At 43.9% G+C, this 576,716-nt stretch overlaps 1 protein-coding gene across 2 annotated transcripts; it reads left to right on the top strand.

Moving 5' to 3' along the window:
- The first annotated feature begins 180,310 nt into the window (after positions 1-180,310).
- SMTNL1 (smoothelin like 1) lies at positions 180,311-576,512 on the top strand. 2 transcript variants are annotated; one of them, XM_073596980.1, is made up of 5 exons: positions 180,311-180,969; positions 270,678-270,830; positions 272,617-272,722; positions 354,414-354,545; positions 354,635-354,742. In XM_073596980.1, exons 1-4 carry the CDS (start codon positions 180,491-180,493, stop codon positions 354,531-354,533), a joined length of 858 nt encoding a protein of 285 aa, XP_073453081.1. In that variant the 5' UTR covers positions 180,311-180,490; the 3' UTR covers positions 354,534-354,545; positions 354,635-354,742. The 2 variants fall into 2 exon arrangements, with proteins under 2 accessions (XP_073453081.1, XP_073453080.1); XM_073596979.1 differs by lacking the exons at positions 354,414-354,545; positions 354,635-354,742 and adding exons at positions 402,626-402,777; positions 576,323-576,512 and having other exon boundaries at positions 180,312-180,969.
- The last annotated feature ends 204 nt before the right edge of the window (positions 576,513-576,716 follow it).

Genomic DNA, 576,716 nt, shown 5'->3' with positions numbered 1-576,716 from the left:
AAGTGCGTTGGCGCTGAAAGCTGAAAATTGGTCTGGGCAGGAGGGGGGTTTAAGTGCCCAGTAAGCAAGTGGTTAAGTTTTTCTATTACTCCCCCCCCCCCTTTTTATTTTATATTTTCCCCTTTGGGCTCAGTGTATGGGGTGTAGGCCTCATTATATGTTTTTTGTTTATCTACAATTATGTTTGAATACGTTAACCACTTTGCACCCACGCTATAGCCGAAAGACGGCTGCAGCGCGGACGCTATCTGCCGGGTAGCCGTCCCTCGATGTCCTGCTGTTTACTTCCGCAATGCACGCTCCTGCGGGCGCGCATTGGGGAAGTTCTGTGCTGGCCGTGTCCCTTGGACACAGCCAGTCACAGATCGCTGAAAACGTCCAATCATAGCGGCGGTTTACAGCGCGATCGGCGGTGCCAATGAGAGATGATCTCAAATGTAAACATATGAGATCATCTCTCATTGCCGGCTCTCCCTCCTCACACAGAGACCGCGTGTGAGGAGGGAGAGTGACCTGTGCTTCTGGAGTGAAACATTGTGAGTGAAAAAAACACATACACCATGCCAACACTATTATATCAGTGCCATCTGTCAGTCCCATCTGCCAGTGCCATCTGTCAGTCCCATCTGCCAGTCCCATCTGCCAGTGCCATCTGCCAGTTCCACCTGCCATCAGTTCCACCTGCCATCAGTGCCACCTGCCATCAGTTCCACCTGTCAGCACCATCTGTCAGTACCATCTGTCATCAGTGCCACCTGCCATCAGTTCCACCTGCCATCAGTGCCACGTGCCATCAGTTCCACCTGTCAGTGCTATCTGTCAGTGCTATCTGTCAGTGCAACCTGTCAGTACCACCTGTTAGTGCCACGTGCCATCTGTTAGTGTCACCAGTGCCACGTATCAGTGTCATCAGTGTCACGTAAGTGTCACGTGTCATCAGTGCCACGTAAGAGTGCCAGCTATCATCAATGTCACTTGTCATCAGTGCCTTCTGTCATCACCAACAATGGCTAGAAGATTATATTCAGCTGAGGAGGCGTACAATATTCTTGTGGGCGACGAGAGCAATGGGGAGCTCTCCGCTTCGGATTCCTCCTCATTTTCAGATTCTGAGTCTGACGTGGACTACGAGCCTGTCCTAACCAGTGGTATACTGACAGCCTCAGAGGAGGAGGATGAGAGTCCGCCCGCCAGACGAAGGCGTACTGGTGAGGAGGCAGTGCCATCCATCAGCACCGCAGTGCCATCCACCAGCACCGCAGTGCAATCCACCAGCACCGCAGTACCTCGGCAAAGGCCACGTACCAGTGGGGTGTCACCTCAGTCCCAAAGGGTTAGGTCCCATGCCAGCCTTCCCTATTCCCTTCAAAACCCCTTGTGGTTGCCTCCTAATTCAGGAGAAGCTAACGTTCCCCCTTTCACTGCCCAGCCAGGAGTCCAGGTGGACACAGAAAATTTTTCCCCAATAGACTTTTTCCATTTAATTTTTACTGAGGACATGCTTGCATCAATTGTGGCCCAGTGCAACCTATATGCCCAACAATTTATAGCAAGTAACCCAACGTCCTATTATGCCCGTCCCTACGAGTGGAGAGCCCTAATGCCCCTTACACACGGTCGGATTTTCCGACGGAAAATGTGTGATAGGACCTTGTTGTCGGAAATTCCGACCGTGTGTAGGCTCCATCACACATTTTCCATCGGATTTTCCGTCACACAAAGTTTGAGAGCAGGATATAAAATTTTCCGACAACAAAATCCGTTCGTACATCGTGTGTACACAAATCCGACGGACAAAGTGCCACGCATGCTCAGAATAAATAAAGAGATGAAAGCTATTGGCCACTGCCCCGTTTATAGTCCCGACGTACGTGTTTTACGTCACCGCGTTCAGAACGATCGGATTTTCCGACAACTTTGTGTGACCGTGTGTATGCAAGACAAGTTTGAGCCAACATCCGTCGGAAAAAAATCCTAGGATTTTGTTGTCGGAATGTCCGAACAAAGTCCGACCGTGTGTACGGGGCATTACAGTGGAGGAGTTTAAAATTTTTTTGGGCCTCACATTCTGTATGGGACTAAACAGAAAAAATGAATTACGTTCGTATTGGTCTACCCTCCCCATCTACCACATGCCCATCTTTTCCTCAGTAATGCCCAGGACCAGATATCTCATGATTATGAGATTCCTACACTATAACGACAATACCCAGTGCCCTCCCCAAAATCACCCAAATTTTGACAAGCTTTTTAAAATTCGGCCCCTAATAAATTATTTTTCTGAAATCTTCCCCCAGTTGTTTACCCCAGACCAACACATATGTGTGGATGAGTCCCTTATCAAATTTTCTGGCAGGCTGGACTTAAAACAATTTATTCCCACCAAAAGGGCCCACTATGGGGTGAAGATGTACAAATTGTGTGATCGTGCTACAGGGTATACCTATGCCTTCATGGTATACGAAGGGAAGGACACCCAGCTACATCCCCCTAATTGCCCAGAATACATTGGATCGAGTGGGAAAGTCGTTTGGGAACTCATAAAACCACTCCTGGAGAAAGGCTACCATCTGTATGTGGACAATTTTTATTCTAGTTTGCCCCTGTTCCGAAACCTTCACAGAAAGAAGACTCCAGCATGCGGCACCGTAAGGACGAATCGGAAGGGCTTTCCTACATGCTTTCTTCGATCCACAACAATACATTTGTTGAGATCACCAGGAGGAATGGCCCAATTCAAAAGCCAACATGTATCCATGAATACAACATGTATATGGGGGGTGTCGACTTCAACGACCAGATGCTCGAACCCTACCTTTCCACTAAAAGAAATACCAGTGGTATAAAAAAGTTTCGATTTATTTATTTAATTTGGCCATATACAACACCTATGTAATTTATCGCAACTCCACTGACAGACCCAAACCCTTCCTTGGCTACCAGGAGGAAATCACCACTGCCCTTATATACCCGAACGGCCCACCAGAAAACATTAGATCCAATTTAATTAGCAGACTCTCTGAACGCCACTTTCCCGATAAAACCTCTCCCAGACCAACAGGCCAAAAACGTCAGAAAAATGCCGGGTGTGCTCCAAACGAGGGGCGAGAAGAGACACCACTTATCATTGTCCCCAATGTCCTTCCCAACCAGGCCTCTGCATAGTTGACTGTTTCTGCCGTTACCATACTTCACTAAATTATTAGTGAAGTATGGTAAACATAACCCTCACTTCCTGCCATTTACCTTCACACGCCTTATGCCTCTGCTTGCTCTGTAACTGACCCTGGCTTGTTATTCGACCATGCTTCTGCCTACCGATTATGTTTATATCTCTGCCTGATCTGGAACTGACCCTTGATTGTTATTCGACCACGCTTCTGCCTACCGATTCTGTTTATACCTCTGCCTGATCTGGAACTTACCCTGGACTGTTATTCGACCACGCTTCTGCCTACCGCTTCTGTACATACATCTGCCTGATCTGGAACCGACCCTGGACTGTTTGACCATGCCTCTTGCCTGCCTCTTGGACTGATCTTGTACCCTGCCAGTGGACTAGTGGGATTCAGAACACAGGTGTCTCACATATGTGAGGGGCTCCAGAATTGTTTTTCTGGATGAAGAAAACAATTTCATTTGTTTTCTCATTCCTAGATTAGGGTCTGGAGACTTGGAGGCTTCAAAGAGATTTGGGTGGGAGAAGCCTCTACCCCTGTCCCCATTCTGTCCTGAACGAGGCCCTACTTCTGCCTGCTGACTGTAGGACCTATGCCATCATGCCTCTGCCTGTCGCATGAACTGACCAAACCACATGGACCTGCCTACTACCAGGACCAATATATTGGCACTGCTGACAGTCTCTGCCTGCACTGACCCTGGACTGTATATGGACAGTAACCCTGCCTGCTGCCTGTACTGACTGTGGACAGTATTCCTGCCTGTTGCCTGGAAAATTGCGTTCGCTTTTGCTGACCAAGTCCCTGCCTGCTGCCTGGACCAGTGCTATCCTCCTGTGTACAACTGCGCTACTACAACCACAGGTAATCTTTTGCTTACTCTTTGCTCAGCATAATGTATTTTGGGGTGTAATTCTTGGTATGTGAATGCTATGTGTCCCTAGAACACCTGATAGTGTTCCTTGCATGTTGGGCCTCTGTATGTGGCCAGGCTGTGTAAAAGTCTCACAATCGCCATACTCAGGAGGAGTAGCAGAATGTATTTTGGGGTGTGATTTTTGCTATGTACATGCTATGTGTTGGAAATATCTTATAAATGCACAACTTTGCAAAAAAAAAATGCGTTTTCATTTTTCTTCCACATTTTCCAAAAACTTTTGGAAAAAAATGAACAGTTCAAAAGACTCATTATGCCTAGATTATATGTTGGGGTGTTAGCTTTCCAAAATGGGGTCACTTTGTGGGTGTTTCCATTGTCCTGGTGCTCCAGGGCCTTCAAAAATGTAATAGGTGGTTGAGAAATGAGATGTGTAATTTATGCTCCTAGAACGCCTGATGGTGCTATTTCAATATTGGGCCTCTGTATGTGGCCAGGCTGTGTAAAAGTCTCACACATTTGGTATCCCCATACTCAGGAGTAGTAGCAGAATGTATTTTGGGGTGTCATTTTTGCTATGTACAGTGCCTTGCAAAAGTATTCACCCTCCTTGGCTTTTTACCTATTTTGTTACATTACAGCCTTTAGTTCAATATTTTTTTTAATCTGAATTATATGTGATGGATCAGAACACAATAGTCTAAGTTGGTAAAGTAAAATTAGAAAAATATATACATAAAACGATTTTTCAGAAATAAAAACTGATAATTGGCATGTGCGTATGTATTCACCCCCTTTGTTATGAAGCCCATAAAAAGCTCCAGTGCAACCAATTACCTTCAGAAGTCACATAATTAGTGCAACGATGTCCACCTGTGTGCAATCTAAGTGTCACATAATCTGTCATTACATATACACACCTTTTTGAAAGACCCCAGAGGCTGCAACACCTAAGCAAGAGGCACCACTAACCAAACACTGCCATGAAGACCAAGGAACTCTCCAAACAAGTAAGGGACAATGTTGTTGAGAAGTACAAGTCAGGGTTAGGTTATAAAAAAATATCCAAATCTTTGATGATCCCTAGGAGCACCATCAAATCTATCATAACCAAAAGGAAAGAACATGGCACAACAGCAAACCTGCCAAGAGATGGCCGCACACCAAAACTCACGGACTGGGCAAGGAGGGCATTAATCAGAGAGGCAGCACAGAGACCTAAGGTAACCCTGGAGGAGCTGCAGAGTTCCACAGCAGAGACTGAAATATCTGTACATAGGATGACAATAAGCCGTACGCTTCATACGGCTTTATGGCACAGTGGCCAGAAGAAAGTCATTACTTTCAGCAAAAAACAAAATGGCACGTTTTGAGTTTGTGAAAAGGCATGTGGGAGACTCCCAAAATGTATGGAGGAAGGTGCTCTGGTCTGATGACACTAAAATTTAACTTTTTGGCATCAAACAAAATGCTATGTCTGGCGCAAACCCAACACATCACATCACCCAAAGAACACCATCCCCACAGTGAAACATGGTGGTGGCAGCATCATGCTGTGGAGATGTTTTTCAGCAGCCAGGACTGGGAAACTGTTTAGAGTTGAGGGAAAGATGGATAGTGCTAAACACAGGGATATTCTTCAGCAAAACCTGTACCACTCTGTGTGTGATTTGAGGCTAGGCCGGAGGTTCACCTCCCAGCAGGACAATGACCCCAAACACACTGCTAAAGCAACACTTAAGTGGTTTAAGGATAAACATGTAAATGTGTTGGAATGGCCTAGTCAAAGCCCAGACCTCAATCCAATAGAAAATCTGTGGTCAGACTTAAAGATTGCTGTTCACAAGCACAAACTTTTCAACTTAAAGGAGCTGGAGCAGTTTTGCAAGGAGGAATGGGCAAAAATCCCAGTGGTAAGATGTGACAAGCTCATAGAGACTTATCCAAAGTGACTTGGAGCTGTGATAGCCGCAAAAGGTGGCTCTACAAAGTATTAACTTTAGGGGGGTAAATAGTTATGCACATTGACTTTTTCTGTTATTTAAGTCCTATTTGTTCTTTGCTTCACAATAACAAAAAAAAAAAACATTTTCAAAGTTGTGGGCATGTTCTGTAAATTAAATGATGCAAATCCTCAAACAATCCATGTTAATTCCAGGTTGTGAGGCAACAAAACACGAAAAATCCCAAGGGGGTGAATACTTTTGCAAGGCACTGTACATGCTATGTGTTGGAAATATCTTATAAATGCACAACTTTGCGTAAAAAAAATGCGTTTTCATTTTTTTTCCACATTTTCCAAAAACTTCTGGAAAAAAATGAACCATTCAAAAGACTCATTATGCCTCATAGATTATACGTTGGGGTGTTAGCTTTCCAAAATGGGGTCACTTTGTGGGCGTTTCCATTGTCCTGGTGCTCCAGGGCCTTCAAAAGTGTAATAGGTGGTTGAGAAATGAGATGTGTAATTTATGCTCCTAGAACGCCTGATGGTGCTATTTCAATATTGGGCCTCTGTATGTGGCCAGGCTGTGTAAAAGTCTCACACATTTGGTATCGCCATACTCAGGAGGAGGAGTAGCAGAATGTATGTTGGGGCGTCATTTGTGGTATACACATGCCATGTGAGAGAAACCTATTACAATTTTGTGGAAAAAAAAAAAATCTTCATTTTGCAAAGAATTGTGGGAAAAAAATGACAACATCAAAAACCTCACAATGCATCTTACTAAATACCTTGGAATGTCTACTTTCAAAAAAGGGGTCATTTGGGGGGTATTTGTACTTTCCTGACTTGTTCGTGTCGCAAGAAATGAGATAGGCCACCAGTACATCAGGTGTGATTAATTTTTTATGATTTGCACCACAGCTTGTAGACTCTCTAACTTTCACACAGACCAAATAATATCCACTAATGTGGGTTATTTTTACCAAAGATATGTAGCAGTATAAATTGTGGCCAAAATTTCTGAAGAAAAATTAATAATTTGCAAAATTTTATCACATAAACTAAGAAAAATGCGTTTTTTTTTTCAAAATTTTCAGTCTTTTTTCAAATATAGCGCAAAAAATAAAAAACCCAGAGGTGATCAAATACCACCAAAAGAAAGCTCTATTTGTATGAAAAAAAGGACAAAAAATTCATTTGGGTACAGTATTACATGACTGAGTAATTGTCATTCAAAGTGTGACAGCGCTGAAAGCTGAAAATTGGTCTGGGCAGGAGGAGGGTTTAAGTGCCCAGTGGTTAATATGTTGTGACTGTTTATATACCGGAAAATGTAAACAACCAGCTGTTGCCTCCCTTTGTGGTTTGGTAAGGTTCATTGTCTTTCTCTATCCTTGTTATATGTGTCTCTTGTGGCCTATACCTGCCCCACCAGGGCCGGTCCTACCATGGGTCCCGGTGGGTCCATGGGACCCAGGCGGCACTTTAAGAGGGGCGTCAACAGGGCGCACTGCCCGAGGACTTGAGGCTCCCTACCTCTACCGTGCAGTGTCGTCCTTGCATCATGCTCTGCTTCCCAGCCTCGCCCCGCTACCCAGCAGGTGGGGGGGTGGAGCAGCTCTCCAGGTCCTGGAACAGCACAGGCTTCAAAACTCTATTAAAATGGAAATGTCAACATGGCATGGGGATTTGGGCCACATGCTGGCACGTGTAGAGAATACAGAAGAGAGAGTGGATAAACACACCCATAAAATAACGAAGCTCAAAGAGCAAGTGAAAAATCTGCAAGTGGAACAGAAGAGAATGCTTTATAAAGTAGAGAATAAGGCGAATCGGAATAGGAGAAATAACTTAAGGATACGAGGTCTACCAGAGGCAGAAAAGGGAAGATTTGAGATGTACAATGAACAAAATGTTCAACCCGCTACTGGATAGATCAGTGGAAGAACTACTGAAAATGGAAAGAGTACACAGGATCAGAAAACCTCAAAGTGTGTTAGCAGAAGTCCCAAAAGATGTAATAGATTCCAGTTTTATGAAGACAAAGTGCAAATCTTGGAGAAGATGAGAGGACTACCATCACTGGAATATGAAGGAGCAAATATTCGTAGACCTAGCCCCTGAGACTCTAGCTAGAAAAAAATCACAATAAACGTATATTGATTGGTTTGCACAAAAGATATAATGTCTACAAAATAGGGGATAGATTTATGGGCTTTTATTTTTTTTTTTATGTTTTTATTGGTAATAGTGGCGATCTGTGACTTTTAGCGGGACTGCGACATTGTGGCGGACAAAAATGACCCCAAATTACACTTTTTGGGGACCAGTGACATTATTACATTGATGAGTGCTATAAAAATGCACTGATCAATGTATAAATGACACTGGCAGGGAAGGGGTTAACACTAGGGGGGCTATCAAGGGGTTAACTGTGTTCCCTGGGTGTGTTCTAACTGTCTGGGCTGCCTGGGCCAACAAAGAGATCGCTGTTCCTCATCACTAGGAACAGCAGATCTCAGAGTTGTCCCCTGACAGAACGGGGACCCGCCTTGTTTACATAGGCCTGTTCTGCCTCTCCTCACCACGATCACGGGTGGTCAGCGAACGTTGAGTTTAACATGCACGGTCCGATGTCGGTTTGCGCAGGAGAGCCGACCTGCCACAGTATACAGTATCTCACAAAAGTGAGTACACCCTTCACATTTTTGTAAATATTTTATTATATCTTTTCATTTGACAACACTGAAGAAATTACACTTTGCTACAATGTAAAGTAGTGAGTGTACAGCTTGTATAACAGTGTAAATTTGCTGTCCCCTCAAAATAACTCAACACACAGCCATTAATGTCTAAACCACTGGTAACAAAAGTGAGTACACCCCTAAGTGAAAATATCCATATTATTGGGCCCAAAGTGTCAATATTTTGTGTGGCCATTATTTTCCAGCACTGCCTTAACCCACTTGGGCATGGAGTTCACCAGAGCTTAACAGGTTGCCACTGGAGTCCTCTTCCACTCCTCCATGATGACATCACAGAGCTGGTGGATGTTAGAGACCTTGCGCTCCTCCACCTTCCGTTTGTGGATGCCCCACAGATGCTCAATAGGGTTAAGGTCTAAAGACATGCTTGGCCAGTCCATCACCTTTACCCTCAGCTTCTTTAGCAAGGCAGTGGTCGTCTTGGAGGTGTGTTTGGGGTCGTTATCAAGTTGGAATACTGCCTACCAACCTGCATGCTTTGGCCAATTATAATGGAAAGGATAAGTACAGCGCTGCGCTGAGAAAAAGGGGGGAGAGCACCGGAGCAGCAGCCAACACACCCGTAGACTCAGGGTAAGAAAACAACAAATAATTAAAAGTGTAGCACTATAAGCTCAGTAAATGTGTATGATAAATAAATCTATCACAATAATATGAAAAGTGAAAAACCTTATACAATTAATACAACTACTAAATAAAACTGTGGTGTATTAGATACACAAATATAACAGTGACTGTTATAAAAAAGCAATAACACATATGTGTATATAACACCTCAAATAATTGGTGAATAACATCAAAAAGTATATTGGTCCACGCTATGTGAGTATTTTTATTTCCATGCAATACGTATTTGGCCTATGGTGGTGTATCTATTGATGTGGATGCTGTGCGGATTTTCCCTTTTTACCGAGAGGAGATGACATCTGACCAGACAAGCTACCTAGACCTGTGGGTCATCAAGCTTTTTTGACCTGTATGGCGTATGCCATTTCAGGCCATTTAACTCTGGTAAGCCTCCACACTCTCCTGGTGATGGTCCTGGCACTGATTTCAGCTTTTCGTGCACTTTCAGTTCTACCACGGTCCACTTACCTGCCTGATTGGGTCTAATCATCCCCCTGTGCATTTGGGAGGCATTCGCCCATCATCGCTTTTGCACTATCACCATAGACTTCTTTGACCTTTTTCACTTACATGATATGGACCAATATACTTTTTGATGTTATTCACCAATTATTTGAGGTGTTATATACACATATGTGTTATTGCTTTTTTATAACAGTCACTGTTATATTTGTGTATCTAATACACCACAGTTTTATTTAGTAGTTGTATTAATTGTATAAGGTTTTTCACTTTTCATATTATTGTGATAGATTTATTTATCATACACATTTACTGAGCTTATAGCGCTACACTTTTAATTATTTGGCCAATTATAGCATGATCTGCTGTGAGAGCCATGATTGGCCAAAGGCAGGGTGCCATTAGCCAATCATGGCTCAGGGGGCTAAGTCCACACCCCACACTATATAATGCTGTTACACGGCGGCCGTATGTAGTGTGACATGGAGATTAAGAGAATTAGAGCTAGATTAGGCAGGTTAGTTAGTGGCGTGCAGGCAGTTTAGTGTATATATATATATATATACATATATATATATATATATATATATATGTATATATATATATATTAATTAGAGGTGCGCATCTTCACTGGCCTCACGATTTGATTCGATTACGATTATCACGTCTTCGATTCGATTCCACGATGCATCACGATTACAGCGCAAGTGCGCATGGTTTTCATCAAAAAAATTCAAGCTGTCAGGAGAACTCCATTTTTTTTTATTCGATCTGTTCTTTAAAAAAAAGACAACACTCCCTGCATGTAGCAAAGTCTAAAAACAGCAGACGACAACTTAAAGGAGCTCCAGGCTCTCCCCAAAATACTAGGGGAGATGGTCAGAGACTGCAGACATGGTACAAGAGATGGTCAGAGACTGCAGACCTACTGCAAGAGATGGTCAGAGACTGCAGATATTGTATATATGTGTATATGTATATATATATATATATATATATATGTGTGTATGTGTATATATATATATATATATATATATATATATATATATATATATGTATATATATATATATATACACACACAACACCTAGGATGCATATATATACACAATACACTGTAAGTGCAGCTAACTGACTCGCCTGCCTACTCTAACTTAAATCAAATGATACTCTCTCTCTGTCTATCTCTACACACTGTATTCAGTTTAGCTATATCCATTCCTGTTATTCTCTTCCTACTGGCAGGCAGGTGTTTTTACAGTATTTACAGCTACCTGAAGAAAATTTCTGGTGTTCTTCTGATACTATTAGTCCTATTAGCTACAGTATTTACAGTTAGTGTAGTGCGTCCCCTGCACAGTGTGCACCTAAAGCTACCTGAAGAAAATTGCTGGTGTTCTTCTGATCCTATTAGTACCGCAGGCAGCTGCAGTATTTACAGTTAGTGTAGTGCATCCTCTGCACAGTGTGCACCTAAAGCTACCTGAAGAAAATTGCTGGTGTTCTGATCCTATTAGTACTGCAGGCAGCTGCAGTATTTACAGTTAGTGTACTGCATCCTCTGCACAGTGTGCACCTAAAGCTACCTGAAGAAATTTGGTGGTGTTCTTCTGATGCTATTAGTACTGCAGGCAGCTGCAGTATTCACAGTTAGTGTAGTGCGTCCTCTGCACAGTGTGCACCTAAAGCTACCTGAAGAAAATTGGTGGTGGTCTGATCCTATTAGTACTGCAGGCAGCTGCAGTATTTACAGTTAGTGTACTGCATCCTCTGCACAGTGTGCACCTAAAGCTACCTGAAGAAAATTGGTGGTGTTCTTCTGATGCTATTAGTACCACAGGCAGCTCCAGTATTCACAGTTAGTGTAGTGCGTCCTCTGCACAGTGTGCACCTAAAGCTACCTGAAGAAAATTGGTGGTGTTATTCTGATCCTATTAGTACCGCAGGCAGCTGCAGTATTTCCAGTTAGTGTACTGCGTCCTCTGCACAGTGTGCACCTAAAGCTACCTGAAGACAATTGCTGTTGTTCTGATCCTAATAATACCACAGGCAAGCAGCTACAGTATTTACAGTTAGTGTACTGTGTCCTCTGCACAGTGTGCACCTAAAGCTACCTGAAGAAAATTGGTGGTGTTCTTCTGATCCTATTAGTACCACAGGCAGGCAGCTGCAGTATTTACAGTTAGTGTACTGCATCCTCTGCACAGTGTGCAGCTAAAGCTACCTAAAGACAATTGCTGTTGTTCTGATCCTATTAATACCACAGGCAGGCAGCTACAGTATTTACAGTTAGTGTACTGTGTCCTCTGCACAGTGTGCACCTAAAGCTACCTGAAGACAATTGCTGTTATTCTGATCCTATTAATACCACAGGCAGGCAGCTACAGTATTTATAATTAATGTACTGTGTCCTCTGCACAGTGTGCACCTAAAGCTACCGGAAGAAAATTGGTGGTGTCCTTCTGATCCTATTAGTACCACAGGCAGGCAGCTGCAGTATTTACAGTTAGTGTACTGTGTCCTCTGCACAGTGTGCACCTAAAGCTACCTGAAGAAAATTGGTGGTGTTCTTCTGATCCTATTAGTACCACAGGCAGGCAGCTGCAGTATTTACAGTTAGTGTACTGCATCCTCTGCACAGTGTGCAGCTAAAGCTACCTAAAGACAATTGCTGTTGTTCTGATCCTATTAATACCACAGGCAGGCAGCTACAGTATTTACAGTTAGTGTACTGTGTCCTCTGCACAGTGTGCAGCTAAAGCTACCTGAAGACAATTGCTGTTATTCTGATCCTATTAATACCACAGGCAGGCAGCTACAGTATTTACAATTAATGTACTGTGTCCTCTGCACAGTGTGCACCTAAAGCTACCGGAAGAAAATTGGTGGTGTCCTTCTGATCCTATTAGTACCACAGGCAGGCAGCTGCAGTATTTACAGTTAGTGTACTGCGTGCTCTGCACAGCGTGCACCTAAAGCTACCTGAAGAAAATTGGTGGTGTTCTTCTGATCCTATTAGTACTACAGGCAGGCAGCTACAGTATCTACAGTTAGTGTACTGTGTCCTCTGCACAGTGTGCACCTAAAGCTACCTAAAGAAAATTGGTGGTGTTCTTCTGATCCTATTAGTACCACAGGCAGGCAGCTGCAGTATTTACAGTTAGTGTACTGCGTCCTCTGCACAGTGTGCACCTTAAGCTACCTGAAGACAATTGCTGTTGTTCTGATCCTATTAATACCACAGGCAGGCAGCTACAGTATTTACAGTTAGTGTACTGTGTCCTCTGCACAGTGTGCAACTAAAGCTACCTGAAGACAATTGCTGGTGTTCTCATACTAATAATACTACAGGCAGGCAGTTGATTCTTCTAGCTGCAGTATTAGTACATATATATACATCCCAGCTTTGTGCAGCTACATCTCACTGCAGGCCATTAGTATGTGTCAGTAACTTGGTAGGAGGCCGAGATGCTGGGAGGGCTCCCCTTGCGGCCGAGCGCAGCACATCACTGAAGGTGGAACAGCAGGTGTGGTGCCCACAGAAGCATGGGTGCCGGGTTGCTGGGGACAGGCGTGCTTGAAAGGTCCAGAGACAGAGTCCAGTGGAATAACCGAATAGCGGAGCCAGGAACCAGGCCAGGGGTCATTCACAGAGAGACAGTCCAGGATCAGAATGACCTAAGATCAGCTGCATCTTAGTACAGGGAGCAAGATAAGCAGGGTCCAAAAGCCAGGCCAGGGTCAGATGCTGGGAGCAGGCAGGAGGAAGTCAGGTGCAAGCCAAAGGGTCAAGCAAGAGGATCAGGAAGAGCAGGTCAAAACAAGCCGGGTCGGTACACAGGAGATCAGATCAGCAGATAATACAGGGCACAGGAACACAGGGGGAGCTGAAGACAAACCAGCAATTGCAGACACCAGCAGACTTCCTTATATAGGCCCATGTGACCTGCTGGTAGAGATACTGGGTCCTAAAGTCCTTCTCCTGCCAGAGATGTTGGGTCCTAAAGTCCTTCTCCTGCCATAAGTGCTGGTAGAGATGCTGGGTCCTAGAGCCCTTCTCCTGCTGTTGATTCCCTGACAGTATGTCTGGAAGGCCAACAAGGAGAGGCAGACAGTCAAGAGCCAATAAAAGAGGGCAAGCAGGCTCTGTGTCTAGAGGCAACAGTGCAGGTCGTGGAGACGGTGCATCCCCATCAGCACGTGGCCGTGGGACATGCTTGTCCTTTTTTTCGGCAGCTGGCCATGTTGAGCCACAACATGCGGAAGACTTGGTAGAGTGGATGACCAAGTCGTCCTCATCCTCTTCATCCTCTCTCACCCAGGCTCAGGGTACTTTGTCTGGCAAAGCAGCTGCCAACGCGACCTCTTCCCTCGGCTCAGTGGCATCAGTCACTCCTTCCCTAGCCCCACCATGTCCTCCTGAGGAGTCCCCCGAACTGTTTGACCACAGTGATGGGTACATGCTCCAGGAGGATGCCCAGCATTTTGAAGGCTCCGATTATGGTACCCAGCTAGAGGAAGGCAGTAACGCGAGACCAGAGAGAGGGGGTGCCCAAGAAGGACAGCAATCTGGCAGTCATGTTCCCCCAGCTGCAGCATACTGCCAGCTTTGCTCCAGTGATGAGGGAGGGGATGATGAGGTCACTGACTCCACATGGGTGCTTGATAGGAGAGAGGAGGAGGAGGCACATCTCCAATGAGGCAGGATGCCCTCCAGGGGCCAGCTTAAGGACAGCACACTGACTGCATCACACCGCAGAGCTCCGCATGTGCAGGGCGCTGCTGTCTCTGCACGTTGTTCCAAAAGTTCTTTGGTGTGGGCCTTTTTTGAGACGAGTGCATTTAGATCCCACCGCTGCTATTTGCAACATATGTCTCAAGCGTATCTCGCGTGGCCAAAACATCACCCGCTTGGGCACTGTTGGAATTCAACATGAATATCATATTTCTGGAGTTTGTACATATATTTCCTTATTATTCCTAAGAGAAGCCAGACTCCCATGGTTTTTGAAAAGATTGAAAGTTTCACACTTCCGGGAGGACAGGATGCTGCCACCCAGGTTGGAATATAGCCTGTTTAGCTTCCATTGCGCATGACAATGCTGGCTCCGATCTGTCTATGGGATTTTCCTGATTAACTGCTATGCGCACAGGCTTCAAAGGCACCTAAACTGACAGGGATGATGGATGAGGTGAGATACAGGAAATCAAGGGCCCAGGTGTTTGTGGAATTTGACATTGGTCGGATGATGGCAATTCATGGACCAACACTGCCCCCCAGAGGACCGTTATGGCAAGGTGTTCCATATGATAGCCTGTTGAGGGAAAGCCCCAGAGACACTGTGATTCGTCCAAAGGCAAAGTTGGGCAGTGTCAGGAACGGTGTCATCTCCGGTTTCTCCTGCTGGTGGCACTATTACATTCAGCACCAAAAGGGTGTAATTCCAGTGGCCACCAGCGGGGGTCTCCCTGCCTGGTCTGCAGACTTGCCATCAAGCACACCTGTCATGGTTTTGCTGGACTATATAAACCCGCCCTGAACTAACCTCCAGTGCTTCAGTATTCCTCTGCTAGCCCTTGTCCCTGCCAGTACCTGCTCTTGTTCCAGCCTGTTCCTGTTTGTTCCTGAACCCCGTTTGTGTATCCTGTCCTTGAACCCTGTTTCCTGTTCCCTGTTACCTGCTCCTTGGTCTGCTTCATTATTCCTGGTTTCTGTTCCCTTGTCGCTTTGGCCCATGCCTTATATTTTGCATGTTGGTTTCCTTGCTTGTGTATTATATTAGTTAGATAGATAGTTAGGTTGGTTTGGGGGTTTGCTGTGTTTTCACCATTTTCTTGTTTTTGGTTTGCTGTCTTGTTTTCACGTGTATCGTTATCATTATAATAAACATACTTTCTTTATTTACTCGTTTGTCCCTGATTCCTTGGTGCAGCCCAGCGATCTGATCACCTGCATTGGATGTTGTGTATAACATCCCCTGACAGGCAGGCAACAGGGGGGAGGTCTGGATGAGGTATGTTTGTTAAAAAGAAATGTTTGCCAGAGAAACAGTCTTTTTAAGACCTGAGGACCAGCCGAGGAGGATGTGCTAAGTATCAATCTTGTATTGTGTTATGATTGTAGGCCTTGTAATATTGCAATTTCTTGTAGTATCTTTATGTTAGTTTTCCTAATTCTGCTGTTTTAGTACATCCCTATTTTTTTGGGAAATAAATGTAACTTGTTTACTAAGCAGAGGTGTTTGTTATATCATTGTGCTTATCAGACTCTTACAGAATATCTACTATAGGGATTAGACAAATTAATACATGGGTGCAATAGTTATATAGGATATATTAGATTGTATATTATTGCACCGAGTACTTCATTTGGCACCCAGAGAGAGTGTGAATTTTATTTTTACACAGAATCCACAAAAACCTAATGTATTTTTTTTGTCTTGAGTCCCTGTAAGCATAAATCCTCAAATACACCCAGAACTGAAAATCGTCTCTAGTGTGGACAAGATTGGCGCTGGCTCGCGAATTCTGAAACCACGCTTGGATGGTCATGAAAATTCTGTGAAATATTTCATCAGGGAGACGGACGCGTAGAACCTGGTGAGATCTTCAGCTGATATATGTATATATGTTAAACGTTTGTATTGTTAATGTGTTTTAGGCCTGTAACCAGTAAACGGTACTGGTGAGTGAAGGGATTGATCATCCCAGGTACTGATATAGCCTGCAGATTGAGAGGATAAACCACACATCTTTGAGGAAAAAGTGGGAGAAATATAGATTTTTTTTTTTTTTTAATTAATTTTCATTTTTTCCTTATTTATTTATTTATTTTTTTTTTTAGTTATTAATTTTATTACTAGTGTATTTTTTATTTGGTCCCCACGTGAGTGTGAAATAGCGCTCTGTTCCAACAGAAGTTCAATGTGGCCTGCGATCTAAGGGGTTTAAAAATCAGTGGGAATATAGTGAGGCATTGACTAAGAGTGTGCCTGGTATATTGTAGGCTGTAGAGCTGCAAGGAACAAAGTTGTTTTTAAGCACTTGCCGACCGCCTAACGCATATATACGGCGGCAGAATGGCACGGGCAGGCAGAATCACGTACCCGTACGTGATCTGCCTCCCGCGGGTGGGGGGTCCGATCGGACCCCCCCCGGTGCCATAGGCGGTCGGCTCTCGTTCGCGGGCGATGAGAGGTGAGGGGGAGGCCATCCATTGTTGGCCACCCCCTCCCGATCGCTCCCGGCAAATGAAAACGCTTCCTTTCCCTCTGTAATGTAAACAGAGGGAAAGGAAGTGATGTCATCCCTCCTCGAGCCGGTCTTTTCGTCCCGGCGCAGAGGAGAGAAGACATCCAAGTAAGTGCACCAACACTACACTTACAGTAGAACACGCAGGCACACTTTTCACCCCCCAGTCACCCCCCGATCACCCCCCGATCACCCCCCTGTACCCCCTGTCACTCTGACACCAATAGCAGTTTTTTTTTTTTTTTGCATTGGTGTCAGTTTGTGTCAGTTACAAGTGTTAGGGCAGTTAGGTTAGCCCCCTTTAGGTCTAGGGTACCCCCCTTTAGGTCCAGGGTACCCCCCTAACCCCCCCCTAATAAAAGTTAACCCCTTGATTACCCCCCGTCGCCAGTGTCGCTAAGCGATAGTTTTTCTGATCGCTGTATTAGTGACACAGGTGACGCTAGTTAGGGAGTTAAGTATATAGGTTCGCTGTCAGTGTTTTATAGCGACAGGGACCCCCATATACTACCTGCTAAAGGTTTTAACCCCTTGATTGCCCCCTAGTTAACCCTTTCACCAGCGATCACCGTATAAGTGTTACGGGTGACGCTGGTTAGCTAGTTTGTTTTTTGTAGTTTATTATAGTTTATTACAGTTTATTATAGTTTATTATAGTTTTAGGGCACCCGCCGTTTATTACCTTATAAAGGTTTAACCCCCTAATTGCCCGGCGTTGATATAAGTTAAGTTTTTAGGATCTGATAAGGTCTGCGTCGCCCCAGGCAGCGTCAGGTTAGCGCCAGTACTGCTAAAACCCACGTACGCAGCATACACCTCCCTTAGTGCTATAGTATCTGAACGGATCGATATCTGATCCGATCAGATCTATACTCCCCAGCAGTTTAGGGTTCCCTGAAACACAGTGTTAGCGGGATCAGCCCAGATACCTGCTAGCACCTGCGTTTTGCCCCTCGGCCCAGCCCAGCCCACCCAAGTGCAGTATCGATCGATAACTGACACTTACAAAACACTAAGCACACATAACTGCAGCGTTCGCAGAGTCAGGCCTGATCCCTGCGATCGCTAACAGTTTTTTGGTAGCGTTTTGAATCAGTCGCTAACAGTCAGGAGCTTTTTTGCCTGTGAGTCTCACTAGTGTACCCCTAAATTTAGAGGCCAAAATGGCAAATCGAAGGTACACTAGTGAAGAGGCCTACACGTTTCTGAGTATGACAGATAGTGAAGAGGAAGTCACTCATCTGTCAAGTTCAGGCTCAGAATACGAACCTGTAGAGGACAGCGGCTCCATGACAGATAGCTCTGACGACGGAGTTGTGGTCCCTGCTAGGGTCAGGCGTACCAGACCCCGAACTTCTTCTGTCCTTGAAGTGCAAGAACCGCAGGGCTCTCGTATGGAGCAGAGAAGTACTAGTGCCGCTACTCCTTCTGGTGAACTGGCAAGCACCAGCGGCCTAGTACACCCTGGTCGTACATCCAGCACTGCGGTATCACGTGGTGACGTGGCGAGTCCCATAAGTGCAGTTCAAGCTGGCGAGGTGGCAAGCACAAGTAGTGTCCCGCTGCCACCAAGAAGAAGACGAACACAGGCCCGTCGTGCCCATAGTACCCTTCCTGCTGCATTCGCCAATCCGAATTGGGAACCCACCACTTCTGCAGCACCCGTACTTCTCCCTTTCACTGGCCAACCCGGAATTCAGGTGGAAACAGTTGACTTTACGCCACTGGATTTTTATTCGCTGTTTTTCACCGAAGATCTCTATAGATCTATTGTGGACCAAAGCAATTTGTACGCTGGTCAACACATCGCCACTATTCCCCAGTCCTCCCTTGCCAGAGATTGGAGACCAATTACGGTCTCCGAATTTAAGATCTTTCTGGGCCTTTCCCTCCTCATGGGCATAACCAAAAAGAGTGAGTTGCGGTCATATTGGTCCACTGACCCAATTCACCATATGCCCGTGTTCTCTGCCTCCATGACCAGGGCACGATACGAGCAGATTTTGCGGTTCATGCACTTCAACGACAATGAACTCTGTCGTCCTCGTGGAGACCCTGCATACGATCGGCTCTACAAAATTCGGCCCCTCGTAAACCACTTCAACCAGTGTTTTGCAGACTTGTTTACTCCCCATCAAGTTGTCTGCGTTGATGAGTCCCTGATTACGATTTCTGGCCGCTTGTCATTCAAACAGTACCTTCCCAGCAAGCGTGCCAGATACGGGGTCAAGATGTATAAGCTCTGTGACAGGGCCACAGGCTATACATGTAGATTTATGGTTTACGAGGGCAAAGATAGTCACGTAGAGCCGATAAACTGCCCTGACTACATAGGAAGCGCTGGCAAGATAGTGTGGGACTTGGTGTCACCCTTATTCAGAAAGGGGTACCACTTGTACGTGGACAATTATTATACGAGCGTGCCACTTTTTAGTCACTTGTTTGATCATCAGATTGGAGCATGTGGCACCGTGCGATCTAATCGCCGGGGCTTTCCCCAGCGGCTTGTAGAGTCCTGTCTTAGGCCGGGGGAGAGAGCCTGCTTGCAGTATAATAATTTGCTCGCTATGAAGTGGAGGGACAATAAGAATGTTTTCGTTCTTACCTCCCTTCATGCAGACACGACGACCCAAATTACTACGGCGACTGGTGTTGTGGAGAAACCCCTCTGTGTCCACGAATACAACCTTAATATGGGAGGGGTGGACCTCAACGACCAGTTGTTGGCGCCGTACCTAGTTGCCCGTAAGGCCAGACGCTGGTACAAAAAAGTGTCTGTTTATTTATTTCAATTGGCTTTGCTGAATGCTCATGTGCTATACAGAGCTTCAGGATGGACTGGATCCTTCCTTAAATTCCAGGAAGAGATCGTCAGAGCCCTTCTGTTTCCAGACGGTGCTCTACCTCACCTTCCCAATCCAAATGCAGTAAGCCGGCTGCATGGGAGGCATTTTCCTTATGTCCTCCAGAGTACCCCTACCCAACGAGCCCCCCAAAAAAGATGTCGTGTCTGCAGCAAGCGCGGATTTAGGCGTGACACCCGGTATTATTGTCCCTCCTGTCCTGACAATCCTGGTCTATGCATTGGTGAATGTTTTGAACGCTACCATACACTAGTGGAGTATTAGCGTAGGGTTCAGCACGGCACGGACTAGGCACACTAACACAGGGTCTCCCAAGATGCCATCGCATTTTGAGAGACCCAAACCTGGTACAGTTACAGTTAAAAGTTAAAGTTTCTAAAAAAAGTGTTAAAAAAAAAAAAAATAAAAATACAAAAAAAATATAAAATAAAAAAACCAAAAATAGTTGTCGTTTTATTGTTCTCTCTCTCTCTATTCTCTCTCTATTGTTCTGCTCTTTTTTATTGTATTCTATACTGCAATGTTTTATTGTTATGTTTTTATCATGTTTGCTTTAGAGGTATGCAATTTTTTTATACTTTGTTTTTTTATTGTTAACCACTTTTTTGTTTTCAGGTACGCCATTCAGCTGCAGAGCGGATTTATTTATCTTGACAGCAACAGCGTTTGCTCCCACGATATATAAAGCCGTGACTCCAGCGCTGTCGGAGGTGATTTCACCACCACAGTTACATACTTCAGCATATATGCCGAAGCGTGGGGGCAGCAGTGGGTGGAGGAGCAATTTGCTCCTGCCTTTTGCAGGAGGATGCCCCCATGCTTCGGCATATATATATTTTAGGTAGGCACAGGTTGCGTTAAATGTTTTATTTTTTACTATGTTTTTTTTTTGTATTTGCTTTGCAGGTATGGTAAGTATTATGCCCCGTACACACGGTCGGACTTTGTTCGGACATTCCGACAACAAAATCCTAGGATTTTTTCCGACGGATGTTGGCTCAAACTTGTCTTGCATACACACGGTCACACAAAGTTGTCGGAAAATCCGATCGTTCTATACGCGGTGACGTAAAACACGTACATCGGGACTATAAACGGGGCAGTGGCCAATAGCTTTCATCTCTTTATTTATTCTGAGCATGCGTGGCGCTTTGTCCGTCGGATTTGTGTACACACGATAGGAATTTCCGACAACGGATTTTGTTGTCGGAAAATTTTATCTCCTGCTCTCCAACTTTGTGTGTCGGAAAATCCGATGGAAAATGTCCGATGGAGCCCACACGGTCGGAATTTCCGACAACACGCTCCGATCGGACATTTTCCATCGGAAAATCCGACCGTGTGTACGGGGCATTACTGTTATACTGTAATGTTACTTTGTTTTTTTGTTAACCATCATTTGCTTAGCAGGTACGCCATTCAGTTGCAGCGCGGATTTATTTATCTTGACAGCAACAGCGTTTGCTCCCACGATATATAAACCCGTGACTCCAGCGCTGTCGGAGGTGATTTCACCACCACAGTTACATATTTCAGCATATATGCCGAAGCGTGGGGGCAGCAGTGGGTGGAGGAGCAATTTGCTCCTGCCTTTTGCGGGAGGATGCCCCCATGCTTCGGCATATATATATTTTAGGTAGGCACAGGTTGCGTTAAATGTTTTATTTTTTACTATGTTTTTTTTTGTATTTGCTTTGCAGGTATGGTAAGTATTACTGTTATACTGTAATGTTACTTTGTTTTTTTGTTAACCTTCATTTGCTTAGCAGGTACGCCATTCAGTTGCAGCGCGGATTTATTTATCTTGACAGCAACAGCGTTTGCTCCCACGATATATAAAGCCGTGACTCCAGCGCTGTTGGAGGTGATTTCACCACCACAGTTACATACTTCAGCATATATGCCGAAGCGTGGGGGCAGCAGTGGGTGGAGGAGCAATTTGCGGGAGGATGCCCCCATGCTTCGACATATATAAATGGTGCATGTATGCCCATCATTAGAAGTGGGCGGATGAAGGGAGGTATTCTAATGGTGGGCATACCCACCGATCAATATCTTTTTTTCGTTCAGCCCACAGGCTGCATGAAAAAAAGTTTACAATACAAGGACCAGCAACGTACTGGTATGTTGCTGGATTTTGAGTGGTTATACCAGAATGATGCCTGCAGGTTTAGGTATCATCTTGGTATCATTCTTTTCAGCCAGCGGTCGGCTTTCATGTAAAAGCAATCCTAGCGGCTAATTAGCCTCTAGACTGCTTTTACAAGCAGTGGGAGGGATTCCCCCCCCCCACCGTCTTCCATGTTTTTCTCTGGCTCTCCTGGCCCAACAGGGAACCTGAGAATGCAGCCGGTGATTCGGCCAGCTGACCATAGAGCTGATCAGAGACCAGAATGGCTCCAATCATCTCTATGGCCTAAGAAACCGGAAGCTACGAGCATTTCATGACTTAGATTTCGCCGGATGTAAACAGCGCCATTGGGAAATTGGGAAAGCATTTTATCACACCGATCTTGGTGTGGTCAGATGCTTTGAGGGCAGAGGAGAGATCTAGCGTCTAATAGACCCCAATTTTTTCAAAAAAGAGTACCTGTCACTACCTATTGCTATCATAGGGGATATTTACATTCCCTGAGATAACAATAAAAATGATAAAAAAAAATAAAAATGAAAGGAACAGTTTAAAAATAAGATAAAAAATCAAAAAATTAATAAAGAAAAAAAAAAAAAAAAAAAGCACCCCTGTCCCCCCATGCTCTCGCGCAAAGGCGAACGCAAGCGTCGGTCTGGCGTCAAATGTAAACAGCAATTGCCCCATGCATGTGAGGTATCACCGAGAAGGTCAGATCGAGGGCAGTAATTTTAGCAGTAGACCTCCTCTGTAAATCTAAAGTGGTAACCTGTAAAGGCTTTTAAAGGCTTTTAAAAATGTATTTAGTTTGTCGCCACTGCACGTTTGTGCGCAATTTTAAAGCATGTCATGTTTGGTATCCATGTACTCGGCCTAAGATCATCTTTTTTATTTCATCAAACATTTGGGCAATATAGTGTGTTTTAGTGCATTAAAATTTTAAAAAGTGTGTTTTTTCCCCAAAAAATGCGTTTGAAAAATCGCTGCGCAAATTTTATTTTATTTATTTATTTATTTCAGGTACTTATATAGCGCCGTCAATTTACGCAGCGCTTTACATATATATATTATACATTCACATCAGTCCCTATACCCTCAAGGAGCTTACAATCTAAGGTCCCTAACTCACATTCATACATACTAGGGTCAATTTAGACAGGATCCAATTAACCTACCAGCATGTCTTTGGAGTGTGGGAGGAAACCGGAGTACCCGGAGGAAACCCACGCAGACACAGGGAGAACATGCAAACTCCAGGCAGGTAGTGTCGTGGTCGGGATTCGAACCAGCGACCCTTCTTACTGCTAGGCGAAAGTGCTACCCACTGCGCCACTGTGCCGCCCCAAATACTGTGTGAAAAAAAAAATGAAACACCCACCATTTTAATCTGTAGGGCATTTGCTTTAAAAAAATATATAATGTTTGGGGGTTCAAAGTAATTTTCTTGCAAAAAAAAATAATTTTTTCATGTAAACAAAAAGTGTCAGAAAGGGCTTTGTCTTCAAGTGGTTAGAAGAGTGGGTGATGTGTGACATAAGCTTCTAAATGTTGTGCATAAAATGCCAGGACAGTTCAAAACCCCCCCAAATGACCCCATTTTGGAAAGTAGACACCCCAAGCTATTTGCTGAGAGGCATGTCGAGTCCATGGAATATTTTATATTGTGACACAAGTTGCGGGAAAAAGACAATTTTTTTTTTTTTTTGCACAAAGTTGTCACTAAATGATATATTGCTCAAACATGCCATGGGAATATGTGAAATTACACCCCAAAATGCATTCTGTTGCTTCTCCTGAGTACGGGGATACCACATGTGTGAGACTTTTTGGGAGCCTAGCCGCGTACGGGACCCCGAAAACCAAGCACCGCCTTCAGGCTTTCTAAGGGCGTAAATTTTTGATTTCACTCTTCACTGCCTATCACAGTTTCGGAGGCCATGGAATGCCCAGATGGCACAAACCCCCCCCAAATGACCCCATTTTGGAAAATAGACACCCAAAGCTATTTGCTGAGAGGTATAGTGAGTATTTTGCAGACCTCACTTTTTGTCACAAACTTTTGAAATTTGAAAAAAGAAAAAAAAAATATGTTTTTCTTGTCTTTCTTCATTTTAAAAAACAAATGAGAGCTGCAAAATACTCACCATGCCTCTCAGCAAATAGCTTGGGGTGTCTACTTTCCAAAATGGGGTCATTTTGGGGAGTTTTGTGCTATCTTGGCATTTTATGGCCTTCAAAACTGTGATGGGTAGTGAGGAGTGAAATCAAAAATTTACGCCCTTAGAAAGCCTGAAGGCGGTGCTTGGTTTTCGGGGTCCCGTACGCGGCTAGGCTCCCAAAAAGTCTCACACATGTGGTATCCCCGTACTCAGGAGAAGCAACAGAATGCATTTTGGGGTGTAATTTCACATATTCCCATGGCATGTTTGAGCAATATATCATTTAGTGACAACTTTGTGCAAAAAAAAAAAAAAAAAATTGTCACTTTCCCACAACTTGTGTCAAAAAATACAATATTCCATGGACTCAACATGCCTCTCAGCAAATAGCTTGGGGTGTCTACTTTCCAAAATGGGGTCATTTGGGGGGTTTTGTGCCATCTGGGCATTTTATGGCCTTCAAAAATGTGATAGGTAGTGAGGAGTGAAATCACAACTTTACGCCCTTAGAAATCCTGAAGGCGGTGCTGGGTTTTCGGGCCCCGTACGCGGCTAGGCTCCCAAAAAGTCCCACACATGTGGTATCCCCGTACTCAGGAGAATCAGCAGAATGTATTTTGGGGTGCAATTCCACATATGTCCATGGCCTGTGTGAGCAATATATCATTTAGTGACAACTTTGTGCAAAAAAAAAAAAAATTGTCACTTTCCTGCAACTTGTGTCAAAAAATAAAATATTCCATGGACTCAACATGCCTCTCAGCAAATAGCTTGGGGTGTCTACTTTCCAAAATGGGGTCATTTGGGGGAGTTTTGTGCCATCTTGGCATTTTATGGCCTTCAAAACTGTGATAGGTAGTGAGGAGTGAAATCAAAAATTTATGCCCTTAGAAATCCTGAAGGCGGTGCTTGGTTTTCGGGGCTCCGTACGCGGCTAGGCTCCCATAAAGTCCCACACATGTGGTATCCCCGTACTCAGGAGAAGCAGCAGAATGTATTTTGGGGTGTAATTCCACATATGCCCATGGCATGTTTGAGCAATATATCATTTTGTGACAACTTTGTGCAAAAAAAAAAAAAAATTGTCACTTTCCCGCAACTTGTGTCAAAATATAAAATATTCCATGGACTCAACATGCCTCTCAGCAAATAGCTTGGGGTGTCTACTTTCCAAAATGGGGTCATTTGGGGGGGTTTTGTGCCATCTGGGCATTTTATGGCCTTCAAAAATGTGATAGGTAGTGAGGAGTGAAATCACAACTTTACGCCCTTAGAAATCCTGAAGGCGGTGCTGGGTTTTCGGGGCCCCGTACGCGGCTAGGCTCCCAAAAAGTCCCACACATGTGGTATCCCCGTACTCAGGAGAATCAGCAATGTGTTTTTGGGGTGCAATTCCACATATGCCCATGGCCTGTGTGAGCAATATATCATTTAGTGACAACTTTGTGCAAAAAAAAAAAAAATTGTCACATTCCCGCAACTTGTGTCAAAAAATAAAATATTCCATGGACTCAACATGCCTCTCAGCAAATAGCTTGGGGTGTCTACTTTCCAAAATGGGGTCATTTGGGGGGGTTTTGTGCCATCTTGGCATTTTATGGCCTTCAAAACTGTGATGGGTAGTGAGGAGTGAAATCAAAAATTTACGCCCTTAGAAAGCCTGAAGGCGGTGCTTGGTTTTCGGGGTCCCGTACGCGGCTAGGCTCCCAAAAAGTCTCACACATGTGGTATCCCCGTACTCAGGAGAAGCAACAGAATGCATTTTGGGGTGTAATTTCACATATTCCCATGGCATGTTTGAGCAATATATCATTTAGTGACAACTTTGTGCAAAAAAAAAAAAAAAAAAAAAAAAAAAAATTGTCACTTTCCCACAACTTGTGTCAAAAAATACAATATTCCATGGACTCAACATGCCTCTCAGCAAATAGCTTGGGGTGTCTACTTTCCAAAATGGGGTCATTTGGGGGGTTTTGTGCCATCTGGGCATTTTATGGCCTTCAAAAATGTGATAGGTAGTGAGGAGTGAAATCAAAAATTTATGCCCTTTGAAATCCTGAAGGCGGTGCTTGGTTTTCGGGGCCCCGTACGCGGCTAGGCTCCCAAAAAGTCCCACACATGTGGTATCCCCGTACTCAGGAGAAGCAGCTAAATGTATTTTGGGGTGCAATTCCACATATGCGCATGGCCTGTGTGAGCAATATATCATTTAGTGACAACTTTTTGTAATTTTTATTTTTATTTTTTTGTCATTATTCAATCACTTGGGACAAAAAAAATAAATATTCAATGGGTTCAACATGCCTCTCAGCAATTTCCAAAATGGGGTCATTTGGGGGGGTTTTGTACTGCCCTGTCATTTTAGCACCTCATGAAATGACATAGGCAGTCATAAAATAAAAGCTGTGTAAATTCCAGAAAATGTACCCTAGTTTGTAGACGCTATAACTTTTGCGCAAACCAATAAATATACGCTTATTGACATTTTACCAAAGACATGTGGCCGAATACATTTTGGCCTAAATGTATGACTAAAATTGAGTTTATTGGATTTTTTTTATAACAAAAAGTAGAAAATATCATTTTTTTTCAAAATTTTCGGTCTTTTTCCGTTTATAGCGCAAAAAATAAAAACGGCAGAGGTGATCAAATACCATCAAAAGAAAGCTCTATTTGTGAGAAGAAAAGGACGCAAATTTCGTTTGGGTACAGCATTGCATGACCGCGTAATTAGCAGTTAAAGCGACGCAGTGCCGAATTGTAAAAAGTGCTCTGGTCAGGAAGGGGGTAAAACCTTCCAGGCTGAAGTGGTTAAACGGCTTTTGGATTTGTTTTTTTTTTGTTTGTTTTTTTTTGTTTCGTTTTTTTTTTGCTCTTGGTTGTGGAACTATTAAAACAATGCAGTACTTATAATGATGCCATAGAGTATAAAAAGTCTTCCAAAAAAGGCAAGAAACAGAGAATTGCCAATGCCATATGCATGTTGGTGAAGATGAAAGACATTGCGGAACAAAAAGAATTAGAATGGTATAGTGAGAGGAAACAATTATTTGAACAGGTACAAAGTGTAACAGAGAATATATTGGCAATGGTTGCAAAAGCAGATGCAAATGTTGCTGATCACATTCAACAATTAGTGACTGAGAAGTGTGTATTGGAACAGAGATTAGATGAGTTAGAAAAAACATGTATGTTGAAGGAACAATGTATAGCATCATTGAATCAAACAGAGGCTGAGAATTTGCGTGTTATCACACTGCTTAGGGAGGAATTACAGGGTGCACAGGCAGCCATAATGGAGTTATCCTCCAAACATGCAAAAGCTGAATGTGCAATGGTGGAGGTACCCTCCGCACATGCACAGTGCTCAGCAAGGATAGAAGTGAAGCATGCAGAAAAAACAGACGCTCTTATTGCTGCAAGTGATGTTGCTATGGCAGAAATCAATGGTGGAGATGTAAATAAAAGTGTGATAACTGTGCTTGAAAGTGATTCAGGAGTTGAAACTTCTGATGACTCCTCAGATGATGAAAGTGTAAAGTTTGCTTATTCCAAGCATAGTAATCATAGTAATAATGTCCAGCAATGTGAGTTTCCATTGCCGTATGCTCAAAGAAGGGCCTATACAGAGAGACCAGCCCTCAAATGTTTTTTGTGTAAAAGGGGGGGTCACATCGCTAAATATTGTTGGGCGGCGAATAATGGTATCAAAAGAAGATCGCAGTACCCCAAAACGACCCCAAGGCATTATGAAGTATACTTTGCCCGATGGGGTAGCAACCCAAAGCATGGAGGCCATAGTAATCAAACCCATTTCCCTTTAAAGACCCAAATGCGGAGACTACAGACTGAAAATCGTCAGTATGGAGAACAGTTACGTAAAGTCAAAATGGAGGTAGCCGCATGGTTATTCAAATGTAGCACTGGGGGAAACAATGTTAGCAGCACTTAGTGAGCTGCATGGATGCGCCTTGCCATATTTTATTTAAATACGACGCTCACATCTAAACCTTATACATAGCAAATGTTCCCCTACATTACAATTAATGGGAAAAGGCTTGGACTTAAAAAGTCAATTGTCATGATAATTGTGTGTCATCACTGTCTTTGTATTCCTTTTTCAGAGACCTTGGAAGAAGATAAAACTGGTTTGGATACTAATGTCTGTGTTTGTTTACAGGTTCTTCAAAGAGAGAACAACAGTGGGCACAGTTAGCAAAACAGGGGTTAGGTTATGGTAAAGGCATAATCGATTATCAAATGGTACCATGAGCTCATTAATTAGTAATTGTTTGCAAACAATGAAAAAATAAGATAAACAATAGTTAGGTATTAAGGGTTTCAAGTGTTACATGTAAAGTTACAAATGTTGTGACGAGGTACAGATGTTTTGTTTTTTTGTTTTTCCCATTAACTAATTGTCTTTCAGATGGAAATGAGCACTTACTCTTCTCAGGAGGAAAAATCTATGGATGCCTTTAGTTAAAAGTTGAGTGTTTGTCATTGTGTTATGGTGGTTGTCTTGTCATGTTGTTTTTGTGTGATAATGGCCAGAATTTTAATTTCTTTTGTTATTAGGTTTTTTTTAATTTTTAAAATATTTTTGGTAGTTGTTTAGTCATCCATTTTATTTTTGTTTGTTCAGGTGGAGAAATTAATGTTTAGTCCACCTGAAAGGGGGGTAATTGGCTATTCCGTCAATTAGCAGCTGAATAGATGGTCATGGGATATGTCCTGCAGCTGAATACATTTTGTTGATTTAAGACAAGAGTTGTTGGTAGAAAGCCATTCTAGCCTCTGGAGTTTGTTTGTTTTTTTTTTGTTTTATGTTCATTCGGGTGGAAAAAGTTACAAGGTGTATGCTTTGTCCACCTGAAAGGGGGGTTAGTGCATAGGTCTAAAAGTACAGATAATATGCATTTTCTTTTTGATGCTTAAATTGAGAATTTTTGATTGTCAACATTGACGTTCGTTTTGTTTTAAAAAATTTTTATCATACCATGGGGATCTATTTTAGAGTGTGTTCAGCCTAAAGAGGTCATGGTTGTTTTGATAGTTTGGTCAGAGTTGCAGAAACCAGGAATACTAAGTTCCTGGGTTCCAAGGAAGGAACTATAAGTAAATGTAGTAAGCGAGCAGATATTATGGATAAGAATTTGATTCTGTTCTTGTTTTTTTCACTTCCAGAGTCCTGGTGAAGCGAGATTGTAGAGGTCTCTGGAACATGGATGACAGATGTTCATCTGGTTAGCAGTCTGTCTGTGCCATACCACACCGCAAATTTGTTCTGATAAACATCAGGAGAGAAGGGACAAACGAAAAGATTCAGTTTAATACTTGTTTTTGCTTATGGACAATTTAGGGCCAATGCTAAATCTGAAGGACGGTGCCCATCAACAAGGCTTGTGAAACATTTTTGCCGGAGTCTCTCCTGATGAATGCAAACATGCTATTGATACATGTGCAATGGGTTGGAGGTTGGGGAAGGAATATACACATCCAATCTGTCAGAACCTGAAATGTAAAATATGTTTTTTTTTGTTGAAGGAAGGAATTGAAAGAAGAAAAGGTTTTTAATGTATGACATGTATTGACGTAACGGAAGTAATATGGTGCAGGTACCCAGGAGACTGGCGCTTATACATAATACGGTGTCCGTTGGCCAGACTAGAGGTTGCCCAGGTGACACATCAATGGGGTGAAAATTTCCTTGTATGGAGGATACGCCTGGTTGATGTCTCACCTGAGAGGTTGAAACCCGGAACAGGGAAGGCCAGTGAATACACACAGGAGCATGCTCCGTTAGATAAAGGGAACAAACGCTGGCTACCAGGGTACATGCCTTCACCACATGGCGCTGCAACATCTCACAGTGGTTGATAAAACTTATTACCCTATATGTGCTGAGTATACACTGAATCAAGTGCAATCATTGTACCAGTGACTTCCTCCCAGAGATGTGCGGGCACAGAATGAGGTTCATGCAGGGCGCATCTGAGGAGTAACCGGAAGAGGAGGGATGTATTCAGCACTATATTGGGGGAATAGGAGCTGGGATGGGTGTTGTTAATGGGGTGGACATCAGCCTCCTGAGGAACAAACTCGCAGCCATAGCTTCAGAGAAAAAGCGGGGCTTTGTTACTCAGAGAGATTGGTGGCATCCTTAATAACATTCAACAAAGTCACATAAGTACCCAGGTTAAAGTGGTTCAAGATTTTGTCAACCATGTTGAGAGGTTGGTAGAGAATGTGATGGTGTAGGACAGGAATCTGTCATTGGCTCTTGCGTGCATGAAGTGGCAGGTGGAAGTGTCAACCAGTATTGAGCTGATTGTACAGCCTCCATATGAGGGACAGAGGTCTTATGAGTTAGCATCACTGCTCAGTAAGACTTTGCCAAACACATCGCTTACACTGATCCAAAGTGGTGGTCGAATGCCTGGATGGGCTGTACCAGTTTGGATTGTGAAAGGTGTTATGCTGTATGATCTCATATACAGAAGTGTAGACTCGGTCTGTATATTTGGTGGCATTAATTATTGACTGGTGATTCTATCTTGTTGCGGTTGAGGATAATTGCCCACATATGATCAGAGAAGATGGAAGCTGGAGGCAGGTTGATACTTCCCTCGATCGGAAGCATGACCATGATGTCCTTTGTATGCCAGGTCAATACATAGTGGTGAACGAAAAATGTTGGGAAGATATTTCATTCTGTATTCGGGATGGAAAGATCATTGCTGGGAAGGAAGCACCTGGGTATTATTTGGGACATAGACGAGGTTGTTTCCTTGTCCTAAAGAATGCCGATGTAACGTTAATCACGGAACTAGATGGTTCTTTGAACCTAACAATAGGTAGGGGTGCATGGTATACCCTGGGCATGGTCTCTGAAATCCAGGCACAGGAATGGAATTGTGTAGGTTTTGTCATTGTTGCAGATTTATATGTGTTGTTAGACTCGATATTTATATAGAAGGGTCGCCCAGTTATCTATGCAAGCTGAGGGATGAAGTGACGGTGGGGTCTCTGCGTACAAGTTAGAGACTTTGCTGCCAAATCAGAGCCTTGCAATACCGCTGACATGCCAGAATTGCGGTAGGAAAGGCCATGGTGAGCGAACCTGCCTAATCCCGGCCCGTATCTACAGTGAGGAGGTATAGGAGGTTGGGAATGAGATGTGTAGTCTGATGGATCATAGGTATATATTATGGTAATGGGTTGATTTCATGTTATGGTATAATGTGATAAAGGTGTATTTTAGGCCAATAACATGGGCCAAAGGCCCTCCTCGAGACTCTATATCGGAAAGCTGGTTGATAGGTTGCTCTGAATGTGTGTTGGTGAATGTATGGACACCCCTTGCCTGTACTGCACCCCGTCCTGAAGATATTGGAGAGAAGAAGACACAGAGTGGTGACATGGAAGCTGTCACGGAAGAATGATGTTGGTGTGTCGCCCAGTAGCAAAGCGGCACGTGTTGGGAAACACAGCATGTTAAGACTGTTATGGACTGTTCCACAGGAGCTGGTTCTGAGGCCTATGTTGAGAGGCGCAACACACAGTAAGACCCTTATGGACTGTTCCATAGATGTTCCTGTTGAAAACCGCAATACGTTACCACAGTTAAGGACTGTTCCATAGGTACTGGTTCGGAAACACATGTTGGGGAGCAACACATGTTAAGACAGTTATGGCTGTTCAATAGGAGCCATGTCTGAAGAAGGGTGGTATGTGCCCGTTAGGCGCAAAGCGGCATATGTTGGAATTCAACATGAATATCATATTTCTGGAGTTTGTACATATATTTCCTTACTATGCCTAAGAGAAGCCAGACTCCCATGGTTTTTGAAAAGACTGAAAGTTTCACACTTCCGGGAGGACAGGATGCTGCCACCCAGGTTGGAATATAGCCTGTTTAGCTTCCATTGCGCATGACAATGCTGGCTCCGATCTGTCTATGGGAATTTCCTGATTAACTGCTATGCGCACAGGCTTCAAAGGCAGGGATGATGGATGAGGTGAGATACAGGAAATCAAGGGCCCAGGTGTTTGTGGAATTTGACATTGGTCGGATGATGGCAATTCATGGACCAACACTGCCCCCCAGAGGACCGTTATGGCAAGGCGGTCCGTATGATAGTCTGTTGAGGGAACGCCCCAGAGACACTGTGATTCGTCCAAAGGCAAAGTTGGGCAGGCAACAGGGGGGGGGATCTGGATGAGGTATGTTTGTTAAAAAGAAATGTTTGCCAGAGAAACAGTCTCTTTAAGACCTGAGGACCAGCCGAGGAGGATGTGCTAAGTATCAGTCTTGTATTGTGTTATGATTGTAGGCCTTGTAATATTGCAATTTCTTGTAGTATCTTTATGTTATTTTTCCTAATTCTGCTGTTTTAGTACATCCCTATTTTATTGGGAAATAAATGTAACTTGTTTACTAAGCAGAGGTGTTTGTTATATCATTGTGCTTATCAGACTCTTAAAGAATATCAACTATAGGGATTAGACAAATTAATACACGGGTGCAATAGTTATATAGGATATATTAGATTGTATATTATTGCAGCGAGTACTTCAGGCACCACATGCTTGACCAGACATATGTTGACCTGCCATGCAGTTTGTTGGCAAGCGTACCTAAAAGACCCACACCAAAGAACAAGGGTACCTCTCCTTGCTCATCAGCTGGGATCTCCAACCCCACTATACCTTCAGTCCTCTCTGAAACCTGTACTGAGAGGAATGAAGGTGTAGAATTAGGTGTGTCACAGCCAAGTACTTACGGGCAATCTGCTATTGGTACACCGACGTCAGATTGTACCAGGCAAATTTCCCTGCCCCAGCTGCTGCACTGCCAAAAGAAGTTCACTCCCAGCCATCCACATGCCCAGCGGGGTTGAATGCTAGCTTGGCTAAATTGCTAGCACTTCAACTGCTGCCTTTTCAGTTGGTAGACTCTGCCCCCTTCCGTGAGTTTGTGGAATGTGCGGTTCCTCAGTGGCAGGTTCCCAAACGCCACTTTTTCTCATGGAAAGCGATTCCGGCTCTCTACCGGCATGTGGAAGGCAATGTCTTGGCCTCGCTGGACAGGGCGGTCAGCGGTAAGGTGCATATTACCGCTGACTCATGGTCCAGCAGGCATGGACAGGGACGTTACCTATCTTTCACTGTGCACTGGGTGACTCTTCTGGCAGCTGGGAAGGATGCAGGACAGGGTGCAGTAGTGTTGGAGGTTGTTCCGCTACCACGCCTCCAAAATTCTACTAGTGGTGATTCTGCCACACCTCTCTCCTCCACCCCTGCCTCTTCTTCCTCCATGGTCTCTTCCTGTGCTGATTTGTCCTCAGAGCCAGTGGTTCTCTGTAGGCGTTCAAGGGGCTATGCAAGCACGCAGGCAAAAAGATGCCATGCAGTGCTTGAGCTGGTGTGCTTGGGGCACAGGAGCCACACTGGGGCAGAGATTCTGTCAGCTCTGCAGGGGCAGGTTCAGAGGTGGTTGACGCCACGCCAGCTTAAGCCAGGTATGGTGGTTTGCGACAATGGCACCAACCTCCTCTCCGCCCTCCGACAGGGACAACTGACCCGTGTGCCCTGTTTGGCTCACGGCCTTAACTTGGTGGTGCAGGTGTTCTTGGGCAGGTACCCGGGCTTACAGGATGTCCTGAGGCAGGCCAGGAAAGTCTGTGTGCATTTCCGCAGGTCATATAATGCCAGTGCTCGGCTGGCTGACCTCCAAAAGGAATTTAACCTGCCCAAGAACTGCCTAATTTGTGACATGCCCACCAGGAGGAACTCAACGTTGGCCATGCTGCAGCGGCTGCACACGCAGCAGAGGGCCATCAATGAGTACCTATGCGACTATGGCACCAGGACAGGGTCAGGGGACCTTGTTTTTTTTTTCCCCACGCCAGTGGGCTATGATCAGGGATGCATGCACTGTCCTGTCACCATTTGAGGCAGCCATGAGGGTGGTGAGCAGTGACAGTGCATGCATCAGTGACACTGTCCCTCTTGTCCACCTGTTGGAGCACACGCTGCGTGGAATAATGGACAGGGCACTTGAGGCAGAACAGAGGGAGGAAGAGAAGGACTTCCTTACCTCTCAAGGCCCCCTTTATCCAGACAGTGTTCCTGCGTGCCCGCCGATCACACAGGAAGAGGAGGAGGAGGAGGAGGAGGAGGATTGTGTCAGCATGAAGGTGGAGCCTGGCACTCAGCATCAGCAGCAGTCTTCAAGGGATTATTTACAGTCCGAAGAAAACCCATGGACGTGTACGTGGCTAGGAGGAGGTGGCTGCGGATCATGTCATCCTTAGTGACTCAGAGGACTCCGGACCGAATGCCACAGCAAACCTACGCTGCATGGCCTCCCTGATCCTGCAAAGCCTGCGGAAAGATCCTCGTATTCGTGGTATCAAGGGGAGGGATGATTACTGGCTGGCAACCCTCCTTGATCCACGTTACAAGGGTAAGGTTGCGGACCTTATCTTGCCATCTCAGAGGGAGCAGAGGATGAAACATCTTCGGGAGGCCTTGCAGAAAGGTTTGTGCAATGCGTTTTCAGAGCCTGGGAGGTCCAGGTCCTCCTGGACAACGTGTTGCTGAGGCTGACCGATGCATTCAGAAAATATTTTAGTCCGCAGCCCCAAGGTCTGATCGGTTCCAGCAACCATCGCCAGCGTCTGATTCACATGGTGCAGGATTACCTAGGGGCAAGATCAGACTTGGACACCTTTCCCACCGAAAATCCTCTGGGTTACTGGGTCTTGAGGATGGATCACTGTCCAGAGCTTGCACAGTATGCAATTGAGCTACTGGCCTGCCCTGCATCCAGCGTTTTTTCGGAACGCACATTCAGTGTTGCTGGAGGCTTTGTAATCGATCACAGGGTGCGCCTGTCCACCGAATCGGTCGATCGGCTGACCTTCATAAAAATGAATCAGTCTTGGATCAGCAGCTACCAAGCACTTGATGCTGATGTAACCGATTGATTTTTTTTTTTATGTGAGATCCCTTCAAGACTGCCTATGCTGATGCTGAGTGACTATCCTGTTATGCTAAGTCACAATCCTCTTCCTCCTCAATTTTCATGCTGATCGTTTGTAAGAACATTTTTGGTTCTGGGCACCGCCACCAGTGGCCAAGGCCCAATTTTTCTGTCCCTGTTTAACAGGGGCGTATAATTACAATTTTTGTTGCAATACTTTGCAGCAGGGCTCATTCCTGCGCTCCAACTATAGTATCTGTGAGGGGTTGCAGTGTTGTGGCACCAGCACCAGTGCCCAAGTCCTAATTTTTCAGACCCTGTTTAACGGGCGTATAATTACAATTTTTGATGCAATACTTTGCAGCAGGGCTCATTCCTGCACTCCAACTATAGCATCTGTGAGGGGTTGCAGTGTTGTGGCAATATTTCTGCCCCTGTTTAACAGGGGTGTGTAATTACAATTTTTGATGCAATACTATTTGCAGCAGGGCTCATTTCTGCTCTCCAACTAAAGTATCTGTGAGGGGTTGCAGTGTTGTGGCACCAGCACCAGTGCCCAAGGCCCAATTTTTCAGCCCCGTGTAATTACAATTTTTGATGCAATACTATTTGCAGCAGGGCTCATTTCTGCTCTCCAACTAAAGTATCTGTGAGGGACTGCAGTGTTGTGGCACCAACACCAGTGCCCAAAGCCAAATTTTTCAGCCCCTGTTTAACAGGGGTGTGTAATTACAATTTTTGATGCAATACTTTATAGCAGGGCTCATTCCTGCGCTCCAACTAGAGTATCTGTGAGGGGTTGCAGTGTTGTGGCATCAGCTCCAGTGCCCAAGGCCCAACTTTTCAGCCCCTGTTTAACAGGGGCGTATAATTACAATTTTTGATGCAATACTTTGCAGCAGGGCTCATTCCTGCGCTACAACTATAGCATCTGTGAGGGGTTGCAGTGTTCTGGCACCAGTGCCTAAGGCCCAATTTTTCTGCCCCTGTTCAACAGGGACATGTAATTACAATTCTTGATCTAATATTTCACAGCAGGGCCCATTTCTGCACCCACCAAGAGTAACTGTGAGGGCTTACAGTGTTGTGGCAACACCACCGCCACCACCAAAGGCCCAATTTTTCTACCACTGTTCAACAATGGCATGTAATTACAACTCTTGATCTAATATTTCACAGCAGGGCCCGTTCCTGCACCCACCAAGAGTAACTGTGAGGGCTTACAGTGTTGTGGCAACACCAACACCTAAGGCCCCAATTTCTGCAGAGTATATAGGGCAGGCCCCTACTTTCAAACATCCAACTTACAAACGACTCCTACTTGCAAACGGAAGGAGACAACAGGAAGTGAGATGAAATCTACCCCTAGGAAGGGAAATTCTCTCCTGTAAGAGTTAATATGGGAAAATGTGTCTCCTTTTCACTGATGCTTTATCACCAATCCTTGTTTCACTAAAACCCCCACATTTTCAAAAAACATTTGTCATTGGGACAGAAAGTGAGGTGAAATCTTCTGAAGAGGTGCACAGACAGCAAAACAAATGTTACAGGGCTGATAACTCTTCCCTATGTTTTCCAAAAAGCTTAAAAATAGATTTTTTGGGGGTGCAGGAGGCGGAGCCTAGCGGAGCAGACATGCATTGTTAGAGCTCCACACCGCTGAGGAGAGAAGAGAAGGACAAAGCGGAGCCTGCAGGCTCAAAAGATATCCATTTGAACCTTTTTGCCCCTGGGAACAAACTGTGAAAGTTTGGGCAGGAAATATGGTACTGGGAGGAAACCGTGGCAGAAATAAAAAATCACCTCACAAAGAGCTCACAGGCACTCACTGCAGCTGAAGCAGCTCCAGTCACCTCACAATATACAGCACCAGGGCGCTCTCACAGACAGAAAATGTCACAGCAGGACTCTCCATTTGAGTCAGATACAGAACAAATCCTCTCACAAACTTCTCCACAAGCCTCCTCAGCATCCCCAGTAATATTATTACAATTTGAAAAGATGCTTCATAAGGCTTTAAAACAAACCTCAGACCAAATAACAAAAAGCCTAACCAAAGAAATAAGAGAGCTGGGAAACCGCACCGCAGCCTTAGAAATAAAAATGGATGAAATTGAAATTACAACCCAAGAAAATATAACAGAATTGGAACAATTAAAAAAAGAGAATTTAATACTTCAAACTAAGCTCGAAGATTACGAAAATAGAGCCAGACGTTCAAACTTGCGCATAAGGGGAATACCTGAAACTGTGACAGACCTGCAATCTACTATTACTGCTCTATTACAAGAACTAAAGCCAGATATCCCTATTGAACGTTTAGAACTGGACAGAGTACACAGAGCCCTCACAGCCAAAAAGAAAGATGGACCCCCACGTGATATAATCACAAAATTTCATTATTACAGAACGAAAGAACAAATACTAATTGCTGCAAGAGAAAAAAAGGAACTTAATTTTCAAGGACACAATTATCAAATTTTTGCTGACCTATCCCAACTTACTATTACTAAAAGACGATCCATGAAACCCCAACTAATGGAACTGCAACGCCACAACATTATGTATCAATGGGGCTTCCCCTTTTCAGTCAGATTTAACTACCAAGGTACAATTTACAGAAGCAGATCAGCAGATGAACTACAACAAACCCTTTTAAAATTAAATCTGACAGAACCCACAAGCAGCAACACTCCCACACACAGAAGAATGGCATCATCTTCACCTTCAGGCAGCACCCAGAAAATTTCAGAACAAAATGGGAATCATCATTCTCACAAAAGAGGCCGTTATGCCACATCATCCATGGACCAAGAAGATTCAATGGACTGACATCCTAATTCCTGATATCTCTTCATTTATTATACTAAGAGATGGTTCTCTATAAAAAACCTATATTTATAACTGAATGTAACTGCATTCTGATAGTCACACACTGTGGGATCATGTTACATTCCAGTTATATTTCTTATTACTTCTGATTCATATAGCCTTAGAATATATAAGTGAAATAAGGAAATTCTTGTTCAGTTATATATTATCAGGTAATAACAATAGATTTATTACTTTTTAGGACAAATATGTTAAATAATCCTGAAGTAATGGAAGCTTTTTTCTTTCTTTTCTTAAAACAAATATATTATTACCTAACTAGTTCCTAGAATTATGTTTTTGTTTATTCTAATCTGAAGCAATACAACCTCAATTTTATGAGTTAACATATCTAAACAGTTACTTATGAATAAAATATGTAATTGTTTACTCTAAAAGGGTTAAAATCCCAAAATAATTCAAACTATCTTCATCAATACCAAAGTTATTAACAGTACCTTTCTAACTGAATTATTTAGCCTAGGGCAAGACTAACCATATACAACCACCCTGGAATAAATAATTTCAACAAAAACTATATTCTGCACTCCAATTAATGAAACATCATTTTGATGTCTTTTGACATAGCACTTCTCTCCTGTAAGAGGAAGATCCGTGTACCCCCATTAGCCCTCCTCATTCTCCCAACCATATTATGTGGGAGTGTGACGAAGGTACTTATTCCCCTGAGAGAGATATTTATTCTCTTTCACGGGTAAATTGTGATTACTTGCAAAAAATAATTTATACAATGTATCATCTAATCTCATATGTTTTTTGTTTACTCTTTACTCCAGAATTCACTGGTTTCTTTTCTATCTATTCATCTCTTCAGTCCACACAGGTTGATCTGCGCAGTCAGCTCTGCATAACAAAAAGTAAGTCAAAACTATTTGATCTATTGCCATGGCACCACTGAATATACTTTCCCTGAATGTTCAGGGAATAAATGTCCCTCAAAAAAGGACCAAAGCCTTCCGTACTTTCCATAACAAGAAGGCTCACATAGTATGCCTCCAAGAAACACACTTCACCAAAGATTCTACTCCAAAATATATTTCTCCTTTTTATCAACAAATTTACACGGCTTCTGCCTGTACCAAGCAAAGGGGAACTCTAATTGCATTTCACCGATCCACACCATTCACCTTATCATCAGAAAATAAAGACCCAGAAGGTAGATACCTGATACTCATGGGTTATATAATGGATACAGCAATCACGGTGATTTCCTACTACGCTCCTAACAAACAACCTACACCATTCCTCTCACATATATTACAAGTGATTAATACACACAAAATAGGAACAGTGATAATGTGTGGGGATTCGAACCAGGTCCTCCTCCCATTTCTAGATAAATCACCTTTTACACCATCCAAAATAACCTCTAGATTACCTTTTTCTCAACTTCTTTCCAAATACAATCTGGTAGATTCGTGGAGAGAAAGTAACCCAATGAAAAAGAAATTCACTTATTTCTCGCACCCTCATCAAACCTTCACCAGAATAGATCATATTTTTCTAACAACAGGAATGATACCAGAAATTATTGCATCAGATATAATTCCGATTCCGTGGTCTGACCATAATGCAGTATACACTACTATAGCCTCAGCCATACCAAAAGCGCATGACCCAACGTGGTACTTACCGGACATAATGCTCAAATACCCACTACATCAGATGGCCATTGAACAAGCTTTAAAGGAATACATATCAATTAATAATACAACAGACATCTCCCCAATAACACTGTGGGAAGCTCATAAGCCTGTCTTGCGTGGTACAATACAAAGACAAATGGCACTATTTAAACGGGAACGCAAAAATCTAGCAAAAAAACTAGAACTCAATTTTAATGCAGCCTACATATCATTTCAAGATAATCCATCTCAGAGTACAAAATCTCATCTGGAAAAATCTAGATTGGAATACGATCTATTTCTCACTGAGTCAGTTGATAAATCCCTCAAACGCTCCAAACACAATTTCTACATGAATACAAACAAACCAGGTACATATTTGGCTCGGGCATTAAATTCAACTAACAAATCTTTCAAACCAATACGTTTGAAATTATCAAAAAATGTTTACACTTGTAATCCAGTTAAAATAGTCCATAAATTTCACTCAAATCTCCCAACTTTATACAAGACAAACAATGAATTTAATCCTACAGAGGCTGAATCCTTCTTCTCAAAAATAACCTTACCTGAGTTATCTCAGAATCAAAAAAGCAGTTTGGATGAGTCTATAACTATAGATGAAGTTGCTAACGCCATAAAAGACCTAAAACTTAACAAAAGACCAGGCCCAGACGGCTACTCGGCTTTATACTATAAAACATTCTCAGAAATACTCTCTCCCATTCTCACTGAAACTTTTAACAAACTTCTAGATGGACATTCTTTTCGGCAAGAAACACTAATGGCAATTGTTTGTATGATCCCAAAACCCCTTTCTGATGATACTTCCTGTGTGAATTATCGGCCTATCTCTCTGTTAAACCTCGATATTAAATTATTAGCAAAAATAATAGCAAAACGCCTCAATAGCATTATAGGAAAATTAATACATAGAGATCAAGTAGGCTTCATGCCAAATAGACAGGCAGGCGATAATATACGCAGGGCAGTGTTATTGGCACATATTGCTAAAAAACTCTCTCGATATTAAGAGGGCATTTGACACAGTATCCTGGCAATATATGCAATATTCATTACAAAAATGGGGTTTTGGACCCCACTTTTTAACATGGATCAAAGCATTATATAATAAACCCAAAGCCTATATAAAATATGCTGGATACAAATCTGAAGCCTTTAATATCGAAAGAGGTACCTGACAGGGTTGCCCATTATCTCCCTTATTATTTGCCCTTATACTCGAACCCATGGCCCAATACATCAGAACAAACCAAACTATAACTGGCATTGAAGTAGGAGGTATTACACACAAATTATGTATATTTGCAGATGATATATTACTTTTTCTATCATCACCACAGGTCTCTGGTCCTAACTTAATACCAGCTCTTGATGGATTTGCAGCCCTATCCGGCCTTATGATTAATTCTAAGAAATGCCTAGTGCTTAATATTTCACTCACAAACATGGAATTGATCCCGGCTAGGGCTACACTCCCATTCACATGGGCAGAAAAATCAATCCCATATCTTGGAATTTATTTAACAGCATCTCATTCTGACTTATTCTCAACCAATTATCCTCCTGTATTAAGACAGATCACAAATCTAATAAAACAATGGTCGCAACTTCCTTTATCCTGGATAGAGAAGATTAATGCAATCAAAATGACTATTCTACCCAAATTGCTTTATCTATTCAGAGTCCTCCCTATTCCAATTCCTTCCTATTTTTTGAGAATAGTACAAAAAAGAGCAACTTCGTTTATATGGGGCTCTTCTAAACCACGTATACCTATATACACACTACATCTTCCCAAAAATAAAGGAGGCCTGGGATACCCTAATTTTACTAACTACTACAGAGCAGCACATTTGGCCAGTCTGTCCAAATACCATGCAAAACAGGAAATCCCATTATGGGTATTTATAGAGGCTTCAGAAAATGACCCTCTATTAATATCAAATTTATTATGGCTTAATCCTAAAGACCGCTTTAAAATTCATAATCCCATAACTAAACACTTCTTATCTCTCTGGGATAAACTAAAAACCAAATATCAGTTACAATCTCCACACAATCCTCTCCTTTCTTTTATCAGAAATCCGGCCTTTTATCCGGCATGGATCTACCCAAATTCTTTTAAAGCTTGGACAACATCAGGCATTCAGACACTAAATGACTTCATAGCATGTAAATCATTCCTTTCATTCCCATCGCTTAGAGAAAAATATGATCTACCAAACTCTGAGTTATTTAGATATCTCCAAATCAAAAATTTCTATACACCATTCCTAAAGGGGGATACACCATTATCCCAATTATCCATTTTTGAATCAATCTGTACAAAAGATCCATTTGCTAAAGGTACAATTTCATCACTTTATAATCAATTATATGGAGTAGCAAATCTTAATAGACCCTCTTACGTTCAGAGGTGGGAGGAGGACCTGGGACGAACTTTGGAAGACACGGACTGGTCTAACATATGGCTCACATCTAAGTCATCTTCACCCAACATCTTAGCACTGGAGACAAATTATAAAGTCCTAACTCGCTGGTACCTTGTACCCGCTAGAGTGGCAAAATATTCACCTAATACCTCAGCTCTTTGTTTTCGAGGATGCCCAGAAATAGGCACATATTTACACATATGGTGGACGTGCCCAGTAATCCAAACCTTCTGGAAGGAAGTCTTCATGATTGCATCTAAAATATTTAAAAAAATAATACAACCAGATCTATATTTAACTTTACTTAATCTAAAACCGGAATGGTTAACACTCTCTCAATTCAAACTTATGATCCAACTAATAACGGCTGCAAAACAAACAGTGGCCAAGGCATGGAAATCTCCTACATTGGTACTAGCAGAAACAATTCACAGAATGAATAATACAATGTCCCATGCTAAGATGGTAGCCATCGATCAAAATCAAATTCCAAAATTTGAAAAACTTTGGCATCCTTGGATAAAACAACAGTTCCTGTCAAACTTCAATGACTCTGTCCTGTTGCCATGGTAACAGATTAAATGACTTACAGAGACACCCATTCTAAGGCTTCAAAGAGAACTAAAAAGAATAATAAACTGACGAGCGGGACAACCTTGTGGACCATACCTCTACCTTTCAACCCTTTTTCTTCTTTCTCTTTCCTTTTCTCCACCTTACAATTAAAGCTCATTATCAGAATTTATTTGACCTATATACACTCTACTTGTAAACAATATGTATAGTAGGTATAAATCATTTAAATACCTACAAAAGTAACTAAGGAAATGATATATATCTTTAATTTAGGTTTACGTGAACCCAATGTTTAATATTTGAAATTTCATGATATTTACCTATATAAACCCTACTGTAAAACAATGAGCTTACTTTATAGATCCTTGTAAACTTACTTTATGTATCTTTATAACATTGTATACTCAATAAACTTCTTTTGACAAGGAAAAATAGATTTTTTGGCTGGAGCTACACTTTAAAAATGTACCAGTTCAAAATTACAAACAGATTCTACTTAACAACAAACCTACAGTCCCTGTCTGTTTGCACCGCCTGTATACTGCTGTTCAGAGGGCCCCACACCTTTCCTTTTTTTAATTTGGGTGCGGGGTTCCCCTTAATATCCATACAAGACCCAAAGGGCCTGGTAATGGACTGGGGGGGGTACCCATGCCGTTTGTCTCACTGATTTTCATCCATATTGCCAGGACCCGACATTACATTAAAGCTGCAAGCAGTTTTAAATGACTTTTTTTCCTTTAAAAATGTCATTTTGTGCAGGGACTGCTCTAAGCACGAGAAACACGTGCCACTTTACAGGCATACTATAGACACCCCCAGGTAAGATATTTAAAGGAATATTTCACTTTTTTCACTTTAAGCATCATTAAAATCACTGCTCCTGAAAAAACGGCCGTTTTTAAAACTTTTTTTTGCATTGATACATGTCCCCTGGGGCAGGACCCGGTTCCCCAAACCCTTTTTAGGACAATAACTTGCATATTAGCCTTTAAAATTAGCACTTTTGATTTCGAACGTTCGAGTCCCATAGACTTTAATGGGGTTCTAAAGTTTGCGCAGACTTTCGGTCCGTTCGCAGGTTCTGGTGCGAACTGAACCGGTCGGTGTTTGGCTCATCCCTAACCAGGAACCCCTCACCTCCTGAAGAAGGGGAACAGAGGATACCACAACCTCAGGATGTGGAGGGTGGAGAGGTGGATGATGTGGCTGAAATTTTCACCACAACAGGTGATACCATAATACATGGTGTGTATTTTTTCTTTTGGGTGATGTGCATGTTGTGGAAGAACAAGCTCCTCATTTCACCAGTGCAAGTGCATAAATACTAATCCAGGAGATAATGGTGTGTAGTCGAGATTTAGACATCATAAAGCAAAAAACAAATGAGGTTGAACAAAAACTGAAGAACATAAAGCAAAAAACAAATGAGGTTTAACAAAAACTGAAGAACATGATTGATGTATTAGGGAGAATCTAAATAACAAGAAAATACCACCATTTTAGATTTTTTTTTTTTTATTTTGTTTAAAATGTTTGTCGCATTTTAAAAGCCAAATTTTGAAGATGCACAGAGTGTGTCAACATGTGCTATATGCGATCAGGGGATATCAATGTACCCGTTTTGTGGGTGCAACCCCTTCCTCTCAACTCAAGTAGGTGAGAGGAAGTGGTTGCACCCCCAAAACACATCCATTGATCCCCCATGACGGGAGATAGCACATGTTGACATTAGGCATGGGATCAGGAGGGAAATCCCCAGTTTGACTCCCAATTTGTGTGCATCTTCAAAATTTGGCTTTTACAGGGGTGACATCATCCCGTCTGATGAAGGCAAGATCAACACATTTTTTACACTATAATGTCTGATATTGTCTTCAGTTTTTCAATGTTGAACTTTGTAAGTTCCTGAGTTGTGTATGTTATGTTTTGAAACATGCCTGTTTATGTACTGAAAAAAAAATTTCAAGGTAAAACTTATAAAACTATAAAACCAAGATGTTTTTTTTTACACAAAAATGTTTTATAACGCACATGTGCATGTTCACAGAGTAAAAGGTTTTATACTCAACATTGTGTGGCTTCTTCTTTCAATGCTCAATACCAGTTTTTGTATTAATTTGGTGTTTACAGTGACAATGGGTGTTATTTAATAATGGAAAAACCACTTGGCACTACGAGAACTGAGGAGACAGCTAAAAGAAACACAAGCAGTAAATTATAATCAAGATTTTATCAGATAATTTTTTTTTTTCAAAAAGAAAATATTTACAAATTTGCTGGCATAGCAATGGCCCCCCTACCCGTAAAATAATCCAACATCTTTATGCCGCACTTCACGGGTGCTTTGGGGGGGGGCAAGCCAGGACGGCCAGATTCCAGGGCCATCAGTGTATTTTCAGGAAGTCCTGCCTCATGCCCAAGTGAGGCAACATAATTAGGAGCATTTCTCTTTAAAAAGTTGTGAAGTATTTAGCATGCTAGAACTATGTGGTTCAGTTTGTACTCCACCATATTAATTGCCATAAGAAATAGGCGGAACCGGCTGGCCATAATCCCAAAGGCATTCTCCGCGACTCTTCTGGCTCTGGACAGACGGTAATTAAAAACCCTCTTCTCCGGGGTGAGGGTCCTCTGGGGGAATGGCCTCATCAGGTGATTACCCAGACCAAATGCTTCATCAGCGATAAAAACAAATGGGAGTCCTTCCACGTTCCCTTCCGCAGGTGGCAATCCCAAGCAACCACTCTGGAGATGTCGTTAGAACTTGGTCTGGGCAAAGACTCTCCACCATCCGACATCCGGCCATTCTTCCCCACGTCCACATATAAAAATTCATATGTCGCCGACACCACTGCCATCAACACAATACTATTGAAACCCTTGTAATTAAAATAGTATGACCCCAAGTGGGGTGGTGGTACGATGTGGACATGTTTCCCATCGATTGCCCCTCCGCAGTTAGGAAAGTCGCACCACTGGGCAAACTGGGAGGCCACAGTGTCATTCCTGTGGCGTTGAAGGAAACTCTGGAAGTCAAAAAAGTAAAAAATATTAGTACTTTTGCACATAACATTGCAAGCAGATTAGACACAAACATTCTTGACCAACATCAGTATAACATTTATTTTAAGGAGTATTTAAAGACAAAAAGATAAGGTTCACTTATCAGATTCCTCACCCCCTCTGATGGCCCATTGGAAAAAATTTAGGGGGGCTTATAAATGAGTTTGGGACCCCAAAAAAAAGCCTCTGGCACTCTGCCTGAATTTAAGGACAACAATAAAATTTGGACACATTTTAGGGGGTGTTTAGGGTAAAGCACTACAATGGAGCTGACAAAATACATTGTTAAGTGACTAGGCTAGGTGTGTATGGGCCCAGGGTAGCATGCTAGGGAGGTTACTGAAGGTAAATATCCATGTAGGCCAAAAAAGGAGCATTTGGGAAAGTGGGAAAGTGCAGTGCTAAAAGTGAAGGTGAAAGTGATATTCCCCTGACGGGATCAAACTAGTAACAAACCATTACTGATGTGCATAAACCATGATAAAATACATACAATATTACTCTAATATACAAACAACAATAATGATGATGTTTACATAAACCAACAGTGCATATATATATTAGAATTAAAGTCCCTAAAGTGACTCCAATATATAAAGTGACTTGCGAGATAAATCTGTGAACTGGTTGTCTGTTGATAATCCACCACCAAAAGAAAAGAGGCTTACCAGACAAGTTGAACCCAACTAGGCATACGCCTGATGAGTCAAAAGAGCTTGTGGTGTAACACACCCAGGGAAGAAAATCAGCATACACGGTTTCCGATGTAGACCAATCAGGCAGGGGTCTGTCACAATGTATAACATCAATGGGTATGCACCAAGGGAACAGTGACCAAAGATCAAGAACGGATCTTCCCAGTATTATATATGGTAAAAGGAAAAAATTGGGCCACATAGTGTGATTCCATTTACATAAAAGGCATTTTATTGAAATAAGTAAAATGGTCACTACATTTGAGAAGGCATTAAAAGGCATGTAAGTAAAATAAAATATCGCAATGGCATCAGCAGAGCCCGTCCTGACCGGTTTCATCTCAATAAGACATCATCTGGGGTGCCTGTCCACTGCAGTCACTGCGTATTTATAGAGTGAGAGGATCACCCCTAGTGAAAGCCAGCTCCATGGCTGCCGAAAATCAAAAAACCATCACTTCCCGTTTGTAAAGATGGCCACTTGGCTTGCAGTGCAAGCCTCACTATGGTATCTAAATCAAGCCTCAATATGAGTCTAACCAGGAAGTAGTGACTCACATTCAAACCATCACTTCCGGTTTGTAAAGATGGCAACTTGGCTTGCTATGCAAGCCTCACTATATTATCTAAATCAGACCTCAATATGAGTCTACACAGGAAGTAGTGATTCACACCAGTTCCAGATTTATTCTTGGCTTGCTGTGCAAGCCTCAACATGAATCTGACCAGGAAGTAATAACTCACATTCAAACCATGACTTCCAGTTTGTAAAGATGGTGATTTGGTTTGCTAAGCAAGCCTCACTATCGTATCTAAATCAGGCCTCGATATGAGTCCAACCAGGAAGTAGTAACTCACACCAATTCCATTTTTTTCTTTGGCTTGCTGTGCAAGCCTCAACATGAATCTGGCCAGAAATGATAACTCCCTTAAGCTCACCGCTGGGCGAAAATATGTACAAAATGTCCATGATGACAAACATATGCACTCTAAAAATAAAATGAAAATAAATAAATAAAACACAGTCCAACAATAGACTGGCATTTATTTTTTTTAACCACTTCAGCTCCGGAAGGATTTACCCCCTTCCTGACCAGAGCACTTTTTACAATTTGGCACTGCGTCGCTTTAACTGCTAATTGCGCAGTTATGCAATGCTGTACCCAAACGAAATTTGCATCCTTTTTTTCCCACAAATAAAGCTTTCTTTTGATGGTATTTGATCACCTCTGCCGTTTTTATTTTTTGCGCTATAAACGGAAAAAGACCGAAAATTTTGAAAAAAAATGATATTTTCTAATTTTGTTATAAAAAAAATCCAATAAACTCAATTTTAGTCATACATTTAGGCCAAAATGTATTCGGCCACATGTCTTTGGTAAAAAAAATGTCAGTAAGTGTATATTTATTGGTTTGCACAAAAGTTATAGCGCCTACAAACTAGGGTACATTTTCTGGAATTTACACAGCCTTTAATTTATGACTGCCTATGTAATTTCCTGAGGTGCTAAAATGGCAGGGCAGTACAAACCCCCCCCCCCCCCAATGACCCCATTTTGGAAAGTAGACACCCCAAGGAAATTGCTGAGAGGCATGTTGAGCCCATTGAATATTATTTTTTTTTGTCTCAAGTGATTGAATAATGACAAAAAAAAATTTACAAAAAGTTGTCACTAAATGATATATTGCTCACACAGGCCAGGGGCATATGTGGAATTGCACCCCAAAAAACATTTAGCTGCTTCTCCTGAGTACGGGGATACCACATGTGTAGGACTTTTTGGGAGCCTAGCCGCATACGGGGCTCCGAAAACCAATCACCGCCTTCAGGATTTCTAAGGGCGTAAATTTTGATTTCACTCTTCACTGCCTATCACAGTTTCGGAGGCCATGGAATGCCCAGATGGCACAACCCCCCCCCCAAATGACCCCATTTTGGAAAGTAGACACCCCAAGCTATTTGCTGAGAGGCATGGTGAGTATTTTGCAGCTGAATGAAGAAAGACAAGAAAAATTTTTTTTTTCTTTTTTCAATTTTCAGAACTTTGTGACAAAAAGTGAGGTCTGCAAAATACTCACTATGCCTCTCAGCAAATAGCTTGGGGTGTCTACTTTCCAAAATAGGGTCATTTGGGGGGGGGGGGGGGGGTTGTGCCACCTGGGCATTCCATGGCCTCCGAAACTGTGATAGGCAGTGAAGAGTGAAAGTGGTATCCCCATACTCAGGAGAAGCAACAGAATGTATTTTGGCATATAATAAGGAAAATAACCCCAGTCAAACTACTGGGATCAAAAAAAGTGGCTACTTAGGCAACAATAAGTCAACACCTGGGTATGTATATAAAATGGCAATATTTATTACTTAATTTAAAAAGCTTGCTTCAACACGCATAAAATGCATCAATATGCAAAACACTTACTAGTACACACCATATGCGCCGCTAGGTGCTCTCAGAAGAAACTACCTTGGCGGGCAAGATGAAAAAAGAACACATACCAGATAGAAAGAAAAACCACTGACACGAACATACAAAAAACAACAGATACACACATAAATACAACCACAACACAAACGGTCCGGACACCGGCTAACCACTCACAGTAAAACCGAATTGCGATAAAAATAGCATGGAAAGCACTACAACAAGGTTGGATAGGCAAAGGGAGTAATAGTAGAACCCCAATTGCTGTAATCTCAAAGGGATGTATTCAGTGTCACTGTGAGTGGCCCCCCCAGGGGTGGCACAAGCATGGTATATTGAGGTATTGACTATTGCTAGATAAGCACATAGGGTGGGATGGATGGTGCTGTCACCAGGGTATTGGGAAACTACTGTATATGATCAGTACTGTGATGATGGTCATCACAGATCATATGGTCTTAGTGTAAATGGATCATCCCCTGATGGGGAGGTCAGGAGGCGAATGCTGAAGTCCTTCAAGGAATACTACGGGCCTCAACTGTAAACTGTGGTAGCACTATTATCCACTGTATCATCTGGTAAGTCGCATAAGGCAGTCCAATCCCTCAGCCTTGAACACATGTGTGTCAAATAGAATAAATTAATACAGTGTGGTCACAGTGGACTATCACTTCGAATTGCTGTCCATAGGATCAAGTGATCCATGCATCCATCTTCCTATTGAGGCATTAAAGCCATTAATGCTGGCATATGCCGTAGCAACAGTCACTTGTGGCCAAATAAATGGGGATGGGATAGGAGGTAAAGGATGGAGGGAGTGAATGAAGTTTGGTTACGTTACCACCTTGCAGGTCAGCGTGGGTATATCGCTGTGTCAGTGCCTTGATCCAGGTCTCCGCGTGTCAGTCATCTCTTGGCTGCTCACGTGTGATGAGACGATCTCCTCCTGTCACAGTGTGGCCGTCAATTGCGCGGAGCTTGTAGGACCAATCATCCGTGACACTGGTTGAGCGGTGGAAGCGCTTGTCTCTCCTATCCTCTCCTATCCTGTGTTTCCTTTCCCATAGCGATAACAGATGGGGGGAAGGCGTGTCGTCCGGCCGGCGTCACATGACCGCTGTGACGTCAACGCGTTTCGCTTAACCAATCAGCGTAGCTTCATCTGGACTAGGCATGGTTGGGGGCTGTCACTTCCTTTTATTCATAAAGTCATCCCGACAGCTCCGCCCAAGTTGTTATAAACATTGTAAGCCCAGGTCATGCCTTTGCTTTCAGACTGAAATGGTTCGCATATAGTGAGACAGTTCACATACATTTGTTCTTTTCTTGCCGTTCCAAGGTGTCAATATTGTAATAGGCCTGATAGTTCAAGATATCTTTCTAGTTTTAGAATCTCTCATCCTAAATTAGTGGGGTCGATGATGTCAAATATTGTCAAATATCCCAACAACCTATTTTCTACATTTATATTTATTTATAGGCAAACACACTGATCTATTAATGAGATCAGTTTGACCATTCCCCGTATCATATTTAAGGAGACAAGGCTATCAGAGACACAAATAGTAACAAGACTCAAGACGGACAAGGAGAATATAAGCAAGATAGAGTAAAATAAAATGGACTAAACAAGAAGAATCAAGTAAGGTAACTTAAGATTATAAGTATTAGACTTGGAGTGGGAGAAAGGAGGATAATGGGACCTACAGCTAAGGAGAGAGTACCATTTTTCACATTGTGGTGCATCCGTCTGCTGCAGGTTGGCTCCTGAGCCATCAGTTCAAATTCAATAATAAGTGATTTGTTCTAGTTAGCTTAATGGAAATAGATTTGCTGAATGTCTGGATATTTTACAAATTGCACAAATCCTATTGGGGATTCAGGTAAACGTCACATCCTCCAGAGTACACACATAGCAATAGCGTCATGATGAGCACCACTTGAAAAACCTCATCAACTGAGTGGGGTTTATCCCACATGAAGGCCATGGCTGTTGACCCTGAAGGAATAGACGTGACCATCAGCTTTCATGCCGCTAGGGCTCCAGAAAAGCCTGTAAATTCAGCTCCGTGTTGAGTCCCCGAGGAGCAAGGGACCCCAACCGATAAATCCACCTCTTCTCCTTCTGTAGGAGGATACGGTTGAAGTCCCCCCTCCTCGGCGACAGTTTTAGTGCATAAATGCCCTTTACCTTCAGGCCATCTGGCTTGCCCCCGTGGCATAAAGCAAAGTGCTTTGCTAGTGGTTTTTCCTGAGATTTTGCTGGATCTCTTTCTTTTTTACCTTTAATTTCACGTAAGTGCTCACCTATCTGAGTCCTAAGGGATCTTTTGGTTTTATCAATATAGATCTTCGGACAGGGACAGGTGAGCATATAGACTACTTTGCTTGTCGAACAGTTAATTAGATCCCGAATCTCAAAGGACTGCTGTCCAAGTGCATCATGAAACACAGCAGTCTTGTCCACAAATGGGCAGACCTGGCATCTGCTGCAGGGATACATGCCTTTGCTTCTAGGGTAACTCAAGAGCCAGTTTGAGTGTGGCTCCTTTATATATTCCGACCGCACAAGCATGTCCCCCAAATTGCTAGCTCTTTTTGCCACTAGGGTAGGCGACATCCCTACAATTTCCTTGATTCCTGGGCCGTTCAGCAGTATTCCCCAATGTTCTTTCAGGATACTACGTACGGACTCCCACTGGGCACCATAAGGGGTAATCAATCTAACAGGGCGTGGGTCAGCATTTTTTCTTTCTTTTGGGGTAGTTTTCAGAGCCAGCAAGCTTTCTCTGCTTCTACATGCTGCTTTGACCCTGGCCCTGCGGATTTGTCCATGAGAGTACCCCCGTTCGCCGAATCTCTTGTATAGGTCTATATTTTTCTTTTTAAGATCGCTTTTGCGGGTGCAGTTACTTTTGATTCTTAGAAATTGGCCGACTGGAATTCCATTTTTGAGCCAGGGGGGATGATGACTATCGGCTCTTAGCAATGTATTCGCCGATGTCTTCTTACGAAAAGTGCTAGTGCATACTTTCCCATTTTCTATGGAGATCAGGAGGTCCAGGAAGGGTATTTGTTTCTCATCGGTGATGTAGGTTAGTCGGATATTCCGGTCATTTTTATTTAATGAATCAATGAAGGTATATACTTCTTCCCTGGTACCCTTCCATATGACCAGTGCGTCATCCATGTACCTCAGCCATGTATGCACATGTTCTGAGTACATTGGTGACTGAAAGACTTCCTCCTCTTCCCATAACCCAAGATGGAGGCACGCATATGCAGGTGCCCACTCGGCCCCCATCGAGGTGCCCCTGATCTGTTGATAAAAGTGGGAGGAAAACTGAAAGAAGTTATTCCTCAGGGCGAATTCCAATAGTTTTAATAGGAACTCATTCTGGGGCCGGAATTCCGGGTATTTTAATTCAAGGAAGATCTTCACTGCTTGGACACCACAGTGGTGTGGGATAGAGGTGTATAAGGACTCTACGTCTATCCCCACAAGCAGGCAGTCCTCAATATTCTCCAAATCAGCTAGCTTCGATAGTACATGACGAGTGTCTTGTAGGTACGATCTAAGACCAGTGACTATTTCCTTGAGAATGGAGTCCAAATATATCCCAACTTTCTCCAAAGGTCCCTTAATTGCCGAGACAATCGGCCTACCCGGCGGTTTTTCGAGACACTTGTGTACTTTAGGAATAATATAAAAAGTAGGGATATTGAACTCCCTCACAAACACATGGTCAAACTCCCGTTGGTTTGGTACGGCTGCCTCTTTAGCTTCCAAGAGGATGCCATTCAGTTTCTGTACCACGTTGGGAAACGGGTCACGGTCAAGTCTCCTATATGTCAGGGAGTCTCCTAGTAGTCCCTTGGCTTCTGTCTCATAGAGCTTGTCGTCCATAAGGACGACATTTCCCCCCTTATCACTTTTCTTAAAAATGATATTTTTTGCATTCCTTAATTCCATAAGTGCAGCACTTTCGTCCTTTGTTAGGTTGTCTTTCCATTTTTGGGTCCAATCGATTTTACTCAAATCATTTTGGACCATTTCCAAAAAGAGATAAAGCCACCGATTTTTGCTTAGGGAAGGCATTTTGGTTGAGCGTATTGTCAGGTCTGTTATTCGTCTGGTGGGGCAGCTTGGAGCAGCTGGGTTCTCACTCTCCTCCAACAAGGCATTTAAGATATCAAGGGCTTGTTGATCTTCTATGTTAAGTTGTGTATCCCCAGAGGGTACTGCCTCCTTATTTTGGTACAATGATCTAAAAAATACCTTCTGTAAGAATAAAGCCACGTCTTTATAGACTGTGAATTCATTCATGCTGGTCGAAGGTGAGAACAACATACCCCTTTGGAGGAGATTGATGTGATTTGGGGTGAGCGGGAAGGTGGAAAGATTGATGACTTTCATATCGGTTTCCGGTGACTCCGGGGATCGTTCTACCTCCTCTGGCTGCATGTACGTGACCCCGCTCGTGTTGTTTTGATTTGCTCCTTGCTCTTGTTGTTTCCCTTTGGGTTTTGTGAGGTTCTTTGGGGAGGGGGCAGTTTTCTGAGACAACCTCCCCCTCCTGTTCCAAAAAAGTCACATTTTTGGAAATCCCCTCCTCCCTTTCTTCCTCTCCCAGTTTCTCCTGTCTTCCTCTTGAGCGGGACCTGTGTCCTCTCCTACTAGAACCACTCCTTCCCCTCCTAATAGTGAGATCAAACACCTGATCCTTTTCAAAATCGGCCAGATCCCTTCTAAACTTAGATTGTTTGGTTGTTTTAAGATTAAGTTGTACCATCTCAATTGCCTTCATGAGGATGTCATTCTGTCTGGTGAATTCTTCCAGACTTTTTGGGGGGTCTAGGTCCTGGGCACTGATATTTATCTTCTTTTTCAGTTCTTCCAGCTGTATTTTTTCTTCCACAACAATGAGACCCATAACTGCAATCCCATGGTTTATGCATAGTTCCTTCCATTTAGGAAGGAACCTTTCATTGTGAAGATGTTCAGCTGGGACTGTATGATCTCTCAGTCCCCGTGGAATGATTTTACAGTCTATAAAGGTTTCCAGAAAGGACACTTCCCATTTCCTATTCAAATGCTTTATAAGCAATTTTTTGTGTTCTTTGAACTTATTTTTGATATCTTCCTCCAGAATGGTGGATTGGGATGAGTCCTTCTGGAAAGCAACTCTAATCTCTTGATCTATTTCATCTCCCAAAACAAACGCCATCATAAATAAACATGAACTTTTACTAAATGTGTATACAAAACAATATTAAACAGTTTGAAGCTTGGAGTATTGCAGTAGGAGCTGGTTTAAGAAAGGACCTTAAGGAGTCCAAATAGAGCATATATAACCAAGGAAGAAAAAAGGAAAACCAGGTCCTACTGTATACATACCCTGGTGATAGGGGTAATGAATATATACCCTAATAACCTTTACCTGAGTATGGCAATGTTGCTGTAGCCAAAGACCAAGGCATATAATAGGAAATTAACCCCAGTCAAACTACTGGGATCAAAAAAAGTGTCTACTTAGGCAACAATAAGTCAACACCTGGGTATGTATATAAAATGGCAATATTTATTACTTAATTTAAAAAGCCTGCCTCAACACGCATAAAATGCATCAATATGCAAAACACTTACTAGTACACACCATATGCGCCGCTAGGTGCTCTCAGAAGAAATTACCTTGGCGGGCAAGATGAAAAAAGAACACATACCAGATAGAAAGAAAAACCACTGACATGAACATATAAAAAACAACAGATACACACATAAATACAACCACAACACAAACGGTCCGGACACCGGCTGACCACTCACAGTAAAACCGAATTGCGATAAAAATCGCATGGAAAGCACTACAACAAGGTTGGATAGGCAAAGGGAGTAATAGTAGAACCCCAATTGCTGTAATCCCAAAGGGATGTATTCAGTGTCACTGTGAGTGGCCCCCCCAGGGGTGGCACAAGCATGGTATATTGAGGTATTGACTATTGCTAGATAAGCACATAGGGTGGGATGGATGGTGCTGTCATATTGGGAAACTACTGTATATGATCAGTACTGTGATGATGGTCATCACAGATCATATGGTCTTAGTGTAAATGGATCATTTCCTGATGGGGAGGTCAGGAGGCGAATGCTGAAGTCCTTCAAGGAATACTACGGGCCTCAACTGTAAACTGTGGTAGCACTATTATCCACTGTATCATCTGGTAAGTCGCATAAGGCAGTCCAATCCCTCAGCCTTGAACACATGTGTGTCAAATAGAATAAATTAATACAGTGTGGTCACAGTGGACTATCACTTCGAATTGCTGTCCATAGGATCAAGTGATCCATGCATCCATCTTCCTATTGAGGCATTAAAGCCATTAATGCTGGCATATGCCGTAGCAACAGTCACTTGTGGCCAAATAAATGGGGATGGGATAGGAGGTAAAGGATGGAGGGAGTGAATGAAGTTTGGTTACGTTACCACCTTGCAGGTCAGCGTGGGTATATCGCTGTGTCAGTGCCTTGATCCAGGTCTCCGCGTGTCAGTCATCTCTTGGCTGCTCACGTGTGATGAGACGATCTCCTCCTGTCACCGTGTGGCCGTCAATTCCTCTGAGCTTGTAGGACCAATCATCCGTGACACTGGTTGAGTGGTGGAAGCGCTTGTCTCTCCTATCCTCTCCTATCCTGCGTTTCCTTTCCCATAGCGATAACAGATGGGGGAAGGCGTGTCATCCAGCCGGCGTCACATGACCGCTGTGACGTCAACGCGTTTCGCTTAACCAATCAGCGTAGCTTCATCTGGACTAGGCTTGTTTGGGAGCTGTCACTTCCTTTTATTCATTAAGTCATCCCAACAGCTCCGCCCAAGTTGTTATAAACATTGTAAGCCCAGGTCATGCCTTTGCTTTTTTGTATGTTCATGTCAGTGGTTTTTCTTTCTATCTGGTATGTGTTCTTTTTTCATCTTGCCCGCCAAGGTAGTTTCTTCTGAGAGCACCTAGCGGCGCATATGGTGTGTACTAGTAAGTGTTTCGCATATTGATGCATTTTATGCGTGTTGAAGCAGGCTTTTTAAATTAAGTAATAAATATTGCCATTTTATATACATACCCAGGTGTTGACTTATTGTTGCCTAAGTAGCCACTTTTTTTGATCCCAGTAGTTTGACTGGGGTTCATTTCCTATTATATGCCTTGGTCTTTGGCTACAGCAACATTGCCATACTCAGGTAAGGGTTATTAGGGTATATATTCATTATTCCTATCACCAGGGTATGTATACAGTAGGACCTGGTTTTCCTTTTTTCTTCCTTGGTTATAGAATGTATTTTGGGGTGTAATGTCACATATTCCAATGGCATGTTTGAGCAATATATCATTTAGTGACAACTTTTGGCAAAAAAAAAAATTGCCTCTTTCCCGCAACTTGTCACAATATAAAATATTCCATGGACTCGACATGCCTCTCAGCAAATAGCTTTGCGTGTCTACTTTCCAAAATGGGGTCATTTGGGGGGGTTTTGAACTGTCCTGGCATTTTATGCACAACATTTAGAAGCTTATGTCACATATCACGCACTCTTCTAACCACTTGAAGACAAAGCCCTTTCTGACACTTTTTGTTTACATGAAAAAATTATTTTTTTTTTGCAAGAAAATTACTTTGAACCCCAAAACATAATATATATTTTTAAAGCAAATGCCCTACAGATTAAAATGGTGGGTGTTTCATTTTTTTTTTTTTAACACAGTATTTGCGCAGCGATTTTTCAAACGCATTTTTTGGGGAAAAAACACACTTTTTTAAATTTTAATGCACTAAAACACACTATATTGCCCAAATGTTTGATGAATTAAAAAAGATGATCTTAGGTTGAGTACATGGATACCAAACATGACATGCTTTAAAATTGCGCACAAACGTGCAGTGGCGACAAACTAAATACATTTTTAAAAGCCTTTAAAAGCCTTACAGGTTACCACTTTAGATTTACAGGGGAGGTCTACTGCTAAAATTACTGCCCTCGATCTGACCTTCGCGGTGATACCTCACATGCATGGTGCAATTGCTGTTTACATTTGACGCCAGACCGACGCTTGCGTTTGCATTTGCGCGAGAGCAGGGGGGGATAGGGGTGCTTTTTTTTTTTTTTTTCCTTTATTTTTTTTTTGCTTTTTTATCTTATTTTTAAACTGTTCCTTTCATTTTTTTTTTTTATCATTTTTATTGTTATTTCAGGGAATGTAAATATCCCCTATGATAGCAATAGGTAGTGACAGGTACTCTTTTTTGAAAAAATTGGGGTCTATTAGACCCTAGATCTCTCCTCTGCCCTCAAAGCATCTGACCACACCAAGATCGGTGTGATAAAATGCTTTCTCAATTTCCCAATGGCGCTGTTTACATCCTGCGAAGTCTAATGCCGCATACACACGGTCGGACTTTCTAGAAAGCTAGGTCCGACGTACTTGCCGCCAGACTTCCGGCGGACTACCGCCGGACTTTCTGAACGGCCGGACTTGCCTACACACGGCCGGACTTTCCGGAATCCGGTCTTCCCGACGGACTTCCGCCGGACTTTCAGAATGAACGGACTTTCCCACACACGGACAAGTCCGTTCATTTTGAACGTGACTTGGGTACGACGGGACTAGAAAAGGAATTCAATCTCGCCGCTTTCATATCGGTTTCCGGTGACTCCGGGGATCGTTCTACCTCCTCTGGCTGCATGTACGTGACCCCGCTCGTGTTGTTTTGATTTGCTCCTTGCTCTTGTTGTTTCCCTTTGGGTTTTGTGAGGTTCTTTGGGGAGGGGGCAGTTTTCTGAGACAACCTCCCCCTCCTGTTCCAAAAAAGTCACATTTTTGGAAATCCCCTCCTCCCTTTCTTCCTCTCCCAGTTTCTCCTGTCTTCCTCTTGAGCGGGACCTGTGTCCTCTCCTACTAGAACCACTCCTTCCCCTCCTAATAGTGAGATCAAACACCTGATCCTTTTCAAAATCGGCCAGATCCCTTCTAAACTTAGATTGTTTGGTTGTTTTAAGATTAAGTTGTACCATCTCAATTGCCTTCATGAGGATGTCATTCTGTCTGGTGAATTCTTCCAGACTTTTTGGGGGGTCTAGGTCCTGGGCACTGATATTTATCTTCTTTTTCAGTTCTTCCAGCTGTATTTTTTCTTCCACAACAATGAGACCCATAACTGCAATCCCATGGTTTATGCATAGTTCCTTCCATTTAGGAAGGAACCTTTCATTGTGAAGATGTTCAGCTGGGACTGTATGATCTCTCAGTCCCCGTGGAATGATTTTACAGTCTATAAAGGTTTCCAGAAAGGACACTTCCCATTTCCTATTCAAATGCTTTATAAGCAATTTTTTGTGTTCTTTGAACTTATTTTTGATATCTTCCTCCAGAATGGTGGATTGGGATGAGTCCTTCTGGAAAGCAACTCTAATCTCTTGATCTATTTCATCTCCCAAAACAAACGCCATCATAAATAAACATGAACTTTTACTAAATGTGTATACAAAACAATATTAAACAGTTTGAAGCTTGGAGTATTGCAGTAGGAGCTGGTTTAAGAAAGGACCTTAAGGAGTCCAAATAGAGCATATATAACCAAGGAAGAAAAAAGGAAAACCAGGTCCTACTGTATACATACCCTGGTGATAGGGGTAATGAATATATACCCTAATAACCTTTACCTGAGTATGGCAATGTTGCTGTAGCCAAAGACCAAGGCATATAATAGGAAATTAACCCCAGTCAAACTACTGGGATCAAAAAAAGTGTCTACTTAGGCAACAATAAGTCAACACCTGGGTATGTATATAAAATGGCAATATTTATTACTTAATTTAAAAAGCCTGCCTCAACACGCATAAAATGCATCAATATGCAAAACACTTACTAGTACACACCATATGCGCCGCTAGGTGCTCTCAGAAGAAATTACCTTGGCGGGCAAGATGAAAAAAGAACACATACCAGATAGAAAGAAAAACCACTGACATGAACATATAAAAAACAACAGATACACACATAAATACAACCACAACACAAACGGTCCGGACACCGGCTGACCACTCACAGTAAAACCGAATTGCGATAAAAATCGCATGGAAAGCACTACAACAAGGTTGGATAGGCAAAGGGAGTAATAGTAGAACCCCAATTGCTGTAATCCCAAAGGGATGTATTCAGTGTCACTGTGAGTGGCCCCCCCAGGGGTGGCACAAGCATGGTATATTGAGGTATTGACTATTGCTAGATAAGCACATAGGGTGGGATGGATGGTGCTGTCATATTGGGAAACTACTGTATATGATCAGTACTGTGATGATGGTCATCACAGATCATATGGTCTTAGTGTAAATGGATCATTTCCTGATGGGGAGGTCAGGAGGCGAATGCTGAAGTCCTTCAAGGAATACTACGGGCCTCAACTGTAAACTGTGGTAGCACTATTATCCACTGTATCATCTGGTAAGTCGCATAAGGCAGTCCAATCCCTCAGCCTTGAACACATGTGTGTCAAATAGAATAAATTAATACAGTGTGGTCACAGTGGACTATCACTTCGAATTGCTGTCCATAGGATCAAGTGATCCATGCATCCATCTTCCTATTGAGGCATTAAAGCCATTAATGCTGGCATATGCCGTAGCAACAGTCACTTGTGGCCAAATAAATGGGGATGGGATAGGAGGTAAAGGATGGAGGGAGTGAATGAAGTTTGGTTACGTTACCACCTTGCAGGTCAGCGTGGGTATATCGCTGTGTCAGTGCCTTGATCCAGGTCTCCGCGTGTCAGTCATCTCTTGGCTGCTCACGTGTGATGAGACGATCTCCTCCTGTCACCGTGTGGCCGTCAATTCCTCTGAGCTTGTAGGACCAATCATCCGTGACACTGGTTGAGTGGTGGAAGCGCTTGTCTCTCCTATCCTCTCCTATCCTGCGTTTCCTTTCCCATAGCGATAACAGATGGGGGAAGGCGTGTCATCCAGCCGGCGTCACATGACCGCTGTGACGTCAACGCGTTTCGCTTAACCAATCAGCGTAGCTTCATCTGGACTAGGCTTGTTTGGGAGCTGTCACTTCCTTTTATTCATTAAGTCATCCCAACAGCTCCGCCCAAGTTGTTATAAACATTGTAAGCCCAGGTCATGCCTTTGCTTTTTTGTATGTTCATGTCAGTGGTTTTTCTTTCTATCTGGTATGTGTTCTTTTTTCATCTTGCCCGCCAAGGTAGTTTCTTCTGAGAGCACCTAGCGGCGCATATGGTGTGTACTAGTAAGTGTTTCGCATATTGATGCATTTTATGCGTGTTGAAGCAGGCTTTTTAAATTAAGTAATAAATATTGCCATTTTATATACATACCCAGGTGTTGACTTATTGTTGCCTAAGTAGCCACTTTTTTTGATCCCAGTAGTTTGACTGGGGTTCATTTCCTATTATATGCCTTGGTCTTTGGCTACAGCAACATTGCCATACTCAGGTAAGGGTTATTAGGGTATATATTCATTATTCCTATCACCAGGGTATGTATACAGTAGGACCTGGTTTTCCTTTTTTCTTCCTTGGTTATAGAATGTATTTTGGGGTGTAATGTCACATATTCCAATGGCATGTTTGAGCAATATATCATTTAGTGACAACTTTTGGCAAAAAAAAAAATTGCCTCTTTCCCGCAACTTGTCACAATATAAAATATTCCATGGACTCGACATGCCTCTCAGCAAATAGCTTTGCGTGTCTACTTTCCAAAATGGGGTCATTTGGGGGGGTTTTGAACTGTCCTGGCATTTTATGCACAACATTTAGAAGCTTATGTCACATATCACGCACTCTTCTAACCACTTGAAGACAAAGCCCTTTCTGACACTTTTTGTTTACATGAAAAAATTATTTTTTTTTTGCAAGAAAATTACTTTGAACCCCAAAACATAATATATATTTTTAAAGCAAATGCCCTACAGATTAAAATGGTGGGTGTTTCATTTTTTTTTTTTTAACACAGTATTTGCGCAGCGATTTTTCAAACGCATTTTTTGGGGAAAAAACACACTTTTTTAAATTTTAATGCACTAAAACACACTATATTGCCCAAATGTTTGATGAATTAAAAAAGATGATCTTAGGTTGAGTACATGGATACCAAACATGACATGCTTTAAAATTGCGCACAAACGTGCAGTGGCGACAAACTAAATACATTTTTAAAAGCCTTTAAAAGCCTTACAGGTTACCACTTTAGATTTACAGGGGAGGTCTACTGCTAAAATTACTGCCCTCGATCTGACCTTCGCGGTGATACCTCACATGCATGGTGCAATTGCTGTTTACATTTGACGCCAGACCGACGCTTGCGTTTGCATTTGCGCGAGAGCAGGGGGGGATAGGGGTGCTTTTTTTTTTTTTTTTCCTTTATTTTTTTTTTGCTTTTTTATCTTATTTTTAAACTGTTCCTTTCATTTTTTTTTTTTATCATTTTTATTGTTATTTCAGGGAATGTAAATATCCCCTATGATAGCAATAGGTAGTGACAGGTACTCTTTTTTGAAAAAATTGGGGTCTATTAGACCCTAGATCTCTCCTCTGCCCTCAAAGCATCTGACCACACCAAGATCGGTGTGATAAAATGCTTTCTCAATTTCCCAATGGCGCTGTTTACATCCTGCGAAGTCTAATGCCGCATACACACGGTCGGACTTTCTAGAAAGCTAGGTCCGACGTACTTGCCGCCAGACTTCCGGCGGACTACCGCCGGACTTTCTGAACGGCCGGACTTGCCTACACACGGCCGGACTTTCCGGAATCCGGTCTTCCCGACGGACTTCCGCCGGACTTTCAGAATGAACGGACTTTCCCACACACGGACAAGTCCGTTCATTTTGAACGTGACTTGGGTACGACGGGACTAGAAAAGGAATTCAATCTCGCCGCTTTTTTTGGCGAGATTGAAACCTTGCGAGCCCCGTTGCAGGCCCTTAGGTCTGGTATGGAACTTTAAGGGGAACCCCCTACGCCGAAAAACCGGCGTGGGGGTCCCCCCAAAATCCATACCAGACCCCAAAATCCATGCCCCCCCCCACCACAAAGCACCTTGTCCCCATGTTGATGAGGACAAGGGCCTCTTCCCGACAACCCTGGCCGTTGGTTGTCGGGGTCTGCGGGCGGGGGGCTTATCAGAATCCGGGAGCCCCCTATAATAAGAGGGCCCCCAGATCCCGGCCCCCCACCCTATGTGAATGAGTATGGGGTACATGGTACCCCTACCCATTCACCTAGGTAAAAAGTGTCAATAATAAAACACAACACAGGTTTTTAAAATAATTTATTAAACAGCTCCGGGGGGTCTTCTTCCGTCTTCGGGGGTCCCTCTGGTTCATCTTCTCCCGGCGTCCGGTTGGTTCTTCTCCGCTCTCCGGCCTCTTCTCCCGGTGTCCCAGGTCTTCGGCCGGCCCCTCCGCTGTCTTCAGGTAGCTCTATTGCCAGCGGAGGTCCGGACTTCTTGGCTTCTTGGCTTCTTGGCTTCTTGTGTTCTCTTCTCTTCTCTTCCCCCAGATGTTGACACGACGCTCTCTCCGGCTGGACTGGTCTCTGAGGGCTGCGTTGTGACTTATATAGGCGGAGACCCTGCCCCCATATGATGTCACAGTCCCTGGGCATGCTGGGACTGTGACGTTTTAGGGGGCGTGGTCGACCACGCCCCCTAAAACGTCACAGTCCCAGCATGCCCAGGGACTGTGACATCATATGGGGGCGGGGTCTCCGCCTATATAAGTCACAACGCAGCCCTCAGAGACCAGTCCAGCCGGAGAGAGCGTCGTGTCAACATCTGGGGGAAGAGAAGAGAAGAGAAGAGAACACAAGAAGCCAAGAAGCCAAGAAGTCCGGACCTCCACTGGCAATAGAGCTACCTGAAGACAGTGGAGGGGCCGGCCGAAGACCTGGGACACCGGGAGAAGAGGCCGGAGAGCGGAGAAGAACCAACCGGACGCCGGGAGAAGATGAACCAGAGGGACCCCCGAAGACGGAAGAAGACCCCCCCCGGAGCTGTTTAATAAATTATTTTAAAAACCTGTGTTGTGTTTTATTATTGACACTTTTTACCTAGGTGAATGGGTAGGGGTACCATGTACCCCATACTCATTCACATAGGGTGGGGGGGCCGGGATCTGGGGGCCCTCTTATTATAGGGGGCTCCCGGATTCCGATAAGCCCCCCGCCCGCAGACCCCGACAACCAACGGCCAGGGTTGTCGGGAAGAGGCCCTTGTCCTCATCAACATGGGGACAAGGTGCTTTGTGGTGGGGGGGGCACCGCAAGGCGCCCCCTCCCCCAAAGCACCCCCCCATGTTGAGGGCATGCGGCCTGGTACGGTTCAGGAGGGGGGGGGCGCTCGCTCGTCCCCACCCCCTTTCCTGACCGGCCGGGCTGCGTGCTCGGATCGGGGTCTGGTATGGATTTTGGGGGGACCCCCACGCCGGTTTTTCGGCGTAGGGGGTTCTCCTTAAAGTTCCATACCAGACCTAAGGGCCTGGAATGCCCCCCGCGCTCGCCGCAATGGGAAAATTAGTTTTTCCTATTGCAGCGAGCGCGAGATGCAGTAACCTGCTCCTCCGTCGTATCTGGTCCTTCGGACTAGCATACAGACGAACGGGCTTTCCGTCAGGAACTGAGTCCGGCGGAGGTACGACGTAAAGATTTGAAGCAGGCTTCAAATCTAAAGTACGTCGGATTTCCACCCGAAACGGTCCGTCGGAAGTCCGATGGAGACCACACACGGTCGGATTGTCCGCCGGACTTGGTCCGGCGGCGTCCGTCGGACTTTTGCAGGTGAAAAGTCCGACCGTGTGTACGCGGCATAAGTCATGAAATGCTTGTAGCTTCCGGTTTCTTAGGCCATAGAGATGTTTGTAGCCACTCTGGTCTCTGATCAGCTCTATGGTCAGCTGGCTGAATCACCGGCTGCATTCTCAGGTTCCCTGTTGGGACAGGAGAGCCAGAGAAAAACATGGAAGACGGTGGGGGGGATTCCCTCCCACTGCATGTAAAAGCAGTCTAGAGGCTAATTAGCCACTAGGATTGCTTTTACATGAAAGCCAACCGCTGGCTGAAAAGAATGATACCTAGATGATACCTAAACCTGCAGGCATCATTCTGGTATAACCACTCAAAGTCCAGCAACATACCAGTACGTTGCTGGTCCTTGTTGGGCATATATTGTAATCCTTTTTTTTTTCATGCAGCCTGTGGGCTGAACGAAAAAAAGAGATTGATCGGTGGGTATGCCCACCATTAAAATACCTCCCTTCATCCACCCACTTCTAATGATGGACATACATGCACGTTTATATATGCCGAAGCATGGGGGCATCCTCCCGCAAAAGGTAGGAGCAAATCGCTCCTCCGCCCCTGCTGCCCCCATGCTTCGGCATATATCACCTCCGCTGGAGTCACGGCTTTATATATCGTGGGAGCAAACGCTGTTGCTGTCAAGATAAATAAATCCGCACTGCAGCTGAATGGCGTACCTGAAGACAAAAAGATGGTTAACAATAAAACACAGTAAACGGTAAAGTATAAAAAATTGCATACCTGAAAAGCAAACATGATAAAACATAATAATAATAAAACATTGCAGAATAGAATGCAGTAAAAAAGAGCAGAACAATAGAGAGAATAGAGAGAGAGAACAATAAAACGACAACTATTTTTTTCAATTTTATATTTTTTTGTGTTATTATTTTTTTTTTTTACACTTTTTTTGTAACTGTAACTTTTGTAACTGTAACCGGTTCCAGGTTTGGGTCTCTCAAAATGTGATGGCATCTTGGGAGACCCTGTGAAAGTGTGCCTAGTCTGTGCAATGCTGTATGCTAATACTCAACTAGTGTATGGTAGCGTTCAAAACATTCACCAATGCAAATACCAGGATTGTCAGGACAGGAGGGACAATAATAGCGGGTGTCACGCCTATATCCGCGCTTGCTGCAGACACGACATCTTTTTTGGGGGGGTTCGTTGGGTAGGGGTACTCGGGAGGACATAAAGAAAATGCCTCTCATGCAGCCGACTGCTTTTGGTTGGGGATGTGAATGGGGGAAGTACGGGTGCTGCAGAAGTGGTGGGTTCCCAATTAAGATTGGCAAATGCAGCAGGAAGGGCATTATGGGCACGATGGGCCGGTGTTTGTCTTCTTCTTGGTGGCAGCGGGACACTACTTATGCTTGCCACCTCACCAGTTTGAACTGCACTTATGGGACTCGCCACGTCACCAAGTTTTACTGCAGTGCTGGTTTGACTACAACTGGGGTGTACTAGGCCGCTGGTGCTTGCCAGTTCACCAAAACACTACCAAAAAAACTGTTAGCGATCGCAGGGATCAGGCTTGACTCTGCGAACGCTGCAGTTATGCGTTTAGTGTTTTGTAAGTGACAATGATCGATCGATACTGGACTTGGGTGGGCTGGGCCGGGCGGAGGGGCAAAACGCAGGTGCTAGCAGGTATCTGGGCTGATCCCGCTAACACTGCGTTTTTGGGAACCCTAAACTGCTGGGGATGCTAGTATAGATCTGATCGGATCAGATATTGATCCGTTCAGATACTATACCACTAAGGGAAGTGTATGCTGCGTGCGTGGGTGTTAGCGGTACTGGCGCTAACCTGACGCTGCCTGGGGCGACGCAGACCTTATCTGACCCTAAAACCTAACTTATATCACCGCTGGGCGATCAGGGGGCTAAACCTTTATTAGGTAATAAATGGCGGGTGCCCTGACGCTATAAAAAATAAACTAACTAACCAGCGTCACCCGTAACCATTATACGGTGATCACTGGTGAAAGGGTTAACTAGGGGGCAATCAAGGAGTTAAAACATTTATTAGGTAGTATATGGGGGTCCCTGACGCTATAAAACGCTGACGGCGAACCTAAATATTTACCTCCCTAACTAGCGTCACCAGTGACACTAATACAGTGATCAGAAAAATGATAGCTTAGTGACACTGGTGACGGGGGGTGATCAAGGGGTTAAAACTTTATTGGGGGGGTAGGGGGGTACCCTAGACCTAAAGGGGGCTACCACTAACTGCCCTACCACACTAACTGTCACAAACTGACACCAATGCAGTAATCAGAAAAAAAAAAACTGCTTGGTGTCAGTGTGACGGGGGGGGAGGTGATTAGGGGGTGATCGGGGGGTGATGGGGGGTGCACAGTATGCCTGGCATGTTCTACTGTGTGTGTAGTGTTTGTGCACTCACATCAATGTCTTCTTTCCTCGGCGAGGAGAGATGACATCACTTCCTCAGCTTCTGTTTACTATGCAGAAGCCGAGGAAGCATTTCATTCGCCAGGAGCGATCGTGAGGGGGGAGCCATGAATGAGTGGCCTCCCCCTCACCTTTGATCGCCCCTGACGATAATCCGACCGCCGCAGGCACGGGGGGGGGTCCAATCGGACGCCCCGCCTGCGGGAAGGCAAGGACGTACCTGTAAGTCCTTTTGCCTGCCCGTGCCATTCTGCCGACGTACATCGTCGTGCAGCGGTCGGCAAGTGGTAAACAATAAGCTTTTATTAGTGCTTAAAGATAACATTAGTACAATCATATTAACATCTGTACATAGGTTTCATATGACAATGAATAATTGACTTCAATGGTAGAGTATTAACTTGTAAGACCACCAGGGTGGTTTCGTAACCAGCCTATTGTTACAATAATGATTTATTTGGAAATACTCTAGCTTTGTATAGAAAAAATCTGTTATATATTCTAGAAAGGAGAGTAAATTTGTGGACCCCTGAGAGGTGTCCTCAGTTATATGTATAGTAATAGAGATGAAGAGTAGAGAGAAGGAAAGAAAAATAAAATAAAAAGAAGAAAAATACTGGTAATTCATTTTTATATGTATAGAAAGTTTATCTCTGTGTGAAAGTTGTAAAAGAATCAGAATATTTAAAAATAATCCACGGTTTTCATGTTTTATTGAAATTTTCTATATTCCCTTGTGTTGTTGCCCTTATCTCTTCCATTCCTTTAAGGAGATGTACTTCTTCCAGCCATTCTTTAATTGTAGGCGCGGTGGTGCTTCCCCAGTGTCTTGGTATCACTGTTTTGGCTGATGTGATTAAGAATCTGGTCAAAGAGTTTTTATACTTTCTTAGGGAGCAATTGGTGATATTTATGAGGCAGCAAGCATCGTCTAAATGAATTTTCGTTTTTGTAATATGTTTTATGATCTTGGTTACTTGGCTCCAAAAGGGTTTAATCAGATCACATTCCCACCAGATGTGGTATAAGATGCCTTCTTCTTGGTTGCAGCGCCAACAATGCCCAGGTATTGTTGAAAACCACTTGTGTATTTTATTTGGTGTGATGTACCAATTTGTTAAAATTTTAAATGATGTTTCTTGCAATCTTACACTGATTGCACATTTGTGTGCAAACACACATGCTTGTAGCCATTGATCTTTTGTAAAGGATTTGTTTACGGTTGATTCCCTGAAGGTTTCGTGTCTATTAGGTTCCTGTAGATCGCTGGACTGCAACCAATTATATGGTAGCCTCCCTGACGGTATTCCCGAGTGTGGCTCGGGGTTAAATTTCAGTCCCATTAGCTGTAACCCCGAGCCACACTCGGGATTGCATTGCAGGATCCTGGTGTGGCGTTACTTACTTGTCTCCAGGATCCTGCGATGTCCCCTGCTGTGTCTGCGGGCTCTGTCTCCTCCGAAGCCTCTCCGTGCCAGGCAGAGCCTGGCGGCAAATTAAAAAAAAATGTACAAACTATAACACATACAGTACTATAATCTTACAGATTACAGTACTGTATGAAATTATTTCACATCCCTTTTGTCCCCAGTGCTTTGGCCCATGCCCTGCATGCAATTTTATGTTATATATACTGTTCTTTCTGCCTGGAAACTGGAGATTGTCCATAGCAACCAAAAAGTGTCCCTTTACGTCAAAAGTGGCTTTAGACCAGCTAGAAAACAGCGATAGTAAATTAGAACATTTGCAGAATTGAGCGATAGTGAATCGTGGGGAAATTTATTTTATTATTATTATATTATTATTTTTTTAATTATTTATATTTATTTATTATATTATAATTTATTTTTTTGTGTTTCAAACTTCATCATACCCGGGATATCTACTAGACTCTGGTTTGGACAGATTTAAGTGTGTTATTGTTAAGAATTACAGGCCTACAATATAAAACGCCAAATTTCCATGCAAAATAATTGTACCGCTTTCAGCACCTAAAATCTGAAATAATCATACCGCCAGGGAGGTTAAGGAGATATTCTTAGTAGTTGTAGTGGCTGAAAGGCATATAGTTTCAAAAGGTGTTAATGATCTAAAAAAATGTTTTTGTTTTTGAGTATTCATAATGAATTCATGTATTTGTTGGTATTCCTTGGGTTATAGAGGTGTTTCTCCTAATTCTTTTTGTAATCCTGATAGGGGTTTAATTTTATTATTCTTTAAACAATGTGCTACTAGAAGTGGTGTGTTTCTGTTGTAAAGCGATTGGATAGAACCATCCATTCCCGGTGAAAAATCTGGATTTGTTGTTAAGGGGGTTAGTGGTCCTAGTGATGAGGTGATGGAATGCTTTTGATTAATTGTTTGTAAATTTTTTAAGGTGGCCCCTATGAGAGGATGTTGTTTCAGTTGTTTGGGGCACAGATTCCAGGGTATCCATGGTGTATGTGATGTCGGAATAGGTCCCATGTTCTTCTCCAATCCTACCCAATCTTTATTCTCTTTGTGGCATGTCCAATCTATGATTCTAGTTAGGTGTGTGGCTAAATAATAATTTTTAAAACTAGGAAAACCCATGCCTCCGTTTTCTTTATTCATAGTTTGTAGGGTTTTTTGGTGGCCCAAAGGAATTTTCTTTGGTGGCCCAAAGGAATTTTCTTAGCAGAATATTTAAGGATTTAAAGAAGCTTGAAGGTAGTAATATGGGTATTGTTTGGAAAAGGTCTAGTATTCTGGGTAAGACTGTCATTTTAATTATGGCTGCCCTACCGAACCATGAAAAATATTTAATTGTCCATTTCTCTAGGTCCTTGATAATCTTTTGTAATAGTGGTTGAAAATTGGCTTTATACATCAAATCTAGTTTTGGAGTTAATTGTATTCCTAAGTGAGAGATGTTGTTTCCCATTTAAATTTGCAGTTGTTTTTTGTGTTGTTTAAAGTGGTCTCTGGAAGTGTCAGATTCAATGCCTCAGATTTTTTATAGTTACTGTATTTATTGGCGTATAACACTCACTTTTTTACCATGAAAATCGGGTGCAAATAGCGTGTGCGTGTTATACGCCAATACTTCAATTTTAGCTGCCTCGGAGGGGACAAGGAGGGGGGCCGGACGAGCGCTGTCAGATTACATACAGCGAGAATCTCCTGTTTACTTGGCAGCCTCTGTAATAGGAAGTCCTGTCTCCTGGGCCGCCATTGGATCACTGTTCTTTCTATCATAGGAGATTCTCTTTGTATGTAATCTGTCGGCGCTCATCCCGCCCCCTCCCTGTCCCCTCTAGGCTGCAGGTGGACGTCAATCAGGCTGCACTGATGGCAATGGTGAGGCTGCTGCATTGAAGGCAATCGTTAAGCTGTATTGATGTGGATTGATGAGGCTGCAGATGGGCACTGACCCTTATTTTGCTCCAAAGTTCCTTATTTAAAATTTTAGTTTTTTTCCTGAAACTTCCCTCTTAAAATGAATGTGCGTGTTATACGCCTGTGCGTGTTATACGCCGATAAATACGGTAATTTTGAAGTTTGACATATAGCTGTATTGGGAGAATACGTTACATAGGTTAGGCATGGTGATGTGTGGTTGGGATATGAAAAATAATAAATCGTCAGCGTATGCTGCACATTTGTATGTTTTATTTTTGATATTGAAACCATGAATATTGGGTAGTTTGTTTACAATGCAAATTAGTGGTTCTAGAGTGAGGATAAATAGTAGGGGCGACAATGGGCATCCCTGTCTTGTCCCATTTTGAATCCTTACTTTGTCAGATAAAGTTCCATTCATTTTAATTTGGGCTGTCGGGTTGTGGTATAGCATCTTTATCCAAGCTAACATATTTGTTTTTAGTCCTATATGTGAGCACATGGCAAATAAGAAGTCCCACGACACCCGGTCGAAGGCCTTCTCCGCATCAGTTGATAAGACCATGCCTTCAAGCTAATCTATGTGTGTTTTGTGTATGAGATTCATGGCCTTGATCACATTATCTTTGGCCTCTCTACCAGGCATGAATCCCACCTGTTCAGGTCCTATTAGTTGATTTAGTAATGGTCTTAGTCTATTTGCTAGTATTTTTGTGTGTATTTTCAGATCTAGGTTCAGTAGGGAAATCGGTCTGTAATTGGCGCAATCTGTAGGACCTTTGTTTTGTTTGGACAGTACTGTTACGTGGGCTCTCAAAAAGTCTTCAGAAACAGCCTGTGAATTTCTTAGGGAGTTCAATGTTTTAAGGAGGTGTGGTATCAAAATATCGGAGAAAGTTTTGTAATAATGGGCCGTAAGGCCGTCTGGGCCCGGGCTTTTCCCCAATTTAAGGGATTTAATGGCTTAAGTCATTTCTGTTTTTGTTATCGGTTCTTCTAATGTTTGTTTGTCTATGTCTTTTAGAGTGGGTAGGCCACTGTCTATAAGGAACCTGTGAATTATTTCTGCTTTTGATCCAAAAAGGTCTTTAGCTTTATGTGCTGAGGATAGGTTGTATAAATCTATAGTATTTTTGAAATCGCTGAGCGATCTTTTGCGTATCATTAGTTATTCGATTTTGTCTGGTTTTAATGGCCATTATGTTTGTAGATAGTAAGATTTCCTTCAATGCTTTTGCTAGAAATTTGCCTGACTTGTCTCCGTGTTTCGCGAAAAAAGGATCTTTTGGGCTTTGAGATTCAGAATGGACTGTAGTTTTTTCCTTAATTCAAGTAGAGCAGTGGCTGTTTCAATCGCTAATGATTGTTTAAGTTTAGCTTTCATAGCTCTTATGGCCTGTGTTAGAACCAAGAGTTCTTTTTCTGTTTCTCTCTTTTTTGCAGCCCCTAATCTGATAAATTCCCCTCGGACCACGCAATTTGTGAGCTTCCCATATATTCATAGGTGATATGTCTTCTGATTCCTTTTCTTTAAAATAATATTTAATTGTTTCTGATATTTTATTTGTATCTGCCATATCAGTGAGCAGGGAAGGATTTAACCTCCAGATTGTTGTTCTGGGCCTTTTGGCTTTTTTGTGTAGAATCATTGATATGGGTGCGTGGTCCGAAAGAGTCTTTATTCCAATATCGGCTGAATGTAAGAGTGTCTTTGTGAGATAAAGATATAATCAATACGTGTAAATTTGTTATGTAATGTCGAAAAATACGTATAGTCATTCCCTGATGGATTGCATGAGCGCCATGAGTCTATTAGTGTGAGTGAGGCAAGGAGTGTTTTTATGCTCTTTAGTTTTTTTATATGGCACACTAGATTTGCCATCCGACGCGTCTTGTAAAGGATTGAGTGCTTGATTGAGGTCTCCCCCAAACGCAATACAGCCCGTCGCAAAGCTTTTTAATTCGTCAATTACTTGTTGGCAAAATGTGATTTGCGCAGAATTAGGAAAGTATACATTAGCCAGCGTAATTGGAATTCCCGCCCAACTTCCCTTGAGGAAGATGTATCTCCCCTCTGTGTCTGTCAATTGTTGTGAGACAACTATTTCTGAATTTTTGTGTAATAAAATGGAAACTCCCTTGGTTTTGGATGTAGGATTGGTTGCATGGAATACTTGTGGGTAATGTTTGTCTTGTAATTTGGGAATATTACCTGTCTTAAAATGAGTTTCCTGGAGAAACACCACCGCTGGTTTGCCTTTATTTAGTTCTCGAAGTAACGATATTCTTTTTTCTGGTGTGTTCAGGCCCCTGACATTGTGAGATATTACAAAAAAATGTTTATTAATTTTTGAATAGGACATCTTGGTTTAATAGAGGTTATTATTTTTACGAAACAACTGTAAATATTCTGATGTTAAAATAAAATATAAAAACAAAAATAGCGAAGAAAAGAAAAAGTGATAAGGAGGAAAAAGAAGTTTTAGTAACCCACTAGATGAGTGTTACTAGTAGTGAGAATTATTAAACTCGTCTCCAGGTGTTAGCCTAAGGAGATAAATGTGGTGGATGTGTGTTGGTGAATGCCAACACACATCCAATGGTGGGGGCAATGGGAGGTAGTCACTTTTAGGGGATCAGGGGGTAACTGTACCTCAAAACCTGATCAAATAACCTGGTTTAAGTACTAAAGTGAGTGTGAACTCCCGTGACTCAGTTTATATCATGTATAGATAGGATGGACCCTATACCCCCTTCAGCCGTTGGGCAGTATCATGAGCTTAATTTAAGTTCGTAACATTGTGGAGCTATGGTGCACAGCGATAGCCCTGCTATCGTTCCCCATGAGGTATCTCAAGTTCCCTTTATGGGTATGTCAAACGAGGCATCATTGTACATCTGATATTCTACAGAACTATATTAATTATTGACATTCTGGTAGGGATTGCAAGTCAAACTAAATAATGCTATTAATGCTTCCCTGAGCATTCATAGGCAGACATGCCTTAAAGGGGTTGTAAAGGTAAAAATTTTTTCACCTTAATGCATTCTATGCATTAAGGTGAAAAAACTTTTGACAGTACCGCCGCCCCCAGCCCCCCCGTTTTACTTACCTGACGCCTCGAATCTTCGCTCCTCGTCCTCGTCAGCTTCATTGCAGCTCAGCCTGGTCGCTGATTGGCTGCAGTGGATGGATTGAAAGCAGCGCAGCCATTGGCTCGCGCTGCTGTCAATCACATCCGATGACGCGGCGCGCCGGGGGGCGGGGCCGAGTGATACAGCGAGCGGCTATAGCCGCCGGCTGTATCACGGGAGCGCGCCCGCAAGCACTCACCACCGTGCGAGGGAGCTCGCATGAAGGTGGTAAATGCTTGCGGGGAGGAGCTGAAACAGCCGCCGAGGGACCCCAGAAGACCAGGTTCGGGGCCACTCTGTGCAGAACGAGCTGCACAGTGAAGGTAAGTATAACATGTTTGTTATTTTAAAAAAAAAAAAAAACATCTTTACAACCCCTTTAATCTTAACCTTTAACTGACCCCTTTCTCCAAGTATCCACGTATTGCATTTAAGTCAGCATGTGGTCCAATACAAAGTATAAAGGTGAACACCTAGGGAAAGAGGTTGGAAGTCTGCATTGTTACACATCAAACTTGTTCTGTAAGTCTGTTGTAGAAAAAGAATAAGCTCCAAAACCTGTGTAAAGAGACAACATATAATATACTGACTTTCACCTTCAGGTGTCACCATTGTATAAGAGATCCTTTGTGGGAGCATGAGTATATGTCAAACTTCTTCTTTTATGTTGGATAATGGAGGGAAATAGAAGCTCCACTATTGTTTTCATATATTCATGCTTCATGGTCAAATAAACAGTAATATGGATAATTGAAAATGAAGAAAAATAACCATAAAAATAGTAAACCTTTTTGACTAGCACAAATCAAACCTCATTGGATATTTTGCAGAGTCAATGAGCTATAATTGTATTGGTTTATAAAAGAGCTTTCATTGTGTCATTCCAGTTCCTTCCATGAGATGTCGCCCTTATCAAAAAGATCCCATAAGCTTCCATATGTTGTAAAACTCCTATGATCTTGTAGGCACATGTGGACGTGGTGAGGTCAGTTGCTTACAACTACTTTGGGATATCCATGTAAGTTCTGCATTTGTTATATCTGTTTTGTAATCAGGAAGGCTGTGTTTGTTAGGTCAAATACAATGGTGAGAATGAAAGAGTAACCAAAACTTAATATTCAGGAAAGAAAGTCAAACAGAATACCGATCAATAAAAGGTGGTCACCATCCTGTATCTTTATGCTTTGGTGTTATATGATGATCTATTTGGTCCGGGTCCTCAGTATTTGTCAGCTTTAGTCTTTTTGGGTGATAAGGGTCTAGATGGAGATGCTTGTGGAGTGGTAGGTGGCGATGATCCTTGTGTTGAAATACGGAATTCTTTGTACCAATCTGGCAAATCAATCAGAGGTATCTGTAATTGTTCACAAAAAGCTGGGATATCTTCAGGCATTCTTAGGTAATGTTGCTTCCCTGCATATGTGGCATTCAGGGCAAAAGGGAAATGCCAGCGATGTGGTATGCCTTTGTCTTTTAAAGCAGTGATCATGGGACGCATGGCTCGTCTGTTTTGCAATGTGATATGTGATAGATCCTGAAACAGTGTCACAGCATGTGCTTCAAATAGGATCCTTTCATTGCGTCTAGCTTTGTTCAAGATCTCCTCTTTTAATGGGATATTCTGCAGACAACAAATTATATCTTGTGGGGGAGCTGTTTCTGCTGGACGAGGTGCTAAAGCCCTGTGTGCTCAGACAAATTCAATATCTGTGTCCTTAGGGCGATCGAGCAAGTCATTAAAAACTGCCTGCAGTGCTGGCTTGATTTATGCAGATTCTACATGTTCTGGTATTCCCCTCACTCTGATGTTCTGCCTGCGTCCCCTATTATCCAAGTCCTCTAAATGCCTGTTGATTAGGATTAGATGTGTGGCATGTGAAGAGACTGTGGATGTCAGCCTCTCCACCGCTCTGTCTCTCTTAGCCTCAGCTCTTTCTGTGTGAGACAGGCGATCTGACAGGGACATAAAGTCTGCTCTTAAATCAGTTACGGCTGAGGCAAATGAGTTTTTTATGTCTGCTGCAAATTTTGTCATCTCTTACCATGTCCTCTGAAGCCGACATAGAGTCCTCACTGTGTAATGCCTCATGTTCCAGCGGCACCATCTTGGCTGTAGAATGACCCCTTGTCCTCTGAGATTTTATCTCAAATTTCTCTGGAATGATGTCTTGTCTCGGTGGATTGTGATCTGTGCTGACGGTGGCTTGTATGCACACACTGTCTCTTCTGCCCATCGCCGTTTTTATCTGGGCTGAAAGGGATTTTTGAGTCACAGAAGTGCAGAGCTCATCTAAACTGCTTACATTCCCCTCGAGCTCCAAGCCACGCCCCCCGACTAGCATTTATTAGCTAAAAAAAAGAAGAAAAAAAAGGGTAACACGACTAAAGGACAAAGCTGGACACTTAAAGCGTCGGGCGTCAACAAAATGGTGCCCGAAGCCGGAAGTGTATTCCTCTATTGGCTGTCACAGCAAACATGGTGCCTAAATCAAAAATGCCATTCAAGCCTAGCTCCAAAACATGTCCCTGCGTTCCAGGGAATGGAAAATCGCACGGAACTTTAAGGAAAAATGGAACGGTGTCACCGACACGAAAAATCGTATTTAAAATCAGAATGGCTAGAATAAGGACATATATAGTGATACATATACGTGATTCACGCCTGGGTGTAATAATCACTGGAATGTTAATGTAATAACGCATATACACCAACAACATATAATAGATCTAGACCTCATAGATGACAGGGAGCTGGCCCTCACAGAAAGGGTCAAGACTAGGGATGAGCCGAACACCCCCCTGTTCGGTTCGCACCAGAACATGCGAACAGGAAAAAAGTTTGTTCGAACACGCGAACACCGTTAAAGTCTATGGGACACGAACATGAATAATCAAAAGTGCTAATTTTAAAGGCTAATATGCAAGTTATTGTCATAAAAAGTGTTTGGGGACCTGGGTCCTGCCCCAGGGGACATGGATCAATGCAAAAAAAAGTTTTAAAAACGGCCGTTTTTTTCAGGAGCAGTGATTTTAATAATGCTTAAAGTCAAACAATAAAAGTGTAATATCCCTTTAAATTTTGTACCTGGGGGGTGTCTATAGTATGCCTGTAAAGGGGCGCATGTTTCCTGTGTTTAGAACAGTCTGACAGCAAAATGACATTTTGAAGGAAAAAACTCATTTAAAACTACCCACGGCTATTGCATTGCCGACAATACACATAGAAGTTCATTGATAAAAACGGCATGGGAATTCCCCAAAGGGGAACCCCGAACCAAAATTTAAAAAAAAAAATGACGTGGGAGTCCCCCTAAATTCCATACCAGGCCCTTCAGGTCTGGTATGGATATTAAGAGGATCCCCGGCCAAAATTAAAAAAAAAAAATGACGTGGGGTTCCCCCTAAATTCCATACCAGACCCTTCAGGTCTGGTATGGATTTTAAGGGGAACCCCGCGCCAAAAAAAAAAAAAAAACGGCGTGGGGTCCCCCCAAAAATCCATACCAGACCCTTATCCGAGCACGCAACCTGGCAGACCGCAGGAAAAGAGGGGGGGACGAGAGTGCGCCCCCCCCCTCCTGAACCGTACCAGGCCACATGCCCTCAACATTGGGAGGGTGCTTTGGGGTAGCCCCCCAAAACACCTTGTCCCCATGTTGATGAGGACAAGGGCCTCATCCCCACAACCCTGGCCGGTGGTTGTGGGGGTCTGCGGGCGGGGGGCTTATCGGAATCTGGAAGCCCCCTTTAACAAGGGGACCCCCAGATCCTGGCCCCCCCCCTGTGTGAAATGGTAAGGGGGTACAAATGTACCCCTACCATTTCACTAAAAAACTGTCAAAAATGTTAAAAATGACAAGAGACAGTTTTTGACAATTCCTTTATTTAAATACTTCTTCTTTCTTCTATCTTCCTTCATCTTCTGGTTCTTCTGGTTCTTCTGGCTCTTCTGGTTCTTCCTCCGGCGTTCTCGTCCAGCATCTCCTCCGCGGCGTCTTCTATTTTCTTCTCCTCGGGCCGCTCCGCACCCATGGCATGGGGGGAGGCTCCCGCTCTTCTCTTCTTCTTCATCTTCTTCTCTTCTTCTCTTCTTCTCTTCTTCATTTTCTTCTCCGGGCCGCTCCGCATCCATGCTGGCATGGAGGGAGGCTCCCGCTGTGTGACGGCGCTCCTCGTCTGACAGTTCTTAAATAACGGGGGGCGGGGCCACCCGGTGACCCCGCCCCCTCTGACGCACGGGACATGACGGGACTTCCCTGTGGCATTCCCCGTGACGTCACAGGGAAGTCCCGTCAAGTCACCGTGCGTCAGAGGGGGGCGGGGTCACCGGGTGGCCCCGCCCCCCGTTATTTAAGAACTGTCAGACGAGGAGCGCCGTCACACAGCGGGAGCCTCCCTCCATGCTAGAATGTGTGAGGAGCGGCCAGGAGAAGAAAATGAAGAAGAGAAGAAAAGAAGAAGAGAAGAAGAGAAGAGCGGGAGCCTCCCCCCCCATGCCATGGGTGCGGAGCGGCCTGAGGAGAAGAAGATAGAAGACGCCGCGGAGGAGATGCTGGACGAGAACGCCGGAGGAAGAACCAGAAGAGCCAGAAGAACCAGAAGAACCAGAAGATGAAGGAAGATAGAAGAAAGAAGAAGTATTTAAATAAAGGAATTGTCAAAAACTGTCTCTTGTCATTTTTAACATTTTTGACAGTTTTTTAGTGAAATGGTAGGGGTACTTTTGTACCCCCTTACCATTTCACACGGGGGGGCCGGGATCTGGGGGTCCCCTTGTTAAAGGGGGCTTCCAGATTCCGATAAGCCCCCCACCCGCAGACCCCCACAACCACCGGCCAGGGTTGTGGGGATGAGGCCCTTGTCCTCATCAACATGGGGACAAGGTGTTTTGGGGGGCTACCCCAAAGCACCCTCCCAATGTTGAGGGCATGTGGCCTGGTACGGTTCAGGAGGGGGGGCCGCACTCTCGTCCCCCCCTCTTTTCCTGCGGCCTGCCAAGTTGCGTGCTCGGATAAGGGCCTGGTATGGATTTTTGGGGGGACCCCACGCCGTTTTTTTTTATTTTGGCGCGGGGTTCCCCTTAAAATCCATACCAGACCTGAAGGGTCTGGTATGGAATTTAGGGGGAACCCCACGTCATTTTTTTTTTTAAATTTTGGCCGGGGTTCCCCTTAATATCCATACCAGACCTGAAGGGCCTGGTATAGAATTTAGGGGGACTCCCACGTCATTTTTTTTTTTTAATTTTGGTTCGGGGTTCCCCTTTGGGGAATTCCCATGCCGTTTTTATCAATGAACTTCTATGTGTATTGTCGGCAATGCAATAGCCGCGGGTAGTTTTAAATGAGTTTTTTCCTTCAAAATGTCATTTTGCTGTCAGACTGTTCTAAACACAGGAAACATGCGCCCCTTTACAGGCATACTATAGACACCCCCCAGGTACGAAATTTAAAGGGATATTACACTTTTATTGTTTGACTTTAAGCATTATTAAAATCACTGCTCCTGAAAAAACGGCCGTTTTTAAAACTTTTTTTTGCATTGATCCATGTCCCCTGGGGCAGGACCCGGGTCCCCTTTAAAATTAGCACTTTTGATTTCTCCCATAGACTTTTAAAGGGTGTTCCGCGGCATTCGAATTTGCCGCGAACACCCCAAATTGTTCGCTGTTCGGCGAACTTGCGAACAGCCAATGTTCGAGTCGAACATGAGTTCGACTCGAACTCGAAGCTCATCCCTAGTCAAGACACTAAAACATGTAATAAACATACAAAAGCAGAAACCCTATCGCTAAAAAATATATAAAAGATACCAAGAGCTCTATAGGATCAATCTAAAATTAAGATACACAAACATAAAATATAGGAAAAATCTCAAAAACATGGATATACAGAGATCACATGGTGCCCCAAATCACAATATGATAATCAAATACACAGGGATTAAGCTTTGTTCAAAAATGAATTTATGTCCCATTCAAAGTTAATTCCCCACGGTTGGTACGATTGGAGCTCATAAATCCAGTATGTTTTGAGTTGCGAAACGCCTCTAATCATTGCCCCTCCTCTCCATGGGGGAATGTAACTATCGATCACCAGGAAAATAGTACCCTCAGGGTTACAGTTGTAGTGTTCCCTGTAGTGTCTTGGAACCGTATGTTTAGTATCCCCACTTTTTATTTTGGCAATATGTTCACCTACTCTAATTGAAAAGGTGCGGGTAGTACGTCCAATGTATTGTTTGCCACATGGACACGTTATCAGATAGACAACATATCTCGTGGCACACGTGTAAAACCCTTTTATCGGATATACACGGTTAGTAACCGTGGAACTGAATTCCAAAGTTTTAGACCTTCCATGTCGATTATGGGAACATACAACACATTTCTTACAAGGATGGTATCCCTTTAGATGATGAAAAAAGGAAAAGGAAGGATGAACAGGTGAGTTGATTAAATTTGGAGCAATCTTAGTTTGCAATGAAGGTGCACCCTTAAACATAACTTTGGCCTGTTCTGGTACCAAGGGACGTAAAACTTTGTCCATTCTAAGGACGTTCCAATGTTTATTCAATATTCTTTTAATGTCCCTATGTTGCACTGTTTCTGCTTTTGTATGTTTATTACATGTTTTAGTGTCTTGACCCTTTCTTGACCATATATATATATATATATATATATATATATATATATATATATATATACACACACACACACACACACACACACACAGTGCAGTCGGTGTACAGTATATATTACAGTGCAGTCGGTGTACAGTACATAATACAGTGCAGGCGATGTACACAGTATATAATAGTGTGTACAGTTTATAATATACTTCAGGCGGTGTACACAGTAAATAATACAGTGCAGCTGGTGTACAGTATATAATACAGTGCCATGTGAAAGAAAAATCCCCATCATGTCTGGAAGGCCACCAAGGAGAGGCAGACGCTCACAGGCCACTAAAAGAGGGCAAGCAGCCTCTGTGTCTACAGTGAAAAGTGGTGGTCGTGGACATGGTGCATCCTCTGCAGGCGGAGCACGCTTGTCCTATTTTTCTGCTACTGGCCGTGTTATTAAGCCACAACATGCAGAAGAGTTGGTGGAGTGGATAACTAAGCCATCCTCATCCTCTGTCACCCAGGCACTATTTTGCCTTCTAACGCAGCTGCCAAAGCGGACTATTCCACGACTTGCTCTTGCGCAGCTCTTTTTCATTTTATTTCCTCTCAAAAACCTGCACTGAGAGGAATAAAGGTATAGCAATAGGTGCAACAAGTACTTGCAGCCAATCTCCTAGCAGTACACCACCAGCTGATATAAGCAGGTAAATTTCGCTACCCCAGTTGCTGAACCGTGAAAAAAAAAATACTGTCCCAGCCATTCACATGCTCAGCGTCTAAATGCTAGCTTGGCCAAATTGCTAGCACTGCAACTGCTGCCTTTTCAGCTGGTAGACTCTGCCCCCTTTTGTGAATTTGTGGAATGTGCTGTACCACAGTGGCAGGTTCCAAAACAATTTTTTTTCATGTAAGGCCATTCCAGCTCTCTACCGTCATGAGGAAGGCAATGTTTTGGCCTCAGACAGGGCGGTCAGCAGCAAGGTTCATATTACCGCTGACTCATGGTCCAGTAGGCATGGTCAGGGATGTTACCTTTCCTACAAGGTGCACTGGGTAACTCTACTGGCAGCTGGGAAGGATGCAGTACAGGGTTAAGTGTTGAAGCTTGTTCCACCACCATGCCTCCAAAAAGCAGGTGGTGATTCTGCCACATCTCTCTGCTCCGCCCCCTCCTCTTCTTCTTCTTCTATGGCCTCTTCTGCCGAATTGTCCTCTGAACCAGCAGTGCTTCCTAAGCGGTCAAGGGGCTACTCAAGCAGTCAGGTTAAAAGATGCCATGCGGTGCTTCAGTTGGGTAGCCTAGGGGACAGGAGCCACACTGGGGTAGAGATTCTGTCAGCTCTGCAGGGGCAGGCTCAGAGGTGGTTGACACCATGGCAGCTTGAGCCAGGAATGGTTGTATGCGACAATGGCACCAACCTCCTCTTGACACATGTTCCATGCTTGGCACGTGTCCTTAATTTGGTGGTGCAGCGTTTCTTGACCCAGAACCCAGGCTTACAAGATATCCTGAGGCAGGCTAGAAAAGTCTGTGGTCCTTTCTGGTGGTCATACAATGCCAGTGCTCGGCTGGCTGACATTCAAAAGGAATTCAACCTGCCCACCAACCTCCTCATTTCTGATGCCCACTAGGTGGAACTCTACATCAGCAATGCTGCAGCAGCTGCACACACAGCAGAGGGCCATCAATGAGTACCTGTGAGAGTATGGCACCAGGACAGGTTTAGGGGAGCTTGGCTTCTTTTAGCCACGCCAGTGGCTACTGATTAAGGATGCATGCACTGTTCTGTCACCATTTGAGGAGGCCACAAGTATGGTGAGCAGCGACAATGCATGCATCAGTGACACTGTCCCTCTAGTCTTCCTGCTCGAGCACACGCTTCGTGGAATCATGGACAGGGCACTTGAGGCAGAGCAGCGGGAGGAAGAGGAGGACTTCCTTTCCTCTCAAGACCCCCTTTATCCAGATAGCATCCATTGGGTTACTGGGTCTTGAGGATGACCACTGGCCAGAACTTGCTCAATATGCAATTGAGCTACTAGCCTGCCCTGCATCCAGCGTGCTTTCTGAATGCACATTCAGGGCTGCTGGAGGGTTTGTAACGGATCAGAGTGCGCCTGTCCACAGAATCCGTTGATAGGCTCACATTTATAAAAAATGAATTAGTCCTGGATCAGCAGCTATCAAGCCCCTGATGCTGATGTAACTGATTGAATTTACTAGGGATCTGGGATCCCTTGAAGACTGCCTATGCTGCATATCCTGTTCCTGAATCTTGATAAAGCTATCTTTAGGGCACCACCAACACACAAGTCCCAATTTCTGAAATAATATTTAACAGCAGGGTCTGTTCCTGCGCCCAACAAGAGTAACTGTGAGGGGTTACAGTGTTCTGGCACTACCAACACCCAAGGCCCAATTTTTCGGCAGAGTATATATATATATATATATATATATATAGTGCAGTCCATATAGTATATATACTGCAGTTTAGAGTATATAGTGCAGGCAGTGTAGTATAGATAATACAGTGTGTATATAGTGCAGAGTATATAATACAGTGTATTGAAGTGGTTAAGGGGAACCCTATGACAGAATTAAGAAAAAAAGGCATGGGGTCCCCCCAAAATCCATACCAGGCCCTTTGGATCTGGCATGGATTTTAAGGGGAACTCCATGCCAAAATGTAAAAAAAAACTGGCATAGGGCCCCCCGCAAAATCCATGCCAAGACCCTTATCCCAGTATGCAGCTTGGAGGACAGGATAAGGGGGACAAGCAAGCGCCCCTGCCCCCCCCCCCGAACCGTACCAGGCCATATGCCCTCAACATGGGGAGGGTGCTTTGGGGTAGATATTTAATGTGACAATACTTAAATTTCTAACGTATAACATGAAAGGTTTAAATCCCCCTGTTAAAAGACATAAGAGATCCTTAAGAAAATCCAACACTACTCTGCACGCGTAGTTTTTTTTTACAAGAGACACACATATGACATGATACAAGAGTTACATGGTATGAGGTAGGGGTGTCCCCTTTCACCCCTATTGTTTGCATTGACATTGGAACCTTTACTAGCTACTATTATGCCCTGTACACATGACCGTTTTTCCCGTCGGAATAAACTCTGAAGGTTTTTCCGACGGAGTTCCGACAGAATTCTGCTCAAGCTGTCTTATATACACACGGTCACACCAAATTCCGACCCTCCAGAACGCAGTGACGTACATCACGTACGACGGGACTAGAAAATGGACGTTCAAAAGGCAGTAGCCAATAGCTTCTGTCTCGTACTTGCTTCGGAGCATGCGTCATTTTTGGTACTGTTACCCGCTTATTATTATATTTAAGATTTAATATCTCAAATATATGAGGTGGGTTAAATGAGAGTTCTTTGACCAAGAGTGAAAGTTCTAATATAATAACATTTATTAGGAAGCAGTTGAAAGTCTAGCTAATACACAAACATCTGTCTATAGTCTTATATCAAATGAGGAAATAGTAGGTTAAAATAAAAGAATTACATGAAGGAATACAGAGTATATTCCTTAAAACATTAATCTACACACATATTTAGTTACAAGTAAAGGGCATACCTTTCCCCTAATTACCCTTTCTTACCAAGGTTCCATTCTGATGGCTGGTCTCCCCAAGAGAGAGAGCATTTCCTCCCAGCTGGTCTGTGTATATCAAAACAGGCTGATGTCTCATTGGTCGGCATAGCGTGACTTCTGATAGGTTAGCTTCCCTATAGTTTTCCTAATTCAGCCCCCTTTAATGCAAATCCTTGTGAGCCATAGATTGACTTGACTTTTCCTGGGAAGTTTAACTATTAAATCCTGGGTGGGCCTACCTTCATTGCATATCCCAGCATGGAATCCTTTGAAGTGAGTTTGTGTACTACAATGAGGTTTGAAACCCATTGTACACAAAAGCCTGGGCACTGACTTGTCTGGAGATATATGTGAAGATTAATATGTTCTGGCCTGCATAGATACAAGCTAAATGTAATATATTCCTAATTACAATATTTTACAGCTATTAACCACTTGCTTACTGGGCACTTAAACCCCCCTCCTATCCAGACCAATTTTCAGCTTTCAGTGCTCTCACACTTTGAATGACAATTACTCAGTCATGCAACACTGTACCCAAATGATTTTTTTGTCCTTTTTTTCATACAAATAGAGCTTTATTTTGGTGGTATTTGATCACCTCTGGGTTTTTCATTTTTTGCGCTATAAATGAAAAAAGACCAAAAATTTCTGTGATAAAATTTTGCAAATTAGTAATTTTTCTTTATAAATTTTGGCCACAATTTATACTGCTACATATCTTTGGTAAAAATAACCAAAAATTTGTGGAAATGATTTGGTCTGTGTGAAAGTTTTAGAGTCTACAAGCTATGGTGCAAATCATAAAAAAAATTATCACATCTGATATACTGGTGGCCTATCTCATTTCCTGAGACCCTAACAAGCCAGGAAAGTACAAATGCTCCCTTTTTGGAAAGTAGACATTTCAATGTATTTAGTTAGAGGCATAGTGAGTTATTTGAAGTTGTATTTTTTTCCCACAATTCTTTGCAAAATTTAGATTTTTTTTCCCCCCACAAAATTGTCATTGTAATAGCTTATTTCTCTCACATGGCATGTGTATACCACACATGACACCCCAAAATACATTCTGCTACTCCTCTTGAGTATTACGATACCACATGTGTGTGACTTTTTCACTGCCTGGCTACATACAGAGGTCCAACATGCATGGAGCACCATCAGGTGTTCTAGGAGCATAATTTTTTTTTTTAAATCAAAAAAGGTTTTATTGAACATTCACATATTTTCCAACAATAATCAATGTTCAGGTTGCAATTACAGTTACATCATTAATGCCAGTTAGGTTCACATACATATATACAGTAATTGTTTCAACTAATCTATCAACTTGTTGCATTTCTCCAGACATCTAGAGTACAACTCTCCCTGTTTTCACCATCACAGCCCGCATTATTTGTATTATACAATCTGTCTTGCTCCCCCTCATCCTATTTAAAGAGATTGCAGAAGTCTAGATATCACAAGCTCTCTCGGGCTTAATCCCGGTGTGTCCAGCCATTTTGACCAGATACGTTCAAACCTACTTGGGCATCCCCTATGTTGGTATATATATTTTTCCCTTATAAGGGTTTGTCCCATGTGTTCCACCCAGGAGCCACTGGTGGGTGGCAGTGTAGATTTCCACCCCATTAGGATAAGTTTCCTGGCTTGGAATAGAGCCCTGGAGAACGCGACCCTAACCATCTCCTCCGGGATCTCCTCCTCCAGGACCCCCAGCAAACAACACTTAGGATCAGTGGGAACCTTTGTCTGAAATACTCCATTGAGCGTGCCCATCACCTCATTCCAGTACCGATGGAGCTTCGGGCAATGCCATAGGAGGTGAATAAGGTCCCCGTCGTGCTGTCGACAACGGGAACATAAAGGGTCTGCCGCCCTGCCCATCTTGTGTAACTTTTTCGGGGTATAGTGCGCTCTCAATGCTATGAACAATTGGGAAACCTTTTGTGCAACATTAAGGGAGCAGGTACTACTAGACTGCAGTACATGAAACACAGGAGTGGATGACAATATCCACTCACCGGCATCTCCCTGCGCAGCGACAGCATGTCGCAGTTGAAGGTACGAATAAAACATGTTATCCGGTAAATTAAATTTGGCTTGTAGTTCTGTGAAAGAAAGCAGTTTACCGTCCCTAAATATATGGGAAAGTAGTTTTACCCCGTGCTTACACCATCTAGACCCTTGTTGTAATTTTCCCAGTTCAGTATAGGAACGGTTGCCTCATATTGGACTGAAATCCGTGAAGCCTTGTACCCCCTGGAGTTGTCTGACCTTATTCCATATTTTCTGTACAAGTGACAGGGTTGGGGCCTTTTTGTTGGATTTCGCAAACAGTTGTGCCTCAAGGCCCATGGGGATGGTCTCTGCTCCAGAGGCAATCAGCATCATACGCGCGGCTGAGCCCTGCGGTTCTGGAGTCATAGAGCCAACCAACTGCTGCAATTGGGACGCTATATAGTACAACCAGGGGTTGGGAACCGCCAACCCCCCATTGTCCTTAGACTGCTGCAACTGTTCTAGCTTAATTCTGGGCTGTTTGGTATTCCATAGTAATCTACGAAAAAGGGTCCATAGTAATCTACGAAAAAGGGTGTTTACTATTCTGAAAATTTTTAGAGGATTTACTACCGGTGTATTGTGCAGGAAGTATAACAATTGGGGCATTAAGATCATTTTAATTAAATTGGCCTTGTTCGCCAGGGACATTTTTTAAGTTATTCCATCTGTTTATTTTATCTCGAAAACGTGACAGAAAGGGGTATATGTTTAGGGAACAGTAGTCTCCAATCCTGGGCGCTATTTGTATGCCCAGGTATTTGAAACTAGTGACCAGAGGGATTGGGCATTGGTCAGGAAGCGCAACCCCATGATCTCCATCCAGCATCATCAGGGCTGACTTGGACCAGTTTATGGTTAATCCGGAGTGGTGCCCAAACAATTTTATTATAGACACCACCTCTGACAATGAATTGCTCGGGTCCCCCAAAAAGAGTAACATGTCGTCTGCGTACAACATTATCTTTTCGTGCAGAGTTCCATATTGAAACCCCTGAATTAGGGCACTTTCTCTTATCAAGGCTGCCAGTGGCTCTATTGCGATCGCAAAGAGCAGCGGGCACAGAGGGCAGCCTTGCCTCATCCCCCTGCCCAGAGCAAAGGCTTGTGAAACTCTATCCGTCATTCTAATATTGGCCTGAGGGGATGCATACAGTAATTTAATCCATGCTATAAAGCGTTCCCCAAAACCAAATTTGTCTAATACTGCCCAAAGATATCTCCAGCTAACGCTGTCAAAGGCCTTGTTGGCGTCAAGGGACAGCAGTGCTCTTTGACCTACGTTATCTGCTTGCATCTGCATATTGAGGAACAATCTCCTCAAATTTGTGGCTGTGGACTTTTGTGGCACGAAGCCCGCCTGGTCTTGGTGTATAATGGAGGCGATGACCCCATTGACCCGGAGCGCCATGACCTTTGCAAGGATCTTTACATCACTCTGGAGTAATGAAATAGGTCTGTAGGAGCCGGGGTCAACCGGATCCTTCCCCTGTTTAAGAAGTAAAATCACATTTGCTCTTGCCATAGATTCAGGGAGTCTGCCTGCATCCAGGCAAGCATTAAATACTTTTAACAGTTCAGGAAGTATCTGCTCACCATATTGAGTAAATACCTCCATAGGGAAGCCATCCCCACCTGGTGCCTTACATGTGGGAAAAGAGCAGGCCGCCGTCTGAAGCTCCTCCAGAGTTATTGGAGCATCCAATTGTTTTTGTGCTGCTGCTGACAGTGAAGGTAAATCAATTTTTGACATATATGCAGCTAGATCTGCATCCGAGTAAGCATCCCTCAGCCTATACAGGTCTTCATAGAAGGATGCCAGCTCGGATATAACGACCTCCGGAGAATTGACTACTGTCCCATTGGCAGCACGAATAGCTCCCAATGGCTGGTGACTGTTGTTGTGATCGTGCAATTTTTGCAAGTAGGCGGCCCGTCTTTTCCCCCTCCTCATAAAATGCTAACTTTGTGAAGAACCTTTTACGTTCCGCAGTGGAGGATCTTAGCCGGTCCAGGGAGTCCTGGGCCGACGTCCATGCCTCCCTGGCGGAGTCAGTAGGATCAGTTATGTAGGTTAATTCTAATTGCTTCACCAAGTCCCCAGCCTGTTCTAACAGGACCGAGGAGTTGTGTTTAACCTGTTGTATTTCCTGAATAAAAATCCCTCCCAGATGTGCCTTAAAGGCCTCCCATTTCAAATGAACATCAGTTAAATGTCGATGTGTTTTAACCACTTCAGCCCCGGAAGGATTTACCCCCTTCCTGACCAGAGCACTTTTTCCAATTTGGCACTGCGTCGCTTTAACTGCTAATTGCGCGGTCATGCAATGCTGTACCCAAACAAAATTTGCGTCCTTTTCTTCCCACAAATAGAGCTATACACGGAAAAAGACCGAAAATTTTGAAAAAAAATGATATTTTCTACTTTTTGTTCTAAAAAAAATCCAATAAACTCAATTTTAGTCATACATTTAGGCCAAAATGTATTTGGCCACATGTCTTTGGTAAAAAAAATGTCAATAAGTGTATATTTATTGGTTTGCGCAAAAGTTATAGCGCCTACAAACTAGGGTACATTTTCTGGAATTTACACAGCCTTTAATTTGCCTATGTCGTTTCTTGAGGTGCTAAAATGGCAGGGCAGTACAAAACCCCCACAAATGACCCCATTTTGGAAAGTAGACACCCCAAGGAAATTGCTGAGAGGCATGTTGAGCCCATTGAATATTCATTTTTTTTGTCCCAAGTGATTGAATAATGACAAAAAAAAAAAAAAAAAAATTACAAAAAGTTGTCACTAAATGATATATTGCTCACACAGGCCATGGGCATATGTGGAATTGCACCCCGAAATACATTTAGCTGCTTCTCCTGAGTATGGGGATACCACATGTGTGGGACTTTTTGGGAGCCTAGCCGCATACGGGGCCCCGAAAACCATTCACTGCCTTCAGGATTTCTAAGGGCGTACATTTTTGATTTTACTCCTCACTACCTATCACAGTTTTGAAGGCCATAAAATGCCCAGATGGCACAAACCCCCCCAAATGACCCCATTTTGGAAAGTAGACACCCCAAGCTATTTGCTGAGAGGCATGTTGAGTCCATGGAATATTTTATATTTTGACACAAGTTGCGGGAAAGTGACAATTTATTTATTTATTTATTTTTTTTTGCACAAAGTTGTCACTAAATGATATATTGCTCACACAGGTCATGGGCATATGTGGAATTGCACCCCAAAATACATTCTGCTGCTTCTCTTGAGTACGGGGATACCACATGTGTGGGACTTTTTAGGAGCCTAGCCGCGTACGGGACCCCGAAAACCAATCACCGCCTTCAGGATTTCTAAGGGTGTACATTTTTGATTTCACTCTTCACTGCCTATCACAGTTTCGGAGGTCATGGAATGCCCAGGTGGCACAAACCCCCCCAGATGACCCCATTTTGGAAAGTAGACACCCCAAGCTATTTGCTGAGAGGCATGGTGAGTATTTTGCAGCTCTCATTTGTTTTAGAAAATGAAGAAAGACAAAAAAAAAAAATTTTTTTTTTCTTTTTTTAATTTTCAAAACTTTGTGACAAAAAGTGAGGTCTGCAAAATACTCACTATACCGCTCAGCAAATAGCTTTGGGTGTCTACTTTCCAAAATGGGGTCATTTGGGGGGGTTTTGTGCCACCTGGGCATTCCATGGCCTCCGAGACTGTGATAGGCAGTGAAGAGTGAAATCAAAAATTTACGCCCTTAGAAAGCCTGAAGGCGGTGCTTGGTTTTCGGGGTCCCATACGCGGCTAGGCTCCCAAAAAGTCTCACACATGTGGTATCCCCATACTCAGGAGATGCAACAGAATGTATTTTGGGGTGTAATTTCACATATTCCCATGGCATGTTTGAGCAATATATCATTTAGTGACAACTTTGTGCAAAAAAAAAAAAAAAAAAAAAAATTTGTCTCTTTCCCGCAACTTGTGTCACAATATAAAATATTCCATGGACTTGACATGCCTCTCAGCAAATAGCTTGGGGTGTCTACTTTCCAAAATGGGGTCATTTGGGGGGGGGTTTGAACTGTCCTGGCATTTTATGCATAACATTTAGAAGCTTATGTCACACATCACCCACTCTTCTAACCACTTGAAGACAAAGCCCTTTCTGACACTTTTTGATTACATGAAAAAATGATTTTTTTTTGCAAGAAAATTACTTTGAACCCCCACACATTATATATTTTTTTTAAAGCAAATGCCCTACAGATTAAAATGGTGGGTGTTTAATTTTTTTTTTTCACACAGTATTTGCGCAGCGATTTTTCAAACGCATTTTTTGGGGAAAAAACACACTTTTTTACATTTTAATGCACTAAAACACACTATATTGCCCAAATGTTTGATGAAATAAAAAAGATGATCTTAGGCCGAGTACATGGATACCAAACATGACATGCTTTACAATTGCGCACAAACGTGCAGTGGCAACAAAATAAATACATTTTTAAAAGCCTTTAAAAGCCTTTACAGGTTACCACTTTAGATTTACAGAGGAGGTCTACTGCTAAAATTACTGCCCTCGATCTGACCGTCGCGGTGATACCTCACATGCATGGTGCAATTGCTGTTTACATTTGACGCCAGACCGACGCTTCCGTTCGCCTTAGCGCGAGAGCAGGGGGGACAGGGGTGCTTTTTTTTTTTTTTTTTTTTCTTTATTATTTTTTTTTTTTTATCTTATTTTAAAACTGTTCCTTTCATTTTTTTTTTTTTAATCATTTTTATTGTTATCTCAGGGAATGTAAATATCCCCTATGATAGCAATAGGTAGTGACAGGTACTCTTTTTTGAAAAAATTGAGGTCTATTAGACCCTAGATTTCTCCTCTGCCCTCAAAGCATCTGACCACACCAAGATCGGTGTGATAAAATGCTTCCCCAATTTCCCAATGGCGCTATTTACATCTGGCAAAATCTAAGTCATAAAATGCTCGTAGCTTCCGGTTTCTTAGGCCATAGAGATGTTTGGAGCCACTCTGGTCTCTGATCAGCTCTATGGTCAGCTGGCTGAATCACCGGCTGCATTCTCAGGTTCCCTGTTGAGACAGGAGAGCCAGAGAAAAACACGGAAGACGGTGGGGGGGCATTCTCTCCCACTGCTTGTAAAAGCAGTCTAGAGGCTAATTAGCCGCTAGGATTGCTTTTACATGAAAGCCGACCGCTGGCTGAAAAGAATGATACCAAGATGATACCTAAACCTGCAAGCATCATTCTGGTATAACCACTCAAAGTCGTGAATGGTGTACCTGAAGACAAAAAAATGGTTAACAATAAAGTTAGAGTAAACGGTAAAGTATAAAAAATTGCATACCTGAAAAGCAAACATGATAAAACATAATAACAATAAAACATTGCAGAATACAGTAAAAAAGAGCAGAACAATAGAGAGAATAGAGAGAGAGAGAATAGAGAGAGAACAATAAAACGACAACTATTATTTTTTATTTTATATTTTTGTTTGTGTTTTTTTTTTTTTACACTTTTTTTGTAACTGTAACTTTTATAACTGTAACCGGTTCCAGGTTCGGGTCTCTCAAAATGTGATGGCATCTTGGGAGACCCTGTGAAAGTGTGTCCTAGTCTGTGCAATGCTGTACCCTACGCTAATACTCAACTAGTGAATGGTAGCGTTCAAAACACTCACCAATGCAAAGACCAGGATTGACAGGAGGGACAATAATAGCGGGTGTCACGCCTATATCCGCGTTTGCTGCAGACACAACATCTTTTTTGGGGGGGTTTGTTGGGTAGGGGTACTCGGGAGGACATAAAAATGCCTCTCATGCAGCCGACTGCATTTGGTTGGGGATGTGAATGGGGGAAGTACGGGCGCTGCAGAAGTGGTGGGTTCCCAATTAGGATTGGCGAATGCAGCAGGAAGGGCATTATGGGCACGACGGGCCTGTGTTTGTCTTCTTGGTGGCAGAGGGACACTATTTGTGCTTGCCACCTCACCAGCTTGAACTGCACTTATGGGAGTCGCCACGTCACCAAGTGTTACTGCAGTGCTGGTTTGACTACGACCGGGGTGCCCTGACACTATAAAAAATAAACGAACTAACCAGCGTCACCCGTAACGGTTATACGGTGATCAGTGGTGAAAGGGTTAACTAGGGGGCAATCAAGGGGTTAAAACATTTATTAGATAGTATATGGGGGTCCCTGTCGCTATAAAACGCTGACGGCGAACCTAAATATTTACGTCCCTAACTAGCGTCACCAGCGACACTAATACAGCGATCAGAAAAATGATCGCTTAGCGACACTGGTGACGGGGGGTGATCAAGGGGTTAAAACTTTATTGGGGGGGTTAGGGGGGTATCCTAGACCTAAAGGGGGCCTAACACTCACTGCCCTAACACTGTAACTGTCACAAACTGACACCAATACAGTAATCAGAAAAAAAAAAAAACCTGCTTGGTGTCAGTTTGTGACAGGGGGGGTGATTTGGGGGGATCGGGGGGCGATCGGGGGGGGATCGGGGTGTTTTGTGTGCCTGGCATGTTCTACTGTGTGTGTAGTGTGTTGGTGCACTCACATTACAGTCTTCTCTCCTCGGCCCGGAACGGAAAATACCGAGCCGAGGAGAGATGACATCATTTCCTCTGCCTCTGTGTACAATACAGAGGCAGGGAAATGATCCCATTGGCTGGGAGCGATCGCGAGGGGGGGGCCACGAATGGATGGCCTCCCCCTCACCACCGATCGCCGGGGGAGATTTGCCGACCGCCGCAGGCACCGGGGGGGGGTCCCCCCACCTGCGGGCAGGCAAGGACGTACCTGTAAGTCCTTTTGCCTGCCCGTGCCATTCTGCCGACGTACATCATCGTGCGGCGGTCGGCAACTGGTTAAAAAAAGCCTTGATCTGAGATGCTATTCCCTCCTGTGAAACAAAAAGTTTTAACCAGGAAGCATTCAACTTCCACGGGGCTCTAGGTAAGTTGCTGGGGGGTCTGGTAATTAACCATAAAGCCAGTGGAGAGTGGTCTGACACTCCCCGTGGAAAATATTCCATTTTAGATATGTTACCCACCAGGTTTGGGGTGCCTATGCATAGATCAATACGAGATAGTGACCCATGGGTCTTAGAAAAACAGGAAAATTGCTTGCACCCTGGATTACGATTGCGCCACATATCTGTCCACCCTACCTCTGCAAGTAGACGACTCAGAGCAGTGCCCCGTCCACCCCCGGGGGGCTGTACAGGTGGATGTCTGTCTAGTTTAGGGTCTAGGTAGCAATTAAAGTCACCCATTATTAGTACCGGTATGTCCAGTTTGTTAGCTAAGTAAGAGATTAACAACTGTAATACCTCTCTGGAGAATGGAGGGGGCACATATACAAAGGCTAATATCAAAGTGATTGTATACAGTTTACAGTGCAGAAACACAAATCTACCAGATATATCTATCAAGGAGTCTAACTCCTGGTACACTAGGGCTTTGTGTATCAATACACTCACTCCGCGCGAAAAAGTGGAGTAGGTGGAGTGATAGGCTTTACCGACCCAGGCATATTGTAGGAAGCCAACCGTATCATCCCGCAGGTGAGTTTCCTGCAGGCCAATTATGGCCGGATGAAACTTCAGCAGTCCGGCTGAGATCATAGATCTTTTCAGTGGATCGTTCACTCCCCGAACGTTCCAGGACACTATGGGTGTATCAGACATTGCAAAAATCTAATCCATTTCTTATAAGTGTAACAAGGTCCCGCATTGTTGTGCAGCATACATGGGGATCTCCAGTCCGCAATCCATGCGTAAACTGAAGTGGCCAGCCGGCCACCTGGATCACATGGCATGACGGTGATGCAGTTCAAACAGTGGAGAAGCAACAAAATGTCGTGGAGAAGTTGTATGTTCATTTGTAGAATAAGATGAACCAAGTAATAGGTCCGGAAATAGAAAAGAACCTGTGAAGCAACCCCCGCTAACTGCGCCTCGCGAAGGGGTATCAAATATTGTGGGGCTCTGTAGGCCCTAACCGTGCCAACAGGGCACAAAAACTCAAGCCATAATAACAGTGGCAACATGGTAAGTTCAGGTGTGGAGCACAATTGCCGCCCACCTAAGTGGTTATTCAACAATTGCAGAAAGCTCATAAGATTGAGGTTCCCTCGCTGGTACTTGGTGGTAAGGAAAAGTCCTCTATAAAAGGAGTGTTGACGACAGTGGAATGTAGGCGCCCTTTATGTTTGCAACAAGCGGATTAAGTAAAGTCATCCTTCCTCATTTTCGCGTCTGCGGCGACACAGGTCTTGTTCGTTTCGGTCCAGCCATCCTGCAGCATCTTGCGCATTTTCAAAGAAATGATTCTGATCTCCAGCTATGATTCGCAACTTGGCAGGAAATAACATCGCATATTTAAGCTGTAATTGTTGCAGCCGTTTTTTAACATCTGCAAATTTGGATCTTCTGCGCTGCACTTCAGCTTAGAAGTCGGGATAAAAGGAGATTTTGGTTCCATTAAACTGCACAGCCCCCTTTTCTCTGACAAGTCGTAACACTACTTCACGGTCACGATAATTAAGGAGCCTGGCCAGCATTGCTCTAGGGGGGTTTCCGGGTGGGAGAGGTCTTGGCGGCACACGATGTGCCCGCTCCACCGCATACAGGGGAGAGAAGGCCTCTTTACCGAATATTTCCTGTAACCACTCTTCAACGAACACCGTGGGGTCCCTACCCTCCACCTTCTCTGGGAGCCCCACTATACAGACGTTATTACGTCTCAGGCAGTTCTCGATGTCATCAGTCTTTTCAAAGGCCTGGTGTGCATGTTGTGCGGCCCCCCTCACATCTCTGTTTAGATGAGGCTTCTGATCTTGTATGTCACTTACTCTCCCCTCCACTGCCGTGGTTCTCTCCCTGATTTTTTTAATGTCTTGGCGGAGGAGAGAAACAGTCTCCTTCAACCCCCCAAATTTTTCCTTGAGATCATCCACTGAGGCAGTGCATCTGTGGACTGCATGTAAAATTTCACTGAGCGTAGGTTGGGGGCTGTCTTCCACTTGCAAATCAAACAGGCCTGGCATAGGATCTGGAACAGACTCCATAATGTCAGTGTCTTCTGGCCTGTCTGTGTCCCCCCTGCCTGCCTGCTCCATGGACACTGCTGGGATCTGTGTACTGGCCTGTGTGGAGTCTGCAGAGCCTGCCAGCTTCTGTGCGTAGTACAGCATATCCCTGGGCTGGTCTTTGGTCTTAGGGGGTTTCTGTAACTTACCCCCCTGCTCTGTCTTCTTGTCTTGGCCTCGTGGCGTTCTCTGCAGCTGAGATGTCCAGGCGCCATCTTAGAAGTCCGGAGCGGCCGAGGCCGCGGATTCGCCGCGATTCCCTCGGGTCATCATGCCCAAAACTGCAGCTGTATCTGTGTCCTGGGGTGTCAGAGAGGTTGTATGCACCAGGCACTTTAGTTTTAGGGTGCCGGGAACAGCGAGGAGAGGATCGTTCAGAGGATCAACAGCGGGAGCTCCGGTGAACAGGTCTGTTCACATGCCGCGCTAGGCCACGCCCCTCTAGGAGCATAAATTACACATCACATTTCTCAACCACCTATTACATTTTTGAAGACCCTGGAGCACTGGGACAATGGAAACACCCACAAAATGACCCCATTTTGGAAAGCTTACACCCCAACGTATAATCTATGGGGCATAATGAGTCTTTTGAATGGTTTATTTTTTTCCAGAAGTTTTTGGAAAATGTGGAAAAAAATAAAAACGCATTTTTTTTTACACAAAGTTGTCCGTTTATAAGATATTTCCAACACATAGCATTTAGATAGCAAAAATGACACCCCAAAATACATTCAGCTACTCCTCCTGAGTATTACGTATCGTAATACTCAGGAGGAGTAGCAAAATGTATTTTGGGGTATCATTTTTGCTATCTAAATGCTATGTGTTGGAAATATCTTATAAACGGACAACTTTGTGTAAAAAAAAATGCGTTTTCACACATGTGTGTGACTTTTTCACTGCCTGGCCACATACAGAGGCCCAACATGCATGGAGCACCATCAGGTGTTCTAGGAGCATAAATTACACATCACATTTCTCAACCACCTATTACACTTTTGAAGGCCCTGGAGCACCAGGACAATGGAAACACCCACAAAATGACCCCATTTTGGAAAGCTAACACCCCAACGTATAATCTATGAGGCATAATGAGTCTTTTGAATGGTTTATTTTTTTCCAGAAGTTTTTGGAAAATGTGGAAAAAAATGAAAACGCATTTTTTTTTACACAAAGTTGTCAGTTTATAAGATATTTCCAACACATAGCATTTAGATAGCAAAAATGACACCCCAAAATACATTCTGCTACTCCTCCTGAGTATTACGATACCACATGTGTGTGACTTTTTCACTGTCTGGCCACATACAGAGGCCCAACATGCATGGAGCACCATCAGGTGTTCTAGGAGCATAAATTACACATCACATTTCTCAACCACCTATTACAGTGGGGATCGAAAGTTTGGGCACCCCAGGTAAAAGTGTGTATTAATGTGCATAACGAAGCCAAGGAAAGATGGAAAAATCTCCAAATGGCATCAAATTACAGATTAGACATTCTTATACTATGTCAAAAAAGTTAGATTTTATTTCCATCATTTACACTTTCAGAATTACAGAAAACAAAAAAATGGCATCTGCAAAAGTTTGGGCACCCTGCAGAATTTATAGCATGCACTGCACCCTTTGCAAAGCTGAGACCTGCCAGTGTCATGGATTGTTCTCAATCATCGTCTGGGAAGACCAGGTGATGTCAATCTCAAAGGTTTTAAATGGCCAGACTCATCTGACCTTGCCCCAGCAATCAGCACCATGGGTTCTTCTAAGCAGTTGTCTAGAAAACTGAAACTGAAAATAGTTGATGCTCACAAAGCTGGAGAAGGCTATAAGAAGATAGCAAAGCGTTTTCAGATGTCAATATCCTCTGCTCGGAATGTAATTAAGAAATGGCAGTCATCAGGAACAGTGGAAGTTAAAGCAAGATCTGGAAGACCAAGAAAAATATCAGACAGAACAGCTCGCAGGATTGTGAGAAAAGCAATTCAAAACCCACGTTTGACTGCACGATCCCTCCAGAAAGATCTGGCAGACACTGGAGTTGTGGTACACTATTCCACTATAAAGAGATACTTGTACAAATATGGTCTTCATGGAAGAGTCATCAGAAGAAAACCTCTTCTACGTCCTCACCACAAAAATCAGCGTTTGAACATTGCAAATGAACATATAGACAAGCCTGAGGCATTTTGGAAACAAGTTCTGTGGACTGATGAGGTTAAAATAGAACTTTTTGGCCGGAATGAGCAAAGGTACCTTTGGAAAAGAAAGGGCACAGAATTTAATGAAAAGAACCTCTGTCCAACTGTTAAGCATGGGGGTGGATCAATAATGCTTTGGGGTTGTATTGCAGCCAGTGGCACAGGGAACATTTCACGAGTAGAAGGAAAAATGGATTCAATAAAATTTCAGCAAATTTTGGATGGTAACTTGATGCCATCTGTGAAAAAGCTGAAGTTAAAGAGAGGATGGCTTCTACAAATGGATAATGATCCTAAACACACCTCAAAATCCATGGGGGATTACATCAAAAAGGTGTAAACTAAAGGTTTTACCATGGCCTTCACAATCTCCCGACCTCAACATTATTGAAAATCTATGGATAGATCTTAAAAGAGCAGTGTGTGACAGACAGCCCAGAAATCTCAAAGAACTGGAAGACTTTTGTAAGGAAGAATGGGCAAAGATACCTCAAATGAGAATTGAAAGACTCTTGGCTGGCTACAAAAAGCGTTTACAAGCTGTGATACTTGCCAAAGGGGGCAGTACAAGATATTAACTCTGCAGGGTGCCCAAACTTTTGCAGACGCCATTTTTTTGTTTTCTGTAATTTTGAAAGTGTAAATGATGGAAATAAAATCTAACTTTTTTTGACATATCATAAGAATGTCCAATCTGTAATTTGATGCCATTTGGAGATTTTTCCATCTTTCCTTGGCTTCGTTATGCACATTAATACACATTTTTACCTGGGGTGCCCAAACTTTCGATCCCCACTGTACACTTTTGAAGGCCCTGGAGCACCGGGACAATGGAAACACCCACAAAATGACCCCATCTTGGAAAGCTAACACCCTAACGTATAATCTATGAGGCATAATGAGTCTTATGAATAGTTTATTTTTTTCCAGAAGTTTTTGGAAAATGTGGAAAAAAATGAAAACGCATTTTTTTTTTACACAAAGTTGTCCGTTTAAAAGATATTTCCAACACATAGCATTTAGATAGCAAAAATGACACCCTAAAATACATTCTGCTACTCCTCCTGAGTATTACGATACCACATGTGTGGGACTTTTTCACTGCCTGGCCACATACAGAGGCCCAACATGCATGGAGCACCATCAGGTGTTCTAGGAGCATAAATTACACATCACATTTCTCAACCACCTATTACACTTTTGAAGGCCCTGGAGCACCGGGACAATGGAAACACCCACAAAATGACCCCATTTTGGAAAGCTAACACCCCAACGTATAATCTATGAGGCATAATGAGTCTTATGAATGGTTTATTTTTTTCCAGAAGTTTTTGGAAAATGTGGAAAAAAATGAAAACGCATTTTTTTTACACAAAGTTGTCCGTTTATAAGATATTTCCAACACATAGCATTTAGATAGCAAAAATGACACCCCAAAATACATTCTGCTACTCCTCCTGAGTATTACAATACCACATATGTGGGACTTTTTCACTGCCTGGCCACATACAGAGGCCCAACATGCATGGAGCACCATCAGGTGTTCTAGGAGCATAAATTACACATCACATTTCTCAACCACCTATTACACTTTTGAAGGCCCTGGAGCACCGGGACAATGGAAACACCCACAAAATGACCCCATTTTGGAATGCTAACACCCTAACGTATGATCTATGAGGCATAATGAGTCTTTTGAATGGTTTATTCTTTTCCAGAAGTTTTTGGAAAGTGTGGAAAAAAATGAAAACGCATTTTTTTTTACACAAAGTTGTCCGTTTATAAGATATTTCCAACACATAGCATTTAGATAGCAAAAATGACACCCCAAAATACATTCTGCTACTCCTCCTGAGTATTACGATACCACATGTGTGGGACTTTTTCACTGCCTGGCCACTTACAGAGGCCCAACATGCATGGAGCACCATCAGGTGTTCTAGGAGCATAAATTACACATCACATTTCTCAACCACCTACCGCGTTTCCCCGAAAATAAGACCTCCCCGATAATACGGCACCCCCGATAATAAGGCACCCCCCGATAATAAGGCATCCACCGATATTAAGGCATCCACCGATATTAAGGCATCCACCGATAATAAGGCATCCACCGAACTTAAGGTATCCCCCGAACATAAGGCATCTGACTCTGGACTCTCGTAGCGGCAGGCACCGCCAGGCAGCTCACTGATTGGCCGCAGCTGTTCAGGCAGTGCGAGGTCTCTTGAAATCAGTGAGCTGCGGCGGGCTCTCTGAATGATGAGTGACGTCCCTGATCTTGCGCAGGGTAACGTCACCCGTCAGAGAGCCCGCGCCACCGCTGCCAGACACAGGAGTAGGGCACATTGTGTGTAATCTCGCCGCCACAGGGGTGACTAAGGTGTGGGGGGATGTCTGGTGAAGGTGGGAGGGGGGGAGACTAAACTGTCCACTGGCACAGGGGTGGGGGGAGGGGGGCTTAAAATGACTTAAAATGACACACGGTGGATTTGGGGGGGGATCAAATCAACACAGGAGGATCAGAAAGGGGGAATCAAAATGGCACAGGAGGTTCTAAAATGGTAATCCCCCCTCTGATCCTCCTGTGCCATTTTTATTGATTCCCCCCTCTGATCCCCCTGTGTCATTTTAAGTGATCCCCCCATTTCAATCCCCCCTCTGATCCAGTGTGTCACTTTAGGGGGTGACTGCTTTTCTGCTGATACAAGAAATACTGGTAAACAGTGCTGGTATATTTTTACCCCTAGACATGAGCGCAAAAAGAAAGAGCTACTCCATGGAGTACAAGCAAGGAATCGTGGAAGACTCTTGGGGCCAAAATCTTACTGCTTTCTGCAAAGAGAAGATTTTGAATATCCAATTGGTCTGAAAATGGTGAGCAGCGTACGGTAACCTCATTGAACAAGTGGACAAGGGAAATGCTAAAAAGCGCAAGTGTGGATCAGGTCGGCAACCATTATTTTCCGAGCTGGAAGACCTGATCTGTGAATGGGTTGTTGACAGGAGAGCAAAGGCTTTGGTTGTGAATAGGGCTCAGATTCAAGAATTTGCCCTTGCAATGGCACCACAGTTTGACATAGCCCCCGAAGACTTCAAAGCATCACAACACTGGCTGGATAATTTCCTTCAGCGAAGTGAACTGTCTTTAAGAAGATCCACAACACTGTTTAGGCTGGAAGATGCTCAAGTTATTCAGCGAGCACTTGCATTCAAGTCCTTTATTGATGATGCTGACTTCTCTAAATACAATCTTTCCAACATGATTGCTATGGATGAAACTGCAGTGTTTATGGGCCAATCATCTCAAACAACAATTGAACAGCGGGGTGTCTCCTCAGTGTACATTCCCTCCACTGTATTACCTGTATTTTGGCAATTCGTCTGGATGGCACTAAAATCCCACCTTTAATCATTTCTAAGGGCAAGAAGGAAAAGATTGAACGTGTTTCGGGCATTTTTATTCTTGAAACTGAAAAAGCCTGGGCCACACAAGCAGTTATAAGGAAGTGGGTCGATTTAATGCTGCCGCTTGTTATGCGAGGGAGCCAAAGAGGTCTGCTAGTCTGGGATGCAGCCAGCACTCACCGCGCTAAAGACATGAAGAAATTTCTTCACGAAAGAAAAATAGATCAAATAATGATTCCCGCGGGAATGACGGCCTATCTCCAGACTCTTGATATTGCAATAAACAAGCCATTCAAGGACAATTTGCAAATGGAAATTAACGACTACATTGCAAATAGAATGGAGAGAAATCAGCGTGGAAACTTTGTGAAACCTAAACTGCAAGAGGTTGTGACTTGGGTGAAGAATTCATGGGAGAAAATCACTGACAGTTGCATTGCAAATGCACTACGAGCAGGCTACCTTGACAAGAAGTACTCATTTAAGGACAGTGCTATTGCTAAACATGAGAGATTTGGTCCACTGATTCTGAAAGAAATGGAGTCACAAGAAATTCACCAGGAAATTCAGGGTTTGGATTGTTATGATGATGTTGCAGAAGATGATGACATGACTGTCATTGAATAAATCTTACTTTGTGTTCATACCAGTAAATATCAGTATCAGTAAATGTACCATAGATTGTTGTACATGGAAATGGTAGTAACAAGAAATTCTTGATACCGTAGTATTCACAGTTTGTCTGGTTATGCTGGTTTGTGATGACCACTACTACCGTACCGTATACAGGTAATAAATGTACTTTTTTTTGTTCAACAAAAAATGTGTACCGTATTCTTCTTCATTGAAAAATAAGACATCCCCTGAAAATAAGACCTAGCGCATCTTTGGGAGCAAAAATTAATATAAGACACTGTCTTATTTTCGGGGAAACAGGGTATTACACTTTTGGGAGCACCAGGACAATGGAAACACCCACAAAATGACCCCATTTTGGAAAGCTAACACCCCAATGTATAATCTATGAGGCATAATGAGTCTTTTAAACTGTTCATTTTTTTCCAGAAGTTTTTGAAAAATGTGGAAAAAAAATGAAAACGCATTTTTTTTTACACAAAGTTGTCCGTTTATAAGATATTTCCAACACATAGCATTTGGATAGCAAAAATGACACCCCAAAATACATTCTGCTACTCCTCCTGAGTATGGCGATACCACATGTGTGAGACTTCTACACAGCCTGGCCACATACAGAGATCCAACATCCAAGGAACACCGTCAGGTGTTACAGGGACACATAGCATGCACATACCAAGAATTACACCCAGGCCCCCCGGGAATTGACATCCGCGGTGTAGCCGTCATTCGGCTACGGCCGGATGTCAGGTGGTTAATGGAGATTTCACATAAACTCATAAGGCAACAGTACGTCGGAACAGCATACAGACGAGCGGGTTTCCCGATAGCAATTAGTTCCGTCGGAAAAAATTTAGAACATGTTCTCTGTCTAAGTCTGTCTGAATTTTCGAAAGAGAAAGTCAGATGGGGCATACACACGGTCGGAATATAGAATGAAAAGCTCCCATCGGACTTTTTCTGACGAATATTCTGCTCGTGTGTACGCAGCATTAGGAGTAGTGTAGATATAAAAGGAGTCAGGATAGGAGAAGAGAAACATAAAGTGGTGGCATACGCGGATGATATCTTGCTTTATGTCTCTAGCCCTAGAACAACGCTACCAAACATAATGAAATTATTAAAATATTATGGAGAACTATCAAATTTAAAAATGAATTCTTTAAAGTCAGAAATCTTAAATATTACTAGAAAATGCATTTCCTGGGGAAAATGCATGGGAATGCTGAATATCTCCTCACTATCTGCTAGCTGCCTGAGTAAGAGATAGTGTGAGAGAACCCTTCAAACAAGCCTTAATAAATCCACAACAGTACATGCTATGGAAACAGTGACTTCACCATTAGAGACACGCGGCCTTTATGAACGTATTGGTATAAAATTTATGTTGATAAACTTAAAAATGTGGGCATGTCAGCGATTTAAAAAAGAAGTTGGCTATGCGTTTCGCTGGGAAATGTGAAGAATTTTATACATCAAAACTTCCCCATCATATTGCCCCATCAAAATGGCCCCCATCAAATCTGCCTCATCATATTGCTCCCATCAAAACTGCCCCCATCATTTTGCTTTATCAAAACGGCCCCCATCATTTTGCCTCATCAAAACGGCCCCCATCAAAACTGCCCCATCAAAATTGCCCCTATCAAACTGCCCCATCAAAATTGCCCCATCATATTGCCACAGTCATAACTGCCCCATCAAAACTGCCCCATCATATTGCCCCCATCAAAACTGCCCCCATCAAAATTGCCACTGTCAAAACTGTCCCATCAAAACTGCCACCATCAACACGGCCCCCATCAAAATTGCCCCATCAAAATTGCCCCCATCAAACTGCCCCCATCGTATTGCCACCGTCAAAACTGCCCCATTAAAACTGCCCCATCATATCGCCACCATCAAAATGGGCCCCCATCAAAACGGCCCCCATCAAAACGGCCCCCATCAAACTGCCCCATCAAAACTGCCCCCATCAAATTTGCCCCATCATATTGCCACCATCAAAACTGCCCCATCAAAACTGCCCCATCAAAACTGCCCCCATCATATTGCCCCATCAAAACTTCCCTATCATATTGCTCTATCAAAACTGCCCCATCATATTGCCACCATCAAAACTACCCCATCATATTACCCCCATCGAAACTGCCCCATCATATTGCCACCATCAAAACGCCCCCCATCAAAACGGCCCCATCAAAACTGCACCATCAAAATTGTCCCCATCATATTGCCCCATCAAAACTGCCCCATCAAAACAGCCCATCATATTGCCCCCATGAAAACTGCCCCATCATATTGCTACCATATAAACTGCCCCCATCAAAACTGCCCCATCATATTGCCACCATCAAACCTGCCCCATCAGAATTGCCCCAACATATTCCTCTATTCTAAATCAGTAAATGGTGTGTCTGTCCCCTCCCCCGGGCTCTGTAATCAGAGCTGAGATGCTCCAGCTGCCTCCCCCACCGCCCATCACTGTGTGCGTTAAGCTTTGGTAACCATGGCAACAAAAGCAGCCCAGTACACACTGTCTAATAAAATTTCCTGAAATGATCACTAAACAAACAGCTTTTTCACAAAAACTGTAAAAGATATCAAACTGAAAAGATATAGCCAGATAGCTAAATATTTTGTGAACATTTTAAAGTTTGTTTGGCATCTGTAGGTGAAAGTATGAAGGAGCTGAAACTTTTGGGAGCGGAAGAAGATTTTAAGGATTTGAAGCATGCTCTCATTGACTTCAATGTTAAAAAAAGTGTTAAAAAGCTTAATATTTTAACCACTAGAGATCCACGCTATAGCCGAATGACAGCAACAGCGCAGATCTACATTGCCAGGACTACGTCTATTGACATCGTCCCCTTTCCTCGCTCCCTGCGCGCTCTCGTGAGCGCGCATCGGGGAAAATCTGTGTTGGCCGTGTCCCCTGGACACAGCCAAACACAGATCGCTGTAAATGGCCAATCACAGCGGCCGTTTACAGCGCGATCGCCGCCTTCAATGAGAGATGATCTCAAATGTAAACTTATGAGATCATCTGTCATTGCCGGTGTCTCTCTCCTCACACAGAGACAGCGTGTGAGGAGAGAGAGGATCTGTGAATCGGTGTGAGTAATTCTACAGTTTCTACAGTTGAAAAAACAATGTGTGCCCTAACAGTACCCAATCAGTGCCCACAGTGACCCATTAGCATCAATAGCTAGTGCCATCTGTGCCCACCTGTGCACATCAGTGCCCACTTGTGCCATCAGTGCCCCATCAGTGCCCCGTCTGTGCAATCAGTGTGCATCAGTGCGCATCTGTGCAATCAGTGCCCATCTGTACCACCTCATCAGTGCCCATCTGTGCCACCTCATCAGTGTCCATCTGTGCCACCTCATCAGTGCCCATCTGTGCCAATCAGTGCCCATCTGTACCAATCAGTGCCCATCTGTGCCGCCTCATCAGTGCACATCTGTGCAATCAATCAGTGCACATCTGTGCTGCCTCATCAGTGCCCATCTGCTGCCTCAACAGTGCCCATCTGTGCCGCCTCAACAGTGCCCATCTGTGCCGCCTCAACAGTGCCCATCTGTGCCACCTTAACAGTGCCCATCCGTGCCACCTCAACAGTGCCCATCTGTGCCACCTCAACAGTGCCCATCTGTGCCACCTCAACAGTGCACATCTGTGCAATCAATCAGTGCACATCTGTGCCGACTCATCAGTGCTCATTTGTGACGCCTCAACAGTGCCCATTTGTGCCGCCTCAACAGTGCTCATTTTTGCCACCTCAACAGTGCCCATTTGTGCCACCTCAACAGTGCCCATCTGTGCCACCTCAACAGAGCACATCTGTGCAATCAGTACACATCTGTGCCGACTCATCAGTGCCCATCTGTGCCGACTCATCAGTTCCCATCTGTGCCACCTCATCAGTGCATATCTGTGCTCTCCTGTGCCGCCTCATTAGTGCACATCTGTGCTGCTTCATCAGTGCACATCTGTGCCGCCTCATCAGTGCACATCTGTGCGATCAGTGCCCATCTGTGCCACCTCATCAGTGCACATCTGTGCCATCAATCAGTGCACATCTGTGCTCATCAGTGCCACCTCATCAGTGCCCATCAGTGCAGGCTTAGCACACACCTGTGCAGTATCATCACCACCTGCAACCAACCATGTCTAAAAGATGCTTTTCCGCCGAGGAGGCATACCAAATTCTTTCCACGGCTGACAAGAGCAATGGGGAGCTTTCTTTTTCAGATTCCCTTTCAAATTCGGATCCTGAATCTAACATAAATTATGAGCCAGTCCTCAGTAGTGAAACACTAAGTGACTCAGGGGAGGAAGATGTTTGGCCCACCAAACAAAGGCGTTCTAGTGAGGAGGCAGTGGCATCCACCAGCACCGCAGTACCATCTACCAGCACCGCAGTGACATCCACCAGCACTGCAGTACCTCAAACAGAAAGGCCAAGTACCAGTGGGGTGTCACCTCAGCCCCAAAGGGTTAGGACCCATGCCAGCCTTCCCTATGCCCTTCAGAACCCCTTGTGGCTTCCTTCTAATTCAGAAGAAGCTAATGTTCCCCCTTTCACTGCCCAGCCAGGCGTCCAGGTGGACACTGAGAATTTTACCCCAATACATTTTTTAAATTTAATTTTTATGGAGGACATGTTGGCGTCAATTGTGGCTCAGTGCAACTTGTATGCACAGCAATTTATTTTGCAAAATCCAACATCCTATTATGCCCGTCCCTATGAGTGGAGAGACCAACAGTGGAGGAGTTCAAGGTTTTTTTAGGTCTCACATTTAATATGGGACTCAACAAAAAAAATCAATTGCGTTCCTATTGGTCAACCCATCCCCTCCACCACATACCGCTCTACTCCGTGGTAATGCCCAGAACAAGGTATATGATGATAATGAGGTTCCTACATTTCAGTGACAATACCCAGTGCCCTCCCCGAAATGACCCAAATTATGACAGGCTTTACAAAATTCGGCCAATACTTAATTATTTTTCAGAAATATTCCCCCAATTGTTTACCCCGGGCCAAGACATATGTGTGGATGAGTCCCTTGTTAAATTTAAAATTAAAGGCTTAAAATTAAGCAATTTATCCCCAGCAAAAGGGCCCGCTATGGGGTGAAGGTGTACAAATTATGTGACCGAGCCACAGGGTACACATATTCCTTCATAGTGTACAAAGAGAAGGACACCCAGCTGCAGCCCCCTAATTGCCCGGACTACTTGGGATCCAGCGGGAAAGTTGTTTGGGACCTCATATACCCCCTACTGGAGAAAGGCTACCACCTGTATGTAGACAACTTCTACACATCTCTGCCCCTGTTCCACAACCTTCACCGGAAGAAGACGCCAGCATGTGGCACCATAAAAAAGAATCGGAAGGGCTTTCTTCAAAGTCTTGTAAATAAGAAATTGAGAAAAGGGGAAACGGCAAATCTTCGAAACAACGAGATTCTCGCAGTGAAGTGGAGGGACAGAAGGGATGTGTACATGTTGTCTTCTATCCACAATGATACATTCGTGGAAATCCCCAAAAGGAATGGTCCCATACAAAAAACAAAATGCATCTATGAATATAATTTATTTATGGGGGGCCGACTTCAATGACCAAATGATGGAACCATACCTTGCCACAAGACGGACATACCCTTGGTATAAAAAAGTCGCAATTTATTTTTTTCAATTGGCCATATACAATTCATATGTAATTTACTGCAACTCCACCCAAAACCCCAAACGCTTCTTTGGCTACCAGGAGGAAGTTTTCACTACCCTTATATTCCCAAATGGACCACCAGAAAATATCCGATCAGATGTTATTAGTCGACTCTCCGAGCGCCACTTTCCTGATAAAATCCCTCCCAAACCAACAGGCCAAAGACGTCAAAAAAGATGTAAGGTGTGTACCAGAGCAGGAGTCTGCCTGAAGGTGCTACTTCAATGTTAGGCCTCTGTATGTGGTCAGGCTGTGTAAAAGTCTCACACATGTGGTATCGTTATACTCAGGAGGAGTAGCAGAATGTATTTTGGGGTGTTGTTTTTGCTATGTAAATGCTATGTGTTGGAATTATCTTATAAACGGACAACTTTGTGTAAAAAAATGTGTTTTCATTTTTTTCCACATTTTCCAAAAACTTCTGGAAAAAATGAACCATTCAAAAGACTCATTATGCCTCATAGATTATACGTTGGGGTGTTAGCTTTCCAAAATGGGGTCATTTTCTGGGCGTTTCAATTGTCCCGGTGCTCTAGGGTCTTCAAAAGTGTAATAGGTAGTCAACAAGTTAGATGGGTATTTTATGCTCCTTGAACACCTGATGGTGCTCTTTGCATGTTGGGCCTCTGTATGTGGCCAGGTAGTGAAAAAATCCCACACATGTGGTACCGTAATACTCAGGTGGAGTAGCAGAATGTATTTTGGGGTTACATTTGTGGTATGCACATTCCATGTGAGAGAAATAAGCTACTACAATGACAATTTTGTGAAAAAAAATAAAAAATAAAATAAAATCTTAATTTTGCAAAGAATTGTGGGAAAAAATCACAACTTCAAATAACTCACCATGCCCCTTACTAAATACACTGGAATGTCTACTTTCCAAAAAGGGGTCATTTGGGGGGCATTTGTACTTTCCTGGCTTGTTAGGGTCTCATGAATTGAGATAGGCCTCAGTACATTAGATGTGATTATTTTTTTATGATTTGCACCATAGCTTGTAGACTCTATAAATTTCACACAGACCACATAATATCCACTAATTTGGGTTATTTTTACCAAAGATATGTAGCAGCATAAATTGTGGACAACATTTATGAAGAAAAATTGCTAATTTGCAAAAATTTTTCACAGAAATGAAGAAAAATGCATTTTTTTGCAAAATTTTCGGTCTTTTTTCATTTATAGCGCAAAAAATAAAAACCCAGAGGTGATCAAATACCACCAAAAGAAAGCTCTATTTGTATGAAAAAAGGACAAAAAAATCATTTGGGTACAGTGTTGCATGACTGAGTAATTGTCATTCAAAGTGTGAGAGCACTGAAAGCTGAAAATTGGTCTGGGCAGGAGGGGGGTTTAAGTGCCCAGTACCAAGTGGTTAAAAAGTATAAATAGTAGGAAAAAAGTTGAAGAAGTCCCATCATTAGATGAAAGAGCTGAACATTTTAAAAGTTGAATGGTGTTAATAGCTGAAAGTATGCAGAAGTTATGCAGAGCCAAAAAACGTATGGAATAATAAAATTACAATTAAAAACTAGAAAATGCATTTCCTGTAGAAAATGCGTGGGAATGCTGAATAGCTGAATTGCTAAAACGGCCCCCATCAAAACTGTCCCCATCATATTGCCATCAAAACTGCCCCTTCAGAATTGCCCCATTAAAATTGTCCCCATCAAAACTGCCTCATCGTATTGCCACCATCAAAACTGCCCTATCAGAATTGTCCCATCAAAACTGTCCCATCAGAATTGCCCCATCAAAACTGCCCCATCATATTGCCACCATCAAAACTACCCCCATCAAAACTGCTCACATCAAAACTGCTCCATCAAAATTGTCCCCATCAAAACTGCCCCATCATATTGCCACCATCAAAACTGCCCCATCATATTGCCACCATCAAAATTGCCCCATCAAAACTGCCCCATCATATTCCTCTATTATAAATCAGTACATGGTGTGTCTGTCCCCTCCCCCGGGCTCTGTAATCAGAGCTGAGATGCACCAGCCACCTCCCCCACTGCCCATCACTGTGTATAACAGAAGCTTTGGTAACCATGGCAACAAAAGCATCACAGTACACTCTGTTTGATTGATAAAATTTCCTGAAATGACCACTAAACAAACAGCTTTTTCACAAAAACTGTAAAAGATATCAAACTGAAAAGATATAGCCAGATAGCTGAATATTTTGTTAACATTTTAAAGTTTGTTTGGTGTCTGTAAGTGAAAGTATGAAGGAGCTGAAACTTTTGGAAGCGGAAGAAGATTTTAAGGATTTGAAGCATGCTCTCATTGACTTCAATGTTAAAAAAGTGTTAAAAAGCTTAATATTTTAAAAAGTATAGAAAAAAAGTTGAAAAAGCCCCATCATCATCTGAAAGAGCTGAACACTTTAAAAGTTGAATGGTTTTCATAGCTGAAAGTATGCAGAAGTTAGGCAGAGCCAAAAAACATACAGAATAAAATTAAAATTAAAACTAGAAAATGCATTTCCTGGGGAAAATGCGTGGGAATGCTGAATAGCTGAATTGCTAAAACGGCCCCCAGCAAAACTGCCCCCATAATATTGCCATCAAAACTGCCCCATCAGAATTGCCCCATCATATTGCCACCATCAAAACTGCCCCATCAGAATTGCCCCATCAAAACTGCCCCATCATATTGCCACCATCAAAACTGCCCCTTCAGAATTGCCCCATCAAATCTGCCCCATCATATTGCCACCATCAAAACTGCCCCATCATATTGCCACCATTAAAACTGCCCCCATCATATTGCCATCAAAACTGCCCCATCAGAATTGCCCCATCAAAACTGCCCCATCATATTGCCACCATCAAAACTGCCCCATCAGAATTGCCCCATCAAAACTGCCCCATCATATTGCCACCATCAAAACTGCCCCATCAGAATTGCCCCATCAAAACTGCCCCATCATATTGCCACCATCAAAATTGCCCCATCAGAATTGTCCCATCAAAATTGCCCCATCATATTCCTCTATTATAAATCAGTACATGGTGTGTCTGTCCCCTCCCCTGGGCTCTGTAATCAGAGCTGAGATAGTCCAGCCACCTCCCACACCGCCCATCACTGTGTATAACAGAAGCTTTGGTAACCATGGCAACAAAAGCAGCACAGTACACTCTGTTTAATAGCTAAAATTTCCTGAAATTACCACTAAACAAACAGCTTTTTCACAAAAACTGTAAAAGATATCAAACTGAAAAGATATAGCCAGATAGCTGAATATTTTGTGAACATTTTAAAGTTTGTTTGGTGTCTGTAGGTGAAAGTATGAAGGAGCTGAAACTTTTGGGAGCGGAAGAAGATTTTATGGATCTGAAGCATGCTCTCATTGACTTCAATGTTAAAAAAAGTGTTAAAAAATTAATATTTTAAAAAGTATAAATAGTAGAAAAAAAGTTGAAAAAGTCCCATCATCAGCTGAAGGAGCTGAACATTTTAAAAGTTGAATGGTTTTAATAGCTGAATTTATGCAAAAGTTACGCAGAGCCAAAAAACGTACGGAATAATAAATGATTAAAAACTAGAAAATGCATTTCCTGGGGAAAATGCGTGGGACTGCTGAATGACTGAATTGCTAAAACGGCCCCCATCAAAACTGCCCCCATCATATTGCCATCAAAACTGCCCTTTCAGAATTGCCCCATCAAAATTGTCCCCATCAAAACTGCCCCATCATATTGCCACCATCAAAACTGCCCCATCATATTGCCACTATCAAAACTGCCCCATCAGAATTGCCCCATCAAAACTGCCCCATCATATTGCCACTATCAAAACTGCCCCATCAGAATTGCCCCATCAAAACTGCCCCATCATATTGCCACCATCAAAACTGCCCCATAAAAACTACCCCCATCAAAACTGCCCCATCATAATTGCCCCATCAAAACTGCCCCATCATATTGCCACCATCAAAACTGCCCCATCAGAATTGCCCCATCAAAACCGCCCATCATATTGCCACCATCAAAACTGCCCCATCAGAATTGCCCCATCAAAACTGCCCCATCATATTGCCACTATCAAAACTGCCCCCATCATATTGCCACCATCAAAACTGCCCCCATCAGAATGGCCCCATCAAAATTGCCACATCATATTGCCACCATCAAAACTGCCCCATCAAATTGTCCCCATCAAAACTGCCCCATCATTTTGCCACCATCAAAACTGCCCCTTCAGAATTGCCCCATCAAAACTGCCCCATCATATTGCCACCATCAAAACTACACCATCAGAATTGCCCCATCAAAACTGCCCCATCATATTCCTCTATTATAAATCAGTACATGGTGTGTCTGTCCCCTCCCCCGGGCTCTGTAATCCCCCACCGCCCATCACTGTGTGTAACAAAAGCTTTGGTAACCATGGCAACAAAAGCAGCCCAGTACACTCTGTTTAATCGATAAAATTTCCTGAAATGACCACTAAACAAACAACTTTTTCACAAAAACTGTAAAATATATCAAACTGAAAAGATATAGCCAGATAGCTGAATATTTTGTGAACATTTTAAAGTTTGTTTGGCGTCTGTAGGTGAAAGTATGAAGGAGATGAAACTTTTGGGAGCGGAAGAAGATTTTAAGAATTTGAAGCATGCTCTCATTGACTTCAATGTTAAAAAAAAGTGTTAAAAAGCTTAATATTTTAAAAAGTATAAATAGTATAAAAAAAGTTGAAAAAGTCCCATCATCAGCTGAAAGAGCTGAACATTTTAAAAGTTGAACGGTTTTAATAGCTGAAAGTATGCAGAAGTTACGCAGAGCTCAAAAATGTATGGAATAATAAAAATTAATAACTAGAAAATGCATTTCCTGGGGTAAATTGGTGGGAATGCTGAATAGCATCTCCCTATCTGCCCCCATCTGTCAGGGAAGACAGGTTTTCCATGTAAGCACCAGGCGTGCACGCATGCGTACTAGCACTTTAAGACACACATCTGTCACTAATACTGAAGTCAGGCAAGCTATTTAAACAGGGCTCCTACAGAGGTTGATTGCTGTTTGGTCTGCAGCTTCTGTGTTGTATCCTGTTTCCTGTGTGACCTCTGATTCTGATCCAGCTTGTTACTAGGGATGAGCTTCGTGTTCGAGTCGAACCCATGTTCGACTCGAACATCGGCTGTTCGATCGTTCGCCGAATTGCGAACGTTATGGGCCGTTCGCGCTAAATTCGTGTGGCGCGTCACGGCCCATAATTCACTGCGGCATCGCAGTGCATTGCTGGCTGATGATTGGCCAAGCATGCACTATGACCCGCATGCTTGGCCAATCACAGCGCTGTCAGTAGAGAGAGCTGTAATTGGCCAAAGCCAGGGTGGCTTTGGCCAATTATGGCTCAGGGGATTTAGTACACACCCCACACTATATAAGGCCGCCTGCACGGCGGCCCTGTGTAGTGTGTGTTCCGGTGTGCTGAGAGATAGAGAGAGAGAGAGACAGTGTCATTTGATTTGAGTTAGATAGATTAGGCAGAACAGTCAGTCAGTTAGCTGCACTTACAGTGTATTGTGTATATATATGCATCCCAGGTGTTGCATATATATATATACACTGTATTCAGTTTAGCTAGATCCGTTCCTGTTATCTTCTATCTAGACTATTTACATTTAATGCAGTGCGTCCTGCTCACAGTGTTCAGCTAGATCCGTTCCTGCTATTTACATTTAGTGCAGTGCGTCCTGCTCACAGTGTTCAGCTAGATCCGTTCCTGTTATCTTCTAGACTATTTACATTTAGTGCAGTGCGTCCTGCTCACCGTGTTCAGCTAGATCCGTTCCTGCAATTTACATTTAGTGCAGTGCGTCCTGCTCACAGTGTTCAGCTAGATCCGTTCCTGCTATTTACATTTAGTGCAGTGCGTCCTGCTCACAGTGTTCAGCTAGATCCGTTCCTGCTATTTACATTTAGTGCAGTGCGTCCTGCTCACAGTGTTCAGCTAGATCCGTTCCTGCTATTTACATTTAGTGCAGTGCGTCCTGCTCACAGTGTTCAGCTAGATCCGTTCCTGTTATCTTCTAGACTATTTACATTTAGTGCAGTGCGTCCTGCTCACAGTGTTCAGCTAGATCCGTTCCTGCAATTTACATTTAGTGCAGTGCGTCCTGCTCACAGTGTTCAGCTAGATCCGTTCCTGCTATTTACATTTAGTGCAGTGCGTCCTGCTCACAGTGTTCAGCTAGATCCGTTCCTGCTATTTACATTTAGTGCAGTGCGTCCTGCTCACAGTGTTCAGCTAGATCCGTTCCTGCTATTTACATTTAGTGCAGTGCGTCCTGCGCACAGTGTTCAGCTAGAGCCGTTCCTGCTATTTACATTTAGTGCAGTGCGTCCTGCTCACAGTGTTCAGCTAGATCCGTTCCTGTTATCTTCTAGACTATTTACATTTAGTGCAGTGCGTCCTGCTCACAGTGTTCAGCTAGATCCGTTCCTGCTATTTACATTTAGTGCAGTGCGTCCTGCTCACAGTGTTCAGCTAGATCCGTTCCTGTTATCTTCTAGACTATTTACATTTAGTGCAGTGCGTCCTGCTCACAGTGTTCAGCTAGATCCGTTCCTGTTATCTTCTAGACTATTTACATTTAGTGCAGTGCGTCCTGCTCACAGTGTTCAGCTAGATCCGTTCCTGCTATTTACATTTAGTGCAGTGCGTCCTGCTCACAGTGTTCAGCTAGATCCGTTCCTGTTAAATTCCTACTGACCGGCAGGCTTGTCTAGTTACAGTATATAAAGCTACCTGAAGAAAATTACAGGTGTTCTATTTGATCCTATTAGTACCACGGTCAGGCAGCTAGACTATTTACATTTAGTACAGTGCGTCCTGCTCACAGTGTTCAGCTAGATCCGTTCCTGTTATCTTCCTACTGACAGGCAGGCTTGTCTGGTTACAGTATATAAAGCTACCTGAAGAAAATTACAGGTGTTCTATTTGATCCTATTAGTACCACGGTCAGGCAGCTAGACTATTTACATTTAGTACAGTGCGTCCTGCTCACAGTGTACAGCTAGATCCGTTCCTGTTATCTTCCTACTGACAGGCAGGCTTGTCTGGTTACAGTATATAAAGCTACCTGAAGAAAATTACAGGTGTTCTATTTGATCCTATTAGTACCACGGTCAGGCAGCTAGACTATTTACATTTAGTACAGTGCGTCCTGCTCACAGTGTTCAGCTAGATCCGTTCCTGTTATCTTCCTACTGACAGGCAGGCTTGTCTGGTTACAGTATATAAAGCTACTTGAAGAAAATTACAGGTGTTCTATCCCAGCTTAGTGCAGCTACAGGCCATTAGTATGTCTGGAAGGCCAAGAAGGAGAGGCAGACAGTCACAAGCCAATAAGAGAGGGCAAGCAGGCTCTGTGTCTAGTGCTGGTCGTGGAGACGGTGCATCCTCATCAGCACGTGGCCATGGGACACGCTTGGCCTTTTTTTCGGCAGCTGGCCATGTTGAGCCGCAACATGCGGAAGACTTGGTCGAGTGGATGACCAAGCCGTCCTCATCCTCCTCATCCTCTCTCACCCATGCCCAGGGTGCTTTGTCTGGCAAAGCAGCGGCCTCTTCCCTCAGCTCAATGTCATCAGTGACTCCTTCCCTAGCTCCACCATGTCCTCATGAGGATTCCCTCGAACTGTTTGACCACAGTGTTGGGTACATGCTCCAGGAGGATGCCCAGCGTTTGGAAGGCTCTGATGACGATACTGAGCTCGATGAAGGCAGTAACATGAGCGCGGACAGAGGGGGTGCCCAAGAAGGACAGCAATCTGGCAGTCATGCTCCCCCTGCTGCAGCATACTGCCAGGTTTGCTCCAGTGATGAGGAGGGAGGGGATGATGAGGTCACTGACTCAACGTGGGTGCCTGATAGGAGAGAGGAGGAGGAGGAGGAGGAGGAGGAGGAGGCGGCAGCACATCACCAACGAGGCAGGATGCCCTCCAGGGGCCAGCCTAAGGGCAGCACATTGACTGCATCACACCCCAAAGCTCCACATGTGCAGGGCGCTGCAGTCTCTGCGCGTTATTCAAAAAGTTCTTTGGTGTGGGCCTTTTTTGAGACGAGTGCATCAGATCGCACCGCTGCTATTTGCAACATATGTCTCAAGCGTATCTCGCGTGGCCAAAATATCTCCCGCTTGGGTACCACATGCTTGACCAGACATATGTTGACCTGCCATGCAGTTCGTTGGCAAGCGTATCTAAAAGACCCACACCAAAGAACAAAGAGGATCTCTCCTTGCTCCTCATCAGCTGAGATTTCCAACCCCACTAGACCTTCAGTCCTCTCTGAGACCTGCAGTGAGAGGAATGAAGGTGTAGAATTAGGTGTGTCACAGCCAAGTACTTGTGGGCAATCTGCTTTTGGTACACCGACGTCAGATTGTACCAGGCAAATTTCCCTGCCCCAGCTGCTGCACCGCCGAAAGAAGTTTGCTCCCAGCCATCCACATGCCCAGCGGTTGAATGCTAGCTTGGCAAAATTGCTAGCACTTCAACTGCTGCCTTTTCAGTTGGTAGACTCTGCCCCCTTCCGTGAGTTTGTGGAATGTGCGGTTCCTCAGTGGCAGGTACCCAAACGCCACTTTTTCTCACGGAAGGCGATTCCGGCTCTCTACCGGCATGTGGAAGGCAATGTCCATGCCTCGCTGGACAGGGCGGTCAGCGGTAAGGTGCATATTACCGCTGACTCATGGTCCAGCAGGCATGGACAGGGACGTTACCTAAGTTTCACGGCGCATTGGGTGACTCTGCTGGCAGCTGGGAAGGATGCAGGACAAGGTGCAGTAGTGTTGGAGGTTGTTCCTCCACCACGCCTCCAAAATGCTGATTGTGACACACCTCTCTCCTCCACCCCCTCCTCTTCTTCTTCCTCCATGGCCTCTTCCTCGGAACCAGCGGTACTCCGTAGGCGTTCAAGGGGCTACGCAAGTACGCAGGCCAAAAGATGCCATGCGGTGCTTGAGCTGGTGTGCTTGGGGGACAGGAGCCACACTGGGGCAGAGGTTCTGTCAGCTCTGCAGGGGCAGGTTCAGAGGTGGTTGACGCCACGCCAACTTAAGGCAGGAATGGTGGTTTGCGACAATGGCACCAACCTCCTCTCTGCCCTCCGACAGGGACAAATGACCCATGTGCCCTGTTTGGCTCACGTCCTTAACTTGGTGGTGCAGCGGTTCTTGGGCAGGTACCCGGGCTTACAGGATGTCCTGAGGCAGGCCAGGAAAGTCTGTGTGCATTTCCGCCGGTCATATAATGCCAGTGCTCGGCTGACGGACCTCCAAAAGGAGTTTAACCTGCCCAAGAACCGCCTAATCTGTGACATGCCCACCAGGTGGAACTCAACGTTGGCCATGCTGCAGCGGCTGCACACGCAGCAGAGGGCCATCAATGAGTACCTGTGCGACTATGGCACCAGGACAGGGTCAGGGGAGCTTGGTTTTTTTTCCCCACGCCAGTGGGCCATGATCAGGGATGCATGCACTGTCCTGTCACCATTCGAGGAGGCCACGAGGATGGTGAGCAGTGACAGTGCATGCATCAGTGACACTGTCCCCCTTGTCCACCTGTTGGAGCACACGCTGCGTGGAATAATGGACAGGGCACTTGAGGCAGAACAGAGGCAGGAAGAGGAGGACTTCCTTAGCTCTCAAGGCCCCCTTTATCCAGACAGTGTTCCTGCGTGCCCGCCGATCACACAGGAAGAGGACGAGGAGGAAGAGGAGGAGGAGGAAGATTGTGTCAGTATGGAGGTGGAGCCTGGCACTCAGCATCAGCAGCAGTCTTTAAGGGATCAGTCCCAAGAAACACATGGACTTGTACGTGGCTGGGAGGAGGTGGCTGCGGACCATGTCGTTCTTAGTGACCCAGAGGACTCCGGACCGAATGCCTCAGCAAACCTACGCTGCATGGCCTCCCTGATCCTGCAAAGCCTGCGTAAGGATCCTCGTATTCGTGGTATCAAGGAGAAGGACCAATACTGGCTGGCAACCCTCCTTGATCCACGTTACAAGGGTAAGGTTGCGGACCTTATCTTGCCATCGCAGAGGGAGCAGAGGATGAAACATCTTCGGGAGGCCTTGCAGAAAGGTCTGTGCAACGCGTTCCCAGAGACTGGGAGGTTACAAACTCCTGTTTCTGGACAACGTGTTGCTGAGGCTTCGGTCAGTCAAAGAAGGAGCGGTGGAGAAGGTGGCCGTCTGACCGATGCGTTCAGACAATTTTTTGGTCCGCAGCCCCAAGGTATGATCGGTTCCAGCAACCATCGCCAGCGTCTGTTTTACATGGTGCAGGAATACCTAGGGGCAAGATCAGACTTGGACACCTTTCCCACCGAAAATCCTCTGGGTTACTGGGTCTTGAGGATGGATCACTGGCCAGAGCTTGCACAGTATGCAATTGAGCTACTGGCCTGTCCTGCATCCAGCGTTCTTTCGGAACGCACATTCAGTGCTGCTGGAGGCGTGGTAACCGATCACAGGGTGCGTCTGTCCACCGACTCGGTCGATCGGCTGACCTTCATAAAAATGAATGAGTCTTGGATCACCACCAGCTACCAAGCACCTGATGCTGATGTAACCGAATAATTTTTTTTGAAATCTCAGATCCCTTCAAAGACTGCCTATGCTGATGCTGAGTGACTATCCCTGAGTAATTATCCTCTTCCTCCTCAATCATCACGCTGATAGCTTGTAAGAACATTTTTGGTTCTGGGCGCCACCACCAGTGCCTAAGGCACAATTTTTCAGCCCCTGTTTAACAGGGGCGTGTAATTACAATTTTTGATGTAATACTTTGCAGCAGGGCTCGTTCCTGCATTCCAACTAGAGTGTCTGTGAGGGGTTGCAGTGTTGTGGCACCAGCACCAGTGCCTAGGGCCCAATTTTTCTGCCCCTGTCTAACAGGGGCGTGTAATTACAATTTTTGATGCAATACTTTGCAGCAGGGCTCGTTCCTGCGTTCCAACTAGAGTGTCTGTGAGGGGTTGCAGTGTTGTGGCACCAGCACCAGTGCCTAAGGCCCAATTTTTCTGCCCCTGTCTAACAGGGGCGTGTAATTACAATTTTTGATGCAATACTTTGCAGCAGGGCTCGTTCCTACGTTCCAACTAGAGTGTCTGTGAGGGGTTGCAGTGTTGTGGCACCAGCACCAGTGCCTAAGGCCCAATTTTTCTGCCCCTGTCTAACAGGGGCGTGTAATTACAATTTTTGAAGCAATAATTTGCAGCAGGGCTCGTTCCTGCGTTCCAACTAGAGTGTCTGTGAGGGGTTGCAGTGTTGTGGCACCAGCACCAGTGCCTAAGGCCTAATTTTTCAGCTCCTGTTCAACAGGGGCATGTAATTACAATTCTTGATCTAATATTTCACAGCAGGGCCCTGTGAGGGCTTACAGTGTTGTGGCCACAGCAACACCTAAGGCCCAAATTTCTGCTGAGTATATAGGGCAGGACCCTACTTTCAAACATCTAACTTACAAACGACTCCTACTTGCAAACGGAAGGAGACAACAGGAAGTGAGATGAAATCTACCCCTAGGAAGGGAAATTCTCTCCTGTAAGAGTTAATATGGGAAAACAAGTTCTCCTTTCCACTGATGCTTTCCAATCCTTGTTCCACAAAAAAACCCAAATTTTCAAAAAACATTTTTCATTGGGACAAAAAAGTGAGGTGAAATCTTCTGAAGAGGAGGAAAGACAGCAAAACAAATGTCACAGGGGTGATAACCCTTCCCTATGTTTTCCAAAAAGCTTAGAAAAGATTTTTTGGCTGGAGCTAAACACGTTAAAAATGTTCAAAATTACAAACAGATTCTACTTAACAACAAACCTACAGTCCCTGTCTTGTTTGCACCGCCTGTATACTGCTGTTCAGAGTATATAGGGCCTGGTGGCCCCACACCTTTCCTTATTTTAATTTGGGTGCGGGGTTCCCCTTAATATCCATACAAGACCCAAAGGGACTGGTAATGGACTGGGGGGTACCCATGCCGTTTGTCTCACTGATTTTCATCCATATTGCCATGACCCGACATGACATTAAACCCGCAAGCAGTTTTAAATGAGATTTTTTCCTTTAAAAATGACATTTGGTGCAGGGACTGTTCTAAACATGGGAAACACGCGTCACTTTACAGGCATACTATAGACACCCCCCAGGTACGATATTTAAAGGAATATTTCACTTTTTTTTTTTTTACTTTAAGCATCATTAAAATCACTGCTCCCGAAAAAACGGACGTTTTTAAAAGTTTTTTTTGCATTGATACATGTCCCCTGGGGTAGGACCCGGGTCCCCAAACCCTTTTTAGGACAATACCATGCAAATTAGCCTTTAAAATGAGCACTTTTGATTTCGAACGTTCGAGTCCCATAGACGTCAATGGGGTTCTAACGTTCGTGCGAACTTTCGGTCCGTTCGCGGGTTCTGGTGCGAACCGAACCGGGGGGTGTTCGGCTCATCCCTACTTGTTACCTGTGATTGCCTGCTGCCTGTTCTGATCCTGGCTTCCCATAGACTCTGATCCCGGCTTCCCATAGACTCTGATCCTACCTGCTGATTCTGTCTGCTGATCTTCCGGTACTACTTGGCTTGTGACCTGACCTCTCTTCTGCCTACCGTCTATGCCTGATCTGCCTGATTATTACCGACCCAGCCTGTCTGACCCTGCATCTCGCTCATCCAGCCTGATACAGCTCCCAGCCCTGCAAGCCTGCATCTGGTACTGCTCTGTGGTTCATCCCTGCCTGCCACCAGTCAAGCATCGTGTCAGCTCATCTACTATCTGCCTGCTGATCGCCGCTACTACACGGACTATTGAACTGTTTACAGGCACTCATACCCCACTGTGCTCCCGTGGCTGCTGTATCACTACCAGTAGTCTGCGAGCCGGAGTTGTATGAGAGGCCTTCCTCTACACGTCAGGCTCACTTCCCAGGTACGTAACAGTACCAAACAGCCATGTCTGAGCCTGCAAGAGGACCCTCTCCAGTGAATTAAATATGTCAGCACCTTGCTGCTCTTACACAGGCGGTTAAGTCGCTGCAGGAAGGATATGTGCGTCTGGAAGAGCGGGTACAGTCCCTGTCCACTCCAGCAACCACAGCTCCTGCATCTGATCCTGCCTCCTCCATCACCCAAGCTGGGGCTTTAGCCAGCCATACAGTAATGATGTTACCCCCTGAGCCCTGTGAACCTACTCCTGAGAGGTTTTCCGGTGATCGGAGTAAATTTAGAGCCTTTCGTAATGCCTGTCAGCTCTACTTTGCTCTCCAGCCACAGACTTTTTCCCTGGAAACCACCAAGGTGAGATTCATTATTTGCCTCCTCCAAGGGGAACCGCAGTCTTGGGCCCACCGGCTGTTAGAAGAAAACAACGCACAACTAAACACCATGCAAATGTTCTTTGATGCCATGGCACTGATTTATGATTACCCACAACGTACCACCACTGCTAAAGCCGCTCTTCATGCACTCCAGCAAGGCCGTAGAGCGGCAGAGGACTATGTCAGTGACTTTAGACGCTGGAGTGCAGACACTAGTTGTAATGACGCAGCCCTGCGTCATCAATTTCGTCTGGGTCTCTTGGAAAGCCTGAAAGATGAGCTCGCTCGGGTCGGGGTGCCAAGCTCTCTGGAAGCCCTAATCACTCTGTCCATTCAGATTGACCGCCGCCTACGAGAACGCAGGTCTGAAAGAACCACACAGCACTTCCGTCCAACCTGGATGTTACCTAAGATCCCTGCTTATCCTAACCCGGCTCCTGGAAATTCTGCTTTCCCCACTCCAGAGGTGCCTAAACCCATGCCATTGGGCCTGATTCGCTCTTCTTTGACTCTAGAAGAACGCCAACGCCGACGAGTAAATAACCTCTGCCTGTACTGTGGAGAAGCCGGTCACTTCGTACATACTTGTCCTGCCAAGCTGCATAAGTGTCTTTCCCTTTCTTCACTCAAGCAGTCACCCCTGCCTGCCTTGTCTGCCAGCTCAGCTCATATCGCTCTGCCTGTTTCCTTCCAACTACCAGGAAGAACCGTATCAGTGACTGCTATTATTGATTCTGGAGCATGTAGCTGTTTCATCGACCAGTCCTTCGCAGCTCAGCAACACATTCCTCTACAAACCAGAGAACAGGGACTCACTGTATTCCTGGCTGATGGGTCTCGCATTAAATCTGGACTGGTAACCAAGGAGACCCCACCGATGCTGACCATCTCCTCCACCAACCACCGAGAGCTGCTGCGTTTAGACGCAATCACTTCACCCTTATTTCCCATCATCCTGGGCCTACCCTGGCTACAGGCCCACAACTCACAGATAGACTGGGAATCCGGAAGTGTCAAGTTCCAGTCAGCATATTGCCAAAGACACTGTTTGGAAACTTCACCACCATCACCTGCTACCCTGCTGTGTATGGACGCAGACCCTGAATTATGTCAAGTAGTTCCGAATTCTTACCACGAATACTTGGACGTTTTCAGTAAATGAGGAGCAGACACCCTTCCTCCACGTAGACCTTATGACTGCCCCATTGAGCTCCTTCCTGGGGCCGAGATTCCATTCGGGCGCATCTTCCCTTTATCTGAGCGGGAATCAGGAGTTCTTAAGGACTATATTGATGAGAATCTGCAGAAAGGATTCATCTGTCCCTTTACTTCACCGGCCGGTGCTGGTATATTTTTCGTAAAAAAGAAGGATCATTCCCTGAGACCATGTGTGGACTATCGTGACCTAAATAAAATAACAGTGAAAAATCGCTACCCCCTTCCTCTAGTCCCTGAACTGTTCCAAAGACTCAAATCAGCAAGTATTTTTACTAAGCTGGATTTAAGAGGGGCCTATAACCTGGTTCGCATACGAGAAGGGGATGAATGAAAAACTGCCTTCCATACCCGATTTTGGCACTTTGAATATCTAGTTATGCCCTTTGGCCTTTGTAATGCCCCTGCCACCTTCCAGTACTTTATTAACGACATTTTCAAAGACTTTCTGGATATTTTCGTGGTTGTCTACCTTGATGACATCTTGATATTCGCTGTATCATTAGAGGTGCACCGAGGGCATGTTAAAAGCGTATTGTGCCGGCTCCGCAAATAAGGACTTTATGCCAAAGCCGAGAAATGCGACTTTGAGCAACGGAGCATCCAGTTCTTAGATCTGATCATTTCGACCGAAGGGATCAAGATGGACCCACAGAAAGTCTCAGTGATACTAGATTGGCCAGCCCTCACAGACAAGAAGGGAATACAACAATTCGTGGGCTTTGCCAATTTTTATCGCACGTTTATCAAGAACTTTTCTGCTATCATTCACCCTATTACACAGCTGACCAAACAAGGTATCCGTTTCTGTTGGACTTCTGAGGCTCAAGCTGCTTTTGAAACTTTGAAGAGACGGTTTACCATTGCTCCTGCCTTAAGTCACCCAGACTCTACCTTGCCCTATATTGTGGAGGTGGATGCTTCAGAAAGTGCAGTTGGGGCCATTCTATCACAACGTCAAGGCCTCAAAGAAGTGACCCATCCAGTGGCATTCTCTTCACGCAAACTCACGTCAGCTGAAAGAAACTATGATGTAGGGGATCGGGAACTTTTGGCGATCAAAGCCGCGTTGGAGGAATGGAGGTACTTGTTGGAGGGAGCGGCCCATCCAATTCTGATCTACACGGATCATAAGAATCTTGAATATCTGCGATCCGCTAAACGCCTCAAACCACGCCAAGCTCGCTGGGCACTCTTTTTTTCAAGATTCTCATTCCATATTACGTATAGGCCTGGATCAAAGAACACTAAGCCTGATGCGTTGTCGCGCATGTTCGAAGATCCAAGAGACATCCTAACACCAGACACCATTTTACCAGCTGGAAATTTCCTAGTATTACACACTGACCTTATGTCTCAGTTACAGCAAGCTTCTGCAGAAACATCCAGTCCTCCAGGGGTCACACTACAAGCAAAGAATGGGCTATTATGGAGGCGTAAGCAGATTTTTGTACCTAAAAAGGTTCGAGCAATGATCTTGAGGGTTTGTCATGACCACCCTTTGGCAGGCCATTTTGGGGTTCATAAGACTGTAGAACTTGTACAATGCTCATTTTGGTGGCCAGGTTTGGAGAAAGACTGCAGAGCCTATGTAAATGCATGCACCACCTGCATCCGGACTAAAAGTTCCCGTAACAAAGCTTGGGGATTACTCAGACCTTTGCCTATACCTGACAGACAGTGGAAGATGATTGCTATGGATTTTATAGTTGAACTTCCACTTTCTGAAGAATGTACTGCTATCTTTGTGGTAGTGGATCGCTTATCAAAGATCGCTCATTTCATTCCTCTAAAGAGTACACCATCGGCTGCAGAAACCGCTCGGGTGTTTATAAAAGAAATTGTCAGACTCCATGGAGTCCCCGCAAATATTGTGTCTGATCGCGGTGTCCAGTTCACATCCAGATTTTGGAAGGCCTTGTGCAAGACCCTACAGATTGAACTCTCATTCTCTTCTGCTTACCACCCACAAACTAATGGGCAGACAGAGAGGACTAATCAAACCCTAGAACAATACATCCGTTGTTTTACTTCTTTTGTCCAGGATGATTGGGTATCATTATTACCCCTGACGGAATTTGCCTATAATAATGCCAACCATTCTGCCACCAAGCAATCTCCGTTATTTGCTAATTATGGATTCCATCCCACCTTCTTACCTAATCTTGTCACAGAATCTTCCGTTCCAGCCATCCAGGATACTCTGGACTTTTACTCTCGCAATAATATGTTGTTACAGGAAACCATCGCGAAAGCGCAGGAGGACAGCAAGAAATCATTTGACAAGAAAAGAAGGGGGAACTGATCTTGCAACCAGGAGATCAAGTATGGCTTTCAACAACAAATTTGAAGATGCTATGTCCTTCAAGGAAGCTGGCACCAAGGTTCGTAGGACCATTTCCGGTAAGGAGAAAAATAATTGATGTTTCTTTTGAATTAACCTTACCTGAGCCTTTTAAAATCCACCCAGTGTTTCATGTATCCTTGCTAAAGCCTGTTGTGCCAGATCCATTTCTGGATCATAGACCAGGTCCTTCTGCACCTATTATTATTGATGGGGATGAGGAATTTGAGGTTGAGGCTGTTTTTGACTGCAGTAAAAGAAGGGGGCAGACACAATATTTAATCAAGTGGAAGGGTTATGGTCCAGAGGAGAATTCCTGGGAACCCGCATGAAATGTACATGCCACAGACTTGATCCGTGCCTTCTTCCGCAGGAACCCACAAAAGAGGAACCAGTTGGGCACCCGGAGGTTGCCCGTAGGGAGGGGGAAATGTCAGGGAAGACAGGTTTTCCATGTAAGCGCCCGGCATGCACGCATGCATACTAGCACTTTAAGACACACACCTGTCACTAATACTGAAGTCAGGCGGGCTATTTAAACAGGGCTCCTACAGAGGTTGATTGCTGTTTGGTCTGCAGCTTCTGTGTTGTATCCTGTTTCCTATGTGACCTCTGATTCTGATCCAGCTTGTTTTTACCTGTGATTGCCTGCTGCCTGTTCTGATCCCAGCTTCCCATAGCCTCCTGCCTGCTGATTCTGTCTGCTGATCTTCCGGTACTACTTGGCTTGTAACCTGACCTCTCTTCTGCCTACTGTCTATGCCTGATCTGCCTGATTATTACCGACCCGGCCTGTCTGACCCTGCATCTTGCTCATCCAGCCTGCTACAGCTCCCAGCCCTGCAAGCCTGCATCTGGTACTGCTCTGTGGTTCATCCCAGCCTGCCACCAGTCATGCATGGTGTCAGCTCATCTACTATCTGCCTGCTGATCACCGCTACTACACAGACTATTGAACTGTTTACAGGCACTCATACCCCACCGTGCTCCTGTGGCTGCTGTATCACTACCAGTAGTCCGCGAGCCGGAGTTGTACAAGAGGCCTTCCTCTACACGTCAGGCTCACATCCCAGGTACGTAACACCATCATTTTACCCTATCAAAATGGCCCCCATCAAAACTGCCCATCAAAATTGCCCCTATAAAACTACTCCCATCAAAATTTCCCCATCACATTGCCACAGTCATAACTGCCCCTTCAAAACTGCCCCATCATATTGCCACCATGAAAACTGGCCCATCAAAACTGCCCTCATCAAAATTGCTACTGTCAAAACTGGCCCATTAAAACTGCCACCATCAACATGACCCCCATCAAAACTGCCCCCATCAAAATTGCTTCATTAAAATTGCCCCCATCAAACTGCCCCATCAAAATTGCCCCATCATATTGCCACCGTCAAAACTGCCCCATCATATTGCCACCATCAAAATGGGCCCCCATCAAAACTGCCCTCATCAAATTTGCCCCATCATATTGCCACCATCAAAACTGCCCCATCAAAACTGCCATCATATTGCCACCATCAAAATGGCCCCCATCAAAACTGAACCCATCATATTGCCCCATCAAAACTGCCCCATCATATTGCCACCATCAAAACTGCCCCATCATATTGCCCCATCAAAACTGCCCCATCATATTGCTCCATAAAAACTGCCCCATCATATTGCCACCATCAAAACGGCCCCCATCAAAACGGCCCCCAACAAAACTGCCCAATCAAAATTGCCCCCATCAAAATTGCCTCCATCAAAACTGCCCCATCAAAACAGCCCATCATATTGCCACCATCAAAACGGCCCCCATCAAACCGCCCCACCACATTGCCCCCATCAAAATTGCCCCATCATTGCCACCATCAAAACTGCCCCCATCAAAACTACCCCATCATATTGCCACCATCAAAACTGCCCCATCATATTGCCACCATCAAAACTGCCCCATCAAAACTGCCCTCATCAAAACTGCCCCATCATATTGCCCCAATCAAAACTGCCCCCATCAAATTTGCCCCATCATATTGCCACCAAAAAAACAGCCCCATCAAAACTGCCCCATCATATTGCCACCATCAAAACTGCCCCATCATATTGCCACCATCAAAACTGCCCCATCATATTCCTCTATTATAAATCAGTGCATGGTGTGTCTGTCCCCTCCCCCGGGCTCTGTAATCAGAGCTGAGATGCTCCAGCAGCCTTTCCCACCGCCCATCACTGTGTGTAACAGAAGCTTTGGTAACCATGGCAACAAAAGCAGCCCAGTACACTCTGTTTAATCGCTAAAATTTCGTGAAATAATCATGAAACAAACAGCTTTTTCACAAAAACTGTAAAAGATATCAAACTGAAAAGATATAGCCAAATAGCTGAATACTTTGTGAACATTTTAAAGTTTGTTTGGCGTCTGTAGGTGATAGTATGAAGGTGCTGAAACTTTTGGGAGCTGAAGAAGATTTTAAGGATTTGAAACATGCTCTCATTGACTTCAATGTTAAAAAGTGTTAAAAAGTTTAATATTTTAAAAAGTATAAATAATAGAAAAAAAGTTGAAAAAGTCCCATCATCAGCTGAAAGAGATGAACATTTTAAAAGTTGAATGGTTTTAATAGCTGAAAGTATGCAGAAGTTACGCAGAGCCAAAAAACGTACAGAATAACTAGAAAATGCATTTCCTGGGGAAAATGCGTGGGAATGCTGAATAGCTGAATTGCTAAAACGGCCGCCATTAAAACTGCCCCATCATACTGCCATCAAAACTGCCCCATCAGAATTGCCCCATCAAAATTGTCCCCATCAAAACTGCCCCATCATATTGCCACCATCAAAACTGCCCCATCAAAATTACCCCATCAAAACTGCCTCATCATATTGCCACCATCAAAACAGTCCCATCAGAATTGTCCAAACAAAACTGCCCCATCTTATTGCCACCATCAAAACTGCCCCATCATATTCCTCTATTATAAATCAGTACATGGTGTGTCTGTCCCCTCCCCCGGGCTCTGTAATCAGAGCTGAGATGCTCCAGCCACCTCCCCCCTGTGTATAACAGAAGCTTTGGTAACCATGGCAACAAAAACAACACAGTACACTATTTAATGGCTAAAATTTCCTGAAATGACCACTAAACAAAAAGCTTTTTCACAAAAACTGTAAAAGATATTAAAATGAAAAGATATAGCCAGATAGCTGAATATTTTGTGAACATTTTAAAGTTTGTTTGGCGTCTGTAGGTGAAAGTATGAAGGAGCTGAAACTTTTGGGAGCAGAAGAAGATTTTAAGGATCTGAAGCATGCTCCCATTGACTTCAATATTAAAAAAAGTGTTAAAAAGCTTAATATTTTAAAAAGTATAAATAGTAGAAAAAAAGTTGAAAAAGTCCCATCATCAGCTGAAAGAGACGAAAATTTTAATAGTTGAATGGTTTCAATAGCTGAAAGTATGCAGAAGTTACACAGAGCCAAAAAACGTACAGAATAATAAATAATAATAAATAAAATTAAAAATAAATAAAAAAACGAATAACAATAGGGGGACTGCTAAAGCAGTCCCACTAATAAAATTAAAACTAGAAAATGCATTTCCTGGGGAAAATGCGTAGGAATGCTGAATAGCTGAATTGCTAAAACGGCCCCCATCAAAACTGCCCCATCATATTGCCACCATAAAACTGCCCCATCAGAATTGCCCCATCAAAACTGCCCCATCATATTGCCACCATCAAAACTGCCCCATCAGAATTGCCCCATCATTTTACCACCATCAAAACTGCCCCATCAGAATTGCCCCATCAAAACTGCCCCATCATATTGCCACCATCAAAACTGCCCCCATCAAAACTGCCCCAATCAAAACTGCCCCATCAGAATTACCCTATCAAAACTGCCCCATCATATTGCCACCATCAAAACTGCCCCATCAGAATTGTCCCATCAAAATTGCCCCATCATATTGCCACCATCAAAGCTGCCCCATCAGAATTGCCCCATCAAAACTGCCCCATCATATTCCTCTATTATAAATCAGTACATGGTGTGTCTGTCCCCTCCCCCGGGCTCTGTAATCAGAGCTGAGATGCTACAGCCAACTCCCCCCCGTGTATAACAGAAGCTTTGGTAACCATGGCAACAAAAGCAACAGTATACTCTGTTTAATGGCTAAAATTTCCTGAAATGACCACTAAACAAACAGCTTTTTCACAAAAACTGTAAAAGATATCAAACCGAAAAGATATAGCCAGATAGCTGAATATTTTCTGAACATTTTAAAGTTTGTTTGGCGTCTGTAGGTGAAAGTATGAAGGAGCTGAAACTTTTGGGAGTGGAAGAAGATTTTAAGGATCTGAAGCATGCTCCCATTGACTTCAATGTTAAAAAAAAGTGTTAAAAAGCTTACTATTTTAAAAAGTATAAAAAGTAGAAAAAAAGTTGAAAAGGTCCCATCATCAGCTGAAAGAGACGAACATTTCAATAGTTGAATGGTTTTAATAGCTAAAAGTATGCAGAAGTTACGCAGAGCCAAAAAACGTACGGAATAATAAATAAAGAAATAAAAATAAACTAGAAAATGCATTTCCTGGGGAAAATGCGTGGGAATGCTAAATAGCTGAATTGCTAAAACGGCCCCCAGCAAAACTGCCCCCATCATATTGCCATCAAAACTGCCCCATCAGAATTGCCCATAAAAATTGTCCCCATCAAAACTGCCCCATCATATTGCCACCATCAAAACTGCCCCCATCAAAACTGCCCCATCATATTGCCACCTTTAAAACTACTCCATTAAAATTGTCCCCATCAAAACTGCCACATCATATTGCCACAATCAAAACTGCCCCATCAGAATTGCTCCATCAAAACTGCCCCATCATATTGCCACCATCAAAACTGCCCCATCAGAAATGCCCCATCAAAACTGCCCCATCATATTGCCACCATCAAAACTGCCCCATCAGAATTGCCCCATCAGAATTGCCCCATCAAAACTGCCCCATCAGAATGGGAGCATGCTTGAAATCCTTAAAATCTTCTTCCGCTCCCAAAAGTTTCAGCTCCTTCATACTTTCACCTACGGAAGAAGATTTTAAGGATTTCAAGCATGCTCCCATTGACTTCAATGTTAAAAAAAGTGTGAAAAAGCTTAATATTTTAAAAAGTATAAATTGTTGAAAAAAAGTTGAAAAAGTTCCATTATCAGCTGAAAGAGACAAACATTTTAATAGTTGAATGGTTTTAATAGCTGAAAGTATGCAGAAGTTACGCAGAGCCAAAAAACGTACGGAATAAAATTAAATAAAATTAAAAACTCCTGGGGAAAATGCGTGAGCATGCTGAATAGCTGAATTGCTAAAATGGCCCCCAGCAAAACTGCCCCCATCATATTGCCATCAAAACTGCCCCATCAGAATTGCCCCATAAAAATTGTCCCCATCAAAACTGCCCCATCATATTGCCACCATCAAAACTGCCCCATCAGAATTTCCCCATCAAAACTGCCCCATCATATTACCCCATCAAAACTGCCCCTATCAAAACTGCCCCATCATATTGCCACCTTTAAAACTGCTCCATTAAAATTGTCCCCATCAAAACTGCCCCATCATATTTCCACCATCAAAACTGCCCCATCAGAATTGCCCCATCAAAACTGCCCCATCTTATTGCCACCATCAAAACTGCCCCAACAGAATTGCCCCATGAAAACTGCTCCATCATATTGCCACCATCAAAACTGCCACATCAGAATTGCCCCATCAAAACTGCCCCATCATATTGCCACCATCAAAACTGCCCCATCAGAATTGCCCCATCAAAACTGCCCCATCATATTGCCACCATCAAAACTGCCCCCATCAAAACTGCCCCATCAGAATTGCCCCATCAAAACTGCCCCATCAAAACTTCCCCATCAGAATTGCCCTATCAAAACTGCCACATCATATTGCCACCATCAAAAATGCCCCATCAGAATTTCCCCATCAAAACTGCCACATCCTATTACCACCATCAAAACTGCCCCATCGGAATTGCCCCATCAAAACTGCTCCATCATATTGCCACCATCAAAACTGCCCCATCAGAATTGCCCCATCAAAACTGCCCCATCATATTGCCACCATCAAAACTGCCCCATCAGAATTGCCCCATCAAAACTGCCCCATCATATTGCCAACATCAAAACTGCCCCCATCAAAACTGCCCCATCAGAATTGCCCCATCAAAACTGCCCCATCAGAATTGCCCCATCAAAACTTCCCCATCAGAATTGCCCCATCAAAACTGCCCCATCATATTGCCACCATCAAAACTGCCCCATCAGAATTGTCCCATCAAAACTGCCCCATCATATTGCCAGCATCAAAACTGCCCCATCAGAATTGCCCTATCAAACTGCCCCATCATATTGCCACCATCAAAACTGCCCCATCAGAATTGTCCCATTAAAACTGCCCCATCATATTGCCACCATCAAAACTGCCCCATCATATTCCTCTATTATAAATCAGTACATGGTGTGTCTGTCCCTTCCTCGGGGCTCTGTAATCAGAGCTGAGATGCTCCAGCCACCTCCCCTCTGTGTATAACAGAAGCTTTGGTAACCATGGCAACACAAGCAGTACAGTACACTCTATTTAATGGCTAAAATTTCCTGAAATGACCACTAAACAAACAGCTTTTTCAAAACTGTAAAAGATATCAAACTGAAAAGATATAGCCAGATAGCTGAATATTTTGTGAACATTTTAAAGTTTGTTTGGCATCTGTAGGTGACAGTATGAAGGAGATGAAACTTTTGGGAGTGGAAGAAGATTTGAAGGATCTGAAGCATGCTCCCATTGACTTCAATGTTAAAAAAAAGTGTTAAAAAGATTAATATTTTAAAAAGTATAAATAGTAGAAAAAAAGTTTAAAAAGTCCCATCATCAACTGAAAGAGACGAACATTTTATTAGTTGAATGGTTTTAATAGCTAAAAGTATGTAGAAGTTACGCAGAGCCAAAAAACGTACGGAATAAAATTAAATAATAAATAAAATCGAACAATAGTGGGACTGCTAAAGCATTCCCACTAACTAGAAAATGCATTTCCTGGGAAAAAATGCGTGGGAATGCTGAATAGCTGAATTGTTAAAACGGCCCCGAGCAAAACTGCCCCCATCATATTGCCATCAAAACTGCCCCATCAGAATTGCCCCATAAAAATTGTCCCCATCAAAACTGCCCCATCATATTTCCACCATCAAAACTGCCCCATCAGAATTGTCCCATCAAAACTGCCCCATCATATTGCTACCATCAAAACTGCCCCATTATATTGCCACCTTTAAAACTGCTCCATTAAAATAGTCCCCATCAAAACTGCCCCATCATATTGCCACCATCAAAACTGCCCCATCAGAATTGCCCCATCAAAACTGCTCCATCATATTGCCACCATCAAAACTGCCCCATCAGAATTGCCCCATCAAAACTGCCCCATCCTATTGCCACCATCAAAACTGCCCATCGGAATTGCCCCATCAAAACTGCTCAATCATATTGCCACCATCAAAACTGCCCCATCAGAATTGCCCCATCAAAACTGCCCCATCATATTGCCAACATCAAAACTGCCCCCATCAAAACTGCCCCATCAGAATTGCCCCATCAAAACTGCCCCATCAGAATTGCCCCATCAAAACTTCCCCATCAGAATTGCCCCATCAAAACTGCCCCATCATATTGCCACCATCAAAACTGCCCCATCATATTGCCACCATCAAAACTGCCCCATCAGAATTGCCCTATCAAACTGCCCCATCATATTGCCACCATCAAAACTGCCCCATCAGAATTGTCCCATTAAAACTGCCCCATCATATTGCCACCATCAAAACTGCCCCATCATATTCCTCTATTATAAATCAGTACATGGTGTGTCTGTCCCTTCCCCGGGGCTCTGTAATCAGAGCTGAGATGCTCCAGCCACTTCCCCCCTGTGTATAACAGAAGCTTTGGTAACCATGGCAACACAAGTAGTACAGTACACTCTGTTTAATGCCTAAAATTTCCTGAAATGACCACTAAACAAACAGCTTTTTCACAAAAACTGTAAAAGATATCAAACTGAAAAGATATAGCCTAATAGCTGAATATTTTGTGAACATTTTAAAGTTTGTTTGGCATCTGTAGGTGACATTATGAAGGAGATTTGGGAGTGGAAGAAGATTTGAAGGATCTGAAGCATGCTCCCATTGACTTCAATGTTAAAAAAAAAGTGTTAAAAAGATTCATATTTTAAAAAGTATAAATAGTAGAAAAAAAGTTAAAAAAGTCCCATCATCAACTGAAAGAGACGAACATTTTATTAGTTGAATGGTTTTAATAGCTAAAAGTATGTAGAAGTTACGCAGAGCCAAAAAACGTACGGAATAAAATTAAATAATAAATTAAATCGAATAACAATAGTGGGACTGCTAAAGCATTCCCACTAACTAGAAAATGCATTTCCTGGGAAAAAATGCGTGTGAATGCTGAATAGCTGAATTGTTAAAACGGCCCAGAGCAAAACTGCCCCCATCATATTGCCATCAAAACTGCCCCATCAGAATTGCCCCATAAAAATTGTCCCCATCAAAACTGCCCCACCATATTTCCACCATCAAAACTGCCCCATCAGAATTGTCCCATCAAAACCACCCCATCATATTGCTACCATCAAAACTGCCCCATTATATTGCCACCTTTAAAACTGCTCCATTAAAATTGTCCCCATCAAAACTGCCCCATCATATTGCCACCATCAAAACTGCCCCATCAGAATTGCCCCATCAAAACTGCTCCATCATATTGCCACCATCAAAACTGCCCCATCAGAATTGCCCCATCAAAACTGCCCCATTCTATTGCCACCATCAAAACTGCCCCATCGGAATTGCCCCATCAAAACTGCTCCATCATATTGCCACCATCAAAACTGCCCCATCAGAATTGCCCCATCAAAACTGCCCCATCATATTGCCACCATCAAAACTGCCCCATCAGAATTGCCCCATCAAAACTGCCCCATCATATTGCCAACATCAAAACTGCCCCCATCAAATCTGCCCCATCAGAATTGCCCCATCAAAACTGCCCCATCAGAATTGCCCCATCAAAACTGCCCCATCAGAATTGCCCCATCAAAACTGCCCCATCATATTGCCACCATCAAAACTGCCCCATCAGAATTGCCCCATCAAAACTGCCCCATCATATTGCCACCATCAAAACTGCCCCCATCAAAACTGCCCCATCAGAATTGCCCCATCAAAACTGCCCCATCAAAACTTCCCCATCAGAATTGCCCTATCAAAACTGCCACATCATATTGCCACCTTCAAAACTGCCCCATCAGAATTTCCCCATCAAAACTGCCACATCCTATTACCACCATCAAAACTGCCCCATCGGAATTGCCCCATCAAAACTGCTCCATCATATTGCCACCATCAAAACTGCCCCATCAGAATTGCCCCATCAAAACTGCCCCATCATATTGCCACCATCAAAACTGCCCCATCAGAATTGCCCCATCAAAACTGCCCCATCATATTGCCAACATCAAAACTGCCCCCATCAAAACTGCCCCATCAGAATTGCCCCATCAAAACTGCCCCATCAGAATTGCCCCATCAAAACTTCCCCATCAGAATTGCCCCATCAAAACTGCCCCATCATATTGCCACCATCAAAACTGCCCCATCAGAATTGTCCCATCAAAACTGCCCCATCATATTCCCAGCATCAAAACTGCCCCATCAGAATTGCCCTATCAAACTGCCCCATCATATTGCCACCATCAAAACTGCCCCATCAGAATTGTCCCATTAAAACTGCCCCATCATATTGCCACCATCAAAACTGCCCCATCATATTCCTCTATTATAAATCAGTACATGGTGTGTCTGTCCCTTCCTCGGGGCTCTGTAATCAGAGCTGAGATGCTCCAGCCACCTCCCCTCTGTGTATAACAGAAGCTTTGGTAACCATGGCAACACAAGCAGTACAGTACACTCTATTTAATGGCTAAAATTTCCTGAAATGACCACTAAACAAACAGCTTTTTCAAAAACTGTAAAAGATATCAAACTGAAAAGATATAGCCAGATAGCTGAATATTTTGTGAACATTTTAAAGTTTGTTTGGCATCTGTAGGTGACAGTATGAAGGAGATGAAACTTTTGGGAGTGGAAGAAGATTTGAAGGATCTGAAGCATGCTCCCATTGACTTCAATGTTAAAAAAAAGTGTTAAAAAGATTAATATTTTAAAAAGTATAAATAGTAGAAAAAAAGTTTAAAAAGTCCCATCATCAACTGAAAGAGACGAACATTTTATTAGTTGAATGGTTTTAATAGCTAAAAGTATGTAGAAGTTATGCAGAGACAAAAAACGAACGGAATAAAATTAAATAATAAATAAAATCGAACAATAGTGGGACTGCTAAAGCATTCCCACTAACTAGAAAATGCATTTCCTGGGAAAAAATGCGTGGGAATGCTGAATAGCTGAATTGTTAAAACGGCCCCGAGCAAAACTGCCCCCATCATATTGCCATCAAAACTGCCCCATCAGAATTGCCCCATAAAAATTGTCCCCATCAAAACTGCCCCATCATATTTCCACCATCAAAACTGCCCCATCAGAATTGTCCCATCAAAACTGCCCCATCATATTGCTACCATCAAAACTGCCCCATTATATTGCCACCTTTAAAACTGCTCCATTAAAATAGTCCCCATCAAAACTGCCCCATCATATTGCCACCATCAAAACTGCCCCATCAGAATTGCCCCATCAAAACTGCTCCATCATATTGCCACCATCAAAACTGCCCCATCAGAATTGCCCCATCAAAACTGCCCCATCCTATTGCCACCATCAAAACTGCCCATCGGAATTGCCCCATCAAAACTGCTCCATCATATTGCCACCATCAAAACTGCCCCATCAGAATTGCCCCATCAAAACTGCCCCATCATATTGCCAACATCAAAACTGCCCCCATCAAAACTGCCCCATCAGAATTGCCCCATAAAAACTGCCCCATCAGAATTGCCCCATCAAAACTTCCCCATCAGAATTGCCCCATCAAAACTGCCCCATCATATTGCCACCATCAAAACTGCCCCATCATATTGCCACCATCAAAACTGCCCCATCAGAATTGCCCTATCAAACTGCCCCATCATATTGCCACCATCAAAACTGCCCCATCAGAATTGTCCCATTAAAACTGCCCCATCATATTGCCACCATCAAAACTGCCCCATCATATTGCCACCATCAAAACTGCCCCATCGGAATTGCCCCATCAAAACTGCTCCATCATATTGCCACCATCAAAACTGCCCCATCAGAATTGCCCCATCAAAACTGCCCCATCATATTGCCACCATCAAAACTGCCCCATCAGAATTGCCCCATCAAAACTGCCCCATCATATTGCCAACATCAAAACTGCCCCCATCAAATCTGCCCCATCAGAATTGCCCCATCAAAACTGCCCCATCAGAATTGCCCCATCAAAACTTCCCCATCAGAATTGCCCCATCAAAACTGCCCCATCATATTGCCACCATCAAAACTGCCCCATCAGAATTGTCCCATCAAAACTGCCCCATCATATTGCCACCATCAAAACTGCCCCATCAGAATTGCCCTATCAAACTGCCCCATCATATTGCCACCATCAAAACTGCCCCATCAGAATTGTCCCATTAAAACTGCCCCATCATATTGCCACCATCAAAACTGCCCCATCATATTCCTCTATTATAAATCAGTACATGGTGTGTCTGTCCCTTCCCCGGGGCTCTGTAATCAGAGCTGAGATGCTCCAGCCACCTCCCCCCTGTGTATAACAGAAGCTTTGGTAACCATGGCAACACAAGCAGTACAGTACACTCTGTTTAATGGCTAAAATTTCCTGAAATGACCACTAAACAAACAGCTTTTTCACAAAATCTGTAAAAGATATCAAACTGAAAAGATATAGCCAGATAGCTGAATATTTTGTGAAAATTTTAAAGTTTGTTTGGCATCTGTAGGTGACAGTATGAAGGAGATGAAACTTTTGGGAGTGGAAGAAGATTTGAAGGATCTAAAGCATGCTCCCATTGACTTCAATGTTAAAAAAAGTGTTAAAAAGATTAATATTTTAAAAAGTATAAATAGTAGAAAAAAAGTTTAAAAAGTCCCATCATCAGCTGAAAGAGACGAACATTTTAATAGTTGAATGGTTTTAATAGCTAAAAGTATGTAGAAGTTACGCAGAGCCAAAAAACGTACGGAATAAAATTAAATAATAAATAAAATCGAATAACAATAGTGGGACTGCTAAAGCATTCCCACTAACTAGAAAATGCATTTCCTGGGAAAAAATGCGTGGGAATGCTGAATAGCTGAATTGTTAAAACGGCCCAGAGCAAAACTGTTCCCATCATATTGCCATCAAAACTGCCCCATCAGATATGCCCCATAAAAATTGTCCCCATCAAAACTGCCCCATCATATTTCCACCATCAAAACTGCCCCATCACAATTGTCCCATCAAAACTGCTCCATCATATTGCCACCATCAAAACTGCCCCATCAGAATTGCCCCATCAAAACTGCCCCATCATATTGCCACCATCAAAACTGCCCCATCAGAATTGCCCCATCAAAACTGCCACATCATATTGCCCCCATCAAAACTGCCCCCATCAAAACTGCCCCATCAGAATTGCCCCATCAAAACTTCCCCATCAGAATTGCCCTATCAACCTGCCCCATCATAATGCCACCATCAAAACTGCCCCATCAGAATTGTCCCATCAAAACTGCCCCATCATATTGCCACCATCAAAACTGACCCATCATAATTGCCCCATCAAAACTGCTCCATCACTTTCCTCTATTATAAATCAGTACATGGTGTGCCTGTCCCCTCCCCGGGCTCTGTAATCAGAGCTGAGATGCTCCAGCCACCTTCCCCCCTGTGTATAACAGAAGCTTTGGTAACCATGGCAACAAAAGCAGCCCAGTACACTATGTTTAATCGGTAACATTTCCTGAAATGACCACTAAACAAACAGCTTTTTCACAAAAACTGTAAAATATATCAAACTGAAAAGATATAGCCAGATAGCTGAATATTTTGTGAACATTTTAAAGTTTGTTTGGCGTCTGTAGGTGAAAGTATGAAGGATCTGAAACTTTTGGGAACGGAGGAAGGTTTTAAGAATTTCAAGCATGCTCTCATTGACTTCAATGTTAAAAAAAAGTGATAAAAAGCTTAATATTTTAAAAAGTATAAATAGTAGAAAAAAAGTTGAAAAAGTCCCATCATCAGCTGAAAGAGACGAACATTTTAATAGTTGAATGGTTTTAATAGCGAAAAGTATGCAGAAGTTACGCAGACCTAAAAAAACGTACGGAATAAAATTAAATAATAAATAAAAATAAATAAAATCGAATAACAATAGTGGGACTGCTAAAGCATTCCCACTAACTAGAAAATGCATTTCCTAGGAAAATGCGTGGTAATGCTGAATAGCTGAAATGCTAAAACGGCCCCCATGAAAACTGCCCCATGATACTGCCATAAAAACTGCCCCATCCGAATTGCCCCATCAAAATTGTCCCCATCAAAACTGCCCCATTATATTGCCACAATCAAAATTGGCCCATCAGAATTGCCCCATCAAAACTGGCCCATCATAGTTCCACCATCAGAATTGCTCCATCAAAACTGCCAAATCATATTACCACCATCAAAACTGCCCCATCATATTGCCACCTTTAAAACTGCTCCATTAAAATTGTCCCCATCAAAACTGCCCCATCATATTGCCACCATCTAAACTGCCCCATCAGAATTGCCCCATAAAAACTGCCCCATCTTATTGCCACCATCAAAACTGCCCCAACAGAATTGCCCCATGAAAACTGCTCCATCATATTGCCACCATCAAAACTTCCCCATCAGAATTGCCCCATCAAAACTGCCCCATCATATTGCCACCATCAAAACTGCCCCATCAGAATTGCCCCATCAAAACTGCCCCATCATATTGCCACCATCAAAACTGCCCCATCAGAATTGCCCCATCAAAACTGCCCCATCAGAATTGCCCCATCAAAACTGCCCCATCATATTGCCCCCATCAAAACTGCCCCCATCAAAACTGCCCCATCAGAATTGCCCCATCAAAACTGCCCCATCAAAACTTACCCATCAGAATTGCCCTATCAAAACTGCCCCATCATATTGCCACCATCAAAACTGCCCCATCATAATTGCCCCATCAAAACTGCCCCATCATATTGCCACCATGAAAACTGCCCGATCAGAATTGTCCCATTAAAACTGCCCCATCATATTGCCACCATCAAAACTGCCCCATCAGAATTGCCCTATCAAACTGCCCCATCATATTGCCACCATCAAAACTGCCCCATCAGAATTGTCCCATCAAAACTGCCCCATCATATTGCCACCATCAAAACTGCCCCATCATAATTGCCCCATCAAAACTGCCCCATCATATTCCTCTATTATAAATCAGTACATGGTGTGTCTGTCCCCTCCCCCGGGCTCTATAATCAGAGCTGAGATGCTCCTGCCACCTCCCCCCTGTGTATAACAGAAGCTTTGGTAACCATGGCAACTAAAGCAACACAGTACACTCTATTTAATGGCTAAAATTTCCTGAAATGACCACTAAACAAAAAGCTTTTTCACAAAAACTGTAAAAGATTTCAAACTGAAAAGATATAGCCAGATAGCTGAATATTTTGTGAACATTTTAAAGTTTGTTTGGTGTCTGTAGGTGAAAGTATGAAGGAGCTGAAACTTTTGGGAGCAGAAGAAGATTTTAAGGATTTCAAGCAGCTCCCATTGACTTCAATGTTAAAAAAAAGTGTTAAAAAGCTTAATATTTTAAAAAGTATAAATTGTAGAAAAAAAGTTGAAAAAGTCCCATCATCAGCTGAAAGAGACGAACATTTTAATAGTTGAATGGTTTTAATAGCAGAAAGTATGCAGAAGTTACGCAGAGCCAAAAAACGTACGGAATAAAATGAAATAAAATTAAAAACTAGAAAATGCATTTCCTGGGGAAAATGCGTGGGAATGCTGAATAGCTGAATTACCAAAATGGCCCCCAGCAAAACTGCCCCCATCATATTGCCATCAAAACTGCCCCATCAGAATTGCCCCATAAAAATTGTCCCCATCCAAACTGCCCCATCATATTGCCACCATCCAAACTGCCCCATCAGAATTGCCCCATCAAAACTGCCCCATCATATTGCCACCATCAAAACTGCCCCATCATATTGCCAACTTTAAAACTGCTCCATTAAAATTGTCCCCATCAAAACTGCCACATCATATTGCCACCATCAAAACTGCCCCATCAGAATTGCCCCATCAAAACTGCCCCATCCTTTTGCCACCATCAAAACTGCCCCATCAGAATTGTCCCATCAAAACTGCTCCATCATATTGCCACCATCAAAACTGCCCCATCAGAATTGCCCCATCAAAACTGCCCCATCATTGTGCCACCATCAAAACTGCCCCATCAGAATTGCCCCATCAAAACTGCCCCATCAGAATTGCCCCATCAAAACTGCCCCCATCAAAACTGCCCCATCAGAATTGCCCCATCAGAATTGCCCCATCAAAACTTCCCCATCAGAATTGCCCTATCAAATCTGCCCCATCATATTTCCACCATCAAAACTGCTCCATCAGAATTGTCCCATCAAAACTGCCCCATCATATTGCCACCATCAAAACTGCCCCATCAGAATTGCCCTATCAAACTGCCCCATCATATTGCCACCATCAAAACTGCCCCATCAGAATTGTCCCATCAAAACTGGCCATCATATTGCCACCATCAAAACTGCCCCATCATATTCCTCTATTATAAATCAGTACATGGTGTGTCTGTCCCTTCCCCTGGGCGCTGTAATCAGAGCTGAGATGCTCGAGCCACCTCCCCTCTGTGTATAACAGAAGTTTTGGTAACCATGGCAACACAAGAAGTACAGTACACTCTGTTTAATGGCTAAAATTTCCTGAAATGACCACTAAACAAACAGCTTTTTCACAAAAACTGTAAAAGATATCAAACTGAAAAGATATAGCCAGATACCTGAATATTTTGTGAACATTTTAAAGTTTGTTTGGCATCTGTAGGTGAAAGTATGAAGGAGATGAAACTTTTGGGAGTGGAAAAAGATTTTAAGGATCTGAAGCATGCTCCCATTGACTTCAATGTTAAAAAAAGTGTTAAAAAGATTAATATTTTAAAAAGTATAAATAGTAGAAAAAAAGTTTAAAAAGTCAACTGCCCCATCATATTGCCACCATCAAAACTGCCCCATCAGAATTGCCCCATCAAAACTGCCCCATCATATTCCTCTATTATAAATCAGTACATGGTGTGTCTGTCCCCTCCCCTGGGCTCTGTAATCAGAGCTGAGATGCTCCAGCCACCTCCCCCACTGCCCATCACTGTGTATAACAGAAGCTTTGGTAACCATGGCAACAAGAGCAGTACAGTACACTCTGTTTAATAGCTAAAATTTCCTGAAATGACCACTAAACAAACAGCTTTTTTTCACAAAAACTGTAAAAGATATCAAACTGAAAAGATATAGCGTGATTGCTGAATATTTTGTGAACATTTTAAAGTTTGTTTGGCGTCTGTAGGTGAAAGTATGAAGGAGCTGAAACTTTTGGGAGCGGAAGAAGATTTTAAGGATCTGAAGCATGCTCCCTTTGACTTCAATGTTAAAAAAAAAGTGATAAAAAGCTTAATATTTTAAAAAGTATAAATAGTAGAAAAAAAGTTGAAAAAGTCCCATCATCAGCTAAAAGAGACGAACATTTTAATAGTTGAATGGTTTTAATAGCTAAAAGTATGCAGAAGTTACGCAGAGCCAAAAAACGTACGGAATAAAATTAAATAATAAATAAAATCGAATAACAATAGTGGGACTGCTAAAGCATTCCCACAAACTACAAAATGCATTTCCTGGGAAAAAATGCATGGGACTGTTGAATAGCTGAATTGTTAAAATGGCCCCCAGCAAAACTGCCCCCATCATATTGCCATCAAAACTGCCCCATCAGAATTGCCCCATAAAAATTGTCCCCATCAAAACTGCCCCATCATATTTCCACCATCAAAACTGCTCTATCAGAATTGCCCCATCAAAACTGCCCCATCATATTGCTACCATCAAAACTGTTCCATTATATTGCCACCTTTAAAGCTGCTCCATTAAAATTGTCCCCATCAAAACTGCCCCTTCATATTGCCACCATCAAAACTGCCCCATCAGAATTGCCCCATCAAAACTGCTCCATCATATTGCCACCATCAAAACTGCCCCATCAGAATTGCCCCATCAAAACTGCCCCATCATATTGCCACCATCAAAACTGCCCCATCATATTGCCACCATCAAAACTGCCCCTTCAGAATTGCCCCATCAAAACTGCCCCATCAGAATTGCCCCATCAAAACTGCCACATCATATTGCCCCCATCAAAACTGCCCCCATCAAAACTGCCCCATCAAAACTGCCCCATCAGAATTGCCCCATCAAAACTTCCCCATCAGAATTGCCCTATCAAAACTGCCCCATCATATTGCCACCATCAAAACTGCCCCATTAGAATTGTCCCATCAAAACTGCCCCATCATATTGCCACCATCAAAACTGCCCCATCACAATTGTCCCATCAAAACTGCCCCATCATATTGCCACCATCAAAACTGCCCCATCAGAATTGCCCTATCAAACTGCCCCATCATATTGCCACCATCAAAACTGCCCCATCAGAATTGTCCCATCAAAACTGCCCCATCATATTGCCACCATCAAAACTGCCCCATCATAATTGCCCCATCAAAACTGCCCCATCACTTTCCTCTATTATAAATCAGTACATGGTGTGTCTGTCCCCTCCCCCGGGCTCTGTAATCAGAGCTGAGATGCTCCAGCCACCTTCTCCCCTGTGTATAACAGAAGCATTGGTAACCATGGTAACACAAGTAGTACAGTACACTCTGTTTAATGGCTAAAATTTCCTGAAATGACCACTAAACAAACAGCTTTTTCACAAAAACTGTAAAAGATATCAAACTGAAAAGATATAGCCTGATAGCTGAATATTTTGTGAACATTTTAAAGTTTGTTTGGCGTCTGTATGTGAAAGTTTGAAGGAGCTGAAACTTTTGGGAGCGGAAGAAGATTTTAAGGATCTGAAGTATGCTCCCATTGACTTCAATGTTAAAAAAAAGTGATAAAAAGATTAATATTTTAAAAAGTATAAATAGTAGAAAAAAAGTTGAAAAAGTCCCATCATCAGCTTAAAGAGACGAACATTTTAATAGTTGAATGGTTTTAATAGCTAAAAGTATGCAGAAGTTACGCAGAGCCAAAAAACGTACGGAATAAAATTAAATAATAAATAAAAATAAATAAAATCGTATAACAATATTGGGACTGCTAAAGCATTCCCACTAATAAATAAAATCGAATAACAATAGTGGGACTGCTAAAGCATTCCCACTAACTAGAAAATGCATTTCCTGGGGAAATGCGTGGGAATGCTGAATAGCTGAAATGCTAAAATGGCCCGCATGAAAACTGCCCCATGATACTGCCATAAAAACTGCCCTATCCGAATTGCCCCATCAAAATTGTCCCCATCAAAACTGCCCCATCATATTGCCACAATCAAAACTGGCCCATCAGAATTGCCCCATCAAAACTGCCCCATCATAGTGCCACCATCAGAATTGCTCCATCAAAACTGCCCAATCATATTGCCACATCAAAACTGCCCCGTCATATTGCCACCATCAAAACTGCCCCCATCATATTGCCATCAAAACTGCCCAATCAGAATTGCCACATCAAAACTGCCCCATCATATTGCCACTATCATAACTGCTACATCAAAATTGTCCCCATCAAAACTGCCCCATCAAAATTGTCCCCATTAGAACTGCCCCATCATATTGCCACCATCAAAACTGCCCCATCAGAATTGCCCCATCATATTCCTCTATTATAAATCAGTACATGGTGTGTCTGTCCCCTCCCCCGGGCTCTGTGATCAGAACTGAGATGCTCCAGCCACCTCCCCCACTGCCCATCACTGTGTATAACAGAAGCTTTGGTAACCATGGCAACAAGAGCCGCACAGTCCACTCTGTTTAATAGCTAAAATTTCCTGAAATGACCACTAAACAAACAGTTTTTTCACAAAAACTGTAAAAGATATCAAACTGAAAAGATATATCCAGATAGCTGAATATTTTGTGAACATTTTAAAGTTTGTTTGGCGTCTGTGGGTGAAAGTATGAAGGAGCTGAAACTTTTGGGAACGGAAGAAGGTTTTAAGAATTTCAAGCATGCTCCCATTGACTTTAATGTTAAAAAAAGTGTTAAAAAGCTTAATATTGTGAAAAGTATAAATAGTAGAAAAAAAGTTGAAAAAGTCCCATAATCAGCTGAAAGATATGAACATTTTTAAAGTTGAATGGTTTTAATAGCTGAAAGTTTGCAGAAGTTACGCAGAGCCAAAAAACGTACGGAATAATAAAATTAATAAATAAATAAAAATAAATAAAATCGAATAAGAATAGTGGTACTGCTAAAGAATTCCCACTAGCTAGAAAATGCATTTCCTGGGGAAAATGCGTGGGAATGCTGAATAGCCCAATTGCTAAAATGGCCCCCATCAAAACTGCCCCCATCATATTGCCATCAAAACTGCCCCATCAGAATTGCCCCATCAAAACTGCCCCATCATATTGCCACCATCAAAACTGCCCCATCAGAATTGCCCCATCAATACTGCCCCATCATATTGCCACCATCAAAACTGCCCCATCAAAACTGCCCCATCATATTGCCCCCATCAAAACTGCCCCCATCAAAAATGCCCCATCATGTTGCCACCATCAAAACTGCTCTATCAAAATTGTCCCCCTCAAAACTGGCCCATCATATTGCCACCATCAAAACTGCCCCATCATTTTGCCACCATCAAAACTGCCCCATCATATCGTCACCATCAAAACTGCCCTCATCAAAACTGCCCCATCATATTGCCACCATCAACACTGCCCCATTATATTGCCACCATCAAAACTGCCCCATCATATTGACCCCATCAAAACTGACCCCATCAAAACTGCCCCATCATATTGCCACCATCAACACTGCCCCATTATATTGCCACCATCAAAACTGCCCCATCATATTGACCCCATCAAAACTGACCCCATCAAAACTGCCCCATCAAAATTGCCCCCATCAAAACTACCCCATCATATTGCCACCATCAAAACTGCCCCCATCAAAACTGCCCCATCATATTGCCACCATTAACACTGCCCCATCATATTGCCACCATCAAAACTGCCCCATCATATTGACCCCATCAAAACTGCCCCATCAAAATTGCCCCCATCAAAACTGCCCCATCAAAATTGCCCCCATCAAAACTGCCCCATCATATTGCCCCCATCAAAACTGCCCCATCAGAATTGCCCCATCAAACCTGCCCCATCATATTGCACCTTCAAAACCGCCCCATCAGAATTGCCCCATCAAAACTGCCCCATCATATTGCCACCATCAAAACTGCCCCATCAAAACTGCCCCATCATATTGCCACCATCAAAACTGCCCCATCAAAACTGCCCCCATAAAACTGACCCATCATTTTGCCACCATCAAAACTGCCCCCATCATATTGCCACCATCAAAACTGCCCCCATCAAAACTGCCCCCATTAAAACTGCCCCATCATATTGCCACCATCAACACTGCCCCATCATAAGTTACGCAGAGCCAAAAAATGTACGGAATAAAATTAAATAATAAATAAAAATAAATAAAATCGAATAACAATAGTGGGACTGCTAAAGCATTCCCACTAACTAGAAAATGCATTTCCTGGGGAAAATGCGTGGGAATGCTGAATAGCTGAAATGCTAAAACGGCCCCCATGAAAACTGCCCCCATGATACTGCCATCAAAACTGCCCCATCAGAATTGCCCAATCAAAATTGTCCCCATTAGAACTGCCCCATCATATTGCCACCATCAAAACTGCCCCATCAGAATTGCCCCATCAAAACTGCCCCATCATATTCCTCTATTATAAATGAGTACATGATGTGTCTTTCCCCTCCCTTGGGCTTTGTAATCAGAGCTGAGATGCTCTAGCCGCCTCCCCCACCACCCATCACTGTAAATAACAGAAGCTTTGGTAACCATGGCAACAAAAGCAGCCCAGTACACTGTGTTTAATCGCTAACATTTCCTGAAATGACCACTAAACAAACAGCTTTTTCACAAAAACTGTAAAAGATACCAAACTAAAAAGATATAGCCAGATAGCTGAATATTTTGTGAACATTTTAAAGTTTGTTTGGCGCCTGTAGGTGAAAGTATGAAGGAGCTGAAACTTTTGGGAGCGGAAGAAGATTTTAAGGATCTGAAGCATGCTCCCATTGACTTCAATGTTAAAAAAAAGTGATAAAAAGCTTAATATTTTAAAAAGTATAAATAGTAGAAAAAAAGTTGAAAAAGTCCCATCATCAGCTGAAAGAGACAAACATTTTAATAGTTGAATGGTTTTAATAGCTAAAAGTATGCAGAAGTTACGCAGAGCCAAAAAAATGTACGGAATAAAATTAAATAATAAATAAAAATAAATAAAATCGAATAACAATAGTGGCACTGCTAAAGCATTCCCACTAACTAGAAAATGCATTTCCTGGGGAAAATGCGTGGGAATGCTGAATAGCTGAAATGCTAAAATGGCCCCCATGAAAACTGCCCCCATGATACTGCCATCAAAACTGCCCCATCAGAATTGCCCCATCAAAATTGTCCCCATCAAAACTGCCCCATCATATTGCCACAATCAAAACTGGCCCATCAGAATTGCCCCATCAAAACTGCCCCATCATAGTGCCACCATCAGAATTGCTCCATCAAAACTGCCCAATCATATCGCTACATCAAAACTGCCCCGTCATATTGCCACCATCAAAACTGCCCCCATCATATTGCCACCATCAGAATTGCCCCATCAAACCTGCCCCATCATATTGCACCTTCAAAACCGCCCCATCAGAATGGCCCCATCAAAACTGCCCCATCATATTGCCACCATCAAAACTGCCCCATCAAAACTGCCCCATCATATTGCCACCATCAAAACTGCCCCATCAAAACTGCCCCCATAAAACTGACCCATCATTTTGCCACCATCAAAACTGCCCCCATCATATTGCCACCATCAAAACTGCCCCCATCAAAACTTCCCCCATCAAAACTGCCCCATCATATTGCCACCATCAACACTGCCCCATCATAAGTTACGCAGAGCCAAAAAATGTACGGAATAAAATTAAATAATAAATAAAAATAAATAAAATCGAATAACAATAGTGGGACTGCTAAAGCATTCCCACTAACTAGAAAATGCATTTCCTGGGGAAAATGCGTGGGAATGCTGAATAGCTGAAATGCTAAAATGGCCCCCATGAAAACTGCCCCCATGATACTGCCATCAAAACTGCCCCATCAGAATTGCCCCATCAAAATTGTCCCCATCAAAACTGCCCCATCATATTGCCACAATCAAAACTGGCCCATCAGAATTGCCCCATCAAAACTGCCCCATCATAGTGCCACCATTAGAATTGCTCCATCAAAACTGCCCAATCATATTGCTACATCAAAACTGCCCCGTCATATTGCCACCATCAAAACTGCCCCCATCATATTGCCACCATCATAACTGCTCCATCAAAATTGTCCCCATCTAAACTGCCCCATTATTATTGTCCCCATTAGAACTGCCCCATCATATTGCCACCATCAAAACTGCCCCATCAGAATTGCCCCATCAAAACTGCCCCATCATATTCCTCTATTATAAATCAGTACATGGTGTGTCTGTCCCCTTCCTTGGGCTTTGTAATCAGAGCTGAGATGCTCTAGCTGCCTCCCCCACCACCCATCACTGTGTGTAACAGAAGCTTTGGTAACCATGGCAACAAAAGCAGCCCAGTACACGCTGTTTAATCGCTAACATTTCCTGAAATGACCACCAAACAAACAGCTTTTTTACAAAAACTGTAAAAGATACAAAACTAAAAAGATATAGCCAGATAGCTGAATATTTTGTGAACATTTTAAAGTTTGTTTGGCGCCTGTAGGTGAAAGTATGAAGGAGCTGAAACTTTTGGGAGCGGAAGAAGATTTTAAGGATCTGAAGCATGCTCCCATTGACTTCAATGTTAAAAAAGTGATAAAAAGCTTGATATTTTAAAAAGTATAAATAGTAGAAAAAAAGTTGAAAAAGTCCCATCATCAGCTGAAAGAGACAAACATTTTAATAGTTGAATGGTTTTAATAGCTGAAAGTATGCAGAAGTTACTCAGAGCCAAAAAACGTACGGAATAATAAATAAAATTAATAAAAATAAACTAGAAAATGCATTTCCTGGGGAAAATGCGTGGGAATACTGAATAGCTGAATTGCTAAAATGGCCCCCATCAAAACTGCCCCCATCATACTGCCATCAAAACTGCCCCATCAAAATTGCCCCATCAAAATTGTCCACATCAAAACTGCCCCATCATATTGCCACCATCAAAACTGCCCCATCAGAATTGCCCCATCAAAACTGCCCCATCATATTGCCACCATCAAAACTGCCCCATCATATTGCCACCATCAGAATTGCCCCATCAAAACTACCCCATCATATTGCCACCATCAAAACTGCCCCATCAGAATTGCCCCATCAAAACTGCCCCATCATATTGCAACCATCAAAACTGTCCCATCAAAACTGCCCCATCATATTGCCACCATCAAAACTGCCCCCATCATATTGCCATCAAAACTGCGCCATCAGAATTGCCCAATCAAAATTGTCCCCATCAAAACTGCCCCATCATATTGCCACCATCAAAACTGCCCCATCAGAATTGCCCCATCAAAACTGCCCCATCATATTGCCACCATCAAAACTGCCCCCATTAACACTGCCCCATCAGAATTGCCCCATCAAAACTGCCCCATCAGAATTGCCCTATCAAAACTGCCCCATCATATTGCCACCATCAAAACTGCCCCATCAGAATTGCCCCATTAAAACTGCCACATCATATTCCTCTATTATAAATCAGTACATGGTGTGTCTATCCCCTCCCCCGGGCTCTGTAATCAGAGCTGAGATGCTCCAGCCACCTTTCTCCTGTGTATAACAGAAGCTTTGGTAACCATGGCAACAAAAGCAATACAGTACACTCTGTTTAATAGCTAAAATTTCCTGAAATGACCACTAAACAAACCGCTTTTTCATAAAAACTGTAAAAGATATCAAACTGAAAAGATATAGCCAGATAGCTGAATATTTGGTGAACATTTTAAAGTTTGTTTGGCGTCTGTAGGTGAAAGTATGAAGGAGCTGAAGCTTTTGGGAGCGGAAGAAGATTTTAAGGATCTGAAGCATGCTCTCATTGACTTCAATGTTAAAAAAAAGTGTTAAAAAGCTTAATATTTTAAAAAGTAGAAAAAGTAGAAAAAAAGTTGAAAAAGTCCCATCATCAGCTGAAAGAGCTGAACATTTTAAAAGTTGAATGGTTTTAATAGCTGAAAGTATGCAGAAGTTATGCAGAGCCAAAAATCGTACGGAACAATAATAATTAATAAAAAAACTAATAACAATAGTAGGACTGCTTAAGCATTCCCACTAAAAATGAATAACAATAGTGGGACTGCTGAAGCAGTCCCACTAATTAATAATAAAAATAAATAAAAACAAATAACAATAGTGGGACTGCTGAAGCATTCCCACTAATAACTAGAAAATGCATTTTCTGGAGAAATGCGTGGAAATGCTGAATAGCTGAATTGCTAAAACAGCCCCCATCAAAACTGCCCCCATCATATTGCCACCATCAAAACTGCCACCATCAAAACTGCCCCATCATATTGCCACCATCAAAACTGCCCCATCAAAATTGTCCCCATCAAAACTGCCCCATCATATTGCCACCATCAAAACTGCCCCATCAGAATTGCCCCATCAAATCTGCCCCATCATATTGCCACCATCAAAACTGCCCCATCAGAATTGCCCCATCAAAACTGCCCCATCATATTCCTCTATTATAAATCAGTACATGGTGTGTCTGTCCCCTGCCCTGGGCTCTGTAATCAGAGCTGAGATGCTCCATCCTCCTCCCCCACTGCCCATCACTGTATGTAACAGAAGCTTTGGTAACCATGGCAACAAAAGCAGCCCAGTACTCTCTGTTTAATCGATAAAATTTCCTGAAATGACCACTAAACAAACAGCTTTTTCACAAAAAACGTAAAAGATATCAAACTGAAAAGATATAGCCAGATAGCTGAATATTTTGTTAACATTTTAAAGTTTGTTTGGTGCCTGTAGGTGAAAGTATGAAGGAGCTGAAACTTTTGGGAGCGGAAGAAGATTTTAAGGATTTGAAGCATGCTCTCATTGACTTCAATGTTAAAAAAAGTGTTAAAAAGCTTGATATTTTAAAAAGTATAAATTGTAGAAAAAAAGTTGAAAAAGTCCCATCATCAGCTGAAAGAGATGAACATTTTAAAAGTTGAATGGTTTTAATAGCTGAAAGTATGCAGAAGTTACGCAGAGCCAAAAAACATATGGAATAATAAAATTGAGATTAAAATTAAAAATAAATAAAAATGAATAACAATAGTGGGACTGCTGAAGCAGTACCACTAAATAAATGAAAACGAATAACAATAGTGGGACCGCTGAAGCATTCCCACTAATTCCAATTAAAAATAAATAAAAACGAATAACAATAGTGGGACTGCTGAAGCAGTCCCACTAAATATGGATAAGAAAGTGGAACAACACTTAAAAGAAGAGTTTTCCTTTACATGGCAGAAAAAGATTAAAATACCTAGGAGTAAAATTAACAGCATCTTTAACCATTCCCGGACCGTCCACCACACATATACTGCAGCAGGGCGGCCCGGCTGCGCAATACAACAAACCTGTACGTTGTTTCCTGCATGAGATACTTTGGGCGCGTGCCCACTGCACGCCGGGGAGCGCGTGCATGGGTCCGGTGGACTTGATGTCCACCGGCCACCCACAATCTATCCACAGAGAGGCAGAACGGGGATCTGTCTATGTAAACAAACTACGAAGAAAAAACAATCAGGAGTATATAGCTGCCAATCCTTGCCACATCCCAAAAAAAGAGAAACTTTAAAAATGAGGTGCCCCAGGGATTTTATGGGCAAGGAAGGTAAGCCAGAATGACAAGGAGTAATATCGTAAAAAAGTATAAATTTATTGAATATGCATATATATTAGAAATGCACAAGTAGGTACAGCTAAAAACAATACATTTAAACATGGTCGAATAGAACAGCAACTGAATACTGGAACATACTAGCCTGTTTGTTCTATTCAAAAAAGTGTACATAAAGAAAGACACATAAATACATCTAAGTGCTAGAGAAAATATAAACTTATATGGATACACCAGGTAAACAGCAAGATATCTATTGGTGGGACATAGGAACATCATACTTACAGAGGATCATGTCCTTGGAAATATAATACACATCAGAAGTTCACAAATAGGAGGGGCTTGCATCTCTGCATTCGCTCAGTTGCATGAGGGACTCTGGAAACCAAGAGTGAGTCTGCAATAATGCATCTCACATTCACCAAGGGTGATGGAATTCCTAAGAGGCCTTTATATGTAAAAAACTGCATGCTGGGTAGCCTTGCAGCTTCACCCTGGCCAGAAAATGCACCAAAAATCGCAAAGATCTCCATAAGATGGGAAACCAATCTGACAAAAAGATATAAATATATGATCATGGTATCAGATCATGGGTGAAAAATGAATGCACAACTACCTAGAAATAACGAGTAATTGGTAAGTATTTATATATTCGCTGCTAAACTGAAAATTTATCATCTGCAAATGCAGAGATGCAAGACCCTCCTATTTGTGAACTTCTGATGTGTATTATATTTTCAAGGACATGATCCTCTGTGAGTATGATGTATTTCCATGTCCCACGGATAGATATCTTGCTGTTTACCTGCTGTGTCCATATATATTTATATTTTCTCTAGCACTTATATGTATTTATGTGTCTTTCTTTATGTACACTTTTTTGAATAAAATAAACAGCCGGTAAAAAAAACCCCTGAAGAAGGAATTGACTACTTACACCCTCCATCTCCGAAACATGTTGGGATCATCTGTGACCACACATTCACTGTAACCTCCATTTTTGAGGCTAGTGTGTTCCAGTATTCAGTTGCTGTTCTATTCGACCATGTTTAAATGCATTGTTTTTAGGTGTACCTACTTGTGCATTTTTAACATATATGTATATTCAATAAATTTATACTTTTTTATGATATTACTTCTTGTCATTCTGGCTTACCTTCCTTGCCCATAAAATCCCTGGGGCACCTTATTTTTAAACTGTCTATGTAAACAAAGCGGATCCCTGTTCTGATAAGGGACAACACTGAGATTGGCTGTTCCTAGTAATCAGGAACAGCGATCTCTGTGTTGTCCCAGTGAGCCTATCCCCCACACAGTTAGAACACACCGAGGGAACACAGTTAACCCTTTGATTGCCCCTAGTGTTAACCCCTTCCCTGTCAGTGTCATTTATACATTTATCAGTGCATTTTTTTTAGCACTGATCACTGTATTGTGTCAATGGTCCCCAAAAGTGTCACTTAGGGTCAGATTTGTCCATCACAATGTCGCAGTCCCGCTAAAAATCGCAGATCGCTGCCATTACCAGTAAAAACAATTAATAACATTAAAAGTCCCTAAATCTATCCCCTATTTTGTACACGCTATACTTTGCTCAAACCAATCAATATAAGCTTATTGGGATTTTTTTTACCAAAAATATGTAGAAGAATACACTGATGAATAAATTAGTTTTTTTACTTTTTGTTTTTTTGGATGTGTGTTATAGCAGAAAGTAAAAATTGATTTTTTTTTTCAAAATTGTCGCTCTTTTTTTGTTTATAGCACAAAAAATAAAAACCACAGAGGCGATCAAATGTCACCAAAAGAAAGCTTTATTTGTAGGAAAAAGGACATCAATTTCATTTGGGTACAACGTCGCACGACTGCCCAATTGTCAGTTAAAGCGACACGGTGCCGTATTGTAAAAAATGGTCTGGTCATTAAGGGGGTAAATCCTTCCAGGACTTTTTTTTTCTTATTTAGTTTACTTTTTATTTTGTCACTGTCCTTTTAGAAAAAGGGTCACTTTTATTCCTATTACAAGGAATGTAAACATCCCTTGTAAGAGAAAAAAAGCATGATAGGACCTCCTAAATAATGTGAGATCTGAGGTCAAAAAGACCTCAGATCTAACATTTACACTAAAATGCAATACAAAATTAAATGTAGTTTTTTTTTTTTTTGTAAAAAAAAAATTCCCCTTTAAGACCATTGGGCGGAAGTGACGTTTGACGTTGCTTCTGCCATCCAATGGTGTGGAGCCGAACGGGGGTCATCTTTCCCTCACTCGTCTCCAGGCCTGTGAGGAGAGAGGGCCCGATTGTCTCCGCTGCTACTGACTGCTTCGGTAAATGGTGGAGACCACCGAAATGTGGCGGGGGGGCGTCTCCCACCCCCGATAAAAGTGATCTTGCGGCGAATCCGCAGCTGAGACCACTTTTATGTGAAAGAGGACTGCCCGCTGTTGAAGAGGACACCAGGGTTATGTCAGCTAGCTGCTGCCATAACAACAGTATTCCACTTCAAACAGCCGACGTACAACTGCGGTGGGCGGTCCTTAAGTGGTTAAAGAAGAAATAAGAAAACCTCAGTGAGGCCACTCTCCTGGATGGGGCGCATAAATTTTATTAGGATGGGAATCTTACCAAAAGTACTTTATAAGTTTCAGATGCTCCCGACATATATGCCACAACTGTATTTCTCCTTTCGTCTTCCAGGACAGCCTCTGAGACATAGGGCTCTTCCCTCTAGGACAGGAAATGCCTACAGCCACAATTGTTTAAAGGTGGTCCTCAGGCCTCCCTCTTCAGTTTTTGTGTTTCATGCTGGATGGGAAGGAGCACGTTAGGAAACTAGGGAGCTCCATGTCTCAGGGCTGTCCTGAAGCGAGAACCTGGTGTTTGACTCTCCTCTGCCTGCAAGCACCCCTCTGTCCTGCTGGGGAAGAGTAGGGTTGCTGGCCCCACCGCTGCCGTTTGCTCGGAGAGAGTAGGACCCGTCGCCCATTCCGCACTATGCAGGTTACCTGATTGTAGCCTCTTTTATCAGGGTGGCTGGTGGGCGAGAGACGCACATTGCTGGCCACTGCTCCTGGTTGTTCCAGGTAGAGGAGGCGTGCGGCGTTGGAGGCGGGGCTTCTGCGTTCCAACGTGAGGAAGTGACGAGTACTTCCGGCGGAACTGCGTCATCAGGGGGTGCCAGGAGACGAAGTTCCGGTCTCTCGGGCACAACAGTGGAGGGACAGGCATCTGGGGCCGGTGAAAAGGCTCAGCAGAGGCTAAGCACACACCAAGAACCATGGAGGGCACGGCAGCACAGGTGGTAGACTCCGGTTCTTCAGGCACCGGCACCTCCCAGGTAAGCGTGGTAAGGGGAGGCCATGGCTTACCCTGGGCGATTAGGTTACTTGGACCAGAAGATCCCTCCCTGGGTGGGGAACCACAGGTCATGGGCTGGGCACTTCTAGGCTGACCCCAAGCATAGTGGTGGTGAGGGGCAGGGACATGCACTAATGGGTGTCTTTCCTCTTTGTTTGGCTTTCAGGTTAAAACCCAGGACAGGACCCAGATACAGCCTCCTAGAAAAAAGTGCGCCATATGTGGGTCAAAGTTAGGTTCCAGTTGGGAAAAGTCACTTTGCCCTGAATGTGTCAGTAGTCTGGTCAAGGATGATTCTGTGACAGCATGTCATAAGATCCTGGCATCTGTTAAAGATGAGATTGCATCCACGTTTCAATCTTTCAAGGGGATGATGGATAGGATGCAGGGTCCCTCGCCATCCCTATCCACAGCAGCGAGTATGCCTTCCCTGTCTGAACCTAGTCAGGAAGATGAGGAGGATAGGGAGAGGGAACCTAGGTCGCTCGCCTCCTCTCAAGCAGGCTTAGCGTCTGACTGGGGGTCCAAGTACTTGGACCCCCAAGTCTTTGGACGATGTGGGGGACTAACTTGAGGCGATCTATGACACCTTGGAAATCCGTGAGGAGCAGGTTCCACTTTCTGAGCACGACCTTATGTACCAGGGGTCTAGTGCGCAGAAGACCAGGGTACTCCCCGTGCATAAATCTTTGGTGGAGTCCATCTTTCTGGAGTGAGAGCAGCCGGAAAAAAGACCATTCTTCTCAGGTAGCCTTAAGTGTAGGTTCCCTTTTGAGAAGGATGCTTCCCACCCTTGGAATAAGATTTCCAAATTGGATGCACCGTTAGCCAAGGTCTTTAGAAAGACTGATTTGGCTTTTGACGACCTGGGGTCATTAGAGATCCCATGGACAAAAGAGGGGACGTGTTGTTAAAAAGGGCTTGGGATGCCTCATCTATTGGTTTAAAGGCAGCCCTAGCAGCTACTTGCGTGGTCAGAAATCTGGAGTATTGGCTAACGCAGTTGCAGTTCCACATTTCGGCAGGCACGTCCAGGCAGCAGTTTCTTAAGTCTTTCCCGTTGCTATTTAAAGCTGTTGGCTTTTTGGCGGATGCCTTGGCAGAATCACTAAAGTTGGCAGCTAGGTTAGCAGCACTAGTGAATGCCACTAGAAGGGCTGTGTGGCTGAAAGCCTGGACCGGTGACGCTGCATCAAAGCTCGGTTGGCTGATCAACTGGGACAAGTCTCAACTGACCCCTACACAGGAAGTCCAGTATTTGGGGTACAGAATCTCTTCAGTAGAGATGAAGATGTTTTTTCCTATGAAAAAGATCAAGAAAATTGGACAAGCAGTGGCACAGCTTCAGACCAATCAAGAAGCCCAGATTAGAGAGGTTATGAGTGTGCTAGGTCTGATGACGTCCTGTTTCCCAGCGGTCCCTTGGGCAAGACTTCATCAGCGTCTGCTGCAAGGTCTCATGCTATGTTGCTGGGATGGCAGCAAGCAGAGCTTAGATCAGCCTATGCCCCTGTCATCCAAGGTCAAGAGTGCGTTGTGGTGGTGGCTGGCCCATCACAATTTAGACAGGGGTCTTTTATGGGCCAGACCTTCAGCCCTAGTGATGACGACAAATGCCAGTGCTTTTGGCTGGGGTGCCCACCTGGAGGGAGCCTTAGCTCAGGGAACTTGGTCTCCAGTGGAGGCCAGGTGATCCTCGAATCAGAGAGAGCTCTTAGCAATTCAGAGGGCTATAGAGACCTTCCAGTCTCAGATAAAGGGATAGCACCTACAGGTTCGGACAGACAGTACGGCGGCTGACGCTTATGTAAACAAGCAGGGGGGACCAGGATTCCTGCTCTGCAGTTTATAGCAAACAAGATTTTTTGTTGGGCCGAGTTAAACTTGACTTTGTTGATGGCCATTCATCTGAAAGGGTCTCAGAATTCGCTGGCAGATTTTCTCAGCCGCCAACGAATAAGACAGGACGAATGGTCCCTCAACATGCACGTGTTTGAGGAGATTGTGCAATGTTGGGGACGGCCAGAGGTGGACCTCTTTGCCTTAGAGAGCAACAAGAAGGTCACGCGATTCTTCTCCCTCCATCTGGCCAGAGGGATAGATGCGTTTGCCAATGTGTGGCAATTCAGCTTTTGCTATGCCTTTCCCCTAGTTAATAGCTGCAGTTCTCCAGAAGTTTTTGACCAAAACGACGGACCTCATTCTAATAGCTCCGTTTTGGCAGAAGAGACCCTGGTTTGCCAACCTTAGGAGGATTGCTATATATCCTCCGTTACCTCTTCCGGTCAGGGAGGATCTGGTCTCCCAGGGTCCTATCCTGCACCCTCAGAGAGCCTCAGACTAACAGCCTGGTATCTGAGGAACAGTTGTTGAGGGCTCAGGGGTTTTCAGAGAGAGTGATTAAGACTCTTCTAAACTGCCGCAAGCCAGTATCCAGGGCAATTTATACCAAGGTGTGGAGAAGGTTCAATTCCTGGTTGGAAGAACAGGGGCTGGAGCAACCTGGGATTCTGAAAGTCCTGGACCTTTTTCAGGCAGGAGAAGAGCTAGGCCTTTCCATTAGCATGTTAAAAGTGCAGGCCGCTGCTTTGAGTGTTTTTCATTAAATCTCACTACAGCAGGATCGATTTGTTAAGAATTTCTTCAGGGCCCTCTCTAGTTCCAGGCCGGTAAGAGTTAAAGCCTGCCCCACATGGGATCTGACCTTGGTTCTCAGGGCGCTTACAGGTAGTCCCTTCGAACCCCTGGAGAAATCAGAGATTAAGTGGGTGGTACTTAAAGCATATTTTTTGATAGCTATCACTTCAGCCAGAAGGGTGAGTGATTTACAGGCTCTCTCGATTCAAGACCCGTTTTTGTTCATTTTGGAGGATAGGGTTGTGCTCAAAACAGATCCTAGTTTCCTCCCTAAAGTATTGTCTGAATTTCACAGAACGCAGGACAGTATTTTATCAACATTTTTTTTCCACCTCAGAGGTAGATGAGGAAGGAACCTTTAGTTTATTAGATGTTAGGAGAAGCCTTTTGGCTTATCTGGAGGCCACTAAGAGCTTCAGGAAGTCATATTCTCCATTTGTTAACTTTTTGGGACTCGCAAAGGATGTAAGGCATCTAAGTCTTCCTTTGAAAGATGGATTAGAATGGCGATTATGGTGGCATATGCATTAGAAGGGAAGCAAGCACCCCTAGTTAAGGCACATTCGACCAGGGCAGTCTCCGTTTCATGGGCAGAGAGAGCCAGTGCTTCTCTGGAGGATATCTACAAAGCAGCAACGTGGTCCAACTTCTCCAGGTTTGCAAGGCATTACCGTCTGGATTTATTGTCTGATACGGAGCAGACATTTGGACAAAAGGTCCTCCAGGCAGTGGTCCCGCCCTGACAAAGTAAGTTTCTTGCTTATCATCTCTGAGGCTGTCCTGGAAGACGAAAGGAGAAAACCGGAGTTACCGGTAACTCTTTTTCTAGGAGTCTTCCAGGACTCCCCACCCGGTGTTTTTTCCTTGACTGGTGTTGGAAGTAATTACTGATGTTGTGTTAGTGTGTTGCAGAGCCTTCCGGTAGTTCTTGTGTAAACTGAAGAGGGAGGCCTGGAGGACCACCTTTAAAAAATTGTGGGTGTTTAACCACTTCCCGACCGCCTACCTCAGATGTACTGCAGCAGGTCGGCTCTATTACGCAAACAACGTACCTCTACGTCACTTTGTGTAATAAACACTGGAGGCGTGCACGCATGCTGTTTGGACAGAGGGGGAGCCAAACAGCGAGTCCGGTGGACCCAATGTCTGCCGGCCACTCGCAATCATTCCCCAGAGAGGCAGAACAGCGATCTCCCTATGTAAACAAGGCAGATCGCCGTTCTGACAGGAAAGAAGATGGAGATCTTGTGTTCCTGCTAAGCAGGAACACCGATCTCTGTCATCAACCAATCAGACCATCCCCCACACAGTTAGCAAGCACCCCCTAGGGACACACTTAACCCTTTGATCGCCCCTGATGTTAACCCCTTCCCTGCCAGTGTCATTACAGCACTGATCACTGTAATAATGTCACTGGTTCCCAAAAAAGTATCAGGTGTCCGATTTGTCCGCCGCAATGTCGCAGCCCCACTAAAAATCGCTGATGGCTGCCATTACTAGTAAAATAAAAAAATAAATAAAAATGCCATAAAAATATCCATTAGTTTGTAGACGCGATAACCTTTGCGCAAACCAATCAATATACGCTTATTGGGATTTTTTTACCAAAAATATGTAGCAGAATACATACTGGCCTAAATTGATGAAGAAATTTGATTTTCTTTTTTTTTTGTGGGTATGTTTTATAGCAGAAGTAGAAAATATAAAAGCCACAGAGGTGATCAAATGCCACCAAAAGAAAGCTCTGTTTGTGGGGAAAAAAGGATACACATTTTATATGGGTACAGCGTCACACGAAGCAGTGCCGTATCGCAAAAATGGCCTGGTCGTTAAGTGGGTAAAACCTTCCCGGGCTGCAGTGCTTAACCGCTTGCCGCCCGCTGGCCGTCATATGACAGCCAGGAGGCACAGCTCTCGTTCTGGGCGGGCGTCATATGACGTCCATACATTTAAACAGGGCATGTGCGCATTTGTGTGTGCGCAGCCCTGTACTGTCGGTGGCTGTGTCACGGAGTCACCGAGGGGGGTAAACAGCCGTTGGGCATGGCTGTTTACCACGTGATCGGCCATGATGAAGTCCCGAGTACCTGTCACCAGCCCATCAGAGTACCCGAGTACCTATCACCAGCCCATCAGAGTACCCGAGTACCTATCTGCAGCTCATCAAGTTACCCAAGTACCTGTTTCCAGCCCATCAGAGTACCCGAGTACCTGTCACCAGCCCATCAGAGTACCCGAATACCTCTCACCAGCCCATAATATACACTAATTTGGATTATTTTTACCAAAGATATGTAGCAGTATAAATTTTGGCCAAAAATGACTAATTTGCAAAATTTTATGACAGAAACAAAGAAAAAGGCCCAAACATCTAAAATGCCAGCATGCCTTCTCTCGGTTGATGCAGAGAAAGCTTTTGATCGGGTTGGGTGGCCTTTTCTCGAGTCCTCTTTAAGGCAAATAGGGATGGGCCAAAATTTACTTAATAAGATCTTGGCGCTATATACCAAACCAAAGGCCAGAATAAGGATCAATGGATCATTAACTACAAGCTTCTCCATACAAAATGGTACCCATCAGGGATGCCCTTTATCACCCTTGCTTTATGTCCTAGTGATGGAACATCTAGCGATAGCAATCAGACAGAACCCCTCTATCACCGACATGAGGTTAGATCGACAAGAAATAAAACTTTCCCTGTTTGCTGATGATCTGTTACTTTATGTTACCAATCCTCATATTTCTATGCCTTCTATTCTATCTGAATTTAAGCGCTTCGGAGTCTTGAGTAATTTCAAAGTAAATGTTTCAAAATCGGAAATTCTTAATGTGTCACTTTCATCACACTAAGTGATAATGCTGAAGAATAATTTTTCGTTTAAATTCTGCTCCTCTACATTAAAATATCTAGGTATTAATACACCCACAGATTCGACTCATTTATACTCAGCTAATTATATCCCTCTCATGCAGCGTACTCTACAAGATCTAAAAAAATGACTCAAATCTATATTCTTGGTTCGGGAGGATTAACATATTGAAAATGGACATAATACCCTGTTTTCTGTATCTTTTTCAAACTATCCCTGTTTCTATCCCCAGATCTTTCTTTTCTATTTTACAATCTGCCTTTGTCAAGTTCATTTGAGGGAACAAGAGATCTAGACTAAATTGGAAAATGTTAACATTACCCAAAACGAAAGGAGGAGCGGGTGCAACCGGACCTTTATTACTATTATATTGCGGCAGCCCTTACGAGATTAGTGAATTGGTTCCATCACTCAGATACTAAACATTGGGTATCAATAGAACAAGGGTTGAACCAGTTTGACCTCCAGGCGCTCCCTTGGTTAGACCTATCTTATCCGGGTATTCATTGAGATATGTTCTCTTCCTTACCCTTTCTTACGTCTCATTTATTGAGCATTTGGCACAAAATGATTTTACGTCTAGGGCTCTCTTCACAAATAGGACCAACGACACCTTTATTTGGCAACCCACAACTTCCACCTGCATTAGACCGGATACATTTTCTTATGTGGAATAAGGAGTCTCACCGAAGAGTAAATCCAATTCTTTGTCAGAGTAAACTCCCACCCATGAACTTAATGACTACACAACAGCCTTCATTTAGGCAATGGATGGAATATCAGCAATTATTGTCTTTTTTTATCCTCTATTCCTTCAAACAAATTTTTTAACAGAGATTTAAATCTCTTTGAGTCCATCCTGGTGCAAAGCACTAGACCAAAACACATTTTATCAGCAATATATAAGATTCTAATTGAAAAAAATCATCCCCAGCTCCCAGAATTTACAAATAAATGGGCATTTGATCTTAACCACTTGAGCCCCGGACCATTATGCTGCCTAAGGACCAGAGGTCTTTTTCCAATTTGGCACTGCGTCGCTTTAACTGCTAATTGCACGGTCATGCAATGCTGTACCCAAACGAAATTTGCGTCATTTTCTTCCCACAAATAGAGCTTTCTTTTGATGGTATTTGATCACCTCTGCCGTTTTTATTTTTTGCGCTATAAACGGAAAAAGACCGAAAATTTTGAAAAAAAATGATATTTTCTACTTTTTGTTATAAAAAAAATCCAATAAACTCAATTTTAGTCGTACATTTAGGCCAAAATGTATTCAGCCACATGTCTTTGGTAAAAAAAAATGTCAATAAGCGTATATTTATTGGTTTGCGCAAAAGTTATAGCATCTACAAGCTAGGGTACATTTTCTGGAATTTACACAGCTTTTAGTTTATGACTGCCTATGTCATTTCTTGAGGTGCTAAAATGGCAGGGCAGTACAAAACCCCCCCAAATGACCCCATTTTGGAAAGTAGACACCCCAAGGAAATAGCTGAGAGGCATGTTGAACCCATTGAATATTTATTTTTTTTGTCCCAAGTGATTGAATAATGACAAAAAAAAAAAAAATTTACAAAAAGTTGTCACTAAATGATATATTGCTCACACAGGCCATGGGCCTATGTGGAATTGCACCCCAAAATACATTCATCTGCTTCTCCTGAGTATGGGGATACCACATGTGTGGGACTTTTTGGGAGCCTAGCCGTGTACGGGGCCCCGAAAACCAATCACCGCCTTCAGGATTTCTAAGGGTGTAAATTTTTGATTTCACTCTTCACTGCCTATCACAGTTTCGGAGGCCATGGAATGCCCAGGTGGCACAAAACCCCCCCAAATGACCCCATTTTGGAAAGTAGACACCCCAAGCTATTTGCTGAGAGGCATATTGAGTCCATGGAATATTTTATATATTGACACAAGTTGCGGTAAAGTGACACATTTTTTTTTTTTTGCACAAAGTTGTCACTAAATGATATATTGCTCACACAGGCCATGGGCATATGTGGAATTGCACCCCAAAATACATTTAGCTGCTTCTCCTGAGTATGGGGATACCACATGTGTGGGACTTTTTGAGAGCCTAGCCGCGTACGTCACCTTCAGGATTTCTAAGGGTGTAAATTTTTGATTTCACTCTTCACTGACCCCATTTTGGAAAGTATACACCCCAAGCTATTTGCTGAGAGGCATGGTGAGTATTTTGCAGCTCTCATTTGTTTTTGAAAATGAAGAAAGACAAGAAAAAACATTTTTTTTTCTTTTTTCAATTTTCAAAACTTTGTGACAAAAGGTGAGGTCTGCAAAATACTCACTATACCTCTCAGCAAATAGCTTTGGGTGTCTACTTTCCAAAATGGGGTCATTTGGGGGGGTTTTGTGCCACCTGGGCATTCCATGGCCTCCGAAACTGTGATAGGCAGTGAAGAGTGAAATCAAAAATTCACGCCCTTAGAAAGCCTGAAGGCGGTGCTTGGATTTCGGGGTCCCGTACGCGGCTAGGCTCCCAAAAAGTCTCACACATGTGGTATCCCCGTACTCAGGAGAAGCAGCAGAATGTATTTAGGGGTGTAATTTCACATATTCCCATGGCATGTTTGAGCCATATATCATTTAGTGACAACTTTGTGCAAAAAAAAATGTGTCTCTTTCCCGCAACTTGTGTCGCAATATAAAATATTCCATGGACTCGACATGCCTCTCAGCAAATAGCTTGGGGTGTCTACTTTCCAAAATGGGGTCATTTGGGGGGGTTTTGAACTGTCCTGGCATTTTATGCACAACATTTAGAAGCTTATGTCACACATCTAACCACTTGAAGACAAAGCCCTTTCTGACACTTTTTGTTTACATGAAAAAGTTATTTTTTTTTGCAAGAAAATTACTTTGAACCCCCAAACATTATATATTTTTTTAAAGCAAATGCCCTACAGAATAAAATGGTGGGTGTTTCATTTTTTTTTTTCACACAGTATTTGCGCAGCGATTTTTCAAACGCATTTTTTGGGGAAAAAACACACTTTTTTAAATTTTAATCCACTAAAACACACTATATTGCCCAAATGTTTGATGAAATAAAAAAGATGATCTTAGGCTGAGTACATGGATACCAAACATGACATGCTTTACAATTGCGCACAAACGTGCAGTGGCAACAAAATAAATACATTTTTAAAAGCCTTTAAAAGCCTTTACAGGTTACCATTTTAGATTTACAGAGGAGGTCTACTGCAAAAATTACTGCCCTCGATATGACCTTCGCGGTGATACCTCACATGCATGGTGCAATTGCTGTTTACGTTTGACGACAGACCGCCGCTTGCGTTCGCCTTAGCGCGAGAGCAGGGGGCGACAGGGGTGCTTTTTTATTTATTTTTTTCTTTATTATTTTTTTGCTTTTTTATCTTATTTTTAAACTGTTCCCTTCATTTTTGTTTTTTTTTAATCATTTTTATTGTTATCTCGGGGAATGTAAATATCCCCTATGATAGCAATAGGTAGTGGCAGGTACTCTTTTTTGAAAAAATTGGGGTCTATTAGACCCTAGATCTCTCCTCTGCCCTCAAAGCATCTGACCACACCAAGATCGGTGTGATAAAATGCTTCCCCAATTTCCCAATGGCGTTATTTACATCCGGCGAAATCTAAGTCATAAAATGCTCCTAGCTTCCGGTTTCTTAGGCCATAGAGATGTTTGGAGCCACTCTGGTCTCTGTTCAGCTCTATGGTCAGCTGGCTGAATCACCGGCTGCATTCTCAGGTTCCCTGTTAAGACAGGAGAGCCAGAGAAAAACACGGAAGACGGTGGGGGGGCATTCCCTCCCACGGCTTGTAAAAGCAGTCTAGAGGCTAATTAGCCGCTAGGATTGCTTTTACATGAAAGCCGACCGCTGGCTGAAAAGAATGATACCAAGATGATACCTAAACCTGCAGGCATCATTCTGGTATAACCACTCAAAGTCGTGAATGGCGTACCTGAAGACAAAAAAATGGTTAACAATAAAGCACAGTAAACGGTAAAGTATAAAAAATTGCATACCTGAAAAACAAACATGATAAAACATAATAACAATAAAACATTGCAGAATAGAATACAGTAAAAAAGAGCAGAACAATAGAGAGAGAGAGAATAGAGAGAGAGAGAGAGAACAATAAAACGACAACTATTTTTTTAAATTTTATATATATATATATATTTTTTTTTTTTTTTACACTTTTTTTGTAACTAACTTTTATAACTGTAACCGGTTCCAGGTTCGGGTCTCTCAAAATGCGATGGCATCTTGGGAGACCCTGTGAAAGTGTGTCCTAGTCTGTGCAATGCTGTACCCTACGCTAATACTCAACTAGTGTATGGTAGCGTTCAAAACATTCACCAATGCAAAGACCAGGATTGTCAGGACAGGAGGGACAATAATAGCGGGTGTCACGCTTATATCCACGCTTGCTGCAGACACAACATCTTTTTTGGGGGGGTTCCTTGGGTAGGGGTACTCGGGAGGACATAAAGAAAATGCCTCTCATGCAGCCGACTGCATTTGGTTGGGGATGTGAATGGGGGAAGTACGGGCGCTGCAGAAGTGGTGGGTTCTCAATTAGGATTGGCGAATGCAGCAGGAAGGGCACTATGGGCACGACGGGCCTGTGTTTGTCTTTTTGGTGGCAGCGGGACACTACTTGTGCTTGCCACCTCACCAGCTTGAACTGCACTTATGGGACTCGCCACGTCACCAAGTGTTACTGCAGTGCGGGTTTGACTACGACCGGGGTGTACTAGGCCACTGGTGCTTGCCAGTTCAATAAAAAGCTACCAAAAAAACTGTTAGCGATCGCAGGGATCAGGCCTGACTCTGCGAATGCTGCAGTTATGCGTTTAGTGTTTTGTAAGTGACAGTGATCGATCGATACTGCACTTGGGTGGGCTGGGCTGGGCCGGGCGGAGGGGCAAAACGCAGGTGCTAGCAGGTATCTGGGCTGATCCCACTAACACTGCGTTTTTGGGAACCCTAAACTGCTGGGGACGCTAGTATAGATCTGATCGGATCAGATATTGATCCGTTCAGATACTATACCACTAAGGGAGGTGTATGCTGCGTGCCTGGGTGTTAGTGGTACTAGCGCTAACCTGACGCTGCTTGGGGCTGGTGCTTGCCAGTTCACCAAAATGCTACCAAAAAAACTGTTAGCGATCGCAGGGATCAGGCCTGACTCTGCGAACGCTGCAGTTATGCGTTTAGTGTTTTGTAAGTGACAGTGATCGATCGATACTGCACTTGGGTGGGCTGGGCTGAGCCGGGCGGAGGGGCAAAACGCAGGTGCTAGCAGGTATCTGGGCTGATCCCGCTAACACTGCGTTTTTGGGAACCCTAAACTGCTGGGGATGCTAGTATAGATCTGATCGGATCAGATATTGATCCGTTCAGATACTATACCACTAAGGGATGCGTATGCTGCGTGCGTGGGTGTTAGCGGTACTGGCACTAACCTGACGCTGCCTGGGGCTGGTGCTTGCCAGTTCACCAAAATGCTACCAAAAAAACTGTTAGCGATCGCAGGGATCAGGCCTGACTCTGCGAACGCTGCAGTTATGCGTTTAGTGTTTTGTAAGTGACAGTGATCGATCGATACTGCACTTGGGTGGGCTGGGCGGAGGGGCAAAACGCAGGTGCTAGCAGGTATCTGGGCTGATCCCGCTAACACTGCATTATTGGGAACCCTAAACTGCTGGGGACGCTAGTATAGATCTGATCGGATCAGATATCGATCCGTTCAGATACTATACCACTAAGGGAGGCGTATGCTGCGTGCGTGGGTGTTAGCGGTACTGGCGCTAATCTGACGCTGCCTGGGGTGACGCATATCACCGCCGGGCGATCAGGGGGCTAAACCTTTATTCGGTAATAAACGGCGGGTGCCCTGACACTATAAAAAGTAAACGAACTAACCAGCGTCACCCGTAACACTTATACGGTGATCAATGATGAAAGGGTTAACTAGGGGGCAATCAAGGGATTAAAACCTTTATTAGGTAGTATATGGGGGTCCCTGACGCTATAAAACGCTGACGGCGAACCTAAATATTTACCTCCCTAACTAGCGTCACCAGTGACACTAATACAGCGATCAGAAAAATGATCGCTTAGCGACACTGGTGACGGGGGGTGATCAAGGGGTTAAAACTTTATTAGGGGGGTTAGGGGGGTACCCTAGACCTAAAGGGGGCTAACCCTAACTGTCCTAACACTGTAACTGTCACAAACTGACACCATGCAGTAATCAGAAAAAAAAAAACTGCTTGGTGTCAGTTTGTGACGGGGGGGGGGTGATTGGGGGGTGATCGGGGGGACGATCGGGGTGTTTTGTGTGCCTGGCATGTTCTAATGTGTGGGTGTGTTGTGCACTCACATTACAGTCCTCTCTCCTCGGCGCCGGAACGGAAAATACCGAGCCGAGGAGAGATGACATAATTTCCTTTGCTGCTGTTTAGCATACAGCAGCAAAGGAATGTTCCCATTGGCCGGCGGCAATCGCGAGGGGGGGGCCACGAACGGATGGCCTCCCCCTCACCTCCGATCGCCGGGGAACAAAACAGGACCGCCTCGGGCACCGGGGGGGGTCCGATCGGACCCCCCACCCGCGGGAGGCAAATCACGTATATGTACGTGATTTTGCCTGCCCGTGCCGCCTTGCCGACGTACATCGGCGTGAGGCGGTCCTTAAGTGGTTAATGTTGAAATTGGAGTAGAAGAGTGGGAGAAGTTTTTTACCCTCACACATTGCTTGTCATTGGCAACTAAAGCCCAAGAGACAAGCTATAAGCTTGCTTCTCATTGGTATCGATGCCCAACTTCATTACAGCGTATCTTTCCAGATGCATCGGATAATTGTTGGCGATGCCATTCTGCCAAGGGCTCATTGTTACACATATGGTGGGAATGCCCCAAAGTTTCTAAATTCTGGGACAGTATCATGCAGTTGTATACTATAATTACAGGGGAGGTAATCCCCAGTACACCTCAAATTACCCTGTTGTTCATCTTACCAGGCTCATATAAAAATATCAAAAAAGGTTTGCTTAGACATTGGGTGATAGCTGCGAGACTGGTTATTCCGCACCATTAGCGATCAACACAATCCCCTTCAGTGAATGAATGGGTAGTGAAAATGGACCATAATGAGAAGATGGAGACCCTCCTGGCATATGAATTGGACATACTTGAAAAATGTCGGCAGATATGGGCGCCATGGAGTGCAACAGGAAATTAGAGAGTTAAACGGAAATTAAAATAGAACCTAAATACGATCTAATAGGGTTTCAATACAGGATGTCTATATGTCAAAAATACATTTTTCCCATCCCCCCCTTTTTTTTGCCCCCTTTGTGGCTGGTTTTTGTTTATGTTTTTTTTTATAATGTATTTGTAAGATGTTTTGGTGGTATGATAATACCATTAATGTATGTATATACTGTATGTTACTTGTCTAATAACTTTTCAATAAAACTAAGATTGATAAATAAAGAAAAAGGCATTTTTTTTTCACAAAATTTACGGTCTTTTTTTATTTATAGCACAAAAAAAACCCACTAGTGATTAAATAACCAAAAGAAAGCTCTATTTGTGTGAAAAAAGGACGTAAATTTCATGAGTAATTGTCATTGAAAGTGTTAGAGCGCTGAAAGCTGAAAATTGGTCTGGGCAGGAAGGGGGTGTAAGTGCCCTGCATTGAGGTGGTTAAGTAAGACACTATTGAATGATGTGATATGGGTACCACAATTTTTTTTGGGACAATTGTATTAACAATTAATGTAATTAGGATATGGGATTTAATGCACAAACAAAGAAAATGGGAATACAACTCACCATTAATACCGCTTTCTGGAACAAATTACTTTCTACCAGGAAATGAGACACTATTTGCAGTATGGATAAGGGATTAAAATGCACAATTAAATGATATTATGAAAGAGGGAGAATTATGCACAATTCAGGAATTAAGACACAAAATCGGATTATTGTTAATAGATGATTTAAGACATTATCAGCTAAGCCACTTATTAACCAGTTAATGACCAGGCGCTGCAGTTGTACTGCGGCAGGTTGGCTCTCCTGGGTGAACCACCATTATACTACATCGGCCGTTTTAGGACCACTGGGGAGCACGTGTGCCGTGACACCAGAGCCAATACGCATGGCCGGTGGCCGCGATGTCCCCTGTCGCTCCTGAGAGAGACAGATCTTCGTTCTGTCAGAGAAGGAGAGACAGATCTGCTGTCCCTATTGATTAGGAACAGCGATCTGTCTCCTTCTCCAGTCACTACACTGCCCCAACAGTTAGAAACACCTCCCTAGGGAACACTTAACCCCTTTATTGCCCCCTAGTGTTAACCCCTTCCCTGCCAGTGACATTTAGACAGTAATTAGTGGCTATTTTTAGCTCTGATCGCTGTATAAATGTCAGTGGTCCCAAAAAAGTGTCCGATCTGCCAGCCGCAATGTCGCAGTCCCGCTAAAAATTGCTGATGACCGCCATTACTAGTAAAAAAAAATAATAATAATAAAAATGCCATAAATCTATCCCCTACTTTGTAGAGGCTGTAACTTTTGCGCAAACCAATCAATATAAGCTTTGTAGCAGGGCGGCACCCTGCCAGGGTCCAGGTCTACTGAACAGCCAGTATACTAATTGGTCAGCTGTGTTGTGGACTTTAAGTAATGATCAGACCAAGGCTCTAGGCTCCCAGTGGAGATGACTCCACCCTGCAGACAGGAGGTCTGGGCATGGGAGTCAGTTGGGCTTCACATAGGAGAGAGAGGTGGGAGCCAGTGCAGCATGAGGCTACTTTCTGTACGCACGGAGGTGTTGAGCGTCCAGTCTGTAGGTGACAGACCAAGGCCCTAAAGCATAAGGCCTGAGCAGGAGAGCTGCGTTTTATAATCCAGGAGGGCCGAATATCATTTATTTCGGTAGCAGGACCAAAATGCTGAATACCCCTGCGAGAGAATCTATTGTGTTTGTTTTGAACTTTCTTTTAAATAAAAGTGGGAAAAACCAGCCCTGAAATGGAGAAAAGCGAGTGGTGGTGTCCTTAAAGCTCTACACTTGGAGTGAACCCCTGACAGCTTATTGAGATTTTTTTTTACAAAAAATATGTAGAAGAATACATATCGGCCTAAACTGATGAAGAAATTTGTTTTTTTACATTTTTGTTTGGGATATTTATTATAGCAAAAAGTATTTTTTTTTTTAACTTGTCGCCCTTTTTTTGTTTATTGCGCAAAAAAACAAATGAAAAAAAAAACGCAGAGGTCATGAAATACCACCAAAAGAAAGCGCTATTTGTGGGAAAAAAAAGGGCAATTTTGTTAGAGTACAATGTCGCACAACCGCGCAATTGTCAGTTAAAGCGACGCAGTGCCGTATCGCAAAAAATGGCCTGTTCATTTAGGGGGCAAATCCTTCCAGTCCTTAAAGTGTTTGTTAACCCCCCAAAAAATATGTACATTCCGTTCCCTTAAAGCAGATTACACAGTACAGTGCTTGTGCTGTGTAATCTGCCCCACTCTAAACTGTAGAAAAATAAACCTACCACTTCCTGTATGCCCTCTCTAAACAGACCACGATAACCAGGGCTGCTCCGCCCTGATCACCGTGGTCAAAGTGCCTCCCTCTGTGATAGGCTGCCTGCTCCGCTCTTTACTCTCCCCCCTCCTTCCTGCCTGTCATTCCCCTCTGTGTCTGTCTCCGGCCCGGCCCCAGCCCCGCCGCTATTCTTGTAAAATAAATTTGCAAAATTGTCACTGCTAGCCTCTCTATTAGAGGCTGGCATAGCACACTATGTCATTTATTTTAAAAACGAGTGCTGTAAATACCTAATTTCAGCTGTCTTCAGGCCGGTCATGTGACTCGCTTTACAGCTACGATACATTTTTTCTGCAGAGGAGACAAGTGATCTCCCCGGCTGATGTCAGAGGGAAATCACGGCCCCTCCCTTAGAAGCAATATATCGGAGCTGGAAAACGGCCGCGAGTGATGTGACCGGCCTGAAGGCAGCTGATATTAGGTAATTACAGCGCTCGATTTTATTAAACGAATGACACAGTGTACTATGCCAGCCTCAAACAGAGGGATTGGTATAGACTTGTATAGATGGGTTAACAAATCCTTTAAGTGGTTATAGACACTGCCACAGCCAATAAGTTTACTGCCATTTGAAAAATTGCTTAGTTTACAAGAGGCACCAAAGCACTGTATCGGCCACATTTTAAGATTCTTACCCTAATGGCGGAGCCAATGGTACTGACTTTCTTAGGAAAATAGGAAATGGAACTTGGTGTACACTGGAGTGAGCAAGAGAAAGAGATAATATTGAAATTAGCACGTGGAACGGCACTAAACACAAACACAATAGAAATGAATTAGAAGTGTCTGTCAAGATGGTATATGACACCTATTAAAGCACATAAATATCAAACTGAGAAATCACCGCTTTGTTGAGGTTGTGGGAAGAGAGGAACAATTACACACATATGGTGGGAGTGTACAAAAATACAGAAATTCTGTCAGGAAGTGATACAACAGATTCAGGAAACTACAGGAAAGAGCATGCCTAAAAACCCAGGAACCTACTTACTTCATAATACTAATTTTACAATAAAGCAATATAAGAAAATGATGATACCCCACTTAAAGCTGAGTTCAAACGGGACCCATGTTTATTAAAAGTCAGCAGCTACAAAAACTATAGCTGCTGACTTTTAATAAAACACACACTCACCTGTCCCAAGGTCCAGCGATGCGGCCACCCAAGCCTCCGTTCTCTTCCCCGCCTGTCCGTGGCGCCGGCATTGCAAGTGTGGGCACCCGGCTGTGACAGCTTGCGGCTTTGCAGCATGCACGAGTAGCTACTTTTGGGTGGAACTCCGTTTTAATAAATGCAGTAAAATACCTGATCCCAAAATATTGGCAAATACCAGAGAGCCCAACGTTAAGAGAATGGGTTAAAAGGGTAGGATTTCTATATAACATGGAAGAACTGTATCATTATGGAGAAGATAGAATAGGAAGATTTGCAAACATTTGGAAAGGTTGGATAGAGTTTAAGAGTACAAAGAAATATTCTGGGATAGTGGGAGGAAAAAAAGATAAGAAGGGGGAATAGATGAAAGATTATAACATATGTCAAAGGAGAAGAGAGATAGGGGGAGGTGGGGGAGGGACAATGGGAAAAATTTTATGAATGGGAATTTTGAGTAAAGTATTTATATTTTGTATAATGTTAAATTTAGAGCGGTGTTCCGCCCAAAAAAATAAAATTAAAAAGCCAGCAGCTACACATACTGCAGCTGCTGGCTTTTAACAATAGGACACTTACCTGTCCTGGAGTCCAGCGATGTTGGCACCGCAGCTGATGTTTCCATCAGCTGTTGGGTGCTGCTGCCGCCATTGCGGGTAAGGGTACCCGGCAGTGTAGCCTTACGGCTTCACGCCAGGAATCCTACTGCGCATGTGTGAGGCCCTGCTCCTCTCTCCTACTGGCCCAGCGACAGGGAGAGCAAGAGGGAGCCCCACGGTGATGTCATGGGCCACGACCCAGACTCTCGGAAGTGGGAACAGAATATCTGTCAAAGACAGGTATTCTGTCCCTCCTCCCCCCCCCCAAAAGGTGCCAATTGTGGCACCGGAGGGGGAGAGGAGACAAATGAGCGGAAGTTCCACTTTTGGGTGGAACTCCGATTTAACCTCTTGCCGACCAGGCCATAGCCAAATGGCGGCTACAGCGCGGTCGGATAATTCTGGGAGGGTGTACAATGACATCCTCCCAGAATCACGTCATGGAACGGGGTAAAGGGCCAATGACAGAGGCCCTTTACAACGTGATCGATCTGTCCAATGACAGAGCGATCACTTGTCAACAAACCGTAGCATGTCCGGTTCAGCTCCTCCCCTTTCCTCGCACCAGTCAGTACAGTGTGTGAAGAGAGGAAGGGGCCAGTGCAGCAGCGCGTGTGGGCTGGATCTGAAGTGTCCACAGTGCTGATCTTTGCCCATCCATGGCTCATCCATGCTCATACATGTCTCATCCATGCCCATACATGTCTCAACCATGCTCATCCATGATCCATGTCTCATTCATGCGCATACATGTATCATCCATGTCTCATCCATGTCTCATCCATGCCCATCCATGTCTTATTCATGCCCATACATGTCTCATCCATGCCCATGCATGTCTCATCCATGGCTTATCCATGTCTCACCCATGCCCATCCATGGCTCATCCATGCTCATCCATACTCATCCATGTCTCATCCATGCCCATCCATGGCTCATCCATGCCCATCCATGGCTCATTCATGTTTATTCATGGCTCATTCACGCTCATTCATGCCCATCCATGCTCATACATGGCTCATTCAAGTCCATCCATGGCTCATTCAAGTCCATCCATGGCTCATTCATGCTCATACATGCCTCATCCATGCCCACCCATGCCTCATTCATGCTCATCCATGCCACATAAGTGCCCATCCATGCCACATCAGTGCTCATCAATGCTACGTCTGTACTCATTTGTGCCTCATCCATGCCACATCGGTGATCATCCATGCCACATCAGTACTCATCCATGCCACATCAGTGCTCATCCATGCCACATCAGGGCTCACCCATGCCTCATCCATGCCACATCAGTGCTCATCCGTGCCACATCAGTGTTCATCCATGCCACATCAGTTCTCATCTGTGCCACATCAGTTCTCATCCGTGCCACATCAGTGCTCATCCATGCCACTACAGTGCCTATCAGTGCCTCACAAAAGTGTAATAGGTAGTCAAATTAGATTTGAAATGTATGCCCCTAAAACACCTGATGGTGATTCCTACATGTTGGACCTCTGTATGTGGCCAGGCTGTAGAAAAATGTCTCGCCATACTCAGTAGTAGTATAGTAATAGTAGAGTAGCATAATATATTTTGGGGTGTAATTTTTACATGTATTTGCACATGCTATGTGTTAGAAATATCTTATACATGGACGACTTTGTGTAAAAAAAAAAAAAAAAAAAAAGTGTTTTCATTTTCTTTCCACAGGTTTTAAAAACCTGTGGAAAGAACTGACATGTTCAAAAGACTCATTATGTCTTATAGATTATACGTTGAGGTGTTAATTTCCAAAATGGGGTCATTTTGTGGGCGTTTCCATTGTTCTGGTGCTCCAGGCCCTTCAAAAGTGTAAGAGGTAGTCAAGAAATTAAAGTGGGATTCCGGCCAGCGAAAATTTTTTTTTAAAGTCAGCAGCTACAAACACTGTAGCTGCTGACTTTAAATAAGTACACTTACCTGTCCTGGGTGCCCGCGATGTCGGCCGTCCGAGGCCAACCCGTCCTTCATCTCTCGGGTCCCGGCACCGCCATCCTAACTAAGGGAAACAGGCAGTGGAGCCTTGCGGCTTCACTGCCAGTTTCCTACTGCGCAAGCGCGAGCGGCGTGGCGCTCTGTGAATGGCCCCGTGGTTTTCTGGGAACACACACAGTTCCCAGAGGGCAACGGGGCCGCTCACTGAGGAGCAGGACACGCCGCAGAATAGGAAGAGGCAGATTAGGAAGACTGCCTAGCAACAAGAGTTCAGGTAAGTTTTAAAAAAAAAAAAATTTTCAAATGTTTAAACTTTTTAAAGATTTTTCATGCGATTTTTTTATGTTAGGGTGACCCTCCACTTTAAATGTGTAATTTATGTCCCTAGAACACCTGATGGTGCTCCCTGCATGTTGGGCCTCAGTATGTGGCAAGGCTGTGTAACAGTATCACACGTGGTATCGCCATACTCGGGAGAAGTAGTAGAATGTGTTTTGGGGTGTAGTTGCAAGTATGCATATGCGTATGGGAAATAACCTGTTAATGTGACAATTTTGTGAAAAATAACATAAAAAAAGAAATCTTAATATTGCAAAGAATTGTGGGAAAAAATTACAACTTCAAAAAACTCACCATGCCTCTTACTAAATACCTTGGAATGTCTACTTTTCAAAAAGGGGTCATTGGGGGTATTCGTACTTTCCTGGCTTGTTAGTGTCTCAAGAAATGAGATAGGCCGTCAGTACATCAGGTGTGATCAATTTCCAGTGATTGGCACCATAGCTCTATAACTGATTCTAGCCATACACGCAAAGAATTTCGGCTGAAAATGGTCATTTTCAGAAAGATCGTTCTACAATCGTGCTGTTAGTGGATCCAACATTCCAACAATTTTGACTGTGGGACTCATGTTTTATCAACTTAATGCATCCTATGTACCTGGGCTTGTGCAGGGGGCAGGGAGAAATTTTCACCTACAGCTTAAAGAGGAGATCCAGGCTCCTTAATGTAGCTGCTTACTTTTAATATTAGGACACTTACCTCTCCAGAAATTCAGCGATATTGGCACCCCATCATCGCGGCCGTGGCGAGATCACCAGGAAGTAGGAGCAGGTATCTGTCAAAACCAGGTACAGGGGGTCCCCGGGTTACAAACAAGTTAGGGACTATAGGTTTGTTCTTAAGTTGAATCTGTTTGTAAGTCGGAACAGGTACATTTTTTAAGTGTAGCTCCAGCCAAAAAAAATATTTTTAAGCTTTTTGGATAGCATAGGGAAGGGTTAACACCCCTGTAACATTTGTTTTGCTGTGTGTGCCCCTGTTCAGAAGATTTCACCTCACTTTCTGTCCCAATGACAATTGGATTTTGAAAATTTTGGGTTGTTGTGGAAACAAGCCTTGGTGATAAAGCATCAGTGGAGGTACCTTTTCCCCAAAATAGCTCTTACAGGAGAGAATTTCCCTTCCTAGGGGTAGATTTCCTCTCACTTCCTGTTGTCTGCCTCCGTTTGTAAGTAGGAGTCGTTTGTAAGTCGGATGTTTGTAACTAGGGGATCCCCTGTACCCGCTCCCCCTGAAAGGTGCCAAATGTGGCAGAGCATGCTGCGCTTTGTGAATGGCCCGTGGCGGGGGAAGGAGGAGGGGGCCGAACTTCGGAGTGATCTCGCCACGGCACTGCAGTCATGGCAAAATCACCCGGAAGTGAGAGCGGGTACCTGTACCAGGGCTGGTGCAAAGATTTTTTACACCCTAGACGAAACCTCATTTTGCTCCGGCCCTGACCCCACCCCCTTTGCCCTGCCCATGTAACAAATGTGACCTACCTAACCATTACACTGACCTACCTAAACTGACCTGCCTAACCATTACACTGACCTACCTGACCACTACCCTGACCTACCTGACCCCTGCACTGACCTACTTGACCCCTACACTAACCTACCTGACCCCTACACTGACCTACCTGACCCCTACACTGACCTATTTGAGCCCTACACTGACCCACCTGACCACTGCATTGACCTACCTGACCCCTACACTGACCTACCTGACACATACACTGGCCTACCTGACCCCTACACCGACCTTCCTGACCCACCTGACCACTGGATTGACCTACCTGACCCCTACACTGATTTACCTGACCACTACACTGACCTACCTGACACATACACTGACGTACCTGACCACTACACTGTCCTATCCTGACCCCTACACTGACTTACCTGACCACTACACTGACCTACCTGACCCCTACGTGATTCCTTTTTCCTGCACTACTCACACCCCCCCACCGCCCACCCATACAGCTCGATGTAGATCGGAGGATCCATCCTCCTCCTTACCTCTTCATGGCTTCATCATTTATCTCATCAGGGCTCTCCTCAGCAGTGGGCGGGCAGTATTGTTTAGGAGTCCTCGCCAGTGCCATCAAGGCCGCTCCTTGGTGTCCCCCGTCGTCCGGGAGGTCAGCTAACAGCCGCTGCACCTTACCCAATGCTCCCATGATCTCCACCGAGTCCCACCCCCTCCGCTATACTCACACACAGGCCACACCAGAGGGACAGGCGCTGTCAGGTATTACTGTGAGGAGATGGGACAGAGGGGAGCTCAACGGGACACATCGGGGGATTGGTGGCACCTGCAGCAGATGTGTTCCGGCAGTGAACGGGGCTCACAGTGACCAGGAGATGAGAGCCGAGCTCACCTACTCCTGGGGCTTCACTGGTACAGAGGCTGTGGCTGCGCCCTAGGTGGTAGTGCGCCCTAGACGGCTACCTAGTTTGCCTAGTGGTAGCACCGGCCCTGCCCTCTTCTCCCAAGGAGGAGGCAGAAAAGCGGAGCTTCCCCTTTTGGGTGGAGCTCCACTTTCAGTACTTAAAAAAAACCTTGCATATGTAAGAAAGGGAGGGGGAGTAGGCAGAGCAGCACAACATGCCTCTCTGCTTTAACAATTGTTTTCTATGTGCCTTAGGGGTGACCTGCTTTTATTCACTGTTGAAAAAACACAGGTCACCACAAATCAAAAAGGAACAAATCAGCGCAAATATGTATATAAGACACAGCAGCTAAACACCAGGGTCAAAAGTCAAATCCCTAAAAAACAAATAAAAACAGATGGTGCAGCGCTCAAATAAAAGCAATAATGAGAGTCCATGAGGAATTCAATAAATTCAAACAATCATGTGTGATGTGACTTTATGCTGACATCTCAGTGACTTTCAGTGATCCCTCCACCAATATCCACCAGTAGCCGGTGAAAAAGTCCCCGCCCATTGGGACGCAACGCGTCCGGAACGTGGAAGCGTTGTGACGTCACCCATGGCCATCACGCATCTCGGTTTCCCATACAACGCTACATGTTGTTTTATTTGGCACTGGATTAAGTGCCCTGTTTGTAAGTGCGATATTAGTTACTTTTACTCAATAAATTGTTTCTATATGGAGAGCACTATGTTTTATCCTTTCTGTTCCATATAATCTGTATACGCTGGGAGAGCATTTCCATTTGCTTGTCCATTGCCCTGCTGTTTGACTGATCTGGATCTGCTGTGCACCTTTCTCATTTGACCCGTAAGGGAAGGCATTTCCGACCCTCTATAATTAAAGGGTCCCAGCCATAAGGTGAGATGCCATCCTGCATATTGGTGGAGGGATCACTGAAAGTCACTGAGATGTCAGCATAAAGTCACATCACACATGATTGTTTGGATTGATTGAATTCCTCATGGACTCTCATTATTGCTTTTATTTGAGCTCTGCACCATCTGTTTTTATTTGCTTTTTAGGTCACCACAAATAGCACAAACAAGATTGTTTTGAGATTGTCCACAAGCATGGGGCATATTTAAAAAGCAGTGAATATAATAATCAATCATTCACTGTAGGCGAATCGCTTTGTCCCATATGTTTTAAATGACAGATTTATTCACCTGTAGTGGATGTGTGGTGAACAGACAGGGGCAAGGCGCAGAGAACATGGCTCTTTCCTGAGTGGCTCTGTCACGAGTGATGCGCAGTTTCATCACCGCAGTTATCAATTCTGATTATGTCTTCTCCTCTGCTTTTTTACAGGTAAATGTCTATCCATCTGCACACTCTACTCTGCTGAACTGACATTACTATAACATATTTGGTAAATGTCTTCTGCTGTCATATCTTTAAACTTCTATATTTAATGCTAGCTATATACTGTAACAACCACACTACAATAGCAACATTACTGGTGATTGATTCTCAACCCCATTTGGCTTGAGTGATCAAGAGAGGTAATTCGCTTTACGACCTTAGCCTGTGTCTGGTCTGGTATTGGCCATCTCCTCTCCCATATTCAGGTGTCTCAAATCAGACCCTATGATGACCAATAGAGAAATGCATGCCTGCTCAGTCTCCCTATAAATGTAAAACAGCCTATCGGGTGGCGCAGATGGGCAAGCCGCAGACATCATGGCTCTTTCCTGAGTGGCTCTGTCACGAGTGATACGCAGTTTCACAGACGCAGTTTAACGAAAGCAGGATAACTAAAGCTGGATGAAGATACAACAAGAACTCTGCTCTACTCTGCAAGACGGCAAGCTAACCAGCATTTGACATTCATTTTATATCAAGTCAGATTCCCACTCTATCCACTAACATGCTTCTCATTCTCTTCCTTCTCACATCAGTGTCTTCTATCCTCAAATTATCCTTACTCTACCCCTCCTCTCTACCATGCAGCATGCACATATCACCCTCACTCCTACCCTCTCCCTACTACTGCACCCATCACCTCCTGCATTTGCTGCACCCACATGCTGGCATAAACACCAGGGCCACTAGACACGTGTGCTCATGCACATCCCACTCCCATCTTGCCTTCCTCACCCTCCTTAATTTCTATCCCCCTGCTTCCTCAAAGCAGCCCATCTATCTCATGCGCCCTTTGGAATGCCCGCTCCATCTGTGACAAGCTAACATCTGTACATGACCTCTCATGGCTTTAACATACTCGCCATAAACGAAACCTGGCTTCAACATTTGGACTCAGCTTCTCCTGCTGCCCTCTCCCATGGTGGCCTCCATTGGACTCACTCCCCCAGACCCAAAAGACAGAAAGGAGTTGGAGTTGGATCCCTTCTATCCCCACAATGCATGTTCCAAGTCCTTCCTATCCCTCCCTCTCTATCCCTCTCTTCTTTCGAGATGCACTGTATTCGTCTGTTTTCTCCTATTTCTCTCAAGGATTGCAGCAATTTATCGGTCTCCTGGACCGGTATCGCGCTTTCTTGATGACTTTGCTGCCTGGCTACCCTACTTTCTCTCCTCTGAAATACCCACGATCATTCTTGGTGATTTCAACATTCCTGTCAATGTTAACAGCCCAACTACAGCTAAACCTCTCAACTTAACCTCATCTTTTGACCTAACACAATGGACACATACTTCCACTCACTCCAATGGTAATACCCTTGACCTTGTATTCTCCCATCTCTGCAACCCTGGCAACCTCACAAACACTCCCTTTCCGATCTCTGATCACAACCTCATTAGTTTCACTGTATCCTTGCCTCCAACCACCCATCCCTCCAAGCAGCAAACAATTACTTGTAGGAACCTTTGCCACCTTAACCCTTCTCTTCTCTATTCTGTTACTGACCACCTATATGACATAGAATATAGAAAAAAGGTCTTGTGAGCCACAACGGATCAATGCCTATAAATAGAGATGACGGTGATATCCAGCTGCAGACGCAGATCACATTTCATAACCGTGCAATAGTGAAAAAACAAATATGTGCGTTGCGCTAGGACAACATAGTAATAATAAATTCTAAAGTGACAATCCGTGATGTCAATTAAAGTGCAATGTACATTGCACTTTAATTGACATCACGGATTGTCACTTTAGAATTTATTATTACTGAATGGTAATATATTTCAGTAATTTTTGGTTATTTACTTGTTTTGAATTCTTACATACAAGCACTCACTGGAGATATTTATATATATATATATATATATATATATATATATATATATATATATATATATATATATATATATATATATATATATATATATTGTCCTAGCACAACGCACCTATTTGTTTTTTCACCTATATGACATAATCTCTCCCCTGACCTGGCCACCTCTGTCTACAACAGTTCGCTCTCATCATCACTAGATGCACTTGCTCCTCTAACCACACACAGAATCAGGCCCAGACTGTTACAACCCTGGCAAACTGACAACACTATAAATCTCACATTGTCGTGCTCTTGAATGACTGTGGTGTAAAACCAAATGCCTGCAAGACTTCACCCTATATAAATCTGCCCTTCTAAAATACAATTCCTGCCTCCATGCTGCCAAACAAGCCTACTTTGTTTCTCTTAGTAATACTCTGTCATCCAGCCCCCGTCAGCTCTTCTCATCCTTTAACTCTCTGCTTCATCACCCACCCCCTCTACCCACTAACTCACTCACTGCCCAAGAGATTGCCAATCACTTCAAAGACAAGATTGATGCAATTCGTGAGGACACCTCCACTGTGCGTACATCTTCCCCACCCAACATACCTTACCTAACAGCATAGTCAACACTCTCCTCTTTTGAATTGGCTACTACTGAAGAGGTTACAAAACTTTTCTCAGATGCCCACCTAACCAATTGTCCATTGGATCCTGTTCCCTCACAACTACTACGGTCACCCTCTTCTTCTATCCTATGCTCCCTCAATCACATCTTCAATCTCTCCCTCTCTAGTGGCACCTTCCCCTCCCTTCTAAAACATGTGCAGATCACTCCCATACTTAAAAAAGCCCTCACTGGACCCTACCAATCTAAACAACTTAAGACCTATCTCATTGCTCCCATTCACCTCTAAACTTCTAGAATGCATAGTGCACAACCGTCTTAGCTCCTACTTCAGTGAAAATAACCTTCTTGACCCATTACAGTCTGGCTTCCGCTCGCAGCACTCCACGGAAACTGCCTTACTAAAACTCACTAACGATTTACTAACTGCTAAAACCAACAGCCAATACTCCATACTCCTACTACTTGACCTCTCTGCGGCCTTTGATACTGTTGACCACCTGCTCCTTCTCAATAAACTACATTCCCTTGGCCTCAGAGATTGTGCTCTATCCTGGTTCTCTGCCTATCTATCACAGTGCTCCTTCAGTGTCAAATACAACTCTGTCTCCTCCTCTCCATTGCCCCTTTCTGTGGGGGTCCCCCAAGGCTCTGTTCTTGGACCTCTTCTCTTCTCCATCTACACTTCCTCCCTTGGTCACTTGATAACCACCTACAGCTTCCAATAACACTTGTATGCTGATGACACCCAAATCTATCTGTCTACTCACCTTACTCCTTCAGTCTCCTCTCACATTACTAACTTACTGACATATCATCATGGATGATGGACCACTTCCTTTAACTAAATCTCTCTAAAACTGAGCTATTAATATTCCCCCCTGCACGTGCCTTCCTCCATGACTTTTCCATCAAAATCAACAATGCAAATATCAGTCCCTCCCCTCACGCCAGGGTACTAGGTGTAATCCTAGACTCTGAATTGTCATTTCAGCCCCAAGTCCAATCGTTGGCAAAAATTTGTAGAATTCACCCCTGTAACATCTCTAAAATTCGCCCCTTTTTAACAAATGAAACCACCAAGCTCCTCATTCACTCCCTTGTTATCTCTCGCCTTGAATATTGCAGCTCCTTTCTCATTGGCCTGTCTCTCCATAGGCTATCCCCTCTTCAGTCTATCATGAATGCTGCTGCCAGACTTATCGACCTTACCAACCGCTCAGTGTCTGCCAACTCTCTCCTCCAATCTCTACACTGGCTCCCAATCATCCAGCGAATTAAATTCAAAATACTAACCACAAAATACAAAGCCATTCACAACTCTGCCCCGAGCTACATCACCAATCTTATCTCCAAATATTACCCAAATCATCCTCTCTGCTCTTCTCAAGACCTCCTACTCTCAAGTTCTCGCGTCTCCTCCTCCCATGCTCTTCTGCAGGATTTCTCCAGAGCCTCTCCCATCTTCTGGAACTCGCTACCTCCACTGGTCCGGCTATCCCCTCCTCTTGCTACCTTAAGGCGATCCTTGAAAACTGATCTCTTCAGGAAAGCCTATCATGTCTCCAGCTAATCTCCTACCACTTCCATCAGCTCATTCCCCACATTTACAACCTTTTGTACCGCCTGCCCCACCCTATTAGATTGTAAGCTCTTCTGAGCAGGGCCCTCTTAATCGTCTTGTACTTTATTGTATTGTAACTGTATTGTCTCCTTTTTATATTGTAAAGCACTGCGTAAACTGTTGGCGCTATATAAATCCTGTATAATAATAATAATAATAATAATAATAATAATAATAAATTGTCCACAAGCATGGGGCATATTTAAAAAGCAGTGAATATAATAATCAATCATTCACTGTAGGTGAATCGCTTTGTCCCATATGTTTTAAATGACAGATTTATTCACCTGTAGTGGATGTGTGGTGAGAAGGTCATATTCACTGCTTTATAAATAGACCGCATCAGGGCTGTGTGTACCAGTATTTACTAGGGAAAGTAAAAGTGATGGTGACATAATGCTGAACTGTTTTTAGTTGTCTAGGGACAGAGAACAGAGGTGACAGCTGGCAGGATATATCATAAGGAGCATGGATAATCCCAGCTAATCCTGAATAAAAATAGGCACTCATAAGGAAAGGAGAAAAACACTGAAGAAGACAGATACTATTCAGAGGTGTTTTATCTGAGGCCCAGGCTTCAGTAGATGGGCAAACAAGGTCCTCGGAATTCTGTATTTGGAGAATTTGAGGGAAATACAGTCATTGAAATGGAAGCTGAGCTAAATCAAATCAAAGCAATAACACAAGATGTTGTAGATCGAAATGTGGAAGAGGAATCGGTTGTGGCAGAAGAGGCAGCAGCAACAGAGGAAAAAAAACAGGAAGGAAGATATGATTTTTATTCAGTGGAAAAGATAAATAGGTCTGGGAATGAAGCAGCAAGATCAGGTGAACACAAGAGTGACAATGAAGGAAATCTTCATTCTGAAGAAAATCAGATTTCACCAGGAATTAAAATCAAAGTCATAGAGGAGATGTCTACCCAAAACACTGAAAAACATGAAGAGACAACACACACCAAGCCAGCAGTAGCTGATATAAATGGTGATGCTAAAAAGGAGCAAGAAAATAGAAAAGGCACAGCTGATTTTGGACTTATAGATCCTGGAGCTCAAGCAGATAGGTAAAACAAGTTCTTTATTAAAACTTTTGTTTCCTTTCCTTATGTATATATCCCTTAAAGGACCAGTAGGTTCATTTAACCACTTAACCTCCAGAAGGTTTTACGCCCCTTCCTGACCATTTTATGCTATTTGGCACAGCGCTACTTTAACTGGTAATTGCACAGTCATGCAACACAAAGTGGCACATAATTGTGAAGTGGAAGGAAAATGATAAATGTTTTACAAATAAATATGTGAAAAGTGTGGCTTGCATTTGTATTCAGACCCCCTGAGTCAGTACTTTGTAGAACCACCTTTCACTGCAATTACAGCTGCAACTCTTTTTGGGGATGTCTTTATCAGCTTTGCACATCTAGAGAGTGACATTTTTTGCCCATTCTTCTTTGCAAAATAGCTCAAGCTCTGTCAGATTGGATGAAGAGCGTCTGTGAACAGCAATTTTAAAGTCGTGCCACAGATTCCCAATTGGATTTAGGTCTGGACTTTGACTGGGCCATTCTAACGCATGAATATGCTTTGATCTAAACCAGTCCATCGTAGCTATGACTGTATGTTTAGGGTTGATGTCCTGCTGGAAGTTGAACCTCCGCCCCAGTGTCAAGTCTTTTGCAGACTCTAACAGGTTTTTTTCTAAGATTGCCCTGTATTTGGCTCCATCCATCTTCCCATCAACTCTGACCAGCTTCCCTGTCCCTGCTGAAAAAAGCATTCCCACAACATGATGCTTCCACCACCATGTTTCACGGTGGGCATGGTGTGTTCAGGGTGATGTGCAGTGTTAGTTTTCTGCCACAAATAGCATTTTTCTTTCGGGCCAAAAAGTTCAATTTCAGTCTCCTCTGACTAGAGCACCTTCTTCCACATGTTTGCAGTTTGTGAGAAGCCATGTGGGGGACAAAGCAAATGGGTCATCTTATGGCTTTCTTTCAACAATGGCTTTCTTCTTGCCACTCTTCTAAAAAGGCCAGATTTGTGGAGTGCACGACTAATAGTTGTCCTGTGGACAGATTCTCATACCTGAGCTGTGGATCTCTGCAGCTCCTCCAAAGTTACCATGGGCCTATTGACTGTTTTGGTAGGTTTGCAGTTGTGCCATACTCTTTCCATTTTCGGATGATGGATTGAACAGTGCTCTGTGAGAAGCTCAAAGCTAGGAATATTTTTTTTTATAACCTAACCCTGCTTTAACCACTTGACCACTGGGCACCTAAACCCCCTTAATAACCAGACCAATTTTCAGCTTTCGGTGCCCTCACACTTTGAATGACAATTACTCAGTCATGCAACACTGTACCCAAATGAAATTTTTGTCCTTTTTTTCACACAAATAGAGCTTTCTTTTGGTGGTATTTAATCACCACTGGGTTCTTTATTTTTTGCGCTATAAAAGAAAAAAGACCAAAAATTCTGTAAAAAAATGCATTTTTCTTAGTTTCTGTTATAAAATTTTGCAAATTAGTAATTTTTTTCTTCATATATTTTGGCCAAAATTTATACCGCTACATATCTTTGCTAAAAATAACCCAAATCGGTGTATATTATTTGGCCTTTGTGAAAGTTATAGAGTCCACAAGCTATGGTGCCAATCTCTGAAAATTGATCACACCTGAAGTACTGACGGCCTATCTCATTTCTTGAGACCCTAACATGCCAGAAAAGTACAAATACCCCCCAAATGACCCCTTTTTGGAAGGAAGACATTCCAAGGTATTTAGAAAGATGCATGATGAGTTTTTTTAAGTTGTCATTTTTTTCCCACAATTCTTTGCAAAATCAAGATTTTTTTTCTTTTTTTTTTCACAAAATTGTCATATTAGCAGGTTATTTCTCACACACAGCATATGCATACCACAAATTACACCCCAAAACACATTCTACTATTACTCCTGAGTATGGCGATACCACATGTGTGACACTTTTACACAGCATGGCCACATACAGAGGCCCAACATGCAGGGAGTACCATCAGGCATTCTAGGAGCACCCAGGCCAATTCTAAAATTTCTCTCCTACATGTAAAAATCATAATTTATTTGCTAAGAAATTACATAGAACCCCAAAACATTATATATATTTTTTTTATCAAAGACCCTAGATAATACAATGGTGGTCATTGCAACTTTTTATCTCGCACAGTATTTGCGCAGCAATTTTTTGAACGCGTTTAAAAAAAAACAAAAAACAGTTTTGTGCTTTAAAAAAAAAACAAAACCGTAAAGTTATCCCAATGTTTTTGCATAATGTGAAAGATGAAGTTATGCCGAGTAAATAGATACCTAACATGTCACCCTTCAAAATTGGACAAGCTCGTGGAATAGCGCCAAACTTCACTACTTAAAAATCCCCATAGGAGACGCTTTAAAAATTTTTTACTGGTTACATGTTGTGAGTTACAGAGAAGGTCTAGGGCCAAAGTTATTGCTCTTGCTCTACCGATCACAGCGATACCTCACATGTGTGGTTTGAACACCATTTTCATATGTGAATGGGACTTACGTATGCGTTCGCTTCTGCATGCGAGCACACGGGGACACAGGGAACATTTTTTTTTTTTTTATTGTTCATTTTACTTTATTTATTTCAGTTTGAGGCTTTTTTCCAAAAAATAAATTTTTTGATCACTTTTATTCCTATTACAAGAGATGTAAACATCCCTTGTAATAGGAATATGGCATGACAGGTTCTCTTTACAGTGAGATATGGGGTCAATAAGACCCCACATCTCACCTCTAGGCTGGGAAGTCTGAAATAAAAAAAATTAAAAAAATTATCCTGGCTTCGATCGTAGCGGTGAGTCGGTAGAAGCACCTGAGGGTGGCCGGAGGGGGGGGGATGTCCCCTCTCGCCTCCCATAAGAACAATCAAGCAGCGGAACAGCTGCTATGATCATTCTCATGGTGTAGGGAATCGCTGGCTGAAAAAGCTGATATCTGAATAATGCCTGTAGCTGCACCCATCATTCAGATATCCCCGTACAAAGTCAAGGACGTCGTATGACGGCCGGTGGGCGGGAAGTGGTAAAACACATTTTTTTTTTAACACAAAGTTGTCCATTTATACAATATTTCTAACACATAGCATGTACATACCAAAAATGACACCCCAAAATAGATTCTCCTACTCCTCCTGAGTATGGCGATACCACATGTGTGAGACTTCCACAGCCTGGCCACAGACAGAGGCCGAGTACAACCGAGTATGGCAGAGTATGGCTGAGTATGGCTGGGTATGGCTGAGTATAGCTGAGTATGGCTGGGTATGGCTGAGCATGGCAAAGTATGGCTGGGTATCACCGAGTATTGCAGAGTATGGCTGGGTATGGCAGACTATGGCTGGGTATGACGGAGTATTGCAGAGTATTGCAGGGTATTGTAGAGTATTGCAGGGCATTGCAGAGTATTGCGGAGTATTGCGGGGTATTGAGGGGTATTGAGGGGTATTGAGGGGTATTGCGGGGTATTGCAGAGTATTGCAGAGTATTGCGGGGCATTGCAGAGTATTGCAGACTATTGCAGAGCATTGCAGAATATTGCAGGGCATTGCAGAGTATTGTGGGGCATTGCAGAGTATTGCGTGGTATTGCAGATTATTGTGGGGCATTGCAGAGTATTGCGGGGAATTGCAGAGTATTGCGGAGTATTGCAGGGCATTGCAGAGTATTGCAGGGTATTGCGGGGCATTGCAGAGTATTGCGGGGCATTGCAGAATATTGTGGGGCATTGCAGAGTATTGCGGACTATTGCGGTTGCATTGCAGAGTATTGCAGGGCATTGCAGAGTATTGCAGAGTATTGCAGGGTATTGCAGAGTATTGCGGGATATTGCAGGGTATTGCGGGGCATTTCAGAGTATTGCGGGGCATTGCAGAGTATTGCGGGGTATTGCGGGGCATTGCAGAGCATTGCAGAGTATTGCAGAGTATTGCACAGGGAATTGCGGAGTATTGCACAGGGAATTGCAGAGTATTGCAGAGTATTGCACAGGGAATTGCAGAGTATTGCAGAGTAGTGCTGGGTATTGCTGAGCATGGGGGGGTGGCTGAGCATGGAGGGATGGATGTGACTGCACATATCACTGAGCAGCGCTGTGGGCACTACACATCCAGCCCACAGCGCGGCTCCTATCCGATCTCTCCCCCTCTGTACCGATCGATACAGAGAGGGGAGAGAGGAACCGGCGTCATGACGTTTGTTTACATGTGATCGCTCCGTCATTTGACAGAGCGATCACATGGTAAATGGCCGCGATTAGCTCTGGACCCGGCGGTCACGGATGTTCCCGTGTGCACGCCCCAGGGGGCGCGCGGGAGCAGTTTCCTGGGATCACGTCATATGACGTGCTCCCAGAGTTATCCAACCGCCCTGCAGCCGTCATTTGGCTATAGGCCAGTTGGCAACTGGTTAAACTTTTCCTCAACTTGGACTTTGACTGGGCCATTCTAGCGCATGAATATGCTTTGATCCAAACCATTCCATTGTAGCTCTGGCTGTATGTTTAGGGTCGTTGTCCTGCTGGAAGGTGAAACTCCGCCCCAGTCTCAAGTCTTTTGCAGACTCTAACAGGTTTTCTTCTAAGATTGCCCTGTATTTGGCTCCATCCATCTTTCCAGCTTCCCATCTTCCCAGCAACTCTGACCAGCTTCCCTGTCCCTGCTGAAGAAAAGCATCCCCACAACATGATGCTGCCACTACCATATTTTCACAGGGGGGATGGTGTGTTTAGGGTGATGTGCAGTGTTAGTTTTCCGCCACACATAGCGTTTTGCTTTTAGGCCAAAAAGTTCAATTTTGGTCTCATCTGACCAGAGCTCCTTCTTCCACATGTTTGCTGTGTCCCCCACATGGCTTCTCTTATGGCTTTCTTTCAATAATGGCTTTCTTCTTGCCACTCTAACATAAAGGCCAGATTTGTGGAGTGCACGACTAATAGTTGTCCTGTGGCTCCTCCAGAGTTACCACGGGCCTCTTGGCTGCTTGTCTGATTAATGCTCTCCTTGTCTGTTCTGTCAGTTTAGGTGGACGGCCATGTCTTGGTAGGTTTGCAGTTTCCATTTTTGGATGATGGATTGAACAGTGCTCCGTGAGATGTTCAAAGCTTGGGATATTGCTTTAAACTACTTTATCCTTGACCTGTCTGGTGTGTTCCTTGGCCTTCATGATGTGTTTTTTCAGTAAAGTTCTCTAACAAACTTCTGAGGGCTTCACAGAACAGCTGTTTTTTTATATTGAGATTACATTTCACACAGGTGGACTCTATTTACTAATTAAGTGATTTCTGAAGGCAATTGGTGTCAATAGATTTTAGTTATGGGTATCAGAGTAAAGGGGCTGAATACAGATGCACTCCACACTTTTCACATATTTATTTGTAAAAAATGTTGAAAAATATTTATAATTTTCCTTCCACTTCACAATTATGTGCCACTTTCTATCTATCACATAAAGTCCCAAATAAAATACATTTATGTCTTTGGTTGTAACATGACAAAATGTGGAAAATTTCAAAGGGTATGAATACTTTTTCGAGGGCACTGAACATTCGACTGAACATTTTGAAAAAAAAACCCAATATTTTCTACTTTTTGTTATAAAAAATATTCAATAAAAATGTAAATGTTATCATACATTTAGGTCAAAATGTATTTAGCTACATGTCTTTGGAAAAAAAATCCCAATAAGCGTATATGGATTGGTTTGCGCAAAAGTTATAGCGTCTACAAACGATGGTATATTTACTGAAATTTATGCAGCTTTTACTTTCTGACTGCCTATCACATTTTTTCATGCGCTAAAATGCCAGGGCAGTACAATCCCCCCCCCCCAAATTACCTCTTTTTGAAAAGTAGACACCCCCAAAAATTTGCTCAGAGGTATGTTGAGTCCATGGAATATTTAAATTTTTGTCACAAGTTTTTGAAAAATTACAAAAATAAAAAAAAATTTTTACACAAAGTTGTCAATTAAATGATATATTACTCACACATGCCATGGGTATATGTGGAATTACACCCCAAAATACATTGTGCTGCTTCTTCTGAGTATGGGGATACCACATGTGTGAGACTTTTTAGGAGCCCAATCACCGCCTTCAGGCTTTCAAAGGGCGTAAATTGCTCATTTCACTTCCTCAGTACCTATCACAGTTTCTTAAGCCCCGAAATGCCAAGATAGTATAAAACCCCCACAAATGACAAATTTGGAAAAAAGACACCCCAAGGAACTTGATAAGAGGCATGGTGAGTATTTTTTACAGATCTAATTTTTTGTCACATTTTGAAAATTGAAAAAAGAAAATAAAAAATTAATTTTTGATTTCTTTCTTCATTTTCCAAAACCTTGTGGCAACAAATGAGATCTGCAAAATACTCACCATGCCTCTTAGCAAATACCTTGGGGTGTTTACTTTCCAAAAAGGGGTAATTTGGGGGGGGGGGATTGTGCTATCTTGGCATTTCAGGGCCTCCAAAACTGGTAGGTAGTCAGGAAGTATAATGAGGTAATAATGCCATTTGAAAGCCTGAAGGTGCTTATTGGATTTCGGGGTCCTGTACGCGGCTAGACTGCTAAAAGTCTTTTTATGTGGTATCTCCATACTCAGGAAAAGTAACAGAATGTATTTTGGGGTTTAATTCCACATACACCCATGGCATGTGTGAGCAATATATAATTTAAATGACAACTTTTGTGTAGAGAAAAAAAAAAATGTTTGTCATTTTCCAGAAACTTGTGGCAAAAAATAAAATATTCCATGGACTCAAAATGCCTCTCAGCAAATACCTTGGGATGTCTACTTTCCAAAAGGGGGGCATTTGAGGGGTGTTTAACAACTTCAGCCCCAGAAGGATCTGCCCCGTTAATGACCAGGCCATTTTTTGCTATACGGCACTGCGTCACTTTAACTAACAATTGTGCGGTCGTGCGACGCTGTACCCAAACAAAATTGACATCCTTTTTTCTCCCACAAATAGAGCTTTTTTTTGGTGGTATTTGATCACCTCTGCGGTTTTTATTTTTTGCTCTATAAACAAAGAGCGACAATTTAGAGAATTTTTTTTTTAACTTCTTTGCTATAATACATATCCAAAAAAAAAAACACATTTATTCATCAGTTTAGGCAGATATATATTCTTCTACATATTTTTTGAAAAAAAAAATCACAGTAGGCGTATATTGATTGGTTTGCGCAAAAGTTATCATGTCTACAAACTATAGGATAGATTTAGGGAATTTTATTTATTTTTTATTGTTTTTAAAGCTATGATGCACTGATCAATGTAAAAATGACACTAGAAGGGAAGGGGTTAACACTAGGGGGCGATCAAGGGGTTAAGTGTGTTCCCTAGATGTGTTCTAACTGTAGGGGGGTGGGCTGCCAGGGACATGACAGAGATCACTGTTTCTGATCACTGGGAACAGTAGATCCCTGTCATGTCCCCTGTCAGAACGGGGATCTGCTTGTTTACATAGGCAGATCCCCATTCTGCTTCTGTACAATGCGATCTCGGGTCACCAGTGGCCATCGAGTCCGCCCGACCTGCAGGCATGCTCCCGCAGTGTACAGTGAGTGTGCACCGCCTGCAACTGCGCAAGCTGCTGTACAGCTACAGTGATTTGCGCAGGTGGTTAAACTGTCCTGGCATTTTAGGCCCAACATTAGAAGCTTATGCCACTCATCACCCACTCTTCTAACCACTTGAAGACCAAATCTTTTGTGACACTTTTTGTTTACATGAAAAAATATATTTTTTTTTGGAGAAAATTACTTTGAACCCCCAAACATTATATATTTTTTAAGTAATGTAAACACAGGCACGGGAAATGATGTCATCTCCCCTCCTGGAGCTCTATTGGTTCCAGCGTGCGAGGAAAGAGCATTTACTGTAAGTATACAAGCACTACACTGACACCAGGACAGGACACATAGGCACATATTTCTCCCCCAGTTAACCCTTTCACTCCCTGTCACAGTGTCACCAATAGGGATGAGCTTCGAGTTCGAGTCGAACCCATGTTCGACTCGAACATCGCCTGTTCGACCGTTCGTCGAATTGCGAACGTTATATGCCGTTCGCGCCAAATTCGAGTGGCGTGTCACAGCCCATAATTCACTGCGGCGTTGCAGTGCATTGCTGGCTGATGATTGGCCAAGCATGCACTATGACCCGTATGCTTGGCCAATCACAGCGCCGTCTGTACAGAGAGCCATAATTGGCCAAAGCCATAGTGGCTTTGGCCAATTATGGCTCAGGGGGTTTAGTACACGCCCCACACTATATAAGGCCGCCTGCCTGGCGGCCTTGTGTAGTGTGTTGCAGCGGCGGAGAGAGATAGAGCGACAGTGTCATTTGATTTAAGTAAGGAAGAGTACGCAGGCGAGTCAGTTAGCTGCACTTACAGTGTATTGTGTACATATATATATGCATCCCAGGTGTTCTGTGTATATATATATATATATATATATATATATATATATATATATACACTGTATTCAGTTTAGCTAGATCCGTTCCTTTTATTCTCTTCCTACTGACAGGCAGGCAGGTGTTTTTACAGTATTTGCAGTTAGTGTACTGTGTCCTTTGCACAGTGTGCACCTAAAGCTACCTGAAGAAAATTGCTTGTGTTCTTCTGATCCTACTAGTACCACAGGCAGGCAGCTGCAGTATTTACAGTTAGTGTACTGTGTCCTCTGCACAGTGTGCACCTAAAGCTACCTGAAGACAATTGCTGGTGTTCTGATCCTATTAATACCACAGGCAGGCAGCTGCAGTATTTACAGTTAGTGTACTGTGTCCTCTGCACAGTGTGTACCTAAAGCTACCTGAAGAAAATTGCAGGTGTTCTTCTGATCCTATTGAGGTATAGGGGGGGAGGTGCTGCGCTAACCAGAAGAAAGCTGTAAATGTACTTGATAGTGAAGTATGTATTAACCAGGTAATGCTTTATTAAAAATCTTTAAGTAGATGTACTCACATAAAAACAATGCAGAGCAAACCTCTCTCCTACGAGCAGCGAACTCGTTCTGTGTCTAGCAATGTGAAACAGCCTATTCCGTCCCTACGCGTGACATCACCGATCACGTGACTTCTTCAGGGGATGAGCAAAATAGGCTTATTGTGGTCTTAAATAGTCTCTCCCATAGTGATTAATGGGCGGCCATTTTCTCGTAGCCACGCCGGCCATTACTAGGTCTCACATGGGCGCGGCCATTTTGTAGGTTAGAAACGACTACCTGATCATAACAAAGCTAATAACTAGGTGTCTGATGTTTTATAGGTTAGAGAAGACTTTATACTCATACCAAGGCAAATAGATACCGAATTGGCTGTATGTTTATATAACGATATATTGCGTTGCTCATAAATATGGCTTAATGATATACAGAGGGGCTAATTGGCCAGAGACGGACGCATAGGTGGGCATATATTAAAAAAGAGAGAGAGATCCCGCTGTATTGGAAGCTAAAAAATGCCAAATGGTCGGAGGCTACCACTAAAAGTGCATACATGGAAATTTTAATTCGTAAAATATATTGAAAGGTAATAAAAAGGCTAAAATTAAATTATTTAATGAAATATGATTAAAATATATGCGGGGTTAAGGTGCAAATAGCTGGAATATCCAGTAAAATTCAAATTAAAATAGCCGCGGAGGGATGATGGAATAGGCTATTTCATATCATGTATACAATCTCAACTACAGTGCAATCATAAGGAAAGGGAGGGGAGGTAAACCGGGGGGGGGGGGGAGGGGAGAGGTGGTGGGGGGAGAGGGGAAAGGGAGAGGGGGGACGGGGAAGGGAGGGGGAAAAGGAGGGGGGAGAGAGGACTACAACAGAGAGACCATCGACACCATGAACGTAGCCCGATACCTACATACAACTATTATGGTCCACTGACCGATCGTGGGGAGGAGAGAAATGGCCAATATAGGCAACATCCTGCACAGCACGAAACTTCCGACAACACTAGGCCTTTTTTAGACAGAGGCCGGGAGAACCCTCCCCTGAGACATATAGACGAAAACAGAAGCCACAGAAGAAGTCAAGAAAGAAGAGAGGAAAGCGATCTGGAAAGAGAGAGCAAAAGAAAAAAGGAGTGAAAGGAGAGGGTATCTTTAATCTGAGCGGCCAAACGTTGACACATGAGGAAATAGGGGTTCTAGATAAAGGATTAAAATATGCACCCTCCAAGAACTTGGACAAATTCCAAACCTACCTAGGGATTCAGAAATTCGTAAGGAAACTTAATATTGCCAAGTACATTGCAGGAAATCCACCAAGGCCTAGACATATAGAGTCTTGTGATGAGGAGATTGTGCATAGTACACTATGAAACAAATCTGTTTTTAATCCTTCAATAAAGAACAAGTATACTGAGGTTTTTAAAAAAGTAGTTTTAGATGATATTAAAGTTTTAAAAATCAAGAAAAGAGAAGAACCAAGCCACATAAAGAGTGGTATCAAGAAACTAACAAGAAGGAAAGACTTGGTTATACGACCAGCAGATAAGGGAGGGGGAATTGTGATTTTATCGAAAGAGCAATACCACAGCAGTATGACCAAGATGCTGGGAGATGAGATGACTTACAGCAGATTATTAAGTAACCCGATGTTCAAGTGCAGAAAAGCACTAGAAAAGGTGGTGTGCTTAGGAGTAAAGAGAAACATACTGAATAAAAAAGAAGCCAGATATCTGATACCTGATTCCTGTAGGACCCCGATCATATATTCATTGCCAAAAATTCATAAAGATAAAATTAATCCACCACCAAGACCGATTGTAAATGGGATAGACTCACTGACATCGAGAATCGGGCAATATATAGATTATTTCCTACAGCCAGCGGTCCAGAACACAGAGGCATACCTCAGAGACACCAAGCAGATGTTGCAAATACTAGAAGATGTCCCAAAAGAAACAGGTCCATGGATTATGGCTACCGCGGATGTTTCATCCCTATATACAGTGATACCTCACCATCAAGCATGCGAAGCCGCAAAATGGGGCCTTAGGTCATACACCAAGCTACCATGCGTCCAAAGGAAGTTCATAGTGAAATGCTTAGACTTCTGCCTCAAGAACAACTATTTCTGGTATGACAAGAATTACTACTATCAACAAACAGGAGTAGCGATGGGAGCTAAATTTGCCCCAAGCGTGGCAGGCCTCTTCATGGCCCAGTGGGAGGAACAGAATGTTTTTAGAGACAGGCCAACCGAACTAGCCATTTACAAGAGATATATCGATGATGTCTTTATACTCTGGAAAGGTGAACTGGATCAGCTCACCAGTTTTTTGGAAAACCTTAACATCAATGATAGAAATATTAAATTATCTTGGGAGGCCAGTGATGAAAAAGTGACATTTTTAGATTTAGACATCATACAAGAAAACTGTATACTATGGTCACGCACGCACTTTAAAACGGTGGACAGGAACAGTTATCTCCCTATTGAAAGCTGCCACCACAGGAATTGGTTGTTCAATGTCCCTAAAGGTGAGGGTAAGACGGAACTGTACCCACCTTAATATTTATCTAGAACAAGCAGAACTGATTGCGCAGAGATTCGCCAAGAAAGGCTACGACCAACAATTCATAAGAGACAAAATACTGGAAGTCAAGGAAATGGACCGAAAAGAATTAATCAGAGATAAAACCAGAAATGAAATGACATTAGCGGTAGCACCGATAATCTTGGACTTCAACGCCCAACACAAGAGAATTGAGAAGATTATCAAGAGACACTGGCATATACTTCTGGCAGATAAGGAATTACAGGATAAGTTACCCCCCAATCCCAGGTTCATTTACAAGAAAGCACCTACCCTTAGAGACAAAATTGTGAAAAACATAATTGATCCACCAAAGAAAGTAATCTCCTTCTTTACCCGGAATGGTTTCTTCCCTTGCAAAAGGTGCTTTGCATGTTTGAGAACTAGGTGCCCCAATGAGAAGAAGTCCCACTTTACGTCGACTAGTACAGGGGAGACATATGAAATAAAAGAATTTATCTGTTATAACACGGAAGGAGCGGTATACGCCCTAGAATGCAGTTGCGGCCTACAATATATAGGCCGCACAAAAAGACCCCTTCGAGTTAGGATCAAAGAACACGTGAAGAATATTTTGAATGGGTATGACAAACATAGTGTTTCTAAACACTTTCTGCTGTGTCACAACAAAGACCCCACACAATTAAAATTTTGGGGAATTGAACTATATGTCAGACACTGGCGGGGGGGACTTAAGGTTAGGACCCTCAGCCAGCTCGAATCTAAGTGGATTTTCACCCTAGATACTTTTGCACCCAGAGGTTTGAACATCGAATTTAATTTGAACTGCTTTTTAAGCGATTTTTAATAGGAGTGTACATTACCAGCTCTCTTTTTTCTCTCACCAGTATTTTAAGAATATGCTTTGGCCCTCCCTCTCTCTCTTCTTATGCCCTTGGATATTGTTATTATTAGTACATGTTGTGATTTATCATTATAGATTTAATCGCTACCCCCCCGCCCCCCCTCCTTCCATTACCTCTTTACGTCTCCCCCCTCCTTTTCCCCCTCCCTTCCCCGTCCCCCTCTCTCTTTCCCCTCTCCCCCCACCACCTCTTCCCCCCCCCCCCGGTTTACCTCCCCTCCCTTTCCTTATGATTGCACTGTGGTTGAGATTGTAGGTGTTCCATGTGATATTTATACGAGTATACATGATATGAAATAGCCCATTCCATCATCCCTCCGCGGCTATTTTAATTTGAATTTTACTGGATATTCCAGCTATTTGCACCTTAACCCCGCATATATTTTAATCATATTTCATTAAATAATTTAATTTTAGCCTTTTTATTACCTTTCAATATATTTTACGAATTAAAATTTCAATGTATGCACTTTTAGTGGTAGCCTCCGACCATTTGGCATTTTTTAGCTTCCAATACAGCGGGATCTCTCTCTCTTTTTTAATATATGCCCACCTATGCGTCCGTCTCTGGCCAATTAGCCCCTCTGTATATCATTAAGCCATATTTATGAGCAACGCAATATATCGTTACATAAACATACAGCCAATTCGGTATCTATTTGCCTTGGTATGAGTATAAAGTCTTCTCTAACCTATAAAATGGCCGCGCCCATCAGACACCTAGTTATTAGCTTTGTTATGATCAGGTAGTCGTTTCTAACCTACAAAATGGCCGCGTCCATGTGAGACCTAGTAATGGCCGGCGTGGCTACGAGAAAATGGCCGCCCATTAATCACTATGGGAGAGACTATTTAAGACCACAATAAGCCTATTTTGCTCATCCCCTGAAGAAGTCATGTGATTGGTGATGTCACGCGTAGGGACGGAATAGGCTGTTTCACATTGCTAGACACAGAATGAGTTCGCTGCTCGTAGGAGAGAGGTTTGCTCTGCATTGTTTTTATGTGAGTACATCTACTTAAAGATTTTTAATAAAGCATTACCTGGTTAATACATACTTCACTATCAAGTACCTTTGTCCTGCATATTCCTGTACATACATACCTGAGATGTGGAGGCTGAGCTAGGATCCGCGCTGGTCCAGGACCCCTGATAGGACCATAGCCACTTGTAATCAGCTGCCATCAGGATAACCCAACACCGGCAAGCGTGGATATAGGGACGCGATTGAGGCTCAGGACCTGGCGTTTTAGCTACAATTCATGCGGTTGACCTAGCTCCGCTAGGTAAGGGGCCACTGCTTATATTAGTGTTTTATGCACGAAGAGGACACTGAGTGAATTGCATCCCAGACACCCCACTGTTGTTTTATTGAATACAGGGGGTCCCCTACTTACAAACACCCGACTTACAAACAACTCCTACTTACAAACGAAGGGAGACAACAGGAAGTGAGAGGAAATCTACCCCTAGGAAGGGAAATTCACTCCTGTAAGAGTTAATATGGGAAAAAGGTGTCTCCACTGATGCTTTATCACCTATCCTTATTTCCCTAATAACCCCAAATTTTAAAAATACAATTGTCATTGGGACAGAAAGTGAGGTGAAATCTTCTGAAGGGCACAGACAGCAAAACAAATGTTACAGGGGTGATAACCCTTCCCTATGCTATCTACAAAACTTAAAAATAGATTTTTTGGCTGGAGCTACACTTAAAAAATTTACCTGTTCCGACTTACAAACAGATTCAACTTAAGAACAAACCTAAAGTCCCTATCTTGTTTGTAACCCGGGGACCCCCTGTACACCAGAACTTGCTTTTGCACCTTCAATGACTTTTACACTGGCACTTTAAGTTTGCTGCACTTACTGGCATGTCATTGGTCATTTGTTTCGCAGGCCAGCAAAATATATTTTATATCACTATTATTGGGGCATTTATTTATATTATTTATTATCCATATTGTGTTGGATTGATGTGTTTTATTTGCGATATCTAGATCACCTTTAAGCCCTGGCACTTTGTACGTTTTTCACCATTTATAAGGATATGTTTTTGATGGTTATTTCTGATTTATTCTATGTATTTTTATTTAGAATTATTCACATGAAGTAGTGTTTATGTCCCTTTGTGCACCAACACATGATTATCTAGATTTATATGTTTTTAGTGTCAACACTTATTTATGCGATTTAACATGCGATTTTTTTTTTTTTTTTTTTTGTCATTTAGTATATACCAATTGAAAAGGATTTTTTATGCACTTTTTTTCATACACATGATGCTGATTATTAAGACTTGAATGTTTTTTAGTGTCAACACTTATGTATGCGATTTATTATGCGATTTTATTAATTGACCACAGACAGAGATTTACAGCTTTCTTCTGGTTAGCGCAGCAACTCCCCCCCTATACCTCAGTTTGATTTTGGGCTTATGTCTGACCCTTGCTTCGGTGCATGCAGCTGTCCAGTCGCATATGTGCGTTTTTACAATTTTTTTGAGTTCTTGTTTTCTTTTCTTTTTCCAATTGGGTAGCGCAGGAATATTCTTATTACATTTCTGATCCTATTAGTATCACAGGCAGGCAGCTGCAGTATTTACAGTTAGTGTACTGTGTCCTCTGCATAGTGTGCACCTAAAGCTACCTGAAGACAATTGCTGGTGTTCTGATCCTATTAATACCACAGGCAGGCAGCTGCAGTATTTACAGTTAGTGTACTGTGCCCTCTGCACAGTGTGCACCTAAAGCTACCTGAAGACAATTGCTGGTGTTCTCATACTAATAATACTACAGGCAGGCAGTTGATTCTGCTAGCTGCAGTATAATTAGTATATATATATATATATATATATATATATATATATATATATATATATATATATATATATATATATATATATATATATACATCCCAGCTTTGTGCAGCTACATCTCACTGCAGGCCATTAGTATGTCTGGAAGGCCAACAAGGAGAGGCAGACAGTCACAAGCCAATAAAAGAGGGCAAGCAGGCTCTGTGTCTAGAGGCAACAGTGCTGGTCATGAACACGGTGCATCCTCATCAGCACGTGGCCGTGGGACACGCTTGTCCTTTTTTTCGGCAGCTGGCCGTGTTGAGCCACAAAATGCCGAAGACTTAGTAGAGTGGATGACCAAGCCATCCTCATCCTCCTCATCCTCTCTCACCCATGCTCAGGGTACTTTGTCTGGCAAAGCAGCTGCCAACACGGCCTCTTCCCTGGCATCAGTTACTCCTTCCCTAGCCCCACCATGTCCTCCTGAGGAGTCCCCCAAATTGTTTGACCACAGTGTTGGGTACATGCTCCAGGAGGATGCCCAGCGTTTTGAAGGCTCCGATGATGGTACCCAGCTGGAGGAAGGCAGTAACGTAAGCCCAGAGAGAGGGGGTTCCCAAGAAGGACAGCAATCTGGCAGTCATGTTCCCCCAGCTGCAGCATACTACCAGGTTTGCTTCAGTGATGAGGAGGGAGGGGATGATGAGGAAGCCTCTGACTCCTCTGGGTGCCTGATAGGAGGGAGGAGGAGGAGAATGCACATCTCGGAGGCAGGATGCCCTCCAGGGCCCAGCTTAAGGGCAGCACACCAACTGCATCACACTGCAGATCTCCACATGTGCAGGGCGCTGCTGTCTCTGTGTGTTATTCCAAAAGTTCTTTGGTGTGGGCCTTTTTTGAGATGAGTGCATCAGAACGCACCGCTACTATTTGCAACATGTCTCAAGCGTATCTCGCGTGGCCAAAACATCACTCGCTTGGGCACCACATGCTTGACCAGACATATGTTGACCTACCATGCAGTTCGTTGGCAAGCGTACCTAAAAGATCCACACCAAAGAACAAAGTGGACCTCTCCTTGCTCCTCATCAGCTGGGATCTCCAACCCCACTATACCTTCAGTCCTCTCTGAAACCTGCAGTGAGAGGAATGAAGGTGTAGAATTAGGTGTGTGACAGCCAAGTACTTGCGGGCAATCTGCTATTGGTACACCAACGTCAGATTGTACCAGGCAAATTTCCCTGCCCCAGCTGCTGCACCGCCAAAAGAAGTTCTTTCCCAGCCATCCACATGCCCAGCGGTTGAATGCTAGCTTGGCTAAATTGCTAGCACTTCAACTGCTGCCTTTTCAGTTGGTAGACTCTTCCCCCCTTCCGTGATTTTGTGGAATGTGCGGTTCCTCAGTGGCAGGTTCCCAAACGCCACTTTTTCTCACGGAAGGGGATTCCAGCTCTCTACGGGCATGTGGAAGGCAATGTCTTGGCCTCGCTGGACAGAGCGGTCAGTGGTAAGGTGTATATTACAGCTGACTCATGGTCAAGCAGGCATGGACAGGGACGTTACCTATCTTTCATCCCCCAAATGGGTGACTCTTCTGGCAGCTGGGAAGGATGCAGGACAGGGTGCAGTAGTGTTGGAGGTTGTTCCGCCACCACGCCTCCAAAATTCTACTAGTGGTGATTCTGCCAGACCTCTCTTCTCCACCCCCTCATCTTCTTCTTCCTCCATGGCCTCTTGCTGTACTGATTTGTCCTCTGAACCAGCGGTGCTCCATAGGCGTTCAAGGGGCTACGCAAGCACCCAGGCAAAAAGATGACATGCGGTGCTTGAGCTGGTGTGTTTGGGGGACAGGAGCCACACTGGGGCAGAGATTCTGTCAGCTCTGCAGGGGCAGGTTCAGAGGTGGTTGACGCCACGCCAGCTTAAGGCAGTTACGGGGGTTTGCGACAATGTCACCAACCTCCTCTCCGCCCTCCGACAGGGACAACTGACCCATGTGCCCTATTTGGCTCACGTCCTTAACTTGGTGGTGCAGCGGTTCTTGGGCAGGTACCCGGGCTTACAGGATGTCCTGAGGCAGGCCAGGAAAGTATGTGTGCATATAATGCCAGTGCTCGGCTGGCTGACCTCCAAAAGGAATTTAACCTGTCCAAGAACCGCCTATTCTGTGACATGCCCACCAGGTGGAACTCAACGTTAGCCATGCTGCAGCAGCTGCACACGCAGCAGAGGGCCATCAATGAGTACCCATGTGAATATGGCACCAGGACAGGGTCAGGGGAGCTTGTTTTTTTTCCCCACGCCAGTGGGCTTTGATCAGGGATGCATGCACTGTCCTGTCACCATTTGAGGAGGCCACGAGGATGGTGAGCAGTGACAGTGCATGCATCGGTGACACTGTCCCTCTTGTCCACCTGTTGGAGCACACGCTGCGTGGAATAATGGACAGGGCACTTGAGGGAGAACAGAGGGAGGAATAGGAGGCCTTCCTTACCTCTCAAGGCCCCATTTATCCAGACAGTGTTCCTGCATGCCCGCTGATCACACAGGAAGAGGACGAGGAGGAGGAGTATGCAGGTGGAGCCTGGCACTCAGCATCAGCAGCAGTCTTCAAGGGATCATTTACAGTCTGAAGAAACCCATGGACTTGTACGTGGCTTTGAGGAGGTGGCTGCGGATCATGTCGTCCTTAGCGACCCAGAGGACCCTGGACCAAATGCCTCATTAAACCTACACTGCATGGCCTCCCTTAACCTGCAAAGCCTGCGGAAGGATCCTCGTATTCGTGGTATCAAGGGGAGGAATGATTACTGGCTGGCGACCCTCCTTTATCCACATTACAAGGGTAAGGTTGTGGACCTTATCTTGCCGTCGCAGAGGGAGCAGAGGATGAAACATCTTCTGGAGGCCTTGCAGAAAGGTTTGTGCAATGCGTTTCCAGAGCCTGGGAGGTTACAATTTCCTGGTCCTCCTGGACAACGTGTTGCTGAAGCTTCGGCTAGTCACAGAAGGAGCGGTGGAGAAGCTGGTCGTCTGACTGATGTGTTCAGACAATTTTTTAGTCCGCAGCCCCAAGGTATGATCGGTTCCAGCAACCATCGCCAGCGTCTGATTCACGTGCAGGAATACCTAGGGGCAAGATCAGACTTGGACACCTTTCCCACCGAAAATCCTCTGGGTTACTGGGTCTTGAGGATGGATCACTGGCCAGAGCTTGCACAGTATGCAATTGAGCTACTGGCCTGTATCCTGCATCCAGCTTTCTTTCGGAACGCACATTCAGTGCTGCTGGAGGCTTTGTAACCGATCACAGGGTGCGCCTGTCCACCGAATCGGTCGATCTGCTGACCTTCATAAAAATGAATCAGTCTTGGATCACCAGCTACCAAGCACCTGATGCTGCTGTAACCGAACACTTTTTTTTTTTAATGTGAGATCCCTTCAAGACTGCCTATGCTGATGCTGAGTGACTATCCTGTTATGGTGAGTGACAATCCTCTTCCTCCTCAATTTTCATGCTGATAGCTTGTAAGAACATTTTTGGTTCTGGGCACCACCACCAGTGGCTAAGGCCCAATTTTTCTGCCCCTGTTTAACAGGGGCGTGTAATTACAATTTTTGATGCAGTACTTTGCAGCAGGGCTCATTCCTGCGCTCCAACTATAGTATCTGTGAGGGGTTGCAGTGCTGTGGCAGCAGTGGCTAAGGCCCAATTTTTCTGCCCCTGTTTAACCAGTTGACGACCGCCTCACGCAGATATACGTCTGCAGAATGGGCAGGCAAAATCACGTACCTGGTCGGACCCCCCCCGGTGCCTGAGGCGGTCGCCTTTGGTCTGGCAGCGATCAGAGATGAGGGGGAGGCCATTCGATCGTGGCCCCCCCCTTGCGATTGCTCCCAGCCAATGAAGATCTTCCCCTGCCTCTGTGTAGTACACAGAGGCAGAGGATGTGATGTCATCTCTCCTCGGCTCGGCAGTTTCCGTTCCGGCGCCGAGGAGAGAAGACACCCGTTACGGGTGACGCTGGGTAGTTCGTTTATTTTTTATAGTGTCAGGGCACCCGCCGTTTATTACCTAATAAAGGTTTAGCCCCCTGATCGCCCGGCGGTGATATGCGTCGCTCCAGGCAGCGTCAGATTAGCACCAGTACCGCTAACACCCACGTACGCAGCATACGCCTCCCTTAGTGGTATAGTATCTGAACGGATCAATATCTGATCCGATCAGATCTATACTAGCGCCCCCAGCAGTTTAGGGTTCCCAAAAATGCAGTGTTAGCGGGATCAGCCCAGATACCTGCTAGCACCTGCGTTTTGCCCCTCCGCCCGGCCCAGCCCACCCAAGTGCAGTATCGATCGATCACTGTCACTTACAAAACACTAAACGCATAACTGCAGCGTTCGCATAGTCAGGCCTGATCCCTGCGATCCCTAACAGTTTTTTTGGTAGCGTTTTGGTGAACTGGCAAGCATCAGCGGCCTAGTACACCCCGGTCGTAGTCAAACCAGCACTGCAGTAATACTTGGTGACGTGGCGAGTCCCATAAGTGCAGTTCAAGCTGGTGAGGTGGCAAGCACAAGTAGTGTCCCGCTGCCACCAAAAAGACAAACACAGGCCCGTCGTGCCCATAATGCCCTTCCTGCTGCATTCGCCAATCCTAATTGGGAACCCACCGCTTCTGCAGCACCTGTGCTTCCCCCATTCACATCCCCAACCAAATGCAGTCGGCTGCATGAGAGGCATTTTCTTTATGTCCTCCTGAGTACCCCTACCCAACGAACCCCCCCAAAAAAGATGTTGTGTCTGCAGCAAGCGCGGATATAGGCGTGACACCCGCTATTATTGTCCCTCCTGTCCTGATAATCCTGGTCTTTGCATTGGTGAATGTTTTGAACGCTACCATACACTAGTTGAGTATTAGCGTAGGGTACAGCATTGCACAGACTAGGCACACTTTCACAGGGTCTCCCAAGATGCCATCGCATTTTGAGAGACCCGAACCTGGAACCGGTTACAGTTATAAAAGTTACAGTTACAAAAAAAAGTGTAAAAAAAAAAAAAAAAAACACAAACAAAAATATAAAATGAAAAAAAAATAGTTGTTTTATTGTTCTCTCTCTCTCTATTCTCTCTATTGTTCTGCTCTTTTTTACTATATTCTATTCTGCAATGTTTTATTGTTATTATGTTTTATCATGTTTGCTTTTCAGGTATGCATTTTTTTATACTTTACCATTTACTGTGCTTTATTGTTAACCATTTTTTTGTCTTCAGGTACGCCATTCACGACTTTGAGTGGTTATACCAGAATGATGCCTGCAGGTTTAGGTATCATCTTGGTATCATTCTTTTCAGCTAGCGGTCGGCTTTCATGTAAAAGCAATCCTAGCGGCTAATTAGCCTCTAGACTGCTTTTACAAGCAGTGGGAGGGAATGCCCCCCCCACCGTCTTCCGTGTTTTTCTCTGGCTCTCCTGTCTCAACAGGGAACCTGAGAATGCAGCCGGTGATTCAGCCAGCTGACCATAGAGCTGATCAGAGACCAGAGTGGCTCCAAACATCTCTATGGCCTAAGAAACTGGAAGCTACGAGCATTTTATGACTTAGATTTCGCCGGATGTAAACAGCGCCATTGGGAAATTGGGGAAGCATTTTATCACACCGATCTTGGTGTGGTCAGATGCTTTGAGGGCAGAGGAGAAATCTAGGGTCTAACAGACCCCAATTTTTTTCAAAAAAAGAGTACCTGCACTGCCTATTGCTATCATAGGGGATATTTACATTCCCTGAGATAACAATAAAAATGATTTAAAAAAATGAAAGGAACAGTTTAAAAATAAGATAAAAAAGCCAAAAAATAATATAGAAAAAAAAAAGAAAAAAAGCACCCCTGTCCCCCCTGCTCTCGCGCTAAGGCGAGCGCAAGCGTCGGTCTGGCGTCAAATGTAAACAGCAATTGCACCATGCATGTGAGGTATCACCGCGAAGGTCAGATCGAGGGCAGTAATTTTAGCAGTAGACCTCCTCTGTAAATCTAAAGTGGTAACCTGTAAAGTCTTTTAAAGGCTTTTAAAAATGTATTAATTTTGTTGCCACTGCACGTTTGTGCGCAATTTTAAAGCATGTCATGTTTGGTATCCATGTACTCGGCCTAAGATCATCTTTTTTATTTCATCAAACATTTGGGCAATATAGTGTGTTTTAGTGCATTAAAATTTCAAAAAGTGTGTTTTTTCCCCAAAAAATGCATTTGAAAAATCGCTGCGCAAATACTGTGTGAAAAAAAAAAATGAAACACCCACCATTTTAATCTGTAGGGCATTTGCTTTAAAAAAATATATAATGTTTGGGGATTCAAAGTAATTTTCTTGCAAAAAAAAATAATTTTTTCATGTAATCAAAAAGTGTCAGAAAGGGCTTTGTCTTCAAGTGGTTAGAAGAGTGGGTGATGTGTGACATAAGCTTCTAAATGTTGTGCATAAAATGCCAGGACAGTTCACAAATGACCCCATTTTGGAAAGTAGACACCCCAAGCTATTTGCTGAGAGGCATGTCGAGTCCATGGAATATTTTATATTGTGACACAAGTTGCGGGAAAGAGACAAATTTTTTTTTTTTTTTTGCACAAAGTTGTCACTAAATTATATATTGCTCAAACACGCCATGGGAATATGTGAAATTACACCCCAAAATTCATTCTGTTGCTTCTCCTGAGTACGGGGATACCACATGTGTGGGACTTTTTGGGAGCCTAGCCGCGCATGGGACCCCGAAAACCAAGCACCGCCTTCAGGCTTTCTAAGGGCGTAAATTCTTGATTTCACTCTTCACTGTCTATCACAGTTTCGGAGGCCATGGAATGCCCAGGTGGCAAAAACCCCCCAAATGACCCCATTTTGGAAAGTAGACACCCCAAGCTATTTGCTGAGAGGTATAGTGAGTATTTTGCAGACCTCACTTTTTGTCACAAAGTTTTGAAAATTGAAAAAAGAAAAAAAATTTTTTTTCTTGTCTTTCTTCATTTTCAAAAACAAATGAGAGCTGTAAAATACTCACCATGCATCTCAGCAAATAGCTTGGGGTGTCTACTTTCCAAAATGGGGTCATTTGGGGGGGTTTGTGCCACCTGGGCATTCCATGGCCTCCGAAACTGTGATAGGCAGTGAAGAGTGAAATCAAAAATTTACACCCTTAGAAATCCTGAAGGCGGTGATTGGTTTTCGGGGCCCCGTACGCGGCTAGGCTCCTAAAAAGTCCCACACATGTGGTATCCCCATGCTCAGGAGAAGCAGCTAAATGTATTTTGGGGTGCAATTCCATATATGCCCGTGGCCTGTGTGAGCAATATATCATTTAGTGACAACTTTGTGCAAAAAAAAAAAAAATTGTCACTTTCCCGCAACTTGTGTCAAAATATAAAATATTCCATGGACTCAACATGCCTCAAAGCAAATAGCTTGGGGTGTCTACTTTCCAAAATGGGGTCATTTGGGGGGTTTTATGCCATCTGGGCATTTTATGGCCTTCAAAACTGTGATAGGTAGTGAGGAGTAAAATCAAAAATTTACGCCCTTAGAAATCCTGAGGGCAGTGATTGGTTTTCGGGGCCCCGTACGCGGCTAGGCTCCCAAAAAGTCCCACACATGTGATATCCCCATACTCAGGAGAAGCAGCTAAATGTATTTTGGGGTGCAATTCCACATATGCCCATGGCCTGTGTGAGCAATATATCATTTAGTGACAACTTCTTGTAATTTTTTTTTTTTTTTGTCATTATTCAATCACTTGGGACAAAAAAAATGAATATTCAATGGGCTCAACATGCCTCTCAGCAATTTCCTTGGGGTGTCTACTTTCCAAAATGGGGTCATTTGTGGGGGTTTTGTACTGCCCTGCCATTTTAGCACCTCAAGAAACGACATAGGCAGTCATAAATTAAAGGCTGTGTAAATTCCAGAAAATGTACCCTAGTTTGTAGGCGCTATAACTTTTGCGCAAACCAATAAATATACACTTATTGACATTTTTTTTACCAAAGACATGTGGCCGAATACATTTTGGCCTAAATGTATGACTAAAATTGAGTTTATTGGATTTTTTTTAGAACAAAATGTAGAAAATATCTTTTTTTTTCAAAATTTTCGGTCTTTTTTTCCGTGTATAGCGCAAAAAATAAAAACGGCAGAGGTGATCAAATACAATCAAAAGAAAGCTCTATTTGTGGGAAGAAAAGGACGCAAATTTCGTTTGGGTTACAGCATTGCATGACCGCGCAATTAGCAGTTAAAGCGACGCAGTGCCAAATTGGAAAAAGTCCTCTGGTCCTTAAGCAGCATAATGGTCCGGTCCTTAAGTGGTTAACAGGGGCGCGTAATTAAAATTTTTGATGCAATACTTTGCAGCAGGGCTAATTCCTGTGCTCCAACTAAAGTACCTGTGAGGGGTTGCAGTGTTGTGGCACCAGCACCAGTGCCCAAGGCCCAATTTTTCAGCCTTTGTTTAACAGGGGCGTATAATTACAATTTTTGATGCAATACTTTGCAGCAGGGCTCATTCCTGTGCTCCAACTTTAGCATCTGTGAGGGGTTGCAGTGTTGTGGCACCAGTGCCTAAGGCCCAATTTATTTGCCCCTGTTCAACAGGGACATGTAATTACAATTCTTGATCTAATATTTCACAGCAGGGCCCATTCCTGCACCCACCAAGAGTAACTATGAGGGCTTACAGTGTTGTGGCAACACCAACACCTAAGGCCCCAATTTCTGCAGAGTATATAGGGCAGGCCCCTACTTTGAAACATCCAACTTACAAACGACTCCTACTTACAAATGGAAGGAGACAACAGGGAGTGAGATAAAATCTACCCCTAGGAAGGGAAATTCTCTCCTGTAAGAGTTAATATGGGAAAAACTGGCTCCTCTCCACTGATGCTTTATCACCAATCCTTGTTTCACTAAAAACCCCAAATTTTCAAAAAACATTTGTCATTGGGACAGAAAGTGAGGTGAAATCTTCTGAAGAGGTGCACAGACAGCAAAACAAATGTTACAGGGGTGATAACCCTTCCCTATGTTTTCCAAAAAGCTTTAAAATAGATTTTTTTGGCTAGAGCTACACTTTAAAAATGTACCAGTTCAAAATTACAAACAGATTCTACTTAACAACAAACCTACAGCCCCTGTCTTGTTTGCACCGCCTGTATACTGCTGTTCAGAGTATATAGGACCTGGGGGCCCCATGCCTTTCCTTTTTTTAATTTGGGTGCGGGGTTCCCCTTAATATCCATACAAGACCCAAAGGGCCTGGTAATGGACTGGGGGGTGGGGAACCCATGCTGTTTGTCTCACTGATTTTCATCCATATTGCCGGGACCCGACATTACATTAAAGCCGCAAACAGTTTTAAATTACTTTTATTCCTTTACAAATGTCATTTTGTGCAGGGACTGTTCTAAGCACGGGAAACACGCGCCACTTTACAGGCATACTATAGACACCCCCAGGTACGATATTTAAAGGAATATTTCACTTTTTTTTTCACTTTAAGCATCATTAACCACTTGATAACTGGGCACTTAAACCCCCTTCCTAACTAGACCAATTTTCAGCTTTCGGTGCTCTCACATTTTGAATGACAATTACTCAGTCATGCAACACTGTACCCATATGACATATTTTTTCCTTTTTTTCACACAAATAGAGCTTTCTTTTGGTGGTATTTAATCACCATTGGGTTTTTTATTTTTTGCGCTATAAAAGAAAAAAGACTGAAAATTCTGTAAAAAAATGAAATTTTCTTTGTTTCTGTTATAAAATTTAGCAAATTTTGTAATTTTCCTTCGTAAATTTTGGCCACAATTTATACTGCTACATATCTTTGGTAAAAAATAAGTACAAATCGGTGTAAATTATTTGGTCTTTGTGAAAGTTATAGAGTCCAAAAGCTATGGTGCCAATATCTGAAAATTGATCACACCTGAATTACTGATGGCCTATCTATATTCTTGAGACCCTAACATGCCAGAAAAGTACAAATACCCCCCAAATGACCCCTTTTTGGAAAGAAGACATTCCAAGGTATTTAGTAAGAGGCATGGTGAGTTTTTTGAAGTTGTCATTTTTTCCCACGATTCTTTGCAAAATCAAGATTTTTTTTTTTCTTTTTTTTTTCCACAAAAATGTCATATTAGCAGGTTATTTCTCACACACCGCATATGCATACCACAAATTACACCCCAAAACACATTCTGCTATTACTCCCGAGTACGGCGATACCACATGTGTGAGACTTTTACACAGCGTGGCCACATACAGAGGCCCAACATGCATGGAGCACCTCCAGGCGTTATGGAGCACCCAGGCCAATTCTGACATTTCTCTCCTACATGTAAAAATCATCATTTATTTGCTAGAAAATTACATAGAACCCCAAAACATTATATATGTTTTCTTTTAGCAAAGACCCTAGAGAATACAATGGCGGTTGTTGCAACTTTTTATCTTGCACGGTATTTGCGCAGCAATTTTTTTAATGCTTTTTTTTGTGAAAAAAAAACAGTTTTGTGCTTTAAAAAAAACAAAAACAGTAAAGTTGGCCCAATGTTTTTGCATAATGTGAAAGATGAAGTTACACCGAGTAAATAGATACCTAACATGTCACCCTTCAAAATTGCACACGCTCGTGGAATGGCGCCAAACTTCACTACCTAAAAATCCCCATAGGCGACGCTTTAAAATTTTTTACTGGTTACATGTTTTGAGTTCGAGGAGGTCTAGGGCCAAAATTATTTCTCTCGCTCTAACGTTCGCACCGATACCTCACATGTGTGGTTTGAACACCGTTTTCATATGTGGGCGGGACTTACATGTGCATTCGCTTCTGCATGCGAGCACACGGACGGGGCGCTTTAAAAATTTTTTTTTTTTTTATTGTTCATTTTACTTTATTTATTTTAGTTTGACACTTTTTTCCAAATAAAATTTTTTTTGATCACTTTTATTCCTATTACAAGGAATGTAAACATCAGTTGTAATAGGAATATGGCATGACAGGTCCTCTTTACAGTGAGATATGGGGTCAATAAGACCCCACATCTCACCTCTAGGCTGGGAAGCCTGAAATAAAAAAATTAAAAAAACGATCCTGGCTTCGATCGTAGCGGTGAGACGGTAGAAGCACCGGAGGGCGGCGGGAAGGGGGGGAGGTCCCCTCTCGCCTCCCATAAGAATGATCAAGCAGTGGAACAGCCACTATGATTGTTCTTATGGTGTAGGGAATCGCCAGCTGAAAAAGCTGATATCTGAATGATGCCTGTAGCTGCAGGCATCATTCAGATATCCCTGCACAAAGTCAAGGACGTCGTATGACGGCCGGCGGGCGGGAAGTGGTTAAAACACATTTTTTTTTTTAACACAAAGTTGTCCATTTATACAATATTTCTAACACATAGCATGTACATACCAAAAATGACACCCCAAAATAGATTCCCATACTCCTCCTGAGTACGGCGATACCCCATGTGTGAGACTGCCACAGCCTGGCCACATACAGAGGCCGAGTACAGCCGAATATGGCCGAGCATGGCTGGGCATGGCCGGGCATGGCCGGGCATGGCTGGGTATGGCTGCGCATGGCTGGGTATGGCTGCACATGGCAGGGTATCCCCGAGTATGACTGGGTATGGCAGAGTATGGCTGGGTATTGCAGAGTATGACTGGGTGTTGCAGGGTATTGCGGGGTGTTGCAGAGTATTGCGGGGTGTTGCAGAGTATTGCGGGGTGTTGCAGAGTATTGCGGGGTGTTGCAGAGTATTGCAGAGTATTGTAGGGTATTGCAGAGTATTGTGGGGTGTTGCGGAGTAGTGCAGAGTATTGCAGAGCATTGTGGGGTATTGCAGAGCATTGCAGGGTATTATAGTATGGAGGGATGGCTGAGCATGGAGGGATGGATGGATGGATGTGACTGTATTTGTCACAGAGCAGCGTTGTGGCACTACAGATGCAGCCCACAACGTTGCTACCATCCGATCCCTCCCCCGCTCCTCCCCCTCTGTACCGATCGGTACACAGAGGGGAGGGAGGAATCGGCATCATGACATGACGCCGGTTTGTTTACATGTGATCGCTCCGTCATTTGACGGAGCGATCACATGGTAAACGGCCGCGATCACCGTGATCCGTGATCATGGAAGTTCTCGGGTGCGCGCCCCAGGGGGGGCACAAGAGCAGTATTCTGGGAGGACGTCCATGGACGCCCTCCCTGGATAAGCCGACCGCGCTGTGGCCGTCTTTCGGCTATGGCCCGGTCGGCATGTGGTTAAAATCACTGCTCCCAAAAAAACGGACGTTTTTAAAACTTTTTTTTGCATTGATACATGTCCCCTGGGGCAGGACCCGGGTCCCCGAACCCTTTTTAGGATAATAACTTGCATATTAGCCTTTAAAATTAGCACTTTTGATTTCGAACGTTCGAGTCCCATAGACTTTAATGGGGTTCTAAAGTTCGCGCAAACTTTTGGTCCGTTCGCAGGTTCTGTTGTGAACCGAACCGGGGGGTGTTTGGCTCATCCCTAGTCACCAAGTACAGTGAACAGATTTTTTACTGATCACTGTATTTGGTGTCACTTGTGACGCTAAACAGCGTCAGGGGCAGTTAGCATTAGTCCCAGATAGGTTAAGGGTACCCGCAATATATTCCTTAATAAAGGTTTAACCTCTTGATCACCTCCAATTAACCCTTTCACTCCCTGTCACAGTGTCATTAGTATAGTGTACAGATTTTCTTTCTGATCACTGTATTAGTGTCACGTGTGACACTAGTTAGCTAGTTAGCTTCAGTCTTGTATAGCGTCAGGTTCCCGCTATATATTCCCTAATAAAGTTTTAACCCCCTGATCGCTCCCCAGTTAAACCTTTCACTCCCTGTCACACTGTCATTAGGTACAGTGTACAGATCTTATTTATGGTCATTGTATTAGTGTCATGGGTGACATCAGTTAGTGTCAGCGTCAGTTAATGTTAGCGTCAATCCCAGACAACATCAGATTTTAACCCTTTGATTGCCAGTAACACTAACACACACACACTATGTACAGTATCTCACAAAAGTAAGTACATCCCTCATATTTTTGTAAATATTTTATTATATCTTTTCATTTGACAACACTGAAGAAATTACACTTTGCTACAATGTAAAGTAGTGAGTGTACAGCTTGTATAACAGTGTAAATTTGCTGTCTCCTCAAAATAACTCAAAACATAGCAAATAATGTCTAAACCGCTGACAACAAAAGTGAATACACCCCTAAGTGAAAATGTCCAAATTGGGCCCAATTAGCCATTTTCCCTCCCCGGTGCCATGTGACTTATTAGTGTTACAAGGTCTCAGGTGTGAATGGGGAGCAGGTCTGTTAAAATTGGTGTTATCGCTCTCACTCTCTCATACTGGTCACTGGAAGTTCAACATGGCACCTCATGGCAAAGAACTCTCTGAGGATTTGAAACATTTTTTTTGCTTTACATAAATATGGCCTAGGGTATAAGAAGATTGCCAAGACCCTGAAACTGAGCTGCAGCACAGTGACCAAGACCATACAGGACAGGTTCCACTCAGAACAGGCCTCGCCATGGTCGACCAAACAAGTTGAGTGCATGTGCTCAGCATCATATCCAGAGGTTGTCTTTGGGAAATAGTCAAATAGTCATATGAGTGCTGCCAGCAGTGCTGCAGAGGTTGAAGGGGTGGGGGATCAGCCTGGCAGTGCTCAGACCATATGCCACACACTGCATCAAATTGGTCTGCATGGCTGTCATCCCTGAAGGAAGCCTCTTCTATGATGCACAAGAAAGTCTGCAAACCTTTTGGTGGGGGGGAGGGGTTAAGGAAAGGGGGGTGGGTTTGCTTTTGGAGAAGGGGGAGTTTCTTGTAGAGAGGTTTTCAGGGGGTGGTTAATGGCAGGGATTTGCTTCTGGGAGGGGAGTTTGATTGGATGAATGGAGATTTTCTTCATAATTAGGAATCTTTGCTGGGGAGAGGATGTTGACTGAGGGAGATATTTTTGCTTTGGGGAGTCGGTTTAGAGACAGGGGGGTTTAATTTTTGGGGGCATATTTGAGGGAGGGATATATTTTACAGTGGGAATCTTTGCTTGGGGAGGGAGGGTTCTTAGAAGGGTTTTTTTTCCTTAAAAATAGATGTTTTTTTTTTTTTTAATTATACTTACCTAGGTGGATGGAGCATAGCTCCAATGTTGCATCTGTCCCCAGCTGCTTCTAACACCAACAACAGAGCGATCAAAGATTGCTGATCACTCAGTTCTCAGCCTTCAGTGAGCAAAGAGTGGTGACTGTCAGTCCCTGGCTCTGCCCCCCTTCCCCCACACTCACTGGAATGCCAGGCTGTGGAGGGGGCAGGAGCGGCTGGCTCAGGGTCTCAGCGGCTCATTGAGAGGCTGAGCAAGCTGCTGGTTCAGGCATCTGGGTGAATCCTGACTTTAAAGTTAGGATCTTTCCACAGCCCAGACCTGCTGAGCGATGTAAGCTGACAGTGGGCTATAGCTGGCTGTCAGCTAAAAATGGGTCACAAAAGAGCAGAACGAACTATACTCCTCCGCAGGGGAAGTACAACCAAGCAGTATGCCGTCCCTTCAGAGTGAATGCACCGGTGACATCACCAGCTGCTTTCCATGTGAATATCTCCTAAACACCACAGGTTTAGGAGATATTCACTGTACCTATAGGTAAGCGTTATTATAGGCTTACTTGTAGGCACAAGTTCAAAAGCTGAATTTATACTACAGTTTAAGACTGAATAAAAGCCAATCATATTGACCAGGTACAACCATCCTGTGGTAGGCAGTGCACAATATATACTGGTATATTTTTTTAATCTCTTACAATATTTCATAAAATTTCTTAGGACACAGTTTATTAAGGTTTAAATAAATCACTGAATTTACTGCCTACCACAATATGTTGCCCCTTGCACCTCCTCAACTTGCACAGTAAGGTTAGCTAAAATCCAGTCTTGGGTCTCATTCATACATCCTACATGACCATGGTGCAGCAAGTATACTGCAAATACCTTCACCCGGGATCTCAGATGTTCCTATCCCTGCTCAGCCTGTACACCTGAGTGATTAGCTGAAAAGAGCCAAGGCTGTCTGCTGCTGTAAACATGTATCCACATCTATTTGCACATCCAGTGGTTACCTGCAGATAGGGATACATTTTTGCCCTTAGATAAAATCTCTCTGCATCCAGGGTCAGAAATTTGTCCCTAACAGCAGGTAACCACTGTGACCCACGGTTTGCTAGTGTGTCGCTCAGGCTCAATCGATGTGGGGCGTAATGTAGATGATACCGAATGTGCTGCAGGAGCTCCCAGCTCCTGTAGTCACTGAAGGGAAGGGAGAAAAAACATCCCTGGTGCCGCACATCCACAGAGTCCTATGGTATTGTAGTAGTGATAGGAGAGACCTCAGCCTGGGTTCCTGCCTGGCCACACCCCAATGTGTTTTGCTTTTTCCCCTGGAGCTTAAACATGGGGACCACTGGATGTGCAGATACATGTTAACAGCAGTGGCTCTTTTCAGCCCATCACTCAGGTGAACAGGCTGAGCAGCTGACAAAAATTGGAACATCTGGGATCCTGGCTGTAATTATTCATGGTATATTTGCCATTCCATGGCCATTTAGAACATATGAATGAAATCTAAAGCCTTGTTAACACGGTGAGTTTTTTTAGTTCAACCCAGCGGGCTGAACAAAAAAAAAAACTAGGGATCTTAGGAGGAGCTTGCTGTATTAATGAGTACACTATTGCACCAAAACTGCGCGCATTGCGTTCTGTTCAGTTGAATGTGGATAATTTTTGCAGATAAAAGAGAGCATATATGGCGAAGCATAGGGGCTGCGGTGGACATAGGGGCTGATTGCCCTATGCTTCGCCATATTTTTTTTACTCTTTTTTGGCACAGATTGCAATTAAAAAAAAGTTGTTCTATTGAGTTAATGTTTTATTGATACTGTGTTTTATTGTTAACTGTTGTTTGCTTTGCAGGTATGCCATTCAGCTTCAGCACTGTTTTGTTTTAACAGCAACAGGGTTTGCTCTCACGATACATAAATCCATGACTCCAGTGCTGTAAGGAGGCAATTTCACCACCACAGTTAAAAAAAAAAAAAGTATATATGCCGAAGCATAGGGGCTGGGGTGGACATAGGGGCGGGTCACCCCTGTGCTTTGGCATATATTTTTATTCGCTTTTCTTGGCAGAGATTTCTTCATCCACATTGATCAATGTCCAAGGAATAATCTGTTAGGTTCTCTTTTTTCGTTCAGCCCACAGGCTGCATAAAAAAAAGAACATTACAATATATGCCCAACAAGGACCAGCAATGAACTGGACTTTGAGTGGTTATACTGGAATTATGCCTGCAGGTTTAGGCATCATCTTGGTATCAAGTGAATATCAATCTGCGCAATCTCGTGAAATAAAGTGTTGTAAACAATTTTTGAATAATTAATAATGGCTGCTATCACTAACAAGTGTTCTCACTTCACTTAAAAGGTGCAAATAATCAATAGACAGTGCTGCACTATAAAAAACATTGATAATAATAAAAGTGTAACTAAATATGATAATCAATAAACATATATTGCTGAAACTAAATAAGTGAAAACTAGTGCGCAAAACCACAATATGAGTAAGGGAATTTTAAAACTGACGGTGAAATATCCGATGGAGAGCCGCCAACATAGATAGGTCCACTCAACTCCCCAAAAAATATTAAAATAAAGATATGTGGCGCTATTCCATCAATCAGTAACAACAATAGAAATGTAAGGTGCAATGGGCAGAACAAACCCCACCTTCTACAATAAATGTCAAGAGAATATATCCAGTAGCTTGACAATAAATGTCACCATACACGAGTGGATAAAAATATGGAGATACAGTTCTGGGGTGTGAGAAATAAAAAAAAAAAAAAAAAAAATTTATATACAGTTTCAGTGCTTGATGGAATATACCGATCACCCCTCATCAAGTGAAACAAATTATTCAGTGTGAATCTGTGAATATGTAAAGCTGACTTCTCAAATAAGATATTCACAACCAAAAATCATATATAAGTGATAAATCCGTACCTCACAAATAATCACTGGAGATACAATAAATACTAGTGATGACAAATTAAGTAGGTGGCTCTTAAACGTGAGCTTACGTGTAAAATATTTAAGTGACAAATAGTGCAAACAAATTCATATGTTCAGCAAAATTTGTGCAATATATAATAAATATCCAGCTGAAAATTCCTATCATACCAGAAATACAATAAATACTATTGATGACAAATTAAGTAAGTGGCTCTTAAACGTGAGCTTGCATCTAAAATATTTAAGTGACAAGTAAAAAAATTCATATGTTCAGCAAAAATTGTGCAATAATTAATAAATATCCAGCTGAAAATTCCAATCATACCATAAATTAAATAATATTTAAGATAAATAGAAAATTGCTTATAATAGGACAGCTAATCCCACCACAGAGATGCTGTCCCAAACGGTGACAATAGTGCAATGTAGTCCATACAAAAGGTGCAGTGGTGTTGGCTGCTTTTCACAACAAAGTCTTTAAACACAGTGCAAAAAGAGTGTGCAGTGACTGGTAATTTTTCTTCTATGCACGTTCTAGTGCATCTCCCAGGTGTTTCCCCCAGCCTCTCACCTCAAATGAGTCTGTCTCTCATCCCACAGCTCCCAGCAATTTCAGCGGTCCCAGCGGTTAATCAAGAACAAAGGAGAGGTAGGCAGTCAAGGGATCTTTGATAAAGTCACGTGCTGTGACGCAACGCGTCAGGGTAGGAGGAGTCAGGTGCCGACGCTTCTCGGGGACGGCCGAACCCGGAAGCTTTGCTTACATCTACTGTTGACTGCCTATTTTAATGTAAGTTACTACGTTTTTTTCCAATAAATGTGTTTTTAATACTGCACCATGAGACCTCTCCTTTGTTCTTGATTAACCGCTGGGACCGCTGAAATTGCTGGGAGCTGTGGGATGAGAGACAGACTCATTTGATGTTGAAAGACATGCTGCAGGAAACACATCCTTTCCTGGTTAATATCTACCCGCTCTACTTGGCCCATTGGGGGCCGCTGCTGGAGGTGAGAGGCTGGGGGAAACACCTGGGAGATGCACTAGAACGTGCATAGAAGAAAAATTACCAGTCACTGCACACTCTTTTTGCACTGTGTTTAAAGACTTTGTTGTGAAAAGCAGCCAACACCACTGCACCTTTTGTATGGACTACATTGCACTATTGTCACCGTTTGGGACAGCATCTCTGTGGTGGGATTAGCTGTCCTATTATAAGCAATTTTCTATTTATCTTAAATATTATTTAATTTATGGTATGATTGGAATTTTCAGCTGGATATTTATTAATTATTGCACAATTTTTGCTGAACATATGAATTTTTTTACTTGTCACTTAAATATTTTAGATGCAAGCTCACGTTTAAGAGCCACTTACTTAATTTGTCATCAATAGTATTTATTGTATTTCTGGTATGATAGGAATTTTCAGCTGGATATTTATTATATATTGCACAAATTTTGCTGAACATATGAATTTGTTTGCACTATTTGTCACTTAAATATTTTACACGTAAGCTCACGTTTAAGAGCCACCTACTTAATTTGTCATCACTAGTATTTATTGTATCTCCAGTGATTATTTGTGAGGTACGGATTTATCACTTATATATGATTTTTGGTTGTGAATATCTTATTTGAGAAGTCAGCTTTACATATTCACAGATTCACACTGAATAATTTGTTTCACTTGATGAGGGGTGATCGGTATATTCCATCAAGCACTGAAACTGTATATAAATTTTTTTTTTTTTTTTTATTTCTCACACCCCAGAACTGTATCTCCATATTTTTATCCACTCGTGTATGGTGACATTTATTGTCAAGCTACTGGATATATTCTCTTGACATTTATTGTAGAAGGTGGGGTTTGTTCTGCCCATTGCACCTTACATTTCTATTGTTGTTACTGATTGATGGAATAGCGCCACATATCTTTATTTTAATATATTGCTGAAAGTTCATATATAGTATCTGTGACTGATTGAAGTGAATTAAAAAAAATCAATACATCAACGGTGCAAAATCCAAAATGCTTGTGCTTTCCTCCACCAGTCTCACAGGCTGCTCACCTCACATCTGAGTCAAATCAGCAGTGTTCCCCTCTGGGAATAATAGAGAAGGCCAGCGTGGTGCTGGTAATCACTTTCCTTCAAATCGCTTATTCCCATGGGATAAAAACCCTGATCATCTCACCAGATATGATGGATATGCAAAAGTAGGAAGGCAGAATCTAGTGCTCTCCGTTTAAAATGTTTAATAATATATAAAAAAGGTAAGGTATAAAACTCACACATATGGCACTGTAAACCGTGCAAGCTGAAAACACATTTCAGAGACAATAGGTCTAAAGATGTCCGCGATGTAATGATGTAATGTCATGACCCCTTTTCGGAAAGTAGACACCCAAAGTTTTTTTTCTAAGAGGCATGGTGAGTATTTTGCAGCTCTCATTTGTTTTGGAAAATGTAGAAAGAAAAGGATTTTTTTTTTTCAATTTTCAAATTTGTAACAAATATCAAGATCTGCAAAATACTCAACATGCCTCTCAGCAAATAGCTTGGGATGTCTACTTTCCAAAAAGGGGTTATTTGGAGGGGTTTTGTGCTATTTTGAAATGTCAGGACCTCCGAAACTGTGATAGGTAGTGAGTAAGGATGGGCGAACGGTTCGGACCGAGCATGAGTTCGACCCGAACATTGGCTATTCGGAAGTTCTCCGAACAAACGAATTAGAAGGCCGTTTGACTGTTTGTTCAGCCCGCTGAATGACCACAATGCTCTGCGCCGCTGCACAGTGCATTTGAAAGCCCTGACTGGCTGAAACAATGAAAGGTTCGCCCAATCAGGGCACAAAGCATGGTCAGAGCCATGACTAAACCCTGTCATGATGACTGTTTCCAATCATGCCTCATTGCTCTTAATCCTGCCCCACACTATAAAAGTATTCTTTCTATAGCGGTCATTTGTAGTGTGATAGCGGCATGGAGAGAGCTAGAACAGGGTTCTGTTCAATGCAATTAGACAGTTAGTGTACTATAGTGTGCTATTCTGATTCTATTGTTAGTAGAATATCAGTTTAGTGTGCATCTTGGGCTAGTTCAGTGTGAGTGTAGTGCGACCATTCATCTTTACATTAGTGTTAATTTAGGGATAGTTCAGTGATTGTGAGTGTAATGCGACCACCATTCAGCTTTACAATAGTGTGAATGTAGGGATAGCTCAGTAAGTGTGAGTGTAGTGACAGTTTAACAAAGTTTTTTTTTTCTGTGCGTTACTGCAAGTTTAACGCTATATATTTCATTGCGTTACTGCAAGTTTAACGCCATATAGTTCTGTGCGTTACTGCAAGTTTAATGCCATATATTTCATTGTGTTACTGCAAGTTTAATGCCATACTGTGTGCCTTACTGCAATATTATAGTGTATCTGTGGAATGTGTCTGTATTGTGAATACTCAAATGAAAGTGCACCAAACACCACTTTCCATTGATTAAAGTGCATCCCCGTACATATTTACACATCTTTATTACATTTTGTTAATAAGCACCCCACACTCCCCCCATCATGTCTGGGAGGACAGCAAGGAGAGGCAGATGTTCCCATGGCACTGTAAGGGGGACAGCGGCGTATGTGTCCACAGGCAAAGGTCGAAATGGCCAGTCCTCAGGCAGGGCACCATTTCCTCTGTTTAGTAGAGATGGGCTGAACACCCACTGGTTCGGTTCGCACCAGAACAGGTGAATCGGCAAGAAATGTGTGCGAACATGCGAACCCTATTAAAGTCTAAGGGACACGAACATGAAAAATCAAAAGAACTAACTTTAAAGGCTTATATGCAAGTTATTGCAAGTAAAAGTGTATGGGGACCCGAGTATTGCCCCAGGAGACATGTATCAATGCAAAAAAAGTTTTTAAAAACTATTGTTTTTTTTTCAGGAGCAGTGATTTTAAAAAATAATAAGTGAAGCGATAAAAATGAAATATTTCTTTAAATATCGTGCCTGGGGGTCCCTTTAGTCTGCCTGTAAAGTGGTGCATCTGTCTGATGTGTTTTACAGTGCCTCAGTAAAATGACATTTCTAAAGGAAAAAATGTCATTTAAAATTGTTTGTGGCTGTATTGTATAGCAAAGAATGGATCTAGCGCTACCAATGATACACCTCCATCCCTAAACCAAACATAACAAAAACTGATATTTGCCCTGGAACTTTATGGAGGTGAACACTGTGGGGCCAAACATATTATTATTATTATTATTATTATTATTATTATTATTATACAGTATTTATATAGCGCCAACAGTTTACGTAGCGCTTTACAACTTGAGGGTAAACAGTACAAATACAATACAATTTGATACAGTAGGAATCAGAGGGCCCTGCTCCTTAGAGCTTACAATCTAAGAGGGAAAGTCAACAGATACAAAAGGTAATAACTATGGGTGATGTGCTGACTGAGAAGATAAATGTACAGTTGTTAGGTGGGGGCCAGATAGGCTTCTCTGAAGAGATGAGTTTTCAGGGATCGTCTGAAAGTGGATAAAGTAGGAGAAAATCGGACGGAGTGGGGTAGGGCATTCCAGAGGATGGGGGGAGGCTCTGGAGAAGTCCTGAAGGCGAGCATGGGATGAGGTGACAAGGGAGTTTGAGAGCAGGAGGTCTTGGGAGGAGCGAAGAGAACGATTAGGTTGGTATTTTGTGACTAGGTTAGAGATGTAGCTGGGGGCCAGGTTGTGGATGGCTTTGTAAGTTATAGTTAGTATCTTGAATTTAATTCGGTGACTGAGTGGCAGCCAATGGAGAGATTGGCAGAGGGGTGTGGCAGACGCTGAGCGGTTTGTGTGGTGGATGAGCCTGGCAGCAGCGTTCATGATGGACTGAAGTGGGGATAGCCTATTTAGAGGTAAACCAATGAGGAGGGAGTTGCAGTAATCGAGGCGGGAGATGACCAGGGAGTGGATTAGAAGCTTTGTGGTGTCATTGGTTAGGAAGGGGCGTATCTTGGAGATGTTGCGAAGACTGAGGCGGCAAGCTTTGGCTAGTGATAGAATGTGGGGTCGAAAGGTTAGTTCAGAGTCCAGGATTACACCTAGGACCTTGGTGTGGGGAGATGGGTTGATAGTTAAGCCGTTGATCTTGACAGGGAAATCAGGGGAAGTGGCACCTGAGAGAGGAAATATCATGAGCTCAGTTTTGGATAGGTTAAGTTTGAGAAAGTGATGTGACATCCAGGCTGATATGTCTGCTAGTAAGTTGGTAATGCGTGAGGAGACAGATGGAGAGAGCTGGGGGGTGGAGAGATAGATTTGGGTGTCATCAGCGTAGAGATGATATTTAAAGCCGTGGGAGGCAATCAACTGACCCAAGGAGGTGGTGTAGATTGAGAAAAGGAGAGGTCCAAGAACAGAACCTTGGGGGACCCCAACGGAAAAAGGAAGAGGAGAGGAGGAAGTAGAGTTGTAAGTGACACTGAAGGAGCGGTGGGATAGGTAGGATGAGAACCAGCGAAGAGTACAGTCACGGAGACCGAAGGAGTGGAGTTTTTTGAGGAGGAGGGGGTGGTCCACTGTGTCAAAGGCAGCAGAGAGATCCAGGAGAAGTAGTACAGAATAGTGTCCATTGGCTTTAGCCATTAGTGGATCATTTGAGAGTTTAAGGAGAGCAGTTTCCGTGGAGTGTTGAGGGCGAAAACCGCACTGAAGGGGATCAAGAAGTTTATTCATGGTCAGATGGTCGCTTAGTCGGTTGTAGACCAGTCTTTCAAGAAGTTTGGAGGAGAAGGAGAGTAAGGATATGGGACGTAAGTTGTTGAGATTGGTGGGATCCAGTGAGGGCTTTTTTAGTATGGGGGTGACTAGCGCATGTTTTAGAGAGTTTGGGAAGATGCCACAAGAGAGGGAGAGGTTGAAAATGTGAGTTAGAGAGCGTAGAATCGAGTCAGAAGGTGAGCGTAGCATTTGCGAGGGAACAGGATCCAGGGGGCAAGTGGTTAGATGAGTGCCAGATAAAAGTTTAGCAACCTCAGTAATAGTAGCAGGGTTGAATGAGGGAAGTAATGATTGTGTCTGTGGACATGTGGTGTTGCATGGGGGAGGTTTTTGCGCATTGGCGATCTCCTCATGAATTGTATCAATCTTAGTTTTGAAGTGATTGGCAATCTCCTGGGCAGTGAGTGAGTTGGTGGGTGGAGGCAGTGGAGGACAGAGCAGAGTATTGAAGGTAGAGAAGAGTTGACGTGGACTGGATGAGAAGGTGTTAATGAGTGTGATAAAGTAGGTCTGTTTGGCAGTGTGAAGGCAGGAGTAGTATTTTAGGAGGGCAAATTTATATTGTGTGAAGTCTTCCTGGGTCTTAGTCTTATGCCACAGGCGCTCAAGAGCGCGGCTACGTTTTCTGAGACTTCTGGTGTCGTCTGTTTGCCAGGGTTGTAGCAGTCGGGGCCTAATTCTGCGTGTAGTGAGGGGGGCAAGCTTGTCTAGGGAGGAAGACAGTGAGCTGTTGTAGATGAAAGTAGCTAGGTTGGGGCAGGACAGAGGTGAGATTTTCTCATAGAGGTGATCAGTAGCAGAGTAGAGAAGAGAAGGGTTGAAGTGGCGAAGGTTTCTACGTGTAACTGTTAGGCGGTTGGAGGGAGAGGAGGTGGAAGACAGGGAGAGATCAAAACTAACAAGGTGGTGATCAGAGAGTTGGAGTGGATTGTTGGAAAGGTTGCACGGAGTGCACAGATAGGAGAAGGCAAGGTCAAGGGTGTTGCCGTTGGAGTGGGTAGGAGCCTGTATCTATTGCTTCAGGTCAAGCGATGAGGTTAGACTGAGAAGTTTAGAAGTAATAGTAGTGTTAGTGTTGACAGGGATGTTGAAGTCCCCAAGAATAATTGTGGGGATTTCAGAAGAGAGAAAGTAGGGTAGCCAGGCAGAGAAGTCATCAAGAAAGGCTGATACTGGTCCAGGGGGCCGGTAGATGACAGCAATTCTTAGAGAAATGGGAGAAAAAAGACGAATGCAATGTGCCTCAAAAGAGGAGAGTGTCAGAGAGGGAGGTGGGTGAAGAACCTGATAGGTGCTGCATGGGGCTAGAAGGATTCCCACTCCACCTCCCTTCCGTCCGCTTGGTCTGGGGGAGTGAGTCCAGAGAAGGCCCCCATGGGAGAGGGAAGCAGGAGAAATAGTATCCGATTCATGAAGCCAGGTTTCAGTAATGGCAAGTAGGTTAAAGGAATTTGTGATAAAGAGGTCGTGAAGGGCGGTGAGTTTGTTGCAGACAGAACGTGCATTCCACAGGGCACAGGAAAAGGGGGGGCTTGTTTTGGAAAGAGGAATAGAGACCAAGTTCTGTGGGTTACGGCTCCTGCCAGAGGGTGTAGGGGGATGGGAGCAATGGGCAAAGACAGATGATGGTGGCCCAGGGTTTGGGGATATGTCACCAGAGATTAGGAGAAGCAGGAGGGTGAGGGAGGTAATGTGGGACTGTGATTTATGTGAAGGGGCATGTCTCAGAGTACTGGAGGTTTTATCAGTGTATGGATGTAGAATGAGCAAGAGTTGGTAGGAGCAGTAGTAGGGAGAAGACAGAAGGCAGGGTGATATGTATAAGCAGGCGGGTGGAGAGGGGGGGTGAAGGTAAGAGAGTTTGAGGAGAGAGGAGTGTCAGAAGCAGTGGTAGAGAGTGCATGTTACAGAGCGGAAGGAGAGCCTATTAGAGAGACAGGGTCACCTGCAGTCTGTTAGCTGCTTTCCAGTGCAGATTGCTGTATTTGTTTGCTTCGTGCAATCGCTGAAGTGCAGAGAATGAAGTGCATATCACTTGTAGAAAGAATCACTTAGAGAAAGAAGCCTTAACGATAGAAGCCCCTGCAATGTGCACCCCGAGCAATATGCTCACCCCTTAAGGATGCTCAAATATATACTGTTATAAGGGTGGGGTTGAAATTCGTTAATTAATCATGAGTGACTATAAGAATGCCTAGCAATCAAAGAGGACTTTTTGCTTCAAAAGTCAGAATAGCAAGAGGCCAAGATAAGATCAACACATAAAACTTAGGTAAGACAGTCCAGAGCAACAAATAATGTCATGGTTGTGAGCACAGGGCAACAGATAGAGAAGGCCACATACCAGAGACACACACATACAGACAGCAGGCAGAACCCAATTTCAGTTAACGGTGGAAGATGTGGGTGAGCTGACACATACCAGAGACACACACATACAGACAGCAGGCAGATCCCAATTTCAGTTAACGGTGGAAGATGTGGGTGAGCTGACACATACCTGTAAGAGACAGAGAAGGAATGATCAGGTGAGGCAGATCTTGAAGCAGAGAATGAAGTGCATATCACTTGTAGAAAAAATCACTTAGAGAAAGAAGCATATGTAAAAAAGTAACTTTATTAAGTATATAAAGGTAATCGTACATCGTTTACATCAGTAGGCAAAAATCCATGTATTGTGATACACATCTAAAACTCAACGCGTTTCCTGAATCAATGCTCGCTTCTTCAGGAGTAAGTACATTAGCGGTGTATCTAAAATAGAAAACACCAATTGTTGGTATGTCATGATGGTGGGAATCATTAAACAACATGGTGAGGAAGGGGGACCTTATGAGTAGAAGGTCCCACACTTACCACTAGGCAATACCAAGGTGCAACCGTCTGGTTTCCTAAACAGTGGCCGCGGCACAAGCATAGCAAGGGAGCTGAGGGAGTGGATCCAGCAGGGCCCCTCCAGTTGTCAACTAGAGGATGGATGGAATCAGAATGAAAATTAGGTGTCCCCTGGGGTTTCTCAATGTCCATAGTTATGGAAAACAGCTGCAGCGAAAATGTGCATGGGTAGATCAATAGTTGCTACAAGATTGCATGATACTTGTAGCTAAGTATAGGAGGTATCGAGTACAATGCAGCCTGGTGAGACATGAGTAGGGATGAGCTTCGAGTTCGAGTCGAACCCATGTTCGACTCGAACATCGCATGTTCGACCGTTCATTGAATTTCGAACGTTATGGGCCGTTTACGCCAAATTCGAGTGGCGCGTCATGGCCCATAATTCACTGCGGCATCGCAGTGCATTGCTGGCTGATGATTGGCCAAGCATGCACTATGACCCGCATGCTTGGCCAATCACAGCGCCCTCTGTACAGAGAGCCGTAATTGGCCAAAGCCAGGGTGGCTTTGGCCAATTATGGCTCAGGGAGTTTAGTACACGGCCCACACCATATAAGGCCGCCTGCGTGGCGGCCTTGTGTAGTGTGGTGCGGCGGTGGCGGAGAGATAGACAGAGAGATGGTGTCATTTGATTTAAGTTAGATTAGAGTAGGCAGGCGAGTCTGTTAGCTGCACTTACAGTGTATTGTGTGTATATATATGCATCCTAGGTGTTGTATGTGTATGTATATATATACACACACTGTATTCAGTTTAGCTAGATCCGTTCCTGTTATTCTCTTCCTACTGACAGGCAGGCAGGTGTTTTTACAGTATTTACAGCTACCTGAAGAAAATTGATGGTGTTCTTCTGATCCTTTTAGTCCTATTAGCTACAGTATTTACAGTTAGTGTAGTGCGTCCTCTGCACAGTGTGCACCTAAGGCTACCTGAAGAAAATTGATGGTGTTCTTCTGATCCTATTAGTACCACAGGCAGCTGCAGTATTTACAGTTAGTGTAGTGCGTCTTCTAAACAGTGTGCACCTAAAGCTACCTGAAGAAAATTGGTGGTGTTCTTCTGATCCTATTAGTACCACAGGCAGGCAGCTGCAGTATTTACAGTTAGTGTAGTGAGTCCTCTGCACGGTGTGCACCTAAAGCTACCTGAAGACAATTGCTGTTGTTCTGATCCTATTAGTACCACAGGCAAGCAGCTGCAGTATTTACAGTTAGTGTAGTGCGTCCTCTGCACAGTGCGCACCTAAAGCTACCTAAAGACAATTGCTGCTGTTCTGATCCTATTAATACCACAGGCAGGCAGCTATAGTATTTACAGTTAGTGTACTGTGTCCTCTGTACAGTGTGCACCTAAAGCTACCTGAAGAAAATTGCTGTTGTTCTGATCCTATTAATACCACAGGGAGGCAGCTGCAGTATTTACAGTTAGTGTACTGTGTCCTTTGCACAGTGTGCACCTAAAGCTACCTGAAGAAAATTGGTGGTGTTCTTCTGATCCTGTTAGTACCACAGGCAGGCAGCTACAGTATTTACAGTTAGTGTACTGTGTCCTCTGCACAGTGTGCACCTAAAGCTACCTGAAGAAAATTGGTGGTGTTCTTCTGATCCTATTAGTACAGCAGGCAGCTGCAGTATTTACAGTTAGTGTAGTGCATCCTCTGCATGGTGTGCACCTAAAGCTACCTGAAGACAATTGCTGTTGTTCTGATCTTATTAGTACCACAGGCAAGCAGCTGCAGTATTTACAGTTAGTGTAGTACGTCCTCTGCACAGTGTGCACCTAAAGCTACCTGAAGACAATTGCTGCTGTTCTGATCCTATTAATACCACAGGCAGGCAGCTACATTATTTACAGTTAGTGTACTGTGCCCTTTGCACAGTGTGCACCTAAAGCTACGTGAAGACAATTGCTGGTGATCTGATCCTATTAATACCACAGGCAGGAAGCTGCAGTATTTACAGTTAGTGTACTGTGTCCTCTGCACAGTGTGCACCTAAAGCTACCTGAAGACAATTGCTGTTCTGATCCTATTAATAACACAGGCAGGCAGCTGCAGTATTTACAGTTAGTGTACTGTGCCCTTTGCACAGTGTGCACCTAAAGCTACCTGAAGAAAATTGGTGGTGTTCTTCTGATCCTATTAGTACCACAGGCAGGCAGCTACAGTATTTACAGTTAGTGTACTGTGTCCTCTGCATGGTGTGCACCTAAAGCTACCTGAAGAAAATTGGTGGTGTTCTTCTGATCCTATTAGTACCACAGGCAGGCAGTTGAAGTATTTACAGTTAGTGTACTGTGTCCTCTGCACAGTGTGCACCTAAAGCTACCTGAAGACAATTGATGTTGTTCTAAACCTATTAATACCACAGGCAGGCAGCTGCATTATTTACAGTTAGTGTACTGCTTCCTCTGCACAGTGTGCACCTAAAGCTACCTGAAGAAAATTGGTGGTGTTCTTCTGATCCTATTAGTACCACAGGCATGCAGCTGCAGTATTTACAGTTAGTGTAGTGCGTCCTCTGCACAGTGTGCACCTAAAGCTACCTAAAGACAATTGCTGCTGTTCTGATCCTATTAATACCACAGGCAGGCAGCTATAGTATTTACAGTTAGTGTACTGTGTCCTCTGTACAGTGTGCACCTAAAGCTACCTGAAGACAATTGCTGTTCTGATCCTATTAATAACACAGGCAGGCAGCTGCAGTATTTACAGTTAGTGTAGTGCGTCCTCTGCATGGTGTGCACCTAAAGCTACCTGAAGAAAATTGGTGGTGTTCTTCTGATCCTATTAGTACCACAGACAGGCAGCTACAGTATTTACAGTTAGTGTACTGTGTCCTCTGCACAGTGTGCACCTAAAGCTACCTGAAGAGAATTGCTGGTGTTCTCATACTAATAATAGTACAGGCAGGCAGTTGATTCTGCTAGCTGCAGTATCAGTATATATGTATACATCCCAGCTTTATGCAGCTACATCTCACTGCAGGCCATTAGTATGTCTGGAAGGCCAACAAGGAGAGGCAGACAGTCACAAGCCAATAAAAGAGGGCAAGCAGGCTCTGTATCTAGAGGTAACAGTGCTGGTCGTGGAGATGCATCCTCATCAGAACGTGGCCGTTGGACACTCGTCCTTTTTTTCGGCAGCTGGCCGTGTTGAGCCACAACATGCGGAAGACTTGGTAGAGTGGATGACCAAGCCGTCCTCATCCTCCTCATCCTCTCTCACCCAGGCTCAGGGTACTTTGGCAAAGCAGCTGCCAACGCGGCCTCTTCCCTCGGCTCAATGGCATCAGTCACTCCTTCCCTAGCCCCACCATGTCCTCCTGAGTGTTGGGTACATGCTCCAGGAGGATGCCCAGCATTTTGAAGGCTCCAATGATGGTACCCAGCTAGAGGAAGGCAGTAACGTGAGCACAGAGAGAGGGGGTGCCCACAAAGGACAGCAATCTGGCAGTCATGTTCCCCCAGCTGCAGCATACTGCCAGCTTCGCTCAAGTGATGAGGAGGGAAGGGATGATGAGGTCACTGACTCCATGTGGGTGCCTGATAGGAGAGAGGAGGAGGAGCAGGAGGAGGAGACACATCTCCATCGAGGCAGGATGCCCTCCAGGGGCCAGCTTAAGGGCAGCACACTGACTGCATTACATCGCAGAGCTCCGCATGTGCAGGGTGCTGCTGTCTCTGCGTGTTATTCCAAAAGTTCTTTGGTGTGGGCCTTTTTTGAGACTAGTACATCAGATCCCACCACTGCTATTTGCAACATATGTCTCAAGCGTATCTCGTGTGGCCAAAATATCACCCGCTTGGGCACCACATGCTTGACCAGACATATGTCAACCTGCCATGCAGTTCGTTGGCAAGCATACCTAAAAGAGCCACACCAAAGAACAAAGCGGACCTCTCCTTGCTCCTCATCAGCTGGGTTCTCCAACCCCACTATACCTTCGGTCCTCTCTGAAACCTGCACTGAGAGGAATGAAGGTGTAGAATTAGGTGTGTCACAGCCAAGTACTTGCGGGCAAACTGCCATCGGTACTCCGACATCAGATTGTACCAGGCAAATTTCCCTGCCCCAGCTGCTGCACCGCCGAAAGAAGTTCGCTCCCAGCCATCCACATGCCCAGCGGCTGAATGCTAGCTTGGCTAAATTGCTAGCACTTCAACTGCTGCCTTTTCAGTTGGTAGACTCTGCCCCCTTCCGTGAGTTTGTGAAATGTGCGGTTCCTCAGTGGCAGGTTCCCAAACGCCACTTTTTCTCATGGAAGGCGATTCTGGCTCTCTACCTGCACGTGCAAGGCAATATCTTGGCCTCGCTGGACAGGGCGGTCAGCAGTAAGGTGCATATTACCGCTGACTCATGGTCCAGCAGGCATGGACAGGGACGTTTCCTATGTTTCACCCCGCACTGGGTGACTCTTCTGGCAGCTGGGAAGGATGCAGGACAGGGTGCAGTAGTGTTGGAGGTTGTTCTGCCACCACGCCTCCAAAATTCTACTAGTGGGGATTCTACCACACCTCTCTCCTCCACCCCCTCCTCTTCTTCTTCCTCCATTGCCTGTTATGTGCTGATTTGTCCTCGGAACCAGCGGTGCTCCGTAAGCATTCAAGGGGCTACGCAAGTACGCAGGCCAAAAAATGCCATGCAGTGCTTGAGCTGGTGTGCTTGGGGGACAGGAGCCACACTGGGGCAGAGATTCTGTCAGCTCTGCGGGGGCAGATTCAGAGGTGGTTGATGCCATGCCAGCTTAAGGCAGGTATGGTGGTTTGCGACAATGGCACCAACCTCCTCTCCGCCCTCCGACAGGGACAACTGACCCATGTGCCCTGTTAGGTCACATCCTTAACTTGGTGGTGCAGCGGTTCTTGGGCAGGTACCCGGGCTTACAGGATGTCCTGAGGCAGGCCAGGAAAGTCTGTGTGCATATAATGCCAGTGCTCGGCTTCCTGACCTCCAAAAGGAATTTAACCTTCCCAAGAACTGCCTAATCTGTGACATGCCCACCAGGTGGAACTCAACGTTGGCCATGCTGCAGCAGCTGCACACGCAGCAGAGGGTCATCAATGAGTATGGCACCAGGACAGGGTCAGGGGAGCTTGTTTTTTTTTTTTTCCCCACGCCAGTTAGCTATGATCAGGGATGCATGCACTGTCCTGTCACCATTTGAGGAGGCCACGAGGATGGTGAGCAGTGACAGTGCATACATCGGTGACACTGTCCCTCTTGTCCACCTGTTGGAGCACACGCTGCATGGAATAATGGACAGGGCACTTGAGGGAGAACAGAGGGAGGAAGAGGAGGACTTCCTTACCTCTCAAGCCCCATTTATCCAGACAGTGTTCCTGCGTGCCCGCCGATCACACAGGAAGAGGACGAGGAGGAGGAGGATTGTGTCAGCATGGAGGTGGAGCGTGGCACTCAGCATCAGCAGCAGTCTTCAAGGGATCATTTACAGTCTGAAGAAACCCATGGACTTGTACGTGGCTGGGAGGAGGTGGCTGCAGATCATTTCGTCCTTAGTGACCCAGAGGACTCTGGACTGAATGCCTCAGCAAACCTACACTGCATGGCCTCCCTGATCCTGCAAAGTCTGTGGAAGGATCCTCGTATTCATGGTATCAAGGGGAGGGATGATTACTGGCTGGCAACCCTCCTTGATCCACGTTACAAGGGTAAGGTTGCGGACCTTATCTTGGCGTCGCAGAGGGAGCAGAGGATGAAACATCTTCTGGAGGCCTTGCAGAAAGGTCTGTGCAACGCGTTTCCAGAGCCTGGGAGGTTAAATTTTCCTGGTTCTCCTGGACAACGTGTTGCTGAGGCTTCGGTCAGTCACAGAAGGAGCGGTGGAGAAGGTGGTTGCCTGACCGATGCATTCAGACAATATTTTAGTCCGCAGTCCCAAGGTATGATCAGTTCCAGCAACCATCGCCAGTGTCTGATTCACATGGTACAGGATTACCTAGGGGCAAGATCAGACTTGGACACCTTTCCCACCGAAAATCCTCTGGGTTACTGGGTCTTGAGGATGGATCACTGGCCAGAGTTTGCACAGTATGCAACTGAGCTACTGGCCTGTCCTGCATCCAGCGTTCTTTCAGAGCGCACATTCAGTGCTGCTGGAGGCTTTGTAACCGATCACAGGGTGCACCTGTCCACCAAATCGATCGGTCGGCTGATCTTCATAAAAATGAATCAGTCTTGGATCACCAGCTACTAAACACCTGATGCTGATGTAACCGATTGTTTGTTTTTTTTTTTTTAATGTGAGATCCCTTCAAGACTACCTATGCTAATGCTGAGCGACTATCCTGAGTAACCCCCAGACGACGTCTATATAGACGAAACACGTCGGGTAGGACCCCACTGTCGCCACTTTTCTACAGCGCTGTTTTTATACGGATCTACATGTGAGTGTATATCTTATTTTTTAATAAATTTCATTTTTATATACGGATTCACACTATGTGGCCATTCCTTCCTTTTTTCCACTTGTCACCACCATCATTTGGTTTTTAACACCGCTCCGAGGGCTACAACAATGCGTGGTTCGTTCCATGTACTTCGACCCTCTGGGCTCTGGCATCGCTTTGAGGGACACAGCAACTTGTGGATCATTCCTGAAACATCGCCCCTCCGGGCCACCTACAGCCACTCACCACCTAAGCCTTACCCGACCCAACTCGGCGTATGCCCCTTTGGGTCCATCCAATCTGGTAAGCCTCTTCATTTTCGGTGGTGGTGTGTCTGTCTTCACTTCAGATGTTTTATATTTCTGCTTGAAGTGTTTAGTTCCTGAAGACTCCCTACTAATATATATACGGATGACTCTTCCCTACCATTTACATTTGGAACTGCTGGTTTAACGTTTTTCACATTGGACATTTTCATATTTTAATAGCGCTACACTTATTGTGGTTTTCTTTTTGTAACATCTTGTTGGTTGTGTTAGCTGCTTGTTTCCAGGGCAGCGCAGAATTATTTTGTATATACCTTCTTGAGTGACTATCCTGTTATGCTGAGTCACAATCCTCTTCCTCCTCAATGTTCATGCTGATAGCTTGTAAGAACATTTTTGGTTCTAGGCACTGCCACCAGTGGCCAAGGCCCAATTTTTCTGCCCCTGTTTAACAGGGGTTTGTAATTACAATTTTTGATGCAATACTTTGCAACAGGGCTCATTCCTGTGCTCCAACTATAGGATCTGTGAGGGGTTGCAGTGTTGTGGCAATTTTTCTGCCCCTGTTTAACAGGGGCGTGTAATTACAATTTTTAATGCAATACTAGAGTATCTGCGAGGGGTTGCAGTGTTGTGGCACCAGCACCAGTACCCAAGGTACAATTTTTCAGCCCGTTTAACAGGGGCTTATAATTACAATTTTTGATGCAATACTTTGCAGCAGGGCTCATTCCTGCGCTCCAACTATAGCATCTGTGAGGGGTTGCAGTGTTGTGGCACCAGTGCCTAAGGCCCAATTTTTGTGCCCCTGTTCAACAGGGACATGTAATTACAATTCTTGATCTAATATTTCACAGCAGGGCCCATTCCTGCGCCCACCAAGAGTAACTGTGAGGGCTTACAGTGTTGTGGCACCAGCACCATCACAACCACCACCACCAAAGGCCCAATTTTTCTACCACTGTTCAACAATGGCATGTAATTACAATTCTTGATCTAATATTTTACAGCAGGGCCCGTTCCTGCGCCCACCAAGAGTAACTATGAGGGCTTACAGTGTTGTGGCAACACCAACACCTAAGGCTCCAATTTCTGCAGAGTATATAGGGCAGGCCCCTACTTTCAAACATCTAACTTACAAATGACTCCTACTTGCAAACGGAAGGAGACAACAGCAAGTGAATTAAAATCTACCCCTAGGAAGGGAAATTCTCTCCTGTAAGAGTTAATATGGGAAAAACGTGTCTCCTCTTCACTGATGCTTTATCACCAATCCTTGTTTCACTAAAAACCCCAAATTTTCAAAAAATATTTGTCATTGGGACAGAAAGTGAGGTGAAATCTTCTGAAGAGGTGCACAAAATGTTACAGGGGTGATAACCCTTCCCTATGTTTTCCAAAAAGCTTAAAAATAGATTTTTTGGCTGGAGCTACACTTTAAAAATGTACCAGTTCAAAATTACAAACAGATTCTACTTAACAACAAACCTACAGTCCCTGTCTTGTTTGCACCGCCTGTATACTGCTGTTCAGAGTAAATAGGGCCTGGGGGTCCCACACCTTTCCTTTTTTTAATTTGGGTGCGGGGTTCCTCTTAATATCCATACAAGACCCAAAGGGCCTGGTAATGGATGGGGGGGGGGTACCCATGCCGTTTGTCTCACTGATTTTCATCCATATTGCCGGGACCCGACATTACATTAAATCTGCAAGCAGTTATAAATGACTTTAATTCCTTTTAAAAATGTTATTTTGTGCAGGAACTGTTCTAAGCACGGTAAACACACGCCACTTTACAGGCATACTATAGACACCCCCAGGTATGATATTTAAAGGAATATTTCACTTTAAGCATCATTAACCACTTGCCGCCCGCCATATAGCAAAATGACGGTGGCAAAGTGGTTTCAATATCCTGACCGGACGTCATATGACGTGATCATGATATTAAGCCGCTGCATGCCCCCGGGGGGTGCACCGCGGCGATCGTTGTTGCGGTGTGTCAGTCTGACACACTGCAACTCTGATCTAGGTAAAGAGTCTCTGATGGAGACTCTTTACCACGTGATCAGCCATGTCCAATCACGGCTGATCACGATGTAAATAGGAAGAGCCGTTGATCGGCTTTTCCTCACTCGCGTCTGACAGACGCGAGTAGAGGAGAGCCGATCGGCTGCTCTCCTTACAGGAGGGGTCTGTGCTGATTGTTTATCAGCACAGCCCCCCCCTCGGATCCCACCCAGGACCACCAGGGAAGCCACTCAGGACCACCAGGATGGCCACCACACTGGACCACCAGGTATGCCCCCTAGACCCCCAGGGAAATACCAATCTGTGCCCAGGCAGCTACCAATCTGTGCCCAGGCAGCTGCCAATCAGTGCCCACTTCAATGCCTACCACTGCCAGTGCCACCACGGATGCCTATCAGTGCCACGTATCAGTGCCACGTACCAGTGCCGCCTATCAGTGCCCATCAGTGCCGCCTATCAATGCCCATCAGTGCTGTATATCAGTGCCACCCATCAGTGCGGCCTATCAGTGCCGCATATCAGTGCCCATCGTCAGTAACTGCTCATTGGTGCCGCCGTATCAGTGCCTGTCAGTGCCGCCTTATCAGTGCCCATCAGTGAAAGAGAAAATTCACTTATTTACAAATTTTTTTTAACAGAAACAAAAGCAAAACTTTTATTTTTTTCAAAATTTTCGGTCTTTTTCAATTTGTTTAGCAAAAAATAAAAACCGCAGAGGTGATCAAATGCCACCAAAAGAAAGCTTTATTTGTGGGAACAAAATTATAAAAATTTAGTTTGGGTACAGTATTGTATGACCGCGCAATTATCATTCAAACTGCGACAGCGCTGAAAGCTGAAAATTGGTCTGGGCAGGTAGGTGTATAAGTGCCCTGTATTGAAGTGGTTAAAATCACTTCTCCCGAAAAAACGTCCGTTTTTAAAAGTTTTTTTTGCATTGATATATGTCCTCTGGGGCAGGATCCGGGTCCCCAAACCCTTTTTAGGACAATAACTTGCATATTAGCCTTTAAAATTAGCACTTTTGATTTAGAACGTTCGAGTCCCATAGATTTTAATGGGGTTCTAAAGTTCGCGCAAACTTTTGGTCCGTTTGCAGGTTCTGGTTCGAACCGAACCGGGGGGGTGTTCGGCTCATCCCTAGACATGACATGGATAGAGAAACTGAAGAGCATCAGGTGAGGTAAGTGAAAATGCTAGTGAAGAAGTGGTTAACATGAATTAAACCAAATGAGACAAAAAGGCATCACCAAAGTGAGTAGGTGCTTGCCATGGGGGAATGACCTCCAAGTGTGCAGTGGAAAAGCCAAAGAAAGAGATACCATTGACACAATTCCTCCAATAAATACCTCCCGGTGGGCACAGTGGGCACCACCCCCAATGCCATGTGTAGATGGCTGGACACGCAAACGTAAGGGGATGCAGCAAACAATCGCCGTCCATCTGTGATGATACAATGCGTCCAAACTTAATGACGTCACTGCGCTGCAGGAGTCATACGAGGAACACATACCATGGCGCCGATGTAGAGGTGGCCCCGCCCTTCAGAAAGAGGTGGGGACAGCAAGGGAAGTATAACCTCCCCAATAGTACATTACAGCTCCCAAAACTATACAGATAACCACAACCACCAGGGTAACCAGCGCAGGAAGCAACCTGAAGTATGAGCCTAGAGCAATTGGTATCCAACGGGATCAATAGTTCATCATAAAGTCCCAGGGCAGCTATCAGTTTTTGTTATGTTTGATTTAGGGATGGAGGTGTATCATTGGTAGCACTAGACCCATTCTTTGCTTTGCTATTAACCAGGTGGAAGACACCTACTTGCCCAAATCTGGTCTCAAAAGACACACGTCCATCAAGTCCAACCCATGTGTGTGATTATATGTCAGTATTGCATTGTATATCCCTGTATGTTGCGGTCGTTCAGGTGCTTATCTAAATGTTTCTTGAAACTATCGATGCTCCCCGCTGAGACTACTGCCTGTGGAAGGGAATTCCACATCCTTGCCGCTCTTACAGTAAAGAACCCTCTACGTAGTTTAAGGTTAAACCTCTTTTCTTCTAATTTTAATGAGTGGCCACGAGTCTTGTTAAACTCTCTTCTGCGAAAAAGTTTTATCCCTATTGTGGGGTCACCAGTAGGGATGAGCCAAACACCCCCCCCGGTTCAGTTGGAATCAGAACCTGCGAACGGACCGAAAATTCACACGAACGTTAGAACCCCATTGACATCTATGGGACTCAAACATTCAAAATCAAAAGTGCTCATTTTAAAGGCTAATTTTCATGGTATTGTCCTAAAAAGGATTTGGGGACCTGGGTCCTGCCCCAGGGGACGTGTATCAATGCAAAAAAAACTTTTAAAAACGGCCGTTTTTTGGGAGCAGTGATTTTAATGATGCTTAAAGTAAAAAAAAAGTGAAAAAATCCTTTAAATATCGTACCTGGGGGTGTCTATAGTATGCCTGTAAAGTGGCGCGTGTTTCCCGTGCTTAGAACAGTCCCTGCATAAAATTACATTTTTAAAGGAAAAAAAGTCATTTAAAACTGCTTGCGGCTTTAATGTAATGTCGGGTCCTGGCAATATGGATGAAAATCAGTGAGACAAACGGCATGGGTACCCTCCAGTCCATTACCAGGCCCTTTGGGTCCTGTATGGATATTAAGGGGAACCCCGCACCCAAATTAAAAAAAGGAAAGGCGTGGGGCCCCCAGGCCCTATATACTCTGAACAGCAGTATACAGGCGGTGCAAACAAGACAGGGACTGTAGGTTTGTTGTTAAGTAGAATCTGTTTGTAATTTTGAACTGGTACATTTTTAAAGCGTAGCTCCAGCCAAAAAATCTGTTTTTAAGCTTTTTGGAAAACATAGGGAAGGGTTATCACCCCTGTGACATTTGTTTTGCTGTCTGTGCTCCTCTTCAGAAGATTTCACCTCACTTTTTGTCCCAATGACAAATGTTTTTTGAAAATTTGGGGGTTTTAGTATAACAAGGATTGGTGATAAAGCATCAGTGGAAAGGAGAAAAGTTGTTCCCATATTAACTCTTACATGAGAGAATTTCCCTTCCTATGGGGTAGATTTCATCTCACTTCCTGTTGTCTCCTTCCGTTTGCAAGTAGGAGTCGTTTGTAAGTTGGATGTTTGAAAGTAGGGGCCTTCCCTATATACTCAGGAGAAATTTGGGCCTTAGTTGTGGCCTCAACACTGTAAGCCCTCACAGGGCCCTGCTGTGAAATATTAGATCAAGAATTGTAATTACATGCCCCTGTTGAACAGGGGCTGAAAAATTGGGCCTTTGGTGGTGGTGGTGGTGCTGGTGGCACAACACTGTAAGTCCTCACAGTTAATCTTGGTGGGCACAGAAACGGGCCCTGCTGTGAAATATTAGATCAAGAATTCTAATTACATGTCCCTGTTGAACAGGGGCTGAAAAATTGGGCCTTAGGCACTGGTGCTGGTGCCACTACACTGCAACCCCTCACAGATACTCTAGTTGGAGTGCAGGAACTAGCCCTGCTGCAAAAGAATTGCATCAAAAATTGTAATTACACGCCCCTGTTAAACAGGGGCTGAAAAATTGGGCCTTAGGCACTGGTGGCGGCGCCCAGAACCAAAAATGTTCTTACAAGCTATCAGCATGATCATTGAGGAGGAAGAGGATAATTACTCAGCATAACAGGATAGTCACTCAGCATCAGCATAGGCAGTCTTTGAAGGGATCTGACATTTCAAAAAAAATTATTCGGTTACATCAGCATCAGGTGCTTGGTAGCTGGTGGTGATCCAAGACTGATTCATTTTTATGAAGGTCAGTCGATCGACCGAGTCGGTGGACAGACGCACCCTGTGATCGGTTACAAAGCCTCCAGCAGCACTGAATGTGCGTTCCGAAAGAACGCTGGATGCAGGACAGGCCAGTAGCTCAATTGCATACTGTGCAAGCTCTGGCCAGTGATCCATCCTCAAGACCCAGTAACCCAGAGGATTTTCAGTGGGAAAGGTGTCCAAGTCAGATCTTGCCCCTAGGTATTCCTGCACCATGTAAAACAGACGCTGGCGATGGTTGCTGGAACCGATCATATCTTGGGGCTGCAGACTAAAATATTGTCTGAACGCATCGGTCAGATGGCCACCTTCTCCACCGTTCCTTCTTTGACTGACCGAAGCCTCAGCAACACGTTGTCCAGAAGCAGGAGTTTGTAACCTCCCAGTCTCTGGGATCGCATTGCACAGACCTTTCTGCAAGTCCTCCCGACGATGTTTCATCCTCTGCTCCCTCTGCGACGGCGAGATAAGGTCCGCAACCTTACCCTTGTAACGTGGATCAAGGAGGGTTGCCAGCCAGTATTGGTCCTTCTCCTTGATACCACGAATACGAGGATCCTTACGCAGGCTTTGCAGGATCAGGGAGGCCTTGCAGTGTAGGTTTGCTGAGGCATTCGGTCCAGAGTCCTTTGGGTCACTAAGGACGACATGGTCCGCAGCCACCTCCTCCCAGCCACGTACAAGTCCATGTGTTTCTTGGGACTGATCCCTTAAAGACTGCTGCTGATGCTGAGTGCCAGGCTCCACCTCCATACTGACACAATCCTCCTCCTCATCCTCTTTCTCCTCCTCCTCCTCGTCCTCTTCCTGTGTGATCGGCGGGCACGCAGGAACACTGTCTGGATAAAGGGGGCCTTGAGAGCTAAGGAAGTCCTCCTCTTCCTGCCTCTGTTCTGCCTCAAGTGCCCTGTCCATTATTCCACGCAGCGTGTGCTCCAACAGGTGGACAAGGAGGACAGTGTCATTGATGCATGCACTGTCACTGCTCACCATCCTCGTGGCCTCCTCAAATGGTGACAGGACAGTGCATGCATCCCTGATCATGGCCCACTGGCGTGGGGAAAAAAAAACAAGCTCTCCTGACCCCGTCCTGGTGCCCTAGGCGCACAGGTACTCATTGATGGCCCTCTGCTGCATTTGCAGGTTAAACTCCTTTTGGAGGTCTGCCAGCCGAGCACTGGCATTATATGACTGGCGGAAATGCACACAGACTTTCCTGGCCTGCCTCAGGATATCCTGTAAGCCCGGGTACCTGCCCAAGAACCGCTGCACCACCAAGTTAAGGACGTGAGCCAAACAGGGCACATGGGTCAGTTGTCCCTGTCGTAGGGCAGAGAGGAGGTTGGAGCCATTGTCGCAAACCACCATTCTTGCCTTAACTTGGCGTGGCGTCAACCACCTCTGAACCTGCCCCTGCAGAGCTGACAGAACCTCTGCCCCAGTGTGGCTCCTGTCCCCCAAGCACACCAGCTCAAGCACCGCATGGCATCTTTTGGCCTGCGTACTTGCGTAGCCCCTTGAACGCCTATGGAGCACCGCTGGTTCCAAGGACAAAGCACAGGAAGAGGCCATGAAGGAAGAAGAAGAGGAGGGGGTGGAGGAGAGAGGTGTGTCACAATCATTAGTAGTGGCATTTTGGAGGCGTGGTGACGGAACAACCTCCAACACTACTGCACCTTGTCCTGCATTCTTCCCAGCTGCAAGCAGAGTCACCCAATGCGCCGTGAAACTTAGGTAACGTCCCTGTCCATGCCTGCTGTACCATGAGTCAGCGGTAATATGCACCTTACCTCTGACCTCCCTGTCCAGCGAGGCCAAGACATTGCCTTCCACATGCCGGTAGAGAGCTGGAATCGCCTTCCGTGAGAAAAAGTGGCGTTTGGGTAACTGCCACTGAGGAACCGCACATTCCACAAACTCACGGAAGGGGGCAGAGTCTACCAACTGAAAAGGCAGCAGTTGAAGTGCTAGCAATTTTGCCAAGCTAGCATTCAACCGCTGGGCATGTGGATGGCTGGGAGTGAACTTCTTTTGGCGGCGCAGCAGCTGGGGCAGGGAAATTTGCCTGCAAAAAATAGGAAAAGGATTTCCCCAGGTGGGGTTTTTAGGCAGCAGGGTTTGAAATATTAGACCAATGTTGTATAAAAAGGATAATGTTGTACAAAAAATAAATTACACAAGGATTGTTAAAAAAATGAGCTCTGATATAAAGTGTTTACAAATCTGGTGAAATCAGACATATTTTTCATAACAACATCATGTAGATATTATCAATATCGAAAAAAGGAACTAACGCGTTTCAACCTATATGTTCAAGGTCTTCTTCAGAGGTCTGTCTGTTAAAAATATACAATAAGGATATACTTATAGAGGCTTAGTTACATATACCAAAAGAAACATATCATATTCCATATAACATAGTTACCCAATGATGCGTGTCCTATAAGCGAAAAACTTCTTATAAGAGAGGCCCCTTAAAATCAAAATGCCTGCTTACTCTCCCCAAGAGGTCCTGTAACGCCTCCACCAACACAGCCACCGGAGTCGGGGTGGAAACCAATGATGTGGCTTACGAGAGGTCACACTGAAAATCGTCCCCCCACCCGGACCACACAGTCGGTCGGGGAGAAGGCAAACACCTGCAGCAGAAGCCCAAAAAGAGCACTTTTAAAGATCATACTTATGGTGTATATCGAAACATTGTATTAAGAAGTATATGTTTAATTAAGTAAAAAAGTGAAAAAATAAAGGTATCAGTCTATATACATACCTCATATACAGACGGTGTTTTTATAGTATTGGATATATATATATATATATATATATATATATATATATATATATATATATATATATATATATATATATAAATAGATCGTGCATACAAGTGAAGGAAGTACCAAAAGTGAAAAAAATCAAAGAAAGGAGACCAGGTGATGGTGATCAAAAATTCAGATGAATTGATCAAAGTGAAATTAAGAATGAATAAAAAAGCATAGTGTATAGGTGTTCGGTGCTTGGACTTTAAGAGTAAAAGACTATGCATGCAGTATATATATTATATATTATACATGCTATATAGCAGACAAAAATAAATAAAACGTGTATGCAAAGATAGGTCACTCAAATAGAAGTGAGCAGAAATGTGAAGGTATAAAACTGAAAAATAGGTGAAGGTGCCCGCAGAAAACGTGATAAAAAAATCATCAGTGCATTACCTTTGCCAATGTGCAAGCAAAATGTGAAACTGCACTGTACTGCCCTGTATGTTTAGACCCAAATGTGACCCGACCCGGGATTGGCCACAGGGTTTGTCAGGCTCAGTGGATGCTCATCCAAACAGAGTTGACAAGTCTAAAAATATATAAAGAAAGTAATATTGTATATAGTATAAAGGATCCATTATCTATATAGGATCAGTATAATAGACTGATCATTTCATACAGGGCTAAGGCAGTGCATTTGCCCCATTTTTAAGGGGCTTTGTGTCTGGAAAGACCCAATAGACCCCCTTTTCAATTAATAAACTATTTCCCTGTTCAACATAGGCCTCCATTGTTTCTTCTGTTTGATACCCATTCCCTCTCCATTTTAGGTATATATGCGATTTTGAACAATGTGTTCGCATGTAATTCCTATATTGACACATATATGGGTATCTTTCCCATCTTCCCCCTTTTTGTCTGTGTCTTAGGACGTATTTAATTTTTATATTTATTTTCAATATACAATTGAACAACTGGAGGGCCGTAGTTTGAAGACCCCTGCTTTATACTATATACAATATTACTTTCTTTATATATTTTTAGACTTGTAAACTCTATTTGGATGAGCGTCCACTGAGCCTGACAAACCCTGTGGCCAATCCCGGGCCGGGTCACATTTGGGTCTAAACATACAGGGCAGTACAGTGCAGTTTCACATTTTGCTTGCACATTGGCATAGGTAACGCACTGATGATTTTTATCACGTTTTCTGCGGGCACCTTCACCTATTTTTCAGTTTTATACCTTCACATTTCTGCTCACTTACTTGCACCGTCTCCATGACCAGCACTGTTGCCTCTAGACACAGAGCCTGCTTGCCCTCTTTTATTGGCTTGTGACTGTCTGCCTCTCCTTGTTGGCCTTCCAGACATATTAATGGCCTGTAGCTGCACTAAGCTGGGATATATATATATATATATATATATATATATATATATATATATATATATATATATATACTGATACTGCAGCTAGCAAAATCAACTGCCTGCCTGTAGTATGAGAACACCACCAACCTTCTACAGGTAGCTTTAGCTGAACACTGTGCAGAGGTCGCACTACACTAACTTGTAGCTTATTTAGCTGCCTGCGGTAGTGATAGGATCAGGAAAACACCACCAACCTTCTACAGGTAGCTTTAGCTGAACACTGTGCAGAGGTCGCACTACACTAATTTGTAGCTTACTTAGCTGCCTGCGGTAGTGATAGGATCAGGAAAACACCACCAACCTTCTACAGGTAGCTTTAGCTGAACGCTGTGCAGAGGTCGCACTACACTAACTTGTAGCTTTAGCTGAACACTGTGCAGAGGTCGCACTACACTAACTTGTAGTTTTAGCTGAACACTGTGGGGAGGACGCACTACACTAACTTGTAGCTTTAGCTGAACACTGTGAGGACGCACTACACTAACTTGTAGCTTTAGCTGAACACTGTGCATTACACTAACTTGTAGCTTTAGCTGAACACTGTGAGGAGGATGCACTACACTAACTTGTAGCTTTAGCTGAACACTGTGAGGAGGAAGCACTACACTAACTTATAGCTTTAGTTGAACACTGTGAGGAGGACGCACTACACTAACTTGTAGCTTTAGCTGAACACTGTACAGAGGTTGCACTACACTAACTTGTAGCTTTAGCTGAACACTGTGAGGACACACTACACTAACTTGTAGCTTATTTAGCTGCCTACGGTAGTGATAGGATCAGGAAAACACCACCAACCTTCTACAGGTAGCTTTAGCTGAACACTGCAGAGGTCGCATTACAATAACTTGTAGCTTATTTAGCTGCCTGCGGTAGTGATAGGATAAGGAAAAAACCAAGAACCTTCTAGAGGTAGCTTTAGCTGAACACTGTGCAGAGGTCGCACTACACTAACTTGTAGCTTATTTAGCTGCCTGTGGTAGTGATAGGATAAGGAAAACAACACCAACCTTCTACAGGTAGCTTTAGCTGAACACTGTGCAGAGGTCGCACTACACTAACGTGTAGCTTTAGTTGAACACTGTGAGGAGGACTCACTACACTAACTTGTAGCTTTAGCTGAACACTGTGAGGAGGACGTACTACACTAACTTGTAGCTTTAGCTGAACACTGTGCACTACACTAACTTGTAGCTTTAGCTGAACACTGTGAGGAGGACGCACTACACTAACTTGTAGCTTTAGCTGAACACTGTGCAGAGGTCGCACTACACTAATGTGTAGCTTTAGCTGAACACTGTGAGGAGGACGCACTACACTAACTTGTAGCTTTAGGTGAACACTGTGCAGCGGTCGCACTACACTAACTTGTAGTTTTAGCTGAACACTGTGAGGAGGATGCACTACACTAGCTTGTAGCTTTAGCTGAACACTGTGAGGAGGACGCACTACACTAACTTGTAGCTTTAGCTGAACACTGTGAGGAGGATGCACTACACTAACTTGTAGCTTTAGCTGAACACTGTGCAGAGGTTGCACTACACTAACTTGTAGTTTTAGCTGAACACTGTGAGGAGGACGCACTACACTAACTTGTAGCTTTAGCTGAACACTGTGAGGAGGGCGCACTACACTAACTTGTAGCTTTAGCTGAACACTGTGCACTACACTAACTTGTAGCTTTAGCTGAACACTGTTCAGAGGGCGCACTACACTAACTTGTAGCTTTAGCTGAACACTGTGCAGAGGTCACACTAAACTAACTTGTACCTTTGGCTGAACACTGTGAGGAGGATGCACTACACTAACTGTAAATAGTCTAGCGGCCTGACTGTGGTACTAATAGGATCAAAAGAACACCAGCAATTTTCTTCAGGTAGCTGTAAATACTGTAACAACACAAGCCTGCCTGTCAGTAGCAAGATAACAGGAGGAATCTAGCTAAACTGAATACAGTGTGTGTATGTATATATGTGTGTGTGTATATATATATATATATATATATATATATATATATATATATACACAACACCTGGGATGCATATATATATATATACAATACACTGTAAGTGCAGCTAACTGACTGACTGTCCTGCCTAATCTATCTAACCTAAATCAAATGACACTGTCTGTCTCTCTCTATCTAAGAACACCAGAACACACTACACAGGGCCGCGTGCAAGCGGCCTTATTTAGCGTGGGGCGTGTACTAAATCCCCTGAGCCATAATTGGCCAAAGCCTCCTTGGCTTTGGCCAATTACGGCTCTCTGTTCAGACGGCGCTGTACAGCCAGCAATGCACTGTGATGCTGCAGTGAATTATGGGCCGTGACGCACCACACGAATTTGACGCGAACGGCCCATATCGTTCGCAATTCGGCGAACGGGGGCAAACAGACGATGTTCGAGTCGAACATGGGTTCGACTCAAACACGAAGCTCATCCCTAGTCACCAGTATGGTATTTGTATATTGAAATCATATCCCCTTTCAAGTGTCTCTTCTCCAGAGAGAATAAGTTCAGTGATCGCAACCTTTCCTCATAACTCATATCCTCCCGACCCTCTATTAGCTTTGTTGCCCTTCTTTGTACTCGTGCCATTTCCAGTACATCCTTTCTGAGAGCTGGTGCCCAGAACTGGACAGCATACTCTAGGTGCAGCCAGACCAGAGTCTTGTAGAGGGGGAGAATTATCGTTTTATCTCTGGAGTTGATCCCCTTTTTAATGCATGCCAATATTCTGTTTGCTTTGTTAGCAGCAGCTTGGCATTGCATGCCATTGCTAAGCCTATCATCTACTAGGACCCCCATGTCCTTTTCTATCCTAGATACCCCCAGAGGTTCTTCCCCCATGTATAGATTGCATTCATATTTTTGTCACCCAAATGCATTATTTTAAATTTTTCTACATTGAACCTCACTTGCCATGTAGTTGCCCACCTTATTAATTTGTTCAGATCTTTTTGCAAGGTTTCCACATTATTGCGGGAAATTTTGTGGGACCTTCTACTCATAAAGTCCCCCTTCCTCACCATGTTGTTTAGTGATTCTCATCATCATGACATATACCTACAATTGATGTTTTCTTTTTTAGATACACTGCTAATGTACTTACTCCTGAAGAAGTGAGCATTGACTCACGAAACGCGTCGAGTTTTAGATGTGTATCACAATACATGGATCTTTGCAACAGATGTGTTCACATTATATTATGTATCCTACTTATTACCAACTGTTTCAATTGGTGTAAACTATGTACGATTACCTTTATATACTTAATAAAGTTACTTTTTTACATATGTTTGGCCCCACAGGGTTCACCTCCATAAAGTCCCAGGGTAAATATTTGTTTTTGTTATGGCTGTAATGTATTGCCGTTTTCCGGCAATATAGATAAAAATCCAGTCCATACCAGGCCCTTCGGGTCTGGTATGGAGTTTAAGGGGAACCCCCCTAAAATCAATACCAGACTCTTATCTGAGCATGCAGCCTGGAGGACAGGATAGGGGGGGGCGAGTGAGGGGCCCCCCTCCTGAACCATACAAGGTGCTTTGGGGGGGACCAAAGCACCTTGTAGAGATCCAGTAACCCAGTGGATGCTCTGTTTGAATGGTCTCCAAGTCTGCTCCTCCCCCAAGATATTCCTGCACCACATAATGCAGACACTGGTGATGGTTGCTTGAACCTATCACACTTTAGGGCAGAGGACTGAAAAATTGTTTAAAGGCATCGGTCAGCCGGCCACCTTCTCCACGCCCTTCCTCTGACCGAACTAAGCCTCAGAAACACGCTGTCCAGCACCAGGAAATTTTAACCTCCCAGGGTCTGGAAAGGCATTACATAAACTTTTCTTCAAGGCCTCCTGAAGATGTTTTCATCCTCTGCTTCCTCTGCGAAGGCAGGATGAGTTCTGCTTCTTTACCCTTGTAACGTGGATCAAGAAGGGTGGGCAGCCAGTAATGATCCCTCTCCTTGATACCACGAATCCTAGGGTCCTTTCTCAGGCTTTGCAGAATCAGGGAGCCAATGCAGCCTAAGTTTGCAGAGGCATAAGATTCTGAGTCCTCTGGGTCACTGAGGATGACATTGTCAGGCACTACCTCCTCCCAGCCATGTACACATCCTTGGGTTTCTGGGGACTCAAAACCATCCTTGAAGACTGCTGCATGTTATCCTCTACATCCATGCTGACACAATCCTCCTCCTCTTCTTCTTGTGTGTTTGGCGGCCCCGCAGGAATGCTATCTGCATAAAGGGGGCCATGAGAGGAAAGGAAGTCCTCCTCTTCGTCCCACTGTTCTGCCCCAAGTGCCCTGTCCATGATTCCACGAAGCATGTGCTCCAGCAGGAAGACTAGAGGGACAGTATCACTGATGCATGCATGGTCGCTGCTCACCATCCTTGTGGCCGCCTCAAATGGTGACAGGATAGTGATCCTTAATCAGTAGCCACTGGCGTGGTGAAAATAATCCAAGCTCCCCTGAGCCTGTCCTGGTGCCATACTCTCACAGGTACTCATTTATGGCCCTCTGCTGTTTATGCAGCCACTGCAGCATTGCCAATCTTGAGTTCCACCTGGTGGGCATGTCACAAATGAGGTGGTTGGTGGGCAAGTGAATTCCTGTTATGTGTCAGCCAGCCGGGCACTGGCATTGTATGATTGCCGGAAATGGCCACAGACTTTTCTGGCCTGGCTCAGAAGTTCCTGTAAGCCTGGGTACCTGGTCAAGAAACGCTGCACCTCCAAATTCAGGATTAGTGCCAAGCATGGAACATGGGTCAAGTGTCCCTGTCAGAGGGCGGAGAAAAGGTTGGTGCCATTGTTGCATACAATCATTCCTAGCTCAAGCTGCCATGGCATCAACCACCTCTGAGCCTGCCCCTGCAGAGCTGACAGAATCTCTGCCCCAGTGTGGCTCCTGTCTCCTAGGCAGACCTACTCAAGCACTGCATGGCATCTTTTAGCCTGACTGCTTGTGTAGCCCCTTGAATGCTTAGGGAGCACTGCTGATTCAGAAGACAATTCTGCAGAAGAGGCCATAGAGGAATAGGAGGGGGTGGAGCAGAGAGATGTGGCAGAATCACCACCAGCTTTTTGGAGGCATGGTTGCAGAACAAGCTCCAACACTTAACCCTGTCCTGCGTCCTTCCCAGATGCCAGCAGAGTTACCCAGTGCGCCATGAAGGAAAGGTAACGTCCCTGACCATGGCTGCTGGACCATGAGTCAACGGTAATATGAACCTTGCTGCTAACCGCCCTGTCCAACGAGGCCAAAACATTGCCTTCCACATGATGGTAGAGAGCTGGAATGGCCTTACATGAAAAAAAAATGTTTTGGAACCTGCCACTGTGGTACAGGACATTCCACAAATTCACAAAAGGGGTCTACCAGCTAAAAAGGCAGCACTTGAAGTGCTAGCAAATTGGCCAAGCTACCATATAGACGCTGAGCATGTGGATGGCTGGGACAGTATTTTTTTTACGGTTCAGCAACTGGGGTAGCAAAATTTGCCTGCTGATATCAACTGGTGGTGTACTGCTAGCATATTGGCTGCAAGTACTTGTGGCACCTATTGCTATACCTTCATTCCTCTCAGTGCAGATTTTTGAGAGGACTGGAGGTATAGTAGGGGTTGAGATTACAGAGGAGGAGCAAGGAGAAGTCCGCCTTTTTTAATTATGTGGGTCTTTCAGGTGCTGTTGCCAACAGACTGCATGGCAGGTCATCATATGTCTTGTCAAGCATGTGGCGCCCAAAGCGGGTGCTCTTCTGGCCACGCTTGATCTGCTTCAGACATAGCTTGCAAACAGCAATAATGCGATCTAGTGCACATGTGTCAAAAAAAGCCCACACCAATGAAATTTTGGAAGTCAGCGGGGAGTCAGCAGCGGCCTGCACCTGTGGAGCTCTGTGGTGTGATGCAATAGGGTGGTTACCCTTAAGCTGTCCCCTGGAGAACATCCTGCCTCCTTGAAGTTGTGCCTCCTCCTCCTCTCTTCTCTCAGGCACCCAAGTACAGTCGGTGACCTCATCATCCCCTCCCTCCCTTCCTTCTTTTAGTGGCCTGTGATCGTCTGCCTCTCCTTGGTGGCCTTCTGGACATGATGGGAATTTTTTTTCACACTACACTATACTGTACGCTGACTGCACTGTATTTTCTACTGTACACGGGCTGCACTGTATTATATGCTGTGTACACAGCCTGAAGTGTATTAGAAACTGTACACACTGTATTATATACTGTGTACACTGCCTGCACTGTATTATGTACTGCACACTGGCTGCACTTTGTTATATACTGTGTACACCACCTGAAGTGTATTAGAAACTGTACAAAATGTATTATATACTGTGTACATCGCCTGCACTGTATTATGTACTGTACACTGGCTGCACTATATTATATACTGTGTACACTGCCTGAAGTTTATTAGAAACTGTACACACTGTATTATATACTGTTTTATTATCACATAGTTTTTGGATCCTTTTTAAATCATAATAACAGAAAGCACCCAAATGGCCCTGATAAAAAGTTTAAACACCCTGGAATGTTTGGCCTTGGTACAGACACAGAAGGTGGCACACACAGGTTAAAATGGCAATTAAAGTTTAATTTCCCACATTTGTGGATTTTTAAATCACAATTAGTGTCTGTGTATAAATAGTCAACGAGTTTGTTAGCTCTCACATGGATGCACTAAGCAGGCTAGACACTGAGCCATGAGGAGGTAGAAAAGAACAGTCAAAAGACCTGCGTAACAAGGTAATGAAACTTTACAAAGATGGAAAAGGATATAAAAAGATATCCAAAGCCTTAAATATGCCAGTCAGTACTGTTCAATCACTTAATAAGAAGTGGAAAATTTGGGGATCTCTTGATACCAAGCCAAGGTCAGGAAGATCAAGAAAGATTTCAGCCACAACTGCCACAGGAACTGTTCGGGATACCAAGTAAAACCCACAGGTCACCTCAGGAGAAATACACGCTGCTCTGGGAAAACATGATGTGGTTGTTTGGTGTGGTTGTTTTTAACCACTTCAGCCCTGCTTTAACTGGTAATTGCGCAGTCATGCAATGCTGTACCCAAACGAAATTTGTATCCTTTTTTTTCCCACAAATAGAGCTTTCTTTTGGTGGTATTTGATCACCTCTGCGGTTTTTATTTTTTGCGCTATAAACAAAACAACAGTGACAATTTTGAAAAAAAAACAACATTTTTAACTTTTTGCTATATTAAATATCCCCAAAAATGTTTTTTTTTTAAATTTCTTCATCAGTTTAGGCCAATATTTATTCTTCTACAGATTCTTGGTAAAAAAAAATCGCAATAAGCATATACTGATCGGTTTGCTCAAAAGTTATAGCGTCTGCAAACTATGGGAAAGATTTATGGCATTTTTATGGTATTTTTATTATTATTATTTTTTTCACCAGTAATGGCGGCGATCTTCGATTTTTATCAGAATTGCAACATTGAGGTGGACAGATCGGACACTTTTGAAACATTTTTGGGACCACTGACATTTATACAGCGATCAGTGCTATAAAAATGGTAGGGAAAACTGGTAGGGAAGGGGTTAACACTAGGGGGCGATTAAGGGGTTAAATGTGTGTTGCCTCAGTGTGTTGTAACTGTATGGGGATAGGACTGAGTAAGAAAGGAGACATATCGTTCTTCCTATTTACTAGGAACAAACGACAGGTCTCCTCTCCCCTGACAGCACGGGGATTTGTGTGTGTAAACGTGCAAGCGATCGCGCGTGGCCAGGCAGCGATCGCACCTGCCGTCCACGCGCATCAGTGCCACTTTGCCAACATATATATTGGCGTGAGCCGGTCGGCAAGTGGTTAAGGATCGCAATATGATACTTGAGCAAAAATGAGCTGCATGGTCAATTTGCCAGAAAGAAGCCTTTTACTGTACAGTTCCACAAAAAAAGCCTGGTTACAACATGCACAACAACCCCTTCACATGCCTCATTTGGTTTTTTGTGGCATTGGCGTAGTAAAGGCTTCCTTCTGGCAGCTCAACCATGCAGTTCTTTTTTGTTCAAGTATCGTTAAATTATGCTCCTTTAAAAACAACCACACCGTCTTTATGGAGATCAGCCTGTATTTTTTCTGCAGTTACCTTTGGGTTTTTCTTTGTATCCTGAGCAATTATTCCACCAGTTGTGACTGCAATCTTTTTTGTCTACCTGACCTTGGCTTGGTATCAAAAGACCCCCAAATTTTCACTTCTTAATAAGTGATTAAACAGTACTGACCGGTATTTTCAAGGCTTTGGATATCTTTGTATATCCTTTTCCATCTTTGTAAAGTTTCATTAACATGTTACGCAGGTCTTTTGACTGTTCTTTTCTACCACCTCATGGCTCAGTGTCATATATATATATATATATATATACATATATACATACATACATACATACATACATATACACACACACACACACACACACACACACACACACACACTGCCTGCACTGACTGTATATATAGTCTACACTGAATGCAATGTATATACAGTTGTGTTCATAAGTTTACATACCCTGGCAGAATTTATGATTTCTTGGCCATTTTTCAGAGAATATGAATGAAAACACGAAAACTTTTCTTTCACTCATGGTTAGTGTTTGGCTGAAGCCATTTATTATTAATCAACTGTGTTTCCTCTTTTTAAATCATAATGGCAACAGAAACTACCCAAATGACCCTGATCCAAAGTATACATACCCCAGTTCTTAATACCATGTATTGCTCAGATGGTAAAGCTGCCCTTCCTCTTGGCAAAAAGCCTCCAGTTCCTGTAAATTCTTGGGCTGTCTTGCATGAACTGCATGAGATCTCCCCAGCATGGCTCAATGATATTGAGGTCAGGAGACTGAGATGGCCACTCCAGAACCTTCACTTTATTCTGCTGTAGCCAATAACAGGTCGACTTGGCCTTGTGTTTTGGATCATTGTCATGTTGGAATGTCCAAGTACGTCCAATGTGCAGCTTCCTGGCTGATGAATGCAAATGTTCCTCCAGCATTCTTTGATAACATACTGCATTCATCTTGCCATCAATTTTGACCAAATTTCCTGTGCCTTTGTAGCTCACACATCTCCAAAACATCAGCGATCCACCTCCTGTTTCACAGTAGGAATGGTGTACCTTTCATCATAGGCCTTGTTGACTCCTCTCCAAATGTAGCGTTTATGGTTGTGGCCAAAAAGCTCAATTTTGGTCTCATCATTTCAAATGACTTTGTGCCAGAAGGTTTGAGGCTTGTCTCTGTGCTGTTTGGCGTATTGTAAGTGGGATACATTGTGGCATTTGTGTAGTAATGGTTTTCTTCTGGCGACTCGACCATGCAGCCCATCTTTCTTCAAGTGCCTCCTTATTGTGCATCTTGAAACAGCCACACCACATGTTTTCAGAGAGTCCTGTATTTCATCTGAAGTTATTTGTGGGTTTTTTCTTTGCATCCCGAACAATTTTCCTGGCAGTTGTGGCTGAAATTCTAGTTGGTCTACCTGACCGTGGTTTGGTTTCAACAGAACCCCTCATTTTCCACTTCATGATTAGAGTTTGAACACTGCTGATTGGCATTCTCAATTTCTTGGATATCTTTTTATATCCCTTTCCTGTTTTATACAGTTCAACTACCTTTTTGCTTTCCCCATGACTCCGAACCCAGAAACGTCAGTGCAGCACTGGATGAAAGATGCAAGGGTCTGTCAGGAGTCCAGAAACTCATTGACCTTTTATACACATACACACACACACTAATTACAAGCAATCAGATCACAGGTGAGGATGGTTACCTTTAATAGCCATTCAAACCCCTTTGTGTCAACTTGTGTGCATGTTATCAGGCCAAAATCACCAGGGTATGTAAACTTTTGATCAGAGTCATTTTGTTAGTTTCTGTTGTCATTTTGATTTAAAAAGAGTAGTCACAGTTGATTGATAAGCCAAGAAATTATAAATTCTAAATAACTCAAATAATGTACGCTATTCGGCGAAGGGACGAACACCTGATGTTCGAGACGAACTCACAGTCGACTTGAACATCTGGCCCATCCATAATGTTTAGTGATGTTGCCCGTGTTATCCAGCCACAGCATGCAGAGGAGGTGGTGGACTGGCTTACTAAACCGTCCTCATCCTCCGTCACCCAAGCAGAGACTAGTGCGCAGTTCCCTGCAGCTGCCAGAGTGGCAAAACCTGCCTCCTTGTCCACAGCTATTCCTGCCATAGCCCCAGCATCAGGCATGGAATAGTCAGCGGAGTTATTTGAACACAGCATCAGCCACTTGTGTCTTAACCATGCACAGCCATTACTCAATTCAGATGTTGGTTCTGACTCTGAGGTTGAGGAAGGCAGGAACATGAGCCTACAGAGAGAGGATAACACTGGTTCACAAATTGGTAGTCATATTCCCCCAGCCTCAGCCTATTGCCATGTTGTCTCCAGTGGTAATGAGGATGGAGGAGATGATGATGAAGAGATCACTGATTTGACTTGGGTGCCAGATAGAGCAGAGGAGGAAAGTGAGGTTGAGGCACAACCCCAAAGAGGCAGCCAGCATGGAAGAGTAGAGTGCAGCCACCCTATTCCTTCACATTGTGGAGCTGTTATCTCCTGGTCCACTTCCCACAGCTCAGCTGTCTGTGCCTTTTTTAGTACATGTGCAGTCGATTGCACTGTTGCTATTTGCAAACTGTAACGGAACCCCGTCACACTCCGCTTGAGTGCTTCAGTCAATACACTGCTTTCTCCAATCTGGGCCTTCAGATATCAGATTTTTCAGCCGAATATTGTAACCAAGATCCAGAAGAGATTAGCTCAGTTACACACCTTGAACATGGACTGTTTATTTTGCGATCTCACACAAATATATACACCAGGATGACAATGCAAACTATAACCAGGAACCTAATTAACATGAGCTAATTAACTAATCGTTTAAACAGCCTAGGTGACTCAGAGGCATGACCTTTTAAGGACAGACTTGCCATCTGTTAGCTCACAAGACATAATCAACATTATCATAAATATGGACACCTTCTCACAATAGCAGGTGCTCCAGTAGGAGTCAGCCCGTCTCCTACATTGTACAGAGGCCAATGTGATCAGCTCTTTCAATTAACATATGGAGTTCAGAATCAAACAAAGCAGGAATAGTCTTTATACTGTACAGTGCCTTGCAAAAGTATTCACCCCCTTGGCTTTTTACCTATTTTGTTACATTACAGCCTTTAGTTCAATGTTTTTTTAATCTGAATTATATGTGATGGATCAAAACACAATAGTCTAAGTTGGTAAAGTAAAATTAGAAAAATATATACATAAAACGATTTTTCAGAAATAAAAACTGATAATTGGCATGTGCATATGTATTCACCCCCTTTGTTATGAAGCCCATAAAAAGCTCCAGTGCAACCAATTACCTTCAGAAGTCACATAATTAGTGCAACGATGTCCACCTGTGTGCAATCTAAGTGTCACATGATCTGTCATTACATATACACACCTTTTTGAAAGACCCCAGAGGCTGCAACACCTAAGCAAGAGGCACCACTAACCAAACACTGCCATGAAGACCAAGGAACTCTCCAAACAAGTAAGGGACAATGTTGTTGAGAAGTACAAGTCAGGGTTAGGTTATAAAAAAATATCCAAATCTTTGATGATCCCTAGGAGCACCATCAAATCTATCATAACCAAAAGGTAAGAACATGGCACAACAGCAAACCTGCCAAGAGACGGCCGCACACCAAAACACACGGACCGGGCAAGGAGAGCATTAATCAGAGAGGCAGCACAGAGACCTAAGGTAACCCTGGAGGAGCTGCAGAGTTCCACAGCAGAGACTGAAATATCTGTACATAGGATGACAATAAGCCGTACGCTTCATAGAGTTGGGCTTTATGGCACAGTGGCCAGAAGAAAGTCATTACTTTCAGCAAAAAACAAAATGGCACGTTTTGAGTTTGCGAAAAGGCATGTGGGAGACTCCCAAAATGTATAGAGGAAGGTGCTCTAGTCTGATGAGACTAAAATTTAACTTTTTGGCATCAAACAAAATGCTATGTCTGGCGCAAACCCAACACATCACATCACCCAAAGAACACCATCCCCACAGTGAAACATGGTGGTGGCAGCATCATGCTGTGGAGATGTTTTTCAGCAGCCAGGACTGGGAAACTGCTCAGAGTTGAGGGAAAGATGGATAGTGCTAAATACAGGGATATTCTTCAGCAAAACCTGTACCACTCTGTGTGTGATTTGAGGCTAGGCCAGAGGTTCACCTCCCAGCAGGACAATGACCCCAAACACACTGCTAAAGCAACACTTAAGTGGTTTAAGGATAAACATGTGAATGTGTTGGAATGGCCTAGTCAAAGCCCAGACCTCAATCCAATAGAAAATCTGTGGTCAGACTTAAAGATTGCTGTTCACAAGCACAAACCTTTCAACTTAAAGGAGCTGGAGCAGTTTTGCAAGGAGGAATGGGCAAAAATCCCAGTGGTAAGATGTGACAAGCTCATAGAGACTTATCCAAAGTGACTTGGAGCTGTGATAGCCGCAAAAGGTGGCTCTACAAAGTATTAACTTTAGTGGGGTGAATAGTTATGCACATTGACTTTTTCTGTTATTTAAGTCCTATTTGTTCTTTGCTTCACAATAATAAAAAAAAACATTTTCAAAGTTGTGGGCATGTTCTGTAAATTAAATGATGCAAATCCTCAAACAATCCATGTTAATTCCAGGTTGTGAGGCAACAAAACACGAAAAATCCCAAAGGGGGGGGAGTGAATACTTTTGCAAGGCACTGTATATATCCTGGGAGATATTGTGGATAAATATTACTGTAACATTTTAAGTAATCCAAGCCACATTTTCTCAGTCACCTGTGCCCCTAATAGACACAAGGTGACTTAGACATATGGGGTGCATGGGGAGCTGAAACAAGGGTTTCCCAACCTCTCCAAGAGATTCTTGGTTCCACGGGCCCTCCTGTCACACAAACTTTGTCTCAAGCGTGGCAGAAACACCAACCATTTGGGTACCACATGCTTGACAAAGCATTTAACCTCCCACCTCTCAGCCATTGGCAAGTGCACCTAAAAGCCACACAAAAGGGGCACAAATCTGTCCCTCCACCTTACTCACCTCAGTCTGTTCCTGCTATACCTCATGACCTCTCAGCAGCTTCCGCTGACAGGGACGATGGTGTAGCGCATGGTGTCCCAGGTCCTTGCAGCACATCTACCAGCAGCACACCACCAGCTGTAGACTATAGCCGGCAAATTTCTCTGCCCCATCTGCTGCAGCGGAAAAAAAAATACAGTCCCTGCCATCCACATGCCCATTGTCTAAATGAAAGCTTGTCAAAGCTGCTGTCTCTACAACTTCTGTCTCTCCGCCTGGTGGATTCTGCCCCATTATGTGAATTTTCAGAATGTGCTGTACCACAATAGCAGGTTCCAAGTCAATATTTATTTTCACGTAAGGCCATTCCATCTCTACTATCACGTGGATGTTGTGGCATCGTTGGGCAAGGCAGTGAGCCGCAAAGTCCACGTTACTACTGACATGTGGTCCAGCAAGCATGGGCAGGGATGATACATTCACAACACACTGGGTAACTCTGCTTGAAACTCGGAAGGAAGCAGAACAGAGTTCAGTGCTGCAGCTTGTTGTGCCCCCACGTCTACATACAGCTAGTGATGATGCCAGATTTGTCAGCTCTATTCCCTCCTCCTCCATGCCATCCTCTGCTGAATTGTCCTATGAACCACAAGTACCCCCTAAGCGTTCAAAGGGCTAGTCAATGAGTTGGGCTAAAAGGTGCCATGCAGTGCTTCAGCTGGTGTGTCTAGGGGACAGGAACCACACTGGAGCAAAGATTCTTGCAGCTCTGTAGGGACAGGCCCAGAGGTGGTTCACGCCACACCAACTGGAGCCAGGAATGGTGGTGTGTGATAATGGTGCAAACCTCCTGTATGTCCTTAGACAGTGAAAGTTGACACATGTGCCAAGCCTGGCACATGTCCTCAATTAGGTGGTGCAGCATTTCCTAAGTAGGTACCCAGTATTGGAAGGTCTACTAAAGCAGACCAGAAGAGTGTGTAGCCATTTGATGCAGTCATACACAGCCAGTGCTGGCTGAAATTCAGCGGGAATTCCACCTGCCTGTAAACCGCCTGATTTGTGACATGCCCACCAGGTGGAACTCGACTTTGGCAATGCTCCAGTGACTCAACGAGTACCTTTGAGTATGGCACAACGACAGGCTCAGGTGGGCTTGGCTTTTTTTCCCCACGTCAATGGCTGCTCATAAAGGATGCATGCACTGTACTGTCACCATTTGAGGAGGCTACAAGGATGGTGAGCCGTGACAATGCATGTATCAGTGACACAATCCCTGTTGTGTTCCTGCTGGAGAAGACTCTGCGTGACATTATGGACAGGGCACTCGAGGCAGAGCAGTGGGAGGAAGAGGAGGACTTCATTCCTCTCAAGGCCCACTTTATGCAGACACCATAGTTCCTATGCCACAGAACACACAAGAGGAGAGAGAGGAGGAGGATTCTGGCAGTTTCAGAGGCATAAAAGCAGAGGAAGACATACATCAAACAGTAGGAGATGGTTTTCCATCCGCAGATCCCTTGGGAGTAGTATGTGGCTGGGAGGAGGCAGTTCCAGATACTCTAATCCTCAGTGACCCAGAGGAGTCTGCTTCTGATGCCTCTGCAAATTTGCGGTGTATGGGCTCCCTCATGCTTCAAAGACTGTGAAAGGACCCAAGAATACGTGGCGTAAAGGTGAAGGATCACTATTAGTTGGCAACCCTCCTTGACCACCGTTATAAGGGGTAAGTCTCAGAACTCATCCCGTCCCCACAGACAGTGCAGAAGATGAAATCCCTTGAGGACACCTTAAAGAGAAGTTTATCGAACGTTTTTCCCGACACTGTTAGGTTACAGTGTTGTGGAAAACGTCGTTTTGAGGCTTCTGTTGGTCAAGAGAGGAGCAGGGGAGAAGGCAGCCGCCTAAGTGATGCATTTCTCAATTTTTGTGGTCCTTGCTGCCCAGGGCTGTCAGCTTCCACATCCCATCGGCAGCATCTGCATCACATGGTGGACAATTATCTAGGGGGGAAAACAGAGATGGAGATCTTTCCAGTTGATGATCCACTGGTTTAGTGGGTCATGAGACTAGACCACTGGCCAGAACTTGCCCAGTATGCTCTGGAGCTGCTGGGCTGCCCTGCACCCAGCGTGCTTTCTGAACGGGCATTCAGTGCTGCTGAAGGTTTTGTTACTGATCATAGAACACGTCTGTCCACAGATTCGGTGGACCCGCTCGACTTTTATCAAAATTAATCAGTCCTGGATTAACGGCAGCTTTGAAGCCCCTAATGCCGATGTTGCATATTAAGTGTTTTTGGGATGTTGAATCTCTGCAGGACTTCTAGGCTGCCTAGTGTTGTGGGTGTTGATTTCATCTAGATGAATGTTTTTGGTCTAGGTTTCATGGGCACAATTAACACCCAAAGACCAATTTTCCGCACCTGTTTGATAGGTGCATATCATAACAATTTTTGACAGCAAGGCCAATTCTTGCTTTCATCAAGGGTACCTCAATAGAGTTATGGTGTGAAAGTGTCGACATCCAAAGAACAATCTTTCTGCAACCTGTTTGATGGGTGCATTTCATTACAATTTTTGACAGCAAGGCCATTTCTTCCTTTCATCAAGAGTACCTCCTGTACACCCTTAGACAGTGAAAGATGACACATGTCAACAGGGTTGACAGGGTTACGGTGTGAAGGCGCCACCAACACCCAAAGAACAATTTTTCCGCACCCGTTACAGAAGTAGAAATCCAAAGACACCAGAATTTATCCAAAAAATCTCTAATCTTGCTCCCCGTGCACTACATTGTAGCCTCATCATACAGACTGGCTCCCCAAGCCATTGCTAACAAAATAAAGAAAGCTTGCAGGGAAAATTTCATTTTTTGGGCTTTATAAATGCAATTATTGCTGCAGTAGCTTCTATACACAGTACAAATGTGTCACGTTACAGGTGGACTAAGTCCCTCCATGCACTATATTCAAAGGAATTTTTAACTTTTATACTTTCACTTTATGCATCAATAAATCACTGCTCATTTAAAAATTAAGTTTTTTACAGTTTTTTTTTCATTGATACATGTCCCTCAGGGCAGTACCTGGATCCCCATAACCATTGTATGCCCAATGACTTGCATATAAGCCTTCAAAATGGGCACTTGATTTTTCACGTTCGGGTCCCATAGACTTTAATGGGGTTCGTTATTCGGTTCCGAACTTTCCCGGTGTTCGAAAGTTCTGATGCGACCCGAACAGGGGGTAGTTCGGCCCATCCCTAATAGTGAGGAAGTGAAATTAGCAATTTACGCCCTTTGAAATTCTGAAGGTTGTGATTGGTTTTTGGGGTCCTGTACACAGCTAGGCTCCCAAAAAGTCTCTCACATGTGGTATCGTACAGGGCCATAGATAATTTTTTCTTATCATACATCACGGGACACAGAGCCATAGTAGTTACTATGTGGGTTATAGGCCACCTTCAGGTGACAGACACTGGAACGCCCTAAGACAAAAAGTGCACTCCCTATATAACCCCTCCCACTACTGGGTGTACCTCATTTTTTTTGCTAGTGTCTAAGGTGTTGGTCATGAGTAAAGATGTGCTGTGCTGAGCTCCACTGTAGCAATCCTTGCTGGGGCCTCGCCTCGTGTCCAAAGAAACAAGGTTATGCCTGTAAACGCTTCTTCTTTAGAGAGCTGGACCCCGGGATCCAGTACTTTTGGTAGTAAGGCCATAAAGTTTTACTGATGGTGGTGCTATTACAGGTCCAGGATTGTGGGTTTCCTCGAGTATCCCCAGCTCCTGAAGATCTAACAGAACCCACCGTGAAAGGTGAAGATTGGGTCTGTTGGTTTTACCACAGAATACCCTGCGGCGGGAAAGATAAGTGGAGTTTCTAAGAAATTTTTTTGAAATGTTCTTATGAATGTCTCCTTTAAATTTAGAAAATGTCATGCCTATGTGTCACCACTGGGGCTGTATAGAGCACTTACCTTCTCAAGCTTCCTCAGAGAGCTCACGTTGTGTCCGGAACAAGCAGTTTTCCTTCCTCCAGCGAGCAACAAACCTCCTGTAAGTCTTGGGGGCTTTTTCCTCCCCACCAGACGTCCTCCTGTGCTGTTTTTTCTCCCACTCTTCATGGGGAAGAAGCGCAAGAAGCGTTACTCTGCGGCTTCCAGGCCCCCCTTCGCCATTTTCTTCCCCTCACTGCTGATCCCATAGGATCGGAAGCCCACTCTCATGCGGGAAAAAGCTCTTTTTCAAAGGAAAGGAGAGGGGCCGTAGGTGACAGGGCGGGGCTTAGCACGGCGTTGGCGTCCTCCAACGCCCAGCACAGGAAAACGTGTTTAAAAGGCACCGTTGTTGCTGCTGCAAGCTGCGGAGGGACACAAGAGCAAAGGTGGCATGAAAGAGGTTTGGTGACACAGGCATTCCTTTTGACACATTTACTACTGCATCAGGCTGAGCATTAATAGTCCAGCGGAAGGGCTGGACTATTTCTCAAGCAATGGATGCGTTCCTTCTGGTAGTACATCTGCTTTGTGCATCAGTCTATGGTCAGAAGGGGGGGTAAAAACACCTCAAAAAAGGGTTTAAGAAGGAATTCTACAGTCACATGGAAGCCTAGTACATCTCAAAAAAGATGCCATCCTCCCCTGAGAGTAATATGGCTGGTCAGAGTGAGCCATCAGGAGGGACGAGTGTTGCAGCTGCACTTAACACTGCAGCCCCTGTATATATTACTAAGGAGGTTTTTTCTTCAACCATTTTAGGCTTGGAGCAAAATATTGATGCTTTAATCCATCCCAGAGTGGGACTAAGTGTAACAGGTCCCCATCCATTGCTCAGGACCCTCATGCTGAGAAACAAGTGGCGAGAGATGATGAATTTCTCTCAAGGGACCAGGAAGAGGCTGGTGACCCCTCTTCCGAGGAACCTAATGCGCAAGGATCAGGTTCACAAGAAAGATTGCTGGTACAATCTCTCACTGAATTGGTTCGCTCCACATTTTTTCTGCCAGTAGCGGAGTCAGTCGATGAGCCCACTTCTGGTTTGGGTTCACTAAAGCCTCCCCAAAATGTTCATGCTTTTCCTATCCATTCATGGCTAAAAAAGCTTATGTATTCTGAGTGGGAGCACCCAGATAAACAGTTTTTTCCTCCAAAAAAGTTTTCAACACTTTATCCTATGGAGAAAGAGTTTAATAAGAAATGGGGGAATCCAGCAATTGACGCTGCTATATCCTCTGTGAATAAAAACCTGACTTGTCCTGTAGACAATGCTCAAATTCTGAAGGATCCAACAGATAAGAAGTTGGAATTCCTTTTTAAAAACTGTATTTCGCTCGCAGGTTCAGTAGTTCAGCCTGCGCTGGCAGCAATCGGGGTATCTCAGTCCCTAAAGGACCAGTTTATAGGAGGTACTCAAAATTATTCCTGATAAGCAGGCCCAAGATTTGGCCGGGATATCAGAGGCGTTGTGTTTTACAGTAGACGCTATGAAAGAATCTATTCTCCAGGCCTCCACCATCAGGTTCAAGAGGTAAACCTCAGGGTCAGTCCCAGGGTCAAAAAAGGTCCTGGGGGAGGAAACCCACTAAACAAAATACTAAAACCACCTTATGAAGGAGCACCCCCGCTCGTTCAAGTGGGGGGAAGACTTATGCAGTTTTCAAAGGTCTGGCAGGAACAATTTCAAGACAGATGGGTGGCTTCCTCAATTTCTCTAGGTTAAAAAGTTCTCTAGGTTCTCTAGGGTAAAAAAGAAGTCTCTCTTTCAAGCTTTGGATCATCTCTTGTCTCAAAGAGTGATATCGGTGGTTCCCTTGGAAGAGCAAGGATTAGGGTTTTATTCAAACCTTTTCACGGTACCAAAACCAACGGGATTTCAAACCCATTTTACATCTCAAAGATCTAAACCGGTTTTTGAATATCCGCTCTTTGCGCATGGAGTCAATCCGATAAGTAGTCTCCATCCTACAAGGTGGAGAACTTCTGGCGTCAATCGATATCAAGGATGCTTATATCCATATGCCGATTTTCCCCGCTCACCAGAAATATTTATGCTCCGAGGTAGAAAATCTTAATTTTCAGTTCGTAGCTCTACCCTTCGGTCTAGCTACTGCACCTGGAGTGTTTACAAAGGTCCTGGCTCCTCCTTTAGCCAGATCAAGGTATAATGATACTGGACAATCTACTCTTGATGGATCAGTCGGTAGCCCGCTTAAACCAAAGTTTGGTCACCGCAGTCAGCTACCTGGAATACCTAGGTTGGATTCTCAACCTAGAGAAATCCTCCTTAAAACCATCAAGGAGATTGCAGTACTTGGAGCTGATCTTAGATACAGTTTAGAAGAGGGTGTTTTTGCCCCAGGAAAGGATCAGTTCCATATGGGAACTGATTCAGTTGGTCAAAACAAAGAAGAATCCTTCTTTTCGACTTTGCATGAAATTGTTGGGAAAGATGGTGGCTTCTTACGAGGCCATTCCTTATGCGCAGTTTCATTTAAGACAAAACAGTATCTTGTCAACTTGGAACAAGAAGGTCCAAGCTCTGGACTTCCCAATGCGTTTATCCCCCAAAGTGTGTCAGAGCCTCAATTGGTGGTTGATATCCAAGAATCTTCAAAAAGGGAATCCTTTCTACCAGTTACCTGGAAGGTGGTAACAACAGATGCCAGCCTTCTGGGCTGGGCAGCAGTCCTGGAAAAAGCCTCTGTCCAAAGGAAATGGTCCAAATCAGAAATGACCTTGCCCATCAATATCCTAGAGATTCGAGCAATACGCCTGGCCCTGAAGGCCTGGACGCTCAGACTGTGGAATTGTCCTGTCAGTATCCAATCCGACAATGCCACAGCAGTGGCCTATATCAATCACCAAGGGGGGCACGAGAAGTCAAGAGGCCCAAAGAGAGGTGAATTATATCCTATCTTGGGCAGAAGACAACATTCCTTGTCTGTCAGCAATTTAAATTCCAGGGATAGAGAATTGGCAAGCAGACTACTTGAGTCACCAACAGTTGTTCCCGGGGGAATGGTCTCTTCACCCCGATATCTTTCTGCCAATATGTCAAAGATGGGGAATTCCGGAAGTGGATCTGTTTGCGTCCAGGTTCAACAACAAGATCGACTTTTTGTGTTAAGGACAAGGGATCCGATGGAATGCGGAACAGATGCTTTGGTTTTTTCGTGGGATCAGTTTTCACTGATCTATGCGTTCCATCCTGTTCTGCTGCTTCCGCACCTTCTTTGCAGGATCAAGCAGGAAGGGAAGGAGGTGATTCTTGTGGCCCCGGCGTGGCCCAGAATATCTTGGTTTGGAGAAATTGTAAAAATGGCAGTAGGAGACTCATGGACTCTACCACTATGGCCAGACCTTCTCTCGCAAGGTCCGGTATTCCATCCTACCTTAAAAATGCTAAATTTAACAGTCTGGCTATTGAGACCCACTTTCTGAAAGACCGTGGGCTGTCAGATTCAGTAGTTTCTACTTTGGTTAATGCTAGGAAGCCAGCCTCCAGAGTCATATACTATAGAGTCTGGAAGGCATATGTCTCCTGGTGTGAATTCAGGGGTTGGCACCCCAGGAAATATGTCATAGGTAGGATCCTTGAATTTTTACAGATGGGATTGTAAATGAAGCTGGCCTTGAGTACTATCAAAGGCCTGGTGTCGGCCTTATTGGTGTTTTTTCAACGACCACTTGCTTCACACTCTCTTGTTTGTAACTTTATAAAGGGGGTAACGCGGATTAATCCTCCAGTTAGGTCACCCCTGAACCCTTGGGACTTGAATTTAGTCCTGTCGGCATTACAGAAACAGTCTTTTGAGCCAATACGAGATATTCTCTTGGTCCCCTTGACAAGGAAAATGATTTTCTTGGTTGCTATATCTTCTGCTAGAAGAGTATCAGAGTTGGCTGCTCTTTCTAGTAAAGAGCCATATTTGATTATTCATAAGGATAAGGTTGTATTACGGCCTCATCCTAATTTCCTACCAAAGGTAGTGTCAGGTTTTCATTTAAACCAGGATATTGTTCTGCCTTCATTTTTTCCAGAACCTCGTTCTGTGGAAGAAAGGTCACTACATTCTCTTGATCTGGTGAGAGCGGTCAAGGTCTATTTGAAGGTGACCGCTCATATTCGTAAAACAGATGTTTTGTTTGTGTTGCCAGACAGCCCTAAAAGAGGACAGGCAGCGTCAAAATCTATTTGTCAAATGATTGTTCAAGCTTACAGTTTTTAAAAAAGAAAATTCCACCTTTTCATATTAAAGTGCACTCCACCAGGGCTGCTAGTGCTTCTTGGGCAGTGCATCACCAAGCCTCCATGGCTCAGATCTGCAAGACCGCAACTTGGTCTTCAGTCCATACATTTACCAGATTCTATCAAGTAGATGTAAAAGGTCATGAGTATATCGCCTTTGGGTGCAGTGTACTGCAGGCTGCAGTATAAGTCCTCTAGTCTCTTAAGTGCCCTACTTTTGTTGTGTCTCCCTCCCTTCAGTTGGCATTGCTATGGGACATCCCACATAGTAACTACTATGGCTCTGTGTCTCGTGATGTATGAAAAGAAAATAGGATTTTTAAAACAGCTTACCTGTAAAATCCTTTTCTTTGAAGTACATCACGAGACACAGAGGTCCCTTCCTTCTTTGGTATACATGTGTATTGCTTTGCTACAAAACTGAGGTACTCCCAGTAGTGGGAGAGGTTATATAAGGAGTGCACTTTTTGTCTTAGAGCGTGCTAGTGTCCATCACCTGAAGGTGGCCTATAACCCACATAGTAACTACTATGGCTCTGTGTCCCATGATGTACTTCAAAGAAAAGGATTTTACAGGTAAGGTGTTTTAAAAATCCTATTTTTTCCTGGGGGGGGGGTTTCTGGTCTTTCAAACTTAAAGGCATCATTTACATTTTAATGTTGGGGGAGGTACGGTAAAAACATGTGACAGCAGAGTGGGGCCATGAGTCTTTGCAATGCAGTGCAGCAAAAATTATTCTCATTCAACTGAATAGAACGCAATGCACACAGTTATGGTGTGGTAGTGTACAGCGAGCTCCTCCTAAGCTCCCTAGTTTTTTTTTTCGTTAACTAAAAAAAACTTACCGTGTGAACCAGACTTTAGATCTCATTCATATGTTCTAAATGGCCATGGAATGACAAATATACCATGAATACCCACAGCCAGGATCCTAGATGTTCCAATTTGTCAGCTGCTCAGCCTGTTCACCTGAGTGATGGGCTGAAAAGAGCCACTGCTGCTAACATGTATCTCTGCATCCAGTGGTCCCCATTAGGGATGAGCCGAACACCCCCCGGTTCGGTTCGCACCAGAACCTGCGAACGGACCGAAAATTCGCACGAACGTTAGAACCCCATTGACGTCTATGGGACTCAAACGTTCGAAATCAAAAGTGCTCATTTTAAAGGCTAATTTGCATGGTATTGTCCTAAAAAGGGTTTGGGGACCCGGGTCCTACCCCAGGGGACATGTATCAATTCAAAAAAAACTTTTAAAAACGGCCGTTTTTTGGGGGAGCAGTGATTTTAATGATGCTTAAAGTAAAAAAAAAAAAAGTGAAATATTCCTTTAAATATCGTACCTGGGGTGTGTCTATAGTATGCCTGTAAAGTGGCGCGTGTTTCCCGTGTTTAGAACAGTCCCTGCACAAAATGTCATTTTTAAAGGAAAAAATCTCATTTAAAACGGGTTTAATGTAATGTCGGGTCCTGGCAATATGGATGAAAACCAGTGAGACAAACGGCATGGGTACCCCCCAGACCATTACCAGGCCCTTTGGGTCTTGTATGCATATTAAGGGGAACCCCACATCCAAATTAAAATAAGGAAAGGTGTGGGGCCACCAGGCCCTATATACTCTGAACAGCAGTATACAGGCGGTGCAAACAAGACAGGGACTGTAGGTTTGTTGTTAAGTAGAATCTGTTTGTTATTTTTAACGGGTACATTTTTAACGTGTTTAGCTCCAGCCAAAAAATCTTTTTTAAGCTTTTTGGAAAACATAGGGAAGGGTTATCACCCCTGTGACATTTGTTTTGCTGACTTTCCTCCTCTTCAGAAGATTTCACCTCACTTTTTGTCCCAATGACAAATGTTTTTTGAAAATTTGGGTTTTTTTGTGGAACAAGGATTGGAAAGCATCAGTGGAAAGGAGAAATATTTTTCCCATATTAACTCTTACAGGAGAGAATTTCCCTTCCTAGGGGTAGATTTCATCTCACTTCCTGTTGTCTCCTTCAGTTTGCAAGTAGGAGTCGTTTGTAAGTTAGATGTTTGAAAGTAGGGGCCTGCCCTATATACTTAGCAGAAATTTGGGCCTTAGGTGGTGTTGTGGCCACAACACTGTAAGCCCTCACAGGGTCCTGCTGTGAAATATTAGATCAAGAATTGTAATTACATGCCCCTGTTGAACAAGGGCAGAAAAATTGGGCCTTTGGTGGTGCTGCTGGTGCCACAACACTGCAACCCCTCACAGATACTCTAGTTGGAACGCAGAAATGAGCCCTGCTGCAAAGTATTGCATCAAAAATTGTAATTACAGGCCCCTGTTAAACAGGGGCTGAAAAATTGGGCCTTAGGCACTGGTGCTGGTGCCACAACACTGCAACCCCTCACAGATACTCTAGTTGGAACGCAGAAACGAGCCCTGCTGCAAAGTATTGCATCAAAAATTGTAATTACACGCCCCTGTTAAACAGGGGCTGAAAAATTGGGCCTTAAGCACTGGTGGTGGCGTCCAGAACCAAAAATGTTCTTACAAGCTATCAGCGTGATGATTGAGGAGGAAGAGGATAATTACTCAGGGATAGTCACTCAGCATCAGCATAGGCAGTCTTTGAAGGGATCTGAGATTTCAAAAAAAATTATTCGGTTACATCAGCATCAGGTGCTTGGTAGCTGGTGGTGATCCAAGACTGATTCATTTTTATGAAGGTCAGTCGATCGACCGAGTCGGTGGACAGACGCACCCTGTGATCAGTTACAAAGCCTCCAGCAGCACTGAATGTGCGTTCCGAAAGAACGCTGGATGCAGGACAGGCCAGTAGCTCAATTGCATACTGTGCAAGCTCTGGCCAGTGATCCATCCTCAAGACCCAGTAACCCAGCGGATTTTTGGTGGGAAACGTGTCCAAGTCAGATCTTGCCCCTAGGTATTCCTGCACCATGTAAAACAGACGCTGGCGATGGTTGCTGGAACCAATCATACCTTGGGGCTGCAGACTAAAAAATTGTCTGAACGCATCGGTCAGACGGCCACCTTCTCCACCGCTCCTTCTTTGACTGACCGAAGCCTCAGCAACACGTTGTCCAGAAACAGGAGTTTGTAACCTCCCAGTCTCTGGGAACGCGTTGCACAGACCTTTCCGCAAGGCCTCCCGAAGATGTTTCATCCTCTGCTCCCTCTGCGATGGCAAGATAAGGTCCACATCCTTACCCTTGTAACGTGGACCAAGGAGGGTTGCCAGCCAGTATTGGTCCTTCTCCTTGATACCACGAATACGAGGATCCTTACGCAGGCTTTGCAGGATCAGGGAGGCCATGCAGCGTAGGTTTGCTGAGGCATTCGGTCCGGAGTCCTCTGGGTCACTAAGGACGACATGGTCCGCAGCCACCTCCTCCCAGCCACGTACAAGTCCATGTGTTTCTTGGGACTGATCCCTTAAAGACTGCTGCTGATGCTGAGTGCCAGGCTCCACCTCCATACTGACACAATCTTCCTCCTCCTCCTCCTCTTCCTGTGTGATCGGCGGGCACGCAGGAACACTGTCTGGAGAAAGGGGGCCTTGAGAGCTAAGGAAGTCCTCCTCTTCCTGCCTCTGTTCTGCCTCAAGTGCCCTGTCCATTATTCCATGCAGCGTGTGCTCCAACAGGTGGACAAGGGGGACAGTGTCATTGATGCATGCACTGTCACTGCTCACCATCCTCGTGGCCTCCTCAAATGGTGACAGGACAGTGCATGCATCCCTGATCATGGCCCACTGGCGTGGGGAAAAAAAAACAAGCTCCCCTGACCCTGTCCTGGTGCCATAGTCGCACAGGTACTCATTGATGGCCCTCTGCTGCATGTGCAGCCGCTGCAGTATGGCCAACGTTGAGTTCCACCTGGTGGGCATGTCACAGATTAGGCGGTTCTTGGGCAGGTTAAACTCCTTTTGGAGGTCCGTCAGCCGAGCACTGGCATTATATGACCGGCGGAAATGCACACAGACTTTCCTGGCCTGCCTCAGGACATCCTGTAAGCCCGGGTACCTGCCTAAGAACCGCTGCACCACCAAGTTAAGGACGTGAGCCAAACAGGGCACATGGGTCATTTGTCCCTGTCGGAGGGCAGAGAGGAGATTGGTGCCATTGTCGCAAACCACCATTCCTGCCTTAAGTTGGCGTGGCGTCAACCACCTCTGAACCTGCCCCTGCAGAGCTGACAGAACCTCTGCCCCAGTGTGGCTCCTGTCCCCCAAGCACACCAGCTCAAGCACCGCATGGCATCTTTTGGCCTGCGTACTTGCGTAGCCCCTTGAATGGCTACGGAGCACCGCTGGTTCCGAGGACAAAGCACAGGAAGAGGCCATGGAGGAAGAAGAAGAGGGGGGGTGGAGGAGAGAGGTGTGTCACAATCATTAGCATTTTGGAGGCGTGGTGGCAGAACAACCTCCAACACTACTGCACCTTATCCTGCATCCTTCCCAGCTGCCAGCAGAGTCACCCAATGCGCCGTGAAACTTAGGTAACGTCCCTGTCCATGCCTGCTGGACCATGAGTCAGCGGTAATATGCACCTTGCCGCTGACCGCCCTGTCCAGCGAGGCATGGACATTGCTTTCCACATGCCGGTAGAGAGCTGGAATCGGCTTCCGTGAAAAAAAGTGGCGTTTGGGTACCTGCCACTGAGGAACCGCACATTCCACAAACTCACGGAAAGGGGCAGAGTCTACCAACTGAAAAGGCAGCAGTTGAAGTGCTAGCAATTTTGCCAAGCTAGCATTCAACCGCTGGGCATGTGGATGGCTGGGAGCAAACTTCTTTCGGCGGTGCAGCAGCTGGGGCAGGGAAATTTGCCTGGTACAATCTGACGTCGGTGTACCAAAAGCAGATTGCCCACAAGTACTTGGCTGTGACACACCTAATTCTACACCTTCATTCCTCTCAGTGCAGGTCTCAGAGAGGACTGAAGGTATAGTGGGGTTGGAGATCTCAGCTGATGAGGAGCAAGGAGAGGTCCTCTTTGTTCTTTGGTGTGGGTCTTTTAGATACGCTTGCCAACGAACTGCATGGCAGGTCAACATATGGCTGGTCCAGCATGTGGTACCCAAGCGGGAGATGTTTTGGCCACGCGAGATACGCTTGAGACATATTTTGCAAATAGCAGCGGTGCGATCTGATGCACTCATCTCAAAAAAGGCCCACACCAAAAAACTTTTTGAATAACGCGCAGAGACTGCAGCGCCCTGCACATGTGGAGCTTTGGGGTGTGATGCAGTCAAGGTGCTGCCCTTAGGCTGGCCCCTGGAGGGCATCCTGGTGGTGATGTGCCGCCTCCTCCTCCTCCTCCTCCTCTCTCCTATCAGGCACCCACGTTGAGTCAGTGACCTCATCATCCCCTCCCTCCTCATCACTGGAGCAAAGCTGGCAGTATGCTGCAGCAGGGGGAGCATGACTGCCAGATTGCTGTCCTTCTTGGGCACCCCCTCTGTCCGTGCTCATGTTACTGCCTTCATCAAGCTCAGTATCATCATCAGAGCCTTCCAAACGCTGGGCATCCTCCTGGAGCATGTACCCAACACTATGGTTAAACAGTTCGAGGGACTCCTCAGGAGGACATGGTGGGGCTAGGGAAGAAGTCACTGATGACATTGAGCCAAGGGAAGAGGCCGCTGCTTTGCCAGACAAAGTACCCTGGGCATGGGTGAGAGAGGATGAGGAGGATGAGGACGGCTTGGTCATCTACTCGACTGCGGCTCAACACGGCCAGCTGCTGAAAAAAAGGCCAAGCGGGTCCCACGGCCACGTGCTGATGAGGATGCACCGTCTCCACGACCAGCACTAGACACAGAGCCTGCTTGCCCTCTCTTATTGGCTTGTGACTGTCTGCCTCTCCTTCTTGGCCTTCCAGACATACTAATGGCCTGTAGCTGCACTAAGCTGGGATATATATATATATACTGATACTGCAGCTAGCAAAATCAACTGCCTGCCTGTAGTATGAGAACACCACCAACCTTCTACAGGTAGCTTTAGCTGAGCACTGTGCAGAGCTCGCAAAAAACTAACTTGTAGCTTTTTTAGCTGCCTGCGGTAGTGATAGGATCAGGAAAACACCACCAACCTTCTACGGGTAGCTTTAGCTGAACACTGTGCAGAGCTCGCAAAAAAATAACTTGTAGGTTTAGCTGGACACTGTGAGGAGGACGCACCACACTAACTTGTAGTTTTAGCTGAACACTGTGAGCAGGACGCACCGCACTAACTTGTAGTTTTAGTTGAACACTGTGAGCAGGACGCACAGCACTAACTTATAGTTTTAGCTGAACACTGTGAGCAGGACGCACCGCACTAACTTGTAGGTTTAGCTGAACACTGTGAGGTGGACGCACTGCACTAACTTGTAGCTTTAGATGAACACTGTGCAAAGGTCTCACTACACTAACTTGTAGGTTTAGCTGAACACTGTGAGCAGGACGCACAGCACTAACTTGTAGTTTTAGCTGAACACTGTGAGCAGGACGCACCGCACTAACTTCTAGGTTTAGCTGAACACTGTGAGGTGGATGCACCACACTAACTTGTAGTTTTAGCTGAACACTGTGAGCAGGACGCACTGCACTAACTTGTAGTTTTAGCTGAACACTGTGAGCAGGACGCACCGCACTAACTTGTAGGTTTAGCTGAACACTGAGGTGGACGCACTACACTAACTTGTAGTTTTAGCTGAACACTGTGAGCAGGATGCACTGCACTAACTTGTAGCTTTAGATGAACACTGTGCAGAGGTCTCACTACACTAACTTGTAGGTTTAGCTGAACACTGTGAGGTGGACGCACCACACTAACTTGTAGTTTTAGCTGAACACTGTGAGCAGGACGCACTGCACTAACTGTAAATAGTCTGGCTGCCTGACTGTGGTACTAATAGGATCAAAAGAACACCAGCAATTTTCATTTTAAGGGCGGCACAGTGGTGTAGTGGGTAGCACTCTTACCTAGCAGTAAAAAGGGTCGCTGGTTCGAATCCCAACCACGACACTACCTGCTTGGAGTTTGCATGTTCTCCCTGTGCCTGCGTGGGTTTCCTCCGGGTACTCCGGTTTCCTCCCACACTCCAAAGACATGCTGGTAGGTTAATTGGCTTCTGTCCAAAAGTTGGCCCTAGTATATGTATGTGAGTTTGGGGACCTTGGATTGTGGGCTCCTTGAGGGTAGGGATCGTGAGTGTGCGATGTATGTGTGGAGCGATGCGTAAATTGACGGCGCTATATGGGTACCTTAAATAAAATACGGATAATTGTAGACACGCACACTCACTCAGGTTGAACTGGATGGACTGGTGTCTTTATTCAACCTTACTAACTGTATGTAACTAAGACAAGCCTGCCTGTCAGTAAGAAGATAACAGGAACGGATCTAGCTGAACACTGTGAGCAGGACGCACTGCACTAACTTGTAGCTTTAGATGAACACTGTGCAGAGGTCTCACTACGCTAACTTGTAGGTTTAGCTGAACACTGTGAGCAGGACGCACAGCACTAACTTGTAGTTTTAGCTGAACACTGTGAGCAGGACGCACTGCACTAACTTGTAGGTTTAGCTGAACACTGTGAGGTGGACGCACCCCACTAACTTTAGGTTTAGCTGAACACTGTGAGCAGGACGCACCCCACTAACTTGTAGGTTTAGCTGAACACTGTGAGCAGGACGCACCCCACTAACTTGTAGTTTTAGCTGAACACTGTGAGCAGGACGCACTGCACTAACTGTAAATAGTCTAGCTGCCTGACTGTGGTACTAATAGGATCAAAAGAACACCAGCAATTTTCTTCAGGTAGCTGTAAATACTGTAACAAGACAAGCCTGCCTGTCAGTAAGAAGATAACAGGAACGGATCTAGCTAAACTGAATACAGTGTATATATATATATATATATATGCAACACCTGGGATGCATATATATACACAATACACTGTAAGTGCAGCTAACTGACTGACTGTTCTGCATAATCTATCTAACTCAAATCAAATGACACTGTCTGTCTCTCTCTCTCTCTCTATCTATGAACGCCGGAACACACACTTCACAGGGCCGCCGTGCAGGTGGCCTTATATAGTGTGGAGCTTGTGCTAAATCCCCTGAGCCATAATTGGCCAAAGCCTCCTTGGCTTTGGCCAATTACGGCTCTCTGTTCAGACGGCGCTGTGATTGGCCAAGCATGCGGGTCATAGTGCATGCTTGGCCAATCATCAGCCAGCAATGGCTGAATTTGGCGCGAACGGCCCATATCGTTCGCAATTCGGCGAACAGACGATGTTCGAGTCGAACATGGGTTCGACTCGAACACGAAGCTCATCCCTAGTCCCCATGTTTAAGCTCTGGGGGACAAAGCAGAGAGAGTTTATCTAAGGGCAAAATTGTATCCCTATCTGCAGGTAACCACTGGGTGTGCAGATACATGTGGATACATGTTTACAGCAGCAGACAGCCTTGGCTCTTTTCAGCCCATCACTCAGGTGTGCAGGCTGAGCAGATATTGGAACATCTGAGATCCCAGGTGCAGGTATTTGCAGTATACTTGCTGCCCCATGGTCATGTAGGATGTATGAATGAGACCCAAGACTGGATTTTAGCTAACCTTACTGTGCAAGTTGAGAAGATGCAAGGGGCAACATATTGTGGTAGGCAGTAAATTCCGTGATTTATTTAAACCTTAAAAAACTGTGTCCTAAGACATTTTATGAAATGTTTTAAGAGATGAAAAAAAAAAATATTGTGCACTGCCTACCACAGGATGGTGCCCTTTGCACCTGGTCAATATGGCTGGCTTTTATTCAGTCTTAAACTGTAGTAAACCCAGCTTTTGAATTTGTACCTACAAGTAAGCCTATTATAACGCTTACCTGCAGGTGCAGTGAATATCTCCTAAACTTGTGGTGTTTAGGAGATATTTACATGGAAAGCAGCCATGATGTCACCGGTGCATGCGCTTTGAAGGGACGGCATACCGCTTGGTTGTACTTCTCCTGGGGAGGAGTACAGTTCGTTCTGCACTTATGTGACCCATTTTTAGCTGACAGCCACCTATAGCCTGCTGTCAGCTGACATCGCCCAGCAGGTCCAGGCTGCGGAAAGATCCTAACTTTAAAGTCAGGATTCACCCAGATGCCTGGACCAGCAGCTAGCCAGCCGCTAATGCCCCCTCCACAGCCTGGCATTCCAGTGAGCTTGGGGGAGGCAGAGCCAGGGACTGAAAGACACCACTCTTTGCTCACTGAAGGCTGAGAACTGAGTGATCAGCGGTCTTTGATCGCTCTGTTGTTTGTCTTAGAAGCAGCTGGAGACAGATGCAACATTGGATCAATGCTCCATCCACCAGGGTAAGTATAATTTAAAAAAAAACATCTCTTTTAAATGAAAAAAAAATCCCCCTCTCCCTCCTAAGAACCCTCCAGCCCCAAGCAAAGATTCCCACTGTAAAATATCTCCCTCCCTCAAATATCCCCCCAAAAATTAAACACCCCTGTCTTTAAACCAACCCCGCCAAAGCAAAAATATCTCCCACAGTAAACACTCTCTCCCCCAGCAAAGATTCCTAACTATGAAGAAAATCATCCAATCAAACTCCCTCCCAGAAACAAATCCCTGCCATTAACCACCCCCTGTAAACTTCTCCCCCCTTCTCCAAAAGCAAACCCACCCTCTTTCCTTAACCCCCCACCAAAAGAAACTCCCTCAGGCTGGAATTCTCACTTCCTCCTTCCCAAAACAGAAAATTGATGCTTCCCCACTTATCAGACCTCAGATTCAGCATGGCACAGAAGTAGGAAAACTTCTGCATCCCCAGTCTCCCTTGAGCTGTGTCATATGATACCTTGAGGAGCAGTCTAGAAGTTCCCTCAACCGTGCACTGTCAATTACCGGCATCTGTGACCTCGCAGTAATTTCATGCTTTTCAGGGGGACCCCTTTTTAAACTGAGTGGGTGGGGCACAATAGAAGGGGGGCTGGCTGCTGCACTCCAAAATTCTGATTGCTTCTACTGAGCTGATGCTGAGGCTAAACAGCAGGGACACTGTCTGTGCATTTTGCCAGGATGCTCTGGGGGGGGGGGTTTTGAACACCCCCCCTTATCTATGCCTCTGGTATCGTAATCAGCAGAAGCAGCGGAATGTATTTTGGGGAGTAATTCCACATATACCCATGGCACGTGTGAGCAATATATCATTTCAGTGACAACTTTGTGTAAACATTTTTTATTTATTTTATTTTTCAATCACTTGTGACAAAAAAATGAAACATTCAATGGGCTCAACATGCCTCTCAGCAGATTCCTTGGGGTGTCTACTTTCCAAAAAGGGGTACAAATTTGTGTGTGGGGGGGGTTGTACTGCTCTGTCATTTTAGCACCTCAAGAAATGAGATAGGCAGTCATAAACTAAAAGCTGAGTAAATTCCAGTAAAATGTACCATAGTTTGTAGACGCTATAATGTGCAATTTGCAATATGATGTATGATCTGCTGAGTTAAAAAGCTAATTTACGTAATTGCTTTCTTTTTTTTTTATCAGCACCATAACAACTGATACTATGATGGCTTCCAATAAAGAGGGTTATCGTGAAAAAGAATGTCATAAAAGCAGTGCTGATCTGTCTCGATCTTCAACTGTGCCAAAAATATATGGAGGAGCTATAAAGAATGACATTGCAGAAAAATCTGGAGGGTCAGTGCATGAGATTTTTGTAAAAGCAATGGAATGTTTTTTGTTGGTTGGTCTTGAATGCTCAAAATAAGGAGAAGAGATGAGTAAACATATCAGATTGTATCAATAGCAATAAGCTGTTTTGCAAGTGATCATGCACATTTATACCATTTTACAACAAGTTCCTTAATAGCAATTTGCTTTCAGTTTTCCTGCTGATGTTTCTACAACAAAGTTTTGAAGCTTAACTCCAGGTAAATGCAAAACCTACCCTTGTAATGCAAGGCTTAATTTTTTTTTTTTTTTGGGTACAATTTAAAAGCAGTCTCCCAAACTGCTTCTCTTTGGCACTCTCCCGGAGGCCTCGCCCCATTGTGACATCACCGCCCGGAGCATGATGGGGCAGTGTCGTCACAGGTAGGTGGGGCCTCTGGGTGACGAAGGCCCCACGCCCCATGCCAATATAGGTATTGGCACACTGCAGACCCAGCATTACAGCGGGAAAGAATATTGAGTCAACATCGGAGGAAGAACAGAGGGAGAGGAGACCCAGCAGAGGCAGAAGACAGCGGACAGAGGAGAAGAACTGGTGAGGACTAGAAGACAACAGCAGAGAGCAGAGAAGAACTGGCAGAAGAAGGGAGAAGAACCAGCAGAAGAGGGGAGGAGAACCGGAGAGGGGAGGAGAACCGGAGAGGGGAGAAGAACCGGTAGAGGGAGAAGACATCACCAGAAGAGGGATAAGAGCCGGAGAGGGGAGAAGAAATCAGAAGAGATGCCGAAGCTGCCTTAATAAAATATTTAAAGACCTCTGTACGGTGTTTATTTTTGACAATTTTTTGTTGAATGGGTAGGGGTACGATGTACCCTATACTCATTCACACGGGGGGGTGTGGGATCTGGGGGTCCCCTTTTTAGGGTTGTCAGGAAGAGGCCCTTGTCTTCATCAAGATGGGGACAAGGTGCTTTGGGGTGGGGGGAGTGCTGGGCCCCCCTGCCCCAAAGCACCCACCCGATGTTAAAGGCATGTGGCCTGTTATGGTTCAGGAAGGGGGCTGCTTGCTCGTCCCCAACCCCTTTCCTGAGCTGCCGGGTTGCATGCTCGGATAAGGGTCCGGTACGGATTTTGTGGGTCCCATGCCTTTTTTTTTTTTTTGCGTGGGGGGTTCCCCTTAAAACCATACCAGACCGAAGGGGCTGGTATGCTCTTGGCGGGGGAACCCAATGCCGTTTTTTTATTTGGCGTGGAGTTCCCCTTCAAGATCCTCAGAGCACAAGTCGCATGCCATATTAGGATCAGTTAACACGATGATCCGACTTTGATCCGACTTCAGCGATATTCATCGGGTTGAAGTAGGATTAAAGTTGGACCAAAGTAGTGCAGGGAGCATTTTCAAAGTCGGACCGACTTGTGTCAGACCAGTTAAGACAGCTCTCATAAGGAAACATTAATTTGCACTCGTCATGTGACATGAGCTCCCAATGTCGGAGCGTTTGTCATACAAGTGTGAACCCAGCTTCAGTGTTAAATTTGTGTACCACTTGGTTTACTTAAGCTTTTTCAGATTTGTTGGTAAAACTTGTTAAAACTGTTAGTGTGGCTATATACACTGCAGTCTGATTGTCTAATCTCTGTACAATCACATTTAAATTGACCAAACCTGTGTAATATGAGGACAAGCCTATAGCTGGGTAATCCTAAATGCAACCAACACCAGTGTTTGTTTGTAGTCTTAGTAGAAGAAATGTTTATTCTCACTTTCAATATGGGAATGAGATATAACGTGTTATTTGAATTGTCTTTCAGGGTTGCATCCTCAGGCATTCGAGTTAAAAGGTCAACAAGCTGTGGTGCCAATGCTGTTAAAAATATGCTTCTGGAGTGGTGCCGAGCAAAGACTCGAGGTCGCGAGGTTTGAATTGGGAAACATTTTTTTTTCTATAGCATTGCAATCCACCTAAATATAAAATGTTTTATAAAAGGAGTTGCATTGAACATTTTTTGTGTAATTTATATACTGCCCTAAGCCCATCTATACTTGCCCTTCTGATATTTCTTTCATAGTACGGAGTACTATATGTTGGTAAAATGTGATATTGCAGCTTTTTTAGATAGGCTTAATGGCATTATATTTAAAAGATACGAATCTCATGCATATAAATCAAAATAAAAAATGCAGCACTAAAACAATACAAATCACCAAAAAAGCTCATATATGTGTGAAAAATAAAAACCAGCACATCAAAAATGACTAAAGGTGATAGCACGTGAAAAAACCTTAGAAAACACTAGAGATGTTCAAAATTAAAAAATATACAATAAGGATGTGTGTAATAAAAGTGTCAAACACAAGAAGGGAAAATAAATCCCAAATAAGTGTGCAAATAAAAACCCAGTAGCAAATAGTATAAAAAGTTCAAAACTGAAAAGTCTGTATACAATGTGAATTGAAAATCCAAAGGAAATGTGAATTGAAATCCAAAGGAAATGTGGTAAAGGTAAGTCCAACATCCAGAGTATTCACACCCAAGTGAGATATGAGGCTCCTTACCAGCTAGAGATGACCACCATAACAGTAGTCTCACCAGGCATTTGGGAAATTATCAGGTCTCCCACAAGCCTATGCCGACATCCACAGTTGAAATCGTGGTACTCAGAAAACAAAAGCAAGAAAGGCTCCCATAGTGTAATAATGCAAAACGGGTTATTTATTAGGCTATAAAGGTTGCACTTACAGAAATATCCATTCGTTAAAAGCATGTATCAAGGGAAGGAATTGCGGCATCTCCATGAACTTCCTCCCGCTTACTGTGTATATCCCATCAGTTACCAAGGAAAATGTAATGACGTCAGCATCACAGGCTCCACCCTACATGTTACGTCACGATAGGACGTCGTCTGGGGTCTGGCCCAGATACATGCTTTTAACGGATGGATATTTCTGTAAGTGCAACCTTTATAGCCAAATAAATGACCCGTTTTGCATTATTACACTATGGGAGCCTTTTTTGCTTTTGTTTTCTGAGTACCACAATTTCAACTGTGGATGCCGACATAGGTTTGTGGGAGACCTGATAATTTCCCAAATGCCTGGTGAGACTACTGTTATGGTGGTCATCTCTAGCTGGTAAGGAGCCTCATATCTCACTTGGGTGTGAATACTCTGGATGTTGGACTTACCTTTACCACATTTCCTTTGGATTTCAATTCACATTTCCTTTGGATTTTCAGTTCACATTGTATACAGACTTTTCAGTTTTGAACTTTTTACACTATTTGCTAATGGGTATTTGGGATTTATTTTCCCTTCTTGTGTTTGACACTTTTATTACACACATCCTTATTGTATATTTTTTAATTTTGAACATCTCTAGTGTTTTCTAAGGTTTTTTCACGTGTTGAGATATCTGCTTTAGTTGTCCATGTGAGACTTGTTTTCACCATTACTTCATCATATTATTATTATTTTTCATTCAATTTTTGTTGTGTCAATGTTTGATGGGCTATCACCTTTAGTCATTTTTGATGTGCTGGTTTTTATTTTTCACACATATATGAGCTTTTTTGGTGATTTTTGTTCATTTCACATTATTGTTTTAGCGCTGCATTTTTTATTTTGATTTATTTGAGTTTAGTATTGGACTTTTTGTGATGGCGGCTTTTACACTTTAGATATATGGGGTAAATCCGCGCAGTGGTTGAGTGTAGTTAGAATATGGGGCTGCTGCCTCTACAGATACAAAACCACCTAAGTGGAGTGTATTAGAATTTGGTAAAAAGCAGGAGTAGTTATGGCGCTGCCCTTGTGGGGTTAGAAAATTTTTTTTCTATTAGTGGACAATTCCACTATATATTACCTGGTGTACATAACTCCTATAGATCTAGAGTATTATTCTTAAAAATTATATTTATGAGCGAAAAAAAAACAAAAAAACAAAAAACCTATATGTACCAAAATAACGTGAGTGTTTTAGATCTGGAATCTGTGACTGGTACTCGGTTACTAATAATCACATTGTAATAAAAGTGAAATATCAACATGAAATTATTTCCACAAAATGCATTTGTGCTAAACCAGTGCTATAAATGTCATAAAGTGACTGCTGCTAAATCATACAGAATCATACAAAATGTCCAGTGAGACTACTTACAATGTCATAGCACTGGACATTTTGTACGATTCTGTATGATTTAGCAGCAGTCACTTTATGACATTTAGGTGTCCTTTTATGAAACTGAGATCAGCGGCGATCCTGAGTCTCACTGCTGATCTCAGGTCATTACCAGTTTATGAAACTGAGATAATCAGCAGAGAACATGTTCTCCGCAGATTATCTCAGCACAGTGAGAATCTGTAACTGACTGTCACAGAAACGGCCAGTTTATGAAGGTGCGATCTCGGCACCTCACTGGCGATCTGTGGCAGAATTCTCACTTTCTGATTCACCATTTCAGAAGTGGAGAATCAGAGTGAGAAGCGTTAAACTGGCTGAGTATTCTGGAGAAAGCAAGAAGTCTTTTGACTTCTTTCTTTCATCAAACAGTCATAGTACATCTTCCCCACCTATATATATATATATATATATATATATATATATATATATATATATATATATATATATATATATATATATATATATATATATATATATATATATATATATCTATATCGATATCTAGAGATATCTAGAGATATCTAGAGATATAGATACATCTATATATAGATTTATATATATCTATATATAGATTTATATATATCTATATATAGATTTATATATATCTATATATAGATATATATGTATAGATCTATATAAAGATATATCTATATATAGATATATTTATAGATAGATATATAGCTATATATATCTATATATAGATATATATATATTTTTTTTAGATGTTTACGTCTCTGGCTGTGTTCACACTTGTGCGATGCTTGAAACAGCATGATTCCTGTGCGGGTTTTCACATCGCACCTACATTGACATCTGCGCACCACTGCAGGTGTCAATGTAAAGTTAATGACACCCCCAGATCATTTCACAGATCGCAGTGCGAACTATGTAATGGTGCAGGAATCGGATCCCATGGGTGTTCACACCCATGGGATCCGATTCCAGTGCGGACCAAATAAAGGGTCCTGTACCATTTTGGTGCAAATGCAATATGATTTAGGGCCAGTTCCCACTGCTGCGGTGTCTGAGATCGGATGTGATTCGCACCGCACTGCAGTGCAAATCACATCCGATCTCTGTGCGATGCAATTTCAGCCATACAGATAGTATGGCTGAATTTGCATTGCACTCGGACCAAACTCATACAGGACCCTTTTTTTGGTCCACAGCAGAATCGGATCGCATGGGTGTTCACACCCATGCGATTTGATTACTGTCCCAGTTTGCAGATTGCATTGCGATATGCGAACAGATTTAGGGGTGTTGTTAACTTTTAGGCCCAGTTCACACTTGTGCGATGCCGGACATCGCACAGGCATCGCATGTAATTCGCAGCACACTGCCATTCACATTACATGCGATGTCTGTGCGGTGTGATATCAGTCGTACAGATAGTATGGCTGATATCGCACCGCATTCGGTACAAACACACACAGGACCCTTTTTTCTGTTCGGACCAGAATCGGATCGCATGTGTGTTCACACACACACACATGCGATCCGATTCATGTCCGAACTGTCAGTTCACAGTGCGATATGCAAGCTGAACTGGGGGTGTCGTTAACAATGTATTGACACTCCCCAGCGATTCGCATATGGCAGTGTGAACTGACATGCGAGTCGGTGCGATGCGGGAACCCGCAGTGGATTCGCAGTGTTCTCGCATTGCACCAGTTTATCAATTTTTATGTTTATCAATTATGAAATATATTTTATTTTAAATTATTAATAAATATTTATACTTGTATACTTAATTAAAATTATTTTTTTAATGATTATAAATGTATTTTGCATTTATATGAATGGTGTATAGCTGCATTACATATGTGCATTACATTCATTTACTATACACCACTCACATTTAAATAGGCACATGTATGATCTTTAAATATTGATAAAACAATGTTTTTTTTATAATTAGGTTAATGTATATTGTGTAGGGGGAATTTAACTTTATTATTTTATTAATATGTTGGGGAATAATGTGTGCTGATTCGTGTTACACTTTTGTATTTTATGGTTCCTCATACTGTAATCCCACTACATCACACGAGATTACAGTGAGAGGAGCCGTTCTCAGGCGTTTGTAGATCGCTTCCCAACTCAACATGAGAAGCGATCTACACACTTTCATAAACAGGCACTCAGAGGAGAGCGATCTCCTCTGAGAATGCCTGAGAACTGAATCGCGGTATTTTACCGCAGTTTCATAAAAGGACACCTTATAGCACTGGTTTAGCACAAATGCACTTTGTGGAAATAATTGAAGTATTTTATGTTGATATTTCACTTTTATTACAATGTGATTATTAGTAACCGAGTACCAGTCACAGATTCCAGATCTAAAACACTCACGTTATTTTGGTACATATAGGATTTTTTTTGTTTTTTTTGTTCTTTTGCTTTTTGCTTCACCCATAAATATAATTTTTAAGAATAATACTCTAAATCTATAGGAGTTATGTATGTTAATGTTAACCCTTTCATGACTAAGCCTATTTTTGACATTTGGTGTTTACAAGTTAAGCCCCCAAACATTATATATATATATATATATATATATATATATATATATATACACACACATATATATACATACATACATACATACATATATATATTTATATTTTAGCAGAGAATCTAGAGAATAAAATGGCAATTGTTGCAATATTTTCTATCACACGGTACTTGTGCAGCAGTGTTTAAATGCAACTTTTTGGGAAAAGGGACACTTTCATGAATTTTTAAAAAAACAAACAGTAAAGTTAATAAAATTCAAAAAGTCGCGCTGAAAAAAGAATGAGAGTGGCAACAAACAGGTGCCTACAGCATCATGAGAGATTATGAAAATAAGTAGTGGTCACTGAGCAAATACTACTCGGTGTATATATAAACACCACAATGAAAATTAAATAAATAGAACACAGGTATTGCTCTCTATGTTCAAAAAAGGAAAGAAAAAAATATAATAAATAAAATAAAAATAAAAAATATTGAGATCAAAAAATATGTGATTGAATGTGAGCGACAGGTGAATGCCTCAAAACACTAAGGCAAAGTGCAACAGTATAACAAATATCTGTCTCAGAGAACCGTGCAAATGCAATAGAACATATACAGTGTAGAAAAAAATATTATTACAGTGTAATAATAATAACAAGCTTATGTATTCAAACAGAAGTCCATATCCATACAAGAATAGTACTTAATAAAGTTCGTGCATACTTTATAGCACAAAAACGTAGTGATGAGTGTCCCCAAGTGCTGAGTGAATAAAAACCAAAACTTTGCTGCAGTGACTAAGGTGCGTAGGTAGACCTCCACCATTCAAAACTGCTGCCTCTTACCAGAAAAAATTGGTCTCTAGGTTATAGGAGACCTCAAGGGCGGATGGCTGCAACCCCAGCCAGGGATCTGTACAGCAGGCACTTGTTATCAACCGAATCCCGGAACTCTCTCCGCCAATCACTCCATGGTAAGTAATATATGTCCACATAGCATAAAATCTAAGGTTTTATTGTATAAGAAGTATAGATTGCACTTACAAGATCAGTTGTATATACAAGCATACAGAAACAGGAACGCCAGCCGGCTACAAAACTACCCGTGTCTTCCGGGTGTACAGATCGCTGTGTCGTCGGGACGTAGCTCCTCCTCCCTACGTCGTTTCGTCACAACAGGACGTGGTCACGGGATGTGAGCAACGTCCCGACGCACCGCTTAAATAAACATACTAACAACATCTCATTACATAAGAAGAATTTGAAGCGCCATCTTGCTTAAGGGAAACATTATGGGCAAATACAAAGCGTTACCTCTGTGATAGAAGTTCGGGGCATAGTGACAATATATGTACAGTCCCTATCAAGTCTATCGTATCCAACACATCAAAACACAGAATTGGAGGCTACTCATAAAAAGAAATCTCTTATAAAAAAAGAGAAGAAAACTCCATGCAGTCAAATGATAAATTGCTGTCATTTAAAAAATTATGTATCTATAGAAGAATTTAACACACATAACTCTGCAACAGAATCAAGTGTATATACCCTGATTAATCTCAATAAGTTTATTCCAAAAATGCAGATGATCTAATCCAAGGGTGATTATGACGCCAAATGGGAAAAATAATTAGAAATTCTAATGAATTGGATAAAGAAAAAATATTAACTATTCTGTAACCAAAGTGTCGGAGGTCATCATTGGCGAACCCCTATTTGTTGACTAACGACACAATAGAAATGAACATAAAAATTGTTAAGATATAAATTAATTAAAATTGAAAAGCCGTTTCCCTGAAATGAGAGGGCACTTCAAGTACAAAAATTCATAGAGCGCCTATCTAGGCCATACAGACAGATATCAACCCCACATATACTATATAAAACTGAAAAATAATAATAAAAAATTATAATTAGAATAGAAAATATATAACTGGGTAAAAAGAGACCTGACGGTAATGAATATAAATATAACCTCTTAGAGTTTAGGGCCACCAGGGTGGTGAACACCGAAGGTGTTTTTGAACCCTATAAAAATGGAGATAGTGATATTGGGGGATTGTTCACACGATTAAAGAATTTGGTTGTTTCAGAGATCCATACACAATGGGACATTGCATTTCTGGAAACTTATGTCAAGAAACACATGGTACCCCGTAGCCTTAGGTGGGATGTAGGCCCCCAGAAAGGAGAGAGCGATTTAGAAGGCTGGTACAAACATTTCAATGAGGCGGGTATCAGTCTCCTGAGGTTCCTACTTGAAAGGAAGGCCAGTAAATTGGCTAGACTAGATGAGGAAATTAAGCTGATCAAAGATAAACTTACCCCCTTCCAAACGGGTGAAGAGTATCTGGATAGATCCAAGGGTTTGCTCAAACTTCTAGAAAAGGAGGATAAAGAACAAAAAATGAAAAAAAGAAAAAAATTCAATAGAGACATAGCAGACTATGAGTCTCATACAGTATTTGAATGGCAAAAGAAATTACTCGCTGAACAAAATAGTGAGGCCACTCAATCGATGGACACTATTCCATACGTTGGCAATCAGGTCATGACTGCCCCCCAGGGAGGTCCACGTAATATCAGCAATCATGTTGCGGCACCCCCTCAGGGGGCTCGTGCATATTCTAGCAGGGCTCAGCCACCCCCCCAGAGGATGAGTGCTAAACGCCCTCCTGCTCCATACCCTTACCCCAGCCAAGCTGGGTTGGGGGCACAACATTCCCAGGAGGGACCTTTCCCTCAACAGCCATATAGGCATGATTCTCCTCACCGCGGCTTTCAGCGTGGCCATGGAAGAGGCTCAATACGGGGCCCACCTTCAGTACGGGGGCGCGGTATTGTATCTAGAAACAACAATGGGTATAATTATAATAATTATGCCAATAATGGTCACCTGCAAGGAGGCCATTTGGACCAACGTACATCCATTCCACCATACCTCCGAGGCCCCGGGTATATTCGCCCTAATAACTATGGCGAACAGCCTGTAGTACATTATGAGGGGGACTACAATTCTGTTTACAATGTACCAGTACAGAATAATTTTTCACCTTTGGGGGACATTCGGTACCCAGAAGGAGGCCCTTACCAACCATCCCCCGGAATGAGGGAGGATACTGTGCTAATTCTAGCAGCCAATATGCATTCAATCACACTGAAGGTACTGAAACCAACAATACATACAACCCTGGACATCAGAACTGGGATTTTCCCAGGCCCAACCAGGGTACAAAAAGATTGGTAGAACTAAGAGAGGAACTAGAGGGGGGAGGCGCATTAAGTCCAAAAAGACCAAGGACATAGATGGCAATGGGATTTTCAACCTTAGTTCTCAGACTCTGACTGACTCCGAGATCAGAGTCCTGGACAAGGGTTTAAAATTTTCCCCACCCCGGAACATCAATAAGTTCCAAACGTATATGGACATCCACAAATATGTCAGAAAACTTAACATTCAAAGGTACATGGCTTCAAATTCTGCCAATCCATCTAGAATTTTGAATGATGGCTTCTCCCATTCGGGTTTGTCCAACGCATCTTTATTTAACCCCCCTGGCCATCTCTCTCCTTCACTTAAAGTTTTTAGGGATTTGGCCTTAAGAGAGTTGGATGAAATGAATGTGAAGGTTGTGAGAAGTAAGAAAGATATTCAGCTGGGTATAGAGTCTTTGTGCAATAACAAACAACTTGTTATCCGCCCTGCGGATAAAGGGGGTGGGATTGTCATTCTGAACAAAAGTGATTATATGCATGAAATGTATCGTATTTTAGGTGACGATACCACGTACACCCGGTTGCCATCTAACCCTAATGCCGCTTATAAAACAGAATTGGAACTCCTGGTTACCAGGGGTCACAATTTTGGCATTTTAAATAAAAAAGAAAAGACATTTTTGGTCCCTAGGGCTCCCAGGGTACCGATAATTTACTATTTACCAAAGATACACAAGAGCCTTGTTTGCCCCCCGGGACGTCCCATAGTCAGTGGGATTGATTCTATTACGTCCCGGGTGGGCAAATACATAGATTTCTACCTTCAACCTTTGGTACGTACCATGAGGTCTTACGTTAAAGACACTCGGGATGTCATCAATCTCCTCTCGAACCACACACCGAGTGAAGGGATGATATTGGTGACAGCCGATGTCACCTCGTTATATACGGTCATCCCCCATCAATTGGGTTTGGAGGCCGTATCTGACCATCTACATCGACTGTCTAACCTCCCTGAGGAACAAATTTTATTTATCATGTCACTATTGGAGTTTGCAGCGACGCATAACTTTTTTTGGTTTGATGGGAATTATTACCGTCAGGATAGGGGGGTTGCAATGGGGGCAAAATATGCCCACAGCCTAGCGAATCTTTTCATGGCCAGGTGGGAGGAGGATGTCGTCTATGCCCAGCCAAGGCCCCAGGTGGCCTTGTGGGTTCGTTACATAGACGACATCCTCCTCCTGTGGGATGGCACAGTCTCTGATCTATCCGAATACATGTGCTTCCTCAACAACAATGACAGGGGCATTCAGCTTAACTATGAAGCTAGTCTGAAACAGATCAATTTTTTAGATCTCACTATTTCCATTCATAACAATCAATTTGTCACTTCTACATATTTCAAACCAACCGATAGGAACTCTTTTATCCCCCATGATAGCTGTCACCATGCCTCATGGCTCAAATCTGTACCTAAGAGCCAGTTTCTCCGACTAAAACGGAATTGTACAGATGTTGTCACCTTTCGGAATCAGGCACATATTTTGACCCAGAGGTTTGTTGCCAAGGGCTATTCCCCAGACTTTGTGGCCAATACGTTGGACCAAGTCGAAAAAGTGGACCGCAAAGATCTGCTTGTGGAGCGAGCTAAGGATCCGATCGATGCTTCATTTCGTTGCCCTTTTGTCACTGACTTTACTTGCCAACACTCCAAAGTCAAACGTATTATAAATAAATATTGGCATATCCTTAAAAATGATAGGGTGCTGGCATCTATTTTGCCAGTCAAACCACAAGTAGTGTTCAGGGGGGCACCATCGCTCAAAGACAAAGTGGCACCCAACATTTTTGACCCTCCTATTTCAAGACCCAGTTTCTTTTCTGAGCTGACAGGTTATTTTCAATGTAGGAGGTGTCAGGTATGTTCGATAAATGGCTGTAGGAGTAGGAGATCGGTGAACGTCACTTCTACGTGCACACGTAAATCTTTTACCATTGAGCCCTTTATCACATGTTCCACCACGGGGGTCGTCTACTTACTGCAGTTCCCGTGTGGCCTGCAGTATGTGGGCCGTACGAAAAGACCCCTGCAGGTGAGATTAAACGAACATATTAATAATATCAAGAGAGGATTTACAAAGCACTCTGTATCAAAACATTACTTGACAGTTCATAGCAGAGACCCCACAGGCACTATTTTTCTGGGGATAGACAAATTCAAGCCCCATTGGAGGGGGAGTGTTCTGGTTCGAACCATTTCCAGATTAGAGATGGCCTGGGTCCATAAATTAAAGACCTACACCCCCTTTGGCCTTAACATCGATGTCGATGTCAATTCTTTTATAGACAATTCCTAGAGAGCGGGGGTTATATTACATTCATTACCGTCAGGTCTCTTTTTACCCAGTTATATATTTTCTATTCTAATTATAATTTTTTATTATTATTTTTCAGTTTTATATAGTATATGTGGGGTTGATATCTGTCTGTATGGCCTAGATAGGCGCTCTATGAATTTTTGTACTTGAAGTGCCCTCTCATTTCAGGGAAATGGCTTTTCAATTTTAATTAATTTATATCTTAACAATTTTTATGTTCATTTCTATTGTGTCGTTAGTCAACAAATAGGGGTTCGCCAATGATGACCTCCGACACTTTGGTTACAGAATAGTTAATATTTTTTCTTTATCCAATTCATTAGAATTTCTAATTATTTTTCCCATTTGGCGTCATAATCACCCTTGGATTAGATCATCTGCATTTTTGGAATAAACTTATTGAGATTAATCAGGGTATATACACTTGATTCTGTTGCAGAGTTATGTGTGTTAAATTCTTCTATAGATACATAATTTTTTAAATGACAGCAATTTATCATTTGACTGCATGGAGTTTTCTTCTCTTTTTTTTATAAGAGATTTCTTTTTATGAGTAGCCTTCAATTCTGTGTTTTGATGTGTTGGATACGATAGACTTGATAGGGACTGTACATATATTGTCACTATGCCCCGAACTTCTATCACAGAGGTAACGCTTTGTATTTGCCCATAATGTTTCCCTTAAGCAAGATGGTGCTTCAAATTCTTCTATTGTAATGAGATGTTGTTAGTATGTTTATTTAAGCGGTGCGTCGGGACGTTGCTCACATCCCGTGACCACGTCCTGTTGTGACGAAACGACGTAGGGAGGAGGAACTACGTCCCGACGACACAGCGATCTGTACACCCGGAAGACACGGGTAGTTTTGTAGCCGGCCGGCGTTCCTGTTTCTGTATGCTTGTATATACAACTGATCTTGTAAGTGCAATCTATACTTCTTATACAATAAAACCTTAGATTTTATGCTATGTGGAGCTTTTTATCTTTTTTATGGGGACATATCTTACTTACCATGGAGTGATTGGCGGAGAGAGTTCCGGGATTCGGTTGATCACAAGTGCCTGCTGTACAGATCCCTGGCTGGGGTTGCAGCCATCCGCCCTTGAGGTCTCCTATAACCTAGAGACCAATTTTTTCTGGTAAGAGGCAGCAGTTTTGAATGGTGGAGGTCTGCCTACGCACCTTAGTCACTGCAGCAAAGTTTTGGTTTTTATTCACTCAGCACTTGGGGACACTCATCACTATGTTTTTGTGCTATAAAGTATGCACGAACTTTATTAAGTACTATTCTTGTATGGATATGGACTTCTGTTTGAATACATAAGCTTGTTATTATTATTACACTGTAATAATATTTTTTTCTACACTGTATATGTTCTATTGCATTTGCACGGTTCTCTGAGACAGATATTTGTTATACTGTTGCACTTTGCCTTAGTGTTTTGAGGCATTCACCTGTCGCTCACATTCAATCACATATTTTTTGATCTCAATATTTTTTATTTTTTATTTTTATTTTATTTTATTTTATTTATTATATTTTTTTCTTTCCTTTTTTGAACATAGAGAGCAATACCTGTGTTCTATTTATTTAATTTTCATTATGGTGTTTATATATACACCGAGTAGTATTTGCTCAGTGACCACTAATTATTTTCATAATCTCTCATGATGCTGTAGGCACCTGTTTGTTGCCACTCTCATTCTTTTTTCAGCGCGACTTTTTGAATTTTATTGGATTTAGGGTTTACTGCTTTTAGTCGCAGCTCCTCTTAATTTTATTTGTGTTAGCGCAGTATATATTTTTTTATTTAAACAGTAAAGTTAGCCTAATTTTTTTGTAAAATGTGAAAGATGATGTTACGCCGAGTAAATAGATACCAAACATGTCACGCTTTATAATTGCACGCACTCGTGGAATGGCGACAAACTACGGTACCTAAAAATCTCCATAGGCGACGCTTTAAAAATTTTTTACGGTTACCAGGTTAGTGTTACAGAGGAGGTCTAGTGCTAGAATTATTGCTCTCGCTCTGACGATCACGGTGATACCTCACATGTGTGATTTGAACACCGTTTACATATGCGGGCGCGACTTCCGTATGCGTTATCTTTGCTGCGTGAGCTCATGGGGACGGGGGTGCTTTAAAAATTTTTTTTTCTTATATATTTTTATATTAATAAATTGTGTTAAAAAAAAAAAAATTTGATCACTTTTTTTGCTGTCACAAGGAATGTAAACATCCCTTGTGACAGTAATAGGTGGTGACAGGTACTCTATATGGAGGGATCGGGGGTCTAAAAGAATCTTCAAAGTATTCAGATCGCTGTTTTCGGCGATTCTGAATACTGGTTTTTTTCTTTAAAACTGGCGCCATTGGCAGCCGAGTAAACGGGTAGTGATGTCATGAGACCTTTTCCGTGTTTACAATTAGGAGGCTTCGTTTCAGTGTGTCCCTAGCCGCCAGGGGCGGCGGATTGGTGATCGGGCTTCCCGGTGGAACAGGAGACACGGTAAGAGCGGCGGGAGACGGCGGGAGGGGGGGGACGTCTCCTCCCGCTCCCCCCGGTATAATAGTTGAGCGGCTTTTAGCCACATCGGTTGTTATATCTGGAAAGCCGTTCGCCGGCTCTAAAAAACAGTACTGGGATGATGCCTGCAGCTGCGGGCATCATCCCGGTATAACCCCCGAAAGCCGAGGCCGCACATCTGCGTACGCTCGGCGGGAAGGGGTTAAAGTCAACTGTTAAAGAATACAATAAATGTATCATGAATCAGTGATTTTTTTTAAAATCAGTAAACATCAAATGCAGCCTCACTGTGCCCATCATATGCAGCCTCACTGTGCCCATCAATTGCAGCCTCACTGTGCCCATCAATTGCAGCCTCACTGTGCCCATCATATGCAGCCTCACTGTGCCCATCAATTGCAGCCTCACTGTGCCCATCAATTGCAGCCTCACTGTGCCCATCAATTGCAGCCTCACTGTGCCCATCAATTGCAGCCTCACTGTGCCCATCAATTGCAGCCTTAATGTGCCCGTCATATGCAGCCTCATTGTGCCCGTCATATGCAGCCTCACTGTGCCCATCAAATGCAGGCTCACTGTGCACATCAAATGACCAACAGAAATAGCTGCGCTAAAGGTACTGATAAATAAAAAATAACAATATATGAAAATAAGTAATCAAACCTATAACTTTAATTACATAGTGAATGTGAAAAATAAAAGGAAAAAAGTCTGAGGCTGAAAAAAAATCAAATAAATTGAATTAATCAAATAAACAAGAAGGAGGAGGATACGTGCTGACATCACCACGCTGTTGTCCTAAGAGGACGGGTATTTCTATTGTAGCCGGCCGGCTCTGTTTTTAGCACGATTACTCTGCGATTGGATGTAAGTGCATTACTTTTTTATATTAAACCCTGGTAAAGCGAGATTACACTATGGTTGCCTTTCTTTCATACCCCGAATACTTTGCCAATTGCTGAGGTTCATGGGTCACCCACGCCGTGGAAGAAATTGGAGCACAGATCCAAGCCAGTGACTGCCCCGGTCCGGACGCTTCTGCCGGTGTATTAAAGGCCTTGGCTGGGTTTTAGCCATCCGCTCCCTCTTGCTTACTATCTGGTAAGCGAGTCTTTTATTTGGTGGTGGCACGGTTAAGGATTAGCTCACTTGGGTGTCATACGTTTGAACTGTACTTCAGTGATCCGAATATACAATGCACCGATGATCTGCATTTTTTATATAGCGCAGCTTTTTCTTTTCCAAATAAGAAAACAGTCCGTGATTCTTAAAATGGTGTTCAAATAGGTGAATAAATAAGACTTGATCTTCCACCACCAATAAGTGCCAAACACCAAATGAAATGCACGCTTACCAAAAGGCTAATTGAGCTTCCTCTCGATAATAGTGCTGTCAGGGCTGGGCTCAGCCCTTCCTTCTCTGAGCTGGCCGCTCATCTGTCGGCTAATTGCCATCTTTCATCTCTCCACAGTTACTCAGCTGTTGATGATATCCTGCTCGTCAGTCCTGCCTACTTAAGCTGTCCAGTCCAGAGGAGCTCTGCCTTTGCCTTGGTCACATCACAGAAACTTTCTCCTGCGATCCTGTTCAAGACATGCTTTGCTGACATCCCTTCTGGCTCCAGACACTGCTTGCTGCTACATTGATCCCTCACTTCTGGCTTGGCTGACTATCCATTCCGGTTACTGAAATTTGGCTATCTCCCACTGTGGCCACCCCGGTACAACCTATGTTGCAGGCCAACCCTGCTGCTGCTCCAGTCTCTGTGCAGGCACCCGTCTCGAGTATTACCTCTTTAAGAGGTATGTCTGGTTCTGCTATGCTTCCCCAGCGATTTGGGGGCAATCCAGTCCAATGCAAAGGGTTTCTTAACCATATTGAGATATACTTTGAGATGCTGCCCCAGGCGTTTCCCATGGACAGAAGCAAAGTAGGTTTCGTGATATCTTTGTTTTTTGAGAAAGCCTTGGCCTAGGCAAACCCTCTATGGGAGACGCAAAAACCTGTTGTCTTGAGCTACCCTGAGTTTGTGGCTTCATTTAAAAGGGTATTTGACATTCCTGCACGCTCCGCTTCTGCTGCCAAGTGTCTCATGTCCATCGAACAGAGTACGAGAACTGTTGCCGACTACGCCATTGAATTCTGTACTCTGGCAGCAGAGGTTGTATGGAACAATGAGGCTCTTGTGGCTGCTTTTTCTCATGGTCTCTCAGATACCAAAAGTGGAGTTGTGACCTGTCCACACCGAGAAATGCACTGACATACCTCCATCCCAATTATTGGTACAAAAAAATGAGGGGATAGAAGCGGGACTTTGCATGAGACATGTCAGTGGATATATGGGCTAATTGGTCAGAGTCAAATAGAATTGACCTGAAACCAGTACTGTATCGACTGTCCATGGTGTAATGTACTGTCCATAGTAATTCGTATACAATATTATAATCCCAAAGGATTTTCAAGATGCTGATGGTGGACAAAAGGTTTAATAAAATTCATCCTAGGACATAGTACAAGACTAAATATGAACATCATAGGACACAGTTAGGCATATACAGACAGTCTAGTAATAGACATAGTTCAAACAATAAATACAATATCAGAGAAAAAGTATTTTACAGTAAAACAATGTGTGCATCCATAGTTGGTAACTCAACGCGTTTCTTGGCTTTCAACCAATCATCAGGAGTCAGATTTAACTAAGGTTAAGACAATAAAACATCTATTAGTATAGAGGCAAATATATGGAGGGAAGATACAGAGAAAGTCTAAATATCAATGGTACTCACAAATAGGGATGAGCCAAACACCCCCCGGTTCGGTTCGCACCAGAACCTGCGAACGGACTGAAAATTCGCACGAACGTTAGAACCCCATTGACGTCTATGGGACTCGAATGTTCGAAATCAAAAGTGCTCATTTTAAAGGCTAATTTGCATGGTATTGTCCTAAAAAGGGTTTGGGGACCCGGGTCCTACCCCAGGGGACATGTATCAATGCAAAAAAAACTTTTAAAAACGGCCGTTTTTTCGGGAGCAGTGATTTTAATGATGCTTAAAGTTAAAAAAAAAGTGAAATATTCCTTTAAATATCGTACCTGGGGTGTGTCTATAGTATGCCTGTAAAGTGGCGCGTGTTTCCCGTGTTTAGAACAGTCCCTGCACAAAATGTCATTTTTAAAGGAAAAAATCTCATTTAAAACTGCTTGCGGGTTTAATGTAATGTCGGGTCCTGGCAATATGGATGAAAATCAGTGAGACAAACGGCATGGGTACCCCCCAGACCATTACCAGGCCCTTTGGGTCTTGTATGGATATTAAGGGGAACCCCGCACTCAAATTAAAATAAGGAAAGGTGTGGGGCCACCAGGCCCTATATACTCTGAACAGCAATATACAGGCGGTGCAAACAAGACAGGGACTGTAGGTTTGTTGTAAAGTAGAATCTGTTTGTAATTTTTAACGGGTACATTTTTAACGTGTTTAGCTCCAGCCAAAAAATCTTTTTTAAGCTTTTTGGAAAACATAGGGAAGGGTTATCACCCCTGTGACATTTGTTTTGCTGTCTTTCCTCCTCTTCAGAAGATTACACCTCACTTTTTGTCCCAATGAGTCGTTTGTAAGTTAGATGTTTGAAAGTAGGGGCCTGCCCTATATACTCAGCAGAAATTTGGGCCTTAGGTGTTGTTGTGGCCACAACACTGTAAGCCCTCACAGGGCCCTGCTGTGAAATATTAGATCAAGAATTGTAATTACATGCCCCTGTTGAACAAGGGCAGAAAAATTGGGCCTTTGGTGGTGGTGGTGCTGGTGCCACAACACTGTAAGTCCTCACTCGCTCTTGGTGGGTGCAGAAATGGGCCCTGCTGTGAAATATTAGATCAAGAATTGTAATTACATGCCCCTGTTGAACAAGGGCAGAAAAATTGGGCCTTTGGTGGTGGTGCTGGTGCCACAACACTGCAACCCCTCACAGATACTCTAGTTGGAACGCAGAAATGAGCCCTGCTGCAAAGTATTGCATCAAAAATTGTAATTACACGCCCCTGTTAAACAGGGGCTGAAAAATTGGGCCTTAGGCACTGGTGGTGGCGCCCAGAACCAAAAATGTTCTTACAAGCTATCAGCGTGATGATTGAGGAGGAAGAGGATAATTACTCAGGGATCTGAGATTTCAAAAAAAATTATTCGGTTACATCAGCGTCAGGTGCTTGGTAGCTGGTGGTGATCCAAGACTGATTCATTTTTATGAAGGTCAGTCGATCGACCGAGTCGGTGGACAGACGCACCCTGTGATCGGTTACAAAGCCTCTAGCAGCACTGAATGTGCGTTCCGAAAGAACACTGGATGCAGGACAAGCCAGTAGCTCAATTGCATACTGTTCAAGCTCTGGCCAGTGATCCATCCTCAAGACCCAGTAACCCAGAGGATTTTCGGTGGGAAACGTGTCCAAGTCAGATCTTGCCCCTAGGTATTCCTGCACCATGTAAAACAGACGCTGGCGATGGTTGCTGGAACCGATCATACCTTGGGGCTGCGGACCAAAAAATTGTCTGAACGCATCGGTCAGACGGCCACCTTCTCCACCGCTCCTTCTTTGACTGACCAAAGCCTCAGCAACACGTTGTCCAGAAACAGGAGTTTGTAACCGCCCAGTCTCTGGGAACGCGTTGCACAGACCTTTCTGCAAGGCCTCCCGAAGATGTTTCATCCTCTGCTCCCTCTGCGATGGCAAGATAAGGTCCGCAACCTTACCCTTGTAACGTGGATCAAGGAGGGTTGCCAGCCAGTATTGGTCCTTCTCCTTGATACCACGAATACGAGGATCCTTACGTAGGCTTTGCAGGATCAGGGAGGCCATGCAGCGTAGGTTTGCTGAGGCATTCGGTCCGGAGTCCTCTGGGTCACTAAGGACGACATGGTCCGCAGCCACCTCCTCCCAGCCATGTACAAGTCCATGTGTTTCTTGGGACTGATCCCTTAAAGACTGCTGCTGATGCTGAGTGCCAGGCTCCACCTCCATACTGACACAATCTTCCTCCTCCTCCTCTTCCTGTGTGATCGGCGGGCACGCAGGAACACTGTCTGGATAAAGGGGGCCTTGAGAGTTAAGGAAGTCCTCCTCTTCCTGCCTCTGTTCTGCCTCAAGTGCCCTGTCCATTATTCCACACAGCGTGTGCTCCAACAGGTGGACAAGGGGGACAGTGTCACTGATGCATGCACTGTCACTGCTCACCATCCTCGTGGCCTCCTCAAATGGTGACAGGACAGTGCATGCATCCCTGATCATGGCCCACTGGCGTGGGGAAAAAAAAACAAGCTCCCCTGACTCTGTCCTGGTGCCATAGTCGCACAGGTACTCATTGATGGCCCTCTGCTGCGTGTGCAGCCGCTGCAGCATGGCCAACGTTGAGTTCCACCTGGTGGGTATGTCACAGATTAGGCGGTTCTTGGGCAGGTTAAACTTCTTTTAGAGGTCCATCAGCCAAGCACTGGCATTATATGACCGGCGTAAATGCACACAGACTTTCCTGGCCTGCCTCAGGACATCCTGTAAGCCCGGGTACCTGCCCAAGAACCGCTGCACCACCAAGTTAAGGACGTGAGCCAAACAGGGCACATGGGTCATTTGTCCCTGTCGGAGGGCAGAGAGGAGGTTGGTGCCATTGTCGCAAACCACCATTCCTGCCTTAAGTTGGCGTGGCGTCAACCACCTCTGAACCTGCCCCTGCAGAGCTGACAGAACCTCTGCCCCAGTGTGGCTCCTGTCCCCCAAGCACACCAGCTCAAGCACCGCATGGCATCTTTTGGCCTGCGTACTAGCGTAGCCCCTTGAACGGCTACGGAGCACCGCTGGTTCCGAGGACAAAGCACAGGAAGAGGCCATGGAGAAAGAAGAAGAGGAGGGGGTGGAGGAGAGAGGTGTGTCACAATCATTAGCATTTTGGAGGCATGGTGGCGGAACAACCTCCAACACTACTGCACCTTGTCCTGCATCCTTCCCAGCTGCCAGCAGAGTCACCCAATGCGCCGTGAAACTTAGGTAACGTCCCTGTCCATGCCTGCTGGACCATGAGTCAGCGGTAATATGCACCTTACCGCTGACCGCCCTGTCCAGCGAGGCATGGACATTGCCTTCCACATGCCGGTAGAGAGCTGGAATCGCCTTCCGTGAGAAAAAGTGGCGTTTGGGTACCTGCCACTGAGGAACCGCACATTCCACAAACTCACGGAAGGGGGCAGAGTCTACCAACTGAAAAGGCAGCAGTTGAAGTGCTAGCAATTTTGCCAAGCTAGCATTCAACCGCTGGGCATGTGGATGGCTGGGAGCAAACTTCTTTTGGCGGTGCAGCAGCCGGGGCAGGGAAATTTGCCTGGTACAATCTGACGTCGGTGTACCAAAAGCAGATTGCCCACAAGTACTTGGCTGTGACACACCTAATTCTACACCTTCATTCCTCTCAGTGCAGGTCTCAGAGAGGACTGAAGGTATAGTGGGGTTGGAGATCTCAGCTGATGAGGAGCAAGGAGAGGTCCTCTTTGTTCTTTGGTGTGGGTCTTTTAGATACGCTTGCCAACGAACTGCATGACAGGTCAACATGTGTCTTGCCAAGCATGTGGTACCCAAGCGGGAGATGTTTTGGCCACGTGAGATACGCTTGAGACATATGTTGCAAATAGCAGCGGTGCGATCTGATGCACTCGTCTCAAAAAAGGCCCACACCAAAGAACTTTTTGAATAACGCGCAGAGACTGCAGTGCCCTGCACATGTGGAGCTTTGGGGTGTGATGCAGTCAAGGTGCTGCCCTTAGGCTGGCCCCTGGAGGGCATCCTGCCTTGTTGGTGATGTGCCGCCTCCTCCTCTCTCCTATCAGGCACCCACGTTGAGTCAGTGACCTCATCATCCCCTCCCTCCTCATCACTGGAGCAAAGCTGGCAGTATGCTGCAGCAGGGGGAGCATGACTGCCAGATTGCTGTCCTTCTTGGGCACCCCCTCTGTCCTTGCTCACGTTACTGCCTTCATCGAGCTCAGTATCATCATTAGAGCCTTCCAAACGCTGGACATCCTCCTGGAGCATGTACCCAACACTGTGGTCCAACAGTTCAAGGGACTCCTCAGGAGGACATGGTGGGGCTAGGGAAGGAGTCACTGATGACATTGAGCCAAGGGAAGAGGCCGCTGCTTTGCCAGACAAAGTACCCTGGGCATGGGTGAGAGAGGATGAGGAGGATGAGGACGGCCTGGTCATCCACTCGACCAAGTCTTCCGCATGTTGCGGCTCAACGCGGCCAGCTGCCGAAAAAAAGGCCAAGCGTGTCCCACGGCCACGTGCTGATGAGGATGCACCGTCTCCACGACCAGCACTAGACACAGAGCCTGCTTGCCCTCTCTTACTGGCTTGTGACTGTCTGCCTCTCCTTTTTGGCCTTCCAGACATACTAATGGCCTGTAGCTGCACTAAGCTGGGATATATATATATATATATATATATGTACTGATACTGCAGCTAGCAAAATGAACTGCCTGCCTGTAGTATGAGAACACCACCAACCTTCTACAGGTAGCTTTAGCTGAACACTGTGCAGAGCTCGCAAAAAACTAACTTGTAGCTTTTTTAGCTGCCTGCGGTAGTGATAGGATCAGGAAAACACCACCAACCTTCTACAGGTAGCTTTAGCTGAACACTGTGCAGAGCTCGCAAAAAAATAATTTGTAGGTTTAGCTGAACACTGTGAGGTGGACGCACCGCACTAACTTGTAGTTTTAGCTGAACACTGTGAGGTGGACGCACCACACTAACTTGTAGTTTTAGCTGAACGCTGTGAGCAGGACGCACAGCACTAACTTGTAGTTTTAGCTGAACGCTGTGAGGTGGATGCACTGCACTAACTTGTAGCTTTAGATGAACACTGTGCAGAGGTCTCACTACACTAACTTGTAGGTTTAGCTGAACACTGTGAGCAGGACGCACAGCACTAACTTGTAGTTTTAGCTGAACACTGTGAGCAGGACGCACTGCACTAACTTGTCGCTTTAGATGAACACTGTGCAGAGGTCTCACTACACTAACTTGTAGATTTAGTTGAACACTGTGAGCAGGAAGCACAGCACTAACTTCTAGGTTTAGCTGAACACTGTGAGGTGGACGCACCACACTAACTTGTAGTTTTAGCTGAACACTGTGAGCAGGACGCACTGCACTAACTTGTAGTTTTAGCTGAACACTGTGAGCAGGACGCACCGCACTAACTTCTAGGTTTAGCTGAACACTGTGAGGTGGACGCACCACACTAACTTGTAGTTTTAGCTGAACACTGTGAGCAGGACGCACTGCACTAACTTGTAGTTTTAGCTGAACACTGTGAGCTGGACGCACCGCACTAACTTGTAGGTTTAGCTGAACACTGTGAGGTAGCCGCACCACACTAACTTGTAGTTTTAGCTGAACACTGTGAGCAGGATGCACTGCACTAACTTGTAGCTTTAGATTAACACTGTGCAGAGGTCTCACTGCACTAACTTGTAGGTTTAGCTGAACACTGTGAGCAGGACGCACCGCACTAAGTTCTAGGTTTAGCTGAACACTGTGAGCAGGACGCACCGCACTAACTTGTAGGTTTAGCTGAACACTGTGAGGTGGACGCACCACACTAACTTGTAGGTTTAGCTGAACACTGTGATCAGGACGCACCCCACTAACTTGTAGTTTTAGCTGAACACTGTGAGCAGGACGCACTGCACTAACTGTAAATAGTCTAGCTGCCTGACTGTGGTACTAATAGAACACCAGCAATTTTCTTCAGGTAGCTGTAAATACTGTAACAAGACAAGCCTGCCTGTCAGTAAGAAGATAACAGGAACGAATCTAGCTAAACTGAATACAACACCTGGGATGCATATATATACACAATACACTGTAAGTGCAGCTAACTGACTGACTGTTCTGCCTAATCTATCTAACTCAAATCAAATGACACTGTCTGTGTCTCTCTCTCTCTCTATCTATGAACGCCAGAACACACACTACACAGGGCCGCCGTGCAGGCGGCCTTATATAGTGTGGGGCGTGTGCTAAATCCCCTGAGCCATAATTGGCCAAAGCCTCCTTGGCTTTGGCCAATTACGGCTCTCTGTTCAGACGGTGCTGTGATTGGCCAAGCATGCGGGTCATAGTGCATGCTTGGCCAATCATCAGCCAGCAATGCACTGCGATGCCACAGTGAATTATGGGCCGTGACGCGCCGCACGAATTTGGCGCGAACGGCGCATATCGTTTGCAATTCGGCGAACAGGTGAACAGACGATGTTCGAGTCGAACATGGGTTCGACTCGAACATGAAGCTCATCCCTACTCACAAACAATTCATTGGTCTATAACAACCAATGTGCTGGGATTCAACAGTGGTCTGGGTCAACAAAGTCTCCTCCGGGGTTGAGGCAGAGAGCATATTCCCAAACCCAACGGCCACAGCCGCCAAATAGACTGGAGCACCCCAAAGTCATCGCAAAGTGGGAGCGAACAGAGAGGCCGCAGAGCACTAGAAAAGCTGTGGGGAAAGAAAGGGAATGACTGAGTGAGGATAAAACAAAGTAGGAGTGATTGTGTGTGAATGTGAAAAGGTAAATGTATTGGCCATGGCTGCGCATCAAGGGGTGAATGTGTGAAAAAAATCATGAAAAATGATGGAAAAATGTGTAATGTGTGTCAGAAAATGAGGATATGTGTACATCATAAAAACCAAACAAAGCAACCAAGGACCTAAGTAAGAGTATGCAGAGTGAAATGTGAGTGCACATTTCTGCATACTCTTACTTAGGTCCTTGGTTGCTTTGTTTGGATCAAGGATGAGATAGCAGCCCGGGACATACCCACTGAGCTGGAGAAGTTCACGTTTGCCATCCTCATTGACTCCAGACTCCTGTACGTTCTTGGTTAATCCTGTGATTTAACTGTACTTCTGTCTGGGCCTGATTTCATGGCTTCTGACAAGCGCACGCCCAATACAATCGGTTAATTTTATCTAAGAGAAGTTTCTAAACCCGATAAATTAATATTTTCAGATCTTGATCTTTAAAGGTGACCATACACTGCAATCAGTTAGATCTTAAATAAATTAGATTTAGTGCATGACCCTGTTTGATTTCCTATAATTTGAATTAATTGTTCAAGTGCGTCTTCCTATTACCTATTTTGCCTAAATATCAAGTACAGAGATTGGCCAATCAGATTACATAGTGCATGACTATCTTAAGTGCCAAATTTGGAATGTAGATGTGCCATGACCACCTTGTATTTTCCAAACAATATTTCTTGGGTATTATACAAGGCACATGAGAACACACCTTTTTTAAAAGACATGCTAGAGTGATCAGGAATCTTCAAACTACGGCTCTCCAGCTGTTGAGGAAACTACACATCCCATGAGACATTGTAAAACTCTGACATTCACAGACATGACTAGGCATGATGGAAATTGTAGTTCCTGAACACCTGGAGGGCCATAGTTTGAAGACCCCTGTGCTAGACTATTATTATGCCTCCAGAATTGGGAGTGTGGCATCTACCCAACTTCTCTCTGCTGGTGGACACAAGAACCTATATATATATATATATATATATATATATATATATATATATATATATATATATATATATATATATACATACATACATACATATATATATATATATATATATATATATATATATATATATATATATATATATATATATATATATATATATATATATATATATATATATATATATATACATATATACATTGGCCCAGAAGTAAATCTGTACACAGGAAGTAGGTGTTTGTTTTGAGGCCAAATCATCAAATCATTTAGACATGCACACATGACCCACACAAACACCACCCCATGTAAAAATAAATTTAAAAATTTAAAAATTGCTTAATTTGCAAATAAGGATCATCTCTTCCTCAGAGAACAGTGAGCCGGGCATGGTGGTGGTAAGAAATTAGCAGCAGTACAAGCAACTTCCTGGAGGGGCGTGATGTCATTCCTGTTGCTGGCCATCACTTCCAAGAACTAGATATGCGCCATGGGGACATGCATCTAGGTACAGGCCCATAACTTTATTGGCGAATAATAAGAAAGTAGGTGCAGATTTCCAGGACTGGACTAACAAATATTTCTAGTGAAAGGCAACTGGTGTTTTCTATTAAACAAGGTCTAAATGGGCCATTGACATGCATCACAGTTGAACTTAGGAATGTGTCTTTGCAAAGTTAAACTAAATGAAATCCTTTCTTATTTTTGCTTAGGGATAGAGTGCAGAGGGATTTAAAGTCTTGTCAGTTTTTTGGGGATGTCTGCACCCCTGATAGGGTGAAGACACCTCCCAAATTTTGCCAGTTTCTCCTTCAAATTTATTCACTTCCTGTAACATAGCCAAACAGGAAGTGAGGGTAAAATCCTACCAATGTCTTTCCTTGGGGACACACAGGTCAATCTAACTAATGTCCCCATTAGGCAAATTGCACTCTAGCACTTTGCTGTGTACACCCCAAATTATTAGGAATCTTGGACTTTGGGGTTTATTTACTAAAGACAAATCCACTTTGCACTACAAGTGCACTTGAAAGTGCAGTCGCTGGAGATCCGAGGGGGAAATGCAAGGTGAATAAAAACACAGCATTTTTGCTTCTAAATGATTGGATGACAAAATCAGCAGTGCTTTCCCTCAGATTTACAGCAACTGCACTTCCAAGTGCACTTGTCGTGCAAAGTGGAGTTGCCTTTAGTAAATAAACTGCAACGTCCAAAATATCTAATAATTTGGGGTGTACACAGCAAAGTGCTAGAGTGCAATTTGCCTAATGGCAACACTAGATTGACCTGTGTGCCCCCAAGGAAAGACATTGGTAGGGTTTTACCCTCACTTCCTGTTTGGCTATGTGACAGAAAGTGAAGCCAATTTTCAGAAAAGGGACACAAAGCCCAAGTTAAAAAGTCAAGGGATTCTAACATTCACTTTGTTTCTTTTAAATGCCCACAATTAGAATAATAGGATTGTCTTGAGCTATATTTCAGCTCAGTGCTCTAAATCAGTGGTTCTCCACACTGTCCTCAAGTACCCCCAACGGGCCATGTTTGCGGATTTTCCTTCATCTTGCACAGGTGCTTTAAATCGGAGTCAATGGCTTGGTATTTTGGACAGCTATTTTAGCTAAGATAAATTCCCAAACCATGGCCGTTGGGGGTACCTGAGGACTGAGAACCACTGCTCCAAAATAGAAAATTGAATACTTACCTTTCCGTAATTTTCCTTTCCTGGTGCCTATCCATGGCAGCATATGCACAATTCAGCAGAAACTGACTAACTATTGTGAGCTGCACCTCACTTTATAGCCCTCTTGAATTAGGCTTTAGGTTCTCACCCCCTCAAGCCACTAATTCATTGTTATTCATGAAACTTTCTATATGAAAACTTATATACGCTCATCTCTAACCTGAGATACCTGGCTATATATGGTGCCTCCACAGCGGTTTTCCATACTGCTGGTTTTTCATTACAAACAAGTAGAAATTTAGCTTACCAGCTAAGATACTATACCTACACTTTTTCATCATGTCTGACTACCATATGCAGAAATTGTCTTAGCTCCTGAAGAAGCGTTTTCCATATGCGCAACATGTCAAGCTATTAAGAAGAGCTATTAAGAATACATCTACCCGGACTTACAATCCGACCCACAACCTGCTTACTCACATCCATAATCGGAACACCTGTATGGGAATTTGTTCCCCACCTGTTTCTGGATGCGTCATTTTACACATGTATCACATGAAGTGGTGTCCTGGTTGTATGTAGGGTAGAAAATACTAATTATATGCAAACATTTTTTGTTCTATGTATCTATGTATCAATTATTCTTATCCTTTGTAGACCATACCCAAATAAAACCATTTTATCTTTTATAGATAGTATACCTGTGTGCCTTTAAAGTCCATTTTTTAGTTGTTGAGGTTCCATATGCACAATCCATGTGTATGCTGCCTTGAAGGCACCAGGAAAACGGAAAATTGTATACTCACCTTTCCATAATTTTCCTTTCCTGACGCATCTTCATGGCAGCACACACACTGGGTTGTGACTCCGCCCCCACAACCTGACAGGATTGGTTAGCTATAAATTTGAAGGGGAGACACCCCGCTGCATTCTCTGTAAATATATCACCATAAAACGGGGTGGGAATCTGTGTGCTGCCATGAAGATGCATCAGGAAAGGAAAATTACGGAAAGGTGAGTATACAATTTTCCATTTTCCTGACGCCTTCATGGCAGCACACACTGGGAAATGACTCGCCAGTCGGGTGGGTGCAAGAAAAAAATATTTATTCCTCATAATGCGGAAGAATTGGCTCTAACAACGGATCTACCGAAGTCTGCCATAGCCAAGTGAGCAGATTCCACTCTATAGTGAGAAATGAAAGTGTGTCTGGAGGACCAAGTCGTTGCTTTGCAAATCGTCTCCGGTGAGACCCTGCAATATGCTGCCCAGGAGGTAGCCACTGCCCTGGTCGTGTGAGCCCTGATGCCTTCAGGAATTGCCAGATGGCGAATGGAGTATGCCTTCTTGATGGATTTGACTAACCAGGAGGCGATAGAACGTGAAGTGGCCACTTGACCTCGTCTGTTTCCATGGGGAATGACCATGAGGGAATCCGTCTTCCTGAAAGGAGTTGTAACCGTAAGGTAACTAATGATGGTTGTTTTAACATCCAGCGGATGAGGTTCACCTTGATCATTAGTAAATGAGGGTAAGACAATGTCTTGGTTGTAGTGGAAAGAAGTTGCTACCTTCGGGATGAATTGGTCTGAAGGTCTCAGTACCACTCTATCAGGGAAAAATACTAAGTAAGGTTCCGATGCCATCAGTGCTTGGATTTCAGATACCCTCTTTGCTGATGTAATTGCAATGAGAAAAGACAGTTTCAGAGTTAGATCCCACAGAGGTTTGATCTTCAGACAGGCTCTCAGGAATTGGATTACCAGAGGATGTAATGCCCATCTAGTGCCTGTTTTGGCCGACAAAGCGGATACTTGTACCTTAAGGGTACTTGAACTTAAGCCTTTGTCAATTCCTGACTGGAGAAACTCTAAAATTTGCGAAGGTTCTGGAGAAATGGGGCTCCATCCCTTCTGCTGTGCCATGGAAAAGAACTTACTCCAAATTCTTGTATAGGTGATGTTGGTGGTATTTTTCCTGGCTTGCATCAGGGTTGTTATTACTTCCTGAGAACAGCCGAGCAGATCCGGGGTTACCGGAAGAGGAATTGGAGGCTGAAGGCTGAGGTGCAAAAAGGTTGTGAACCACGGTCTTCTCGGCCAAAGTGGGATTACTGTGGCTGAAGATCTCCTGGTGCCTGGACAGGAACCTTGCAATTAATGGGGTTGGAGGGAATATGTACCCCAACTTGAAGTTCCATGGGTGAATTAGACAGTCTATTCCCTCGGCTGATGGGAATGACGCTCTTGACAGAAACCTCCGACACTTGGTATTTGCAGGTGTGGCTGCTAAGTCGATCTCTGGCATTCCCCAAGTTTCCCGTAAGAAGGGAAAAGGCCTGGAGGCTCAAGGACCATTCGTTGTTTGAGAGAGTCTCTCGACTCAGATAATCGGCTAACATGTTCTGTGCCGCAGGGACATACAGTGCCCTTAAATCTGTTAGGTGTGCCTGTGCCCATTCCAAGATAGGATGGACTTCCTCCATCAGTGTGAGACTCTTGGTACCCCCCTGCTTCTGGATATAGGACACTGCCACCTTGTTGTCCATCCGGATAAGCACATTCTTCCCTCTCAGGACTGGTGCAAATGCCATGAGAGCCTGGAAAGCTGCCCTGAGCTCTAGTATATTCGATACTACACCCTGGGCCTGGAACTGCCATCGGCCCTGAGCTGCTTGATCTTGAAAGTGTGCTCCCCAACCACTCTGACAGGCATCCGAAGTGACTATTTCCGGGTCTGGAGGAACTATCGGCCTGTATCTTCAGAGGTTGCTCGGGTGTGTCCACCACCATACCAATTGCTTCATTGGTCTGGAAATGGGAATGGTCTGATGCATCGATACTCCATCCCACTGCCTTAGAAAGGAGTTTTACAGGACTCTCATGTGCCATTGTGACCACTGCACCATGGGTAGAGTTGCAGACATGGACCCTAGCACACTCAAGCAGGTTCTGGCTGGTAGATGCCTCGCTGACAGTAATCTCTGCATCTTCTGTATTAGAGGCTGGACTTTCTCCTGAGGGAGTTGTACTCTTTTCAATTTGGTGTTCAGATCCGCTCCCAGATATACCATATTTTGCATGGGTTGCAGACTGCTCTTTTTCCAATTGACTAGCCAACCGAAGTCCTGGAGAGTCGTGAGTAGAATCTTCAGATGACCGAGCAAAGTCTCCGGATTTTCTGCTAAAAGCAGGATATCGTCCAAATAATGGTGAATTCGAAGACCTTTTTTCCTGAGGAAGGCAACCAAGGGTAGCAGGACCTTGGTGAACATCCTGGGAGCCGAAGAGATGCCGAAAGAGAGGCACTGGAATTGGAAGTGGCATTTGTTGATGGCGAATCAGAGAAACTTTTGAAATACGGGATGAATCGGGATATGTAGATAAGCGTCTGATAAATTTACTGATAGCATCCAGTCACCCAGGTTCACTGCCAGAAGTATGGACTGGAGGCTTTCCATCTTGAAAGCCTCTATTTTGACGTTCCTGTTGAGATTTTTTAAATCCAATACAGGGCCCAAGTCTCCTGTCTTCTTCTTTAGCAAAAATAAGGGGGAAAAGAAACCCCTCCCCCTTTGACATGATGGAACTTCCAGAATCGCTCCTTTTTGCTTCAATTCTACTATATATTTTATTAGTAACCTCCTTTTGTTTAGCGAAGATGGCAGTCTGGTCAATTGGAAGTGATTTCCCGGGAGTCTGCCCATAAACTTCCATTTGTGTCCAAATCTGATTGTGGATAGTGTCCACACAGATCCTTTACATGACTTGACCAGATGTGTACGAAGTTTTTGAGCCTGGCGCCCACCTGTGTCGGGTGGGCAGGCAAATCTTCAAAAGGATTTCTGCTGCTCCCCTGAAGGGGTAGTCTTGGACTTCTGCATCCTCAGGAAGGAAGGTCTTGCATTTTTCCAGTCCCTTCTAAACTCCCTACCGGGACGGAAGAATTTAGCTTCCTTGTATTTATTGGGAAGGTTGCGTCTGTAGGACGGACCCTTTTGGGCCTTGGGTCTCCTGTCAGAGGGAATTAATCTCGACTTCCCTCCTGTAACCTTGGAGATGGCGGCATCCAATTTAGACCCTAACAGGTTTGAGCCATCGTATGGGATTCTGCACCAGTTCATTTTAGATGCAGTATCGGCCATCCACGGTTTCAGCCACAAGGCCCTTCTTGCTGTGACTGAGGCTAGCACTGATCTTGCTGAAGACCTTATAATATCGACTGAGGCTTCTGCCACGAAGTCGCCTGCCAGCTTAATTTCCTGAAGAGAGGAGATTATTTTCCCCAATTTAGTGCCGTCTTGAAGGTCTTTTTCCACCCTGGCTGCCCATCCTGAGATGGCTTTAGCGACTGCCGCTGTGGTAATCGCTAGCATGCAAGCGCCCCCTGGCCGTGGAATATGCTTTTTTCAATTCTAGATCCAATTTCCGATCAAGGACGTCCAAAAAGGAAACTGCATCCTCAACTGGCAGAGTGGCATGCCGGGCAAGATGCATCAAGGAGGTGTCGACGACGGGAGCGTTAATCAATGAATTGACTTTAGATTCTTTCAAGGGGTACATCTTTGCCAGTCTGTTGGTGAAACTGGACCGCTTATCAGATCTTTCCCACTCATCTTTAATTAGATCTTCCTGTTCACCTATATGTATTCTGGATCTTTTTTTAAGTTTGGGAAATATTTCCGAACTTTCTGCGGTTCCACTTTATCTTCTTCCCAGCCGATCGCTTCCTTAACTGATTTTGCAAAAGGTTGAACTAGGGAAAAATCAAGGCCTGGTGACATCTCCTGATCCTCATCTCCGGAGCAAGATTCTGACGCCTGGGGTTGATGGAAGTCTGCTGACGATGTGCTGGGAGCAGGCCTATCCATTAGTGGTGCCGTTGTCTCCATTATGGATTCTCGTACAGATTCTCTTATGAGCTCCATAGCCTTGCGTCTAATTCTTTTTCCTTTGTTGCCTCATTAAAGCATGAGCAGCAGGCTAGTTTATCTGGCAAGGCCGGTGCGCCGCATACCCAGCAAGCGGTTGCTGCAGGACAGGTGTGGCTCTGGCGGTGTGATGAAGGTGACCTCCTGCGGTGTGACCGACTGCGGCGTGAGTGGCTGTGGCGTGAGCGGCTATGTCTTCAGTGGTGGGAGGAAGATCTTGAACGGCTTCTGCGGGACCTCCTGCTTGAAGCATGACTTGATCTTCTTCCATGCCTAGAACTTGAGGCTCCTGACCTGGTAGGGCTGCCAAAACGCAGCGTTAGCGGTCCGGCTCTCTTTTTTCTCCCCTTCTTCAATACTTACCATGACGGACGGCCTCTTACCTAGTTTGCTGATGGTGGTCTGCGCAGGCAGTGGTCTCCATAGTAACAGTGACAGGCAGCCTGAGGGAGAATAAAAGAAAAAAGTTTTATTTTATATATATATATATATATATATATATATATATATATATTTTTTTGTAAAGGAAGGCTGTAAAGAGACTGGAGCAGAAGGTATGACTTACTTGAGTTGATAAGTACGTTTTGCAAAGCAGGAGCGGAATTCAGTTCTCCTGGGTAGCTACAGCAAAAAAACACAGGAAAAGCGGTGTTTTTAAATTTGGCGCTGCTGTCGTGGTAAAATTACACTCCCGCACATGCGCAGTAGCGTCCCGGCGCCATCTTGGAGAAGGGCATAGCCTCACATAGGTAATAACCAGACTCTGGACACGTACAGAGCGAAGGAGGAGCATACGGCGGCCATGACGGCTCCCCAGGCGGCGGGCAACAAGGACCAGCAGTCCCCCAAGCAGGGGAAAAACACTAAACTTGTGGAAAGAAAAGGACAGTTAGGATAGAGAGGAGACCACTGCAAAATATGAGGCTTCTTTAAAGCTTACTGTGCCAGACATCCAGGTGCCCCCTAAGACCACCAGAATGGGGGTTCCCTCCATAGAAGCTCCTTTAGAGACTGTACAGGAGAGACTTCCAAACAGGAGAGGCTTGAACCTGCTGGGGTGAGTGCGGTAAGAGGCTTTTTCTTGTAAATAGGAGCAACCTTGTTCATCCCAATCTGTCAGGTGAGGATAAAATAGAGAATGCAGCAGGGTGTCTCCCCTTCAAATTTATAGCTAACCAATCCTGTCAGGTTGTGGGGGTGGAGTCACAACCCAGTGTGTGTGCTGCCATGAAGGCGTCAGGAAAGGAGCTTTTAGACAAATCACACCTTTTTTTGTTTTGCCGTGCCAATCAGCTAGTAGCTGCAGCTGGGAAATGTGTTCCATAAAAATTGTTTAGGAGGGAGTGTAAAATGCATTACTTGGATTGAGCTTGTATCTGCAAAACAAATTAACAAAACATAAAAATTTGCTACAAATTTTATTGGTTAACAAAACAGGACTTGGAAAAGACCAAGGAAAGCAAAAAAAAACACATGTATGTTAATTTGAGGCACTAACAGAATATGTTTTTGGGGTCTGACCATTTTGCAGAGGAAATTAACATGAGTTAAATAGGACTGCACCCACAAACGGACAGTCTCTTAAGGATTTAAACATTAGTCACAACATCTTGAGGCAGGGGCGGATCCAGAGTCTAGTGTCGGGAGGGGCACTGCCAGAAAATACGTTTTTTTGGGGGCAATTTATCAGGGAAATGGCTGATGTTGGAGCTTCAATCATCACGGCACCATGGTTATTATAGTGTCAGGATGTTTGAAACACATTACTTCTATTATTACATTGTTACAGAAAATGAAATAGTTCAACTCACCATAATGCAGAATCAGTGGGAGCCCCGAGTGTGTCACTTGCCACATCGCCTGCCACCAGATGCAGATTATCACTTGCCACGTCACCTGCCACACGTTGCAATTTGTCCACTATCACCTGCCACACATTGCTGATTCTCCACTTGCCACGTCACCTGCCACAAGTTGTGGATTGTCACTTGCCACGTCACCTGCCACAAGTTGCGGATTGTCCACTTGCCACGTCACCTGCCACAAGCTGCGGATTGTCACTTGCCACGTGTTGCAAATTGTCCACTATCACCTGCCACACATTGCTGATTGTCCACTTGCCACGTCACCTGCCACAAGTTGTGGATTGTCACTTGCCATGTCACCTGTCACACATTCCGGATTGTTCACTTGCCACAAGTTGCGGATTGTCCACTTGCCACGTCACCTGCCACAAGTTGTGGATTGTCACTTGCCACGTCACCTGCCACAAGCTGCGGATTGTCACTTGCCACGTGTTGCAAATTGTCCACTATCACCTGCCACACATTGCTGATTGTCCACTTGCCACGTCACCTGCCACAAGTTGTGGATTGTCACTTGCCACGTCACCTGTCACACATTGCGGATTGTTCACTTGCCACACATTGCGGATTGTCCACTTGCCACATCACCTGCCACAAGTTGCAGATAGTTACTTTCCTGCTAAGGTGGGGAATGGGGATTGTCAATTCCTGCGTCCCAGTCTGAGTCAGGCAGCAGAGAGATGATGTATTCTCTCTGCTGCCTGCACAGTGAGTGAGGGCAGAACTGCCAGAATGCAGGGCGGGCGCCGGGCGGTGAGAGATGATGTCATCTCTCTGCTCCGCCACCCACTGATTGGCCAGTCCATCCCCCCTGCCGAGCCACCCAGCAGCTTCCCGTCCAGCCCCCCTCTCAGTGTGACTGTACGAGCGCCGTACCTGCACTTACATGACTGTTTAGCTCCGTCTGACCTGTCACAGTCACGTCGGCTTTCAGACTCAAGTCCGAGTCCGACGTGACTCGCTGACGTCACTCGTTGCTAGACGCCAGGCGGCCCTGGCGTTAGCAACGAGTGCAGGGAAGAGGCTCCACCCACCTCCTCCTCCTCCTGGTATCCTGCCATGTCAGTGCGAGTCTCTCTCTCGGCGCCGCTGATCGGCTGATGTGAGAGAGAGACTCGGGTAGAGGCAGCGGCATTGGCACTGGTATCAAGAATTGTCAGTGCTACTATTTCGGGGGGGGCAATTGCCCTGTTGCCCCCCCCTGGATCCGCCCCTGTCTTGAGGAAGATTTTGCAAAATAATGCAGCACAGACAAATACATCAAAGTGAAACTAAGAACCTACAAATGACACACATTGACAACATCAAAAATATTTCAGGGAAAAATATCCCCCCCCTCCAAAAAAAAATAAATACAAACAAAAGTAAAAAAATACTGGCTCTAAAACACATCTGTTTTGCAAAGACATAACAAAATACAAACAGAAAATACTGTAAATGTGTTACAAACTATATAAGGATGTCCAAATGTACTCTCTTGACACACACACTTTTCAGGGTAAGGTAAAGAATGTTAATTGCAAGCTTTATATAACATAGGTTTGTGTGCTAATAAGGCAATTGAAAACACATGCACAGTCCATGAAACACACAAAATGTAAGTTAATCCAGTGTTGAGACAATACTTTAACCACTTAACGACCGCGCCGTAGCCGAATGATGGCTACAGCGCGGCTTGATAACTCTGGGAGGGTGTACTATGAAGTCCTCCCAGAATCGCACGCCCCTTGGGGCACGCACACGGGAGTATCCGTGACCGCCGGGTCCAGAGGACCCATGACATCACGGATCATGGTAAATGAGCGCTGAGAGCGGCCATTTACCATGTGATCGCTCCATCAAATGATGGAGCGATCACTTGTAAATAAGCCGGTGTCATGTCCAGTTCCTCTCGCCCCTCTCTGTACCGATCGGTACAGTGTGAGCAGAGAGGGGAGCGATCGGGTGCAGCAGCGCTGTGGGTTGGATCTGTAGTGCCCACAGCGCTGCTCTGTGACAATTCGGGGACTCATCCATCCATCCATCCATGCTCAGCCATCCCATTTATAATCAGCAATACTCAGCCATCCATCCATGCTCAGCCATCCATTCATACTCAGCAATACTCATCCATGCTCAGCCATCCATCCATCTATAATCAGCAATACTCATCCATCCATCCATGCTCAGCCATCCCATTTATAATCAACAATACTCAGGCATCCATCCATTTTCAGCAATACTCATCCATCCATGCTCAGCCATCCATTCATACTCAGCAATACTCATCCATGTTTATCCATCCATCATCAGCAATACTCACCCATCCATCCATGCTCAGCCATTCATCCATACTCAGCAATACTCATTCATGCTCAGCCATCCATTCATAATCAGCAATACTCATCCATCCATCCATGCTCAGCCATCCCATCCACCCCCATCCATACTTAGCCATACCCAGCCATACTCATCCATCCATCCATGCTCAGCCATCCCATTCACCCCATCCATACTCAGCCGTACCCAGCCATCCCCAGCCATACTCAGTCTTCCCATGCATACTTAGCCATCCCCATCCACGGCTCATCCATCCACCCCCATTCATGCTCATTCATGCCACATCAGTTCTCATCCATGCCACATCCATGCCACTACAGTGCCTCACAAAAGTGTAATAGGTAGTCAAATTAGATTTGAAATGTATGCCCCTAGAACACCTGACGGTGCTGCCTGCATGTTGGGCCTCTCTATGTGGCCAGGCTGTGGAAAAGTCCCACTCATAGTTACATAGTTAGTAAGGTTGAATAAAGACACCAGCCCATCCAGTTTAACCCAAGTGAGTGTGGGTGCATGTCTACAATTGTCCCAAACCCTGTACATCGCACACTCACATCAGTCCCTACCCTCAATCCAAGGTCCCCATTCATATACTAGGGCCAATTCTAGACAGAAGCCGATTAACCTACCAGCATGTCCTTGGAGTGTGGGAGGAAACCGGAGTGCCCGGAGGAAACCCACGCAGGCACAAGGAGAACATGCAAACTCCAGGCAGGTTGTGTCATGGTTGGGATTCGAACCAGCGACCCTTCCTACTGCTAGGTGAGAGTGCTACCCACTACACCACTGTGCCACCCCTAAACATGTGGTATCGTTATACTCGGAAGGAATAGGAGAATCTATTTTGGGGTGTAATTTTCGGTATGTACATGCTATGTGTTAGAAATATTATTATTAGTATAAATTGACAACTTTGTGTAAAAAAAAAAATGCGTTTTCATTTTCTTTCCACATTTTCCAAAAACTTGTAGAAAAAAATGAACCGTTTAAAAGACTCATTATGCCTCATAGATTATACATTGGGGTGTTAGCGCCATGCATGTTGGGCCTCTGTATGTGGCCAGGCAGTGAAAAAGTCCCACACATGTGGTATCGTAATACTCAGGAGGAGTAGCATGGAGCAGTAGCATGGATTTTGGGGTGTCATTTTTGCTATCTAAATGCTATGTGTTGGAAATATCTTATAAACGGACAACTTTGTGTAAAAAAAAATGCGTTTTCATTTTTTTCCACATTTTCCAAAAACTTCTGGAAAAAAATAAACCATTCAAAAGACTCATTATGCCTCATAGATTATGGGGGTCATTTTTGGGGCGTTTCCATTGTCCTGGTGCTCCAGGGCCTTCAAAAGTGTAAGAGGTAGTCAAGAAATGATATGTGTAATTTATGCTCCTAGAACTCCTGATGGTGCTCTCTGCATGTTGGGCCTCTGCATGTGGCCACGCTATGTAAAAGTCTCACACATGTGGTATTGCTACACTCAGGAGGAGTAGTAAAATGTATTTTGGGGTGTAAATTGTGCTATGCATATGCTGTGTGTGAGAAATAACCTGCTAATATAACAATTTTGTCCCAGATGGTTGTGCCATCTGGGCATTTTATGGCCTTCAAAACTGTGATAGGTAGTGGGAGTGAAATCAAAAATTTACGCCCTTAGAAATCCTGAAGGCGGTGCTTGGTTTTCAGGGCCCCATACGCAGCTAGGCTTCCAAAAAGTCTCACACATGTGGTATCCCTTTACTCAGAAGAAGCAACAGAATGTATTTTGGGGTGTAATTACACATATGCCCATGGCATGTTTGAGCAATATATCATTTAGTGACAACTTTGTGCAAAAAAAAAAAAAAAATTGTCTTTTTCCCGCAACTTGTGTCACAATATAAAATATTCCATGGACTCAACATGCCTCTCAGCAAATAGCTTGGGGTGTCTACTTTCCAAAATAGGGTAATTTGGGGGGGGTTAACTGTCCTGGCATTTTGTGCACAACATTTAGAAGCTTATGTCACACATCACCCATTCTTCTAACCACTTGAAGACAAAGCCCTTTCTGACACTTTTTGTTTACATGAAAAAAAAAATTTTTTTGCAAGAAAATTACTTTGAACCCCCAAACATTATATATTTTTTTAAAACAAAGGCCCCCTACAGATTAAAATGGTGGGTGTTTCATTTTTTTTATCACACAGTATTTGCACAGCGATTTTTCAAACGCTTTTTTTGGGAAAAAACATGGAAGATGGTGGGAAGAGAAGAAGCGACGAGACAGCGGCGTCAAGACAGCGGCAGCAGACGGGGTCCCCGCTGGCAAAAAAGCTGGAAGAAGATAGGGGAGGGGCCCGGGAGAAGAGGCAGAACACCGGGAGAAGTCGGAAGAAGACCCCCCCGAAGTCGGAAGAAGACCGCGGAGCTGCCTAATAAATTACTCTTAAAACCTGTGTAGTGTGTTTTTTTTTTTATTGACACTTTTTTCCCTAGGTGAATGGGTAGGGGTACCATGTACCCCATACTCATTCACATAGGGTGGGGGGCCGGGATCTGGGGGCCCCCTTATTAAAGGGGGCTCCCAGATTCCGATAAGCTCCCCGCCCGCAGACCCCGACAACCAACGGCCAGGGTTGTCGGGAAGAGGCCCTTGTCCTCATCAACATGGGGACAAGGTGCTTTGGGGTGGGGGGGCCCACAGGGTACCCCCCTCCCCCAAGGCACCCACCCCCCCCATGTTGAGGGCATGCGGCCTGGTACGGCTCAGGAGGGGGGTGCTCGCTTGTCCCCACCCCTCTTTCCTGGCCGGCCGGGCTTTGTGCTCAGATAAGGGTCTGGTATGGATTTTTGGGGGGTACCCACATGCCGATTTTTCGGCATAGGGGGTTCCCCTTACTATCCATACCAGACCTAAGGGCCTGGTATGCCCCTGGGGGGAACCCACGCCGTTTTTTTCATTTAAACTTTGGCGCTGTGTTCCCCCTCAGGATTCATACCAGATAGCTGTCAGAACTGCCTGTCGCTCATCGCAAAAGGAAAAAAAAGTTTTCCTTTTCCGATCAGTGAGCCTGCGCGACATACACAGTACCCTGTCGCCGAGAACCAGCGCAATGGTATTGCGCTGGAAACACAATCTCGCGGTCAGGTACTGTATTTATTTGTAAAAAAAATTTGAAAACCATTTATAATTTTCCTTCCACCTCACAATTATGTAACACTTCATGCTGGTCTATCACATAAAATCCCAATAAAATACATTTATGTTTTTGGTTGTAACATGACAAAAATGTGGAAAATTTCACTCAGTAGATTTTTATAGAAAAAATGTAACGGTACAAAACATGGTATATGAGAACTTTTTGAAATTGTCAAGAAGATAGTGGACAGCTAGAACACAGCTGCCAAGAAGGTAAAAACATCCAAAAATATATATTAACCGTTTGCCGACCAGCCACCGCAGTTGTACGCGGCAACATGGCTCGGCTGCGTGAATCGCCGTCATGCTACGTCGCTTCAAGATTTGGCCACTAGGGGTGTGCGCCTGCCCCCTGCTCGCCCATGGAACCGATGCGAGTGCCCAGCGAACATGATTACCGTGGGGCTCCCGTGATCACTCGGGCATATGGAGAACCGGGATCTGTGTGTGTAAACACACAGATCCCAGTTCTCTGAGGGGAGAACAGACATATTGTCTGTTCATACAGTGTATGAACAGCGATCTTTCATCTCCCCTACATTGTCCACTCCCCCTTCAGTTAGAACACACACTAGGACACACTTAACCCCTTCACCGCCCCCTAGTGGTTAACCCCTTCACTGCCAGTGACATTTTTAATTAATCAATGCATTTTCAAAGCACTGATCGCTGTAAAAATGGTCCCAAAAATGTGTCAAAATTGTCCGACGTGTCCCTAATAATGTTGCATTCCCGACAAAAATCGCAGATCACTGCCATTACTAGTAAAAAAAAATGAATAATAAAAATGACATAAAACTATCCCCTATTTTGTAGACGCTATAACTTTTGCGCAAACCAATCAATATACTCTTATTGCGATTTATTTTTTTTTTACCAAAAATCTGTAGGAGAATACATATCGGCCTAAATTGAAGACATTTTTTTTATATATATATATTTTTGGGGGATATATATTATAGCAAAAAGTAAAAAATATTGCGTTTTTTTTTTTTTTCAAAATTGTCGCTCTTTTTTTGTTTATAGCGCAAAAAATAAAAACCGCAGAGGTGATCAAATACCACCAAAAGAAAGCTCTATTTGTGGGAAAAATGAACATCAATTCTGTTTGGGTGCAACATTGCAGGACCGCGCAATTGTCAGTTAAAGCGATGCAGTGCCGAAGCCGCAAAAAGTGCTCTGTCAGGAAAGGGGTAAAATCTTCCGGGGCTGAAGCGGTTAATAATAAACAAAACTTGTAGCCTGTAAGTTAGAGTAGGTATCGATGAGCCAGGTGATATCTCTACAGGCTGCGAAACAATAAGCAGGTCCAGAAGTCAAGTCTGAATCAACAACCAAATTCGCAAGAAGGATATAAGGCTGGATTCACACTTATGCAGGTTTAGTGCTTTTTGCATTTTGCAGATTTGCACTACAGTCCATTTAACATTGTTTCCTATGGAACACGATCTGTAGTGCAAATCTGCAAAAATGCAAAAAGCACAAAAAATGCATAGGTGTGAATCCAGCCTAATGCCCCGTACACACGGTCGGACATTGATTGGACATTCCGACAACAAAATCCTAGGATTTTTTCCGACGGATGTTGGCTCAAACTTGTTTTGTGTACACACGGTCGCACAAAGTTGTCGGAATTTCCGATCGCCAAGAACGCGGTGATGTCAACCACGTACGACGAGACTAGAAAAGGCCAGAACCAAGCACGGCACCCTTTGGGTTCCTTTTGCTAATCTCGTGTTAGTAAAAGTTTGATGAGAGACGATTCACGCTTTTTCAGACTGGTGGCTTTCAGATCGTTTTCTGCGGTTCAGTTTGTGCTTGTGGGTTTGTATCTGCTCTTCAGTGCGTGCAGTCAGTTCGTATCGGAGTTTTCTGTGCGATCTTGTCCGCTCGTTGCTGTTTTTCAGGTCGCTCTTCACAGGCCTTGCTGTTCTTCAGTGCGTTCTGTTACTTCATTCTGAGCAGCCGACCGTTTTCTAGCCATGTTGCGTATACGTACTCCTCGTAGAGTTCGTGCTGTATGGGGGATTGGTGTTGGGGTCCTGACCTTGACACAAGTCCAGTCCATGAACAGGGTGGGAAGGAGTTCATGGACCAAGAATTGGTTGCTTCAGCGTGACCAGTTCTGTCATATGCCTTTGCTCCGTGAGATCCGTGAGAATAATCCTGACGATTTCAGGAACTTTCTCAGGATGACGCACCCCGTATTTCACCGTTTGTTGGCTTCGTTGACCACCTATATCAGCAGATACCTGCATGAGGCAAGCCATCACTCTGGAGCAGAGGCTCGTCGCTACCCTGCGGTACTTGGCGACAGGGAGAAGCCTGCAGGACTTGAAGTTCTCGACAGGCATCTCCCCCCAGGCTCTGGGGATCATTATCCCAGAGACCTGTTCTGCCATCATACAGGTCCTGCAGAAGGAGTATATGAAGGTAAGATTTTTATCATTTAATATCACATTTTATTGTATTGAATGTTTGCTAATATATTGTATTTCTTTCCTCACTCCCTAATTACCAGGATTGTAATATGCTGTGAATGTCCCCTTTGTCCTCATGCATGCTGGAATTTTATGTTTTTTTTAGTCCTTCATACATATTTGCCTTCACTTACCTCCCCAGCATGCTCTCCTGGCCCTATATTCACCTCATGTAGTCACTTAACAATGTATTTTATCAGCTCCATAGTAGTGCTTTACCCCAAACACCCCTAAAATGTTTAGAAATGTGATTTGTGCTTTAAATTCAGCCAGTGGGCTGCCAATAGTGTAACTAAGGAGGGGCTGTTCCAAGTAATACCCATTATTTAGGCATTCATCTCTCAATGAAGTGGAGAGGGTTACCTGTCCATGATCCCCCCCCCCCCTATAATGTTAGAAATGGCAGATGAGAGGGGGGGGATATGATAGGTGTACCTTATACTTTGGTGTTGTAAAATTCCCCTTAATAAATGTTATCTGGATGTTGGCCAAGAATGTTTGTGTCTAATCTGCTTTCCATGTTTATGTGCAAAAATACTAATTTTTTTTGGTTTTCCTCAACAGTTTCCTTCGACGCCACAGGAATGGCAGACTGTGGCCTCCCACTTTGCCCAGCGGTGGGACTTTCCTAACTGCGGAGGGGCAATTGATGGGAAACACGTCCACATCGTCCCACCACCCAACTCAGGGTCGTACTATTATAATTATAAGGGGTTCAATAGTATTGTGATGTTGGCGGTGGTGTCGGCTAATTACGAGTTCCTGTATGTGGACGTGGGGAAGAATGGCCAGATGTCCGATGGCATAGTCATCGCCCAGACAGAGTTTTACAGGTGTCTCCAGAATGGCAGCTTGGACTTGCCACCTCCAGAAGAGAATGTGGAAGGACTCCTATTCGTCTTCGTTGCGGATGAAGCATTTGCGCTGGGGGACCATCTTATGCGGCCATTCCCGATGAGGACCCTCACCCCGGAACAGAGGGTTTTTAATTACCGGCTGGCCAGAGCCAGAAGAGTGGTGGAGAACACATTTGGAATCATGGCCAGCCGGTTCCACCTATTTCTTACACCCATACACATGGCGGAATATAAACTGAATCATATAATCCTGGCGTGCTGTGTTCTACATAACTTTTTACGGCAACATTCTGCCAACTATGCTGGCTCAGTTGGGCCTGAGGCCGGAACTATAAATGAAACAACCCTGACGGCGCTTGAAAGTGGCCGTCCTGGCTTGCCCTCCCTGAGTGCCTGTGATGTCCGGTTAAGATACCTTGAGTTCTTTGTGGGTAGGGGGGCCATCAATATGCCAGACAATTTGTGAAACCTTGATCCAATAAAAAAAAAAATTCGCAAATCTTTGGTGACATTTACTGCTTGTGTTTGTTTTAGCTGACCCTGACCAAAATGTGTTGAATCCAGAAAATGGCGTGATTGTGTAACCTTACAAAGCACTGTTGGGTATTATTTACTAAAGGCAAAGACACTTTGCACTACAAGTGCACTTGAAACTGCACTGAAACTGCACTGGTAGTGCAAAGAGGATTTGCCCTTAGGAAATAACCCCCATTGTCACAGAAAACAGCAATTACATCACCACAAAAGTGTTGTAGCGTTCAGACAATAATCAACACATTCTTGATTACCAATCTTTTTAATACCTGCACAATCACATGTGCATTTAGAAATGGTTTTTAAAACAAACCAACATGTTTGTTGTATAACAATTTTTGGGGTGGAATTATCACAAATAGAAATGTCCATTTAAGATAAAACAGGCATGTGTAAAACCAACAAGAAACACACAAATCTTTGAACTTACAAAGTTCACATTTGGTAGAACTTGAAGGCAATATCAGACATGAGTATTTAGGAACTGTGTTTGATATTGCGTTCAGATGGGGTGAAGTCACCCCAGGAAAAGCCAAATTTGGAAGATGCACACAAATTTCCGAATGTCAACATGTGCGACCTGCCATAACGGGGGATCAAGGGACGTGTTTTGGGGGAGAAACCCCTTCCTCTCAGTTACTTTATTATTGAGGAAGGGGTTGCACCCCCAAAACGCGTCCATTGATCTCTCTTGATGGCAGATAGCACATGTTGGAACACTGTGTGCATCCTCCAAATTTGGCTTTTCTAAAAATCCATAAAACATTTAGAACATTGTAGCACACAAAAGAGGGATTTGGAGGGGTTTTAAACTCTACCCAAAACATCAATGATGTTCTTATTTTTTTGAATAACATCATTGATGTTTTTCTTGAGGTTTTCCAATGCTAAATTACACCCCATGATCTCCCTGATCAGGATCTGGGCACTTTCCGAGGTGAAAGGATCTGGATCCACAACATCACGATCACCTAAAAAGAGAGAAACCAAACAAAAACAGGTATAAAAATATGCCGGCATCCATCTCTTACCTGAGCGTGTGGTCGCAGACACTCACCTGTTGTGGTGACTAGTTCCACCACGTCTTCTTCCTCCTGCTCTTCTTGTGTTGGGGGGATTTCCCTTTCTTCCGGGGGGGGGGCTCTGGTCTCCTCGGATGAGGGGTGTCCTCCGAGTCTTTTCTCCCCTATGTTAAAAAAAAATGGTATACTTAGCACACAGATATTTGATGGCAGAACTATAAATAGGAAACATTGCTTGGAAGTGGGGTACAATTGTCTGTTTTGGCAGAGTTCCAAGATGTTGAATTTTCAGTGTTGTTTGTCAAGCTTCAATACTTTACCTGTTTGGTACAAGCTTCACAGATGGAGACCCCCCTATAGTATACACTGGAGCACCTGTGTGGCCCCCCTAATAAAAATGGTGTTCTGGTGTCCCACACTAGTGCTCAAGTGTCCAGATGTGAAAACAGCTGCTCAGTGTCCTCTCCTTACACAGAATCTAGTTGGCATTTCATTCTAGTAACAAAGCCATCTACAGAACCAAATTAGTTTCATACAAGTAGGGCGTCAAAAATGTGGCCAAATGCATATGGCCAAAACAATGGTGTTTTATAGGCCGAAAGAAAAATGTTTGATACGAATGAATAATGTGCCCATGAACATGAAAGTTGCCATTTTAAAATGTACACTTTTAAGAAAAGCACATTGAGCAGCACGAACGTAATAAAGACAAAAAGAATAGGAACACAGCACAACTACTTACTTTTTTGCAGCACTCTCCGGATCTTTCTGTACTGCTCATGTTCTCGTAATTTGAGGTCCGACCACCGTTTCCTGAGCTGATCTTTCGATCGACGTACTCCGAAATTCCAGTGCAGACTTTTGACCACTTTCGTCATGATCTTGGCCTTTCTGACATTGGGGTTGGGGTAAGGTCCATACTTCCCATCATAGTCGGCCTTCTTCAGTATGTCGACCATCTCCAACATCTCCACAAAGGACATATTTGAGGCCTTAAATTGTCTCCTTCTGGATCGGGACATCTCCGGATCCGGGCTTTCCTCCTCCTCCTCCTCGTTGCTGTAATTAGCATGCACCTGTTGTGTCTCCACCATGTGCTCTTCCCCCACTGCGCAGAACGAAAAGGGGCGGGGAATAGACTAGAAAGAATGTCAGGGGCAGGCGGAGTTACACGCATGCGCAGTGTGTATAAAACGTAACACGCGTGCGTATTACGCATGATCTGTGAGTGGAGGAAGGAGCATCGGAGGCGCCGATTGTGATAACGAAGGTAAGATCTAAACTTGGGCCTATACTGCTTTGAAATTTAAGCCTATATTGTAACAAGATTAGGAGAGTTTGGCCTGACCTTAAGGTTTGTCTTGTGTTGTGTCTTGCAGAGAAAATGGATGGCTTCAATGACCACAGTTTCCTCCCCCTGTTCATAGACAAGTACAGGGAGCTGCCCTGTCTGTGGCAGGTGAGACATCCCCATTATAATAATAAACAAATGAGGCAGGCAGCACTGGAGAAACTGCTGGAGTTGATGAAGCCAGTGGTCCCCACAGCAACCATCCCTTATTTAAAAACCAAAATTGGTGGCCTGAGGAGCACTTATCTTAGGGAGCGTAAGAAGGTCACAGATTCCCAGAGGTCCAGAGCTGGAGCAGATGACATTTATGTCTCCAGGCTGTGGTTCTATGAGAGACTGCGATTTCTGTCAGACCACACTGAAGTCAGGGAATCCCTCTCTACTCTTCCTTCCACTCTTCCTTCCACCCCAGCTGAAGCTTCTGATGTCCAACCTGGGCCTTCTAGCCAGGAAGAAGTGGAGGAGCCCAGCTGGAGTCAGGTATAGCATTCCTCTACAGATTTCTGGTCAATAAAGAAATGATGTTTACTAGATGTTATTATTGATCACTAATTGCTGATTGCAAAAAGTGTTTTACATATCAATAGAGAGTAGTAGGCACCCAAAATTGGGACAAGAATGAAAAATGCTGGGCTCAGAAGGATAGTCTGTTATATTTGTTATATAACATTCAATTTGCAACAGTCAGGAGGTGAAAATTGTGTGTGATTGATGAAACAAATACTAAAACAATGTCCCTTTTTCATACACAGGAAGACCTCAGCCAGGAGGAGGCTGTGGAATGTGGCAGCCAGGAGGAGGCGGGGCTAAGTTGCAGCCAGGAGGAGGTGGGGCTAAGTGGCAGTCAGGGGAAGCCTGGGACAAGTCGAAGCCTGACCGAATCACAGGTTCCTCCCCTCCGCCTTCCATACAAAAGAGCGAGGAAGGCGACTCACATGCAGGATTCAGCACTCTGATTCAGGAGGCTTCTGGGTCCCTCAGAGCCTTACCCACTCCTGAAGAGGCCTTTGCCTGCATGGCTGCCACAGAACTGCAGGGCATGCAGGAGGGTCAACGCAAAATATGTGAGGACCTTCTGTATAATAAAGTCCTAAGTAAGGAGGTGAGTGGGGAACTAACACCCAATACCCACCTGAGTGAGTTGGCCCCTCCTCCTCCTCCTGCTGCCACAACTCCACCACCAGAGCCACAGCGTGGAAGGAAGCGTGGAAGGAAGACCAGAGAGTGATGGCCCTGGGTTCAGTCTGATCTGGCAAAAGATGCAGTCTCTTGTATGACCACAGCCTGGGGACACAGATGTCATCTGCTGCTTTCCGGATCTCTGGGACTTCTGGACCAGACTGCACTCCCTTTTAGATAAGGACTCCTCAGGCCACCAATTTTGCTTGAAAATAGTTGATGTGTGCCCTGCGGGTCCAAGGCTTCACCCAGTTCTGCTGTTTCTCCAGCATTGCCTCCCTCTTTGTTTAGTTGTGAGCCCTTAATAAATGATTTTTTTTTCTATTATACTCTCCTATGTGTGTTTTCATTCAAAAAGGACAGTTTGTTGGTGACGATTCAGGTACATTTCTAAAGTACAATGTGAATTTAACAAGAGACAACAACACCAAACAATCTCCTACAGATTAAATATAACAACATATCAATGGTGTTGTGGTAACTTGACACACAAAACACACACAAAAATATTCTGGAGTAAAACTAAAAATAAAAGAAAACAAAGATCAGCCTTGAAAAAAATGCAAACCAAAAAAAAAAAATTCTGCCTTAAAACAAAAAACAAACAAAATACAACACCAAAAAAATGTTGTCAGATGTGACAAATCAAAATATATTGAGGGAATCCCGATAAATAGTAAATAAATAAGTTTGTGAGAAGTCTGTGTGAATACGAGCAGCAAAACTACTTCATTCTTCTCACATTATAAAGAAGAAGAGAGTGCGCTGTATTAAACCATTTTTAGCATTGCAGCGTGACGAAAGTGCTGTATCCATTGCGAACGCTAAGTTTACCAGACCGAGCTGTTCCATCTCGGAATTTCTTCTGAGCATGCGTGGCACTTTGTGCGTCGGAACAGGCCACACACGGTCGGAATTGACGCCATCGGATTTTGTTGTCGGAAAATTTTATAGCCTGCTCTCAAACTTTGTGTGTCGGAAAATCCAATGGAAAATGTCCGATGGAACCCACACACGGTCGGAATTTCCGACAACACGCTCCGATCGGACATTTTCCATCGGAAAATCCGACCGTGTGTACGGGGCATTAGAGTGAAAGAGAAAGGAAGGATGTCAACAGTAGGAGGATGGGACAGAGAGGTAAGATAAGGGGAATGGAAGTGAACATAGGTAATGCCCAAAGCCAGCACCCTAATTCTGGACTACTATAATGAGTTATAGCTCTCCATGGACAATGATGGATGAGCATATTGTATCCACGCAGGGCTGTCTTTAATGCAGGGCAAATGGGGCATTTGCCCAGGGCCCATTCATTGTTGTAGGGCCCCAAATGCTGATAAGTCAAGTGGATTTGTTTTCTCCTACATTCCAGCATGGGTTAAGTCATGTCCCCGCCTGCCCCTCCCCCTTAGCTCTGTCTGAGCCTATGAGTAGACTGTCTCCCTAGGAGACACCATGTTATGCCAGGCTCCCCTCCCATCACCTCTGATAACTTCCCAGGGATTCTCAGCTGCTGCAAAACCTTTTGGGGGGGGGGGGGGGACATGGCTGCTGTGTGTTGTAGTGCAGGGCAGTGATTGGCTGCTGCTGCAGAACTTCTTGGAGGGGGTGGGGCAGGGATGCTGGGTATTGTAGTGCAGGGCAGTGATTGACATCTGTGGGCTCAGCAATAACCCTCCTCTCTACCTCTCCACCCTCAATAATAATCCCCCCTCCCTGTCTCTCCACCCTCAATAAAAAACCCTCTCCCCGCTTCTCCGCCCTCAATAATAACTTCCCTCCCTGCTAGGGATGAGCTTCGAGTTCGAGTCGAACTCATGTTCGACTCGAACATCGGCTGTTCGCCGAACAGCGAACAATTTGGGGTGTTCGCGGCAAATTCGAAAGCCACGGAACACCCTTTAAAAGTCTATGGGAGAAATCAAAAGTGCTAATTTTAAAGGCTTATATGCACGGTATTTTCATAAAAGTGTTTGGGGACCTGGGTTCTGCCCCAGGGGACAAGGATCAATGCGCAAAAAAGTTTTAAAAACGTCCGTTTTTTCGGGAGCAGTGATTTTAATAATGCTTAAAGTGAAACAATAAAAGTGTAATATTCCTTTACATTTTGTACCTGGGGGGTGTCCATAGTATGCCTGTAAAGGGGCGCATGCTTCCCGTGTTTAGAACAGTCTGACAGCAAAATGACATTTCAAAGGAAAAAAGTCATTTAAAACTACTCGCGTTCTATTAATGAATTGCCGGTCCGACAATACACATCAAAATTCATTGACAAAAACGGCATGGGAATTCCTCACAGGGGAACCCCGAACCAAAATTAAAAAAAAAAGACGTGGGCGGTCCTCCTAAATTCCATACAAGGCCCTTCAGGTCCGGTATGGATATTAAGGGGAACCCCGGCCAAATTTTTTTTTAAAAATGGCGTGGGGTCCCCCTCAAAATCTATACCAGACTTATCCGAGCACATAACTTGGCAGGCCGCAGGAAAAGAGGGGGGGACGAGAGAGCGCCCTCCCTCCTGAACCATACCAGGCCACATGCCCTCAACATTGGGAGGGTGCTTTGGGGTAGCCCTCCAAAACACCTTGTCCCCATGTTGATGGGGACAAGGGCCTCATCCCCACAACCCTTGCCCGGTGGTTGTGGGGGTCTGTGGGCGGGGGGCTTATCAGATTCTGGAAACCCCCTTTAACAAGGGGACCCCCAGATCCTGGCCCTCCCCCCTGTGTGAAATGGTAAGGTGGTAGAAAAGTACCCCTACCATTTCACAAAAAAACTGTTAAAAATGACGAGACAGTTTTTGACAATTCCTTTATTTAAATGCTTCTTCTTTCTTCTATCTTCTATCTTCCTTCGGTTTCTTCCTCCATCCATCTTCTTCTTCTTCTGGTTCTTCCTCCGGTGTTCTCGTCCAGCATCTTCCTCCGTGGTGTCTTCTTCCCTTCTTCTCCTCGGGCCGCTCCGCATCCATGATGGCATGGAGGGAGGCTCCCGCTGTGTGACGCTTCTCCTCTTCTGACGGTTCTCAAATAACGGGGGGCCACCCGGTGACCCCGCCACTTGTCGGGGACTTCCATGTGGCATACCCCGTGACGTCAGAGGGGTGCGGGGTCACCTGTCACCTGTTGAGAAGCGTCACACAGCGTGAGCCTCCTTCCAATCCATCATGGATGCGGAGTGGCCCGAGAAGAAGAAGGGAAGAAGACGCCGTGGAGGAAGATGCCGGATGAGAACACCGGAGGAAGAACCGGAAGAACCAGAAGAAGAAGAAGATGGAGGAAGAAACCGAAGGAAGATAGAAGATAGAAGAAGCATTTAAATAAAGGAATTGTCAAAAACTGTCTTGTCATTTTTAACATTTTTGACAGTTTTTTGTGAAATGGTAGGGGTACTTTTGTACCCCCTTACCATTTTACACAGGGGGGAGGGCCGCGGTCTGGGGGTCCCCTTGTTAAAGGGGGCTTCCAGATTCCGATAAGCCCCCCACCCGCAGACCCCCACAACCACCGGGCAAGGGTTGTGGGGATGAGGCCCTTGTCCCCATCAACATGGGGACAAGGTGTTTTGGGGGGCTACCCCAAAGCACCCTCCCAATGTTGAGGGCATGTGGCCTGGTACGGTTCAGGAGGGGGGGCGCTCTCTCGTCCCCCCCTCTTTTTCTGCGGCCTGCGAGGTTGCGTGCTCAGATAAGGGTCTAGTATGGATTTTTGGGGGGGGCCATGCCACTTTTTAAAAAAAATTTGGCGCGGGGTTCCCCTTAAAATCCATACCAGACCTGAAGTGCCTGGTATGGAATTTAGGGGGACCCCCCACGTAATTTTTTTTTTTAATTTTGGTTCGGGGTTCCCCTGTGGGGAATTCCCATGCCGTTTTTATCAATGAACTTTTATGTGTATTGTCGGACCGGCAATTCAGTAATTAGTAGTTTTAAATGACTTTTTTACCTTTGAAATGTCATTTAGCTGTCAGACTGTTCTAAACACGGGAAACATGCGCCCCTTTACAGGCATACTATAGACATCCCCCAGGTACGAAATTTAAAGGAATATTACAGGTCCCCAGGTCCCCAAACACTTTTTATGACAATAACTTGCATATAAGCCTTTAAAATTAGCACTTTTGATTATTCATGTTCGTGTCCCATAGACTTTAACGGTGTTCGCGTGTTCGAACAAATTTTTTGCCTGTTCGCAAGTTCTGGTGCGAACCAAAGAGGGGGGGTGTTCGGCTCATCCCTACTCCCTGCTAGGGTTCCCACCTTTTCTTCAAGTTAAACCCGAACACTTTAGCGGCACACAGCAATTTTTTATATAGTATAAACTATACATATATTTTGCTATTAAATAACATTTCTAATCATATGGAGTTAATAACAAGAGTCCCCCTTTACATCAGAGTCCACAGAGTTCCCCTTTTACATCTGAACTCGCAGAGTTCCCTTTCACTGTAAGGGGGGGACTCTGCAGACTCTGATGTAAGGGGGACTCTAACATAAGGGATGCTCTGGGAACCCTTATTTAAGGGGGAACACTGAGAACTCTGATGTATGGAGAGGACTCTGATGTAAGGGGGAACACTGTGGCCTCTGGTGTAAAGGGGAAATCTGATGTAAGGGGTGCTCTGAGAACCCTGATTTGCCTTAGTGTACTTACTCAGAGGCAGAAGAGAAAAGGGGGGAGACTTCATTCACAGACAGGGATGGATGGTGAGCTCACTCACCCCTTGGCAGTCAGCATCTCTCATCCAGATGTATATGAGGTGACTGGACTTCAAATTTCTATCCTTTTCTGAGGCATAGTGCCGGGGATAGGAGTGTGGGAAGACAGAGAGGGTTGAGGGTGGGAGGAAGAGGTGCAGATCGAGCCCTCTCTCCTCTCCTGTCTGTGTTTGTATTTGGGGGGGATTGTTAGTGCTGGCTTTGGGCAGTGTAAAAGATAGTGTAACAGACACTCTCAGCTTAGCCAACTACAGCCAGCAACCCTGCTGGGAAGCCATAGTCCAATCTGAATAATGTGTCCGGGTTTCAGGCAGTCTGAATCCCGGATGCATGATTCCAAACCCGAGCTGTCCAGGGGAATCCCGGACAGGTGGCAACCCTACTCCCTGCTTCTCCTCCCTCAATAATAGCCCTCCTCCCGCTTTTCCACCCTCAGTTATAACCCCCCTCCCAGCTTCTCCACCCTCAGCAATATCCCCCCTCCCTGCCTTTCCACCCTCAATATTCACCCTCCTCCCCGCTTCTCCACCCTCAATAATAACCCCCCTTCCTGTTTCCCCACCCTCAGCAATAACCCTCCTCCCTACCTCTCCACCCTCAATAATAACCCCCCCCTGTGATAGAAAAGGAAAGGGAAGGGGGTGGGGGTAGGTAAGGGGAGGGGGGGGGGCTATACTAGATGGATCAAATGACCACCGTTATAAATAAATGATGTGGAAACGAGATCACAAATGCAAATGTATGAACACATAAAATAAAAAATAAGCACAAGCAAATATCAAGGGATAATATATCCCAAATTCCTGTGATCAAATCTAAATGAAAATACAAATAAATGTATATCAGCAACGTATGTGCAAGGATATGTGAATCTGCTAGAGAAGGAGCATAAATCCGAAATCTATTGTGATAACTTGAAAAGGTGCTCCAATGACATTACTAGAACCATGTGTATAAAAATAGAATATAATATACAACTAATAGTTAGGTCCACACATGAATAATAGACAATGTGAATACAAAGTGGATATAGGTGTCCATAAAAATAGTCCCAGTGATTGGTGTTGGTGTCCCGCCAACACTTGGCGAAAAAATACCATAAAAATAAAAAATGATAATAATAAAGATGACAACAGTCCCACCACCAGATGTAACAATCCTGGATATAGATAAGGTGTTGATGAATCAGGGGGAAGGAAAAAACCAGTGTGCTGACAGGTGGGGGCACCTTCGTGTTCCCAGGCCCCTTACCTTACAGCTGTAAGGTATACAGCATATGCCGAGGAGGCCCCGCAGGCGGGGGAGTCCAGCAATCCAGCAGATGACGTTGGTTGGTGATGCCGTGTATCATATATAAAAAACAAAGAACGAGTGGTATATGGTATGATACCGTTTGATGTAAAGACACAGGTGGGAGAGAGGGGGAGGGGTGGTTGCACTCACTTTTGGACAATGAGCGCACGCCTCAACCCACGAACGCCGAGCTCGTATAATCCCAGGCTCTGAATCTTCTGAGGGACTCTCCCCGCTTCCAAATCCACCACCCGTTGTGCAGAGTTGTTTAGTGCGGTATATAGGAAACAGAAACCGCACATAGCATAATCCCGTATGTCATATACTTTATTAAAACATTCCTAAAATTCGTACACTTACATTTAAAAACAACTGGGGGGTAAAACATCCACGAGCGCTGAGCTCGTCACATCCAGCTAGTGTGTGGCAGCGTCCCGTGCTCCTGACGCGTATCGTCACGTCACGTGACTTCTTCAGAAGAAGTGGGGAGAGTCCCTCAGAAGATTCAGAGCCTGGGATTATACGAGTTCGGCGTTCGTGGGTTGAGGCGCGCGCTCATTGTCCAAAGTGAGTGCAACCCCCCCTCCCCCTCTCTCCCACCTGTGTCTTTACATCAAACGGTATCATACCATATACCACTCGTTCTTTGTTTTTTATATATGATACACGGCATCACCAACCAACGTCATCTGCTGGATTGCTGGACTCCCCCGCCTGCGGGGCCTCCTCGGCATATGCTGTATACCTTACAGCTGTAAGGTAAGGGGCCTGGGAACACGAAGGTGCCCCCACCTGTCAGCACACTGGTTTTTTCCTTCCCCCTGATTCATCAACACCTTATCTATATCCAGGATTGTTACATCTGGTGGTGGGACTGTTGTCATCTTTATTATTATCATTTTTTATTTTTATGGTATTTTTTCGCCAAGTGTTGGCGGGACACCAACACCAATCACTGGGACTATTTTTATGGACACCTATATCCACTTTGTATTCACATTGTCTATTATTCACGTGTGGACCTAACTATTAGTTGTATATTATATTCTATTTTTATACACATGGTTCTAGTAATGTCATTGGAGCACCTTTTCATGTTATCACGATAGATTTCGGATTTATGCTCCTTCTCTAGCAGATTCACATATCCTTGCACATACGTTGCTGATATACATTTATTTGTATTTTCATTTAGATTTGATCACAGGAATTTGGGATATATTATCCCTTGATATTTGCTTGTGCTTATTTTTTATTTTATTTGTTCATCCATTTGCATTTGTGATCTCGTTTCCACATCATTTATTTATAACGGTGGTCATTTGATCCATCTAGTATAGCCCCCCCCCCTCCCCTTACCTACCCCCACCCCCTTCCCTTTCCTTTTCTATCACAGCGCAGCCACCACCCTCTTAGTATATTTATTGTTTTATCTGTTTTGGAGCAGTTTTGTGTGTTGCAGCAGTGTCCCCTTAGTATAGGATTCCTCTGACAGCGCAGGAGTCTTCTGCACAGCTCTTTTTTCCAATAACCCCCCCTGCTTCTCCGCCCTCAATAATAACCCCTTCCCTGCTTCTCCACCTTCAGCAATAACCTCCCTCCCTGCCTCTCCACACTCAATAATAACCTCCCTCCCTGCATCTCCACCCTCAATAACAACCCCCCTCCCCGCCTCTCCACCCTCAATAATAAACCCCCCTCCCTGCCTCTTCACCCTCAATAATAACCATCTCTCTGCTTCTCCACCCTCAGCAATAACCCCCCTCCCTGCCTCTCCACCCTCAATAATAACCCAACTCCTGCTCGCTTCTCCACCCTCAATAATAACCCCCCTCCCCGCTTCTCCACCCTCAAAAATAACGCCCCTCCCTGCTTCTCCTCTCTCCATCCTCAGCAATAACCCCCCTCCCTGCCTCTCCACCCTCAGTAATAACCCCCCTCCCTGCTTCTCCACCCTCAATAATAACCCCCCTCCCCGCTTTGCCACCTTCAATAATAACCCCCCTCTCCACTTCTCCACCTTCAATAATAACCCCCATCCCTACCTCTCCCCCCTCAATAATAAGCCTCTCCCTGCTTCTCCACCCTCAATAATAACCCCCCGCCTCTCCACCCTCATTAATAACCCCCCCGCCTCTCCACCTTCAATAAAAAACCCCTCCCTGCCTCTCCACCCTCAATAATAAACCCCCTCCCTGCCTCTCCACCCTCAATAATAACCCCCCTCCCCGCCTCTCCACCCTCAATAATAACCCCCATCCCCGCCTCTCCACCCTCAATAATAACCCCCCTCCCTGCTTCTCCACCCTCAATAATAACCCCCTCTCCCCGCTTCTTCACCCTCAATAATAACCCCCCTCCCTGCTTCTCCACCCTTAGCAATAACCCCCCTCCCTGCCTCTCCACCCTTAATAATAACCCCCCTCCCTGCCTCTCCACCTTCAATAATAACCCCTCTCCCCGCTTCTACACCCTTATTAATAACCCCCCTCCCCACTTCTCTACCTTCAATAATAACCCCCCTCCCCGCTTCTTCATCCTTAAAAATAACCCCCCCCCGCGTTACCCACAATAATAACCCTCCTCCTCGCCTCTCCACCCCCAACAATAACCCCTCTCCCTGCCTCTCCACCCTCAATAAAAACCCTCCTTTCTGCAGAAACAGCAGTGCACTGATGGTTAATGAGTGACAATGTAGTATGGAGGGGGGCTGTGTAATGATGGGGGTAGTATGGGGGGAGGGGTCCTGTGTAATAATGGGGTAGTATGGGGGAGGGGTCCTGTGTAATAATGGGGGTAGTATGGGGGAGGGGACTTGTGTAGTGATATAACCCCCCTCCCTGCTTCTCCAACCTCAATAATAACACCCTCCCTGCTTCTTCACTCTCAATAATAACCCCCCTCCCTGCCTCTCCACCCTCAATAATAACCCCCCCGCCTCTCCACCCTCAATAGTAACCCCCCTCCCTGCCTCTCCACCCTCAATAATAACACCCCTGCCTGCCTCTCCACCCTCAATAATAACCTCCCTCCACACTTTTCCACCCTCAATAATAACCTCCCTCCCTGCTTCTCCACCCTCAATAATAACCCCCCTCCCTGCTTCTCCACCCTCAATAATAACCCCCTCCCTGCCTCTCCACCCTCAATAATAACCCCCTCCCTGCCTCTCCACCCTCAAAAATAACCCCCCTCCCTGCCTCTCCACCCTCAATAATAAGCCCCTCCCTGCTTCTCCACCCTCAATAATAACCCCCCGCCTCTCCACCCTCAATAATAACCCCCTCCCTGCCTCTCCACCCTCAATAATAACCTCCCTCCCTGCCTCTCCACCCTCAAGAATAACCCCCCTCCCCGCCTCTCCACCCTCAATAATAACCCCCCTCCCCGCCTCTCCACCCTCAATAATAACCCTCCTCCACGTTTTTCCATCCTCAATAATAACCTCTCTCTCTGCTTCTCCACCCTCAATAATAACCTCCTCTCCCCGCTTCTTCACCCTCAATAATAACCCCCCATCTGCTTCTCCACCCTCAATAATGACCCCCTGCCTCTCCACCATCAATAATAACCCCCTCCCTGCCTCTCCACCCTCAATAATAACCCCCCTCCCTGCCTCTCCACCCTCAATAATAACCCCCCTCCCCGCCTCTCCACCCTTAATAATAACCCCCCTCTCCGCCTCTCCACCCTCAATAATAACCCCCCTCCCCGCCTCTCCACCCTTAATAATAACCCCCCTCTCCGCCTCTCCACCCTCAATAATAACCCTCCTCCATGCTTTTCCATCCTCAATAACAACCCCTCTCTCTGCTTCTCCACCCTCAATAATAACCCCCTCTCCCCGCTTCTCCACCCTTAGCAATAGCCCCCCTCCCTGCCTCTCCACCCTCAATAATAACCCCCCTCCCTGCTTCTTCACCCTCAATAATAACTCCCCTCCCTGCTTCTCCACCCTTAGCAATAACCCCCCTCCCTGCCTCTCCACCCTCAATAATAACCCCCCTCCCTTCTTCTCCACCCTTAGCAATAACCCCCCTCCCTGCCTCTTCACCCTCAAAAATAACCCCCCTCCCTGCTTCTCCACCCTCAGCAATACCCCCCCTCCCTGCCTCTCCACCTTCAATAATAACCCCTCTCCCCGCTTCTACACCCTTATTAATAACCCCCCTCCCCACTTCTCCACCTTCAATAATAAACCCCCTCCTTGCTTCTTCATCCTTAAAAATAACCCCATCCCCGCGTTACCCACAATAATAACCCTCCTCCTCGCCTCTCCACCCCCAACAATAACCCCTCTCCCTGCCTCTCCACCCTCAATAAAAACCCTCCTTTCTGCAGAAACAGCAGTGCACTGATGGTTAATGAGTGACAATGTAGTATGAAGGGGGGCTGTGTAATGATGGGGGTAGTATGTGGGAGGGGTCCTGTGTAATAATGGGGTAGTATGGGGGAGGGGTCCTGTGTAATAATGGGGGTAGTATGGGGGAGGGGACTTGTGCAGTAATATAACCCCCTCCCTGCTTCTGCACCCTCAATAATAACCCTCCTCCCTGCCTCTCCACCCTCAATAATAAGCCCCTCCCTGCTTCTCCACCCTCAATAATAACCCCCCCGCCTCTCCACCCTCAATAGTAACCCCCCTCCCTGCCTCTCCACCCTCAATAATAACCCCCCTGCCTGCCTCTCCACCCTCAATAATAACCTCCCTCCACACTTTTCCACCATCAATAATAACCTCCCTTCCTGCTTCTCCACCCTTAATAATAACCCTTCTCCCTGCTTCTCCACCCTCAATAATAACCCCCCTCCCTGCCTCTCCACCCTCAATAATAACCCCCTCCCTGCCTCTCCACCCTCAATAATAACCCCCCCTCCCTGCCTCTCCACCCTCAATTATAAGCCCCTCCCTGCTTCACCACCCTCAATAATAACCCCCGCCTCTCCACCCTCAATAATAACTCCCTCCCTGCCTATCCACCCTCAATAATAACCCCCCTCCCTGCCTCTCCACCTTCAATAATAACCCTCCTCCACACTTTTCCATCCTCAATAATAACCCCCCTCCCTGCTTCTCCACCCTCAATAATAACCCCCTCTCCCTGCTTCTTCACCCTCAATAATAACCCCCCTCCCTGCTTCTCCACCCTTAGCAATAACCCCCCTCCCTGCCTCTCCACCCTCAATAATAATCCCCCTCCCTGCTTCTTCACCCTCAATAATAACCCCCCTCCCTGCTTCTCCACCCTCAGCAATACCCCCCTCCCTGCCTCTCCACCTTCAATAATAACCCCTCTCCCCGCTTCTACACCCTTATTAATAACCCCCCTCCCCGCTTCTCCACCTTCAATAACAACTAGGGTTGCCACCTGTCCGGGATTCACCCGGACAGTACGGGTTTTGAAACATGTGTCTGGGTCTCTGGCCGCCTGAGACCCGGGCACATTATTCAGACCCGCCGGTGGCTCTGTGCGGCGTGCCTTGCCTACACAGGTGGACCTCTAATTAACTTCCCCGACGAATCATAGTAATGGAATGGCGCAGTTGTGCGGGGTATCTTTGTTCCCGCATGCCACCCGTGAGCTCCACTTTTCATGAGAGAGCAGACCCGACATCTCTCCCGCTGTCCCCAGCTGCAGGACACAGACACGGTGCAGAGAGAGTGCTGTGGAGTGAACCCGCCCCTCCTCCTCCTGCTGCTGTGTTGTTTTCCTGTGTACACAGAGGAAGAGGAGGGGGGGAAAAGGCTCACCATGCTGCCGACAACGCTGCCGGACTGAGATCATTTATCAACAAATCCACAGTGAGTCTTCCAGAGGATGGGGGGCATGAACAAGAGGGTGAGGGGGGAACTAGCCCACAGTTCACTTTGAGTAATGGGGGGGGGGATATCTTCTAGGGGGCACTTTAATACCTGTGCTACAAGGGGGCTTGGATATGAAATCCAGACCCCTTAGCACATATCATCTCCCCCCAATATTAAAGAGATGTCTACCTTGGTACCCCACAAGAGATGTGAAAAATTGCTCCAGGTGCCCATACTAGAGCCCCCCTTCCAAGCAAGTTAGTGGAGCAAAGTGTGGATTCCAGGTAACAGGACAGGTTAACACTATGAAAACACAGGAACGCGCTGTGCGTTCTGTACGATTCATATGTGACCCGGTTGCAATTTCAGCCCAACTATGTCTGCAGTCTCTGATTATCTCCTGTACTATGTCTGCAGTCTCTGATCATCTCCTGTACTATGTCTGCAGTCTCTGATCATCTCCTGTACAATGTCCGCAGTCTCTGATCATCTCCTGTACTATGTCCTCAGTCTCTGATCATCTCCTGTACTATGTCTGCAGTCTCTGATCATCTCCTGTACAATGTCTGCAGTCTCTGATCATCTCCTGTACTATGTCCTCAGTCTCTGATCATCTCCTGTACTATGTCTGCAGTCTCTGATCATCTCCTGTATTATGTCTGCAGTCTCTGATCATCTCCTGTACTATGTCTGCAGTCTCTGATCATCTTCTGTACTATGTCTGCAGTCTCTGATCATCTCCTGTACTATGTCTGCAGTCTCTGATCATCTCCTGTACTATGTCTGCAGTCTCTGATCATCTCCTGTACTATGTCTGCAGTCTCTGATCATCTCCTGTACTATGTCTGCAGTCTCTGACCATCTCCTGTATTATGTCTGCTGTCTCTGATTATCTCCTGTATTATGTCTGCAGTCTCTGACCATCTCCTGTATCATGTATGCAGTCTCTGACCATCTCCTGTATTATGTCTGCAGTCTCTGATCATCTCCTGTATCATGTCTGCAGTCTCTGACCATCTCCTGTATTATGTCTGCAGTCTCTGATCATCTCCTGTATCATGTCTGCAGTCTCTGACCATCTCCTGTACTTTGTCTGCAGTCTCTGACCATCTCCTGTACTATGTCTGCACTCTCTGACCATCTCCTGTGCTATGTCTGCAGTCTCTGATCATCTCCTGTACTATGTCTGCAGTCTCTGACCATCTCCTGTATTATGTCTGCAGTCTCTGACCATCTCCTGTATTATGTCTGCAGTCTCTGACCATCTGCTGTACTATGTCTGCAGTCTCTTACCATCTCCTGTATCATGTATGCAGTTTCTTACCATCTCCTGTACTATGTCTGCAGTCTCTGACCATCTCCTGTATCATGTATGCAGTCTCTGACCATCTCCTGTATTATGTCTGCAATCTCTGATCATCTCCTGTATCATGTCTGCAGTCTCTGATCATCTCCTGTACTTTGCAGTCTCTGACCATCTCCTGTACTATGTCTGCACTCTCTGACCATCTCATGTGCTATGTCTGCAGTCTCTGACCATCTCCTGTATCATGTCTGCAGTCTCTGACCATCTCCTGTACTATGTTGGCAGTCTCTGACCATCTCCTGTACTATGTCTGCAGTCTCTGACCATCTTTTGTACCATGTCTGCAGTCTCTGATCATCTCCTGTATTATGTCTGCAGTCTCTGACCTTCTCCTTTATCATGTATGCAGTCTCTGACCATCTCCTGTATCATGTCTGCAGTCTCTGACCATCTCCTGTATCATGTCTGCAGTCTCTGACCATCTCCTGTATCATGTCTGCAGTCTCTGACCATCTCCTGTACTATGTCTGCAGTCTCTGACCATCCCCTGTATCATGTATGCAGTTTCTTTCTCCTGTACTATATCTGCAGTTTCTTACCATCTCCTGTACTATGTCTGCAGTCTCTGACCATCTCCTGTATCATGTATGCAGTCTCTGACCATCTCCTGAATCATGTCTGCAGTCTCTGACCATCTCCTGTATCATGTATGCAGTCTCTGACCATCTCCTGTACTATGTCTACACCCACTGTTCACTGCTGCGCGTGCCACATCACTACTCCCCTAGGGCACACAGAGGTGTCCCGGGTATTTTACCATCTTATAATGTAAAAAAAAATGCCAAGCCCCGCTGAAGTGTTCGGGTTTGGCTCAAAGAAAAGGTGGCAACCCTAATAATAACCCCCCTCCCTGCTCCTTCATCCTCTCCACCCTCAATAAAAACCCTCCTTTCTGCAGAAACAGCAGTGCACTGATGGTTAATGAGTGACAATGTAGTATGGAGGGGGGCTGTGTAATGATGGGGGTAGTATGGGGGAGGGGTCCTGTGTAATAATGGGGGTAGTATGGGGCAGGGGTCCTGTGTAATAATGGGGGTAGTATAGGGGAGGGGACTTGTGTAGTGATATAACCCCCCCTCCCTGCTTCTCCACCCTCAATAATAACCCTCACCCTGCCTCTCCACCCTCAATAATAACCTCCCTGCCTGCCTCTCCACCCTCAATAATAACCTCCCTCCACACTTCTCCACCCTCAATAATAACCTCCCTCTCTGCTTCTCCACCCTCAATAATAACCCCCCTCCCTACCTCTCCACCCTCAATAATAACCCCCTCCCTGCCTCTCCACCCTCAATAATAACCCCCCTCCCTGCTTCTCCACCCTCAATAATAACCCCCTCCCTGCTTCTCCACCCTCAATAATAACCCCCTCTCCCCACTTCTCCACCCTCAATAATAAGCCCCTCCCTGCTTCTCCACCCTCAATAATAAGTCGCTCCCTGCTTCTCCACCCTCAATATTAAGCCCCTCCCTGCTTCTCCACCCTCAATAATAAGCCCCTCCCTGCTTCTCCACCCTCAATAATAACCCCTCCCTGCCTCTCCACCCTCAATAATAACCCCCCTCCCTGCCTCTCCACCCTCAATAATAACCTCCCTCCACGCTTCTCCACCCTCAATAATAACCCCCCTCCCTGCTTCTCCACCCTCAATAATAACCCCTCTCTCTGCTTCTCCACCCTCAATAATAACCCTCCTCCACACTTTTACATCCTCAATAATAACCCCCCTCACTGCTTCTCCACCCTCAATAATAACCTCTTCTCCCCGCTTCTTGACCCTCAATAATAACCCCCTTTCCCTGCTTCTCCACCCTTAGCAATAACCCCCCTCCCTGCCTCTCCACCCTCAATAATAAACCCCCTCCCTGTTTCTTCACCCTCAATAATAACCCCCCTCCCTGCTTCTCCACCCTTAGCAATAACCCCCCTCCCTGCCTCTCCACCCTCAATAATAACCCCCCTCCCTGCTTCTCCACCCTTAGCAATAACCCCCCTCCCTGCCTCTTCACCCTCAAAAATAACCCCCCTCCCTGCTTCTTCACCCTCAGCAATACCCCCTCTCCCTGCCTCTCCACCTTCAATAATAACCCCTCTCCCCGCTTGTACACCCTTATTAATAACCCCCCTCCCCACTTCTCCACCTTCAATAATAACCCCTCTCCCTGCTTCTTCATCCTTAATAATAACCCCCCTCCCTGCGTTACCCACAATAATAACCCTCCTCCTTTCCTCTCCATCCCCAACAATAACCCCTCTCCCTGCCTCGCCAAACTAAATAAAAACCCTCCTTTCTGCAGAAACAGCAGTGCACTGATGGTTAATGAGTGACAATGTAGTATGGAGAGGGGCTGTGTAATGATGGGGGTAGTATGGGGGAGGGGTCCTGTGTAATAATGCGGGGTAGTATGGGGGAAGGGTCCTGTGTAATAATGGGGGTAGTATGGGGGAGGGGGACTTGTGTAGTGATGGGGGTAGTATGGGGGAGGGGGTCCTGTGTAATGATGTGGGAGGGGGGTCCGGTAAATGGGGGTAGTATGGGGAATTGGGGTCCTATGTAGTGATCTGGGTAGTATGGGGCAGGAGGGGGAGGTTTCACAGGAGTCCTGTGTAATGATGGGTGGGTGAAATTGCATGGGGGGGCCCAAGAAAATGTTTGCCCAGGGTCCAATCAATATTAAAGATGGCCCTATATCCACGGGGTCCATATCCGGGAGAATTTATTTTGCGTGTCCAGTAGGATGCTGGACAATTTCTCATTAACCTCCCTGACAGTATTCCCGAGTGTGGCTCGAGGTTAAATTTCAGCACCATTAGCGGTAACCCCGAGCCACACTCGGGATTACATCTCAGAATCCAGAAGCGGTATACTTACCTTGTCCCCAGGATCCTGCAATGTCCCCCCGCGCTGTCTGCGGCCTCCGTCCTCTGCCTGAAGCCTCTCTGTGCCAGGCTCCATTCCCTGCAAGCGTCGCAACGCACAGGGGCGGAGCCTGGCGGCAAATTCAAAAAAATTTAATAATCATAACACATACAGTACTGTAATCTTACAGATTACAGTACTGTATGAAATCATTTCACTTGCCTTTTGTCCCCAGTGCTTTGGCCCATGCCCTGCATGCAGTTTTATATTACATATACTGTTCATTCTGCCTGGAAACCTGAGATTGTCCATAGCAACCAAAAAGTGTCACTTTATGTCAAAAGTGGCTTTAGACCAGCTAGAAAACAGCCATAGTAAATTAGAACACTTGCAGAATTGAGAGATAGTGAATTGTGGGGAAATGTATTTTATTATTATATTATTCTATTTTTTTAATTATTTATATTTATTTATCATATTATAATTTATGATTTTGTGTTTCAAACTTCATCATACCCAGGATATCTACTAGACTCTTGTTGGACAGATCTAAGTGTGTTACTGCTAAGAATTACAGACCTACAATATAAAACGCCAAATTTCTATGCAAAATAATTGTTGACCAACAATTACGAACATAGTGACGTACGACGAGCCAATAAAAAGGAAGTTCAATAATCATGCGCCACCCTTTGGGCTCCTTCTGCTAATCTCGTGTTTATCTCGTATTAGTAGAAGTTTGGTGAGTGATGATTCGCGCTTTTCAGCCTCGTGCTTTTCAGTTCGTTTCTGCTTTTCAGGTTGTGCTTGTCGGTTCATATCTGTTTTTCGGTGCGCGCTTGTCAGGTCGTTTCTGTTTTTCAGTGCGTTCCCTTTATAGTTCGCTTCTGATTTTCAGTGCATGCTTGTCCGGTCATTTCTGATATTCAGGTCATGCTTGTCAGGTCCTTTCTGATTTTCAGTGCGTTCTGTCAGTTCGTTCTGAGCAGCCACTCATTTACTAGCCATGTGGCGTTCTCGCTGGAGAGATCGTGCTGTTGTTGGGCTTGGCGTTATTGCTTTGACCCAAGTCCAGTCCATGAACAGGGGGAGGAGGAGTTCTTGGACCAAGAATTGGTTGCTTAATCGTGACCAATTCTGTCATATGCCTTTGCTGCGGGAGCTCCAGGAGAATCCTGATGATTTCAGGAATTATCTCTGGATGATGGACCCGGTCTTTCACCGTCTATTGGGTTTGCTGTCCCCTTATATTATGAAGCATGCGGCAAGTCATCCCTCCTGAGCAAAGGCTCGTCGCCACCTTGTGGTGCTTGGCAATGGGGAGAAGTCTCCAGGACCTCAAGTTGACGACTGGGATCTCCCCCCAGGCTCTGGGAATCATTATTCCAGAGACCTTTTCTGCCATCATTCAAGTTCTGCAGAAGGACTATATTTGGGTAAGTTTTATCCTTTAACATCACATTCTATGTATTTATTGTTTGTTAACTTATGGTATTCATTTCTTCATTCCATAATTACTATGATTGTAATATGCTGTGAATCTCCTCTTTGTCCTCATGCATGCTGTAAGCTTCTAATGCTCATTTTTTGTCCTTCATGCATATTTGCCTTCACTAACATCCTCAGCATGCTATCCTGGGCCCATACACACCTAGCCTAGTAACTTAACAATGTTTTTTGTCAGCTACATTTTAGTGCTTACCCTAAACACCCCCTAAAATGTGTCCAAATGTTATTGTTGACCTTAAATTCAGGCAGAGTTAAAGAGGCTATTTTTTTGGGGCCCAAACTCATTTAGAACCCTCCCTCCCCCCAACTGCTAAGTTAACCGATACCAATACTCTATCTGCTGACTTTGCCAAACCCATACACACTATACCCACCTCTTTTGTGGTCATATTTATGGATGAATTCACCAAAGCATGTAGTGCAAGTGCCTGCCTGAATATTTTCAAATGGTACTGTTTAAAGTTTTGTTCTCCTATTATCTTGATAGGTAATTTTAGAATGTAAAAATGTGCTTTAATTTGGACAGTGTGTATTCATATTTTTTGATTATGACACTTCTTACCTGTCCAGTGGGCTGCCAGTAGTGTAAGTAAGGAGGGGCTGGCCAAAGTAACACACATTGTTTATGCATTCAGCTCTCAATGACGTGTAGAGGGTTACCTGTTCAAAACATCTACTCATCCCCCCACCATAAATTTTTTCCAATGGGCCACCAGAGGGGGTGATAAATCTGATAAGTTGACCTTATACATTTGTCTTTAAATACTCATTTCAATAAATGTTATACTTATGTTGGCCAAGAATGTTTGTGTCTAATCAAGCAGATTAGACACAAACATTCAATGGTATGTGCAAAAGTACTATTTTTTTTCTTGTTTGACTCCACTGTTTCCTTCCAACCCACAGGAATGGCAGACTGTGGCTTCCCAGTTTTTCCACCAGTGGGACTTTCCCAATTGTGGTGGTGCTATGGATGGGAAGCACATAAGGATCATCCCACCACCCATCCTTCGGGGTCGTACTACCATAATTATAAGGGGTTTAGTAGTATTGTGATGTTGGCGGTGGTGACAGCCAGTTATGAGTTCATCTACCAGGATGTTGGGAAGAACGGCCGAAACTCTGACGGAGGAGTTTTACTGGCGTCAACAAAATGGCACCTTGGGGTTGCCACTAGGGATGAGCTTCGAGTTCGAGTCGAACTCATGTTCGACTCGAACATTGGCTGTTCGCAAGTTCGCCGAACAGCGAACAATTTGGGGTGTTCGCGGCAAATTAGAATACCGCGGAACATCCTTTAAAAGTCTATGGGAGAAATCAAAAGTGCTAATTTTAAAGGCTAATATGCAAGTTATTGTCATAAAAAGTGTTTGGGGACCTGGGTCCTGCCCCAGGGGACATGGATCAATGGAAAAAAAAGTTTTAAAAACGGCCGTTTTTTCAGGAGCAGTGATTTTAATAATGCTTAAAGTCAAACAATAAAAGTGTAATATCCCTTTAAATTTCGTACCTGGGGGGTGTCTATAGTATGCCTGTAAAGGGGCGCATGTTTCCTGTGTTTAGAACAGTCTGACAGCAAAATGACATTTTGAAGGAAAAAACTCATTTAAAACTACCCGCGGCTATTAATGCATTGCCGACAATACACATAGAAGTTCATTGATAAAAACGGCATGGGAATTCCCCAAAGGGGAACCCCGAACCAAAATTAAAAAAAAAAATGACGTGGGAGTCCCCCTAAATTCCATACCAGGCCCTTCAGGTCTGGTATGGATATTAAGGGGAACCCCGGCCAAAAATTTTAAAAAAAAATGACGTGGGGTTCCCCCTAAATTCCATACCAGACCCTTCAGGTCTGGTATGGATTTTAAGGGGAACCCCGCGCCAAAAAAAAAAAAAAAAAAAACGTGGGGTCCCCTCAAAAATCCATACCAGACCCTTATCCGAGCACGCAACCTGGCAGGCCGCAGGAAAAGAGGGGGGGACGAGAGTGCGGCCCCCCCCTCCTGAACCGTACCAGGCCACATGCCCTCAACATTGGGAGGGTGCTTTGGGGTAGCCCCCCAAAACACCTTGTCCCCATGTTGATGAGGACAAGGGCCTCATCCCCACAACCCTGGCCGGTGGTTGTGGGGGTCTGAGGGCGGGGGGCTTATCGGAATCTGGAAGCCCCCTTTAACAAGGGGACCCCCAGATCCCGGCCCCCCCCTGTGTGAAATGGTAAGGGGGTACAAAAGTACCCCTACCATTTCACTAAAAAACTGTCAAAAATGTTAAAAATGACAAGAGACAGTTTTTGACAATTCCTTTATTTAAATACTTCTTCTTTCTTCTATCTTCCTTCATCTTCTGGTTCTTCTGGCTCTTCTGGTTCTTCCTCTGGCGTTCTCGTCCAGCATCTCCTCCGCGGCGTCTTCTATCTTCTTCTCCTCGGGCCGCTCCGCACCCATGGCATGGGGGGAGGCTCCCGCTCTTCTCTTCTTCTTCATCTTCTTCTCTTCTTCTCTTCTTCTATTCTTCTCTTCTTCATTTTCTTCTCCGGGCCGCTCCGCACCCATGCTGGCATGGGGGGGAGGCTCCCGCTCTTCTCTTCATCTTCTTCATCTTCTTCTCTTCTTCTTTTCTTCTCTTCTTCTCTTCTTCTCTTCTTCATTTTCTTCTCCGGGCCGCTCCGCACCCATGCTGGCATGGAGGGAGGCTCCCGCTGTGTGACGGTGCTCCTCGTCTGACAGTTCTTAAATAACGGGGGGCGGGCCACCCGGTGACCCTACTCCCCTCTGACGCACGGTGACTTGACGGGACTTCCCTGTGACGTCACGGGGAATGCCACAGGGAAGTCCCGTCATGTCCCGTGCGCCAGAGGGGGGCGGGGTCACCGGGTGGCCCCGCCCCCCGTTATTTAAGAACTGTCAGACGAGGAGCGCCGTCACACAGCGGGAGCCTCTCTCCATGCCAGCATGGGTGCGGAGCGGCCCGGAGAAGAAAATGAAGAAGAGAAGAAGAGAAGAAGAGAAGAAAAGAAGAAGAGAAGAAGATGAAGAAGATGAAGAGAAGTGCGGGAGCCTCCCCCCCATGCCAGCATGGGTGCGGAGCGGCCCGGAGAAGAAAATGAAGAAGAGAAGAAAAGAAGAAGAGAAGAAGAGAAGAAGATGAAGAAGAAGAGAAGAGCGGGAGCCTCCCCCCATGCCATGGGTGCGGAGCGGCCCGAGGAGAAGAAGATAGAAGACGCCATGGAGGAGATGCTGGACGAGAACGCCGGAGGAAGAACCAGAAGAGCCAGAAGAACCAGAAGAACCAGAAGATGAAGGAAGATAGAAGAAAGAAGAAGTATTTAAATAAAGGAATTGTCAAAAACTGTCTCTTGTCATTTTTAACATTTTTGACAGTTTTTTAGTGAAATGGTAGGCCCCTTACCATTTCACACGGGGGGGGCCGGGATCTGGGGGTCCCCTTGTTAAAGGGGGCTCCCAGATTCCGATAAGCCCCCCGCCCGCAGACCCCCACAACCACCGGCCAGGGTTGTGGGGATGAGGCCCTTGTCCTCATCAACATGGGGACAAGGTGTTTTGGGGGCTACCCCAAAGCACCCTCCCAATGTTGAGGGCATGTGGCCTGGTACGGTTCAGGAGGGGGGGCCGCACTCTCGTCCCCCCCTCTTTTCCTGCGGCCTGCCAGGTTGCGTGCTCAGATAAGGGTCTGGTATGGATTTTTGGGGGGACCCCACGCCGTTTTTTTTTTTTTTTTTTTTGGCGCGGGGTTCCCCTTAAAATCCATACCAGACCTGAAGGGTCTGGTATGGAATTTAGGGGGAACCCCACGTCATTTTTTTTTTTAAATTTTGGCCGGGGTTCCCCTTAATATCCATACCAGACCTGAAGGGCCTGGTATGGAATTTAGGGGGATTCCCACGTCATTTTTTTTTTTTAATTTTGGTTCGGGGTTCCCCTTTGGGGAATTCCCATGCCGTTTTTATCAATGAACTTCTATGTGTATTGTCGGCAATGCAATAGCCGCGGGTAGTTTTAAATTAGTTTTTTCCTTCAAAATGTCATTTTGCTGTCAGACTGTTCTAAACACAGGAAACATGCGCCCCTTTACAGGCATACTATAGACACCCCCCAGGTACGAAATTTAAAGGGATATTACACTTTTATTGTTTGACTTTAAGCATTATTAAAATCACTGCTCCTCAAAAAACGGCCGTTTTTAAAACTTTTTTTTGCATTGATCCATGTCCCCTGGGGCAGGACCCAGGTCCCCAAACACTTTTTTACGACAATAACTTGCATATTAGCCTTTAAAATTAGCACTTTTGATTATTCATGTTCGTGTCCCATAGACTTTAACGGTGTTCGCGTGTTCGAACGAACTTTTTTCCTGTTCGCATGTTCTGGTGCGAACCGAACAGGGGGGTGTTCGGCTCATCCCTAGTTGCCACCTCCGGAGGAGAATGTTGAGGGCCTCAATTTCGTGTTTGTTTCGGATGAGGCCTTTGCTCTGGGGGAACATCTGATGAAGCCGTTCCCCATAAGGAACATGACCCCAGAGCAGAGGGTTTTTAATTACCGGCTAGCACATGCCAGAAGAGTGGTGGAGAATGCCTTTGGCATAATGGCCAGCCGGTTCAGGATTTTCCTTATGTCCATCAACCTGGCCGAATATAAACTTAACCACGTTGTGTTGAGCTGCTGCATTCTGCACAACTACCTAAGAAAGAATGCAGCCAGCTATCTGGCCTCATTTGTGACTGAGGCCGACTTTTCATCAGAACCTGCAGCAATGATGGCGCTCGAAAGTAGACGTCCTGGCTTACCCCCCAAAGTGCCCACAAAGTCAGGCAAAAATATGTAGATGGGTAGGGGGGCAATTGCTTTACAACAAAATCTTGCGGATGTGCAATAATTTTTTTTATTTAAAATAAACTCATATTTCATTTGAATTACTGTTTGTGTTTCTTATCTGTCTCCTAGGTTCTCAAATGGGCTTTTTAATTTTGGCCATTTTCTTCAATAGTGCAAACGTAACTTATTTGATACATGAGGTGACAATCTCTTCTTCAGCTAATTATTATGTTGTGCTGTGGGTCTGCTACACACACACAATGTTATTGTTGTTAATGTATGTAATTAATTAATGATAAAAATATTTATCCGTTTCAACTCCTTGAATTAATTGCTTGGAGTCCCTAAAATGTCCTGATTTTGGCACATTTTACAGCACATCGTCACTGTAACAAATACACTGGTATAAGTATAAAACAGTATAAAACATTTTACTCCAAGCACATTGACATGTGCTTTATAAATGTTTTTTGAACAAACCAACATCTTGGTGTATAATATGTATGTTTGGCATTAATTTGCCCTTTTTGGGACTAAACAGACATGTTTAAAAACATAACATACACATCCCCAACTCAGGAACTTACAAGGTTCAACGATGCTAAAGTGAAGGCCATATGAGACATTGGTATGTCAAAACTGTGTTGATCTTGCCTTCATCAGATGGGGTGAGCTCACCCCTTCAAAAGCCAAATTTTGAAGATGCACACAAATTGGGACTCAAAATTTGGATTTCCCTCATGATCCCATGTCTAAAATGTGTGTCTTTTCCCTACATCTATTTTGCTAAAGCCCCAAAACACACAGTGTGTCAACATGTGCTATCTCCCATCATGGGATATCAAAGTACGCGTTTTGTGGTTGCAACCCCTTCCTCCAAAACTAAAGTAGGTGAGGGGAAGGGGTTGTACCCCCGAAACACGTCCATTGATCCCCCCATGATGGGAGCTAGCACATGTTGACACACTGGGGCTTATTTCAGAAAGGCCAATCCACTTTGCACTACAAGTGCACTTTCAAGTGCACTAGCATTGCACTTGTAGTGCAAAGTGGTTTTGCCTTTTTGAATTAACCCCCAGTGTGTCAACATGTGCTAGCTCCCATCATGGGGGATCAATGGATATGTTTCGGGGGTGCAACCCCTTCCTCTCACCTATTTTAGTTTGGAGGAAGGGGTTGCACCCACAAAACGCGTACATTGATATCCCATGATGGGAGATAGCACATGTTAAAACACTTTGTGCATCTTTAAAATTTGGCTTTGCGATTCCTTAAAAACTGTAAAAACACATACAACATAACTTTAAAATGTAATTTTGGTTTAGATTTTCCCTAAAATACCGATGATGTTGCTCAGTCATTTTTGAACATCATGGATGTTTTTTTTCATTTCTTCCAAATCACGATTACAAACCATGATCTCCCTGATCAGGATTTGTACGCTTGCACTGCTGAAGTGAGTTTCTTCTTCCACAACATCCACATCAGCTAAAAATTAAAAAAACACACCATGTATTATAAATATGCAGGCATCCATCTATTACCTGAAGCTGTGGTCTCAGACACTGACCCATTGTCGACACCATTTCTACCACTTCACCCAGCACTTAATGAACATCTGCATCCACATTTTCAGGGTGTGTGGTGAGTTGCCTTTCTTCATTCGGTGTGGGGTTACTGGTGTCCTCAGATGTCCCTATTCTTTTCTCCCCTATGTGAATACAAAAGAGGTATACTTAGCAGACAGATATGTTAGGCTAGAAATAGTAATATGAAACATTGCTTGGAAGTATCTTCCAATTGTTTGTTTTGGCAAAGTTCCAAGCTGAATACATGATTTTTTCCCTTTCAAAAGCTGGAATACTTACCTATTTTGTGGAAGTTTCACACATGGAGAGACCCCTAGTATATACTGGAGCACCTGTGTGGGACACCATAACAAGGGTGTTATGGTGTCCCACACTAGTGCTCCTGCGTCCAGATGTGTAAACAGCTGCTAAGTGTGCTCTCCTTACACTGAATAAAGTTGTAATTTCATTATAATTTCAAACACATGTAGACAACAATATAATAAACTTATTTTAATCTAAATAAGCCTGAACAAATGTAGTTAGCCTGCATCTGCCCAAAACTATGTATTAGTGGTTGAACGAACAATGTTTAATACGAACAATTCCTGTGTCCACGAACCTCAAACTTGGCATTTTAAACTGTACAGCAGTAAAGAAAAGCACATGGACCAGCACAAACTAATAATAATAATAGGAACACACGACAAATACTTACTTTTTTGCAGCACTTTCCTGATCTTTCTATACTGATCTTGCTCCCTCAATTTCAGGTCTGACCAGCGTTTCCTCAATTGATCCTTGGATCGTCGTACCCCAAAAATTCCTGTGCAGACTTCTGACAACTTTAGCCATGATCTTGGCCTTTCTCACATTAGGGTTTCTGTACGGCCCATGATTCCCATCATAGTCTGTCCTCTTTAAAATGTCCACCATCTCCACCATCTCTTCAAAGGACATATTTAAGGCCTTATATCTCCTCCTGGATCTGGAACTGCCTTGCTCCGGGCTTTCCTCATTGCTGATAACAGCACACACCTGCTGTGTCTCCGCCATGTGCTCTCCCACTGCCCGGTAAGGGAAGAGGCGGGGAATACACTAGAAAGAAGGACAGGGGCGGAGTTTCATGCATGCGCAGTGTATATAAAGCATAACACACGGGTAATGTAACGGATGTACCTACGGTCTGTGAGTGGAGGACGGAGGATCATTATCGCCGATCGTTCAAACGAAGGTACAATTGTAAATTGCATCAGTGGTTAGTGGCCTATACTGATTATAGATTGAGGCAATATTGGGACAAGATTATGAGAGTTTAGCCTGACATTAACGTTTGTCTTGTGTTGTGTCTTGCAGATAAAATGGTTGATAAATTTACGGCCCCAGGTTTCTTGCCTGACTTTATCAAAAATACCGGGAGCTGCCATGTCTCTGGCAAGTAAAATGCAAGGACTATTCAAACAAGATAAAGAGGAAGGCAGCGATGGAGAAACTGTTGGAATTAGTGAAGCCTGTGTATCCAACGGCAGACATCAACTATTTGAAGCTCAAAATTGGTAGCCTGGAGAGCACATATAATAGGGAGTGCAAGAAAGTCCAGGATTCCCAGAGACTCGGAGCAGCAGCAGATGACGTAAATGTCCCCACACTGTGGTACTACAACAGCCTGCGTTTTTTGTCCGACCAGACGGAACCCAGGCCATCACTCTCAACACTTCCTTCAACATCAACTGAGGCTCCTAAGGTCCAACCTGGGCCTTCCACCCAGGAAGAAGATGTGGAGGAGCCCAGCTTGACCCAGGTATAGCATTGTTGAACATATTTCTTGTCAAAAATTGAATGATGTTAACTAGATGTTATTGATCACAAATTTCTGATTTAACAAAGTGGTTTACATATCAATACAGTAGTAGCCAAAAATGACTGGGACAAGAATGAAAAATGCTGGGGTCAGAATGATAGTCTTTTCTATTTGTTAACATTCAATTTGCAACAGTCATGAGCTCAAAATTGTGTGTGACTGATGACCAAAAACCTAAAACTATGTACCATTTTTATACACAGGAAAGTCTCAGCCTCAGCCAAGAGGAGGCTGTGGCAAGCAGCCCGACAGAATCGCAGGTTCCTCCCCTCCGCCCTCCAACCAAAAGGACCAGGAAGTCAAGCACCTGGAGGAGGCCACGGCTGCTTCTCTTCGACATGCTACAGCTTCAATTAGCATGGCTCCCAATGGCCAGGAGGCATTTGGATGCGTCACAGCCAATAAATTAAAACAAATGGAGGCGGCCTAGCGCACTGTATGCAAGGAAATAATTCTTTAGGCCCTAAACAAGGGGATGAGGGGCAAACTCACCCATCAAACACACCTCTGTGAGTTGGACCATGCTCTTCCACCACCTCTATCAACAACACAGCCACCCCACCCACCACAGCAGCATGGAAGGAAGTCTGGAAGGAAAGTGTTGAGAGTGATGGCCTGGGTTTGGTGTGGTCTGGCAAAAAACACAGGCTGTTGGAAGACCACAGCCTCGGTACATATATGTCATCTGCTGCTGCTCCCGATCTCTCGGAGTCCTGGACCGTATTGTGCTCCCTGTTAAATGGACTCCTCAGGTTAACAATTTGGACAGTCAAATGATTGATGTCTGCCCTGGGGTACAAAGGCTTCACCAATTCCAACTGTTTTTTCATTGTGGCCTTCCTCTTTATTTTGATATGACATTGTGCTCCCTATTAAATTAAGCCTTTTTGTTTTGACAAATACTTGGCTATGTGTTTTACTTCAAAAAGGATAGTTTGTTTTTGAGTAGGCAGGTACATTTCAAAAATACAATGTCAAATTAACAAGGGACACCAACATAGTTGTATTTTTGAGGTTAAAAAATACAACATAATAATGGTGTTGTGGTAACTTGACACACAAAACTAAAAAAAAATATTCTGGGGATCACTAGAAAAAAAAATATTCTGGAGATCATTAGAAAAAAAAATTAAAAAATATTATTCTGGAGATCACTAGAAAAAAAACAGAAAAAACATTATTCTGGAGATCACTAGAAAAAAAAGAAAAAATAAGTTTGTCAGAACTCTGTGAATATCAGCAGCAAAGGAGCTTTGTTATTATACGATTATAAAGAAGAAGAGAATGCGCTGCATTGAGAGATTTCATAGTTTGCTGCATCACGAATGTGATATCTCCATTATGAACACTAGTTTTACAAGACCGAGCGCTTCTGCCTCGTACTTGATTCCGAGCATGCGTGTTTGTACTTTGGACTTTTGTCCGACTGACTTGTGTACACACGATAGGAAAGTCCAACAACACACATTTGTTGGCGTAAAGTCTGACAACAAATGCCTGATGGAGCACACACACGGTCGGACTTACCGCCAACAAGCTCACATCCAACATTTCCCGACGGAAAATCCGATCGTGTGTACGCGGCATAAAGGTGGGCTACACATGATGGGTTCAGGTACCATCTGGTAACTGTTTTGAATTCAGACTTGATAGTATTCACATTAATAGAGCAAGAGGCTATTGTGGCGCAGATTTGCAACCAATCTGCTTTATCTCTGGTGCCCAGGAGGTCTGTCTCCCACTTGGAAAGGTAAGCGTGATCGGTGTGGTGGTTGGAAATGTTCAATTGAGAGCAGGGATGTGTGGTGAGGTCAGTGGCTGGTGAGGCACTGGCTAGTATCAGAACCAGATACACACAGGTTGCATACGCTGCAAACGTTAGAGCGAGAGAAAAAATTCTAGCACTAGACCTCCTCTGTACCTCTAAACATGTAACCTGTAAAATATTTTAAAGCTTCACCTATGGAGATTTTTAAGTACTGAAGTTTGGCGCCATTCCAAAAGCATGGGCAGTTTTAAAGCGTGACATATCAGGTATCTATTTACTCGGCGTAACATCATCTTTCATAGTATACAAAAAAATCGTGTTAACTTTAGTGTTTTTTTTTTCATTCATGAAACAGTTTCTTTCCAAAAAAAACACGTTTAAAAAATTTCTGCACAAATACTGTTCAACATAAAAAGTTGCAATGACCACCATTTTATTCCCTAGGGTGTCTGCTAAAACAATATATGTGATATTTGGGGGTTCTAAGTAATTTTCTAACAAAAAAATATGATTTTACATGTAGGAGAGAAGTGTCAGAATTGGGTTGGGTGGCAAGGGGTTAATTATATAAGTAAGTAATATACAAATAATTATTATACATATATTGTTTTTAAGGTAATTTACAATATTTTCAAAAACTGTACTCAAGCAGGTGGCTTAACGGACAAATTACTGATGTTTGAAGTTATAACTTCAAACCAGGAATTTCACTGTAAATCGATAAATAATACATTATTATGTTATAACATATAGCATAATAATATATGATTTACCTTGATTAAAACAGTACCTTTTCAGCAGCAGAAGATTCTCATTCTCCCTTTTAACTGTGTGAGAAAAACATTGAATTGTGGATAAATCTTATACCCATAAACCCATGTTTTTTCCTTGTAGTTAAGAGGGCTGGGCTGGAAGGGAGCATTTGTCTCTTAGACACATGCCTCCTTTTATGACCCTGCAGTGAGAGGAGAGCCTCCACTGCAGCATTTTTATTAGACAGCTGGGGCCAATGGCAGTTTACCATTGGTCCAAGGCTCCAAGCTGTCCATTGAGCTCAGTGCCTCTGAAAGGAAGTGAGAGGCACTGTGAGCTCATCCTCTCAGTCTGCTGCAAACAGAGTGTGCCAGCTTGTCTTTAAACTGGCCGCTCTGTATGAAGCTTCTGACAGGCTGCACAAGGAGCCCCGTATCTTCGGAACCATAGGTCCCAGGAGCCCTACAGGTCGCCAAGCTATGGCCCTTGAAGTTTGATGGTTTTGTTTTTTTATGCTCATGGCTCTACCTCGCCTGTCTCCCCTGACTGCACATCCCTGATTGAGAGTAGAGAATAAAAATCAGTTTAGGGGAGAGAAGTGGTGGTGGCATATAATGTTCAAATAATGATAGCTGACTCGTAAGGTTATTATATTAGTGAATATGGTGGAGGGACAGTTTTTTCTTGTAAGAATCAAAATATTTTGGAAGATGGGGCCATTGAGAAAAGAATGGGCGCAAAGAAACTTATGGAGGTGCCACCAATGGAAGGCTCCTGGGGACTCTAGTCCCGGAGTAAACATTGGGTTAGCAAGGAGGAATGAGAGTGGAAAATGTGGTGAAAGCAATTTGCTAAAGTATTTGGTGGAGTTCCAAATAGCAAGGATATGTCTCATAAGAGGGCTTATTGAAGTAGGTCGAGATTTAGGTGGGAGCCAAAAGAGTGAACAAACAGCAACTGGTGAGCAACAGAAAGCCTCCAAATCTATTGACAGAGGAGCCTGTCGGGAAGCTTATAGGGAGGTCAGCAGGGCAACTTGTGCAGCTGCAAAGTATTTGCTGAAATTAGGGACTTTTATGGGTAAACATTGCATGTCGGGAGACCCAAGGTTTTTTATTAGACCATATGAAACAAGATACAGGTATGTGATTCTGAAAGGATCTCAACACATACGATGGTGTCAGGGAAATGGCCGTATTGTGGGCAATTCCGCCAGTAACCGTCATGGTTGCACCAGACGAGTTTCCGTGCTCTTGCGCGTGCGCAGATGCGCGACAGCCAGGACACGGCGGTCTGTGCGCACCGGTGCACGCGCATGCCGTGACAATTGTAGGCGCACCCCTGGCCTATTTAAACCTACCACCAATGCTGCATACACATGACCGGACTTTCTGGAAAACTAGGTCCGACAGAATTAGTCCGTCGGACAATCCGATCGTGTGTGGGCTAGTCCGATCATTTTTTGGGGAAAAAATCCAATGGACGTAGACATAGAACATGTTTCAAATCTGTCCAATGGTCTAAAAATCGGGAAAACTGTTCGTCTGTGTGCTGGTCCGACGGACCAATTACAATGCAAGGAAAGCTATTGGCTACTGGCTATTGAACTTCCTTTTTTTTGTCCCGTTTACGTCATCACGTACAAAACGAACAGACTTTTGACCGAACTTAGTCCATTCATGTGTGGCCAAGTCCGTTCGTTTTGAAAGTCTGTCGGACCTCTGCCGAAAGTCAGTCGGAAGACCGTCGGACCTAGTTTGCCGGAAAGTCTGGTCGTGTGTACGTGGCATGACACTTGCAGTTTGCTGGATTATCAACAGCTTCCTGTGTTCCTGTGCCTTGTATACCCTGAAGACCCCTGGCTTGACCTCTGCTTGGCTTGACCTGTGATCCTGTCTATCTCCTCACTCTGACCTCAGCTTAGCTGACTACTCTTCGATCCTCTGCTCTCTGTGTATGACCCGGCTTGTTCCTGCACTCCTCTCGGACTGTCTCCTGGCATATGACCCCTGGCCTGGCTGCGGACCCTGTTCCTGGTTTACCCTGTTGTTCCTTACTCAAGACTTCTCTTCGCATGGCTGCCCACACTGCCCAGCGCACTCCAGCCATTTACTGCCAACCAGCCAGCCTGCAGCATTTCCGGCAACCCGTGCACCTTTGGGCACCGCATCCCCTGCATCACTCCCAGGGGAGCGCTGCACTCAGCCACTAGGGATGCCATCTCAGCAACCCGGCCTCACACCAGAGACTTCACAGATGGGATGGGGACTGGGATAGTGCAGAATAAGTATAGTAGTTTCGCCAGTATGGTCATTTTGGTAGCGTTGATCTTTCCTATCCAACAGAAGTGATAGTGAGACCACCTAGAGAAGAGGGCTTTTAATTCACAGTAAAGGGGGATGTAGTTGGCAGTGTATAGGGCCTGGTAAGAACATGTGAGATTAATTTCTAGGTAATTAACCACTTGCTTACTGGGCACTAAAACCCCCTTCCTGCCCAGGCCAATTTTCAGCTTTTAACGCTTTTACTCTTTGAATGACAATTGCACGTTCATGCAACATTGTACCCAAATGAAATTTTTATCTTCTTTTTCCCACAAATAGACCATTTTGGTGGTATTTAATTGTTAAAAAATGAAAAAAGACCCAAAAATTTGAAAAAAAACCCCCACAGTTTTATGTTTTGTTGTGAAATTTTGCAAACATGTAATTTTTTTTTGATAGATGGCACTGATAGCTGGCACTGATGGGTGGCAGTGATGGGCACTGGTAGGTGACACCGATAGGCAGCACTGCTAGGTGACACTGATGAGGCACTGATTTGCACCACTAGTGGACATTGAGAGATGGCACTGGTGGGCATTGATAGGGGCACTGATTGGAGGCACTGATATGCACTGGTGGGCACTGATTGGTGGCACTGGTGTGCAGAGATGAGGTGGCTGTGCCTCTTCCTCTTTGGGACTGATGTCCCTTTCACTGAAGCCAGCGAATGGCCTTTTTTTCTCCTCATGCGAAAAAAAAAGATAACCGATCTTCTGTTTACATCACGTGATCAGCTGTGATTGGCTGACAGTTGATCACATAGTAGGGGGCTGGGATCTCATTGACTCTGTGATCACAGAGCGCGCTGCGCGCGCACCTCAGGGGGCACGCAAGGAGCGTGCCTTTGGCCTCCCGGTTATGTAGGCCCGCGCTGTAGCCGTCATTTGGCTATAGCACGGACGGGAAGGAGTTAAGGTGGGTGGAAGCCCATACAAATTTAAAATTTTGCTTCAAGGAGGTGAACTCTGCATCAGGAAGTGTGATACTAAGAGCCATATACTTGTTTTCATTAATGGAGAGACCCAATATGTCTGAAAATTAGGTAGAGTGGTTTGCGGTTGGGTTAGAGTAGGTCGTCAGCAAATGGGCTCATTTTGTATGAATTAGGTCCCAATTCAATGCCTTGGATATCAAGGTTAGATCTGATGAGGCAGCCAGTGGCTCCAAAGCTAAAAAGAACAGGATTGGAGTGATCCAGCTGCTGCTGTTTCAGAGAGAATTCTCTGGTCTGCTGAAGCTGAACAGCCGTCAAAAGAAAAAAAAGACGGGTAGTCTGCCAAGTATCACAACATTCTTCAGTGGGGGGAAGTTATTTATAAACCATCAATAAACTTGTGGTTCTTGGCAGTCCATTTGGCACTCTTTGAAGTTGTAGAGCTTTGAGACTCTGCTTACTGAATAAGGTTGTCTCTTGACTTGCGCTGTGCACCATTCTGGATTTTGATAAAGAAATCTCCTTTTTGCCCTCCTTTTTTTCTCCCTTTGATGACAACACTCTGCTGAGGGCTGAGTCCTTTCCTGTGGACCCACTCATCTCTACCACAGTTCCTGACGTCCCTTTCCAGCCTCCATCTTCACTCCTGGGAGTTCCAGATTAGCAGGATCTCACAGCCCATTTAGACCCTCTGTATCGGGGGGTCATGGGGTTCTGGTAAGCGGCCAGGCTCTTTATTTATGGCGGTGGACCCATACACCTAGGATTCCACTCAATTGAATAACCCGGGATTGTCAATCACTTTTTTGGGGTTTCTCCATATGGACTATTCCTTTATTATTTCACATTTATATTTCTAATTCTGTATATATTATACACGGACTTATTTTTTAAATATTCTTTGCACTAATTGTGATATATTATTGCATAGATTGTATATGTACTCACCAAGAGGGCCTGTGCATTCCCCCAATTTTATATAGTGTGCTACACCACACACATATATATTTGTTGTATTTTGGATTTTCTTTAGGTCGTGGCACCCTTCAGCCACACACACACTAATTTGTTTAGTGCGAGTCACCAATTTTTCCCATTTACGTTGTGTGTTTGTGTCACATTTAGGACATCGCAGCTTATATTTTACATGTTTTTGCAGTTATTTTTTCTTTTTTTCCATTAAGTAAATTTACCAACATTGGCCCTGGTTTATTGGGGCAAGCATAACATTTTTTGCTTCTTGGGCCTATCATTGAGGAGAAGGTTAAGTTCGGATTGCTTCGTGTTTATTTGTTTCCATAGTGATGTGGATTGTGACGTCTTGAATTTTGTTTTCAATTGAGTTAGTGTGTTGGAGAGTGACTGGATTTTAGCTTCCCTCTCTTTTTCGTAGGGGAGGAGACGGAAGCTGCATTTTCAGTAAAATAGTTAGAGAGGACCGAATCGCCTCAGTTGTGTCTTTAACCACTTGCCGACCTGCTCACGCAGATATACTGCGGCAGGTGGGCTCTCCTGCGACAACTGATGTACCTGTATGTCAGTCCGCATAAGCAGGATAGAATGAATAGAATGTATAGTATAGTATATAGTATAGTATGTATAGTATAGTATGTATGGTCTCAAGCTCTAGGGTTTAACTCTCGCCATGCATCTACCAAATCATATTCTGTTAAAAGATCATTAAAGCGTTGCGGTTGATGTTTCCGGTTGAGTTTTGAGATGATGTAGAGGTAGAGGAGGACCTATCTAGATTCCCGTCCAGGACCATATTACTATCCCCCATCACAATAATGCCCTGTACACATAGTCGGATTTTCCGATGGAAAATGTCCGATCGGAGCGTGTTGTCGGATATTCCGACCGTGTGTGGGCTCCATCGGACATTTTCCATTGGATTTTCCCACACACAAAGTTTGAGAGCAGGCTATAAATTTTCTGACAACAAAATTCGATCGCGTCAATTCCGACCGTGTGTGGCCAGTTCCGACGCACAAAGTGCCACGCATGCTCAGAAGAAATTCCAAGACGGAACAGCTCGGTCTGGTAAAATTAGCGTTCGGAATGGATAGAGCACTTTCTGCACGCTGCAATGTAAAAAATGGTTTAATACAGCGCACTCTCTTCTTCTTTATAATGTGAGAAGAATGAAGTAGTTTTGCTGCTTATATTCACACAGACTTCTCACAAACTTCTTTCTTTATTATTTATTGTGATTCCCTCAATATATTTTGATTTGTCACATCTGACCAATTTTTTTTTTGGTTTATTTTTAATTGTCACAATTTTTTTTTCAAGGCTGTTTTTTTTTCTCTAATTTTGTTTGCTTTTTAATAAAGAATATTTTTGGGTGTGCTTTGTGTGTCAAGTTACCACAACACCATTGATATCTTGTATTATTTAATCTCAATGAGATTGTTTGGTGTTGGTGTCTCTTGTTAATTTCACATAGTATTTTTGAAATGTACCTGCCTCCTCACCAACGAACTGTTTTTTTTGAAGGAAAACACACATAGGCAAGTATAATTGAACCAAAAATTCCTTTATTAAGGGCTCACAACCAAACAAAGAGGGAGGCAACACTGGAGAAACAGCAGAAATTGGTGAAGCCTTTGGTCCCCAGGGCATACATCAATTATTTTCAAGCAAAATTGGTGGCCTGAGTCCATATCTAAGGGAGTGCAGTCTGGTCCCGAAGTCCCAGAGATCATGAAAGCAGCAGATGACATCTGTGTCCCCAGGCTGTGGTCATACAAGAGGCTGCATCTTTTGTCAGACCAGACTGAACCCAGGTCATCACTTTCTGGTCTTCCTTCCACGCTTCCTTCCACGCTGTGGCTCTGGTGGTGGAGTTGTGACAGCAGGAGGAGGAGGAGGATGGTCCAACTCAATCACGTCAGTCTTGGGTGTGATTTTGCCACTCACCCCCTTACTTAGGACTTTATAAATAAGTTTCTCACACATGAGGCGTTGACCCACCTGCATGCCCTTCAGTTCGGTGGCAGCCATGCAGGCAAAGGCCTCTTTAGGAGTGGATAAGGCTCTGAGGGACGCAGAAGCCTCCTGAATGAGCCTGAGTGCTGAATCCTGCATATGAGTCGCCTTCCTCTGTGTTTTGTATGGAAGGTGGAGGGGAGGAACCTGCGATTCTGTCAGGCTGTGACTGGTCCCAGGCTTCTCCTGGCTGCAACTTAGCCCCGCCTCCTCCTGGCTGCCACTTACCCCTGCCTCCTCCTGGCTGCCACATTCCACAGCCTCCTCCTGTGTGCCACATTCCAGAGCCTCCTCCTGGCTGAGGTCTTCCTGTGTATGAAAAAGGGACAGCTTTAGTTTTTTATTCATCAATCACACACAATTGTCACCTCATGACTGTTGCAAATTGAATGTTAACAAATATAACTGATGATCATTCTGAGCCCAGCATTTTTCATTCTTGTCCCAAATATTTTGGTCCACTACTGTCTATTGATATGTAAAACACTTTATTAAATCAGCAATTAGTGATCAATAATGACATCTAGTAAAGATCATTTATTTCTTGACCAGAAATCTGTAGAAGAATGCTATACCTGGCTCCATCTGGGCTCCTCCACTTCTTCCTGGCTGGAAGTCCCAGGTTGGACATCGGAAGCCTCAGCTGGGGTGGAAGGAAGAGTGGAAGGAATGGTTGAGAGGGATTCCCTGACTCCAGTCTGGTCTGACAGAAATCGCAGTCTCTCATAGTACCACAGTCTGGGGACATAAATGTCATCTGCTCCAGCTCTGGATCTCTGGGAATCCGTGACCTTCTTGCACTCCCTTAGATAAGTGCTCCTCAGGCCACCAATTTTCGCTTTTAAATAGGGGATGGTTGCTGTGGGGACCATCGGCTTCACCAACTACAGCAGTTTCTCCAGGGCTGCCTGCCTCTTTTGTTTATGATTATAATGCGGGTGTTTGACCTGCCACAGACAGAGCAGCTCCCTGTACTTGTCTATGAACAGGGGGAGGAAGTTGTGGTCATTGAAGCCATCCATTTTAACTGCAAGACACAACACAAGACAAACCCTAATGTCAGGCAAAACTCTCCTAATCTTGTTACAATATAGGCCTCAATCTAGAGGCAGTATAGGCCCAAGTTTAGATCTTACCTTCGTTATCACGATCGGCGCCTCCTATACTCACACACACAGATCGTACATACTACGCATGCATGTTACGCTTTATACACACTGCGCATGCGTGTAACTCCGCCCGCCCCTGACGTTCATTCTAGTCTATTCCCCGTTCTGCGCAGTGGGGGAAGAGCCCATGGCGGAGAAACAGCAGGTGCGTGCTACTTACAGCAACGAAGAGGAGGAAAGCCCGGAGCCGGAAACGTCTGGATCCAGAAGGAGAAGATTTAAGGCCTCAAATATGTCCTTTGGGGAGATGTTGGAGATGGTCGATATCCCGAAGAAGGCCGACTATGACGGGAAGTATGGACCTTACCCCAACCCCAATGTCCGAAAGGCCAAGATCATGGCGAAAGTGGTCAAGAGTCTGCACCGGAATTTCGGGGTACGACGATCGAAAGATCAGCTCAGGAAACGGCGGTCAGACCTCAAATTAAGAGAACACGAGCAGTACAGAAAGATCCGGAGAGTGCTGCAAAAAAGTAAGTAGTTGTGCTGTGTTCCTAGTCTTTTTGTGTTTATTACGTTCGTGCTGATCCATGTGCTTTTCTTAACTGTTGTACAGTTTAAAATGGCAACTTTCATGTTCATGGGCACATTATTCGTTCATATCAAATATTTTTCTTTCGGCCTATAAAACACCATTGTTTTGGCCATATGCATTTGACCACATTTTTTAGGGCCTACTTGTATGAAAATAATTTGGTTGTGTAGATGGGTTTGTTACTAGAATGAAATGCAAACTAGATTCTGTGTAAGGAGAGGACACTCAGCAGCTGTTTACACATCTGGACTCTGGAGCACTGGTGTGGGACACAAGAACACCCTTTTTATTAGGGGGTCCACACATGTGCTCCAGTGTATACTACAGGGGGGTCTCCATCTGTGAAGCTTGTACAAGACAGGTAAAGTATTGAAGCTTGACGAAGGACACTAAAAATTCTACATCTTGGAACTCTGCCAAAATAGACAATTGTACCCCACTTCCAAGCAATGTTTCATATTTATAGTTCTGCCATAAAATATCTGTGTGCTAAGTATACCATTTTTTTTTTACATAGGGGAGAAAAGACTCGGAGGACACCCCTCATCCGAGGAGACCAGAGACCCCCCACCTCTGGAAGAAGGGGAAATCCCCCAAAGACAAGAAGAGCAGGAGGAGGAAGACGTGGTGGAACTAGTCACCACAACAGGTGAGTGTCTGCGACCACAGGCTCAGGTAAGAGATGGATGCCAGCATATTTATAATACATGTTTTTTTTTTTTTTTTCTATCTTTTTAGGTGATCGTAATGTTGTGGATCCAGGGCATTTTACCTCGGAAAGTGCACAGATCCTGATTGGAGAGATCATGGGGTGTAATGTTGTATTGGAAAACATCAAGGAATAAGAACATCATTGATGTTTTGGGGAGAGTTCAAAACCCCTCCAAATCCCTTTCTTTTATGGTGTGCTACAATTTTTACATTTTTTGTCGAATTGTAGAAAAGCCAAATTTTGAAGAGGCACACAGTGTGTCAACATGTGCTATCTGCCATCACAGGAGATCAATGGACGCGTTTTGGGGGTGCAACCCCTTCCTCAATAATAAAGTAGCTGAGAGGAAGGGGTTGCTCCCCCAAAACACGTCCCTTGATCCCCCATGATGGCAGCTAGCACATGTTGACATTCGGCTATTTGTGTGCATCTTCAAAATTTGGCTTTTCCGGGGGTGACTTCACCCCATCTGAATGCAATATCAAACACAGTTCCTAAATACTCATGTCTGATATTGCCTTCAAGTTCTACCAAAAGTGAACTTTGTAAGTGGACATTTCTACTTTTTCTAATGTGACCCCAAAAATTGTTATGCAACAAACATGTTGGTTTGTTTTAAAAAACTTTTTCTAAATGTACATGTGACTGTGCAGGTATTAAAAAGATTGTTAATCAAGAATGTGTGGATAATTGTCTCAACGCTCCAACACTTATGTTGTGCTCTAATTGCTGCTTTCTGTGACAATGGGGGTTATTTCCTAAAAGGGCAAATCCACTTTGCACTACAAGTGCAGTTTCAGTGCAGTTTCAAGTGCACTTGTAGTGCAAAGTGTCTTTGCCTTTAGTAACTAACACCCAACAGTGCTTTGTATAAGGTTACACAATCACGCCATTTTCTGGACTCACCACATTTCTGTCAGGGTCAGCTAAAACAAACACAAGCAGGAAATGTCACCAAAGATTTGTTTAATTTTTTTTTATTTGATAAAGGTTTCACACATTGTCTGGCATATTGATAGCCCCCCTACCTGCAAAGAATTCTAGGTATCTTAGCCGGACATCACGGGCACTCAGGGAGGGCAAGCCAGGACGGCCACTTTCAAGCGCCGTCGGGGTTGGTTCATTTTGAATTCCGGCTTCAGGCCCAACTGAGCCAGCATATTTGGCAGAATGTTGCCGTAAAAAGTTGTGTAGAACACAGCACGCCAGGATAATGTGATTCAGTTTGTACTCCGCCATATGTATGGGTGTAAGAAATAGTAATTAAAAACCCTCTGGTCCGGGGTGAGGGTCCTCATCTGGAATGGCCGCATAAGATGGTCCCACAGCGCAAAAGCTTCATCCGCAATGAAGACGAATGGGTGTCCTTCCACATTGTCTTCTGGAGGTGGCAAGTCCAAGCTGCCATTCTGGAGACGCCTGTAGAACTCGGTCTGGGCGATGACTCCACCATCGGACATCCGGCCATTCTTCCCCACGTCCACATACAGGAACTCATAAGTAGCCGACACCACCGCCAACATCACAATACTATTGAACCCCTTATAATTATAATAGTACGACCTTGAGTTGGGTGGTGGGATGATGTGGACGTGTTTCCCATCAATAGCCCCTCCGCAGTTAGGAACGTCCCACCGCTGGGCAAAGTGGGAGGCCACAGTCTGCCATTTCTGTGGCGTGGAAGGAAACTGTTGAGGAAAACAAAACAAAATTAGTCTTTTTGCACATAAAAACATGGAAAGCAGATTAGACACAAACATTCTTGGCCAACATCAAGATAACATTTATTTATGGGAATTTTTAAACACCAAAGTATAAGGTACACCTATCATATCCCCCCCCCCTCCTGGGCCATTTATAACATTATAGGGAGGGGGGAGCTCTTGGACAGGTAACCCTCTCCACTTCATTGAGAGATGAATGCCTAAATAATGGGTATTACTTTGAACAGCCCCTCCTTAGTTACACTATTGGCAGCCCACTGGACAGGTAAGAAGTGTCATAATACAAAGATATAAATACACACTGTACACATTTGAGCACATTTGGACATTCTGCTATTACCTATCAAGATAATAATAGGATACAAAAACTTTAAATATTACCATTTGAAAGTATACAGGCAGGCCCTTGCACTACATGCTTAGGGGAATTCATCCATACATCTGACCACAAAAGAGGTGGGTATAGTGTGTATGGGTTTGGCAAAGTCAGTAGATAGAGGATTGAGGATAGATAGAGAATTGGTATCAGCTGACTTAGCAGTTGGGGGGAGGGAGGGTTCCAAATGATTTGGGGACCCCCCCAAAAAAAGCCTCTGGTACTCTGCCTGAATTTAAAGCACAAATCACATTTTAGGGGGTGTTTGGGATAAAGCACTACTATTGAGCTGATAAAATACATTGTTAAGTGAATATATGAGGTGAATATAGGGCCAGGAGAGCATGCTGGGGAGGTAAGTGAAGGCAAATATGTATGAAGGAGAAAAAAAAATACATAAAAATCCAGCATGCATGAGGACAAAGGGGACATTCACAGCATAATACAATCATGGTAATTAGGGAATGAGGAAAGAAATACAATATATTATCAAACATTATATACAATAAAATGTGATATTAAAGGATAAAAATCTTACCTTAATATACTCCTTCTGGAGGACCTGGATGATGGCAGAACAGGTCTCTGGGATAATGATCCCCAGAGCCTGGGGGGAGATGCCTGTCAAGAACTTCAAGTCCTGCAGGCTTCTCCCCGTCGCCAAGTACCGCAGGGTGGCGAAAAGCCTCTGCTCCGGAGTGATGGCTTGCCTCATGCAGGTATCCTGCCTGCTAATATAAGGGGTTAGCAAAGCCAACAAACGGTGAAATACGGGGTCCGTCATCCGGAGAAAGTTCCTGAAATCATCAGGATTATTCTCACAGATCTCATGGAGCAAAGGCATATGACAGAACTAGTCACGCTGAAGCAACCAATTCTTGGTCCATGAACTCCTCCCCACCCTGTTCATGGACTGGACTTGTGTCAAGGTCAGGACCCCAACACCAAGCCCCCGCACAGCACGAACTCTACGAGGAGTACGTATACGCAACAGAAAACGGTCGGCTGCTCAGAACGAAGTAACAGAACGCACTGAAGAACAGCAAGGCCTGTGAAGAGCGACCTGAAAAACAGTAACGAATGAACAAGAACACAATGACAAGCCACGCGTAGCTTGCTTGCACGCACTGAAGAGCAGATACAAACCCACAAGCACAAACTGAACAGCAGAAAACGATCTGAAAACCACGAGTCTGAAAAAGCGCGAATCGTCTCTCACCAAACTTTTACTAACATGAGATTAGCAAAAGGAGCCCAAAGGGTGCCGCGCTTGGTTCTGAACTGGCCTTTTCTAGTCTTGTACGTGGTTTACGTCACCGCGTTCTTGGTGATCAGAAATTCCGACAACTTTGTGCCACCGTGTGTACGCAAAACAAGTTTGAGCCAACATCCGTCGGAAAAAATCCTAGGATTTTGTTGTCGGAATGTCCGATCAATGTCCGATCGTGTGTACGGGGCATTAGCGTACCCCCCTTTTTTTTTTCTATATTTCAATGTTTCTTTAAGCGCAGTAACGCGCAATAGGTGAGAGAAGAGCCGAGTCTGATGCGTGTTAGGAGCGTAATAGTTTACAATCGTCAGTTCTACATCAAAGATTTTCCCCTGGAGGAGTAAAAATTGTTTAATGGGGTCAGCTATTTCAAGGGAGCATACAAACAGAGTGTTTTTATGGAATGCCACCAGTACTGCTCTCTTTTTTTTTTTCACTGAAACTCGCTTGAAATGTTTGAGGATAATTTCGGTGTAAGAATTTAGGTTGGGAGGAAACAGAAATCCTGGCTTCCTGTACTCCTACCAATGTTAGTGTGTCTGAAAGAGTAGTAAGTAAATGCGCACCTACGTTTCTGAGAGCCTTGTACATTTTGTGAGATAATGGTGAATTTGGAAGAAGTAATTACGGTGGTTGAAATTCAAAGCTTAATGCCAGAAGCTCTGCAGTCAAGCTCACAAGGTTGTTTAGGAACTTGGGCATCCCGACGCGTCGCCCACTAAAAGGTAAGGCGTAGGAGTGGGTAAAGGAAGAGAAGAGACAAATAGTTGTAGCGCTGGTAGATTTACAATCTACCGCAAGTTAGGTAAATTTAGTAAATAGTGTGTTAGGAAGGTTATTAGTTCGCCTCTGTTCCAGCTTGGCTGACGTTGTGTGTGCTTCTGTGCTGACCTGTGGGTGTCACTGTTGCTACTGGCCAGTGTTGGAAAGGCAACGTGTCGAAGTGTATAGATGCTCCTCTGTCTCGGAGACAAGCTCGGTGGAGGTGGTCCTCTGGGTTGCATTCTGGAAAGAGGGTATTTATGGGACAGACGGCATGTTCTGGGGTTCATTTTTTACAGCCACCTGCTGGCCCTCCTGGCCGACAGGTATGCGTTAAGGAGCTACCTCGTGGTCCTCCGATCGGAAGGCCCACGATACAGCGACGCAGGGGTGGGTCCAGAGGCTTGTCTGGGGCCTACCACCGCGGCCAAGGAATGGTCCTGAGCTGTCGGTCCTGTATGACGAAGCTGGACAGCCGAGGAGATCCCAGGGGAGGACACTTCTTGGAGAGATCACGCGGTGAGCTGGTCTATAGAAGGGCCTGGTGACTCGGTTGGAGGACGTATACAAAAGAAGTAACTATACAGCATAGTGTTGCCGGCTCGGCTTAAAGGTTCAGGCACTGTGACTGACTTTCACTGCAGAAAATCTGATACATCCTGTGGCAGAGGATCGTATGGATTTACCCCCCAAACAAGTCTGTGGCAGAGACTTTTGATTCGTGTTGCGTGCTGGCTGCTAGACCGGTGAGAGAGGCCTATCCATACGAGCAAGGAGTGTGTCCCACAAGGGGAGCGCATTCAACATAATTATTTGAATTCTACCAGGACATTTGCCACTAAGATTCTGCAAGAAAATATTTGAGTTTCTCCTGAAAGTTTCCTTTTCCGCCTCTTTCCTGCTACTTCCTAAAGTTTGTCTGTTTAATAAAGTATTGAAAACGTACTCCAGTGTTGGTGCATGTGTCGTCCAGAAGTAAACTCAACAGAACCCTAGACCCGGTGCCGGTGAAACAGAGGGAAGCAAGGTGAAGGTAACAGACCCGCTTAAACCAGCAGCTCCACCGTGAGTTAGTGCTACATAGTTAAAAGCATACAAGAGAGAAGGAGCATACAAGATAGAAGGAAAAAGAGGGGAGGGAATGTGATAGCCAGTAATATGCTAATTAGGGTAATAGGAAGGGTTGCGGAACCAGGAAAAGAGGTATTTAGGTCAATAGTAGAACATCTTGTGTAGGTAAATTAAGATTAGACATTAATGTGGAGCCGCCACTAGCCCACATTTTTTTAAGGGGCTGGGAGTAGTAATACAATCCAGTGAAGGACGTGAGTATTCAAGTATACTGTAGATTTAAGTAGGGATTGGAGATGTAAAGGGGGGGAGGGGGAGTACCCCTGAGCAGGCCCGGACTGGCCATAGGGCAGACCGGGCATTTGCCCGGTGGGCTGGGACCTCCAGCTCCATAGCCTGTTGATGATCAGGCCGCACAGCAGGAGGTAAGCGGCGCCCGCGGCCTGGACAGGGTTAACACAGGCCACGGCCGCCGCTCACCCACCGCTATGCGGCCGTGCCTGTGTCATCTCTGGGCTCCGGTGCAACTACAATAGCAGCTGATTGGTTGAGCGGCTAAGCTGTGTGTCTCTCTCACACACAGCTCAGCCAACGTTGACAGTTTCACTGCTCCTCCTCTTCCCGCCCCTCTACTCTATCTGCTCCGTCCATACCCCCTGTGTCTGCCCTGCCCACACCCCCTGCGTCTGCCCCGCCCACACCCCCTGCGTCTGCCCCGCCCACACATCCCTGGTGGTGAATTAAGGAAGATTAAGGAAGCTGCAGGCAGCCCGCTCCGGAGCCTCATCCTGGGGTGAGTAAGCTCACCCTCTCTCCTGCCTTCCAATGTGTATATAAAACTAATTTAAGGGGTGTTCTGTGGACTCTGATACAAGAGGGGGACTTTGGTGAGCAGAGACCCCCTTAAATCAGTGTTCCCTTTTACATTAGAGTCCACAGAGCTCCCCCTTACAGTAAGTGGGGGCTCAGTGCGGACTCTGATGTAAGACACCTCTGTGCGGACTCTGATGTAAGGGGGCTCTGTGCGGACTCTGATGTAAGGGGGCTCAGTGCGGAATCTGATGTAAAGGGGCTCAGTGCGGACTCTGATGTAAAGGGGCTCAGTGCGGACTCTGATGTAAAGGGGCTCAGTGCGGACTCTGATGTAAAGGGGCTCAGTGCGGACTCTGATGTAAGGGGGCTCAGTGCGGAATCTGATGTAAAGGGGCTCAGTGCGGACTCTGATGTAAGGGGGCTCAGTGCGGAATCTGATGTAAAGGGGCTCAGTGCGGACTCTGATGTAAGACACCTCTGTGCGGACTCTGATGTAAAGGGGCTCTGTGCGGACTCTGATGTAAAGGGGCTCAGTGCGGACTCTGATGTAAAGGGGCTCAGTGCGGACTCTGATGTAAGGGGGCTCAGTGCAGAATCTGATGTAAAGGGGCTCAGTGCGGACTCTGATGTAAAGGGGCTCAGTGCGGACTCTGATGTAAGGGGGCTCAGTGCGGACTCTGATGTAAGGGGGCTCAGTGCGGACTCTGATGTAAAGGGGCTCAGTGCGGACTCTGATGTAAAGGGGCTCAGTGCGGACTCTGATGTAAAGGGGCTCAGTGCGGACTCTGATGTAAAGGGGCTCAGTGCGGACTCTGATGTAAAGGGGCTCAGTGCGGACTCTGATGTAAAGGGGCTCAGTGCGGACTCTGATGTAAGGGGGCTCAGTGCGGAATCTGATGTAAAGGGGCTCAGTGCGGACTCTGATGTAAAGGGGCTCAGTGCGGACTCTGATGTAAGGGGGCTCAGTGCGGAATCTGATGTAAGACACCTCTGTGCGGACTCTGATGTAAGGGGGCTGAGTGCGGACTCTGATGTAAAGGGGCTCAGTGCGGACTCTGATGTAAGGGGGCTCAGTGCGGACTCTGATGTAAAGGGGCTCAGTGCGGAATCTGATGTAAGACACCTCTGTGCGTACTCTGATGTAAGGGGGCTGAGTGCGGACTCTGATGTAAGGGGGGTCTGTGCGGACTCTAATGTAAGGGGGGTTTGTGCGGACTCTGATGTAAGACACCTCTGTGCGGACTCTGATGTAAGGGGGGGTCTGTGCGGACTCTGATGTAAGGGACCTCTGTGCGGACTCTGATGTAAGGGGGGTAATCATTACAGTGCAGTCCCCTTCATATTTATATCAGTGTTCCTGCACATTACAGCGTGGAGGACCGATACACCCCCCCCCCCCGGTCCATAGAAAAATTGGCTGCTCAGTCTAAAATGCCCGGGCCTATTTTTTGTCCCAGTCCGGGCCTGCCCCTGAGTGAATTGTGTTGTGATGCTGCGCTGTGAACTCTCTAACAAGAAATGTAATCCACTATAATAAAGTACTAGTGAAAAAAACAAGTAGTGTTAGATAAAGCAAGTAGATCAAAAACTAAAACACATATCACAATGAATGATGCTAAGCTGCAAGGTAAAACAATACTGAGGTGCAGTAATAAACTTAATGATCAGCACGTAGTGCTAGTGATGGCCACTAAGAGGTGTAAATAATGAGTGAATACAAGTGCAAAATATGCTAAATGCAATCTGAAACAGAAATATATGTGTATAATACTTTATGATAAAATGTCCAATAGGCCGCCTTGGGCTCTAATACACAATAGTTCCAATGAAATTGGAACAATCAACAGATCGTTGAATAAAGTGATGTTCCCTTCACCTTCACAGTCTCAACTTGAAAAAATAACGGCCGATGCCAGGCCAATCCACTGCAGTGACACCTTAATGTGCACAAGCCCCTCACCTTACTGCTGTAAGGTTACAGCATGGATGACTCGGATGCTTTGAACAGGGGTCTTCAAAGGGTCCCTCTTGGGTGGATGCAGCAATTGGTTATGTAATAGATCATGGATATGGACACAGCCTTCGCCTCCAGTTTGCTCAGAAGAAGTGAAGAATGGAAGAAAGATCCCAATAGCATAATACCGTTTACAAATTGGTATTTATTGAAAGTGTACTAGGTAGATACACTCACTTAGTAAAAAACGCTAAAATAACACTTCCGGTTTCACCTATGCCCCAATCTCGACGCATATCATCACATCACATGACTTCATCAGGAAACCCCTAAGTGACTTCCAAGGGCAGGCACGACCCACATAATTGTAGGCAACTGGTATCATGCCAAAAAGGTAATAGACAGGATTAAGAATGCAACCTGAGAGATATTTACATGTATGTCTACAGAAAATATGAGGTAGCCTGAAATCCCTTTTAGAATATAGAATTTAGCATGAAGGCCCCTGCCAACTCACAGAGGTCACAGGGGACACAATCAAATGTGAGAACATCCAGCCAGATAATTACTGTGGATGGCAAGAGCCTTAGAATTACATTACACAGAAGCAAGATAGCCCATATTGGAACACCAGCTGAAAAAAAAAAATGTAAAAAAATAAAATAAACGGGTTTTTCAACTAGGTGGGTTGTCAGCATCCACCATAGAGACAACACTTCTAAGGTCTCTTTTCAAGTAAAAAGAAAAGGCAAACAACATAAAACAAAAAAAGGAAGGCCAACAAAATACCCAAGATGGAGCAAAGTGCGTAGGATCAGACTCCTGTTCAGTCATTGGGTCCAGGACTAGTGTGTGCCCTTTTCTCTGTGGAGCGTTTTCTACGAGGTAGGGGTTCCCAGAGGGGGGTTGGGCATGGAGACTTGCGTGTGGTAGCTTGAGAGTTCTGTGAAGTCGTAGTGTTTGGAGTGGCGAGCTTCAGCCGCTCGAGGACCTCCTGCGCCTCATCGGGTGCTGAAAGAGAGTGTGGCCGGCCATTCAATGAGAACGGCAACCTGGAAGGAAAACACTAGCGATATTTATTGTTATGGCTTTGTAAGACCCGCACATATGGACCAAGGTCCTTGCACTTTTGTAGGGTAGATTGAGACAGGTCAGCGTAGATTTGGTATTTATGGGACTGGAACACTAGGTCTCTACTAGACCAGGCTGCCTGCATGACAGCTTCCTTGATCTTGTAAAAGGTAGGTTTCACAATTATGTCACGTGGGGGGCCTTTCCGCCTTCTTCGGGCCCAAAGCCCTGTGTATGCGATCGAATTCCAATCTGTAAATTGTAACAGATGGGATCAGTTCCTGTAGTAAGGCAGTGGCAGAGGAGTTAAGGTCTTCAATGGACTTCAATGGTCCACAGATTCTGAAATTCTCCCTCCTGTTTCGATTTTCCAAATCTTCAATTTTGGACAAAGCGCTGGTAAGATCAAGTTAAACGGTATTAATGTCCTGTTCTTGGTTATCAATAACGGAGCCCCCCAGGCTCCCAGCAGGGCAGCTGATTGGGGTACCCCGGATAGCAAGGAGTTCAGTGCGGCAGGTGGGTGGTAGTAATTGCAGAGCTGTGTGCGGCTTTCCCCCCTCTCCCTCCAGCTTTCACATGCTGGAGGGAAAGGGACAGACCAGTGTGACAGGCAACTAATAGCGCTGCTCTTCTGCATGGGAGGGTGTGACTGCTAAGTTGCTCCGCCTCCCACCACCTCCTTAGCCAATCAGATTACCCAGCCTGCCACATTTGATCAGAAGATGCTAGTGGCCAGAGCAGGGCGGGATGGAGAGGATCCAGCATACCTGTGCATGAAGAAGGTATGATCACATCTTATCAAACATGTCACAGGCCCACTGGTAATGCTGGCTGCAAAAGTCTAATCATCAGTAGGGATGAGCCGAACACCCCCCAGTTTGGTTCGCACCAGAACCTGCGAACGGACCGAAAATTTGCACGAACGTTAGAACCCCATTGACGTCTATGGGACTCGAACGTTCGAAATTAAAAGTGCTCATTTTAAAGGCTAATATGCAGGGTATTGTCCTAAAAAGGGTTTGGGGACCCTGGTCCTGCCCCAGGGGACATGTATCAATGCAAAAAAAACTTTTAAAAACGGCCATTTTTTCGGGAGCAGTGATTTTAATGATGCTTAAAGTTAAAAAAAAAAAAAAGTTAAATATTCCTTTAAATATCGTACCTGGGGGGTGTCTATAGTATGCCTGTAAAGTGGCGCGTGTTTCCCGTGCTTAGAACAGTCCCTGCACAAAATGTAATTTTTAAAGGAAAAAAAGTAATTTAAATCTGCTTGCGGCTTTAATGTAATGTCGGGTCCTGGCAATATGGATGAAAATCAGTGAGACAAACAGCATGGATACCCCCCAGTCCATTACCAGGCCCTTTGGGTCTTGTATGGATATTAAGGGGAACCCCGCACCTAAATTAAAAAAAGGAAAGGCGTGGGGCCACCAGGCCCTATATACTCTGAACAGCAGTATACAGGCGGTGCAAACAAGACAGGGACTGTAGGTTTGTTGTTAAGTAGAATCTGTTTGTAATTTTGAACTGGTACATTTTTAATGTGTTTAGCTCCAGCCAAAAAATCTATTTTAAACTTTTTGGAAAACATAGGGAAGGGTTATCACCCCTGTGACATTTGTTTTGCTGTCTGTGCTCCTCTTCAGAAGATTTCACCTCATTTTTTGTCCCAATGACAAATGTTTTTTGAAAATTTGGGGTTTCTTGTGAAACAAGGATTGGTGATAAAGCATCAGTGGAAAGGAGAAACGTTTTTCCCATATTAACTCTTACAGGAGAAAATTTCCCTTCCTAGGGGTGGATTTCATCTCACTTCCTGTTGTCTCCTTCCATTTGCAAGTAGGAGTCGTTTGTAAGTTGGATGTTTGAAAGTAGGGGCCTGCCCTATATACTCAGCAGACTGATTCATTTTTATGAAGGTCAGTCGATCGACCGAGTCGGTGGACAGACGCACTCTGTGATCGGTTACAAAGCCTCCAGCAGCACTGAATGTGCGTTCTAAAAGAACGCTGGGTGCAGGACAGGCCAGTAGCTCAATTGCATACTGTGCAAGCTCTGGCCAGTGATCCATCCTCAAGACCCAGTAACCCAGAGGATTTTCGGTAGGACTGGTGTCCAAGTCAGATCTTGCCCCTAGGTATTCCTGCACCATGTAAAACAGATGCTGGCGATGGTTGCTGGAACCGCTCATACCTTGGGGCTGCGGACCAAAAAATTGTCTGAACGCATCGGTCAGACGACCACTTTCTCCACCGCTCCTTCTTTGACTGACTGAAGCCTCAGCAACACGTTGTCCAGAAACAGGAGTTTGTAACCTCCCAGTCTCTGGGAACACGTTGCACAGACCTTTCTGCAAGGCCTCCCGAAGATGTTTCATCCTCTTCTCCCTCTGCGATGGCAAGATAAGGTCCGCAACCTTACCCTTGTAATGTGGATCAAGGAGGGTTGCCAGCCAGTATTGGTCCTTCTCCTTGATACCACGAATACGAGGATCCTTACGCAGGCTTTGCAGGATCAGGGAGGCCATGCAGCGTAGGTTTGCTGAGGCATTCGGTCCGGAGTCCTCTGGGTCACTAAGGACAACATGGTCCGCAGCCACCTCCTCCTAGCCACGCACAAGTCCATGTGTTTCTTGGGACTGATCCCTTAAAGACTGCTGCTGATGCTGAGTGCCAGGCTCCACCTCCATACTGACACAATCCTCCTCCTCCTCGTCCTCTTCCTGTGTGATCGGTGGGCACACAGGAACACTGTCTGGATAAAGGGGGCCTTGAGAGCTAAGGAAGTCCTCCTCTTCCTGCCTCTGTTCAGCCTCAAGTGCCCTGTCCATTATTCCACGCAGCGTGTGCTCCAACAGGTGGACAAGGGGGACAGTGTCACTGATGCATGCACTGTCACAGCTCACCATCCTCGTGGCCTCCTCAAATGGTGACAGGACAGTGCATGCATCCCTGATCATGGCCCACTGGCGTGGGGAAAAAAAAAACAAGCTCCCCTGACCCTGTCCTGGTGCCATAGTCGCACAGGTACTCATTGATGGCCCTCTGCTGTGTGTGCAGCCGCTGCAGCATGGCCAACGTTGAGTTCCACCTGGTGGGCATGTCACAGATTAGGCGGTTCTTGGGCAGGTTAAACTCCTTTTGGAGGTCTGCCAGCCGAGCACTGGCATTATATGACCGGCGGAAATGCACACAGACTTTCCTGGCCTGCCTCAGGACATCCTGTAAGCCTGGGTACCTGCCTAAGAACCGCTGCACCACCAAGTTAAGGACGTGAGCCAAACAGGGCACATGGGTCATTTGTCCCTGTCGGAGGGCAGAGAGGAGGTTGGTGCCATTGTCGCAAACCACCATTCCCGCCTTAAGTTGGCGTGGTGTCAACCACCTCTGAACCTGCCCCTGCAGAGCTGACAGAACCTCTGCCGGAGTGTGGCTCCTGTCCCCCAAGCACACCAGCTCAAGCACCGCATGGCATCATTTGGCCTGCATACTTGCGTAGCCCCTTGAACGGGGCTACGCAAATATGAACGGGGCTACGGAGCACCGCTGGTTCCGAGGACAAAGCACAGGAAGAGGCCATGGAGGAAGAAGAAGAGGAGGGGGTGGAGGAGAGAGGTGTGTCACAATCATTAGTAGTGGCATTTTGGAGGCGTGGTGGCGGAACAACCTCCAACACTACTGCACCTTGTCCTGCATCCTTCCCAGCTGCAAGCAGAGTCACCCAATGCGCGGTGAAACTTAGGTAATGTCCCTGTCCATGTCTGCTGGACCATGAGTCAGCGGTAATATGCACCTTACCGCTGACCGCCCTGTCCAGCGTGGCCAAGACATTGCCTTCCACATGCGTAGAGAGCCGGAATCGCCTTCTATGAGAAAAAGTGGCGTTTGGGTACCTGCCACTGAGGAACCGCACATTCCACAAACTCACGGAAGGGGACAGAGTCTAGCAACTGAAAAGGCAGCAGTTGAAGTGCTAGCAATTTTGCCAAGCTAGTATTCAACCGCTGGGCATGTGGATGGCTGGGAGCGAACTTCTTTCGGCGGTGCAGCAGCTGGGGCAGGGAAATTTGCCTGGTACAATCTGATGTCGGTGTACCGAAAGGAGATTGCCCACAAGTACTTGGCTGTGACACACCTAATTCTACACCTTCATTCCTCTCAGTGCAGGTCTCAGAGAGGACTGAAGGTATAGTGGGGTTGGAGATCTCAGCTGAGGAGCAAGGAGAGGTCCTCTTTGATCTTTGGTGTGGGTCTTTTAAATACGCTTGCCAACGAACTGCATGGCAGGTCAACATATGTCTGGTCAAGCATGTGGTGCCCAAGCGGGAGATGTTTTGGCAACGAGAGATACGCTTGAGACATATGTTGCAAGTAGCAGCGGTGCGATCTGATGCACTCATCTCAAAAAAGGCCCACACCAAAGAATTTTTTGAATAACGCGCAGAGACTGCAGCGCCCTGCACATGCGGAGCTTTGGGGTGTGATGCAGTCAATGTGCTGCCCTTAGGCTGGCCCCTGGAGGGCATCCTGCCTCGTTGGTGATGTGCCGCCTCCTCCTCCCCTCTCCTATCAGGCACCCACGTTGAGTCAGTGACCTCATCATCCCCTCCCTCCTCATCTCTGGATCAAACCTGGCAGTATGCTGCAGCAGGGGGAGCATGACTACCAGATTGCTGTCCTTCTTGGGCACCCCCTCTGTCCGTGCTCACATTACTGCCTTCATCTAGCTCAGTATCATCATCAGAGCCTTCCAAACGCTGGGCATCCTCCTGGAGCATGTACCCAACACTGTAGTCAAACAGTTCGAGGGACTCCTCAGGAGGACATGGTGGGGCTAGGGAAGGAGTCACTGATGACTAGGGATGAGCCGAACACCCCCCTGTTCGGTTCGCACCAGAACATGCGAACAGGAAAAATGTTAGTTCGAACACGCGAACACCGTTAAAGTCTATGGGACACGAACATGAATAATCAAAAGTGCTAATTTTAAAGGCTTATATGCAAGTTATTGTCATAAAAAGTGTTTGGGGACCTGGGTCCTGCCCCAGGGGACATGGATCAATGCAAAAAAAAGTTTTAAAAACGGCCGTTTTTTCAGGAGCAGTGATTTTAATAATGCTTAAAGTCAAACAATAAAAGTGTAATATCCCTTTAAATTTCGTACCTGGGGGGTGTCTATAGTATGCCTGTAAAGGGGCGCATGTTTCCTGTGTTTAGAACAGTCTGACAGCAAAATGACATTTTGAAGGAAAAAACTCATTTAAAACTACTCGCGGCTATTGCATTGCCGACAATACACATAGAAGTTCATTGATAAAAACGGCATGGGAATTCCCCAAAGGGGAACCCCGAACCAAAATTAAAAAAAAAAAAATGACGTGGGAGTCCTCCTAAATTCCATACTAGGCCCTTCAGGTCTGGTATGGATATTAAGGGGAACCCCGGCCAAAATTTAAAAAAAAAAATGACGTGGGGTTCCCCCTAAATTCCATACCAGACCCTTCAGGTCTGGTATGGATTTTAAGGGGAACCCCGCGCCAAAAAAAAAAAAAAAACGGCGTGGGGTCCCCCCAAAAATCCATACCAGACCCTTATCCGAGCACGCAACCTGGCAGGCCGCAGGAAAAGAGGGGGGGACGAGAGTGCGGCCCCCCCTCCCTCCTGAACCATACCAGGCCACATGCCCTCAACATTGGGAGGGTGCTTTGGGGTAGCCCCCCAAAACACCTTGTCCCCATGTTGATGAGGACAAGGGCCTCATCCCCACAACCCTGGCCGGTGGTTGTGGGGGTCTGCGGGCGGGGGGCTTATCGGAATCTGGAAGCCCCCTTTAACAAGGTGACCCCCAGATCCCGGCCCCCCCCTGTGTGAAATGGTAAGGGGGTACATAAGTACCCCTACCATTTCACGAAAAAAGTGTCAAAAATGTTAAAAATGACAAGAGACAGTTTTTGACAATTCCTTTATTTAAATGCTTCTTCTTTCTTCTATCTTCCTTCATCTTCTGGTTCTTCTGGCTCTTCTGGTTCTTCCTCCGGCGTTCTCGTCCAGCATCTCCTCCGCGGCGTCTTCTGTCTTCTTCTCCTCGGGCCGCTCCGCACCCATGGCATGGGGGGGAGGCTCCCGCTCTTCTCTTCTTCTTTTCTTCTCTTCTTCATTTTCTTCTCCGGGCCGCTCCGCAATCCATGCTGGCATGGAGGGAGGCTCCCGCTGTGTGACGGCGCTCCTCGTCTGACAGTTCTTAAATAACGGGGGGGGCGGGGCCACCCGGTGACCCCGCCCCCCTCTGACGCACGGTATCTTGACGGGACTTCCCTGTGGCATTCCCCGTGACGTCACAGGGAAGTCCCGTCAAGTCACCGTGCGTCAGAGGGGGGCGGGGTCAACGGGTGGCCCCGCCCCCCCGTTATTTAAGAACTGTCAGACGAGGAGCGCCGTCACACAGCGGGAGCCTCCCTCCATGCCAGCATGGATTGCGGAGCAGCCCGGAGAAGAAAATGAAGAAGAGAAGAAAAGAAGAAGAGAAGAGCGGGAGCCTCCCCCCATGCCATGGGTGCGGAGCGGCCCGAGGAGAAGAAGATAGAAGACGCTGCGGAGGAGATGCTGGACGAGAACGCCGGAGGAAGAACCAGAAGAGCCAGAAGAACCAGAAGAACCAGAAGATGAAGGAAGATAGAAGAAAGAAGAAGCATTTAAATAAAGGAATTGTCAAAAACTGTCTCTTGTCATTTTTAACATTTTTGACACTTTTTTCGTGAAATGGTAGGGGTACTTATGTACCCCCTTACCATTTCACACGGGGGGGGGCCGGGATCTGGGGGTCACCTTGTTAAAGGGGGCTTCCAGATTCCGATAAGCCCCCCGCCCGCAGACCCCCACAACCACCGGCCAGGGTTGTGGGGATGAGGCCCTTGTCCTCATCAACATGGGGACAAGGTGTTTTGGGGGGCTACCCCAAAGCACCCTCCCAATGTTGAGGGCATGTGGCCTGGTACGGTTCAGGAGGGAGGGGGGGCCGCACTCTCGTCCCCCCCTCTTTTCCTGCGGCCTGCCAGGTTGCGTGCTCGGATAAGGGTCTGGTATGGATTTTTGGGGGGACCCCACGCCGTTTTTTTTTTTTTTTTTTTTGGCGCGGGGTTCCCCTTAAAATCCATACCAGACCTGAAGGGCCTGGTATGGAATTTAGGGGGATTCCCACGTCATTTTTTTTTTTTAATTTTGGTTCGGGGTTCCCCTTTGGGGAATTCCCATGCCGTTTTTATCAATGAACTTCTATGTGTATTGTCGGCAATGCAATAGCCGCGGGTAGTTTTAAATGAGTTTTTTCCTTCAAAATGTCATTTTGCTGTCAGACTGTTCTAAACACAGGAAACATGCGCCCCTTTACAGGCACACTATAGACACCCCCCAGGTACGAAATTTAAAGGGATATTACACTTTTATTGATTGACTTTAAGCATTATTAAAATCACTGCTCCTGAAAAAACGGCCGTTTTTAAAACTTTTTTTTGCATTGATCCATGTCCCCTGGGGCAGGACCCAGGTCCCCAAACACTTTTTATGACAATAACTTGCATATTAGCCTTTAAAATTAGCACTTTTGATTTCTCCCATAGACTTTTAAAGGGTGTTCCGCGGCATTCGAATTTGCCGCGAACACCCCAAATTGTTCGCTGTTCGGTGAACTTGCGAACAGCCAATGTTCGAGTCGAACATGAGTTCGACTCGAACTCGAAGCTCATCCCTACTGATGACATTGAGCCGAGGGAAGAGGCCGCTGCTTTGCCAGACAAAGTACCCTGAGCATGGGTGAGAGAGGATGAGGAGGATGAGGACGGCTTGGTCATCCACTCGACCAAGTCTTCCGCGTGTTGCGGCTCAACACGGCCAGCTGCCGAAAATTAGGCCAAGAGTGTCCCACGGCCACATGCTGATGAGGATGCACCATCTCCACGACCAGCACTGTTGCCTCTAGACACAGAGCCTGCTTGCCCTCTTTTATTGGCTTGTGACTGTCTGCCTCTCCTTGTTGGCCTTCCAGACATACTAATGGCCTGTAGCTGCACTAAGCTGGGATATATATATATATATATATATATATATATATATATATATATATATATATATGTACTGATACTGCAGCTAGCAATATCAACTGCCTGCCTGTAGTATGAGAACACCACCAACCTTCTACAGGTAGCTTTAGCTGAACACTGTGCAGAGCTCGCAAAAAACTAACTTGTAGCTTATTTAGCTGCCTGCGGTAGTGATAGGATCAGGAAAACACCACCAACCTTCTACAGGTAGCTTTAGGTGAACACTGTGCAGAGCTCGCCAAAAAATAACTTGTAGCTTATTTAGCTGCCTGCGGTAGCGATAGGATCAGGAAAACACCACCAACCTTCTACAGGTAGCTTTAGGTGAACACTGTGCAGAGCACGCACTACACTAACTTGTAGCTTATTTAGCTGCCTGCGGTAGTGATAGGATCAGGAAAATACCACCAACCTTCTACAGGTAGCTTTAGCTGATCACTGTGCAGAGCTCGCAAAAAAATAACTTGTAGGTTTAGCTGAACACTGTGAGGAGGACGCACTACACTAACTTGTAGCTTTAGCTGAACACTGTGCAGAGGTCTCACTACACTAACTTGTAGCTTTAGCTGAACACTGTGCAGAGGTCTCACTACACTAACTTCTAGTTTTAGTTGAACACTGTGCAGAGGTCGCACTACACTAACTTGTAGTTTTAGCTGAACACTGTGAGCAGGACGCACTACACTAACTTGTAGCTTTAGCTGAACACTGTGCAGAGGTCTCACTACACTAACTTGTAGTTTTATCTGAACACTGTGAGGAGGACGCACTACACTAACTTGTAGCTTTAGCTGAACACTGTGCAGAGGTCTCACTACACTAACTTGTAGTATTAGCTGAACACTGTGAGGAGGACGCATCACACTAACTTGTAGCTTTAGCTGAACACTGTGCAGAGGTTGCACTAAACTAACTTGTAGCTTTAGCTGAACACTGTGAGGAGGAAGCACTACCCTAACTTGTAGTTTTAGCTGAACACAGTGCAGAGGTCACACTAAACTAACTTGTAGCTTTAACTGAACACTGTGAGGAGGAGGAGGACGCACTACACTAACTGTAAATAGTCTAGCTGCCTGACTGTGGTACTAATAGGATCAAAAGAACACCAGAAATTTGCTTCAGGTAGCTGTAAATACTGTAACAAGACAAGCCTGCCTGTCAGTAGGAAGATAACAGGAACGGATCTAGCTAAACTGAATACAGTGTATATATATATATATATATATATATATATATATATATATATGCAACACCTGGGATGCATATATATATACACAATACACTATGAGTGCAGCTAACTCACTGACTGTCCTGCCTAATCTAGCTAACTCAAATGAAATGACACTGTCTCTCTCTCTCTATCTAAGCACACCGGAACACACTACACAGGGCCGCCGTGTAGGCGGCCTTATATAGTGTGGGGCGTGTTCTAAACCCCCGAGCCATAATTGGCCAAAGCCACCCTGGCTTTGGCCAATTACAGCTCTCTCTACCGACGGTGCTGTGATTGGCCAAGCATGTGGGTCATAGTGCATGCTTGGCCAATCATCAGCCAGCAATGCACTGCGATGCCGCAGTGAATTATGGGCCATGACACGCCACACGAATTTGGCGCGAACGGCCCATATCGTTCGCAATTCGGCGAACAACCGAACAGGCGATGTTCGAGCCAAACATGGGTTCGACTCGAACGCGAAGCTCATCCCTAATCATCAGTGTGTTCATCCATCCTGTGTGTAGAATAGGCAATGCTCACACTGATCAAGGGATGACTTCCCCTCTGTCTTCTCACACTGCTTCTTATCTCTGTTTTTATTTACATTGCACACACCATGGGTGAATGAAGATTAGACTTCTGCAAGATGCTGCAACTTCAGCAGTTTCTATAGAGCTATTTATGCCAGAGTCCTTGTCAGCCATTCATGATTTGTTTGACCTTTTCCTTTTATGTTCTCTTTGAAGGAATTAGCTGGTCAGACTGGGAGCTTCACAGACCTGTTAACTATTTATTCTTCCTGTGCTTGAGCAATTGACTATTAGTAAAGTTTTTTGTTTTTTTGGCACGTTGTTACATCTTGTAAACTCCTGTTGCAGACAATGTACAATGCCTGCAGTCTCTGAACATCTCCTGTATCATGTCCGCAGTCTCTGACCATCTCTTGTATCATGTCTGCAGTCTGTCCATCTCTTGTATCATGTCCGCAATCTCTGACCATTTCTTTTATTATGGCCGCAGTCTCTGATCATCACCTGTATTATGGCCGCAGTCTCTGACCATCACTTCTATGATGGCTGCAGTCTCTGACCGTCTCCTGTATTATGGCCATAGTCTCTGACCGACTCCTGTATTAGGGCCGCAGTCTCTGACTATCTCCTGTATCATGGCCGCAGTCTCTGACCGTTCTCTGTATTATGGCCGCAGTCTCTGACCGTCTCCTGTATTATGGCCGCTGTCTCTGCCTATCACCTGTATTATGGCCGCAGTCTCTGATCGTCTCCTGTACTATGCCTGCAGTCTCTGACCCTCTCCTGTACTATGTCTGCAGTCTCTGAACATCTCCTGTATCATGTCGGCAGTCTCTAACCATCTCTTGTATCATGTCCGCAATCTCTGACCATTTCTTATATTATGGCCGCAATCTCTGACCATCACCTGTATTATGGCCGCAGTCTCTCACCATCACCTGTATTATGACTGCAGTCTCTGACCGTCTCCTGTATTACGGCCGCAGTCCCTGACCATCTCCTGTATTAGGGCAGCATGTCTCTGACCATCTCCTGTATTAAGGCCGCAGTCTCTGACCATCTCCTGTATTATGGCTAGCATTGCCACCTCAACCTAAACCCGAACACATATGAATTACACAGGTTCTGAGGCTAATTTAATGCAGATAAGGCACCAAGTGAGTTTTTATTACCACCTTTTTCAGCCACAGAACCTGTGTAATTAATATGTGTTCAGATTTAAAGGGATGAGGTGCCAACCCTAATTATGGCCGCAGTCTCTGACCATTTTCTGTATTATGGCCGCAGTCTCTGACCATTTCCTGTATTATGGCCACAGTCTCTGACCATCTCCTGTATTATGGCTGCAGTCTCTGCCCATCACCTGTATTATGACCGCAGTCTCTGCCCATCACCTGTATTATGGCCACAGTCTCTGACCGTCTCCTGTATTATGGCCACAGTCTCTGACCATTTTGTGTACTATGTCTGCAGTCTCTGACTTTCTCCTGTACTATGTCTGCAGTCTCTGACCCTCTCCTGTACTATGTCTGCAGTCTATGAACCTCTCCTGTAGTAAGTTTTGCAGTCTCTGACCACCTCCCGTAGAATTTCTGCAAAAAGGGGGGCTACAAGCAGGGTAGGTGGTGAGGGAATGTGTACCTAGGCATAGTGGATAGTGAGAAATGGGTAGGCCCAGGCATGTTGGGTGGTGAGGAAAGAGGGCTGCAGGTGGACTGGGTGGCCACACAAAATATTGATTTTGTGTGGCCACCATTATTTTCCAGCACTGCCTTAACTCTCTTGGGCATGGAGTTCACCAGAGCTTCACAGGTTGCCACAGGAGTCCTCTTCCACTCCTCCATGACAACATCACGGAGCTGGTGGATGTTAGAGACCTTGCACTCCTCCACCTTCTGTTTGAGGATGCTCCGCATATGCTCAATAGGGCTTAGGTCTGGAGACATGCTTGGCCAGTCCATCACCTTTACCCTCAGCTTCTTTAGCAAGGCAGTGGTCATCCTTGAGGTGTTTTTGGGGACGTTATCATGTTAGAATACTGCCCTGCGGCAGAGTCTCAGAATGCTCTGCTTCAGTACACAGTACATGTTGGCATTCATGGTTCCCTTAATGAACTGTAGCTCCCCAGCAGCACTCATACATCCCCAGACCATGACACTCCCACCACCATGCTTGACTGTAGGCAAGACACACTTGTCTTTGTACTCCTCACCTGGTTGCCGCCACACACCCTTGACACCATCTGAACCAAATAAGTTTATCTTGGTTTCATCAGACCACAGGACATGGTTCCAATAATCCATGTCCATAGTCTGCTTGTCTTCAGCAAACTGTTTGTGGGCTTTTTTGTGCATCATCTTTAGAAGAGGCTTCCTTCTGGGATGACAGCCATGCAGTCCAATTTGATGCAGTGTGCCGCATATGGTTTGAGCACTGACAGGCTGACTCCCCACCCCTTCAACCTCTGCAGGCAATGTTGGCAGCACTCATACGTCTATTTTCCAAAGACAACCTCTGGATATGACGCTGAGCACGTGCACTCAACTTCTTTGGTCAACCATGGGGAGACCTGTTCTGAGTGGAACCTGTCCTGTTAAACCGCTGTATGGTCTTGACCACCATGCTGCAGCTCAGTTTCAGAGTCTTGGCAATCTCCTTATAGCCTAGGCCATCTTTATAACGAGTAACAATTCTTTTCAGATCCTCAGAGAGTTCTTTGCCATGAGGTGCCACGTTGAACTTCCAGTGACCAACATGCGAGAGTTTGAGTGATAACACCACATTTAACACACCTGATCCCTATTCACACCTGAGACCTTGTAACACTAACGAGTCACATGACATCGGGGAGGGAAAATGGCTAATTGGGCTCAATTTGGACATTTTCACTTAGGGGGTAATCACTTTTATTGTCAGCAGTTTAGACATTAATGGCTGTGTGTTGAGTTATTTTGAGGGGGACAGCAAATTTAAACTGTTATACAAGCTGTACACTCACTACTTTACATTGTAGCAAAGTGTAATTTCTTCAGTGTTGTCACATGAAAAGTTATAATAAAATATTTACAAAAATGTGAGGGGTGTACTCACTTTTGTGAGATACTGTATATACACTGTATGTATATAGGGGAATTGGCACTGTTCAAGAAATAAATATATACAAGTATATGGAAAAAAAGGGGAGTGTATTATGCTTTAAACGAAAGGGTCATATCAATGACTGAACCAGAGATCTATGTCCATACAAACTGTTTTTTATCCAACTTTTAATATTTAGTTCTCATATGGACATCCTAGTTTCCATACATTCTTTAGTTCGTTCCCCTTATTCCTAACATAATATTTTTAGGAGATGCAGTTTTTTCAGATGCACTTTTTAATATACATATTTTCATCCCATATACATATATTTTTAGTTATATGTACCATTTCATACACATATATGCCCAGAGTATGACAGGCCGTCATGGGAAACATCCACCCATTTTTTATCTAGGTCTTCCACCTATGATTAGAGACTTCCCTTACCCTTATTCCAACTTAGTATTTTTAGGAGATGCAGTTTTTAACATATATACTTTTATCCCATTATACATATATTTGTTTATTTATACACCCAATTTCATACACATATATGTCTTGAGTATGATGGGAGACATTCACCCATTTTCATAATGTGGTCCTATACTTTTGATTATAGATTCGTTGAGATATCAATGTTTATTTTTATTTAACTTTGCATACTTGGTTATACGTACATATATGTATGTGTACACATATATATATGTATATATTTTTATGCAGTCCGATTTTTCTCCCCTTTGGTCATTTTCACATAATCATTTCCATCTTCTGCTCATTTATATATGTAATTTTTATTGCTCTTATATATGCTATTTTTAATGTGCAGATACAGTACTATTTATTATTTCCATTTTAGTATTTCCATTGTTTGCACATTTATATCTGTAATTTTCATTGCTCGTATATATGCTATTTTTAATGTGTAGATACAGTATTATTTTTCCTCTTCTGTTTATTATACAGAGGCACCAATTTGTGACATGTAATCTAATATTCCACTAGGTGGCATGGGATGTTAACCTTTCAACCTTCGCATCCTAGGACAATAGTTGTTTCCAGCCCTGCTGGGTGGGTGTAATTGCATCACACGTTTTTTGGATTGGACATCATGGCGCCTCCATATACTATATATGGACGTATGGTGAACCAAGATGGCCGCGCCTCAGATGACGTCTTGATGACGAAACGCGTAAGGCGTGGTCACGTGCTATGCATACGTCGCTCTCTGCTAGAGACTTCCGGTTGTTGGTAGGCAGGCTGTGGAACGCACGCCGCTACCACGCTGTTGCTGCGGTAATTGGCTCTAAGCCAGCCGGCGGAACTGTGTCAGCTCCATCTTTTTAACTGTTTTAAATAAATATCGCTTTTTGGATTTACGCTATGGGGCTCCTCTTTTCTCATTATTTATGGATATATGCCGGTGGGGATTACTAAGAAAACAGCAGTGGCATACTGGCAAAGGAGAGAAGAATACCACTGAGAGGAACATCGATCGCTAAGGAACATCACTACTGGATCCATATCTACATGCCTATTACCCCTGCAGGGGTTGGGCGCTCCGGTGAGTGAGGGCACAAGTGGGGGCACAACAGAAGACGAGGAACACCAATAACAGCATTTTCCCATGATTTTTTTTGGATTATTTGGATGAACACATCACTACTTCACTGCAGACCTTTGTCACATTTATAGGACACTTTATCAGTTTTTTTCACTTTTCATTATTCAATATATTTTTTTGCTTTTTACTTATACACCTATTATCACTATTTGGGATTTTTTGTCCTTTTCTATACATTGGTTGAGAGAATTAATAGATGCCAGCTGTGTCACACTGTTTATATTGATTATCACTTTTTGGGACTTCTACAGTGATTGAGATTTGAATATATGTCAATTTATATATATTTCGTGTTACTCGTGTATTATAGCTTATTTGATATACACATTTTTAGGTTCTAGCACTTTTTAGGATTTTATTTAATTTTTGGTGCACTTCCACGCACATACACTCCCCTTTTTTTTCATATACTTGTATATATTTATTTCTTGAACAGCGCCAATTCCCCTATCAGAGTTTCTTGTTTTTTTGGATTTCACCTTGGTGATTTTCTTTTTTGGGGGGCTGCAGTTCCTTTTTCTTTGTCCTAAGCGTGGAATAATTGATTTTTATAGTTATATAATGGATATGGGCTGACAGTGCACACTCTCAGGTTTAATTTGAGGGTTTGCACATCCAACTCAGAGGAAGGGTTTAGGAATTACAGCTCTTAAGAATAGATAAAATGGAGGATGGTTGCGCCTATGTCAACAGGTAAATCAATAATGATGAAGATAGTCCATAAACTCAATTGTTGATTAACACCACAGTGACTCCACACAAATGAAAGAGTGCCCGACCACTGTAGAAATTGTCTGCTTACCGGATAGTAAGCAGAAAGAGGCGTTTGGCTATAACCCAGCCACGGCCTTTGTCTTCCAAGGATAGCTGCTGGACACACACAGGATAAATATAAAAAATGCATAAAATCAGTGCCGGCCAGCAAACACAGGAGCCTGTCCTCCTCTCAACAGCGTGGTGACATCAGTGCATGCCCTCCCAGACGCGTTTCATCATAGGTGACGTTTTCAATGGGGTCTTATTTTTGGTAATGTCCATTGATTCCAGACTTCAGGCAGTCATTGTCAGTAAAGGATTCTCAACAAAATATTAAAAATGAACATTTTGTTTATGATTATATTCATTTGTCCAATTACATTTGAGCTCCTGAAAATGGGGGGGGGGGGGGGACTGTGTAAAAAAAATGGTTGCAGTTCCTAAAATTTGTACTTGATATTTATGTTCAACCCCTTGAATTACAGCTGAAAGTCTGCACTTCAAATTCATTTCGTTTTAATTTTATTCTGGTGGAATGCAGAGCCAAAAGTATGAAAATTGTGCCTGTGTCCAAATATATATGGACCTAACTGTATATACATACATACACACACATATACATGAGTATACGGTATATATATATATATATATATATATATATATATATATATATATATATTTTTTTTTTTTTTTATTACATTCTGTCACCAGAACAGTGCAGTGTTACAATAGTAACACTGCACTATTTTAAAGGCAGTGATTGGGATATTTGTTTTGCTTGCTTTTTTATGATTGCTTATATAGCCATGATGGCTGTATATTATAAAGGGAGGACAAAACAGGTGGGACTTTAAATGAAGCATGTAGTTAAATAAAAAAGTCAAAATGTATTGTATAACAGTATTTTACAAGAAAAAATTGTTAGAGCATGTTAGTGATAGCAATGGTTCAAATCCAGTACAGTTAATATATGTACAATCATATGAAACCTTGGTGCTACAGAACAATGGAGGGAGGGGTGGGTAGGTAACCCACCACCCTCTGTGTAGGGCATCAGAATCAATAAATGTAATAATTGGATACAATTTTACATAAAATGGTATATTAAACCATATGATAAGGAAAAGCAGATAACCATAAAATGCTGATACATATGTAATAAAAGGTTGAAACACGGCAGGAGGAAAGCTCGACGCGTTTCGTGAATTAATTCACTCTTCAGGAGCAGGCACATGAAATAGATCTATAATGATATACAGTCAGGTCCATAAATATTGGGACATCAACACAATTCTAATCTTACATCCAAATCAGGTGAACAGTGTAGGAATTACAACAGTTTGTATATGTGGCTCACACTTTTTAAGGGACCAAAAGTAATGAGACAATTGGCTGCTCAGCTGTTCCATGGCCAGGTGTGTGCTATTCCCTCATTATCCCATTTACAAGGAGCAGATAAAAGGTCCAGAGTTCATTTCAAGTGTGCTATTTGCATTTGGAATCTGTTGCTGTCAACTCTCAATATGAGATCCAAAGAGCTGTCACTATCAGTGAAGCAAGCCATCATTAGGCTGAAAAAACAAAACAAACCCATCAGAGAGATAGCAAAAACATTAGGTGTGACCAAATCAACTGACGCGTGAGCTCAGCAACACCAAAAGACCCAGGAGACCATGGAAAACAACTGTGGTGGATGACCGAAGAATTCTTTCCCTGGTGAAGAAAACACCCTTCACAATAGTTGGCCAGATCAAGAACACTCTCCAGGAGGTAAGTGTATGTGTATCAAAGTCAACAATCAAGAGAAGACTTCACCAGAGTGAATACAGAGGGTTCACCACAAGTTGTAAACCATTGGTGAGCCTCAAAAACTGGAAGGCTAGATTAGAGTTTGCAAAACAACATCTAAAAAAGTCTTCACAGTCCTGGAACAACATCCTATGGACAGATGAGTAGGGATGAGCTTCGTGTTCGAGTCGAACATCGGCTGTTCGATCGTTCGCCGAATTGCGAACGATATGGGCCGTTCACGCCAAATTCGTACGGCGCGTCACGGCCCATAATTCACTGCGGCATCGCAGTGCATTGCTTGCTGATGATTGGCCAAGCATGCACTATGACCCGCATGCTTGGCCAATCACAGCGCCGCCTTAACAGAGAGCCATAATTGGCCAAAGCCAAGGAGGCTTTGGCCAATTATGGCTCAGGGGATTTAGTACACGCCCCACACTATATAATGCCGCCTGCACGGCGGCCCTGTGCAGTGTGTTCCGGTGTGCTTAGAGAGAGAGAGAGACAGTGTCATTTCATTTGAGTTAGCTAGATTAGGCAGGACAGTCAGTCAGTTAGCTGCACTTAAAGTGTATTGTGTATATATATGCATCCCAGGTGTTGCATATATATATATATATATACACTGTATTCAGTTTAGCTAGATCCGTTCCTGTTATCTTCTAGACTATTTACATTTAGTGCAGTGCGTCCTGCTCACAGTGTTCAGCTAGATCCGTTCCTGTTATATTCCTACTGACAGGCAGGCTTGTCTTGTTACAGTATTTTGAAATAAATTACTGGTGTTCTTTTGATCCTATTAGTACCACAGTCAGGCAGCTAAACTATTTACAGTTAGTGCAGTGCGTCCTGCCCACAGTGTTCTGCTAAACCTACAAGTAAGTGGGGTGCGTCCTGCTCACAGTGTTCAGCTAAACCTACAAGTTAGTGGGGTGCGTCCACCTCACAGTGTTCAGCTAAACCTACAAGCTAGTGGGGTGCGTCCTGCTCACAGTGTTCAGCTAGATCCATTCCTGTTATCTTCTTACTGACAGGCAGGCTTGTCTTGTTACAGTAAATACAGCTACCTGAAGAAAATTGCTGGTGTTCTTTTGATCCTATTAGTACCACAGTCAGGCAGCTAGACTATTTACAGTTAGTGCAGTGCATCCTGCTCACAGTGTTCTGCTAAACCTACAAGTTAGTGGGGTGCGTCCTGCTCACAGTGTTCAGCTAAACCTACAAGCTAGTGGAGTGCGTCCTTCTCACAGTGTTCAGCTAGATCCGTTCCTGTTATCTTCTTACTGACAGGCAGGCTTGTCTTGTTACAGTATTTTAAAGAAAATTACTGATGTTCTTTTGATCCTATTAGTACCACAGTCAGACAGCTAGACTATTTACAGTTAGTGCAGTGCGTCCTGCTCACAGTGTTCTGCTAAACCTACAAGTTAGTGGGGTGCGTCCTGCTCACAGTGTTCAGCTAAACCTCCAAGTTAGTGGGGTGCGTCCACCTCACAGTGTTCAGCTAAACCTACAAGCTAGTGGGGTGCGTCCTGCTCACAGTGTTCAGCTAGATCCGTTTCTGTTATCTTCTTACTGACAGGCAGGCTTGTCTTGTTACAGTAAATACAGCTACCTGAAGAAAATTGCTGGTGTTCTTTTGATCCTATTAGTACCACAGTCAGGCAGCTAGACTATTTACAGTTAGTGCAGTGCGTCCGGCTCACAGTGTTCTGCTAAACCTACAAGTTAGTGGGGTGCGTCCTGCTCACAGTGTTCAGCTAGATCCGTTCCTGTTATCTTCTTACTGACAGGCAGGCTTGTCTTGTTACAGTATTTTAAAGAAAATTACTGATGTTCTTTTGATCCTATTAGTACCACAGTCAGACAGCTAGACTATTTACAGTTAGTGCAGTGCGTCCTGCTCACAGTGTTCTGCTAAACCTACAAGTTAGTGGGGTGCGTCCTGCTCACAGTGTTCAGCTAAATCTCCAAGTTAGTGGGGTGCGTCCACCTCACAGTGTTCAGCTAAACCTACAAGCTAGTGGGGTGCGTCCTGCTCACAGTGTTCAGCTAGATCCGTTTCTGTTATCTTCTTACTGACAGGCAGGCTTGTCTTGTTACAGTAAATACAGCTACCTGAAGAAAATTGCTGGTGTTCTTTTGATCCTATTAGTACCACAGTCAGGCAGCTAGACTATTTACAGTTAGTGCAGTGCGTCCTGCTCACAGTGTTCTGCTAAACCTACAAGTTAGTGGGGTGCGTCCACCTCACAGTGTTCAGCTAAAGCTACCTGTAGAAGGTTGGTGGTGTTCTCATACTACAGGCAGGCAGTTGATTTTGCTAGCTGCAGTATCAGTACATATATATATATATATATATATATATATATATATCCCAGCTTAGTGCAGCTACAGGCCATTAGTATGTCTGGAAGGCCAAGAAGGAGAGGCAGACAGTCACAAGCCAATAAGAGAGGGCAAGCAGGATCTGTGTCTAGTGCTGGTCGTGGAGACGGTGCATCCTCATCAGCACGTGGCCATGGGACACGCTTGGCCTTTTTTTCGGCAGCTGGCCATGTTGAGCCGCAACATGCGGAAGACTTGGTCGAGTGGATGACCAAGCCGTCCTCATCCTCCTCATCCTCTCTCACCCATGCCCAGGGTACTTTGTCTGGCAAAGCAGCGGCCTCTTCCCTCGGCTCAATGTCATCAGTGACTCCTTCCCTAGCCCCACCATGTCCTCCTGAGGAGTCCCTCGAACTGTTTGACCACAGTGTTGGGTAAATGCTCCAGGAGGATGCCCAGCGTTTGTAAGGCTCTGATGATGATACTGAGCTCGATGAAGGCAGTAACACGAGCACGGACAGAGGGGGTCCCCAAGAAGGACAGCAATCTGGCAGTCATGCTCCCCCTGCTGCAGCATACTGCCAGGTTTGCTCCAGTGATGAGGAGGGAGGGGATGATGAGGTCACTGACTCAACGTGGGTGCCTGATAGGAGAGAGGAGGAGGAGGAGGAGGAGGAGGCGGCACATCACCAACGAGGCAGGATGCCCTCCAGGGGCCAGCCTAAGGGCAGCACATTGACTGCATCACACCCCAAAGCTCCACATGTGCAGGGCGCTGCAGTCTCTGCGCGTTATTCAAAAAGTTCTTTGGTGTGGGCCTTTTTTGAGACGAGTGCATCAGATCGCACTGCTGCTATTTGCAACATATGTCTCAAGCGTATCTCGCGTGGCCAAAACATCTCCCGCTTGGGTACCACATGCTTGACCAGACATATGTTGACCTGCCATGCAGTTCGTTGGCAAGCGTATCTAAAAGACCCACACCAAAGAACAAAGAGGACCTCTGCTTGCTCCTCATCAGCTGAGATTTCCAACCCCACTAGACCTTCAGTCCTCTCTGAGACCTGCACTGAGAGGAATGAAGGTGTAGAATTAGGTGTGTCACAGCCACGTACTTGTGGGCAATCTGATTTTGGTACACCAACGTCAGATTGTACCAGGCAAATTTCCCTGCCCCAGCTGCTGCACCGCCGAAAGAAGTTTGCTCCCAGCCATCCACATGCCCAACGGTTGAATGCTAGCTTGGCAAAATTGCTAGCACTTCAACTGCTGCCTTTTCAGTTGGTAGACTCTGCCCCCTTCCGTGAGTTTGTGGAATGTGCGGTTCCTCAGTGGCAGGTACCCAAACGCCACTTTTTCTCACGGAAGGCGATTCCGGCTCTCTACCAGCATGTGGAAGGCAATGTCCATGCCTCGCTGGACAGGGCGGTCAGCGGTAAGGTGCATATTACCGCTGACTTGTGGTCCAGCAGGCATGGACAGGGACGTTACCTAAGTTTCACGGCGCATTGGGTGACTCTGCTGGCAGCTGGGAAGGATGCAGGACAAGGTGCAGTAGTGTTGGAGGTTGTTCCGCCACCACGCCTCCAAAATGCTAATGATTGTGACACACCTCTCTCCTCCACCCCCTCCTCTTCTTCTTCCTCCATGGCCTCTTCCTCGGAACCAGCGGTGCTCCGTAGTCGTTCAAGGGGCTACGCAAGTACGCAGGCCAAAAGATGCCATGCGGTGCTTGAGCTGGTGTGCTTGGGGGACAGGAGCCACACTGGGGCAGAGGTTCTGTCAGCTCTGCAGGGGCAGGTTCAGAGGTGGTTGACGCCACGCCAACTTAAGGCAGGAATGGTGGTTTGCGACAATGGCACCAACCTCCTCTCTGCCCTCCAACAGGGACAAATGACCCATGTGCCCTGTTTGGCTCACGTCCTTAACTTGGTGGTGCAGCGGTTCTTGGGCAGGTACCCGGGCTTACAGGATGTCCTGAGGCAGGCCAGGAAAGTCTGTGTGCATTTCCGCCGGTCATATAATGCCAGTGCTCGGCTGACGGACCTCCAAAAGGAGTTTAACCTGCCCAAGAACCGCCTAATCTGTGACATGCCCACCAGGTGGAACTCAACGTTGGCCATGCTGCAGCGGCTGCACACGCAGCAGAGGGCCATCAATGAGTACCTGTGCGACTATGGCACCAGGACAGGGTCAGGGGAGCTTGGTTTTTTTTCCCCACGCCAGTGGGCCATGATCAGGGATGCATGCACTGTCCTGTCACCATTTGAGGAGGCCAAGAGGATGGTGAGCAGTGACAGTGCATGCATCAGTGACACTGTCCCCCTTGTCCACCTGTTGGAGCACACGCTGCGTGGAATAATGGACAGGGCACTTGAGGCAGTACAGAGGCAGGAAGAGGAGGACTTCCTTAGCTCTCAAGGCCCCCTTTATCCAGACAGTGTTCCTGCATGCCCGCTGATCACACAGGAAGAGGACGAGGAGGAAGAGGAGGAGGAGGAGGAGGAAGATTGTGTCAGTATGGAGGTGGAGCCTGGCACTCAGCATCAGCAGCAGTCTTTAAGGGATCAGTCCCAAGAAACACATGGACTTGTACGTGGCTGGGAGGAGGTGGCTGCGGACAATGTCGTCCTTAGTGACCCAGAGGACTCCGGACCGAATGCCTCAGCAAACCTACGCTGCATGGCCTCCCTGATCCTGCAAAGCCTGCGTAAGGATCCTCGTATTCGTGGTATCAAGGAGAAGGACCAATACTGGCTGGCAACCCTCCTTGATCCACGTTACAAGGGTAAGGTTGCGGACCTTATCTTGCCATCGCAGAGGGAGCAGAGGATGAAACATCTTCGGGAGGCCTTGCAGAAAGGTCTGTGCAACGCGTTCCCAGAGACTGGGAGGTTACAAACTCCTGTTTCTGGACAACGTGTTGCTGAGGCTTCGGTCAGTCAAAGAAGGAGCGGTGGAGAAGGTGGCCGTCTGACCGATGCGTTCAGACAATTTTTTGGTCCGCAGCCCCAAGGTATGATCGGTTCCAGCAACCATCGCCAGCGTCTGTTTTACATGGTGCAGGAATACCTAGGGGCAAGATCAGACTTGGACACCTTTCCCACCGAAAATCCTCTGGGTTACTGGGTCTTGAGGATGGATCACTGGCCAGAGCTTGCACAGTATGCAATTGAGCTACTGGCCTGTCCTGCATCCAGCGTTCTTTCGGAACGCACATTCAGTGCTGCTGGAGGCGTGGTAACCGATCACAGGGTGCGTCTGTCCACTGACTCGGTCGATCGACTGACCTTCATAAAAATGAATGAGTCTTGGATCACCACCAGCTACCAAGCACCTGATGCTGATGTAACCGAATAATTTTTTTTGAAATCTCAGATCCCTTCAAAGACTGCCTATGCTGATGCTGAGTGACTATCCCTGAGTAATTATCCTCTTCCTCCTCAATCATCACGCTGATAGCTTGTAAGAACATTTTTGGTTCTGGGTGCCACCACCAGTGCCTAAGGCACAATTTTTCAGCCCCTGTTTAACAGGGGCGTGTAATTACGATTTTTAATGTAATACTTTGCAGCAGGGCTCGTTCCTGCATTCCAACTAGAGTGTCTGTGAGGGGTTGCAGTGTTGTGGCACCAGCACCAGTGCCTAAGGCCCAATTTTTCAGCCCTTGTTTAACAGGGGCGTGTAATTACAATTTTTGATGCAATACTTTGCAGCAGGGCTCGTTCCTGCATTCCAACTAGAGTGTCTGTGAGGGGTTGCAGTGTTGTGGCACCAGCACCAGTGCCTAAGGCCTAATTTTTCAGCTCCTGTTCAACAGGGGCATGTAATTACAATTCTTGATCTAATATTTCACAGCAGAGCCCTGTGAGGGCTTACAGTGTTGTGGCCACAGCAACACCTAAGGCCCAAATTTCTGCTGAGTATATAGGGCAGGACCCTACTTTCAAACAACTAACTTACAAACGACTCCTACTTGCAAACGGAAGGAGACAACAGGAAGTGAGAATAAATCTACCCCTAGGAAGGGAAATTCTCTCCTGTAAGAGTTAATATGGGAAAAACATTTCTCCTTTCCACTGATGCTTTCCAATCCATTGGGACAAAAAGTGAGGTGAAATCTTCTGAAGAGGAGGAAAGACAGCAAAACAAATGTCACAGGGGTGATAACCCTTCCCTATGTTTTCCAAAAAGCTTAAAAAAGATTTTTTGGCTGGAGCTAAACACGTTAAAAATGTACCCGTTCAAAATTACAAAGAGATTCTACTTAACAACAAACCTACAGCCTGTATACTGCTGTTCAGAGTATATAGGGCCTGGTGGCCCCACACCTTTCCTTATTTTAATTTGGGTGCGGGGTTCCCCTTAATATCCATACAAGACCCAAAGGGCCTGGTAATGGACTGGGGGGTACCCATGCCGTTTGTCTCACTGATTTTCATCCATATTGCCAGGACCCGACATTACATTAAACCCGCAAGCAGTTTAAAATGAGATTTTTTCCTTTAAAAATGACATTTGGTGCAGGGACTGTTCTAAACACGGGAAACACGCGTCACTTTACAGGCATACTATAGACACCCCTCAGGTACGATATTTAAAGGAATATTTCACTTTTTTTTTTTTTACTTTAAGCATCATTAAAATCACTGCTCCCGAAAAAACGGACGTTTTTAAAAGTTTTTTTTGCATTGATACATGTCCCCTGGGGTAGGACCCGGGTCCCCAAACCCTTTTTAGGACAATACCATGCAAATTAGCCTTTAAAATGAGCACTTTTGATTTCAAACGTTCGAGTCCCATAGACGTCAATGGGGTTCTAATGTTCGTGCGAACTTTCGGTCCGTTCGCAGGTTCTGGTGCGAACCGAACCGGGGGGTGTTCGGCTCATCCCTACAGATGAGACCAAGATCAACTTGTACCAGAGTGATGGGAAGAGAAGAGTATAGAGAAGGAAAGGAAATGCTCATGATCCAAAGCATACCACCTCATCAATGAAGCATGGTGGTGGTAGTGTCATGGCGTGGGCATGTATGGCTGCCAGTGGAACTGGTTCTCTAGTATTTATTGTATTTATTGATGATGTGACTGCTGACAAAAGCAACAGGATGAATTCTGAAATGTTTCGGGCAATATTATCTGCTCATATTCAGCAAAATGCTTCAGAACTCATTGGACGGCACTTCACAGTGCAGATTGACCCGAAGCATACTGCAAAAGCAACCAAAGAGTTTTTTAAGGGAAAGAAGTGGAATGTTATGCAATGGCCAAGTCAATCACCTGACCTGAATCCATTTGAGCATGCATTTCACTTGCTGAAGACAAAACTGAAGGGAAAATGCCCCAAGAACAAGCAGGAACTGAAGACAATTGTAGTAAAGGCCTGACAGAGCACCACCAGGGATGAAACCCAGCATCTGGTGATGTCTATGCGTGCCAGACTTCAGGCTGTAATTGACGGCAAAGGATTTGCAACCAATTATTAAAAAGTGAAAGTTTGATGGATGGTTGTTAATCTGTCCCATTACTTTTGGTCCCTTAAAAAGTGGTAGGCACATATACAAACTGTTGTAATTCCTACACCGTTCACCTGATTTGGATGTAAATACCCTCAAATTAAAGCTGAAAGTTTGCAGTTAAAGCACATCTTGTTCGTTTAATTTCAAATCCATTGTGGTGGTGTATAGAGCCAAAAAGATTAGAATTGTGTAGATGTCCCAATATTTATGGACCTGAATGTAAATAATAACTTGCTATAAGGTCTGGCAGTTGTCCTAAGCAGTTGGGTATATATTGGGGATAGAGACTAACTTAAAACTTACAAAAACAACTCTGTATTCAGAAAGGGACACTATGGCCTGGAAACCCCCGGGGAGGGGGACCATCTTTTCCTGGGAACTGTGGGAGCATGAATCGCACAGTGGTCCAGTATAAGGCTGTGTCCCGGATATGGCTTCCAAGGAAAAGGGGGCCCAATGGGGCCCAATAAGGCCCATGTCATGGACGCACGGCTCTTAGACCTGCAACATGGCTCAGGCGCATCCCAGTCAACAGGCTACCAGGAGCGAACAGACATGCGCCAATGCACATGCGCGTGCGCCAATCATGGAGAGCGTGCACAGTAATGCTGCCTTGGTGCCCAGTGGCCTTTAAAAGGGGCTCCTACTGTTCAGTCCTTTGCTGTCTGACCTGCAGCTTATCCTGTGACCTGTTCCCGAATCTGCACCTGATCTCATACTGACCCAGCTCTCTGACCTCGCTGCTCTCTCCAGTCCTGACCTTTGGCTTCCTTGACCCTGCTCTGTTTACCTGTCTGCCTGATCTTCCATTGCCAAAACCAGCCTGAATTCTGACCATCCCTTGCCTGCCACCTCTGCCTGAACTTATCCACTGTGTATGACCTGGCTTGTCTGACCTTGCTCCTGCCTTCCGTGTGCACCCGCATGCACTTGTTGCTTCCAGGCACACCTGCATCCAGCTGACCTGCATCCTGCTGACCTGCATCCTGCGGACCTGCATCCAGCTGACCTGCATCCTCAGCACTCCAGCTGGCTCCAGCCTCTCCCAGTGGTCATCATCTCCAATTTCAGAGAATCCAGCAGGCACTCTTACCTCACTGTACTCCTACGGTCACTGTTCCAAACTCCAGTGACCCGGGAACCAGGCCTGTACGAGAGGTCTCCCTCTGCACGTCAGGCTCACCTCCGAGGTACGTGTCAGCCCGTGAATGTTGACGAGGCCGACAGAGGGGCTTCTGTGAACATTATATTGATAAATGTATTAGTAAATGTGTTAACCAAGTATGGGAAGGTGAAACAGGACGCGTGAGGGAAGTAGTGATAAACGTGTAGAACCAAATACAGAAAGGAAAAGGTGAACCCATACAGGAAAAAGAATAGAAGAAATGATACCACCAATGTAACTTTTTAGGCTTATACTGATAGTATCAAGGGGCTCATGGTGGTAACCAGGTGCTACCTGTTGCTGGTCCATAAAGGACTGAGGTCCAGGGTAGTGCATTTAGCCAAGGAGGAAAGTTTAAGTATAAGAACCAGTGCAAAGTGCAAGGATCTGGGAGTAGGGCCCGCATGGACCTATCTGAGGTACACTCCCAACGCCACGTAAGCGTGCATTGTAGGGGAGAGGCGTCCTCATCCCGGCAGATAGACTGCCTAGCGTTTTGGCGCCACTGAAATCCTCCCACGTGGCCGCAGATGTAAATAGCGTTGGTAGGGTGGCCTGCGCAGTACAGGGGGGAACTTATCCGCCGAGGGAACATTCTCGGCAAGACACTGGGATGAGGATACCTCTCCCCTACATTGCACGCTTACGTGGAGTTGGGAGTGTACCTCAGATAGGTCCATGCAGGCCCTATTCCCGGATCCTTGCACTTTGCACTGGTTCTTATACTTATACTTTCCTTCTTGGCTAAACACACTACCCTGGACCTCATTCCTTTATGGACCAGCAACAGGTAGCACCTTAGCACATGATTACCACCATGAGCCCCTTGATACTATCAGTACAAGTCTAAAAAGTTACATTGGTGGTATAGTTTCTTCTATTCTTTTTCCTGTATGGGTTCACCTCTTCCTTTCTGTATTTGGTTCTACATGTTTATCACTACTTCCCTCATGTGTTCTCTTTCACCTTCCCATACTTGGTTAATACATTTACTAATACATTTATCAATATAATTTTCACAGAAGCCCCTCTGTTGGCCTTGTCAACATTCACGGGCCTTATTGGGCCCCCTTTTCCTTGGAAGCCATATCCGGGACACAGCCCTATACTGGACCACTGTGCGATTCACGCTCTCACAGTTCCCAGAAAAGATGGTCCCTCCCTGGGGGTTTCCAGGCCATAGTGTCCCTCTCTGAATACACAGTTGTTTTTGTAAGTATTAAGTTAATCTCTATCCCCAATATATACCCAACTGCTTAGGACAACTGCCAGACCTTATAGCAAGTTACTTATATCATTACAGATCTATTTCATGTGCCTGCTCCTGAAGAGTGAATTAATTCACAAAACGTGTCAAGCTTTCCTCCTGCCGTGTTTCCACCTTTTATTACATATGTATCAGCTGTTTATGGTTATCTGCTTTTCCTTATCATATGGTTTAAGATCCCGTTTTATGTAAAATTGTACCCAATTATTACGTTTATTGATTCTGATGCCCTACAGAGAGGGTGGTGGGTTACCTACCCACCCTCCCTCCATTGTTCTGTAGCACCAAGGTTTCATATGATTGTACATATATTAATTTGAACCATTGCTATCACTAACATGCTCTAACATTTTTTTTTTTTGTAAAATACTGTTATACAATGCATTTTGACTTTTTTATTTAACTGCATACTTCATTTAAAGTCCCACCTGTTTTGTCCTCCCTTTATAATAGATAGGGATGGAAGCATATGACCTTACCAGGAAACCGCTTCATTTAAAGTCCCAAACCCCAATCCCCCTTCCTCATGATGGCTGTTTAAGCAATTGTTTCTAACAGTTCTCGGCTACATTCCTGTAGCCATTCAGAACTACTGTGATAAGCTGTGATTAGCTACATCTATCACATGGTACAGGGAGGCGCTTGGCCCTGTACCATGTGATCACTGTGACCAATCACAGTGGTCACAGTAGTTCTGAATGGCTGTATGAATGGCAGCCATCTTTACTACTGGACATTTGACCCCTATGATTGGCCACAGCAATCACATTGTAGCAGGATGGAGCAGCGCCACTTGGCACTCTGATCAGTGATCCACTGTATCCAGTGGGTATGTCCGGGTATGTCTGGGTATGCCACAGATCAATGCTTGTCCCACCCAGCCATTTATATGCAGTGACTGGATGGGAAATGGTTAAAGCAAGTAAAGTCCTTCCTTATATTAAAAGATGTATTGACTCCAGAGAGAAGTGTAATTTTGGCCCTGTAAATAGCATTGGTGAGACCTCATCTGCCATAGGCAGTTCAGTTTTGGGCACCAGTTCACAAAAAGGATATTGGGGAGCCGGAGAAATTGCAAAGAAGGGCAGCCAAATAAGAGACATGGAGGATCTCAGCTATGCGGATATATGGGAAGACAGTGCTTCCTCTAAGAAAATGAGATCTTTAATGAAGACATCAACGTCTGTTACCAAGGTAAACACGCAGATAGTAAAGTTTAATTTAAGAAAGAATTCCATTTATTATTGCATAATAGCATAAAGAATCACATATTCATCATTATATATAAACCATAGATGATACTTGATACAAGAAATAACAAGATGCTTGGATATACAGAAGGGCCAACATGTTTTGCAGATTCCTGCTTCAAAGGCACTGCATGCATCTATAATTTCATCTGGGTTACATAGAACATATCATTAATAACATAATTTAAGAATCATAGATAGTAATCAATTGGTTGCTTAGATGTGCGTGCTTACCCAATTTGAGGCTACAGATGCCTACCCGGATAGTCGTGGCATTATACCATGCTTGGGACTCGGCCGCAAAGGCCAGCCAACTACAACAGCTTCCCGGTGGAAGCCAGATCCACCAGGGTTGGATAGTGGGGGTATCGGATCGCGTAATTACCAGGATATCGGATAGTACCAATAATCTGAGGAATTAAATTTGTAGAATATTGCCTTTAGGTTATTCACATGAACTAGTAAGTAGCTAACGTAGACAAATAAATAAAGAAACAACATATCATAAGATATGTGCTATAAGCTCAGATACTTGTGAAGTAGAACATATTAGTCAATATTTAAACAGAATTCTATACATAGCCCAAAGCGAGCCACACTAGATAAAAAGACCTGGTAAGTCTATACATAATGTAAGGCGTGTAAGAATGCAAGGAGGAAAAGGGGACTGGATAATTTATTTTAGATGGATGTATAATACATATACATACCATAACAATAACCATAATAATTATAATCATTCCTAATCCCCCTTTTTCCTAATAATTATTTCAACTGTAGCCCTTACCTAATTATTATGGTTATTGTTATGGTATATCCTGGTAAGTACGCGATCCGATACCCCCACTATCCAACCCTGGTGGATCTGGCTTCCACCGGGAAGCTGTTGTACTAACTATGATTCTTAAATTACGTTATTAATGATATGTTCTATGTAACCCAGATGAAATTATAGATGCATGCGGTGCCTTTGAAGAAGCAGGAATCTGCAAAACATGTCGGCCCTTCTGCATATCCAAGCATCTTGTTATTTCTTGTATCAAGTATCACCTATAGTTTATATATAATGATGATTATGTTTTTTTTTTTTATGCTGTTATGGGATAATAAATTTAAAACTTTCTTAAAGCGGGGTTCCACCCAAATTTTGAACAATATCTGTATGTATTCTCTTCCTTGCCTAGATGCTGACATGCCGTTTAAAAAAATTTAAATCGCCGTAATTACCTTTTATTTTTCTATTCTTCTTTGCACTTCCTGGTTCTCCTCCCGTGGGAGTAGGCGTGTTTCTAGCCTCTCCCAGACTCCGCACAGTCTCCTGGGAGCTAGTCTCAGGCTTCCCAGGATGCCACTGAGCATGTGCGGGAACGAGCAGTGAATGCTGGGAGCACAGCATTCACCGCATCCAGGAAATAAATGCTTGTGGGCTTCAAATGCCCACAATGAAGATGGAAACTGTCTGCAGTGAATAATATAAGTTATTCTTTCCGACAAAATCTGGCACAGGCGGACATATTACACACAATGTGTGAGTATGTAATGCTGAGAAGAAAAGTTTGTGAATGAACTAAAAAAAAAAAAAAAAAGATAGGTGGACCCCCACTTTAAACTAAACTTTACTATCTGCGTGTTTACCTTGGTAACAGACGTTGATGTCTCCATTAACCACTTAAGGACCGCCTCACGCCGATGTACGTCGGCAAGGCGGCACGGGCAGGCAAAATCACATACATATACGTGATTTGCCTCCCGCAGGTGGGGGGTCCGATCGAACCCCCCCCGGTGCCCGAGGCGGTCCTGTTTTGTCCCCCGGTGATCGGAGATGAGGGGAAGGCCATCCGTTCGTGGCCCCCCCCTCGCAATCGCCACCGGCCAATGGGAACATTCCTTTGCTGCTGTATGCTAAACAGCAGCAAAGGAAATGATGTCATCTCTCCTTGGCTCTGTATTTTCCATTCCGGCGCTGAGGAGGAAAGACTGCACTGTGAGTGAAAACACACACACACAGTAGAACATGCCAGGCACACAAAACACCCCGACCCCCCCCCCCCCCGATCGCCCCCCGATCACCCCCCAATCACCCCCCCCCCCCCCCGTCACAAACTGACACCAAGCAGTTTTTTTGTTTTTTTTTTTGTTTTTTTTCTGATTACTGCATGGTGTCAGTTTGTGACAGTTACAGTGTTAGGACAGTTAGGGTTAGCCCCCTTTAGGTCTAGGATACCTCCCTAACCCCCCTAATAAAGTTTTAACCCCTTGATCACCCCCTGTCGCCAGTGTCGCTAAGCGATCATTTTTCTGATCGCTGTATTAGTGTCGCTGGTGACGCTAGTTAGGGACGTAAATATTTAGGTTCGCGTCAACATTTTTTAGCGTCAGGGACCCCCATATACTACCTAATAAATGTTTTAACCCCTTGATTGCCCACTAGTTAACCCTTTCACCACTGATCACCGTATAAGTGTTACGGGTGACGCTGGTTAGTTCGTTTATTTTTTTATAGTGTCAGGGCACCCGCCGTTTATTACCGAATAAAGGTTTAGCCCCCTGATCGCCCGGCGGTGATATGCGTCGCCCCAGGCAGCATCAGATTAGCGCCAGTACCGCTAACACCCACGCACGCAGCATACGCCTCCCTTAGTGGTATAGTATCTGAACGGATCAATATCTGATCCGATCAGATCTATACTAGCGTCCCCAGCAGTTTAGGGTTCCCAAAAACGCAGTGTATCTGGGATCACCCCAGATACCTGCTAGCACCTGCGTTTTGCCCCTCCGCCCGGCCCAGCCTACCCAAGTGCAGTATCGATCAATCACTGTCACTTACAAAACACTAAACGCATAACTGCAGCATTCGCAGAGTCAGGCCTGATCCTTGCGATTGCTAACAGTTTTTTTGGTAGCATTTTGGTGAACTGGCAAGCACCAGCCCCAGGCAGCGTCAGGTTAGCGCCAGTACCGCTAACACCCATGCACGCACCGTACACCTCCCTTAGTGGTATAGTATCTGAACAGATCAATATCTAATCCGATCAGATCTATACTAGCGTCCCCAGCAGTTTAGGGTTCCCAAAAACGCAGTGTTAGCCGGATCAGCCCAGATACCTGCTAGCACCTGCGTTTTGCCCCTCCGCCCGGCCCAGCCCACCCAAGTGCAGTATCGATCGATCACTGTCACTTACAAAACACTAAACGCATAACTGCAGCATTCGCAGAGTCAGGCCTGATCCCTGCAATCGCTAACAGTTTTTTTGGTAGCTTTTTATTGAACTGGCAAGCACCAGCGGCCTAGTACACCCTGGTCGTAGTCAAACCAGCACTGCAGTAACACTTGGTGACGTGGCGAGTCCCATAAATGCAGTTCAAGCTGGTGAGGTGGCAAGCACAAGTAGTGTCCCGCTGCCACCAAAAAGACAAACACAGGCCCGTCGTGCCCATAATGCCCTTCCTGCTGCATTCGCCAATCCTAATTGGGAACCCACCACTTCTGCAGCGCCCATACTTCCCCCATTCACATCCCCAACCAAATGCAGTCGGCTGCATGAGAGGCATTTTCTTTATGTCCTCCCGAATACCCCTACCCAACGAACTCCCCAAAAAAGATGTTGTGTCTGCAGCAAGCGCGGATATAGGCGTGACACCCGCTATTATTGTCCCTCCTGTCCTGACAATCCTGGTCTTTGCATTGGTGAATGTTTTGAACGCTACCATTCACTAATTGAGTATTAACGTAGGGTACAGCATTGCACAGACTAGGCACACTTTCACAGGGTCTCCCAAGATGCCATCGCATTTTGAGAGACCCGAACCTGGAACCGGTTACAGTTATAAAAGTTAGTTACAAAAAAAGTGTAAAAAAAAAAAATATATATATAAAATAAAAAAAATAGTTGTCGTTTTATTGTTCTCTCTCTCTCTATTCTCTCTCTATTCTCTCTCTATTGTTCTGCTCTTTTTTACTGTATTCTATTCTGCAATGTTTTATTGTTATTATGTTTTATCATGTTTGTTTTTCAGGTATGCAATTTTTTATACTTTACCGTTTACTGTGCTTTATTGTTAACCATTTTTTTTGTCTTCAGGTCACCATTCACGACTTTGAGTGGTTATACCAGAATGATGCCTGCAGGTTTAGGTATCATCTTGGTATCATTCTTTTCAGCTAGCGGTCGGCTTGCATGTAAAAGCAATCCTAGCAGCTAATTAGCCTCTAGACTGCTTTTACAAGCCGTGGGAGGGAATGCCCCCCCCCCCCCGTCTTCCGTGTTTTTCTCTGGCTCTCCTGTCTCAACAGGGAACCTGAGAATGCAGCCGGTGATTCAGACAGCTGACCATAGAGCTGATCAGAGACCAGAGTGGCTCCAAACATCTCTATGGCCTAAGAAACCGGAAGCTACGAGCATTTTATGACTTAGATTTTGCCGGATGTAAATAGCGCCATTGGGAAATTGGGAAAGCATTTTATCACACCGATCTTGGTGTGGTCAGATGCTTTGAGGGCAGAGGAGAAATCTAGGGTCTAATAGACCCCAATTTTTTCAAAAAAAGAGTACCTGTCACTACCTATTGCTATCATAGGGGATATTTACATTCCCCGAGATAACAATAAAAATTATTAAAAAAAAAAAAATGAAAGGAACAGTTTAAAAATAAGATAAAAAAGCAAAAAAAAATAAAGAAAAAAAAAAAAAAAAGCACCCCTGTCGCCCCCTGCTCTCTCGCGAAGGCGAACGCAAGTGGCAGTCTGTCGTCAAATGTAAACAGCAATTGCACCATTCATGTGAGGTATCACCGCGAAGGTCAGATCGAGGCCAGTAATTTTTGCAGTAGACCTCCTCTGTAAATCTAAAGTGGTAACCTGTAAAGGCTTTTAAAGGCTTTTAAAAATGTATTTATTTTGTTGCCACTGCACGTTTGTGCGCAATTGTAAAGCATGTCATGTTTGGTATCCATGTACTTGGCCTAAGATCATCTTTTTTATTTCATCAAAAATTTGGGCACTATAGTGTGTTTTAGTGCATTAAAATTTTAAAAAGTGTGTTTTTTCCCCAAAAAATGCGTTTTATAAAATCGCTGCGCAAATACTGTGTGAAAAAAAAAAATGAAACACCCACCATTTTAATCTGTAGGGCATTTGCTTTAAAAAATATATAATGTTTGGGGGTTCAAAGTAATTTTTTTGCAAAAAAAAATAACTTTTTCATGTAAACAAAAAGTGTCAGAAAGGGCTTTGTCTTCAAGTGGTTAGAAGAGTGGGTGATGTGTGACATAAGCTTCTAAATGTTGTGCATAAAATGCCAGGACAGTTCAAAACCCCCCCAAATGACCCCATTTTGGAAAGTAGACACCCCAAGCTATTTGCTGAGAGGCATGTCGAGTCCATGGAATATTTTATATTGCGACACAAGTTGTGGGAAAGAGACAAATTTTTTTTTTTTTTTTTTGCACAAAGTTGTCACTAAATGATATATTGCTCAAACATGCCATGGGGATATGTGAAATTACATCCCAAAATACATTCTGCTGCTTCTCCTGAGTACGGGGATACCACATGTGTGAGACTTTTTGGGAGCTTAGCCGCGTATGGGACCCCGAAAACCAAGCACCACCTTCAGGCTTTCTAAGGGCGTGAATTTTTGATTTCACTCTTCACTGCCTATCACAGTTTCGGAGGCCATGGAATGCCCAGGTGGCACAAAACCCCCCCAAATGACCCCATTTTGGAAAGTAGACACCCCAAGCTATTTGCTGAGAGGCATGGTGAGTATTTTGCAGCTCTCATTTGTTTTTGAAAATGAAGAAAGACAAGAAAAAACTTTTTTTTTTTCTTTTTTCAATTTTCAAAACTTTGTGACAAAAAGTGAGGTCTGCAAAATACTATACCTCTCAGCAAATAGCTTGGGGTGTCTACTTTCCAAAATGAGGTAATTTGGGGGGGTTTTGTGCCACCTGGGCATTCCATGGCCTCCGAAACTGTGATAGGTAGTGAAGCGTGAAATCAAAAATTCACGCCCTTAGAAAGCCTGAAGGTGGTGCTTGGTTTTCGGGGTCCCGTACGCGGCTAGGCTCCCAAAAAGTCTCACACATGTGGTATCCCCGTACTCAGGAGAAGCAGCAGAATGTATTTTGGGGTGTAATTTCACATATCCCCATGGCCTGTGTGAGCAATATATCATTTAGTGACAACTTTGTGCAAAAAAAGAAAAAAAAATTTGTCTCTTTCCCGCAACTTGTGTCGCAATATAAAATATTCCATGGACTCAATATGCCTCTCAGCAAATAGCTTTGGGGGTCTACTTTCCAAAATGGGGTCACTTGGGGGGGGTTTGTGCCACCTGGGCATTCCATGGCCTCCGAAACTGTGATAGGCAGTGAAGAGTGAAATCAAAAATTTACACTCTTAGAAATCCTGAAGGCGGTGATTGGTTTTCGGGGCCCCGTACGCGGCTAGGCTCCCAAAAAGTCCCACACGTGTGGTATCCCCATACTCAGGAGAAGCAGCTGAATGTATTTTGGGGTGCAATTCCACATAGGCCCATGGCCTGTGTGAGCAATATATCATTTAGTGACAACTTTTTGTAAATATTTTTTTTTTTTTGTCATTATTCAATCACTTGGGACAAAAAAAATAAATATTCAATGGGTTCAACATGCCTCTCAGCAATTTCCTTGGGGTGTCTACTTTCCAAAATGGGGTCATTTGGGGAGGTTTTGTACTGCCCTGCCATTTTAGCACCTCAAGAAATGACATAGGCAGTCATAAACTAAAAGCTGCGTAAATTCCAGAAAATGTACCCTAGTTTGTAGACGCTATAACTTTTGCGCAAACCAATAAATATACGCTTATTGACATTTTTTTTACCAAAGACATGTGGCCGAATACATTTTGGCCTAAATGTATGACTAAAATTGAGTCTATTGGATTTTTTTGTAATAAAAAGTAGAAAATATCATTTTTTTTCAAAATTTTCGGTCTTTTTCCGTTTATAGCGCAAAAAATAAAAACCGCAGAGGTGATCAAATACCATCAAAAGAAAGCTCTATTTGTGGAAAGAAAAGGACGCAAATTTCGTTTGGGTACAGCATTGCATGACCGCGCAATTAGCAGTTAAAGCGACGCGGTGCCAAATTGGAAAAAGACCTCTGGTCCTTAGGCAGCATAATGGTCCGGGGCTCAAGTGGTTAAAGATCCCATTTTCTTAGAGCAAGCACTGTCTCCCTCCTATTCATATTTTACTCAGCTATGAGGAAATATTAGCAGAACTGAATTTATTCTCTCTTGAGAAGAGGCAGTTAAGGGGGGATTATGCTGACCATGTATAAGTACATACAGAAAGTGCTCCATATAGTGAACTTAGTGTAGATTTTTTACTTTAAGGTCATAACAAAGGACAAGGGGGCACTCTTTATGTCTGGAGGAAAAAAAAGATATAACCTTCACATTCAGAAAGGCTTCTCCACAGTAAGAGCTGTGAAAATGGGCTCCCTCAAGTCAAGAATTTGTTTTCCCTAGCTCAGTAGATTGATTTAAAAAAGACCTGGATGCATTCCTAGATGAGCAACACATAACTGGATATTAACATTTGTAGGTACTTTATAGGGTTTTTTTTTTGCAGGTATAATATTCTGCATATGGTGACTTTCTGTTTATTTACTCTGTTTATTTGTTTATATTGGTTGAAATAGATGGACTTGTGAATTTTTACAACCTGACTAACTATGTAACTATGACCCAGGGAACTTGCCAAGAGATGCAATGCAGTGTCAAGGTCCAGCAAGCACAATGGAGGGAGGGTAGAAATTGAGCAGAAGGTGGTTTAATCATGTGGAGTGAAGGGGAAGGTATTTTGGGAGGAGAGGGGAATTTTTGCTTGGGATTCACACTGCACTTTTTGTACTTTTCATTACTTATTCCTGACTTTTGCACTCTGCTGCGTACACAACAAAACCGTGTTTTTTTTTCCAAAGGATGTTGGCTCAAACTTGTCTTGCATACACACGGTCACACAAATGTTGTTGAAAATTACAAACGTAAGAACGTGGTGAAGTACAAGACATACGACGAGCCGAGAAAAAGGAAGTTCGATAGCCAGTGCGGCTTCTTCTGCTTGATTCCGAGCATGCGTGAGCTTTTGTGCGACAGACTTGTGTACACACGATCTGACTTTCCGACAATAAGTGAAGTTGGCGGAAAATTTGAGAACCTGCTCTCAAACATTTGTGGCTGGAAATTCCGACAGCAAATGTTTGATAGAGCATACACACGGTCGGACTTTCCGACAACAAGCTCACATCGAACATTTCCCGTCGGAAAGTCCGACTGTGTGTACGCAGCATTAGTGTTGCACATTCCTAACCAGTGCTCTTTGTGCATTATGCACTCCTGACCTCTGCCCCCAAATTCCTCAGACCCACCCATTATTTTCTTTATTTTGTCAAAACAAAGGTGGCAAAGCAAAGGTACTCAGAGTTAGTTTTAGACACAATCATATTTTAGAAAGATGCAGCATTATTCTAAAATAAATAACTTCCTAATAAAATAAAATTAGATTCAAAAACTAAATAGACATACCTGTATATAAGCGAACTAATATGTGTGTGTCACCGGCGCAAAACGAATATATCTCTCAAATTATAATATGACTTTTAGAGCTGCTGCATTCAAAAAAACATTCATAAGAATGGACTAAAAGTGCTAATTATTGTGTGTGAATGCGCTACTCCCATGTATATGCTCTTTTCAGTATTAACATACCCTACCTTCTATTGTGAAAAAATGTGAACATAGATTAAATCATATACATATAAAATTCACCAAATTAAACCAGAACCATGTATCAAAACAGAAATTAGCTGACATATATCATATGTGTTACAGAGTCCCCAAGTAAATGCATCCAAATCTTCTATCAATTGCCATGATTGGCATGCTCCTGTGTTCCTTCAATATGCATAAGTGACTGTGTGACATACCACCACCTGTAAGATTGGCCACTCACCAGATACTTCTCACATAATGCACCTTTGGTTCATTCATGTGATAACCACTCCACCTTAGTAACCCTCTTCAACGGCTATACTTGGACCTTAGTATTCCTCATTTGAAAATATATGAACAAAACGATCATCGTGCAATGCGTTTAAAACTATTTATTATATAAGATCCAAAGAAGAAGTGTACACTCACATTTAAAAGTGCCCTCAAGCCGGCACAAAGCTACTCCAGCAGTTAGGGATGGGTGTAGAAACTATTGCATGGTTCGCCTGTATGAAGTGTGCGACCTCCGTGTTCCGCTTGCATTCCACCCCTCGTTCGCGTCCTCACCAGCCACGGCCATATCCGATCACGTGGGCAAAATATCTCCCAGCAGCCTCTACGCGTTTCGCATCATAGTATGCGTCATCAGGAAGCCTCCTGATGACGCATACTATGATGCGAAACGCGTAGAGGCTGCTGGGAGATATTTTGCTCACGTGATCGGATACGGCCGTGGCTGGTGAGGACGCGAACGGGAACGAGGGGTGGAAAACGGAGGTCGCACACTTCATACAGGCGAACCATGCAATAGTTTCTACACCCGTCCCTAACTGCTGGAGTAGCTTTGTGCCGGCTCGAGAGCACTTTTAAATGTGAGCACTTTGTATCCGATCACGTGAGCACTTTTAAATGTGAGTGTACACTTCTTCTTTGGATAATAAATAGTTTTAAACGCATTGCGCGATGATCGTTTTGTTCATATATTTTCATATGAGGAATACTAAGGTCCAAGTATAGCCGTTGAAGAGGGTTACTAAGGTGGAGTGGTTATCACATGAATGAACCAAAGGTGCATTATGTGAGAAGTATCTGGTGAGTGGCCAATCTTACAGGTGGTGGTGTGTCACACAGTCACTTATGCATATTGAAGGAACACAGGAGCACGCCAATCACGGCTTTGGATGCATTTACTTGGGGACTCTGTAACACATATGATATATGTCAGCTAATTTCTGTTTTGATACATGGTTCTGGTTTAATATGGTGAATTTTATATGTATATGATTTAATCTATGTTCACATTTTTTCACAATAGAAGGTAGGGTATGTTAATACTGAAAAGAGCGTATACATGAGAGTAGCGCATTCACACACAATAATTAATACCTGTATATAACATGGAAAATACATTGGATAGATGATAATTCCCTATCAACTTATTTCAGACATTAAAAAAAATAATAAAGGTGCTTTAACAGTGGTTACAAAGACACATTTTTAGACATTTTAATATAGTAGGATCTTTAAAAAACGAAATGCTTTATTGTCTGTTTTTGGTTCCTCATAGTCCTGTTTTTCTTTCTCATTTCTCAGGGAGTAGATATTCATAATTTTTCCAGCAGTTGGAGCAATGGCATTGCATTCTGCGCTCTTATATTGGCCTTCTTCCCTGATGCATTTGACTATGAGTCTCTTGACCCCAAGAATAGAAGACAGAACTTTCAACTGGCATTCAGCACAGCAGAGTGAGTAGGATCATGTGGAAATAAGTATTAACAGTGACCTGGAGAGATAGGACTTTGTTGTACTCACTGTAAAATCCTTTTCTCTGTGCTCATTGGAGGACAACAGCTCTGCTTTTGATAATCACAAACTGGGTTTATTGCCACCTGCAGAAGTTGCACTTACCAGCCTGATGTTACCAGAAACAACCAGAAATTAGTGTCTATATAATAAGTCATGTACTGAACTACCTCCCATATGGTCTGCTAAAACCGCAGTCCGTATACAATGACTGAAAAACAAACTAATAATGCTGTAGTGATATACAAGTGACTGGTGTCACCATCCAAAATCCCACTTTATAAATGGTGAATAAACATACACATCCTTAGAAGATATATATATATATATATATATATATATATATATACTCTTATATAGTGACACAAAAGTGATCAAAAAGTGCTCTAGTACATATACAGTATCTCCCAAAAGTGAGTACACCTCTCACATTTTTGTAAATATTTTATTATACCTTTTCATGTGACAACACTATAGAAATGGCACTTTGCTACAATGTAAAGTATTGAGTGCACAGCTTGTATAACAGTGTAAATTTTCTGTCCCCTCAAAATAACTCAACACACAGCCATTAATGTCTAAACCGCTGGCAACAAAAGTGAGTACACCCCTTAAGTGAAAATGTCCAAATTTTGCCCAAACTGTCAATATTTTTTGTGGTCATCATTATTTTCCAGCACTGCCTTAACCCTCTTGGGCATGGAGTTCACTAGAGCTTCACAGGTTGCCACTGGAGTCCTCTTCCACTCCTCCATAATGACATCACAGAGCTGGTGGATGCTAGGGACCTTGCGCTCCTCCACCTTGCTTTTGAGGATGCCCCACAGATGCTCATCAGGGTTTAGGTCTGGAGACATGCTTGGCCAGCCCATCACCTTTACCCTCAGGTTCTTTAGTGGTCGCCTTGGGGGAGTATTTAGGGTTGTTATCATGTTGGAATACTGCCCTGCGGCCCAGTCTCTGAAGGGAGGGGATCATGCTCTGCTTCAGTAAGTCACAGTACATGTTGACATTCATGGTTCCCTCAATGAATTGTAGCTCCCCAGTGCCAGAAGCACTCATGCAGCCCCAGACCATGACACTCCCATCACCATGCTTGACTGTAGGCAAGACACACTTCTCTTTGTACTCCTTAACTGGTAGCCACCCCACACGCTTGACACCATCTGAAACAAATAAGTTTATCTTGGTCTCATCAGACCACAGGGCATGGTTCCAGTAAGCCATGTCCTTAGTTTGCTTGTCTTCAGCAAACTGTTTGTGGGCTTTTTTGTGCATCATCTTTAGAAGAGGCTTCCTTCTGGGATGACAGTCATGCAGACCAATTTGATGCAGTGTGTGGCGTGTGGTCTGAGCACTGACCGGCTGACCCCCCACCCCTTCAACCTCTGCAGCAATGCTGGCAGCATTCATACGTCTATTTCCCAAAGACAACCTCTGGATATGAGCACATGCACTCAACTTCTTTGGTCAACCATGGCGAGGCCTGTTCTGAGTGGAACCTGTCCTGTTAAACCACTGTATGGTCTTTGCCACCATGCTGCAATTCAGTTTCAGGTTCTTGGCAATCTTCTTACAGCCTAGGCCATCTTTATGTAGAGCAACAATTCTTTTTTTCAGATCCTCAGAGAGTTCTTTGCCATGAGGTGCCATGTTGAATGTCCAGTGACCAGAATGAGAGAGTGAGAGCGATAACACCAATTTAAACACACCTGCTCCCCATTCACACCTGAGACCTTTTAACACTGAGTCACATGGCACCGGGGAGGGGAAAGTGGTTAATTGGGCCCAATTTGGACATTTTCACTTAGGGGTGTACTCACTTTTGTTGCCAGTGGTTTAGACGTTAATGGCTGTGTGTTGAGTTATTTTGAGGGGGCAGCAAATTGACACTGTTATACAAGCTGTACACTCACTACTTTACATTGTAGCAAAGTGTCATTTCTTCAGAGTTGTTGCATGAATAGATATAATAAAATATTTACAAAAATGTGGGGGTGTACTCACTTTTATGAGATACTGTAAGTCTGTGACAGTCTGATCACACAGGATCAGTTCAAAATTGATATAAAGTCCTCATAGGAAAAATAAAACAAACGTGACTTGATTGGTGACCGTGATCATACAGATCAAATGCAGTGATCTCACTCAGGTGCTCCCCACTCTTAGGTAATGGCCGCTCACCTCAGAACGTGTGACCTCACATTTAAGTTTGGTCAAAACACACTTTTAAATCACTTTACCAGGATTCCAGGTTAGTTGCGAAGGTTCCATTGGTGATGCTTCCTCATACATAAACAGCAAAAAGAAACTCCATTGTGTGATATAATTTAAAAAAGTTTTATATTAGCAAACAAAGCCCTAGTACAGGGTACTCACATGGGTTTGGTGCGTTAGTGCACCGCTCTATATCGTGCCTTAAAAACGCTGGAATATACTGAGGTTGTATGCTCCTGCTCCGTGAGACAGACCAGCTGTCTCCTTCACCGTCCAGTCCCCTCCCCTACGTGTGTCAAGGGAAGGGTAATTGCGTATCTTCCTCAGGGGGATGCTAAATGGACGATGGAGTTGTCTGTTACATACTTGGCCTTGGCCTTAGGAAGATACGTAATTTCCCTTCCCTTGACACACGTAGGGGAGGGGACTGGACGGTGAAGGAGACAGCTGGTCTGTCTCACGAAACAGGAGCATACAACCTCAGTATATCCCAGCATTTTTAAGGCACTTCGGCCATTTTCTTGTAGTTCACTGCCTATATATTGTCCATCGGCCATTTTGTTGTAGAGCAAGGATGTGCATAATGTCCATAATGTCTTAATGTCAATAAGTCTAGTCCCTGTGCTAAATATGTCTAACTGGTGACTACATCAAGCCAATCTCCGCTTAATTTCTGAACTGAGAAGTGGAGAGAACATACAGTGGAGGCCACTGTGCTCTTAGGAACCTTAAGTGCAGCAGAATTTTTTTGTAACCTTGGCCAGATCTGTGCCTTGCCACAATTCTGTCTCTGAGCTCTTCAGGCAGTTCCTTTGACCTCATGATTCTCATTTGCTCTGATATGCACTGTGAGCTGTAAGGTCTTACTTAGACAGGTGTGTGGCTTTCCTAATCAAGTCCAATCAGTATAATCAAACACAGCTGGACTTAAATGAAGGTGTAGAACCATCTCAAGGATGATCAGAAGAAATGGACAGTTAAATATATGAGTGTCGCAGCAAAGGGTCTAAATACTTAGGACCATGTGATATTTTAGTTTTTCTTTTTTAATTCTGTGTTTTTCTGTCAATATGGGGTGCTGTGTGTACATTAATGAGGAAAAAAATGAACTTAAATGATTTTAGCAAATGGCTGCAATATAACAAAGAGTGAAAAGTTAAGGGGGTCTGAATACTTTCCGTCCCCACTGTACGATCCCATCCCAGAATTAAAACCATATATATTATATATGCATGATAACTCTACATAAATTCATATAGGATCCTAAATACAATAAATTCGTTATACAAGTACTAAAAGTTAACTACATTACTAACTGGGAAAAATGACAACATCCTAAAATCTAATTAAAACCTAACCTGTGTGTGTGCATCCTCATAATATTACGCATACATCTCGAGACATATCCCAGGGACCTATATGCCTCAGATAAATATGCATAAATATACACTTACATCCGTAGGCATATGGCAATAAATGCATACTAACCATGCATACATAAAACTAATAGAATATATATAAAAAATGTGTATAAAATTGTATATATTATACCTAATTAATGCATACATTGGTCGCCACCCAACTTGTATATAGCCCACTATCCACTAATGGGGATGATTATTATTATTATTATTATAATTATATTATATTATTATAATTATTGTTTTTTTTTTATTATATTACCAAATATATATATATATGCATGGGCCACCAAACTCATACCCACATAGTGATAAGCTTAACTGACCTATGCTTATTCGCCCTTAAAAACAACAGTAGTTATAATCTGTATTAATGCTCCTCTAAAACCCAGTCATATATAATGTTTAAAGGGATAATCATAACCAAATGGACTTATTAATGACCTGAGAATTTTACTCTATGGCCCTAGATTGATTTAATCACATGATCAATAATTACTGAGGAAACATTTTAAATCTAATTCCCTGTTTATTCCCCCTGGTGAGAGGGAACCACCATGATTCCCTCTTACTAATTTCTCTGACAAAGTTAGAGCCACTCCAATGATGCTTAGGGGCCTCAATACCCTGGAACTGCATTCCCTCAGGATTTTTCTGGTGTTTGTCCCTAAAGTGGATCGATAAATAATGTTTATCATGTCCCTTACGAATGTTTCTTACATGTTCTTTTAATCTTGTTTTCAATGCCCTCTTTGTTCTGCCCACATATAATTGGTTACAAGGGCATTTGATTTTATAAACCACCCCTATAGTGTCGCATAAAATAAAATTCTAATCTCATGTGAGCAGATGCGAGGATTTATGAAGGACTTTAATTTTCTAATATTCCTAGGGACCCTTACACAACTATAGCATCTGCCGCATCCATGAAACCTCTTAATATCCCAAAACATTAGTGATCTAGCAGGAGGTGGTTCAACTATATTATGTACAAGCCTATCCCTTAGGTTTGGGGCTCGTTTGTAGACTATTTTAGGAAAATCAGGTAGGCTGTCACTAAGGTGAACATCTTGTTTTACAATCTCCCAATACCTCTTAATGATTTTTTCCACTTCCTTGTTCTGTAAGTTGTAATCGAGAACGATACAGGTACCAATATCACTATTTTGTGCTGTGCCAGAAACTAGTGTCTAATGGCATATTATTGTACAATGGTTTGCCACATCCAGTGTGGGAGCAGAGCAGTTGATGCTACAATGCTCTTACATGGGCCCTCTACATACAAAAACAGGGAGTCTGTCCTACAAAACCTGGCTGTGGCATTTGGGTATACCCTAATCACCCTGACTACATCCAAGGAGTGGACAGGAAGCACACTGTCCTCGTACAGGTGAAAGGTTGACATCACCTCCGTCAAAAAAGAGTTTTAGACGCAGAACAACTTTATCCTTATGCAGAACTGACAGTAAGGTTTGCACAATATTACTGCCTATTCAGATACCCTGTATGCTGAAGTGAAGGCCACTGGCAAGGCCACTTTCTGGAACAATGTCAGCAGCAGGATGTTGATGTTCTTTTGTAAGAATCCAGGTCACACGTTGACACTGGTTATCTTGCATGGTGGTCTTCCCTGAATGAAGGGAGTGGCAAGTGGCATTGATGTGTGACATCAAACACAGAAGCCTGCTGTCTGGAGAGAGGTCTGAGCCGCAGCTGGGTGGAAGAATGATTGGAGGAAGGATTGATGTTGTCCTGACAACAGGTTTTGGGCGTGGCCTTTTGTCAAGTCACCTTCTGTGTGTTTGACGTCACACCTGGGCTGCTCCCCGCTGGTCTCGAGCGGCTTTTCGGATTCGATCCCCTCTCCCAGCGAGGTTGTCTTCTGGATTCCATCTGCCCACCTCTCCAGGAGTTTCCGGCCAGGCATGGCAGTCCTCCCCCTTCCATCGTGGTTGCTTTTCCACCTTCATGCTGCCATCCCTGGAGAGCACCTTGGCTCATAACATCGCAGCACAACCCTGCCTATCGGAGAAACAGCTGGCTTCCCACATGAGAATGTCCACCGAGTGAGTTCTGCTTTGCTCTGATATCCAGTGTGGTTATTTTACTATTGCCTACCATGGCTGCTTATCATTCATCTGTCATGATTATGCAGTAATGTGTGTCTGTCAGCTCACCTTTCCTTCTGTGTTCACTTTTAGAGGCCAGTCACCCTCACCTAACTGTTTAAATAATGTTCCCTCAGCATAGCTTCTCCCCAGTCTCTAATTAGGAACACTATATTAACCTGGGCATTGCAAGCCAACCTTGCTGATCAACCATTGTGTATTCATTGTGTGTTCGGCTTCCTGTTTCCTACTTGCCGTGTGCTCTTCATTTGTCTCTGTTACTGACCTTGGCGTGTTCTCGACTATTCCTGTCTGCTCGTGACCCTGACCTTTTGGTGTGTCCCCGACTATCCCTGTTTGCCTGTGACCCTGAACCTTTGGCGTGTACTCTGTTGTTCCTGTCTGCTAGTCGCCTTGACCTCTGCCTTATCCCTTTACTATCCTTGTTGTTCCAGCCTGCTGCTTCCTTCTCCTGTAGTCTACCGTGAGCGTGAGCTGTGAGACCCTAGGGGCTGCAACCTGGAGCCAGACTGCAGCGCAGTCCATCCTCACCACTAGAGGCTCTGGTGAACACCTGCTGGCTCTTAGACTCCGCGCCCTGGGGAATCTATGCTCTAGCTCCCACTGGGATCTGTGTTAGTGATCCAGTAGACCTGCTTCCTGAACCTCCCTGGGTACTATCCGCAGCAGTCAGTCCTAGGGTCCACTATCTTAGCGGGGCACTTCCGACTTCTACAGAGTATCTGTCACCTGGTCTCAGGTGACCTGACATCATCATTTATTGTTTAAACTGTTTTTAATAAACTTCCTGTTGTTTTTACTACAATCACTGGTGTCATTGGATCACCTTACAGTGGATCAACTTACCATTTGCACCTTATTTTGTTTTACCTTATACCCATGGTCCTTTCTGGCGCTTTTCAGTGGGGGTTTTTGATGAAGGCTGACTGCCTACTGCAGGCTCCGCCGTCTAACATTTCTTATATAGGTAAGGTGCGGGCTACCTGGCTACGTCACCTTATTTTGGGGGGTTTCAGGTCCCACGGGCGACGGGCAGTGTGATGGATGGTGGATTTACATCGGGGGACACATTTTTTTTTTTTTAATAAAGGAATTGTCAAAAACTGTGTGTGTGTTTTATTACTTTGTGACACTTTTTGGTGAATGGGTAGGGATATGTACCCGATACTCACATGGGGCCTCCTTCTTAAAGGGGGCTTCCATATTCCAACTAGCCCCAAGACTCCCACAACCACCGGCCATGGTTGTGGGGATGAGGCCCTTGTCCTAATCAACATCATGGGGGCAAGGTGCTTTGGGGTGGGGCGGCCATGTTGAAGACATGTGGCCTGGTATGGTTCAAGAGGGGGGTGCTCACTCGCTCCCCCCCTTTCCTGACCTGCTGGGCTGCATGTTCGGATAAGGGTCTGGTATGGATTTTAGGGGGGACCCCAGGCCGTTTTTTAATAAAAATGTTGGTGTGCATGGGGGGGGCACGCTGTTTTTTTTTATTCAGCATTTTTAATTATCTGCTTTTTTTTTTTTTTTTTTTTTTTTTTTACATTCAATGAGTCATCTATTGTTAAGGACGTGGCCACCGGCTTCCCGGCCCCCTCCTTAGCAACCAGCTATTTGTCAAAAAATAGCCTGGGGGTCTGGTGTTTTTTGACAAATACTGCATGTGATGCCGCCACTTAAACCCTGGTGGTAATTATCACATGCTTTTTTTACTCTCTGGTCCATTTGTGAATTGGACTTAAGAGCTTTTTAAGGCGATATTAACTGGCACATTTTTTTTATTTTGGTAAATACCACATAATTATTGTTTTTGTGAATTGGACTTAATTTACCGCATGCGATAATGTGTGCAAATGAGTAATATGATAACCTTATCACATGTGATTAAATTTTGTGAATTGACCCCTATATCACCAGCTACTGTATCTAACATTCTAGCTCCCAATAAGGAAAGCTTAGGTAGTGTGAAGGTCTTGTTTGACAGATTTAAATCAATCCATTTAATATACTGTACAGTATGTGCAATAAATATATGCACATAGAGGATATCGATCCCTTATAGACATGTGCAGTTGGTTAAGTTCCGAATCAAAATCAAATTAGTTTTTTGTTATTCGGAAATTCAGGTGTATCCGAATGTTCCAATTGCAATAGTAGCTAATTTAAACAAATCCGAAATAATGAAACAAAATTTGAATCGAATTCTAAATCGAATTCAAAAACAAGAATAGAATAAAATAGAATAGAAATTAAAGGCATAGAATAGAAAAGAATAGATTAGAATAAAAAAGAATAGAATGAAAAACAATGGAATAAAATAAAATGGAAAGAATATAACTTTCTTCCGAAATTGGAATTTCGAATAGAATAAATTTGCACTCAAATAGAATAGTTTGGAATAGAATAGAAAATAATAGAATAGAAAATAGAGAATAGAAAAGAAAAAAATAGAAAAAAAACAATAGAATAGAATTCAATTGAATAGAATAGATTATAACCATCTTTCGAAATTCAAATTTGAATAGAATAGAAAATAAGAGAATAGAAAATAATAGAATTTTAAAAAATAGACTAGAATAGAATAAAATAGAAAGAATGTAACCATCTTCCGGAATGCGAATTTATAATAGAATAAATTTGAATTTGAATAGAATAAATTTGAATTCCGATTTTAATTCAGATCCTGAAATTGAATTAGAAAATGAATAAAAGAAACTAATTTTGAAAATGAAATAAACAAATTTAACTAAATTTAAATGATTTAAATGAAAATCCAAACAAACAATTTTTTTTTATTCTGCACATGTCTAATCCTTCAGTTGTCTTGAATCTGATTAGTCCATCCAATACATTGGGAGTCAGCCGGGCTTCCTATACCCCCTTTACCTGGGCTTAAAACCAAATCTTCAGTCATGTCTGGACAGTCTGTGGAACTTGCAGGGGAAGTTGGACTGTCCATAATTACTGCACTGAGGCTCTTCACTGCAGTCCAGACGGACCAGAAGCTTGAGCAGGAGAGGTGCAGGTACCACTCAGCAGGGACCTCCTACACTGGTGGGATGTCCACAGGGTCAAATGCATCTTGGTCGCCATCTGGTTTGACAGAATAGTTGCCTCTTATCATACAGGGCCTCAGCAAGTTGCATTGGAGACACCTCTTGGTGAGATTGGGTCCTTCCGAGACCACGTCATATACTGGAGTTGGAGGGAAGGGCTGTTGTTCCACCTGATAGGGAGTGAGTTCCCACTTGGGCTCTAGCTTACTGCCTCACATGTTTTTGGTATTTTTCACCAACACCCGGTTCCCCGGTTGCAGCTGCCCATTTGCTTCCAGGACTCCTTGTTCTTCCTTACACTGAAGATGGTTCTTAATAATATTGGCTGTATGTTTGAGGTCATTGTCCTGCTGCAGAATTAATTTGGGGCCAATCACACATCTCCCTGATGGTATGGCATGATGTATAAGTTTCTGCCTGTATTTCTCAGCATTGAGGACACATTGATCCTGTCCAAATCCATTTGCAGAAATGCAGCCCCAAAGGGAACCTCCGCCATACTTCAATGTTGCCTGCAGATACTCATTATTGTACTGCTCTCCAGCCCTTCAGTGAACAAACGAATTGAATGTTTCATCTATTCGCTTTGCATTTTGTAGATTTATAAAAATAAACAATTAAAATAAATATTTTTAAAAAGTTTTAATTTACAGTATTTCTTCAAGCTTGCCTAAAACTGAGTACTGAACATCTAGGCCACATTAAAGAGGAGTAATATGGGTTTATTACACTGTAGGGTGGAGTATTGTTCATTTATAACACTGAAGGGTGGAATGATATAAAATTATACGTCATATACTGGAGTTGGAGGGAAGGACTGTTGTTCCACCCTTTAGGAAGTAAGTACCCACTTGGGCTCTAGCTTACTGCCTCGCACAACACAACCAACACGGTCACAGCAGCAGATCCTCTATCCAAGTCCTTGTGCCTATTCAACACCACTTGCTTGGATTTCTGTAGCCTCAGTGCCCCTGCACACAGGTGCTAGCTGTCTGGGATGTCATGTCCTCAGGAGAGCTCTGTAGGAGATCCACCAGTAGCCGGCCATCAAGAAGGACATGTGACCAGTAGCCCAGTGAACAATATTGTTGTAAGTCCACACCACGGCCCCACGTGTTGTCCGAGTGTCTGTAGTCTTAGGTGCGCCCCTCTTCCTATGCTCGAGCTGGACTTCTAGTGGTCAATGGAAAAACTCTCTGACCGGTCAGGTAATCAAGGCAAGGCTAACTTGTTATAACTTTGTTATTCATTGTCTATATTAAGTGTCAGACTGACCACATGTAGATCCTGTTCAAGTACATACTGTAGCTCGCAAATAATCTTTGCACTTCTAATTTTCTGCATAAGAAAGCAAAATACATTTATTCTATCTAATATATCTTAAAGCAGCACTCTAACATCCTTACAATCTAATATATCTTAAAGCAGCACTCTAACATCCTTACATGTAGCATGCCCAGCAGGGCAATTTAAATTGTTCACAAGCTCCATTACCCTGTGGATGGAAGGGGGTGGTATGTGGCTTCCTCAGCGACAGTTGGTTATACCTGTATTAATTTCATGAATTCTGAATAAAGAAATAATCAGAGAAAATATGTTTTTGTCTATATATACATTGTTATATTTTCTCTGATTATTTATTTCTTTATTCAGAATTCATGAAATTAGTACAGGTATAACCAACTGTCCCTGAGGAAGCCAATGTTGGCGAAACATGTAGGAACATAGTACCTGTGAACAAGACCTGCCGTCACACTTCTGGCTGGTCCTTGTAATATTGCTGCATATGCTGGTTCTGTATCTTTTCCCCTATTGCTTGTTTACACTCTTGTTGTGTATACTTTTTATGTATACCCTTTTTTAATCTGCTTGTCAATAAAACATTATATTTTTAATACTAATGTGTCACTGTATAGTATTCAAAATTTTGGCACAGTTATAATCCCCTTATTCTCTCCTCACTATTGTTACAAAACTAATTGGGATGAGGTGCCATATTATATTGAGGACTATCTAGCCAAACCCCCCTTCTTCTCTCCAGTCTGTGTTGGACAGAGGGCTTATGCCGTGGGGAGAGAGGAAGCGATGCACATGCATGAGATCAGGATCCTTCTCCTCCCGGCTGTAAATTTCAGTGGACTCCGCCAAATAAACGGCTCCTTTTACTTAAGAGAGCATGAGGTGGTTGCCGTGGGCAGGACAGGAGCAACCTCAACCTCTTCTCTGCAAGAGTTTACATCCTGCCCTGGGCGTTCCACAGGATAGTAGGACAGAGCGTTAGCATGTCCATTAAAGGGGTTGTAAAGTCAGAAGGTTTTTCTATCTTAATGCATTAAGATAAAAAGCCTTCTGTGTGCAGCAGCCCCCCTGAGCCCCCCTAATACTTACTAGCCCCATCTCTGTCCAGCGATGTCCACAAGTGTCTCGGCCTTCTGAGACTCTCCCTCCCAATTGGCTGAGACACAGCAGCGGTGCGATTGGCTCCTGCTGCTGTCAATCAGTCGTATAGCCAATCAGGAGACTTGTACTTCTTAACAACATTGTCCCTTACTTGTTTGGAGAGTTCCTTGGTCTTCATGGCAGTGTTTGGTTAGTGGTGCCTCTTGCTTAAGTGTTGCAGCCTCTGGGGCCTTTCAAAAAGGTGTGTATATGTAATGACAGATCATGTGACACTTCATTTCACTAATTATATGACTTCTGAAGGTAATTGGTTGCACCAGAGCTTTTTATGGGCTTCTTAACAAAGGGGGTGAATACATACGCACATTCCAATTATCATTTTTTTATTTCTGAAAAATTGTTTTATGTATATATTTTTCCAATTTTACTTCACCAACTTAGACTATTGTGTTCTGATTCGGATTATATCATAATCTGATTCAGATTAAAAAACATTGAACTAAAGGCTGTAATGTAACAAAATAGGTAAAAAGCCAAGGGGTTGAATACTTTCGCAAGGCACTGTATGAGGAGCAGAGTGGTCTATTAAAGAAAATATTCTTAGAGAAAGGCTACGATCTGGCTTTCTAAGGGTTATACAAACTTCTACAGAGATTTTTGTTTCATCATGAGTTTAGGCAGCTAAAAGGAATTTACAAAGATAGCTTATCTCGCAAGGACACAGGAAGCCGCTCTGAGAATCGGCCTAACAACAATGACTCATAGAGTGGGGGTCTTAATTAAACTTCAACTCAAGCAAGAAGTTTAATAAACTTTAACTCAAGCAAGAAGTGTAAGATAAGGCACATACATTCTGAAAAACAAGAACGGTAAAATGGAGAGAAAATTACAAAATGGAGTCGCAGTTGATTATATGTTCTATTACAATCAACTCTTAAGTCATGAAAATGACTTACTTCCATTCTACAGAGCTTTTATTGTAGTAAAGACTGAGGTAAGCTCTACTTTCAGCACCTGGGTCAGGTGTTCTAGTGGCTCTAGTAATTAAACACATAATAAGCTTGAAACATACATACAGGAAAAATAAGAAAAGTAAAACCATAACAATTGTCACAGTGATATCTTTTAACCAGGAAAATATTCCCCCGAGCCCAAAATCTCCTAGACCCTTTAGAGGATCCCAATTTTGTGCAATGTTACGGGCTTCTTCTTGCAACTTATTAACTTCTTTCCGATGTTGTGCAATTATGTCATAATAGTCAGGCACCTCCTTACTGATATTATATATCCAAGTACAACACTCATAGTCCTGATCATGTAATTCTAACTTCTTTCTGAGTGCCCTCTGCTCAATACATAATAGATCAATATCGTCTGAGTTTCTTTTCCATATTATCATCAATAATCCTAGAGTAATTATTTAGCTTTCGCATCATACCTATTCCCCACCCTGTCAATGAAGGGAACCAGGCCCACTCCTGGTCTACCTTAGTAAACAATTCTCTCTTCATTTTATGCCTAAGAGGGTATCTTGGATACATACTGGCTTCAAGTAGGTGGTCTTCCTTATTGTTACCCATTACTCCCATAATCGGGACTAAAGAGGACAAAGAACACCATCCATGGAGAGGGACCCAAGGATAACATACCTTCCTACAACACACATAGATAGTTTGTCCTAGTGCAAATGGTTTCTCAGCGATAAGCTCGTGAGTGTACTTGTCCTGTGCTGCGATTGTGAATTGGTGTAGTATAGCACTTACATTATCAGGGAGGGAAGAAAAGTTAAACAAGGTATTGTTTAAATCAGGATCAGATATATGGAACAGTGAACAGGCACTATTTCCCTTAGGTTTACATGTGGAAATGTAAAATATTGACCTACTGCATGTAGATGGGTTAGTCTGTGTATCATTTCCTAAATTGAAACACCAATCAGGGAAAAGACTTCTACCAGTTACTGGAAAAGTAACGGTGTTGTTTTCATATAAACTTTTTTTTTTTTTTAACAGTAAAAGTTTTTTATTTATTTAGAAAATTTGGATATACAATAAATCCATGACAGAACAATCAGTACAGTATTTGCACCTTAGAGCATATGACAAGTGAATGAAGCTAACATTATATTTTAAATGGAATGAAGTTTATACAGGTAGAGATGCAATGTGGTATGCATTACTTTTTGAGAATTCAAAAGTAGATATTAAAGGTTAAGGGAGAAAGGGGAGTGCAGACATTATCACCAAGAATTTATACTAATTCAATCTTTCGTTTCAGAAGTCTGGTGTATGGAAGGAAGAAAAATCCCAGGGGGGGGAGCGGGAGGGGGGGGGGGAGGGGAGAGGGGGAGAGAAGGGAGAAGGGGGGAAGGAAAAAGGAGAGAGGCCGGGGAGAAGACCATCCAGCACTCCCAGGTCTCCAGCGAGTATCAAACATATTATATTTACTGTTATATAATGTAGGACAACTCATTTCAAACATCAGACCACTGTGACCATATTTTCCCATATTTTGCCGGGCAATTCCTGCTTTCGTATGTAATCTTGTATAATGGCGGGACTCTATTAACTGTGCTTTGCCATGAGACCACCGTGGGAAGCTCCGTACCCCTCCACCTCAAGAGGATTTCTCTCCTGGCATAAAAGAGGGCGAAGGTGAGGCATGATTTAGTGTATCTGTCTCCCTTCACATCACCTAGATAACTAAGCAAAAAGATGAGGGGGTCAAGCGCTAGTGTGGTCCCACACACTTTTGTTAACACTTCCGCCACCCCCCGCCAGTATGGAGTAATCTTATTACAAGACCAAACCATGTGGAAGAAAGAGCCCCGTTCAGTGGAGCATCTCGTTCCTTATTTGCTAAAAGAGGGGTAGATGTTAGCCAGCCTTTGTGGAGTGTAATATGCCCTATGTAAAAATTTTAATTGTATAAAGCGGTCTCTGGAGGCTATCATAGAAGGAATAAATGTAGAAACACATTCCTCCCATATTTCTTCGTCTAGGTTGGGGATGTCTTCCCTCCACTTGGTCATCACGTGTGTGGTCTTGGTGTCGTGTGCCACTGTGAGGTACATGTAAAGGGTGGAGAGCGGTTTCACCATTGTCTCCGACGTGAGAAGTCTCTCGACGGAGTCTGAGTTTAGGCTCACTGGGGTAGGAAATTGGGAGATAAGGGCGTGTCGGAGCTGCCAGTAACGGAATTGAAAGGAGTTGGGGAGGTTATATGATTGTCTTAGCTCTGAGAATGTCAGGATTTTGCCGTTTGGCATTACGTGTTTGAGGGTAATAATTCCCTTTTTTGCCCATACCGCTGGGTCAGGGACTGTATTCAAATGGGGAAGAAGGGGATTGCCCCAGAGAGTGCGTATGGGGGGATACCTCTGAGGGAACACCATACACTGCCCGAGCAGTCTGCCACATTCGTATAGTGGTCTTCATAGGCACTGTGACTTGCGGGTGCGCCCTGGCCCCCCTGAAAACTAAATTAGACAGGGCCGCGTACGAACCAAGGATTGCTGCTTCAAGAGTGACCGCAGGGTTCTGCCTGGGCTGGGAGAACCACCAGCGGACCGTGGCCAAAACCGCCGCCCAGTAATAGATAAGAAAATTTGGTAGGGCCAGGCCGCCACCAGAAAGGGGGAGATAGAGGATGCGTCTAGCCACCCGGGGGGGTCGACCCCCCCAAACGAACGCCGTCACAATACTATCTAGTTTCCAAAAGAAAGTTCGGGGTATGTGGATGGGAGTATGACGAAAAAAGTATAACAGCTTAGGCAGGTACACCATTTTAATTAGGTTACCTCTGCCTACCGGTGTGAGGGGGAGTTTACGCCAAGTGGTACACTGTTTAGTGAGTTTATCCAGCACCGGAAGGACGTTCCGGTCTAGGTATCCAGCTATAGTGAGGCCCACCCTTATTCCCAAATATGTGAACTCTTCAGCCCATCTAAGAGGAGTAGAAGTGTCGATGCAAGGTAACGAGGGGTGAAGTGGGAACAAAATCGACTTGTCCCAGTTGATACAAACTCCTGAATAACGGCTGAATGTATCAAACTGGGTCAAGGCGGCCCTCAGAGAACCAGAGGCATCCCCCAGATAAAGCAAGGAGTCATCGGCGTAAAGGGACAGTTTCTCTTCTAAGGGGCCCACCTTTATACCTTTGATGTTTTGGTCCCTCCTGATATGAGCAGCCAACGGTTCTAGGGCCAGGGCGAACAGTGCCGGGGAGATGGGACAACCCTGTCGGGTCCCCCTCTCCAGGGAGAAGGATTCCGACAGGGACCCTGCAGTACGTATGCGGGCTTTAGGGTGTGCGTACAACATCTGTAACCATAAAAGGAAAATAGGGCCAAACCCAAATCTGGAGAGGACCCTCCACAGGTAGACCCAATCAACCGAGTCAAAAGCCTTCTCTGCGTTGAGTGAGGCCACCACCCCGGGGCCCCCGGGACCAGCTAGCGCTATGTGTGTATGCAGTCTGCGGATGTTTATGTCTGTACCGCGTCCGGGCATGAACCCCGTTTGGTCCGGGTGAACCAGTGCGGTAATGACTTTGTTTAGGTGGTTGGCGAGGATCTTTGCGAGGACTTTTGCGTCCACGTTGAAGAGGGAGTTAGGGCGGTAGGACGAACACAAGGTTTGGTCTTTCCCTGGCTTGGGAACAGGTACTATAACCGCCTCACTCATCGAGGCCGGAAGGACCCCAGTTTTTGAAGCTGAACTCAACACCGCTAGGAGTCTAGGAGCAAGCTCGTCAACATAAGTTTTGTAGAACTCAACTGGGAATCTATCCGGTCCCGGAGTTTTACCTGTCTGCATCATCTTAAGGGCCTTTTGTATTTCCTCCAACTGAATTGGGGCATCTAGTTGACTGGCGGAGGCTGGCGTAAGGACTGGGATGTCGATTTTGTCTAAATATTCAGTCAGGTCATGTTGGTCGTATGTGACTGGAGTACTGTAAAGATGTTGGTAGTAGGTGGCAAAACACCGATTAATATCTTGTGGGGAAGAGTGAAGGGTCCCGTCCCGGTCCCGAATCTGTGCTATTGTCGTCACTCCCGATTGCTCTCTAGAGAGCCAGGCTAGAAGACGGCCTGTCTTCTCCCCCTGCTCGAGTATGCGCTGGGATTGGTGTAGGAGTTTCATTTGTGTCAGGGAGGTGCGTAATAAAAGGGTCCGCTGGGTGAGGGCCTGGAGAATTGTGTAATCTTGGGGGTCACGGGATCTGATGTATAAAGCTTCCTGCCTAACCGCCTCAGTCTCCAGCCCAGTAAGTTCTGCTCTACGTTGCTTCCTCACTTTGGCAATAATTAATTGGTATTGACCCCTTGACGAGGCCTTAAAAGCTTCCCACACATTATTGTCAGAGGCAGTTCCCGGATTAACCTTCCAAAATTGTTGAAGAGTCTCATGGAACTGAGACTCGACATCCGCGTCAGATATCCAGAATCTGGACAGCCTCCAGAGTCTGTCTGACGGAGCCGTCGTCAGCCCCAGGGACAACAGCAGTGGGGCGTGATCTGATATCCCCCTAGATAGAATACTAATGTCCCGGACTCTGGGGAGGACAGGGGCAGCCACATAGGCCAAATCTATACGCGAAAAGGTTCTATAAGTGGCCGAATGACAGGTAAAGGCTTTAGTTTGGGGATTTCTCCATCTCCACACATCCACCAGACCGTATGTGTCTGCCCATCCCGCCAAACCTTGACGGGTTGTGCCTCCCACCGTGCTTTTGTCCAAGTCAGAGTCCGGGACTAGGTTAAAATCTCCCATCAATATTATATTATCAGGGGGCTTACTCGATATCAGGTTAAGGAGTTTGAAAGAAGCAGGGGGGAGCAGGTAAAGGCCCACTAGGACCCACGGCAAGTCATAAATCAAGGCGTGCATTAGCACGAATCTCCCATCAGGATCTAGAATTAAATCAAGGAGTTTAAATGGGAGGGTTTTCAGGACTAAGATACTAACACCTCTGGCAAAGTTTGAATAGGTAGAATGGTAGTGATGTCCTACCCACGGTTTCTTGAGACTAAGGGTTTTGCTACCAATCAAATGCGTCTCCTGTAACACACATACATGGGGATTGTGTCGTTTTATAAATTGGAAAACTAAGGATCGCTTGAGTGGTGATTTCAAGCCTCGTGTGTTCCAGGAGAGGATATTAAGATTAGCCATATACACGTCTCAGTAATAGCAGATTAGGATAAGCGTTACAAGAGAGTCTTGTTTCACTACAGACAATCAGCCGACATGTCAGGAGTGAATCAGAGTCTGACATCAGTGCAAATACATATAGCAAAGAGAGTACTGTCATAAAGCATGTATCAAAAACCTGAGAGCCAAGAACACGGCTCATAACCCACAAACTCCCCCCTACCCCACCCGACCCCCCAACAAGAGGGCAGGTTTGTTTCCCAAAACTTGTGTCAGCCCTAAGACTGATCATGAAGGCAACGAACAAGAGGCAGCTAACCTCAGTGGAGCAAATAAATCAAAAGTATCTGTGAGTTCTGGTAAAGAAATAAAAGTGTGGATCTCCCGGAGCCCCGGGGGTACAATACTTGGAGTTCATGTATATTGAATCCCTTAGCTGGGAACAGTACCAAAAAATGGAGGGATTACTAGATGGAAAAGAAAAGTCCAAAAAATAAAGTATAAAATGTAACATGGAGGGGAGGGGGACGGGGGGGGGGGAGAGGCGAGGGGAGAGAAAAAACTAATCCCCAGCAGGTAACAGGTAGTACAAGACCCAAGTTCCCCATGCATAATAGCATAAAAGCATCTGTAGAAGTCATCATCTTATCTTCAGCAATAAACGTTGTTGGATAGGGGGCTTAATTAACAATGTGGATCAGAGAGCAAAACCAAACAGCACTTCCAGCCCCACCGAGCAATGTAGGAGCGGCTTTAGAATTGCAGGTGTACTTAAGGGGAATGTAGGAACGGTCTCTAGCTAGAAAATAATGGAAATAGCAGATTGATGAAGCAGTTCCATCTAGTGTTGCTACAACAGGGATCCTTCAAGGTAGACCTGGGGCCAAACCTCCCCTCCACAATGAAAATCCCTCATATAGTTTCCATAGGCATACTCACAAAGTCCCGGGCTAAATCATTTTCGGATCGTGTCGGCCCATGCGGCCGCTTCTCCGGGAGATGTGAAGAAGTGAACTTTCTCTCCATCCTGCACCCGCAGCCTAGCAGGGAATAACATGCTATATTTAACCCCTTTTTCTCTCAGCATGGTGCGGACATGATCAAAGGACTTGCGTTGTCTCTGTGTCTCCACAGAGTAGTCAGGGAAGATGAGCAGCTTTGCATTCTCATATTTTAGTTCACCTTGCAGGCAAGCGGAGCGGAGGACTGTGTCTCTATCCCTGTAATGAAGGAGCTTAAAAATAAAGGTGCGTGGCGGAGCCCCCTGTGGGCCTCTGTTAGCGGACATACGGTGGGCGTGCTCAATTGAGAAATGTGGGGAGAACCGCGCTTTTGGGAGGAGAGTTGGTAGCAACTGTTCCATAAAAGTAACTGGATCAGACCCTTCTGCGCCTTCCAGGAGACCGAGAACTCGGAGATTGTTCCGTCTGTTCCTGTTCTCGGCGTCCTCCGCCCTAAATTCCAGAGCCCTCACCTTGGACTTCAGGATCTGTATGTCCTTGTGATGTTCTCTCTGTGTGTCTTCAGCGCTGGAGATCCGCCGCTCCGCCTCACTCACCCACTCTCTGAAGCCGTCCATGTCACGGCGGATGAGGGCAGCCTCCTCCTGGACATGGTCAATCTTCATGGTAAGGGTAGACTGACAGGTAGAGATCGCTTGCATCAGGGCATCGAACACCTGGGAGCCAGCCTGGATAACGCCATCCGGCGGGGCAGGAGTCTGCGTCTCCATGTGGCAGGCCTTGGGGGGAGGGGGCCCGGGCTTTGGCGGCGTGCGAATAGGCGCTGAATTCTGGGTCTTCTGTGTCCCTTTTTTATTCCTGCGCATTCCCTGAGTCCCAGGGAGACAGTCTGCGGGCGTAGTTGGAAATATCTTGCTAATTCCACACCAGGATAAGAGTAGGATGAGAGACAGGAGTGGGAGCTCTGGTACTAGACGTCCGCTCCCAGCGCCATCTTGGACACGCCCCCCGTTTTCATATAAACTTGATATGTTGGTTAAAACAACGGGAGGAGTTTCATTTAAAAAAAAAAGGTGATATTTAAGGTACAGCCATAAGGGGAATACGAGCTGTACCAGGATGCAGTTTACTACATATCCAACATTTCTCAAAACCTGATTTTTGTGCATATGCATATTTGAACTTCATCAGTAACATTTTATCATGGAATTTGGTTAACCCTTCCCCTATCTAATTTTCTCCCAATGATTCTCTTTTTGACCTGTTACGTGTGTCATGTATAGGTTGTGCTCCACATATAATCAAGAATAGGTGGCACGAGGTCTTCCCAGAAGTCTGTGGTGAAATAAGCAAGGTCATCTTTTTCATAGTCTTGACCACCTGCTTCACTCACTATTCGAAGATTTTCACTGCTTATTTCACCTCCTTTGTCTTTAATCTTCCTCTTAAGTGTTTGGTTCACCTTCTTCACACAACTGGCATGAATCCAGGCCTGTTGTTCCTCTACCAGAATAGCTGTGTGGGTAACTGCAATCACTGTGGCTGGGGGTCCGAAGGGATACTCCTGCTTCTTGATGCGGATCAATTGCTGGACCACCACAGTGTCACCCACCTGGAAAGGGTGTGTAGGTTCCTGTGAACAAGGAGAGGTGTGAGCAACATTTCTTATCCAAAGTTTCAATAAGTTTCTTTACATATTCTTCCTGAATGAGATCAAAGTCCCCTCTTTATAACATTAGTGGCTGTCTGGCCCATGGGGTGGGGAACGGCCTTCCCATTAGGATCTCAAAAGGAGAGTATCCTGTTTTCTTAGAGGGAGTCATTCTTACCTCAGCAAGAACTGCTGGGAGGACCTTTTTCTAACCATTGAACGTACCCCCTGTAGCTTTTCTTATTTTGTTCTTAAGGGTTCTATTCATTTTTTCTACTATGCCTGAACTTTGAGGGTGGTATGGTATGTGGAATTTCCAGTCAGTCTTAAGTGTTTTCACTAAATCTTGACACACTTTAGCCATGAATGCAGGGCCATTGTCAGAGTTAATCTGCAATGGGCAACCCCACCTTGGGATAATCTCCTGTGTAAGAATCCTGACTACCGTTTGTGCATCTTCCTTTTTGGTTACAAACACTTCTGTCCATCTTGAGAACATGTCCACTATTACAAGTAGGTATTCTTGTCTCTTACCTAACTTAGGCATCTGTGTGAAATCAATTTGTAAATGGGTGAATGGTGTGAATGGATAGATTAGGTGTTCATGTTTTGCCTTGTGAAGGTTTCTGGTGTTATTTCGGATGCATGTAATGCATCTGGAAACATATGCCTTTACTTAGGAGGGAAGACCAGGGATGCAAAAAACCTTGTCTAATAATTCACATGTGACCTTCCAACCTCTGTGTCCTACACCATGGTATTGTGCAATGAATAAAGGAACCATTGCTACAGGAATACATATTCTCCCCTCTTAGCAGACAAGCTCAGATTCTGAGCTTTTCTGTACACAAACTGTGTTCCATTGTTTTATATCAGTTTCTGTGGCATACCTTTTGGAGGTTATGCAATACTTGATCTAGTGGCGGCATTTCTGGTGAAAGTAATGGAATTTGTATGATCGCTTGCTGTGTAGCTGCTGTTTCTTTTGCTGTTTTGTCTGCAAGGGCAATTCCCTTGGTTATGTCGTCCTGCTGACCTGTATGTGCCTTACAGTGCAATATAGCAATGGATTTTTGTAGTTGTATGGCTTACAACAAGCTTGTGACACGTGTGGAATGTGATTTGGCTGAGGGTTCTGTATCTGGGCAGGGGCTTGACTATTTTGTTGTTGTTAGTCAAAAGGTTCATATGGGCATTGATTTTTCCAGTGTCCCTCCTGACCACAGTAGAAACAACTGGTTCTGGTCTGTTGAGGACCCCTTGAAAATCCTCTTCCTCTATTTATTCCTCTTCCTCTGCCTCTACCTCTTCCCCACTGCCCACCATTATCTTGGGGAGGCACTTGTTGCGGTCCCCCTTGATAATGGACACTTACTGGTTTGTCCCTCCATATCAAAACATCCTGCAGCATCCTTTTCTGTTAATGTTTTCTGAAAAACATCCAAAGTACTTGTTGGCCATTCAGAAATAATTTGCCTGACCATTAAGCCCATCTGTGGTTTCAGGTTAGAGATGTAAGTCTGAATCATCAGACTAGTCATATCTGCCTGCAAGGATAACCTGGCCTCTTGAGTCCAGGTATCGATGAATCTCTTCCAAACATCCAACACTGATTCACTTGACTTTTGTTTACACGCTATAGCAGTGAGGAGAGAAGACATATTTTTAAAAGCATTTTTCATCTTAGCTTCCACCTCCTCCCACATTTTCTTTCTACCATCCTCAGTGTTTAGTGCACAAGCTCCTGCTTTGGTATTGCTATCTTGTATTTCGGACACGGTTTTAACATTCGTCCAATTCCATGCGGTTATGTGTCCGATTATTCCATCAATAATCAGGCACATGTCTTCCTGTGTGTAATTTCTACCCTTACACGCTTTCTTTAAGTAGGTTAGGGTGCCCCCTGTAGAAGTACTGGGCTTGGCACAATGCTTAATTATTTTATTTATGTCCTCAATGTCTATAACCTTTTTAAGCATGTCACCCCCTATTGTCATAAACGGGGCTTGGAAGCTTGGGGATCTCTCCTCCCCTATTGTAATAAGGGGTGCTTGTACATCAGGTGAATCTCTCTTGTCCTTTTTGTCTTCCATACTGTGTTCTGCTTTTGGTATGAGATGGGGTGAACTGAGTAAGATCATTAACTATCTTTTTAGCTTTCTTAAAGGCTGCCCCCACTTCTTTTAATTTCTGCATATATTCTTCTTTTGTCATGGTAGAAGATGTGGGTGTCCCCCTGAAGCCCCCTGTTCCTGGTCCTCATTTTCTGTATCAGATGTTTCTGATACGTCAGAGGTACCGTGCTCTGACACTACTGGGGTATCAGTTCTATCTACCTGTTGAACCTGTACGGGTTGTCGGACCGGAGCCTGTATAGGCTGCTGTCCCGGAGCTGGTGCAGGTGCCTGCCTATGGTGTACAGCATGATGTCCTGCTAACAGATCTATATCTTATATGAAGTCTGTCCGACTCAAGGTACAACACCCAAAAGATTGGCACCTCATCTCGGGTAGAGAGTTATGAAAATGGAGAGGAAAAACTGGATTTTTACGGTGCTTACAAATAATAATGAAAACCAATGATGTAAAAATATATAACAATTTTAATGATAATATAGTTAAAACATAGACAGAGCCACTTTGTTCACTGATAATCAACAATTGGTGATAGAGGTGGTCATTAGGCGAATATTCAACTTTAACAGAAGTTGCTTTTTTTTGTATATTAACCCGACATGTTTCGCATTAGCTTCATCGGGGTTATACGAATCAGAAAGGCAAAAAACTATACAAAAGTTCAAACAAAAGAGTGAATTAATTACAGAGTTTACAAAACATAAGTATGCCCGCCCCCAAAAAAAGAGGGTGAACCTACCGCGCCAGACCTAAAAACAGCCACGGGAAACCAATTGACCCAAGTGAAGGGGGCTCTCTGCGGCCACAGAAGGCACACAAGGTGACCAGGCTGCAAGTGCATGAAAGAGAGAAATTGAGTGTAAAAGGTATAGGGGAAGAAAAAAATCTGGATATCAGTGATATCTGGATATCGTGAGTGGAAAAAAAAAAAAAATTTATATTGGTGAATACTCACTTAAAATAAATAAATTCAGAGCATGGAGTTGAGGGCGTCTGAGATGGGGAAAAAGTATATATATAGATCCAATGAAAATATACTGAGTAACTCTAACTCTAAAAAAAGGAAGATGGAGAATGAGTAAGGTGTATATGCGCATGTGTGTATGTGTGTATATATATATATGTATATATATATATATATATATATATATATATATATATATATATAATATATATGCATAAATAAATAAATTAGATAATCCTGTGGATTAACCAGTTGCCGACCGCCGCACGACGATGTACGTCGGCAGAATGGCACGGGCAGGCAAAAGGACTTACAGGTACGTCCTTGCCTGCCTGTGGGTGGGGGGTCCGACCCCCCCCCGGTGCCTGCGGCAGTCGGCAAATCCTCCCCGGCGATCGGTGGTGAGGGGGAGGCCATCCATTCGTGGACCCCCCCTCGCGATCGCTCCTTGCCAATCAAATCATTTCCCTGCCTCTGTATTGTACACAGAGGCAGAGGAAATGATGTCATCTCTCCTCGGCTCGGCATTTTCCGTTCCGGCGCCGAGGAGAGAAGACTGGAATGTGAGTGCACCAACACTACACACACACAGTAGAACATGCCAGGCATACATTACACCCCCGATCCCCCCCCGATTACCCCCCGATCCCCCCCCGATCACCCCTCCCCCCCGTCACACTGACACCAAGCAGTTTTTTTTTTTCTGATTACAGCATGGTGTCAGTTTGTGACAGTTAGTGTGTTAGGGCAGTTAGGGTTAGCCCCCTTTAGGTCTAGGGTACCCCCTAACCCCCCCTAATAACGTTTTAACCCCTTGATCACCCCCCATCGCCTGTGTCGCTAAGCGATCATTTTTCTGATCGCTGCATTAGTGTCACTGGTGACGCTAGTTAGGGAGGTAAATATATAGGTTCGCCGTCAGCATTTTATAGCGTCAGGGACCCCCATATACTACCTAATAAATGTTTTAACCCCTTGATTGCCCCCTAGTTAACCCTTTCACCAGTGATCACCGTATAACCGTTACGGGTGACGCTAGTTAGTTAGTTTATTTTTTATAGTGTCAGGGCACCCGCCGTTTATTACCTAATAAAGGTTTAGCCCCCTGATCGCCCGGCGGTGATATGCGTCACCCCAGGCAGCATCAGGTTAGCGCTGGTACCGCTAACACCCACGCACGCAGCATACGCCTCCCTTAGTGGTATAGTATCTGATCGGATCAATATCTGATCCGATCAGATCTGTACTAGCGTCCCCAGCAGTTTAGGGTTCCCAAAAACGCATTGTTAGCGGGATCAGCCCAGATACCTGCTAGCACCTGCGTTTTGCCCCTCCGCCTGGCCCAGCCCACCCAAGTGCAATATCGATCGTTCACTGTCACTTACAAAACACTAAACGCATAACTGCAGCGTTCGCAGAGTCAGGCCTGATCCCTGCGATCGCTAACAGTTTTTTTGGTAGCGTTTTGGTGAACTGGCAAGCACCAGCGGTCGTAGTCAAACCAGCACTGCAGTAACACTTGGTGACGTGGCGAGTCCCATAAGTGCAGTTCAAGCTGGTGAGGTGGCAAGCACAAGTAGTTTACCGCTGCCACCAAAAAGACAAACACAGGCCCGTCGTGCCCATAGTGCCCTTCCTGCACCATTCGCCAATCCTAATTGGGAACCCACCACTTCTGCAGCACCCGTACTTCCCCCATTCACATCCCCAACCAAATGCAGTCGGCTGCATGAGAGGCATATTCTTTATGTCCTCCCGAGTACCCCTACCCAACTAACCCCCCAAAAAAAGATGTTGTGTCTGCAGCAAACGCGGATATGGACATGACACCCGCTATTATTTTCCCTCCTGTCCTGACAATCCTGGTCTTTGCATTGGTGAATGTTTTGAACGCTACCATGCACTAGTTGAGTATTAGCGTAGGGTACAGCATTGCACAGACTAGGACACACTTTCACAGGATCTCCCAAGATGCCATCGCATTTTGAGAGACCCGAACCTGGAACCGGTTACAGTTATAAAAGTTAGTTACAAAAAAAAGTGTAAAAAAAAAATAAATATATAAAATAAAAAAAAATTGTTGTCGTTTTATTGTTCTCTCTCTCTCTATTCTCTCTCTATTGTTCTGCTCTTTTTTACTGTATTCTATTCTGCAATGTTTTATTGTTATTATGTTTTATCATGTTTGCTTTTCAGGTATGCAATTTTTTATACTTTACCATTTACTGTGTTTTATTGTTAACCATTTTTATGTCTTCAGCTACGCCATTCACGACTTTGAGTGGTTATACCAGAATGATGCCTGCAGGTTTAGGTATCATCTTGGTATCATTCTTTTCAGCCAGCGGTCGGCTTTCATGTAAAAGCAATCCTAGTGGCTAATTAGCCTCTAGACTGCTTTTGCAAGCAGTGGGAGGGAATGCCCCCCCTCACTGTCTTCCGTGTTTTTCTCTGGCTCTCCTGTCTCAACAGGGAACCTGAGAATGCAGCCGGTGATTCAGCCAGCTGACCGTAGAGCTGATCAGAGACCAGAGTGGCTCCAAACACCTCTATGGCCTAAGAAACCGGAAGCTACGAGCATTTCATGACTTAGATTTCGCCGGGTGTAAACAGCGCCATTGGGAAATTGGAAAAGCATTTTATCACACCGATCTTGGTGTGGTCAGATGCTTTGAGGGCAGAGGAGAGATCTAAGATCTAATAGACCCCAATTTTTTCAAAAAAGAGTACCTGTCACTACCTATTGCTATCATAGGGGATATTTACATTCCCTGAGATAACAATAAAAATGATTAAAAAAAAAAAAAATGAAAGGAACAGTTTAAAAATAAGATAAAAAAGCAAAAAAATAATAAAGAAAAAAAAAAAAAAAGCACCCCTGTCCCCCCCTGCTCTTGCGCTAAGGCGAACACAAGCGTTGGTTTGGCGTCAAATGTAAACAGCAATTGCACCATGCATGTGAGGTATCACCACGAAGGCCAGATCGAGGGCAGTAATTTTAGCAGTAGACCTCCTCTGTAAATCTAAAGTGGTAACCTGTAAAGGCTTTTAAAAATGTATTTATTTTGTTGCCACTGCACGTTTTTACGCAATTTTAAAGCATGTCATGTTTGGTATCCATGTACTCGGCCTAAGATCATCTTTTTTATTTCATCAAACAAAATAGTGTGTTTTAGTGCATTAAAATTTTAAAAAGTGTGTTTTTTCCCCAAAAAAATGCGTTTGAAAAATCGCTGCGCAAATACTGTGTGAAAAAAAAAATGAAACACCCACCATTTTAATCTGTAGGGCATTTGCTTTAAAAAAATATATAATGTTTGGGGGTTCAAAGTAATTTTCTTGCAAAAAAAATAATTTTTTCATGTAAACAAAAAGTGTCAGAAAGGGCTTTGTCTTCATGTGGTTAAAAGAGTGGGTGATGTGTGACATAAGCTTCTAAATGTTGTGCATAAAATGCCAGGACAGTTCAAACCCCCCCCCCCCAAATTACCCCATTTTGGAAAGTAGACACCCCAAGCTATTTGCTGCGAGGCATGTCGAGTCCATGGAATATTTTATATTGTGACACAAGTTGCGGGAAAGAGACAGATTTTTTTTTTGCACAAAGTTGTCACTAAATGATATATTGCTCAAACATGCCATGGGAATATGTGAAATTACACCCCAAAATACATTCTGTTGCTTCTCCTGAGTACGGGGATACCACATGTGTGAGACTTTTTGGGAGCCTAGCTGCGTACGGGACCCCGAAAACCAAGCACCGCCTTCAGGCTTTCTAAGGGCGTAAATTTTTGATTTCACTCTTCACTGCCTATCACAGTTTCGGAGGCAATGGAATGCCCAGGTGGCACAACATCCCCCCCCCCCGCAAATGACCCTATTTTGGAAAGTAGACACCCCAAGCTATTTGCTGAGAGGTATAGTGAGTATTTTGCAAACCTCACTTTTTGTCACAAAGTTTTGAAAATTGAAAAAAGAAAAAAAAATGTTTTTTCTTGTCTTTCTTCATTTTCAAAAACAAATGAGAGCTGCAAAATACTCACTATGCCTCTCAGCAAATAGCTTGGGGTGTCTACTTTCCAAAATGGGGTCATTGGGGGGGGGGGTGTGCCACCTGGGCATTCCATGGCCTCTGAAACTGTGATAGGCAGTGAAGAGTGAAATCAAAAATTTACACCCTTAGAAATCCTGAAGGCAGAGATTGGTTTTTGGGGCCCCGTACGCGGCTAGGCTCCCAAAAAGTCCCACACATGTGGTATCTCCATACTCAGGAGAAGCAGCTAAATGTATTTTGGGGTGCAATGCCACATATGCCCATGGCCTGTGTGAGCAATATATCATTTAGTGACAACTTTGTGCAAAAAAAAAAAAAATAAATAAATTGTCACTTTCCCGCAACTTGTGTCAAAATATAAAATATTCCATGAACTCAACATGCCTCTCAGCAAATAGCTTGGGGTGTCTACTTTCCAAAATGGGGTCATTTGGGGGGGGGGGGTGCCATCTGGGCATTTTATGGCCTTCAAAACTGTGATAGGTAGCGAGGAGTGAAATAAAAAATTACGCCCTTAGGAATCCTGAAGGCGGTGATTGGTTTATGGGGCCCCGTACGCGGCTAGGCTCCCAAAAAGTCCCACACATGTGGTATCCCCGTACTCAGGAGAATCAGCTGAATGTATTTTGGGGTGCAATTCCACATATGCCCATGGCCTGTGTGAGCAATATATCATTTAGTGACAACTTTTTGTAATTTTTTTTTTGTCATTATTCAATCACTTGGGACAAAAAAAATAATATTCAATGAGCTCAACATGCCTCTCAGCAATTTCCTTGGGGTGTCTACTTTCCAAAATGGGGTAATTTGGGGGGGGGGGGGTTTGTACTGCCCTGCCATTTTAGCACCTCAAGAAATGACAGTCATAAACTAAAAGCTATGTATATTCCAGAAAATGTACCCTAGTTTGTAGACGCTATAACTTTTGCGCAAACCAATAAATATACACTTATTGACATTTTTTTTACCAAAGACATGTGGCCGAATACATTTTGGCCTAAATATATGACTAAAATTGAGTTTATTGGTTTTTTTTAATAACAAAAAGTAGAAAATATCATTTTTTTTCAAAATTTCCGGTCTTTTTCCGTTTATAGCGCAAAAAATAAAAACGGCAGAGGTGATCAAATACCATCAAAAGAAAGCTCTATTTGTGGGAAGAAAAGGACGCAAATTTCGTTTGGGTACAGCATTGCATGAACGTGCAATTAGCAGTTAAAGCAACGCAGTGCCAAATTGTAAAAAGTGCTCTGGTCAGGAAGGGGGTAAATCCTTCCGGGGCTGAAGTGGTTAATTACTTAGATTATGAAAAGAGATGATCCAAATAGGATACAATCAAAAATGAAAAAAAAAAGGGAGGGGGAAATTTTAAACCAATGAACTAGGAATAAATACTAATGAAACTATCAACAATATAATCAAGATATGCATCCAAGGAAAACAGGGATGCAAGGGACAAATGTCTCAATATAATCAAAATGGATATTAAAATAATAAAAGTAATGATGCATAATGGGAGGCACGAATATTATAATGTATTTTAAGAAGGGAAGAGGGAGAAGAAAAGTCCAGGAATGAACATATAGAATAACCATATGAAGAGGCAGTAATTAATAACAATATGCATGGATTAAAGTATAATAATACTAATAATATAATAATGAACTGTGCCAATGAAATAGTATACAAGTTTGGCAAAGAGAAAACCACAGGGGTGAGAAAGCTAGATGTAGCAAGATGAAAAGTCAAAGTGCCTGGTGGAAATACGATGTGTAGAAGGATATGGTGTGTCTGTTTACGTGAGCCAATACAACAATAGTTAATATAAAAATATACATTTTATTGAAAACATAATCAAATATAATCAAATGTCAAAATATGACCATGCAATAACTTGTGTTCAGAAATCAATTGTGATCAGTCAGCCAACATGTTTCACATATATTTTGCTTGATCAGGGCATTAAGGACATCACAGATTTCATCTAAATTACTGTACATACAAAATATGAATTATTATTGTGATTATAGATACATTTGACAAGAAACAGATAAAGAAAATAATAAATATGATGATAGGAAATGAAAAATGGATACCAGATAATATAATTGTGCTCACCTAGTCTATTGCAAAACGAGAGGACAACTGAACAGCCACCTCCACAACCAAATGCCCCCTAATAGATCACCCGGAGCAAAGAAAACCCATGGGTGCCAGATCCCGATGGGCAATACCGAAAACGCCCATTTGCCAAATGAATTCAGGATCATCTATACTACCTGGATGCAGGGTTACGCTACACCCCTATATGTAAACATGTTGGTCTTCATCATAGTTTTGACCCTACTTACATATCATTTGTCGCATTGGAAGTCATTCCCGACTTCGAAAGGGGTGGCAATGTTGACAAAAGGATCCTTTAAAAAGAAGCCAGATGGATCTTTAGTCAACAGGCTACTTATCCACCTGGCCTCAACACAGCACTATCCTACAAACCTTTTCTATACTGATACACAATTCCAATTTTCTTTCCCCCTTATTGTTTTTTTTTTCTCTTGTTTGCCTCTTGTCATCCAATGGGGGTTACGATTATATTAGCTCTTATATATATAGATGTATGCTTTTATACATGCTTTTTTCCTGAATAGATTGATTTTTGTACATATTCTTTTGTTTAACATATGTTTACCATGTGGTATTATTGTCCTTAGGGGACCATCTATTGGCTCCTCCAGATTGATGCCGCCGTGTATTTTGCCTAGTCTGCATACAGCCATAGGTAGGGGGATTCGGACGTCCCTGCCTAAGAGGGTGGAGCTTCCTTTCCGCCCTTGTATGCTCTTCAAGCTTTCAGCGTGATCTGGGCAATGCGCGCGCGCAATTCTCGTAGTGCGCGTGCATTTCTGCAGGGACGTCCGGACCGGAAGTGATGCTGGAGGCCGCTTGCGACCTTCCTGGGAATGCCGGCGTGCTGTCTAACAGACGCACCCTGCGTTCCTCCATTGGGACTGGCGAGCGCTGACTGCCACTGCATGCACGAGGAATCTGCAGCCCGTTTATACTCCGCTACGAGGTGAGCTTTTTATCTTCAATATGAGAACTGCTGGCAGCCTGTATTGTATATCTTAGAAGTTCCCTTTTTGCATGTAGGTGATGTGCATGCTACACCATGGTATGGTGGCATATCTCCACCCCACTGGGTAGCCATACATACTATCAAGTATTTCACTAGATAGACTAAATAACAGTCTCTCTGACATCTGTTACTATTACCCTAACCAGCTCTATCTGAGATGCTACTCCCCTCCTTACAACTAGTTTTATACTCCTGGCACATATTATATTATCTTTACTTTTAATTTTTGGCTACGATCCATTAACATGTTACCTTTATTACCAGAACTAGTGTGGTGACTTTAGACACTTGATGTCGACCTCTATTTAGTTTGACCTTATCTACATTATTTTGCCCCACGGGGGGAAAAACTCTTTAGTGTACCCCTCACGGTTTTCTTTGCTCTGGGTGATCTTTTAGGGGGCATTTGGTCGTGGAGGTGGTTGTTCGGTTGTCCTCTCGTTTTGCAATAGACTAGATGAGCACAATTATATTATCTGGTATCCATTTTTCATTTCCTATCATCATATTATTTATTATTTTCTGTATCTGTTTCTTGTCAAATGTATCTATAATCACAATAATAATTCATATTTTGTATGTAATTTAGATGAAATCTGTGATGTCCTTAATGCCCTGATGAAGCAAAATATATGCGAAACATGTTGGCTGGCTGATCACAATCGATTTCTGAACACAAGTTATTGCATGGTCATATTTTGACGTTTGATTGCAATTTTTGTAATGTATATTTTAATATGTTTTCAATAAAATTTATATTTTTATATTAACTATTGTTGTATTGGCTCAGCGTAAACAGACACACCATCTCCCCCCAAAAATCCAGTTTTTTTACTAGAGAGAGCTCTGTCTCCCTATTTATATTTGTTTTGCTACCTTAGGGATTGGGAGTCCTGTCTCTGTTTCTTCTGAAATGTAGTCCAACTGTTCACTCTTATATTTGCAATGTGTAGAAGGATAGTACCTGTAGCACAAGAGTACACTGAAACAGCCGTCCTCTGTCTCTGACGGATGTATGGCCCGAGATGCCGGCCTAAATGTGCCTTCCATCTGGTTGGCGTCTGACGTCACTGACCAGATGCGGATGTGATGACACCTGGGTGCATGCGCAAGAGTCCCAGCTAGGCTCCAAAACTACAGTACCCACAGTGCTCAGTGGCAGGAGGCGGGGGTGTTGCCGGAGGCACAGATGCGAGAGGAAACCTAACAAGCACTGGGCACAGTGGGCAGCCCCAGCCAATCCACACACCAGAGCAGAGGGGCGGAGAAGGAAGGGAGGCAACCCCAATACCCAGATGGCATGAGAGTGGAGGGAGGGAGAATGCACCCAAATGGCAAAACCCCACCAAATGGAACCACAAGTGCAGGGCAGAGGCACGAAGCAGGCGCCGAAATGGGGGAGGCACCCCTCAGTGCCCTGGGCATCCATATGGCCGCAAATATGCCCCAACTCACAAGAAGGGCAAGGGCGGACCCACCGGGCAGGGGGAAGGTCAGGCACGGCAGAGACACCGACCATGAACCCGGGGCTGGTGACCACCTACCAACAGCCTACAAGTTAAGAGGGCAAGCATGGCAAGAGAACATGCATCTAAAATAATGAATTAAATACATTAATAAACAAAAATGAAGGCTAAAGACAATTGAAACATCATTTATTGTACAATAGAAAACAAAAATAAATGTAAATAACATACAGTCACATGTAATAAATAAAGAATAATAATGCACAAAAATACGTAACATGATATAGGGAAAGGGGGGGGAAGAAAGGGAAAGGGGGGGGAAGAAAGGGAAGGGGTGGGAAGGGGAAAAAAAAATTACAAAGGAAAAACTATGGAAATAGCTAGACTGGTGTCCCACAGGTGTAGGGAAGTGGAGGGGAAGTAAAGGTCAGATCGCCATAAAAATTACTTAAAGCTCAGATTCTCATTAAAGCCAGGAAATTCAGTAGCCTTCAAGGTGTAAATCCAACGGGCCTCAAGTTGCAGCAGTGTTTGATCTACACTGCCACCTCTTATATGCAGTGGAATATGCTCCAGAGCCATAAATTTAATTATGTTAGCATTGAATTGGCGATAAATTCCTACATGCCTACTGATGGCTGTTTTCATCTTGCTTTGCCAGATGGGTTTGATGTGATCTCTAATGCGTTTAAAAAATGGACGTTTAGTTTTTCCGATAAAGAACCCACCACAAAGACACTTAGCCAAATAAACTACCCCTGGGGTTTGGCAAGTAGCTCTGTATTTAACAGAGTGGATGCGACCATCGGGGAGTAGGGATGAGCTTGATGTTCGACTCGAACATCGGGTGTTTGCCCGTTCGCCGAATATCGAACATTATGGGGCGTTCGTGGAAAATTTGAGCGCCCGTGGAACGCCCCATAATGCACTGCGAGATCACAGTGCATTGCTGTAAGATGATTGGCCAAAGCATGCACCTGACCTGCACGCTTTGGCCAATCCCAGCGCCCTCTGCTAAGAGAGCCATAATTGGCCAAAGGCAGGGTGCCTTATATATATATATATATATATATATATATATATATATATATATATATATATATATCACACACACTCTGCAGCATCCAGTGTAGCTTATATCTACAGTGCATTCCGTGGTGTACTGTTTCTACTACTTTTCTGGTGGTGTACACAGCACACAATACGGTGTACTGTTTCTACTACTTTTCTGGTGGTGTACACAGCGTATATCTATAGTGTAGGGCAGTTGCTACTACTTTTCTGGTGGTGTACACATCACACAATATAGTGCATCCGCAGTGCAGTTGCTCCTACTTTTCTGTTGGTGTACACATCACACAATACAAGGCAGCCGTAGTGCAGTTGCTACTACTTTTCTGGTGGTGTACACATCAATACAGTGCAGCCGTAGTGCAGTTACTCCTACTTTTCTGTTGGTGTACACATCCATACAGTGCAGCCATAGTGCAGTTGCTACTACTTTTCTGGTGGTGTACACAGCACACAAAACAGTGCAACCGTAGTGCAGTTGCTACTACTTTTCTGGTGGTGTACACATCACACAATACAGTGCAGCCGTAGTACAGTTGCTACTACTTTTCTGGTGGTATACACATCACACAATACAGTGCAGCCATAGTGCAGTTGCTACTACTTTTCTGGTGGTGTACACATCACACAATACAGGAAGTCCCCGAGTTACGAACACAATAGGGACTGTAGGTTTGTTCATAATTCGAAGTTGTTCGTAAGTCACAACACTGCATTTGTAAGTGTAACTTCCAGTCGGAACACTGCATTCGTAAGTGTAACGTCCGCCTGTGCATGGATGTGGGATGTTCCAGGCGCTTGTTATGTTATCTGGGGCTCTTCTGGCCATGCAGTACATGCAGTACTGCAGTAAGGGATGTGTCCAGAGGTATCCAGGACCAGCATGGAGCACAAGTGGCCGGCATTTGAGGCAGTTCGTAAGTAGGAGTCATTCGTTACTTGGGTGTTCTTAACTCGGAGACTGCCTGTACACTGTAGCCGTAGTGCAGTTGCTACTACTTTTCTGATGGAGTACACATCACACAGTGCAGTGCAGCCGTAATTCAGTTGCTACTACTTTTTGGTGGTGCACACATGACACAATACAGTGCAACCATAGTGCAGTTGCTACTACTTTTCTGGTGGTGTACACAGCACACAAAACAGTGCAACCGTAGTGCAGTTGCTACTACTTTTCTGGTGGTGTACACCGCACACAATACAGTGCAATCGTAGTGCAGTTGCTATTACTTTTCTGGTGGTGTACACAGCACACAAAACAGTGCAGCTGTAGTGCAGTTGCTACTACTTTTCTGGTGGTGTACACATGACACAATACAGTGCAGCTGTAGTGCAGTTGCTACTACTTCTCTGGTGGTGTACACAGCACACAATACGGTGCAGTGTGGTGTTGCAAAACAAAATATACATCATGTGATAAGTTGAACCTTGGACATAAAAATAAAGGACATCAACGCCAATAGAGCTGCATTCGTCTCAATGTGTTTACTTCAGAATATGCACTGTACATACAGAGGATCACATCTTCTAAGGGAGTGTGATACAGGTTACAGCTTTTTATAGGGAATGATAATACAGTAGTCTATGGCGTGCACAAGCCCATATTTTACTAATTGTTTCAACATAACTTTTGGTCATCATGACCTTACTGATTAATGGGTGAAAGTTAGTTTGACAGAAGGAAGATTGATTATATCAAGGGAGTAATTTAACTTTTAAACAGGGACTTTTCATATCAACATCTTTTCCGAGAATTGTATCATGTCATTGGCAGAACATTTCATGTCAACTGGAGGCCAACCAAGACAGCCACATATGTTGCAATACCAAAAGAATTCAGAAACATTTTACTCAAAATTATGAGAAATACATTTTCATGTTGAAGAGGAACTCTAGATAGATAACAAGATATGGCTCATATATTTCATATCTTAACAGCCCCTCCTGTGTTTAGAATTCTTTCGGTATCCTTTTTAAGCTTCTTCTGTGTCTTTAGGTTGATCTCCAGGTATACGGACCACCATCTCATGAGCAGTTCTGACTCGGGACCTTGAGGGCTCAAAAGAACCAATATTAGTACAAGCATGTGTGGTTATCTTCAAACAGCATTTGCATAACATAGGTGCACATTTAACTATTAGGATTATGAGGACTATAATTCCAACAATATATATAATACCATGTAAAATACCAGAAAACCATCCTGCAATACCAGAAAACCAGTTGAAAGGATTGAGCCAGGAGAGCCAGCCTTCCCAGCCACCCTCAACCCAAGCATTTTCGGTATGCTCTTTGTGAAACTTAACCTTCATTTGTTGTACCTTTTCTACATGTGAAATGATAGCATCTTCAGCCTTAGTATCATTTCCAATGTAGTTACAACAGGTAGTTCCCACTATGGTGCATATTCCTCCTTGACTGGCTGTGAGATAATCCAGCACCAGCCGGTGCTGCAAAACCTCTTTTTTAATCATTTTTAATTCTGTAGCAAGAGCTATAAAGTTTCTATCATACAGGGCAGTAATATTATCCATCAGGTCTGCCAAATCAATGATGAAACTAAAAGCCTTTTTGATGCAACATCTATTCACCCAAGGTATAGAGAACAATGGTTTAATCTCTCTATCATGTGATTCAATATTTGTAAAATTATCGACTCAGGATAAGATGTAGGCCTATCAAGATAATTGTCATCCTTTACATTAACTTCAGAGTTTTCTTCTTCTTGTCTTGGGGGTTCATCTTCTCCGGGAACTGACTGACCAGTGAGGTCCTTTTTTACAAGGTGCACAAAGTCTTTTTTAAGAAAATGTATAGATATTTTGTGAAGCTGTGTTTCTTGAAAGTCATTATCCTCTATATACCAGGTAGCAGGTATGACTCTACCAAAGTAACAAACCCCCTTGGAATTCAAAGGAACCCAATTGTATGCTTTCTTTCCACATATAAAGTAGTAGCCTGGTGGGGCAGCACAAGCTTTATTGAAATTATATCCTTGCAAACACATCAATAGTTTCATATTGTTCTGCCGGGAATGTTGACGATGTGTGTGGTCATGCAATTCCTGGTATCTGTCAGTACTCCATACAGTATCCTTACCATCAAACCAGTACCTGATGTCGGCATTATCCATGCAGTCGGAGTTTCCAATCGATCGGGTGGTACTCTGGTAACCCTGGGCAAGTAACTCAGGTGTATAAGTTCGAGTAAAGTTAATGCATACTGCTGGTTTCCTTAATGGAGCATTTCTGAACAGTAAAAGTGAAATAGCTCTGTCAATCGGTGTTCTACTGACTTCACCGAAGTGTGCACTGTCCTCTATTTCAGTCAGAGTACTGGGTATACCTAACAAGGGTATAGTCTTATGAGAAATGGGTGCATGTGTGCATTTCCAGCAATTAGTGATATTCAGTTTCTTGGCAGCTTCAGGTGCATAAATACAAAAGAGTTATGGAAAGGCTCTGCTAGTTTGGCATGATACTCATGTGCTGCTTCTCTCCGTGCTCTTAGGTCAGTATCTTAAACTGGTTCAAGTTGTGACATTTCTTCCATTACAGTAGCATTCAAAAGGAAAGTGTCATGTTACATAGTTACATAGTAGGTGAGGTTGAAAAAAGACACAAGTCCATCAAGTCCAACCTATGTGTGTGATTATGTGTCAGTATTACATTGTATATCCCTGTATGTTGCGGTCATTCAGGTGATTATCTAATAGTTTCTTGAAGCTATCAATGCTCCCCGCTGAGACCACTGCCTGTGGAAGGGAATTCCACATCCTTGCCGCTCTTACAGTAAAGAACCCTCTACGTAGTTTAAGGTTAAACCTCTTTTCTTCTAATTGTAATGAATGGCCACGAGTCTTATTAAACTCTCTTCTGCGAAAAAGTTTTATCCCTATTGTGGGGTCACCAGTATAGTATTTGTAAATTGAAATCATATCCCCTCTCAAGCGTCTCTTCTCCAGAGGGAATAAGTTCAGTGCTCGCAACCTTTCCTCATAACTAAGATCCTCCAGACCCTTTATTAGCTTTGTTGCCCTTCTTTGCACTCGCTCCATTTCCAGTACATCTTTCCTGAGGACTGGTGCCCAGAACTGGACAGCATACTCCAGGTGCGGCCGGACCAGAGCCTTGTAGAGTGGGAGAATTATCGTTTTATCTCTGGCATTGATCCCCCTTTTAATGCATGCCAATATTCTGTTTGCTTTGTTAGCAGCAGCTTGGCATTGCATGCCATTGCTGAGCCTATCATCTACTAGGACCCCCAGGTCCTTTTCCATCCTAGATTCCCCCAGAGGTTCTCCCCCCAGTGTATAGATTGCATTCATATTTTTGCCACCCAAATGCATTATTTTTCATTTTTCTACATTGAACCTCATTTGCCATGTAGTCGCCACCCCATTAATTTGTTCAGGTCTTTTTGCAAGGTTTCCACATCCTGCGGAGAAGTTATTGCCCTGCTTAGCTTTGTATCGTCTGCAAATACAGAGCTTGAACTGTTTATCCCATCCTCCAGGTCGTTTATAAACAAATTAAATAGGATTGGTCCCAGCACAGAACCCTGGGGTATCTTATCCTTTTCCTTCTTGTATGTCTATTCATATGCCATGACTGTAATCCATACCACCGCTCCACCGCAGAGGATAACACTCCAGAGCTTCACATTCAGTTTAGGCCCTAGGAGATTCATTCGGCAGTATCTTGCTCAAGCACGAGTCAGTGGAGGAGACCTGGAAGGTAAAGGTACAGAACAATTCTTGCCAGTAGCAGACCGGCTTATATTCTCTTTTGGAACCACAGATTTCTTACAGTGTAACACCATGCACCCAATACTTAGTCTTTCAGCTTCACTGCAGTAGGAGACACAAGAATGACCTGAAATGGTCCTTTCCACTTAGGGGACAAAGTAGTCCGGGGTGTGTGATTCTTGATATACACCCAATCTCCTGACTTTAAACCGTGAGTTCCTTCACTCGTGTCCACAGGTTGTCCTGCTTTGGCTCTGGAAAAAGTATCACAAAACACATTTGCCAATTTGCGAACATATTCTATCATGGAATCTTGACCATATATTAAAGTCACTGTCTCTGGCTGCACAAGTGATGAATGTAGTCTTTTAGGCGGTCGCCCAAACAATATGTCAAAAGGTGACAGTCCATGTTTCTCCTTAGGGGTGGTCCTAATGGTCGCCAAGGCTATAGGTAACGCTTCTACCCATGTGCTTTGTCCATTAGCAGTTATTTTGGCCAAATACCTCTTTAGGGTTTGATTGCTGCGTTCCACCATCCCACTAGCCTGAGGTCTGTAAGGAGTGTGCAGTTGCTGTTTCATACCCAAAATGTTCACTACTTCCGCCATAAGTTTATTATCAAAATGTGTCCCTTTATCTGAGGACAATATTGACCCTATACCAAACCTTGGGATCAATTCCCTTGTTAGACATTTTACCACAGTTCTGGCATCATTCCTTACCATGGGCCAGGCTTCGGGCCAACTTGAAAATTGATCAATGCAAACCAAAAGATACTTGAATCAACCACAAGGGGGCATATCTGAGAAGTCAATTTGCACAATTTGAAATGGCTCCTCAGTATATGGAATATGCTTCATGAGAGTGGGCACTGACTTTCTAATGTTATGCATTTGACATATAGAACACTCAGTAACCTGTTTAGCAGCATATGCATGAAAACCTGGATCCCACTAGTGTCTGGCTACCATCCAACACATCCCTCCTGTTGAGACATGGCAAGGCCCATGGCTCAAAGCAAATAAGGAAGGGAATAAAGTCGGAGGGGCAATCAGTCTGTCTTTTAGTCTCCATAGACCATCTGCCCCACAAACAGCTCGCTTTGTGGTCCAAGAGGATGTGTGAGGTGAGCTTGCCTGTAGGGCCGATAGAATGTCCAGATCCACTTGAAGATCTGTGAGCAGGAATGTTGGAAACGCTGTAGTTGGCTCATGAGAATGTTTAGTATCTTTAGCATACTGATCAACCAAAGCATTCCCAAGCGATATACTATCATCTGCTCTGGTATGTGCTTTACATTTAATCACTGCAACTTTAAGGGGCAGCTGGACCACTGCCAATAATCTGACAATTAACTCTTTATGCTGTATAGGAGTCCCTGCTGCTGTCAGATAACCCCTCTCTTGCCAAAGCTGTGCAAAACTATGCACTATGCCTACAGCATATGCTGAGTCACTATAGATGTTTACAGTAGCCCCTTCTGCAAGCTCCAAAGCAACACAGAGAGCAGTTAGTTCCACTGCCTGTACTGACCTTGAATTCTGCAGAACCTCAGCATGCAGAAATTTGTTGTCACCATTTACCACTGCACAAGCAGTCCTTCTAATGGATGATCCATCTACAAACAGGTCAGCACAAGATGGCAGACCAGAGATGGATTCATCCTGCAAGTCAGGTCGGGGCTTGGTCACACTGTCAATAGAGTTAGCACAATCATGGGACAGGTAGGCAGAATCCTCAATCTCCTCGTTGTCATCTTCCTGCAAGAAGGTGGCCGGATTCAAGATCTGGCAGCGTTGGATTTTGAGGTTGGAAGCTGATAGTAAAACCAAATGATAATGTGTTATTCGTTGAACAGAAAAATGTTTAGTGTAAGCACTGTTCAGCATAGCTTCCAAGTCATGCGGACACATTAAATACAAAGTATTGCCTAATACAATGTCAGCAGTTTTTTCTACCAGCAGAGCAGCCGCTGCTACTGATTTTAAACAACCAGGAAGTCCCCTAGCTACACTATCCAGGGGGTAGCTGTAATACCCTACTGGACGATGTTGGCCACATAAATGCTGTGTTAATACCCCATTTGCATGACCATTCACTTCTGTGCAAAAGAGATAAAAATCTTTGCTATAGTCAGGTAAATCTAAACTAGGTACAGTTAACAAAGACCTTTTAATCAATTTAAATGCTTCCTTGACTGCTGGGGTTAATTCATCAGAGGTGAATTTGTAATTGCTTTTTGTGTGTCCTTTCAAGAAGTCTTGTAGGGGACCTATAATTGTAGAATATTGGGGTAAAAACTGCCTGCAATATCCTACCAATCCAAGGAATGCCCTCAGTTGTTTTAAGGTTGTGGGCATTTGTTGCTTTGCAATTATCTTTTTTCTTTTATCTGTAAGATGTTTGATACCTTGAGAGACACAGTGGCCCAGGTATTGTACTTTTAATTTAACCCACTGCACTTTTGTGGCATCTACTTTTTGTCCAATACTGGCCAGAAAATTAATTAAAGAGATAGAATCTTCAGTACAAGCCTGTTCATCAGAGGATGCCAGTAGGAGATCATCCACATATTGTACTAGTATTGATCCCATGGGTGGCTGCCACTCATCTACTTTATCCTTCAGCGCCTGAGAAAAGCAACTGTGGGAATCATGATACCCCATTGGTAATCTTGTCCAGGTAAGTTGCTTTTTCTCAAACGTGAAGGCTAGCAACCACTGATCATCTGGATGAACAGGGACACTGAAGAAAGCTGAGGCAAGATCAATTACAGTAAAGTGAGTTGCTGAGGGAGGTATAGTTGCCAGTATGGTAGAGGGGTTTGGTACCACAGGTACTGATGGTATAATTACCTTGTTCACAGCATGCAAATCATGCACCAACCTCCAGCGATGGCTATCTTCTCCTGCTTTTATAGGTTTGGGAACTGGATAGATAGGAGTGTTAGCTGAACTCCTACAAGGAGTAAGAACACCCTCCTGTAGTAACTCCTCTATTACTGGCTTAATACCTTCAACTGATTCAGGGGACAAAGGATATTGAGGTAGTCTAGGTACTGGCAATGTGGGGTCTCTATTTAACCGTACAGGGGCAACTTGCATAAGGCCATGGGTGTTTGCTCCTGTTACCCATAGGGAGGGGTCAATCTTTTGTTTGACCTCTTCTCGAATTCCTCCCTCCATATTAGCTATCAATAGAGACATGAACAACAGATCAGTTGCTTCCTCTTTTAACCTGGGCGGTATGTCAATAATAGTTTTTCCTGGAGATAAAGCAATGTATACCCCCATTTTTGATAGTAAATCTCGTCCTAATAAATTACAGGGGGAATGTGGATAAAATACAAATGAATGCTCTGTTGAATGTTCTCCCAATGTCACCGGCACTGATTGGGTAACTCCTGCCGAGATTACATTATTGCTTACTCCAACCAAAGAAACTCTTTCGTTGGAGAGCGGTAAGTTTGGGTCAAAAACATTCAATAGGGAGCGAGAAGCCCCTGTGTCTACAAGACAGCGCAAATCAATACCGTTTACATTTATTACAACCATTGGCTCATCAACAGAATCAATTTCAATAGCAGCCAGAGTTTGATATAAAATGGGTCATCCATATTGTCACCACATCCCGCCTCATAATAGCGCCCCCTACAGTCCCGTGCTATATGTCCACTTAGTCCGCACTTGAAGCTAGTGGGGGAGGCATGAAGCTGTAGGGTTGGGGGCCTTACTCTATTTGGGATGATTTGTTGGTATCGGGATTGAATCCTAGGGTTTCTGCGTTGCCCCTCATTTGGTCTCCAATTGCCCCACTTTTGCTGTGGTGTCCCATAATTAGAGATATATACTACTCCTGAAGGTGGATAAGGGGGAGCAGCTACCGGTACACCCTGGGGTGTTACCTGTACTGTAGACACCGGTACCCCTTTGGGTTCAGGGACTTTTTCCTTTACCTCCGGTAATTGTATGCTCATCATTTTTGTTTTTTCCTTCTTTTCTATTTTATCGTTTCTTTTCTGTAACACTTCATAAATCTATTCCAATAATCTTAAACATCCTCACCTTTCTTCTGAACAACATCCATCAATGCTCGCATATCTTGCCCCTTATCAAAAGTGGTCGTTACCCAATCTTTCAAAACCTCATTCAACCTGTTAATCGTCTCCTTATATACCCATGCTGGAGGTTGAGGAGGCTGACCATCAGCTGGTGGCATCCACTGCCACCGGGGCCCCCTCTTCCTTTAATATCCCTTTATCAAATGCACCCTTATTCTTTGCAAATACATTCCATACATCCGCATACTTTTCAGGCACAGCACAATCAGGATCCACATATCAGTGTATGTGGCTTGTTGCGTCTTCTCTATCCACATCAACTTTTTATACCATTTCTTTGGACATTTCTCTAAGCTGGGCAGATCAGCAACAATCGCCCTAATTTCATTGGGTTTCCAGGGGACATAAACCTTCCCTATCCTTGCTGCATAACCCCCATGGGCATCTACTTCACCTGGCAAAGCTACCTCTCTCAAGGGCATTTGACCCAATGGTTCCTCATATAATTGAGACTTAATATATTCTTTTGTCTTCCTCCTATCTTCTGGGGTGCTCTGTAAACCTAATCTTTGGAGTTTTGACTGATGCCAAGTTACCACTGGTGAGGGGCCCCTGGCTAAAGGAGTGATAGTACTGAGTTTATGTAATCTTTCAAATTTAGCCAAGGCACCTGGTCTTGGAGGAGTATACTGCCAGAGATCCCCATCTTTATTAAATTTAATTGTACTATCTGTGTCATACAATGTTTCTTCACTGCGATAATGCGGAGAAAACCGCTTGGGGACAAGTTTACCTATGTGTCTACGCTGTGGGGTTTCTGTCATAACACTTTGAGTGGCCTGCTGGTAACCAGATGCTTCCCCTATATCATCACTAGCTGACTCCCCTCCTGTAGCTTCCTCCTGCTCTACCATAGGAGCAGACGCTCCTACCAATTCCCTTCTTAAGTCATAAGGGGAAGCCCAGGCATTGGGCATCTCATCCTCATCTTCTAAATGTAAAGCAGCTTTTTCTGAGCACATTTTATAGGGGGGTGGTTTTACATCCTTCCTAGATGCTTCTTCCCAGGCTGCTAAACATTCAATCCCCCCACAATCAGACATTTTAAAAAGCAAGTTAAATAATGCATCAATTGTAGGTGTGTTGAGGGACCCTTCTGGAGGCCACCATTTAGATGGGTCCTCTTTATACTCCTTTTTTGTTATTTTATACCATTTCACATGATGTTTCAGGGCATCTGGGTCTCCACTCACAATCATTTTGATGATAGGAGCACTTGGTTGTAATTTGGCAATACTTAGCCCTGTTGCTTTTGCTATTTTTAATAATTTTTTAGCTCTATCTTTTGTTAACCCAAATGTATTCATGACAGGTAAAATATTTTTCTCAAGCAAATTTCTCATATTTATCACAGTTTCTTGTTACTCTCTTCAGAAATTACAATAATTTGGAACTTCGGGACAGAGAGTTCCGTTACTTGTCTTTGTGGCTGTGTACCAGCAGCCCAGTACAATAATCTGAGATCTCACTTGTTCTACTCTCAGAAGGACGTCTCCTTTCTGAGTGGAATAGACTAGCCTCTATCTAGACTACCTACCCCAAAGACCACAAATGTTCAAAAAATCATACATACAAAAATTCAACAGCCACCAACTTCTACTCACTCTTTAGAAATTGTGGTACCTGCATTTATACATCCCTCTATAAAATATATATACATTGTCTTTTCTGGGGATAAGGAGAAAAGGCAAGCACTTAAAATGATAATTCTTTAGCATGCTTAAATTGTAACTGGTACCGTTTAACATTCTCAGTAATCATGCAGAGACAGAATGCAGGCAAAATCAATAGGAAACGTGTTTACCTTCTGTGGCTGCACTCCCCAACCGGTCCCTCAACACCGCACAGAAAAGACAGTATATAACATGAGAAAAATATAAGTTTTCTCACCTGAGGCCTCTTTGCTGCTGTCCCTCCTGGAGCGGGTGGAGAGCCGGTGGTGGAGATGCAGACAAGAAGACACGAAGCGGGGTCACCAAATGATAAGTTGAACCTTAAAATAAAGGACATCAACGCCAATAGAGCTGCATTCGTCTCAATGTATGTTTACTTCAGAATATGCACTGTACATACAGAGGATCACATCTTCTAAGGGAATGTGATACAGGTTACAGAATGGTACAGCTTTTTATAGGGAATGATAATACAGTAGTCTATGGCGGGCACAAGCCCAAAATTACACATCACACAGTACATATTTTACTAATTGTTTCAACATAACTTTTGGTCATCATGACCTTACTGATTAATGGGTGAAATTTAGTTTGACAGAAGGAAGATTGATTATATCAAGGGAGTAATTTAACTTTTAAACAGGGACTTTTCATATCAGCATCTTTTCCGAGAATTGTATCATGTCATTGGCAGAACATTTCAACTGGAGGCCAACCAAGACAGCCACATATGTTGCAATACCAAAAGAATTCAAAAACATTTTACTCAAAATTATAAGAAATACATTTTCATGTTGAAGAGGAACTCTAGATACATAACAAGATATGGCTCATATATTTCATATCTTCACAATGTCCAGAAGGCCACCAAGGAGAGGCAGATGCTCACAGGCCACTAAAAGAGGGCAAGCAGGCTCTGTGTCTACAGTCAATAGTGCTTGCCACGGACATGATGCATCCTCTGTAGGTGGCTGTGGGGCTCGCTTGTCCTTTTTTTCTGCTGCTGGATGTGTTATTGAGCCAGAACATGCAGAAGATTTGGTGGAGTGGATAACAAAGCCGTCCTCATCCTCCTCATCCTATGTCACCCAGGCTCAGAGTAGTTTGCCTTTCAATGAAGCTGCCAAAGCGGCCTATTCCACCGGCTCCTTGTCCACAGTCACTCCTTCCGTAGCCCACCATCATGCACAGAGGAGTCCCCCGAACTATTTGACCACAGTGTCGTGTACATGCTGATGGAGGATGTGCAGCAATTAGAAGGCTCCGGTGTTGGTTCCCAGGTTGAGGAAGGGATTAACGTGAGCCTAGAGAGAGGGGGTGCCTAAGAATGACTAGAAACTGGCAGTCATGTTCCCCCAGTTGCAGCATACTGCCAAGTTTGCTCCTGTGATGAGGAGGGAGGGGATGATGAGGTCACTGACTCTACTTGGGTGCCTAATAGAAATGAGGAGGAGGAGGAAGAGGCACAATTCCAACGAGGTAGGGTGATCTATAGGGGGCAGCTTAAGGGCAGCCACCCTACTGTATCACACCACAGAGCTCCGCAGCTGCTGACTTCCTGCTAATTTTGAAAAGTTTCTTGGTGTGGGCTTTTTTGACATGTGTGCAGCAGATCGCACCATTGCTGTTTGCAGCTTATGTCTGAAGCAGATCAAACATGGCCAGAACAGCAGCCGCTTGGGCACCACATGCTTGACCAGACATATGATGACCTCCCATGCAGTCCGTTGGCAATAGCACTTGAAAGACCTACATCAAAGAAAAAGGCAGACTTCTCCTTACTCCTCATCTGGGATCTCCAACCCCACTATACCTCCATCCTCTCAAAAACCTGCATTGAGAGGAATGAAGATATAGCAATAGGTGTCCCAAGTACTTGCAGCCAATCTGCTATCAGTACACCTTCATCTGATTTCAGCAGGCAAATTTCCCTACCCCAGTTGCTAAACCGGAAAAAGAAATTCGGTCCCAGCCATCCACATGCTCAGCGCCTGAATGCTAGCTTGGCCAAATTGCTAGCATTGCAACTGCTGCCTTTTCAGCTGGTAGACTCTGCTCCATTCTGTGAATTTGTGGAATGTGCTGTACCTCAGTGGCAGGTTCCAAAACACTATTTCTTTTCACGGAAGGCCATTCCACCTCTCTACTGGCATGAGGAAAGCAATGTTTTGGCCAAGTTGGACAGGGCGGTCAGCAGTAAGGTGCATATTACCCCATACTCATGGTCCAGCAGGCATGGACAGGGATGTTACCTTTCCTTCACGGCGCACTGGGTAACTCTGCTGGTAGCTGGGAAGGATGCAGGACAGGGTTCAGTATTGTTGGAGCTTGTTCTGCCACCACGCCTCCAAAATGCTAGTGGTCATTCTGCCACAGCTCTCTCCTCCACCCCCTCCTCTTCTTCTTCCTCTATGGCCTCTTCTTCCGATTTCTCCTCTGAACCAGTGGTGCTCCGTAAGCGGTCAAGGGCCTACGCAAGTACTCAGGCAAAAAGATGCCATGTGGTGCTTGAGTTGGTCTGCTTAGGGGACAGGAGCCACACTGGGGCAGAGCTTCTGTCAATTCTGCAGGGGCAGGCTCAGAGGTGGTTGACGCCAGCTTTATCCAGGAATGGTTGTATGCGGCAATGGCACCAACCTTCTCTCCGCCCTCTAACAGGGACACTTGACCCATGTCCCATGTTTGGCACACATCCTGAATTTGGTGGTGCAGCAGTTCTTGAGCAGGTACCCAGGGCTTACAGGATCTCCTGAGGCAGGCCAGAAAAGTCTGTGGTCATTTCTGCCGGTCATACAATGCCAGTGCTCGGCTGGCTGACAGTCAAAGGGAATGCAACCTGCCCACCAACCGCCTCATTTGTGACATTCCCACTGGGTGGAACTCAATGTTGGCAATGCTGCAGCGGCTGCACTCACAGCAGAGGGCCATCAATGAGTACGTGAGAGAGTATGGCACCAGGACAGGGTCAGGAGAGCTTGGCTTTTTTTCATCACACCAGTGGCTGCCGATCAAGGATGCGTGCACTGTCCTGTCACCATTTAAGGAGGCCACGAGGATGGTGAGCAGCGACAATGCATGCATCAGTGATACTGTCCTTCTTGTCTACCTGTTGGAGCACACGCTTCATGGAATAATGGGCAGGGCACTTGAGGCAGAACAGCGGGAGGAAGAGGAGGACTTCCTTACCTCTCAAGGCCTCCTTTATCCAGATAGCATTCCTGTGGGCCCGCCAAACACAGGAAGAAGTTGAGGAGGAGGAGCAGGAGGATTGTGTCAGAATGGATGTAGAGGATAACACTCAGCAGCAGTCTTCAAGGGATGGTTTTCAGTCCCCAAAAACCCAAGGAGTTGTACATGGTTGGGAGGAGGTAGTTCCTGACAACATCATCCTCAGTGACCCAGAGGACTCACAATTGAATGCGTCTGCAAACTTATGCTGCATGGCCTCCCTGATTCTGCAAAGCCTGTGAAAGGACCCTAGGATTTGTTGTATCAAGGAGAGGGATCATTGCTGGCTGGCAACCCTTCTTGATCCACGTTACAAGGGTAAGGTTGCAGAATTCATCCTGCCTTCACAGAGGGAGCAGAGGATGAAACATCTTCAGGAGGCCTTGAAGAAAGGTTTGTGCAATGCGTTTCCAGACCCTGGGAGGTTACAATTTCCTGGTGCTGGACAATGTGTTGCTGAGGCTTCGGCCAGTCAGAGGAAGAGTGGTGGAGAAGGTGGCTGGCTGACCAATGCCTTTAGACAATTTTTTAGTCCTCAGCGCCAAGGTCTAATCGGTTCAAGGAACCATCACCAGCATCTGCATTATATGGTGCACGAATATCTTGGGGCAAGAGCAGACTTGGAGACCTTTCCAACAGACCATCCACTGGGTTACTTGGTCTTGAGGATGGACCACTGGCCAGAACTTGCTCAATATGCAGTTGAGCTACTGGCCTGTCCTGCATCCAGTGTTCTTTCTGAACGCACATTCAGTGCTGCTGGAGGATTTATAACAGATCATAGAGTGCGCCTGTCCACAGACTCCGTTGATAGGCTCACATTCAAAAAAATGAATCAGTCTTGGATCAGCAGCATCTATCAAGCACCTGATGCTAATGTAACTGATTGATTCTTCTATGGATGTGGGAGCCCTTGAAGACTGCCTGTGCTGAGTGACTATCCTATTCCTTCCCAATCTTGAGAATACTAGCTTCCAACAATATTTTTGGTTTAGGGCACCACCACTGCCTAAGGCCCAATTTTTCTACCCCTGTTTAACAGGGGCATGTAATTACAATTTTTTATCAAATATTTCACAGCAGGGTCCGTTCCTGCACCCAACAAGTGTAACTGTCAGGGGTTAGTGTTGTGGCACCACCACCACTGCCTAAGGCTCATTTTTTCTGTCCCTGTTTAACAGGGGCATGTAATTACAATTTTGATCAAATATTTCAGAGCAGGGCCCGTTCCTGCACCCAACAAGAGTATCTGTGAGGGCTTACAGTGTTGTGGCACCACCACCACCACTGCCTAAGGCCCAATTTTTCTGCCCCTGTTCAACAGGGGCATGTAATTACAATTTTTGATCAAATATTTCATAGCAGGGCCCTTTCCTGTGCCCAACAAGCGTTACTGTCAGGGTTTACGGTGTTGTGGCACCACCACCACCTAAGGCCCAATTTTTCTGTCCCTGTTTAACAGGGGCATGTAATTACAATTTTCGATCAAATATTTCACAGCAGGGCCCATTCCTGCACCGAACAAGAGTATCTGTGAGAGGTTACAGTGTTGTGGCACCACCACTGCCTAAGGCCCAATTTTTCTGCCCCTGCTTAACATGGGAATGTAATTACAATTCTTGATGTAATATTTCATAGCAGGGCCCGTTCCCGCACCCAACAAGCGTAACTGTGGGTGGTTACAGTGTTGTGGCACCACCACCACCACGCCTAAGGCCCAATGTTTCTGCCCCTGTTTAACAGGGTTATGTAATTACAATTCTTGATATAATATTTTATAGCAGGGCCCGTTCCTGCGCCCAACAAACATAACTGTGAGGGGTTACAGTGTTCTGGCACCACCAACACCTAAGGCCCAATTTTCTGCAGAGTATTTAGGGCAGGCCATATAGTATATATACTTCTGTTCAGAGTATATAGTGTCTGGGGGCCCCCCACGCCATTTTTTTTAAAATTTGGGTGCGGGGTTTCCCTTAATATCCATACCAGACCCAAAGATCCCTGTAATGGGCTGGGGGGACCCATGCCGTTTTTCTCAATGATTTTCATGTATATTGTCGGGACCCGACAATACAGCCGCAAGCAGTTTTAAATTACTTTTTTTCCTTTAGAAATGTCATTTTGCTGTGGTACTGTTCTAAACATGGGAAAACTGCGCCACTTTACAGGCATACTATAGACACCCCCAGGCACGATATTTAAAGGAATATTTCATTTTTATTGTTTCACTTTAAGCATTCTTAAAATCACTGCTCCGGAAAAAACGTCCTTTTTTAAAACTTTTTTTTGCATTGATACATGTCTCCTGGGGCAGGACCCGGGTCCTCAAACTCTTTTTAGGGCAAAACTTGCATAGAAGCCTTTAAAATGAGCACTTTTGATTTTTCTCGTTCGTGTCCCTTAGACTTTAATGGTGTTCGCATGTTCAAACAAACTTTTTTGCATTTTCGGATGTTCTGCTGCGAACCAAACCAGGGGGGTGTTGGGCTCATTCCTATCGGGGCGTATATATTCAGTGCTATTCACTATAAATGAACAAATGTCAAAATGTAAACTTCAGAAAACGTACCTGGGTTTTTAGTCTCAATTGGGTTAGATGTGTCAAAATGACTATGGACAATATGGTCTTTCAATGAAGGTGCTCGTCTGTAAGTGATTTCTGGATAATTTTTAACATAATTCCTAATTACAGGATCAGCAGAAAGGAGGATCCAGAATTTTCCAAGGATTTGTCCGACTTGAAAATGTTAGTTGGAATAACGAGTAATGACTTCCTGTCGTTTTGTATTACTAATTTTCTAAATCTATTATAAAGATCTCTGGAAGCTTTTTTGAAGTCTTCTTCCTTACTACAGTTCCGTTTTATTTGTAAGTATTGACTAAATGGAATACTCTTAAGTAGTGGCTAGGGATGTGAGCTCTCAGCGTGCAAAATTGTATTGCCAGCTGATAGCTTCCTGTAGAGGGAGAAGTTTATCCTTCCATCTTCGTCCAAAGATATTTCAAGATCTAAGAAATTAATTTTGGTTTTACTACAGTTCATTGTGAAATTTAAGATCGAAATCATTGGTAGAGATTTTTTGCAGGAATTGCCCAAGTTCAGCCTCAGTACCAGAACAGAAAATGAGTACATCATTGATGTAACGATACCATGATATAATGTGATCCAAAAGACAAACAAGGTCATCACAACAGAAGAGATCCCTTTTCCACCCCCCAGGTACAGGTTGGCATACAATGGGGCACACTTGGTCCCCATTGCAACCCTCTGCACCTGGGAAGCGCCAAACATAAATACATTATGTCTAAGAATAAAACTCGGATCAATAACAAAGGAACTGTACTTGTGATAAGAGGGTCCCCTTTCACATAAATGGCTTATAACAACATCCAGTCCCTTATCATGGGGGATGGTGTTGTATAGACTTTCTATATCCAAGGCAACAAGCCATGTATAAAGAAACAAAAAGAGCCGCCTCTAAGTGCAATATGTTATTAAAAATGTAGTTTAATAATAATATGGTCAACCAATTGGCTACTCACATGACAGTTGTGAGGTACAGGCATGGGTTAAATAAGTAAAGGGCGTGCGGTCACTCTTCTTGCCAGTTGATGCATCCTGTGTATTGTCCCACAATGCTGTGAAGAACCTGGAAGGGTCCGGAGGGCGTAGTCAGCCAGCCAAGCTTGAGTATTTAGGGGCGAACGTGTCTGCAGATCTATGTTCGGCTCTGCTGGTATGGTAACGCTCAGCGATGGCGTGCATGCCAGCCTGGAATGCAGAAGGTACAGTCTGGAACCAGAAGTGACATTGGGGCGTGTCAGATGACGCGTTTCAAAGCTTCCGCTTTTTCCTCGGATCTCCGGAAAAAGCGGAAGCTTTGAGCTTTCAAGAAGAGTGACCGCACCCCCTTTACTGATTTAACCCATGCCTGTACCTCACAACTGTCATGTGAGTAGCCAATTGGCTGACCATATTATTATTAAGCTACTTTTTTATTAACATATTGCACTTAGAGGCGCCTCTTTTTGTTTCTTTATCCTGCCAACAGAGTTTGCTTCACTATAAAGGGAGCTGCCATCTGTGCCATTGTGTTTTTTAAAGGACATTTCATTTTGCTTCATACCGGAACTTTGTTGTTCTTCTTCTTCTTATAAAGTCCATTCACCTTACTATAGACTATATTATATTATATATTCTGCATATAGCCCTTTGTTTAATACATGCCCCTCTATACAATTTTATTAATCCCATAACGCAGTGCCTGCACCTGCTCTTGCGCCATTCCTACCTTTCTATTAACAAGCCATGTATTCTTGGGGAGGTAAATACCTTTAATCGTTTTCAACAAATCTATAGTATCTTTGATATAGGAAAAAAGAGATGTCACGTGGGGGTACAGATAATGGTCAACTAGGGAACTAGATTTTTCAGTTAAGCTGGCACAGCCAGATATTATGCGGTGGCCAGGTGTCTGTGTATGTGTATATATATATATATATATATATACACACACACACACATACAGTGGTGTAGTGGGTAGCACTCTCGCCTAGCAGTAAAAAGGGTCGCTGGTTCGAATCCCAACCACGACACTACCTGCCTGCGTGGGTTTCCTCCAGGTACTCCAGTTTCCTCCCACACTCCAAAGACATGTTGGTAGGTTATTTGGCTTCTGTCTAAATTGGCCCTATATTGGCCCATATGAATGTGAGTTAGGGACCTTAGATTGTAATCTCCTTGAGGTTAGGGACCGATGTGAATGTACAATGTATATGTAAAGCACTGCGTAAATTGACGGCGCTATATAAGTACCATAAATAATAATAATGTATTTATATAATGTCTAGATCTATATACTCTTTTGTGAGACTGGGATAGATTTGGTTTTCGTATGGTGGAGGATTAAATGGAAGGGAGGGGGGCAGTAGGGTCTGGTCTCTTTATCTGCCTCTCTCTTGTGCTCTCTCTCATAATCCTCCTTTGTTAAACACTTGTTGGGTTTCTTTTGTTTCTTATTATCCCTCTGGAACCAATACGGCACATATTTTCTCCCCTCCCTGTCTCATATAAGTCATGTCTCATTGTGGGTCCCTGGAGTACCAGGGAAACGCCATTTTATCTGCTAGACATAATCCTTTTACCATATCTATATGGAACTCATCATTATCACCATCCTGGGGGAAAGGATCAGAGCTATGCAGTTTCGGTCCACCCCAATAAATTTGATACCCAGGGGACTATGAACTCATAATCCATACAAAAACCCTAGCTACATAATCTTTACATGTTTCCCTAGGGTTGGGAGGAGGGGGAGGAGCCTCTTTACCATGTTGTTGACCCATATTTACAGTGGGGAACGACTGTCTTACCTTACAGTTGTCTGATCCACAAAACAAATTATCTTATACTTTTATGCGATAGAAAGAATAAGCAGAAAAGTTTTGGGCCACGGTGGATTTACCTCATAGGATTATTCTCTTTCCCAAAAGGAGTCACAGTACTGTTTAAAATTTTATGCCCTTCCAAAGGGCTTCTTAGGTCTACCAAAGACCTTTTTCTATATTAGTCTATGGTCCGTCTCCTTTCTATACAATTTAAAAGGGACTAAAGCTTTGTCAGAGCCGCGACAAGAAAATAATAAGTCAGATAAGACAAAAATTCACTTACCGTGGATGATTGCTTTATCCCAGACGAGCCCCCATTTGAAAGAAAATATTACTGGACAGTCGACCACCCTTTGTTCCTTGGTAGCCCACCAGAACCCTTCAGAATTCTGGAGACCCCAATGACACACACAACAGGCAGTTTCAGTGTTCAAAGCAGATCTAAAGTCTTTATTCAGAATTGATAGCTTTATATGCAAGTAACACCACAAGAGGGGAGGAGTAAACTTACTCCTAATGTTTCTAAGGGTTATACAAACTTCTACAGAGATTTTTTTTCATCATGAGTTTAGGCAGTTAAAAGGAATTTCCAAAGATAGCTTATCTCGCAAGGACACAGGATGTCGTTCCGAGAATCGACCTTACAACAATGACTCAGAGTGGGGGTCTTAATTAAACTTCAACTCAAGCAAGAAGTTTAATAAACTTTAACTCAAGCAAGAAGTGTAAGATAAGGCATGTACATTCTGAAAAACAAGAACAGTAAAATGGAGAGGAAATTACAAAATGGAGTCACAGTTGATTATGTCTTCTATTACACAAACTGGATGAAGGTGTATATACCAATGCACCAAAGGCCATCGAGATAAAATTTAACCTTTATTTCAGTAATCTAAAAGTACGTTTTATGACCATAAATGTAAATTCCTATAGGGTGAGGTAAAAATAAGTATATTATACTTGTACCTCCAAGTAACATGAATCTATATAGATGTCAACTTGTATAGCAAACAGTCAATATGTATGGGACAATGATAGAAATATCTCATTATCACCCCCATATGGTACTATCATGTGTATACCCAAAACAGTTTTAAGATATAGAACTGGGCATACTTACCAGTTATACTGATGGTGGCTATCACTGTTCACTAGAGATGAGCCAAACACCCCCCCCCCGTTCGGTTCGTGCCAGAACTCTCGAACATCACAAAAGTTTGAACCCGAACCCTATTAAAGTCTATGGGACCCGAACTTGAAAAATCAAAAGTCCCCATTTTGAAGACTTATATGTAAGTTATTGGCCATGAAAAGGGTATGGGGGTCCGGGTACTGCCCTGGGGGACTTGTACCAATGCAAAATTATTTTTTATAAAAAGATTGTTTTTAAAGGAGCAGTGATTTTAATGATGCTTAAAGTGAAACAATAAAAATGAAAAATTCCTTTAACCACTTGCTTACTAGGCACTTATACCCCCTTCCTGGCCAGGTCAATTTTCAGCTTTCAGTGCTCTCACACTTTGAATGACAATTGCACAGTTATGAGAAAAATTGAAAAAAGTGCCTAATATCACAGAAAGAAAGCTACACTGGCCCACATCCCTAGAATACAAAATTGAAAAACGGGTTTCCTCTATGTGGGACTTTTGGATAGGTCAAGTAGCTAATGAAATATAGAATGATTATTAAAAAGTATAAATCCTTTAATATTATAATTTAAAAGACTAAGCACATACATACACAAAATGTGAAAATAAATCTGAAAAGAAACTCTCTGGAGGCTAGTATACATACAGTATCTCCCAAAAGTGAGTACACCTCTCACATTTTTGTAAATATTTTTTCTTATACCTTTTCATGTGACAACACTAAAGAAATGACACTTTGCTACAATGTAAAGTAGTGAGTGCACAGCTTGTATAACAGTGTAAATTTTCTGTCCCCTGAAAATAACTCACACAGCTATTAATGTCTAAACCGCTGGCAACAAAAGTGAGTACACCCCTTAAGGGAAAATGTCCAAATTGGGCCAAACTGTCAATATTTTGTGTGGCCATCATTATTTTCCAGCACTGCCTTAACCTTTTTGGGCATGGAGTTCACCAGAGCTTCACAGGTTACCACTGGAGTCCTCTTCCACTCCTCCATAATGACATCACAGAGCTGGTGGTTGTTAGGGACCTTGCGCGCCTCCACCTTCCGTTTGAGGATGCCCCACAGATGCTCAATAGGGTTTAGGTCTGGAGACATGCTTGGCCAGCCCATCACCTTTACCCTCAGTTTCTTTAGTGGTCATCTTGGAGGAGTGTTTAGGGTCGTTATCATGTTGATGTTGGAATACTGCCCTGCGGCCCAGTCTCTGAAGGGAGGGGATCATGCTCTGCTTCAGTATGTCACTGTACATGTTGACGTTCATGGTTCCCTCAATGAATTGTAGCTCCCCAGTGCCAGAAGCACTCATGCAGCCCCCTGACCATAACACTCTCGCCACCATACTTGACTGTAGGCAAGATACACTTGTCTTTGTACTCCTCAACTGGTAGCCGACCCACACGCTTGACACCATCTGAACCAAATAAGTTTATCTTGGTCTCATCAGACCACAGGACATGGTTCCAGTAATACATGTCCTTAGTCTGCTTGTCTTCAGCAAACTGTTTGTGGGCTTTCTTGTGCATCATCTTTAGAAGAGGCTTCCTTCTGGGACGACAGTCATGCAGACCAATTTGATGCAGTGTGTGGCGTGTGGTCTGAGCACTGACCGGCCGACCCCCCACCCCTTCAACCTCTGCAGCAATGCTGGCAGCACTCATATGTCTATTTCCCAAAGACAACCTCTGGATATGACGCTGAGCATGTGCACTCAACTTCTTTGGTCGACCATGGCGAGGCCTATTCTGAGTGGAACCTGCCCTGGTAAACCACTGTATGGTCTTGGCCACTGTGCTGCAACTCAGTTTCAGGGTCTTGGCAATCTTATAGCCTAGGCCATCTTTATGTAAAGCAACAATTCTTTTTTTCAGATCCTCAGAGAGTTCTTTGCCATGAGGTGCCATGTTGAATGTCCAGTGACCAGTATGAGAGTGTGAGAGCGATAACACCAAATTAAACACACCTGCTCCCCATTCACACCTGAGACCTTGTAACACTAATGAGTCACATGACACCGGGGAGGGAAGTGGTTAATTGGGCCCAATTTGGACATTTTCACTTAGGGGTGTGCTCACTTTTGTTGCCAGTGGTTTAGACGTTAATGGCTGTGTGTTGAGTTATTTTGAGGGGACAGCAAATTGACACTGTTATACAAGCTGTACACTCACTACTTTACATTGTAGCAAAGTGTCATTTCTTCAGTGTTGTCGCATGAAAAGGTATAATAAAATATTTCCAAAAATGTGAGGGGTGTACTCACTTTTGTGAGATACTGTACAGTACAGTTCAATTGCACAGACAGTAACCACAATATATCTGTTGAACTAACAGTTGATAGAACAGAAAGACTCGATGCGTTTCAAGATTTGCAATGGTTGTATTCTCTTCATCAGGGGTATATGCTGATTACAGCAGGACATAAAAACGTCTGCAATTAAAAGATATGTATAGATAAGTATACAGTGGAAATACAAATTCATAATAAATATGCATATCATCACACCTTATCTTATTCAGTAGTGTCATTTTAAAGTAAACTGACCATACAAACTCTATGGCTGTTTGTGATATCTTGCATCCAGATTTGTTAAAATATGCTGTGGCTGTTAACCCATTCGGCCCTCAGTTTGGTGGGGTGAAACAACACACCATTCAGAGTGCGGCAGGTCCCAAGAAGGGGGGGAAGGAGTAGATCCCTCACAAAGGACACCCTCTGAGAGAGTACCCTCTATGTATGTCCCCAAGCGACAGTAGTCGCTAAAAAACAGAAAGAAAAAAGACCATGATTATTCAACTGATAAATAGATTAGACTACTGAAAAACAGCAAACCTCAGGAACTTGTGTAGATCATAATTAGATCATATCTAGAGGCCAGTTTACATGTATGCCAAGGGTATTCACTTCTGTAATAATGGAGAAACAGAAAAAGGGCAGGAGAAAGGAAGATATGTGGCATATATATGCCACCATTTCCCAATGTACATATGTATATGTACATATGTATGCCACTATAACAATATATATGTATATACATCAGTACTTGTGAGAGATAAATGAAAAGTTTATATATACCTGACCAGGAGGGAGCCGCAGTATGGGGCGAGGGAGAGGTGAGAGGGAGGACCAACCAGTACTGTCCGGACTACGTAGTACACTAGGGAGCTGGAAGAGGCCAGCAGGTGACCAGACAAATGGCCTGCTATCTAAAGCAAAGACAAAAAATGATCCAAACCAAGGTATATTAGGATGAGGCTAAAAAGCATGGTGAACAACAGAGAAAGACGTGCCTAAGTATAATACATAGACAGGACAGTGTGCGGTCCACCGATAAAAAAAAGAGCGATTGGATCATAGCAAAGATTTGCCTAGTGTGTGTGGAGACAAGATTCGGTAAGTCCTCGCTCCTTCCACCCCAACAGCATCACAAACCTATCCAGGAGGCACGTAGATTATATGTGTATGGTTGATTGGCTGTGCATCATTCAGAACACACACACGCAGAGGGGCGGGACTAACCGGAGCGTTGCCTGAGACAACGGCATGCGGGCAACGCCTCCAAGCACGCCAACCACTAGAAGTTGTTAGGGCAACGGCAAGGACGTCCTGCATCAACAATCAGGCGCAGTGAAGTCACGCCTCGAGTCCCGGCCAGAGAGGCCGGAAATGGCATGTAGGCTGCGCCGTCCCACGTTGCCCTCCCACGGCGGACAAACAGAGGTCACACGACCCGGAACTAGTCCAGGCACGTGGCGCCATGTAAACAAAAGGCCGTCCGTGCACAACAGACATGAGCGGCCCCCGTTCGCGGAGTGGGGGAACCAATAAAAAGGAAGCATGCTGCAATGATTGTGAAATACCCCACCAAACATCAAACAGAAGGAGCTGCCAAACATAAACACATTACCATCAAAGGGCATCTGAGAAGGAAAACAATGTGCAAAAGGGATAAATATTTGACGTCATGGTAAAATATATATTAACATGCATCATTGGTTAGGAACAGAGACCAAAATACAGAGAAATATATATAACAGTGGAGCAGAACATGAGCATTTCAATTTAGAACACAAGTCTGAAAGACATAAGTTGGTAGGTGAAATATGGTTATAACAGAAGGGCAGAGAAAAGATAGGATGCCAAAAAGACAATAATGGAATGCGTATATGGAGCCCCTGACTTGGATGTAAAATATATCAAGTATTTATATACATATACTCTACTAATAAGCACCCATTTCTGTCTTAATGATATAACGTACCTTTTGATCGTATGTCTCCCCTTTGGTTCCCCTTTCCCCAGTAAACAACACATTCTTACGTTCTCATCTTAGCATCCCTGGCTTTTCTCAGCCGTGCGTCTTTTATTTACACATCAACAGGAAGTCCCAAACTTGAGGGTTGTGCCTCCAACAGCCAAACGCCTCCTACAAAGTTTGTGACCTCACAGGAAATGAACAACACAGAGGAAATGACCATATATGGATGTAACACAGGATATCACAATACACAAACCCTTCCAACAGGGTTAAATACAGAACCAATCAAAGACATGTATACTTTCAAATAGACTAGCAGTGACGTGTGCAAATGATCAGGCGCAGAGCCATGCTTTCTGTGATACAAAGGAACAGTAGAAAGATGGCTCTGCACAGGACCGTGTGCAAACCGACTAAATGCTTTCAATGACGCGAACCATACAAAATCATGGCTCAGTAAGCCATCATTTTCATATAGTTATGCTATAGTTCCCATGTACGCAGACATGTATGCTCGGCGTCATTAATGCAGTCGCCATGAGGTGGGTCGCTATTAGCTATCTGTCCCCTGGTACCACGCTGTTTTATTTCATTTGTGATCACTTTTTTTTTTTTTTTAAACAATAGATTTTTATTGTTTTTTTTCCAGAACATACATATTTCAAGCATATTGTACATTTCTCATTTGTACATATTGTTCGACATTAGGGAACTTATTACATTAGTAAAGTAAAAAGGTTAAACTGATAGGGTTACAAAGAAATATCTTCATTTAAGCTTTATGTAATAGTCAAGTCTGTCACCCCTTGTAGGTTCACACTGTGAGCAGACTTCCTGCTGAAGTTTTCAAAGGTAGCCCTGAGAGGACCTTACTGAGGGTCCACTCAAACATACTGTCACGTAAGTTCCCTTTAGGCTATGTCATTAACCAATAATAAACTTTGAATGACTTATTTATAACAAGTTAGACATCATCTATCCCATATACTGAGGTAAAAAGTGTATTAGTTCTATATTGTTTGATTCATATAAGACCATATATGATCATACCTAACATTGGGTTATACCACTAGACAGTTGTGATGTACTTCATTAGTAGAAAAGTTAGAATGATTGTCACAAATGTGAGGAGGCATATTTAGAGGATCTCTAAGTTTCCCAATGTTTGTGGAAACTCGGGGTCCTTCTTTTCGTATATGCTAGCATTTTTTCCATAGTATATTGAGCATTTACTCTAGATATGACTTCTTCAATTTTGGGAGGTGATGTAGAGCGCCACTCCTTGGCTATTGAGATGCGGCAAATAGGATGTGGGTTACTACTTTTCTCATCAAAGGTGGAAAATTTTTGATACCTAAGCTTAGAAGAGCAAGAGCAGGGTTGATGGCATAGTCAGAGTTGGTAACGTTTCTAAGTAGTGACTGTAAAGCTGGACAGTTCCAGAATATATGGTGGAGGTTACCAATAGCTTGGCAATTTCTCCAACAGAGATGTGTGATACTAGGGTTCATCTTATTTAACCTAAACGGAGTAATGTACCATCTATGTAGGAGCTTTTGTGCATTGTCCCAGTGATCCACACATGCTGAGGATTTGTTATTATATTTAATCGTTTCATGCCATAGGGACATAGAGAATTTGTTTTTTAATTCATATTCCCATTTCACCATGCTGGGGATTTTGGATTGTAAGTAGAGGGGGGTGGTCAATTTGTAAAAAAGCGATATCCCCTTATGGTTATTGTAAGTTTTACTTAGGAGGAAGTCCCACAAGACCTGTGGTATGGTTATCTGTCGTGGTGGGTTTTTGCCCGTGTAGTGGAGTATTTGATACGCTCTATATCTATCTACCGTACTTTGTTGAGACGGAGCAGGTGTAGTGAAGTTGTCTCCTGAAGTTTTCCATGCTTGGACTGAGAAGTTTGGGATTAGGTATTTGTAGGATGCTAGTGGTATGTTTAGTTTCCTAATTGGGGTGTCTGTAAAGTGATTATGCACTAAGGAGGACCAGGCATCTATTGTTGCTCGTATAGTTGAGAAAGGTGGGGTGATTGGTTTGCAATGTATACAGGCAGCTATAGCCAACGCAATGAGGTCATGACCTGGTGTAACGGTGCGTTCAATAATTGACCAGCGGTTATCTGTTTGACAGGAGAACCATACTTGATTTGATTGTAGCCGTATTAGTGCAATTGTGACAGAGAAAATTGAGTACTGTCCGTGATACTTTTTTTATTTGCACTAACATACAATTTTTCAGGACAAGCTTTCGGGGTATGTCCCCTTCTTCAAGGTCCAAGCAGTACTGATTCACAAATTTTTAAGCAGAATGTTAAAGAAGAAGAAAAAAAAAAAAAAAAAAAAGAGAAAACCAAACACATACAAATCAATGGTAATAAAGATAGCAGCAGAGTTAGTGAGATAAGACAGAGGGAGAGCTAGGGGGGAATGCAGGGGGGGGGGGGTACTAGTCACAGAGCGGTCGTAAAACTTTAGCATAATGTGTAAGGAAACCAATATCTAAATTCAGGTCATTATTCTTCGTGTCAAAAAGAAGTATCATTCTTAGTTCAAACGTTTTCCTTTCCTGGATAGTTCTGAAATTCCCTTTAAGAACTAAGACATTGAGGTCTTCTATAGTGTGGTCCGATTGTGAGAAATGATGTCCCACAGGTGTGCATAAACTGTCTTCTTTATGTTCTTTGATGGTATGTCTGTGCAAATTCATCCTCGCTTGCAACTTCTGTCCTGTTTCACCAACATAAGATCCTTTGCTGCACCTTTTGCATTGGATGAGGTACACAACATTACTTGAGGTACAGCTGTAAGATCCCATGATATTGAAGGTCCCATTTGTGTGTGTAACACTTTTGGATAGATTTATCTGGTTGCATAGTTTGCAGCGTTTTTTATTGCAGAGTTTGCTACTATTATTTACCATTACCATTTATTTGTCACCTCTAGTCACCACATACAACCCAGCACTTGAAGGGATCAAAAAGATAATTAAAGATTTACAACCAAATAACAGAGGATGAAACTCTGAAAGGAATATTCCAACAACCCCCATTATTGGCTTTCAGACAACCACCCAACCTCAGACACAAACTAATCAGCAGGAAACTTCACTCTGATTATGAAGTCACAAATAATGGTAGCAAACCCTGCAATAAAAAACGCTGCAAACTATGCAACCAGATAAATCTATCCAAAAGTGTTATTTTTTTTTTTTTCTTCTTTATGTTCTTTGATAGTATGTCTGTGCAAATTCATCCTCGCTTGCAACTTCTGTCCTGTTTCACAAACATAAGATCCTTTGCTGCATCTTCTTCTTTAACATTCTGCTTAAAAATTTGTGAATCAGTACTGCTTGGACCTTGAAGAAGGGGACATACCCCGAAAGCTTGTCCTGAAAAATTGTATGTTATGTGCAAATAAAAAAAGTATCACGGACAGTACTCAATTTTCACAGGAGAACCAGTAACGCATTTGGTCCAATATTGCAGCTTTATAGTATATCTGTGCATTAGGAAGTCCTACTCCACCTAGATGTTTAGGTTCATAGAGGTGGGTCAATGCTATTCTGGGTTTTTTTCCTCCCCAAATGTATTTTTTCAAACACCTCTCTAGTTGTGTAAGAATTTTTGGGGAATTGGTATGGGCAGTGATCTAAAATAATATAGGAGTTTAGGTAATATTTGCATTTGGTGTGCAGCTATCCTCCCCAACCAGGTAAGGTGTAGTTTATTGATTTGATTTAGTTCCTCTTCAATTTTAGTTAATAATGGAGGGAAGTTTTGTGAATAAATTTTGGAGGAAGCGGAAGTCAGCTGCACACCAAGATTAGTATTGGAAGGAGGGTCCCAGTTGCAGGGAAATATATTTTTCAACCTGGTTTTGTATTCTTTTGATGTGTAAAGTGAAAGTGCATAGCATTTGGTTGTATTAACTTTGTAAAGGGATACTTGCCCGACCGTATGTAGTATTGTTTTGACGATGAGTAAAGAAGTTGTTGGATTTGATAGGGAGAGAATTATGTCGTCAGCAAACAGTCCTATTTTATGGCTATCAGAGCCAACTTTGATGCCTTCTATTTTGTCGCTGGATCTAATAGATTCTGCCAGTGGTTCTATGACCAAGGAAAAGATAATTGGGGACAATGGGCATCCCTGACGGGTACCATTAGATAGTGTAAAGGGGTCAGAGAGCAAGCTAGAGGAGAAGACTCTTGCAGATGGGTCGGAATACAGGGACATAATTGCTGAATGTATCAGTCCTGAGAAACCAAACTTGAGTAAGGTCCTGGACAGGTATCCCCAATGGACCCTGTCGAAGGCCTTTTCTGCGTCTAGTGCCAAAAAGATGCTGGGCTGCTTATTGATTTCTGCTATCTGCAGAAGGTCTAGCATCCTCCTTGTTCTATCTGGTGCCTGTCTGCCCTTTACAAAACCGACCTGGTCAAGTCCTATGAGGGAGGGGGTTATTTCCATAAGTCTATTTGCTAGTATTTTAGTGTATATTTTTAAATCTGAATTCAGTAGGGAAATAGGCCTGAAGTTTTGTGGGTCCGATACGTCTTTACCAGGTTTAGGTATAGTGATAATTATAGCTTGGAGCATCTCCTTCAGGAAGGAACCAACAGAAGCTGCTATATTAAAAATTTTGACCAATTCGGGGGCGAGGAGAGCAGAGAGAGCCTTGTAATATTCAGCGGAATATCCGTCTGCTCCTAGTGATTTGTGCATGGGTAATGATTGAATAACTGTTTCAACCTCTGTGAGCGTGATGGGCGAATGTATTTTTTGCAGGGAAATTTTGTCTACTGTGGGTAGGTGAACGGTCTGTAGGAATTCTTTAATCTCTGTGTCAGAAGGCTGGTAAGTGAGTGGGTCTGTCTTGAGATTATATAGGGATTCATAATAGTCCTTAAATGCATTGGCAATATCTTTGAGATTTTGGTACATGACTTTGGTACTGTGATGTCTGAGGTTCTTGAGGTTAGAATGTGCCTGTTTCTTTTTAAGCTGGGAAGCTAGGATTTTACCTGCCCTGTTATTTTGAGAGTAATAGGAGACTTTTAGTTTTTTAAAAAAGGTATCATAATCTGCTCTAAGTTCCTGTCTTACTTCTTCACGGCAGCAATTGAGACATTTGAGTATTTCACTTGATGAGGTAGCAGGATTCCTGCCTGGAGTTTGCATGTTCTCCCTGTGCCTGCGTGGGTTTCCTCCGGGTACTCCGGTTTCCTCCCACACTCCAAAGACATGCTGGTAGGTTAATTGGATCCTGTCTAATTTGTCCCTAGTGTGTATGAATGTGAGTTAGGGACCTTAGATTGTAAGCTCCTTGAGGGTAGGGACTGATGTGAATGTACAATATATATGTAAAGCGCTGCGTAAATTGACGGCGCTATATAAGTACCTGAAATAAATAAATAAATAAATTCTTGTGTTGTGCTTTTAATTCTGCTATCTTCTCAAGTAGTTGTGTCGTGCGCTGCTGTTTTTTTTTTCTTTTCCCTAGAGGCTATCTGTATGAGGACACCTCTAGCGAATGCTTTGTGTGCACACCAGGTGGTCATAGGGGAACAGTCTCCATTGCTATTGAATTGAAAGAATTCCGTAATTTTTGTTGCAATTTCATCTCTGATTTTGGGGTGTGATAGAAGAAATGTATTGTTACGCCACAGTGGCTTGTGGGAGGTCTTGCTGGCATCCACAATCTCAATAGTCACTGGAGCGTGGTCAGACCATGTGATATTGTGGATGTCAGCTTTCTGGACATTTTGCAAAGTGTACAGGTCTGTAAGAAAAAAATCAATTCTAGAATAGCTCTTATGTACAGCTGAATAAAATGTGTAGTCTCTCTCGGTGGATCTAAGACAGCGCCAAGGGTCATAAAGCCTTTCTTGGTGGCACAGCGAGTCTAGAGAGGGCCGTCGCTTAGAGGCCACCGAGGACACATCTAACTCTGCGTTCATAATCAAGTTAAAATCACCACATATTAATAAGTTGCCTTTCTGCACCTTTTTAGCCATACTTACAACTTTGCGAATAAACCTTAGTGTTCTAACATTAGGTGCATACAAGTTTACTATAGTATAGGTGACATGGTCCAGTTCTGCGATTATGATCAGAAAGCGACCTTGGGAATCAACATGTTCCTGTAAGAGAGAGAAGGTTAGTGTGTCCTTAAACGCAATCATTACTCCATTCTTCTTTGTCGTATTCTTGGCCATAAATACATGCGGAAACTTGGGATGTGTACATTTCGGGGAGTTATCACTGGTGAAATGAGTTTCCTGTACACATATAATGTCACATTTCGCTTCCAAGGCTGATTTCCAGAGGGCTCTTCTTTTGTAGGGGCTGTTCAAGCCTCTCACATTAAATGACATCAGTTGAAGATTCATTCTTGTGGAAAGTTGTGCAGCAGTGCCATCTAGTGGTAGTTCTGGGCAGTGGGGTTGAGATGTTAGGTATGGTCAGAATGCATGGGATCCGAGGAGAAAGTGTCCCTTATAACTTTACAAGTGAACATTTTAACCGAACAAACTTGAACATTTGATTATTGGCGAGATGTAGGTCGCATGAATTGCGGATAGTAGGTTACGGGAATCATCTCGTAACTAAAGTAGGGGAATTCAACAGGGTAAGCCCTTGAATAGCCGAACATCGGGTGTTTGATCATAAACTGCAAGTCACCTTGACTAGCAGGTTGACAGCTGTGAGAGGGGAGCACTCACTAAAAAAATTAGCATCAAGTGGTATGTACATAAGCAGGTTGCTACTTGTATTTCTTGGATGTACGTTGATTGTTGCGTCTGTTATATTGTGGGTTAGGGTCCTCTGGTACTGCATCTGCTGGGAGTAAGCGCCATTTACGGAGAAGGTCCAGGCCCTTTTCTAGCGATGTTATCACGTGCGATTCATTGTTCATGTCTACCAGAAGTTTAGCAGGGAAACCCCATTTGTAGAGGATCTTATGGTTGCGTAGAATCTTGGTGATAGGTACCAAGTTGTGCCTGGCTGACAGGGTGGCTTGCGACAGGTCTGCATAAAGTGCGATACCAGCATATGGGTCAGGGAGGGAAGGATGTTGTCTTGCGACAGGTCTGCATAAAGTGCGATACCAGCATATGGGTCAGGGAGGGAAGGATGTTGTCTTGCGTATCGCATAAGTTGATCCTTAATGTGGTAGAAATGAATTCTTGCTATCACATCCCTAGGTATTTGTTCAGGCAGGAAGGATGGTTTTGGCAGTCTGTGAGCCCTGTCAATAGTGATATCTGCTGGGCTTAGAGATGGGAGGACAGTCATCATGAGCTTTTGCAGGTAGGTAGTGATCTCTGTGGGCCCCCCTGAATTTGATATTGTTCCTTTGGGCCCTGTCTTCAATATCCGCCATTTTGAAACGCATGGTTCTGATTTCTTCTTCTACCTCAAAGTGAGCATCTACCAGCTCATTGTGTGCTAGAGTGAACTCCTCTATTTTATTCTCTACATATTCCACTCTGTTGCTGACAGCTGATATTTTCTTTTTTGTGTTGCTCATAAACGCTGCCATATCAGATTGAAGGGCTCCCCTCAGAGTCTGCAGCATCTCCTTCATTGTAGTGTCAATAATGGGCTGCCCTGAGGTGGGGAATGCATCTAGCTGCTCTGCATGTGTGGAGGATTCCTCCATTTCTTCCCCTGCTGCTCCTGCCTCATCTCCAGTCTCCCCTCCTTCCCTTAGCTTCCTCTTTTGTTTGACAGGGCTACAGAATGGGGAGGATGGCAAGGGATTGTCTTTGTTGTTCGACTCACCCGAGGATGGCACTGGATTGCTGGATGCCTGTGTTGTGGAGCCTAACGAACGGCTCCCGGCGCCGGCACCATCTTGGAAATCTCGGCCCTCAGCAGGGCGGAAGAAATCCGTTAATTTTCGGGGTCCCTCTCTCTCCTTTCGTTTGTACATCGTGCCCGCTGTGTGCCCCTTGCTCTCTTCTTTCAGATGATATGATTTTTGGCTAGATTAGGTGCACTGTGAGCCGCTAAAACCACCCGGTGTGACAGAGCTCTCCTCTCACACGTCCATGAGCTCTGGCTGCCGACTCCGCCCTGCCATTTGTGATCACTTTTTAACCATCGCAGTTGCTGTTCATATTTGTACCTGTTTTTTTCGGTTTACAATAAACCCGTTTTTATGGATTCATGCACTATGTGGAGTCTTCTCCCCTTTTTTCATGTCCCCACACTGGCTTAGTGAAAGCCACACTTTCCAGCCATACACTCACTGGGAAGGTGATCATATCTACTCCTTGAACATCAGAAGTCCCCAGGCTGCCCATGGTCATTTTAAAGGAACCATTTGAACCTGCCACACACGCTTCTTCGCAAGCACCTATCTGGATCGGCTGATCCACAAGCCTGAATGACACTTAGCCATACGGCGAACATGTCCACCTTTTCCGGTAAGTGTATTTGCTCCTTTTATCTGTGGATGCCTAATATATGAAGATCACTCATGCGATTCACATTGCACCTATGATACACACCTTCTCTTTTTTTGACACCGGAGAAAATATGTCGTTCAAATTGATGGACATTTATTTGATTATGAACTTTATTTTTTCCCTATGAGGTTTACCCCTCCCTCCTTTTCCCAAATATGTTTTTTATGCCATCACGCTGAAGGATTGGTTGTCACATATATGTCACTAATATGCATTGTGGTAGCTAATATTTGTATTTGTGTTTAGCGCTGCATTCATATATATATTTATATTCTTTTCACATAGTCGCCATGAGGTGGCCAGTCTCTTGGTGAGGCATAAACTAACATCCCTAAAAGAGCAACAGATCTGCCATGTCCACAGGAAGGTTTTCGCAGCCAATGGTCTTCCACCAACGTCTGTATGTGCGAATACGCTCACATGAGCGCATTACAGCAAAACTGACACTGGGGGCATCTGACAACATACATAAATAAAATTTTCCACAACAGTCTCTCCTCTTGTCATATGATACCATGTGTCCCTCGATGAATCCTGATCTTCTTCTTAGTCCATAAAAAGGAAAACAGGGCTTGACATGTAGACTCTGTTCTTCAGGAGAGATGACATGGTGAGCTGTAGTAATCGCCGGTCAGTCTGGGATCCTCTGTGTCTTGTATGTGGGTTAGACCTCGGGGCATCTCATCAGGGGAGATGTGGTCATCTGCTCAGTCTCTGGTCACGCGTCCAATCAGGCAACAGGAGCACCTCGTCACGGCATATAGAAGGAATAGAAACAAAAACAACATGAGTATATATACCCCTACTTCCTTCACTATGATCCGCTGCAAAATAAAAAATTAAATCCCCACCGATTCCCAAACCCTTAAAAGGATTCCAACCTTTACTAGCTATAGCTCTGGCTTTGTCTTGTAGGGATCTAAACTACAAGGCCTGAACTTTGTCACTACTATTCCCGATCCAGGTATAACACTCTTTACTTATGAATTCCCAGAAACCCCCCTTGGACTTCAACATTTACATGAAAACATCCCATCCTCAATGGATGAGAAATTGTTCAAGCGTTTCATAAGCTCAAGCCCCCACTGTGTACAAGCAATTCCCTTCCAGCTGTCCCTGCCATTCTTACCTTCTCTCACGCCATCAGATCCTCACGATCGGCCGCGACATAAGATGCTGGGACGAGTTTCACCAGCACACATGAACCTCTTGCCTTAGGGGAATTACCTTATAAGCTGTAGATCCGCATTAATACCAAACTACAGTTGAAGCACACTTGTGGGCTATCTAGTTATCCCGATACCAAAGCTGGCAAGAACCAGAGCTATTGTTAATTATAATTAATTTTACCCTCTAGAAATGTATTGTTACATACAAGTGTCTGTTTGGAGTCTTTATTAGTTTGTCAAAACTCCTCACACCAATATGAACATCCTATATATCATGTACGCTGTCATCGCTGGGGCACTAGTAGACCCAACCATGTGTCCTGTTCTCTTTCTTAGCTAGTTGGGATGCTTTTCATTGTTACTCTTGCTAAAATTTACTAAACAAAAAAATATAAATAAACAAAGATACTCCTCTATTCTCATCCCTCAAGCTTCTTTACAATGACCCAGTCACCTGGTTGGAAAGATTATAAACTGGTTATTGTGTCAGGATCCAGGAGGGACTCGTGAACCCTGTGGTGGACCTTTTGAAGTTCATGTTACAGTGATTGCACCCACCCCATCAGCTGAGAATATAGGTGACAGCTAATGAGGAAAGTACAACTCTGGTTTTGGTTGACCTCCAAACAAAACTCATATGACAATAACCCAGACATCGGGACTGTGCTCACTGCATAATTACATAGTAGGTGAGGTTGAAAAAAGACACAAGTCCATCAAGTCCAACCTATGTGTGTGATTATGTGTCAGTATTTCATTACATATCCCTGTATGTTGCGGTCATTCAGGTGATTATCTAATAGTTTCTTGAAGCTATCAATGCTCCCCGCTGAGACCACCGCCTGTGGAAGGGAATTCCACATCCTTGCCGCTCTTACAGTAAAGAACCCTCTACGTAGTTTAAGGTTAAACCTCTTTTCTTCTAATTGTAATGAGTGGCCGCGAGTCTTATTAAACTCTCTTCTGCGAAAAAGTTTTATCCCTATTGTGGGGTCACCAGTACAGTATTTGTAAATTGAAATCATATCCCCTCGCAAGCGTCTCTTCTCCAGAGAGAATAAGTTCAGAGCTCGCAACCTTTCCTCATAACTAAGATCCTCCAGACCCTTTATTAGCTTTGTTGCCCTTCTTTGTACTCGCTCCATTTCCAGTACATCCCTCCTGAGGACTGGTGCCCAGAACTGGACAGCATACTCCAGGTGCGTGGCTTACCATCTGGGGGTGTAATACCTGGAACCAGTGACAAAAAGGTTCTCAGCATCTGGGATGGGAGCCTACTTCACCAGACTGCTGCTTGCTGATTCAAATTCCATCAAAGAAAGACAGTCTTGGCACAAACTTGGTTAGAATTACAAAGGTTAGTATTATTGGTTTGAAAATTTGGCATTCTCACCAGTCTCTTCCCCCCTTTTCTTCCTCCTCATTACAAACTGGAGGAAGACATGCAGGGTTTAGAAGGGTGCAGAAAAAAAACTGTGAAATAGCCTATGACACTTTTATCTTCTTATACACCTGCTTTCTATGTACATAAACTCCTTGGACCTGAAAAGATACTTATAAACAAAGGTTATTGCTCTATCCTTCAAAGAATGGTAAACAATACAACATTTGTGTACATTGGTAAGTTGTCACTGACATTCCACAAAACCAATAATAACTAAACCCTCTTCTGTAAATCTTGCTTTCACGTTTTTACCAAAATACAACAGCCGCGACACGTAAGAGGGCTGTCGCGGTAGGTTCTAACATATTCTTCATGTTACTACATACAAACATCGAGAAGACTAAAACACGAGACAAACATTTAGATACAAATGTGGGGGAGATATTTCATAGTTCCCAAAACAAAAATTAAAAAAAATAAAAACGACCAGATGGAATGCTGCCTTCACTCTTTTAGCGATAGAAAAAGAATACAATTTGAAAAGCACTAGAGGATCTCGAAATCTTTGCATGGACCAGCTACACAAAGTTCAAAAACAGGCCTGTATATTTTTAATCACACAAACGTGTACTACGCATCCATCAACTCACTCAACATTACAGATTTCTGAAGCCGCAGCCGCGCTACATCAACTCCAGAGGGATACCCAAAATAGTATCCTTGGACCACCTATGTCAATCTTTCTGGGGTTTAATAGCCTTTTCCTCAGAACTAGACTCCATGTTCTGGGCATCTGTTTGACTGTGGGAAGCCTCGCATTCCTTCTCTTGCATGGACTGCCATTGCCCATGGTGATTCGAATTGGCTTATCGTCTTACCCCTGCGTCCAGGGAAACCCTTGCACCCATTTCGGAGAGCACCGCTCGGTGTCTTCTTTCACGGTGAATTGAAGGACTACAACCACTATTAGTCCCCCAAATAGAAACCCTAAAACGAGGCATCAACTCTATGGCTTGTTGTCCCAACACTTTTGGCACAGAACTACAGATTACCACTCTTTTAACAACCAACTGTTAGCAATGCCAAATGATTCGTCAACAACCACAGATCAACCCCTGAATTATGTCTCTACCCCTCACAGTGTATGCATACACAAGCGCATTGCGCTGTACGACCGTACTCTGTGTCGCCAGACGATTCTACACAGAGCACTTATGCCCGCTTTCTTTTACAAAAAACTGCGGCTTCTCTCTGTACCTCGATATTACAACAATAACTTGAATGCCTCCTGTTTGCTCTCTACCCAAAACTGTATTACAGTATAAAACTAAAAAGACAACTGGAATTAAATTTAAAACACTTTCAAACGCCAGTATTTTCCCATTGTCCTCCCAAGCACAAATCTCATTTGCTTGTGTCATAGGACCCCAAGCTCCCCTCTCCAACTTCCTGTGGATACATAGAATGCTAAGAAGAACTTCCTGTTGCATGTCAATCTCTAAAACACCCTCAAACTGTTTTATTTACATATCAATGTACAGGAAAAAAGGGAGGGGGAGGGTGGGCCTTGCTTCATATACTGCAAGCTATATAATATAAACCTAAGCTAAAGCGATAAAACACAAAACAAAACAAAAAAATTAAACACACCGCTAAAAGTACAAAAACTCACAGTTAAAGCTAGTCTTGTTATCCATTGAAATTCAGTGCAAAGTAGAGATTTCACTCAAAACCAAAATTCAATACAGAAAACGCAATAGCTTCCCTTAAAAGTATGTAAAAAGTACAAAAATTGAATTCACTTAAAAGGAAATGATGCCTAGAGAGAAGGTGGCAGCCCAAACCGCATGGCTACACACACACACAAAGGAATTGGAGCAGCTTCCCTTGTAGGATGACCCACAGGTCATCAAAATGGCTGCCGATCATGGCCACATGGTGACTACAACAAAAGCCAGACCACAATAAAATGGCGCATTTTCCCACCAAAACTGAAATCCAATACAAAGATGGCCACTCTTCTACTGCAAAGTTAACAAAAAGTACAAACACAGCTCACCTCCAATAGCTTACATTTGCTTAAAAGAAAACAGAAATGATGCCCATAAACAAGATAATGGCTCATGTCACATGGTTTCACACACAAAGGAATTGAAAATGGCCGACCGTAGCACATGGCAGACAACAACAAAAGGAAATGGCTGACAAAAACCAGGGCATTGTGCCGCCAAAACCAACATTTCTCCCCACAAAATTACACATTTGAGATACTAAATGAACACTTACAAACATTTAAAAGTGTTAAAGTTACGAAAAAGCACAACTCAAAACAAAATGGTAGATGAAATCTGGACCACAGCAAGATGGCCGATGACAAAGGGACCACACTAAAACACAAGCACATGAAATGCAATTGTTGAACACTTGAACCATAATACAAACACTTTAGGAACAGTTCTACTGAAAAGCATGTAATCTCGCCGCACAATTGAGAATGCACACTTAGGAACACATGCTATCCAATGAAACAACAAAGCCACATAACCCACAATAACACGGCTGAAACGTACCCTCTTTTCTCAAACAAAGTTCACATCAGCTTTCACAGGAACAGGACATTGAGAAATACAAACAGTGATGCCTGCATGTCTGCTCAGAACATTAGAGTTCCCTTCCCACAGGGTGTAGCCCCTTCAACACAAAACAACAATGCCTGCCTCCTCCTCCAACATTTTTACAGATTCAGCTACTTACAAAACTGCTTAGAACACACACACATCCCATGTTGCAAATAATCCCAATTCATACATTTCTATTTCTCATATACTTATTACACAACATACAGTTGTATGCATTACACATACACACAGCACTCAGTCTCCTTACACAAACATTCGAGCTTGCAAATACAAATCACACACACACGCAGGCACACACCAGACATACAATCAAACTTCCAGCATTATTTCAAAAAGATGAAAAATCAGCTCTTTTGCAGAGCAGAGGCTCCCCAACACATCGGAAAAAGATGTACTGGGATCTGTTCTCCCCCCTTTCTTAACGGTGGGGAGGGGGCTCTGTCTGCTCCATAAGGACCTGGCTCGCTGCAAATATTTGGCTATTTGGAAATTTGGCTGTAAGCTATGCACACAGCCATATTTCCTGTGCTAATAAGCACCCATTTCCGTCTTAATGATATAACGTACCGTTTGATCGTATGTCTCCCCTCTGGTTCCCCATTCCCCAGTAAACAGACATCACCACATTCTTACGTTCTCATCGCAGCATCCCTGGCTTTTCTCAGCTGTGCGTCTTTTATTTACACATCAACAGGAAGTCCCAAACTTGAGGGTTGTGCCTCCAACAGCCAAACGCCTCCTACAAAGTTTGTGACAGGAAATGAACAACACAGAGGAAATTACCATATAAGGATGTAACACAGGATATCACAATACAGAAACCCTTCCAACAGGGTTAAATACAGAACCAATCAAAGACATGTATGGCTCTGCACAGGACCGTGTGCAAACCAACTAAATGCTTTCAATGACGCAAACCATACAAAATCATGGCTCAGTGAGCCATAATTTTCATATAGTTATGCTATAGTTCCCATGTACGCAGACATGTATGCTCAGAGTCATTAATGCAGTCACCATGAGGTGGCCAGTCTCTTGGTGAGGCATAAACTAAAGAGCAACAGATCTGCCATGTCCACAGGAAGGTTTTCGCAGCCAATGGTCTTCCACCAACGTCTGTATGTGCGAATACGCTCACATGGGCGCATTACAGCAAAACTGACACTGGGGGGCATCTGACAACATACATAAATACAATTTTCCACAACAGTTGATAATTTAATAGTGGGGTCAGGTGGTTCCCACTCCGACCCCCCTAAAGCAAAGCCCTCTATGAAGGGCCCGAAGGATACTGACCCATTCAAACCAGGAGGTTTGGTGGCAGCAGAGTCCTGTTCCAGTCTCCCCCCGCATCCCTGGATGGACGCGATCAAGGATAATGAAAGAGACTTTTGGAAAAACTCCACAGTGAAGATTGGTGACATGTCTTCCAAGTGGGAGACTAGGGTTGCATGTCCGCATGGATGCAAGATGGATGTAGGCTCGTCGCCAGAATTCTTGGGCAGTTTTGCCCACATAAAAACACCCACAATCGGAGAGGAAAAGGTAAACCACTCCTGAAAAATAAACTCCAGGACACCCAAGATAAAGTCCTTGGTCCTATTTTCAACCCTATTGTCATGGGATAAAACATGCTTGAGGCAGGCGAGCCCTTTATCGTGTGGAATGAAGCTGTATAGAGCTTCCAGGTCTATGGCCACCAAAGTGGCCTTCGACGGGATGCAGACTCCATTAATGTTCTTAAGTAATTGCATAGTGTCTTGTATGTAACTGGGAAGCTCAGCCACATATGGGCGAAGATGTCCATCCACATACTCACTGAGTTTTTCCATGATTACCCCATTGCCTGATATGATTGGCCTACCTGTTGGTCTCTGCATGCTCTTGTGTAATTTTGGCAGGCAAAAAAAAAGTCAGTGTACGTGGCATTTTAGTTCTTATATACTCCCATTCAGTTTTGTTTAGTATGTTCGAGGCCAGAGCCTTATCAACCAGGTCATAGAACTCCTGATGGAATTTTATGATTCTTGTATCTGGAATTTTTTGGTACCATACTTTGTTGTTTAGGATTTTATTACACATATCCACATATAGATCATTATCCATCACCACTATATTCTCGCCTTTGTCAGGTGGTTTAATAGTTATGGCCAAGTTATTCGTCAGTGACTTTAATGCTTCCCTTTCGATCCTGAATGGACGGTGGGGTCTTAATCTTACAAATCTCACTACAAGTGAGTTTGATAAACGCTAGAACGTTAGAGTTCGTACCACCCCAGCAGATGTTCAAGATCGATCTGGTCAATCAAATTTGGGGGATCATTTTCTTCAAGAAGATCGATAAGAGTGTCAAGGGCCTTTAATTCCTGTGGTTCAAAGTCTGGTTTAATAGGTGTGTCTTTTGAGTATAACTGTTTTAGAATAAATTTCCTTGCGAACAACTGTAGGTCTTTTAAGACCTCAAATTTGTCCAGATTTTGGTTTGGGCAAAAGCTGAGGCCACGAGCCAAAACCTGTATTTCTATAGGGTCAAGTTGATAAGAAGACAGGTTTATAACATTCAGATCAGTGGGATTAGAGACTGAGGGTGAGGTACAGATGGTACTTACCCCATTCTCAGTTCATTGTGGTTCGCGTTGGTCACTGGCTTCAACTGATCGATCATCTCGAGGAGTCTTCATATGAAGTGCTTTACCACCTGTAGATTGTACTCTAGAAGCAGATATGTCAGAATCAGCAATAAATAGTGATTCGTCAGTGACTTTGAAGACATTAACCAGCGTATATAATTACCTTTAAAATTCCTACTAGTATGCTCATTGTATATTTTATTAAGGCATCTTCCCGTTATGTCTAGACGGATGTCAGCAACATGCTGACTATCAATCTTTGCGTTTCTACCCTTATTACTCATTATTATTATTTTTTGCATAATTCATTTCCAGATTGTCATACTACCTCAATCCCGGCAATCAAACACGGTCCAATTTCCCCACCAGATATCCCGCCTGGATCTGACTTCCATTGGGAATCAGCCCCAGGTAGTGGTACCATGATGGGTGAATGCCTGTGCAATGTTTCGGTTTAGTGGTTCATTTTTAACAAACCAGATGTGCAAATGTAACTAATGCTGTCGCTATACAAATGTAATGCAATTAAATGATTCCTTGCTTTTTGAATTGATAATTGTATGTTTGTTATTATACTAATGATATGTCTTATGTCTTATGTAACCTAGATGAAATCATTAATGCATGCAGTGCCCTGATGAAGCGTTTTGCGAAACATGTTGGCTACTCCTGCATACTTACGTATTTGATTTCATACATCCAGCTCCAATTTACGGTAACAATTTGTTTAACGGCTGAGTTGTTTTTATTTGATATTTTCAATAAATTCATATTTTTATACTACTGGTGTTGTTGTTGCTTACCTTAATAACAGACACACTACCTCCCGGTAAAATCCCACAATCTTTTGAGAGAGTTGTGTCTCTTTCTCCACATTTTACTCATACCAGGGATTGGGAGGAATTGTCTGTTTCTGGAAACAGTCCAACTATATATTTATAAATTCTTTTTTACCAATATTTCTCTATTGAACTGCTCAAGATGCTGGTTTAATTCCTTGTCATATTGCGCATAGAGTGCATGCTTCTTAAAAGCTGCAAGTTGAATAAACAATGGTTCAAGTTCTGTATCAATGTCTCTGATAGTTCTTTGGTATTCCTCTACGAGTAGAGACATCATTCCATTAGAGCATGCTAATACATTTTTTTCCCATTTTGAATGCTGGTCCCACATTCTCCATAGTGGGGAATATTTGTACCCTCAATCCAAGAGAGTCGATTTTGTTTTTTATATAGCTCTCAAACGACTGTATGTGCCAGTAGTTTCAACATTTTTTCTCCAATAATTTTCTTAGATTAGAGAAAATAGATGTCAATTCAGTATCCTTTTGTTCTTTTTGCGCAAAGTTCCTATAGTGACCTGACATGGCACTGTCCCAGTTTGGGCCAGCATAGTTAGTCTTAGTCGGATGAGTAAAGTATATGCAGTATTCGAGTATGTATATATGAAGTATAAAGAAAAGTGATAAATTGAGCACCAGGCGAGGAGTGGATATCTACTATCCATAAATAAGTGAAAAATTGAAAAAAGTGCTAAATATCACAGAAAGAAAGCTACACTGGCCCACATCCCTAGAATACAAAATTGAAAAACGGGGTTTCCTCTATGTGGGACTTTTGGATAGGGCAAGTAGCTAATGAATGTAAATTATCAACGTATATGTATATAAATACTTGATATATTTTACATCCAAGACAGGGGCTCCATATACGCATTCCATTATTGTCCCCTGCTTTTTGGCTTTCTAGCTTTTCTCTGCCCTTCTGTTATAACCATATTACACCTACCAACTTATGTCTTTCAGACTTGTGTTCTAAATTGAAATGCTGATGTTTTGCTCTGCTGCTTCCCTTTTTTTTTGTTATATATATTTCTCTGTATTTTGGTCTCTGTTCCTAACCATTGATGCATGTTAACATACATTTTACCCATGATGTTAATTGTATATTCCTTTTACCCATTGTTTTCCTTCTCAGATGCCCTTTGATGGTAATGTGTTTTATGTTTGGCAGCTCCTTCTGTCTGATGTTCGGTGGGGTATTTCACAATCATTGCAGCATGTTTCCTTTTTATTGGTTCCCCCACTCGGCGCACGCTCATGTCTGTTGGCCTTTTGTTTACATGGTGTCACGCACCCAGACTAGTTCCGGGTTGCGTGACCTCTGTTTGTGTGCCGCGGGATGGCGCAGTCTGCACGCCAGTTCCGGCCTCTCTGGCTGGGACTCGAGGTGTGACGTCACTGCGCCTGATTGTTGACGCAGGACGTCCCTGCCATTGCCCTAACAACTCCTAGTGGTTGGCATGCTTGGAGGCATCGCCCGCGCGCCGTTGTCTCGGGAGATGCTCCGGCTAGTCCCGCCCCTCTGCGTGTGTGTGTTCTGAATGGAGCACAGCCAATCAACTATACACATATAATCTACGTGCCTCCTGGCCAGGTATGTGATGCTGTTTGGGGTGGAAGGAGCGAGGACCTGCCGAATCTTGTCTGTACACACACTAGGCAAATAACTCTTTGCTATGATCCAATTTTTCTTTCTTTTACCGGTGGACCGCACACTGTTCTGTCTATGTATAATACTTAGGCACGTCTTTTTCTGTTGTTCATCATGCTTTTTAGCCTCATCCTAATATACCTTGGTTTGGATCCTTTTTTGTCTTTGCTTTAGATAGCAGGCCATTTGTCTGGCCACCTGCTGGCCTCTTCAAGCTCCCTAGTGTACTACGTGGTCTGGACAGTATTGGCAGGTCCTCCCTCTCACCTCTCCCTCCCCCCATACTGTGGCTCCCTCCTGGTCAGGTATATATAAACTTTTCATTTATCTCTCACAAGTACTGATGTATATACATACATATTGTTATAGTGGCATACATATGCCCTATGTACATTGGGATATGGTGGGATATATATGCCACATATCTTCCTTTCTCCTGCCCTTTTTCTGTTTCTCCATTATTACAGAAGTGAATACCCTTGATATACATGTAAACTGGCCTCTAGATATGATCTATTTATGATCTACACAGTTTCCTGAGGTTTGCTGTTTTTCAGTAGTCTAATCTATTTATCAGTTGAATAATCATTGTCTTTTTTCTTTCTGTTTTTTTTTTTTTTAAACAATAAGCTTTTATTGATGTTAAAATATAGCATTTGTACAATCATACTAACATTTGTACATGAGTATCATAAAAATATAACTGTATATAATTGAATTTAATGATAGAGTATTTTACTAGGGAAACCAACAAGATGGCTTTGTAATCAGCCTGTCTTTACATCAATTGTTTATTTGAAATACTCTGAATTTATGTATCAAAATCTATTATTTAATTCAAGAGAAAAATAAATTCAAGGGTCTATAAAAATACCCTTCTAAATATATATAGTAACAGAAATGAAAAGTAAAGAGAGGGAAAGAAGAGTAAATAAAATATAAGAGAGATGTAATTATTCACATTTCTTTATGTTAAGAGGTATATCCCTATGTGAAAGTGTTATAAGAATCAGAAAATTTAAAGATGATCCAAGGCTGCCATATTTTATTAAAATTTTCTGTATTCCCTTGTGCTGTTGCCCTGATCTCCTCCATACCTTTGAGCAGATGTATCTCTTCCAACCATTCTTTAATTGTAGGTGCGGCGGTGTTTCTCCAGTGTCTTGGTATTACTGTTTTTGCTGCTGTGATTAAGAATCTGGTCAGGGAGTTTTTGTATTTTTTTAGGGTGCAATTGGTAATATTTATAAGACAGCAAGCAGCGTCTAAATGAATTTTCGTTTTTGTGTTGTGTTTTATGATCTTGATTACTTGGTTCCAAAAGGGTTTAATCAAATCACATTCCCACCAGATGTGGTATAGAGTGCCTTCTTCCCGATTGCAGCGCCAGCAATGTCCAGGTATTGTCGGAAACCATTTGTGTAATTTATTTGGTGTAATATACCAATTTGTAAGGATTTTGAATGAAGTTTCCTGTAATCTCACACTGATTGCACACTTGTGTGCAAACACACATGCTTGTAGCCATTGGTCTTTTGTAATGGGTTTGTTCAGGGTTGATTCCCAGAAAGTTTTGTGTCTGTTAGATTCCTGTAAATCGCTGGACTGCAACCAAGTATATGTTAATGAAATGTTCTTAGTGGTCGTACTAGCCAAAAAATATATAGTTTTGAAGGGTGTTAAGGGTCTAAGGAAATGTTTTTGTCTCTGAGTGTTCATGATGAAGTCATGTATTTGTTGGTATTCCTTGAAATGTAGTGGTGTTTGTCCTATTTCTTTTTGTAGATCTGCTTGAGACTTGATTTTGTTGTTCTTTAAACAATGTGCGACAAGAAGTGGAGTGTTTCTGTTGTAAAGTGATTGGATGGAACCATCCATTCCTGAGGGGAAGTCAGGGTTTGTTGTCAGTGGAGTTAGTGGCCCTAGTGAGGAGGTAAGTAAATGTCTCTGATTAATTGCTTGTAGGGTTTTTAATGTTGCCCCTATGAGAGGATGTTGTTTTAATTGTTTCGGACACAGGTTCCAAGGAATCCATGGAGCATATGATATCGGAATAGGTCCCATGTTATTTTCCAGTCCCACCCAATCTTTATTCTCTTTGTGGCATGTCCAATCTATGATTCTAGTTAATTGTGTAGCTAGGTAATAATTTTTAAAATTAGGAAAACCCATGCCTCCATTTTGTTTGTTCATAGTAAGTAAATTTAGACTGATTCTAGGTTTTTTGGAGTTCCAAAGGAATTTTCTTAGCAGGGAGTGTAGGGATTTAAAGAAGCTTGAAGGTAATAATAGGGGTACTGTTTGGAAGAAGTATAGCATTCTGGGTAAAACTGTCATTTTAATTATAGCTGCTCTACCAAACCACGAGAAGTACTTTATTGTCCATTTTTCTAAATCTTTGGTGATATTTTTTAAAAGTGGTTGAAAATTGGCTTTATACATGGAATCCAACTTTGGGGTTAATTGTATTCCCAGGTAGGTGAGGGATGTTGTTTCCCATTTAAATTTGCAGTTGTTTTTTGTGTTATTTAATGTTTATTTATAATGCGAATTAGTGGTTCCAGGGTGAGAATAAATAGTAGGGGTGATAATGGACATCCCTGTCTTGTCCCATTTTGAATTCTTACTTTGTCAGATAATGTTCCATTTATTTTAATTTGGGCTGTCGGGTTGTAATATAAGGCCTTTATCCAAGCTAACATATGTGATTTTAAACCGATATGGGAACATACGGCAAATAAGAAGTCCCACGACACTCGGTTTGAAGGCCTTCTCCGCATCGGTTGATAATAACATGCCTTCGTGTTTATCTATGTGTATTTTATGTATGAGATTCATGGATTTGATTACATTATCTTTGGCCTCTCTGCTAGGCATGAATCCCACTTGTTCAGGTCCTATTAATTGATTCAGTAATGGTCTTAATCGGTTTGCTAATATTTTCGTATGAATTTTTAGATCAAGGTTAAGTAGGGATATTGGTCTGTAATTGGCACAGTCTGTTGGATCTTTATTTAGTTTGGGCAATACTGTTACATGTGCTCTCAGAAAGTCTTCAGAGATGTCATGTGGGTTTTTTAGGGAGTTCAATGTTTTGAGAAGATGTGGTATCAAAATGTCGGAGAAGGTCTTGTAATAATGGGCTGTGAGGCCGTCTGGTCCGGGGCTTTTCCCCGATTTGAGGGATTTAATGGCTTCAATCATTTCCTGTTCCGTTATCGGTTCTTCTAATGTTTGTGTGTCTATGTCTTTCAGAATGGGGAGGCCACTGTCTGTAAGGAATTTGTGAATTATTTCTTTTCTTAATCCTATAAGGTCTTTGGGTTTATGTGTAGAAGGTAAGTTGTATAGGTCTGTATAGTATTCTTGGAATCTTTGGGCAATCTTTTGAGTATCATTAGTAATTTGATTTTGTTTGGTCTTAATGGCCAATATGTTTGTAGATAATAGGGTTTCCTTCAATGCTTTTGCTAAAAATTTACCTGATTTGTCTCCATGTTCATAAAAGAACCCCTTTCGCGAAAAAAGGATCCTTTGGGCTTTGAGGTTCAGGATGGACTGTAGTTTTTTCCTTAATTCAAGTAGAGTTGTGGCTGCTTCAATCGCTAAAGATTGTTTATGTTTGGTTTCCATATCTCTTATGGCCTGTGTTAAAGCCATGAGTTCCTTTTCTGCTTCTCTCTTTTTTGCAGCCCCCAACCTGATAAATTCCCCTCGGACCACGCATTTGTGAGCTTCCCATATGTTCATAGGTATTATGTCTTCTGACTCGTTTTCTTTAAAGTAATATTTAATCGTTTCTGATATTTTGTTTGTGTCTGCCATATCAGTAAGCAGAGAAGGATTTAACCTCCAATTTGTAGTTCTGGGCCTTCTAGCCTTTTTATGTAGAGTCATCGATATGGGTGCGTGGTCCGAGAAGGTCTTTATTCCAATCTTAGCTGATTTTAGGAGGGGTAAGTCTCTTTGTGAGATAAAAATATAATCAATACGTGTAAATTTGTTATGTAATGTTGAAAAATATGTAAAATCCTTCCCTGTTGGATTACATGTACGCCACGAGTCTATTAATGTGAGAGAGGCAAGGAGTGTTTTGATTTTTCTTAATTTTTTATATGGCACACTAGATTTGCCATCTGAAGTGTCCTGTAGGGGATTCAGTGCTAGGTTGAAGTCCCCTCCAAATACAATACAGCCTGTCCCAAAGCTTTTTAGTTCATCAATTACTCGTTGGCAAAATGTGATTTGCGCAGAGTTAGGAAAGTACACGTTGGCCAACGTAATTGGAGTCCCTGCCCAATTTCCTTTGAGGAAGATATATCTTCCTTCTGTGTCTGTCAGTTGTTGTGAGATAACAATCTCTGAATTCTTGTGTAATAGAATGGAAACTCCTTTGGATTTGGATATGGAATTGGTTACGTGGAACACTTGTGTGTATTGTTTGTCGTGTAGTTTGGGGATGTTACCTGTCTTGAAATGAGTCTCCTGGAGAAACACCACCGCTGGTTTAGCTTTATGTAGTTCTCGAAGTAACTATATTTTTTTTTTGGTATGTTCAAGCCCCTGACGTTGTGAGATATTACAAAAGAATGATTATTGATCATTGTATATGACATTTTGATATATTATAGGTTATTGCCTATTTGTTTGTGAAACAACCGTGGATATTCCGATGTCGGATCAAATATTATAAATAAAAGTAGAAAGAAAAAGAGAAAAAAGAAAAAAAAAAGGAAAAAAATGAAAGAAAGGAAAATGAAGTTTAGTAACTCTCTAGATGAGTGTCAAAAGTAATAAGAGGTAGTAAACACGTCTCCAGGTGTTAGCCTAGGGAGAAAAGTGTAGTGGATGTGTGTTGGTAGATGCCAACGCACATCCACTGGTGGGAGCAGTGGGAGGTAGTTACTATAAGGGATCAGGAGGTAACTAAATCTTAAAACCTGATCAGTTAACCTGTTGTAAATACTAAAGTGAGTATGGACTCCCGTGACTCAGCTTACAGCATATAAAAATGGGATAAGTCATGATCCCCTTCCAGCCGTTGGGCGGTATCATGAATTTATATAACCTTGTAACAACGAGAGCAGTGGTGCACAGCAACATCCATGCACCATTCCTCTAACAAATCCACACCGGGACCCCCAAACACCCCCTAAGATGGTTAATTCTTATAGAGGCGGGCCTGTGTCTATATATCTAAAGTAAATAAAATAACATTAATTATGTAACTCTATAAATAATTCTATTGTATGGCCGTTCTCCGAGGGGCAGCCCGAGTCTCCCCCAAGAGTGCGCCACACAAGGCATCACTACACATCTGTCATTGTGCTACTAGAACTATCTTAATTATTGACAATCTGTCAGAAGTCAATCGGGTGAATGCCTCCCCGGCAGCTCATGTCTGACCTGAACCATAATGAGTTCATTTTTCCGCTCACAAATTTTTGTTCAGACATATTTAAATTTTCCTTGTCAAAAGAAGTTTATTGAGTATACAATGTTATAAAGATACATAAAGTAAATTTACAAGGATCTATAAAGTAAGCTCATTGTTTTACAGTAGGGTTTATATAGGTAAATATCATGAAATTTCAAATATTAAACATTGGGTTCACGTAAACCTAAATTAAAGATATATATCATTTCCTTAGTTACTTTTGTAGGTATTTAAATGATTTATACCTACTATACATATTGTTTACAAGTAGAGTGTATATAGGTCAAATAAACTCTGATAATGAGCTTTAATCGTAAGGTGGAGAAAAGGAAAGAGAAAGAAGAAAAAGGGTTGAAAAGGTAGAGGTATGGTCCACAAGGTTGTCCCGCTCGTCAGTTTATTATTCTTTTTAGTTCTCTTTGAAGCCTTAGAATGGGTGTTTCTGTAAGTCATTTAATCTGTTACCATGGCAACAGGACAGAGTCATTGAAGTTTGACAGGAACTGTTGTTTTATCCAAGGATGCCAAAGTTTTTCAAATTTTGGAATTTGATTTTGATCGATGGCTACCATCTTAGCATGGGACATTGTATTATTCATTCTGTGAATTGTTTCTGCTAGTACCAATGTAGGAGATTTCCATGCCTTGGCCACTGTTTGTTTTGCAGCCGTTACTAGTTGGATCATAAGTTTGAATTGAGAGAGTGTTAACCATTCTGGTTTTAGATTAAGTAAAGTTAAATATGGATCTGGTTGTATTATTTTTTTAAATATTTTAGATGCAATCACGAAGACTTCCTTCCAGAAGGTTTGGATTACTGGGCACGTCCACCATATGTGTAAATATGTGCCTATTTCTGGGCATCCTCGAAAACAAAGAGCTGAGGTATTAGGTGAATATTTTGCCACTCTAGCGGGTACAAGGTACCAGCGAGTTAGGACTTTAAAATTTGTCTCCAGTGCTAAGATGTTGGGTGAAGATGACTTAGATGTGAGCCATATGTTAGACCAGTCCGTGTCTTCTAAAGTTCGTCCCAGGTCCTCCTCCCACTGCTGAACGTAAGAGGGTCTATTAAGATTTGCTACTCCATATAATTGATTATAAAGTGATGAAATTGTACCTTTAGCAAATGGATCTTTTGTACAGATTGATTCAAAAATGGATAATTGGGATAATGGTGTATCCCCCTTTAAGAATGGTGTATAGAAATTTTTGATTTGGAGATATCTAAATATCTCAGAGTTTGGTAGATCATATTTTTCTCTAAGCGATGGGAATAAAAGGAATGATTTAGATGCTATGAAGTCATTTAGTGTCTGAATGCCTGATGTTGTCCAAGCTTTAAAAGAATTTGGGTAGATCCATGCCGGATAAAAGGCCGGATTTCTGATAAAAGAAAGGAGAGGATTGTGTGGAGATTGTAACTGATATTTGGTTTTTAGTTTATCCCAGAGAGATAGGAAGTGTTTAGTTATGGGATTATGAATTTTAAAGCGGTCTTTAGGATCAAGCCATAATAAATTTGATATTAATAGTGGGTCATTTTCTGAAGCCTCTATAAATACCCATAATGGGATTTCCTGTTTTGCATGGTATTTGGACAGACTGGCCAAATGTGCTGCTCTGTAGTAGTTAGTAAAATTAGGGTATCCCAGGCCTCCTTTATTTTTGGGAAGATGTAGTGTGTGTATAGGTATACGTGGTTTAGAAGAGCCCCATATAAACGAAGTTGCTCTTTTTTGTACTATTCTCAAAAAATAGGAAGGAATTGGAATAGGGAGGACTCTGAATAGATAAAGCAATTTGGGTAGAATAGTCATTTTGATTGCATTAATCTTCCCTATCCAGGATAAAGGAAGTTGCGACCATTGTTTTATTAGACTTGTGATCTGTCTTAATACAGGAGGATAATTGTTTGAGAATAAGTCAGAATGAGATGCTGTTAAATGAATTCCAAGATATGGGATTGATTTTTCTGCCCATGTGAATGGGAGTGCAGCCCTAGCCGGGATCAATTCCATGTTTGTGAGTGAAATATTAAGCACTAGGCATTTCTTAGGATTAATCATAAGGCCGGATAGGGCTGCAAATCCATCAAGAGCTGGTATTAAGTTAGGACCAGAGACCTGTGGTGATGATAGAAAAAGTAATATATCATCTGCAAATATACATAATTTGTGTGTAATACCTCCTACTTCAATGCCAGTTATAGTTTGGTTTGTTCTGATGTATTGGGCCATGGGTTCGAGTATAAGGGCAAATAATAAGGGAGATAATGGGCAACCCTGTCGGGTACCTCTTTCGATATTAAAGGCTTCAGATTTGTATCCAGCATATTTTATATAGGCTTTGGGTTTATTATATAATGCTTTGATCCATGTTAAAAAGTGGGGTCCAAAACCCCATTTTTGTAATGAATATTGCATATATTGCCAGGATACTGTGTCAAATGCCCTCTTAATATCGAGAGATAGAAAACATAAAGGGATTTTCCGTTTTTTAGCAATATGTGCCAATAACACTGCCCTGCGTATATTATCGCCTGCCTGTCTATTTGGCATGAAGCCTACTTGATCTCTATGTATTAATTTTCCTATAATGCTATTGAGGCGTTTTGCTATTATTTTTGCTAATAATTTAATATCGAGGTTTAACAGAGAGATAGGCCGATAATTCACACAGGAAGTATCATCAGAAAAGGGTTTTGGGATCATACAAACAATTGCCATTAGTGTTTCTTGCCGAAAAGAATGTCCATCTAGAAGTTTGTTAAAAGTTTCAGTGAGAATGGGAGAGAGTATTTCTGAGAATGTTTTATAGTATAAAGCCGAGTAGCCGTCTGGGCCTGGTCTTTTGTTAAGTTTTAGGTCTTTTATGGCGTTAGCAACTTCATCTATAGTTATAGGCTCATCCAAACTGCTTTTTTGATTCTGAGACAACTCAGGTAAGGTTATTTTTGAGAAGAAGGATTCAGCCTCTGTAGGATTAAATTCATTGTTTGTCTTGTATAAAGTTGCGAGATGTGAGTGAAATTTATGGACTATTTTAACTGGATTACAAGTGTAAACATTTTTTGATAATTTCAAACGTATTGGTTTGAAAGATTTGTTAGTTGAATTTAATGCCTGAGCCAAATATGTACCTGGTTTGTTTGTATTCATGTAGAAATTGTGTTTGGAGCGTTTGAGGGATTTATCAACTGACTCAGTGAGAAATAGATCGTATTCCAATCTAGATTTTTCCAGATGAGATTTTGTACTCTGAGATGGATTATCTTGAAATGATATGTAGGCTGCATTAAAATTGAGTTCTAGTTTTTTTGCTAGATTTTTGCGTTCCCGTTTAAATAGTGCCATTTGTCTTTGTATTGTACCACGCAAGACAGGCTTATGAGCTTCCCACAGTGTTATTGGGGAGATGTCTGTTGTATTATTAATTGATATGTATTCCTTTAAAGCTTGTTCGATGGCCATCTGATGTAGTGGGTGTTTGAGCATTATGTCCGGTAAGTACCACGTTGGGTCATGTGCTTTTGGTATGGCTGAGGCTATAGTAGTGTATACTGCATTATGGTCAGACCATGGAATCGGAATTATATCTGATGCAATAATTTCTGGTATCATTCCTATTGTTAGAAAAATATGATCTATTCTGGTGAAGGTTTGATGAGGGTGCGAGAAATAAGTGAATTTCTTTTTCATTGGGTTACTTTCTCTCCATGAATCTACCAGATTGTATTTGGAAAGAAGTTGAGAAAAAGGTAATCTAGAGGTTATTTTGGATGGTGTAAAAGGTGATTTATCTAGAAATGGGAGGAGGACCTGGTTCGAATCCCCGCGCATTATCACTGTTCCTATTTTGTGTGTATTAATCACTTGTAATATATGTGAGAGGAATGGTGTAGGTTGTTTTTAGGAGCGTAGTAGGAAATCACCGTGATTGCTGTATCCATTATATAACCCATGAGTATCAGGTATCTACCTTCTGGGTCTTTAATTTCTGATGATAAGGTGAATGGTGTGGATCGGTGAAATGCAATTAGAGTTCCCCTTTGCTTGGTACAGGCAGAAGCCGTGTAAATTTGTTGATAAAAAGGAGAAATATATTTTGGAGTAGAATCTTTGGTGAAGTGTGTTTCTTGGAGGCATACTATGTGAGCCTTCTTGTTATGGAAAGTACGGAAGGCTTTGGTCCTTTTTTGAGGGACATTTATTCCCTGAACATTCAGGGAAAGTATATTCAGTGGTGCCATGGCAATAGATCAAATAGTTTTGACTTACTTTTTGTTATGCAGAGCTGACTGCGCAGATCAACCTGTGTGGACTGAAGAGATGAATAGATAGAAAAGAAACCAGTGAATTCTGGATTAAAGAGTAAACAAAAAACTTATGAGATTAGATGATACATTGTATAAATTATTTTTTGCAAGTAATCACAATTTACCCGTGAAAGAGAATAAATATCTCTCTCAGGGGAATAAGTGCCTTCGTCACACTCCCACATAATATGGTTGGGAGAAAGAGGAGGGCTAATGGGGGTACACGGATCTTCCGCTTACAGGAGAGAAGTGCTATGTCAAAAGACATCAAAATGATGTTTCATTAATTGGAGTGCAGAATATAGTTTTTGTTGAAATTATTTATTCCAGGGTGGTTGTATATGGTTAGTCTTGCCCTAGGCTAAATAATTCAGTTAGAAAGGTACTGTTAATAACTTTGGTATTGATGAAGATAGTTTGAATTATTTTGGGATTTTAACCCTTTTAGAGTAAACAATTACATATTTGATTCATATGTAACTGTTTAGATATGTTAACTCCTAAAATTGAGGTTGTATTGCTTCAGATTAGAATAAGCAAAAACATAATTCTAAGAACTAGTTAGGTAATAATATATTTGTTTTAAGAAAAGAAAGAAAAAGCTTCCATTACTTCTGGATTATTGAACATATTTGTCCTAAAAAGTAATAAATCTATTGTTATTACCTGATAATATATAACTGAACAAGAATTTCCTTATTTCACTTATATAATCTAAGGCTATATGAATCAGAAGTAATAAGAAATATAACTGGAATGTAACATGATCCCACACAGTGTGTGACTATCAGAATGCAGTTACATTCAGTTATAAATATAGGTTTTTTATAGAGAACCATCTCTTAGTATAATAAATGAAGAGATATCAGGAATTAGGATGTCAGTCCATTGAATCTTCTTGGTCCATGGATGATGTGGCATAACGGCCTCTTTTGTGAGAATGATGATTTCCATTTTGTTCTGAAATTTTCTGAGTGCTGCCTGAAGGTGAAGATGACACCATTCTTCTGCGTGTGGGAGTGTTGCTGCTTGTGGGTTCTGTCAGATTTAATTTTAAAAGGGTTTGTTGTAGTTCATCTGCTGATCTGCTTCTGTAAATTGTACCTTGGTAGTTAAATCTGACTGAAAAGGGGAAGCCCCATTGATACATAATGTTGTGGCGTTGCAGTTCCATTAGTTGGGGTTTCATGGATCGTCTTTTAGTAATAGTAAGTTGAGATAGGTCAGCAAAAATTTGATAATTGTGTCCTTGAAAATTAAGTTCCTTTTTTTCTCTTGCAGCAATTAGTATTTGTTCTTTCGTTCTGTAATAATGAAATTTTGTGATTATATCACGTGGGGGTCCATCTTTCTTTTTGGCTGTGAGGGCTCTGTGTACTCTGTCCAGTTCTAAACGTTCAATAGGGATATCTGGCTTTAGTTCTTGTAATAGAGCAGTAATAGTAGATTGCAGGTCTGTCACAGTTTCAGGTATTCCCCTTATGCGCAAGTTTGAACGTCTGGCTCTATTTTCGTAATCTTCGAGCTTAGTTTGAAGTATTAAATTCTCTTTTTTTAATTGTTCCAATTCTGTTATATTTTCTTGGGTTGTAATTTCAATTTCATCCATTTTTATTTCTAAGGCTGCGGTGCGGTTTCCCAGCTCTCTTATTTCTTTGGTTAGGCTTTTTGTTATTTGGTCTGAGGTTTGTTTTAAAGCCTTATGAAGCATCTTTTCAAATTGTAATAATATTACTGGGGATACTGAGGAGGCTTGTGGAGAAGTTTGTGAGAGGATTTGTTCTGTATCTGACTCAAATAAAGAGTCTTGCTGTGACATTTTCTGTCTGTGAGAGCGCCCTGATGCTGTATCTTGTGAGGTGACTGGAGCTGCTTCAGCTGCAGTGAGTGCCTGTGAGCTCTTTGTGAGGTGATTTTTATTTCTGCCACGGTTTCCTCCCAGTACCATATTTCCTGCCCAAACTTTCACAGTTTGTTCCCTGGGGCAAAAAGGTTCAAATGGATACCTTTTGAGCCTGCAGACTCCGCTTTGTCCTTCTCTTTTCTCCTCAGCGGTGTGGAGCTCTAACAATGCATGTCTGCTCCGCTAGGCTCCGCCTCCTGCCCCCCCCTGACAGATTTAAATTTTCAATAAATGTCAAATATGTCTTAATGTTGGTCTTCTATTTATATCTTTCTCTAAATGCTTATGTATTGTGTACAGACCAACATGTAGTCTAATACTAGGTAAAAGGATGAACAGTGGGTGAAAGAAACTGAGGACCCAAACCAATGCACTTCGAATTTTGTTCTGTAAGTTTGTTGTTAAAAGCAGAACATACTTCATAACCTGTAAAGGAATCACTTAATGTGTTACCACTTTTCATTAATAGGTGTTTGTGTTAGTTGTTGAAGGGAGGTAAAACAATTTTATCATCAATTCCTTCTAGTCGTGCCTTAAGCTCAAATGGTCATAAACATGGTTATGATAACAACAAAGGAAAAAAGAAAAAATGAAAACTGAAAAATAAAAGGCGGCAGTCATTTTCTACCAAAAACCTTCAGGGTAATGAACCCTAAATTGCATTAGATATGTTATAGGTGCAACATGCCATATGCATGTTTGTTTATAAGGGAGTTTTTGTTGTGTCATTCCAAATCCTTCCATTAGGTGTCGCTCTTGTTGAAGAGATCTTATAAGGATTCAAAAGCGTCTATAACAATCCTATTAAAAAAAACTCCCAGAGTCAGGAGATTAAACATTGATATGATGAAGTCGAGTGTTCACAACTGCCATGAGGTGTCAAAGTAAGTTCTCACTCCTATTGATAGGGTTGAAATAATGACTTAGAGTTCTACTTAAATTGTTTGTGCTTTTTCTCTTCTGTGTACGTATAAATTGTTCTACTTAAATTGTTTGTGCTTTTTCTCTTCTGTGTACGTATCAATTGTTCTACTTAAATTGTTTGTGCTTTTTCTCTTCTGTGTACGTATCAATCTGTATCTAGATGGAATTTGGAACTGCTGAATAATCATTACGTGTTCACTGATAAGAAACTCTTTGTACCTTAACCTCATTTGGTAATGCCGATAAGATTACTGCTTGTAGAGCTGCCTATAAAAGGCCTTTGAAAGAAGTAAAGGACGCAGTCCTCTTTTGCTCCGGACTGTGACACAGACATATCTGACTCCGTGTCATCATTCTTATAGAAGCAATAATTTGACAAAGCAATATAAACTTAAAGCAACTTGTTTAAGAGTTGCCCCTAACACTATTATGGCTGGTTTTGTGAAGAAGAGAGCTGCAAATGTCAGATCAAATATTCTGGTATATACTGGAGAGTCAGACAGAGTGTAACTGGTGTAAAACACACATTATCCTGTAGCTTTATGCCTTGGAGGTGTAGAATGATCTGTTTGATCCGGATCCTGTATATTTGTCAGCCTTAGCTTTTTTGGATGATGAGGGTCTGGAGGGTGATGCTTGTGGAGTTGTCGGTGGAGATGATCCTTGTGGTGGGATGCAAAATTCCTTGTACCATTCTGGTAAATCAATCAAAGGAAGTTGTAGCTGCTCACAAAATGTTGGTATATCTTCAGGCATTCTTAGGTAGTGTTGTTTCCCTGCAAATATGGCATTCAAGGCAAAGGGAAAACGCCAGCGATATGGTATGCCTTTTTCCTTTAATGCAGTAATCATGGGACGCATGGCTCGTCTGTTTTGCAATGTAATGTGTGATAGATCTTGGAACAGTGTGACAGCATGTGCTTCAAACAGGATCTTTTCATTGCGTCTAGCTTTGTTTAATATCTCCTCTTTCAATGGGAAGTTCTGCAGGCAGCAGATTATGTCTCTTGGAGGAGCTGTGTCTGGGGGACGAGGTGCTAGGGCCCTGTGAGCTCGGACAAACTCGATATCAGTGTCCTTAGGGCGATCTAGCAAATCATTAAAAACTGCTTGTAGTGTTGATTTAATTTGTGCAGTTTCTATATGTTCAGGAATTCCCCTCACTCTGATCTGTCTGCGTCCCCTGTTATCTTAATCTTCTAAATGCCTGTTGATAACGATTAAGTGTGTGGTATGTGAAGAGACTGTGGATGTCAGCTTCTCCACGGCTCTATTCTCTCTTAGCCTGGCTCTTTCAGTGTGAGATAAGCGGTCTGACAAGGCTATAAAATCTGCTCTTAAGTCAGTAATAGCTGAGGCAAATGAATTTTTAATGTCTGCTGAAAATTTTGTCATTTCTGAGAAGCGCAGGGGATGATCAGGGTGCTCTGAGTCCCTTCCCATGTCTTCTGAGGCTGACATAGAATCCTCACTGTTTGTTACCTCATGCTCCAGCGGTGCCATCTTGGAAGCAGCACGTCCCCTTGTCCTCTGAGCTTTTGGCTCAAATTTCTCTGCAATGCTGTCGGATCCTGGGGTGGATTGTGATCTGTGCTGTCTTTGGTTTGTAAGCAAGCTGTCTCTTCTGCCCATCGCTGATTTTATAAATGCTGGAAGGGGTTTCTGAGTCACGGAGGTGCAGAGCTCAGCTAAACAGCTTCCATTCCCCTCGCGCTCCAAGCCACGCCCCCTTTTTTCTTTCTGTTTTTTAGCGACTACTGTCATAGAGGTACTCTCTGAGGGTCATGCTGGGGTGTCCTTTGTGAGGGACCAACTGTCCCCCCCCTTCTTGGGACCTGCCGCACTCTGAATGGTGTATTGTTTCACCCCACCAAGCTGAGGGCCGAATGGGTTAACAGCCACAGCATATTTTAACAAATCTGGATGCAAGATAGTGTGATGATATGCATATTTATTATGAATTTGTATTTCCACTGTATACTTATCTATACATATCTTTTAATTGCAGACGTTTTTACGTCCTGCTGTAATCCGCATATACCCCTGATGAAGAGAATACAACCATTGCAAATCTTGAAACGCGTCGGGTATTTCTGTTGTGTCAACTGCGTATATTGTTATGGGTATGGGGAGGGAATGGAAGAGATACAAAATCCTGGGAAACAGGGTCATCTTGACCGCATTCACTCTCCCCAGCCAGGACATTTTATAGAGGGACCATTTAATTTCTTCCAACAGTCTCTTGAGCATTAGGGGGTAGTTATGGTGATGCAGTTGTTCAATCTTAGAAGTAAGGTGTACACCCAGGTAGGGAAGAGAAGATGAGCTCCAGGAAAAGGGGAAGTGGATTTTCAAACTATGCACTAGATCTTGGGGGGAGGAGATGTTGAGGGCTGTTGATTTGGACATGTTGACTTGCAAGCCGGAGACCAGTCTGAAATTTTTCAGGAGTTGAGCAATGTTGGGAGTGGAGATGAGAGGGGAAGTGACAAACAGGAGGACATCATCGGCGAATAGGGCACATTTGTGAGTCCGTTGGCCACATTTAACTCCATGTATGTCTGGGTGTTGTCTGATAGCTAATGCCAACGTTTCTATCGCAATGGCGAAAAGGATGGGGGAGAGAGGGCATCCCTGTCTGGTGCCCTTCAGAATGGGGAATTGGTGCGAGAAGTGACCTTGTAATTTAATTTGGGCTTTAGGGGAAGAGTACAGGGTTTCGAGGGTTCTAATGAATTCCGGGCCGAAGCCCCATTTTTGAAGGACAGTAAAAAGGTATGGCCAGATGATGGTACCCAGGTTGAGGAAGGGAGTAATGTGAGCCTAGAGAGAGGGGGTGCCCAAGAAGGTCAAGAAACTGGCAGCCATGTTCCCTGAGCTGCAGCATACTGCCAAGTTTGCTCCAGTGACAAGGAGGGATGGGATGGTGAGGTTACTCACTCTACTTGGGTGCCTGATAGAAGAGAGGAGGAGGCACATCTCCAATGAGGCAGGATGCCCTCCAGGGGGCAGCTTAAGAGCAGGCACCCTATTGCATCACACCGCAGAGCTAAGCAGGTGCAGGGCGCTGCTGACTCCCCACATATTTTGAAAAGTTCTTTGGTGTGGGACTTTTTTGACATGTGTGCAACAGATCGCACCATTGCTGTTTGCAATATATGTCTGAAGCGTATCAAGCGTGGCCAAAACAGCAGCCGCTTGGGCACCACATTCTTGACCAGACATATGACGACCTCCCATGCAGTCCATTGGCAACAGCACTTAAAAGACCCACACCAGAAAACAAGGCGGACCTTCCCTTGCTCCTCATCAGCTGGGATCTCCAACCGCACTATACCTCTAGTCCTCTCAGAAACCTGCACTGAGAGCAATGAAGGTATAGAAATAAGTGTCCCAAGTACTTGCGGCCAATCTGCTAGCGGTACACCAACATCTGATTTTAGCAGGCAATATTCCCTACCCCAGTTGCTAAACCATCTAAAATTTGGTCCCAGCCATCCACATGCTCAGCGTCTGAATGCTAGTGTGGCCAAATTGCTAGCACTGCAACTGCTGCTTTTTTAGCTGGTAAACTCTGCCCCCTTTTGTGAATTTGTGGAATGAGCAGTACCTCAGTGGCAGGTTTCCAAACGCTATTTCTTTTCACGGAAGGCCATTCCGGCTCTCTACCAGCATGTAGAGGGCAATGTCTTGGCCTCGTTGGACAGGGCGGTCAGCAGTAAGGTGCATATTACTGCTGACTCATGGTCCAGCAGGCATGGACAGGGACGTTACCTTTTTTTTTTCACGGCGCACTGGGTAACTCTACTGGCAGCTGGGAAGGATACAGGACAGGGTTCAGTATTGTTGGAGCTTGTTCCGCCACCACGCCTCCAAAATGCTAGTGGTGATTCTGCCACAGCTTTTGTCAGAAACCATGAACAAGACCAAGACAGAAGTACAGTAAAATCACACTTGTTTATTAATAAAAATAAAAAGGTAAATAGAGTAAGCGTAGTCAAAGCATAGCCAGAGTCCAGTAACTGGATCAGGTAGTCAGTCAAGCCAGAGTTCAGTAACCAGTTCGGGTAATTAGCCAGGCCAGAAGTCAGGGATCCAAGTAGAGGAACAGCAAGCAGGATAAGGAGCCAGAAGGGATGTCAGCAAAGCCAGTCTTTAAACAGGAACACAGGAGATGGTTTCTTGTGATGTGACCAAGGCAAAGGCAGGAATGAAGTGAGCTGGACATCTTTAAGTAGCGGGACTGACGAGCAGATCCACAACAGCTGGTTAACTGTGGAGAGAGACGAGAGCTGGCAATTAGCCGACAGCTGAGTGGCCAGCTCAGAGAAGGAAGGGCTGAGCCAGCCCTGACAGCTCTCTCCTCCACCCCCTCCTCTTCTTTTTCCTCTATGGCCTCTTCCTCTGCAGATTTGTACTCTGAACCAGCAGTGCTCCATAGGCGTTCAATGGGCTACGCTAGCACTCAGGCAAAAAGATGCCATGCGGTGCTTGAGTTGGTCTGTTTAGGGGACAGGAGCCACACTGGGGCAGAGATTCTGTCAGCTCTGCAGGGGCAGGCTCAGAGGTGGTTGACGCCACGCCAGCTTCAGCCAGGAATGGTTGTATGCGAAAATGGCACCAACCTCCTCTCCATCCTTCAACAGGGACACTTGACCCATGTTCCCTGTTTGGCTCACATCCTTAATTTGGTGGTGCAGCAGTTCTTGACTAGGTACCCTGGCTTACAGGATCTCCTGAAGCAAGCCAGGAAAGTCTGTGGTCATTTCTGCCGGTCATATAATGCCAGTGCTCGGCTGGCTGACATTCAAAGAGAATGCAACCTGCCCAAGAACCGCCTCATTTGTGAGATGCCCACCAGGTGGAACTCAACATTGGCAATGCTGCAGCAGCTGCACGCGCAGCAGAGGGCCATCAATGAGTACCTGTGTGAGTATGGCACCAGGACAGGGTCAGGTGAGCTTGGCCTTTTTTCACCACAATAGTGGCTAATGATCAAGGATGCATGCACTGTCCTGTCACCATTTGAGGAGGCCGGGAGGATGGTGAGCAGTGACAGTGCATGCATCAGTGATACTGTCCCTCTTGTCTTCCTGTTGGAGCACATGCTTCGTGGAATAAAGGACAGGGCACTTGAGACAGAACAGAGAAGAACAGGAAGAGGAGGACTTCCTTACCTCTCAAGGCCCCCTTTATCCAGATACCAGTATTCCTGTAGGCCTGCCGATCACACAGGTAGAAGAAGAGGAGGAGGAGGAGGATTGTGTCAGCACGGAGGTGGAGGATAACACTCAGCATCAGCAGCAGTCTTCAAGGGATCATTTGCAGTCCTCAGAAACCCATGGAGTTGTACGTGGCTGGGAGGAGGTGGTTGAGGATCATGTGATCCTTAGTGACCCAGAGGACTCAGGATCGAATGCCTCTACAAACTTATGCTGCATGGCCTCCCTGATCCCGCAAAGCCTGCGAAAGGACCCTAGAATTCGTGGTATCAAGGAGAGGGATCCTTACTGGCTGGCAACCCTTCTTGATCCACGTTACAAGGGTAAGGTTGCAGAACTTATCCAGCCTTCACAGAGGGAGCAGAGGATGAAACATCTTTGGGAGGCCTTGCAGAAAGGTTTGTGCAATGCGTTTCCAGAGCCTGGGAGGTTACAGTTTCCTGGTGCTGGACAACATGTTGCTGAGGCTTCGTTCAGTCACAGAAAGAGCGGTGGAGAAGGTGGCTGGCTGACCGATGCCTTCAGACAATTCTTCAGTCCTCAGCGCCCAGGTTTGATTGGAACCAGCAACCACTGACAGCGTCTGAATTACATGGTGCAGGAATATCTAGGGGCAAGATCAGACTTGGAGACTAGGGATGAGCCGAACACCCCCCTGTTCGGTTTGCACCAGAACATGCGAACAGGCAAAAAATTTGTTTAAACACGCGAACACCGTTAAAGTCTATGGGACACGAACATGAATAATCAAAAGTGCTAATTTTAAAGGCTTATATGCAAGTTATTGTCATAAAAAGTGTTTGGGGACCTGGGTCCTGCCCCAGGGGATATGGATCAATGCAAAAAAAAGTTTTAAAAACAGCCGTTTTTTCGGGAGCATTGATTTTAATAATGCTTAAAGTGAAACAATAAAAATGTAATATTCCTTTAAATTTCGTACCTGGGGGGTGTCTATAGTATGCCTGTAAAGGGGTGCATGTTTCCCGTGTTTAGACCCAGTCTGACAGCAAAATTACATTTCAAAGGAAAAAAAGTCATTTAAAACTACTCGCAGCTATTAATGAATTGAAGTCCAACAATACACATAAAAGTTCATTGATAAAAACGGCATGGGACATCCCCACAGGGGAACCCCGAACTAAAAATTTAAAGAAAAATGACGTGGGGGTCCCCCTAAATTCCATACCAGGCCCTTCAGGTCTGGTATGGATATTAAGGGGAACCCCAGCCAAAATTTAAAAAAAAAATGGCGTGCGATCCCCCTCAAAATCTATACCAGACCCTTCCGGTCTGGTATGGATTTTAAGGGGAACTTCACGCCAAAATTAAAAAAAAAAATGGCGTGGGGTCTCCCCAAAAATCCATACCAGACCCTTATCTGAGCACGTAACCTGGCAGGCCGCAGGAAAAGAGGGGGCGACGAGAGAGCGGCCCTCCCTCCTGAACCGTACTAGGCCACATGTGTTCTCGTCCGGCTTCTTCCTCCACGGTGCCGGCATCTTCTTCCCTTTATCTTCTCGGGCCGCTCCGCATCCAGCATGATGGGAGGCTCCCGCTGTGTGACGCTTCTCCTCTTCTGACGGTTCTTAAATAAGGGAGACTTCCCTGTCTGACGCACGGTGACTTCCCTGTCTGCCCCCCTCTGACATCACGGGAATGCCACAGGGTGGCCCTGCCCTCCGTTAGTTAAGAATCGTCAGAAGAGGAGAAGCGTCACACAGCGGGAGCCTCCCATCATGCTGGATGCGGAGCGGCCCAAGAAGATGAAGGGAAGAAGACGTGGAGGAAGATGCCGGACGAGAACACCGGAGGAAGAACCAGAAGAAGATGGAGGAAGAAACCGAAGGAAGATAGAAGATAGAAGATAGAAGAAAGAAGAAGCATTTAAATAAAGGAATTGTCAAAAACTGTCTCTTGTCATTTTTAACATTTTTGACAGTTTTTGTGAAATGGTAAGGGTACTTTTGTACCCCCTTAACATTTCACACAGAGGGAGCGCCGGGATCTGGGGGTCCCCTTGTTACAGATTCCAGATTCCGATAAGTCCCCCGCCCACAGACCCCCACAACCACCGGGCAAGGGTTGTGGGGATGACGCTCTTGGCTACCCCAAAGCACCCTCCCAATGTTGAGGGCATGTGGCCTGATACGGTTCAGGGGGGTGCTCTCTCGTCCCCTCCTCTTTTCCTGCGGCCTGCCAGGTTGCGTGCTCAGATAAGGGTCTGGTATGGATTTTTGGGGAGACCCCACGCCATTTTTTTAAATTTTGGTGCAGGGTTCCCCTTAAAATCCATACCAGACCTGTAGGGTCTGGTATAGATTTTGAGGGGGACCCCACGCCATTTTTTATTTTTTAAATTTTGGCCGGGGTTCCCCTTAATATCCATACCAGACCTGAAGGGCCTGGTATGGAATTTAGGGGGACCCCCCACGTAATTTTTTTTTTTAATTTTAGTTCGGGTTTCCCCTGTGGGGAATTCCCAATCCGTTTTTATCAATGAACTTTTATGTGTAGTGTCGGACCGGCTATTCATTAATTAGTTTTAAATTACTTTTTTTCCACAAAAATGTCATTTTGCTGTCAGACTGTGTCTAAGCACGGGAAACATGCGCCCCTTTACAGGCATACTATATACACCCCCCAGGTACGAAATTTAAAGGAATATTACACTTTTATTGTTTCACTTTAGGCATTATTAAAATCACTGCTCCTGAAAAAACGGACGTTTTTAAAACTTTTTTTTGCATTGATCCACGTCCCCAAACACTTTTTATGACAATAACTTGCATATAAGCCTTTAAAATTAGCACTTTTGATTTCTCCCATAGACTTTTAAAGGGTGTTCTGTGGCTTTCGAATTTGCCGTGAACACCCCAAATTGTTCGCTGTTCAGCGAACTGGCGAACAGCTGATGTTCGAGTCGAACATGAGTTCCACTCGAACTCGAAGCTCATCCCTATTGGAGATCTTTCCACCAGAACATCCACTGGGTTACTGGGTCTTGAGGATGGACCACTGGCCAATGCTTGCTCAATATGCAATTGAGCTACTGGCCTGTCCTACATCCAGCGTTCTTTCTGAATGCACATTCAGTGCTGCTGGAGGCTTTGTAACTGATCACAGAGTGTGCCTGTCCACAGTCTTGGATCACCAGCTACCAAGCACCTGATGCTGATGTAACCGATTGATTTTTCTATGGATGTGGGATCCCTTGAAGACTGCATATGCTGAGTGACTATCCTATTATGCTGAGTGACTATCCTATTCCTCCTCAATCTTCATGATGATGGCTTCTAGGAATATTTTCGGTTCAGGGCACTACCACCACTGCCTAAGGCCCAATTTTTATGCCCCTGTTTAACAGGGGTGTGTAATTACAATTTTTGATCTAATACTTCACAGAAGGGCCTGTTCCTGCGCTCAACAAAAGTATTTGTGAGGCTTTACAGTGTTGTGCCACCACCACCACCGCCTAAGGCCCAATTTTTACACCCCTGTTTAACAGGGGCGCATAATTACAATTCTTGATATATTTCATAGCAGGGCCCGTTCCAGCGCCCACCAAGAGTAACTGTGAGGGCTTACAGTGTTCTGGTACCACCAACACCTAAGGCCCAAATTTCCACAGATTGTATAGGCCAGGTCGTATAATATATACAGGCGGTCCCCTATTTTTAAACATCCGACTTACAAACAACTCCTACTTAGAAAGGAAAGGAGACAACAGGAAGTGAGAGGAAATCTACCCATAGGAAGGGAAATTCTCTCCTGTAAGAGTTAATATGAGAAAAAGGTGTCTCCACTGATGCTTTATCACCAATCCTTGTTTCCCTTATAACCCAAAATTTTCTAAATCCAATTGTCATTGGGACAGAAAGTGAGGTGAAAGCTTCTGAACAGGGGCACAGACACCAAAACAAATGTTACAGGGGTGATGATAACCCTTCCCTATGTTATCCAAAAAGCTTAAAAATATATTTTACACACGGTCGGACTTTGTTCGGACATTCCGACAACAAAATCCTAGGATTTTTTCCGACGGATGTTGGCTCAAACTTGTCTTGCATACACACGGTCACACAAAGTTGTCGGAAAATCCGATCGTTCTGAACGTCGTTCTTGTCCGTCGGATTTGTGTACATACGATCGGAATTTCCGACAACGGATTTTGTTGACGGAAAATTTTATATCCTGCTCTCAAACTTTGTGTGTCGGAAAATCCGATGGAAAATGTGTGATGGAGCCTACACACGGTCGGAATTTCCGACAACAAGGTCCTATCACACATTTTCTGTCGGAAAATCCGACCGTGTGTATGGGGAATTAGAGTGTCATTTTGTACAGGGACTGTTCTAAACACTGGAAAAATGCGCCACTTTACAGGCATACCATAGTCACCCCCCAGGCATGATATTTAAAGGAATATTTCCCAGAGTCTGGGGAAACTTCTCCAGCTTCTACAATATGCTCTAAATACTGGTTTATTTGTCCAATTAGGAGGCATTTACAACAGCCAGCTCTATAACAATGTCTATGCACTCACTTACCAGGTCCCCTCCCACTGTCCAATATGCCTCCCTATTGGACCAGTGGGGGACAGTCAAACAAGCTGAGCTGCACCTAAGCACAATGAGCAGACTTAATCAATAGATTCTGCTTCCTGGTAGGCAGAGAGCACTCTAAGTTTTACCTAACCATCTTCCTGATAAAACAGTAGGACCAAAAACTATGCTCGTTTCTAGCACCTACCTAGGAGGGTGCTACTTCCACCCCTACCAAAAACAAGCTATGTCCTCACTGGCTTCCGGCATCCGCCCCTACAAAAATAACTGTGCAAAAATCTACAAGGAGTATCCCACAAACTTGGAAAAGGGGGAAAAGGGAAGTAACAGGGCAATGGGGCATACCCCATATGTGGCCAGTTATCACAATAATTTACATGAAAAAATATAGGCATCTGCTGTACAAATATTTACATTATTTTTAAAGAGCATTTGCCAGGTGCACTATATTACTGCACCCCCCAAACAAAACTGTTTGACGGGGAAATGTCTGAACACCTCTAACTAACTATGCTACACAACAACACATTTTACACATGAACAACTATATGTATATATATTGTAGCGGGAGACATTTTTTGATGTAACTTAATGTTATGTTATATCTTATCATCTGGCGCCATCTAGCGGCCAAAATATAAAAGTACTGCATCTTTATTTCTTTTAACTTTTCAAGTTGACATGGAAGTATTTTGTTTGATTACATTTGGACATTAACTTGACCTACCCAGAATGCACAGTAAGTCCCACAAACTTCAGGGAGCAGAACTGCATTGTGGGGAGACTATAGAAAGGCTGGGAGCGGCCATCTTAGGTCTCTTGTTCCTGGGACGCGTGGCCTGCCAGCAGGGCTCTGTGGGTGTGTGTGTTCCACAGAGTTGCAGCCTACCCGGTGCGGAGTGGAACAGCAGACAGTGAGTCTGCTTTAGATCACAGCGTGCTGGAGCAGCAGTGTAATCGTTCCAGAGACCCTTGAAGGAGGTAACCGAGGACTCCTGGTCGTCTGTGAGCAGTCTTTGATCCGGCCTTACATCACAGCATGCTGGAGCAGCAGTGTGATCGTTCCAGAGACACTTGAAGGAGGTAACAGCGAAGGAACTGAGATACTGTGGAGACAGAACCCTGTACATCAGAACAGAGTCTTCTGACAACACTGCCCTGGTTGGGTGAGAGGGCTGTTGCCCACAAGTTTCTTGATGCACTTTTAGACACACGTGTACACAAGACAGAGTTGCTGGGACCCATAGTCCCACAAGCAAAATCAAGAGGAATTAGTACTGAGTCCCTGGCATCAAAGTTAATTAAAGTGCCATGGCACCAGAGCCTGGTTTTCATCTTTTCAGCATATTTTGATAAGGAATCATTAACCCTTGGATTACAAAATTACCTTGTTTGCTAGCAGAAGAAAATAAGATAAAGAAGGACTGTTCAGTAACACATAAGGCCTTTGGTTATCTTACTATATCAGGGTGGTGTGATATTACAGGAGGGAGCTCCCTAGTGTTGTATTATAATAAATCAAGTCAACATTTGATTTAGTATAGCCTTAAGCGCGCAAGAAATAGGACAGTGCTCAGAGTGAGATACACTCACTCTGATGGTTATCCTATTTACTTTGTTATACCTCTCATTTATTATTTCAGGCATTTTATACCTGTATTGTACCTTTGTAATATAAAGTTTAGTTGTCTGTCAGACTATGTTGGTCTGGCAGTACAACCATTGTAGTTCAACCCTTCTAATACAACTACAGTAAATACGGTTATTATTCAAGTACAACTGTGTGAGTGTTGTTTTCCTCTTCATCACCAGCCAAGAGGTGGGTAAGGTAATTACAGACAGGTATATAATATTGAGTATTGTGAATTTGCCTTTGTGATTTCATTCTGACTGCACACTATTACACCACAGCTGTGTCAGGGGGACTGAGACATTCAAGGGGGTATAAAGCAGAGTACAGGCCCAAATAACTCAGCAGCTCCTTTGGGGGTCCATGCTACATATCATGGACAACCTCCGTCGAGGCATGAAGATTTCTTGCAGGCCTGCAAAGAAAGACAAGTATATAGCATCATTCACCCTATATACTCACAGTGAGGTTGTCCTCTCCTCAGAGGCAACCTTCTCACTTTACCAATCCCTATCACTCATCTTCATATAGAGATTGCAGATGTATCCAGCCCGCTAAGGACAACTCTTGACTTGTCGTCGTGTAGTGTTCCTGTAATAGACAACACAGAACAACATCCTAGTCTGACTAACTAGACATACTTCACATTTGTTCCATTCACGAACCATAAGACTAGCAATAGGCACAGTCCCTCTCAATTACCAGGGTACTGACTCTTGCCCATCCTAGTCAGACCCACAAGTTAGGATGAAGAGGTGCGGATTCCATCCGACTGTTGCTGACAGTGTCCTTCCCTCTGCAGCACAGAGGCAACACAACGTCTCCTGGCGGCTTGCTGTTATTGCTAGAGCCTGAGCAAAAGCTGGCCTACTTGTGAGTGTTTGTAGAAACTCTTGAAGGGAGCCCTTTCTCTCTTGCACTCCCCTTCTCTGAAGAGGCAATGAGCCACTACCCCTTTTTCATAGGGTAGCAACTCGCAAATTTCCCTTTTTGCATTACACTGACCCACTGGCCCAAAGGAATCTTCGCATCTTTCTCTGACACAAGGACACTTCGCACAAGTGTCCTTGTGTCAGAGAAATAATCAACCCGGTTGTGTTTGCCGAACGGTATTTCGTAATGAACGCATGCACAGTGGAATGATGCTGCGGCGCCCGCGCTATGGCACGATGCACGCGCGTTCGCATTAGCGCACGCTCAATGTGACGCTCTTGCTGCCCATTTAAAGACACTCAGGTGCTCAGACGGGTTGCTGGTTTGTCTTCAGCTTCCTCCTGAGTTGTTTCCTGTTGTTGAATCACTTGCTTGACCCAGATCGTCCCTGACCACTCTGACCACTCTGCTCTTCTCCTGGACCGAACCAGCTTGTTTAAACAGACTCTGCCTTGTCTTCAGTGTTTGAACCTTTGCTTGTGACCCGGATTTGCCTGCTATCTCCTGTGCTTGAACTTCTGCTTGTGACCTGAACTTGCCTGCTATCTCCTGTGCTTGACCCTCTGCCTGTGTTCCAGATTTGCCTGCTAACCTCTGTGTTTGATCCTCAGCCTGTTTTAGACTTCCAGAATTGCCAGTCTCTGCACATCTACCAAGACCCTTTAAGGAGTACTACGCAAGTCCTATCCTGCCTGCTGGTAGCCTGTGCCTCTTCGTGCCATCCTATCCCTGTTCCAACTCCAGGGGGCGGAGTGCGCCTTGTCGCAAGGGCGAATCTCTCTCGGCATCTCGGCCTCGGTAAGTACTTACCTGACAGTACAAACCAGCCAGATGTCAGAGACCGAAAGAGCGCGTTCCCCGTTTGAAATGCTGTGCCAGCAGGTTTTCACACTCACCGATGCAGTTCAGAAACTGCAAGAAGGCTACACCCAAATTGATAGTCGCCTCCAGCAACTCTCTGGAGCACCCATACCAACAGCTGCAACTCATGCACCCACCAGTGGGCCCTCTTCCTCTCAGCCTTCATCAAATCCAACTGTGGTAATGGCCCTTCCTGAACCTAGGGTCCCTATGCCGGAGCGATTTGCAGGCAATCGCAAAAAATATAGGGCTTTCAAGAATGCCTGCTCCCTATACCTAGCTCTTCAGCCCAGGACTTTCTCTTCTGAAGTGGTAAAAGTGGGCTTCATTATTTCCTTCCTGGCCGATGAACCTCAAGCTTGGGCCCACAGTCTGATGGAATAAAGGAGCCCTGTTCTAAATCCAGTAGATACCTTTTTTGAAAATATGGCACAACTCTTTGACCCACAGCGCATGGCTACTGCTGAAACCATTTTACATAACCTGTCTCAAGGGCGAAGGCCGGTTGAGGACTACACATTGGAGTTCCGGAAGTGGTCGGCTGATACCGGCTGGAACGAACCTGCCCTGAAGTACCAATACCGCCAGGGGTTGTCGGAAGTCCTTAAGGATGAGTTAACCAGGGTGGAGACCCCTGCTACTCTGGAGAAATTGATCCAGTCAGCCACCAAACTAGACAGGCGCATGCGCGAATGGCGCTCAGAGTGCTTCCAGGTTCCTCGATCCAGCTGGATGCTTCCCAAGCCGACTCCCTTTCCGGTTCCTCCGACCACCGCTACTCCTGAAGTCGAGCCTATGCAACTCGGACTGGTCCGCGCTCCTCTTACTCCCGAGGAGAGGCAACGTAGGCGGCAAGCCAATCTGTGCCTATACTGTGGGGGTACAGGTCACTTTCTCTGTAACTGCCCAGTGAGACCTAGTAAGTTTTATCCTCGTTCTGTTATGAATTATCAAGTTACCAGTACGCCCAAGACTAAGGCTGGATTCACACCTATGCATTTTTAGTGCTTTTTGCATTTTGCAGATTTGCACTACAGAATGTGTTCCATAGGAAACCATGTTAAATGGGCTGTAGTGCAAATCTGCAAAATGCAAAGAGCATGAAAAATGCATAGGTGTGAATCAGGCCTTATGTCTCCCTCCTTATCTCCCTACAGCTAGCGGAAAAAGAAACTCGCTTGCCAGCTATAATTGGTTATGGAGCATGTAGCTGTTTTTTGGACATCCCGCTGGCTCAAGAGCTACAAATTCCTCTTCAGACTAAAAAAACAAAGCCTTCAAGTACACTTGGCTGACAGGTCTCTCCCTCGCTCTGGACTTATCACCCAAGAAACCAGACCCATTTTCGTCATTACAGATTCTGGTCACCAAGAGTTCCTACGTTTTGACCTTATTTCCTCTCCTTTGTTCCCCATCAACTTGGGACTCCCCTGGCTGCAGGCGCATGAACCACAAATAAACTGGAACAAGAAAGAGGTTTCCTTCACTTCCGAATATTGCTCCCAGCACTGTCTCACTCCGGCCCGAGCCGCCTGCTCATCTGTAATCCCTGTACCTGATAACCTCCAACATGTTCCATCGGTGTACCTCGAGTTCAGAGACGTTTTCGACAAACAGGCGGACCGCCTACCACCTCACCGGTCTTACGACTGCCCCATTGACCTTCTGCCCGGCTCTGAAGTTCCCTTTGGCCGTATCTTCCCTTTATCAGAAACGGAGCTAAAACTTCTTAAGACCTACATCGATGAAAACCTAGAAAAGTGTTTTATCCCCCCTTCCTCCTCACCGGCTGGTGCCGGTATCTTTTTTGTAGAAAAAAAAGACGGTTCCCTGAGGCCATGCATTGAATACATCCACTTCCACTTATCCCGGAGTTGTTTCAACGTTTTCGGTCCGCCCGAATCATCTCCAAACTGGATCTTCGGGTGGCCTACAACCTCCTCAGAATTCGGGCTGGAGATGAGTGGAAGACTGCCTTTAGGTCTAGGTTTGGAGATTACGGATACCTAGTGATGCCCTTTGGGCTATGTAATGCCCCGGCCACTTTCCAACATCTGGTCAATGACATTTTCCGGGAGTATCTTGACAATTTCCTAGTCGTTTACCTGGACGACATCCTTATTTTTTCTGCTACAATTGAGTTACACCGAGTTCATGTTAAAGTCCTGGCAATTCTCAGAACACACAAACTGTATCTTAAGGCAGAGAAATGCGACTTTGAAAAGTCTGTTGTGCAGTTCTTGGGATTCATTATCTCCACCAATGGGGTCGCAATGGACCCACAGAAGGTCAAGGCAATCCAGGAATGGCCAGCCTCATCAGACAGAAAGGGGGTACAACATTTCATTGGCTTTGCCAATTTTTACTGAAGATTTATCATTGGATTCTCTTCTATTGTAGCCCCCATTACTCAATTGACACGCCAACACAACCGTTTTCAGTGGTCCCAGGAAGCCCAGGAAGTTTTTACTAAATTGAAAGCCTTGTTCACCTCGGCACCGATCTTAAAGCATCCAGATCCGGCTCTGCCATTCGTATTGGAAGTAGATGCCTCTGAAACTGCCATTGGAGCCATCCTCTCCCAAAGACAGGGGCCCGAGGCCCTTCTACATCCCGTAGAAACATCCCAGAAACTAACTCCGCCAGAAAAGAACTATGATGTAGGTGACAGGGAGTTGTTGGCCATCAAATTCGCCCTGGAAGAGTGGAGGTACCTACTGCAGGGTGCACTCCACCCTGTCATGATCTTCACCGAACATAACAATCTAGAATACCTCAGGTCAGCTAAACGGTTAAAACCCAGACGAGCCCGCTGGACTCTTTTTTTTTCTAGATTCAATTTTCATATATCCTACAGACGTGGCTGCAAAAACGGAAAGGCAGATGCACTCTCCCAGATGTTCCTTGAAACCTCTCAGGCAGCTGAACCTAGCACTATCTTGTCTCCACAAAATTTTTTGTTGACCATCCAAACTGACTTAATAACTTCTATTAAATCAACGTCCAGTCACTGTACCGACCCAGAAGTACCTTCCTTGGAAAAACATGATGACCTACTCTGGGCCCGAGGAAAAATCTTTGTTCCATTAGAAATAAGACCCTTGGCTTTAAGGACTTTTCATGACCACAAACTAGCAGGTCACTTTGGGACACAAAAGACCGCTGAACTAGTCTCCCGATCTTTTTGGTGGCCAGTAGGGATGAGCCGAACACCCCCCTGTTCGGTTCGCACCAGAACTTGCGAACAGGCAAAAAATTTGTTCGAACACGCGAACACCGTTAAAGTCTATGAGACACGAACGTGAATAATCAAAAGTGCTAATTTTAAAGGCTTATATGCAAGTTATTGCCATAAAAAGTGTTTGGGGATCTAGGTCCTGCCCCAGGGGATATGAATCAATGCAAAAAAAAGTTTTAAAAACTGTGTTTTTTTTCGGGAGCAGTGATTTTAATAATGCTTAAAGTGAAACAATAAAAGTGTAATGTTCCTTTAAATTTCGTACCTGGGGGGTGTCTATAGTATGCCTGTAAAGGGGCGCATGTTTCCCGTGTTTAGAACAGTCTGACAGCAAAATGACATTTCAAAGGAAAAAAAGTAATTTAAAAACACTCGCGGCTAATAATGAATTGCCAGTCTGACAATACACATAAAAGTTAATTGATAAAAATGGCATGGGAATTCCCCACAGGGTAACCCCGAACCAAAATTAAAAAAAAAAAAAATGATGTGGGGGGTCCCCCTAAATTCCATACCAGGCCCTTCAGGTCTGGTATGGATATTAAGGGGAACTCCAGCCAAAATTTTTTTAAAAAATGGCGTGGGGTCCCCCTCAAAATCTATACCAGACCCCTCAGGTCTGGTATGGATTTTAAGGGGAACCCCGTGCCAAAAATTTTTAAAAAAATGGCGTGGGGTCCCCCCAAAAATCCATACCAGACCCTTATCCGAGCACTCAACCTGGCAGGCCACAGGAAAAGAGGGGGGGACGAGATAGCGCCCCCCCTCCTGAACCGTACCAGGCCACATGCCCTCAACATTGGGAGGGTGCTTTGGGGTAGCCCCCCAAAACACCTTGTCCCCATGTTGATGGGGACAAGGGCCTCATCCCCACAACCCTTGCCCGGTGGTTGTGGGGGTCTGCGGGCGGGGGGCTTATCGGAATCTGGAAGTCCCCTTTAACAAGGGGACCCCCAGATCCCGGCCCCCCCTGTGTAAAATGGTACCATTTCACACAAAAAATGTTAAAAATGACAAGAGACAGTTTTTGACAATTCCGTTATTTAAATGCTTCTTCTTTCTTCTATCTTCTATCTTCTATCTTCCTTCGGATTCTTGCTCCATCTTCTTCAACCGTTACGTAACCCCGCCCCCTTCTGACATCACAGGGAATGGCACAGGGAAGTCCCCGTCAAGTCCCCGTGCGTCAGAGGGGGGCGGGGTCACCGGGTGGCTCCGCCCCCTGTTATTTAAGAACTGTCAGAAGAGGCGAAGCGTCACACAGCGGGAGCCTCCCTCCATGCCATCATGGATGTGGAGCGGCCCGAGGAGAAGAAGGGAAGAAGACGCCGCAGAGGAAGATGCTGAACGAGAACACCGGAGGAAGAACCAGAAGAAGATGGAGGAAGAAACCGAAGGAAGATAGAAGAAAGAAGAAGCATTTAAATAAAGGAAGTCCATGGAGACTTCTGCCCACGGCCGTTCCGGAATGGATAGAGGTTTGAGTAGACCCCAGGATTTGGTGTTTGAACCCTTACTGCACTGGCAAAAAGAGCAAGAAGAGACATAATCCTTACAGTCCTGTCTCCAGCCTGGCCACTAGGGATGAGCTTCGAGTTCGAGTCGAACTCATGTTCGACTCGAACATGGGCTGTTCGCCAGGTCGCTGAACAGCGAACAATTGGGGTGTTCGCGGCAAATTCGAAAGCCGCGGAACACCCTTTGAAAATCTATGGGAGAAATCAAAAGTGCTAATTTTAAAGGCTTATATGCATGGTATTGTCATAAGAAGTGTTTGGGGACCTGGGTCCTGCCCCAGGGGACATGGATCAATGCAAAAAAAAGTTTTAAAAACTGCCGTTTTTTCGGGAGCAGTTATTTTAATAATGCCATAAGAGGAGCTCCACCTTAAACAAAAAATATTAAAAGCCAGCAGCTACAAATACTGCAGCTGCTGACTTTTAATAAATGGACACTTACCTGTCCCAGGGTCCAGCGATGTCGGCAGCCGAAGCGATCGATCGCTCGTCTCTCGGCTGCCCCCACCGCCATCCTCGGTCAGGGAATCAGGAAGTGAAGCGTTGCGGCTTCACTGCCCAGTTTCCTACTGCGCATGCACGTCTACACTGGTCCTCGTTGTGTTGTGGGAACTGTGTGTTTCCCACAACACAACGGGGGGGGGGCGGGCATTCGCTTTAAAGTGAAACAATAAAAGTGTAATATTCCTTTAAATTTTGTACCTGTGGGGTATCTGTAGCATGCCTGTAAAGGGGCGCAAGTTTCCCGTGTTTAGAACAGTCTGACAGCAAAATGACATTTCAAAGGAAAAAAGTCATTTAAAACTACTCGCCGCTATTAATGAATTGTCGGTCCGACAATACACATAAAAGTTCATTGATAAAAACGGCATGGGATTTCCCCACAGGGGAACCCCAAACCAAAATTTAAACAAAAAAATGGTGTGGGGGTCCCCCTAAATTCCATACCAGGCCCTTCAGGTCTGGTATGTATATTAAGGGGAACCCCGGCCAAAATTTTTTAAAAAATGGTGTGGGGGTCCCCCTCAAAATCTATACCAGACCCTTCAGGTCTGGTATGGATTTTAAGGGGAACCCCGCGCCAGAATTTAAAAAATAAAAGGCGCGGGGTCCCCCCAAAAATCTGTACCAGACCCTTATCCGAGCATGCAACCTGGCAGGCCGTTGGAAAAGGGGGGGAGAAAGAGCGCCCCCCCCTCAACATTGGGAGGGTGCTTTGGGGTAAACCAAATCCCCTGCTTCATGAGCAAGGATAGACGGGAAGGGGGAACTTGGAGAAAAAAGGGCCTTTAACCATGTGAACAACACGCCAACTGTGGCAGCTCTTCAGGCTCAACAGCCCCTTGACAAAAACAGTCCTTAAACCTGGCTCAGACTTGGCATACCTCAAAAGTAGTGGTCTGGATGAGTAATCTGCACAATCTTGCCTTCAGGACTTAAGATGCTGATGGACCAAACTTGGAATTTTCTATCTGGGCAATTGACCTCCACCCGATCAATGTGTATCGACCGCACCAGATTCCAATTTTCCTTGATGGAGAGGAAAGGTAATCTGGATGAGTCCTGGTGTGGCTTGGGGACATATAGGAAGTCCCAGACAACTTCATCACACCAGGCATCCCTCTTGCTCTCAAACTCCTCCATGATCTTCCTCAGGGTATATGGATAGTCATATTCATACTCCATGGCCACCTTCCTCTTAATAAGCCCTTGAAAATGGGAGAACCTGGGGTAGTTTCTGCCTATCTCCTCTTCTAGATGGGGCATACAGGGTCTCCACCTTGGTGATCAGTTGGGAGTAAGTAATTTTGTGCTCAAGCCCAAACATAGGTGTGGGGATAAATCTGGGACTCTTGTGGCACAGGCCTCACAGAACCCCAGGTTCCTCGCGCACCTCATCCGAATGACTGCTAGGCTCATCTTGCTGAGTGAACTGGGACTTGAAGAGCCCCTTCTCCCTTCAGTACCCCTGTCCCACTCAGTCCCAGTCTCTGATCCCCAGTCACTGATTCCCTCTTTTAGGGATCCAAGTCGGTGTTCGAATCGGGATGATCCCACATCAATGATCCCTGCCCCCTCCTCACTGGAGGACGTCAGCTTCTGGATCCATTGAAGCCCCTCTGCCTCTTTAAGAACTTGACCTTTGGTTGCTACAAATTGGATTTTTCCGGCACTTGCACAAGAAATTGTATAGATTGTGATCTCATATAAGAGTAAAAACAATATTTTTATTTAAAGATTATAAAAACAAGACATTCCAAGCAACGGAAACATATATAATACATATAATTCAAAAACAGTACTGATTATATTCAACTAGACAATGATATTCCTACAGTCGGGGCTTTTTAGGCCCATTAATTATGTTCCACTACACGGTGGTATTTAAACGATGGAAACTCTTTGCCAGCCCAACGCGTTTCGGGATATATTAAAATTCAGTCCTTCTTCAGGGGCTTAATTGGAAAGAGGAATTCATCTGAATTAATTAAGAAAATGTAATAGGTAAATTACCATGCATATTTTTGTGTCAATATCTAACTGTATAGGTTGATCAATTGATCACCTACCTGTGATGTTGACGTTGCTTGTTTTAGAACCAATGGTAAAAAGGAAGAACGGAAGTATTTGAAAATATGATAACAGATGGTTATAATTTTTATATATATGAAGTGCTGTTCTCTGGATAGTTCATCGATATGTTTCAATCCCTCAAATTGTGGATATGCAAAGTTAACCTTACACCTACCCTGTCCGTCCTGGATGCGTGCTGGCCGCAGCGGTACACTGGAGCAAAAACAGGGAAGAAGGCAAACCTATGGATAGAATTTAAATATAGATTCTCTTTAAAAATAAATATTTATTCAGAGTAGCTGATTGTGAGGAGAAAAAAAAAAAAAATATATATAATATTGTATGAACATATATGCATGAATGCGTAGTATGCACACAGGCGTATACGCACAAAAAATTCAAATGGGCCATTGTTGTTGCATCCTAGGAGTGGAAATGTAAAAGATAATAATGAGAGCTAATAAAGAGGAAGGACCTCTAGAGTATTGCTGCATTGAAGTCTTTTTTATTGTCCTAAAAACAAATAGTAGTATTACCTATGGTATTCCTACACATAGGTCTTCTAAATGTTTTAAGGGCGTTATTACATAATTATAATTAGGGCAAAACAATGTGTAAATATAGTAATAAAATATATCCATATGTAAAGATTGTTCAATAGCAGAAGCAGTATAGACAAAACGATTGCCTTGCATAGCTTGTAGAGATAATTAACATATCGTCTCCACAATGTGCACCTAAATTGCACCTAAAGATATACCTAAATAAGTCAGGGAGCAGTCAATGTTAATAGGAAGCAAAGCTTAAGTATATGGTTGTAGATGAAGAAAAATAAAATAATTCATTGCAGTAGAATAGTAAAAAATAATACCTGTAGTTGAGTGTTTTAAAGTTTTAGCCAGCCACAGATCCCAGCATCCGACAGACACGGTGTCTGGGCTGGGAATGAATGAAGCTGGTTTTTAAAGTAAAATGAGTTCCCATCAGCTGGCGCGATAATCGCGCTCAGCTGATAAGTGGAACTCATCAGCTGGAGAGCCTTCCTATTGCTCCCTGGGACAGGGATGCGCGGCGCCGCCCCTACCGCGCACGCGCGAGCGCAGCTACGTTGGGACGGCGTCACGCACCTCCATCCCACCGGCACGGAATGCCTCACCGGCGGACTGCGCATGTCCGCCGGAGTGGCAATATGGAGGAGAGAGGGCGTGATGTTAAGTCACCCTGATAACCTCCCAGAGCGCCGCCCAGACCAACATTCTGGGCGGCTTTCCGTGCCGGGTGACCGCCGAAGCAACACGCACCCAAAGCCGGACAGTAGAGGGCAGACATAAAGGGGCATATTTGTCATCATTTCCAAAATAATATGTGTATCTTATGGTATAAAATAAAGTATAAATATTTCGATGTAATAAACAAGGAGCAACAGAGATATCAGCACGACACATATTTTTCAGTTAGAAATCATCATATATTCATAAAATAACATTATGAGGTGGGCAAAAGACTGGCACTACAAATATTTGTTTCTAAAAGAACATGAGGTAATAGATATAGAAGGAAAATACATTCCATAAATCTCTGTTAATTGCAACAGACTATGCTTAATTAGATATTGAACAGTATATAATGAGTGATACAGATGTAATTGCTAATCCGAATTCTACATAACAGTAATAGACAATTAATGTTAGTAAGTAAACTGATACAGCTCAAGGGTCATCTCACGAGTTTACAGCATAGATGTTAGATACATATTATTGCATGGTACTCACATGAAATCATATTACGAGAGACCTAAGCATCTGAGGGGACGACTAGAACAAGACCCCGATATATATCAAATGTTTCATATATCATTCCTAAAAGATTGTGAGAAATCCTCTATTAGAGTAAATCTTACATTATATCTTATTTTTCCATTCCACCGGAGTTAAACCCTTCTAGAAATGGTTTAAAACATATAGCCTCATTAAGGCCTGGAGGCGAGGTAGCTTTTAATAAATAGATCCATTTAAGCTCTTTCTGGAGCAAGATCTTGTTCCAGTCGCCCCCCCTAGGGCTCGGGTGCACCCGATCTAAGATTAAAAATCTGACCTTGGGAAATTTGCCCCCATGTACTAGGGCAACATGGCGACCCAGGGGAAGCTCAGGATCGGAAGTTTGCATGGACACTATGTGTCTGTATGCTCTTTTCCAAAATTCTTGTTTTGTTTTCCCTATATAAAAACAACCGCAGTTGCACTGGAGTAGATAAACCACTCCAGTGGTTCTGCAGTTAGCAAAATGTTTCGGATATAATTTCCTTCCATTGGGGAGGATAGGGTTCTTCTGTGTGAACATATATGTACAATAACGGCAAGAGCCGCACATGAATGTTCCTTTATATTTACAGTGTACCTTTGTCGATTCATTTCTGAACTCACTGTTTGTTATCTTGTCGCCAATAGATGTCGCTCTCCTAAATGTAAACTGGGGTTTACTTGGCACCAGATGGCCCAAAGATGGATCATGGGTCAGTAGGTGCCAATATTTCTCAACTATTTTTTGTACTTGACGGTGTTGTTGATTGTATGTGGTTATAATACGAAGTGGATTGGTATCTTTTCGTCTAGGGGCCTGAAAGAGCGTATCTCTGGGTTTACTCATTACTCTTTTAAAAGATTTTTTCAGGGATTTATGTGTATATCCTCTTGCTAGTAATCTATTTCGTAAGTTCGCCGCTTCTTTCAGGAATGTATCATTATCAGTACAATTTCGTTTGATTCGAAGAAATTGTGAGTACGGTATAGAGTCTATGAGAGGCTGTGGATGGAAACTCGCAGCATGCAGTATAGTGTTTCCTGCAGTGCTTTTTCTAAACAGTTTAGTGGACAGTTTCCCTTGTTCTTTTCTATAGATTTCTATGTCCAAAAAAGTAATTTGATTTTGATCGAAGGACATAGTGAATGTTAGATTGAAGTCATTTTTATTCATTCTTAACAAGCACTGCTGGGGGCCGTCCCAAATGATCAAGATATCGTCTATATATCGATACCAGCCCACAATGTGGCTGGTATATTGGGTAAGGCCATCATCAGAGAGGAAGGCTTTCTCCCACTCCCCCAGGTACAGGTTGGCATACGACGGGGCACAACATGTCCCCATCGCAACCCCCTGCACCTGGAGGTAGTGGGAGCCATTAAAGGTGAAGATGTTATGAGTAAGGATGTGCTCGAGCAGTGCAACAATGAATTCATTATAAATAGGGTCCAACTGTGGATTTTGTTGTAGTATGTGTCTGATTGCTGCGAGTCCACGTTCATGTGGTATCGAACTGTAGAGAGTTTCTACGTCGATTGTAACTAGGAGAGCTTGGTCTGGTACATATAGGAGATCCAAAATTTGTAGAAGATGAGTTGTGTCCCTTATATATGATGTTAGGGCAACTACGAAAGGTCTCAGGTATTCATCGACCAGCTTACTAGCATTGTCGCTAATCGAACCAATGCCTGAAATGATAGGCCTGCCAGGTGGATCTGTCAGGCTCTTATGTACTTTCGGGAGTATGTAAAATGTTGGGATCCTGGGAAAATTATTTCTTATAAATGTCCAGGTGGATTTATTGATTGTATTGTTCAAATACGCCGAGTCTATTAAGGTGTAGAATTCTCTATTATACTTCTCAACAATGGAGGCCGGCATACGACGATACCAGTCTGCATTGTTGAGGATTTTGTTACAAATCTTAACATAGTGGTCATTATTTAGGACAACTATATTTCCTCCCTTGTCTGATGATTTAATCGTGATTTTAATATTGTTAGCTAGGGAGATTAGTGCCTCAGATTCTTCTGGCCTTAGATTAAGGGGTCCCTTCATCTGTACTTTGAGTTTATCTAAATCACCATTGACGAGTTTCAGAAAGGCTGCTGCATTTGGGCACGTACTCGGTGGCGGACACATATCGGATTTTTTCTTAAGTTTAGATATTATTGGATAGGAACAATCGGCCATATCCAATTTTTCTACTGATTCCAAAATTTGAGGAAGATCTATTCGATCGATTAGATCAGTTGTATCATTCTCCTCAAGGAGGGTGATTAATTGGTCCAAAGCTTGATTTTCTTGGAGAGTGTATTTGGATGTAGTGTCCTGTTTTTGATAAAGTTTTTTAAGGATCACTTTACGAATAAATAACTGAAGATCTTTGTAGAGTTCGAATTTGTTTAGATTATAATTAGGACAAAAATTTAGACCCTTCTTTAACACCGATGTTTCAGCCATGGATAAAGAGTGTGAAGATAGATTAATGAATGCTTAATGAAAAAGTACTTAGATACATTTGGGGACAAGGAACAGATCGAAGCAGAGATCTCTTCCCTGTTTTTTAAACTCTCAAAAAACTTGGAGAAGAAGTCACTCCTCTTTTGGCACATTAAATCTTTCCAGGACTACATAAAAAACAATATTAACCCCTTGGGACTTCGTGTCCAGATATTCCCTACTTTGGAAGATCTGGACACTGATTTCAAAGTAACATGGGAAAATATACTACAAACATGCTCACGTAGCCTTATGGAAACACTGATTGACGAGTATACAAAAAGGACTAAAACACTGGACACTGAAATTTCAAAAATTTGCGAATACTTACAAAGATTTAGAACACACCAATCAGTCATGAATAAAGAGAAAAAACTTAAGATTCATTTGGAATCTTTCAATAAAGACATCCTTATTAAAAAGAGTAAAAAATTTCAAAGAGATAAAAATGCATTCGAAACCGGTAAAGCATACAAATGGAACCAGAATAGAAACATATTAAGAAATTCTATTGCATCAGTCAATTCTCGTTCTAACAAAGACTTACCTCACAATCCCCCTCCCATTTCTTCAAAAAATAAACCCACATTTGGCACAAAACGACAATTCTCAGGTGATCAAACACCAGAACACAAACCTAAAAAACAAATTTCAGAAAGGACACCCACTACCTCACACACTAGCACGGCACCTTCTGAGAAACCCTCTAATTTGTCCACATTGCACTATGCATCACATCAACACATACCTCCTCCAAATCAAGACATCACTAACACACAAGATTCAAGTCACAGGGATTCCTCTTTTTTAGATCAAATATTGGCGGGTGTCAAACCGCCTTCACTCAATCTCAACACTTACACACAAATGACACTATAGAAGACCATACTAAGATACTGACATCTACAAACTTGGATCTCAGTATCATTAATCTATCTTCACACTCTTTATCCATGGCTGAAACATCGGTGTTAAAGAAGGGTCTAAATTTTTGTCCTAATTATAATCTAAACAAATTCGAACTCTACAAAGATCTTCAGTTATTTATTCGTAAAGTGATCCTTAAAAAACTTTATCAAAAACAGGACACTACATCCAAATACACTCTCCAAGAAAATCAAGCTTTGGACCAATTAATCACCCTCCTTGAGGAGAATGATACAACTGATCTAATCGATCGAATAGATCTTCCTCAAATTTTGGAATCAGTAGAAAAATTGGATATGGCCGATTGTTCCTATCCAATAATATCTAAACTTAAGAAAAAATCCGATATGTGTCCGCCACCGAGTACGTGCCCAAATGCAGCAGCCTTTCTGAAACTCGTCAATGGTGATTTAGATAAACTCAAAGTACAGATGAAGGGACCCCTTAATCTAAGGCCAGAAGAATCTGAGGCACTAATCTCCCTAGCTAACAATACTAAAATCACGATTAAATCATCAGACAAGGGAGGAAATATAGTTGTCCTAAATAATGACCACTATGTTAAGATTTGTAACAAAATCCTCAACAATGCAGACTGGTATCGTCGTATGCCGGCCTCCATTGTTGAGAAGTATAATAGAGAATTCTACACCTTAATAGACTCGGCGTATTTGAACAATACAATCAATAAATCCACCTGGACATTTATAAGAAATAATTTTCCCAGGATCCCAACATTTTACATACTCCCGAAAGTACATAAGAGCCTGACAGATCCACCTGGCAGGCCTATCATTTCAGGCATTGGTTCGATTAGCGACAATGCTAGTAAGCTGGTCGATGAATACCTGAGACCTTTCGTAGTTGCCCTAACATCATATATAAGGGACACGACTCATCTTCTACAAATTTTGGATCTCCTATATGTACCAGACCAAGCTCTCCTAGTTACAATCGACGTAGAAACTCTCTACAGTTCGATACCACATGAACGTGGACTCGCAGCAATCAGACACATACTACAACAAAATCCACAGTTGGACCCTATTTATAATGAATTCATTGTTGCACTGCTCGAGCACATCCTTACTCATAACATCTTCACCTTTAATGGCTCCCACTACCTCCAGGTGCAGGGGGTTGCGATGGGGACATGTTGTGCCCCATCGTATGCCAACCTGTACCTGGGGGAGTGGGAGAAAGCCTTCCTCTCTGATGATGGCCTTACCCAATATACCAGCCACATTGTGGGCTGGTATCGATATATAGACGATATCTTGATCATTTGGGACGGCCCCCAGGATGTGCTCGAGCAGTGCTTGTTAAGAATGAATAAAAATGACTTCAATCTAACATTCACTATGTCCTTCGATCAAAATCAAATTACTTTTTTGGACATAGAAATCTATAGAAAAGAACAAGGGAAACTGTCCACTAAACTGTTTAGAAAAAGCACTGCAGGAAACACTATACTGCATGCTGCGAGTTTCCATCCACAGCCTCTCATAGACTCTATACCGTACTCACAATTTCTTCGAATCAAACGAAATTGTACTGATAATGATACATTCCTGAAAGAAGCGGCGAACTTACGAAATAGATTACTAGCAAGAGGATATACACATAAATCCCTGAAAAAATCTTTTAAAAGAGTAATGAGTAAACCCAGAGATACGCTCTTTCAGGCCCCTAGACGAAAAGATACCAATCCACTTCGTATTATAACCACATACAATCAACAACACCGTCAAGTACAAAAAATAGTTGAGAAATATTGGCACCTACTGACCCATGATCCATCTTTGGGCCATCTGGTGCCAAGTAAACCCCAGTTTACATTTAGGAGAGCGACATCTATTGGCGACAAGATAACAAACAGTGAGTTCAGAAATGAATCGACAAAGGTACACTGTAAATATAAAGGAACATTCATGTGCGGCTCTTGCCGTTATTGTACATATATGTTCACACAGAAGAACCCTATCCTCCCCAATGGAAGGAAATTATATCCGAAACATTTTGCTAACTGCAGAACCACTGGAGTGGTTTATCTACTCCAGTGCAACTGCGGTTGTTTTTATATAGGGAAAACAAAACAAGAATTTTGGAAAAGAGCATACAGACACATAGTGTCCATGCAAACTTCCGATCCTGAGCTTCCCCTGGGTCGCCATGTTGCCCTAGTACATGGGGGCAAATTTCCCAAGGTCAGATTTTTAATCTTAGATCGGGTGCACCCGAGCCCTAGGGGGGGCGACTGGAACAAGATCTTGCTCCAGAAAGAGCTTAAATGGATCTATTTATTAAAAGCTACCTCGCCTCCAGGCCTTAATGAGGCTATATGTTTTAAACCATTTCTAGAAGGGTTTAACTCCGGTGGAATGGAAAAATAAGATATAATGTAAGATTTACTCTAATAGAGGATTTCTCACAATCTTTTAGGAATGATATATGAAACATTTGATATATATCGGGGTCTTGTTCTAGTCGTCCCCTCAGATGCTTAGGTCTCTCGTAATATGATTTCATGTGAGTACCATGCAATAATATGTATCTAACATCTATGCTGTAAACTCGTGAGATGACCCTTGAGCTGTATCAGTTTACTTACTAACATTAATTGTCTATTACTGTTATGTAGAATTCGGATTAGCAATTACATCTGTATCACTCATTATATACTGTTCAATATCTAATTAAGCATAGTCTGTTGCAATTAACAGAGATTTATGGAATGTATTTTCCTTCTATATCTATTACCTCATGTTCTTTTAGAAACAAATATTTGTAGTGCCAGTCTTTTGCCCACCTCATAATGTTATTTTATGAATATATGATGATTTCTAACTGAAAAATATGTGTCGTGCTGATATCTCTGTTGCTCCTTGTTTATTACATCGAAATATTTATACTTTATTTTATACCATAAGATACACATATTATTTTGGAAATGATGACAAATATGCCCCTTTATGTCTGCCCTCTACTGTCCGGCTTTGGGTGCGTGTTGCTTCGGCGGTCACCCGGCACGGAAAGCCGCCCAGAATGTTGGTCTGGGCGGCGCTCTGGGAGGTTATCAGGGTGACTTAACATCACGCCCTCTCTCCTCCATATTGCCACTCCGGCGGACATGCGCAGTCCGCCGGTGAGGCATTCCGTGCCGGTGGGATGGAGGTGCGTGACGCCGTCCCAACGTAGCTGCGCTCGCGCGTGCGCGGTAGGGGCGGCGCCGTGCATCCCTGTCCCAGGGAGCAATAGGAAGGCTCTCCAGCTGATGAGTTCCACTTATCAGCTGAGCGCGATTATCGCGCCAGCTGATGGGAACTCATTTTACTTTAAAAACCAGCTTCATTCATTCCCAGCCCAGACACCGTGTCTGTCGGATGCTGGGATCTGTGGCTGGCTAAAACTTTAAAACACTCAACTACAGGTATTATTTTTTACTATTCTACTGCAATGAATTAATTTTATTTTTCTTCATCTACAACCATATACTTAAGCTTTGCTTCCTATTAACATTGACTGCTCCCTGACTTATTTAGGTATATCTTTAGGTGCAATTTAGGTGCACATTGTGGAGACGATATGTTAATTATCTCTACAAGCTATGCAAGGCAATCGTTTTGTCTATACTGCTTCTGCTATTGAACAATCTTTACATATGGATATATTTTATTACTATATTTACACATTGTTTTGCCCTAATTATAATTATGTAATAACGCCCTTAAAACATTTAGAAGACCTATGTGTAGGAATACCATAGGTAATACTACTATTTGTTTTTAGGACAATAAAAAAGACTTCAATGCAGCAATACTCTAGAGGTCCTTCCTCTTTATTAGCTCTCATTATTATCTTTTACATTTCCACTCCTAGGAAGCAACAACAATGGCCCATTTGAATTTTTTGTGCGTATACGCCTGTGTGCATACTACGCATTCATGCATATATGTTCATACAATATTATATATATTTTTTTTTTTTTTCTCCTCACAATCAGCTACTCTGAATAAATATTTATTTTTAAAGAGAATCTATATTTAAATTCTATCCATAGGTTTGCCTTCTTCCCTGTTTTTGCTCCAGTGTACCGCTGCGGCCAGCACGCATCCAGGACGGACAGGGTAGGTGTAAGGTTAACTTTGCATATCCACAATTTGAGGGATTGAAACATATCGATGAACTATCCAGAGAACAGCACTTCATATATATAAAAATTATAACCATCTGTTATCATATTTTCAAATACTTCCGTTCTTCCTTTTTACCATTGGTTCTAAAACAAGCAACGTCAACATCACAGGTAGGTGATCAATTGATCAACCTATACAGTTAGATATTGACACAAAAATATGCATGGTAATTTACCTATTACATTTTCTTAATTAATTCAGATGAATTCCTCTTTCCAATTAAGCCCCTGAAGAAGGACTGAATTTTAATATATCCCGAAACGCGTTGGGCTGGCAAAGAGTTTCCATCGTTTAAATACCACCGTGTAGTGGAACATAATTAATGGGCCTAAAAAGCCCCGACTGTAGGAATATCATTGTCTAGTTGAATATAATCAGTACTGTTTTTGAATTATATGTATTATATATGTTTCCGTTGCTTGGAATGTCTTGTTTTTATAATCTTTAAATAAAAATATTGTTTTTACTCTTATATGAGATCACAATCTATACAATTTCTTGTGCAAGTGCCGGAAAAATCCAATTAGGGGAATTTCCTTTTTTAATTAATATGTATCTCATGGATGTGGCACGGCCCCCCCTTATAAACCTAGAATGAGCTAGTTATTTTCTTGTTTGGTTGCTACAACTGCTGCTGTCAGGAAAGGGTCCATCACCCTGTTTTGTTGGACGTATTAAGATGGATTTAAATGAAAATACCTATTATTCTCTGCTAGCGGAAGAAGATGGTGAATATTGCCCCCAGATTTTAAAAGATTGGACCAGTGACCAGCTGATGGAAACGATCCGATCAGCTCATTCCCTAGTGGATCAGGGGTATATGTCTTTTGAAGATGTTCAGCCCCTGATCCAGTTATGTGCAAAACCAGCCCTGTCATGTTTCCCCGAAGGAAGTGATGATTTTTCTCCCCCCCTTCAATTATGGCCAAGTTGAATCCCTGGTATGGTTGTTAGAGGATGATCCAGCCTATTTCATGGAACATTATTCCTCTTGTTCACAGCAGGTGCTGTCTAATTGCATCCAGTCGGTGCAATCCTTGGTTAGTCAGGCTGTGTGTGAATCAGCGTTTGTTCAACCTGTGCTGCAGGCATGGTCAGATCTCCTGTCTTTAGCTAAGCCACAATATTCCAGCCCTACCCTTAATCACTTCCCAAAAATCTATCTCCCCGTCGCCTATGGCAACCTCAGCTACAGCCCAGTTTACTCAGCCCCCTACCAAATACTACTACCCAATCTCCAAGTGTAGCACCTATCCTGCCTTCAATCCACCTGTCTCTTCTCCTCCACCTGTAACAATCCCACAAAACCCTCCTCCAGCCACAGTTCCTTGGTCTTCCTTCTGCCCAGCTACTTTCCTTTCTTACAGCCCTGCACCTACATACAAAACTGCACGGGCTAAACCAAAAAAGAAACAAAAATTCTTCCCGACCCACACCCACACCATCTTGCCAGTAACCCAACCTGCCCCCACTTTCCAGTCTGTGCCCGCCTTCCAGTCTGATGTGCCCGCCTTCCAGTCTGATGTGCCCGCTTCTCAGTCTGATGTCTTGATGCCTGCCTTCCAGCCGGATATCTCGGCGCCTGCCTCCCAGCTTGATGTCTTTGCCTCCCAGTCTGATGTGCCCGCTGTCCAATCTGCCCTGATGCCTGCCTTCCAGCCCAAAGTCTCGGTGCCCGCTCTCCAGTCTGATGTGCTTGTTATCCAGTCTGATGTGCCTGCCTCCCAGTCTGATGTCCTGATGCCTACCTTCCAGCCTGATGTCAGGGTGTCCGCCTTCCAGCCGAATGTCTCGATGCCTGCCTTCCAGCCGGATGTCTCAGTGCCTGCCTTCCAGCTTGATGTCTCTGCCTTCCAGTCTGATGTGCCCGCCTTCCAGTCTGATGTACCCGCTATCCAATATGATGTGCCTGCCTCCCAGTCTGATGTCCTGATGCCTACCTTCCGGCCGGATGTCTCGATGCCTGCCTTCCAGCTGGATGTCTCAGTGCCTGCCTTCCAGCCGGATGTCTCAGTGCCTGCCTTCCAGCTTGATGTCTCAGCCTTCCAGTCTGATGTACCCGCTCTCCAGTCTAATGTGCCTGCTTTCCAGTCTGATGCCTGCCTTCCAGCCTGAAGTCTCGGTGCCCGCTTTTCAGTCTGATATGCCCGCTTCCCAGTCTGATGTCTTCATGCCTGCCTTCCAGCCTGATGTCTCGAAGCTCGCCTTTCAGCCTGATGTCTCGGTGTCTGCATTTCCACCTGATGTCTCGATGCCTGCCTTCCAGCCTGATGTGCCAGCTTCCCAGTTTGATGTGCCAGCTTCCCAGTTTGATGTGCCATCTTCCTAGTTTGATGTACCAGCTTCCCAGTCTGCTGTCTCAGTGTCTACCCTCCAGCTGGATGTCTCGAAGCTTGCCTTCCAGCCTGATGTCTCGATGCCTGCCTTCCAGTCTGATGTGCCAGCTTCCCAGTCTGATGTGCCAGCTTCCCATTCTGATGTGCCAGCTTCCCAGTCTGATGTGCCTGCTGCCCAGTCTGAAGTGCCAGCTTCCTAGTCTGATGTGCCTGCTGCCCAGCCTGAAGGGCCCATGCCTGCTGCCCAGCCTGATGTGCCTGCTGCCCAACTTGAAGTGCCCATGCCTGCCGCCCAGCCTGATGTGACTGCTGCCCAGCTTGATGTGCCTGTGCCTGCTGCCCAGCTCGAAGTACCTGCTGCCCAGCTCGAAGTGGCCGTGCCTGCTGCCCAGCCTGATGTGCCTGCTGCCCAGCTCGAAGTGCCTGTGCCCGCTGCCCAGCTTGGTGTGTTCCTGTCTGCTGCCCAGCTTGGTTTGTTCCTGTCTGCTGCCCAGCTTGGTTTGTTCCTGTCTGCTGCCCAGCTTGGTGTGTTCCTGTCTGCTGCCCAGCTTGGTTTGTTCCTGTCCGCTGCCCAGCTCAATGACCCGGATATGCCTAACGACCAGCCTGAAATACCTTCTTCCACCATTCTGCCTGATGCCATAGACTATGGACAATTAAGACTAGTTGGAGCGTCCAGAGGCCTCTCCTTTGGGGGGGTACTGTCAGGAAAGGGTCTATCCACTGGTAAGATATATCATTTGGCGTGCAGTACTGGGGTCCACCAGCAGTTTTGAACTGTCAGGGGAATATTTCCCTGCTGGTGTTATTTCATCTTTTGGCCGCAGTACTGACGTCCACCAGCGGATGGATCCTGGCAGTATGGAGCAGACAACACTCCGTGTGCTCAGGTGTTACTTGAAGACCATTATTGTCAGTCCCATAAATACCCGGCAAGCCCTCACATGCTTGCCTTGGTATCTCTCTCCCTGCATTCTGACCTTGCTGCCTGTTGTTGAGACCTTGAGCCTGCATCCGCCCTGACCTGATCTGATCCAATCCCTATCCCGAACCCTTCCTGGTCCTGTCCCTTCTGTTTCTTGGTTACCTTCTATCCCTGCCCTGCATCCCATCCATCCTTCCTCTCCCTGTTCTGTTGGTTTCCCGTCCTTACCATCTGTTGATCTCCCGGTGTATGACCTTGGCCTGGCTTCTGTTTACGATTCCGGTATCTCCCATTTTATTGTACATACTATTTTGTTGTTTGTGGGTCTTGTGGTTGGTTGTGCACTGTTATATTCACTTACCTGTCACTTATGTAAATAAACACCATTTTATTCACTTATATATGTTTCTGGCTTCTTCTGTGCAGTCCACACAGTCTGGTTTACTATTTCCCTGACAGTTGCTAAGGCATCCTGTGGCTACTGCTCGGCCTTCAGGACCTGTGTGCATTGTACCTCAGATGCAGGTCTCCCTAGTTTGGTGAATGGTGGTACGGGTGTGCAACACTGGTCCCGGCCCCAGCGGTGTTCTCGGCACTCCCCGCCCTCTTCCAAAAAGAGATAGCCACTATGGATATCAACTGCTCAGCAGTGGTTCCTACCTCCCAATTCACATACAGTCTTCGGGGCTGGCAGTCATTCTTCTCTAATCGCAGCAACATGTTGATGCAGTGCCCACAATGGCCCCATGCCCGCAGCCTCCCAGATACATTCAGGAATTTGTTACATACCAGCCCAAGATGCTCCATATCTCCTTCACTGCACAACACCAGACCTCCTTTTGGAATTAATCTGATCCTGTGGATTCCGTGACTCAGTCCACTTTGCAGTCTCTCCTCCAACACATGCAATAGCATCCATGCTCCAGTTCACTCTGGTACCTGCCATCTTGCTACTCCTTGCATATGTCTCCTCTTCAGCTACACCCGAAGGTGGAAGTGATGTCTCAGATTTCTTCCTCCTCTCAGATTGGCGGCCCGCAAGGGCGACTCCGCCCACAGCCCCAGACTAGCTGACTCTCTGGCGGTGGCTCCTCCTGCTAGGCAGATCTTTGGCGCACTTTCTCCCATGTGGTACAGTAACCCCTTCACTTCTGCCATTACATTGCTCAGCCTCCATGAATGGTACTGTAGTGCAGATTGTGTTCCCTGCAACAGATACACATTCATCTGCCAAAACTTGAGCTCCGGCTGCCCTCTCCTGTTCACATGTCAACCCGATTCTCTCACTGCTATGAGAAACTGTCCCACTGTTGTTGACTGCACAGCATTTTCTCTCATAGTGTACAGACACAACCCCTGACGTGCTGATCCCTGCGTCCTGGGTCACTGTTTTCCTGAGCACAGCTTGAAAGCACACTTGCACCGATTATTGTGAAGCTGGGTTCACACTCTAAGCCACTGCGGATCACACAGGAGCGATGTGCATCCCTGTTCCCCGTTTCAGGAATGAATCAGGGCCGAATCTATGTCTGAATTCGGCCCTGAAACGGAGCCAAAGACGCACAGCGTTTCTGTGCAGTGCGCTCCGCAGCCGCAATGGAGATATGTGAACTGGCTCCATAGGGAGCCAGTCACATTCTCCTGCTATGTGAATTGGACACAGGGAAACCCACATGATGACCCACAACGAACCACCACGGTCGAAACAATGTTAACCTCTCTACAGCAGGGGAAATGCCCTGTTGAGGACTACGTAATGGAATTCCCCAAGTGGGCTGCAGACACTGCATGGAATGACGCTGATAATACAAAAGAGATGCGGCGCTAAAACATATTATGAACCTGTGAAATAAATTAATAAAATAATCAAGGCTAATAGTACAAAGTGAGTATAAACAATATTATACTCTAATACCCCAAAATTAATTAATTAAAGACAAATATTGAAAATAAATAAATGTATAGAGTCCAAAATAAATAAATGCATAGAGTCCAAAACCAAAGAAAAAGTCCGTGATAAATCAAGAAAAAGTGCCAGAAAGGGCCACAACAAAAATGAAGGTGCAGTGGGAAAAATCTTCTGTGGTTCCTCACACCCAAGGTGGTATATCAGATGTGCTTACCAGATCCCATTGACCGCTATTACAGCAGTCAAAAACGGCACAGGGAAATTACAGGGATCCCCACAACCTCAGCTTAGTGGTACCGATGGGCGACAGAAGGTATCTCAGGATTCAAAGAGAAAAAAAACAATCCATCGCGTAATACAGTCTGCACAATCATTTTATCAGAAGAGGAATTGCACTTACAAAGCTTCCATGTAGTGATCAGCATATCGCGTACAAATAACAATCAGTCAGCGTCTCCGTCTGCTGCCTCCTCGCGGAGGCAGCAGACGGAGACGCTGACTGATTGTTATTTGTACGCGATATGCTGATCACTACATGGAAGCTTTGTAAGTGCAATTCCTCTTCTAATAAAACGATTGTGCAGACTGTATTACGCGATGGATTGTTTTTTTTCTCTTTGAATCCTGAGATACCTTCTGTCGCCCATCGGTACCACTAAGCTGAGGTTGTGTGGATCCCTGTAATTTCCCTGTGCCGTTTTTGACTGCTGTAATAGCGGTCAATGGGATCTGGTAAGCACATCTGATATACCACCTTGGGTGTGAGGAACCACAGAAGATTTTTCCCACTGCACCTTCATTTTTGTTGTGGCCCTTTCTGGCACTTTTTCTTGATTTATCACGGACTTTTTCTTTGGTTTTGGACTCTATGCATTTATTTATTTTGGACTCTATACATTTATTTATTTTCAATATTTGTCTTTAATTAATTAATTTTGGGGTATTAGAGTATAATATTGTTTATACTCACTTTGTACTATTAGCCTTGATTATTTTATTAATTTATTTCACAGGTTCATAATATGTTTTAGCGCCGCATCTCTTTTGTATTATCATCTTTGGAGGGATTTGGAGACTAGATCTCGATGCAGGCTGCTTGGATTTCACTACACTGTATATATTTAATTTTTTTTTGTTTCACCTTGAGCGCAGCTTTCACCTTCGTTTTTGCCATGGAATGACGCTGCCTTGCGCCATCAGTTTTGCTTGAGCCTGTCCAAGCCCATCAAAGACAAATTAGCAAGAGTGGGGCTCCCTGATACAATGGAACCTACAATTCAGTTGGCTATCAAGCTTGATCGCAGACTCAGAGAACGTTACAGGGAACGATCCGGTATGGCCTGTCCCACATGGATGCTCCCATGAGTACCCATGGCTCCACACCTGAGAACCCCTGAGACCCATGCATCAACCCCAATTCATGACACAGAACCGATGCAACTCTGCTTAGTTCGTGCACCCCTCACACCCGAAGAGCGACAATGCTGTCGCCTGAACAATCTATGCCTGTATTGTGGTGGAGTGGGTCACTTTCTTTAGGGATGTCCCATTAGGCCGAGTAAGTGGATCGAACCCCCATCTGTTTCGCCGTATGTTGTTAAATCCTCGCATCTCACTCTCTGCCTCTCTTTGCAGATACGGGAAGGATAATTCGAGTAGCAGTCATTATTGACTCTGGGGCTTGTAGCTGCTTTATTGACTTCTCCAAAAAGTATGGAATCCACTATGCAACAAGCCCCAGCCATTTACAGCTCATCTGGCAGATGGCTCCACACCAACCTCTGGTTCAATAACCCATGAGACCACCCTCATATTAGCCACCACCAAAGCAGACCGCTGTTAATATCTTCAGCTGGATGTGATTTCTTCCCCCATTTTTTCGGTTATTTTGGGGTTACCGTGGCTTCGACAGCACCAGCTTCCACTGAAGTTGTGTCTTTCTGCCTACCCTGTTGCTTACACCACTGTCTCCCACAACGAGCCTGTTTGACGGTACAACCCCTTTCCACAGATGACAACACTCTTCTCCCCCAGGTTTAGAGAGACTTCCTGGACGTCTTCGACAAGAAGGGGGCTGAATCCCTACCGCCTCACCGGCCGTATGATTGCCCCATTGAGCTTCTTCCTGGTTCTGCAATACCATTTGGCAGGATCTTCCCACTCTCTGAGCCTGAATTAGAAGGCCTCCAAAAATACATTGATGACAATCTTAGGAAAGGGTTCATCCAGGCCTCTACCTCTCCTGCTGGTGCTGGACTCTTCTTTGTGGAAAACAAGGACCATTCTTTAAGACCATGTATCGACTACAGAGAATTAAACAGTATCACAATCAAGAATCAATACCTGTTGCCTCTAGTCCCTGAGCTCATTCAGAGGTTTTGCACTGCCAAGGTCTTCTCAAAATTGGATAAGAGAGGGCGATAAATTGAAAACGGCCTTTCATACTAGGTTTGGCCGTTTTAAGTATCTGGTCATGCCATTTGGGCTGTGTAACGCCCCAGCAACTTTCCAACACTTGGTGAACGACATCTTTTGGAATTTTCTTGACCTCTTCATGACAGTGTACTTAGATTACATCCTTGTTTTTTCACCTTCCCTCGAGGCACATCACATCCACTTGCAAAAAGTCCTTTTTCGCCTCCGAGTCCATAAACTCTACGCCAAGCTTGGAAAATGTGAGTTTGAGAAAGATACCATACAATTCCTTGGCCTCATTATTTAGACTTCTGGCATATCCATGGAACCCAAGAAGGTAACTGCAGTTCTGGAATGGCCAGTACCCTCGGACCGTAAGAGCGTCCAGAGGTTCGTGGGATTCGCCAATTGTTATAGAAGATTCATCAAAGGCTTCTGGTCAATAATTTCACCTATCACACAACTCACCAAGAAAAACAGCAGTTTTTGTGGTCCCCCTCAGCACAAATGGCTTTCGACAAACTCAAGAAGCAATTCACCTCTGTGTTGTATATGTTGTAATACGTTCACCGATTTATGTGGGACATTATATTATTATATGTGTGTACACATACAGTCAATATTGACCAGGCCAGAATTCAATTGACAATGGTTGATTTGTCCAAGTCAACTGAATTTTAACATAGCAAGGGGACAGCTGAAGACCCTTTGATGTGTTAATCTTATCTATTTGAACATTTCAAAGGGTGTTCAGGTGGTATCTGTTAATCTAATCTAATTACACATATCTAAGGGGACTTGTTGATGTTGATATGCGGGAGTGCTAATTGGGGTGGTTTATGACTGCAGCTGTTCACGGCTGGGAGTTGTTGTCTGTCTGAAAGACTAAAGTATATAAAAGACTTGAATGGAAACGGCCAATCAAATTTCTCAGCCATTCAGTGTCTAGTGAATATAACACGGCATTCAGTCTATAGTTTAGGCTAGGCTTGTCTGTGTATGAAGGCACATATCCAGGAACATGGTATTCTGAATTATATTTCCTCTGTCGGATATTTTTTGTCATCTGTGGACTTTGGACTTTGTTCTGTGTTAGAAGTCAATAAAGTGCATCTCTCTGGAAGAATTGGGTTGCTGCGGAAGAGTACTTACTAATTAATTATCATACTCACGATACCACTAAGGTAATATATCACTACATTGAAGTTGAAGGTATCATATCACTACACTCTGCCCCGGTCCTTCGTCATCATGACCCAGCCCTGCCTTACATCTTGAAGGTCGATGCTTCAGAGATTGCGGTTGGAGCAGTCCTTTCTCAGGGCCACGAAACCACAGCCATCTTGCATTCTGTTGCCTTCTTTTCCAGGAAGTTGTCCCCAGCCGAAAGGAACTGTGATGTAGGGGACCGGGAACTCCTTGCTAATAAACTGGCCCTGGAAGAATGGCAATATCTATTGGAAGGAGCCTCACACCCTATACTTGTCTACACTGATCATAGGAATTTGGAATACCTCCGTACAGCTAAACGTCTCAGACCTTGACAAGCCAGATGGGCTCTCTTCTTCACCCGATTTCAAATGCATATCACGTACCGTCCAGGCTCCAAGAATTGTAAACCTGATGCTCTATCCTGCATGTATCCCACATCAGATAACTCAACAACGACAGACGTGATACTCCCTGCCTATAATTTCTTCCTACTTACTGATGACCTCTTGTCCAGGATTAAACTGGCCTCCTCTCTAGACCAACTGCACTATGGAGAACATCTGCAAGAAAAGGATGGACTTTTCTTCCACAAAGAATCTAAGTACACTGTCATGAAGAGGTCAAGAAAATTCCGAAAGATGTTGTTCACCAAGTGCTGGGGCGTTACACAGCCCAAATGGCATGACCAAATACTCAAAGTGGCCAAACCTAGTATGAAAGGCCGTTTTCCATTCATCACCCTCTCTTATCTGTATTAAATTGTAGGCTCCCCCCGTAGGTCCAATTTTGAGAAGATCTTAGCGGTACGGGACCTCTGAATGAGCTCAGGGACTAGAGGCAATGGGTATCGATTCTTGATTGTGATACTGTTTAATTCTCTGTAGTCGATACATTGTCTTAAAGAATGGTCCTTGTTTTCCACAAAGAAGAGTCCAGTGAAAGCAGGAGAGGTAGAGGGCTGGATGAACCCTTTCCTAAGATTTTCATCAATGTATTTTTGGAGGACTTCTAATTCTGGCTCAGAGAGTGGGAAGATCCTCCAAAATGGTATTGTAAAATCAGGAAGAAGCTCAATGGGGCAATCATACAGCTGGTGAGGCGGCAGGGATTCAGCGTCCAGCCGAAGATATTCCCGATGGTCTGCTTCGGTGGTGGCCAATATAAGGGTGGTCTCATGGGTTATGGAACCCGAGGTTGGTGTGGAGCCATCTGCCAGATGAACGGTAAATGGCTTGGGCTTCTTGCATAGTGGGATTCCATACTTTTTGGAAAAGTGGATGTCAATAAAGCAGCTGCAAGCCCAAGAGTCAATAATGGCTGCTACTCGGATTATCCTTCCCGGTATCTGCAAAGAGAGGCAGAAAGTGAGATGTGAAGAGCGTACAGTGAAACAGACGGGGGTTCGATCCACTTACTCGGCCTAATGGGACATCTCCGAATAGAAAGTGACCCGCTCCACCACAATACAGACATTGATTGTTCAGGCGACAGCGTTGTTGCTCTTCATTGTGAGGGGTGCATGAGCTAAGCCAAGTTGCATCGGTTCTGCGTCATGAATTGGGGTTGATGCATGGGTCTCAGGGGTTCTCAGGTGTGGAGCCATGGGTACTCGTGGGAGCATCCATGTGGGACGGGCCATACCGGATCGGTCCCTGTGACGTTCTCTGAGTCTGCGATCAAGTTGGATAGCCAACTGAATTGTAGGTTCCAAAGTATCAGGGAGCCCCACTCTTGCTAATTCGTCTTTGAGGGGCTTGGATAGGTCCCAGCGAAACTGAAGGCAGCGTCATTCCATGCAGTGTCTGCAGCCCACTTGCGGATATTCCGTTACATAGTCCTCAACAGAGCATTTCCCCTGCTGTAGAGAGGTCAACACTGTTTCAGCCGTGGTGGTTCATTGTGGGTCATCATAGAGGATTGCTATGGCATCGAAGAAAGAAGACAGTGACTGCAGTATAGGACTCTCCCTTTCCAATAGCTGATGAGCCAATGCTTGAGGTTCTTCTGTAAGTAAGGCTACTACGAACCCGACCTGTGTATACTCTGAAGAGAAGGTCCTAGGCTGTATGGTAAAATAAAGCCAACAGGCGTTCCTGAAAGCCCGGAACTTGTGGCGAACGTAAAAGCTGAGTACAAAAGGGGCAAAGTAGTAAAATGGTTAAGGTACAAATCCGAGGTCAATGGCAAGCAGCAATCAAGAGTAGTCAAATAGGTTTCCAGGTCACAACAGGTTCAGACAGATCACACACTAGCGCAGGAACAAGGGGGGACTGAAGATAATCCAGCAATATGGCAGTGTCTGGGCTGGGCTTATATAGGGAAGTTTGAGGTCACTTCCTGTGCGCCTCCCGGGTATTTTCCCACCTTTTTTCCATCGGGTTGAGGTTAATTCCTGTGCACGTCCTGGGCATTTTCCTGCCCTTTTCCATCAAGTCTTCTGTGCAAGTGCGGGTTGGCACCCTGAGGGGTCTTTGGCGCATGCTCAGTTGGCACGGATTTCCTCTTGCGGCAACACGCCATTGGTGCATGCGTAGTAAGCCCTGGACTTTTACACTTAATCAGTGACATTGGCATCAAGGGCTTCATAGCTGGTAATCCAGGACTGATTCATTTTTATAAAAGTCAAACGGTCCTTGACAGACGCGTTCTATGATAAGTAACAAAACTTCCTGGAGCACTAAATGCCCATTCTGAAAGCACACTGGATGCAGGGCATCCCAACAACTCAATAGCATACTGGGCAAGTACTGGCCAGTGGTCTATTCTCATGACCCACTAAGTCAGTGGATTGTCAGCTGGAAAGCTCTCCATCTCTGTTTTGGCATTGAGGTCCACCATGTGATGCAGATGCTGCCGATGGGATGTGGAAGCTGACAGCCCTGGGCGGTGAGGACTATAAAAATTCCAAAATGCCTAACTTAGGCGGACGCCTTCTCCAACGCTCCTCTCTTGACCAATAGAAGACTCAAAACTAAGTTTTCCGCCACACTGTATCCTACTGGAGACAGGAAAAATGTTCAATAAAATCCTCTTTAACGAGTCCTTTAGAGATTTTATCTTCTGCACTCTCTGTGGGGACGGGATGAGTTCTGAGACCTTCCCCTTATAACGGTGGTCAAGGAGGGTTGCCAACCAGTAATCATCCTTTTCCTTTATGCCACGTATTCTTGGGTCCTTTTGCAGACTTTGAAGCATGAGGTTGCCCATGCGCCTCAAATTTGCCAAGGCTTGAGAATTAGACTCCTCTGGGTCACGCAGGATGACAGCATCTGGAACTTCCTCCTCCCAGCCACGTACTACTCCCAAAGGTCCTGGGGTTGGAAAGCCATCGCTTACAGATTGACGCATGTTTTCCTCTTCTTCGAAGCCTATGAAAGAGCCAGAATCCTCCTCCTCATCCTCCTCCCCTCTCTCCTCCTGTGTGTTCTGTGACATAGGAATGATGGTGTTTGGATAAAGTGGGCCTTGAGAGGAAAGGAAGTACTCCTCTTCCTCCTGCTGCTCTGCCTTCAGTGCCCTGTCCATAATGCCGCGCAGAGTCTGCTCCAGCAGGAACAAAACAGGGATTGTGTCACTGATGCATGCACTGTCACTGCTCACCATCCCAGTGGCCTCCTCAAATTATGACATTACAATGCATGCATCCTTAATGATCAGCCAAGCACTGGCTGTGTATGACCGCCTGAAATGGCTACAGACTCTTTTGGCCTGTTTTAGTACATCTTGCAACCCTGGTTACATACTTAGGAAATGCTGCACCACCAAACTGAGGACATGTGCCAGGCATGGCACATGTGTCATTTTTCCCTGTCTAAGGGTGAACAGGAGGTTTGAGCCATTATCGGACACCATCATTCCTGGCTCCAGCTGGCATGGTGTGAACTGCATGGCATCTTTTAGCCTGACTCTGAGAATAGCCCTTTGAACGCTAAGGGGGTACCTGATGTTCATAGGACAATTCTGCAGAGGACAGCATAGAGGTGGCGGAGGAGGAGGAAGAGGGGAGGTAGAGCTCACAGGTCTGGCATCATCACCACCAGCTATATGTAGACGTGGGGGCACAACAAGCTGCAGCACCGAGCCCTGTCCTGCATCCTTTTGAGTTGCAAGCAGCGTTACCCAGTGTGCTGTGAACAAAATATATCATCCCTGCCCATGCTTGCTGGACCACGTGTCAGCAGTAAGGTGGATTTTATGGCTGACTGCCTTGCCCAACGATGCCATAACATTCCCTTCCACGTGATGGTAGAGAGATGGAACGTTCTTATGTGAAAAGTAGTAGTGACTGGGAACCTGCCATTGTGGTACAGCACATTGTGCAAATTCACGGAAGGAGGCAGAATCCACCAGGCTGAAAGGTAGAAGTTGGAGAGTCAACAGCTTTGACAAGCTTGCATTCAGACACTGTGCATGAGAAATTTTCCGACTACAGTCTACAGCTGGTGGTGTGCTGCTGGCAGATGTGCTGCTAGGACCTGGGACACCCTGTGCTATACCATCATTCCTGTCAGTGGAGGCTGCTGAAAAGTAATGACTCGGTATCACAGGGGCAGACTGAAGTGGGTAAGGAGAAGGGACAGATTTGTGCCCCTTTTGTGTGTCTTTTAGGTGCTCTTGCCAACGGGTTGAGTGGTTGGACGTTAAATGCCTTGTTAGGCATGTGGTACCCAAATGGTTGGTGTATTTCCCACGTTTGAAGTGCCCAAGACACAGTTTGCAGATAGCAACAGTGCGATCTGCTGAAGATGTGCTGAAAAAGGCCCAGACAGCTGAGCTTTGAGGAGTGGGCCGGGAGATAACAGCAGCAGAATGTGATGGAATAGAGTGGCTGCTTTCTACTCTTTCTTGATGTTGGCCTCCTTGGGGTTGTGCTGCCTCACCTTCAGTTTCCTCCTCTGCTCTATCTGGCACCCAGGTCACATCAGTGACCTCATCATCATCTCCATCTCCTCCATCTTCATCATTACCACTGGAGACAACTTGGCAATGCGCTGCGGCTTGGGGAACATGAATGACAATTTGTCTACCAGTGTTCCTCTCTCTCTCTAGGCTCATGTTCCTGTCATCCTCAACCTCAGAACCAACATCTGAATCCAGTAATGTCTGGCCATCATCAAGGGGCAAGTGGCTGACGCTGTGGTCAAATAACTCAGCTGACTCCTCAATGGCTGATGTTGGGGCTATGGCAGGAATAGATGTGGACAAGGAGGCAGGTTATCCACTCTGGCAACTGCAGGGAACTGCACACTTGTCTCTGCTTGTGTGACAGAGGATGAGGAAGGTTTAGTAAGCCAGTCCACCACCTACTCTGCATGCTGTGGCTGGATAGCACGGGCAAACTCACTAAACAGAGGAAATGATGCCCTGCCTGAGGACTGACCACCACGTCTACCTTTGCCTGTGGACACATTTGTTGCTGGCCCCCTTACAGTGCCAAGGGAACGTCTGCCTCTCCTTGTTGTCCTCCCAGATATTATTGGGAGGGAGGGGGCGGTGCTTATAAGCAAATGTAAAAAACAAGTTGAAATCTGTACGTAGATGCAGTTTAATCAATGTAAAGAGGTGTTTTGTGCACTTTAATTTGAGTACTCACACTACACAGACACACTTCACAGATACACTACAATATACTGCAATATAATATGCCAAATGTACAGTGACGCACAGAACTATATGGCGTTAAACTGTCAGTATCGAACACAAAAGTAAATGGCCTTAAACTGGCAGTAACGCAATCAAATAGACAGTGTTCAACCATTACTACATTGATGCTATCTGAGCTGTCCCTACTCCACACTAATGTATGTATGAATGACATGGTCTCTCTACACTACAGTGAAACTATCTGAGCTGTCCCTAGTCTAGCTGCACACTATGCAAAGCTGAATAATGGTCCTCCTCACTACACTCACACTATCCCTAGACTGACACTAAACTAATATTCTACACTGACAATTGAAGCAAAATAGCACAGTATAGCACACTAACTAACTGATAGCACTGAACAGAGCCCTGTTCTATCTCTCTCCATGCCAAAATCACACTGAAAATGGGTGCCATTGAAAGAAAACGTTTATTCTGTGGGGCGGGAATGAGCCATGTTCAGATAAAGTCATGATGACAGTGTTCAGTCATGACTCTGACAGTGCTCTGTGCCCTGATTGGCTGAAGCTTTCACTGCTTCAGCTAATCAGGGCTTGCAATGCACTGTTCAGCCCCGCAAGCATTGTGGTCAGTTCGGACCGAACCGTTCGCCCATCCCTACTAATCAATATATCCTGCTCCCTGGTAGGCAGAGAGTACTCTAGGTTTTACCTAACCATCTTCTTGGTAAGCAGAAAGACCAAAAACTATGCTCTCATCTACCACCTACTTAGGAGGGTGCTACAATAACATGTTGTGGAACAAATCCTTGACCCCCCCAGCACAAAGCTGAGAGAATATTGCTATCGAATGGGTGGGGCACCCCCCATGTGGATTGGGTGATCAATGTTCTCAGTGAAGTCTTCTGGGCAAAAGCCAGTAGATGCTTTTCAAGCAGTTGGTGAACCAGTCTTTGTTGCGGAGAGGATTGTCCCGGAAGGGAATGTCCAGTTGCTCACAGTATTGTGACTTGTCCACCAAGGACATGGCTGCTTGTAGTGAAGCACAAATGGCCTCTGCTCCTGGTTCAGGTTCTGAAACGCAGTGACGGGGCATTACATACAGGTCTGCTAGAGTGGTATGGTTGGGAAGCAAAAATGGGATTGTCCCCAGCTGCACCAGGACCCTTCCTTTGTGAACTTTAGACAATGTGCATGCAACTAGCCATTCCCCTGGCACCACCGTATCCTTGCAGGGTTCACCATTACCATGGCCCCTTGAAGTCTCTTGTAAGCCTCCGTGGGAAGAGACCAGACTACCTCTTGTAGGGTTGCAGCGCTCAAGAAACCATACAGAATATCCAACATAGTGAACAGCAGTGCATCAGTGTTTTAGGCTGGGTTCACAGTATTGCAGGATGTGGCCCACTGCAGGGGGTTCGGTGTGTCCCTATTCTCCGCTTCAGGGACGAATCAGGGCCAAATTTTTGCCTAAATTCAGCCCTGAAACGGAGCCTCCTGTGCAAGCTGCGACGCTCCGCATCCGCCCAGGAAATATGTGAACTGGCTCCATAGAGAGCTGGTCACAATCTCCTGTCATGCAAATTGGATGGTCTTAGTCATCAGAACCTCTACACATGTGCTTAACAGAAGAAATGGAAACCCACCAGAGATAAATGCGAAATCAAGAGAACAGCAAACTCATCCCTCTCTAGTATGGTCATCAGGAACCAGTAACAAGCTGTGCAAACTTCTCCTCAGAACTCCACACACGAATCACCAGGTTAAGGTTAAGGGTTAATTATCATTTATTTATGTATTATTACATATTATTTATTATATTTATTTATGATTTTTAGTTATTTATGTATTGTTTCAGATATTATTGATATTTTATTTTATAATTTTTTTCCATTTGAGCAGAAAACATATTCCATACATTTCTATGGAAATAAAAATGAGCCAAAAATACACAAATCTACCCAATTTGAGCGACAAAAAAAGCTCCAGAATTTGTTTAAGCTTCAGGCGTTTGGCTTCAGGCGATTTGGAGTGGAAATGTGAACCATCTCCATATAGAGTAACATTTTTTTTCTCTTCCAGCGTTTTTGAGCTTCAAGCGCAAAATCGCTCAGGTGCGAATGGGGCCTAAGGGATAGCCAGGAGGGGTCCAGTTGGTCTTGGATCCCAACCCGCTGGGCGCAGAAGTCATACTCCATGACAATGACCTCTAAACCTGTATCAATTAGGCACAGCACCTCTTGTCTATTAAAAAAGGTAGCCACCACTGGATTTGGAGTAACCATAGACTCTGGCTTGCTGGGAGTTTGTATTGACTGCTTCTGAGGTCATCCTTCTGCCCCAGGAGCCACTAGTTTTTGCATTCAGGCCGGCCGCAGTTCATGCTGACATGTCCAAAATGGGTGCACCGCTAGCACTTCTGGTCCTCCTCTGGGTCGTAGAAGGGTCGTAACGGTTACTCACTTGTGGGGGAAGGAGCTGAATCTTGTTTTAGTTAAGACAGTTCTTGTTTCATGGAAGCCACGTCCTGGGTGAGTTCCCTTAATGCTGTGTGTATGGCTGACAGCAGTGAGGGGCTCCTCTTTCATGTGCAATGGATCATACCTATTTGTCACTGCCATGGTTGCTTCGGCATCTTCCTGCTCCCTCGCAACTGCATCCACCACCACATTGTGAAAAGAAATAGCGGGTTGCGTCCTGATCTGCTCTTGCAGAGCCCTTCTGACTTGGCCAGCCTTCAACCCTACCAGGAACTGGCCCCTCAACAGGCGATCCAAGTTGGTGAAAGCAGCACAGCCACGTGCTTCCCTCTTCCCCAACAGTCTCTCCTTCTCTCGCCGTCTCTGAACAAAGAATCTCCTCCTCAACTCTAGGACCACCACGTTCTCTACGAACAGGACCTCCAGGCAAGGTGGTGGGTGTCATCCTCCAAGGAGTTAATTGCCAGCTCCACGATCAGTCAGACGGGAACCTGATACAGGCCTTTGTAATCTCTCCTCCCACTGAGCCAGAGGAATATTGGAGCCATTAAACCTGAGCACCAGAACCAAGCCTGATCCTAGTGGTGCCATGATGAATATATACAGTGGATATAGAAAAAAAAAATCTACACACCCCTGTTAAAATGTCATGTTTCTGTGATGTAAAAAAATGAGACAAAGATAAATAAATACAAAGATAAATAATTTAAAAACTTTTTCCACCTTTGATGTGACCTATAAACTGTACAATTCAGTTGAAAAACAAACTGAAATCTTTTAGGTGGAAGGAAGTAAAAATAAAATAATATGATTGCATAAGTGTGCACACCCTTAAACTAATACTTTGTTGAAGCCCCTTTTGATTTTATTACATCACTCAGTCTTTTGGGTATGAGTCTATCAGCATGGCACATCTTGAGTTACATTTGCGCACTCTTTGCAAAAACACTCCAAATCTGTCAGATTGCGAGGGCATCTCCTGTGCACAGCCCTCTTCAGATCAGCCCATAGATTTTCAATGGGATTCAGGTCTGGGCGCTGGCTGGGCCATTCTAGAACTTTAATCTTCTTCTGAAAGGTTGTGTGGTCAAAACCAGGATCAATCAATTTAATATGTATAGCACCAACATCCCTTCTATGTATACAAAGAACAAGGTTTGGGAGGTATGGGACTTTATAGGTGAACTTCAATATAAATACATTGACCACAGTTATAAAAATATATAATTTTATTGAATGAGAAATATCATAAAAATATTGCATACAATATATCAATGTCGAGTTGTATGTAAGGACACGTTTGATGATGTTAAATCACTGTATCCACGTTCATATTTTTACATGTTTCGCCATGCGGCTTCATCAGGAAAAATGTGGAATTTCATCTACTAAGTAAATAGACATACAGATCAGTCAAATGTTTAGCAATACATACACAAATATATTTTTTACAATTTATGCAAGAAAAAAAACATAGTACATTGCACATAATATATATACATATGATTACAACCAGGCAAATGGCAAGTATCCCCAGATATTGGTTCCTACTAGGGATGAGCTTCGAGTTGGAGTCGAACTCATGTTCAACTCGAACATTGGCTGTTCGCAAGTTCGCCGAACAGCGAACAATTTGGGGTGTTCGCGGCAAATTCGAATGCCGCGGAACACCCTTTAAAAGTCTATGGGAGAAATCAAAAGTGCTAATTTTAAAGGCTTATATGCAAGTTATTGTCAAAAAAGTGTTTGGGGACCTGGGTCCTGCCCCAGGGGACATAGATCAATGCAAAAAAAAGTTTTAAAAACGGCCGTTTTTTCAGGAGCAGTGATTTTAATAATGCTTAAAGTCAAACAATAAAAGTGTAATATCCCTTTAAATTTCGTAGCTGGGGGGTGTCTATAGTATGCCTGTAAAGGGGCGCATGTTTCCCGTGTTTAGAACAGTCTGACAGCAAAATGACATTTCGAAGGAAAAAAGCTATTTAAAACTACTCGCGGCTATTGCATTGCCGGTCCGACAATACACATGGAAGTTCATTGATAAAAACGGCATGGGAATTCCCCATAGGCGTGGGGGTCCCCCTAAATTCCATACCAGGCCCTTCAGGTCTGGTATGGATATTAAGGGGAACCCATGCCAAAATAAAAAAAAAAAAATGACGTGGGGTCCCCCTAAATTCCATACCAGACCCTTATCCGAGCATGCAACCTAGAAGGCCGCAGGAAAAGAGGGGGGGACAAGAGAGCGCCCCCCCCTCCTGAACCGTACCAGGCCACATGCCCTCAACATTGGGAGGGTGCTTTGGGGTAGCCCCCCAAAACACCTTGTCCCCATGTTGATGAGGACAAGGGCCTCATCCCCACAACCCTGGCCGGTGGTTGTGGGGGTCTGCGGGCGGGGGGCTTATCGGAATCTGGAAGCCCCCTTTAACAGGGGGACCCCCAGATCCCGGCCCCCCCCCCTGTGTGAAATGGTAAGGGGGGTACTTGTACCCCTACCATTTCACAAAAAACTGTCAAAAATGTTAAAAATGACAAGAGACAGTTTTTGACAATTCCTTTATTTAAATTCTTCTTCTTTCTTCTATCTTCCTTCATCTTCTTCTTCTTCTTCTGGTTCTTCTGGCTCTTCTGGTTCTTCCTCCGGCGTTCTTGTCCAGCATCTCCTCCGCGGTGTCTTCTATCTTCTTCTCCTCGGGCCGCTCCGCACCCATGGCATGGGGGGAGGCTCCCGCTCTTCTCTTCATCTTCTTCATCTTCTTCTTTTCTTCTCTTCTCTTCTTCTCTTCTTCATTTTCTTCTCCGGGCCGCTCCGCATCCATGCTGGCATGGAGGGAGGCTCCCACTGTGTGACGGCATCTCCTCGTCTGACGGTTCTTAAATAACGGGGGGCGGGGCCACCCGGTGACCCCGCCCCCCTCTGACGCACGGTGACTTGACGGGACTTCCCTGTGACATCACGGGGAATGCCACAGGGAAGTCCCGTCATGTCCCGTGCATCAGAGGGGGGCGGGGTCATATATAAGAACCGTCAGACGAGAAGACGCCATCACACAGTGGGAGCCTCCCTCCATGCCAGCATGGATGCGGAGCAGCCCGGAGAACAAAATGAAGAAGAGAAGAAGAGAAGAAAAGAAGAAGATGAAGAGAACAGCGGGAGCCTCCCCCCATGCCATGGGTGCGGAGCGGCCCGAGGAGAAGAAGATAGAAGACGCCGCGGAGGAGATGCTGGACGAGAACGCCGGAGGAAGAACCAGAAGAGCCAGAAGAACCAGAAGAAGAAGAAGAAGAAGAAGATGAAGGAAGATAGAAGAAAGAAGAATTTAAATAAAGGAATTGTCAAAAACTGTCTCTTGTCATTTTTAACATTTTTGACAGTTTTTTAGTGAAATGGTAGGGGGTACTTCCTTACCATTTCACATGGGGGGGCGGGATCTGGGGGTCCCCTTGTTAAAGGGGGCTTCCAGATTCCGATAAGCCCCCCACCCACAGACCCCCACAACCACCGGCCAGGGTTGTGGGGATGAGGCCCTTGTCCTCATCAACATGGGGACAGGGTGTTTTGGGGGGCTACCCCAAAGCACCCTCCCAATGTTGAGGGCATGTGGCCTGGTACAGTTTAGGGGGGGCGCTCTCTCGTCCCCCCCTCTTTTCCTGCGGCCTGCCAGGTTGCGTGCTCGGATAAGGGTCTGGTATGGATTTTTGGGGGGACCCCACGCCGTTATTTTTTTTTTTTTTGGCGCGGGGTTCCCCTTAAAATCTGTACCAGACCTGAAGGGTCTGGTATGGAATTTAGGGGGACCCCCACGTAATTTTTTTTAAAATTTTGGTTCGGGGTTCCCCTGTGGGGAATTCCCATGCCGTTTTTATCAATGAACTTCTATGTGCATTGTCGGACCGGCAATGCAATAGCTGCAAGTAGTTTTAAATGGCTTTTTTCCTTCCAAATGTCATTTTGCTGTCAGACTGTTCTAAACACGGGAAACATGCGCCTCTTTACAGGCATACTATAGACACCCCCCAGCTACGAAATTTGAAGGGATATTACACTTTTATTGTTTGACTTTAAGCATTATTAAAATCACTGCTCCTGAAAAAACGGCCGTTTTTAAAACTTTTTTTTGCATTGATCCATGTCCCCTGGGGCAGGACCCAGGTCCCCAAACACTTTTTATGACAATAACTTGCATATAAGCCTTTAAAATTAGCACTTTTGATTATTCATGTTCGTGTCCCATAGACTTTAACGGTGTTCGCGTGTTCGAACAAACTTTTTTCCTGTTCGCATGTTCTGGTGCGAACCGAACAGGGGGGTGTTCGGGCTCATCCCTAATTCCTACCTCAGTAATTGAGCGTGGGAGCCAGGTTATGACTAAAAGATGGAGGAGTAAGGTCCAATGGTACCATGCAACCAAACCACCTATTGATCACTCAAATGTGCCGGATCTCCAGTAGGGAGGCATATGGTAGAAGAAGTAAACTCAACTAAAAAGAGTGTGTAACCTGTAGAACAATCAAAACATAATTTGTCTATGTAAATCCATACTACCAATTCCAAACCAAGCATGCAAAAGCAAAATTGTCTCCAGTTAATAAATAAAGCTTACTTGATAAACTTCCTTTGGATAAAACAGATGGGAGCCTAGAGATACATCAGACGGCATCAGCTGCCTGACCAGACGGCAGCCAACTCTGTAATTCTATAGATACACAAACAGCAAACAAATAAAAAATATATATATTCACAAGCAGTGCCATGCACACTAAAAAGAGTGCAAAATCTGCAATGCTACAGGGATTTGATTCTATATATACCTGCCTCTGTTGCCAACACCATCTGTGGGTCAAAGAACTCCTAAGGAAGGGAGGGGGCCCTACAACCATTCACAGGTATCACCAATGCAGTCTAGAGATATAAATCAAAAATTTGCTGAAATGTAATTTACCATATTGGCTGTGTAATGATCCATGGCCGTTTAGTCTGTGCAGACATAGCTGTAATCCGTCATAAAGGTGTGAGGCTCCCAGGGACACCAAAAACATGGCTTCCGCCACATGGGTCCTTATATACCCCTCCCCATGATGATGCAATGCAGATGCAAAAGGGGAGGGGCCGCGTGATGGGGAGGAAACCAAGCCCCCAAACCAAGCCACACACTGCAGCAACAGCCAGTGGGTAGATTCAGAAACGCCCCCACAGCCACATGCCAAGGTGGGGCTGATGGAGGGGCACCCTCAACCCAAATGGCCAGATTAACCACAGAAGGTGACATGGCAGGAAGCCGGAAGCCCAGAGCCCAGTCACTTAAGGTGGCATGCATGGGTGCCCCAAAAACCTGACGCCACTTAATGAGGCCAGGCCCCATGGATGCCCTTGGGCTTCCATACGGGGATCCACTAGGCGGATAGACAACCAAGTTGAGCGGAGCAATCCCCCACAGGCGTCACTCCAATTTAAATGTTCATGCCCAAAGCATGTGATCGATCAAACTGAAAAAATAAAATAAAAAAAATTATATTTGAAATTGTGTATCTCCAGCCCTAGATTGATAGGGAATGGAAAAAATTATTGGACATTGCCAGATGCATAAGTGCAATCATGAACAAATACATATCAGGACAAACCTTAAAACCACCGTAAACCATATTAATAATACATGACATGAGACAGCCTATATAGTGTGAATATCCCTCTGCACAAAAGGGAAACCAGACAATACATGGTAGCAATTGCCCGGTCTAAGAATCCACAGACAAATCCTGAATAAACACGGAAGGACAAAGATGGTATATTGGAGTCAGAGTAGGGTCTAAAGGGCCAATGTAATAGAGACTGTAAATTGATTGGATGGGTGATTACAGGAATGGTTTGTAACTGATTCCCTTGTTCAAATCTGGATATCTAGTTGCTTGTAGCAAATAGATCCATCTAGTTTCAAGCTGTAATAGTTTTTTTATCAATGTCCCCCCCTCTTTCATGGGGAAGAATGTGTTCCAGGGCAAAAAATGTGATTGATTTGAGGTTAAAATTATGATGCAGTCCTACATGCCTACTTATGGGCGTTTCCATTTTACGTTTGGAAATTAGGGAAACATGGTCCCTAATAGGGATGAGCAGAACACCCCCCCGGTTCGGTTCGCGGCAGAACATGCGAACTGACCGAAAGTTCACGCGAACATTCGAACACCGTTAATGCCTATGGGACTCGAATGTGAAAAATGAAAAGTGTGAATTTTAAAGGCTAATATGCAAGTTATTGTCCTAAAAAGTGTTTGGGAACTTGGGTCCTGCCCCAGGGAACATGTATCAGTGCAAAAAAAAGTTTTAGAAAAGTCAGTTTTTTCGGGAACAGTGATTTTAACAATGCTTAAAGTGAAAAAATAAAAGTGAAATATTCCTTTAAATATCGTACCTGGGGGGTGACTATAGTATGCCTGTAACGTGGCGCGTGTTTCCCGTGTTTAGAACAGTCCCTGCACAAAATGACATTTCTAAAGAAATAAAAGTCATGTAAAACTGCTTGCGGCTGTAATGTAATGTCGGGTCCTGGCAATATGGATGAAAATTATTAAGAAAAACGGCATGGGTACCCCCCCAGCCCATTACCAGGCCCTTTGGGTCTTGTATGGATATTAAGAGGAACCCCGCACCCAACTTAAAAAAAGAAAAGGCGTGGGGCCCCCAGGCCATATATACTCTGAACAGCAGTATACAGGAGGTCCAAACAAGACAGGGTAGGTTTGTTCTTAAGTATAATCTGTTTGTAATTTGGAACAGGTACATTTTGTAAGTGTAGCTCCAGGCAAAAAATAATTTTTTAAGCTTTTTGGATAACATAGGGAAGGGTTATCATCACTCCTGTAACATTTGTTTTGCTGTCTGTGCCCCTGTTCAGAAGATTTCACCTCACTTTCTGTCCCAATGACAAATGGATTTTGAAAATGTGGGTTTATTAGGGAAACAAGGATTGGTGATAAAGCATCAGTGGAGACACCTTTTTCCCATATTAACTCTTACTGGAGAGAATTTCCCTTCCTAGGGGTAGATTTCCTCTCACTTCCTGTTGTCTCCCTCCGTTTGTAAGTAGGAGTCGTTTGTAATTCGGATGTTTGAAAGTAGGGGACCGCCTGTATATACTATACGGCCTGCCCTATATACTCTGCAGAAAATTGGGCCTTAGGTGTTGGTGGTTCCAGAACACTGTAAGCCCTCACAGTTACTCTTGGTGGGCACTGGAAAGGGCCTTGCTGTGAAATATTGTATCAAGAATTGTAATTACATGCCCCTGTTAAACAGGGGCAGAAAAATTGGACCTTTGGTGGTGGTGGACTGGTGGTGGTGCCACAACATTGTAAGCCCTCACAGTTACTCTTGGTGGGCTCAGGAACAGGCCCTGCTGTGAAATATTATATCAAGAATTGTAATTACATGCCACTGTTAAACAGGGGCAGAAAAAATTGGGCCTTTGGTTGTGGTGGACTGGTGGTGCCACAACACTGTAAGCCCTCACAGTGACTCTTGGTGGGCGCAAGAACAGGTCCTGCTGTGAAATATTAGATCAAAAATTGTAATTACACGCCCCTGTTAAACAGGGGCAGAAAAATTGGGCCTTAGGCACTGGTGGTGGTGCCACAACACTGGAACCCCTCACAGATACTCTAGTTGAGCGCAAGAACGAGCCCTGCTGCAAAATATTACAGCAAAAATTATAATTATACGCCCCTGTTAAACAGGGGCAGCAAAATTGGACCTTAGGCACTGGTGGTGGTGCCCTGAAACAAAAATGTTCTTAGAAGCTATCAGCATGAACATTGAGGAGGAATAGGATAGTCACTCAGCATAGGCAGTCTTCAAGGGATCTCACATTCATAGAAAAATTAATCGGTTACATCAGCATCAGGAGCTTGGTAGCTGGTGATCCAAGACTGATTCATTTTTATGAAGTTGAGCCAATCAACTGAGTCTGTGGACAGGTGCACTCTGTGATCAGTTACAAAGCCTCCAGAAGCACTGAATGTGCATTCAGAAAGAAAGCTGGATGCAGGACAGGCCAGTAGCTCAATTGCATATTGTGTAAGCTCTGGCCAGTGATCCATCCTCAACACCCAGTAACCCAGTGGATTTTCGGTTGGAAAGGTCTCCAAGTCTGAGCTTGCCCCTAGGTATTCCTGCACCATGTAAGTCAGATGCTGGCGATGCCCAAGTACCTGCACAAGAAACGCTGCACCACCAAATTAAGGATGTGAGCCAAACAGGGCACATGGGTCAAGTGTCCCTGTCGGAGAGTGGAGAGGAGGTTGGTGCCATTGTCACAAACCACCATTCCTGGCTGAAGCTGGCATGGCGTCAACCACCTCTGAGTCTGCCCCTGCAGAGCTGACAGAATCTCCGCCCCAGTGTGGCTCCTGTCCCCTAAGCAGACCAACTCAAGCAATGCATGGCATCTTTTTGCCTGAGTGCTTGCGTAGCCCCTTGAACGCCTACAGAGCACCGCTGGTTCAGAGGAGAAATTTGCAGAGGAAGAGGCCATAGAGGAAGAAGAAGAGGAGGGGGTGGAGGAGAGAGGTGTGGCAGAATCACCACTACTAGCATTTTGGAGGCGTGGTGGCGGAACAAGCTCCAACAATACTGCATCCTTCCTAGCTGGCAGCAGAGTTACCCAGTGCGCCATGAAAGAAAGGCAACGTGCCTGTCCATGCCTGCTGGACCATGAGTCAATGGTAATATGCACCTTACCGCTGACCGCCCTGTCCAATGAGGCCAAGACATTTCCTTCCACATGCCGGTAGAGAGCCGGAATGGCAAAAGAAATGGCGTTTGGGACTGAGGTACCACATATTCCACAAATTCACGAAAGGGAATGAAAAGGCAGCTGTTGGAGTGCTAGCAATTTAGCCAAGCTAGCATTCAGCTGCTGAGCATGTGGATGGCTGAGACCAAATTTCTTTCTATGGTTTAGCAACTGGGGTAGGGAAATTTGCCTGCTACAATCGGATATTGGTGTAGCGATAGCAGATTGCCCGCAAGTACTTTAGGAGGAGCAAGGAGAGGTCCGCCTTGTTCTTTGGTCTGGGTCTTTTAAGTACTGTTACCAACGGACTGCATGGGAGGTTGACATATGTCTGGTCAAGCATGTGGTGCCAAGCGCCTGCTGTTTTGGCCATGCTTGATACGCTTCAGACATATGTTGCAAACAGCAACAGTGCGATCTGCTGCACACGTGTCAAAAAAGGCCCACACCAAAGAACTTTTCAAAATACGTGGGGAGTCAGCAGAGCCCTGCACATGCGGAGCTCTGCTGTGTGATGCAGTCGGGGTGGCTGCCCTTAAGCTGGCCCCTGGAGGGCATCCTGCCTCGTTGGAGATGTACATATATACACTGCAGCTAACTGAATCACCTGCCTGCCTGAAGTATATTAAAAAGAGTAAACCAGGAACGGACTGCAGTCAGATCTAGCTAAACTGGATACAGTGGATATATATATATATATATATATATATATATATATATATATATATATATATTATATATACATACACACATATACACACAAACATATATATATATATATAATAAATACACTGCAGCTAACTGAATCGCCTGCCTGCTCAATCTAAATTAAATGACACTCTCTCGGTCAACGCCAGCAACACACTATACAGGGCCGACGTGCAGGCGGCCTTATATAGTGTGGGGCGTGGACTTAACCCCCCTGAGCCATAATTGACCAAAGGTACCCTTCCTTTGGCCAATTATGGCTCTCTTTGCTGACGTTACTGTGATTGGCCAAAGCATGCAGGTAGTGCATGCTTGGCCAATCAGCAGACAGCAATGCACTGCGCTCCTGCAGTGCATTATGGGCCATTATGCGCCGCTCAAATTTGGCACGAACGGCCCATAATGTTAGTTTTTTTACGAACAGCCAATGTTTGAGTCTAACTCATGTTCGACCCGAACAGAAAGCTCATCCCTAGTCCCTAATCCTACAGAAGTGTGGTCGCTTCGTTTTATCCATGTAAAACGCTCCACAGCAACACTTCATTAAATAAACAGTGCCAACCGATTGGCAAGTTGTTTTACGTCTAGGGGTCCATGTGGTGCTGTTGGGGAGGGGGACACTTACACCTCTCAGAATAAAGGAGCAATAGTTGCATTTGCCACATGGGTATGTACCAGGGATATTGTTCCTCCCTGGATCATCACATTTGTGGTGGCTAGCCACTAAAGTGTTCCTGAAGGATCTTGATCTCTTGTACGTGATCTCGGGATAAGGTTTAATATATTTGGTAATTTTCTGGTCCACTGTGGCAAAACTGTCTCCAAATAATAAAGCTTACTTGAAAAACTTCCTTTGGATAAAACTGACTGGGAGCCTAGAGATACAGTACATCAGACGGCATCAGTTGCCTTACCAGATGGCAGCCAACTCTATAATTCTATAGATATACCAACAGCAAACAAATAAAAAATATATATTCGAAAGCAGTGCCATGCACACTAAAAAGAGTGCAAAACCTGTAATGCTGCAGGGATCTGATTCTATATATATCTGCCTCTGTTGCCAACACCATCTGTTGGTCCAAAAACTCCTAAGGAAGGGAGGGGGGCCTACAACCATTCACAGTCATCACTGATGCAATCTAGAGATATAAATCAAAAATTTGCTGAAATGTAGTCATTTACCATATTGGCTGTGTAATGATCTATGGCTGTTTAGTCTGTGCAGACATACCTGTAATCTGTCATAAAGGTGTGAGGCTCCCAGGGACACCAACAACATGGCTTCCGCCACATGAGCCCTTATATACCCCTCCCCATGATGACGCAAAGCAGGTGCAAAAGGAGAGGGGCTGCATGACGGGGAGGAAACCAAGCCACACATTGTGGCAACAGCCAGTGGGCAGAGACAGAAAGCATATATAGCCACACCCCAGGGCGGGGTCAACGGTGAGGCACCATCAAGCAAAATGGCCAGATTAGCCACACATTAGCCACATATCAGCCTGTGGTTCACTTACCGAGAATGCCAGTTAGATCATAGATGAGTATCTATATCCTCATGTTAAGGGACTCTTTTTTTCCATGTAAAGGACACAATTGAACTACTAAAAATCGTTGATGGACTACATGTCTCAAATGGAGCTTGGCTAGTGTTTATAGAAATTGAGGCCCTGTACATTCCACACACACACACACACACACGAGGTGTACAATATGTGAATTTCTTGATGAATGCGATTTAGACTCTCGTAAAAACAATGATTTTATTGCAAAAATGCCCAGTTTCATTCTTATATATACTCATAATATTTTTGTTTTCAAAGGTTCCCACTACCTCCAGGTGCAGGGGGTTGCTATGGGGGCAATATGTGCTCCCTCATATGCCAACCTGTACCTGGGGGGGTGGGAACATGACTTTTTTGCTGAGGAATCAAGGGTAATGGAAATCAATAAGATCCTATTTTGGCACTGCTATATAGATGATGTCTTTATGGTATGGGCAGGATCAAAGGATGAACTAACCAAGTTTCTAGACAGTTTACAGTATAACACCTATAACCTTAAGTTCACGCACAGTTATGATCAGGAGAAAATTCCTTTTTTAGATGTAGAGATTTTTATAAATGAGGCAAGGCTCCTCTGTTCTACATTGTACAGGAAACCCTCAGCTGGAAATACTCGGTTGCATGAGACCAGCCTGCATCCAGAACAACTTATTAAAAGCATTCCTTATAGTCAAAGGAAATACAATAAATTCATAGTATCTATGTTGGACTCTATCCTGAAACATAACGTCTTCTTGTACAGATGCTCCCACTACCTCCAGGTGCAGGGAGTGGCTATGAGGACATGTTGTGCCCCCTCTTACGCCAACCTGTACCTGGGGGAGTGGGAGAAAGACTTTCTATCGAGCGATCAGACATCTATGTATACACAGCATATTGTCATGTGGCAAAGATACATAGACAATTTGCTGTTGATATGGGATGGTCCAGAGAGTAAATTGATGAGTAGTCTTGACAGAATGAATTGTAATGATTTCAACCTCTTTTTTACAATGACCTATGATCGATGTAAGGTCGACTTTTTGGATGTAAAGTATCCTCAAAGATGGAAATGGCAAACTAACAAGCAAATTATTTAGGAAGGACACTGCTGGCAACACCTTATTGAATGCCAACAATTTCCATCCAAAGTCTTCCATCCAAAAAAAATCTATACCCTTTAGCCAATTTCTGCGCATCAAGCGCAATTGTACTATAGATGTGGACTTCCAATTGGAAGCCGATGCACTCACTAATAGATTGTCGGCAAGAGGTTATACCAAATCATGTTTAAAAAAGGCCTTTAATCACGTTAAAAACACTAAAAGAAAAGATCTTATTTTCAAACATAAAGAGAAAAAGGAGGAAGATAGTATCATTAGAATTATATTACAGTACTCCAATGAACATGTTAACAAAAAATATCTTCACCAAATAATGGCCAAACCTTACTGAGGACCGAACTCTTGGGAACCTAGTGACCAAAAATCCACAGATTGCATATAGAAAAGCTGACTCGATCAGTGGGAGACTTGTGCAGAGTGAATAAAGAGGGGACTCTAGGGGGACCCATGTAAAACCTGGGGTACATTTCAGTGTTGGTCATGTTCCCAATGTCCTGTAATTGGAAGAAGGACACACTTTACATTGCCCAATGGCGACCGCTTATGTGTGAAGCATTTTGCCAATTGCAAAACACGAGGCGTGGTATACCTTATGTAGTGTCAGTGTGAGTCTTTTTACGTAGGGAAAACCAAACAAGAACTAGGTCAACTTGTTGTCAAGCATATGCATAGCATGAGCATTCGCAATCTGTATTTGCCCCTTGGCCAACATGTAGCCAAGGGGCATAATTACAGAATGCCCAAAGTTAACTTCACCGTCCTTGACAGAATCCACATTCCCCCTGTGGGGGGGGGGGTTGGAATAAGATTCTACTCCAGCACGAAATGTGCTGGATTAGACATCTTAATGCCACAACAACACCGGGCCTCAATGAATGTGAAAGTTTTAGACCCTTTCTTGAAGGCTTCTGTTCAGGAAAAACAGACTAGCCTCATGCAACGTGACCTGTTGGGTATCTTTTCCCTTATTTTCTCTTTTGACAATTTTCATTCATAATTTATTTTTATTTTCTATTTTTTTTTAATTATTTTTTCATTTTCAATTTGTCATTTTTTTCATTCATGTCCTTTCATTGATAATGTTACCTTCGCTTTAATGGTGAGGCAAAATGATTATTCTGGACAGGATTTCCTTTCCTTTGTATCCTGTATGTTTAAGGTTTTTTCATTTCAGTTTAATGGTCTAGATTAGGATGTTGCGTCTTTGGGTTTAATCTTTACACACATTTATATATAGTGTTCTATTTTGGACATATAGAAACTGAGTTTGGTTAATTATATGGCAAATATATTTTGTAATAGCAAGGGCACTGCTGAATTTTGCACAAGAGACCTTGTGTAAGAGAACTATCATTGCGTTCCGGGTGCACTCGCGCACGCACATGCATAAAGAACTCGGCAGATCGCAGATGCGCCAATGCGCGTGCGTAAAGGAGTGTGCGCATCCGTAGGAGCGCGTCCACGCTTCCCTTTGGTGCCAGATGGCCTATTTAAGGGGCGCACTGACTTCAGACAGATGCTGACCAATCTTCAGCTGTTCCTGTACCTGTATCCTATTACCTGTCTGTTGCCTGTTGCTGAACCTTGGCTTTCCCTGACCTTGCTGCTGGACTCTCCTACACTTCTGATTATTGGTTCCTGATCCCGGCTTCCTATTTGACCCTGCTCTTGCCTGATGTCTTTGTACCTTGCTGCCAGCCTGCTACTGAACCCGGCTATCCTTGTGACTACGTTCTTCTCTCCTGTTTGGCCCTACTCTGCCTCCCGGGTATCTGCAACTACGTTCCTGGGACCTGCTGTGACTCGCATCCTCTGCTTCAAGCTTCCAGGGCTACATCTGCAGGCACTCGTGTTCCTCCTGTCCCTTGGTTCCTTCTGTCTCCTTGTGGACCTCATCACTTCAGACTCCAACCAGGTACGTGACACCTTGAATCCTATTTATCATCAGCCTATTTTTCCTTTAATTGCATTAGGAACCATGGAATTTCTTCCTTCCATTTGCCTATGTGCTACATACAGATTTTCCCCTTTTTTGTCCCCATCGTGGCTGCCATCCTGGTCTCTGGATGTTGTCATCGTGGAGACAGGTTGTGATGCGGCAATGCGGAGCGTAGATCTGACGTGATTGCGCGCATCGACCTGACATGACCAGCATCATTCTCCCACGCATGCGCAGTACATAGGAACGCCGGAAATGTCAGCTGGTGCCATTCCTTCTTTATAATTGCAGGATATGGACATTCCACCCGCTGTAATCCAATACCTTAGGATCGCCAGCAGCACATTAGCATCCTGCAATAGATCACGGCCAGCACGTTCACCCATATATTGGAATGTAAGAAAGATAGGGGGCGCTAGATACCATAATATTCAAGTGCTCCAAAAAAAATATATATCTCCTGCATTACCAAAAAAATGGAAATGTAAGAAAGCTAGGGGGCGCTAGATACCATACTATTCAAGTGCTCTAAATAAATATATCTCCTGTGTTACCAAAAAAAATGAAAATCATAATATTGACAAATCATAGTTAGATTACACATTGAAGTGCCCACATTAGTGAAAACATATATAGTGATTGATTGTCCACATAAAAAAGTGATTGAAGTAGTTGAAGTGATATCTTTCAATATTATCCCAGTCTTGTTGCTGTAAACAAAAGGTTTTCCATCACCAAAGAAACAAAAGAAAAGGAAAACACCTCGAAGTAGTAGATATCTGCTTACCAGATACCAAGGACTCCTTTAGTTAAAAAGAGAGTCACTAGCGCTTGTGCAGGGTTGTGCCTGCTCACATGGATGGCCGGGCTGTGGTTGGTATTATAGGCATGGATCATTCCCGTCAGGCTCATTCAAGATAGGATAAGGATACATAGGAAACAAAAACAGTCTCCATAGCGTAAAACCATTTATTAAAAAAGTAAACAAATTAAAAAGCCAAATGACCGCTTACATTGGTGGGTGCCTACCCGACACTGGGGCTGCTTGCATGTCAGGGTGACTTCGCAGTCAGAAAAAGCCTTTCATGTCTCCTCCACGCTGGCGTGCGTTCCAGCTTACACAGGGGGGCAGCCAAAGGATCCGGATGTTGTTGGATGATAGGACATGTGACCACGTACCGCTCCGACGTACGTTTCGTAGTGAACGTCTTCAGGGAAGCGTACGTTGGTCACTAAAATGGTGGCTTTTATTAGGAACAGGAAGGGGGCGGGTAATTGGCAAATGGGCCACAGGAACTGTGCTCAAAGCAATAAAGTTGGAAAGTTCAACTATGGTCTGGAGCTTAGCTCCATCTTGTGGATATTTACTATATTGTTCACAAAAGCTCCTTATTTAAAAACGAATGTGACTTTTTATTAGGAACAGGAAGGGGGCGGGTAATTGGCAAATGAGCCACAGGAACTGTGCTCATAGCAATAAAGTTGGAAAGTTCAACTATGGTTTGGAGCTTGGCTCCATCTTGTGGATATTTACTATATTGTTCACAAACAAACTCCTTATTTAAAAACGAATGTGACTTCATATCAACCATCTCCTAGGGGGAGATGGCATGTTATTATAGTCCCCCTACTGGTTAAAAACAGGTAAGTAAATCCATCCATATAGGTGGTGGGGAAGTGAGAAAAATATATAAGTGAATAAAATTAATGGTGGTGTTTTTTATATAGAGAAAAAAACGGGGGGGGGGGACTCATGTAACCCTGAATACTATAACAGCCCCAGTCTCGGTTTACATACAAAAATGATTACAAAACTCAATAGTATTTAATAAACCTTAAAAGGCTGCAATATGACTTATCCCCGTCTAACTCAAATAATAAAGAGGACAACGAAGCGGGGGGGAAGAGTATTCCATCTTCCACCCTGGACAACTATCTCTGACCACAACCATAATACAAGTGGTGCCCAACTCACTCTCACGATCTGACGTGGACAGATAATAATATTCCTAGACACTCCTGGACTCAATCATTTGTAAGAAAGCAATTAAGGTCCAGATCTATATTCATCCCATGTGGTTGCATAGTCCGTAATTTATAAAGCCAATACGTTTCATTCCTAGATATTGCCCTTTTCATATGGGTACCTCTCCAATCCCTAGAGATTTTGTCGATCCCATAGAATGTACATAGTGATGGGTCACTATCATGGTAAAGTTTGAAGTGTCTTGAGACACTATGGTTATGGTATCCCTTTTTAATATTTGTTAAATGTTCATTTATTCTTACTTTCAGTTGGCGTGTGGTTCTGCCCACGTATTGAAGGGAACATGGGCATTCCAGAACATATGTTACGTGGTCAGAATCGCATGTGATGAGAGGTTTGATATCAAATTGTTGTTGTGTTACTATAGATTGGAATTGGGTCTTCTTTTTCTTGGTACCTGGTTTTCTGGTTATTTTACAAGCATTGCATCTAGTGCAATAGTGAAACCCAGAACCATCCAGGAAAGTGGGAGGTTTCCCGGGGGGATCTGGTACATTTGGAGCCAAGCGATTCCTAAGGGTAGGGGCCCTTCGGTAGATAAACTTAGGTTTATTGGGCAGGGAAGATTGGAGATCTTTATCTTTGAGTAGGATAGGCCAGAATTTTTTGAAGATACCTTCTACTGTTTTGTATTGACGATGAAAGCCCGATATGAACGCACAATCACCCTTGTATTCTTTTTTTGGTTTGGGGACCAATAGGGACTGCCTGTCCATATTTGCCACCTGTGAGACCAATTTTGTCAAGATATGGGCAGGGTATCCCTTTTCTCTAAATCTAGTGGTGAGAATTGCTGCTTGTGTGAAATAATCCAAAATATTATCACAATTTCGCCGTATACGCATGTATTGCCCTTTCGGTACAGCTCCTATCCATTGCGGATGGTGACAGCTGTGTGTAGGGACATATGCGTTACGGTCAGTTTCTTTAAAAAAAGTCTTTGTACTAATATGATCACCTTGTTTGAAGAGTGTTAGATCCAAATAATTCACCGTGGCCAGACTGTACTCCGCTGTGAACTTTAGATTGTACTTATTCATATTCATACACTCCAAAAACTTGTTAAAACTTTCTTTGGTTCCCTCCCACAGAATCATCACGTCATCTATGTATCTTTTATACAGAAGAAGTGAGTGAGGTCTGTTTTTGAAAATGGTCTCTGATTCCCATTTATTTAACGTGATATTCGCCATGCTAGGCGCATAGTGGGCTCCCATGGCTACACCGCCAATTTGGTTGTAGTATTCGTTTAATGCCCAGAAATAATTATTCCCCATGGCCATAGATAATCCTTTAATTAAAGATTTAATTTGTGATTTTTTCAGGGTGGATTGGTTGGTGAGAGCCCACCTCACTGATTCTAACACATCTGTTTGGCGAAGATTTGTATACAAAGACTCAATGTCTATTGTTACTAGTAAAGTTTGATCCGTGATGATGGTAGATTGTAACAGTGTAATTAGTTCTCGACTATCTTTGAGATAGGATTGGCTCTGTGGGACTAGAGGCTGGAGGAAAGTGTCAAGGTATTCCCCCACCCTAGAGTACAGAGAGCCAATCCCACTCACTATTGGACGGCCTGGTGGGTTTACCTTGTCTTTATGTATTTTTGGTACTATGTAGAGTACCGGAATTCTGGGTGTAGTTAGATTCAAATAATCTGCTTCCTTCTGAGTTAATATTTGTTTACTGGTACCTTGGTTAATCCAATCTAATAGTTGTTGTTTCAGTTGTGGGGTAGGGTTACTTTTAAGCTTTTTATACGTTGAGGTGTCATTCAACTGTCTCCTTAGTTCTGTATTATAGTTTTCTTTGGTTAATACTACCAAACCTCCCCCCTTGTCAGCAGGTCTCACTACTATCTGTTTGTTCTCTTCCAGTTTTTTTATTCCCTCCCATATTCTTTGGTTGTTTTTGTGTTGTGATATTTCAATCTGTCGTACTTCATTTTGGACCATACTCTTGAATACTTCTATGTGGTGGTGAGAACCCTTTTGGGGATTGAACACCGAATTGTTTTTCAAATTACTGTGTACAAAAGGGTCTGTTATTTCCTGAGTCCTAGTGTTGCTGGTTTGCCCTGCAAAATGTTTCCTGATATTTAGTTTTCTTATATATTTCTCAATATCTACGAACAGATTGAACTTATCTATGTTCTTATTTGGCGCAAATTTTAGTCCCTGTGCCAAGACTTCCAATTCTGCATCCGAAAATTCTATGGTGGTTAGATTAAATAATCCTGCTTTTAGTTGTTTCTCTTCCTTTTTCTTTCTCCCTCTGCCTCTTCTTCCTCTCTTTCTACTCTTTCTATATGGTTTTGTTGTGAGTTGGAAGGGATTCTGTATGGTTCTTTCCAGTCTCTCCATTCCCCCCCTCCCTGGTGTGGGTAGGGGTTGTGTACTGGTCTCCCTCTGAAATTACCTTTAAAGTTTCCCCTTGGGGGCCTTGATGGGTACTGATTGCGGTTGTTGGCATAGTAGCCATAGTCTGGGGGTCTATAGTCAGTACGGGAATGATCCATGCCTATAATACCAACCACAGCCCGGCCATCCATGTGAGCAGGCACAACCCTGCACAAACGCTAGTGACTCTCTTTTTAACTAAAGGAGTCATTGGTATCTGGTAAGCAGATATCTACTACTTCTAGGTGTTTTCCTTTTCTTTTGTTTCTTTGGTGATGGAAAACCTTTTGTTTACAGCAACAAGATTGGGATAATATTGAAAGATATCACTTCAACTACTTCAATCACTTTTTTATGTGGACAATCAATCACTATATATGTTTTCAATAATGTGGGCACTTCAATGTGTAATCTAACTATGATTTGTCAATATTATGATTTTCATTTTTTTTGGTAACACAGGAGATATATTTATTTAGAGCACTTGAATAGTATGGTATCTAGCGCCCCCTAGCTTTCTTACATTTCCATTTTTTTGGTAATGCAGGAGATATATATTTTTTTTGGAGCACTTGAATATTATGGTATCTAGCGCCCCCTATCTTTCTTACATTCCTTTTTTTGATTATCTATTTTTTTGATTATTCAAAAATTGGGGAGCAGCTTACACTGATTGTTTATATATTTCCACAAATTTTTTTATTGTTGGGAATGTTTTCTTACTAGATGTACCACCAGTATATGTAATTCATATATATTATCTGCTATCGACACCACTGGCACGAAGGTTTCTATTATTTTCTACTGTTTGAGTTTGAATAATTTGGATTTAAACTTGTCACTTATCGCAGCCATGGATGTATTTAATTTTATGCAAAATAGACAAATTAACGTAGAAGAGATTTTCCAACAAACATCTACCAACAATGTAGATTTGGATAAGGGATTCAAACAACTCAAATATGACACTGAAAAACAAATTAGACTGTGGTGGGATATTGCATCTCTGGAGATGTATATAGGCAAAAATTTAACCCCCAGAAGTTTAAGATGGGATGTTAGCCCCAATGATGGAGTGGAGGATTTGAGACTACTCGATGAGTGGTACCAATTCTTCAACGCCTGTGAACAAAAACTAATGCAAATGATGGTAAGAAGGCGCGAAGCCAAAAAAGCTGTTTTGGAAACTAAGATCAAAGAACTCAAGACAACTATGGAACCACTTATGTCCTCTAAAGAGTATTTAGACAAAGCTAAGGAATTAAACACCCATCTAGCCAAATACGATGGGGAAATCAAAGATAAAAAGCTCAAAAAATATTTTAGAGATACTAAGGACTATGAAGACAATAGGGTATACAAATGGCAACAAAATTTACAGCTGAACCCGTCCCAAGAACCAACAGTGGAGAGGGAAGTTAAAGTACACAACACTGTAGCATCTATGGCAGCCCAAAGTAAAGGGGACCCCAGTACACCTCACAAAAACAATAGGACAGCACATGGTCCTATTAAGTACCCTAAGGGGAATTCTTACCCATACCCTGCCACATACCATTCACCATACAGGGGACCTAACTATAATAGACCCCCCCCCTACTGACTATAGACCCCCAGACTATGGCTACTATGCCAACAACCGCAATCAGTACCCATCAAGGCCCCCAAGGGGAAACTTTAGAGGTAATTTCAGAGGGAGACCAGTACACAACCCCTACCCACACCAGGGAGGGGGGAATGGAGAGACTGGAAAGAACCATACAGAATCCCTTCCAACTCACAACAAAACCCTATAGAAAGAGTAGAAAGAGAGGAAGAAGAGGCAGAGGGAGAAAGAAAAAGGAAGAGAAACAACTAAAAGCAGGATTATTTAATCTAACCACCATAGAATTTTCGGATGCAGAATTGGAAGTCTTGGCACAGGGACTAAAATTTGCGCCAAATAAGAACATAGATAAGTTCAATCTGTTCGTAGATATTGAGAAATATATAAGAAAACTAAATATCAGGAAACATTTTGCAGGGCAAACCAGCAACACTAGGACTCAGGAAATAACAGACCCTTTTGTACACAGTAATTTGAAAAACAATTCGGTGTTCAATCCCCAAAAGGGTTCTCACCACCACATAGAAGTATTCAAGAGTATGGTCCAAGATGAAGTACGACAGATTGAAATATCACAACACAAAAACAACCAAAGAATATGGGAGGGAATAAAAAAACTGGAAGAGAACAAACAGATAGTAGTGAGACCTGCTGACAAGGGGGGATGTTTGGTAGTATTAACCAAAGAAAACTATAATACAGAACTAAGGAGACAGTTGAATGACACCTCAACTTATAAAAAGCTTAAAAGTAACCCTACCCCACAACTGAAACAACAACTATTAGATTGGATTAACCAAGGTACCAGTAAACAAATATTAACTCAGAAGGAAGAAGATTATTTGAATCTAACTACACCCAGAATTCCGGTACTCTACATAGTACCAAAAATACATAGAGACAAGGTAAACCCACCAGGCCGTCCAATAGTGAGTGGGATTGGCTCTCTGTACTCTAGGGTGGGGGAATACCTTGACACTTTCCTCCAGCCTCTAGTCCCACAGAGCCAATCCTATCTCAAAGATAGTCGAGAACTAATTACACTGTTACAATCTACCATCATCACGGATCAAACCTTACTAGTAACAATAGACATCGAGTCTTTGTATACAAATCTTCGCCAAACAGATGTGTTAGAATCAGTGAGGTGGGCTCTCACCAACCAATCCACCCTGAAAAAATCACAAATTAAATTTTTAATTAAAGGATTATCTATGGCCATGGGGAATAATTATTTCTGGGCATTAAACGAATACTACAACCAAATTGGCGGTGTAGCCATGGGAGCCCGCTATGCACCTAGCGTGGCGAATATCACATTAAATAAATGGGAATCAGAGACCATTTTCAAAAACAGACCTCACTCACTTCTTCTGTATAAAAGATACATAGATGACGTGATGATTCTGTGGGAGGGAACCAAAGAAAGTTTTAACAAGTTTTTGGAGTGTATGAATATGAATAAGTACAATCTAAAGTTCACAGCGGAGTACAGTCTGGCCACGGTGAATTATTTGGATCTAACACTCTTCAAACAAGGTGATCATATTAGTACAAAGACTTTTTTTAAAGAAACTGACCGTAACGCATATGTCCCTACACACAGCTGTCACCATCCGCAATGGATAGGAGCTGTACCGAAAGGGCAATATATGCGTATACGGCAAAATTGTGATAATATTTTGGATTATTTCACACAAGCAGCAATTCTCACCACTAGATTTAGAGAAAAGGGATACCCTGCCCATATCTTGACAAAATTGGTCTCACAGGTGGTAAATATGGACAGGCAGTCCCTATTGGTCCCCAAACCAAAAAAAGAATACAAGGGTGACTGTGCGTTCATATCGGGCTTTCATCGTCAATACAAAACAGTAGAAGGTATCTTCAAAAAATTCTGGCCTATCCTACTCAAAGATAAAGATCTCCAATCTTCCCTGCCCAATAAACCTAAGTTTATCTACCGAAGGGCCCCTACCCTTAGGAATCGCTTGGCTCCAAATGTACCAGATCCCCCCGGGAAACCTCCCACTTTCCTGGATGGTTCTGGGTTTCACTATTGCACTAGATGCAATGCTTGTAAAATAACCAGAAAACCAGGTACCAAGAAAAAGAAGACCCAATTCCAATCTATAGTAACACAACAACAATTTGATATCAAACCTCTCATCACATGCGATTCTGACCACGTAACATATGTTCTGGAATGCCCATGTTCCCTTCAATACGTGGGCAGAACCACACGCCAACTGAAAGTAAGAATAAATGAACATTTAACAAATATTAAAAAGGGATACCCTAACCATAGTGTCTCAAGACACTTCAAACTTTACCATGATAGTGACCCATCACTATGTACATTCTATGGGATCGACAAAATCTCTAGGGATTGGAGAGGTACCCATATGAAAAGGGCAATATCTAGGAATGAAACGTACTGGCTTTAGAAATTACGGACTATGCAACCACATGGGATGAATATAGATCTGGACCTTAATTGCTTTCTTACAAATGATTGAGTCCAGGAGTGTCTAGGAATATTATTATCTGTCCACGTCAGATCGTGAGAGTGAGTTGGGCACCACTTGTATTATGGTTGTGATCAGAGATAGTTGTCCAGGGTGGAAGATGGAATACTCTTCCCCCCCCGCTTCTTTGTCCTCTTTATTATTTGAGTCAGATGGGGATAAGTCATATTGCAGCCTTTTAAGGTTTATTAAATACTATTGAGTTTTGTAATCATTTTTGTATGTAAACCGAGACTGGGGCTGTTATAGCATTCAGGGTTACATGAGTCCCCCCCCCCCCCCCCCGTTTTTTTCTCTATATAAAAAACACCACCATTAATTTTATTCACTTATATATTTTTCTCACTTCCCCACCACCTATATGGGTGGATTTACTTACCTGTTTTTAACCAGTAGGGGGACTATAATAACATGCCATCTCCCCCTAGGAGATGGTTGATATGAAGTCACATTCGTTTTTAAATAAGGAGTTTGTTTGTGAACAATATAGTAAATATCCACAAGATGGAGCCAAGCTCCAAACCATAGTTGAACTTTCCAACTTTATTGCTATGAGCACAGTTCCTGTGGCTCATTTGCCAATTACCCGCCCCCTTCCTGTTCCTAATAAAAAGTCACATTCGTTTTTAAATAAGGAGCTTTTGTGAATAATATAGTAAATATCCACAAGATGGAGCTAAGCTCCAGACCATAGTTGAACTTTCCAACTTTATTGCTTTGAGCACAGTTCCTGTGGCCCATTTGCCAATTACCCGCCCCCTTCCTGTTCCTAATAAAAGCCACCATTTTAGTGACCAACGTACGCTTCCCTGAAGACGTTCACTACGAAACGTACGTCGGAGCGGTACGTGGTCACATGTCCTATCATCCAACAACATCCGGATCCTTTGGCTGCCCCCCTGTGTAAGCTGGAACGCACGCCAGCGTGGAGGAGACATGAAAGGCTTTTTCTGACTGCGAAGTCACCCTGACATGCAAGCAGCCCCAGTGCCGGGTAGGCACCCACCAATGTAAGCGGCCATTTGGCTTTTTAATTTGTTTACTTTTTTAATAAATGGTTTTACGCTATGGAGACTGTTTTTGTTTCCTATGTATCCTTATCCTATCTTGAATGAGCCTGACGGGAATGATCCATGCCTATAATACCAACCACAGCCCGGCCATCCATGTGAGCAGGCACAACCCTGCACAAGCGCTAGTGACTCTCTTTTTAACTAAAGGAGTCCTTGGTATCTGGTAAGCAGATATCTACTACTTCTAGGTGTTTTCCTTTTCTTTTGTTTCTTTGGTGATGGAAAACCTTTTGTTTACAGCAACAAGATTGGGATAATATTGAAAGATATCACTTCAACTACTTCAATCACTTTTTTATGTGGACAATCAATCACTATATATGTTTTCACTAATGTGGGCACTTCAATGTGTAATCTAACTATGATTTGTCAATATTATGATTTTCATTTTTTTTGGTAACACAGGAGATATATTTATTTAGAGCACTTGAATAGTATGGTATCTAGCGCCCCCTAGCTTTCTTACATTTCCATTTTTTTGGTAATGCAGGAGATATATATTTTTTTTGGAGCACTTGAATATTATGGTATCTAGCGCCCTCTATCTTTCTTACATTCCTTTTTTTGATTATCTATTTTTTTGATTATTCAAAAATTGGGGAGCAGCTTACACTGATTGTTTATATATTTCCACAAATTTTTTTATTGTTGGGAATGTTTTCTTACTAGATGTACCACCAGTATATGTAATTCATATATATTATCTGCTATCGACACCACTGGCGCGAAGGTTTCTATTATTTTCCACCCGTATATTGGGCCTACCTTTCTAAATGCAAGATTGGAAGAAGTTTTTTACAAGTAAGTCCATTTTGGATCTAGGTATCTACTGGGCCAGCCTTTTAGTGAACATCAATGTAGGTTGACCCAGTATCCCACGGAATAGATACTAATTAGCTTCAGAGGGATTTATCATCATTTTTTGTTTGTTTTTTCCTTTTCCTTTCTGTAGTGCACCTTTCATCTCCCTTTGGGTCATTACAAAGCTGGGCTTTTTTGGTGGGTCTCTGCAGCTCGTGAAGAGTACATGATATAATGACATGTGGTTCTCTTGGCATTTCAAGGAGTGCTTTTGCTAAGAAAATTCAAACATTGTAAGTGTATATGTAGTTATGCATGTATGTATATGGACATATGCATGTCCATATACAGTCATATACAATATATATTGTGTTTTTCAATTTAAATTGTTTTTTTCAGAAGTGGTATTATTCCCTGAAGAAGATTTTGTTTATATTTGCATATTTCGAAACGCGTTCGATTTCCCCATCTACTCAATCTCATTGTAATTTATTGATGAAGAAACAGCAAGTAGCTGGGGACTACCACTTTATGATCATATTCAATTTCATGTAATGTGATATTATCACTTGCTATCGTGTCTTTTTTACTTCCAATTTGGAATTTTATTCAATTCTATTTGTAATAAAAATATGTATGTTTATAAAAACAATGTATTATCTCTTTTTCAATTGCCATTAAAATCCCACAATTTAAGGTTCATTTTTATATTCTACTTCAAGGGATGATGGCAATTACATATATAGCCATATGAGTCTTTAATCCTATAGTCAATTCCTTAGACTGAGACGTAATTGTACATTGGACAAAGACTTCCAGAGGGAAGCTAACATGTTACGAGAATGCCATGTCTTAGAAAAGCTTTCAACAAAGTGAAAATTCAGAATAGACATTCTTTGATTTACAAACATAGAAAGGCCACACAAACAACATCTACGAGAATAATTACTAGGTACAACAGGCAACATGGGAAGGTACGTTCTATATACAAAAAGTTCTGGTACCTCCTCACGGTGGACCAGATAATTACCAAATATAATTAACCTAATCCAGAGATCACGTTCAAGAGATCAAGATCCCTCAGGGACACTTTAGTGGCTAGCCACCACAAATGTGATGATCGAGGGAGGAACATACCCATGTGGCAAATGCAACTATTGCTCCTTTATTCTGAGAGGTGTAAGTGTCCCCCTCCCCAACAGCACCACATGGACCCCTAGACATAGAGCAACTTGCCAATGGGTTGGCGCTGTTTATTTAATGAAGTGTTGCTGTGGAGCGCGTCCAGTCTTCTGTAGGATTAGGGACCATGTTTCCCTAATTTCCAAACGTAAAATGGAAAGGCCCATAAGTAGGCATGTAGGACTGTATGATAATTTTAACCTCAAATTGATCAGATTTTTTGCCCTGGAACACATTCCTCCCCATGAACGAGGGGGAGACATTGATAAAAAAAACTATTACAGTTAGAAACTAGATGGATCTATTTGCTACAAGCAACTAGATATCCTGGATTGAACGAGAGAATCAGTTACAAACCGTTCCTGTAATCACCCATCCAATCAATTTACCGTCTCTATTACATTGACCCTTTAGGCCCTACTGGGACTCCAATATACCATCTTTGTCCTTCCCTGTTTATTCAGGATTTGTCTGTTGAATCTTAGATCGGGCAATTGCTACCGTGCAATGCAGCTCGTTTGTCCCATTTTTTGCTGTGGCTTGTATCTGTTGGACTTTTTACAAATAAAGGCTATATTCCGGAGTGCGGGTGTCCAGAACTTCCTTTTTGCCTCATGTTGCTATATGCTTAGCCGGCACCTGGTAGTCCAGTTCCGAGGAGAGTTCTATATCCACATTTCCACCTGGAGTGGTGATCCCTTTCCCTTACCATGTAATGTCTGTTTTCCCTTTTGTGCAGAGGGATATTCACACTATATAGTCTGTGTCGTGTCATGTATTAATATTATGGTTTACGGTGGTTTTAAGGTTTGTCCTGATATGTATTTGTTCATGATTGCACTTATGCATTTGGCAAGGTCCAAGAATTTTTTCCATACCCTATCAATCTAGGGCTGGATATACACAATATCAAACTATATAATATATATATTTTTTTCAATTCGATCGATCACATGCTTTGGGCTTGTACATTTACATTGGAGTGATGCCTGTGGGGGATTGCTCCGTTCAACTTGGTTGTCCATCCACCTAGTGGATCCCCGTATGGATGCCCAAGCGCGTCCATGGAGCCTGGCCTCACTATGTGGTGTCAGGTATTTGGGCCCTCTCCATTGTTTTGGGGCACCCATGTACGCCCTCTTTGAGGGACTGCGATTGGCTTGGGGGTTCCGGCTTCCTGCCTTGTCACCTTCTGTGGCTAATCTGGCTATTTGGCTTGATGGTGCTTCCCCATCAGCCCCGCCCTGGGGTGTGGCTGTGTGGGGTTTCTGTCTCTGCCCACTGGCTGTTGCCACAGTGTGGCACAGTTTGGGGGCTTGGTTTCCTCCCTGTCACGTGGTCCCTCCCCTTTTGCATCCCTGTTGCGTCATCATGGCGCAACGCTCGCATCGGGTGGAAGCCATGTTGTTGGTGTTCCTGGGAGCCTCACACCTTTATGATGGATTACAGGTATGTCTGCACAGACTAAACGGCCCCAGACTCAAAATCAGATGAGACAGACTGAGCAGGAGAAGGCAGAGGATACCAAGGACTCTAGGACCGCCGTCAATGCATTAATGGGGAGCTGGGGTTCCAAGGGTCCTGGCACCTCCATGTGGGGGTCAGTGGGGAAGATGTGACCCTGAGGCTCTATAGGATAAGTAGGACACCACAGCAGCAAAAAGGTTTGACACCGCTATCGACCCCCCCCACCCCACACTCAGGGCACTTGCTAGCAGAGAGAGAGGGATCTCCAAGGACTCACCATTACCAGCTGGAGAAGCACCGTATGTTCAGACCCAGCAGCTCACCATGTGTGCTAGCAGTCCCTATATCCGGGAAGGAAGAACACCACTGCATGGCTCCACCTGTCTCCAGCATCATGCCAGACCAAGGGAAAATGGCCACTGTGATCTTACAGACTACAAAATCATGGCTGCTGGCCGAAGACTAAACAAAACAAAGAGAAAATGGCTGCCATGATGTCACGGGCCACACAAACATGGCCGCTGGCCGGAGATCAAACCAAGGGAACATGGCCGCCAAATGCTGCTAAATGCTAGCAGACGGTCTGACTGAGCCACACAGGAGTCTCTAATCAACTGCACTGTGCCCTCTGCACTGGGACCCCCCAACAGACCCCAGGTACTGTACCCCACACCACTTGACAAGAAGTAAAAATGAAGACGCACCAGTCTTGTGCATTAACCTTAGATAGATTTATTAAAAAAACAAATAAAAACTACTCACAAGCATGTGAAAGTAAACTGCAATATAGAAGCCTTTAAAGGATGGCAATCGGTCTAGTAGCCACAGTCTCTAGATAAAGAAAGAGAGGACATAGAAACCACCGCAGACTGACGTGTTTAAAAGGATAACCACCTTCCTCAGAGCTGGGAACATCCACGGGGGGGAAGAGAGAGCCCAGCTTAACTGAAGGATTAGGATGGGAGAAGGGAACCTGAAGGCAGGTCCGACCATTCCTGCAGGGTACCGGCGTCCACCAGACCCCCACCCCACACAAAGGAGGAGAGGAGGGACTGTACTTACCTCTCCATGAATGTGGGTATCCCTCCAGACAGAACCTCTCTCCACCGAAGTGCGGGGCTGTCGGCCAGGGACCAAAGCCCAGTCATATGCCCAAATATGTGCGACCCTGTGAGACTTTTAAATCGTAGGCCAGCCTCTGTTCGTTGAGGCTATGCCGACCTAGGGCGTAGCTGTGGTCTGCACGTGCTTGTTGGCTGGACTGGAGGGACCACTGGATCTAAATTATCCAGCCCGTCGCCCAGCCCGTCAGTTGATTGTAGATCTCCCAAGAGAAAAAAGGCAAAAAGATGCATGGAAGGAGAGAAAAGCAAAAATTGCTAGTACCAAAAGATCCCAGCAGGGAGCCTAGGTCTTTACTCCTGACTAAACAGAAACAAACGGAATGCCTATAGCAAAGAGGGTGTTATATACCAGCTGAGGACGGCCCATTGACGTAAACAAGTTTTTTTGTTCTGCCTATTCCTACTCCTGCAGAAGGCGATATAACCCTATAGTCTCTATACCCTATACCTATCCCAACGCACCTTCAGTGTCACTTACAATTCTACTTCCTCCACTCCTCTTCCCTTCTATGTCAGGGTCCATCAAGGTTCTGTTCTTGGACCTCTTTTATTTTCAATCTACACCTCTTCCCTGGGTCAGCTGATAGCCTCTCACGGCTTTCAATATCATTTCTACGCTGACGACACACAAATCTATCTCTCCACCCCTCAACTCACTCCATCAGTCTCCTCACGTATCACTAACTTACTAACCGACATATCTGTATGGATGTCAAACCACTTCCTCAAACTCAACTTGTCCAAAACCGAGCTTATAATATTTCCTCCCTCACGTGCCTCTTCCCCTGACTTGTCTGTCAAGAGCAATGGCACAACCATCCACCTGTCCCCACATGTCAGGGTACTAGGTGTTATCCTGGATTCTGAACTCTCCTTTCGGCCCCACATCCAATCACTTTCCAAAGCTTGCTGCCTCAACCTCCGCAACATCTTTAAACTACGTCCCTTTCTAACCAACGAAACCACAAAGCTCCTGATTCACTCCCTGGTTATCTCTCGCCTCGACTACTGCAACTCCCTCCTCATTGGCTTACCTTTAAATAGACTATCCCCCCCCTCAGTCCATCATGAATGCTGCTGCCAGACTCATCCACCTTACAAACCGCTCAGTGTCTGCTACCCATCTCTGCCAATCCCTCCATTGGCTGCCACTCGCCCAATGAATTAAATTCAAAATACTAACAATAAGTTACAAAGCCATCCACAACTCTGCCCCCTGCTACATCACTAGCCTAGTCTCAAAATACCAACCTAATCCCCCTCTTCGTTCCTCCCAGGACCTCCTGCTCTCTAGCTCCCTCTTAACCTCCTCCCATATCCAACTCCAGGACTTCTCCCGAGCCTCGCCCATCCTCTGGAATTCCCTACCCCAATCTGTCAGACTGTCTACAAATGTATCCACTTTTAGGCGATCCCTGAAAACTTTCCTCTTCAGAGAAGCCTATCCTGCCTCCATCTAACAACTGCACTATTTTCTCCATTAGCTCATCCCCCACAGCTATTACCCTTTTGTATGACTTGGCCCTCCCTCCTAGATTGTAAGCTCTAATGACCAGGGCCCTCTGATTCCTCCTGTATTGAATTGTATTGTACTTGTACTGTCCTCCCTAATAATGTAAAGCGCTGCATAAACTGTTGGCGCTATATGAATCCTGTATAATAATAATAATAGTCAAGATTAATGGAGCACTGTGTCCATCTATGAACTAAAAGACAAATACCATTGCTGACGTTAACATGAACCAACGCGTCTATGGCATTTACGTGCATTTCTGACATGTTTAACCACTTGCCGACCGCCTCACGACGATATACATTGGCAGAATGGCACGGGCAGGCAAAGTAACGTATGGGTACGTTACTTGCCTCCCACGGGCGGGGGGTCCGATCGGACCCCCCCTGGTGCCTGAGGTGGTCGGCATCATTCCCTGAGCGATCCGAGGTGAGGGGGAGGCCACCCCCTCGCAATCGCTCCCAGCCAATGACAATCTTCCTCTGCCTCTGTAATGTAAACAGCGGCAGAGGAAGTGATGTCATCTCTCCTCGTGTCGGTCTTTTTCGTTCCGGCGCCGAGGAGAGAAGACATCCAAGTAAGTGCACCAACACTACACGTACAGTAGAACACGCAGGAACACTTCTCACCCCGATCACCCCCCTGAACTCCCTGTCACAGTGACACCAATAGCAGGTTTTTTTTTTTTTACTGATTATTGCATTGGTGTCAGTTTGTGACAGTTAAAAGTGGTAGGGCAGTTAGTGTTAACCCCCTTTATGTCTAGGATACTCCCTAACCCCCCCCCCCCGAATAAAGGGTAACCCCTTGATCACCCCCCCCGTCGCCAGTGTCACTAAGCAATCGTTTTTCTGATCGCTATATTAGTGTCAATGGTGATGCTAGTTAGGGAGGTAAGTATTTAGGTTCGCCATCAGCGTTTATAGCTTCAGGGACCCCCATATACTACCTAATAAAGGTTTTAACCCCCTGATTGCCCCCTAGTTAACCCTTTCACCAGTGATCACCGTATAACTGTTACGGGTGACGCTGGTTAGTTAGTTTATTTTTTATAGTGTCAGGACACCCGCTATTTATTACCTAATAAAGGTTTAACCCCCTGATCGCCCGCCGGGTGATATCAGTTAAGTTTTAGGGTCAGATAGGGTCGCCCAGGCAGTGTCAGGTTAGTGCCAGTACCTCTAACACCCACGCACGCAGCATACGCCTCCCTTAGTGGTATAGTATCTGATCAGATCTATACTAGCGTCTCCAGCAATTTAGGGTTCCCAAAAACACAGTGTTAGCGGGATCAGCCCAGATACCTACTAGCACCTGCGTTTCGCCCCTCGGCCCAGCCTAGCCCACCCAAGTGCAGTATCTGTCGATCACTATCACTTACAAAACACTAGACACACATAACTGCAGCGTTCGCAGAGTCAGGCCTGATCCCTGCGATGGCTAACAGTTTTTTTGGTAGCGTTTTTTTAGTCGCCAACAGTCAGGAGCTTTTTTACCTGTGAGTCTCACTAGTGTACCACTAAATTTAGAGCCCAAAATGGCAAATCGAAGGTACACTAGTGAAGAGGCCTACATGTTTCTGAGCATGACAGCTAGTGAAGAGGAAGTCACTCATCTGTCAGATTCAGGCTCAGAATACGATCCTGTAGAGGACAGCGGCTCCATGACAGATAGCTCTGACGACGGAGTTGTGGTCCCTGCCAAGGTCAGGCGTACCAGACCCCGATCTTCTTCTGCTGTTGTTGAGGTGCAAGAATCCCAGGTCCCTCGTACGGAGCAGAGCAGTACTAGCGCCGCTATTGGTGAACTGGCAAGCACTGACCAAACTGGTCATAGTCAATCCAGCACTGCAGTAACACTTGATGACGTGGCGAGTCCCATAAGTGCAGTTCAAGCTGGTGAGGTGGTAAGCACAAGTAGTGTCTCGCTGCCACCAAGAAGAAGATGAACACAGGCCCTTCGTGCCCATAGTGCCCTTCCTGCTGCATTCGCCAATCCTAATTGGGAACCCACCACTTCTGCAGCACCCGTACTTCCCCCATTCACTGGCCAACCCGGCATTCAGGTGGAAACAGTTGATTTTACGTCACTTGATTTTTATTCGATCTCTATAGATCTATTGTGGACCAATGCAATTTGTACGCTGGTCAACACATTGACACTATTCCCCAATCCTTTCCCTCAACATGGGCATAACTAAAAAGAGTGAGTTGCTGTCATATTGGTCCACTGACCCAATTCACCATATGCCCTTGTTCTCTGCCTCCATGACCAGGGCACGATAAGAGCAGATTTTGCGGTTCATGCACTTCAACAACAATGAACTCTGTCGTCCTCGTGGAGACCCTGGATACGATCGGCTCTACAAAATTCGGCCCCTCGTAAATCACTTCAACCAATGTTTTGCAGACTTGTTTACGCCCCATCAAGTTGTCTGCGTTGATGAGTCCCTTATTAAGTTTTCTGGCCGCTTGTCATTCAAACAGTACCTTCCCAGCAAGCGTACCAGATACGGGGTCAAGATGTATAAGCTCTGTGACAGGGCCACAGGCTATACATGTAGTTTTATGGTTTACGAGGGCAAAGATAGTCACGTAGAGCCGACAAACTGCCCTGACTACATAGGAAGCGCTGGCAAGATTGTGTGGGACTTGGTGTCACCCTTATTCGGAAAGGGGTACCACTTGTACGTGGACAATTATTACACGAGAGAGACACTTTTTAGTCACCTGTTTGATCATCAGATTGGAGCATGTGGCACCGTGCGACCTAATCGCCGGGGCTTTCCCCAGCGGCTTGTAGATTCCCGTCTTAGGCTGGGGGAGAGAGCCTGCTTGCAGTGTAATAACTTGCTCGCTATGAAGTGGAGGGATAATAAGAATGTTTTCGTTCTTACCTCCCTTCATGCAGACACAACGGTCCAAATTACTACGGCGACTGGTGTTGTGGAGAAACCCCTCTGTGTCCATGAATATAACCTTAACATGGGAGGGGTGGACCTCAACGACCAGTTGTTGGCGCCGTACCTAATTGCCTGTAAGGCCAGACGCTGGTACAAGAAAGTGTGTGTTTATTTATTTCAATTGGCTTTGCTGAATGCTCAAGTGCTATACAGAGCTTCAGGACGGACTGGATCCTTCCTTAAATTCCAGGAAGAGATCGTCAGAGCCCTTCTGTTTCCAGACGGTGCTCCACCTCACCTTCCCCAACCAAATGCAGTAAGCCGGCTGCATGAGAAGCATTTTCCTTATCTCATCCCGAGTACCCCTACCCAACGAGCCCCCCCAAAGAAGATGTCGTGTCTGCAGCAAGCGCGGATATAGGCGTGACACCCGCTATTATTGTCCCTCCTGTCCTGACAATCCTGGTCTTTGCATTGGTGAATGTTTTGAACGCTACCATACACTAGTTGAGTATTAGCGTAGGGTACAGCACTGCACAGACTAGGCATACTTTCACAGGGTCTCCCAAGATACCATCGCATTTTGAGAGACCCAAACCTGGTACCAGTTACAAAAGTTATAGTTACGAAAAAAGTGTAAAAAAAAAAAAAAAAAACACAAAAAAATATAAAAACGCCAAAAATAGTTGTCGTTTTATTGTTCTCTCTCTCTCTCTATTCTCTCTCTATTGTTCTGCTCTTTTTTACTGTATTCTGTTCTGCAATGTTTTATTGTTATTATGTTTTATCATGTTTGCTTTTCAGATATGCAAGTTTTTATACTTTACTGTTTACTGTGTTTTATTGTTAACCTTTTTTTTTTTTTTCAGGTATGCAATTCAGCTGCAGCGCGGATTTATTTATCTTGACAGCAACAGCGTTTGCTCCCACGATACATAAAGCCGTGACTCCAGCGCTGTCGGAGGTGATTTCACCACCATAGTTACATACTTCAACATAAATGCCGAAGCATGGGGGCAGCAGGGGCAGAGGAGCGATTTGCTCCTACCTTTTGCGGGAGGATGCCCCCATGCTTCGGCATATATATATTTTAGACACAGGTTGCGTTAAAAAATGTTTTATTTTTTACTATGTTTTTTTGTATTTGCTTTGCAGGTATGGTAAGTCTTACTGTTATACTGTAATGTTACTTTGTTTTATTGTTAACCATCATTTGCTTAGCAGGTACGCCATTCAGTTGCAGCGCAGATTTATTTATCTTGGCAGCAACAGCGTTTGCTCCCACGATACATAAAGCCGTGACTCCAGCGCTGTAGGAGGTGATTTCACCACCACAGTTAAAAAAAAGAGCATATATGCCAAAGCATGGGGGCAGCAGGGGCGGAGGAGCGATTTGCTCCTAACTTTTGGGGCGGATGCCCCCATGCTTTGGCATATAAAAATGGTGCATGTATGCCCATCATTAGAAGTGGGTGGATGAAGGGAGGTATTCTAATGGTGGGCATACCCACCGATCAATCTCTTTTTTTCATGCAGCCCACAGGCTGCATGAAAAAAAAGATTACAATATATGCCCAACAAGGACCAGCAATGTATTGGTATGTTGCTGAAATTTGAGTGGTTATACCAGAATGATGCCTGCAGGTTTAGGTATCATCTTGGTATCATTCTTTTCAGCCAGCGGTCGGCTTTCATGTAAAAGCAATCCTAGCAGGTAATTAGCCTCTAGACTGCTTTTACAAGCTCTCCCATCCCAACAGGGAACCTGAGAATGCAGCCGGTGATTTGGCCAGCTGACCATAGAGCTGATCAGAGACCAGAATGGCTCCAATCATCTCTGTGGCCTAAGAAACCGGAAGCTATGAGCATTTCATGACTTAGATTTCGCCAGATGTAAACAGCGCCATTGGGAATTTGGGAAAGCATTTTATCACACCGATCTTGATGTGGTCAGATGCTTTGAGGGCAGAGGAGAGATCTAGGGTCTACTAGACTCCAATTTTTTCAAAAAAGAGTACCTGTCACTACCTATTGCTATCATAGGGGATATTCACATTCCCTGAGAAAACCATAAAAATTATTAAAAAAAAAAAAAATGAAAGGAACAATTTAAAAATAAGATAAAAAAGCAAAAAAAAAAAAAAAGAAAAAAAAAATGCACCCCTGTTCCCCCCTGCTCTCACGCAAAGGCGAACGCCAGCGTCGGTCTGGCGTCAAAATGTAAACAGCAATTGCATCATGCATGTGAGGTATCGCCGCGAAGGTCAGATAGAGGAAAGTAATTTTAGCAGTAGACCTCCTCTGTAAATCTAAAGTGGTAACCTGTAAAGGCTTTTAAAGGATTTTAAAAATGTATGTAGTTTGTCGCCACTGCACGTTTGTGCGCAATTTTAAAGCCTGTCATGTTTGGTATCCATGTACTCATCTTTTTTATTGCATCAAACATTTGGGCAATATAGTGTGTTTTAGTGCATTAAAATTAAAAAAAGTGTGTTTTTTCCCCAAAAAAATGCGTTTGAAAAATCGCTGCACAATTACTGTGTAAAAAAAAAAAATATGAAACACCCACCATTTTAATCTGTAGGGCCTTTGCTTTAAAAAAATATATAATGTTTGGGGCAACAAAGTAATTTTCTTGCAAAAAAATATATTCATGTAAACAAAAAGTGTCAGAAAGGGCTTTGTCTTCAAGTGGTTAGAAGAGTGGGTGATGTGTAACATAAGCTTCTAAATGTTGTGCATAAAATGCCAGGACAGTTCAAAATCCCCCAAATGACCCCATTTTGGAAAGCAGACACCCCGAGCTATTTGCTGAGAGGCATGTCGAGTCCATGGAATATTTTATATTGTAACACAATACAAAGACAATTTTTTTTTTTTTTTTTGCACAAAGTTGTCACTAAATGATATATTGCTCAAACATGCCATGGGCATATGTGAAATTACACCCCAAAATACATTCTGTTGCTACTCCTGAGTACAGGGATACCACATGTGTGAGACTTTTTGGGAGCCTACCCACGTACGGGACCCCGAAATCCAAGCACCACCTTCAGGGTTTCTAAGGGTGTAAATTTTTTATTTCACTCCTCACTGCCTATCACAGTTTCAGAGGCCATGGAATGCCCAACCCCCCCCCCCCAAATGACCCCATTTTGGAAAGTAGACACCCCAAGCTATTTGCTGAGAGGTATGGTGAGTATTTTGCAGACCTCGCTTTTTGTCACAAAGTTTTGAAAATTGAAAAAAGAAAAAAAAAAGAAATTTTTCTTTTCTTTCTTCATTTTCAAAAACAAATGAGAGCTGCAAAATACTTACCGTGCCTCTCAGCAAATACCTTGGGGTGTCTATTTTCCAAAATGGGGTCATTTGGGGGGGTTTTGTGCCATCTTAGCATTTTATGGCCTTCAAAACTGTGATAGGTAGTGAGGAGTGAAATCAAAAATTTACGCCCTTAGAAATCCTGAAGGCGATGCTTGGTTTTTGGGGCCCTGTACGCGGCTAGGCTCCCAAAAAGTCCCACACATGTGGTATCCCCGTACTCGGGAGAAGCAGCAGAATGTATTTTGGGGTGCAATTCCACATATGCCTATGGCATGTTTGAGCAATATATCATTTAGTGACAACTTTGTGCAAAAAACAAAAAAAGTTTGTAATTTTCCCACAACTTGTGGCAAAATATAAAATATTCCATGGAATCAACATGCCTCTCAGCAAATAGTTTGGGGTGTCTACTTTCCAAAATGGGGTCATTTGGGGGGGGTTTGTGCCATCTTAGCATTTTATGGCCTTCAAAACTGTGATAGGTAGTGAGGAGTGAAATCAAAAATTTACGCCCTTAGAAATTCTGAAGGCGGTGATTGGTTTTCGGGGGCCCCGTACGCGGCTAGGCTCCCAAAAAGTCCCACACATGTGGTATCCCCGTTCTCAGGAGAAGCAGCAAAATGTATTTTGGGGTGCAATTCTGCATATAACCATGGCATGTGATAGCAATATATCATTTAGTGACAACTTTTTGTAAAATATTTTTTTTTTTTGTCATTATTCAATCACTTGGGACAAAAAAATAAAATATTCAATGGGCTCAACATGCCTCTCAGCAATTTCCTTGGGGTGTCTACTTTCCAAAATGGGGTCATTTGGGGGGAGGGGGGTTGTACTGACCTGCCATTTTAGCACCTCAAGAAATGAGATAGGCAGTCATAAACTAAAAGCTGTGTAAATTCCAGAAAATGTACCCTAGTTTGTAGATGCTATAACTTTTGCGCAAACCAATAAATATACGCTTATTGACTTATTTTTATCAAAGATATGTGGCCGAATACATGTTGGCCTAAATGTATGACTAAAATTGAGTTTATTAGATTTTTTTATAACAAAAAGTTGAAAATATCATTTTTTTTCAAAATTTTCAGTCTTTTTCCGTTTATAGCGCAAAAAATAAAAACCGCAGAGGTGATCGAATACCATCAAAAGAAAGCTCTATTTGTGGGAAGAAAAGGACGCAAATTTCGTTTGGGTACAACATTGCATGACCGCGCAATTAGCAGTTAAAGCGACGCAGTGCCAAATTGTAAAAAGTGCTCTGGTCAGGAAGGGGGTAAAACCTTCCGGGGCTGAAGTGGTTAACCTGCATTTAGGGCCCACCTCCGGATCCCCCCAAGTTATTTATTTTCAACCTTACTGATACCTTGCACCTCACTGATATTTGCCTAACGCTTGTAAAACAAACTTTAAACGTGCCATAAGTGCCCAGTAAATGCTACAGGTGCGTTTACAGCACATTACCATAAATTTGAATGCAAGGAGTTGACAAGCTTTAACATCTCACAGACTCGACATATAGCTTAATTTTTTCTGCAGTGATGCAAAGTGACAAACACATGTTTTTCAAATGTGAACAGCTCTGTTTGATGTCCATATTATTCACTGCAGGCTGCTTTACTAGGCATATTAGAAGCGGCAAAAATGCACCTTTAATGCCTGCTTTTAATGCAATATGAACAGGGCCTTACTGTACTTTTTCAGTTTTTGGAGCAATATACAGAATCAGCATTCATTATTTTACATGTAGTCAAACTTTATTACAGTCTTTTTTGCATATGCTTTGTTTTCTAGGAAACTGGCAGACTGTCCTCCTCTTTTGGATATAGAGGACATGATGCATATGAAGGTCCCCGATTCCAAATGTGTTTACACCTATGTGCAAGAACTGTATCGCAGCTTGGTTGCTAAGGGGCTGGTGAAAACCAAAAAGGCTTGAGATTATCAATGGCAAATAAATGAGGTAAGCAAAGATTATTCCTTGTATATAAAAAAAAAAATCAGAACCTAATAAATAAACCTAAAGGGACTATAATTGGTTGTGTCCTGGGCTGCCTCCGCATAGTGGTGGAATGTTTGTACATACCACTACTTTCAAAGTACAGTGGGTCAGGTTAGAAAGTATATTCACGCACTTCAGGTGCATTAAATGGATATTTCAAGATGATGGCACATGTATTTACCTAAC

Source organism: Aquarana catesbeiana, linkage group LG08 (genome assembly GCF_042186555.1).
Source record: "Aquarana catesbeiana isolate 2022-GZ linkage group LG08, ASM4218655v1, whole genome shotgun sequence".
Lineage (NCBI taxonomy): Eukaryota > Metazoa > Chordata > Amphibia > Anura > Ranidae > Aquarana > Aquarana catesbeiana.
This window is presented reverse-complemented; position numbering and strand designations above follow the sequence as displayed.

Excerpts from the sequence above, each read along its gene's own strand:
- SMTNL1 (XM_073596979.1), top strand. The coding sequence starts at position 180,491 with ATGGGCAAACAAGGTCCTCGGAATTCTGTATTTGGAGAATTTGAGGGA. Across the intron at positions 180,970-270,677 it reads CCTGGAGCTCAAGCAGATAG|CACCATAACAACTGATACTA; the intron begins GTAAAACAAGTT and ends TTTTTTTATCAG. Across the intron at positions 272,723-402,625 it reads CAAAGACTCGAGGTCGCGAG|GGAGTAGATATTCATAATTT; the intron begins GTTTGAATTGGG and ends CTCATTTCTCAG.